This window comes from Lepidochelys olivacea (genome assembly GCF_965140295.1).
Source record: "Lepidochelys olivacea isolate rLepOli2 genome assembly, chromosome: 2".
NCBI lineage: Eukaryota > Metazoa > Chordata > Testudines > Cheloniidae > Lepidochelys > Lepidochelys olivacea.
In genome coordinates this window covers 224458795-224898600 of record NC_140412.1, presented here as the reverse complement: position 1 = coordinate 224898600, position 439806 = coordinate 224458795, and the positions used below count along the sequence as shown (strand labels likewise).

Genomic DNA, 439806 nt, shown 5'->3' with positions numbered 1-439806 from the left:
GAGGCATGCACCCCGGGGGTGGGTGGGTGGGGGGGAAACACCATTAGGGAGCAAAACCCTTAAGGTGATTCTTATTTGCACTGAGGCAGCGTCAAAGGACCCCCGTCATAACTGGGGCACTGTTGTGCTAGGTGCTGTATAAACATAATTATTTATACTACAGGAGCCCCCAAGGCCTGATTCAGAGGTAGGGCCCTATATGCAAGAGCAGTGCAAACACCTAATAATCGATATTACTACTTAGGCTTTTAGTGCTTTTCATTCACAGATCTCAAAGGAAGCATGGTCCCAGCAAGAAGATCGTTATTAGTATTTGCTAAGCAATCAGAAGGTGTTTGACCTTGACAAAACAAAGAGCAGACCCTGCCCCAAAGAGCTTCCAGCGGGATGGGGGAAATGAACACTTTGCAGGACTCTTCACTGCTGCAGGGAACACTTTATACAAAGTTAATTCCTACAAATGTTGAAATTCACTGCTGAAGAATGCACAAAACAGATGCCAAACTACTCTCTCAGTGGGGGAAAACACATCTGGAATTCTTGATCCTCCTTCCCTCCCAATTGATCCATTCCACCAAATTCTTCTCAGAACCTCAAGGACAATTATGGAACTCAGAAACTCATCAGAATCAGTTCGTTTGGTGCTTAAACCAGCTGGGACCCGAGATCTCCCACTTATGTTTGGAGGTGGAGGATGGAAGGGAGGAAAACGGTACAAAGCATAATTAAATTCATGGAGTACAAAAGTCATTCTGTGCTGAAGTTTTTGCATCATACACAGTGTTATGTAGTAACGTCTTTATATGCTGAAAATAACTCAGCACATATGGTTTTATGTACATAATATTATATAATTAAAAGACTTCCGCACAGAAAGACATTAACAGAATTATTTTTTTAAACAACTTGACATGTCCTCTCAGCTGTCAGCTGAAATCAAGCTGGGGTGCTGGTTCTACCACCCATTCTGAAAAGTAGGGCAGATAAACTTCAAGGATCCATCCCTGTTTCTGACCAGTTTAGAAGCATCACTTGGACTGTGGCTACTGAGGAAAAAATTGAGCACCCCTGACTTCACTTGGGAGGAGAAATGGAATTTGTGCCAAAGAACTGGGACTCTTCAGCAAATAAAATTTTATGTGCTGTGCATACATTGCAAGATCTACAGGAACCAAATTTGTGCTCCTAATATACCTTATTTGATTAATAAAATTAGAAATTCCCCAAATGTTTTTGTTAAATTAATGTTAAGCTTGCTAAAGCAAGTGATAAACATTGTTAGAAAAACATATACCCAAAAGGTAGTTAGAAACCTTAAAACTTTAGCATATGTAAACGAGATAATCTAAATAAAGATTCAAATAAGTGTATACTTTTTATAAAAAAATTCTCAACATGAATATTGATATTACATCACATCTGTATGCACATTGCCTTGGCTTATCATTTCCATACTTTTCAATGTTCAGAGTTTTTGAACTGTAATATTCTTGGGGTTTTCCTCCCTTACTTTAACAACCTTGGACCAGATTCATATATGTAGGGCATAAACTACATCTCTGAGTGCAACAGTATTCACTTTTGAGGAAGGACAGGCAGCAGTATTTGCTGCTTTCCCTACTTAGAGGATTACACATTAGAAATGTAGCTCTAAATTTCAGCTGGGTCTTTCCTGGAACCCTATTGATGGAGACTGCCTGTGAGAGGCATTGAATCAGTTACATGTACAACTTCATATTCAGCATGTGCAATGTGTGAGGGATAACATTGCTATTAAGCCCTTATGTTTTCCATTTCCATTGCAACTTTTGTGTTCAAATTTGCAGCTTTAACATTTCACCATTACTAAGTTTTGCACATCACAAAACCCATCCCCAAAGCATTCTCTGTGTAAACACTTATTAGAGAATACAGTGTATGCTCAGTGTAGTATAAACGTTTTGTCTGCATGAATTTGTGAGGGTCCAATACTAATAAGAGGTGAAGCCATGAATAACTTATGCTACTTATGCTTAACTTATGCAAATAGATGCCGATAAACCATCTATACCATACTACTCCGTTATGAATCTGCTACATTGTACATGGTTTTATAGGATTTTAGGAATCTTTCAGAGAGTTTTAAAAGTGCTATGGGGTACTTTTTAATTTTTTTCTGTGTGTGTCTTTCCACCTGTAAGGCCAGCTGCTTGAGTTACCCTGCTCTGCAGGGTTCAGATGATTCCTACATGCCTCTAAAATGAGCTAATAGTTTTTCTGTACCTAAAAATTAAGTGATTTCAGGCAGAATTTCAAAAATACCTGGGTATAAACATGCAATTAAAAATGGGTGATACTACAAAACAAGTTTGCAGCACAGAAAACAACTGCTTGCCCACATTTGCAAAATTATTTGACTGTTTAAATCTTAAATAGATTTTAAAGTAATAAAGTTGTTTCATATAACATGCTTTGTGAAAAAATTATAAACCACCAAACCTGAATATATTGCCAGATATACAAATAATCCTGTTTAGTTTTTTTGCTTTTGAAAATATTTCTAAAATATCTGCTGTCCCTTTTTCATGAGACATTTTACATTTCAATGTTTCTGATTTCAAACACTTAAATACGTATTGTATTTTCATTTTGTCTCTTAACATCAGGAGGCTTTGTAAGCCAGATAACAATACATTTCATATTGCCTTTTTAGTTTAAAATCTCTTCATTAATCTATAACTTTAAAAAAAAATCTGCATCCACTTTTGGCCACTAGTGTTGTGAAAGTCCATTAAATATTGCTGCTAAAAATAAATTCAAAGTAAGAATAGTTGCTAATTCTATACAAATTATTATGAAAATATTTGTTGTACTGAAAAATTAGCTCTTGGGGGTGCTCCTAAAAAGGAAGGAGAAATAGAGAAAGCTTTCACTGCATCTCACTTTCCTTTTAACCCATCAATTTTTGCTTTGTGAAACCCTATTTCTGAATTCTGTTTAGCTCCTAATACTAAAAGAACCAATTTATATGGAAAGATATTTAAATGAGGGCAATTTTCCGTATTTTATTGGTATTCAATATATATTAAAATATAATTAAATCACCTTAAAACTAGCACCTCAAAATCTTGTATGCTGCTTTAGTGACTACAAAACACATTCATAAATGAGGTCTCTAAGGTTTTGCTGGAAACAATGAATAAACTGATGGTGACAATAGGTGACAAATAATTACTGGAATTAACATGCTTTTATAGCAGTTTATTTGAATCATCTGGCATCATGCAGTACCACAGAAGTGCTATGAATAGTTTAAGACTCTCAGAAAGAAAGCTATGTTGGTTTGCTTAGTGTTTTAACTGTTTCAGGAAACTGCTAAAGTTTTGTTGGGGATTCCAGAATTTGGTGTTACAAGAAGTCCTCATACAAATCAGAGTGAAACTTACTCTTCAAAAGTACATATTTGAATAAAGGGTTTTGGAGGATAAGGCACTCTGTGTATACTGTTTTCATACTGATTTATCTTTGTTTTAGCCTGCATCATCTATCTTAGCTGATATGGTGTGGTTTTTACCCATTTAGTTAGGCATTCCTAGTTAGAAAATCCCTTACATAGTTGAGAAACTAACTATTATTTGGCCAGAGTAGTCACAAATCAATTGAGTTGGTACAACAGATCGTGTTTATTTGTAGAATCCCCTGGTAGTCAGATTTTATAATATATGAGCACAAATTGTAAAATCATGATCAAAATAACCTTTAGCAAGTGTAAAAAGGTTTTGTAAATAAAACACCTACTGTTTATAATTATTACATACCCAGATATCCCCTAAAATAAGAACTTCATTTATCGCTGATTGTGTTGAACTCATATAATACATTCTTAATTTAATAGTAACTGCATTATACATTTGTGTGGGAAAATGTATAACAAACAGAAAACACTTTTAAAGCTACTTTTAAATAAAGTGTAGACATAATGAAGAAAAAATGTGGTTTTTGGACAAAATGTACCAGTGAGATTTGGTACAAGTATTAAATTATTTTAAATATTTATATGATCAGTATGCACATTCTTAATTAGTGAACCAGAACGCAAAAAAATCTCTAATCCATATTTTCAGAAAAAACACACTTGGTTGTAAAAATATCCACAGAATGTTTTAATTAGTTCACATGTGATAGTGAAATACTGTTCTAATCTATGTAAAATGTATGTAACCACTGTATAATTGGCAATGATTAAGGTAACTTAAGCCAATTACAGAATTATTCTGTTTAGTTTATTTTTCTTTCAATCAGCGCCTCTGTTTATTGTTGATAATTTTGTGTTTGACAAACTGTATCTTTCCATTACTTCAGAAATAAACTCTACTGTGGGACTATTGTTTTTTTCTGGCAGAAAGAACCGCAATATGATGCTATGCTATTCAATGCACACGTATTTTTCCATATTTGCTTGTATATGCTTTAGTAATTACAAATCGCAAGAGTTGTCAGTAAACATGCCATGTGAAAAGCAAGTTTACAAATAAGTCCATGCCTGCAAGCTTGCTCTAATAAAACTCTGAACTTCTTAATGAATGCATTTGACCACATAAATTATACATAACTTGCTCATCCTCTTCTTTAGACAAGATCTGGAGAAGACCTTATTTGCTTTAGAAAGAAGATTTTTGCATTGTTTATTATGTACCTACTGTACTTTGCTATGAAAGACCCAAGGATAATTGGATGTTTCTCTTTGAGAGAATAACTTCTTATTTATTGTTATTTGTATTTTGTATCACCTACAGACCCCAACTGACATTATGGTCCATTGGGCTAGTATATAATAAGAGACAAACTCTATGCCAATGAGCTTACAATCTAAATAGGTAAGACAGAAAAAAGACAGGAAGAGAAACAGGCACAGTGTGGTGAATGAAGACACTTGCCCAAGGTCACACAGGAGATCGGTGACAGAACTTGGAAGAGAATCCAGGTCTCCTGATTCCCAATCTCATACCCTAGCCACTAGACCATGATTTAGAAATCCAAACATGCAGCAACATACCCCAAGAGATGTAAGGAGGAGGACAAAATGGCATACATTTTATCCATTTTCTCAAGATTTTGAAGTTCTCTCTTATCCTGTAATTATCACTGTCTGACATGTCATCATTCTTTACTGCTCATTACTAATAATTGCCATGGATAAGATTTCTCCCCACCCCTTTCTATTCTCTTTCCTACTTTTACAGACCTGTATATCTGCTTCTGGTATATGTATGTGTAACATGCTCCTGACCTGATAAAAGCTTCATTTTTTTGGACTTACAGATGAGAAATCTTCCAGAAAAATCTCCATTTGATTTATACATGTAGCATCCTAAACACTTTTTGACATGCAGTTGTACTATGAAAAGTAGTATGGTATCAGACTTTTTTTAAAAGGGCAGCTCTATTCTGAAAAATTTACTATAAAAATGGCACCTTACTCAACAGACCTGATTCTTGTGTGTACAGGCATATTAGTTGACTTTACTGACTAACGTAAACTTTTACTACTTTTTATTCCTGTTGGCTCTGCAGAGTCAACACAGCTACACAGGAAGGTGAGCTGGATTCTATTCTAGCTCATGAACGATCAACAGAATTGTCAACTAAATTCCAGTTGGAGAAGCCTTATTGTCCGTGATGTGGAAATGAGAAAGAACCTAGTTTAACTCAGATTTCAGGTTGAGTTTGACGGGCTGGCAGTTAGTAAAGCCATTTTTGTTTTTACTCATTACAGATTTGATCTGACAGCTATCAATAGTCAAGAAATATGGAGATCCTGATGCCATTTTTACAGAGTCACTTTTCAGAGTGGAGCTGCACTTTAAGTGTTTGGTTCTAGCCAGAATCACACAAAGGTTGCCGCTTTGTAAGACTAGAACAATTTACTTACCACAGTGTACGAGATTAGAAAGAAAAACTAGTAGAGGAGGTAATGCTGTGGGTATAATCCTATCTTGCTGACGTCAACAAGTGCTTGGCCATTAAATGCCTTGGGAACAGGAGTAGGCACTATGTCTGGTATCAGGTAATAAATAAAAATAAATAAATAAATAATAAATAAATAAATAAATAAAAATAAATGGAATGAAAACAACTAGGTTCAAATTATGGTAAGCATTTGAATGCCAGGAAAAAAATCAGTTGTACAGTATTACTACGGGGTGCTGAACAGCTGTACCTCAAAACTCAGAAGAAACAGCACTTCACTGATTAGTGAATTGATTCCTATATCTAGATAGGATAAATAATATCTGCTATTTAGTTATTCCCATTAAAATAGAATTTTATTATATGGAAATTAGAGTTTCCACTGTATTATAGGTATTTCCTATCCCAAGTACAAAGACAATAGCAGTATATATGCACATAAACAATAGTTGGATTTTTAAAAATCGGTATTTACAACTTGTAAGTCATTTTATATATACCAGAAAAAATACTTGGTGGATGGAATATTTTTAACACCCAAATAAAGCTAATTACTTTCAAATAATAAACGTCACAAGCTTAATCAGGACTGCTACATACATATAGACAAAGAACAACTGCTTGTCTCTTTATAAACTTAATTCCATAATAAAAGTTTTGGGAATATACATACACAACAATAGCTTAAGAGTTTATTTTTTATAAGACTGCAAAAATGAGAAAGCCAGTATATTATAAGGTAAAATTATAAGAACCAAGTATAAAAATGCAGTAAAGTTACATCAACCAACCTTACTGCTGCCCCCATCTGCAGTCTACTGCCCTCATGTGGGCACAATTCATTGTGAAAGGTGTGTGGATACACAACAAAATCTTCATTTAAAAAGCCTCATTAGTGTCACTAAGTGACAAAAATATACTTACCGATGCCATCATATACAAAACCAAAGCATTTAAAAGCAAAAAAATTGAATAGTTAAGGACATCATAAATATTATACTGCCCACATAATAAACTAGATTATTCTTATAAAAGATAAATCAATGAATATTTAATCACAATACAAGAAGTTCTTACTCTGAAAAAACAGTTTTTATTTTGGGTCAGCATTAAGGATGGAATGCATATTACCACTGAATCCTAGCTCAGTGAGCTAGAACCCTGAAGGTACTGTGAAAAAGAAACTAACTATTTAATATAGAGATTTTTTTTCACTAGAGCATCTACAGTTACAAAGACACTGCCTTTTTGGTATATGTAAAAAAAACTGATTTAATGAACTCGGTTTAATTCTGCATGTCACTTAGATAAACTAAGATAAGAAGGGGTTGAGTTGGACTGGTTTGCAGCAGCTTGACAAACTGGAATTTTTTTCTGGAGGGTCTGTCATCTTATGCCCTACAGAGTGTAAGCTTTTGCGATTGTGAAGATAAACTTCAAAGTGTGAATCAGGTGTAACCAATGCAGTGATGTCTGCCTGAGCTCACAGAGAGCCTGACACAATAGCTCTGAGATGTGGGCTATCCCTATTCATTGACTTTGAGGTCTAATATTGTTAGCTACCTACCTCACCACTGTTCAAAACAAGTAAGAAAGGAGAAGGATAGTCGTATTATGAAAATCTGTGACTATAGTTTCCATTTGGTACCCCAATTGAGAAGAGCTTGGTTGGTGAGCAGAGCCTGAGAGAGCCACTGCTACTTTTCTTCCCAAATAGATCCCTAAATCTAAGTATATATCTCCTACTCATTCTAATAGTATCTGAGCTACAGTCATTAAAAGGACAATTACATCCATAGTAGACCCTAGTTTTCCTCTGAACTTTTTCCAAGGCAGTGGGGACTATTTATTTATTATAAAAATTCCTCTAAACTCCCTATCTTTTTTCACCCTCTTCCACTTTCTTACTTTCATTGCTGCTGTTTTTGTTGTGCATAAAGTGATACTTTCTCTCCCTACTTCAGTACAGTGGACTAGATGCTGACTGCCTCCGGTCAACTATTGTTTGAAACCTGAATATTGCACTTAGTGTACATGCAAAAGAATTTTGCTTTTGTTTCCAGAATAAGATCCGATAACATTGGCTATGAATTTTTGTTGACCATTGCCTAAAACAAAAAGACAGTCATTGTGAGCAACAGTCAGTTGCCTTTTCCAGATGAAAACACTTTAGTCTGCATTCCATGGTGTATAGCCTCATCTCACTGCACATGGATTTACATGCATAACTCCCATTAAGATCAATACAAATTACATGCATAAATTCCTCTGCATGGAGATAAGAACAATATACCCCTTAAGGCTGTAAAATGTTGTATCTGTTTAGCAAATGTAATGCAAGTCTACAGTATGAGAACAAATTGAAGGAGACAAATGTTGAGCGCGCAGTAACTCATTTTAAAGACATTCCAGATATAAGTATATAAGCTGTTTATTATCCACAGCATACCAGAAGAGTTTATACCAATTACAATTATCTAGTATGGCAGCAGTATATTATGTATTATTAATGGCTACCAGTATATTTCACTCTCACTATGACCACTGTCATTGAACACTTTGTTCTGAGCTTGAAATGTAGCAGGCATCATGAGATATTGTTAAAGCTCATCCAGAAAACTACTACTTTAGCTACATTATAGTACATTATTAATAAAAGATGTACCATGGGCAAACAATGTATAGTAGTTATTAAAAAACCCATCATTTGACAACAGATGCCATAGAGTAGGAGTTAACTAAGAATAGGAAATAAATGTGGGATTTCAGATATCACTGAATGGTAACTGTTGGTAAACGTTTAACTTTCTAATAGTAATCATTCTTCAGGGCTCAAGTTGCACTGCAATGCCATTCTGGCACTTTTTGGGGGCACCATAACGATAATGCTGTTCTGGCATTTTTGGCAGGGAGCCACAATGCTTTTCTGGTTCTTTTGATACTATCACTTTTTTTAGGGATGGAAGTGTGTTCGGGCACTTCAATATTTTAGGGCTGGAGTATTGCCACTGTTCGTTGTACTATTACCACTAAAGGAAGCTGTCTAATGGTTCGAACAAAGAACTAAATATCAAAACTCCAGGATTCTAGCTCTGGCTCTGCCACTAACTGACTGTGTTGTCTTGGGCAAGTAACAATCTCTGTGTGCCCCACTTTAGCTATCTCTAAAATGGTTATAATAAAATGTACCTAGCTATGCACAATGGGAAAGATTGTGAAGGTCTCTATATAAGTGCAGAATATTGTAGTAATTTATCATAGTGAAGCAAAATCATTATTTATCTTCTGATTCCAGATCCATACGCTTTTATATGCACAGGCACACATACATGTATAGTTACGGTAACATCACTGACAAGTCCCGGGGAATTACATTAGCAACGTATTGAAAAGAGATTATATTAATAGAAAAGAAAGATTACCTGAGAGGATAATCACTTCTTTGGAGATAAACTTACTATAGTGAAATCAGATTTAATAAATGATTGATAAAGTTTTGAAGAGAAGCTAATTTAATCTGTAGAGACTTTCAGCATTAATATCATCAGCACTGTTTTAAATTTCCTAAAACATTTACCTTGTTAAAATGGAAAACAGTCTATAATTTTAAACGCGTAGGAAAAAAAACAGAGAGAAAATCAATTTAAGCAGAAATACTTATGAATATCCCTGCACCCAGCATCTCCAGTACTGGTATGAGAGCCTTCCCCTCTGCAGCTATCTCTGACTCACTGACTGTCTCATCTATCTTCAGAGCTCATCTGAAAACCTCTCCCCCCCCTCCAATTGCCATGACTTTCATTGTCCATATGTTGCTGACTCTGTGATTGAATGCTACCATTTATTCATTTTGCCGTATTTCATACCACTTGTTTTGGCCATTTAGAGACTAATTCAGCTCATACTGAAGTCAGTGGCAGTTGTGCCAGGCCCTTGTACCATATAATGTATTGTATTAATGAATGCAATGAAATGTTTGGAGATACAGTTTGTATGAAAGACATTATAAGACATTAATAATATTCTTTTAAACAAATCTTTAATATAGTTAATTTAAATAAAACCACTAAGGTCAATAGGATTTACATGGACATATTGAGACATATTTGAGAGGAGAATTTGGACCAGTATTCTTTCAAGGAAATATTTTAATATGTAGTTATACAGTCCTTAAAAGCTCTTTACGGTTAAGAATAATAGCGCTGCCTTAACACCTGCCACTCATTGCAGTTAAGTGATAAATGGCAGGTGTTCTTACTTTTATTGTACAGCCGTGGTAGTTTCCATACTTACAGCATAATGTTTATCAGAAACTAACTATTTGAAAAGATTTTATTGCAAGGCAAAAGGCTCCTCATTACCATTATCACGTCTTTATTACCTCAGACTGCAGCAGCCAACAACAAAAAATAAAATAAAACCCCAACATGCTGCATGGGGCAAATCCTTTCTCCATCAAACCATGCTCAGGGAAAAACAGAATCCAAAAAGCACCACAGAAAACATTGTCCCTTTAAAGCTTCCTTTGTTCTACATCAATCTTCTCAGGAAAGTGGAAGCCCAACCTCCACCCTCTTCTTTGCTGCTTTAAACACACTGCAGAAGGCTGAAATCAGTTGAAATAAATTTCTCTTACTTTAAGGTCCTCTGCAATGGAATTTGCCTCCAGCATCAGAAAAGCTCCTCACCCCTGCCAATACACACCCCATTCCTGCATTGGTTGGCAGTTTGATCGCTCACCATTTTCTCAAAAATGTTAATGAAAGATACGGGGCACGCCCACAAACAAAGGGAAATTTGGAAGTGTATGAAAATACAGCTTGAAATGATTGCTTTTGGGATTCTTTTTTAGACTTATTTAAAGGCGGAGGGAGACTTTTGGGTCAAGGAATTTGGTTTCATCCAGAAATATCAAAACACTCTCCCAAAGGTGGGTAAGCATTATTAAACCCAATTTAGTGATGGAGTAACTAAGACAGAGACTAAGCGACTTGTCCAGGATACTGCAAGAGAACACATGGAAAGAGAACTCAGATTCTCTGACTCACAGTCAAGACCGAATTAAAGTGTATTAGGGATGTTCCTTTTGGTGTTTTGACGAAACCTCTGGGAGAAGCTTCCTCCCCATTTAAGCAGGGCTGGAGGAAAGAGAAATGAAATAGTTCTTCTATGATACCTGCAAAAAACTATCCTGCTAAGTCATCTATTTATTTATCTTAAAATACTCATCTTTACCCCTACTATGCTGTGCATTAACCTTGTTTAATAAAAGCATAATATTATTGATGTTGTCCTGTCCTTCCTCCTCTAACACTTCCTATTGTCTTCTTATCACCTTCTCCCCTCCACGCTATCCTGTCATGTCTCTAATGAGTTTGCAAGCTCCCCAGGATAGGGGTCATATTTTCTTATACTTGTTGATAGGCAGTCATCACATTTTGGGTACTGTATGATAATGATAAACATTTGCTCCCCTCTCACTGCTGGAGAGAAAGGGAAAATGTACTTGTGCTCATGGTGTCACACAAAAAAAATTCACTTTGCTGCAGGACCCAGCATAGATGCATCAGAGTCAAAAGGAATCTCTGGTGGAGAATTTAGGTTCAATATGTCTCAGAATCTACAGAGCATAATTCTGCAAGGTGCTGAGCAATTTCTGGAGGTGTGGAGTTTCCTAGTCTTCAGTGGGAGCTGCTGGGTACTCCCAACTTTTAAAAATCAGGCCTCTTATTTAAGAGCTTAACCTGAGGCTCTTATGTTTGAAAGTCATGGTCTGAGTCTCCATGGGGCTCAGTGGCCAATGTTTGCTGAGCGTTCATTCACCAGAATGAAGATCTGAAAGAGTGAGAAGTCCAAGGTGATTTCACTCACATTTCATACAAGGAAATCATTGCTGCTGATTATTCAAAAGCAAATGAAGAAGCAGCAGCAGACACAGTGCTGCAACAGAGAAGTTCTTTGAACTGGGAAGTGTGATATCATTTCTTTAACCTAATAATTTATAGAAAATATATGGGAACGAAACCAGCAACTATAGTTATATTTTATCAACTACAAAGCAACTCTGACTCAGCAGGACAAGCTGTCAGTCCCATGCACATCAGAATAAGCATGCAACTGCCATTGTTATTAACTGGAGCTAATTAGCATCAGTGCACTAAACAATATTCTAATAGGGCACAAGTGATGGGTTATCTTGCGTTTCTGTCCCGGAACTAAAAGCAACAGTCAGAACATTGATGGATGATACATTTGTCTGTTTTGATGCCTTGGACATAGGAACGGCCCTACTGGATCAGACCAAAGGTCCATCTAGCCCAGTATCCTGTCTTCTGACAATGGCCAATGCCAGGTGCCTCAGAGGGAATGAACAGAACAGGTCATCATCAAGTGATCCTGTCGCTCATTCCCAGCTTCTGGCAAACAGAGGCTAGGGACACCATTCCTGCCCATCCTGGCTAATAGCCATTGATGGACCTGTCCTCCATGAATTTATCTAGTTCTTTTTTGAATCCTGTTATGGTCTTGGCCTTCATAACATCCTCTTGCAAGGAGTTCCACGGGTTGACTGTGCGTTGTGTGAAGAAATACTTCCTTTTATTTGTTTTAAACCTGCTGCCTATTAATTTCATTTGGTAACCCCTAGTTCTTGTGTTAAGAGAAACAGTAAACAACACTTCCTTATCTACTTTCTCTACACCAGTCATGATATTTTTGACCTCAATCATAACTCCCCTTAGTCGTCTCTTTTCCAAGCTGAAAAGTCGCAGTCTTATTAATCTCTCCTCATACGGAAGCCGTTCCGTACCCCTACTCATTTTTTGTTGCCCTTTTCTGAACCTTTTCCAATTCCAATATTTTTTTTTTGAGATGGGGCGACCACATCTGCACACAGTATTCAAGATGTGGGCATACCGTGGATTTATATAGAGGCAACACGATATTTTGTGTCCTATTATCTATCCCTTTCTTAATTTTTCCCAGCATTCTGTTCGCTTTTTTGACTGCCACTGCACATTGAATGGATGTTTTCAGAGAACTATCCACAATGACCCCAAGATCTCTTTCTTGAGTGGTAACAGCTAATTTAGACCCCATCATTTTATATGTATAGTTGGGATTATGCTTTCCAGTGTGCATTACTTTGCATTTATCAACATTAAATTTCATCGGCCATTTTGTTGCTCAGTCACCCAGTTTTGAGAGATCCTTTTGTAGCTCTTCGCAGTCTGCCTGGGTCTTAACTATCTTTAGTAATTTTGTATCATCTGCACATTTTGCCACCTCACTGTTTACCCCTTTTTCCAGATCATTTATGAATATGTTGAATAGGACAGGTCCCAGAACAGACCCCTGGGGGACACCACTATTTACCTCTCTCCGTTCTGAAAACTGACCATTTATACCTAGCCTTTGTTTCCTATCTTTTAACCAGTTACCAATCCATGACAGCACTTTCCCTCTTATCCCGCGGCAGCTTACTTTGCATAAGAGCCTTTGGAGAAGGACCTTGTCAAAGGGTTTCTGAAAATCTAAGTATACTATAGCCACTGGATCCCCTTGGTCTACGTGCTTGTTCACTCCCCTGAAAGAATTCTAGTAGATTGGTGAGGCATGATTTCCCTTTACTAAAACCATGTTGACTCTTCCTCAACAAATTATGTTCATCTATATGTCTGACAATATGGTTCTTTATTATAGTTTCAACCAGTTTGTCCAGTACTGAGGTCAGGCTTACAGGCCTGTAACTGCCAGGATCACATCTGGAGCCCTTTTTAAAAATTGGCATCACATTAGCTATCCTCCAGTCATCTGGTACAGAAGCTGATTTAAATGATAGGTTACATACAGTTAGTAGTTCTGAAATTTCACATTTGAATTCCTTTGGAACTCTTGGGTGAATACCATCTGGTCCTGGTGGCTTATGCTGTTTACTTTATCAATTTGTTCCAAAACCTCCTTTAATGATACCTCAATCTGGGACAGTTCCTCAGATCTGTCACCTATAAAGAACGGCTCAGGTTTCGGAATCTCCCTCACATCCTCAGCCGTGAAGACTGAATTCATTTAGTTTCTCCTCAACGGCCTTGAGTACTCCTTTAGCACCTCAATCGTCCAGTGGCCTCACTAGTTGTTTAGCAGGCTTCCTGCTTCTGATTTACTTAAAAAAAATGGCTATTGCTTTTTGAGTCTTTGGCTAAATGTTCCTCAAATTCTTTTTTGGCCCTCCTAATTGTATTTTTACACTTCATTTGCCAACGTTTATCTCCTTTCTATTTTCCTCACTAGAATTTCAATTCCACTTTTTAAAGGATGCCTTTTTGCCTCTCACTGCTTCTTTTACTTTGTTGGTTAGCCACAGTGGCCCTTTTTTGGTTCTCTTACTATGTTTTTTAATTTGGGGTATACATTTAAGTTGAGCCCTTATTATGGTGTCTTTAAAAAGTTTCCATGCAGCTTGCAGAGATTTCACTTTTGGCACTGTACCCTTTAATTTTTGTTTAACTAATCTCCTCATTTTTGTGTAGTTCCTCTTTCTGAAATTAAATGCTACTGTGTTGGGCCGCTGTGGTGTTTTCCCTGCCACAGGGATATTACATTTAATTATATTATGGTCACTATTACCAAGTGGTCCAGCTATATTCACCTCTTGGACCAGATCCTGCGCTCCACTTAGGACTAAATCAAGAATTGCCTCTTCTCTGGTGGGTTCCAGGACCAGCTGTTCGAAGAAGCAGTCATTTAAGGTGTCAATAAACTTTATCTCTGTATCCCATCCTGAGGTGACATGTACCCAGTCAATACGGGGATAATTGAAATCTTCCATTATTATTATTGATTTTTTTATTTTAATAGCCTCTCTAATCTCCCTGAGCACTTCACAGTCACTATCACCTCCTGGTCAGGTGGTTGGTAATATATCCCTATATATATATATATATCCCGCTATATTCTTATTATTAGAGCATGGAATTTCTATCCATAGTGATTCTATGGTACAGTTTGATTCATTTACCATTTTTATTTCATTGATTCTATGCTTTCTTTCACATATAATGCCACTCCCCCACCACCATGAGCTGTTCTGTGCTTCCAATATATTTTGTACCCTGGTATTTCTGTATCCCATTGATTATCCTCATTCCACCAAGTTTCTGTGATGGCTATTATATCAATATCCTAATTTAATACAAGGCACTTTAGTTCATCCATTTTATTATTTAGACTTCTTGCATTGGTATATAAGCACTTTAAAAACTTGTCTCCTTTTAGCTCTCTGCCATTACACGATGTAATTGAATGGGACTCTTTTTTATTTGACTGTTTCTGATCAGAGCCTGCCTGTATTTTATCATTTTCCATCCTCTCATCCTCACTAGGATATAGAGATTCTCCATTAATAGATCATTCCCTAAGGGATGTCCGAGCCACGTGCTCCTCCACACCTGTCAGCTTTCCCCCAGCCCTTAGTTTAAAAACTGCTCTACAACCGTTTTAATGTTAAGTGCCAGCAATCTGGTTCCATTTTGGTTTAGGTGGAGCCCATCCTTCCTGTAAAGGCTCCCCCTTTCCCAAAAGTTTCCCCAGTTCCTAATAAATCTAAACCCTTCCACCGTCGTCTCATCCACGCATTGAGACCCTGCAGTTCTGCCTGTCTAACTGGCCCTGCACGTGGAATTGGGAGCATCTCAGAGAATGCTACCATGGAGGTCCTGGACTTCAATCTCTTACCTAGCAGCCTAAATTTGGCCTCCAGGACCTCTCTCCTATCCTCCTATCTTATTGGTACCTACATATACCACGACCACCGGCTCCTCCTCAGCACTATCTAAATGTCTTGAGAGATCCGCAACCTTCGCACCAGGCAGGCAAGTCAGCATGCAGTTCTCCTGGTCATCACAAACACAGATAACTGTCTCAAATGATCGAATCGCCCATTACTAATACCTGTCTCTTTCTAATCCTCAGTGCGAGAGGATACCGCAACATCTTCTATAAGGAGGGTCCCAACTATGGGATTGTTTCCCTCTGCTCCAGTTAGATGCTTTCCTTCCCTGGGACTTTCATCCTCCTCAACAGCTCAGAGGCTGTCAGACCGGGGGTGGGACCATTCTAGTGTGTCCCGGAATGTCTCATCTATGTACCTCTCTGTCTCCCTCAACTCCTCCAGTTCAGCCACTCTGGTCTCCAAAGCCTGTACACGGTCTCTGAGAGCCAGGAGCTCTTTGGACCGAATGCACACATACACCACCTGCCCATAGGTATAATAAATAATAATATATAATAATAATAATACATGCTGAATTGGGTGCAATAAACTGGGTAGCCCCCACTCTTGCTGGACTTCTGCCTGCATTCTCTTTTTACTCCTGCAGCTGGTTCCTTTGTTGTTGTTTTGTTTATATTGGGGGGTGGGGGGTTGGCTTTTAAGTCTAAAGAATGTTGTGTTCTATTCCCCCACTCTCCCACTGAGTTCCTAGTTGTATGTTTGGAAGTTGCATTGTTTTACCACATTTGTTCGACCTTTATGCAAACAGAAGAGTGTGCATTGCTCTTGCTTATCATTAAGACAAAATTTACATTAAGTCCATCTTGTTTTGCTGATGATTTTGCCCGTAAAGATGAGTTTATGGGAATTATATTTGTAAAGCATAAAACTAAAGCTACTGTGAAATCAAGATCACACTTGTTGCAAAGGAAATGTAAAAAACTGCACTTGAGAAACAGCGTTTCCATGCCAGCCCAAGTATTTGAAATGAAGAGGTCAAAGGAATTGCTTCCTGGCTCCCATGTGGAATCTGTATCACTGACGTTCAGAGATTTGTTGTGACATATTTAACAGTCAGATAATAGTGAATATTTGGATAGAAAACTACGTCTGAGATCATGAAGCATACTGAAGCCCATTTCCATCCATACAGTTACTTGTCAAAGTTGGACCCATAAAGAAATAGATGAGACTGGTCTAAGTTGGCATGTGCCTATTGAAGTCAATACCATTTGACACCAGCTAAAGAGCTGTCCCAGACTTTTAAAGAATGTGCAGCAGCATCCATTGACTTTTGTGGTCTTTGGATCAGGGCCACAATGAATTTGGCATCCGTCTGTGAGTCAGGAGACCATGTCTTTATTCCTAACTCTGCCACTGACTTGTGAGATGAAATACACCATTGTGTGTCACTCTGGAGGCACACAAAATTGATCGTTAGGAAAATTTTGCCCTTAAACTCTCTAACACCTAAATTTCCCTATTTGTGCTTTCAGATCTATAGATAAAAAGTGCAATACAAATATTATTATGAAACAAAGTACATTGACTCAAAGGAAGAAGGCAGAATATTTTCTGGTAAGTCAGATATTCAGGGTAAAGATGGTCACATAAGAACTAACTACAACTGCAGTCTGTATGCTCAGGAGAATGAAGGGACCGCTCCCGCCCTGGCACTCTAGCAAATATTTGTTTCATAAGAGATGGGCAACCCCAAAATATTATACCTGCATTCTTATACCTGCATTGGTAAAATCTGTGTCTGTATAAGACTATTATCTGACAGGAGCATTTCTGAATCTAGCTACTAATTAGTGCATAGATCCAGTGGTGTTAGGTGCCTTTGAAATACCCACTATTGACAGATATTTGGTGTTTGATAGAATGCAGTAAGTAATGGTAAATACATTGCGCTTCCATCACTTCAGGAGCACCTTCCATCAACAGAACTCAAAATATTTTACAAACATTTATGATGCCTCGCAACATGCTGTGAAAAAGGTCAATATTATTGTTCCCATTTTGACAATGGGGAAATGGAGGCTAGATGATCATTTGTCCAAAGTTCCATAGGGAATCCATGGCAGAATCAGGAAGTGAAACCAGTTTTCCAGACTCCCAATCTTGTGCTTTACCCCAAAGATTATCCTTCTTTCTGGGAATTCACCATGTCCATCTGTGAGACACGAAATATTTGAATCACTACAGATTAATTTACATTTTGCAGATCCTTTTATTGTGTGGGGGAGGGGTTTAAGACAATTCTCAAAGAAATAATTTGAGGGCCGGGGCCACAAACTTGGCTGACAATCTGCAATTGCAGAGAAGCAGTTAATCAAGATTTTGTGTGGTCAAACTGGGATTTAAAACAGAAAAACCAAAAAACCAAACCCCTGTTTCTGGTGAATCATCCCTACAGAGGCGGAACCCTAAATTCTTGATGTCTGCGGTGTCTGAGCTTTAGTGGGGAGTATGACCCTTTGGAAGATTTATTTTGAAAAGGTTTAAAAATTAAACCTCATATAGTTCTCAGCACAAACAAAATAATACTGACATCTCAGATTTGAATGCACATAGCTAGTGATGATATCCAGCTTGAAAAAACAAAACCATGATCCTAATGCTAAATTCAAATGTGGCCCAAAATTATCAGAGTGATTGAAAGCATTTTGGGGTATATTTTTAGTTAGTAAGGCTGGGATATTCAAAATAGCCTAAGGGAGTGAAGCACTTCAATAGCACTCCCTTAGGCTCCTCTCAAAATTCCACTGTAGTTTTTTATTAAAAATACACAGAATTGTTGACAATTCAAGTTATTTTCTTCCACAAGCATTAAGAGAGGGTGAGAGATAAAAAGGTAAGGGAACACAGCAGCGCTGAGGATATATAGGTTATGAGTTACAGGACACACACTGAGTATTGCCATCTTTACCTGATCAAAAATCACAAGCTTGCCCCCCAAATCCATGAGTTTTTAAAAACCAACACATCATGTTTTTTAGTCAGTCTTTTGACTTTTTAACTCCCCTCTATTCCTCTGCCAGTGGTGTGTATGATAATTTCTGGTTGAAAAGTCAACCTTTAATATACACAAAAAAGTCATGCCTCTCTCTAGTGTCACAACCCAATGGCCTCCTCCCCTCAGGAGTCCCCTGGGAAGGCAAATCAGCCCTGTATATTGCTAACGCTGTTGCAAGCATTGCAAAGCTTTTTGGGGAGGGTCAAAGGTGTGCGAGTGGGGAGTGGAAGTTTCCTTTACAGGGTACGAGAGGCTAAGAAGGGTGGGGGGAGAAGAAAAGAGCAGAGAACAAGTTAATTCAATACTTCAGCTAGCTCAATCCAAAGATAAGACGCTGGTGGCAGCCAGCCCAAGGTCACAGCTCACAGCCAACGTTTGGCTGCAAGCTGAGAAAGACAGAGACTTAAAAGTTGCCCGAGCAGCCATAAGAAAGAAAACCCAACTGCTCATGCCAGCACTGGGGCTTAGCGTCTTTACCTCCGGCCCCTCCAAGGATGGCGGGGTGAGCATTGTAAGCCCTGGTGCTGGTGTGAGAAGCGTGAAATCTCAAGTGATTTAAAAAAATGGTGAGAGTGGTACAAACGGTTTGTGAGAGCAGGTTCAGGAAATGGAAGGGTACAGCTGCAGACTCGGGAGTCCTGCAGTCATGGGCGATGGCATCAATGATGGGTTCAATGCCGAACGTACGGGCATTAGGGAGCGCAGACACGGTGGTCCGGCTGTCCGGTCAGCTGGCGTCATGGGAGGCAGGTGAACCTGATGCCTGAGCCACGGGGAAGGCAGCAAAGAGCGATGGAACCCTGCTGCCTCTTTCAAAGGAGGGTGATGACCTCTCCCGGCTGGAGAGGGCTCTCACCAAGGTGGGATACAATCCCTAGGCTTCTGTGGTGGAGCTTCAGAGAAGTGTGCATTCTTGGCAGGATTTGTTGGACCTATATACTGAGTATGAAAAGCAGAAGGGTAAAAATCTAGGGGCAGCTGTGGGAAAAGGGAAGAGCTGACAGCTGGTGGAAATGGAGCAACTGAAAGCACAGATTACTAAGCAGGTTGCAACACAAACCTATGCCCAGGACAAGTTGCAAGCCTTGAAACAGGACTTCCAGGTGGAAAAAGCGGAATGCAACCTCCTGGAAGTACTGGCTAAGCAAGTACTGGTCCTTCAGGGACTTGTCAAAGACTTGACCATCCGTGCTCAGCATATGCCGCAACGACACTGTGCTCGCCATGAAAGGGAAATCGAGCAGTTAAAACGTCAGTTGACAGTGCATTTGGTCCAGGTGGCAAGCCTCATGGATCGGGCCGAGACAAGCAGGCAGGCAGCAGATAAAGAAATTGGAAAACAGGTTGGAAGCCTTGAGGAGTAAAGCAGGAGTGAAGGTAAAGTGTAAGTACAGGCATGGGAAATTCAAATCCCTGAAATAGTACTTGGAAAGGTAAAATCTGAGTTGATGAAGGTGTCATTTTGAGAGATAAGCAAGTGATTTAAGAAAAGAGAGTGAGAAGTTAACTCTGCAGAGACTGGAGGGAATTAAGCAGTTAAACGTTGTAAAAGTGTTAAAAAAAGTGTTAAAGAAAAAGAAAACTCTTGGTTTCTTTGCAGCCATTCTGAAGGAAAAATGGGCCCTTTTCCAAAGGATTGTCTGTAAATAATCCAGGCAAAGAGACTACCTAATTGAAATCATTTGACTATGGACAATTTAGTCAAATTTGCTAAAAGAATATAAGGGGGTTCTCTTGGAACATAATTGCCCCCAAATGTATAAAGGGAATGTAAGCAGGAGTTGAAAGTGAACAGTAATCAGAACTCTGGTGAAAGTTGATTGTGTCCCTTGTCAGACAGAGTCTCTGAACTGCTAATGGCTTTGAATCCAAAAGGAAGCCAGAAAGCGCCTGTGTTAATGCAAATTACCTAACTGATAAAGGTAGAAGCCATTGAAATCTGGCCTGCCTATAGATCAAACACAGAAAAATATGGGGGTAATTCCTCTGTTTTGCCTGCAACCAGCAAGGGTATTTGTAAAAGAAAGGAATATTTTGAGCAATAATCTGCCACCCCCAAAGGGGTAGAAATATGTTTTTCTTGTCTTTCAGAACAACAGGAAAAGCTGATGCCAGCTGAAAAGCAACCCAGAATACCATGAAACTACTGTTACAATAGAAATTGTATTTTGTGTTCTATGTTTTGTCTTGTGGTTAGCACTGTTGTGTATCAAATGCTGCAGAAAAACATCCTCAGGCAGCAGACAATAGATTAGGAGAAATTGGTTTTGGAGCAGGGATTATAAATACTGTAGACATGGAGGTGATTAAGAATAAATTAAGCTCTCTGTCCCAGCTACAGGACAGCCAAATACAGAAACAAATGGAAATAAAATACCATACTGCTATAGCTATGGGATGTACTGAAATGCAGATACTTGCTTTATTCACCTTGGAACATGAAATGTTTTGGGTAATATCGGGAAATACTAAGGTTTTGACACATGTGCTAAAGCAAAAAAAAAAAAAAAAAAAGATCACTGTTTGATACTTCTCAGTATGAATGAATGCAGTATGTTTTTAGCATAGTAAGGCCAGACCTTTTAATTGGGGAAAATTGTTGTTAAAATCACACACCAACAGGCTCTGGAGGCAAAGATATGAAAAGTTAGCCCACTCCCCATTTTGCACATGAGATCCTTCTGGCTACCCTGGACCTTGAGCCAGTGGGCTGGGGAGGGAGGGAAGCGATTGGACACTAGAGGTTGTACCAAGTGGACTCCTCAAAAGTGGGTGTGCTTGTCCTTGCCTGTTGCTCCAGTGCCCTGTAGTAAAGACATTTCACTAGGATCCTGTATGTGGGATGAATTGGATAGTGAGACCAACGTACTATATAATGGACAAAGTGTATGTGTTAATTCCTGGGAAGAAGTGTTTTGGGAGTATAGAAGTGTTAGCAACCCGCTAGTAGACAAATGTAAATATAATGTAAGTACTGTGTTTACCAATAATCACATTTACTGTTTGCCACAGCCAAAAAAGTCTCAGCTTTGCCCAGTTGAGGAAGGAGCTATGTAAAATCCGTGAAGCTGTAGATAAGGAAAAGGCCAAGTGTAAGGGGATCATCGTTAAAGACATCTGGGGATGGCAAATTGAAGACAAGGTAATGTTGCAAAAACTGGGGAAAGTGGCCCACACTCTGGATGCCAGGTGGATGGGTCCATACCTCATTGTGAGTCACATCTCTCCAGTAGTGTACCAGCTTCAGCTACCAGGCAAATTAAAATGGGTGCATGCCAATCAGCTCAAAACATATGCTTCTTCTTAGGTTTCTGGTCATAACGTCATGGGCCTCGGCTGTGGATCAGCCACCTGCCTGGACCAACCAGGTTTTCAGCTGTCCATGAGATTATCTGGATAATCATAATTATGAGGAGGGAAAATACCTCCAAAGGCTCTCCCTGGCTCGAGCTGCTGATGGGGCCCGAGCCACAGTGTGGCGCAAGGCTGGAGGGGAAGAGCCTTGGAGACAGTGCATAGTCCGGATAGACACAGCAAGGCCACAGGACAGACCTCCCCTGGATTCCATGGGGACAAACCCTGTTACTCCTGCAGTGGCCTGGAGTGGAAGTGGAATGGGAAGCCCTTTGGCAAGCAATAGCAATTATTGATCTCGGGATGTAATATTGTTGTTGTAACCTCCTAAATCAGGCAAACAACATCCATAACGAAAGACAGGGAAGGCTGTAACGGGACAAGCGAAAATGACATGGGAAAGTCAATATGGAACTGATTTAGCCTTTTGCAAGAAACAACACTTTCCTGCCCCCCTGCTCTGGACTCCCCACTTCCATCACCTCACTCCCCTGCACCCATTAAATCTGCTTCCTGCTCCTCAAGGGCCCTGCTCCCCCTCAACCACCTTTCAGTGTCTCTGCTGCTCCTCACAGTGCTTGTGTCTTTTATAGCCCCCTGAATGTTACAATGGAAGCAATGCCTGTAGACAAAATGGCTGCCATCTCATTGAAAACAATGGAAGGCAGAAGCCAACATATTTAAGGGCTGCCTCGCTTCCACATGCAGATAGACTGAAGGGCAAAGGGGGCCATCTTGCTGACTTTAGCCCCATTGACACTAATAGGAGATGGTGGCCATTTTGAATAAGGGAAAATTCATGAGTTGACAGCTTTTCATCATGATTTCGTGAGACAAGTAGAAAAACCCAACCAAAATTGCTAGAGTAATGATAAAATCACAAGAGTAGGCAATATTGCATGTTCCTGTACAAACTACACATATGGGTTTTTTAAATCAAATCAGTAGTCATAGAGTTGCCAACCCTCCAGGATTGTCCTGGGGTCTCCAGGAATTAAAGCTTAATCTTTAATTAAAGATTATGTCATGTGATGAAACCTCCACAAATACATCCAACCAAAACTGGCGACCCTAGTTACTTATCATGAGATGCTGTCACCAATTCCATTAAATTCCATTTGAAATGGATCCTATGAATCTAAGTTCTGTTTGAATTTGTCCTTCTTATAAAGTCACAAGAGACTGATGTTAGAAAACAGGGGGGAAATGTATTGCCTTGATGCTTGCTAAAAGGAGTCAATGAATAATACAAGTCTAAGGTCAATATTCTGTGCTGACTACACCTCTTGCAATCCTATTGAATGCATTGGGGTTGAAATAAGTACAGATCAGAAATTGGCTCCACTTCAATTGTGAATGAAGATTTCCATTCTGAATTTTTTTTTAATGATTATTGAATTATAACAAGGACATATGTTACTTAAGTTATGCAATAGTCACTCTGCCATTTAACTTTTTCTCAGAACAATCTTTGTCTTACTTGAAGTTCAGATACACAGGGTCCTATCTTGCATACCCTTACTCACAGGAGTAGAAACCAATTACTTCTGCAAGTAGTCTCTTCAGTAGGACTACAAGTAATTTCAAAGAAATCACTTGGGTAAACAATGGGTAGTAATATGGGTAGAAGTTTGCAGGATCAGACTCTAATAATCATTTGGTGAAATGCAAATATTTTTCATTAAAGCTGCAAAACAATATAGCCCTCTCTGGGCATCTGAACCAATGAGGGGTGATGATTCATATTGTAGGTTCAGTTCAGACAAGTATTCATTTTTCAGGTACGTCTGGATACATACCAGAAGCTTTGAAAGCGACTTTGATCTGGAAATCAGCCTAGCAACATTGAGACAAATAGCAGATTTCTAGACATTCATATTTTTGGTTGGCTCAGAAATTCTATGAAAATCACCTTTCTTGTGGTATTTTGGTCTCTTCATTTCTTGACGAAACCAGGAACCAGACGAATGTGACAATTAAAAACAAAACAAAACAAAAATGTTCAAGAAGGTATAAAAAATAAAGCCTTTAATTCAATTCAATTCACATTTTGCACAAAGACCGAAGTTGATTCTTATTTGACTTGTAATAATTCATTATTCCCTATCAAAACGAAGGCTCTTCCTACCCGGCTTCAATCAGACAGTCTGCAAAGGGGACTATCACTTTCCCAAGACAAGGACTGATTTAGGTGAAGCTCATAAGGTATTTCATTTCCCAGGGCCCCCACCCAATACACTCCTCATCCTTAATTGACATTTCTGCTCTATTTAATGGCCTTGTCATAAATATAAAGGGAAGGGTAAACACCTTTAAATCCCTCCTGGCCAGAGGAAAAACCCTTTTACCTGTAAAAGGTTAAGAAGCTAAGATAACCTTGCTGGCACCTTACCAAAATGACCAATGAGGAGACAAGATACTTTCAAAGCTGGGGGAGGAGGGAAACAAAGGGTTCTCTCTGTCTGTGTGTTGTTTTTGCCAGGACCAGAGCAGGAATGCAGGTCAGAACTCCTGTAAAAAGTCAGTAAGCAACCTAGTTAGATATGCGTTAGATTCTGTTTTGTTTAAATGGCTGATAAAATAAGTTGTGCTGAATGGAATGTATATTCCTGTTTTTGTGTCTTTTTGTAACTTAAGGTTTAGCCTAGAGGGATTCTCTATGTTTTGAATCTGATTACCCTGTAAGGTATTTACCATCCTGATTTTACAGAGGTGATTCTTTTACTTTTTCTTTAATTAAAATTCTTCTTTTAAGAACCTGATTGCTTTTTCATTGTTCTTAAGATCCAAGAGTTTGGGTCTGTGTTCACCTATGCAAATTGGTGAGGATTTTTATCAAGCCTTCCCCAGGAAAGGGGGTGTAGGGCTTGGGTGGATTTTGGGGAGAAAGATGTTTCCAAGTGGGCACTTTTCCTGTTATATTTGTTAGACGCTTGGTGGTGGTAGCAATAAAGTCCAGGGACAAAAGGTAAAATAGTTTGTACCTTGGGGAAGTTTTAACCAAAGCTGGTAAAAATAAGCTTAGGGTTTTTTTCATGCAGGTCCCCACCTCTATATCCAAGAGTTCAGAGTGGGGAAGGAACCTTGTCAGGCCTGCTTAAGAAGACCATTGAATTCAGGGGGAAGATTGTCTGAGCTTTGGTTCAGACCCTAAGATCCTTTTCTTTTTCTTGCAAAGAAACGGTGGCTTTCACCTAGATAAGTCTGTGACTCTAGAGACTTATTTGCATCTTTGGAGCACTGTAGATGGCTCTTGCGGAGCTCCAAGAACTGACTGGAGCTCTTCTTACTCTTTGTAGTTTTAGGCAGAATGAAAGATGAACTGATTGCAAGTGTACTCCCCATGACTCATGTGAGGCAGGCAGAGACTGCTGACCAAATAGACATCAGCTGTGAGGATCCTTCCCAGTTTCTCCAAGCATCCAGAACTAGAAGGGGGGATGAAAACAGACTAGGCAAAGACAGTTCCACCCTCTTAAGCAAACTGTAGTGGGATATGTGTGTATGTGTTGTGGGCAGGGTTAGGGATGCAGGAGGACAAATAGGGGAAATGCTTTTCATTCCCTCCCAACAGGAGGGAGAGGTGTGATTATGATGAACAGAGTGACAGAAATCCATTAAATATGGTGGTGCAACATTGTGAAATCATATTATAGTATCTATGGGCCTGCTCCAAAGCCCTGTGAAGTCAGTGGCATTCCATTGGCTTCAATGGGCTTTTGACTAGGCCAATGATGCAATGAACTCCATATGCTAATGATATTATATGTAAAATGATACTTCACTACAGGACATGAGCACCAAAACACAATTCTTATTTGGGTGCCACTATGTTTATTCCCTTATATAATTCTGTTGAACAACTACAGAAAATACAGGCTTGGTGGCATCTAAATAAACGCAATGGTTTTGTTCTGTGCTCCCTCTTCTGGCTCTGGACTCGCAGTAATCTAGCAAGCTCTCTTCCTGGAATCATGCTCATTCCTGTTGAAATCAGTGATAATTTTGATGCACAGAGAAGTAAAGAAGGGAAGCAGATGTATTAATAACTTTCTCCCTGTGTCTCTGGTTACTAAAGGAGAAGGACTAGATCACTTTTGAAAGTAAATTTTCAAACTTCTAAGAGATCGTGCTAAAAAGAGTCTAAAAAGCACGTCAGTGTCCCTTTAATTATTTAGTGTACATTCTACTGTGTGCCATACACCCTGGAAATTAGGGTTGGACTGCATGGTCTTGTTTTACCTACAATATACACTAATCTGATATCTACAGCCTCAGTCACATATTTGTCAAGCGCAGTTACCTTGGGACTGGTATATTCCTGTAGCTTAAATGACTGCATCTGTTCCTGTTCTTTCCCACACTTGCTTCAGTATGCCTATAACAATCTGCTACTGTGCACAGCTATTAAACAGATGTAAATGTTTCCCTTGAATTCAGAAGAATGTGTAGTACCATTGAAATGTATGTTTATGATAAAGGCTCAGATAAAACTACTAACCTGTGAATGGAATTTGAGTCCGGGGTCAGAGAGCGTAATGCACATTTGGCACAAGACATGCAAATAGGTTTTGCCTCTGGCCGTGATTGTTGGCGAGCATGCAGTTACTTGAGATACATTTATTTGTGGGAGTAATACCCTTTTTTGGTCAAAATATTCAATGCATATCCATTAATGTGGAGGCCTCATTAATATGTTACTATTTTGCTTGTTTATTTCATTTGTTTTAAAAACTCCCACAGTGGCCAAGACATCTGTCTCAACAAAAACACAGCTTAGTGTCTCTTGCACCCAAATCCCTTCCATGTGTGTTCAACTTAAAAGGAAACAAAAATATTTACAAAAATGCATTCTAAGATGTGAAAAAACTTACATTCAATCACTGAAAAACATATAATTGGCCTGATTTTCAGAAGTGCTTTGCAATTACGATTCCCATTTAAGCCAGTGGGAGTTATGGGTACTTCTGAAGGCCAATATTCCTTTAACACAGGCCTGTCAGACATATGGTGTCACATTCACTCTTGGTTTTATCCCATTGATATCAGTAACTTTACACCAGGGATGAATGTGGCCAACTGTTTATTGACTGGTTTTGGCCACATAGTAGTTGAATCTATCTTCCTAACCTGCAGGAGCACTTTTGTCCTGATCAAAATTGTCAAACAATTACAAAGATATCCTACCACTTGGCTTCCAGAGTGCTTGTCTCCTGCTGGGATAGACTGAAACCCATCCTGTCAGTTCAGTGAGGGAAGAGGCAGCACAATGACTGCTGTAAGAAACCCTGATTTAAAAAAAATAAGAGAGGACCCCTCCTTAAAGAGAACCATGAAATACAGATTGAAAGGGACCCTTTTCACATCAAACCCCCTCCTTGCATTGCTGATTGGCTCATGATTAACTGTGTAGGAGCAAACATTTCCCTGACTTAAATGAGTGTCACCCTCATGCCTTAAATTGTTGTCAACATTCATTGCCGTTTTATTTTCCCCCCACTAGTTTATTTCTCCTCCTACTGGTGCACATGGTCATATATAAGTATATGTCCTATAGCACAGTAATATTGTTTTGGAAAAGATTATTTATTTTTTGCTTTACAGTCAAACCCAAAATTTGATAGATGCTCTTTGTACGTCAAGAGACAGTCCCACTGTATATTTTAAGACTCTCTATTACGTACTTGTGTAAATAATTGCATCATATTGTATAGTAGGGGAGCATCAGTGTCCCCTATCTTTTGGATGTCTAACTTTGCATTATAAAAAAAAATTGTGACCTTTGTTTGAAGAACTCTACCACCACCATGGTTTGCGTCAGGACTTTGTAATTTGGCAGTGGAGTAGTCTTGGGGTCAAGGAGTTGTCTTTTGTAGTCAGCAAGTGAACCCAAACAGATTTGGTTCATTATAAGATATCAAAAAACTAACCTTTCCTAACTGCCATAAATGGATGACAAACTTGGACCTTCAAAGTTGCCATATGAAAGAAGAATCTCCACTATAGCTTCCTTGAATTGAGCCAGTCAAAACAGGATACTTCACTCCATGTGAGACCATACCAATGACAGTATAATTCCAGCATCCTTGCATTGATGTTTGTGCTGTGCCTAGTACAATGGGGTCCTAACTCCTGTTTGAAGTCCGTAGAATCCACTCACATCCAAGCAAACTATTTGCTTATTTAAACTGCTGATGCACTCTGGCTAGGTGCTTCATTGTGGTTTCTAAGTTGTTTTTTTCCCCTCAGAGGACACTAAGTTCAGATTCCCTTAGCAGTTACAAGATGTTTAGGTTACTTTACATAGAATATCAGGGTTGGAAGAGGACCTCAGGAGGTCATCTAGTCCAACCCCCTGCTCAAAGCAGGACCAATCCCCAACTAAATGATCCTCTCCAACTAAAACATGCTTTACTATACACACGTCCAACTTGAATTTCATCCACTGCCTGGAATCTCAATCCTTTTCAAATGTAGACCAGCCGTAATGGAATGTTCACCCTACCATATTCGCTGAAAGGGTTAAGGTGGCCAATTAAACACCTAGATTGCATCTGGAGGAGGAACGAGGAAGCAATGAGGACTAACTGAAAGATGAAGCTCACCTGGACAGGAAGAGGTGCATCTTGTATAAAGCCAGGTAGTTGAGAGCAAAAAGGGACTGCCGGGAGGAGGGGAAAACTACAGAGATCTGGCCAGAGGGCCAAGCCACAAAGAGGGAGCTGTTGAGACCTGAGAGTGTGAGAAAAAGAGTGAAAAAGAGTGAGCATCCGCATGAAAGGGTATCATACTGGTGGAGTTAATCCCCACCTGTGGTCACAAACAGGTGCTCCAGAGGTGAGTAGAGCACCCCTTGACACGTCATGGAATGTAGTTAATTCCACCTGGAATATCTCACAATTTCCACTCTCTCACCTTCTCTCCGCTCCCTCCTTTAACAAATATGGTGCAATTTGCTAACATCAGCTAATTGCAAGAATTCAATTTCCATGTCCTCCTGCTTGTCATTAATCCTAGGTATATTAAACAACACTCACATGCTCACACCTGGTACAGTCTACTACTGATTGCTCTTCATTCTGAGGAGTACCCGTTGATTACTATTTGGTTAAATTATTAAAAAAACCCACCAATTTTTTAATCCATGCCAGCACTTTGCCCTGGAGTCCATGGTTACTTGACTCCCTTATTAATTTCTTATCAAAACTTTTTGAAATCCAGGTAACTATATGCACCAAACCCTGTCAGATTATATTACACTTACTTGAACTTTCTGCAGTTTCCCCATGCCTGAGATGAGGGCTCAGCCCTTATTGGTCTTGTAGTCCTGAGATCCTCCTTAGATCCTTTTTGAAAATAGGTATTGTGTAAGCAGCGTTCAAGTTGTTAGGAAAAGCTGCTGTTTTTAAGAATATGCTGGATATCTTTTCAGTATCTCTAGTCACACTTTAACATCTTCAGAATTCCCATTCATGTGGTTTGGTTATTCATTCCTCCTGAGTTTCTCAAATTGCTCCACAATGTCCTCCACGGAGGCCTCAGTCTCCATTAAATGCACTCTTCAATTGTCAGTGAATGTGCTCTCACGCTACTAATTTCTCCCATGTTCTCTGCTGTAAAGACTGGTGCAAAATATTAATTTAAACTTTACGTTTTTGTTCAACTATACCTACAGCCATATTCATCCTAGGCCTGTGACTTCATCGGATCTCAAACCCTAAGCTGGGATAATTCTTGTACATGATACTCCAAGCCAGAATGTCTCAAGGAAGGTTGGTATTTCAGTAAGTAGCTCTCTTCATTCTGCGATAGTTTTGAATTAGTATCTCAGTATGTTGTTAAGGGCCCAGTGCTGCTAAAGTTACAGCTTTTTGAATGGAAAACAAAAAAGCCATCTTGACCACTTGTGGTTATTAGCAATCCTACGACACTTAATAGAAGTACAAGTGTGAGTCCTGGTTTCCTAGCCAAAACCAAACTGGGGTCATTACCGTATGATTTACATACATGACTCCAGATCTGATCTTGTGAGATGCTGACGACCCACAATACTACTGATGCAAAGTTGGGCCCTTTGCAGTTGTAGGCATGAGGGAAGAGCTACCTCCCTGCTTCCAATCCCTGCCTTTTCCCTTTCTTTCTGTTCCCCTCCTGTGGCTTCCCTCTCCTGAGGCCTTTATACAGCCCCAGGCTAATTAGGCGACAGCTGTCTCCGCTTCCCTGATTAGGGACTGGTTATCTCCAACCAGCTGTAATTTATTCCCCTAAATGGGAGCTGGTATGACAGAGGGCTGAATCAGTAACCCTTTTCCCAGCACCCCATCACAGGCCCTGATAATTACAAGTTCATAGATTTTTAAGGCCCAAAGGGACTATTACGATAAGTTAGTCCTGCATAACACAAGCCATAGACAGACAGCCCCCCCACCTGAAGCAAATACTCACCAGCAACTACTCACCACACAACAAAAACATCAACCCAGGAACCAAACCCTGCTACAAACCCTGATGCCAACTCTGTCCACATATCTATTCAAGGGACACCATCATAAGACCTAACCACATCAGCCATACCGTCAAGGGTTCGTTCACCTGCACATCTACCAATGTGATATATGCCATCATGTGCCAGCAATGCCCCTCTGCCATGTATATTGGCCAAACCGGACAATCTCTATGCAAAAGAATAAATTGACAGAAATCTGACATCAGGAATCATAACGTTCAAAAACCAATAAGAGAACACTTCAATCTCTCTGGTCACTCAATAACAGACTGTGACAGGGTCGGGACACATGGCTACAGGAGAGTAATAGAAGGCAGATATATTAGCCCCAGGTTAAGTAGGACCCTTTTCCCTGCGTAAGGTAACAGGGAAGGTTCCAGCACAATCAGGAACCTTCTGGAGACAATTAAGACAGACAGGCTGATTAGAACACCTGCAGCCGATCAAGAAGCTGCTAGAATCAATTAATGCAAGCTAATCAGGGCACCTGGGTTTAAAAAGGAGCTCACTTCAGTTTGTGGTGTGCGTGTAAGGAGCTGGGAGCAAGAGGTGCTAGGATCTGAGAGTGAGAACGCATACTGTTGGAGGATGGAGGAGTACAAGCATTATCAGACACCAGGAGGAAGGTCCTATGGTGAGGATAAAAAAGGTGTTGGGAGGAGGCAATGGGGAAGTAGCCCACGGAGTTGTTGCTGTTGCACAGTTGTTCCAGGAGGCACTCTAAACAGCTGCATTCTACAGGGCCCTGGGCTGGAAGCCGGAGTAGAGGGCGGGCCCGGGTTCCCCCCAAACCTCCCAACTCCTGGTCAGACACAAGAGGAGTTGACCTAGACTGTGCGTTCATGAAAACGGCCAAACTGAGGGCTGCTGTGAAGCTCCAAGGCGAACAAATCTGCCAATAAGCGCAAGACCCACCAAGGTAGAGGAGGAACTTTGTCAGAAGACCTAAAAGTGGCAATTCTTCAACAAAAAAACTTCAAAAACAGACTCCAATGTGAAGCTTCAGAACTGGAATTAATTTGCAAACTGGATACCATCAGATTAGGCCTGAATAGCGACTGGGAGTGGTTGGGTCTCTACAAAACCTAAACTTAATTTCCCCAATACTAATTTCTCCTTACTGTTACTCACACCTTCTTGTCAACTGTCTGTAATGGCCCACTCTCTTACCACTTCAAAAGTTATTTTTCTTCCCTTGGTATCCTGCTGTTAATTGATTTATCTCATTAGACTGACCTCACACTTGGTAAAGCAACCCCCTATCCTTTCATGTATTTATGCCTACTCCTGTATTTGCACTCATGCATCCGATGAAGTGGGTTCTAGCCCACGAAAGCTTATGCTCAAATAAATTTGTTAGTCTCTAAGATGCCACAAGGACTCCTCGTTGTTTTTGCTGATACAGACTAACATGGCTACCACTCTGAAACAAGCCATAGAATGAGCCCAGTATTTTGTGGCTGAAATAGAGTATCTTTTTTAGTGAGACATCCAGTCTTTATGTAAAGACTTCAAGTGAATGGAGAATCTACCACGTTCCTTGGTAATCTGCTCCAAAGCTTAGTTACCCTCACTGGAAAACATTTATATCCAGTCTGTGTTTTCCTCGTTTCAGCTACCAGCCATTGATCCTTGTAATGCCATCATCTGCTAAATTAAAGAGCCCTCTTGTATAACATTCACAGATCTTAAAGTTGTAAGGGATCATTAGATTATTTAGTCTGTCCTCCTGTCTGCAACAGGCCATTACATTTCACCCAGTTGGCCTGAATTGAGCCAATAACTTGTGACACTTTCTCAAGACACACAGGACTGTGGGTTACCCTGTGACCCCCCCCCCCCATGTATCAACAAGACAGAGATATTTTCTGATGCTAAACTGTGTGACAGGACCCTAGTCTGTTAGCCACATCTGACAAATTTCTCAGTACTCTGCCAGCCATTACCTTTCCTGGCAAGTAATACTTTGGGCACTCCAGTTCTCAAGCCCCATGGAAGAGCATTCCCCTCGAGTATCCATACCCTTCCCCTGGACACTCACAGCAATGACAAAGTTCACTATCTCCAAAGGGACACTGTATACACCAGCTTGTTTGATTCAACTAAGAATTCACATGTTGCTTAATATTGTAGCACTGAGATCTATTTATGATAAAAACAAAGAAGGTTATTATCACAGATAGAGATTTAAGTGGTACTGAGTAAAGATAGTGGAAATTGAATTGGTTACAAATAAAACAAAGTATAACATGCTTTTAGAAGACTAAACATAGCTTTAGCAAGCTACAATCCTTTGGCTAAAGCAGTTTTCTCACCCTCAAAGGCATGGAGTTTGTTGATTTTCAGTCAAATCAGGATCCAGATTTTCCATGAATCACTCCCTTTGGCCTAAAATTTCTCAGTGAAGTGGATAACAATGTCTTTCTGCTTCTCTTATATTTTCCCCAAACTCATTGTTTTGATCCCAGTGACAAGACAACCCCATGAGGGTTTAGTCTTTGGTGTCTTCCTGTGCTGATTTCACATTCCCCGCCCCAGTCAAACTGGCTTTTCCTGTTTGACTCTCATCCAAATGCAGCTTCCTTTGTGTTGGTTTCCAAATGCTTAATTTACATTAGAAGCAGGGAGATAACGACTGTCCCTCCTGTCTAGGAGAAAACCTGTTACTCCCTGTATTTGGCTACAGACTTTAAAGCATAATATCAGTAAATATCCATACTTCCTCATATAGTGTTACATTTCACAATGATTAGTCACCAGTGTGTCACCAGCTTTTCCATACCTTAGAAGACACTTTTTGGATAAGCAATATGAAAATGGTATGCTAGGTGTAGCAAGATTGTCAGGCCTCAGAAGAGTTGTTGAAATAGAGCAGTGAACCAGCATTGTCTCTGAGTCTGACCGATGTTTCACTAAAGCGTACTTTCCAGAAGGGCATCCAGTCTTGGTTTGACAACATCAAGAGATGAAGAATCCTTGGAGCTTCACACTACTTTCCTTGGTAGTGTGTTCCAATGGTTAATCACCCTTTCTGTTAAAAATAAGTTCTTTGCTTCTAAGATACCTTATCCCTGTCTAGGGAACCCATCACTTTTATTGTAAAGCATCAAACAGTGCCATGCATTGCGGAGACAATAAATAAATAAAAACCCATCATCGTGTTTTACATTTTATATTTATCTTGCCTTTCACAATATAGGATTCTTAAGTGCTTTACAGAGACTCCAAATACAGCTATTGCTGCACCCACTAGGAAAATGCAGCAAAGCTTGAGAAGCAATTATAATGATGCCAGCAACACTTCACAACAGTTTCAGCACAGAAGAATGCCATATTTAATTGATGAGACAAGGTGGATGAGGTAATACCTTTTATTGGACCACTTCTGTTGTTGAGATAGATAAGCTGACCTGAAGAAGAGCTCTGTAAGCTTGAAAGCTGGTCTCTCTCACCAACAGAAGTTGGTCCAATATTACCTCATCCATCTTGTCTCTCTAGTATCCTGGGACCGACATGGCTACAACAACCCTACAACAAATTTAACTGATGTGACAGGTAGAATACAATTATACAAGGCACCAGGATTAACCCATACTCCTGTGAAAAGTGCTACTGGATCTTAAACTACAAGACTTTTCAAAAGCTTTCTGTATTCATTCATGAATTGAAATTTTTGTTCATTCATGTTACTAATAGGTATTTTCTCTTCTTGCTCTATTTTCTTTCCAAGACTGCTCAGCCCAGACCTATATACTAGACAAGCTATACCATTGCACAACAGATATCTGAATTAATGCAAATGAACTTTCATGTAATTTACAAAATATACGTATACTATATTTTAAATTTCACCAACTGGCCAATGACTGTGTTAGACAGGTATGTTATGTGCTATAATGAAAAATTTTAATATGGCGCTCACAGTTCATTTTTGACAAATTAACGGAATAAATCTATTAAAAGATGAATGAGCAAATTTTAAAAATGGTCTCTGAATGTGACTCAAAGCACTGAGGGCAAAAATGATAGAATTTAAACCTCTAACTACCAGACTAACTCCACATATCACATAATTAGCTGTCCAAATGCTATAAGGTGCACAAACAATGAATTGCAGATACATTTGGGTACAGTTTGGAAATGGGGTTAAACCCTTTAAAAATGTGACCCTAAAGATTAAATTGTGTACTAGGTATATAATATTAATAAACTGACCTGTAAAAGAATTTTAGTACAGATTATTTTTAGGCACACTCGGCTAAATTAATTCCTGGGGTAAATCTTAGGGAATGTCATTTGAGTTATATCAGGAATGAGCTGGACCCATTAAATCAGATTGTACTTTATAAAAATTGTGTTCCCCAGATCAAATACTTGTATAAAGATTTCATAATACAGTACTATTGTATCTGCAAGATCACATGTTGAACTACAGGCTCACAAACTGCAATAATTGTTCTATAAGAACATGAAGACACTTATAAAAGAGATAAAACGAGCAAATATAGGACCTAACAAAGATTACATGTTTAATTTTGGCCAATTAATTGTGATTCTTTCCCTCTAGATAAAGTTTTCATTTTACTATTAAATTCAGTATTTAAACTTAAGTGCTCTAGTCTTGTAAATTCCAGATGGAAAACATGATGCAATATGTGGTGTGGTGACAACAGTGCAGAGTTAACATTTTAATTCCATAGTTGCTCTTTCAACACTTTGGTTAGGAAGTCAATTAACAAATATCAGTCTGTTCCATTTATTTTCTGACAGACTGAGGATTTGAAGAATCCTTCTACTGTATACTCAAAGCTCTTGCTACTAGGATAGGTTTTTTTTAGTTGACCATAATACACTTAAAAAAAGTAACATGTTTCTAAGAGTAGATTTATTTAAACAGTTTACAGATTACTATGAAGGTGTACATTGTGACCTGGCACATGCGAAATGTCATGCCTTATAGCTTTAAAACCAATTTCATGGAAAACTGCCTGTAAGAGGAACCTAGTCTCCAAAGCTCAGAGTTAAATATGGATATAATTATTTGAGACCAATCAGAGAGGCTCTGTAAGAAGGAATGTAATTGTTAAAATGTTTGTAGTCTATTAAACATGTACATGGATATAGATTTCAGCCTTTATACACACAGCATAGTCCAATTCACCTTAGATAAGGAACCCCAAGAACCAGACTGAAATGTTGCAGTGCCTTTGTGAAAGATGCTAGAGACATTCTGCCTTATTGGTTCAGCTCCAGATTCCCAGCAGTATGCTCTTAGCAATCTCTCAGAGGAAAGAATTGTCATAGGATTTCTGTAATGAAAAATTGGATGAAATCAGGATAATGTCACCTAAATATGCCTAGCAGTATGTGAGATTAGCTCAGATATTTGCAATCAACAATCCTATAAGCGAGTCAACTTTAACAGAATCAGAATTATGACTCTCCTCTTTAATCATGATGTTCTGTTGAGAAATAAATAATAATAAATGACCTAACTGGGGATTAAATGAAGGTCTCTGGGCTGTTATCCTTGCACTCAGTAAACTAACACATTAGTCATGTAATGTTTGTTTTGTTGATATTATTCAAGGGGCTGCAGCTACAAATATAGCTTATTAAGCAGCCTGATCCTTCAGTATTACCTGTTTGTGTACAGGTAAAACATCTTATTTTAAACACACTAGGCCCATTTGGCCTTAACTATCAGGTAGAAATATGTCACGATATGCATTTAAACCGAGTTCCTGGCCCAGGTACACAGACTGAGTGCAGCATCATAGGAATCTCCTTTGACAATTCCTTTTGACTGGGCCCAACTTGAAAATCTGATGGAGATGGAGTAATGTAGGAACTGTAGCTGCTGGGCACCTGCAAGCTGGGAGAAGCAAGCACTAATTTCCCTCTGCCTCCTGGCATAGCAACAGCAACCAGCAAGTGGAGGGGAGGAACAGGTGGCTGCTCCAGTGCTATCTACTGTCTGCAGTAAGGGATTACAGTCAGTAGTTGTTTTGGGAGGCATGGGAGTGTCTGGTCCAGAGAACACCAACATGCAGCTGCACTCTTGGCATTCTCCTAGGACTGCCTCTAAATTTACCATCACACCTTCTTTTGCCTGATCATGAAAGATATTCTTCGCCAGTGGAGGAGAAAGAGCCCGGTGACAGCACTATCTCTAATCCTAAACCACTCCTCAACTGTGAACATAATCAGCCTGCTTCACTCTACCTCACTAACTGTAAAGGGGTTTTAGTGCAAGTGTTTCTATTATCCCCCTCTAATGTGTCAATTTTTACCCATACCTTATTCATCCTACCTCTTTCTACCTCTCTTTTGCCTTCTGTCTAGTAGGAGTCTGGATTAGTCAAACGGACAAATCTAATCTTGCAACCCTTTGCTTTGATTAGCTTGGCAAGCTACAGGCCATTCCTGAACAGCCCAATCTTGGTTAATAAACCCCGCTCTGTTTTCCACAGGCTAGCCAAAGGAAAATAAGAGCCACCCAGCCAAACGTTTTCCAGAGCCAGGGGAGTAAAGCCAGGGTCCAGGATTGGCTAACTGGGTTGTGTGCCATATGCTATGCCTGTGGTCTTCTAGCAATTGAGCCGTATCAGGGACAGAAGTATCAGGGACATGAGTATCAGGGACAGAAGCTGCATTTATTTACCAATCTTTGATCTTTTCTCTTGATCTTTGCATGCATTTGTCTTAAGGAGAAACAGAAAAGGACTTTACCTGCAGCACCTGAAAAATACCATGTTGACTGAGTTTTTTCCACCCCCACTGAGGACAGTTGATGTAATTTAACAGACTTTCAACTAAGAATATTCCCTGTAAAAGGCTCCATACGAACATAGGGGTGGTGGGAAGAGTCGGAGGACAGTGTGGAAATAAGGGAGTTCGTTAAAATGAAGACTTTTAAAATATCTCCTTTGTTTCACGTATGTGAAGAAGGATTTCTTGTTTGATGCTATACACCAGGTCCTTTCCTCAGCTTTCTTCTGATTAAGGACTGAGCTCTTTCCTCAGGGGTTTCTCAGGAAGATGCTTCCTTCTCTTCGCAGCTGAACCACTTCGGTCAAGGAGAGGTTTCTCTGGAGCAAAGCCAATGCCAGGAGTCTACACGATCCACCTCCTGCCACTTCTTAGGTCTATCTTAACTCCTTGTCTACCTTAATGGTGGTTGCGGTCTAGAAACCTTAGCAAAGACCATACTTCCTGAAAGACTTGGTGGGATTCTACTCTGTGGAAGATCATCCCCGTTGGAAGGAGAAGTCAGCATTCTCATAGAGAGCAGGAACCTGAGGATAGATATAGATATAGATATATAGATATATATATAGCAGGGAGCGGTACAAGCACACTTATTTCTTTCTTAACATTCAGCTATTTTACCCTAAAACCTTACCCAGAGTAAATGCATAATGTGCAGCTTATTGCAGCCTTCTCCCAAAGGAAAATTAGGGCACAGATTGCTCTAGACAACTCCTGTGAAAAACCATGGCTGCTGACCAGTGGCAGCTTTTGTCCACCAGGTGTATTGGCCTCTGAACCTCACACTGCAGGCTCCTCGAGCTGTCAGATACCTGAGCCCTTCCATCAGGGATGAACTTCCTTCCCTTCAGAACTAAACCAAGCTCCGTAGGAGAATTTCCTTCCTCTCCAAGCCCAGTCCTTGTCTGCTAAAGCAAAGCCTTTTTATAGCAGCAGCTGCAATTGAGTCCAGCTAGTCCACTTCCTGCTTCTCCTAGGGTCTGTGTTTAACCCCTTCTCTGCTCTGTTGATGTATGTGGTCTATACATCCCCGTCAGACCACCATAAGCAATTCCTCTCCCTTCTTGCTCCTTGACACCCACAGATATTTGTAGCATGCTACCACATCAACACCACTTTTTCCATCTCTTAGCCAAGGGTGACACATGTAGCTCTTTGTATTTAACTCATTTGTTTAGAAAAAAAATCACCTTGTGTGATTTAATTTTCACATTCTTTTTAAAGGATGAATTGAGGGTAAAAAAGGGGCCTCAGTAAATTTATTCAAATATGTAATTGACCTATGGCGCTTTCCAAGAAATGCATTGGCACCTGGATGCACCATGTTGATGTCTCTCAGTGCACTTCTGTGAGGCATCAGGACTCCAGTGGCACTGAGGAGGAGTCATTTCAATTCTGTCACTTGTGCAATCATTTGAAATACATATGTGTGTCCTCATTTATACATCTGGAACATTACTCCTCCAGACATTATTAAAAGGGTAGAAAATCTTCAAACAAAAACAAAGCCATGGAACGACTGATTTTTTGAACAAACTATTTTATGACACTTACTGTGACAAATGTCTTTTTTTTTTTTTTTAAACACCAATTTAGTCATGCTCAGGTAATAGCAGACAAACTGAATTTGATCAAACCTCAGAAAAACAAAACAAATTAACCTTTGGGCTGAGAATAGACACAGGATATTTCAGCCCAAAAGATAACTTAATTTAAAAAGTATCATTGCCTGAAAATAAGGTGTTATAGCTAAAAAGGCATTTCCACCCTAAAGATACGAATAAGAAAACACAGCCCCAAAGTTTCCTCCTCCTCCTTACCCTTATTCCTATGATCCCATGCCTACAAAAACTGTGCATGTGATAACTACAAACTCAGGTAGGGACTACTCACATGCATAGTTACTTGTGGAAGAAACCATTTGCAGGATTTGAGGCCTAAGTATCTAAAATCTGTCTATAATAAAATGAATATTTTGTATTTATAAAATCCCCCATCTTTAAAGGAGCTAGTGATTTTTGCAATTATATAATAAGCCAAATGTGAATTATTTCTTAATACATTATAGTTTGTTTATTATACCAAAAGAAAAAAGGGCTAAAAATAACAATTATCTGTTGGTTATTTCCAGACAAAAAGTGCTGAGGTTTTGTCCTTGTTAAGCAGATTATCTTCGCTTTTTCCTCTGGAATGCATGTAAAACAGCTCTTGCTTCGCTGTAAGCCTTAGGAAAAAGTTCAGCACTAAATTACCTGTTGTCTGGGGACTTACATTTTGCAATAAGCTGTTGAAATTGCATTTTAATAAGAAGTCCTGACCTATGATGTGTATTTCCCTTCAAGGCTTTACAAGCCATTTTTGCTTATGGAGGTCTTGACCTGAGAAGCTCAACCTGGATAACCACAACCAGAGGGGATAAAATGCAACACCTAGGAGATTTCAGTAAACAGTAAAACCATTCCAACTTAATCTGTGCTAAAATGTTTGGAATGTGAGAGCCACCGATGATGCCCGTTGTCTGTGTGTCTGACTGAATCCTTTCTTTTCTCTGAGGAAAGCAGAGCCTGGGAACTAGGCCAAATGCCTGCCACTTACCTTAAATTGATCAGCCACTTTGAGATTAAAAACACTGAAAACTGCAACACCAGGAAAACAAGTCTCCCTTCACATTAAATGCACAATGGAACACTGGATTTGCTGTGATCTTTTTTCGATTTTACCTAGTGTCCACTTTTTCCATTTCTGCTCAAAGGTAGAAGCCAATAGTTACAGCATCTTGGCCAAGTAGTCATTAAGCTTTATAAAAATGAAATTTATGGCTATTTAGAAGTTGGCACAAAGGCAGGTTGTTGCTGGAGAAAGAATATAGTTTTGAAACATTGGTCTATAACATTGAACATACCGTTTCAAAGAAAAACTATAGTCTACTTTTGTCTGTTTTATTTAGAATATTGTTTAAATATGTGCCCAAGATAATCACTGGGGTAAACTTCCTGTTTTCCATTTTGTACATTTATAAGTCAATCCACGAGATTTCTCTGTTTTGTAAGAATGATTGATTGCATTGTTGAACTAGACACAGAGATGAAAATAGTCGGACAAATTCACCAATGGTATAAGCAGGTTGAACTCCGTTAAATTAATGGAGTTGTGTCATCTCTCTCTCTCTGGGAAGTAGAATTAAGAGTACAAAACAAAGACCCTGTATGATGATTCAGAAATGACTTAGGCCACATCTACAGTAGAAAACATTTGATGGTGTACCTATACCAGCAAATCCTCCTAGTGGAGATGCAGCTGGTATAAAGAGTACTTTTGCTAGTATGGTTTATGCTGGTTCTCCAAGAAAAATAAACTACACTGGCAAAAGCAATACACTAAAAAGTTAGGTTGACCCAGGAATGTTGCTCAGGGGTGTGAAAAAAAACCTAGTTACTGCCTCTTGGGGAGGTGGATTACCTATACTGAGAGGAGAACTCCTGCTGTTGGTGTAGTTAGTATCTACACTGATGTGCTACAGATGAACCACTGTAGCATTCAAGTGTAGACAAACCTAATCTGTCTCTACACCTGGGCTTTTGGCTGTATAGAAATGCTGTAAAAAGTCACACCCCTACTCAACATGACTATGACAACACAAGTTTCTAGTGTAGACCTGGCCTCATAATTTCAGCTTTTTATGATGCAAAATGGTTTATACTATTTTCTGTCACAAGTTGCCATAAATGTGCCTTTATTCATGTAACATCTCAATCCAATTTGTGTGCTATTGCAATCATCTCCATAGTAGTGAATAATGATTCCACACCCAGAAGACTCTGGTATCAGTGTAAGAAACAGGTAAAAGCAGATGGCTTTCGAACAGGTATTACTTTGATAATTGGCAATGATGGGAGAGAAAATACTGAAAAGGTAGATTACACTTCAACATTGGCATTGGTTAAAACGGTGTTCTTCCCCCTCAACTGACAACCCTACCCTAGAACAAATGAGCAGTCTGTTGCTGATGTGAGGTGGTGGTGGAGTCAGCCCCAGGGTTGTGAAGAGGTGTTAGCTCTCCAGCAGCAGCCACACTTGCTCTGCCCTTTTGGGGTTCAGGTTCTACCTGTAGTGGAGGTACGCTTGGGCTCCCTGGGTGTTCAGTCTGGGAGGTAGGCACACGGGAATAAACTCCTTCTCTGTCCCTGCTGTGTCTCTGCAAGTAGCTGTATTATTTTTTTCTTTCCTTCCAGAAGAGTCATTTCCTTGTTTTTAATCTCCTCCGCCTCTCCACCCCCATTTTAAGGTCAGAGCAAGCGGAAAAAACATGATTTTTTAGCTGTGCATGTCCTGGAAGGCCATGTATTCTGGCCCTGCAGTGCCCTGGCTTAATCAAGAGGAGGTCAGCCAGAGAAGGCCAAAAGTAAAACAAAAAATATATTCCCTGGGAGTGAGTTGCGGATTAGCTAGAGAAGAATAGCTCACGCATATGAGCTCTCCAAATCCCATGCTCACAGTGTCTGCTTCTAGATATATCTATTTTCTCCCTGTGGTCGGCTGTACAGACAGCCATAGGGCTAGAATAACCACACTGTGTGGCCATGCAACCGTGAGAGCATTAACCCTGGTTTAAGGGCCAGGAATGCGTACTGTGGATTGCACTATCATTGGGTGCTGTGGGTATAGTGGGGAGGTGACTCCTACCTCAGATCACTGAGGAATTTTTTAGGTTCTTTCTTTCCTCCCACAGAAAGTAAACCAATGCCCCATTGTGCTAGATTGGGTACAAACACATAACAAACCAACAGCCAATGCACTGAAGAGCATACTGTCTAAGTGTATATGGGAGTTACAGACCCATTAAAATTCTTATTTGAAAATGGAGTGAATCACAGTGGCCTTCCTGGCATCTGTCTTTTGAACCTGATTACAAACCCAACATGGGCTGAGTGGAATTTGTGACTCCCCCTTGGGAATTTGAAGAGTGGGGTGGATTCTGGTGGTCAGCAGCATAGAAATTATTTTTTTTCCAGCTAAGGTCCTTTATTTCTTTCTGGGCTCTATGAGTATAGAAATTAGTGTGCAAACATGTATTATTATAACAAGTTTGTTCTTACATTGCTATTTATGGAAGTGGACTTCAGTGATATAATTTTCTAAAATTTGATAAGTGACAGATAAAATTTTCAAGAGGACCTAAGTGACTTAGGAGCTCCTAACTCAATTACGCACTTTTAGAAAATAGGACTTAGGTACCCAAACCCCATTGACTTTCATTGGGAGATGGGTGCCTAATGGCCATTTTTGTCTTTGAAAATCTTCCCTTCCAGCTCCGAAATGATTTAGGCACTTCTGAAAATTTTACCCAGTAGTACTTTTCATTTAAATAGCTCTGTTCACCAGAATATCTCAAGCACTTTACAAACAGTAATTGTTAAAATCTCACAAGATGAACCTGTGCTCTAGGGAAACCGTAGTAGTAGTATGCAAACTGATGCAGTTAAGTGATTTCTTCAATATCACACAGCAAGTCAGTCGGAGTCAGGAGAATTTTTGCATTGATATAGAGAAAGCGTGAAAGTCTTTTTTCCACTTTTGTGCCAGCTGCTGAGCACATCTGTTTTCTATACATATCTATATATTTTAGTGATTCCTGAAGACCGTGTGCATCCCTCCTGCCCGTAACACAAAGGGGATAACAATCAAAACACTGGATGAATATTTTGCTCAAACATGGAACTTTTCTGTGGTAAAGAAAAATGTAGACTGAAAAGAAACATGGCCTTACTTTACGTGTGTCAAGGTTAATTCCCCACTCTGGCACTTCGAGTGCAGAAGGTGGAGGCCTGCAAGGACTCTAAAAATTAATACTGGCTACTCCAGGCTTGTATTAAACTCCCAAGGCTACAGCTTCTCTTTGACCTTGGATTGGTAGATGCTGTCACCACCCAAGTGCAGAACCCCTTTGAGAACCCAGGAAGGCGCACTTGGGAATTCCTTCCTGTGGGGTACCCTCAAGCCTTTTCACCCCCACTCTGGGGAAGAGTTGAGAAAGGGAAAAAAAAAAAAGGAATCAGCTGTTGCCACCAGCTAATTAAACAACGTGCACAAACGTCTTAACACAAAAATCCAATTCTGTTCTTAAAATAGGTAAATTTTATTAATAAAAAAAGAAAGAAAATACATCTGGGAACTCAGGCTATTATTAGATTTTAAAAGAGCAACTACAAGATTTAAGCACCAAGAATAGCTTTCTTGAGGTTCAGCTTAAAGGTTACAAGCAAAACAAAAGCGCCTGGGGTTAGCACAGAGGAATCCACAAGCCATAACAAAATAAAAGGGATAAACCTAGTCGCATCTTCCTAGACATTTCTTGATATACTTACATATCTGGGGTTTTAAATGAGTAGTTTTTAGGTATGATACTGATGATTTTTTCATACCTGGCCCAAGCTTCTTATAGCACAGCTGTTGCCCTGTTTGTCTCTCCTTGGGAGAACAACACAGACAAAAAGGTTTCAGGGTAGCAGCCGTGTTAGTCTGTATCCTCAAAAAGAAAAGGAGTACTTGTGGCACCTTAGAGACTAACACATTTATTTGAGCATAAGCTTTCTTGAGCTACAACTCACTTCATCGGATGCATTCATACAGCCCTACATGCTCTCTGGCATGTTTATTGTACCAGGCCTTTTGCTCTTGTTGAACATCCTTTAGGTTTTCTCAAACAAGGGCAAGAGAGTCTTTGAGGGTGTTTTGCAGATTGGTTGCAAAGTCCAAAATGTTAGTTCCTGGAGAAGATGTAACTCCCTTCCATTACTGCTTCACCAACTATAATGGCCCCTTAACTCTGTGGCCATAAACGAGTTCAAAGGGTGAAAACCCCAAACTGGGATGTGGTGCAGCCCTGTAGGCAAAGAGCAACTGCTGCAACAGTAGGTCCCAGTCATTGGAGTGCTTATTCATGAATTTATGTATCATGGCCCCCAAAGTTCCATTTAACTTCTCCACTAGGCCGTTCGTTTGATGGTGGTAAGGGGTGGCAACCAAGTGGTTCACCCCATGAACTTCCCAAAGATGTTTCATGGTCCCTGCCAGGAAGTTAATTCCCAAATCCGTAAGGATGTCGGAGGGCCAACCTACTCTGGCAAAAATGCCAAGCTCATGCTTTTAGCCCTGGTGTTTCTTAGAGCTACTGCTTCTGGCCATTGGGTGGCAAAATCCATGAAGATCAGTATATACAGCTTTCCTCTGGGTGTCTTCTTAGGGAAAGGACCCAGAATATCCACAGCTACATGCTGAAATGGAACCCCAATTATGGGAAGTGGCTGGAGAGGGGCCTTGACCTGGTCTTTGGGTTCTCCAACCCTCTGGCACACCTCACAAGACCAGATGTAGGTAGAAATGTCCTTGCGCATTCCCTCCTGGTGGAATGACTTTCCCAAACTGTCTTTGGCCCTATTTACCCCAGCATGGCCACTAGGGTGATCGTGGACTAAGCTCAAGAGCTTTTCCCTATACTTAGTTGGAACTACTAACTGTCTCCGAGGATGCCAGCCTTCCTTGTGCCCACGAGAAGGGGTTTCCTTGTATAAGAGTCCTCCTTCTACAACAAACCTGGATCTATTTGAAGAGCTGAGAGGCGGTGGGTAATTCCATGCTGCCGTCCAAGTTCCCTTGAGGCTTTCATCCACTTCCTAATCTGCCTGCAACTGCTCTCTTGATACTGGAGACATTCGTTCCTTGCTGGGTTGTGGACTTGGGCTTGCTCTCACTGGAAGCGATACAGGTGATGCGGGTGTCTCCGTCAACTATGAACCACTCTCTGCTGGTGCACTAGGTGGTATTTCAGACTCCGGTTGAGCTTCTTGTGCCAGTTTAGCTGCTGCTGCAGGTGCAGGCTCTGTGGTGCCCTTTGGTGCTGGCTCCCCTGACTCTGGTGGGGTTGCAAGCACAGGCTCTGGTGCTGACTACGCTGCCAGTTCCAATCCTTGGGCTGATTCTGGCTAGGTCACAGGAACTGGATCTACAACCACTGCCATAGACTCGGGTCTGGGGTCTGGTTCCACCACCTCTGGCTGGGTCCTTGTAGGAGGTTCAGGAATGGAGTTAGGTGTGGAGGCCTGTTTAGCCTGGCTGTGGGTGACCATCCCTACCCTTTTTGTTAGCCTCACATGGCTAGCTAAGTCTTCTTCCAGTAGCATGGGAATGGGATAATTGTCATAGACTGCAAAAGTCCATATTCCTGACCAGCCCTTGTATTGGACAGGCAACTTGGCTGTAGGCAAGTTAAAAGAGTTGACCTTAAAGGGTTGCACTGTCACTTGGGCCTCTGGGTTGATAAATTTGGGGTCCACCAGGGATTGGTGGATGGCTGACACCTGTCCAGTGTCTCTCCATGCAGTAATCTTCCTCCCGCCCACACTCACAGTTTCTCTTTGCTCTGGAGGTATTTGAGAGGCATCTGGGCCTGAAAGCTCTCGGTGGGATCCCGGGGTGATGAGTTGCAGTTGGCTGGTGCTCTTGGGGTAGCTGGCCTTCACATGCCCCAGCTCATTACATTTAAAGCATCACCCTGCTGACTGTGGGCTGGGGCGAGGTGAGTGGTTGGAGAGTAAGGTGGTGGGACGAGAGGGCATCTGGGGTCTCCCTGGCTGTGTGAAGGGCTCCTCCTTGTGAGGTGGTGCCTTGGGCTGACCCCGATGGTGGGTTGTCATCTTGGGTTGCCCCTTCTGGTATCCCCACCAACTGCTACTAGCTTTTTTCTTCTCCGTCACCTCCACCCATTTGGCTCCAATCTCCCCCTCTTTGATTACAGTTTTGGGCTTGCCATCTAGGATGTACCTTTCTACTTCCTCAGGAACATCCTCTAAGAACTGCTCCATTTGTATTAGGAGAGAGACAGATCTTCCAGAGACTTAACATTTGCTCCTGATATCCAGGCATCCCAATTTTTTACAATGTGGTAGGCATGTCAGGAAAATGCCATGTCTGGTTTCCACCTTATGGCTCTGAACCACCGATGGGCCTGCTCGGCGATTAGCCCCATCTTAATTCTGGCCTTTTGTTTAAAAAGTTCATACTCGTTCATGTGTTCTTTAGGTATTTCAGCTGCCATCTCTTCTAAGAGTCCACTGAGTTGCGGCCTCACCTCCACCGTATACTGGTCTGTAGGGATGTTGTACCCAAAGCAGGACCTTTCAAATTTTTCTAAGAAGGCCTCTGTATCATCGTCTACCTTGTATGTGGGGAATTTCTTGGAATGGGGAGCAGTACCTGGAGGAGGACTGTTAGGGCTACCTGGCTGACCAAGCTTAGCCCTTTCCAGTTCTAAGTGCTTCAACTCCATTTCCACCTCCAAGCGCTTTGCCTCTCTCCTCCGCTTCCAAGTGCTTTGCCTCCGCTTCCAACCGCTTCTCCTCTCCTCCACCTCCAAGCGCTTTGATTCCACTTCCACCTCCAAGTGCTTCATCTGTAGGAAGAAATTCCTGTCTTCTGCAGTTAAAACTTGATCTGGGTAAAGGGCATCCCTCCATCTTGGCACCTGGATTTCGGGTTGGGGAGGGCTGACCATTCCCTCTGGGGAAATCCCTGGTTCCCCCATCCCCTCCCCGCATTTCTGTCTTGGAGCTGGATGTCTGGGCTTGATCTGGGTCTGTGGCGTGCCACTTTGGGAAGACTGGCTGCTTTAGGGCTTCAGTGCCCGACTGCAACCTCATGCACAGGGCTGCCCTACTCTAGCCTAGCTATTTTGTTGCTACAAAGCTAGAAAAAAAAAATGCTTGTTGGACTCCCTGGCTTTGCAGGCTGAACCCTTTATGTGCTTGTTCCCCCTCAGGCAGCAAAGAAAAGAAAAGAAAAAAAAAACCCTCCTTGGCTTTTTAGGCTTCCAAAAGAAAAAAATGTGTCCTTTTAAAATCCTGAGGTTTGCGCCTCTGGTTCAAAATGATCCCATCACTCTGCCACCATGTCAAGGCTAATGCCCCATTCTGGCACTTCAAGTGCAGAAGGTGGGGGCCAGCAAAGATTCTAAAAATTAATACTAGCCACTCCAGGCTTGTATTAAACTCCCACAGTTACAGCTTTTCTCTGACCTTGGATTGGTAGATGCTGCCACCCGCCAAGTAAAGAACCTCTTTGAGAGCCAAGGAAGGCACACTTGGGAATTCCTTCCTGTGGGGTACCCTCAAGTCCTTTCACCCCCCGCCCTGGGGAAGAGCTGAGGAGAAAAAAAGAAAATCAGCCATTGCCACCAGCTAATTAAACAACATATGCACTAAGTCAGCAGGGAATCCGCAACACGTTGACTTCTTCAAGGATACTGCCTAGTCCCTCCCTGGACTATTTCCTACCATGACTCCTGTAGTTGAAATTGGGGTATCTTTGGAGTCTCTGGGCTCCTTGGATGGTGGCTGCAATCTCCCTGGGGCATCAGAAGGTACTTGGGTGCCTGCCTGGGTCTCGGCGTCTCCTGCTCCTGCGGTTCAGGATTTCGGCTGCTCCTCAGATTGAGCCAGCCAGGTGCGTCCTTCGTCCTCGGCGGTCAGCCCAGACTGAGCTGGGCTGTTCCCTTTTATGTTGCAGCAACAGTTGGAGCATCCCCAGCAAGGGTGAGGGGGCGTGGCTTCTGTTACCCAGAGCGCTGTCTTAACCCTTTCATCTCCAGTGTGGGGCAAGTACACCCCATCGGAGCAAGTTACAATTAACAGTCAGATGATGCCTTTTGAAAAAATAAATTCCCAGCCTCGTTTCATAAACACAGACCCTTAAAAACTAAAGGTGTGTTCAGTGTGCCTTTCTCATAACACATATTATAGTTTTCGTAGCATTTAATCATAGAATCATAGAATATCAGGGTGGGAAGGGACCTCAGGAGGTCATCTAGTCCAACCCCCTGCTCAAAAGCAGGACCCATCCCCAATTAAATCATCCCAGCCAGGGCTTTGTCAAGCCTGACCTTAAAAACTTCTAAGGAAGGAGATTCCACCACCTCCCTAGGCAACGCATTCCAGTGTTTCACCACCCTCCTAATGCCAGAAGGGACCATTACATTATCTAGTTTGATATCTCAGGCCATTAATTTTCACCCAGATGCACCTATATTATGCCACAGACTTCAGAGTAAAACATTTCAGTCCTCAGGAAACTGAACTGTGTGCTAGAAGGAGAGAATGGGATAGACCCAATGGCAGGGAATTATGGCAGGGAATTAACTAGGTGAGATATGTCCAGATGATCCACAGAGACAAACCTCCTTTTCTCCTCCGTTGTTTGAAAGCTCTGTAGAATTGACATTGGTCTAGATAGCCAGCCCTCCATTAATAGGCCTGGGGATTGGGAGGAGTGCACCTGTATGAAATTGGAAGTGCAATCCCAGTCTGAAAGTGGCATTAGATGCTCCAAATGGGGGAGGAGGAACATGGGCCTTCAAGCATTTCCACCGTGGCTGGTGGACGGAAGCTGGTGAAGCTCATACTACTTCTCCAAAAGGTGGAGAAAATGTACTTGGGAGGCCACCAAGCAACCTGGGAGACCTGCTTCCTTCTCCTCTGCAGGCAGGATGCTTCCAGGGTCGAGTATTGGGTGCACTTCACTCCGCACACCCCAAGAGCTGCCATATAGGCCACTGGATTATTGTGAATGTATTTTTATAATGAGTCCTTGATGTTCAGAATTTTTCCCTTCCTCCCTTGCCCCCCCCCATTCATTAGTGTGAAGCATTTTATATCAAGATCTATGGTAGAGCCAGATACATCGCATCCAACTTGGGCCAGCTGAGATGCTTGTTATAGTGAGTACTGAAGCATTAACATTCATAGCACAGTCTGGGGGCATTCTGGTTATCAAATGGCAAACTGGAAGGGTGAATTTGTTGGAGTTCAATACTTCTGTAAATAGTATTCTTAAGTTCAACTGAGGTTTTGAAGATACTTATTCTAAATTCTTTTGTTGATTTTTGCACCAAACTAATTTTTTATCACATAACCAAGTCAGATCTGTATTTTGCATTTGGTTCAGAATGCACAACCATTGAGGATATAGAACAAAAATCCGCCCACCATCCTTTTTTGTTTTGTTGGTGATAAAGGGTTCGAGGCTCAGAGGGATTGGAGTTCAAAGTGCTGCTTGCTTGTGAGCTATTTTGTTGAGCTGTACTTAAGTTATTTTAAGTTATTCACACACCTACCCTTTCTATTATACTCCTACCTCTGTCTCTTTCATTCTCTCTAGGTGTTCATTCTCTCTGCAGGTGTTCTTGTGTTGCATTGTATCTTTTTCTTCAAAAAACAAACATTTAAATAGAAATAGGATTCAGAAGAACTCTTGATGACCTGATATTTTGCTTATCAGTACAACTTGCATTTTACTCTCAGGAAACAAGTGATAAAGCCCGAGAATTACTCATGATGGATGGCACCAAGCACAAAGGCCTTTTCGACAGAACTCTTAACAAACTTGGAATTTTTATATTATACTTACACATTTTTACACTTCCTTGCTTAAGTGATAAAGATGTGGGGAGGAGATGATATTTCACTTATAATTTAAAATCTTGTTTTAGGTTTTATGTCCATGAAACTTTGGACCAATGGTTACTTTTCACTTTGAAACTCTCAAAAACAAGAACAGCCAACTTTGTTCAAAATATCTTTCTTGCAAAATTTCAGTAGCAACTGACTCACCAGCCACCTTTGACATATTACTTGTGTGTATTATGGACAGGGAGGGAGGACAGGTGAGGGAGAAAACTCTTGCATGCTGCTGCTGATCCCCTTCCTTTTGTCCAAGTTTCCTCCCACAGGGTTCGTTCACCCTGTTGGCATTCTCACACAGATGGTCAATGGTCCAACCACTGGTCCATGTGTCTGCTGTGTGGTTTTCCTCAAAAAAAATCAGTGACTCAACAATAGAGAATGTCACTAATTCATAGAATATCAGGGTTGGAAGGGACCTCAGGAGGTCATCTAGTCCAACCCCCCTCACTCTTCTCTTCTGCAGACTAAATAATCCCAGTTCCCTCAGCCTCTCCTCATAAGTCATACGCTCCAGCCCCCTAATCATTTTTGTTGCCTTCTGCTGGACTCTTTCCAATTTTTCCACATCCTTCTTGTAGTGTGGGGCCCAAAACTGGACACAGTATTCCAGATGAGGGGAATGCCGAATAGAGGGGAATGATCACATCCCTCAATCTGCTGGCAATGCTCCTACCTATACAGCACAGAATGTCATTAGCCTTCTTGGCAACAAGGGCACACTGTTGACTCATATCCAGCTTCTCTGTAACCCCACACTGTAACCCCTAGATCCTTTTTTGCAGAACTGCTGCCTAGCCACTCGGTCCCTACTCTGTAGCAGTGCATGGGATTCTTTCGTCCTAAGTGCAGGACTCTGCACTTGTCCTTGTTGAACCTCATCAGATTTCTTTTGGCCCAATCCTCTAATTTGTCTAGGTCCCTCTGTATTCTATCTCCCACTCCTCCCAGTTTAGTGTCATCTGCAAACTTGCTGAGGGTGCAATCCATGCCATCTTCCAGATCATTAATGAAGATATTGAACAAAACCGGCCCCAGGACCGATCTTTGGGGCACTCCGCTTGATACTGGCTGCAGACATGGAGCCATTGATCACTACCCATTGAGCCCAATGATCTAGCCAGCTTTCTAACCAGTGTGACAAATTTCCTCCTCTGCCTTGGTGGGTCCTGCGCTTATTGGTGGATTTGCTCGCCTCAGAGGTTCATGGCAGCCCTCAGTTTGGCCACTTTTGTGGCTCAAATCTGCCGTTCACTCAGTTAGCCTCATCACTGGCCAGTATGGGGAAAAGGAAGAACAATCCCCGCAGTCTCTGCTGATCCACCTAGTGGATCGGGGAACAGGCCAGAGACCTTCCCCTTTGGTGGAACCCACAGTCCAGTTCAACTCTTCTGATATCAAGTAGGGAGTTGGGGGGATGGAGGGATGGGGGGAACCCGGGCTGCCCTCTACTCCGGGTTCCAGTCCAGGGCCCTGTGGATTGCAGCTGTCTACAGTGGCTCCTGTAACAGCTGTGTGACAGCTACAACTCCCTGGGCTACTTCCCCATGGCCTCCTCCCAACACCTTCTTTATTTTCACCACAGGACCTTCCTCCTCTGATAATGCTTGTACTTCTCAGTCTTCCAGTAGTATGCCTTCTCACTCTCAGCTTCTTGCGCCTCGTGCACCCAGCTCCTCGCACGCATGCCACAAACTGAAGTGAGCTCCTTTTTAAACCCAGGTGCCCTGATTACCCTGCCTTAATTGATTCTAGCGGCCTTGCCTTAATTGATTCTAGCAGCTTCTGCAGCTTCAGGCTGCAGGTGTTCTAATCAGCCTGTCTGCCTTAATTGTTTCCAGAAAGTCCCTGATTGTTCTGGAACCTTCCCTGTTACCTTACGCAGGGAAAAGGGTCCTACTTAACCTGCGGCTAATATATCTGCCTTCTATCACTCTCCTGTAGCCATCTGGCCTGACCCTGTCACACCACTTTACAGTCCATTCATCCAGCTCATACTTCTTTAACTGCTGGCAAGAATACTGTGGGAGACCGAACCAAAAGCTTTGCTAAAGTCCAGGAATAACACATCCACTGCTTTCCCCTCATCCACAGAGCCAGTTATCTCATCATAGGAGGCAATTAGATTAATCAGGCATGACCTTCCCTTGGTAAATCCATGCTGACTGTTCCCGATCACTTTCCTCTCCTCTAAATACTTCAAAATAGGTTCCTTGAGGACTTGCTCCATGATTTTTCCAGAGACTGAGGTGAGGTTGCCTGTTCTGTAGTTCCCCAGATCCTCCTCCTTCCCTTTTTTAAAGATGGGCACTATATTAGCCTTTTTCCAGTCATCCGGGACTTCCCCCGATTGCTATGAGTTTTCAAAGATAATGCCCAATGGCTCTGCAATCACATCCGCCAACTCCTTTAGCACCCTTGGATGCAGCGCATCTGGCCCCATGGACTTGTGCTCGTCCAGCTTTTCTAAATAGTCCTGAACCACTTCTTTCTCCACAGAGGGTTGGTCACCTCCTCCCCATGCTGTGCTGCCCAGCGCAGTAGTCTGGGAGTTGACCTTGTTCGTGAAGACAGAGGCAAAAAAAGCATTGAGTACATTAGCTTCTTCCACATCCTCTGTCACTAGGTTGCCTCACCCATTCAGTAAGGGGCCCACACTTTCCTTACCTTCTTCTTGTTGCTAACATACGTGAAGAAACCCTTCTTGTTACTCTTAACATCCCTTGCTAGCTGCAACTCCAGGTGTGATTTGGCCTTCCTGATTTCACTCCTGCACACCTGAGCAATATTTTTATACTCCTGCCTGGTTATTTGTCCAATCTTCCACTTCTTGTAAGCTGCTTTTTTATGTTTAAGATCAGCAAGGATTTCAGTGTTAAGCCAAACTGGTCACCTGCCATATTTACTATTCTTTCTACACATCGGGATGGTTTGTTCCTGCAACCTCAAGAAGGATTCTTTAAAATACAGCCAGCTCTCCTGGACTCCTTTTCCCCTCATGTTATTCTCCCAGGGGATCCTGCCCATCAGTTCCCTTTGTGAGTCAAAGTCTACTTTTCTGAAGTCCAGGGTCCGTATTCTGCTGCTCTCCTTTCTTCCTTGTGTTAGGATCCTGAACTCGACCATCTCATGGTCACTGCCTCCCAAGCTCCCATCCACCTTTGCTTCCCCTACTAATTCTTCCCTGTTTGTGAGCAGCAGGTCAAGAAGAGCTCTGCCCTTAGTTGGTTCCTCCAGCACTTGCACTAGGAAATTGTCCCCTATACTTTTCAGAAAGTTCCTGGATCGTGTGTGCACTGCTGTATTGCTCTCCCAGCAGATATTGGGGTGATTGAAGTCCCCCATGAGAACCAGGGCCTGTGATCTAGTAACTTCTGTTAAATATCAAAGGGGTTGCTGTGTTAATCTGGATCTGTAAAAGCGGCAAAGATTCCTGTGGCACCTTATAGACTAACAGATGTATTGGAGCATAAGCTTTCATGGGTAAATACATGCATCCGACGAAGTGGGTATTCACCCATGAAAGCTTATGCTCCAATACATCGTGTCAAGGTTCCTTCCCGACTCTGAACTCTAGGGTACAGATGTGGGAACCTGCATGAAAGACCCCCTAAGTTTATTCTTACCAGCTTAGGTTAAAAACTTTCCCAAGGTACAAACTTTGCCTTGTCCTTGAACCCTATGCTGCCAACACCAAGCGTGTTAAACAAAGAACAGGAAAAAGAGCCTACTTGGAGACGTCTTCCCACAAAATATCCCCCCAAGCCCTACACCCCCTTTCCTGTAGAAGGCTTGATAAAAATCCTCACCAATTTGTACAGGTGAACACAGACCCAAACCCTTGGATCTTAAGAACAATGAAAAAGCAATCAGGTTCTTAAAAGAAGAATTTTAATTAAAGAAAAGGTGAAAGAATCACCTCTGTAAAATCAGGATGGTAAATACCTTACAGGATAATCAGATTCAAAACATAGAGAATCCCTCTAGGCAAAACCTTAAGTTACAAAAAGACACAAAAGCAGGAATATACATTCTATTCAGCACAGCTATTTTACCAGCCATTAAACAAAAGGAAATCTAATGCATTTCTAGCTAGATTACTTACTAACTAACAGAAGTTCTGAGACTGCATTCCTGATCTGTTCCCGGCAAAAGCATCACACAGACAGACAGACCCTTTGTTTCCCCTCCTCCAGCTTTGAAAGTATCTTGTCTCCTAATTGGTCGTTTTGGTCAGGTGCCAGCAAGGCTATCTTAGCTTCTTAACCCTTTACAGATGAAAGGGTTTTGCTTCTGGTCAGGAGGGATTTTGTAGCACTGTTTTCAGAAAGGTGGTTACCCTTCCCTTTATTTTTGTGACACATCTGTTAGTCTGCAAGGTGCCACAGGACTCTTTTTAACTTCTGTTAGTTGCCTGAAGAAAGCCTTGTCCACCTCATCCCTCTTGTCTGGTGGTCTATAGCAGACTCCCACCACGACATTACTCTTGTTGCTCACACTTCTAAACTTAATCCAGAGACTCTCAGGTTTTGCTGCAGTTTCATACTGGAGCTCTGAGCAGTCATACTGCTCTCTTACATACAATGCAACTCCCCCACCTTTTCTGCCCTGCCTGAACAGTTTATATCCATCCATGACAGTACTCCAGTCATGTGAGTTATCCCACCAAGTCTCTGTTATTCCAATCACATCATAATTCCCTGACTGTGCCAGGACTTCCAGTTCTCCCTGCTTGTTTCCCAGGCTTTTTGGGATAACTCGCTGATCATCCTGCTTTCTCAGTATGAGGCAGGAGTCCTTCCCTCTTGCGCTTTCCTGCTCATGCTTCCTCCTGATATCCCACTTCCCCACTTACCTCCGGGCTTTGGTCTCCTTCCCCCGGTGAACCTAGTTTAAAGCCCTCCTCACTAGGTTAGCCAACCTGCTTGCGAAGATGCTCTTCCCTCTCTTCATTAGGTGGAGCCCATCTCTGCCTAGCAATCCTTCTTCTTGGAACACCATCCCATGGTCAAAGAATTCAAAGCCTTCTCTCCGGCACCACCTGTGTAGCCATTCATTGACTGATGGTCTCTACCTGGGCCTTTTCCTTCCACAGGGAGGATGGAAGAGAACACCACTTGCACCTCAAACTCCTTTATCTTTCTTCCCAGAGCCATGTAATCTGCAGTGATCCACTCAAGGTCATTCTTGGCAGTATCAATTCAAAACAACTGCCACCATATCCCCCAGCCTTAAATTAAGAAAGCGGGTCATGGAATATCCTCAACAGAATTTAGGCCAGACCATCAGAAAAAGTGATTAGCATCACTCACAAGCAGCAGATTGAAGTCATAGCCAGATTTTAGACAATAAAGTGTATACACAACTGCACCAGAGAACAGCATCTGCAATTGATAAACCAACCTGTTCCCCACCAGATTCCTGTAGCGTAGTGAAAGCATTACTGATTCTCACGACATGTACACTACATACAGACAGACCTAGGAGTGATGCCAATGGTGATCTGTAAAATAATAAACTCAGACATGGGCAGGGACAGACAGATTTTCTACCTAGTCTCAAACGAATGTCCCTTCCCAGAGTTGCAAATAAGAAGACAAGCCACTGGAGATTCTAACTTGTATCCACACAAGTTCATTCTGAGTTGTGGACAAGTTTGTACTCTCCTCATAGCCACTTTGTTAGAACTGGACAGATTCATTTGTGAATCTCCAAAATAATCTCCTTTCCCCTTATAAAAAAGTCTTGCCTGGTGCTGCGGTAAGGAGAACATCTTTTTTACAAAGCAAACCCTTTTATTGGCATCTTACCTTCCACATCAATTTTAAACTTTTGGACACTGATTTCAGTTTGGAATAATCTTCTCTCTAGTCTCATCTCCTCTTCCCTCATCTCTTCCCAATGCCCCTTGTCTCTGCAACTTACACTATGAACAAGTCCTTCCATTTCCTCCCCCATTCTTGTTGCCAGGCTTTCTTTGACACAGCCTCGCACACCTGCAACACTTGACCCAGTCCAACATACGCCCACCTACTCCTGCTTAAAGCACGTCTCTTCAAAAAGATTGCCAAATGCAAGCCTTCCTCTTCTCCCCAGAGGAGCGTTAATGAATAGACATCTGAAAAGACCAAATCCTAAACTCAAATTGAAAATAAAAATTGAAGAATTAACAAGATGCATGTTTATCAACATGATTCAACCACATTACTTTGCACTGATTCCCAACTCCTCCCATGCCATATGTGCATCATCTGTGTTTGTGAATTGTCTGTCTAGACCATAAGCTCTTCCAAGAAGGGACCTGGTTTTCAAATCTATGTGTAAAGCACCTAGAATACGGTTGGCACCATATTATTAATAATAATCAGAATTTTATTTAGGTTGTAATGGCCTTCCTCTCTCCCAGCAGCTGGATTGCTGATGGGTTTGGTTTGAGAGAAACTGGTGGAATGGGATTGAAACAAAGTGTTCCTATGGAGGATGGTGTTGCCTGTTGCCAACTCTATGGAAGACAGGAGCTGCTGTGAGAGCTCTGGCTGTACAAAAGTTGGAGTTTTTGACAATGTGGTCTTGTCTCATTCCTTTAGATATCCCTGATATTACACAATTTTCACACATTTCTCAATGCTCTCATATCTTGGCACAATTACAGTAGAACCACCACAATATGCCAGTCAAACCATATTATCAAATGCCATCAAACAAAAACTCCTCTGCCATATATAACCCCCTTTAAACAAGAGGTGAGCAGGCGGTAATCCAGACTTCCCATAATCAAACCATTGAAAAGCATACAGCAAACCAGCCTTACAGTTGCAATGTATTAATTTAGCAATGAGGAAACCTCAATAGGCTTGGACAAACAAATTAAATATTGATTAATAAATATTAAGTGCTTACTCCCTGTTCCAGCAGTTTTCCATTGTCACACAACCCCACAACCCATCACAACAGGCCCTGTGACAGACCACCCCTCCAGGATGTGTCCCATCTCCCCGCACCTGCTGTTGTATTCTGGGGAGTGACTGGTGGCCTCTCTTGTCTGCCCTCGATGAGAGGTACATTGCCTTGTCCAGTGTCCTCAGCGTGGAGGGGTTTCCTAATGGGTGGTTGCCACTTCCATAGAGTGGAGAGTTTGTTGGTGTCAGGTGCAAAGGTAAGCGGCCTAGTTCTCCTCTTGTCACTCAGTAGAGAGCAACATTTAGTCACTTCAGGCTGCTGCCATTAGCTAAAAGAAGTCTAGGACAGAGATCAAGGGCTCAGTCTTTATAGGTTCATTGATTCCAAGGCCAGAAGGAACCACTGTTGATGATCTAGTCTGACCTCTTGTATAACACAGGCCAGATCTAACCCTTAAGATCTGGAGAGTGATTGCTAGAGAAAAGCAAGTTACAAGCGTGACCCTGGATTTACATCGGTGCAAATGAGAGAAGTTTCTGAGCTCTGTTTTTTTCCTGATGAGTTCAGAGAGCAGGCAAGCTGCAGCCCCCCTTCTTCAGTGAAATAAATCAAAATATCTTCTGCAAACCAATCTTGAACATAGCCAACATAAATGTAAACGAAGCCAGTCAGAAACCAGAAGAAATACCATGTGACTTCCACTATGTGACTAATCACAGCTCAAAAATTTGAAATGCGCGAAAAAAAACTTGCCTCTGTTTTTACTGACATCCAGATAATGCAAAAACTGTAATATCCCATTACAGTGACATTTTCTGCTGACATGGAACATTTCACAAGAAGCGTGGTTGCATGTTCAGATGATCCATGAATTCAAAAATTTGAATGTTCCTAAGTATGATTCTAATATTTCCCCCGGCTCTAGGCTGGGCCCTGGTTTCTCCACTGAGTTATGTAACTTTCATGCACATTAATGAGAGTTCTAGATGTACATCAAAAGGAGACCAAACTGTGTTTATCAAATGCTTGCACCTTCCTACTTCGGTAAGAGTTGCACAGATTCATTGGAGGACACAGTTTTGCCCTTAGTATAATACCAGTAAAACAAACATTCTCAGGTAGTATGAGGTTTTAAATTTGCTCTTCCATGCAGGTAAGGTTTGCTTTTTAAAATGGGAAAATGGTGTGTCACTGATTTTGAACTAGAGAATCTCAATGAATAAAGCAGAAAGAATCCCATAGCAACATAATATTTTGTAAATAATCACTCAGTAGTTCTAAACGTACATAAATTGTTAGATTGCTTTATTGAGTAAATCAAATAATTATGATAGTTTTGAGTAAATCAAATAATTATGATAGTTTTGATTTGGCAATTTTCTGAGGCAGCACCACCCACTCAAAGGAGCCCCAGCTGAGCCGCGTGATAAAACAGCAATAAAGTGAGGCGGCTAACCATATCAGATTGCGCTTGCATTATTTAAATGGAAATATTTGCATTTGTGGTTTGACATATAGTAAAACCAAGTTATAAAGACACAGTTTATGTGTTTGTTAGCAGCAGCTGCAAATATTAAATCAGCTGCTTTTCCAAGAAGAGCAGGGCTGACAGAACACTCCCTGGGTGGCTCATTTCCTCTCCTCCTACCCCAGACTATTTCAGTATGGAGCATTTGCACCTACTTAATTTAAAACCTATGAAGCTTTTACATTGATGGGCAGGGGAAGGGACGAGCATTCAAGGACGCTCTCTTGGGACCTTCAAAGTAATACTATTTAAAGCAAAGCTTATCACTGATTGTTTATGAATATGATGTATTTGACATAAGTCATCTTCCTTCTCTCTCTTGGCAAACAATAGTTTCTCCACATCCCAGTTTAAGCTAAGCTAAGTAAATCATAAGTAACAAAGCGCATTTCCTTTCTCTTGGTCTGAAAAGATATGTCAGGGTCTCATTGTAGAATTTAATATGTTTGTTTTTCTCTGTTCATTTTTATATACAAGTACAGACGAGGGCTAAAAAAGGTCAAGAATCTGACTTAGGAGCAGAGCAAAACTTCTATTCTATGTAAAAATGTATTTTTGAAATACACAAAAACAGTTTTTTAGTTTCTTTTTCCAGAACATCTTTCTACTATGATAAAGAGGAGTTGATTGGGACACTAGGTGGCTCTTGGCATTGGTAACGGCTTTTCACTTCCAGGTTGCAGTTTGACTGTAACACAGACCAATGCTGAGAGAAACTTATTGCCCTCTGATGTGTTTGATGGCCAAATGAATAAGAGGCTCCTGGCCAGGGCCTAGTGGACAGGTATCCACATCACAGAAACCACCACACTCTAACTGGTGGCCTTGTCAGTCTCGAAGAAGAGTTCAAGGATTGAACCATCACGGAAACTTAACTGTGATTATACCCTTTAGAGGTGGCCCAACCATTCACACGTGAGGGACATTAACAGTGTAGTGTGGAGAAGTCTGTTGCATTTGTTGTAGCCACTTTGTCACATGGACATCAGTAGAGGTGGGTGAAGGCTGCACAAGAGCATTTGTGCACAGAAGTTTAAATTCTGAAGATCTCTGTGTTCACACCCTTATTCAGGAACTTTGTGCAAGAGTTTGTTCTGGGGGTGGCTGGAGGGCAGGGGCAAAATGGCTATTTTTTCATAAAATGAACCTTAGTCACATAAAACAAGAATATTTATACATGAACAAGAGTATTTGCTGTTTGTTCTCCTGTTTTAAACAGTTTCAGTTAGCCAAACAGGCTATAGAAACAGTATCAGGTGACTTAGACCATCAATTACACACCATGATGGCCAGGCAAAGTGTCAAACAACCAATGAATTGTTCATAAAAAACCCTGTTCACTGGATAATTATGAATTACCAATGTATTTGTAAAAATCGAAGCCTGTTTGCAGATAATTCAGGAACAAGAAAACTGAGCTAATTTAATCAGATAAATGAATAATTGACCAGTTATTTTTGCTGTATGCCAGATTTTGCACAGAGAAGGCTTAGGTTGGAGTAGGATCTGGGGTCTTTCTCAGTGAAAACTCTAAATCCTGGCTCCACTGATGTCAATGGCAAAACTCCCACTTTCTGTCTTGATCTCCTCTTGTGCTTATTACACATATAAATTCATTCTTACTATTCTTTCCTCTTTTTCGCCCAGCAAAAGCCAGTGTAGCATGGGACAGCAAGCTGAAGTTTGTCCTTGCTTGTGCATCATTAGCAAAACCATGAACTATATTCCATTTGCACAGTCTGTATTATCATTACTGTGCATGTCCAAAAGCACCCAGCTTGACTCTCAGGTCACATGCTAATCTGCAGTTGCAAAGCTTCTTTTTCAACTTGTCAATGGAGCAAATTTAATAGTCATTGTGGGTTAGACCAGTGGTTTTCAACCTGTAGCCCGTAGACCCCTAGGGATCCATAGACTATGTCTAAGATTTCCAAAGATGTCCACACCTCCAGTCAAAAATGTTTAGGAGTCCGCAAATGAGAAAAGGTTGAAAACCACTGGGCTAGACTGTCACAGACTTTATTCATCCAGACAGAGGAATAAGGTCTCCTTTCTGAGCCCTGCTCAGATTGTGACGTCAGCTGCAGTAGAAAGATCAGAGACAACTTGCTAAATACTTCCTGCTACAACAAGAGTGGAGGAAGGGCATGTAGAGGTGTGTGGAGTGCGAGGAGCCTTGGCTTCACTCTCCTACTCACTGGCAAGGGTAGCTGGCCAGGCACCGGGTGGGGAAGATGCAGCTGCACAAAAGTGAGTGAAATAATTTACTCCCTCCCATGAGCAAGTAAAGGAGTGGGATATGAAATTGTGACTGAGTCACAGTTGGTTCTCCGGTCTGCTCCTCGCCTGGCACAGCTACATGCTCCCCCTCTTACAGACTGTAAAAGTTACAATATAGCTCCAAGTGCAACGAACCCCACACAGTCATTTTTCAAACTATTACTGCACTTTAAAACTCTGCCCTGAACGTCCTCATTGTAAATAATACTCTACAACCCTAGTTTTATTTGGCTTCTCTGGTAGATGCTCCACCATATATGACCTGGACATTGTTTATCTCTCTTATAAGGTTTCCCCTCTGGAATCATTTCTTGGTTCTGGGGTTGCTAAATTACCCAGACAATAAGAAGAGATCCCCAGAACAGGAAGAGAGGTTGTTTGTAACATTTTCTTTTGTGGGCTTATGGACCTAATTAAGCAAAAGGCAGGCTGTAGCTAGTGATGGGTGTGGATCTCGATCAGAGGCACGGAGGAAGCTCTCAGTATTTCTTGCAAGATGCAACCAAGTGAAGTGGCAGGGGCACAGAAGTGGGATTTCTCAGCCGTCCAATATAAATCATTAGGGGACAGAGTTTATTTCAATTTCATTAGAAAAAAGAAGAGGAGTTAGGGCAAGCCTGCCAGACCAGTAGGAGTCATGTGGGAAATCTGAAACTGAGTCCTGAGCTTAGTCCCTTAGTAATGGGCCAGAAGAATGGGAAAATGCTTTAAAAGCTGTGCACTCAGCCTTCTTCAGTGACCTTCTTGACAGATACATGAAATAGTGCTGAAGAGCTCTGGAGAGAACTGCATCTCTCCAGTGCTGAAGAGCTCTGGAGAGAACTGCCTGCTTTGAAGATGGCAGAGACTACCAGGGGGAAAAAAAACAGGGCCCCTGGAGGTCCCTGCCACTACATGGTGCATATTTTAACTGAAAACAGCAGCAAGTCATGTGGGATTTTACTACCATGATTTCTCTGCCTTTTCTTAATACTAATTAAATATGGAGTAACCCTGGCAACTGTTTGGAATTTATATGGCACCCAAGTTATAAAAACCGTAAAGGGCCTGGCTCACCACTCTGTTACACTAAATTTATACTTCTGTGATTCCACTGACATAAATGTAAACCTGCTAACACAATGGCAAATCAGGCTCTTCTACATGGCAATTTTAAAAATTAAAGATTCACTATAGTGGACTGTCACAACTCTCTCCCCTCCTCCCTAGTCTCTTTGAATAGTGTGGCAAATTGCCGGCACTACTTTGATGGGTCTCACGCTTTCTCTTCTTGGGGAGGGTTCAGGGCACCGTTTCTCGCCCCTGAACTGGGATATTAACTGCCCCACTAGTGTCCTAGAGGAGGGGAGTGGAGAGGGAGGGACCTGGGCCCACCCTCTACTCCGGGTCCCAGCCCAGGGGCCCTAGGGATAGCAGTCAACCGCTTGAACTAGCAGTTCCTTCCCCTGGACTACTTCCCTCTCCTGCCCTTCAGCTTGTGGGGCTTCCTTCCCTCCCTCTGCACAAACCAGGTGTCCCTTTACCTAGGGTCCTGGTCTTCTTAGCCCACCGCAGCACTTCTCCAAACTCTCCTCTGCTTCCCTCCAAACCGCGCTCTGCTCCAACACCAATCCACTCTGTTTCAACTTCTCCAAATTGCTCTTTGCTCCAACGCCAATCCACTCTGCTTCAACTCCTCCAAACCACTCTGCTTTAACTCCTCCTCCTGTCTGATTGAAGCAGGGGGTTTTTATCAGGTGACTGGCTTCAGGTGCTTTAATTAATCTATAGCAAACTTTCTTCCTTCTATAGGGAATAAGGCTCCCTTCTAACACTCTGCTGCTGCCCTCTGGCCATGCTGTATCACAATAGAAATACAAGCACTGATTTGTTTTGCCACTGACACATTGTGATCCACACATAAGCGCCCTCTTTAGTTACTCCATGGCTATTCTGACTTTTTTTTTCTGCAGAAAGTTTCTCTTGAGCTTTTTAGTACAATGTACATTCACTCTATCAAGTCTTTCCAACATAGCAAAATATTTTCTTATATATAAACTTCTGCACTTTTCAAATAGATGACACTTTTTGCCCACAGACAATGGGTTCCCTCCGGGTGCTGGAACAATTTGTATAGTGGGGGTGCTGAGAGCCATTGAACCAAATGGTAAATCGTGTATATAATGGAAACCACTTTAAGCCAGAGAGTGTGGCCGCATCTCTAGTTCCAGTACCTATGCCTCCATGTCACCTGGAGTTGAGCTGAACAGAGTAGAGAGACCACAGTTCATATGGTCTCCATAAAGGAACACTTCAAGGGCATCAGATCCCATCTCCTGGCTAAGGTGGTTGTGCTGAGCTGAGGATAAGAAGAAAATATTTACAGCTTAAAAATTAAGGTCCAGGTTTTCCTGCTGACATTTGATAGTGTCTTTAAAATCTGACATTCAGGATATAAACCTCTATCTTGATAGTAGCTTATTTGTAAGGGGAATCCAAGTCTACTTAGATTCATGGACATCTCACATTTCCAGTGAACTCTATCTTGGGCACCCCAAACCAACCTTTTATTTTGGAGAACAAACATTCACATAATGTCATTATAATGGTTTAAAATTAAGGAAAACAGTACAGTAAAGCCTTAATTAGTCCTATTTGGATTACTGGGAATATTATTGGGGAAGAGACCAGAATACTTTGAAGTCTGTGCTCCGGGGACCATAAACCTGACTATAGACAGATGGCTAGCTTCCTTGAGGCCAGCTGGCTCAGCAGGTGTTCCTGACAGCTGTGCTGCAGAACTTCACCTCATAACTCTTTATGAATTTATCATCCTTCAGTGCATTAACATTTATTTTTTCAAGCCTTTGTGCCTGTATCAGGCACAAGTCGGGCAAGTCTTTGTGGGCTCTCTCCAGCAAGGTGTGAGCAGTCCAACCCTGAGCAAGCAAAGCACTTAAGCATGTGCTTAATGTTGAGCATGTGAATAATCCTAGTGGCGTCACTGAGACTACTCATATGCTTGAAGTTAGGTATGTGCTGAAGTGCTGTGCTGGATTGGGGCCAGACTGCTCAGCCCCTTGCAGGAGCAAGCCATCTATGCTGAAGTCTGATTAGGGCTTAAGCAACAATAGTAATAATACTTTGCACTTGTATTTTATAGCACTTTCCATTTGAGGAGCTCAAAGAGCCTGAAAACCATTAGTGGGATTTTTTTAGGCTAAATTCATTATTCTCATTTTACACAGGGGGACTATGAGGCAGAGGGGATCAATCATTACTCTGACACAAGTCATTCTGGAATCACCTCCCTGAAGCCTATGGAGGTTGGAGAATAAGTGTGATCAGAATTTACAAACCTGATCCAAAGCTCACTGAGATCAATGGGAATCTTTCCGTTGGCTTCAGTGGGCACTGGATCAGGCCCTAAGCGACTTGCTCAAGGATACATAGAAATGTCAGGAACTTATCTAACTCCAGCACAGGTCTGACTTGAGGCAAAGTTCTGAGATGCAGCTGGACCTTGGAATGAACTCTTACTTTGACACTTTATTTTCTTAATAGTCTGATTCATTCTCTCAGTCTTTGTAACATTTTCTATCAGCTCTAGTCAATAGTAAAAAGGTATTTTGTTTCATTTCAGAAGAATTGCAGGAGCTTAAGAGCTCACTTTGGCTAGGTCTACCTTACAGAATCTATGCCAGCATATGCCCCTAGTGTAGGCACAACCTACACTGACAGGAGGAGTTTTTCTGTCAGTGTACGAACACCATCTCCCCAAATGACTTTAATTAGCAACCTCAACAGCAGAACACTTCTGTTGACAGAGCTGCACCTATGCTGGGATTTTTGTTGGCACAGCTAACCCATGGAGAACCTATGGATGCTCCAAGGCCCCTGGGCCGAGCTAGGCTCAGATTCCAGGACATTTGCAAGAGGGACTTGAAAACTTTCAACTTTGACATGGCAAGCTGGTAACATGCACCTAGCAACAGGCCACGCCAGAGGGCTGCGCAGTGGTAGGGAGACAAAGAGGCTTAAGAGAGGTAATTGAGAGCAAGGAAAGTGAAGAAGACAAATCTTCTAGACAAATTGGAGGATTGGGCCAAAAGAAATCTGATGAGGTTCAATAAGGATAAGTGCAGGGTCCTGCACTTAGGACGGAAGAACCCAATGCACAGCTACAGACTAGGGACCGAATGGCTAGGCAGCAGTTCTGCGGAAAAGGACCTAGGGGTGACAGTGGACGAGAAGCTGGATATGAGTCAGCAGAGTCCCCTTGTTGCCAAGAAGGCCAATGGCATTTTGGGATGTATAAGTAGGGGCATAGCGAGCAGATCGAGGGACGTGATCGTCCCCCTCTATTCGACATTGGTGAGGCCTCATCTGGAGTACTGTGTCCAGTTTTGGGCCCCACACTACAAGAAGGATGTGGATAAATTGGAAAGAGTCCAGCGAAGGGCAACAAAAATGATTAGGGGTCTGGAACACATGACTTATGAGGAGAGGCTGAGGAAACTGGGATTGTTTAGTCTGCGGAAGAGAAGAATGAGGGGGGATTTGATAGTTGCTTTCAACTACCTGAGAGATGGTTCCAGAGAGGATGGTTCTAGACTATTCTCAGTGGTAGAAGAGGACAGAACAGGAGTAATGGTCTCAAGTTGCAGTGGGGGAGGGTTAGGTTGGATATTAGGAAAAACTTTTTCACTAGGAGGGTGGTGAAACACTGGAATGCGTTGCCTAGGGAGGTGGTGGAATCTCCTTCCTTAGAAGTTTTTAAGGTCAGGCTTGACAAAGCCCTGGCTGGGATGATTTAATTGGGGATTGGTCCTGCTTTGAGCAGGGGGTTGGACTAGATGACCTCCTGAGGTCCCTTCCAACCCTGATATTCTATGATTCTATGATTCTAAGAAGGAAAGCAGGCCTCAATTGCTAGTAATGCACTGACCTCATCCTCTATCCCTGCACCTTATGACTGCACTATTTGTTGCAAGGATTGTCACCTGAAATTGGACTTTTTGTAGCCAATCGCAGTGCTGCAGCATGACACACAGTAACTAAACTGCTTGGTGCTTACATCATCCTCTTTTGAGATTAACGGTTGCCACCATTTTAGCTATGTCAGTCTGGCGTGTGGTTTTTTTCACACCTCTGACTGATGTAGCTATGCCACCATAACTTTTAAGTAGGCTTGGCAGAATTCAATTTTTAAATAAATTTTATTGGATGATAGTGACGTTTATTTAAGGTTTTTTTTATTTTTATCTAATTTTCACAGTTGCACAAAATTCTAGAGTGTGTGCGGAGACAGACATTATTTAATGACAGTAGACATTGGAGATTCAAAAAGTTAAAGTGTGTGGGACATTTCTGAAGTTCTTTTTGGGAAGGCCCTGGTTCTTCCAGGAATTTCTGGGAGTTAGGGGTCAAATTTCCACCCTCCCATTAATGCCTGTATCATTCCATAATTTTCACCACATTTTTAAAAACTACCACAGTCCTGTGCACCACTTTTCAGTCTCTGCCATCTCTCTGCCAGAAGCATGGATCCTACACAGCTCAGTGTAATTCTCATGAGGATTGCTAATACAGGAGGCATTATTCTTCTGTATTTGCAGAATTTGAATGAGTACTATTACAACGAGGTATGAAAGGAGGAAGATGCAGAGATGTTCAAGGAGGCTGATGGACACAGCAACAAAAAATGCCAGGTGTTTGCTGGCATTCATGGAGCACTTCCACATGGTGGATTCCTGCTTTTGGGCCTGAGAAACAAGCGGGGATTGGTGGGATTGCGTTGTAATGAAGGTTTGGGATGAGCAGTGGCTGCAAAACTTTCAAATGTGAAAGGCCGCATTCTTGGATCTGTGTGCCAACCTTGCCCCAGCCCTCAGGTTCAGGGACACCAAAATGAGAACTGTATTGACAGAGGAGAAGAAGCAAGTAGTGATCACACTGGATTGCTAATAGGGATGCTTCACTGAAATCATTGTTGGCTGGTCAGGGAAGGTGCATGACACTTACATCTTTAAGAACACAGGACTTTTCAAAAAGCTGCAAGCAGAGATGTCATTGAATCCTGGCATAATTTCTGTACTGCTTGGTTTAAAAAACTTTTGAATATGTGTTGTTTACTACCTACAGCTATGAATTCTGTAATGTCTGATGTACAGTAATAAATATACCCAGAGTTTCCAAATATAGAACTTTATTGTGTGCAAAGAAACAGCAAAAGTGGGGGAAAACAACCACCAGCACCAACCCAGGGGGAAAGCAATAGTGAAACAGGGTGAACCATACTTTGAAATCCCTAGTCCAAGATTGGATGAAACAAGTATTGCATGATTATGTGGTTTTCACAGGTCTGTCTATGTGTAGCTGTGATTCTCCTTGTTTTTAACCAGCATGGAGTGGTAAAGGTATGAATGCACCCCAGAATGCCATCTGTTGAATTGGGGGTACAGGCACCACTGTCCATGGAATTCTTCAATGCCTGGAAAGGCTGCGGAATTGGTGATCTTTAGGCATGTAGGTTAATATCATAGAATCACAGAATATCCGGGTTGGTCAGGAGGTCATCTAGTCCAACCCCCTGCTCAAAGCAGGACCAATCCGCAATTTTTGCCCCAGATTCCTAAATGGCCCCCTCAAGGATTGAACTCAGAACCCTGGGTTTAGCAGCCCAATGCTCAAACCACTAAGCTATCGCTCCCACCCACCCCTGATATTGTTCTGGAGCATTTGTGTTTGTTGCCTGAGCAGATCATTGATGTCCTGGTGCATTTCCCAATGTGCCTCTGAGTCCTTTTCCTTTAGCAACCAATCTCTCCATTCTTGGTCCTTCTCTATGGTCTTGGTCACATGGCCCCTCCAAGCCCGGTGTTTGGCATGAGGCTGTAGAGGGCTGATGGAGCTCATTGATTCCTCCCTACTTCTCTTCTTTCTTTTCCTGACCAGGGTCAGACATTCAGCAGGCCTAGAGGTGGGACCTCTGAAAGGCATAACCTCGGAGGCTGCTGATTAAAACAGACAGATGCACCATTAGATTTATGGTCACAACAGAAAGGGAAAGATACATCTCAGAACTCCCTTGCATTATTCTGATAAATACCTTTAATAAGAGATGCTAATTGTCATGTCAGCTTTGGAATGCTCTGTGACAGCTCTGCTTTGTAGCTTAAACCATGGTGAGTAGGTATGGGCAGAGGGCAAGTGCAGTGAATACTAACAACATTTTCACTGGCAGTGGTGATCTTGACTGATATCTCACTTTTGAGGGTGACAAAGCCACAGAGAACCCAGATGTTAACAGCATCCTGAAGCCTCCCTAGCCCCTATTCTGCTAGCCTGCTTACTTCATTGGTCCCAGCTGAACTCATCACAGAGTGGCATGGGGAAGTCTCCTATCATGGGGGAAGCAACAAGGCTACCATACCTAGAAATGTTTGGGAGAGGATTTCATCAAGTTTTCTCAAGAGGACAACAGATAAACAGAGAACTCCACATGGCTCTCCCTTCTTAGCCCAAAAAACCCAAAGAATTGAAAAGTGGACACTGACTCTACCTCTGTTTCTCCTACCTCTGCGCATGCACAGGACACAGATCTGATGTAACTGGACTGCCATACTTTTGTCTGTATTATCTAACGTTATATTTTCTAACATTATACCAGTAAAGTCTTTGTTCTCTAAAGCTGTGAATGGGATGGGTGCCATTTATAAATGGTGAAGCTGGGAGGTGGGAGGGAAGGAAGGCGATGAGCTTTCAGGGAACCAAAAGGGGAAAAAATTACTATAAAGGAATAATTCCCGTACAAACTTACTCAAGGTTTCTTCCCCTTCATCAGTGGGTTCATCTGCATTTTTCTGGCAGGACTGTCTCAATTCCAGAGGGGTTTCAAACAGCTCCTGGCTCATGGCATGGTGTGAACCCACTGGTGTGCTGTGCACCTCTCAACCCCCTGTTCGTGGTAGGGGTCTGCACCTCAGGCTCCTGCAAAGCACCCACAGTCAAATGCAGAGTACTAGTGGGAGCCCTGTGGAATATGGGCTGCAGTTTGTCACAAAAGCAGTAGATCTGTGGTGCACCACAAATTTGTTGTTTTCCTCCCTCGCCTCCTGGTATACTTGGTATACTTCCTTTGCTTTCATGTTGCACTGCTACTGATCTTTGTCATGCCCCTTTGCCAGCATCCCCTGTACAATCTGCTTGTAAAGGTCAATGTTTCTATGGCTGGTCCAGAGCTGTGCTTGAACAGCTTCTTCTCTCCACAGGCCTGGATATCCAGTACTTCTTGGAGTACACCTGGTAGGTGCGCTCACCAAGGTGGGCCACCAGGAGAAGGTAGTTCAAAAACATGAAAGGTGTCTTAAAGAGGGGGGAGTCTTCTGGTGTCTGTGGTCCCTGGGCAGTGGAGTTCCAGATTGTGACCAGAGTGGCCACTGTTGCAGGGGCAGGGGAATTATAGGACAGCTGCTGCAGGACTGTTAACATCAACACAGGTCATGCAGTATCTACACTCACACTGCATCAACCAAAGTGGCCCAACTTTGTTCGGGGAGGTGGTGTTATTGCATCACTGTAATGGGATGCTTGCATCGCTGGGAGACAAATTTTGGTGCAAATACATAAAGAATTAGGTTGATGCAAGTCGACTTAGGTTGACCTAACTTTGTAGTATAGACCAGGCCTCAGACTTCAACCCCCATTGGGTAAGTGCAGTTGGTCACTTGTGTGAAGAACATGTTCCAGGCTAGTCAAGGGGTGGTCAGCTTGAGATGATTGTGGTATTATGCTTGTAGGGCTGCTGGCCTGAGTCCTCAGCCCAGGAAGGACAAACACTACACCCAACTCTCTGGCATGCCTTTCCTTCATGGCACAGTTTATTAATTCAAACAAAAGCTCCCAAAGTATTCCCCTGACCAATGCCAGCAACAGAGGCTCAGAAACTTCCCACTCTGGGCCAGCCCTCCTGCTTCTAAATGAGTTCATCAGCCCTTTAAGGACCATCCAACCCCTTCCCAGTTGGGTGTGACTCAAACAGGGTGAGTTGGCTCCAGGTTCCCTGGCCTTAAAGGGGCAAACAACCCTGTTACAATGCTGCCTTACTATCTTTTATTTATTAAGGCATCTTTTCTTAGAGATTAAATTAAATTGGACGTATTTCTTCATAAGATCAGTCTTCCTAATCACTTGACTGATATGACCTTATTTAGCTTTACTATTTGTGTATAGAATGGAAGTATATACAAACCAAGTATACTGGTTTTATTTTGACTTCCACAGCCAATAAAGCAATTTTTCTGTCTGGAGTTCATATCTGGAAAATTGCTATATGACTGTACGGAGTAAGGTTTGAACTGTCCAGCAGCACCTGGACTCTAACTCAAACTGTTTTCTGAGCTATTACGTCAGGAACTAACCTTATGAGACAGCGTTCAAATGGTGACTGTACAATGAAAAGATCCTTTGACTGTCTCTTTACCAGTTTCTCATTTACATTCAATAAGTACTGGAGACTGTAATGTATGTGTTGTGCACAGCCAACTAGGCTCTACAAGGAGACCACAGAATACAGAACTCATGATAATTTTCAAGTCAGGTTATCTTCACTGGTTTAAAGCTAAGGAGCCAAATTCATTCCATGCCAAATATGCTAGCTTCAGTGAAGTTTCAGAAGGGATGGATTTGGCCTATAAGTATCCACATACTCAGTGATATTTAAAATTAGTAACGGTCTATGATTTAAAAATACATTTATAATTGTATGTTAAAGGCTTGATTTAGAAGGACAACTGGAGGTAAGAAGGCCATCAGCATGTTTTTCCAACTTGACCATGTTTGTTGGATTCTCTGTGCCATGCTCTGCCCTATTTATATTCATTTTGGTATTTCAGATAGATTATAAACTGAGGCTGGTTTGTCTAATACGATTTTAGGACAGTTGCTTCCTCATGAGAATTTTGTGATCTTAGACCTTTGTTATGCTGAAAGCCTTAGCAGAAAATAATTCCATCTCTGTGAGGCAACAGGTATTTCTTTTGAAGCCATAACAAATACCTGCCAGAGAATAGCTGCCTAAATTCCAAAACCTCTCTGAGAATCCAGCTTTTAGTGAGAGACGATTACATCAAGAATGCATGAAACTCTGATTTCTGAAGACTTCACATTTCAGACGTTTTGTCAGTGAAAGCCACTTACTTCTTGTCTGCATTATTATACAAGCTGAGAGTACAAATGGGCATGGCTTCAGATTCTCTACTATGTTCAGAATCAGTTGGGTGCAGCTAACTGGAGGAGATGTTGCACAGATTGTCACTCCCTGTTTCTAGGGCTGGTTATATGCTGGGATCAGTACATCTGAGGGCAGCCGGTAGCTCCTGAGACATTGGTTCTCAACCTATTTACAGTTGTGGGTTGCATATGTGGCCCACAATGTGTTATGTGGGCCGCATCCACTACTACCTGTATGGCCCTGAGGATGTCGCATGGGCCACAGCTGTGTGCTGATTGGGCAGTAAGCGGCTCACAGGCTGTGGGTTGAGAACCACTCTATCTGCAGGAGAATAGCTGGAGATCCAACTGCTTACTGGCTCCTTTGTGCCAAAACTGAGTAGCACAAAAAGAGTGGTTTACAATAGCAAATCTGGTCCATAATGTATACAGTTCAAAATTAATTTCAGAGGCATAGGCTCAAGATAATCTCTTTCTATTAGAGCCAAATCTGGAGTCTCCCAGTCCTGCAACCATCATCTATGATACGATAGGTCTTAATTTTACAAAACAATACACACCTTTAAACTATCTGCTTGAATTTGAGGATTCTCAATCCCATTAGGGAATTATCAATTATTTTTTAGATTCTGTGAAGTATTACATGGAATCTTTTAAAGTTAGCCAATGCATACAAATAGGGCCTGAGTCTCCACTCTCTTGCATCTTTGACAGCCATTTAGTGTAAAATTCTACCAAATCAGCATGGTAGCATTTTTACACCCACTTTGTACACACTGGGCCTGACTCATCACACCATTAGTCCAATTTTTCACTAATATAACACTAATGCTTCTCAGTAGTTCTGATACAAACTGAAAAGAGCACACTGAATTTGGTTTCAATGGAACTACGGTAGCACAAAACTGGGATAAACTCTCTGGTGAATCAGATTAATTTTGCACAAGTTTGAATGACTATACAAGGTGCAAACCAGTGAAGAATCTAATGATCTAGGAAGCACATTCATCTTTATGGGATTTATTTTCCCTCATAGTCTAAATTGTAGATGTACCTATCAACTTAAGTCATTTTCATGTCACTTTTAAAAATGAAAGTTTTAACATTATTTAAAAATAATAAAACAAAAATTTTAAACCCAAGTACTTTAAGCCCTTGGAGCACATAGGAGATTCCCTCTCAAAGTATACTTTGACGCAGTCACTGGAGACTGGTCAAACTTCTAATTTAGTCCAGTTTATTTTGTAATTAGCCAATGATCAATATTCTCTGACAAGTTTTAGATATTGGTGGAACCATTTGTTCTAGTTTTACAATGAGCAGTGAAGTGTTGTTAGCTTATATTAGTTCTTTATATTAATGTTCACCTATTTTGGCATGTAAACAGCGAGTATTATTGCCAAATTGCTGCAGTCAGTGGTTCTACATAAGAACGGCCATACTGGGTCAGACCAGTGGTCCATCCAGCCCAGTATCCTGTCTTCCAACAGTGGCCAGTGCCAGATGCTTCTAAGGGAATGAATGGAACAGGGCAATTATTGAGTGATTGATCCCCTGTCGCCCAGTCTCAGCATTTGGCAGTCAGAGGCTTAAGACGATAAAAATAGGACAATGAGGGGAGAGTATCTTAGACATGTTCCCCTCTCAGGGCTAAAAGGCTTTGATGTTATCCCATTTGTAGATACACATGCCTATGCTTTGTTATATTGAAGTTCAATCCAATTAAGGAAACTCCTGTCAGAAACTACCCACCCCAAACCACTGTAACCGCTGTAACATGCAGAAGAGAAAATTTCAACCAGTTCTGTCACATGCCTTTTCAGCATCCAAAGAGACAGTGGTTATTGGCTCTAATTTATTCTTGCCTAAAGGAATTATATTTAACAACTGTTTCACATTATTACATGACAACCGATTTTTAATAAATTCTGCTTGGTTAGGGTGAATAATGCTCGAGAGGACCATTTTAAGTCTGTTTGCCAAAATCTTTGCCAATATTTTGGAGTCTACATTTATGAAAGATATTGGATGTTAGTTTGAGCAACTCTTTGATATATCCCATGGATTAGAGTAACTTTAATAAAAACTACTTTTATGTTAGCTGGTAAGAATATGTTATCCAATGTTGGTGCATATATTTTTTTAAGAATAACTATTAACACTTCTTTGTACTCCTAATAGAAGTCTTCTGGGAACTCTTCTAGTTCAGGACAGTTTTGCTTTTTTTGGAGTGCATGTCATCCCTTATTTATTCTGTTATATCCTCACTCAAAATTTATTTTTGATCTATTGAACAGACAAGTTCTACTGAATAAAATCCTATGCTTCTATACATAAGCAATATTCTCCTATGTAGCTTGCAGAATACTATGTTTTAAATATTCATTAATTTTCTTATTTGAAATCAACATGGTGTGTATGTGTGTGGGGGAGCAGTATCTGAGATTATACCTGTATTATTCCTCCTTTAGCTGCATCTGTGGGTCAGTAATTTAGTAACTCTTTCCTCAGCATTTCTGGTAATCTGAAAAGAGCACTGTCACAAGAAGAGCTGGGCTTTATCCCCCTTTAGTCCCTCTCAAGCACACCTGTTGGACTTGGCTTCCTTCATCTTTCTCAAGGAAGAAACATCACAGTCTAACCACTCTGAGTCTTGATCTTTGGATTTCAGCCCGTTTCCCAACTGCGTAAGCACTACAAGTCCAAATGAACTTGGCAACTGCAAAACATCATGATCACTTAGTCTGACCTCCTGCACACCGCAGGCCACAGAATCTCACTCTTCAGGACTCGGTGACCATTGGCTGATTAAACGGACTCAAAAACAGTGTCTTCATAACAAAAAATATTTATGCATCCAGATGTACATACCAAACAATGAAAAGGGTTAAACCAAAAAGAGGCCAATATGCCTCATTCTTACCTCAGCTTTATTCTTTCCCTATAGTACTGGATAAGTTCCAGACCCTCTGTTCCTGGGCTGGGAAAGTTAGACAGCCTCTGTAGTATCCTCTGCATCTCTGTCAGACTCTGATCTCCAGCCACGGCTGCCTGAGCAACCCCCCCAAGACTGGGGCCTTTAATGGTTTAGTATTCCATCTGATCACAGATTCGGACCTGGGAAGAATAAACCTTGCTAGATTATTTAGGGCCAGGCAAGGGGGTAGTCTCTGATTAACAGCATCCCCATTTTTCCTTAAGGGTCCTTAGTGTTTTCTCTGACAGTACCTAATATTCACCATTGTTTTGTTTCTGGTTTGTTCCCCCACCCTAACCACCTCCCAGCCACCTTTGATTGAATTCTTTGCTGTCAGGCTGGATATTATCAAGCAGATCAACATGCGCACCTCAGGCTTTCATAAAAAAGGTAGATAATGCTCTGATTCTTCAAAAGCACAGTTAGCTTTACTAATATTTTTTTTTGTCTCGTATTTTAGATTTTGTGAATTGTGTGGGGTTTGGTGTATCTCATCCAAGGCTTTACGTTTTTCAGAAAACAATTGCATTAACTCTTGTCTACATTTACAAATAAATTATTGCACCTTTAAACTTTTCTGGTATCTCAACAATAGTCATGACTAACTCCTCAGAGAGACCCTATTTTATGCTGTATGAACTCTTTAAATACTTTTTTCTGTAATAATGAAGCATTAGTGTTCCCTCTCAAGGAACATTTCAGAAGATTATATATTATGGCTGAAATAGACAATGGGGTGTGATCTGAGGTATCTATGGGGTTAGGAACTGGGACATAGGTGGTCTGGCTTAATGATCAGAGCAGGAATTGGAGTAAGGAGTCAAGCCAAGGGTCAGAGCCAGTGGTCAGTAGTGAGGTGTGGAGACAGGAGACAGAGATTAGGCAAAGATCAGGCATGAAACAGGAGTAAGGAAAGAACCGGGATCAGGGACAGAAGTGAGGCAGGAAGCAGGAACGGGATGGGAGTGGAGCAGGAACTGGGAACAAGGTTACATGCAGATTGCAAGAGACGGGCAAAGAGTGGGGTCTGATGCAGCAGCAAAAGGGAGTCTGCACAGTCGCTCAGACAATGTACCTGGGTCACTTCCTGGCTTAAGTAGTGGGGATGAGCCACTCAGGCACCCCAGGCCTGGGGCATCCCAACAGAATTACCTGTGGTGCCTGACCTTCCAAGATTAATGAGATGTTGCTTTGTCTCTCTTGGTGACAACAAGGAGGGATCTGAGACCTCGGGTCCCCACAGCCCTGGGTTCTAGACTCATTGAAACCAAGGACACCTGCAGACTTGTCCCTTATCCCCTTCACAAGCACTCTCCTTGGGGTGATGCTGGGCCTGGCTTACTGGGATGATCCTGATAGAAATTTTCTACTGTCTTGGGGGTGTGGTCATGGGCATAGACTCCAAGGATTGTTTCTTGGGACTGTAATCTTCCCAATCTATGAGATATTGAAGGCACCCTCACTGCCAATGGGAGGCAGGAGACTTGGTGCTCTACATAATCTTTGCGCCCCTGAATCTGGGTTATTGAAATGTATCCAGAAAAGGATTCTTTATTTAGGGCATGAGGAGTGACACATGGAATACTGGGTGGATGCAGAGGGACCAGGGAAGTTGCTACTTAACATGACAGGGCTGACCTATCTGCAGATTTAGAAAGGACAGAGGATTTGACATCTGAGAAGGTCTGCTTGTCCTGAGGTGTTTTGTGGCAGGCTAGACCTTTGGGCCCAGAGCAAATATAGGGCGCTCTTGGCATCACCAGTCCATGAACTGCTTCCAGGCTTCTTCAGTCTCCTCCAGGGGACTCCAGCATTCATCCTGCATATCGTAAATTAGCTAGACCTTGTTGACAGCCATTGGGCTTGGGGAGTCTGTGAGTAATTCAGGGTGGAAATGGGGATGATATACATAGTTAGAAAAGAAAGGGTTCTGCCCTGAGTGACATGATCAGCATTATTTTAAGAGAAATTGGCACATAGTAATAGGGAAACCCAGTTGTCTTGATGGAAGTTAATAATAATTGATTGACCCTCTCCAATTGTCCGACAGTCTGAGGGTGATTTGCAGTGAAGGTGGCTCCATGAACATCCATTAAGCAGAGTCTCCTCCACCAGAAGGGAGAGACAAATGGTGGCCCTTGGTCAGAGATGATTTGGACTGGAAGCCTGTGGAGGTGGATGACATGACACCAGGAGGTGCGCCATTTCTTCATCCAAAGGCAAATAGTTGCAGGGAGTGAAGTGGGTCATCTTAGTTAGTTGGTCTATGACAACTAGGACTATGGTGTGGCCCTTGGAGCTTGGGAGTTACACAATAAAATCCAAAGAGATTGAGATCTAGGATCTTGCCAGAGTCTCCAGGAATATTAGGGTACCAAGGGCTTTCACATGAGGTGTCTTAGTACAAGCACGTTGGTACAGGAGTCTACATAGGCTCAGTTTTCAGTGTGCATACAAAGCTGCCAGAAGAAACAAGTGATGTGCAAAAATTCTTGAGGTGACCAAAGTGGCCTGCAAGTGGGCTGTAGTAACATAAACATAGTGTCTTTAATCAGGTGTGCCCCAGCCGGACGTCTGCTCACTGAGCAGTCTTTGGTTCAGGGCTCAAGCCCTCCAGATAGTGTTTTCAAATTTTCTATAGTAAGTGAAGACTTGTACTGGGTGTTGAGCCCCTTCCAGATAGTGTTGCCATTCTTTGAAAGAGGATTTGATGGCAAGCAGCTCTTGCTACAGTATTTCATAAATTTTTCCAGCAGATGTGAGCTTGCGTGAGTAGTATGCACAAGGGTGCAGTACCAATTGGAGCCCAAGCCTTTGGGATAGGATGGGACTTAGAGCCACACTAGAAGCAACTGATCAAAGGCTCACTATACATCAGGTGACCAGATGAACCTGGTGGACTTGAGGAGAACCGAGGTAAGGGGAGTGATTTGCCCAGAGAAATTTGGAATGAATCTCCAATAAAAATTTGTGAATCCCAGAAAGCACTGCAGCTTCCAGAAAGTCTGGGATGCTGGACAATTGTGGATTGCTTCAACTTTCTGAGGATCCATTTGGACACCCTTCAGTGAGAATATATACCCTAAGAACTTGGTGGACAGCTGGTCAAACATGCATTTTTCAAGCTTGACATGTAATCTGTACTTCCATAATCTTTCCATGACTAACTGGATGTGGTCATTGCGTTGTTCGGGTTTCTCAAAAAACATCAATATATCACCAAGGTAGATGATTACAAACTGGTCTAGGATGGCCCTACATATGTCATTTATGAAGTGTCGGAAGCTGATAGGAACACTGGTTTGCCCAAATAGTATGACCAAATATTCAGAGAGTCTGTAGTGGGTCCGGAAAGCGTTCTTCCATTCTTGTATCCAAACCAGATTGTTTGCTCCGCAAAAATCTAATTTAGTAAAGATTTTAGTGGCTCACACTTGGTCCTATAGCTTCAAGGTTAAGGACAGGGGGTAACAGTTTTGGATTGTTATGCTGTTCAAAGCCAAACAAGCTATGCAGAGGCATAGTATTCCATTTTTTTTTACAAATGGACTGGGGCCCTTAATGTGGAGATTGCTGGGTAAAGCCCTTTGCCAGGTTTTTTGGGTGTAAGCCTGTCAAGGTTCCTTCCCCACTCTGAACTCTAGGGTACAGATGTGGGGACCTGCATGAAAACCTCCTAAGCTTACGTTTACCAGCTTAGGTTAGAACTTCCCCAAGGTACAAACTATTTTACCTTTTGCCCTTGGACTTCCACTGCCACCACCAAACGTCTGACCGGCTTTATTTTTGAGAAAGCGTTGTTTGGAAACGTCTTTCCCCCCAAAATCCTCCCAACCCTTGCACCCCACTTCCTGGGGAAGGTTTGGTAAAAATCATCACCAGTTTGCATAAGTGACCACAGACCCAAACCCTTGGGTCTTAAGAACAATGAAAAAAGCATTCAGTTCTTAAAAGAAGAATTTTAATAGAAGAAACAGTAAAAAAGAATCACCTCTGTAAAATCAGGATGGTAAATACCTTACAGGGTAATTAGATTCAAAACACAGAGAATCCCTCTAGGCAAAACCTGAAGTTACAAAAAGACACACAGACAGGAATATCCATTCAATTCAGCACAGCTTATTTTCTCAGCCATTTAAAGAAATCATAATCTAACACATATCTAGCTAGATTACTTACTAAGTTCTAAGACTCCATTCTTGTTCTGTCCCCGGCAAAAGCCTCACCCAGACAGACTCTTTGTTTCTCCCTCCCTCCAGCTTTTGAAAATATCTTGTCTCCTCATTGGTCATTTTGGTCAGGTGCCAGCGAGGTTATCCTAACTTCTTAACCCTTTACAGGTGAAAGGGTTTTTCCTCTGGCCAGGAGGGATTTAAAGGTATTTACCCTTCCCTTTATATTTATGACAAGGCCTGAAGGAATTCTCACTCTGGTTCTGACATAGAGTATATCTGCCCATAGGGAACCTTGTCTCCAGGTCTATAGGGCAATCATAAACCCTCTGTGGAAGTAGAACATCAGAGTCTTTCTTTTTGAAGACTTCAGTGTAGTCTTGATAGTTGCTCGGAAACTGGGAGTGGTGTCTCATGATGGTTCCTTTTGGCTAGCCCCCAAGGCTGGAGGGCCTTCCCCAGGTGTTGTGGCCCTGGGCTGGAGTTCTGAATATGGGGATGGAAAATGGCACTCAGTGGGTTGCAGGAAGACCCTTTGACAGTAGTTTGAAGAAAAACTGATTACCTTCTTCCACCAAGAAATAATGGGATCATGATGCACCAGCCAAATAATGCCAAGAATCAAGGGAAAGTGTGGTGAACAGATAGCTTTTAGTTGCATGACCTCTCAGTGTCCCTAGATATCAATCTCTAAGGGAGCAGTTTTGTGGGTCACTAGATCAGAAGACAAGAGAGACTCATTGAAAGTGTCAACAAGATCTGGCATACCCTTGGGCTGAAGGGGAATATGCAAGGCACAGGCTACCTCAACACTGATGAAATTGTTTACAGCCCCAGAGACAATCAGAGCCTGTTGGAGATGGATGTGGCTAGATCCAAAACGCACATCTGTATCAAACCTGGAGATGCAGGGAAGCCCCCTGGGTCTTGATTTGCATCTGGGTGGCTAGTTGGGAGGTATAACCGGAGTGGGAAAAAATCAGTGGTGCCAAAGCTGATTCCCCCTTACCGTGCCTGGGTGCATTTGTTTCCCGGCAACTGTTTGACTTAGCAGCAGATGAATGCCCCACAATGGAAAACAAATTCTCATGACATCGTCACTTCCTTTCTTCTGGGGACAGACAGCAGCTTAGGTCAATCTGCATCCTGTCAGAAGTTGATATGCAAGGCTATGGTTCCATATGCAGTGGTGAGAGTGGATCTGCACCGTTTTTCTCCTCCTCTCTCTTGCTCTCTCGTAATCAGACTCAATACAGAGAGCGAGGTGAATGAAAGCATTCAATCAGGAGGGAATCTCAATGTGGGCCAGTTCGTCCTTTTCACCTCCACACTCAAGCCCCAGCAAAACTGGTGTAACTTGGTTGCCTCATTCCATTTCACATCTGCAACCAGTCACTGAAAGGGAGTGGCATAGGTAGTGGCTGGTCCCTGCATTTTTCAAAGGTGGTGACTTTTTTAACCCTTTACAGGTAAAGAAAGTAGAGAACAGCCACCAAGAGAGACTTTATAGCTAACTGGCTGGCTGGGTGTCCATAAAAGGGAGCTACCCCCCTTCATTTATCACAAACCCCATAAAAACCTAGTTTTGATTTCACGAGGATGAGACTATTTGAAAAATTGCACAGTAGCTTAGTGCACAAATCTGTGGCCATTTAGGAACTTCATGGCTATCACTATAAAACAGGGGTTCTCAAACTCCATTCCACCGTGACCCCTTTTTGAAAGCAAAAATTACTTCACAACTCCAGGAGAGGGGACCAAAGCCTGAGCCTGCCCGATCCCCACCACCCCGGGCAGGGAGGCCAAAGCCGAAGCCCAAGGGCTTCAGCCCCGGGCAGTGGGGCTTGAGGTTCGGCTTTGGCTCTGGGTGGTAGGGCTCGGGCTTCAGCTCTGGCCCTGGGTCCCAGCAAGTCTCAGCCCATTAAAATGGGGTCCCGACCCACAGTTTGAGAACTGCTGCTATAAAACACAGCATGGTCACCTGCAATTTCATGGCTGCCACATTATCATGATGGTAGAGAATATAATATAGAGAATGTGTAAACTAAGTTAAAGCAGGGAAGCTTCCAATGATTGCTTGAGGGTTTGAATTAGGAGGAGAAATCTTACAAGCATGACTGTCTCAAGGAGGACAAGCTGTTCAGAACACCAGTTCCACCTTACAGCTCACAGAGCAACAATATTTAAGTATACATCTGATACAGAGAACGCTGAGAGTCTCTAGAAATTACTGATAGTCAAAGACACAGGAATCATTCTTTACCTGTACTGATAGAAATATGTAATCTTTATACCAATATTCTTATTTCAAACCAGATTAACATAGCTTAGTTTATATAGTCTAGGAACAGCAGTTAGTATTTTAGCAGAGCTGTAATCCTGTCATAACAGCAAATTTTAATACCTTGCTCATTTTTGTTAGGTTCAGAAGGCCAGATTGTTCATCTGAGTGTGGCACACAAATCTGGGGATCCAGGCGTGAGGAAAGGGCTGGGAGACACATGTAGCAGCGCAGAATGCCACAATTTCACCCAGCAATGAGCAATGAATTTACTGAAATGTTAATATGGCCTCAGACTGCGTTAACTTTCCCATAGTCCCTTCTGCACTGTGGAAAGCTCCTGGAGGCATGCTGCTTGAGAGCTCAAGTGGAATAGAAGGGGTCCCTGAGATGGGGCATAGGCATGGTGGCCCCCTGGCTAAGGTACTATATTTCCAGTGGATCTTGGTGGGATTTGGGGATCTGTGAGTTTCAAATTGCTGAACCATCTTGTCTGTTCTGGAGGAGTGAGGATAAAACCTCCCGATTGCACAATCTGGGGAAATCTCAGCAGGTGAAAAATGGTGATATTTTCCTCTCTCCCTGGATCCCTGCTATGGTGTTTGGTGCAGGATGTGCAAGCAGGGAGGTACTGAAGGTAGATTAGATTCATGGAATAGATCCTGAGCAATACTGATTTACAGCAGCTGAGGATCTGACCCATAGATGTTTACCCGTGGAGATACTGAGCTCCAGCTATTTGAAAACAGAAAAGAATTGCATTCCTTAAATATCCCATTAAATTATGATTCAAGATGTCATAGTTTGGATGAGAGAACCAAATTCCTGGAATAAATCAACAAAAAAACAGCTGTTTCATTTAAGAGTGATTTGAAGTTAATAAAAACTGAAAGCCATTCTTTGAATGTTAAATAAAAGAAGAGCACATCTTCAGATCTAAGTTAATTTTTCTGAATATATGTACTTCCATAGTTTTATTTTCATGTTGCTGACCTGACAAAACAACAATCTAAATAAGCACAGAACTTAAAACACTATGGGAAGAATGGTCCAAATTCATAACTGTTTAGACTTCCACTCTATTGTCTTCACTGGAGTTACATGAAGGATGACTAAGTCTCAGTGTGTTTACATCTGCCAATGTCATCTATTTAAGGAGTGTGTAATAAAAACCTGAGGAAATGCGCCATTAACAGCATATGCTAAAAAACAAGCTTCATCAATAATACAGAATTACATAACACTTTTACTCCTGCTGTTGAGAGCAAATGAAAGTGTGTGTGCAAATAGTCGCTACCTTCGTAAGTCATGATACAATTCATTACATAATTGTTGCAACCTTTGGAAATAAAAGTAGTTTTTTCATATGTACAAATCTGCCCCTTAAGTGGTGGGGAAAGAGATGGTCACTCTAACCTTGAAAAGCAGCATTTGAAAAACAAAACACCTGTGTTTTCTGGCTGGACAACAGCATATCAGCTAAAATAACTCCGTTTTAATGATTCTCACTGTGGTTAGCTAACTCCCCATAATTCATTTCATAATTGGGAAAAAATGTAACATTTTCTGACATCATCTCAGTCCAGTTTTGGACACATTGTACTGCAGAGAATCCAACAATATCCATTTAATTTTCCCCTCCACAGTTTAAGAGGAATCCAGTGACTAGGGCTGTAAATGGAAGCTGCACATATTCCTTTTGGGCTTTTCAATCCAAAACTCTGGACACAAATGGTAGACGTGAATTTGTTCGCGGGTGAAATTTTACCTACAAACTCTTCTTTCTACTTCCCTGCTAAAAAAATGTGAAGTTTGGACCTGATACCCTCAGAGGCCTGGGCTTGAAAAATAGACCACAATTTATCTGGGATGGCATGAAGATGTCACCTCTCCTTTTTGGAGGACCAGAAGGATGTTTAAATGTTATGACCTGTGGGTTCTTCCCCTGGCTCCTAATTTGTAACGGGGTGTTGGATGACAGTAACCACTGGAGTCAGTGGGTATTGACCTTGGCCACACTGCAGGGCTGTTAACATTTAAAAATCTTGACCTATTGAGGCAGACACTAGAGATGTGTCACTTGTGAGCATTCACACCTTTGTAGAAACAAGCTTCAGGGGATGGATCCTCCTCAGTGGCTGAACAGGTCACTGCACAACCAACTTTTCAGAACAAGAAGTGAGCACGTGATCAGAAAGCTGCAGGGGTTCAGAGACAATAGTTACGCACAGAATGGCCAAGAAGAGGTAGGATATTCCTTTCATCTGTCAGGGGACTCAGCTCATCCACTCTGTCCTCCATCCTAGGAAAGACCATTATTTTTCTTTGTGTGTGTGGGAGAAAGGGGCAGCACATCATTGCTCATCTGCTCCGTTTTCCTGATGGGGGTGGTCCTTGGGTACTACCATAAAATTAATTAGGGGCCTGTTCTGATTTCAGTTATATTGATGTAAATCCTGAGTATAATGCCATTGGAATTAGTCTGGATTTACATGGACATGTCTGAGGGAAGAATTTGGCCGCAGAGCCTGTAATGCAAGAGTGACCCATTCTGTGAGAGTTCCCGTGGTTTTTCATAAGGTAAGTCCCTTCTATAACATAGGTTTCCAGAACAAACTTAACTATGGCCATATGGTGGCATCAACCTTCCTTCCCATTAAAAGTCTATTTTCTTACACCAATCTAGATTTAGTGTTATTGTAAGAAAGTGATTGTGATGGAGGTTATGGTGGCATTGTGAGTGGGAACTGGGAAGGAGCAAGGAATGCAGAGGTAGTAGTGACGCCGACACATATCCGTCCATTTTATGCTCCTCCAAAGCTATTGCCATTACCATGCTGAAAAGTGAGGTGGAGCAGTAGAATCAATTAGTCCTTGAGATGTCAATGCTAGAACAGGCTTCACGGATATGGACGTATCTTAAGATAATCTCACAAAAGCCATTTTGTGTCTACACAGAGGATTAACTGGGATGGCCACGGAAAATATTTGGGCACCTCTGTTGTAGGAAAAATACATGGAGATCAGATATGCTGCAGCATGCAGGGCAACACCATCAGAAAAAGAAGGGTGCTGGGGAACAGAATGGAGCTTGTGAGTGAAGGTAGTATGCAAGGTCTTGGAAAAAATTTTGAAGGAGAAGGTAGTTAAGGACATTGAAGTCAATGGTGAATAGGACAAAATACAACATGGTTTCACAAAAGGTAGATCATGCCAAACCAACCTGATCTCCTTTGAGAAAGTAACAGATTTTTTAGACAAAGAAAACGCAGTGGATCTAATTTACCTAGATTTTAGTAAGGCATTTGATGGGGAATTATTAGTTAAATTGGGTAAGATGGGGATCAATAGGAAAATTGAAAGGTGAATAAGGAATTGGTTAAAGGGGAGACTGCAACGGGTCCTACTGAAAGGTGAACTGTCAGGCTGGAGGGAGGTTACCAGTCGAGTTCCTCAAGGATCGGTTTTGGGACCAATCTTTTTATTACTGACCTTGGCACAAAAAGTGGGAGTGTGCTAATAAAGTTTGCGGATGATACAAAGCTGGGAGGTATTGCCAATTTAGAGAAGGACAGGGATACCCTACAGGAGGATCTGGATGACCTTGTAAACTGGAGTAATAGTAATAGGATGAAATTTAATAGTGAGAAGTGTAAGGTCATGCATTTAGGGATTAATAACAAGAATTTTAGTTATAAGCTAGGGACACATCAATTAGAAGTAACGGAATAGGAAAAGGACCTTGGAGTATTGGTTGATCATAGGATGACTATGAGCCGCCAATGTGATATGGCTGTGAAAAAGGCTAAATGTGGTCTTGGGATGCATCAGGAGAGGTATTTCCAGTAGGGATAAGGAGGTTTTAGTACCGTTATACAAGGCACTGGTGAGACTTCACCTGGAATACTGTGTGCAGTTTTGGTCTCCCATGTTTAAGAAGGATGAATTCAAACTGGAACAGGTACAGAGAAGGGCTACTAGGATGATCCGAGGAATGGAAAACTTGTCTTATGAAAGGAGACTCAAGGAGTTTGGCTTGTTTAGCCTAACTAAAAGAAGGTTGAGGGGAGATATGATTGCTCTCTATAAATACATCAGAGGGATAAATACCAGAGAGGGAGAGGAATTATTTAAGCTCAGTACCAATGTGGACACAAGAACAAATGGATATAAACTGGCCACTAGGAAATTTAGACTAGAAATTAGATGAAGGTTTTTAACCATCAGAGGAGTGAAGTTTTGGAATAGCCTTCCAAGGGAAGCAGTGGGGGCAAAAGATCTATCTGGCTTTAAGATTAAACTCGATAAGTTTATGTAGGAGATGGTATGATGGGATAACATGGTTTTGGTAATTAAATATTCATGGTAAATAGGCCCAATGGCCTGTGATGGGCTATTAGATGGGGTGAGATCCGAGTTACCCAGGAAAGAATTTTCTGTAGTATCTGGCTGATGAATCTTGCCCATATGCTCAGGGTTTACCTGATCGCCATATTTGGAGTCAGGAAGGAATTTTCCTCCAGGGCAGATTGGAAGAGGCCCTGGAGGTTTTTCACCTTCCTCTGTAGCATGGGGCACGAGTCACTTGCTGGAGGATTCTCTGCTCCTTGAAGTCTTTAAACTACGATTTGAGGACTTCAATAGCACAGATATAGGTGTGAGGTTTTTTTTGTAGGAGTGGTGGGTGAAATTCTTTGGCCTGCGTTGTGCAGGAGGTCAGACTAGATGATCATAATGGTCCCTTCTGACCTAAATATCTATGAATCTAAGCTAAGTGTACAGGTTACATCTGTCATGGCATGGGATGGTGTTAAGAAGATGGAGCTGTAGTAGCACTGTAGGTAATCTCTACAAAAGATAAAGGAGAGTTAGGGATGAAGAGCATGAATGAAGCAATTGATTCTTAGCAAGGCTCTAGAAATGTGGAAATAAAAATTCATTGTAATCTCCCCAGCACCTTCACGTTGCCTGTGAGACTGAACAAGTGTTGACATTAATGTACTATTCTTACTTGCAGAAGGTGAAGGCTTCTGGAAGTGAATGGCATGTACAGCTCCCAGATGGGATGTCAAGTTGGGCACTTTTCTCCATGAAGACAGCCCAAGAGAAGTTCTAAGCACTATGGGAAACAGGACAGCAGCTCTCTGGGAAGGCTGAAGACAAGGTTATTATCTTACAACAGATAGATGTAGCACAGGTCAGACCAGAAACTGCATGTGTGGATACCTACTTGAACTGCTTTGGAAAAGGGAATTTACTTGGGGAGATAGAGGTAACAGCAGCAACCAGGAGACTTGAGAAATCTCATACTGAACTAAACAAAAGGAGGTGATAGCTGAATGGCTTACCAGCTCTTCTCTCTCCCCCAAATATGTGCCATTTGACAATGATACCAATGTTGCATGTACTATGCATAATGGTGGGTTTGTCCCATTCTTTGCTTTGCATACTGCACATTGCCTGAGAACATGGGCAGGAATGGATTCTGACAGTGGCCTGCTTAATATCTGCAGCCACTTAATAACAGATCCTATTTAGCAATATTGCCAATTTCTGAAAGAGCAGCAGGAGCACAATGGCCTGTAAATACAAAATCCAATGAAAGGCTGGTGTTGCTATGGATATGTGCCTTTTTCCACTCCCACATCATTCCTTCCCCTTCCTGGGTTTAACAGCATTTAATAGGGATGGATGGGGAAGTGAAAGTGAAGAGGAGCAGTAGAAGGGGGAATGCTAAGAAGAGAAGGCGAGCAATAGAGAGTAGGGAAAATGATTACCACATTCTATTTAAAAAAAACCTCCAACTCCTAAAAAATAACCAATGGCAGCCCAGAACTTTAAACTTTCTCATTCAGACTTCAGTTTGGTTACATATTCTATTAAGGGCACATTTATACAGTGGTTTATAGAGGATTAATAAATGATTAATAGTGGTTATAAATGTGTTACAGGCATGAGTGGTATGTGTTACACATAGTTTTAAGCATATCAATAAAAAGTAGCATAGAGGGTTAAGCCCTGGGACTAACCTTAAAATTCTTTATTGGGCGTTCATTTGACTCACCACTCAGCTTTTAAAATCAAAAGGAAAAGCTAAAAGCAGGGAAGAAAAGTAATAGTCATGGTCAGCCAACTTCAGTTGAAAATGGTGGGGTTTGAAGGTGATATTTTAACCTCTGCTAACACTACAGCAGGAAAATAGGATTTATTCACTAGTTAACTGGGTTATAGCTATAGAAATAGTTCCCAGGATTGCAGGTGCAGCTGGCACTGTTGCCTACAGTTAAGGCTGTCTGACACGTGCCATAGGATCCTATTTTCAACTGCTATAACCTTGACAGACTTTAACCATTTGGGCTGAAATTGTCTATCCTGTCTGCCTCAGGATGAATTTTTTCTTCTTTAAATTTTAGTAGAAAGTGGTCCAGCCATTTCCAAGAATGAGATTAGGGAAAAATACATAGTCAAAACATTTTTTTATTGTTTCAGATGATAACTGAAGGAACCCTTTTGCTAACCCAGGCTCTGAGGTAAGAGCCATGCCTGGGCCAGATTTTTGAGACTTTGTGTTATTTGTCTGAATAAACCCAGACCACAATAAGTGTATAGCATTTCTCTATAAGGGCCTGGAAGAGGCAGAGTAAAGGGCAGGGCAGAGGCACCCTGGCCATAAGAGGCTGTGAATAGGGGCGTGGGGGCACCTTGTTTATAGGAACACAGACAGGAGTCAGATTTAGGGGAACCACGCACAGAGTAGTCTGTGGCCACAACAGCACATTCCCCCTCCATAATCTGAAATGGAACCCAAGATTCAGGAATCTCAGCATTCCTCTGTTATCAACAAACATCAATGAAACCCATTAGCAAAGTGCACCGGTAGTGACATATCCAAATAACGGATGACAACCTACTACTGCTGTCAGTTACCTCTGCTGCCAGCTAACAGAATATGAGTTGTGAATCTAAAGGTTTCAGCCATACTGCTGACCTGTATAGAGACCAGTATGATTACAGATGGATTCTGTTTTTTCAAGTTGCTTTTTTGAAAACTTAGTCAGTCAGTCACACTCACACACACACACCATGTTAAAAGGAATATTAAAGATGCAAAGTCAAGAACTGCAAAGTTAGGAAATGCCAGAGTTTAGGTTGCCTGTGCAACTTGAATTTGCCCCTTCTTGTGTATATGAGTTATAATACAGTCTTTAATTACATATTTTTTCCACAACATTGTTGCCTCATTCATTCCACAGGATGCTCCCTGAACAACCAGCTATTCAATATTTTGCTTTGTCATCATTGTTTCTTCAAAATCAAGTTTCTTCACATTTCACTACAAATTTGGAAGTCCATTTTTGTGACCATTTCTCTGCAGTATGAAATATTTCAACACGAAAATAACTAACTGTTTTGTGAGGAAAAACTTATTTTCAGGGGAAGATAGCGTTCCATAAAACCACAGCCATTCTAGATTTCCATATACTTTCAGTGGAAGACGGACATCTAACTGAAATTTTGCATGAAGTTAAATTGTGAGGGAGAGGTGGTATGAAATCATGCGCAGCCAAATGAGATTTGTTTCACTACATTTTCTTGTAATTTCACACAGCTCCGCAGCACACCCAGTCAAGAAGGCAAAAGCATAGTTTATTTAAACTCTAGGAACAGCAGCTCGTCAATGGCAATTGTGGGCACAAGAAGGCCCACAGACATCAATGGCACTACTTCTATTGCCTTTAATGAGAGGTGGGATGGAACTGTGTATGTTAATTTTTCAGTGCTGGCTTGATGGATAACCCTTTTAAAATGTAAACATTTATGGCCTGATTCTGACCACACACGTTTTCTTTAGTGGCCCTTCTTTATAGAGATCAGTTGAGTGGCTCCACATTTACATTGGAAGAGAATGGTGTAAATGGAATTGGAATCAATCAGGCTGACGTTCCCTACCACATTATAGCACTGTCAGCCTAGAAGCTGAACTATACTCAAACTGCTTGATGCTGCATCAGTGCTGATACTTAGGCAAGGGGAAGTTTATCTCTGGACACTATATTGTGTCTATGTTGAGTCTCTGCTGCTACATGCTGTACTGGGAACTCTTTGCATGTTAATACCTGGGTTAGCTGAATGTTCGGCACAAAAGCCAAGTTAGATAGCTCTACTTTTAAGAAACTGGCTAGAGTTGGAGAAACTCTCATAATTCACTCCATATTTGAAATAGTGTACTACAACTGACAGTTGTCTAATAACAAAAACAAAACCACTGCTTCTGAACATGCCTTGGAAAGGGAAAGTTCTTGTGACTGCATGCAAAAGAAAAAAAAAATCCCACCACAATTCTGACACTTTCAGCCCCATAGCAACAACAAAAGACAAACATTTCCTTTTCATGCCAATATTCACATCAGAGAAAAATATGGAGTGCTTTGCATTTAGCTAATCATGTGTGGAAGAATGATGTCCATCTATGCAGAGCACAGTTTGTAGCAAGAATGGATTTCTCTGAGGTTTGCTCAAGATGATTCCCTCATTTCTGTCAGAAGACATCCCAGTAGGAGGTTTTTGTTTTGGTATTCCTAGGCAATTTTGCAAAGTGTCTATCTTTGCCATGTCAGAGATAAGTTGATGTGACAGAAGAGCTGAACACAATCAGCCCTGTGAAAATAACACTACTGGGAAGTTATGATCACAGCCAAATCTTCAAGTTCTTGTCATAAAAAATATATTTTAAACAATTGAGAAGAGCTCTTTCCCACTCTTTTATCCACATTTTAATCAAAATTGATTTAAAAAAAATCTATACAATTTAACATTTTGTCTGTGTGGGATTTATGTAATGTCAAATGGAAACATATAAATTCAGCATAAAATTAATAAATTTATAAATCTTCATAAATGACCACATGTAAAAAGATACTCCGAATTCACTTGCTGGGACTACTACAGGTTTCAAGAATTGTGAACAATAATGTCACAGCCAATAAATAAGCTATCAGTATGTCAAAGGAGATTAGTTCTCACCTGAAATTGCTTTGAATTTAAATTCCAAGTTCAGTATAAATCCACTGTGAAAATTAATGACTTTTAAAATCACAGTGATTTGGCAGAAGTCAGTGGAGTTACACAAGTAACAAATACCAGAATCAGGCCCCATGCCTGTGCTTGGTAGAAAGCTATGTTGCAGGTGACTTCAAATTTTTTGTGTTTCAGAGAAGAAATAGTCTTTTGAAGATTTTGAACATGTCCAAGACAAATCTTAGACCTTTAATAGGAATTATTATGGTGTCTAACTTTTGTTACTGGCATGGTAGGACTACTGACAGAGCCAAATTCATACCTGGCTTAACTCCACTAATGGAAGTAGGCCAATGATGAATTTGACACACTGATTTCAAAGCAATGTCCAATCCTGCAAGATGCTGAGGGCTCTCAACTGCTGATCAGCTTACTGAATCAGGCCCTAACAGAGGGCATCAACAAAGCATCTAAATCTGAATCTTAAGGAGCTGGATTCAGTTTGACACTGCTGTACATCTCAAAAAATTATCCAGCCTAGATCTTCCTGGGAATCCTATTTCAAGGGGAGACAAGGTACCAAGATAGAAGGATCTTTTTGATTAATATATTTTATTATTTGTTTCCAAGAGCAGTCTCATTGTGCTCGGCCCTGTACACACATAAAAGATAGGGAGCTTACAGTATAATGACCAGACAGATAGGTGAAGAGGAGAGAGGAAAGGGGTACAAGCAAAGTGGCTGCAGTGGAGATTGGCCTAATTGTGGTGTGATGGGGTTGACACACAGTTGACAAAAGAGCTAAAGCAGCTTGAGAGGCCACCTAACCTACCAGGCTGCACCTGGAGGGCTGTCATGCATAACTGGTGATCAAACACATCCAGAGAGGGGCTGGGTCTTTATAAAGGAAGGCGCAAAGGGCTTTTGGAAGAGGGGCCAGGGAGGAGCTGCAAAAGAAAGGTAGCTAGGAGCTGTCTCTAAGGCTGGGAGGCTAAACCCTGAGCTAGAAGCCTGACTGGATACGAGGCTTGATAAGAGATTGCTGCCTGCTTGAAACCCTGGGTGGAGGGAGAGCATGACAGGCCCCATGATCTAGGGTTGGTATTGGGATGATTTGAAGCTGGAGCTAGCCTGCAAGGAATAAGGGTACCAGCTGAGCTTGGTTGGGCTGAAGATTGAGTTGTTTTGCTATTTTTTGTTGGAGTTTAAGTGAAGGCCTTTGAGGCCCTGTGAAGGGTTGGACTCTGTTACCTGGCTTGGTCAGAAGGCCAGGTCAAGCCAATAGCTGCAATAGGCCAAAGAAGGCATAGGGGAAACAGAGACATAGTTGTTGCAATGCCACATATAGTTATGAGGGGCATGGTGCAGCAGCATAGCTACACTTGGTAATACAATGTTTGAGAACACAATTTTAAAATAAAATGAATAGACTCTTCTCAGTTACCCCTCAGCTTTGCCATTATCAATCATCTAGCTTACTGAAGGCATGGTAAAAGTGAGTCTTCAAGAAGAGTGTGAAGGGAAGAGATAAAGGCTATATAAACCAGCTGAGGAAGGCAGTTCTCTGCATCGGGAGTGCCATGGAAGAAAGCATGGGAATAGCTTTAGGAGAAGCAGACAAATGGCATATAACATTTGGCATCACTGAGGGATTATACAGAATATTCAGGTAAGGAAAGACACAAGTCCAAAGTATTGAAAAGCTTTGAAGACATGGACAAAAACTTGAACTTTATGAACAATTGTTCCAGGGATTTAGGTTTGAAAGAGAACATGTTGAAGAGTAGATATGAAAATGGACATGGTGAAAGAAAGTTGCTAATATACTGAAGAAACTGGGCTCTGGATCAGTACAAAATAGGTTTTTATTTGCTATTCTTCATTTTCTTTTCCGTAATTCAGGCCATTGTTTGTTGGGGAAGATAAACAGCTGCTAGAATGCTCCTGGAGAGTCCAGTTTGGTGGTAGTGTATATAATCAAGGAGACAATGATCTGCATCCAATTACAAGTACTAATTTTTTTCCTGACTTTTGAAAAATCTGACATTTCTCACATACCATTGAGTTTTCAGTGGTGCACACAATGACTCACATGTAAAGGTTCCCATTTGCTCTTTCGCTAATTGCTTGAACTGCTCATACATAAATTGTGTGTGAGAAAACTTACCTGGTTGTGTGATTATAGACCCCTCCGCAGCTGGGCTGTGTCCTGGGGAATTCCTCTGGTACTGGAGAGAGCATACCATTAGACATCAAAGTCCAATCTTTTTTACCAGACATTAGGGAGAACAACAAGCTACAAACAAAATGAGCTGGCTTCAGTGTTGGTCTATGACTGGAGTCTGCTTCCTTTTCTGAAGCTCTCCACAGAGCACAGAGTCATGAAGTAGTTGAACACCATAACTGAAAATAAACAACAGAAAGGAACCTTCAGTCCCAGTCTGCAGATGCTTTGTAGCCCCTACTCCAAACTCAGGCCTGGAGTAGTCTCTGCCACCTAAATCCAATGTCCGTTCCAAACAGACTATGGATCCACATGGAAGAAGATCCACCTACGGGGAGGTTCCCACATCCAAGGAGATCCAAAAAATCTTGTCTTTCTTCCTGCACAGCAGATGTGTATTTTTGCTGTGGCCAGGTCCTCTATGCCCATAGGAGTGGGGGCAAGTTTTGCTTCAGTATGCAGGATATGACATTTTAGCGTTCAGTATTATCTTAGCACATGGGCATAGTTTTATTTATTTTTACTTTCAGTGGAAAAAAGAAAAACCAAGTGTAACTTGTGTTTTGCACAGATGAGATTGGGTCCTGAAAGTTATATGGTTTTTCCTTAAGCTGCACCTGATGCTGTACAGCCAAACTTATGCCAATTATAGAAACTAATTTTGATGTAAGATGTTTTAACTTAGTATCCATTGCTTCTTCATCCTTTTCACCCTATTGCTGATGAAGTGGAGTGTACCAATTTGGACAGAATGGCATTTGTGACCTGGAATTAGAACACTGTTCTAATTTCCTGAGCACCACACAGGTGTAGTTCTAACTATGCACATTCATTCTTGGTCAGAATTATGCTGTGACCAGGTTTAACCAACCCCTGGTCACTGCTCCAGGCTTGATCTAGGCTCGGTCTTGCCTGGCCATTGCACACTCATGGGCATCTCTTCAGTCTTGTCTCTTGCTCTTATTCCAGGTTTCTATTCAACACCTTATTTTACCCCTTACTTCATTATTTCTTCCCTTAACCACTGATTTTGGTCTTGGGACCTTATCAAATGCTTCTTGAAAATCTATGTTAATTGCATTCACTGAACTCCCCTTCAGTCATGGCAGTTATGTGTTCAGAGAACTCCAGTAGGTTCGTTAAGCATCACCTCTCCTGAAATAATGAAGACTATCTACTCCCCAAACATAACTTTTACAGTTGTTTTTAAGATTCTCTCACAAACCTGTTAAATTCACTGATCTATAGTTTCCTGGTTTCCTCTCTCCAACTTTTTGAAATGATGGTAGTTGCCATATTCCAGTCCCAGGAATCTTCCCCAACTGTGAACTTCTACAGATATCATTATACAGATATCATTATAAAGGTTCACCTATTTCTTTGAGTTCAATTTCAGTAACTTTATTGCCATAAGCATGTATGCAAATACTACCAAGGTCAATACTTAAGTCCTCCTTGATCACTTCCTTTAAAATTTGAGGATGTATGTTATCTGGATTGAGTGGTTTGTCCACTTTAAGTGCCTATAACCTTTTACTCTGTTCTTTACACACACCGCTTCTCCTTTAATGTACCCCCTCCAAAACAACTCCCCGCTTTGGACATATCTCCATTCTCTTCCTCTGTAAAGAGTGAGGCAGAGTAATTATTTAACTGTATAATGTCTTTACCCTACCATAAAGCTCACTATTCTGTTTTCTTTTCCCTTTTATCTGGTGCATGCATATATTTTGGAGAAAGCTCTTTTAGCTGAACTGTGCCATGTAATTTGATGTTCATTTTTCTCTCTTTTGCTCTAATTTTTCTTTCTTCTGCAATTAAAAAATTCCGTCTGTTTTCCTTCTTCCAAGCTTCAATTGTTAGAAGGCGCAGAGGACAACTTCTATTTCTCTTTAGTCTCTCTGATTAAACATTGGGTTTCCAGTTGGGCTCTTAACTGTTTTTATTTTTCTGCATACATTAGATTGTAGTGTCCCCAACCATACTGAAACAGTTCCCAGCTATAGATTTCCCATGCATTACTGAATTCCATTTGCCACTCACTTTTTTTATACTTACTGTCATTTCTATAGGCCCTCAACCTTTTAAAACCTATTTCAAATCATCTGGTTAGTTACCATCCAGTTGTACCCATTAGTCTAATTTTGGTTTTACATATATCAGTCTTACACTGGTGTACTTCCTTTGACTTTAGTGGAGTTGCTCCTGGTTTGCACTGGTGTGAAATCAGAACCAGGTTCCTTATTTATTGCACGTAGCTCATTTCCAGTTATTAGGTCTAGAATAACTTTTGAGCAGGTTGGCTCTTCGGCATGCTGCTTTTAAATTTGTGTCTTCTGTACAGTGCACTTGCTTCCTTCAAATAGCAAACACAGTTTTCAAAACCAGAACACTAATAGCAGGAGTGGAGAAAAGCTTAAGAAGACTCCTTGGTCTGACTAAAGATTAGTAATAAAGATACAAATTCTCCTCAAGATGAATGTGTTAAGTTTCAGAGTAGCAGCCGTGTTAGTCTGTATTTGCAAAAAGGAGTACTTGTGGCACCTTAGAGACTAACAAATTTATTTGAGCATAAGCTTTCGTGACCTACAGCTCAATCCGATGAAGTGAGCTGTAGCTCACGAAAGCTCATGCTCAAATAAATTGGTTAGTCTCTAAGGTGCCACAAGTACTCCTTTTCATGTTATGTTTGTTACTCCTGTGAATTGCACTTAAAAAAATATGTATGGACCAGTTATTTAACAAAACTATTAGATTACTTAAAGCCAGGAGGAATTTCTTCATTCATATCAGTCATGCAGGCCATACTTAAAATATGATCTATTCAAGTTACTTTGCACCTTAGCCACTTGCCAGCTTTTCAGCTTGACTCCAGCACTTTGTCCCCAAACCTACTAATCCCCTCTCCTACCCCCCGCCCCAGTCCTAACCATCATTATGGCAAATCCCAAAGGGATGTAGCCTCCTGGCAGATCGAGAGCCACTCAGACTGATCTGTAGCTAACCATCATTAAGGTATCTTAAAAAGGCCAGTTTAAGAAATTGCACAGCAAATATGCAATATTTGCTGCTTACTCACAATTTGTCATTTGAAACTTCTAACTGGATTATCAATGGAAACTGCTGGGCCAGTTCTGCTCTTTTATGGAAAAAATGTTCAGTATTTCTACATAGTAGGAAAGCAACAAAAATAGCTAAGTGTATAAGAATTGGAGAGCAGATAGTGTGGCATACAAGATTTGTGTTTTCATTTTTGTTCACATTTTTAGTTAGAATAACCAAAAATATTGAGCTGAGAACCAATACTAAACACTTTGTACTGCTATAATGACTTTCATGTGAGGATCTCAAAACGCTTTCCAAATTTAAGACTAGATTGTGTCCCAAGGATGCAGCCCATAGAAATGGGTGGAGCATTGCTCCACTGCTTCCGGAGCAAAGCAGAGAAGACATTACAGCTCAGAGAGCCACCATTCTCACCTTTCTACAGGGGGGTAGTTTAGGCCTAATCAACAAATCTTCTCTAGAGTAATTATAGCTATATGAGCAAACCTTCCTATTGTAGACAACTTATACAGGCAAAAGAGTGCTTTTGGTGGTATAGCTTATATCCGTTCCCCCAAGAGAAATAAGCTACAACAGCAAAAGGACTTTTATGCCAGTATAACTCTGCCTATGCAAGGACATTTGTGGGTATAAAAGTGTTGTAAAAAGACAACTCCCCCCATTACATTAGGAAAAGTTTCTAGTATAGACCAAGCTGCAGGCATGCTGGTGCAGCCCCATTGGCTGGTGCACTCGGAGGGCGTAGCCAAGACTCAGTCCATTTTTGTCTCTGGGGAAGAGCAAGGGCAAATACATACACATCTTGTGTAATACTTCAGTACAAGCAATGGAATACTCATATGCAGATCACCCCTAGGCCTAACAAACATGGCTGGTCTCCAGAGCCAGACAGATGTGCAATATGAGAATTGCACAACATCTTGAAAACACACTTCTTTATACATTGTACTGTAAGTTTTGGCATGAGCAGACATCTTTTCAAGTAATATGTATGGCATCTTGTGGAATGCAACTTCCTCTGCAATGCAACATGCATTACATTTTGCTATAAACCCATGGCACTGTACTGAGGAAGAAAACTGCACACTAATTACATGAACATAGCATCAGATCATTCCTTCCTATTCAGACTTTTAGAACTGCTGGTAATAATAAAAGCTATGCCTGAAACTTTAAAAATAAAATCAAAACAACATGTCAGCAAAACTGAACTCTTCATGGGGAGGATGGGGTTTCCAGTATTTATCCTATGAAAACAGTTACAAAAGTCTCTTCTGGCTTTAATGAAAGCCAAATGTTGGAAATAGTAATTAAAATGTTTACAATGAAGTGCAGTTTTAGATCTGCGGTGTACCCATGCCTGGCAGGTTTTGATTAATTATGGCAAGCCACACAAGAGGCTGTTCTTTCAATAACATGCTAGGATATCCAAGAAGCATCTTTCACTGTCTCTCTCCTTCACTCCCTCCCACCTCTGCACTTTCAGGTAAATCTTACAGGTAAGAAACTATTTTCTCCAAGGGAAGGTATTTTAAGTAGAAACTAAGTTTAAAAAAAACAAAACCATTTTGGAATATCTGGAAGGAGAACAGTAAGTTTTTGCCCACTTTGTCTGCCCGTGGCTCTCTTCCCTCCTGTTGTCTCTTTTGTGCCTTTTTCTGTCCACTAGTCTGTGGCTTGTCCTTCTGTATTTCCTTGTCTGTCCCTTTTGACCCTTGTTTGCTTCCATCCCCTTCCCAACCTTGTGTTCCTCCTTCCCCTGTCTACTTCTCACCTCAGCCTTCACACATCCCTATCAACCTATTCTGGGATTATTTCCCCCCTTGTATGTAATATATCAGTGCAGCGGTGCTCTATGCCAGGGTGACAAATATATGTTTATAAATGTCTGCATGGTAAGTTATATTTAAGTACTCCCTTGTCTTTGCTAGTCCTTTGTCCATTGCCTGGTCCCTGTGTCTCTCCATTGCAGATCCTAATCATTTCTTCTCTCCCACTGGTTAATTGAAGGTGCCACTGAGTAGCTGCAGCACAAACAGTGTTACTCAGACCCTGCAAGGGGATCAGAACAAGGGGGAGAAAGTCAGTTCCTTAACTAATGCTGACAGTCCCAGGCCTCCTGATCAAACTAAACCCATCTGTTCCCAGCTGTTGCTTCCTCAACATCCCACCAAAGCTCAGGCTGCAGACAGGCAAATGGACAGGGCAAGGGATCCTGGGCCAGCGTCTCAGTCTCAGTCCAGTTCCTAGCGGATAGGTGTCTATCACATGGCTATGGAGACAGAACTATCTTCTTGCAGCAAGAAATTCCATCAGGTCAAGTCTGAGGCATGGCACTGAGGGGAGTCTTGCACTGCTGTTGCTCACACTGCTTCTGCTCCCTGGAAAAAGAGAGAGGATAGAGGAATGTGAATATTGCTGACTTTCAGTGGGACCTAGGTTCCTAAATCACATAGGCCCACTCAACATATTCAATTTGCAATCTGTGTTTCTCTCACATTGGTAAGCACTTAAAGAGAGATGCACAACCTGCCCCTGAATATCTTGTGATATTTACTATTCAGTCACTACTTTTCTGGGCAGGCATTTAAGATTTCTGATTGGCTTCACTTCTTGAATTAGGAAACAGAGGACTCCTGTAATCAAAGTTTTGAACAAGTTTCTGTGGGCCACATCTACTCTGCTATACCTGTTTCAAAGAAATGTGCACTTTATTCTAATGTAAACTAGATTACAATTTGCCCCACCTGTCTGTCTTGTTTCACTGCCTTCGTTGTACTATTTCATTATTTTAATCTTTGCATCTCTATATTCTTATACAGAGAGAACAGTACAATAGAATTTATTTTTTCCTCAATAAGTGCTGGCATTTAACTCTGTAACTCTGCCCCTCTCCTTCCCTCCCTGGGTTACTTGAGAGCAGGCAACACTTATCTGTGTGCCCCAGTGCCTGATGTTGTGTTGACAGTAAAGAAGAGCCTGAGTATCCCAGTGGTGATGTTGGATAGGTGGGAATCCTCTATCTACCCCTCTTCTGCAGTCCTTTTTATTTGTAAAGGAAATGTAAATTGGTGGTACCTCCACCTGGTTGGGTCCTGTACACTCTCACCAGTGTGCCTTGGGAGCCTCCAGGAGTAAACCTAAACTAATCTGTGCAACTCAAAAATACCAATTATAAAAACAATATCAACCCAATATACACTTAACACACCTTTACTTAAAGTAAGGAAAAATGGTATAAGCCTGAGATTAAATGTCACTACTAATTTAAATCAGCAGAGGGCAGTGTGATAAATCAATTAACAAATACAGTTAACAGTAGTAAATGAAACTTATCTAACTTGCATTTACACTGCCACCATTTACCCAACCCCCAAGTGCGCGCTCCTCTGCATTTCAGAGTTCTAGACCAGGGTGGCCAACCTGAGCCTGAAAAGGAGACAGAATTTACCAATCTACATTGCCAAAGAGTCACAGTAATATGTCAGCAGCCCCGCCTCAGCTCCCCTACCCCACTGCCAGCGCCTCCCACCCACCGGCAGCCCTGCCAATCAGCGCCTCCCCCTCCCTCCCTGCACCTCCTGATCAGCTGTTTCGTGGCCTGCAGGAGGCTCGGGGGAGGGGGAGGAGCGAGGGCACGGCAGGCTCAGGGGAGGGGGTGGGAAGGGGTGGAGCGGGGGCAGGGCCTGGGGCAGAGCCAGGGGTTGAGCGGTGAGCACCCCCCGGCACACTGGAAAGCTGGCGCCTGTAGCTCCAGCCCCGGAGTGGGTGCCTGTACAAGGAGACGCACATTAACTTCTGAAGAGCCGCATGGGGCTCCGGAGCCACAGGCTGGCCACCCCTGGTCTTGAGTGGGTGCACGTTAAGATCTTGAAGCTGGGGGCCAGCACTCTGTTGGTCTAGTGAATCTGTCCAGCCAAGACAACAAGGTCGGAACAATGCTAATTTGGGATCATTCCTAGCTGCACTCCCTCTCTGAAGGCTGGAGTTGTTCTAATCAGATGCCAGCAACGCTGGGTTCTGGTTAGATGACAAAACCACTCTGCCCCTTCTGAGACAACCCCTTGAACTCTCTTTGCAGTCCCACTCCCCTTGCAAGCACTTTCTCAAACAAGGGTGGTGGTGACCTTCACTGCAGGCTCACCTTAGTCAGCTCTAGGCACAGCAACAGGCTCTGCCCTGGCTCCAGTGAAGCCACCAACAGCCTCTGACACTCCCTGGTTGATCAAGGCCACAGCAGGCTCTCAGCAGCAGCTCCTGGTTTGGACAGAGTTCCACCCAGCAATCTCAGCTCCCCACCAACATGAAGCCCACCGCTTGCTAGTCTCCATTCCCTAGAAGAGGACGGCTCTCTCTTCCCCAAGGCATCATGGGAGTTGTAGTCTCCAAGGGATGGATTGCAGGACTCAGGATCTTCCCACATGGAACACCCAGAGGCTCCTCTAGGAAAGGGTGCCTACAACTCCTTCTGGAAAACTCTGCCAGAGTGTCACCCCTGTGATTAATGTCACTCTACTACTGCTCCAGTAGTAGGGAAACACACAGTGCAGATGCAGGTCTAGGTAAGAACAGGAACAATGACATGGGAAGAGACTCTGCCTAATTCATACAGCCCAGAAAGAACTGGCTGCATATTCACAGAGCTAGAGAGAGGCATACAGGAAAGTCAAGCTTTAAGAGATACAGACACTGGGTTTTCAGCCCCAGGGCATTGTGAACAGGTGTCGTGGGGTCACCCTTCCCATAGGGCTAACTGAGTGGAGGTCTGAGGAACTGGGAGGGAAAAGATTGAGAACTTCTGAAAAGTACTATTAGTGTATCTGCACACTTGGGGCCTGATATGGCTGGCATTGAAGTAAATAGCCTAACTCCCAGTTCCTTGAATGGAGCAGGATTGGGCCTTTGGAGCACTGCTGCAATGGGTGAGGCAATCCCATAAATCATGCATTTGAAAGGATTACAAAATAAATGTGTGTTTGAAATGGGTTTCTCGTCCATCCTCCAAGCACAAAACTTTTGTCAGATCTGGAGTGGTTGTAAAAACAAAATTCTTCTACGCTGACAAATACCTTTATTTGAAAAATACCCTCCAACACACTGCAGGGCAGCCTGAGGAAGTTTGATTTGTTATTTTATTCTCCAGACAATGCTACATCTCAAACTCCGCAAGGACATGAGTGGAAAAATGGGTTTCCTCTTGTGATCACACAGAAGTCCCAGAAGATGAGAAAGAAATAGGTGAAAATGTTTAATTGATAAACTATTTTTCTCCTCCCCCTTCCCCCCCATTTTGGTTTCCAGTAGTATGCTATTAATATTGCAGCAGGTCACATTTCATATGGTTAAACAGAACGCCACATTGGCTATAGTTTCAGAATGCAATGTATGTGTACATGCACACACAACGTATGGCTCGTGCAAAGTCATGGGGACCGTGATAATGGAGTTTATACATAAGCTATAGGTCAGCAGCATTCATTAAAAGAAATGACTGCTGCTACAGTTATTAGGCTGGAATCCACAAGTTGTGTTTTTAGGCACTACTGTGATCCAAGACTCCTACTTGGCTGCTGTCTAACCTGGTAGGCATCTAAAGTCACTTGGTGTCTAACCAGAATTTTCCTAAGGAGGGGGCCCAGAGCTCTCCCTCCCTCCCACATCCTGCACCCAGCCCCAAACTCTCCCCTGCCACTCCCCTATGCTGAGGCAGGTCCAAGCATACCTAAATCATCCTGGACAGGTGTTTGTCCCACCTGTTCTTAAAAACCTCTAATGTGGATTCCACCACCTCCCTTAGAAGCTTACTAGAGCTTAACTCTCCTTATAGTTAGAAAGCTTTTTTCTAATATCTCATCTAAGTCTCCCTTGCTACATATTAAGTACAACTTCTTGTTGTACCTTCAGTGGACATAAAGAACAATTGATCACCATTCTTTTTATAACAGCCCTTAACATTTTTGAAGGCTTATCAGGTCTCCTCTCAATCTTCTTTCCTCAGCCTGCCCAAGATTTAAGCTTTTCCTGAAAGGTCAGGTTTTCTAAACTTTTTTTTCCCCATTTCTGTTGCTTTCCCCTGGGCTCTCTAATTTGTCCACATCTTTCCTAAAGTGTGGCGCCCAGAATTGAACACAGCTGAAGCCTTACCAGGGCTGAGGTGAGTGGGACAATTACCTCTTCTCTTACAAATGAAACTCATGTTGATACACCCCAGAATATTAGCCTCTCTCACAACTGAATCACATTGCTGGGTCACAAATTGAATGAATCACTATAACCCCGAGCTTTTTTGCAGTGCTACCACCTGGCCAGTTATTCCCCATTTTGTAGTGTGCATTTGATTTTTCTTTAAGTGTAGTACTTTGCACTTGTTTGTATTGAATTTCATCTTGTTGATTTCAGGTCACTTCTCCAATTTGTCAAGGTCATTTTGAATGCTAAGCCTGTCCTCCAGAGTGCTTGCAACCCCTCCCAGCTTGGTATCATCAGCAGATTTTATTAGTATACTCTCCACACTAATATCCAACTCATTAATGGAAACATTGAATACTGCCAGACCCAGGATTGATCTCTTTGAAACCCCACTAGAAACATCCTCCCAGTTTGACAGAAAACCTTTGATAACTACTCCCAGTATGGTCTTTCAACCCACTGTGGATCCACTTTATAGTAATTTAATCTAGACCATTTTTCCATAGTTTGCTTCTGTGGATGTCATGTGGAACCTGGTCAAAGGCTTACTAAAAATCAAGATATCACATCTACTTCTTCCCCCATCCACTTTGGCCAGTAACCCTGTCAAAGGCAGCAATTAGGTTGGTTTGGTATGATTTGTTCTTGACAAATCCATTCTGGCTATTCTTTATAACCCTGTGATCCTCCAGGTGCTTACAAATTGATTGTTTAATAATTTGTTTCAGTATCTTTCTAGGTATCAAAGCTATGCTGACTTATCTAGAATTCCCTGGGTCCTCTGCGTTCTCCTTTTTAAGGATAGATACTAGGTTTGACCTTCTTCAGTCCTCTGGACCCTCACTTCTCCTCCAGGAGTCTGAGAGATAATTGCTAGCAGTTCTGAGACTGCTTCAGCTAGTTCCTGAACTACCCTAGGATTAATTTCCCCAGGCCCTGTCAACTTGAGTACCTGTAGCTGACCTAAGTAGTCTAACCTTTAAACCCCACACACTTCACACAAATTTAAAATAATTACACGTAGGGAAATATAATTTAAAAACCAAACCCTTTACTGGGATAGCTTGCACTGTTGTTGCCTGCCTAGTGTAATCTTTGTCCTGTGGATAGAGAGAGGATTCCAGCTTCAGGGTTTTTAATCTGACAAATTAATGTGTTAGTCTCTAAGGTGCCACAATTACTCCTCATTCTTTTTAAACTGAGAGTGTTCATGATCATCAAAATGAAACAAAACAGATACTGCAGAAAGGAAAGTATAGGAAAGGGAGGGAGGAAGAGACAGTAAAGTTAAAAAAAAAAAAAAGGCAAAAAAGAAACAGGAAGTTCTGTCTTCAGAGGAACTGATTCAGAACAAGAAAGCTCCTGAAAAATTCTAAAGCCTATAGAGAGAAGAGCAGAAGAGAATGAAACAGTAATTTGTTTATTCTTAAGTTAGTTTTAATTGAGGCTCCAAATTTTAATTTTAAAAACAAAGTATTTAAAACCCAGTTCTGTGGTTTCTGTCAGTGTATGAAACCCACTAAAATTGGATCCTAAATACAAGTCTGACAACTTAGGGAAAAATGGATCAATATTCTTTCTGCTGCTTTAGAATTGGAACAGAACACCAGGATGACAATTTCAGCTCATGGGGGCAAACCACAGCACCTAGAACTCCACTTGAGCTTTCAACACAGTAACAGAGTCTACTCACTACTATGTGGCCCTCATGGGCAGGCATGACTTCAAAGTCGATCACTGGGATCGCACACACCTCATCTACAGTTACTATAGCAGTTTCAGTCAAGTAACTTGACCCCCCCGCCAGGTCGCAGCCTTTAATCCACCCCTTTCAGTGTCCCAATTGCCCAAAATGTGTTTATCAGAAACAAAAACAGCTTCCACCTTCTTTGGGGCCCTGCTTTAGATAGTCCTTCCTTTCATCTGTAGCCCCCTTGCTGTGCTCAACTACCCTCATGCTGGGATTGCATGCCCCCTCTTTGGGGCTGGTAAGGAAGGCCCATCCCACTCTCTATCAGGACTCCAGTCCAGGGCTCTGTACAATGTAGCTAGGTTGAATCCTCTACCCATACTGCACTTTTCCCTTGACCATTTTCTACCTAGCCTCTTACTTCCCTTCTGGATTGCCTGGTCCCTTTCCCAGTTATTCAGGATCTCTTGCAGACCTCCCTCCTTACTTAGGAAGCTTCTTGCTTCTTATAGTCTCTTCCCATTCCCACCCAGCTGGGCTCCCTTAGGCCTGGCTCCTTTTAATGGGAATCACCTGATTTCTCTCAGGTGGGGCCCATTCTGTAATCAGGGCTGGTTTAGCACCAGGCTTTCCAGTCTACAGAGCACAAACAAGCCACTCTGTTAGAAACACACTGAAAGCTAGGGGAGAAGATTATTTCTAAGCTGTAAAAAGTTTCTGAGAGTGAGCTGTCAGCAGGTATAACTAGCTGTCCATGACACACTGTTACCTTCGAGGAGCAGTACGTGCTGTCCAGGGTTCTCTGCTCAGTGTCGCCTTTGGGGTCTCTCGTTTTGACCCTTTGACCTTCACAGCCGTCCAACAAAGTGAGCTGTAGCTCACGAAAGCTTATGCTCAAATAAATTTGTTAGTCTCTAAGGTGCCACAAGTCCTCCTTTTCTTTTTACAGCCTTGTTTTCTTTTTTGTTGTCTGCTGTAATCAGTTGAGTTCCAGGGCTCAGTGGATCCTCCCCAGAGACTGGGAGAGGGTCCTCTACCTGTGGGCAGGCTTATGCCCGCCCACTTCCCGTGGAATTTTCAACAGGACTACTAGCATCCCTTTCCTTCGTGTTAACCCTTGGCACCACCATATGCCCTGTCTCCTTTCGCTGCCATTGATGTTTATGCAGAGAACCTTGAAGAAAACATATCTTTATGGTGAAGTGCTGGGTTTTGACATACACTCAGAAGAAATGCTTGAATGGTCTGAATTAGAATTTATGAACTGAAATAAGCCTGTGGTATGGAGGAGAGATAAGGAGCTTACCTTTCTAATGCTTGCTTTCTTCTAAATTATTTCAAAGTTGTCACACATCCTTCAGCTAACTCATGGAAAAGGTATCATTCTTTTTGCCTTGTGTCAATGTTTTCATGTTATGATATTTTGCTTTTTTTAAATGACATTTTGAACAAAAAAAAGAATTTTGCAGAAAACACCCAAGAAGTTCCTAAGAGCTGGAAATTGCAGCATGCAGCTAAATACTGCAATTGAATTACCAGAACATACTGGAGAGACAAAATGGGTGAGGTAATATCTTTTATTGGACGAACTTCTGTTGGGGAGAGAGACAAGCTTTTGAGCCACTAGAGATCTTCTTCAACTCTGTGCGGCTCAAAACTTGTCTCTCTCACCAACAGAAGTTGGTTCAATAAAAGATATTACTTCATCTGTCTTGTCTTGCTAATATCCTGTGACCAACATGACTGCAACAACACTGCACAGAACATAATGGTCAGGCAGCTTTGGCTGGTTTGTTTCCTTACTGTTTTTGAAATAAAAGAGAAAAAATTCCAGCATGTTCAACTGACCACACATGGGAAATGCTAGCTTTGTTGCTTAATGCATTTCTGGAAGGCATCTGGATACTAAAAAGTGATGGGCAGGGGGAGGTCTAGGAATGGGAATAGAATAAAATTCACTTCAAATTTTTCTTGTTGTTCAGTTCTGTAGAATGTATTCCTAAAATGCACTATACAAATAAAAATCCAGACAGGGTTCTCAACCTGGACCCTTTATTCAAAACAAAAAGGGGCTTAGTATTCTGATCATGCCCAGCAGAACAAATTGTGCACACACTTGTGAAGCGAATCCCCAAATGCTAACTCACCAGACTATTAAATTGTAAAATCAACCTCTTAAACTGCATATCCTCTGACCGAAGGTACTGATACATCTGTAACCCTGATAGGCTGATAAGTGGGTATTTATTATGATAGTTACTCTTGTTATTAGTTGCCCTCTTTACAAAGGTCCAAGAAGGAAAATACCAAGGTGGGAGTTCTCTCTCTCTCCTCTTTGCAGTAGTATACTCTAGAAACAGCCTGCAGCTTCCTCATAATAATTCACATTGGCCTTTACAAAGTTTTAAATATTCCAAGAGCTTATTATAAATTACTTTCATGTTCTCTCTGTTGAATCTCTTGAATGGATCATTTAATGTACACTTTGTGTGTAATGAGTCATAAAGTTCACTAATCCCAGATACCTGGCACAGTGGGAGACAGAGCTCAACTGGTGGAACCAATTGAACACTCTCTCCAGTTCCTGTATTCAAGGCCTATACAGCTTGAGGAAGATTTTTCAGTGATGAGCGCTCTTAAATTCCACTGACTTCATCGATATTTGAGGGTCCTTAGTACCTTGCAATGGCTGCTCAGTACTTGGAAAGGATTTGCTCTTACTGATTATGTGGACTAGATGAGTGCTTATTACTTAAACTGCATGGTTGAACTTTTGAAAGCAGATCCTCACCTCTGACTTCACAGCAAGCATACCAGCTTCTTTGAGTAGCTTAGCTTGCCTGCTGCCCACAAAAAGTGGCAAGTGAAAATGGAGTTACTTGTACATTTAAAGCATGATTATTTACTTAGTTGTGTTATCGTAGTGCTTAGAAGCCCCAGTAATGGACTAGGACCCCACTATGCTAGGTACTGGGCAAACACTGAAGAAAATGATAGTCCCTGCCCCAACCCACTTTTTCAATCTAGGTATGGCTACAGTTGAGTTTTTTATTTTGGAGTTAATTGATTGCCAATTAACTACACAGTTAACACATTTGTAAAGGCTAATCTCCATGCTCCCAAATGGTTGTTTCAGGCTACAAGTGTTTATGGTTTACTCTAGCAAGGAGTCTAGGCTAAATTACAATAATTTGTAGCCCTTTGAGGAGACACCAGACTAGCCATTACAAAGGTGTTAACTACCTCACATTGACTGGCAATCAGTTAATTCAAGGTAAAAAAAACCTATAATGAAGACAAAAGTGTTTTGAGACTGATTTTCCACTGCCTTGCACCTTGTGTTGTCATGTACACCTATTGAAAATGAGTGCAAAGCAGGTGTGAAACACTGGTTTCTCACCCGCTTTGTGCAGGTTTAAATGACCACATAAGGTGTGAAACAGTAGAGAATCAGGCCATCCATGCATACAGTGAGACTACAGACTAAGCAAAATGATAAAGCTCCTAGTTACTTCAGGTTTCAGAGTAACAGCCGTGTTAGTCTGTATTCGCAAAAAGAAAAGGAGTACTTGTGGCACTTTAGAGACTAACCAATTTATTTAGTTACTTCAGTGGTTCAGAATTAAGCTGGATAATGACAGCTGCACTGATAGGTGTTATCCTGATTCAGAATTTTCCTTTGAGATTCCTCAGCAGCAGCCAAGGAATCCCATTTCCTAACTACGTTGTGCTTGGAGCACATGCTTTCATGGTGTGGGCTTGAGAGCCGTATCATGTATCAAGCATACTCTGGAGCATACTCTGCTTAAAATTCATTGCAAGTTTTCAGGTGTCACAGTTATGAAGCAAAATACAGCAAGGCAATTAGGTTTCTATAAAAAGAAAACACTAGAAACAAATATTAACATGAACATAGTCAGCACTTTGTGGGGTTTATTATTGCTTATATAAAATAAAGAGTCTCTGAATTTTCACATGAGCCGGGAGGATCTGAAATTAAAAAAAAAAAACAATTTGGGTCTGATTTTATAAGCATTGTCTGTGGAACTCCCATTAAAGTCAGGTCATTAAGTTGTTAGGGCATGGAGAAATGTTTGAGAAGGCAATGGAACAAAGTAACTATAAAATCTGTTTGAAACTTGTTTATATTTTGGATTACAATATATTCCTAGGGATGAAATTCAGTTTACCAGCACACAAGGTCTATGTGCCATTCAAGCTATGCTCTCTTGGACTACCAAACAAAGTAATCCAACTCCCCAGATATTTTCCTCATCTCTTGGGTTTGTATTTTACTGCTTTTATGATGCATAGGCTGTGTACTGGCTCGCTGCAAATTAACTGATGAAGTATGACATGTTCTGCCACATGGTCACAACTCTGTTACAAGACCACCTTATGACCAAAGTCACCTGAATGTGCTTTCAGGTGGGGAAAAAATTGTAACACTCCCCCACCTGCATCAAGTGTAAGATTGTGTCAACATGATCCAATATTTCCTAAAGCCATAAATTACACAGACTGTACGTGCATGCTGCATGAACGAGCCTATGAGATGCTAGTGCAAATCCTCAATATTACTAAAAAGAAAAAGAGTTCCCAGTATTCATGGAGGAGCTGATCTAGCAATAGCCTAAATCTGCCTTTCTCCTGAATGGAATGAATCCAAAGGTTAAACCATCTGCTGGGGCCCATATTCAAGATTAAGCACTCAGCCTGTCAGCCCAGAGGACATGATTAATTCTTAGTTTTATGACACAAAAATGTTAATGTAATATATATATTTTCTTTTGTCAGCCTCCTCTTTGGGACCATTTTCCTTTTTAACTGGAGTCCTCTTAGCCCTAATGAGATCAGTATGGTTTATTATGCCCAAATGCTTACTACCTCTATGAATCTGAGTGCATTCTCCCTTAAGGAATTAGTTTGGGAAGTTCTGTGGCCTGTGTTATACAGGAGGTCAAACTAGATGATCACAATGGTCCCTTCTGGCCTTGGAATTGATTAATCTATGAATCCCTCTCTGTGCTGGGACCTGGCTGAAAGTCCTGACAGGGAGGGCAGGAGAAAGAAGAGAAAAATTATTTGCACGGAACATGAAAATGGTGGAGTGTCAGGCCACATACTCTGCTGCTTTAAGCTGGCACAGCTTGATGGGAGTCAACGTAGCTGTGTCAGTCTGCACCTGCACATAATTTGGCTCATAGCTTTTTCCCCGTTTCAGGAATATTAAAAATTTCTGATTCTTTTGCTAAAATAATTCGTTTTTCTGGTGCATTTGCAAAAATGAAAAGCTCCCCTAGCCTTCTATTGTGTTGCCAAAGCTACCTTGTAGGCACAAGTAATCTCTTTGCTGACAAAGAAGGGTCTTCTACCTCTCCAAACATTTTTTGTGTCCCTTCTACTTGTTTTTTGACCACAGCATTCCCTGTTGCTAGTACATACTGCTTAGTCCTATTGACACAGAATCATAGGATTGAACTCACAACCCTGGGTTTAGCAGGCCAATGCTCAAATCACTGAGCTATCCCTCCCCGCCATTAAAGAATCTATCCCTGTTGCAAGTACAATGTAAGTCCTATAGGTCTAAGGGCATTTATAGGGTGACTATGTATCCTTGAAAAGCATTAGTGTCCCCGTTTGCATGGTCTGACTTAATCACTGGTTTGTTTTGCCCCAGTTTATATAATCTTCATAGACTGGCCCTTTCAAGGAGCATCTAGCCAGTGGAGCAGATGATATTGACAGTGAGCTGACTAAGTGGTTATTCAGCTCGATCACCATGCCCCTGGTTTCCATGAGCCTTTTAGAGAACACCCCATTCTCAAGCAAGCTGGCACAGTCAGGTTCATGTGGAGTCAGTGACCCTGAGCACAGTTGGGAGTTACTCGCCTATAGGTATCCTAGAATATCAGGGTTGGAAGGGACCTCAGGAGGTCATCTAGTCCAACCCACTGCTCAAAGCAGGACCGATCTCTAATTTTTGCCCCAGATCCCTAAATGGCCCCTCAAGGATTGAACTCACAACCCTGGGTTTAGCAGGCCAATGCTCAAACCACTGAGCTATCCCTCCCCCCTGAGCTCATCTGTACTGTCACTAGATGGAGGTAAGCTGCTGGGCCAGGCTAGGCCAGCACCCAAACTTCTTCTTGACACCCCTGAGCCACAGACGAGGGCAGGATTGTGGTAGGGCACCTGTGGAGGAGCTGTTAGGAAGCAAGGAGTGAAGAAAGGACTCAGGCCCTGATGCTGCAAGCCGGTTTTGTGGGCAGGCCCCTAAGAAATTACCCAACATTTGGTCAAATATACCATGAACTCTATGCAAAAAAATCATGTTTCAAAGGTATATTGCACAATTAAAACTAAACTGTTGCCATGCGGGGAGAACAGCACAGTAGGGATACCAAGCTCCTTGTAAGCATGGGGACTCCAGAGGAAACTTTCAGACCAGCAAATGTGGCTAAACATTAATCAGATTCTTGTATCATTCAGAGTAATTACTGGAGCACAATGGAATATACTATATATATATATATATATATATATATATATACACATACACACACATGCATGAATGAACCTATGAGATTCTAGTGCAAATGCTCTCTCCCTCTCTCTCTCTACACATTAGTATCATGAATATGAAACAAGCTTTGCTTTGGATTTCTGAATTTTTATTTTCTTTAGCTAAATACCACTACATGAGTATGTATCTATTACAAGCTGTTTTAAAAACCGGTGTCACTTAACTTTCCAGAGTATATGGTAATGTACCACTAGGGTTAGGGCTCAGTTCCTGCTTAGCCATAAAGATAGCTAAAAAGATGTTTGCTGTAAATGCCACAGGACTGTATATAGACATCATGGCATACTGGGAGAATCTCTATATGTCCTCCCAGGGTCATCCCTAGAGGGGTGCGGAGCCTGGTGCGGAAGTGACGAACCTGTCACTTCCGGGACCAACCATGCCGGACAATTGCACCGGCCCGCGGGGCCTGGAGCAGTTGCCCCGATTTGCCATACCCAAGGGATGGCTCTGTGTCTTTCAATGCTTCCTAATTTAGACAAATCAGTAGCCTGAGTGTTACATCTACTAAGAAACATTCCATTAAAGTAAAAGTTCAACTTGATATTACGGAAAAGTTGGGAGTTACCGAAAAAATAGAATAACCTACAGCCTGGCTTTATTCTAGGATTCTATTATAATGCCAAATAAAAGAATTGATATGCACTGAAGAAAAGGCAGGCATGTTCAATAACTACTTCTGTACTATATTTAGACATCTGTAAGACATGTGACTGAGTACCACACAACATTACTAAAAAAGTAGCACTATACAATATCAATAAAACACATTGAATGGATTAAGAACTGGCTGACTAATAGATCTCAAGAAGCAGGTATCAATGAGAAATCACCATCAAATGAGGGCATTTCTTGTGGGGTTCCATAGGGATTAGTTCTAGGGCTGACATTCAATATTTTTGTCAATTATCTGGAAGTAAATATAAAATCGCTGCTGATAAAAAAGACTGAGTATCTTCACAGGAAGAACATACTGGGTATTAAAAAGACTATTTAATTTAGCAGGGAAAAGGATAACAAGATCTAATGACTCAAAGATGAAGCCAGACACATTCTAATTAGAAATAAGGCACACATTTTTAATAATGAGGATGATTAACTATGGGAGCAAACTACCATGGGAAGTGGTGGATTCTCCATCTCTTAACATAGAATCTGTGACAAAGCTCTGTCCTTGCCTCTGTGGGTCCCATGTTTCCTGGCAGATTTCGCTAGCCTCAGAGGCTCACTGTGACCCTCCACGTAACCCTTCTTTCTCTAGAGACAAGGGTCACAGTCTACTGAGCCATTTTTATCATAAGCCAGCAAGGGAGGTAAGGAGAAGTTATCCTTCCTTGCACAGTCTCTGTTGTCTCCCAGTCTCAGTGATTAATCAGGGGGCAAAGGTGGGGGAGAGGGAGCCCAGGCCCACCCTCTACTCCAGGCTCCAGCCCAGGGACCCTAATAGTATCAGCTATGGTAGCTGACCTTTTAGAAACATGACATGTACAATTCCCTGGGCCACTTCCCCCACAGCAGCCCTCACTTCCTCAAGCTCCACTTCAGCCTTACCTCAGGGCCTCCTTCCTTGTGCCTGATATGGGATGTACTACTCAGTCTCTCTAACAGCACAACTTCCTCCCACAGCTCCTGACACGCACCCCCACCTGACTAACTGGGAGGCTTTTAACTAGCTTCAGCCAGCCCCTGATTGGCTTCAGGTGTCCCAATCAACCTAGCATTCTCCCTGCCTTCTGGAAAGTTCTTAATTGGCCCCAGGTGTCTTAATTGACCTGGAGCAGCTTCCACTTCACTTAACCTGGTACCAGGGATTTGTTTAGCCTGGAGCTAATATATCTATCTCCCACTACTTTTCTATAGCCATCTGGCCTTGCCCCATCACAAATCATAGAAGATTAGGTTTGGACGAGACCTCAGGAGGTCATCTAGTCCAACCCCCTGCTCAAAGCAGGACCAACCCCAACCAAATCATCCCAGCCAGGGCTTTGTCAAGCCAGGCCTTAAAAACCTCTAAGGATGGAGATTCCACCACCTCCCTAGGTAACCCATTCCAGCGCTTCACCACCCTCCTTGTGAAATAGTTTTTCCTAATATCCAAAATAGACCTCCCTCACTGCAACTTGAGACCACTGCTCTTTATTCTGTCACCTGCCATCACTGAGAACAGTCTAGCTCCATCCTCTTTGGAACCCCCCTTCAGGTAGTTGAAGGCTGCTATCAAATCCCCCCTCACTCTTCTCTTCAGCAGACTAAATAAGCCCAGTTCCCTCAGCTTCACCTCATAAGTTATGTGCCCCAGCCCTCAATCATTTTCATTGCCTCCACTGGATTCTCTCCAATTTGTCCACATCCTTTCTGTAGTGGGGGGTCCAAAACTGGACACAGTACTCCAGGTGTGGCCTCACCAGTGCCGAATAGAGGATAATAATCACTTCCCTCAATCTACTAGCAATGCTTCTGCTAATGCAGCCCAATATGCCCAATATGCCATTGAACATCTTCAAATCAAGACTGGGTGTCTTTCAGGAGGTATGTTTTAGTCAAACACAAGTAAATGAGCTCAATGCCCAGGTAATAGTGAAATGTAATGGCCTGTGATATACAAGAAGCCATAGTAGATGATCTAATAAAACCTTCTAGCCTTAAAATCTATTAATTGCTCTGGGGTTTCCATTACATTATAAGGTGAAGATGTGACAGCTAAGCTCTCTGGAGTAAAAATATTATCAGTATTAGAATATTGTTGGTATTAGAACAGGGACATGTTAGCTGAGGCAAGTTGTAAACCAATGGCTTTGAACATGCCATTAAATTTAAGTGAATGCCATTTGATATTAGCTCTGCTACTTAATTTTTTTCAGATTAACTATAAAAACTATAAAACTATAAAATTAACTGCACATATCTTTGAGGGACTACAAGCATAGGTGCTGGAACTCAGCACAGTCCTGACTCTATGGCAAGTTTTGACCCTCGTACCTGTCCTCCACCACAGCTCCAACCACTGATAACTGCCAATAAAATTTAAATATATCCAAAATTGGTTTGTCATAAATGGATACAAATTGAGCAAAAATGGCTTATTTGCTAATCCATATAAAGCAAAAACAGTTTAAATGCTCATTCCATATTGTAAAGTGGATCTACAAATTATTTGGCAAAATTCATTCAACATCTATCTAGGTTTAATAAACCCTTACATGAATTTCTGGAAAATGACATTGATACTGTAAAAACAAACAGCCATCTGAACAGTTAAGAACACTAAATATAATCATCAGTATGCCAATTTTAACAATGATATTTGCATTATCAGTAGATGCATCTTCTGAAGGATTGGGTGCACATCGTATTCAGGAATGGCAGCATGTTGTATTCACATCTAGACTCTGAACAAGGTTGTAAGAAATTATGTCCAAAGTGAGAACAAGCTGTTTGGTTGTCTGAATGTCCATCACTGGAAAGTTTATTTAAACAAACCTTTATCTTTAGCGCACTCTACCAGTTCCATGTGGAATATAAATTGGGTACGGAACTGCATGCAGGGCTAATGTTAACAGACAGTAAGCCACTCAGCACCTGTGATCACTTCCTAAGAGCATAAAACAAAATGCCAATGAAGGACATTGAAATTCCAGAGATGAGGATGAAGGCTAGGAGGGAATGTATGTGAATTTGACAAATACATTGATGTACTGTTTACTGATTGGTTTCAGAGTAACAGCCGTGTTAGTCTGTATTCGTAAAAAGAAAAGGAGTACTTGTGGCACCTTAGAGACTAACCAATTTATTTGAGCATAAGCTTATGCTCAAATAAATTGGTTAGTCTCTAAGGTGCCACAAGTACTCCTTTTCTTTTTGTTAACTGATTCCTACTCCAAATTCATGATAGTTTCAGAACTCACATGCACAAGTCATGGAATGTTAAATATTCTAATTACAAGTAGAATGGTATGTTATATTATATGATGATGATGATGATGATTACTACTTTGAGGTTGGTCAAATGCAGATTTCAGGCATTCCCTAAACTCATCAATCCCTTACTAAAACATCAACAGTTTAACATGGTGAGTGACAGAGCAATTCAGATAGTGAAAGCCTTTTAAAGAAAGTGACAAATGACAATACAGATTCATATCTAACTCTGTTGGTCCGTAGAAATACATCAGCAAGAGCATAATGAGAGAGTCTGTATGCATGCCAGTGGAATAATAGCAGATATTGGCACTATTAAGGTTGCTAAAAGCAGAGATGATGATGATGTTGATTACAGCAGTTTAGAGCCCCCAAATTGGAATAGGACCCCCTTGTGTTGGGCATTGTAAAGACAAACAGTGAGAGACAATCCCTGCCCCAAAGATCTTACAATCTAAATAGCCAAGAGGTAAGAGGTGAAACAGAGGCTCTTGGATGGGTCTGGTGCACAGGAGTGCTGGTAAGAAGCCAAAAGTCAGATTTTCAAAGCTATTTAGGTACCTAAAGATACAGGTAGGTCCCTAATGGGATTTCAAAAGTGCTAAACAGATTAGGTGCCTAAATCCTATTGATCTCAATGGGAGTTAGGTGTCTAACCAGCTTAGGTTCTTTTGAAACACCCCATTAGGCACCTATTCGTATCCTGAGGTACCAAAATATCTTTGAGAATCTGGCCCTGAGTACTGAGTGCTTAGTGTATCTGTGGAAGAGAGGCTGGGCCTGACTGGAGGCTGTTCCTCAGGGCTTCTCTAAGTTACACTAGCTGGGGCTGTTCCACCCATGGGGGTGTTCCACCTGTCTGGGGTCAACGGAGTGCAGTAGTACTCTGGCCACACTCTCTCTCCTTGGCTATGCCTCCAACATACCCCCTATGGTGGGGGTCGGAGTAGAGATAACTATGCTGGCTGTATGCCACCTGGTTATTCTCCTAAAGCCAGGGAAACCTCCAACCCACCAGTTAAGATGGATTCCCCTCTGTTTTCTTCTGTTAGAGTGGTGTAAACAGGTGGGAACACTGGGAAGGAGCCCAGGATCTAGCCCTGAGACTTTATTTCCTGGGCTCCTGCTCAGGGAGATAAAAATCAATACCCCTCTCACATGACAAGGTCAGTGTTTGCTGGTTCCACTGGTGCCAGTTATAGGAGTCATTACAAACACTGTCTTCACCAGCATTGCTAGGTCTAAGTAGCACTTACCTGAAGTTTGAAGATAAACAACCTGGACTGTCTCATGTTTGTGTCCATCTCCTCAGTTATGAAAATGAATTAACCCATAATCTAAACTAATGAAGTGATTTTGGAAAGTATTTCAGAATACACAGACCTGCTATATAATGTTATTTCCAAGATGCTATCCAATTTAGAGGAAGCAAAGAACCTAAAAAGAGAGTACACAGGGAAAGGTCCATGTTACTCTTATGGGAGTGACAATGCTAATATCAATGAGCATTGTATTGTGAATGAGACATTTCCAGAAGCCTCCACAGACTATCTGAGCTGTATGCTTGTGCAGTTCAAGAAAGGGCTGTAGCCTTCTGTTCTGTCAGCCCATCTCTGGAGTATTTACTAAGCATTACATTCCTCTCAGCCCTCTGCTGTAGTGCTGGGCTATTTATCACAGTGTGGGGGCATCCATTGAAGTCCAGTTACTGCTGCTTGTGAGCTCCCTCTGGGAATATGCATATCATTGGAACACTGGGGAAGCTAGCTGCTTCCCCATGAAAGGTTAAAGTGCTATTCTGACAGTGATCACCTGGCTCAAGGAGATTTGCAGATGAAGTTGTATTGTTCTGTGTTTCATTTTGTAGTGCTCCAGATGTCCCAAAAGAACCACCACCACTGGAGTGTAACTCCTATAATCAATTCATCCAGAATTCCCAGTAACCTGAAAATTCAGCATCCCAATTAGATTCTTAAAGAAATCCATAAAATGAAATCTGTTACCATCTGACATACTGGGATTTATTACAATTAGCACTATACAGGATTTAAACAGATGTTTATGGTTCAGGATAAACTTTGAAATGAGTAGTGTGTATTTCACTACAAAGGAACAAACAAGGAAAAAGAAAAATGATGAAATACAGAATGAAATACAGGAATGATGCAGCTTTTGTTAAAATCAGTTTTAATGACTTGTGTTTTCTGGACATACTTCTCCTAACATCTGTGTTATTTAATGATCACTAAAGTGCTCCCTTCCGCTTTACGTTTATAAGTTTTGATAACTTCTGATATTTTTTCTTAACATTTTCTTCTATTGGTGTGGTAAGTCAATAGAAGAAATATATTTTTTTTTTAAAAAGTAAAGAACTCCATGATATTTTATCAAGCATGAAATGGCGTTTAAACAAAACAGGGGAATTTGCTGAAGTAATGTTTCAGTAAGGAAGGAAATACCATTGACTTTATTACAGCTGCCTAATGTTTTCCACGAACTGCAGAAAATAAGTCATTGTATCTTAGTGACCTACCATAACAGCTGACTGCTTGCACTTGATGGAAACATTATTTGTGCCTACTAAAAATTAACTATTTAACTTCTCAACTCTCATGCCTCAACCTCCAGACTCATCTTTGATTCCTTTGCATTCAGTTTTGAGGTGGCTTGTGAGCTGTTTGCCTGAGATTTGAACTCCAATGATTAAGTCTATTTCTATATAAAGTTATTTTGTGGAAAAGAAAGATTTGGACGGGACCGTGTCTTTGTTGCCTTATGCTCAAGTTGAGCTCTCAAACCACTAAACTCAGAAGTAAGTTCCACTTCTTTTTTAGCACTATCACCTTATCTCATGGGCTTAATGATGCAGTAAATAAAAAAGGAAAGTTACTGATTGTGTTTGCACATGCACATACTCTGCAGCAGCTCTAGGGAGAAGACAGAGTTGCAATTTAAGGTTCAGAGCAGGTTGTGATGAAGAGATGAATTAAGGGAAAAATCAGTAATTATACTAATGGCAACATGGGAAACAAAGTGAATGAGGGTAGGGCAGGAAGAGTGAGAACAGGAGCTTTGCCTAATGAGACTTCCCAAAAATTTACTGTAGCTGACAAAGAAGATGTGGAGGGTAGCTTCAAGGGAGGTTGAATAGAGTCTACGTTGGTAATGCTGTATCATACTAATATAACACTCTTCATCCAGAAGGACCCGTAGCCCCACAGACATTATTTATACAGCACCACTGAAAGCAACAGCCAGTTTCTGCACCACAGCACAATAGTGGGGAAGGAGTGGATAGTTTGGACAAGGACTGTGGGGCAAATCTGTGCTCTTATGAAAACTGACATGGGATCCTTAAAGTCCATCCATAATGGGCAAGACCTTACACATCTCCTCTGAATGTCACCCATAGAAGTGTATTATCATTATAGAGATGCACTTACTTTGAATTTGGCTTTATACAGTATGTAGAGAGGCCTCCTTCCCCACACTTGAAAAGCAGCCAGCTCTAAGATGGAAATATGGTGCTTGATTCTTCTCTCTTACTAATGTAAATCAGGAGGACTGCCACTGAAGTTAATGGGGTTAGACTGGTATAAAACTGGTGAGAGGAGATCAGGCCAAGGGTCTCCATTCTACTACATAATAGTATTCAATCCAAATGAAATTAAAGGACATTGTAGGCAGGGAAGTGTTAGCTTTTACCTAAACTAGAATCTGGCCAGTTAAATCCATTGACTAACCCAACTTTTGTAAAAATTGCCATGAAAATTTCAATAACCACAAGTGGTCTGGACCTCAGCTTTATATTATATTAATATAATGACACATTTAACAGTAAAGTGGCTCTTATCACCATACAAAGGGATTGGCACGCAAGGGGATTGGCTGCTAAGTCACTCACAGGCTTGAGTCAGACTTCCACTGACTGGCCATGAAAAATCACTTCCTTTGGGGGTGGGCAGGTTTCTCATCCACATACTGACCAGACCTGCTTAGGAGATGAGATCTCATAAGATCATTACTCAAGCTGGCATGGCTGTGGTTAAATCTTATTCTTCCTTTCTTCACAGCATTTTAAAAATCTGAATCTTCATTTTCATCTATATGACTAAAATACTAGTCCATACCTAGGTCATCTCTAACCTTGATTTCTGTGATCACCTCTTCTTTCTGACTTCCCTCATTTGACTTCAGGTTAACTACTCATGGAATAATTGTTCAGCATGGGTGAGGGTAGCAGAATCTCTCACTCTTTAAAATAAAAATGACTTATAGAGCTGGAAGCTTTGTAATATGAAAGTGAGAATAACTGAAGTTACAGAGGGTAATGTATTGTTCATATAATGCTTTTGTATGAAGAACTGTTCCCTGCAATTCATTTTGAATGCTTTGTCCAGTCAGTTTCTGAATGACTCAAGAGATTGTGCCTTCACTGCTTCCCCGGGAAGTTATTCCATTGGAGACAAGTAACTCCTTACAGCGATAGATACTTGAATGTGTGCCTGTTTGTGGACATAGGGTGGAGGGGGTATAAAGAAAATGTTTATTAAACCATATTACATTTTTAAAATAATTCCCTCCATTGGTTTTCATTGATTCTAAAACTCCTGTTGAATGGAAATTGAGGTTTTTAGTTGAGGGGGATCATGGACAATTGTGCTGGAGGAGAGTTGTGATTCACACTTATAAAGAAGGGTCGTTCCCATTGTTAAGTCTTTACCAGTCAAGCTGTGATAAGAACTAATAGATATTATGCCAGAATTCTACCAATCCACCCAGGATTTGACAGCCATAAAGAAGCTTCCCGTTTACTTGGGGATTAAATCAAACAAGAAAGCAGGCATGTAGATAAGTATCTGAAAGACAGGCTACTGTGCAGTTCAGACAGAGGAACATTTGAAAAGCTCTAGATAGGGAATCTGGCATGCTATGGCAGCGTTATCTAAGGCAAAGTTTGACTTCAGGGTGCCTATGAGAAGCATAGTTGATGAAATTCCCTGGGAGCACTATGTGCTGCATTGCATTTTTCCTGATTTATTTGATGCTTTACATGAAGGGAAGGTGATTGAGCAGTGACTTGAGGATCCTTGGATGTGGGCCGGTAGGGGATCCAGTTTCCCAAAGGATGCGTTAGTGGTATGCTCATTTTGCATGAAAGCAAGCTCATCTTGAAACACACCTGCACCGTTCACTTCCAGATACTTAAGTGAAAGAAAGAGGAATGCAGGAATGTAAGATTTGCCAAACAAGTTCAGACCAATGGTCCATCTAGTCTGGAATCATGTATTTGACAGTAGCCAAAATCAGATTCTTCAGACTGTATTAACGCCTGTCAATGACAATTATGTAATAACATGACTATCAGATACATTTATCTAGTGGTTGTCTTAGGCATGTGAGTTGATGGGGGATACCTCCTTATAAATTTTCATCCCAGCTGGTGTCACTGATGATATTTGTGTGTTGTAAGTGTCTTTTTCTGAAATTCTACAAAGTTCTTTGCCTTAGTAGTATTTTGTAACATGAGTTCCACAGGTTAATTACATTGTGTAAGATTCATTGATAAATATATCATTTTTTGCCCTTTAATTTCATTGGGTGAGCTCCTGTTCTTGTACTATGAGGCAAGGTAAATGTGAATGCCCAACTGGCTTTTTCTATACTATTCTTCATACCTCAGTCACGTTCTCTTCTTATTCAGTTCCACTTCATGGTGGATTTTGATATTTTGAAATTTGGCTTCATTCTGATTCAGAACGAAAACCAACAATTTCTAAATTCTCCACAAAAGGGAATCGAGCCCTTGTTCCACAGCATCCACCTGGTAGGCTGCCCCAGAGCTGTGGACCCTGCCAGCCTGGGGGTTTTCTGTCCCAGGGCAGTCCACATTATGGGCTGCCCCATAGGCATGGATCCTGGAACCCCTGAGGTCCTCAATTCTGAGGTAATATACCTGGGATGCTGCCCTGGTGCCTGGACCCTGCAAGTCCTGGCTCCCTAGTATCCCATGAAGCAGGTTGTAGAGGAGGCAAGTGGGCAAGCTGTCAGAATGGAACCCTGCCTGTCTTCGAGAGGCGCTAAATCAAAATTGAACCATTTTCATGAAATGTTTAAAGGTTGACAAATTGGCAAATTCTGACAAAAACATTTTTCTCGAATTTCTCATCACCTTAGCTCTGCCCCATGCAAGTATGATTGTAATAAAGAGTACGATTACTCTGCTGTCATCAAGAAGAGAATCAAGGGGGACATCACTGAAGTGATTGGAGTTATCACAAGTTAGTGACAAAAGAATCAGACCTATGGTGTTCACGTGGTATTACTCAAATATGATATAAACGCATACATTCTTCTCTATCAGGTTCAAGTCAGATAGACACAAGTAGCTGCTTGCAAATGTTTTCAGTTATTGTGTACTTACACTAATGTTACATGATTCTTAATAAGTTTTTCAGCATCTCTATATTGTACATATTCTTTACAACCCTCAGGCTCATTTGGTGTTATTCAGAGCTGTTAGGTGCTACTTAGGTGTTATTCAGAGAACAAGACAGCTAACTATATAACTAATCTACTTGTGCACTTTTGCAGATTTCCTGAATTGTGTTTAAGGCAGGCTGCTGTGAGGTAGTAAACTATTAAGCTAATTTATCAGCACAGATCTGTAGCCTTCCTTAGATGCAGGACAGCCTTAAAGACAGTTAACTATGAAGCTAATTGATCTGTAAATGAAAGTGGATTACACATGCCAGAAAAGCTTCACTTTGCTATTTAACCTATAATATGGTGTTTACGTACTGTTTGCTGTGTAACTTTTCATATACAGTAGATTACTTTCACAGATTAGGTTTGTTTGGCACACACAGGAAAATACCAGAAGACATATGTTCATCTTGAAAAAAATTGCAGAAATATTTCCTGATATTAAATGGTTTTATCTGAGAATCTGACTCTGGGCCTGACTTTTTCTCACTTACACAAATTTTACACCCCTATAACTCAGCTGACTTAGTTGAGTTATTCTTGATGTAAATTAGGGTGGAGAATCAGGCCCTGTATCATCATGGAGACTTACTAGAGGTCTGATTAAAGGTTCTATATCCAATCTCAACTTTGTGATTTCTGTTTTGAGCATTCACCATCCAAGCTGAATGTAGTTTTTAATAGAGCCTAGATACATTTCACTACTGGTTTTTGATGTATATAACTGCATTAGTGCTGACTATTATACCAGATGTGTGGATCAGGACACACCTCCAGTGCTGTGCTTGGTATGTTTTTATTGACAGGCCAGCTTTTCAATCAAACGTATAAAAGGATTCCGCTAAAAGATACTGCAGCATAGAAACCACAGTGGAATGCGATAATGGGATTCTCTATAAAATTAAATACTAAAACGTGGCATTCATTATAAGTTGAAGTAACTGGTCACTCCTAAAAGCATACAGTGTATCTTCTGTGTTACTTGTTAGATATTTAAGCAAATATGCCTGCTTGCCAGGTGGATTTTTTTTTTAATCTTGTGGGATAGTCTGAGATGCACCCATCAGATCATCAGGTCTGGAAAGAGCAGGAAAAGTTCCTAATAAAGGACATCTGATATTAACCTGATCCTAGAATTGTCAATGGTCTAAGCCAAAAGACTGAGAAGTTCCATTACAGAATCTCAAAATAGACACAGAAGGCAGCCACAGTATCCCAGAGGTTTGCTGCTAACATGTCTGCCACTGGCAGTACCTTTCAACGTCTGCCATGATATATGGAATGTTCTGTTGCCTTGGATCCACGTGGATCTAAGCCTTCTATCCTTCCCTGAAGGACGATAGGCAGCAGGAAATCTCCCTTTTCACACTGAGTCCTTTTATAGTGTAAAGATCTTGCTGTGAGCCTATACAGGAAAACAGTTCCTGGAACAGCGAGACAGCTCATGTGTAAAGTGATCCTGCATCAGTTCCACAGCTGCCACAGCAGCAAGCAGTGGAGCCAGATGAGTCTTCACTAAAGGCGGGACAGGAAGCCCAGCCACAGACAGAGACACTGGTACATAAAACACATTCCAGCGGTTGGCATCTGGGTCCTGCAGCTGCCAAGCACACCCTGTGTGTGGCCATGGGTCTTGGCTTCAATACTAGAACATTTTGAGGAGGAGGCCAAAAAACCAGTAACCCACGGAGGACAGAGCCAAGTTACTACAGAAATTATATTCATGTGCCAATTTGCTTGCTATGTCAAAAGACAAAGTTTTATCTCGGAAGTGTTGTTTTGTATGTACATATACCACAGTTTGCAGAGCTAGACTCATATTTATTGCTAGGGGAGGGGTATAGCCACTTGTGTAGGAAGGCACTCTTTATAGCTTTATAAAAAGCTACTCCATTTTTTAATTCATCCACATGCTGCTTTAGAGACCATAATAACTCTGCTGAGGACCACAAGCCCAGGGTATGTTTCCCTTCACATAGACAATATAGGAAGAGCAATATCAAAAGAAAGACAAAGGTGAAATAAGATCAGCAATATAGGTGAGCTGGTTCCATCTCTACTGACAGTAAAGAATGCTCAAGGATGTTCATATGTAAACTGGTCACAATGGCTTTTAACACTTTACAATATACACATTTAGTACGTATAGTACAGCAAGACGGATCCAGATTACAGGGATATATCTTTTATGTAACACTGTACATTCAGCTCTGTAAGAAAAATAAAATTGCCATAAATCATGTGTTCTTTTTGTGAACATGGTGATGCTCCATGCACAGTGACTGCATTTTATAATTTTATTTTAAAAGGAGTAGGGGGTTGAGGCATATGGGGAAATTCTTGCACCTCTCCATTTCAAGACTGCACATTTTGACTTTCCCCTTCCAAGCCTTTAAGGCTATGTCTGTACTAGGTGCAAGGGGTGCAGCAGGAATCCACTTAAACCCTACAGAATAGTTACAAGCTAATTACTTCTTATAAGAAAATTCTGCTTTTGAGGCCTGATCTGAAGCTCATGGACTAAACTGGACTTTGGATCCGGGCCTTCATTTGTTTCTCCTTTTATCAACCTGCAGAACCCATCCCTTCTTACCACCCTAACAGCAAACTAAATCTGTAGACAAACAAGTCACCTCCAAATGACCCATTTTACCACTTTGGTAACATTAATGAGAAACTGACATTTTGCTTGAAAGTTCTGCTCCTACCTTGTGTATATTTATATATGAATTTACCTCCCTTGCAGCCATTTCCATAGTCTTCTGCTATTGGAGACCAGGTTTAGACAGTAGGGGTAAAATTCTGAAGAATGAGAGTTTTACTATTGACTTCAGTAGCACCAGGATTTCACCGTAGCTTGTTTGTTTGGATTTTTTTGGTGTTGTCCCACTATATAGAACAGACCAGCCTATCATGAAGCATGTCAATTAACACAGGAACAAATTCATAATATTAAGTAAGGCTCTTTGGGTACGTCTACACTGCAACCAAAAACCCATAGCAGGCCTGTGCCATTTGACTCGAGGTTGGGCTTGGGGCTGTTGAATTGTGATGCAGAAGTTCGGGTTTGGACTGTAGCCTGAGCTCCGGGACCCATCCCCTTCCAGGTCCTAAACCTGGGCTCCAGCCCGAGCATGAACATCTACATGGCAATTAAACAGCCCCTTAGCCTAAATCAGTTGGCACAGGCCAGCCGTGGGTTTTTAATTGCAGTGTAGACATACCCTTTAAGTCTGCCACAAATAATGAAACTGGCCCCTCATTTGGTTTGCTTTTGTGACATAGTTTCTCAGTGTTGATCTGTGGCTTCATAGCATGCAAGGCATGTCTAAAGTGCTTTTTAGGATTCCACATATGTTTTGTCTATTTGGTTGTATCAGACTAATTGGGTCCATTCAACCTGGGGCCTCTCTACTGAGACGGTCATTAAGGACAAGAGCTGGTGAACATCTACCCACTTGGACCTGGCTTGAGACCCTCCCACCACCACACATTCCACATAGGGTACTAAAGAACCATCAAATGGTCAATACTAGTGTTAGCTGGATTTGAACCAGGGGTCTAGATTCAAAAGGCTCTCTGTGCTGACACAGACCAGATCTTGCTCTCAATTATACCTATGTAAGTCTGGAGTAACTTCAGTAAAGTTAATGGAGTTATTCTTGATTTATGTAGGTGTGATTAAAATGAAAGACTACCCTTAAAATGTTTTGAAGGATAGGTTTCCCTAATAAAAATCTAGGCTAAGGTGTTATTCATTTCTCTCAAATTTAATTCTTGTGAGAATTATAAGTACACTGTAAACTGAGAGGGGACTAGGGTGATGAACACAGCAGAGAACAACAGTTTTCTAGTGTCATGGCACTAGTTTGTAGTTAGTTCAGGCTATCTTATGGGTAGGGCCCTACCAAATTCACAGTCCATTTTGGTCAATTTCACTGTTATAGGATTTTAAAAATAATAAATTTCATGATTTCAGATATTTAAATCTGAAATTACACAGTATTGTAATTGTAGGGCCTGACTCAAATGGGAGGGCTGTGTGTGTGTGTGTGTGTGGGGCGGGGATTGCAAGGTTATTGAAGGAAGGGGAAGTTGCGGGACTGCTACCCTTACTTCTGCGCTGCTGCTGGCGGGGCGCTGCCTTCAAAGCTGGGCACCTGGCCAACAGCTGCTGCCCTTTGGCCACCCAGCTCTGAAGGCAGTGCAGAAGTAAGGATAGCAATACCATGACCCACCTAAAATAACCCTGCAATCACCCAGCAACTCCCTTTCGGGTCAGGACCCCCAAAATGAGAAACGCTGGTGTCCCCTGTGAAATCTGTATAGTATAGCGTAAAAGCACACAAAAGGTCAGATTTCATGGCCTGTGATGCATTTTTAATGGCTGTGAATTTGGTAGGGCCCTATTTATGGTGCCGCATAGTTAAGGCATGGATTTTTTATGTTCCTTACATGACAGTTACAGACAATTAACCTGAAGTACAATCTTATCTTCTCTCTTCAGCTCTCCCTCGATGTGAGGATGATGTCTGCCCAGGGGGTTGATTGGTGGGTTTTTAAGTGGCTGAAGAGCCCAATCCATGCCCTGCAGTTTTTCCCACAGAAGTGACAGGTGTAATCTTGGAGGAGACATAGTTGTTGGCTGGACTGTTGTGCCTTTTCTTTCCACCTTTGTTGCTTCTCTGTCTCATGAGCAAGTCTGTTCTCCTCAGAGTGATCTGTGGCTTGGCGTATGGTGTGGCACCACTGTGTTCTGTTCTGCGCCAAGTCCTCCCAGTTTGTTGAGTTGATGCTTCCCTTTTTAAGGTGTACTTTCAATGTATCTTTGAAGTGCTTCCACTGCCCTCCGCGAGCCCTTAAGTCTTCCCTGACTTAACTTAGAGAAGAGTGCTTGCTTTGGGAGCAGAGTATCAGGCATATGTACACAGTGGCCAGCCCAGCGGAGTTGGTATTTCATGACCTGCGCTTCTATATTGCTGATGTTGGCTGAAGTCAGTGTTTTCCCCAGGAATTGAAATGGGCGGGGGGGGGGAGATGTTCGTGGGCGGTGAGACTGTGAGGGTGAATGTGGGGTGTATGGCACCATAGTAAAAACTGAAAAATGTTTCATGACCATTAGATTTAACTCTTGTTTTAAAATAATCACACACATTAAAGTTGGCTACTCAAGCCTTCTATGAAGCACTACATCTACATCCTTCTTGGTTTCTTGTTATAATTTTGCACAACTCTGTTAATGAACTTCTTGAATGCAATGCGTTCATCTTTGGTGGCTTCTCATGTGTCCGATACTTCCATTCCTTCAATTGATATGCTCATTAGTTCATTCACATGATCAGGCAGAAGGCAACTTCTTTCAGAGCACAAAATTCTATTCAATGGTGAAAAAGAACGCTCAACTGTAGCTGTCGTGACTGGGAGTAGCAAGAGAGAATTCCTACTCCTTTCATCCCAGAAAACATAGCACAAAGATTGAGTCGAGCCACTAGCGATAATAAAAAAGAAGTTGAAGTCAAATCTTCATTCGTCGTATGATATTCCACTCTGTGTTCAAATTCTCTATTCTGTCCTGAGCACATGGCAGCCCCATTACTGGTAGTGCCTCACTCCACTCAGCTGTTTGTGTTTTATAGGACAGGGATCTGTAAAGGCTACGTAGAATCTAGAAGTAGCTGTTGTAGATTTATAAGAATTAAGTCGGTGTACTTTTTCAGTTGTCTTAACAAACACTTCTTGTCCTCTTCACTTAAGGATTCAATATAAATGCCTTCATTAGTCAACTTCTGGACTGAAGTCTTTGCTTCTTCCAGTATTTTTTCTATGGATAGCTCTCTGATTGTCCAGCAATAGAAGCTGCATTTGGATCAAAGATCTACTAATGTCGTAGAAGATGCCTGGATGGCATTGTTTAATGACCCTTGTGGTTTCAACAGTAGACTTATAAGACAGAGAATGGCAATAGTCTTTTCTGAATGTAGTAGCAAAAGTAATCCACCAGCCTCACTACTTAGATCCATCCCATCTTGGTAGATACTTTCCAAAGCCAGTAGTAATGGCTGGAGTATTTTACAACAGCCAAGGATTGCTCATGAGAAAGCCAGAGGGTTTTCCCAGCTTGGACTAACTTGAACTTCAGTCCCAGTGTATCGTCTATATTTTCCAAGATATTCAGTCTTTTTGGACTCTTGCTGAAAAAAGAATATAATGAAGACATTAAATTTATAGCTTTTTAAATGTCTTTTGAAGAGTCTGCAGCTCGTACTAGCGCTAGTTGGAGTAAATGGCCTCTGCAGTGTGTATAGGAGAGATTAGGGTTACACTTTTCTCTGAGCAAAGCTTGTACTCCACCACGTCATCCAGAGAAGTTTGCAGCTCCATCAAATGCACAAGCAGCCATCTGTTTGGGGTCCAACTGACAAGCATTTAGCTCTTCTAAGATGTGGGTTGTCACAGATGCAGCCAATGTGTCTTCTATAACTTGAACATCTAGAAATGCATCCACTGGCCTACCACTGACATCAAGATAACGTACACAATGACTTACTACTTGATGTCCATTTGCATCGGTGCATTCATCAGCCGTGTGTGCACATTTTTGACTGTGGTGAGAGAGCGCTTCACTTTTTCAACTGTTGAGTCTTTCACTGTTGCACCACATGCGTCTAGCCAGTCAGTCAAGTTTCCTGCCTAGAGACAGTGAGCGTCTGCTGGTCTTGTTCAGAACCAGTGTTCAATTTCAGGATGAACCAGTGACAATGCACTTAACACTGGCCTCCAGTTTGTAGCGTGTGGTATCTCCTGCTTAAATAGGAAGTAGGATGCCACAGCGATGTCTGTTTGCATGAACTGTGTTGTGTCTCCAGAATTCTTAACAGCCACATTAACACTCACTGGTGTTGTCCTGGGTCAGTGGAGACTCAGAGTTCAGAGGTGCTTTCACATGAGTTCACCTCTCAGGTGGGGGACTAGAAGGCACCTTGCTCGTTCCTCCAGCTGCTCACTGTTCGCTCTGGCCACTGTTGTTTATTGTGCTACCGTTCACTCCACCGCTCTATTGCCAATGGCCCTGCGCTGTCACCTTCTGCTGCCACCTGCCACTGTGACCTCTGCGAGTTGGTCTCTAGTGGTTCCACCCAGCTCTCAGTGATTTCAGCTGAGCTCTCAGTGGGGGACCCTCGCTGCTAGTGCAGATTGGGCCATCTCTTCCACAGAAACACTGTCCCACAGCAGGTCTAAGCACTTAGACCTGATTATCAGTGAATTCAGCTGTAGCGGTCACTTAACAAAACAAAAGACTATCTATGGAGCCTAATCAGCTCTGTCTTTAAACAGTGGAGAAGGGCAGGTCTAATAGTACTTGTGACTCAGGCAGACCATCACGCAAAACACCTGTCCCCACCCTCTCTCTCAATGCCCTCAACCAGCACAGGCTAAGTACAGTTCTACTGCCCTTTACTCATACAATAAGAACAACAACATTTCATTACCCCCCTCCCCCCGGCATTCAAGTGATTTGTAACCCAACCCCAGCCAAAATCTATTACTTGGGCAACACTGCTCTGTTTGCTGGATACCTAGGTAGAGTTGGTGTGACTGTAAATACAATCTGGTCCTGAAGCCTTTCCCTCTCAGCCCCCAGCTCATCATTAGCTGTCAGGGAGAGTTCATTGAGCCTTTGTTTACACATCATAATTTCAAATTATTAGGTTGGCCAACATCACCGAAACGAATGCATTGACATTGTCATAAAAACAACAGCTGTATAAGGAAGCTAGTCTATGTTCATACTTTTCAAATCTATTATACTTTTTTAGATACACGTATTTTATCATAGACTTTATATGCTTTTAAAGTGTGTACTAATGTTTCAATTTCAATTCAAATGTCCAAATAATCACTAAATTGGCAACACTGCATGTAACTAGGTCACAAAACTGGGGTGGGGAGGGGGTGTTGGGGAAATTCAGGGGGGATGTAGGGAAATCCCTGGCTGAAGAACAATACAGAGCAATGAGATGGATCAAGCAAGCATGTGCGTATGGAGATGAGAGTGGAGGCAGGGGCACTCAAAGAACAAGGTGTGCAGCACAATACATAGGGCAATACTGACACCTAGTGCCTAGACCCCAAACATACATTTTGTTGCCTGTTTCCAGTCATCTATCAAAAGAATAATGTGAAACTTGCCATATAACTACTATGATTTCCTCCCACTTTCTGCTAATCGAGGCTGCTGTCAGCTGTAGGTAGCTGCCATTTTGTATTCAGGTCAGATGCAGCCTGCCCCAGAAGAGAGACACACTGTTTTCTGTCATGGTGTCTTTAATATTTCCCATCTGACCATATTTTGCTTTTTCCCTTAATCTTTAATAAATGTAATTTAGAATGAGAGTATGTGGATGTTCTATCATGTTTTTCCAGGCACACATATAAAGAAGCCCAATCACCTCATCCCCACTTTCAAACAAGTCTACTGGTTCCCCAGCCATCTCAGAACTGTACTCCAGCCTCCTTCACATACTGTAGCTCTCTCTATGTCTCATTTCACTCCCAAAACATGCCAGCATTGGCCTCTTCTGTCTCATCATAGCCATCAAATTCTTGTCTACAAGAATGATCTCTTTCTTTGCAGCTCCTACCACTTGAAATGGTCTTCTTGTTTCTCTCCACCTCATCCAATTTCTAGATATTTCCAAATCTCATCTGAAAGAAGATCTTTCCTCCCTTAATTTCTCATTCCTTCTGCTATTATACTTTATTTCAGCTTTGCCTTATGCACTTCAGTATTGTGTGGCATTGTATAGTAATATTGTGTGGGAAAGGACAGAAATAAATGGAGAGGCGTATTCACTGTGAAGCAGGACTTGTGTCAAACAGATGATGTTAAAGATAAAGGTGTTTTGCTGTGTGAGTCATGTAGATATTGCTAGTTTCATCAACTGGAGAAAGTGGAACTGAAAACACTTATTGACTTCCATATTATAGACTGATTCAGTGGGAAATAATAGCTAATGACCTAGTAATTAGAATGCAGCTGTTTGTTCTTATCATTTTATGATAGGACTGCAAGTTTATAGTGGATGTTGTTTATGCTACAATTTGGGTAAGTGCATCACCGTAACTCAGAAGCACTAGAGAAGCAGAGGTGATTGAAAATAAAGTATTTAAATTTAACTTTTATAACCTCTCAAAGAATTCTCCACTGTTTGCTTTCCAATACCAGGCTAAAGTGGTTTAATAGAATATATAGCAAATATACTAGTACTCTTACAATGTTTTAGATTTTCAAATGCAAATATTAAATAATACTTGCAACATCCCTGCAAGGTAGAAAGGTAAGTATCATATGCATTTTACAGATGAGGATGGTAAGGCAGAAGTGAAGTGACTTACCAATATAATTCAGAGTCAATGGTAGACCCAGGATTGGAACTCTTGAGTTCCTAGGTATCAGGCCTGAATTCGGTCCACTAGGAAGCACTATCTCAGTTCTATAGCGGATGGTTATTATTTCCTCTGTGGGGCAGCTCTTTATTATAGGGGTGGGGGAAATAAAAGTAACATGGAGCTATATTTTTGACTCATAATATATTTGAAACAGAAAAGCTTAAGTAAATATCAAATGTGGAGCTGAACCAACTCCAAGTGAGTAGTTGCAATTGGATGTGCGGACAATGAGAACTTCCTAGGTGGCACTTGGTCCAAATCACATGGACCTTTTCAATAAGAAGATCATGCTTTTGCCACTTACTTCAGCCTTGAACATTTATGGTGATCCTAAACACCCGCCAGGTGTCCCTGCAATCTCATGCAGACACAGCTTCTGTATGGTTTCAGAGTAACAGCCGTGTTAGTCTGTATTCGCAAAAAGAAAAGGAGTACTTGTGGCACCTTAGAGACTAACCAATTTATTTGAGCATGAGCTTTCGTGAGCTACAACGAAAGCTCATGCTCAAATAAATTGGTTAGTCTCTAAGGTGCCACAAGTACTCCTTTTCTTTTTGCGAATACAGACTAACACGGCTGTTACTCTGAAACCTGTCATTATGCAAGGCACTGCATTTAGCCGTATGGAAAACGGCATGCATCTGATGAAGTGAGCTGTAGCTCACGAAAGCTCATGCTCAAATAAATTGGTTAGTCTCTAAGGTGCCACAAGTACTCCTTTTCTTTTAGCTTCTGTATGGTGTACCTGTGGCAGGTATTGTAGTTTTCAATCAATTCAGTGCTCTTCGAGAGCCTGAGTCAACTTAAATTAGGGTGCTGTTGCTGTCGCCCTGCAGCACAGCAAACAGGGTAGAGACGCTTATTAAAGATAAGAAGAAAGGGGGCTGGGCCAGAGTGCTATTTTTGTTTATTTACTTATTTTAACTGTCTACACAATTGCCTAGGGTCTAGTGGCAATTCAAGTGTTGTCCCGCAGAAGATTCAAGCTCAGTTACTTGGAGCTGGGCCTGCAATTCAAAAAGAAAATGCCAGATGGAGCCTTCTAAGAGGCAACGTGATCAGAATGATTTACCAACCCTTCGACTAGATTCTGTGCTACATCTTCGGAGAGAGACAGTGCAGAAAGTGACCCCATGAGCAGGAATGGAGGTAAATAGAGGTGGTTTACAGTTACACTACCTTTGTACTACCTATATTATGGGCTTCTGCAGGGGCTGAAACAGTCCTTGTAGTAAGGTACAATAGCCCCAGGGAAGATTCTTATCTACAATAGCCTAACCAGTGCTGCTTTTCAGCCCAGAATCCCCATAGAGCTGAGGGCTATGAACACATCCCCTCTCACTTGCACCATGCCCTCTGCGCCAGGGCCTGAAAAAGGCAGGGGACGTTTAAGGCAAACCACATGTTCCCTTTTGGCCCTTATACACCGTTGGAGTATCATACAGAGTTTTGGCAGGGTTTAGAATCTAGCCTCTTAACTTTACAGCCTAATTGTGGCATTAAGAATTTAAACTAACTAATGAAAACTAGAGGAAGGAATGCTGTCTAGCACAGTTAATGAATTATACTAGGGATGAATTTTGCCTGCTATGGGTGTGTGTCCTTTTGCTGACCTCCAAGGTAGAATCCTTGTGACTATTAGAGGCCAGGGATCCCCCAGCTGGCTGGGCCAGGTAAAGCTAAACTTGTCTGAACTAAGCTGGATGTTTCAGCTAAACTTGTCTCAGCTGGATGGTGCTCTCATGCCAATTTTACCAGCCTGGGGCCAGAGTCTGATCTTATTTATAGTGGGATAAATTGGAAATAACTTGACTGAAGTCAGTGGATTTACTCCCAGTATAAATCAGCGTGACAAGATCAAAGTCTGGCCCATTACCTTTTAATAAGAGATAAGGGACCATTTCTGATAAATGGTGGTCTGAGAGTGACTCACCTGCCAGCATACGGCCTTGTGGCTGCCCCTGGCATAGTGAGGTCTTCTTCAACATCCCCTCCAATAGCCACTCCTTCCCTGTGGTGGTCTGCGTCTTCTTGTGACTCAGCCCTCTGACCAACTCATATTCAGTCCCACCACTTCTAGGGTAGCTGAAACGCCCACCAACAAGTTGTGCAATGGCTTTGTATCAGGTCTTCTCTGCCTGTCTCTGGGCCCAGTAGTCCTTACAGCCCTTGTCTCAGGGGAATCATGCCAACTTCCTCAGTGGCCTGTAAGAGAACCCAGGCCCTCCCTCCACTTTGAATTCCATTTCAGGGATCCTGTATTTGGCAGCCAAGGTCTGCTCCCTCAGACTCCATGCTGCCAGTCTGGACTACTTCCTACCTTGGCCTGTCCCTAGGCCTTTCCCCCAATCCCCTTTTCAAACTCTGCAGAGCAATTTCCAACTATTATAGAGAGCAATGCTTCCCAGGGTTTTCTTCCTCGAGATTCAGTTCCTTCCCTTCTGACAAGGTTCACCCTAGAAGCAGCGATGGATTAGCGACTGGGCCAACAAGGCCTGTGCCCAGGTGCCCTGGCCAACTGGGGGGGCCCAGAAAAAATGCACTGCCAGGCAGTGGAAGCTCAGAGTCCCAGCCACCAGGCAGGATGGGGGAAGCCCCAGAGGCCCCGACCCCAGGAGAAGCACTGGGCAGGTGGGGGAAGCCCCAGCGGTCTCAGACCCCATCCCCGGCAGAAGCTGGGGGGTGGCAGGGGAAGCTCCCATGCCCAATCCTGCTCTCTGGCAGAAGCGCTGGGAGGGCAGGGCAGGAGAAGCTCCAGCACCCTGACCCTGGTCCCCCACAGAAGCATGGGGCGTGGCAGGGGAAGCCCCATCACCTGGACCCCCGCTGTGGCCCTAGGACTGGAGGAGTCTCGCTCCAGTGGGGACAGAGCTTCTCTCGTCTTGGGGCCACAGGGGGCAGGGGGGTTCAGAAAGGAGCAAAGGGGTAGCTGAGAGCTGCAGTGAGGGGAAGAATAGGGGGGGACCCTGGGTGGAATAGGGGCAGGCCCCAGGTGTGACGTTCCCCTCCAGTGTTATCTGGACCAGTGATCTGCTAGGTCACCCCAATCCTTGACTCTGGGAGCCAGCCTTACCCTGCTCTGCTGTGAGAACCCCCACTCCTGGGCTGTTCATGCACAGCCTCTGGCATGTAAGCTGCTCCTTGGATTGTGCAACTGAATGACACGAGCCAATGTCTCCGGTCCCAGACACAACCCTAGGAACCTCATTCTTGCAATGTCCAGTTATGTCCACTGGAGGCTGCAAGCTTATATGAGTTTGTCAATTTAGCAAAGAAATTGATATGCACCAGGCTTGTTATCCCCAGGGGAGCCTCTGTCTTGCTTCAAACCAAATGCACTGCTTCAGATAGAACAAACAAACAGATTTATTAACTATAAAGATAGATTTTAAGTGATTATAAGTCAAAGCATAACAAGTCAGATTTGGTCAAATGAAATAAAAGCTGATCTTAACACTTTCAATGTCCTTACAAACTTAGATGCTTCTCACAACAGGCTGGCTGGTTGCTCTTCAGCCAGGCTCTCCCCTTTGATTAGCGCTTCAGTTGCTTGGTGTGGTGTCTGTAGATGTAGGTGGAAGAGAGAGAGAAAGAGCATGGCAAATGTCTCTCCCTTTTATCAGGTCCTTTCTTACCTCTTGGCTTTACTCTCCCCCAATTCAGAGTAAGGTGAGCAATATCTCATCGCAGTCCCAAACTGCCCAAAGGAATTGGATGACTCCCTCGAGGGTCTAACAGATTCTTTTCTTGCTGCCAAAGCCAGTGTCCATTGTTCCTGTGAGGCTGGGCTGGGTTTGTCCCATCCATGCCCTGATGAGGTGTGAACTGCCTCTCAGTTCTTGGAGAGTTTTTGCCTAGACTTTCTTTAAGCCATGAGGATACATTTTCAGCCTCATAACTATATACATGAAATTATAACCTATAACCTTACTATAACATCACAATAACAACCATGCTCAGTGCATCATGAGCCTTCCAAAGACACCCAACATGACAAACTTTGCATTGGATACCACACAATCATTTTATAAAGATGAACATGGGGGAGTAGGGTGTTCCCCCGAGGTACAGAGCATCACACCAGGGAAGGGGCAGAAAGGGGTGTGGCTGTGGGCAGGGCCACAGGCAGAAGGGGAAGATCTAGGGGTGGGACCACTGGCAGAAGGGGTGAGAAGGGGCCCCCCACTTGCTTTGGCCCAGGGCCCCAGGAAACCTTAATCCGTCTATGTATAGGAGCTTGCTTCACCTGTATCTTCCCAGTATCTCCCATGGTGTTTTCCAGAAATCTCTTCTTAGGAAAGGATCTCAAATCCTACTGTCCATCTAGACCTACTGCCCTGAAGGCCTTCTATTATTAGTCTCCCCTACCCCTCACAGCTGGGTCTCATCTTTAATTGGGCCTGGCCCACCCCACAAGGACACCCAGGTGTACAAATTGCTTGCTGGCTCCAGTTAACTCCTTTTATACCAGAGTTGGGTATACCGCCCATCACAATTTGTTATACTTGAATGTGGGATAACCTATATGAGGGTGTGTGTAATATGCAAAAGTCATTGGAGCAGGGGGACTGGACTCTTGGTCTCCCCCTTTCCCAGTGGGTGTCTTAACCACTGACCACCTGACTCCAGGAGAGGGGTTCCCAGTTCTGGATTGCAAGCAGAGATAGGCACCTCCCTGAAGCCTGGACTTAGGTGCTTATCTCTGTGAAAGTGGTGGGGCTTCACCGCTCTCATTGGCTATCTTAGATGATTCCACAGCTAGCATGTTGGCTCTTGTGGATTGCATTCCATAAGAACGTACGTGACTATCTCCCTATTCATTGTATAAGGAGTCTAGGTACCAAAATCAGGCTTTGTGGATTGCAGTGTCATTCCTGTAATTTTCTAGGTACCTAAAGGTTAGGTGTTGCAGTGCAGAGCGTGCAATACCTAATTCTCTTTGTGGTTCCGGGCCTCAGTATTCGAATAACTCTGCTCCTTTTGCAATCAATGGTAAAACTCCCATTAACTGCAAGGGGAGCAGAGTTAGGCCAATGCTTGGAAAATTCCACCTCACATTCTCTTTTCCAGGAGCTTTACTCTGCACAAGGGGCTGAGTATTGGGAAGATAAGGCCTCTAAAATTTCATAACTTTGCACTGGACAACTTTGTTCCTGTATAAATAGTAGCTGTTTCTCTCTCTCTCTCCTCCCCGCTCCCCTCCCCCCCTTTTTGAGGATTTTGCCAGATATGTAATAATGAAGCTTTGGAAAGTAAAATATCAACTATACAATGCCTTTGTTGAGAAAGTTCGTACTAGTCTCACAGGACAGGAAAAGTTTGCTATTGGACTGAGTAAGAATTTTTACATGTGGTTAACTGATGGGATGAACTGTAAACTACCTTTACTGGTTATTTTCAGTCTTTTTAATGCTTAACTTTCTGCGTGAAAATGCTGCAGTTCTGCATTTTGTCTAATAGTTATGGATCAAATCTGAAGTCCTTCTTTTGCTGTTACTCAGGCATAGGCAGGCAAAACTCTTATTGATAGTGACTTCATTATTTAGCTCTTTATTAATTACTTAAGCAACCTTAAGTCTAAATTTCTGTGAGAAGGTATCTGTACGTGTGTTTGTAAGGTATATATTGAGATGGACTAAACTTAAACCCTGGATTTGAACACCCCCAAACTGTGGTGAAATTCAATTCTGGACCCAAATTTAGTAGCTGTCCAAATGTGCTAATCCAAAATTCTAAGGGCCAGATCCTAAACTGGTGTAGCCCCATTGACTTCAATAGGCCTATGCCAATTTACCCTAGGTTGGGATCTGTACCCTCCTGAACTTTGGGAAAGTTTGCAACTAGATTTCGATCCAAATTTTGTGGTACAGGCACATCTCTAATATATCAGTAGATAGCTTGTAAGTCAATTTCTAAAATGCTTTGGGGATTTTTCTCAGTGAAATATATACATGACAGTTATCTGACTGGCTTCTGGGAGCTGAACTAAATCAGGCCTAAATTTAGACATTCAGAACCTAGTCTGAATAGTAGGTTATATACTTGTGGCAGGAGTGGAGAGGCTGAAGTAGCCCTCTGTGCCCAAAGTACACCCTACTGCAGTAGTTGGGGTGGGGGCGTGGCAGGGCCCAGGCTAGCCCCTATGGGGGATGGGGAGGAAGCGCCACCCTGCCCTGCTCTTCCCCCAGCTCCACTCAAGCCCCATTCCCAGTCTGACCTGCAGCTCAGGCTCTGGTGGCGGCCATGCTCCTAGTCCCCGTGGCAGCTCTGCTCTTGGCTGCAGCCCTGGCCTCGGCTCCCGGCTGCAGCTCCAGCCCAGGACTCGGCTCTCGGCTCCTGGCCCTGACTGTGGCCCCTGGCTCCTGACCAAGGCCCCACTTCTGGTCCCGACCATGGCTCCAGCCCCACCAGGGGTGCCAGAATGGCGGGGGGGCCATGGCCTAATCACGTTTTACCTGCCGTAAGGGCGAATGATGGTGGGGTGGAGGTGGAGAGGAGTGAGTGGGGGGCAGGTTCTTGGGGAGAAGAGTTGGTGTGGGGCTGGGGGCTTGGTGAGAAGGGGCGGTGCGAGGGCAGGGCCTTGGGGGGAATGGGCGGTGTGAGGGTGGGGCCATGGTTTGTGCACTGGTGCCCCCCCACTCTAAGGGAGCTTCTGCTGATCCTGGGCCTCACTCCTGGCTAGGGCTCCAGACCACAGTTCCGAGGGTGGGGGAGAGGGCACAGATTGGTTTCATTATGGGTAAGGGAGGGCGTGACGGAAAAAGTTTGGGGACCACTGCCCTACTGGGAGGGAGAGGACTGAGGATCAGTGTAGCAGCAGACTCACTATCTCAATATTCCTCATCCCTCAGACTTCTGCTTCCACGCCTGTACTTACTCATTCTGTATTGCCATGGGAGTGACTTTCACTCTGTGCAGGAGGAGAGCACTCTGGGCTTGATCCAAAGCCCAAATAAAGTTAAAGGAAAAAGTCAATCCTCAACTTGTGTAAACTGTTGTAGCTCCACTGAAGTCAATGGAGATATGATAATTTACACCAGCTGAGGAGCTGGTTCCCATTGACTTCACTGAGCTTTGAATCGGATTCCTTATGTGCTGCTCCTCAAACCCATTCCCTCCTTGGCCTAGACTGGTTCTGCTACCAGGTATTGAGGTGTGGGCTGGATTTACTTGTAAGCAGTGTCAGGATGAGCTCCACCCTGACATCTGGTGGTGAGGTGTGGCAAGTTGTGGAAAAGCACTTCAGGGGCTGATCTCATTTGCATAGGCACACCCACCCCGCCTAGAATGAGGCCATAGCTGCCCAAATGGTCACTTTGGCTGCTGTGGGATCCCCAGTCTCTCTGTTATTGGGGCAGGAAGAATAAATTGTTATTACCCTGATTATGGGAACTGTGCTTGGAACTGTACTTGGCCTTTTGTTATGATGGAGGGACTCACCATCAACTAAGTAGCACTCGCTAGGCAAGGGTCATGGGTTTTAAAACTTTGTGACTGGAGAGAGGCTGGGGACAAGTATTAATACTTGGTGGCATGGGCCCCTTGGTGAGGGCCTTACATGCTAATTGCACTTCCTCCTCTCTCCACTGTGGAATATCAGAGCTAATTTTGATTCCATTAGGAGTCTAGTTACAGGCTGCTGAGCTCACTTTGGGCTAATGGTGCACCAGCACTGAGGCTCCCCTACTGCAAGCTGAATTCACTAAAGAGCTGAACTGACTAAGAGCTGAAATCACTGAGTGTTGTGTTAAGTAGTGGAGGAGCCTGAAGATATATTGTGGAGCAGTTTGTGGGACGGCTGGAGTGCCTTGTGGACAGGCTGGTGGAGCAGTTCGTAGGACGGTGGGAGCTGCTTGTGGGACGCAGAGCAGTTTGTGGGACGGCAGGAGCTGCTTGTGGGCCGCGGAGCTGAGCGAAGCGAAGGCCTATGGAGCTGTGGAGTGGTCAGCTTCAGATCATATAAGGTGCCTCTTACCCCTGTCCCATCTCCACCCAGGTTGGGAGGTAAAGCTCCGCAAATAAACTTTCGAACTCTGGGGCTGCTCTGACCAGGGACAGAGACTTTTGGGTCATTGGACTTTTGGGACTTTGGGTGATTTGGGGTTGCTGGACTCAAGAACCAAAGGGAAAGGGGCATGCCCCAATTTGCTTGGGCTGGGTTTTTTTTGCTCATGGGTTGTGTTATGAATCCTGTTGGTGGTGTTTCCCCAACATAATGCCACATTGTTTCTCTCTGTTATTAAAAGGCTTTTTGCTACACTCAGACTATTTGCTTGCGAAAGGGGAAGTATTGCCTCTTGGAGGCGCCCAGCGGGGGTGGTATATATTTGTCCCAGGTCACTGGGTGGGGGCTCGAGCCGGTTTGCATTGTGTTATTGGAATGGATCCCCTAGATATTGAACCCGGCCCTTGTTGCTGCCAACTCTGACGGGCAGAAGGGTTACATACTCCTCAGTGGAACACTTGCACGTATTCATCAACCACTTAAATACTGACTTAAGCAATACCCACAGTCAAAGGTATAGCGCAAAGCACACACATTAACGACATTCAAAAACAACATTGTGGATTTCAATATCCCAAATTCCCTTTTTTATTAAATACCATGTTTCTGAATGAGCAAGGAAAACTTCAGGCAAATCCACATAAGATGTAACAAATATTAATTTGCACAGTACATGATTTCCAGAGAGCTGGAAGTCAACTCATGAGAAATATAAATAACCCCTAAACAAACAAAATACCAAAAAAGCTCCAGTAAGCTCGAGAATTGCTTAAGCCCAGATCCTCAGAAGTATTTAGATACTGAACTTCCATTGATTTCACTGCGTGTTCAGTGCCTATATACCTTTCATGATCTGGGCCTTGATGTTTAGCATTCATAAACAATTCACTAATGCATAAATATGTCCAGGTTTTCTTATGCATGTGGCATTTGGCAACTACCATATATACTCAATCATAAGCTGGTTCATTTATAAGACGACCCCCTCAAGATGGATAAGTAAAAATGGAAAAATTTTATGACCCATTCATAAGCCGACCCTATAATTCAGGCTTCGGCAAACTTTGGCTCCCGAGCCGTCAGGATAAGCCACTGGTGGGCAGAAATGGTTTGTTTACCTTGAGCGTCCGCAGGCACGGAAGTAAACCTAAGTAAACAAAGTGTCCCGGCCCGCCAGCTGCTTACCCGGTGGGCCGGGACAGCAACTGGTGGGGAAATTTTTTTGGGGGGAGAAGCTGGGGGTCAGGGTAGTAACCTCTGTGACCACCCCCCACATGACCCCACCCGTAGCCTGGGACCCCCACACTCTCCCCATCCCATCCCTTCCCACCTTAGCTGGCCTGGCTGGAGCTGCTCCAGCAGGCTGGGCGGCATGGCAGGGCAGCGCGGCCGAAGCATGTTCCCGTGGGCTGAGCCGGGTGGCACGGCCGCAGCGTGCTCCAGCGGGCTGGGTGGTGCGGGCACAGCCTGCTCCAGCAGGCGGGGCAGGGCGGCGCAGCCACAACCTGCCAGCCCCAGAGCTGCAGCTGCTTCAGAGGCTGGGGGGAGAGCAGCGTGGCCAGAAGCAGAGAGACTCTGGCCCCGCCTCTTCCCTTCTGGCTCTGCTGGCTGTGTTGCCTCTCCTTACTCCCTCTGTTGCGGGGAGGGGCTGTGTCCCACCTCTCCCTCTCTATACCCGTTCATAAACCGACCCCCTTCTCTGATGCTTCCCTTTTTTACTAAAAAAATTCAGCTTATGAATGAGTATACAAGATATATCAGATTTTTGGATACCTTTTTGGATACGTTGGTGAAAAGATTACGCTAAGCTATTATCAAGTTTAACTTAAACTATTATCAATCAGTGAATATTGATCAGACTCTTCCTTTTACTTTATCCCATAATACAAGAACAAGAGGTCACTGGATGAAATTAACAAATGAGTAAAAGGAAGTACTCCAAACAGCATACAATCAAATTGTAATATTCACGTCTCTAGGAAGCTAAAGAGAAACAATCTGACTGAATTTTAAAAAGTTTTATAATTTTATAAACATTCCAAATACGGTACCAATATTTGCACTATAAAAGGGTTATACTATTGCAGAGTAATGTTGCAGGTGTATATTTCAAAGTAATATTTGAAGTTATAAAAATTAAAAATCCTATAAAACCTATGGGTAATTAATTAATCCCATCATGATTCAGGGCAAACATTGATAGCCTGCAAGGGGTCAGGAAGGATTTCCCTTCATGTGGTATTTTGTACAACTGGCTAGATGTACTATAGGTTTGTTTTTTCACCTTACTCTGAAGCATCAGGTATTAGTTGTTGTCCAATAGCTGGAATAGACCTTACTCAGGTGATTAGTCATATTGAAATCCCATAGCTGGATTGGGTCTTTTATATGGTACATCCTATGTTACTGACACATCCAGAGTTTTAAAGTAATTTTGAAAGAAAATTATGTATGTAAATTTTACTAACTTAATACATTTAAAGTCTGATAATCATATTCACACAGTTTAGAAGTGTAACTGAAGAATCCTCAGACTGCAGTAACATACTGTTTTTGATATTTCATACTAGTGTACTTTTCTTTGTGGAAAATTTATAATACAACCCTAGCATATGAAATGGCAATTTCCTGCATATGCATTCAGTTGTTTCTCCCATTGATGACAACAGTGATCAGTGTTAAAAAGGAACAAACCACTGGAAAGAAACAAATGCCCCTAATATGGAAAAACCACCAGAAGGGTAAACCTTTAGACCTAGAAACATATATGACAAGGGGTAAAATTTCAAAATTTCTTAAGTGATTTAGGAGCCTAAGTTCTATTTCCAAACTTCTACATGCCTAAGTCCCTTTTGAAAATGGGACTTAGGCACTTTTGAAATTTTTAACTCAGATCAATTTAAAATGGGCCAGAAATAGTGATGTTCTTTCATTCAGTGCCTTGTAAGCCAAAACAGAAAATACTTGCATCCTTGCTTTGTACCCTAGTCCTATCTTTATTTTCAGATATCTCAGAGGAAGAGGAAGGGGAATGCTTGATTTTTCCTGGAGTAAAAATATTGCAGTTATTGTTTATCTAAAAAATGAGTATGTCAGCATATAGCTGTTATAGATATATTTTGCTGTAGATCAAAAGGTTATTTTCATAGCTACCCGAAGGCCTGATCTCCCCTGCCTTGCACCTTGTACAGTCATTTACTCTTGTGCAAAGTTGGTGTAAAATGCTACCATTTGATTTGGTAGCATTTTACACCCACAACATACAAGGTGAATCACTACATAAGGTAAAGGCAGTGGAGAATCAGACTCTAATTGATCAATGTTCTATATACATTCAATGTGTATAGGAGTATCAGCTTGGTGACCTAATGTTTTTAGGAAAATAGTAAAAATAAAAAAACAGCTGGGAGCATAGGAGGGTGTGTATGTACCAGAAGGTGATAGGGCTTTATAACCATCATGGCATTTTAAAAACAAACCATGCTGGGGTAATTTTGTCTGCAAAGTTCTTTCCAGGCTAAATAATATCTTTCTTCACATCAGCCATTCAAGAATCTTGCTTTGCATCAGCATGTCGGCATATCATACCACAGTGCTCATATCTGGAAAAGTAGGAGAGCAGTTAGAGAGCTCTGCACGAGATGTGAAGAGGCTGGAGGAACAGAAGAGGGAATTGCACAGAAACCCAGATGCTGCCTTCTGAAGCTATGAATAAAGCACTGTTAAGGCTAAAAAAATGTATCTAAAAGGCTCCATGGATGTAGAAATGGAGCATATCATACTTTAATTATTCAAACTCTTAAATCATTTTTATGTCATATGCTATTGGACCATCCATGGAAAATCCCAGATAGAAAGACACTCTTTCTATGCTTTTGCCACTTCTGAGACGGCCTAAGAAAGCAGGTCGCACTGGTATACTGATTTTTTCATCAATTCCATAGTCCACATAGACAAGATCATTTTCGACCTTGCCATGTAGACGAAGCAATAGATTTTGGACAACCTTTTCTTCCCATATGCATCCTTTTTGCCACAGGGAATGCAAGTCATGTACTTGGAGCTTACTGAAAAAGTGATCTATTTTTCCTTTGTGAACAAGCCTATTCAGACCTCTATTATTCCCAAGATAGAAATGAGCAATAGGCTGCTTGGAACGACACATTTGTTTGTATTGCCCTCTAAAAGACTTCTTCAGTGATGTGACATACTTTTCCATTTGCCTGGAATCCTGATCTAATTGTTTTTGATTCTCTGGCCAGAATAATAAAGAGGCTAAGAAGTAAGGTTCTGAAAATCGATGCTCTAGACCTACTTGCTGTAGGATTTTTCTAAGCTGTGCATTCAATTCATGAAGAGCCCATATCTTCCTGGATTTAGGTTTAATACAACTGAGAACAATGTTTGCCAAAATGAAATTCTGTTTCTCCCTCAATAGGGGTGCATGTGTGCATTTTTCAATCAAAAATGTATATTTATTCACTATGTCTTCCATTTTGCTTTCAACTTTTTCGTGACTATTGAGATACTCCAAAAGCCCAGAGAACCTGTCTGCTTTGGAAGCCTCCAAACTTCTCCTGCACTGATCCTCCTGCCGAGGCAAACTGAGTTTTGAGCTCATTGGATTGTCCCCCGATATCTCAGGATCCAAGTGGCAAAATATTTCTGCATATTTGTTGAAACATTCTCGAACCTTCTTACGTATTTTGAACTCCACACTTTCTTTTTCAATATTTTTTGTTTTCAGAAGGACAAAGTAGTTCTCAAAAAAGTCAAATGCCTCTTTCAAACTTGAGCGCAAATTAGATAAATAACAACAGTAATGGTCAAGTGCAAACTTATATTCTTCACTTTCAGTAGTTGCTGGTGGGATGGGATGCTTTCCTGACAAATATTGTAGCATATCTTCTTGGGACAATGGATTTTTTTTGTTGAAAAGAGGAGTACACCCAAGAATATCTATAGTGTATAGACCAGTTTCTATCTCCCCCAAATAACCAGCTGTATTATAAGTATCATACCTCCTTTTAGACTTTTGGAGCTGCAAAGCTTCTCTTACATTGTCTGTACTTTCATTTTGTTGTTGGGATTCTTTAAAAGCCTCTGAAGCAAACTTAGCAAGCTCTAGCAAACGTTTCAGGTCTTCAGCAGTTATGACCTTCCTTTTTCCATTTTCATCCACCCAATTTTTTATCTGACTTTTAAAGACTTGGCCTAAAGTGTCTGATATATATGAATTGTTAGGGGCTCTCTTTCTGGCTTTTTTGGCCCACTCCAGTGCAGAGGCAAAATTCTTGTCTATAATGTAGTAGTGTCTTGCTAAGGCTTGGCAAATGAATGGGTTTTGGCTAAATTGAAGGGCTCCTTCACGTAGCACGCTTTCAACTTCAGCACTACCTTCTTCCGTCTGAATTTTTTCAATTAATGGGGAAAACAATGTGTCTGTGTCATCTCCATGTTCTTTACGTTGTCTGGTAAGTAGCATACTTTGCACATCATCTAGAAGTTTTCTTTTTCCCATGTCAGAATCATAAAATAAATTCTGTTTTAACAATTGCAGTGTTATTGCACTTTTAGTTAACCTATAGGTTAGGTTAAATTCTTCTAGACAGCAATTAGCGATTAGTGGGTGAATGATACGCACTCCTTTGTATGTTTCATATTCTTGCACCTTACTTTGTATTAGAATATTAGAACAAATTCCCATCTTGTCTTCTAAACTTTCTTTACCCCAATGTTTGCCAACTATTCCTAAGAAATCTTCACATTGCGATACTGAGATAGTGGACTCTGTAACGTAAGAGTTTAATATTGCCAGGAAGGAAATAAGTTGTCCTTGTTTGCTGTTAATGTCCAAACCTTTCAGTGTGTTCTTGACCACATTTTTTATATATTCTGGATTAAATTGTTCTTTCATAATCATAAATGAATAGAAATCTTCAGGGTGTTGATGCTGCTGTTTAATTTCTTCCAGTTTCTTCTCAAAAGCCCGTTGCTCTTTGAAAGAAAGTTCGCGTTTTAGATTAATGCTGTCTGATTGACTGCTCTTTGAGCTTTCCACAGGATTCTGAGATCTCATACAATTTATGATGATCACTAGAGGGTTTTCATAGCTAATGCATTTTCTTGCTATAGCTGACTGAATTTCATGCTGCAGAAGGTAGACATTTTCTTGCTCTTCAAAATCATCTACAAGAAGTAATACTGGCAAGTAATCTTCTTGGTTGGTTGCGCCGTAGGTGATTAAAGTTGTCGTCTGTGTTCCGACTTCTGCAAAATCAACAGTTTTATTTTTCAGAACGGCACATCTGAATTTCTTCTTTAACTCCCAGAGAACATGCATAGCTAAGGTTGTTCCACCACAGCCTGGAGAGTGATAAAGATTGATAACTTTTGATGGTTTTTGTGTAGAGGAGTGGGATGAAGATTGAATCAACTCTTCAAGTTTTTCATAACTGTCCCTTTTGATAAAGGGGGAAGAATAGTTTTCAGAGGAGAAATAAAAATTCCACCATGAAACTTTGCCACCCCGGTAAAAATGCTCTTCTTGAGATTTTCTGAATTCAGAAAACTGAACTTTATCCTTCTCTATATCTGTGTCTTTGCATTCATTTTCACAAAGTATTTCCAATGCTGTCATGAAGTCTTCTTCCTTCTTTAGAAGAATTGTAGAAGAACCATTACATGGTAAAAGCCTCTGAGAAGACTGTGTCACAGATTTCAATTTAAGGATAGTGCCGTTCACTGTTGGAAGGTTTAAATTAGCAACACATCTCTCAGTAAGTTCTTCTGGACTAATGAATCTGGCTTGCAGAAGATCTTTCCATAGTTGGAATGTTTGTGCACCAATACAAATGCAGAGCATGTCTTTAAGCCCTTCCAGTTCTTGGTAAAATGTGCAGAATGTTTCAATAAGGGGATCCCCTGGATCTTCCACTTCAGAGAGCAAAAGAAACACTACTAGAAACTTTCCTCTTTGCAGTACCTCTGGGAGTGAAAGAAATGAAATCAATTTCCTGACTTCAGCAGCCCTCTTTTGTTGCCACAAACTGGGATCTAAAGGTTGATATTTTTCATCATTAAGGTCTGATCTGCCATTGCAGAATATCCAGCTGGGCTGGTGATAGAGATTCAGATCTTCAATTATTTCAGAAAATGATTTGCCTTTCATTAGATACTGATTTGGAAAATGAAGGTTTGCACCTCGTTTTTCTCTGTATTTTTTGGCCACCCCAATCTTTTCTGACTGAGAATCAAACTCCAGCACAGCAAACCATTTTACTTCCTGCAAAAAGTCTAAGTGCTGTGTTTGAGATGGATGGCACTTGTTTGTTACTAATATATACCGGTCATAATAGGAATTATCCAGCAAGTCCTTGCTACCTGTTAGTAGGCTAATCAGCTTTCGACCCTCATTCTCTTTCTTCTTTCGTTTTTCTCTGTGTTCTTCCTCTGCTGCTTTTCGACGATCTGCTGCAAATGTAATCTTGGACTTAAATGACTGGAGTTCTTTTGGATTATTAAGAATGTTTTTAGAGCTGGGTCCATCCCGTATAAATAGAGATGGTTCCCAAGTTTTAGTCTTAAAATTGTAATTATTTATATGGAAAAATTTTGTTTCACATATAGTGTGGCTTGGAACTACATCTACTTCAATGACAAATGTATTTGATGGAGTGTTATTTTGCAATAATACTTCCACAAATCTAGGTTCCCTAATGCAGGCTTTTGCAACACAGACAAAACTTCGGTCAAAGTACTTTTCAATTTTTTCATTAAAATCATCAATAAATTCATCTTTACTGCTTAGTTTCACTCCTATAATTTCCCCATGTGGCTTGTTGCTTACTCCAAAATGAATTGTACCATTGGTGCGGGAATTCATACATGCAGCAGCAAATCTAAAGGTTTCATTGCTAAATTTAAGCTTAATATCCTCTTCTGTTGCATTCTCTGTGTTTGTGAACAGTTTGAACTCATGTGCTGGCTCAATGAGATTCAGTGGCCCTGTTTCAGGGACATTAAGAATATAGTGCTGTATATAACGACGACTATCATGAAACTCATCAAAAGGATATGGCAAACAGTTTTGTCTGGTTGGATGTTGATTATTTTCCAGTAATTTCTTTGATTTATCTTTTGCTTCACCTAACTTGTTTTCTGTTCTATCTGTGAGCACAGACTCCATAGACTCTGTGCATTCAGATAATCTAAGTTCTTGTGATTCACTGGCATCTGCTGACTTTGATTTTCCTTTATTCTTTTGGTCTTGCTTTGCACTCCCTCCATCTTTCTTCTCCATTAAATATTTTTCATCAAAAGTCTTTTTTCTACCTTCTTGTCTAACTGTCTGAGCTGTGCTTTCAACTAGAAAGTTAAATTTCAGTGCATTCAAAATTTGAAGAGCTGGGCCATACGTTATGCCTATAGCTGTAAGATGTTCTGTAGTAAACAGCTTCAAGTTTGAACCTGTCACATCTTGGCTAAACAAGATTTCACCATATTTCTGGTCAATCTTAAGTTCTTCAGTTACCCATTGTTTTACTTGTTCTTTTGTCCAGTCATCAATATTTGGAGGCAGATTTTGTTGTTCATTCTTCTCAAGGTTTTTAACTTTAGCCCTTGAAAGAAAAAGACAAGATAACCAAAACTGTTATCTATTACAGTATATTAGTTTTTAAAAGCTCTTTAAAATCATATACCATCTAATTCCTTCATTAATGGTGTCTGAAATATAACATAAAGAAACACTTAGTCTACATGGAGAAGATAATAACAATGCCTCGGTCTTGTATAGACTTTAAGGCTCTACATATGTCAAACAGATTAGCTTTAGTATTATTGCAAAAAGAATAAAGATATTTCACTTTTCAGTCCCTGATTTAAATTAAATTAAGGTCAATAATGAACAAAATTTGTGAGTCTCTGATAGCCATTTGGTGGCCTATATCAAATGAGTTGGAAGCTTTGGTCCCTTTGTTGGTCAACAGATGTTCATACCACAAACTCCATTATCACAATTGGATCAAATTGGTACTATGTTTGTAGTCTCAGCAGGGAAACCACTGGTGAGGTGGTTTGGGGAGTCCTGTACTCCACTCCCAGTGCTCAGTTCAGTGGTGTCCAACCTTTTCCGCCTGAAGGCCGAATTCATTATTTAAAAAATAAGAGCCCACAATCAATAGTTTGAGGCAAATATTCTGCTCTGTTCCACTCCTTTTGCACCATGCAGACAGTGCAAAGGGATCACAAAACACTCATAAGTCCCCTGCTGGGGAATCCTCCAATAGGTATAGAGTCAACCTAGCTATCTCCTATTATAGTCTCACCACAGCTGCAGGTGCAGGATGTGTTTCAGAGTGGGGAAGGACTTGTCAGATGGTGAGGAGAAATGGCTGAGATGTGCTGTGCTCTGTAATCCCTTGAGGATTAGAGGCCGCTGGTGCAGGTCAGAGCATCCCTATATCAGAGAATCAAGTAGTAATAACTGATAGTTGGGTCTCAGATTCTCTTCCTTTTCCTGGAGTGCCCTGGTTGGCTGTGTGGGGAGAAGAGCCATCATTTGCTAGACACTCTTCTAGGCACAGTAAGAGCCAGTTTAACTCCTATCCTGCTCTTCCTCAGGCTTCCACAACTCAGCAGCAAAATAGGCAATGGAGCATTCAAACCTACACTCTCCTCCTACACAAGAGAAATTGGAAAATTCTCACTGATGAGAAGTTTCAGAGTAGCAGCCGTGTTAGTCTGTATTCGCAAAAAGAAAAGGAGTACTTGTGGCACCTTAGAGACTAACCAATTTATAAGGTGCCACAAGTACTCCTTTTCTTTTCACTGATGAGAAGAAATTTGTTATAACTGGCATTACTGAAGCCTGGTGGGATGATCTGCATGATTGGAATGCTAAAATCACGGGTTACAACCTGCTTAGGAAGGATAGAGCGACTCAAAGAGGCTGGGGCTGGCACTCTACATTATCGACATCGTTATCTGCTTTGGAGTTATTGATAAATCAGAACATCAGGATCCCAAATGCATATGAATCAATGTACTAACTAACAAAGCCCAAGAAGGGTGCTTCCTAGTCTTTGTTACTGACCACTGCATCACCAGAGAACAGGGTGAGTACCGGTAGTTCCTTAAGTTGCTGTCTGTAATTTGTGGAAAGAAAAAAATTGCGTTATCACAGGGGACTTCAATTTGGGATACATGGTGGAGGTCTCATTAGAGCAGTGGCAAAACAACATTAGAATTTCTAAAAATTACAGATGATAATTTTCTTTTGCAAAACGTGCAGCACCCCACACGAGGTAACTATTTTGGACTTCATTATGACAGATATAGCTGTAATAGGGAGCTGCAATAGGGAGGGGACAGCTCCCAGGAAAACATCTCCTGGGATTGTGGAGGAAGTGGTGGGCTGCATTTGGAAAGGTAGCACCTCCTACCTCCTCAGTGTAGTCACAGGGCTGATTCAAACACTTCAGTTTAGAAACCACAGACTGCAGTTTGAGGGATGGGCATAATTCAACTCACAATCAAACACAAATTTTCTTCTTAACACAGTCACGCCCGGTGGGACAAATTTTAGAGTCTTAAGGGGCACAGGTTGGACACCACTGCTTTAGATATTTTTCAGATAAGCTAAAGTTTTAGTTTTCATTGATGTCTATGCAGCACATTTCACAAGCAAAACACTAACTTAAATAAAATAAAAATGAATAACAAAGTAATGAGACTGGGAATGCCTAAAGAAAGTTGGTCTGATCTCATTTACACTGGTTTTACTGTGTTGTACTCATTTCACTTCTGTAGAGTTGATCCTGATTTACACTTTCTGATAGAGCTTTCCATTGCAAAGCTGCCGATGCTTAAACATTGAAGACAGTAAGTGATGGGGTATAAACCATCCGTGAAAGGGAGCCTGAGGGTGCTAGTAACCTCACTAATTGCATACGGGAAGGGTGTAGTCAGGTAAAGGGGATGGATATAAAAGAGGAGAGAGAGAAGGACAGTTGGGGAGAGGAGGCCCAGAGGAGAAGCTGTAGTAAGTTCCCTATCTTTGGGGAGGGGCCTGATAGAAGGCCAAAGAGGCTGGAAGGGCAGGAAGCAGACAGTCTGTTCCTGAGGTGAGCCTGAGGGAAGACCAGGAGCTGCTTTTATCATGATCAGTGGAACTGAAGTCAGAAGGCCCATGTGGAACCTGTGTGCTTACCACAAAGGAAAATTCCAGTGGCACTATGAATTCCAGTATGCAAGGAACTCGAAAGTCTGCAGAGCAGGGGTATCGTAACACATTTAGAGACCAGTACAGCTTGGGTAAACAGCATGGTTGTGGTAAAGAAGCCATCAGGTAAATTAGGTTGCATAGAACACAAGCCACTGAATCAGGCATTGAAAAGATGCCACTATCCACTGCCCACAATTGATGACATCTTGCCAGAACTCTCCAAAGCCAGAATCTTTAAGTTCTAATGTGAGGAATGGGTTTTGGCACATAAACCTGGATAAAGAGTCCAGCATGTTGATAACCTTTGCAACACCAGTTGGCTGCTACAGAGGGCTATGCATGCCAATTGGCCAAAGCAAAACAGCAGAGGTGTTCCAGAGAAGACTCACCCAAGTGCTCGAAGAACTGCCTGGGGTGAAAATAATTGCGGATGATATCCTCATTGTAGGTGAAAAGAGCAATGATATAGAAGATGAACAAGATCATAACAGAAAACTACAAACATTTTTAAAACAAGGCAGGTACAAGAATGTAAAACTCAGCCCAGAAAAACTACAGCTCAAACAATATTTGGTGACACGTTGGACATCTGCTCACATAGAGAAACTGAAAGCAGATCCCAGCAAGATCAAGGCAGTCAGAGACATGCCAGCTTCAGTGGATGTGAAAGGGGGACAGCACTTCATAGGAATGATAAATTATCTGTCCACATTCTCTTCACACCTGGCAGCAGTAACAGAACCCATATGTCAGCTGGAGACCGTTGCTCATGTGAGGATCTAGCCATTAGAGAGACACCAGAAAGAGGGGACTAAAGGAGGAGTGCAGTGGCAAGATGACTATGCAAGAGGGTCATGCAAGAGGGACAAGAGATCCAAAGGAATGGGAGACACTTATGAGCCAGCAGACACCACACCTAGAGAAGGCATACAGAGCTACAGAGATCATCACAGGACGCAGAGATGGAGAACCATTTGGAGGTCAATCCCACAAGGAGGAAGAAGACTCCACAGAGCAAGAGTTTGCTAGATTTGGAAACAGGTGGTAGGGAGACAAAGAGAGGTCACTCCCAGTGTGGTCATCCATTGAGCAGACCCAACTATTTCAAAGACTATGCAGTCAGCTGAACCTGTGGTAAAGGCAAGACTCCAACTTGGCTATGTTATAGCAACCTCTGGCCAAAGGGATACAGGGTGAGGATCTGGGTGTCAATAATTTGTTTTTAATGTTTCTATTAAAATGTCTGTAAGGTATGGAAGATGTTGCATGATCAGTGGAATTGGAGTCAGAGGGCCCAGGCTTCCTGGAGGGACTGTTTTTGAGGGAAACAGGCAATATGAGGAACTGGTCTGGAAGCAACACAACCATATGGACAGAGCAGTGCACAGGATTTCATACTTAACCTGCATTCAGCATCACTCTTTGCTAATGAAACACTGCTGAGGGATGATGGCCTGCCTGATCCCTTGGGAAAGTGGAGAATTATGCCAGCCATAGACTGTGCGGTGGAGTGAAATGAAGCACAGGAGCCTGTAGACAAATGTGGGGACATTTCACTATAGCTGACCCTTGCCTGCGAGGGAGAGGGTGGCCAGCTGAGATCAACTGGGGCTGAAGATTTAATTGTCTATATATTTTTGTTGGACTTGTGGCTCTGGAAGGGTTAAACTCTTGAATGTGTCTTGGACAGAGGGTCAGGCCACTCTTACAGCTGGAATAGGCTGAAAAACACAAGGGAAACTAAGACACAGTGGTGGCTATTCCACATTCAGCCACCAGTGGGTGGGTTGGGATGGAAAAACTGTGACATCCTATGACATGCGACCATAATTCTCAGCCAACAAAGACTACAGATTTTGATGTTAATATTTTTTGCTTTATTCTTTAACTGATGCTACCAAATGCTATTATATCAAACTAGTATCCAAGTTTCACTATCAAATTTTGTAAGTTTCTGTGCATTCTGCTTTGTCTGGAGATGAAACTGCTTTGTCTATGGTATATTGCCATCTGTAAGACAGAGAGAGATGAGCTTATGGATCATACTCTCATGACCATTTTGTCTAGTTATGTCAATTATAGACCGGATGGTTTGTATGTTCAACTGGCTATTGTAGAGTAAACAGATGAAAAGAGAATTTGTCTTACATTTTTCTTCAACATTTTGTCCATTATTTTTATAAATGGGGCCTGAATTGTAAAGTTTGGATCTGAATCTACTGGAGCTGAGATTTGGATTGGGATCAGCTCCAGTTAATTCCAATATGAAAAGGCATGACAGGGGGTGGTGGCAGCACTTGAGCAGAGAGTAATGCTGGAAAGATAGCCAGAAGAAATTGAAAAAAGCATAGATCACTAGTGGGAGAAGGAGACAAACAATCAGCTAATTCAAACACATTTTAAACTTTCTACAGCTTTCCAGTGTGCCTTGCTCTGGCCAAGTAGCTGTTACCAAACTGAATTTCTACATTATCCTCTCTCTTCCACTGAGCTCAGGGGAATCTTGGGCTATTTGTACTAAATTATGACTCCCTGATTGAATCATTTGCAGCTACCGCTGCTGAATCAGGGGCACCAGTCAGCTTAATGTACCTTTTTTTCCCCATAATGGAATTCTTCTGATTGAAGAGTTTTCTTCTTAGTTCTTTTCAGTGAAGAGAATTCCTGCATGCTGAAAAAAGGAACAATAGAGATTATCTAAGCTTCCCTAGCAGCATAATTCCTCAGGCTGCCTATCTCTACTGCTGTATAGTTACAAGTACAGGCAGGATTTTAGGACTTACTGCTTCAAGGGCTGGAGAAGTGCATAGCATGCCATAGAATGAAGCCACTCTTCTTACTCCAGTCCAGGTTTTATGGGCTTGGGAACAGGTGGCAAGTATGCCATGGAGCCATTGCTTCCACATCTCTTATCCTTTGCACAGATCCATCTGACCTGGCTCCACTCTTTTCACATTACGTGAGGTGAAGGGACAAAATCAACCCCTATGTTAGTAAAGTACCTTGTAAACCTATGATGCTATATATTATTATTATTATTGATTATTAACAATACTAAAAGTATAGCACTTATTTTATAAATAGCATTCTCTAAAAACAAGTTTGCTTGTTTTCTTTTCACTCCTCAGGATTCAAGTTGCTTTATTATGGAGTTTATTTTATCATCACGGACATAAAACTGAAATTCTTGTAAAGGATATTAAAATGGAAAAACACATAGTGGCAGGGAGACTATTTTCAGCCTAGCAAGTTAGAATCAGAGAAATGTAGGGGTGGAAGGGACCTCGAGAGGTCATCGAGTCTAGCCACCTGAACTGAGGCAGGACCAAATATAACTGACAGGTGTTTGTCTAACATGTTCTTAAAAACTTCCAGTGATGGGGATTCCATATCCTCCCTTGGAAGCCTATTCCAGTGCTTAAGTATCCCTGTAGATAGATAGCTTTTCCTAACATCTAATCTAAATCTCCCTTTCTGTGGATTAAGCCAATTACTTCTTGTCCTATCTTTGGTGGACAATGAGAACAATTGATAACTATTCTCGTTATAAAGCCCTTGCCATATTTGAAGACTGTTATCAGGTCTCCCCTCAATCTTCTTTACTCAACATTCCCAGTTATTTTTAATCTTTCCTCATAGGTCAGGTTTTCAAAACCTTTTATCATTTTTCTTGCTCTCTTCTGGAATCTCTTCAATTTGTCCACATCTTTCTTAAAGTTCTACCTAGAACTGGTCACAGTTCTCCAGTTGTGGCCTCACCAGTGCCAAGTAGAGTGGGCCAATTACCTCCTGTGTCTTACATATGACACTCCTGTTAATACACGGCAGAATATTAGCCTTTTCTGTAACTGCATCATATTGTTGACTCGTATTCAATTTGTGATCCACTATAACCCCCAGATCCTTTTCAGCAGTACTATTTCTAGCCAGTTATTCACAATTTTGTTCATTGTGCATTTGATTTTTCCTTCCTAAGTGAAGCACTTTGCACTTGTCTTTATTTAATTTCATCTTGTTGATTTCAGACCATTTCTGCAATTTGTCAAGGTCCTTTTGAATTCTAATCCTGTCCTCCAAACTGCTTGCAACCCCTCCCAGCTTGTCACCTGCAGATTTTATAAGCATAGTCCCAACTCCATTATCCAGGTCGTTAATGAACATATTGAATAGTACCAGACATAGGAGAGTCCCCAGCTGGACCCAACTAGATATGTCCCTCAGTTTGACAGTAAACCATTGATAACTACTCTTTGGATACTGTCTTTCAACCAGTTTTGTGCCCACCTTATAGTAATTTCATTTAAACCACATTTCCCTAGTTTGCTTATGAAAATGTCACATGGGACTGTGTCAAAAGCCTTACTAAAATCAAGATATCCCACAATTACAGCTTCCCCCCCATCCAATAGGCTAGTAACTCTGTCAAAGAAGGATATTAGTTGGTTTGGCATGATTTGTTCTTGACAAATCCCTTTTGGCTGTTACTTATAACTCTGTCATCTTCTAAGTACTTACAAGTTGCTTGTTTAATAATTTGTTCCAGTATCTTCCCAGCTATCAAAGTTAGTCTGAATGGGCTACTGTTCCTCAGGTCCTCTTTGTTCTCCTTTTCAAAGATAGGTTCTGTGTTTGTCCTTCTCCAGTCCTCTGGGACCTCACTTGTCCTTCATGAGTTATTGCTAACGGTTCCAAGACTGCTTCAGCTAGTTCTTTAAGTTCCGTAGGATGAATTTCATCAGGCCCTGCTAACTTGAATGCATATAGCTTATCTAAATATTTGTAAACCTGTTCTTTTCCTATTTTGGCTTGCATCCCTTTTACCCTGCTGTTAATATCAATTGTATTTAGTCTCGGGTCACAGTTAACCTTTTGAGTGAAGACTGAAGCAAAATAGGCATTAAACTCCTCAGCCTTCTTGATGTCATCAGTTATTAGCTTTTCTTCCCCTTTAAGCAGTGCACCTACATTGTTCTTTGTTTTTCTTTTGCTCCTAATGATTTATAGAACTTCTTCTTATTGTCTTTTATGCCTCTTGCTAGGTGTAACTCATTCTGTGTCTTAGCCTTTCTGATTTTGTCCCAACATGCTTGTGCTATTCTTTTCTACTCCTTAGTAATTTGTCCATGTTTCCACTTTTTGCAGGCTTCTTTTTTGATTTTCAGGTAATTATAAAGCTCCTCTTGGATCCCTAGTGGCCTCTTACTATTTTTCCTATCTTTCCTTTTCATTGGGATACTTTGTTGTTGTGCCTTTAATATTGCCTCCTTGAAAACTCCTAAACTCCTTTTCCCCTTAGATTTTCTTCCCCTGGACCTTACCTACCTGTACTGTGAGTTTGTTAAAAGTCTGCTGTGTCCTTATGCTGCTCTTCTATCTCCTTCCTTTCCTTAGAATCATGAATCTATCATTTCATGATCAGTTTAGCTCAAATTGCCTTCAAACATCAGATTTGTAACCAATTCCTCCCTGTTAGAATCAAGTCTGAAATGGCTGTCACGCTGATTATTTCCTTCACCTTCTGAAATAAAATGTTGCTCCCAATACATTTCAAGAAAGTAATTTGAATGTTATCACTTCACTAACCAAAATTCACCTTTGCAATACAGCTTATGCACATTTAAATATAATTATTTAAAAACAAATACTGTATGTTTCATTATTTGGAAAATATGTAGTGAAAGAGATGTCTGAAGCTGGATGGTTTAAGTTTCATTTTCTAGGCTTGCTGTAATGCTGCTCAGTTTCATTTTACGAACCAGCATTTCAGGAAATGAAGCTAAAAAATAATGCTGGAGTGTGAGTAATTTCTTGTTGTAAGTAAAAATCTTCTGTTTTTGCAATAGCAAGTTTGCCACCTCATTATTGTAGCATAGTATCTTTCAGTTAGGAACTTTCACTAAATTATTTCATTATAATCACTTCTGCAGCTACTACTAATAGCTCTCTCAGCAGGAAAAAAGGTTTCTGAGAATATCACCTTTTATCCCATTATAGCTTCAGTCTAATATTTTGACAAAATAGTTTCACCAAAAAGGAGCAAATTCAAAATAAGCCATTAGCTGGTTTAGCATTGCATAAAGTATATTTTAAGTTATATGCATCTTTTGCCCGTTAGAGCTAAAACTGATAGTGCACTTACCAAGATTGTCATTCAACTTCCTTCGTATAGTAGCTGGAGAAACGTGTTTATTCAGGTAGGAAAACTTGTGAAATAGTTAAATAGTTGTTTCTTCTAATCAACTACAAGATGAAATTATTTCAAATACAATATCTTCTTGTTCCAGTAAGGGTCTGGCACACAGGACAGCTGGCAAGAAACTAAAACTTTATTTCCTGTTATCCACTTGCATGACCGAATCACATGACAGCAGCTAGCATTCACCCCTCCAGCAGCTACTGGTGCATCTTCCCTTAAAAAAACAAAACAAAACAAACAAGTAAATAAATACTGTCTCTGAACCTCAGTGACTTTCTGATCACAAAGCCAGATTTTGTCTCAAAATATTTCTTTCTGAGAGGGGATGAAACAGTCAGAAGGACCTGTCTGCAGAGTAGAGCCCTGGAGCTGCTGGAATGACACACCCCACAGTGCCCACTGTCATGGGGGCAGTTGGAGCCACATGCTTGCACTCCCCATGTAGTGCCATAAGATGGCGGTCTGCTGAAGACAGATTCACGACAATTCGTGGAGAATATGGGCAATCACCCCTGGTATAAGACAAAGTGATGATGCTTAAAAAACCCAAACATTTAAAAACACATGTGACGTTCCCCTCTGGTGTAATCCGGACTGGCGATCTGCTAGGTCACTCCAATCCTTGACTCTGGGACCTAGCCTTACCCCGCCGTGAGAACCCCAAAGGATCCTGACACTACCACCACTCTTTTATGTCCAATTAAGCAAGTTATAATTTTTTTTTAATTTTAAACCCCCTCCCAAGGTTTTTCTGCAAACCTTAAATTTTAAGGTAATTCGAACAACTGAGGCAAAATCTTTCGTCACACAGCTGCAACCACTGATTAAAGACCTAGTGGACCAACAACAGGTCCAGCAGCAATGTTTGGTGCAACAAATGCTGTCTTTTCTCCAGTGTCCGGAAGGCAATGGGAAGTCCGACAGCTCAGACGTTGAACCCCATCCCACTGGCCGATCCCAATGAAGCTTATGAAAATGGCCTTGGTGATGACCTTCAGGCATTCCTTACTATCACTGAGCAGGTGCTGGTAGCAGTGCAGTGGCCTCCGACCGTGGGCCATCTTGTTAGCCCCCATCTGACTGGACCAGCGCAGTCCACCTACCTGGGGCTTGACCCAATGACTGCTCAGGATTACCCCAGAGTTAAGGCTGCCATCCTTGATTATTTGGATATCATGGAGGAGATGCATCGCTGTTGCTTTCATGTAGAGAAATATGTGTAGGGGGGCCTGGCCCTGGATGGTAGCCCAGAGATTGAGGGAGCACTGCCAGCGGTGGCTAAAACCCAAGGCTCGGATGCAGGGAGCAGGTCACTGAGCTTATCCTGATCAAACAATTCACTCATATACTCCCTACTGGTGGGATAGGGATAGGTCCTGATGCACTAGCCAGAGATGTGTCCCGAAGTGGTCAGCTTAATGGAAAATTACATGGCTGCTGGGAATCAAGGAGGCAACGGGACAGGGGCAGCATAACCAGTTACAGCTGCTGCAGACAAAGCTCTCCCCTCAGAGCAACCCCAAGCTGTTCCCACAGGATAGGAGGGAGATATAGAACCCAGCAGCTTAGAGCTGCTCTGGTCCCTAATGGTGAGTAATGGGGACAGGACCATACATCCAAACATGTGTAGTGGCTAAAGTGGGACACAGCCAATACCAGTGGAGCCATCCCTACTGCAGCTGCTGGCCCAGCACTTTGCCTCCTGAATCCGTGCCATACTCAACCCCTGCCTTCCAGCCTGGCTTGCCCAGGTGAAGTGTCAGTCCCCATTTTAAGCTCCTCTGTAGCCACTGAGCAAGTCTGAGGGGACTGAGAAAACTCAAGGGGAGCTCAAGCTGCTGCCCTCCCTAGCTCTGCCCCACCAATGGTATGCACTGTGTATACGGCTGTAGGCATCACTACTTCAACCAGGATGGGTTTTTTGGGGGGTCTGGGAATGGGGCTGACACTGAGGTTGGCCAGCAGCCTGGTGCTGAGGGTGGCCAGTGGCCCAGTGCTGAGCTGACGCTGGGGACAGCCGGCACCCTGGTGCTGGGGGCAGTGCTGAGAGTGGCTGGTGGCAGTTCAGCAGGGGTTCCTCTGGCCACGGGGGATGTGTGTGAACTCAGGGCTCTTGCGGGGGGGGCAGTAGGGGCAGGGTCTCAGGTGGAAGGGGTGAGTCTGCATGGCTAGCAGGGCTCAAGTGCTGCCCACGCAGGACAGCTCCTCTGCTCCTCCTTCCTTCCCCTCCCTGTTGCAGCACCCAGCCTGGCAAGGGGCAGAGGGAGGTGAAGGGCCCCTGGAGCTGCCTCCCCAGACTGGAAGGGGGAGAGGGGACCCCACTGCAGCTCCCCCAGGCCTGGGAAAGTGGGATGAAGATCCCTAGGAGGAGCAGAGATGAAGCTGGAGGGACTGAACTGGGGTGCTGTGAGCTCGGAGGCTGAACTGAGGAGGGGTTGAACTGACAGGGGGTAGAACTGAGGGGTTGGAGGCATGAACTGAAGGGAAGCTGAACTGATTAGGGGCTGAACTAAGGGGGACTGGTGTTGGGTGATGGTAGAATTAATTGCTGGACAGGTGACAGGAAGATATGGAGGTGACAGCCCCCTTCAGTGGCACCCCAAATTACCTTATCCAATACACTTGGGAGAGTGGACAACACTAATTATCCCACACAACACATACACTGGGGATGGGCAGAGGGAGTTCAAAATCAAAGGACAGACTCCCCTGCCATGACCCCAACAATATAGTATTTTTTTTAAAAACCTCATGATTTCTTTTGGCCAGTGTCATGATTTATGATCTCTTACGGTGGTCTGACTCATTATTTTCGATCTCTTGAGGTTGGCAATACTGAAGAAGCTACCTTTTTTGAAAATAGCTGGTTCTGAAGCTCTTGGTAAATTTAACAGTCTTCAGTTCACTCAGACAAGGAGGGTGAGGTACTATCTTTTATTGGACAACTTCTGTTGGTGAAAGAGACAAATGTTGGAGCTTGCACAGAGTTCTTCAGTTACTTCAGGCAGAGGAGGCTTATTATGAAACTGTAGTACAGAAATTTGAGGAATACTGTACTTCATGTAAAAATGAAACATATGGTTGAAAAGCCTATCTTGCAATTTTGAGGGCTAACCGAATCTCTCACAAGAGACTGGATTATGATTGGAATCTGGAACAAAAAATTCAGAGGGACAACTGAAAGATCCAGAATTAATTCTTGCTAAAGCAGTTAGAATGTTAACCAGTCCAGAATGAAGTTTATGGTGGTCGACAGTGCTCTGACAATGTAGAATTGATAATGAATGCAAAATACTACAAGAAAAAAACAAATCAAAATAAAACCCTGTTTAGGCTCAGCTGAGATGTGAACTGTGATTGCCAGCTCACTTGGAGACCGTACTTGAAGTAAGTAACGCTATTAGCACAAAGTAATGGGACAATTTATTCCCAGCCCCTATTATCAATTTAAGGGGGAACTCTCACTACTAGATGGGATTTTGATTAAAGACACCAACCTGGTGATTCCTAACGTGTCACAGAAAAATATGTTAAAAAGACTACATGAAGGTCTCTTAGGGATTGAAAAAACTAAGAGAAGGGCCAGAGACATTTCATACTGGCCTCACATGAACAAAGACATTGAGAAAGTTGTTGAGGCTTGTCACATATCCCAAAAATTCAGGCCAAGTCATGCAAAAAAAGCCCAACTGGTGAAACAGGAAAAACTGGCCACCTGGAGCAAACCAGACATAGGGCTTTTCTCCACTATGGGGAGTTCGACGCTGCTGCAAGTGATGCAGCAGGGATTGATTTAGCTAAATCGATGGCAGAGCACTCTCTGATCGACCCCAGTACTCTAGCTCTCCAAGAAGAGTAAGGGAAGTCGACCGGAGAGTGTCTCCCATTGACTCAGCGCCATGAAGACACTGGGGTAAGTTGGTAGTGATGTTACTGGAAGGTTTGATTTTAATTATATTATATCAGTGATGTTGCCTAAAACACAGCTTTTAATTTAAAACATTTCCTTTATAACTATCTAAAACGATAACCAAGGTTGTGGCCATCCCTAAAGGTACTGCCTGGGAAAGTCGCAGCTGGCTTGCTTTTCCTTGAAAGGACATGGATACAGCCCTCCGATCAAGAATAGACAAGTAAGCAGTAAATCATCGAAAACAAAATAATATTTATTTAGAAATGTGTGGTTACAGTAAAAGAATAAGTGGCGCAGGAACAAAAAGATAGTACAATAATAATAATAAAAGCAATACAGTAAAAGAATGAAACGGCGCAGCAATAAAAGACACAGACTCAGACTCAATACTATATAAAAATATACTTAACAGAAGACAATTAAATATATAACATTTAATACGTAACTATTTACACTAACATCCAATAAATGCTGATCAGGCAGTTTTTGAATGGGTAGGGGAAGATCTCATTCAGACCACAGACACCCAGCTTTATTTACAAACAAAACCCAATATGTTCTTGAACAGTGAATAAAAGAAGATTAGATTTACAAAGGCTTTCTCAAAATCCCTCTGAAACCATCTCTTTGGTCCTTTGGTTTTGTCCAGATTTCAGGAGCGCCATCCGCTGGTGCCCATTATTAGTGGCTGCTCCTGAGGTAAAAGCGCTGTTTGGTGGCAGAGACGGAAGCCTGCTTGGCTGCTGCAGGGGCCCCCTTCTGGCTGGGTGGCAGAAGCAGCCATTGCCTGGGGCAACCCTGGAATCCTTCAGCTGCTGCTGCTCAAGCAGCTCCTTTTCAGGCAGCTCTTTCTTTGCAGGGTTCCACTAATGCTGCAGGCCGTCGCTTCTTAAGCGTCTTCTTCTTCTCAGGTGTCTTGTAGCTTCTTCTCTCTTCCAGGTCCCACCACAGGGTTTAGCCTACTGGCTGTCACCCTCTGGCTTTGTGCCAAGCCACACCCAGTCACGTGTACCAACGTGTGACTAGTAGCTCCTCCTCCTCATTGGAAGTCCTATGTATTCCTATAGGCTACAATGTATTCCTATGGGGAGGCGGGGGAGGAGGGGTTCAGCTGACCTGTGGATGACCCCCTAGCTACTTCCTGTTTGGAAGCCCCCTGTATTCCTATGGGCTACAATGTATCCCTATGGGATTTTGCTGAGTCATTCCCTACAGGAAGTGGAATTTACCATTGCATCACAGGAAGTGAAATTACTACATCATAGATAATGGACCCCTATGTTCCTTAGAAATGGAATCTTCCACAGGAAATGGAACCTTCATTATCTTACCCTATATCCACCGTTACTGGATTTCCTAATTTAAACTAGTATTAATTTCTATTTAATTAAAGCCTGATTCTTAAAACTAGTTACTGTTCTAGAAATTCCAAAGGATTCTGACACTACCACCACTCTTTATTTGTCCAATTAAGAGAATTATATTTTTTCCTATTTTTAAACCCTTTCCGGAGGTTTTTCTGCAAACCTCCAATTTAAGGTAATTCGAACAACTGAGGCAAAATCTTCTACTACAGTGACGACAAGCCCATAGACTTATGTTGTCTGGAAAAGACTATGTACTTGTCCTAGACTATTATTCTCACTTCCCTGAGATAGCCTTACTAGAAGATACTACAGCTAAACAGGTAGTTGCTAGACATGGTATATCTGACGTAGTGATGTCTGGCATTGGGCCACAATTTAGTGCACATGAGTTTAAGCAGTTTGCAGTGAAGTACAGCTTTAGACATGTAACTGCTAGTTCCCATCCCCAATCCAACGGGCTGGAGGAAAATGGTGTGAAAACAATAAAGCACCTACTGAAAAATGCCATGGAGACAGGCTCTGATTCATATTTAGCACTGTTAAATTACAGAATGGCACCAATGAGGTATGCCTTGTCACCTGCTGACATTTTGTTTAACAGAAAACTGAAAACAAGAATGCCTGCACTGTTAGAAAATGATGTCAAAGTCACTGGGGACTTGGCGATGTACAAAGAGACAGTTAAGACAAAAGAAAAGAAAAGATTTGGGGTTCTGAGAGCTGTCACCACTTCTTGAAAATGATGGCATGTATCTTTTTGATGGGAAACAATGGACACAAACAGCAGCAGTATCCCAAGGGCTTGTGGTCATATGATATTATTACCTCAGATGTACACATGCTGTAGAGGAATAGGTGCAACATTCTCCAAATCCCAAAGAGAGAGAGATAAGGGGCAGTGAGTTGGCCATGTTGTCCGAGAAGGTCTCAGACAGATGATAATCACAGCAGGGTGAGATAGTTGAGTCCCAGGACATGGAACGACCAGAACAAGTGGACCTGCCACTTCCTGATGGCAGGAACCCTACAGGTCTGAGCAACAGTGCAGGATACCTCAGATACTTAAATTAAATTTGGAAAAGACACAATTACCTATACTCTAAAGAGGCATAGGACCTTTAATGACCTCAGGTGATCAGGATCTGTTTTACAAGTCTGGGAGGCCAGGAAGGCTTTATGTGGTCAATTTAAATTCCTTGGGAGAAGGGGTTTGCTATGCTGGTTGCCCAACAACTGCCTGAGTCAGATTACTGCAAGAGAGATGGTGTGGACTAGTGTGAGTGGGTTTGCATAAATTTGTGTGCGTGCTTTTTTCCTCTTTTCATTGCTAGAAACTTTTTCATATTGGAATCTCTGAAGACAGAACTGCTTTTGGCATGTCTCATCTTGACAATCTTGGTAATTACTCAAGGCCTGAGAGCCAGAGGAAGGAACTCTCATACAAATTAGAGGATGATGGTAAAAGGGTGCAAGGTAGGGAAAGGACACAGGTAAGGATGGCTCCTACTGCCTCAGCACTCTAGGGAATGCACCACACAATCTCCTCTCAAAGAACTTTTCCAAAATGCGGCACCCAGATTTGGATGCAACACTCCAGCTGAGGCCTCACCAGTGTGGAGTAGAGTGGCACAATTACCTCCCTTGTCTTACATACAACACTCCTGTTTATACACCTGAGAATATTAATCTTTTTTGCAACTGCATCACATTGTTGACTCATATGCAGTTTGTGATCCACTATAACATACTCCGCCTTTTCAGCAGTACTACTGCCTAGCCAGTTATTCTCCACTTTGTAGACGTTCATTTCATTTTTCCTTCCTAAGTGAAGTACTTTGCATTTATATAAAAACCTGGAAACTTTGATTGTAAGTGGCTTTTAAAAAGTTGTTTTAAAATGCTTAAATATGTTAAGCATGTTTGTATTAGGCAATCTGTAGCACTCTTATTTAAAAAATGAGACGGTTTAATGATTTTGTTTTATAGCCATTAATGTTTTTAAAACTTTTCACAACTGCTTGGTTTTCTTTTTCTTATTATTTTGTTTACTTTGAAATGAGTAGTTTCTGTGATTGCCAATAACTTTGATGGTTTAGTGTAAAGGCATTTAAAAAAAACTTATAGCAAGTAAGAATGAAATGTTTTAAACTGTTGAAGGTTAAGTTTTCATAGCAGACTTTAACTAAAATAACATCATGGGTTATCTTCTTGTTAACAGACTATCTGCTTAATTCTGGGCTACTTCTGTATTAACTGTAAATTGAGTGTCAAACCACCTGAACTAGTTGTTGCAAAAAAGCTTTGTAGTTTGATTGTGATTATTTTGTTTTTGCAATTTGTTTCTTGTTGTTTTTGATAATGAGAAGTTGCTGCTGTTTTGTGCATGGGAGACAACACAGTGCTGGTGTTGCAAGTTAGATCCCTTTGATCGGCTAAATTGCCACAGTGGCCATGTTGTCCTCACAAAAGCTGGTGGTGAAGCTGGTGAGCGAGGTCTGCCATGGACTAAAAATGTTGCCTTTTTTTTTTTCTTTACTGCCTTTGGATGTTGCAAATGGCTTGTAAATGCAAGTGTTCCGAAAACCACCAGTCTTTTTAAAAGAAAAGCATTATGCTTGGTTAAAAAGGCTGCAAAGACTAATTTTCCAGGTAAGCAAGATGAATCACTTGTGCATAGAATTTTCACGGTTTGTGTAAATGCACAGATTTAAATATGCAAGGCACAAAGAGGGGGAAGGGTTTTTTGTCGCAACCTATTCTTGGCATGCAGCCAAAGTAAGTAATAAGGGTTGGTATGTTTCTAAACATCTTAAAAATGTAATATTAACAAAGAGGGCTGGGCTTGACACCAGCTTGAGCTCCCACTCAGAAACTAGGGAAACTATATACACTATCCTGGGCACCCCAGTAAACAATTCTTCCCCACTCACCAGCACTGAGCACAGGCATTACAACAAAGAACTTTTTTGGGGTGCGTGGGGGGAAGACAACAAAATGAAAGTGGGAAAATCAGCACTTAAGTTAACCAATTCTCTGATGTAAGACACCAGCCACCCAGAGTGTCTTAACAGTGGTTCCAAACTCAGTTCTCCTTTGGCTGTGGTAGGTGGCCGATGTGCTCTGGCCGCTTTTCTCCTCCCCAGCTTCCCACTCACAGTTAGCTGTCCTGGGTTGGAGAAGTCAAAGGATTCTAGCAGGTCAGAGCTGCCATGGCTGCCCTGGGGGTCTACTACCTAACCCAGCTGGAGTGCTTACAGCTTTAGTTGCTGGGTAGGGAGACCTACACGAGAGGCCCTTGAGTAACCTTCTGCTTTCTCCATTCAGCAGTCTCCGGTCAATCTTTAGGAAGAGATTGATGGTATCAAGAGCCCTCTCCAGAGTCCTCACCACCAGAGAGGCACCCCCAGCAGCAGGCAGGAGACTTTTCCTTTACTCTTTCCCTCTTCATCCTTCTGTTCTGTCTAGGCTCCCTTATCTGACTGGGCCCAGGCACATCTGTTGTTGATGTCTTGTCCTTATGGTTCTCAACAAGGTCAACTGCATTTTATCGCCCCCAAATGCAACACTTAACTCAATTTTAACCAAAATGCTCCGAACTGCCACATAAAACAAATGCAGATGAGGCCTGGCCCATTCAGTCAACTCCTTGCTCCCCAATAGATGCTGGTGTAAGGGTACTGTTGCCCCCTTACTAACATTCAGTGGGGGAGTTTTAGTTGCTAGCTCCCAGTACTAAAAAGGGGGAAGGGGTGATGGGGAATCAGGACCCTGAGACTGACAGCCCCCAGGAACAATGGGGAGAGGCCAATGCTCCAGGTCAGCCTGAATGATACGGCGAGAGGCTAAACAGGGAGTCAGGAGGTCAGGGAGGACCCATCCTCCATGTGAGCTGGATTTGCCTGGGTCAGACAGAGTGGGGACGAACTGAGGAGAAACAGGGGCCCAAGCTGCGCTGTGGAGCAGAGCTGTGCCAGATCAAGAGGGACCAGAAAAGCAGTCCAGAGAGAGCAGACCCTGTCCTGGCAGCAGAGCTGCAGCCCCAAAGCCAGAGGCACAGCCCAGAGAGAGCAGACTTGCCCTGGGAGGAGAGCTGCAGTAACCAGAGCCAGAGGGGCCAGAAAAGCAGCCCAGGAAGCAGGTCAGTGCTGGGAGCAGAGTCACAGAAGCAGCCTGCAGAGCAGACCTGTCCTGGGAGCAGAGCTGCAGCAACCAGAGCCAGAGGGGCCAAAGAAGCAGCCCGGGGAGCTGGAGGCAGAGCAGCAGCAGCAGTGCAGAGACAGAGTGGTGCAGCTGGGGCTGGAGCAGTCTGGAGCTGGGTGCGGTGAGCAGCTGGGGAGACCGAGGGGGACCCTGGGCAGCGGGCCCAGCACAGGGATGTTGCTGGCACCCAGTGCCGAGAGGCAAAACAACAGCAGGGGTTGGTTCGCTACCCGGTGTGCTTCACCCAATGATCACAATGGGGTGGAGAAGCAGAAAAGTTTATTTGCAGCTGTAAAAAGGTACAGGGAGAATAGAATCTCAAATCCTGCACACAGAGCAGGAAGTTACACAGGCTTTTATACATCCTTTCTTCAGCATACTTATCCAATAGCAAGCTGCCCTAAGTATCCATATAGCCAGCCAATCCAGTTACCAGCTAGTTCCCTTGTTTTTTGCATCATTTGTTAAACTATACATAAAGCTGCTTTATTCAGCATTGTTCTTCCATATCTGCCCTGTTTGGCCTTGTTTAGTTTCAGGCAGTCTGACTCTGCAACATATTGTTGCAGATCCTCAGCATAACTGCTGTGAGTGCCTCCAGGCGGGAGGGGGGTCCAAGGACACTTGGGCCTAGTACGCAGAGCTGCTGCGAGTGCCTCCAGGCGGGAGGGGGGGCCAAGGACACTTGGGCCTAGTGCGAGGGGGCTTCATCGACACTCGTGGTCTTCCATCCCCTCGAGTTACCTAGTAGGCGTGCCCCAGTGTCCCCAGCAAGGAGACGCCTCAGCCAAGAGGCTCTGCAGGCCAGGCTTGGATCATAACCCCGACAGGGCGGGGGTGACACTGGGAAGAAGGGTCCTACCATTTAGAGCCTGAGAGTGTGTGGCCACCACCAGAGCAAGTGTCCAACCCACAGCATCCCTGCAGCAAAGCCAGGGCCTGAGAAGGCGGCCTGGGACTTACAAGGAACAGACTGTGAACTGCCCTGACATTCCAGAGACACTGTTTGTGATGTTCCCTGCCACAGAGTGGGTTGATGTGTTTCCTTTAACATTTCCCATTTTTCCTTATTCTTTTTAAAATTAATTGTTGATTAAATAACTTGCATTTGCTTTAACTTGTATGTAATGATCAGTGGGTCAGAGAAGTGCCCAGTGCAGAGAGAGTACCCCGGAGTGTGGACACCCTAGCCCCTGTCCTAGGTGACCACAGCAGAGTTGGGGGTCGAGCCCCACAGGAATCCTGGGCCCAGCCTTGTTGGGGTTACGAGGACTCTGCCAGACAGAGTGGAAGGGGAGTCCTCAAGGGCAGGAAAGCCACTGGGTAAAGGAAGTGGGAGCGAGGAATCAGATCCTTTTGCTAGCCTACTTCACCGGGGTAGTGCAGAAGCCAGGAAAGTTCCCCACAGTAGCGGGACTATTCCCCTGCTTACACTGGCAGACAGCTCCCTGGCAGTGGAGCCTCTGACCATCTGCAGTTCTTAAGCAGCTCTGGGCTTCTCTTCTTCCCTTCCACCAGTGGGTAGCAGAACTGAGCTCCCCTGTCTCTTGTGCTTGTGACCACAGGACAAAGCTCCATAAACAGCAATACATGAAGTAAATAGTAAATTCTTACTAACGTTTGTAATATCTAATGAAATGAAGTTTGAGGGAAGCTAATGATCCAACCAGCAAACCAAAATAGCTGATGAATCCTAGTAACATGCAGTTGGAGGTACGTTGCGCATACGCTAAGAAGAAGAATAATTAAAACATTAACATCTACAAATACCTGAGACGGTTAGGGCCCAGGGAGTCTCTTTACCCCCAGGCCACTAATACACAAGCCAGGCAGGATACTTTCCTGGCCCTCCTTTTGTTCCTAGGCTGCTAAGCTGGAAAGTGGCAAACATGATGCCCATTGGTCTATGGCCCTAATGGGGCATGGTCTGCAAACCCAGTAATGTAAATGGGTACTGGACCATAGGCAGCAGATCCCAGAAGAAGCACATGCTAGTCCTTTTGAAGCATTAGGAAGGTGTGCTACAGATCATGTCCTCTCAGCCCCTCCTGAGTCATCCTGTCCTTCCAGCATTCAAATTTAGACCAGGCCCAATCCTATTTAGTCTGTGTGATCTGATGAGATTGCATCCTGAGGGAATCATTTCAGGCACAAACTTGTTATTACACAGCATTTGTGCTCATTTCAAGAAAATAAATAATGAAAGACATTATTATTGCAGACACGCTTCTGTTGGATTTAACTGTAACTGTGGGTGTTAGTTTCATTTTCACAAATTGCTGTCTATTAGCTGCTACAGTACATGTTGGGTTTCTGTTCTCTGGAAACTTAAGTGAAGGCTTTGCATTTTTAATTTGAGTTAATTATTCAAAACCATTGTGTGTCTGTTTGCGCGTTCAACAAATAGCATGTAGGTGCACTAGAATATCTCCAAGCTCCTGTGACCTACACATACCACATATATTGAAATTAACATTCTAATTCCTTGTTGCTCAGCCTACTGAGCCTGCCAACTGGGGTTCCAGATATGATGCTAACACCGTATATTAGGAACTGGACGGGAATTACGGATTTATTTCATATGGGCCTCGGAACAATTACTAGATAGCAACAAGAATCCCTTTAAAAAAATCAGCAACTTTTAAAGATGGTGCATTATTGTAACATATGGGCACGTGACATCTTCCTAACATTGTAATGAGCTGCCTGGTATATGCATAGCTGAAACAACTAATCTGGAAATGGCTTTGATGGCTCCTGGTTTTCCTCCCTTCATCATCATTATCAAAGGTTTATGGAGTAAGGGAAAAGGCTGATTTTATGGAGCTCCTTTTTCTGGCTTTCTGCTAAGTAGGTGCAGTTGAAAATGACAATTGGAAGTCATTTTCTATTTGTCCAAACTACATGTGCCGCCTTATGCTAGTTTGTGCAGTGATTGCTCTTGCTATCATGGGGGGATAATAATGATATTCAACAAATGCACTGTGCGCTTTTTAAGCTTTTTGCTTTTTCCCGTTTCAGCATGGTACACATTGCCCAGACCACCACCAATGGGGTATTTTTCTGTCTTTCTAAAACCAAAACCAATGTAAGTTTTTTGCATAAATTTAAATCGGAACTCAATCATCTGAGCCTGTCTACCGTATTCAAATTTTTGTTTGATGGTTTAGGATATGCCAGTACATATTGTTTAGATTTGGACAAAATATAGAACAAAAGTAGAAAAAGTTGTCTGGCTGTCATACTGGTATGGGGTAATTACAGCTCTCTTTGGGTTATGTCTCAGGAAGAGATGTGCTAGAGATGGACCTTTTGTAGAATACCAAATCTGAATCATTGAACTTTGGGGATGCAAAGATTCATGGGAATTAAAGCTGGGTCCATGGGGCTCTGGGTGGGCAGTGCTTCTATGCCAGGCAGTCACAGCACATCCACACTCAATGCAGCATACATCCTGAGAGACCAGTCACTGCGGGAAGTGCCACCAATGGTAGGGGTGAATGGCAACCCCTCCCATGACCTCTGATTGACCCCAACCTGCTATTTAAGCGTGGAAAGATTACCAGGGAGTTATCTGTACAACAGGGTACATACCTGACCTGAGGCTGACATAGATTGTGCCTTGTTCCTGGTTTCTGCTACCTTGTCTCATTCTCAGGTCCTGCCTCCTCACCCTGCCCTCTGGTTCCTGACTGCTCACTCTGGACTGGCCCTGGCTATTGACTCCAACTTGACCATAGGCTCTGGTTTATGGTTATTGACCTTGCTGTGCCCTAGGGTCCAGTCCAGGGCTATCAACCTTGGTGTGATTCTTGGCTCTGCACCCTGGCTACTGACCCTGGCTTAACCCCTCAGGCCCAATCACCTATGACTCTAACCACTGGACCTAACTGCTCATACCCTGGTTCATGACAAAAGAATTTTGAATTTAGATCAAATTTAGTTCAGGCCTATCTGAAGTCTTGATTATAGTTAAAGCAAAATGAAAAAGCCAAGGAGGAAAATATGTGCCCATATTTCCCCTTTTCCACCAGAATAAATAAATCAGCCATGTGCAAAAGTTCTTATTTTAATATGAGGCAGAGTAGCTATACTGTGTATCCTAATACTTTGAGATCTACTGTTGAAAAGCTCTGTGTAAGTGCTAGATGTGTTTAATGGCATGCCTATTAAACTATGTACGAGGTTAAAGAAATAAAAAACAAAATGTATTTTATTTTAAATCTACCCTTTTGGTGGATGGATTTTCAGAAGCAAAATTAAACTAAACTCAGTTTAGCTAAAATACCTGATATTGTTTAATCCTGATACTTGTGCATGTGTCCCAACCTCTATCGCTATGGAATAGCCAGTTAAAAGAACTGTAATATATATGAACATTTATTAGATATGCTCAGTTGAACTGGACAAGTACATATCCTGGATATATCTGGTACATCTATGAAGCAATTAAATGCATAGATGTAACTTGTACTCATAGGTACTGGAACTAGGGGTCCAGGGGGTGCTGCAGCACCCCCTGGCTTGAAGTGGTTTCAATCATATACAGGGTTTACAGTTTGGTTTAATGGCTCTCAAAACCCCCACTATACAAATTGTTCCAGCACACCTGCTGGTAGTAATTAGACTTTTTAGTTAACACACTATTAACATGAATAGGAGATATCAGTACTTTTCTTGGTGTCATATTGCTTCAGTCTGCCTTGTTTAATTCTCAGAAGCATAATAGTGCACATATAAGTTTACATGTGAGAGTTACTTAAGGGACCTTCCCTGTACTCTTTACTGAGTTAAAAGTCACACTCACTTCAACTGAAGTTTTAGCCCGAGGAAGAAAAGCAGGATCAGCTTCTGAAGCTTCAGTCTAGAGTAGGAAAAAGTAGGTTTTTAAAAAAATGTTAGTAAACGTGTTTTAATTAAGTGGTGCTTAAAAACCCGAGGTGAAATCCTGGCCCCATGGAAGTCAATGGCAAACTCCCATGGGGTAAAATTTTCAAAGAGCACCTAAGTGATTTAGGCTCCCAAATCCCATTTTAAAAAGCAATTTAGGGCTTGTCTACATGGAATTTAAAGCTAAAGTGTGAATTTAAAACACAACAGCTATTCTGTAATAAGAATGCCTGCAGAAGGACTTATTCCACAATAGCTATTCTGGTCAATTTCCCCATGTAGACAAGCTCCAAGCCACTTAGGAGCCTAAACAGGGCTGGCCTTACCATGAGGCGAACTGAAGCGGCCACCTCAGGTGCCAGACTGTGAGGGGGGCGTCACTATGACCCAGTATGTAGAAAATTGTGTCTGCTGCTGGTGCATATGTATTCTCTCTGCTCTAGATGCACATAGATGGTGTAGTGCTGTGCTGGAGAAAGGAGGGCACAAGAGACATGGCAGGCAGGCAGGAGAAAAGGTGAGGAAATAACAGAAAGCAGGAGGAGCTGCAGGGAGAGAGAGCAGAGGAGCCTCATATGTACCTCTCAATACCCCCAGGAGCGTAGACTGATTAATACCAGCTTCTCAGGGAGTTTCCTGCTGCTTCCCTGAACCCACTTGAGGAGAACAGGCAGTCAACTGAAGTAGTAGGAGCCAGTTAGGCCCTTAAGATGCTGATATCGTCCCTCACTCAAGCCCTACAACCAGTCTGCTTATTTGTCCCCTTCAACTGAGTGTTGAGAGCCACTATAGCTGGCACAGAACAGCAGTCATGAGTGAAAGAAGAAAACGCCCCTCTGGCGCAGCATTCAGAAAAAGAAAGAAAGCAAAGGAAGCGTTTCTATCTAAGCAGGAAGGAGCTCTCCTGAGATATATAGACACAAATGTTCACGGTGAGCCTTCCGGCCTCAGTGAGGATGTGAGTGGTGAGGAGATGCCTCATCTTCCAGTTAGTCAGAGTGCAGGTGACCTGGCAGCTACTGCAGCATCCATATCTCCATCTCAAATGGATGTAACCATGCACATTCCTGAAGAAAAGTGTAGATCAGAGAAGAGTGTGGTGGAGGCGCAAGAAACAGCTGCTTCTGAGTTTAGTTCCTTAAGTCAAGATGATCCAGGACTGTGGACCCACTTGAGCAGCAGCCTGAGAGACTTCCTTGTACTGTATGGGCCACAGCAAGTGAAAAACTTAATGTTCCCCAAAGACAATGAAAATAGAAGTTTTCACCCAATATATTACTGGCGTGAAATCCCCAATGGTGACAAAGTGGAGATGCCATGGCTTATGTACTCAAAAACCCAGAATGCTGCATACTGTTTTTGTTGCAAACTCTTCCAGTCTAATGTTCCAGCCACATTGGGTTCTACAGGAACAAAGGACTGGAAAAATCTGGCATGCCATGAGAAGGCAGCAAATCAACAGAGAGCATTCTATAGGTGGAAACAGCTTGATATGAGACCAAGGTTAAAGGCCATCATAGATGATCAGCATCAAGAGAAGATTGCATCAGAGTCTCTTTACTGGCAAAATGTTCTGGAAAGGCTCATTGACATTGTGAGAATGCTTGCTACCCAAAACCTAGCACTGCGTGGCACTTCAGATCAGCTGTATGTGCCAAACAATGGAAACTTCCTTAAAAGTGTGGAGCTGATGGCTGAGTTTGATGCTGTACTCCAGGGGCATCTAAGAAGAGTCACCACACAAGTAATGTACACACAACACTACCTTGGGAAAAACAGTTCAAAATGAGATCATACAGTTACTGGCACCAAAAGTCAAACAGAAGATTGTGGCAGATCTGAAGTCTGCAAGATATTACTCTGTTATTCTGGACTGCACACCTGACATCAGCCATATGGAACAAATGACTTTAATGGTGCGTTTTGTAACACCAGCAGAACCTAGTGAAAATGTACCTGCAATGGGTGACTGTCAGAGAGCATTTCTAGAATTTACTGACATTAATGATACTACAGGAGCTGGTATGACAAATGTGCTTCTTAAAAAACTCGGAAGATACGGGAATTGCAATCGCTTACATGAGAAATCAGGGCTATGGTAATGGTGCCAACATGAGAGGAAAGAACAGAGGAGTGCAGACACGGATCTGAGAGTTAAACCCTCGAGCTTTTTTTGTCCCATGCAGTTCTCATTCATTGAACTTGGTGGTTGTGATGCAGCATCAGCTTCTAGTGAGGCTGCTGAATTTTTTAATGTAATTCAAAGCATCTATGTATTTTTCTCTGCATCAATGGCAAATTTTGAAGCAACATCTGGGAACATCCTCTCTGACACTGAAACCACTGAGTGCCACACAATGGGAAAGTCAAGTGGAGGTGATAAAGCCTATCAAACACCAAATTGGGAAGATAGATGATGCCATAGTTGCCATTATGGAGGAAATTGCTATGACAGGAACTGTTCGTGGGAGAACAGTGGCAGAGAGAAATGGAATCACCAGAAACGTACATAACTTCAAATCTCTGTGTGGCTTAGTGTTGTGGCATGACATACTGTTTGAAATAAATGTTGTAAGCAAGAGACTCCAAGGTGTTGACCTTGATATATCTGGAGCAATGGAACAACTGGACAAAGCAAAGTCATACCTACAGTCTTACCAGTCAGATGAGGGATTTCAAAACATTCTGAAGAGTGCACAGAAGTTGGCAGAGGAACTTCACACTGAAGCTATTTTCCCACCCATTCAAGAATACAAGAGTCACTGAAGAAGAAGACATTTTGATTATGAGGCACGGGATAATCCTGTAAGAGACCCCAAACAACAATTCAAAGTTGAATTCTTTAACCAGGTGCCAGATTGTGCAGTACAGTCAGTTGAAGAACGTTTCATTCAGCTCAAGGAACACAGCAGTATATTTGGGATGTTGTATGATATTCCAAAATTCCTCACTATGCCTGAAAAAGACCTGCACCAGCAATGCAGGGCACTAGAGACAGTGTTGACACATGATGACATGCGGGATATTGATGCGAGTGATTTAGGTGATGAACTGAAACCCTTTCAAGATACTTTTCAGCAGAATCAACTCCAAAGGCTGTTCTGAAATATATGTGCATAAATAAGATGACCACCCTCTTTCCAAATGTTTTTGTTGCTCTGCGCATACTTCTAACACATCCTGTAACAGCTGGCAGTGGAGAACACAACTTCTCCAAGTTGAAGTTAATAAAAACATCTACACTCCACAATGACACAGGAGAGGCTGGTCGGCCTTGCAACCATGTCCATAGAGCATGAGCTGGCCTAGACTGTAGACCTTCAGCAGGAAGCAGTTCAAATCTTTGCAACCAAGAAGACATGGAAAGCACCACTTTGATTATTCAAACAGATAAAAATGGCAGTGTTTACTATGCAGACAAGAAAAATTACATTTGCTGTTCAGGTGTTTGAAAGTTAAGTATTACTTAAAATTTTTGAACAGGGCATTTTAAGTTGCTAGTTCTCCTTTATTGGGGTAGGTAGCAGAGCAGTACCATGAGAGGAGTAGAACAGGAAGAAGGCAGAACTGAGACCTTTCAAAGTTTTGGCCCAAGTGAGGGGGCATGGAGGCGTCATTTGAGCTCCCCGCCTCAGGTGCCAAAATGTTGTGGGCTGGCCCTGAGCCTAAATTCAATTGGCTTTCTAAGTGGCAAAGTAAGTCACTTTTGAAAATGAGACTTAAGTGCTTTCAGATGTTTTACGCATTGCTTTTAAAGGGGCCAAAATTTCTTGCCTTCTCCCCCACCCCATGCAGAAAATTTTTAACATGTTAAAAACCTGGTAGCTGGTCACAGTCAGCCCTCTAGGCTTGTTTGAGACCAGCTGAAACACTTAATGGTGTTCTTATGTTTTTAAACAGCACTTAATTAAAAGGTTGGCTGGCATGTTATAGAAATAATTTTTTCCTCCTAAAGGAGGAATTTTTTCCTCCTAGAAGGGCTAACAGCTTCATTCTTTGAAAATGAGAATTTAAATTCTGGAGAACAGAGAAAAATGTAAAGGAAGACTCAAAATCCACAAACAAGTGAAGATATTCACAATATTAGTGGATCAAAGAAACGATCTGTTTAATTAACATCTAGTTTATCTCCCTATGTCCTTCTCAATACGGGTCTGTGCTGATAGAACATTTTTATGTTGTTCTAGAATATTAATATTGCCTGGGCTGTGCTCTGCATCTGTAGCTTGGTAATATGTTTATGTGTGAGAGTGAGTCATTTAAGGCAGGGATCGGCAACCTTTCAGAAGTGGTGTGCCGCGTCTTCATTTATTCACTCTAATTTAAGGTTTTGCGTGCCAGTAATACATTTTAATGTTTTTAGATGGTCTCTCTCTCTAAGTCTATATTATATAACTATTGTATGTAAAGTAAACAAGGTTTTTAAAATGTTTAAGAAGCTTCATTTAAAATTTAAATTAAAATGCAGATCTTATCAGTTTAGTGCAGTGGTTCTTAACCTGGGGTGCATGCACCACCTGGGAGTGCAAGATGCCTTTTCTGGGGGTGCGAGACATGCCAGATTTTTTTTAGGAGGTAAATCATTGAAAACACAAATTAAGCAGAGGCACATAAGTACAACTACTTTGTTTCATCCAACCTATGTATTTATTAACATTATACATTTTTAAACTATTACTGTACTATACAAAGTTTTTAAGTTTTCAAGTTTTTAAGCTAATTGTAGTGTAATTTTTGATAAGGGGTGTCATAAATATAAAGGGAAGGGTAAACACCTTTAAAATCCCTCCTGGCCAGAGGAAAAACCCTTTCACATATAAAGGATTAAGAAGCTAGGATAACCTTGCTGGCACCTGACCACAATGACGAATGAGGAGACAAGATACTTTCAAAGCTGGAGTGGGGGAAAAAGAAAGGTCTGGGTCTGTCTGTGTGATGCTTTTGCCAGGGACAGAACAGGAATGGAGTCTTAGAATTTAATAAGTAATCTAGCTAGATATGCGTTAGATTATGATTTCATTAAATGGCTGAAAAAATAAGCTGTGCTGAATGGAATGGATATTCCTGTCTTTGTGTCTTTTTGTAACTTAAGGTTTTGCCTAGAGGGATTCTCTATGTTTTGAATCTAATTAGCCTGTAAGGTATTTACCATCCTGATTTTACAGAGGTGATTCTTTTTACTTTTTCTTCTATTAAAATTCTTCTTGTAAGAAACTGAATGCTTTTTCATTGTTCTTAAGATCCAAGGGTTTGGGTCTGTGGTCACCTATGCAAATTGGTGAGGATTTTTATCAAACCTTCCCCAGGAAGGGGGGTGCAAGGTTTTGGTGAGGATTTTGGGGGGAAAGATGTTTCCAAACGACTCTTTCCCAATAATAAACCTGGTTAGACATTTGGTGGTGGCAGCGAAAGTCCAAGGGCAAAAGGTAAAATAGTTTGTACCTTGGGGAAGTTTTAACCTAAGCTGGTAAAAGTAAGCTTAGGAGGTTTTCATGCAGGTCCCCACATCTGTACCCTAGAGTTCAGAGTGGGGAAGGAACTTGAAAAGGGGTGCGAGAACATATTTTGAGAACCAAAGGGGTGCAGGCTGCAGTACAGGTTAAGAACCACTGGTTTAGTGTGATCCTTGCCCTTGCTTTTCCTTGCTGAGTTTTCCAATGTCTGGCACATATTTGGATACTTTAAGCTGCACACAGGCTTCTGAGTGATCAGTTGTTAACCGGCTCCGAGAGGGACAGAGGACAGATTTCATCTGTGAAAATGCCTGTTCACACAGGTATGTGGATCCAAATGCTGAAAGCACTGCAAATGCAATTTTCTTCAAACAGTTAAATTTCACTGGCAGGGACATCCAACAGGTCAGAATAGAGGCCCCATGATCTCTCTTGGTAGCTTCAAGTGCACTCCACAGATCTACAAACTTTGCCCACAATTCTGAGCTTTTTAACTGAATGAGCTGCATTTCAAAATCTTCAACACTCATCTACTGAAACACAGACAATCCAAGTCGCTTTCGTTGAACTTTTCAGGTTTAATTAGAAAAGAAAACATTGGGCCAAATTGCTGGAAATCTTGAAATCTGTCAGAAAATTCAGATTCCGGTTCTTGCATGTACATTCCAATCTCATCGACTCTGACAGTGCCACGTGTCGATAGCTCTTTTATGTGTTGGGAGTAGCAGAAAGTAGAAGTTTGACTATCCCGAGGAAAAGCTGCTAGTTTTACAAGAAATGCCTTCCAAGCTTCATAAAGATCCAGAACCGTTTCCCTGTACCCTGGAGACAGAGGTTGAGTTCATTTAGGTGAGCGGTGATGTCAGTTAGAAACATGAGTTTACACAGCCATTTGTCATCATCCAGTTCGGGGTAGTTTTGTTCTTTTTCCGACAAAAAGGCCTTGATTGCATCAAAACAGTTTACAAAGTGCACCAAAACCTTGCCACGACTTAGCCACTGAATGTTGCTGTGAAATGGAATGGTGTCCAGTGAAGAGCACTGTCCAGCTCATCTAGCAGTGCTTGAAATGGTCTGTGCATCAAAGCAGATAGAGCAACAAGGAAATTCACAATTCACACCACTGTATTCATCACATTATTAAGCTCTGAATTAGAAATTTTAGCACACAGGTTTTCTTGATGGATGATACAGTGAAATTTGACTGTCAGACGGCCAATATGATCTTCAAGTAACTTTACAAATCCCTTCTGTTTTCTGACCACGGCAGGAGCACCATCTGTTGTCACACAAAATATTTTTCTGATGTCAACTCCTCGTTCTTCAAAATGGTTTACAAAACTTTCCACTATATCTTCCCCCTTTGTTGTGCCATACAGGGGTTTTAGGCAACAAAGTTCCTCTCGAATTTCATCAGAAGCACAATATCTTGCAACAACTGCCAAACGTGGAATGTCGTTTATACCCACACTCTCATCAACTGCAAAGCTAAACACTGCTGTGTCTTTTAATGCAGTCGTCTGCTTTTCCTTTAATGTTTTCTGCCATTTCGCGTATGCGTCTCTCAACTGTTCTGACAGAGACAGGCAGTTCTTTTATTCTTGATATGATCATATCTTTATTTGGCAAATCGTTGAACAAAATCTCAGAACTGCTGGGAAAAACATTTTATATATTCCCCATCTGTAAACGGCTTTCCTTTTTTTGCAGTGCACTGTGCAATCTTGTAACTTCCTTCTGTAGCTTGATTTTTACTTGCACTTAAGCTTTTAAAAACACTGCTTTGCTTCTCATATCCTGCTGCTGCCTTCTTGATCGATTCAGTCTTGTCTGCTTCATCAACAAAGGTTTACTCGTGCTTCGTTTCAAAATGTCGTCAAACGCTTGATGTGCGACAAACAACACTTTCACAACAGAAAGCACAAATAGTATGGTCCTTCTTTTGAATATATCCAAATGTGTCTGTCCAAGAAGGCTGAAATGAATGAACATCTAACTTTGCTTTCTTAGGACCCTCCATTTTGTCAAATGTTCCCCTCAACTGTCAGTGGGGAAAAAAATGGCGACAGAGGACACACAGAAGGTCAAACATGGTCTGATATAAGCAGCAAACCAAGACTTACAAATTTTTCCAAGCCATTGGGATATTTTTAAGATGGAGGTGCTGAGCTGTGCCCCCTCTTGCCCTTGTCTGCATTCCTCACTGCCCCAGGCTGGGGCCAGTGGGCCACAGCTGGGGGCGGCTGCAGAGCATTGGGCCTAGGCCAGGAGCAGAGCCCTGGGCTGGCTGTCAGTACCCCAGGCCAGCAGGAGGGCTGAGCAGGGCCGGAGGCCCAGCTCCCAGCTGGCAGGGGGCCGGGCAGCTGGAACCCCAGACCAGCAGCGAGGTGTGCGGGGCCGGTGGCTGAGACCCCGGCTGGCAAGGGGCTGGCGGCCGGAGCTCCAGACCATCAGCTGGCTGAGCAGGGCCAGCAGAAAGAACCCAGAACCCCAGAGCAGCTCACCTGCTGCTGGTCTGGGGTTCCGTTGGCCGGCTCCTGCCAGCTGGGGTCCCAGCTGCTGGCCCCCCTCAGCCCGCTGCCAGCCTGGGGTTCTGTTCACCCAGGCAGGCAGCGGGCTGAGCAGGGCCGGCGGCCGGGACCCCGGCTGGTAGCAGTGTGTCAGTAAAAATTGGCTCACGTGCCGCCGGTTGCCAACCCCTGATTTAAGGACTTCCCACTCTCTTTAGCCCAGTGAAGGAACGTGTTTTGTATATAGGGAAGCATGTAAAATCATACACAACAATGCCAATATATTTTCTCTCTTCAGTCAAGATCTATTATATTTTGACTCATGACAAAAGAGAAGCATTAAGGATTCATTTATAAATGGCAATAATGTCATCAGAATGCAGTGGCTATTTAGAAGAGCTGGCGTCACTAAATGTTTATCTTGACAAATGCAATTCTCAACTTTGGCACTAGGTGGCACTCTTGTAAATAATGCCACGTTTATACTATTTGATTATGACAAGCTGTTATTCTTAGGTGCTCTATTTATCTGTTTCTTTTCCTCCAGCACTGCCCCATTAACTTGTTTAGATTACATTTGTGCTTTAATTGATCTGACCCACTGTGTTTTGCTCTGGAAATCTGAGCAAAGAGCCTGAAGAGAGGGTGTGTATATTATCTTTTAAGGTGGGACAGGACTTCCCTGAATATTTTGGTGTTTACATTGTAGAATATGAATCCTTGTTTAACTCTTTATTTATATTCAATCCTGTGGTATTTAACTCCTCACTTGCTCTCTGGCCATTTGCTGCACATGTGGGATTTCTTTATATCTAAGTTGTTCCTATAGTTTTAAGCGAGGAAGTTTATTCTTCACTTTCTTTTTTAAAAAGCTCTTAGCACTGGCACAGTGCCTTTTAGTATGATAAGAAGTGATCCCTTCATAGACTGTTGGTAAAGCACTTTGAAATCGTTTTGCTGCTCTTTATTGCAGTCTGGACATGCACAACAACCCCCAATGAAAGAAAAGCACAGTTGGAGCTGGGCTCGTCTTCCAGAGAAGTTGGACTCCTTTTTATATGCTTTCTACTGAGGTACCACAGACATTATTTTTATCAGGAATTGCATCCTGAACTGGGCAAAACCTTTTGTTTGAAGTGCTTTTTGGCAAAAAATGCAGATTCAGCAACACAAAAACATATAGTGAATTCACATTGGATTTGCTGAATTGTTTCATTCAATTGGAAAACAAAACAAAAAACCAAAAACCTTAAATGTTTTGTTTCAACATTTTGGAGATGAAACATTTCAGTTTTTTGGTTTGACAGAACTTTTCAAAGTGTCATTAATTTTAAATAAAATTAATCAACGTATTTTTAAAAATGCTTGAAATCAAACGGAAATATTTCATTTTGGCTAGGACTCCAGACAATTTTTTTTCAACTGTTCAATTTGCAGAAAATTTAAAAAACAAACACCCCACCCCCATTTTTTGGTTAGACCTGAAACTCCCCCTCCACCTCCCCGAATTACAGAACAGAAAAATCCATTATTCACACATCGCTAATATTGCAAACATTTCTGGCCAGATTGTAATTTGGGGTTAAATTTTTAGGCAGTGGCAAGGATTTGACCATGCAACTTCCACTGATGTCATTAGGATCTGCACAGTTTAGAGGTCAGGCACCATACTAACAATTTACCTCATTGTTAATAATATGTAACACATATTCAACAAGACTGTTTTTATGCAGAGTTGTATTTGAATAGTTTTTGAATGCTAAATTGCACAATCTCCTTTGTATTACTGGAGAAATTATACTGCCAGAGACATTTTACTTCCCTGCAAAGCCACAGCAACAGCTCAGTAAACTCATGACAGGAGATAGTCAGGCCCATTATTTCCAGTTACACAGCATATCACTTCAAATACAAAACAGTTAGATGTTCTTTATTTGGGGCCTGATCAATCCCCATTGCTGTCAATGGGACTTGGACTGTGCCCATAGCCACTGACTTTTGTTTTTGCTAGTGGATGCTCCTCTCCTCCCCCACCCACCGTGTGAGCAGCAGGCTCAATGGGAAGAGGTTGAGTGGGAGCGGGGCCTTGGGGCAGAGCATGGGCGGAGTGGGGGTGCAGGACCATGGTCCAGGTGCCAGGGCCCACAAAAGATTAATCTGGGCCTGCGGGTGCTGAGCACCCCTTTTTTTTTTGGTAGGTGCTTGAGCCCTGAAGCACACAGATAATACCCACAAGTGACCTGGGCTCCATGCTGCAGAAAAAAGCAAACTCCCCTCACCTCAAAGTCACCACCAATCTGACCTGGGGAAAATTTTCTTCCTGGCCCCCATATACAGCGATCAGTTAGACCCTGAGCATGTGAGCAATTTAATACAAATTAATCTGCATCTAACCAAAAACAGGTTCCCATTGCAGCTTTGTGGTGTATCTCAAATATAACTATAAATACATACAAGGAAACAAAAAAGCAAATCTTTTAAATGGTCTCATTTGAGAGGTCATAAAAGGGAACCAAAAGGAGAACTTGGCTACTAAAAAGCTTTTTTTTTTTTTTTAAAAGAGATTACAGAACAATAGCTTTCCTCTTCAAATTAGCAGTCAGATACCCTTGCAACACATATATAATTATAGAAGCACAATGCTGTCGTTACTTTAATGTTTATTTGTTTGCAAGGAGTAGCCACAGTAGCTGGCCATATCTGTTCTGATTTTTCACAGGAGACAGAGTCAGTTTACTTTGAGTGGGAATATTTATCCCTTTTACATAATTTCTAAGATACTAATTTTAATGGCTTACCCCTGACTGGTCGAGGCCTAAAGTACATCATTCTACAGGATTGGTAGACAAGTGAGGGCCAAAATTGTACAAAAGATAACAGGCTGCCTTGTATACACTACCCTCCCACCTATGAGTCAGCCCCAACCCCAAAATCCAGAAGGGTGGGGTCTAGGATCAAAGGGTGGGGTCTAGGATCTGGTTACAAGTTTGGTGCTTTGGTCATTGGTACAAATTAAAAGTGTAACAAGACATTTAAGGGGAAGAGGAAAGTATTTTGCATGCTACCAATACACACTGCTAGGCACCCAGGAAACATCTGTTCTCTCTCGTGATTCATACTATTCACTCCCTCACCCTCGTATTCTGCCCTGACACCAAGTGGTGGGACCTACTGCCACCTGAAAAGGGTGAGGAACCCTGGTGGGCCAGTCTGTACTCCACTCTGGTCCCAATACCTATTGGAGATATAAGCTGGTGGCTCCTTCATGGAGCCATAAGCATTGGTGCGTACCCGGCACGGTTCACAAACTCCACCAACCCCTCTTCTTTCTGCAATGAGAGGGAGACCCTGGCGCGTATCTAGGTGGAGTGTGTCAGATTGCAGCCCCTCTGGCAGCTCCACCAGAACCTCTTTCTGAGGTTCTGGCTGCACTTTTCCCTGCACCTCCTGATCTATGCACACCCCATCCACAGCCCCACAAAATCATGGGACCTCCTTGTCCACTTCCTCCTGGTGCGGGACAGGACAACCATCCATCATACCAGGAGGAGCAAGCTGGATGGGGGCGGTGGGTGAACTGCAAGTGTCAGGCCTGCTTATGTTCCCTTGTACAGTCACGCCTCTGGGCTGTGTCCACTGACTCTCTAGATGCCTTTGAGGAGCAGTGGATGCTGTCGGGGGCTCTCTGCTTGATGTCCCCTTCTGGTTCTTGCCCTGTCAGTCCCATCTCCATTTTCTCATTTGTTGTCCTCCCTAATTGCATATGGCCCAGCTTCACTGGGCCCCTCCTCGCAGCTAAGGGGGAGGACCTTTATATATGGGAAAGCTTAGGCTTGCCATCTCCCAGACCTACAGTAGGTTTGCACTGCTAAGTGTGCAAAGGTAGCCAAGTTGGGTGGCCTGGAGACAAGAGAGAAAGAGTCAGGGGAATCCAAGTAGAAGGTAAGTAGTATATTCTGAGAAGCTATTGAGCCAGGAAGTGCTGAGGAACATTGCAGCTCAGTGTCTGAGAGAAAGGGGAAGGAGAAAGGAAGAGGAAGTTGGAGTCTTTGTTCCTGCCTCTTTGCCAGCCACTGCTTCCTGTCCTGAGGGAGTCTGGAGGAAGGTGGAGACTCTGCTTCCTGTTCAAAGGGGCCATTTGTGTGTGGGAGGAAGATAAGATGGAGATACCTTTCTGCTGCCTGCTGTATCCTGTTCTTGAGGGAATGTGAGGTGGGATGGAATCAGAACTGCTCAGCTGTGTCATGTGCCTTCTATTCCTAACAACCAACAGAGATTCTCCTTTAAATCAGGATATTATGATAAATAGCTTCCCAATAGGGGATTGTGATGTGGTGTGCTCCCCACACTGACCCTACAAGAGCTGAATAGGGTCAGGTGGGCTCAATCAGCTAATTATGCTGCAAACAGGGCAGCTTTAGGCTGGAGGCAGCTAATTACACAGGAACAGGCAGGGCCTATCAAGCCAGGTAGCTGGTTACAGACTTGGCTGTTGGGAAAGGCTGTAGGAAGGTAGCTAGTTGTCACTCACTCATTCTGTGAAGAGGCTTCTTGGAGCTGATACACCCAGTGAGTGAAGGGGAGCCAAAATGGTTGGAAGTAGTTTAGGAAAGGAGCAGTGAGGGCAGACAGAGAAAGCCCAAGGCTGCTGAGCTGAGGGTCCCTGGACTGGTACCTAGAAAAGAGAGTGGACCTGGGTTTTCCTACAAGCCGCCAAGGGTGTGGTATGGAACTGAGGCAGTGAGTGGGAAGACTGCCTATGATTGCTGATGGACTGGACCTTGAAAGGGGAATGCTGAGTGACCTAGACAGAGGGCTAAGTCATGAAGGAGACACTGAGGGTCCTGGAGTGAAAGGAGCTGTAGACCAGAGTCAGAGTGAGGGCGTGCAAACCATGGACAGGGGCGTCAACCTTGAGAGCTAATGCCCAGAGGAGGAGGCCCTAGCCCAGAGGTGAATGGTGCACCCTGTGACAGGAATACTGTAGTATGATTGTGTGTTGGAATTTTGGGACCTCCACTTTCAGGAAGTGCATGATAAGGTAGAGCAGTGTATGTGGAGGAAGGAATAAAGACTGAATTTTGCACTGACTTGGCTGCCTCTCTCTGTTTATGCTCAGACACTGAACACAAGAGGGAGTGGCCCATGGATAGTTCTGAATGAAGCAGGTAATCTGTCAATTTTATACTGGAACACTAAAATCTGTTTTATATACTTCTTTCTCTTAGACCAGATATATATGCAGCCTTAATCTTCCTTTTTATTTTGCAGCTTCTGGAGCTCCAGGGCCTCTTAAATCATCTGTCACTGTAAGCCAGCATGGAGCCCTTTTCGTGTCCTGCTTTCCCTTGCAGTTTTTTGAGGAGTGGCTTCTTGTCTTCCCTGACCCCATCAAAGCACTGCTGAGTGGTGAGGATGCACCAATATTTTCTTCACTACTGTAGTGCAGGCTCCATTGAACCAGTAGGGGAAAGAAGGAGCTAGGCTGCTTTGGATTCATGTTTGATCAGATATGTCTCATGTTGTGTTTAAGCATATATGAGCTGAGAGGCATTTAAGCTGCATAACTGCTCCTCAGACTTCCTTTTTTTAAAAATACTCTTCAACTACTTTTGTGGCAGCATATTATCTCTAAGCTTTTATATGAATTGTAGGGGCACCACCTAATGGTAAATATTAAATGGTACAACTCCAAATTGTGCTTACTTACGTCCTAACACACACTGCTGCAAACTAACCTTCGGGATCATCCCATCACAAATGAACACTCAACTCTGGTGGACGCTTTGCTTGTGAATATTAATATTTGTACAGGGCACAGGTGAGCAAGGCACTTTGCATACAAATATAAAATTACAGGGCCTTCCACTAGAAGTTTCCCTGGCAAAGACATTTCTGATCAAGTCCCAGCCTCTCCAGATAAACATGGACTTGAACTGTTAAAATGGATGATCTCTGGTGGCACGGTCACCCAGCAGAAAAGATCAATTCATTTTTATGGGGTAAAATATTCTTCCACTTAATGCCAGAGAAAAGCAGGTAGTTGAGTCAATGAGGGGAGAGTGAAAAATGTGAGTATTTCCAATCATGCCTACCAGCAGGGGTGGCTTCAGTTTGGTGATTCATTTTGTTATTGCCTGGGCTACTGTGGCCAAATGTAAACATTAGCAGAATATATTTGTATTTATTTTGGCACTTATATGGCCCTTGCCGTAGTTGTATCAAAAGCCTCGTAATCATTTAATGGATCTTATCCACAAAGTATCCCTGTAGTATTATCCCCATTTTACAAGTGGGGAACTGAGGCACAGGGTGGATTATTGACTTGATTTGTGGAAGGTGACATGAAGTCTGCGGCTGGGCCAGGATGTGAGCTCAGATTTCTTGAGGCCAAGTCCAGGATTCTATCCACTAAACCATTTTTCTTCCCCTGAAAAATTTGGGTTCTGCAAAGCTTTTGATCCTTATTAAATGCTTATTTATATCCTATGAACTTGTCGGCCCAATCAGGAGATTTCCCTTCTCAGTGACTGTCACCTTTGCCCTTCCCACAACAATGCTGGGACATCAGGGATGGACACCACCAACAGTCTGAATTTGATTGCCGAAACAGCCGTGTGTGTGTGTCTAGGGGTGGGCTTCATGTGTCAGACCCATGAGGTTTAAGGGGTGGTGTAGTGGAGCGGTCACCCCACTCCAGTTAGAAAGGGGTTAAAAGCAGCCAAGGGAGGCTGCTTGGGTAGTCAGCCGCAGGTGTGGCTGACCCAATTAGGGCACAGCTGGTCCTGATGAAAGCGCAGGCTGAGAGAGTGAGAAATACTCTTGCTCCAGCTGAGGATCTGAGAGGACCAGGCTTCCTGGGAGAGTAAGCAGGTACCTGAGGCAAGGCAGGGCTGGACTGGACTGGGGAAGGGCAGACAGAGCTGAGGACCTTTGACCTTGTGGGTCCCCAAGCTGAGGCCTTGCTAAAGGCCAGGAGAGGTACTAGAGCTGCAGGGAGGCAGCTGGGACTAGAAAGGCAGCAGGTCCAACCCCCTTGCCGGTGATGAGTGGCCATTACACACAGCAGTTTGCCCCTGAGAGAAGGGGCTAGATGACAACTGGCAATAGCCACTGAGGCAAGGTGGGTATAGGAGGTTGGGGTTCCCTTGGGAGGGGAAACCCAGAGTGTGGGGGCACTGCTGTTGGGCAGCACCCAAAGATAAGGGGCACCAGGGTCCAGGAGGGACGTGGGGCCTGAAGTGCTACAAGTGGTGGAGATCAGGAGAAAGCAGCAACTGGTAGGGAGACACCAGCCAGCAGGAGGTCTCCGAGGCTGGAATCAAGCTAATTCCCGGATGATCAGCAGGAGGTGCCGCGCTGGTGAGTCAGTGAACTGCTACAGGTGGGAACATTCTCAAAAGGTGCTCAAGGCCTGCGTTAAACATTCCCTAACACACCACATCATGCCTCAGAGTGGCATATAATAACTCTTCTAAGAACAGACACAATGCTTCACAATATCTTATTACAGAGACTCTCTTTGTTTCTGGGCTGCTCTGGTCAGTGATCATCCTCATTATCTTTTGCTGTCAGTTGGAGTCCGTGGTGGCTCAGCCTCTCTGTCTGATCTTGAAGACACCCACATTTATTTCCCCACAGAAAATGCAATTGTTCACAGTTGACGGGAACATTTAAATGTCAAAGCTTACATCTCTATCTGGTTTCAGAGTAGCAGCCATGTTAGTCTGTATCCATAAAAAGAAAGAGTAGTTGTGGCACCTTAGAGACTATCAAATTTACTAGAGCATAAGCTTTTGTGAGCTACAGCTCACTTCATCGGATGCATACAGTTGAAAATATAGTAGGGAGGTGTTATATACACAGAGAACATGAAACAATGGGTGTTACCATACAGACTGTAAGGTGAGCTATTACCAGCAGGGGTGGGGGAGGGAACCTTTTTGTAGTGATGATCAAGGTGGGCCATTTCCAGCAGTTTACAAGAACAGTAGGAGGGGAAATAGTTTTACTTTGTGTAATGACCCATCCACTCCCAGCCTCTGTCTGAGAGGTTGGAGCAAATGCGGTTGTATCGTACTGCTTGGCTGTAGACAATGGATTGTCAAGAATTATAACATTCAAAAACCAGTCGGAGAACACTTCGATCTCTTTGGTCACTCGATTACAGACCTAAAAGTGGCAATTCCTCAACAAAAAACTTCAAAAACAGACTCAGAGACTGCTGAATAGGAATTAATTTGCAAAATGGATACAATTAACTTAGGCTTGAATAAAGACTGGGAGTGGATGGGTCATTACACAAAGTAAAACTATTTCCCCTCCTACTGTTCTTGTAAACTGCTGGAAATGGCCCACCTTGATCATCACTACAAAAAGGTTCCCTCCCCCACCCCCGCTCTCCTGCTGGTAATAGCTCACCTTACCTGATCACTCTCCTTACAGCCTGAATGGTAACACCCATTGTTTCATGTTCTCTGTGTAAATAAAATCTCCCTACTATATTTTCAACTGTATGCATCCAATGAAGTGAGCTGTAGCTCACGAAAGCTTATGCTCTAATAAATTTGTTAGTCTCTAAGGTGCCACAAGTACTCCTTTTTCTTTTTGTGGATACAGACTAATAAATTTATTTGAGCATAAGCTTTTGTGAGCTACAGCTCACTTCATCGGATGCATTTGGTTGTCTTTGCATATCAGAGGTTTGGATCAGATATTACTTTCTCAGTAACCTCCTCCTCACATCCTAAGAGCCTGCTCCAAAGCCCATTTAAGTCAGTGGAGAGACTGACTCTACTGGGCCCTAAAAGCAACACACACGTACACGTACAGGAGTATCTGTTGCAGATGATAACACCTGCTGCAGAAAGGTTCAGAACTTCCTTTATACAAAAAGAGCATTTTCTTCTCATCCATTAACAAGTCTTTGTAATGCTGCAGTCTGTCAGAGCTGGTTTCGCACACATCTGATTTTTGCAGCAAAAGTAACTAAATCATTGTTTAAATTATCACAGGAGGGCAAAGAATAAACAGAGTTCGAATGGGATTTTAGATCAGTGTTGTGTGTTTTTTGTTTAATAGCTATCAATAAACGGATGCAGCAAAAGACAAGTGAACAGAATAATATATCAGCAGAAGGTGGATTGCATGCACAGTATTTGCTTTCTAATCCCATGGAAAAAACACGCACTTTTGTTTGTATAGGTGATATCTGCCATTTTGCTGGATGTTTTGTTCTGCAGGGCAATGTCCAATTCCAAGTAGATATTTTTTCTTCCCATAGGAGAATTCATTTTTTTTTTTTGCATTTTGTTTACTATGTAAAGTAAATTTTGCTTATAAATGGGAAATGTGAACTTCTCTGTAATGTATTACATATACTACCATGTACCAGATTATGGACGGTGGCGTGCATAGGCACATGACAAAGAACCTACAGTGGAATAATGGGATGGAAGTTGGTCAGTTCTGTTCTGTCCTTCCTGGGAAAAAACATCTTCTGCAGGTTCTGTGTAGCAGGAGCTGGAAAAGGATTGAGACATACGGGCTTTAGAGAGTAATCTAGGAGTCAGCAAATGGCTTACATATTTGTGTAGACCCTGCACTACTTAACTGACAATGGGCTCTAGGCATAGCCATTCCTATAAACTATTCCTAATTGTAGGGCTACTCTTCCACAACAAGGACGACATCAGTGGTGCTTTAGCTGTGTGTGTGTGTACATACTATTTGGGGTTCTATTATGCCTTTACTTGATGGCAGCCAGAATTTTGCTCCTTATTTGGAAATTTAACGTACTTTCTTTTGAATTACATCTAGATTTTTAGTTGACGTTTATTGGCAAATTGTAATTGACATATTAAACACAAAAGCAAACCCTTTCTTTCTACAGCTAGCTGTGGTTTTTCTGTGCGGGAGAGAGGCAGTAGAATAGGATGAACCTTTACATGGGAGCGTGCAACACTTGTGCTCACTAGAGCTGTGCTTCATTTGAGCTCTATTATGGAAGAGTAATTTTGTTGGCAGGGAGAGCCAGGCATACAGCCAGTAACTGGGGCTGCTGACCAAAGTGTCCCGTAATGGATGGTGCAGCTGCTGAAGACTGTAACGATGCCCATAGGTTGTAGCTGTGGAGCGGCTACCGCAGCTACTCGGCAGCCGTGATGGTGATGGTGATGGAAGGGTGGTGGTGGAGCAGATGGAATCCCAACTCCAGAGTCCTGAGAACTTCTCTGTGCGCAGTCTATTGGCTCAGAATTCACTCCACAGGAAGTCATGTAAACTTTTTCCAAACGTCTTTCCAATAATAGTTCAAACTACATTATCCATTGACATAAATACATACAGATATTTAGGGCCAGGGTTTCAGAAGAGCTCAGCACATGCGAATGGGGCAGATTTTCAAAAGACTTCAGCTCCCCGTTAAGCACCAAGACAAAGGTCTGATTTTCAAAAGTGCTGAGTAATTAATATGCTGAGCTCCCTTGAAAAAACTAGCCTTGAATGAATAACTGATATTTATTGATTTTTTTTTTTTAAAATAAAAATAGTAGCTTCCTCCTTAGCAGTATTGGCTCTCATCAATGACATTGCCTATCTTTAAAGTGGGGGGGGGCAACATTTTCTGTCTAAACTGTTTTTTTTTACAGAAAATTGAGTTTTTGATCGAACAAAAAGCCGACTTTTTGTCAAATGAACACATGAAAACCCAAACAATTTTGATGCTTGGCTGAAAAATGTTGGTTTGTAAATGCCAGCATGGTGCCTCTTGGGATTTGTTGTTTGGATGCCTCATGTCCCCATCTGCCTCTCTTGACTGGGTTCTCCAGCCAGACCTCGGCTCTTCTTATGCAGGTAGAGTTCAGAGATCTGATGTGTGCAACTTGGTCTCCAGAGAGTTGAGTATGAGTTTTTGTATATTACAGATCCGCCACTACTGATACATTCGAGAAATGGTAGACAACAGTCTTGTCTTTTCAATCAAAGACACAGTGGCACAGTAATGTCTGGGAGAAGCAAGGTGAGAACAAGTATTAATGTATCATCCCCTTTATTTTCGGCATGATTACATTTTTTTTTTCTTACTGCTAACAGAAGAGAAGGCCTACCTGGTATGAAACCAGAAAATGCACAGTTCTTCTCCCCCAAGACCCATGCTTTCACAATAGGAACAAATTATACACACACACACGTGCTTAGACTTCAAGTGTCCTACGCATGTTCATTCCCGTAAATGGCATTTCCACAAAATGGCTGGCTACTGATTTTCTTTGAAATGGCTGAGTGACCATGGGCCTGTGCTTGCACACACGCAGTGCTATTAAATGTTACAGAATGCATAGGGTATTTGAAATTATTTTATTAAAAGATGTATACAGGTATATTACAAAGGCCTAAAATAGATCGAATTTAGACTTATTCACTTAAAGACATTAATAGATGGCATAAGTTTACACAAGGTTATCTTATATGGAGAGAGAAAAGCAAGAAAGCAAACACTTTAGGAACAGTTGTACCTTACGCTTGGATACTAGGCAAACGTGTGCTTTAAATTGACTTCAAAGGTGGTCAGTGATATTAAATTAATCCATGACTTTTAATTGAAGGGAGACAGCATGGCTAGGATAGGGGGTTGGGGGCCAGGAGACCTGGGTTCTTATTTGCAGCTCTGCCTCTGACTTACTGGCTTCAGTTAAGTTATTGCAGATTTACACTGCTGTAACTGAGAGCAGGGTTTGGCTCTACGGGTTAAGTCATATCCCTGAGCTTGTGACCATGGAGAGATTTTTGGCAGTGCACCCATGCTGGTCTGCTGCACAATGTGGGGCAGGATTCTGTGGGGCTAAGCAGCGGGAAACAGCAACACAAGTATCCATTGCTACATGGATCTACCTTTTTTCCTGGCCCTCCCCATAGAAACTACCACTGCCCAGCCCTAAGGCTTTCTGCTCCAATGGGAATTTGCCCTTGTTGTGCATTTGAGAAGAGTCAATTAAGAGGCAACAGCTAGAATTTAAGCTACAAACAGTCACTTGAGTGAAAAGACAAAATAGCACTATTTTAAAATCAGGGTGCTGCAGTGGTGTTATAAACCAGTTTGTGTCACTGTACTAACACTTCCCCTTTTGTCCTGGGAGCAGAAACAAGTCCTGGTGCCCCTTCAGCGATATTAAAGGGGGGCTAGATGCTTTGTGGATAAGCACTTCAGAACTCTCCACAACAGAACGTTTTAGGAGAAATTCAAATATCCTACCTGCTCCAGAGGGGCAACTCAAAGATTTTGCACATTTCAAAATAGGGTGACCAGAGAGCAACTGTGAAAAATCGGGACGTGGGGTGGAGGGTAATAGGCACCTATATAAGACAAAGCCCCAAATATCGGGACTGTCCTTATAAAATCAGGACATCTGGTCACCCTATTTCAAAACGTCCTTGACTTTTAAGACGGCATAAGTGGCTCTATATTTTTGACAAGGAGAAAGTTCTAGGGGATTGGACCACTTAGTTTCCCAATTCCTCCCAGTGACTTCAGCACTCTTAAGAGTTCTGGATAGATATGGGAACTTTCAGCCTGACCTGACCCCCCTCTTCACCAATTGGCTGGATCTGAAGGAACAAAAGGGTGATCTGTGGAACCAACAGTATCTTTGAGATCACCCCTCTACTTCCTTCAAAGCTGTGGAGCAGCAGCAATGAAATGCTAAATTCTCATTGCCTATAGTACAGAAGATGGCACCCTGATTCCCTTTTGAACTCACCGTGGTAGGTGGAAATATTTACAGGGAGGGGAGATCGTTCTCCTTTAGAGAAGGAAACCGAGAGAGAGTTTAATAAGCTCCATATAGGAAATGACTTTTTAATTGGTTTGAAAGCCTGCAACATTCCCATGCTGCTCTTAGTAAAGTACATAAATACTGTGTATACGCCAGTTACTCGTAATGGAAATAATAGCAACCAACCCTAAACCTCCGCCTTATCATTTCCCCATAACAGGCTGTTACTTGGGTGGTTAGTTTGTTTTCCTTACAGAGACTCTATCCCAGAGCATAGTTTCATTTTCTACTTAGGCTCAAATGCCTTTTATATCCTGCTTGGTTCTAACTGAATCCATCTGTTTGTGTGACTAAGTGGTACACTTGCATTTCCATGTAGTATGGTAACAGCTGATAGCAGGATGCCTCAACAGAGAATATCCCCATTCCTATGCGGATTCTACCAAGATAGTTCTTGGTCCTATTGGAGCCTCCTGATGTTTAAGTGTTGATCTAGTCTAGCCACCCCTTCAGCTCATAATAATTACCCATAGATTAAGCGATATTCTAACAAATGGAAAACAGGCTTTCAGGGTGGGATCCACAAAACTGAGGCACCCAACTCCCATTTTTGGGTGCCACTGTGATCCACAAAACTCCTGCTTGGCTGCCGCATAACCCAATCAGCTCCCAAACTCTCTCAGTGCCCAAGTTTTTGCAATAAAATTTCCCTAGGTGCTTATGTTTCAGTTCCTGAGCATGCACACTGCTTCCTCACTCTGGGTGCCTGGGCACCTGTCTAAGCCCCAGTGTGATCCACGAGCCAGGGGAAAGGCTGCTAAGTCGTGTGCAGGGCCCAATCCAGTAGGAGTGCTCAGAGGCTGCCTAACTTAATGCAGTAGCAACCATCCCTCTTAGAACCTTTATCCCAATGGTTAGGGTACTCACCCAGAGTACAGAAGACCCCCAGTTCAAATCCCCCAGACCTGATGAGGAGAAGGGATTTGAACAGGGATCTGCCACCTCCCGTGTGAGTGCCCTCACCACTGGGCTATAGAGACATTCTAACTGTTTTGGGGGCCAATTAATATTTAATTATTCAATTACTTAATTAAAGTGGAACAGCTTCAATAGGAGAGATTGAGGAGTACCCACATCAGAACATCCCATAGCTTAGTGGGTAGAGCAGTCTCCTAAGAGATGGATGGCACCTATTCAAATTCCTTCTCCTCATCAGGAAGGTGGGAACTTGAAGCAGGAGTCTCTCACATTTTAGGTGAGTGTTCTAATCACTGGGCTAAGGGTTATAAGGGATGTCCTCCTCTTCCTTGCTCCCCACCCCCAGCTGTGGAGTTAGACAGCCTCTGAGCATGTCTACTGGATCAGGCCCTGCGTGTGCCTATTTCCCCCTAGTTTGTGGACCACTAGCAGAGACAGGTGCCTCCCTGCAGCCCAGACTTACATTCCTATTTCTTTGAGAGGGGTGGGGCTTAGCACACATACCTCATCACCATCTCCCATTGGCTAGTTTAAGCAGAGAGCTGCCTAGTATCCTGACTTGTGTGGATCACACTTCAAGGTGCTTAGTTCTCTCCATTCACTGTATAGCGAGCCTAGGTACTTAACTCAGGCTTCATGGATTGCAGTGTTGTTCCTGTGATTGTATAGGCACCTAAACGTTAGGTGTTGCAACTTTCCTGGATCACAAAGCCTAAGAACCTTTTGTGGATCTGGGCCTTAAGAGGATAAAAATGGGAAGACAGCTTACATGCAAAGGAAACGCAAATTAATAAAAACAAAACATTCTGGATAACATACATATATACATTTTTAACGATGACAAATTAGTTTTTATAAATTGGTAAGTTACAGATTAAAGTTACAAGAAAAATTTAGATATTGCCCTTTTTAAGAAAAATGGGATTTATTTTTCAGTTTGACACATTGTATATGTGTTTATTGCCAATGTGCAACAGCTTCTCTTTTAAAAGTCCACATCAATGGAAAGTTTAATACAATTTCCTTTCCGTGTTATAATATAACTCGCAAGGAAAGTCCTCTGGTCTGACTCCTAGGCAGCTATCCCAGACTTAACGATATAGTATTTATTATCTATATTTTCTTTTGGCTCTGTTTTCTTTTTGCAGTTCAGAATGCAAAAAATTTTCAGCAATTAAAAAATCACAGCTGTTTCAAGAAACCATTAGTTAAACAAAATCAATAACCAAATCCAGTATGTTCGGAGCAATACAGGAAAAAAAAGAATGGCTAGGTTAAGGAAGTATTATCATTTCAGAAATGCTAGCTTAGTCCTTTGCCATTTTGAGAGCTGTTGACATTTGCTTTCCATTTCCAGTAAAGACACACAAGTTAACATTTGTATTAGGATGTCTTGATTTGCTGTGCTTTCATCTTCATGTACCTCTAGAAAAGAACAGGACATTGATAGTTAGTGCCTGTAATGTTGCATTACTTCTCTTTTAAAAAAAAAAAGGCACTGTAGTAAACAAACTCAAAACAGAAGTTAAATGGATCTTTAACTTTTATGCAACTTACAAGTGTAAATTTTCAATATGATGAGCTGGGGTTTAGCAGTATGAGGCTCATTAATAGTGGTGATGGTTGTATGACTAACACGCTGTGCACTATGCTGAAGATTTACCCTGAGGAGTCAAAGTAGTTGTGGCTCAGTGAAATTGGTACAGTACTTTCCAGAATGGTATTGTAGTATCTGCTGATACTGATAAGTTGACACTGATATTGTTCTCACAAATTCAGGAACTGGCATTGCTTATACCTTTAGAATGTCTGTGGATAAACTGTGGCATTAATTTAGAAGAGTAAAAGTTGTAATGGTATTGCTATCAGACATTCCTGTGTGCTACAAAGGGTAACACTAATGCAGCCAGGCTTCTTTGTGATTGTCTTGGTGATGAAAGTGTAGTTTTGGTGCAATATTAAAATATCCCTTGATTGTAAGAGTCAGAAAAGTTCTTCCAGACATACAAATGTGCAGTTTATATGCTACGTGCATATCATCATTATAATCCACAGAGATCCTGAGCACCCATGGGGTAACTAGCATCTCAGCAAGGGGCACTGGCTGCCAGCTCAAGGAAAGAGGGCTATGGGTAGAAAAAGTACTCTTGGAGAGGGAGAACTTCTAGAGACATTTTTACTGCATCCCCCCTGCATGATCATTTTCACAGAGACTCTCACACAATTACAATTTTTCAAGGCAACTTTCTACTCTTGTAAACTTGATAAGCAGTTCTCACTGTGGTAGGATGCCAATGGTGCGGTGTAAATTATGAGGTTAGCTGTTTGCATTGTGTTTTCACAGAGAGAGGGACTGACTGAGGTACTGAACATGGGTAACAGAACAGTCAACCATTCCTGAGTCTCAGAGGTTTTGTTTCAAAAAGGTATGTGCAGTGGTAAGGCCTGCCTGGGCTATGCAAAAATTATGCCACCTCAGTTAATATAACACATAATCATGGTGATTCTCTGGTGAGGTCTCTCTTTTAGATGCTGCAAATGTTTCAGCATGTTCATTCATTATCAGTAATAATGTACTCTACCAACTGTTAATGACTAGTAGGGACATGCTGAGTCAGTGCAGGCTCTCACAAGCCTAGCGTTGAAATGATTGGGAAATGTACAGATATCCACTGCTCTTTGGCAGTCAGCGCAGCAGAAATTTGTGGCATAATAATGCCTGGTGTGTGTGTGTGTGTGTGTGAGAGAGAGAGAGAGTGAGTGTATATGAGAAACCGAGTTGGAATGAATGTGTGTTTTTTCTTCATTTCAGGTGAAGATTCTATGGAAGTCATAACAGCTTTCTCCACTTAGACGAGATACGAGGTGTGAACCTTCACCAGTTGAAAGCTTTGTTAACTTTAGCCTGTTACTGCCAGTTTCCCAGTTTTGTGTGTGGCAGAATGATGTGACAGTTTGTCATAGATATTCAGATTCACTCTAAGCAATACCGAGGGTGCATGAGCAGTTTGGATGAAAGGTTGGGTTTTATTAGACAATTCTTTTTATGGACCCATTCAGGTCCTCCACTAGCCACTGATGTCAGATTGTGTTCTGTGGTTGTTTACCCAAGGGGGGTGGGTGAGAGCAACTTCCTCAAAATGGTTCTCATGTTTTTATTTTGATTCTTTTTGGGGTTCTGCAATGTATGTGATGTGCAATGCCTAATATCTTGAGGAAATGGCCACTTTTATCTGGAATTTTCCAGACTATTGTTAACTTAAAGATTGCATCTTTTCAACTTGATTGGCCCAGATGGTTGGAGTCCCAGTCGTTCTTCACACCTGGCTTTGCTTGAAGACCTCAAAGGGAGGTTTGTAAGGTGAAGCGAATGAAGGTCAAGACAGAAGGTGGTCAGTGTTCAAGCATGAAAAGAGAGAGAGCCGAGAGAGTGCAACATTCACGCTTTATTCCTTTCTCCATATGTACTGTCCTCTCTCATCAAGCAGTTTCTTCAAGTCAAAGCCTTGTAGGGTATGTTTACGCTTGGAGCTGGGGGTGTGATTCCTGGCTTGAGGAGAAAATACTTGTGCAAGGTCTCATGCACTAAAAATAGAATGTAGCCATGGCAGCGCAAGCTGCAGGACAGGCTAATCACCTCGCGTGCCCATCTGAGATCCTTGATACGTACTTGAGTGGCTAGGCCATCCTGCTGGTCACCCTGCCATGGCTACATTCTATTTTTAGTGCACTGGCTTGATGACAGCTAGCACTGGTATGTCTCCTTGAGCTGGGAATCGCATGCCCAGCTCCATGCGTAGATGTACTCCAAGTTCCTAGACATTACCCTGTACATAAGCGTACAATCATACCATAATGCCCTCATCGGGAAGCTATCTCTATCAAAACAGAAGGCCTTATGTTTTTTTGGACCAGCAAAGACACTTGAAGAAGCTAACCCTCCTGCTTTCCCAGGCTGGTCACCTATAGAAGGAAGAGGTGAAGACTACTGCTATGGGCTACACCAGCCTGAAGTCTCACCATTTGTGAAACCTTGCTTGCATAAGAATGGCCATACTGGGTCAGAGCAATGGTCCACCTAGTGCAGTATCCTGTCTTCTGACAATGGCCAATATCAGATGCTTCAGACGGAATGAACAGAACAGGGCAATTTCTAGTGATTCATCCCGTTGTCCAGTCCCAGCTTCTGGCAGTGCATAACAGTGCTGATCCATCTATTACCTTGCCTGGTCCTGCAATGGCAAAAGCTCTGATGACAACGTGAGTCCGAAGACTGAGAGCTAATGAATCGGAGCCCTTTTAAAAAAAGTGTTTTACCTGTTTCTTTTGCTTAAGAAGCTGGGAGAAATCCTAGACTTTTAGGGTTTTAGGATGTGGGTGTGCGAATGCATGTGTGAGCACCTGTAACGCCCTAAGGGAAGATGCTAGAAAGAAATATTCCCCAGGTTAAAATCACACTAATCGCTGTCTCTTGAATGCTACTTATAAAAGAGTTCTGTGCTGGAATCCTGAGAAATTGTAAAACTCTTATATGCAAATTATTGGGCAAGAGTATTAAATTTTTGCTTATCAGACAGTTTTGTCATAAGAATGGTCATACTGGGTCAGACCAAAGCTCCATCTAGCCCAGTATCCTGTCTTCCAACAGTGGCCAATGCCAGGTGCCCCAAAGGAAATGAACAGAACAGGTGATCCATCCCCTGTCACCCATTCCCAGCTTCTGACAAACAGAGGCTAGGGACACCATCCCTGCCCATCCTGGCTAATAGCCATTGATGGACCTATCCTCCATGAACTTACTTTATTCAAAAAGGAATAAAGTTTCACTGAGATTTCTGCTGGGCATGGCGAGACGAACAGCTTTAGTCACCACTGTATTATTTATTATGAATTTGTATTGTCATAGTGCCAAGGAGCCCCAGTCATGGATCAGGATCCCTTTGTGCTAGGTGCTGTACAGACACAAAACAAAGACAGTCCCTGCCCCAAAGAACTCACAGACTAAGTATAAAACCAGAGACTACAGACTGATACAGATGGACCTACAGGAGAGTACAAGGAAACAATGAGACTATATTGGTCAGCATGATAGGCAGTGGTCTCAGCACACCAGCAGCCTAACCACTGTTAAGTTTTTGTATGCCTCATGGCAGAGGAGAGTTTGAAGGGGATGTTGAAAGAAGCTAATGATGTAGCTTGCAGATGCAAGTGTGAGGGGCACCATGGGTGAAAGCATGAAGGTGCCTGTTTGAATATTTAACAAATGGGAGATGGAGGCTGGGATCATGAGCTGATGTGAGGTAGGAGCTGACCTTCACTACTGCATGAGAGATGGGGATAGGCCATGAAGGGCCTTGGAAATGAAGACAAGTAGCTTACGTTTGATGCGATAAAGAAGATGCCAGTGGAGGGATGAAAAAAGCAGGGTAGCACGATCAAAGCAACAGGCTAGGAAAATTATCTTAAAATCCAAGGAGAAGGCTTTGATTGGCTTTGAGATTGTAAATCAGACATAACCAGGTATTTGGGTCTCAGAATTATGTTATTTAACCATGAAAACCTAATTATACTGCTAGGATTAAAAGTTCTTTAGTTGGGATATGCACAAATGGGCCACCACCTTCTCAGATTCCTGTTTAGGATTTGAAAGGATTAATTATGTGCTGTATCAATTGCAAGAGCTAACTAATTTGATTTTTATATTAATTCATTGCCTTTGCCATTGATTGATTGCAGTTTGATAATTGTATTAATTAGTCCTTAGTTTGGGAAAGTTTGTAGTAGTTGAGTCCTAGTGATATGTTTTCTTGACTTTTTTTTTTTGCTTGTTTATTAATTTTAATACATTTATATAAAGAATATCGAATCATTTTTCTTTCAAGAAGCACCTTGGGCCAGAACCATTCAGAATCTGAGACTTTGTCTACACTACACGTTACTTCGATATAACTCAGTTGCTCAGGGTTGTGAATCATCTCTCCTGTCTGCTTAGAGGCTCTCCACAACAAACACTGCAGCAGCGCAGCTGCACTACTGTAACTGCTGTAGTGAAGGTGTAGCCTGAGTAAAACAGCGTTTTGACTTAATAGCCCATTTGGGTCCCTTTCATTTCACCTCTTTGGCTATTACATTGAAATGGGTTATTCCTGCACGAATTGAGCGGTTGGCGCAGTTTCTTCCCCCCTCCAAGTAAGTTCAGTGCCATTTCACTGTCATGCCACAAGAACAAAACTGACTGCATATGACTGATCATCAGTACAGTGGAATTCAGTTCTGGCGATCACTGCTTAAATTGATCATTTGAGCTATGGGAATCTGAAATTACTTTTCCAAAGCCCTTTCCTGTTCTGATGTTTTAGCCCCTTGCTTATACTGATCACTGAAGCATTTGGTTGTAAGGACAACCATGGGACTCATTTCCCTGATTTATGCATGGCTTTATGGATCACTTGGCTGCAGATTAGGAATTTGAAAGCTTGCAACAGTATCATTTCTAACCTGACTAACCTGCCTGGACATGAGTTCTGCTGGGTATATTAATTCTGGCTTTGTAAAATGGAAATTTTCCTTCTGTGCTGCTGTCTTATTTGAGAAGTTTTGTTTTCTAAATCTTGTTGTAGCGATGAGATAGAGCAATCAAAATGTGGTTGTCCATATTTATCCTCATAACTAAAAGAAGGGTTTTAACTGTGATGCTTGGATTCAAAGACAAACTTCCATGAAGTTTAGGCGATGTCATCTTATAACAGGAATTCACTCTCCTTTTTTTGGAGGGGGCATGCTAGAGTGTGTGTGTGTGTGCGCGCGCACATGCGAGGAGGCTGCAAGAGGAAGGATAACAAGGGAAAGATAAGATCATTGGTCATCCTGGACATGCACAAATTAATTTGGTATTTTACATATTTAAGTTACATTTTCAAAAATGTGTACCTAAGATGTAAAATGAATAGCTCTAGGCAAACAAATGTTAACTGTTATTTCAATATTACTCCCCCCCTTTTTTTTTTGCATTTGCACACACTGCTCCATGTTTGAGTGCAGAATCGAAGTGTGCACTTTTGAAAATGTGATCCTTAAAGACTTTAATCTTATAAGCACTCTATACTAATATAGTCACAGACACTGAGGTCACAAAATCAATTAATAGATTTATGGTTGTTTCCTTTCAACCATAACTGAATACACAATAGTAGGATAAAAATATAACATAATGGGGCTGTAACTTCTGTTGTTACCCAAGAAGTTTTGTGTGCTGTTGTTAATATTCTGTGCAGAGCAAATATATGTTGAATAAGAAAGAATATAGATATTCACAGAAAGTGATTTAAGGCAGCTGTATCTGTAATCATTTGAAGTGCACAGAATTCTTTTGCACTCTAGTATTTCAAGAAGTTTTATGGAACTTTGACAGAAAACAAGACAACCTTGACATTGGCTGTGTAAACGAAAAGGTGGTGTCACCTGCCTAGCGTTCAGCTCAGCAAAACTTGTTAGAGATTTCCAATCCAGTGTACTGCATGGCTTGGGCTAATAGAATACAGAACAATTATGCGTCTAAATCATTGGTTTAAATCCAGCCCAGGGTACTGGGAACCAAATGCTGTCATCATCTTGTGGCTGTGCAATGACCAATGAAGTTTATTAAGTTGGCAGGGTTCTTAGTGGACCAATTTCTACATTGCAAAACCCACCCCTACAATTGGTATACTTGTTGACAGGCCTGAAAGAGAAGCCAAGGATTAAATTGAGAATGATTTGATCTCAATGGTTATTGCTGGGTGCTCAGCAGGTGTGAAAATGTGGCCGCTCATGTATGTGCCTCACTATGGATTTAGGAGCCTTCATTTAAATTTCTGTGCTTGAAAATCTTGGCCCCAGTTTTCCACAGATAAGCAAGTGTGGTGAGACTAAGGGGCAAATTTTGAGAAGAGCCTCTGAGGGAGTATGCAGGGAGAGTCAATGTAACTTACACCTTCTTCCCTCACATCCCTTATGGTGCACATCATGCCAACTTAGCACTGGGCTACAGAGTCAGGTCTATACAAGGCAGCTTACATCAACCTAACTCTGTAAGCATCCTCTAAAAGGTAGCTCCCAGTGATGTAACTCGCCCACTGAACTAACTTAATAACTCAACCTCCGTGAGAGGCGCAGCGCATAAGTCGATGTAGTTAGGTCAACGCAGTGTCACTGTAGACACTGCATTGTTTACACTGACTGCTGCTGCCTTTCAGAAGCCGTTCCACAATGCCCCACACTGACAGTTAAATTGGTGCAAGTGCTTCTGGCGAGGACACACCGCTGACACAAGGAATGTAGTGTGGACCTGCAAAAACAATTTAATTACTGCAATGGCTGTACAAAAACATAGCTTAGGTTGACTTAATTTTGTAGTGTAGCCATACCCTTAGATTCTCTTGCGCTCCCTCTGACGCTCACTCATTTACCAACATGTAATTTACACAGTCTTACCAATCACTTCTGGATTTGTCTCTAAGTCTTTGAGTTACCATATTAGTGCATATAGGGACTTACTCTTGATGATCTTCCTGTTGTTGCTCTGGAATATGCTGAATAATTTCATAAACTGTACTGTGTAAATCCTGCCCTTGGACAAAGCCAGAGCCAGAAACAGATGGACTTGGAACCTAAAAGTAACGGGCAATATTTTTGCTATGAGTACAGACGGGAAAAGCTGGTGCAGGAACGAAACGTACAGAATAACCTTCCCTCCCTTCCCCCCCCCCCTTTTTTTTAGGAGAGATGTTCTCCACTGATTTTGTTCACATTGCATAGCTCAATTTAATTAGTTTCAATTTGATTGTTGAGGAAGGGAATTTTATCATACTTACAATATGGCATTTCACAGACTTAAATGCAGTTAGAAACCCAGAAATTTTAGGATGCCCCTATTGCATGTAGGGTAAAAAGTGCTTTACATTACTGTACCACAAATAATAAAGGGAGAAATAAGCTGGTGAATTAAAAGCTGGGGACAAAGGACAAAAGTAGTCAGTGAGATGATTCAGGATACATAAAAAAAAAAAAAGCTAAGAAAGTCAGGGCAGTGTGCAGTCTACAACGTCTAGATTCAGCCCTCATCAATACAGAGTTTACTCAATCTGCATACTCCCAAACTCCAATTCTTAACGATTCATCTTTCACCTCTGTGTCCCTTTCCTACTGAGCAATATGACTGCAGTGGGTTAAATACTGATCTCAGCCACACTGGTGTAAATCCAGAGTGACTGCACTGAAGGTAGTGGAGTTGCTCCAGTTCCAGAGTCCAGCCCACTGCCTCTAATTCTAATTCTCTGGTGTACAGTCTCTCCTCCTTCACTCTCCAAGGCCCTGACTCTGTAAGGTATTTAAACACGTGTCTGACTATGAGACATGACTAGCCCTAGTGAAATCAATGGGTCTACTTGTGTGTTAAGAACCTTGCTGAAGTGGGTCTTAAACCCCTGACTCCCACCCTAGTCCTGACGTCCCTCCTATCTTCATGAACACTCACAGATGCTCTTCTTCCTTCTTTAACGCTTTCACCCTTGGAGTGGCCTACTGTTATCTAGACACTTGATGTTAAAAATTGTTTTCCTTGTCTACACTACAGTTACTTTGGTATAACTTACGTCACTCAGGGATGTGAATAATACACATCCCTGAGCGATGTAAGTTTCATTGACCTAAGCGCTGGTGTAGACAACACTATGTCGCGGGAGAGCTTCTCCCACTGACAACTCCTGCCTCTGCAATGGATGATAGCTATAGTAAGCTGATGGGAGAGCTCTCTCCTGTTGGCTTAGTGCATCTCCACCACAAGTGCTACAGTGGTGCAGTTGCAACAGTGCAGCTGTGCTGCTGTGACTGCTGTAGTTTAGATGTAGCCTAAATGCAGGATTGCTTAACAGAACTAACTTCTTTGCACCGCTTTGAACCTGGGCATGTCTCTGCTGCTTGACATTGATGTAAATAAACACAGTGAGTAACAGTGCTGATGAATAAGTCATTGAAATACCTCCAAAGAGGCATCTCATGTGGCCCTTTTGAGCAAGTCGCATAGAGATTCTAGTGTAAATACTACATACATTTTAGTGAATGAAATAGAGCCTTAATTGGTTGGCTACTGATTTACTGGTAAAACACATACCGTAGGAACACCCGTGGGGTCTGGAAAAGCGATAAATTCATATATTCCAAAGTCATCCATAGCATTTTCATGCCCTAAAATTAAAAAAAGAAATTATTAATAGGTAACATAAATGCAAACAGGAACATTTCATTATGGATGGGCATTCGGCCTAATTTTGAACCCCCCTGGATTCGGAGACTTTGAAAGTTCTGCTTCTGTCTTCTACTGTTCCACCCCACCGCTAGGGCTGGCTCAGTTCTCAAAACTTAGAGCTGCCACACTGATGTTTAAACTATTCTTGGCTGCATCCAAGGGGGGCCATTACACCGTTGAAGATAACTGGAGAGCAGTAATACTCTGGCCATCCCCCTTCACTAAGCCACCTTTCACATTCTCCCTACACTGGTCTATGAGGAGCAATTTCCCTATGCTGGGGAATACCCATGTAGCTAGTGAAGCATCTCTATTGCTGCTCCATGGTTTATGGAAGGAAGATTCAATCTAATTTAACTAATCTATCTCAGTATTTATATCATGCTCAGCACCAAAGTATCTGACCACTGGCATGATCCAGTACTTTCCCCCATGGCACTATGAATAGGCCCAGCCCTGTTCAGCAGGGGCTAGGGGGCTTGAATTTGGCCTTATGCTCCTGTTTCATTCTTTAACATTACCTGAGAATGTCTGTGCCTTTCTGTAATCTGCTCCAGGCCTAGAAAACATAAACATGACTTTCAGTTTGATCTCACGGGTAAAGAAAAGAAATATAGCCCGAAACCAAAAAAACCCCTCTCCTTTTTTGGGAAAGACACAAAGCCATAGTAATGATTTATTTTATTACCTGCTCTGCAGCTTCCGTTGTAAAACTGAAAAAAGAGATAAAGGAAAATCAACCTTTTTGTTATAATGTCCAGAAAATGCATCTGGAGTGTGTTTAAGTTTTACCCACCTTTATGTGGCTGATATCTTTTCCATAAGAATAGAAGGGACATAGATAGGATCAAAAATAATGAAATTCCTGTTATTACTGCTAGAGGTGACAAAGATTTTCCTTTCTGGGCAAGCTTCTCCAGTCCTGTGCCAAAGAAGAACAGATTCATAGCCTTCATAGCTAGTCCTTCACTATATATAACATGTTATTGAATCTTCGCTGAAGTAGTGTCTCCAGACATGATTTGTGGCCCGCAAGCCTTGCAAACAGGTAACTCTTGAATTATTGTGAACTAGGTAATACAATGTTTTTCAAAGACATACCTGAAATGGCAACTTGGCACAATAATTATATGCAGAAACCATTCCAAAACAGGTATGGTACCGGTAACTAGGTGGAGGCCACTATGAACGTTATGGCAAACAGCACCAAATGCGAAAAAAAGTGCATCTTACAAGTATTTTTGAATTTAGCCTCACAGCTCCACGAGGAAGTATGTAAATAGTCCTGTCCTATGCACAGGGAGATGGAGCCCCAGAGGGAATAGATTATTTGATCAAAGTTACACAGGAAATCAATAGTGGAGTTGGGACTAGAAACCAGTTTTTCTTAGTTCAAATCCTGTGCATTAACCGCAAAACCCTTCTTCCTGTATAAATTGTAATTATAAAATATACACTTTTTATGTGCCCATCACCATAGTATCTAAGCACTATGTACAAGACTCAGATACATCAACTCTGTAAGACCACGTTCTCTTTCCCTTCCTGGGTTACTACCACTTTCTAAACAGAGATACTTTAATTAAAATGAACATAGAACTGTTTGTGTTTTTATCATTGTCTTCATGGTAGTATACAGTAATTATTAGACAATAACATACTATTAAATCATTGTGTCTGCAAATCAAGACCAGAATTTGACAGCTACTAAAAAGTTCTCTCCTAAACATACTGGCGGGGGGGGATATCCTGTCCCCACTGAAGTCAATGGGAGTCTTGTCATTCCCATCCTGCAGGGCTTCTTTTTTCTAAAATTTGTCTTCTATCGGCCACTTACTCAATAATGATTGCAGAATCATTTCCTGAAGCAGGAAGCACAACTCTGAAATGCAGAGCCAGATTCAGGCTAAGCCCTGCATAGATAAGGGGCCTTGCAAAGATCTCATCAGGGAGCCTGGTCCCTGAACCTTACGAGCATCCCCTTTGGCACTAGCTGTCTCATACTCCTGTGTCCTGGCTAACAGACTAGATGGGCACAGAGCAGTGAGTCCACTGCAGTCTCTCTAAGGCTACTAGAGCTACCCCTCTGGTGTGTGCTCCCAGGGAAGCTCAGGAGGAGCTTTGGCTGACTCGGGCAGTATGCACCCTGCGAGTTGGAGTCCCAGTGCTGTCTGTATGACACCCAGCGGTGCCCAGGGCAGAAGTTTGCCTTAGTCTGGGGTACATACGTAACAGGGAGTTTGACAAGCACTTTATAATCTACAATTCAGAGAAAATCAGTAGTTCAAGTGTTTTGGACACACCGTGAAATAGGGAGAAAATTATTTATAGTTGTCTCGGGTCAAGAGACTGAACATCTGGTTTTATTATTTAACAGGTGAGTAGGGTAAAGCTATTGGGAAAGACTTACTGTAACTATCTGATCTAATTTCAAGAGGATAAAATGGTGTTTCTCCATGCAGTTTCACTCTCCCATGTGTAGCTGGAGGGTGACCACACTCATTAGCTCTTGTTATAGACTATGTCTTCGTTTTGTTTTGCAGCTATTTTATGTTTATGCATAGCAAGAAATGTTGCTCGGAAAGATTTGGAGTTGAACTTTGCCATTCAGTTTCCAAACCAGAGAACTATGGACTTCCTCATTTCAGTCACAGCACTGAAATCAAAACCATGAGGGGAATTTTTGTCAGTAATTTAGTTTTCTGGCCTTGTTTGTGCCAGTGCACAGGCCCTGCCTCTTCCTCACCCTCTTTGGGGCACTGATTTCCCCCATGTCGAAAACGAAGGGAGCAGTCTGTTGCTCCCTGGAGATCCAGAGCTATAATTCGGCCTAGTCATGACTCATAGGATACTTTCTCATGTAACAATAGTCTTACCGGACGTGTGATATGATTGTTTTTACAATGGAAACATTTTACTCCAGTTAAAGAATCAACAAGACTGTATTAACAGAACATTCCGACTGTCAGTAAATGCTGTGTTAAAGCCATTCCATGTTGAGCCTACGTGCTGGAGCTGCATATTCAGAGTGGCACATATACTGCAATGCCTAGATACAGAGGGAGTCATAACTTAATTTCCTTGCCTGGAAATGTGTTTCAATAGATTTGAATGTGTTTCAATAGATTTACGTGTTAAGGGTATGTTTACACAGCAATTAAACACCCACAACTGGCCTGTGTCAGCTGACTTGAGCTCGTGGGACTTTGGGTATGAGGTTGTTTAATTGAGGTGTAGATGTTTGGGTTCGGGGGAGGGTTCCAGAGCTGAGGCTCCAGCCCAAGACCAAAAGTCTACACTGCAATTAAACAGCCCTGTAGTTTGAGCCCCGCAACCCCCAGTCAGCTGACATAGGCCAGCCGCAGGTGTTTAATTACAGATTAGACGTACCCAAAGACTCTTCATCTTGCATTAAACTTTGAGGAAGCCAATTCCTGTTTGCAGCAAACCACATGTAAATAAAATCTGCTGTGTTCTCAAAGATGGAGTATTTCACTCCCATTATATTTAAATACAAAAGATTTGTATCCAGTTTTTAGATAATCCTTGTTCTTCCCCTCCCTGTAGCTCATTAGGTCTCCTGTTTGGAGCAGACCTCTGAAAAGAACTGCAACTTACCGGCAGTACTTGTGCTGGGTATATTTTCCAGTTAACTCGTGAAAGGCTAACTTGCCAGGTACCAGTGCAAATGTTATTTGTCTCTCAAAGAGCCTGTTCTTAGTTAAATAAATAAAATGAAATATCTCACCAAGTGCAAATATAAAAGAGAGATGGGGTATCCATGGCATCACACAGCAGCAAATGTGTTTGATTACATGCAGTAATATTATAACCATATGCCATAGCTTGTAAAGTGCAGTGGTTCCATTTTGGCATTGCTAATAGGGTCAAGAATTATAATGACAGTAATTAGCAGACTGTTTCCAGACTGAAGGGTGCCAGTCAAAAATAAAGAATGACTCTGGGAGAAGTGAAACCAATGTGGATTAGGAACAGGTGCAGCATTGCTCCCAGTAGTCATGCCAAATATGACAAAAAAAATGATTAATGGATATATTTTTGGGTCATATTATATATGATTGTAATAATACAGCATATCAGTCATCATTAGGGACTGAACCAAGATCTCCAGAGCTGAGGGTATGTGTTGCTACAGCTTGAGATAAAGTACTAAGTTTCCTAGCTGACCACTGTGACACACTCATAGCCCGTGTGAGAACGATGTGTGATATACACTGAACAATGGGTTACATATCCAGAAGTATTCTGTTGACTGATGGTTTATTAATGGAAATGTTCACAAACTCCAGTTTTATAAACTGTAGCACTATTAGATGTGATATTTGCTATTCTTCAGTGTTAAAAATGTTTCAAGCTTGCAGTTAGGAATTTGAAACAATATCATATGATTTAAGTGACTAATCACATATCACAAATAACAAATATCAAACAGTTGAAGTCAATAGTTTCCAAATGAGACAAGGAAAAAATTGTTAGCATGAACTACTCTGTGAGTCCATGTTAATCAGGAATATGTGTAATTTTAGGATGGGTCTGCAAACTATTCAGGAACAGAAATATAGGCTAAATTTGTTGAATAATGTAGTCACAATTCATAATTTGATCAATTCTAGCTTTCAGGGATTTCTACATGTATGAAGACTGCAGTTCCTTTCTGCTAGTACAGATATGGGAATTCTTTAGCTTATTACATGCTGAAGGTACAGCAGATTGATCCTTGGGCTGGAAATGAAGAAAGAGATGTTTAATTCCCAACTCTGCCACTGTGTAGCTATAGGTATGTCACTTTACCTCTCTGTGCTTCATTTTTGGGATTTATAGATCATTGATAGGTTTTTGATCAGATTCTCACACAAACTGCTAAATTATATGACTCCCTAATATTAGTACTGTTTGTTAGGATATAGATATTCAGGCCTGTCTGTAAAGGCCTATACTCTAAGAATTTAAGTGTATTCTTATCGCTTGGCTAGTTCTAGAGGTATAAAAGAAAGAATCAAAACCACTGTCTGCCAGTGTAAGGGCCTTCTCTTACTGTGACAGTTTGTGGCCCTGTGCTTAGGCTCAGGCCTTTGGCTAAGCAGCAGAGGCAGCCATAAGCTGGGAAGCGAACGGTCACATCCTCACATTCCAAACTAGTCACACTGAAATAAGGTGCTATTCGGCTGTTAGGAATACAATCCTGTCCTGATAGTTCCTATCACCTCCAGAGAAAGGGAAGTGCCTAGAAAATGTAAAAGGAAACTTAGTTTGATAGCATCCTGTCTGGCAAGAACTCACTTATCAATAGCTGGGATGTGAAATCCTCACTTCTGTATTGTCTTGTCATTATAGTTCCCACTTTGCTATTGTTTGTCTGTATAATCTCTGTCTGGTTCTGTGATTGTTCCTGTCTGCTGTATAATTAATTTTGCTGGGTGTAAACTAATTAAGGTGGTGGGATATAATTGGTTACATAATCATGTTACAATATGTTAGGATTGGTTAGTTAAATTTCAGGAAAATGATTGGTTAAGGTATAGCTAAACAGAACTCAAGTTTTACTATATAATCTGTAGTCAATGAGGAAGTGAGTGGGTGTGGATGGGGGTGGGCATGTGGGTGTGTGAGATGGGAACAGGGGTAAGAAAATTGGAATCATGTTTTGCTAAAGGGGGAAATGGGAACAGGGAATGGGAGTAAGGAAGTTGGAATCATGTTTGGCTAAGGGTAGGAATGGGAACAGGGACACAGGTGTAAGGCTCTGTGGTGTCAGAGCTGGGAAGGAGGATACTAAGGAAGGAAACTGGAATCATGCTTGCTGGAAGTTCACCCCAATAAACATCGAATTGTTTGCACCTTTGGACTTCGGGTATTGTTGCTCTCTGTTCATGTGAGAAGGACCAGGGAAGTAAGTGGGTGAAGGAATAAGCCCTCTAACACTGCTGATCTTTGTTTCCTTTGCTCGTATCTGTTGCTGTCACACTAAAGCAGGCTTTTTCCAGTGAGACTTATGTGCACATCATGACCAGATTGTGTGTGTGTGTTGGTGATGTGTGTGAAACAAAAATTATGTTAAAAGATCCAAATTTAGGTTTCAAAGTTAAGCACTTGAAAGTTGGGAATTGCCAGATTTATGGTTACCCATACCACCTTGTTTCTTTCCCCTTGTGCCCTACATGTGGCAGGGGTCATGTAGAAAAAGTAGCATGTGATCATGTAAGTAAAGACAATACCATAATGCATAAACACAAAGCAGCACTACAAGCTGGTCATTACCAGTTTCCCCTATAATGGAAACTTTAAATTTGTAAAAAGAAAAGGCGGACTTGTGGCACCTTAGAGACTAACCAATTTATCTGAGCATAAGCTTTCGTGAGCTACAGCTCACTTCATCGGATGCATCCGATGAAGTTAAGTGAGCTGTAGCTCATGAAAGCTCATGCTCAGATAAATTGGTTCGTCTCTAAGGTGCCACAAGTCCTCCTTTTCTTTTTGAGAATACAGACTAACACGGCTGCTACTCTGAAACCTTTAAATTTGTAGTATTTATTTATATGTGTTTCTACCTGAACTTCTCGTAGTGCTTAGGGGTAAAATTCATCCATTCCTATGTAGATGGGCAACACAAGATCTATGCACCATGTAAATCCACTTCAAGTGTTATATTGGCTTGGGGCTGGTCTTCTATACAGGGCAGCATTTCACCCTTGGTCAGTTACAAGGTTACGTATATGAGCATTAATCCAAATATGTACAACAAACCTTCACAATTCCAGTCAGAAAAAGTTCCACCCCATCAATCCCCTCTTTCCCAATCAAAGCTCTCCCTCACCCAGAAGCCTGGGGAAACAGATGAATCTTTAAAGGAACATTTAAAAGAGTAACTTCATTTTTATAGCCAAATAAAATTCATTCCTACAAAATCTGTATAGAAAACAGCTGTGCTGTTAACATAAATTTAACGTTATTCCATCTTGGTTCAGTCCTATAAGGTAGTCTTGCAATTAGTGCTCAGTACCTTGCAGAATCATGTCCATAATTAGATAGATGCCTTTATTTTAAAATCTAACTCTCTAACACTTCTTGGCTAAAATAGAACACTTTAGTTGACCGGATGAACTGTTTATAACTGTTGTCTTTTTAGTTCTCTTGGTTTTAGTTGGACATATATGTACAAAACTCTATAGGTGATTTCAGCCCTACTTGCAGAGGAGCTGCTGAAGATCTTCTGAAACATCTAAATTCTGTGTAAATACCTTAACTGGGGTTTAAGTGTCGTGTAAGGCTTTGCACAGGCTCTCTGTCTTGAGGAGTGGGGACACAGAATATCTTCCTTGGAGAGTAATCATTAATCAGGTAAAATTACCATTAAAGACTTCAGAGTTTGGTCCCCAGGGAGAAATTTACTGGGTGTGCATATTTTTGAGGCCACACTCAGGCAGAATTCCCACTGAAACTAAAGGGAATTTTCCTGAATTAAGGAGTGTAGCCTGGGATCCAGGGTTTAGTATTACTGGAATAAATCTTCAGAAACAGGAAGAATGGTATAAAATGGAAAAAGCTGATTATCTCCAAAGTGGTTTAAAATGCCATGGGATAATTTAACAAAGGAGATCTGCTTTTTTTTTTTAAGTACATCTAAACAAAAAATATGCACCATGTGGACTTTGCTTTTTATCAGGCTTCAAAAACAAATCTCAGAATTGTTGCTCATGATTGTGAGTGTGTTTATTTATACACACAGTTACTGCAGGAGTCCTGGTTTACTTTCACTTCCAGGAAAAATGCCGTTTGTATTCCTAATGGAACACCACCGCTCTGTTTGCATTTCCCCCCTTCTAGTCATCACATTGTTTTATTTTAAACTGTATTATTTCCACTGAAAAACTGTAACCTGTTTTCTGCCAGGGTGTTTGAAACCATGGAGCTTTCATTTGTGGAGATTACCTTAAATCCATCTGAACAATAGACACCTGCTGTCCTTGTTTATCTTAATAATAAATATATGAGCTCTTTGTCTGGTACCAGCAAAACAGGTTTGTGAAACTTTCTAAAGGCAGCAGTCTGACATGTTGCTGTACATTAATAATATGGCCAGATTATCTGAAAAAAAATCTATTGTTCCTTAGTAATTAAATTATTAACGATCCAGAAAATGTTTTCTAATTAGCAATGAAAAGGCAGTAGATAAGGCGATTACAGACTTCAGCAGCATCGTACCATTTACAGTTATTTTTCATTGGGATTCTCTGACAAAAAATTGCTTTGCAGTCATTTAATTTTGGCATAGTATTATATAGGACTTAAATCTATCACGTATTGAAAGTAAAGGAGAAACTCCATACGTCAATACTTAGCAATAAATCTACATAAGAACACATGGGAAAAATAATTTCCATATGTATCTTGTAATGAAACCATTGATTTGTGTTGCTGCAAAGATAGCTTGGATTACCATCACACACTAGACTCAGAGGTATCTTCTACCAAGTCCCAGAGGCCCTTTTGATGCCCATGTTTGTTGGTCCCTAATTGGCCATTCCAGCCATTGTTGAATGACTAGAGGCATCATACCATGTGCTGGTCATACTGCCTGCACAGCACTCTCAGCCCCTGCTAAGAGGGAGTGAGAAAGTGGGCTTTGGAATAGAATCCAGGTGCCCTATGTGGCAATGCAAAGCTAGCAGTCTAGCCTTAGAGCTCACTGTATTTTTGTGTATTTTTATATTTCTCCCAATATAGCTTCCTTTCTTATACTGAAACAACAAGGAGTCTGGTGGCACCTTAAAAACTAACAGATGTATTTATACTGAACACACTCAAGGAGAGATGATAAAAAATGTGTATTAATTCTGCTTCATGAATTGGTTATTATGGTAGAAAGTAGTGGCATTTCTACTCAAAGGACCAAGTCAACTACAAGACACAACTGTGGTGAAATTCTGACCTTATTGAAGTAAGTGGCAAAACTCCCTTTGACTTCACTATTGCCAAGATTTCACCCCTCGTCTCTACCCTCTTGCTGAGGACAGGGAAGTTCAAAATATCAAGACAGTGTACTGATTCGTCACCTGGCTTGCACTCCAGTTGCTTGGTTCCCCTTAGGTTGGTACTGTGTTTATGTGTTATACTAGATCAGTATTTGTTATGTTATACATTTTATGTTCTTACCTACAGAAGTAATGATCACTGTGAAATGAGTTTCGTCCCGTTTTCCAGTCACATTGTTGTAAGCACAGCACATATAATCTACTGTTGTCTGGGCCACTTTTTCAGATACAACTTCCAGATGGGGTCCATATTTGATAACGTCTGTAGTATTGTCAGCCCTTCGGATCCAGGAGTAAGTATTTGGTGGATTTGAGTCTGCCGAGCAATCAAATAGGATAGCTTCTCCTATGTCAACCGTAAACACCTCCCCTACTTTCAGCCCTTTATCTGAATTAACTGTAAGTCCGTAAGGTCCATCTGCATTAATATGAACAACAAAAATGATCATAATGGAAAAAATTAAAATCAAAGAATAACCCTCAAAAATTCCAAGGATAAGTACAGCCTTAACCTTTCAAATGGCTGCCATTAGGTTCAATTATTCTGATTAAAAGGCTTCCAATTCATTTAATCTGTCCTTATTTAGATAGATTTGTAACAGTCTTATCACAAAAAGAAAAGGAGTACTTGTGGCACCTTAGAGACTAACAAATTTATTTGAGCATAAGCTTTCGTGAGCTACAGCTCACTTCATCTGATGTCCGATGAAGAGAGCTGTAGCTCACGAAAGCTTATGCTCTAATAAATTTGTTAGTCTCTAAGGTGCCACAAGTACTCCTTTTCTTTTTGCGGATACAGACTAACACGGCTGCTACTCTGCAACCAGTCTTATCACAGAAAACACCCACGTAATATTGATCTGTTTGGGTGAAATTCACCCAGACACTCAGCACCCAAGCAATGTTTAAAGCCCTCAAAAAAACCGTAGTGGGACTGAAGCAGCATAGGTAATGTAGTGTAATGAAGCAGTAGGCCTTCTTCTGGCTGTCTGTACAAGGGTGAACTGGACTCTTTCTACTTTAATGCCAAGGTTACTGGCATAGCTTATCTGTGTTTACACATAAAGATCAGTAAAATTGCACTGAAATATACCTATGTAAATTAGTATTTACCACACAATACTTGCTTATGGAACTATCCTCCCCTTAGTAAGACATAGCATGGTGTGTCTTACATAACTTCAGACAGTTGTTTTTCACAAATGATCCTTAAAGCACATGTTAACCTTCCTCTCATCCCCCTGACTTTTGCTGTGTTCACCGTTTAGTTCCTGGGTTTCCATTCTTAGTGAGCTTTCCCCTGGGCAAGGAGAGTTTTCCAGGAACCCAGCATAGGCACCTTTTCAGGGATCAGAAGACCATAGAGCTTTTTTTGTTATTGGGTCAGGCTCAAAGACAACTTCTTCTTTAAATGCAAAGCAAAACGTTCAAAATCTACTAATTTTAAGAATGAACTTGCTTTTTTGCTTTTTGAAACCATTCAGTAGTTCTCACCCAACCCATTACTCTCACTGCCTTGGGCTTTACATTCTCTCAAACATAGTTTCCATTTAAAGGCCCTTGTCCCCCTTGCTCCATTTGGAGATTGTCAGAAGCAGAGGAATCAGAAACCTCTGTCTAGGTCTAAATTTGTTCTAATAGTTTCTCACAAGCCCAGAAGAAGGAAATCTCAATTTATAGAGCCCTGCACGGATACAAAATTTCTATCCACATCTGATCCGTAAACATGGTCTGTGGATATTTGTGGATATCTGCAAATTTGCAGGGCTCTACCAGTTGATCTCTTGAACTCAGATTTCCCACATAGGTCAGCAGTTTCTGCTGCAGCAGCCACACCACCAGACTAATAAATTCTCTCCCAGTGTTGTATAGATTTATTTCTGAATGAAGCTATTTATCTGTTAAGTGCTTTGTGATGTATTATTACAATTAATAGACAAATCAAATAATGCTAATGAATAGGGATGATCAAAATAAAGAACCTTTTTGATTCTGAGTGCAACAGCAGAATAATTCCTTCCTGGGATCCTACATTCTCCACTTCTCTTTTCCAGTATCGTTCTCAGCAGAAATGAGTCTCATGTTTCAGTGAAGCCTGTTTACTAAATGACTTGTAAAATAATAAATCACCTGTTCTTAGTAACAATTTACTACTCTGTGGGAACACTTCCAATTGCTCATATCACCATGAGACTGTTATCCATCTAGTTTCTGAGCAGATGGCAGGTATTTACCGTGAGTGACCTTTTTTATCACACACAGTAACTCCCCCGCAGCAATGGCATATGGTGCATATAGACCCTGAGGCCTGTACTGGATTGTTGTTGACAACTGCTAACTCAAACACAAAAATTTTGTGAACTACTGGCAGAGAGAGGTTAATCTGAATTACCTGACTTGAAAACATAACTCACTGAGTTTGACCGCTAATTAGGGCATGGGAAGTAGTACAAGAATATTGGTCTTTCTTAGCCATTGGCTCAAGTTTTAGAATTTTGCAAAATCTTATCTCAGCAGAGCAAAAATAAAATCAAGTTTTTCGTAAATGAAAATTTTTCATAACATGCTTAGTAATGTTTTTTTCTGTTTTAAAAATACTTTGTTTTCCAGTTTTTCTCAAAAACATCAGCTAATAAAAAATAAATCTCTTTCAAACACTTTGACATAAAGTCACTTGGGAATTTCATTTTTTTTTCATGAAAATCAGTTTTTGTTTTCAACCAGCTCTCACACTGACAAGAGAACCAAGATGCCACCTGATTCTGAAATAAACCCCAGCATATAGGAAGGTGCTGCATGGATGATATTTTACATCCACAGAACATTAAAGCCCATGACTCATTGAACTGGTGTTATTGCATTGGTGTAGGAAGGTTGTCAGGACATCCCTAGATATAGTGGTTCTGAGCCTTGTCCCAGTGTTTTGTTATCTCTCTGTTCAATGTGTATGTACCATTCATTTCTCATCAAGGTCCGAAAAGTGGTATGGGCAACCCTTTCAGAAGTACAGGCACAGGCAAAGTGCACAGTGGAGATAAATAGACAAGCTGTTTTTTCTCCCTCAGAACAGAAATTATTAAAGAGCCAGGATTGGTTCTTTGTCTTTACAGCCTACCACCATGGGTACTCCACTTGGTGTGTGAGGAAGCTCTATTCCTCCATAATGGAACAGCTACCTCCAGCTCCTTCATCTTCATCTCAAAGAAGTGTAAGTGCCTTTTGTCAGGTTCAAAATGTAATTGCTCTAATATTTTGGTTGGGGTTTAGCTAGAGTGATGTTTCCCATAACTCATTTCATCCATAAACTCCATATTTGATTAACTTTACTAGTTTTCTCATGCTGTTTTGGAATATGCATCCAACACCTTGAAAATCAGTGGGTTTGCTTAGACTCAGTTTAAACGTTTTTTTTAGTAGAACATTTCATAGCAGGATCCTTTATCAGTCATAGTTTTGCCATTATCTAATCAACTGCATAACTTTAGTGCATTATTCCTTGTCCAACATGATCTGTTGTCTTTTTTTGTTACACCATTACAGGTATACTCTAGGCCCTGATCCTGCTAATATGCACATGCTTAATGTTTATGCACATGAACATTCCCTTTCAGTCAAAGGGGATTACTCACAGGCATAAAGTTAAGCATGTTTATTTGCAGCATCAGAAACCTTGAGTGTTAGACCTTCAGGAGAGGGACTTTGGGCCTGAAACTTTGTTCATTTACACCAGTGTAAATCAGGAGTTATGCCTTTAATGTCAGTGGAGTTACATGAGTGTGAAAGTAATGTAAGTTAAATCAGAATCAAGTCTCTTGATTTTTTTACATATGCTTGTGAAGCACCATGCACATCAATAATGCTATAGACATAGTAAAAGGTAATGATAACTATTAGAGATGGTCTGAACCAAAACCTGAGATTCAAACACCGATGAACTTTGTGGGAGCTAGCCCCTCTTATTATAATGGGCTGAGCAAAACCCATCGATTTGAAGAACTCTGCACTTTGAAATCCCAACCTCAATCCTGCAGCTCAAGCTGATCTTTAACAACTACATAAACTTTAGCAAGTTCTACATTATATTCTCATGGAGAGGGTATAGATGGACTGTTAAAGACCAATCTACCATGAGTGAAAGCCAAAATATAAACTTGAATCAACTGCTTTGTGCCCATTCCATTGAGGCTCTCTCTCCAGGAAGCTCATTTAGAGAAAAGTATGCACAAATATTTTATATACTCACAAAATATAGTTGGTGCAATTATCTCACTTTCCATTGTGCTCACAGGATTGGTTGCCAAACAGCTGTAATTCCCAATGTCTTCTTTCATGACAGGGACAATTAAAAGTGTGTCATGGTTTGAGGAAAAGGTGTAACTAGAACTGGCATGCATAGGTTTCCCATTTTTCATCCACTGGTAACCTACCCTTGTACCTTTTCTAACAGTACAGGTTAACGTCATGTTCCCCACATACTCCACTACTCCCGAAGAAGGTTCGATTTGTACAACTGGCTTTGTGACAGGAACTGTAAGTTAAACAGATATGAACAGTTATAAACAAGATTTGCCATTTATATTAGGAGAATATGTTATTTACTGCCCAGGTGATATAAATGGCATTTGTCATCCTTTTAAGAAAGTACTTAGATTTCAAATTTTATACTGCTAAAAATGAAAAACAAAGGGTCCTATCCTTAGCTGGTCCAAATGGGCATACTTCCAGTAACTTCACTAGCTGAGGTTATGACACAATAGCTGGAAACAAATATTCCATTTTAATTAAAAGAATTAATCAAGTTCATGCTGCATGCATTTTTCCATTTCCTGCTCTTCTTTCTCTGTGCATGTATAACTCCTGCTCACATGAATGGAAGCTACATATGTAGGAGAAGAACAGATCCATATTCATATCTACCTATTGATCTAGAGGAAATGAACCACTTGATGAAAGTGAACCACATGAGCCTCTATTTAGGGCCAAACTTGCCCCCCAAACCTTATTATCTTCTTTGTTGGGTTTTGGGCCACCTGCCTACCACCCTCCAGACAACATGAAATCCTGAGCAGGCAGCTGCCTCCAGAATTTTCTCAAAGTCAGGTTTCCAGGTACAGAAAAAAGCTCATGCAAAAGTGAATGTAGGCTCAAGGTGAGTAAGGGTGGCAGAACTGGGCCTTATGAAAACAGATTATTTCTTGAGATCACTATAGTTCATTTAATTTCATAGTAGTTATATGATGCCTACAAACCCAGTTTAATATACTCCCAGGATTAATAAGGAACCAATCAATAAATAAAATTTGTTGAATAATTAACCATTGCAGGTTTGAAAATAAGCATAAAATGACTTGAGTGAGTTGATTTATTCATACACAGCCAGACTGAATCACACAGAAGTGTAGCTGGATTCCAGGTGATTAGAAACTTCACAAAAGTTGTAATTTTATTTGCAGCACTAAAATATGGTATTTTATTGACTTACCATCAACAGTGACTTGAATCTTTTGATTGGCTGATATTGTCCCATTTCCATGGACATTGACTTTTACAATGTAATTGCCTTCATCAGTGACATGTAATGGATTGATCATCAAAGATGCATTAGGTGGTATGAGGGTAAACTTGTGTTTATATTCCAGGTCTGGTACTACTGACTGATTCACAGAGCCGAGTAAATATTTGGGGATACTCTGAGGTTTCTCAAATAGCCATATTATCTGGATTTCAGAAGCTGTAGTGTTGAAATTGTAGTCAACTGTAAGATGGAGTGGTTGTCCTTCAATGCCATGTATAGTATGTGATGGTACTGTCAGCCTTAGCGCAGAACAAATGCCTGCATAAAAATGGAAAGAAAACAAAACTAGGAACACTGGAAATTCTAAATGGAAACTCTTATGGAGCTGTGGTTGTTGTGTTCTCAAAATGGTCCTGATCCAACTCCCACTGATGCAAATAGTAAGACTGGTATTGACATCAGCTGGAGTTGGATCAGATTTATAGCCTGATTTTCAAACCATTTCTCCTATCTTTTACAAAATAACACTGATTTGTCTTAAATTTGATGTCACTTTTCATCCTAAGCTAGGATATTTTTTAAAAGTTTGACAAAACTTAGAAATGGAGTTCTAAGGTTATTGTGTTTGTAATAATTTCCTTTGTTGAAAATGTTCCAAATATTTGTGAGACAAAGTGGGTGAGACAATATCTTTTATTGGACCAAATTGTTTTGATGAGTGAGAGAAGCTTTTGAGCTTACGCAGTGCTCTTCTTCAAGTCTGGGAAAGTAAGGGCAGGTCTACACTTAAAACACTGCATTGGTGCTTAAGAGCTCTCCTGTCAGTGCAGTAAATTCACTTCTGCAAGAGGTGGGAGACGCCCTGCTGTCGACATAGCGCTGTCTACATGGGGTTTAAGGTTGGTATAACTATATCGCTCAGGGGTGTGCATTTTCCACATCCCTGAGTGACACAGTTATACCAATATAGGTCTGTAGTGTAGACCTGGCCTAACTCAAAGTGTAACTGCTAAATACAAGATTTGAACAGATTGTTTCGTAGGAGTAGTTAACGCATATTTCAAGGGACGATTCAAGGTGAAGTGGTTTCCTCCAGTCATAGGGAGGAAAGGGAGGGGGAGAGAGCAGCTGGGAGGGGTTGTTAGTGGGTTATAGACTGTTGTAATAAACCATAAATCCAGTGTTTTGATTCAGTCCATGATTTTTAGTGTCTAACAAAGTTATGGCTATAAGTTCCCAAGCTCATCTTTTCAAAGTGTTGTGCAGGTTTCCTTTGACAATGAGGACTGATAGGTCAGATAGAGAGTGATTGTTTTTTGAACAATGATGAGGTGTTTTTGTCTTTTATCATTTTTTCTGTTTGTATTCATTTGAGAGTTTAGTGATAGTTGCTATTGCTATTGGGGCATTTAGTGCACTGGATGAGGTACATCACATGTTGTGATAGGCATGTGTAGGACCCATGGATCTTGAAAGATGTGTTGGGAGGGGGTGTTGATCATTGTAGCAGTGAAGATATGTCTGCAGGTTTTGCGTCTGTTGTTCTGGCAGCATCTGGTGCTGCTTTGAGTTGGTGTGTCTTGATCTATAGGGAGCTTTCTTCTGATGATGGGCTTGGAGAGGTTGGTTGAAGGCCAGAAGTGAGGGCTCAGGAAAGATTTCTTTCAGGATGAGGTCACCATCAAGAATGGGTTTTAGTTGTCTCGTGATAACCCATATGGGTTCCACTGTGGTGTGGTAGGTGACAACTAGGGGTGTGTGATTAGAGGGGATTTTATATCTGCATTGAAGCAGGTTCTCTCAGGGTATTTGGGTGGCCTTCACCAAGCAAGGACACTCCCTGGGACACTCATGTGGTGGTCAGCAGGGTTGGAACATTTAGATCCGCCAGAGAGCTATGCATCCACCTCTGCCACTTGAGCTAACGAAGTACCTGATAGCAGTAGTAGGTTGTCATCCTCTCTGTGGATCAGCACTAGAGGTGATGAGACACTTTGTCAGTGGGTTTCACAGGCAGCGGCTAACTGCAGAGGAATGGTGAGCTCAGGAATCTTGGATTCCATTCCTGGCTCTGGAGGGGAGTGTGCTCTGGGGGCACACACTCTTCTGCCCATTTCCCTCAAGCTTGATCCCTTCTGCCCCTTTCCTTCCAACCTGTGGCTGCCTCAGTCCTGTCTCTTTCTCACCCTGGCTCCTTGTCCCCATCCCATTCCCCTAGGGTTACCATATTTGAACATTAAAAAAAGAGGACACTCCACGGGGGGGGGGTAGGGTATTTGCTCACGTTCCCCTGCCCCGCCCCAACTCCACCCTTCCCCACCCCAATTCCACCCCTTCCCTGCCCCATTGGACCCCTTCCCCAAATCCCCACCCTGGCCCCACCTCCTCCCCTGAGCGCACCACATTCCCCCATCTCCCTCCCAGCCACATGAAACAGCTGTTTTGCGGCGCAAGCACTGGGAGCAAGGGGGGAAAAGCAGGCACTCTCTTTCTTGAATGATCAACTCTTCTTTGGGGAAAAATAATAATGGCAAAATCCCGGACGTTTTTAGATATCTAAAAATTCCTCCCGGATGGCAATTTAAGAACCAAAAAGCCAGACATGTCTGGGAAAATACGGACGTATGGTAACCCTACATTCCCCTCACCTAGCCATTCCCAGTCTCTACTCCTCAGACTCCTCATCCCCCCACTGGGTGGGAGGTGTGTGTTTACCCTGAGAAGTGGAAGATTGCTCCAAAGGCCACCCCCACAACTGGGTTATAAAGACTTTTTATGTAGAACAAAGGAAAATAAGAGACTTCTGAGTGAAAAATCCTTTTAGTATTGGAGTACAAAGAGAGGCAGGGACAGAGATAACAGGTGATCTTTAACTTGTCCACAGTTAATTCATGGAGAAAAGTGGCTCCTTACATCAGTTTGTGGAACACTGAGCCACAGTTGAGGAATACCCATTAGCAAAGCAGAGAGGAGATTAAGGAGACAAGATTTGTTTTCACTTTCAAGACAAAGGGCTGCAGGAAGATAGTCTGCTAGGGTGGGGCTCTCACAGGCTAAATGCGAAGTTTACTGTTCTCTCAAAGTATGCTCTGATGATTTGATCAGGTGTGGGAACAGTGTGTGGGAACTTCTGCATGGTCATGGGGAAGTGAGGACTGGAGAAGTTATCAGACAAGTTGTTTTGCCAAAGATTAATGTTTTATGGGAGCAATGCTGGGTGACTCTTGGCTTCGTAAAAATAGAGATCAACACTTCATCAGAGTACAGTCTGAAATATTAGAGCCATTTCAAACATTTATACTTCTAATTAAATTAAAGCAACAGAATCTTATTATGATCAAACTTTACATTGTTGTTACCCTGTCATATTCAAAGAGCTACTAAATATTATGTTGAATTGAAGTCAATGGACCAAATCTTTATTAATTTCTTATTGATGTTCCCATCAGGCTAAAGTCCCATTAAGTCTGCAGTTAACATGTCCCCAAAGATTCAAGTGACATTTTGTTTGACCTTTTGTTGAAGATAGGTTTCTAAATTACTTAGGCATTTTTGGAAGTTTTGCCTAAGTTCCATTAAAAGCCAGTGGGAATTCAGTTCCTAAGTCACTTTGATGCTTACTCATCACTTATATTGGGTGAATCCCAGGAATAATATACTATTGTTCACAATAATGATGGTATGTTTGATCGGTGAAATACCTCCAGTGTGGAAAAATGGTCTTCCAGGGGCTTGGAGTTACAGTACTAAATATGGAAGTTGGCCAAGATTTTAAAAAATTGCTTAAGTTCAGGCTTCTAAATCCCTTCAATTAATAAGTGGTACTTAAATAGATGGCCTGAGTTTCAAAAGTGTTGAAGCTCTGAATAGCTCCTATTAAAGTCAATTGGATTGCTGGATACTCAGCATTTTTAAAAACCAGGCTACTTATTTTATAGGGTACATCTATACTACAGCTGGGTGGTGTAATTCCCAGCGTGGGTAGACACACACATGCTGTCTTTGCTTGAGTGAGCACTTAAAAACAACAGCATGGCCATAGCAGCACAGATGATGGCTCAGGCTAACCACCCATGTATGTCCCTCGAGGGGGGTCAGGCAGGATTGTATTCAGGTGAGTAGCCCAAATCACTGCTTGTGCTGCCATGGCAATACTGCTATTTTTAGGTGCTAGCTTGAGCAGAGCTAGCCCATGTATGTCTACCTGAGCTGGGAATTACATGTCCCAGCTACTGCGTAGATATAGCCATAGACACCTAAAGCTGACTTAAAGCCTGACGTTAAGGAATCATTTTTGAAAATCTTGGTTGTCTGTTTAATCAGTCACTAGCATACAGTAGTTTTAATTTTGTTCCTGCCTGTAATATGGAAGATATCTTTATGAAACTCCTGGAATGCATCATAAAATGTAGATGGATAAAAGGAAATATTTTTAAAATGTCCTTGTTCTACAGAGCCACGAAATTTTACCTCATGCAGTAATCAAGAATATTCCAAACTTAAACATATTGCAATGTATAGCTTGCTAAATAATGCATGCATTTTCCCAGCAACACAGACCTCTTAAAACTAGCTTTTCTGTATTGACTGTAAACACGTTCAGTTTTACCAAAGTGACCTCTAGCTGGAACTCAAAGCAATCTATGTTTTGCTTCCATATCACTATTCAAAGTATTAGCAAGCACAACAGAATCATTGTTGACAGAAAACAAAGTATGCAGCTTTAGTTTAAATAAAAACCATGACTTCATATTCTGAGTTGACTGCATAAAATGCATGCATTTATACCTAGGGAGGTTTCATTGTTCTCTGGATTCTAAAGCACTAATCACTTTATCATCATAAAAAAAACTAGGTCTGTTTCTCAACTGCTTTGCATCCTGTGCAAAGTGTGAGTAAAAGGCTACCAGTTCTCAATGGATCATTTTTACACCCATTCTGCAAAAATGTAAATGCATTTACGTGGTGCAAAGCAGTGGAGTGTCAGATCCCTAGCATTTATGATGCCAGGAGTGCACACACATTCATAAATCCATAGATTCCAAGACCAGAAGAAAAAATTATGATCATCTAGTATGACCTTGTGTACAGCACGAGCCATAGAACTTCCCCAAAATAATTCTGAGCACATATATTTTAGAAAAACATCCAGATGCTTGGTCATTTGGGTCAGAGAGAGTGAGAGCACATTGTTTACACATTCTGTTTATAGGGCCAAATTCTGCAGATTCTGCCAAATTCCTAGAGCAAAATGTCTTTTGACTTCCATAGGAGTTTGGCTTGACTAGTATCTGAGCCAAAGCCCACTAAAGTAATTGGAAAGGCTGACATGGTATTCGGTGGGCTTTGGATCATGGCCTCCAGGGCAGGAAAATTTGACCCTTGTACTGATAAAAAAGGCAATTAACATATGAGGAAGCTTATAAAGGTCTGTATCTGAGACTGTATGGTATGTATTAATACAGATAGAACAGCAAATAAGAAATATCAGCTTTTTGTATTCACCTAAAATATGGGTGTTATTTTAAAAAACTCAAACCAATAATCTTAATTTTGGTGGCGAATGGTACTGGAAGAGCAGAACTTTGTGGGTACAAATCTGCAGACCTGACACAAACTCTCCTTCACTCCAAATGCTGACTGATGAAATCTAGCAAAATAGTCTACAGTATATTGAGTTCACACAGATATATGAAAGCAATGTAAAGCAAATATCCCTTACATTTAGATTACATGAAGATACAATACTCTTGTAATGTTACATATTCCTTCCGCTGGAATCACATAAACATCTAAATAAAGCAGAAGTTAATTCTAAAAAGCTGTGGAAGAATTGTTGGAGAGATTAAAGTAGAATTTTATCTAATATCTAATCACAACAGACTCTTATGGAAGTACATTGGATATCCAATTTTATCCAAAATGCATGGCTGACAAATATCTGCTTATAAAAGTAACACCCAAGATACTAAACAGAATTTATTACTAACGCTAATACATTCTCCAGTTCACCAAGTGACAAAGTTAGTGGTTTTGGTAGTGGTTGTTACAAACCTCTTCAGCTTTAATAGCAAAAATATTTTATTTTCCTTTTATGCCAAAAATAAAATCATACTTATGCTAAATGGTGAATATTAGGAAAAAAAAAGAATCCTATTCTTTAGGATGTAAAACCTAAGAGTGCAAAAAAAGTCAAACTACAAGATATTTCCTTGAGATCCAATTTTCTGTGAAATCTTTTCCTCAGATTACTTGGGGAGGATTTTTTTTTGGGGGGGTCAGGAACTTCCCTAATCAAAATATTAAATTATACAGTCTCAATTTTAAATATTTACAATCAAGTATTATATGGAGGGATTAAAAACACAATACCTTCACTGTCAAGCAAAATAAAGCCACTTTCCAAACATGTTTTTGAACAGATAATAGCAACAACTGCCATGCTAAACCTTGACCTCACCCTGCTAACCTTTACTCATGGTAAATCCTTACTCAAATTAGTAAAGGTTTGCAAGATTGGTCCTAGTGAGAGCTAATTATTTTCATCTTTGTGGTGCAGTCATTAAAAAGAAAGTATAATGTACTGTACAGTATTTAGTCTACAGACTTTCTGCTTTTCTTACTAAAATAAGATCTACTATTGGGTTACAAACTTCTAGGCTGATTTAAAAAAAATCTGACAATTTAACATAGAAATTCCGTTAATTTTTTTAAGTATTAAAAATGAACCATATATCCAGAATGAAAAATCAACAGCCATAATAATACATACTGTATCTTACCTAAAAGCAGAAAATATATATTGCACTGTAAGTCACAAAATGTGTTGCTAAAGGGCTCCATGAAAGCATCCTGTCCCATGCAAATATCACCTTCTTCTCCGTGCTAAGTCAGTGCTTGGTCCAGCAGCTGCTGGTTTATTTGCCAGGGAAATCAGCAATGAGTTAACAGACCCTATCCTGTCTACTGCCTTGTGTGATTTGAATATGTGTATACCAAGGACACAGGGAGTGGGAACACCTGTTAGCTTAATACGCAACATCTTCATTGCGTGTGACTCTATCATAATATTGCCCTGGTATATTCACAGCAAATATGGAGTGTGATAAATGGGGTACAGAGTATGAATCACTCTGCTTCAATAAAAATTAATGTGAGTAAAATTTATATAGGTATTCCATATTTTGTTAGTTACAGTAAAAAAACACAGACTGGCTAGATACATACGCTAACTTCAGATAAGAATCTTGTAGTCAGATATGGAAAAGATCTGTTAGATCATCCCACTGAGCCCCTTGCAATGGTAGGATCTCTGCTGTCCACTGCCATATGGGATATTAAACACCTTTTTACAATGGATCTCAGCCAAAAAGGCAAATGAAAAATTCATACAAAAGAGTTAAGATTGTAGATAGACCTATTGTAAAATGCACTCTTCCAAACAATTGTTGCTTTGCAGTTATCTTTGTATTTCCCTTAAAATATTACAGAATAATGCTTATTTTGGGATGGCCTTATTCCCTGAGGTTTTTTTTATCCCTTTCTGAGCCTCGGGTGTGTGAAGTCTTGGTTGGGTGTCTACAAGGTATATCCTAACAAAGAATCCTCTGTCCAAAGTGTGAATCTTACTCAGACTGCCAAGCTAGCGGCCAGTCAATATGTGTTCTGCATTAATTTATTGCATCTTAAATTAATGCTCATATACAATCTGGATTTTATCCAAGGCTGTCACTCACTGTGCAAGTCTAATCAGCCGCAAACCAAGGCAACCCCCTTTCTGCCCTCCTTCCATGTGCAATAATTTCCAACAGCAAATATTTACACCTACATAGGTGGTTATAAAAATATTAAGTTTTCATTAGATAGCACTTAGGCAGACACAAATAAATCTCTCAAATATTGGGCTAGGTTGTGCCCTGCCTTGTGTGGGAGGGCATGGTTGCAAGGAGCCCTTCCCCACCTCACTCAAGGCCCTGTGCAGAGGTGAGGGACAATCCCTGTCTTTGTGTTCAGAGAGCTCAGTTGTGCAAGGTGCTGAGCTACTCATGGTGCTAAGCATTCTCAACTCTCCCTGAACTTAATAGGAGCTGAAGGCACTCAGCACCTTCAGGAATGGTTCAGCACCTTGTAGGATCAGGCTCCAGGAGGACAAGGACTGCTCCAGGATAATGACTGTAGCTGTCAGTGTCCCCAAAGGGGATGGAAGGAGGTACGCCTGGACCATGGCGCCATCACCCACTAGCCAGCGCATGAAGAGCATGTGATACCCCCCCACAAAGCATGTAATAGTGCCTGTACTACTGCCCTCTAGTGTGGGCTGTGATTTGTAGCCTCCAATTAATCCTCTTAATAATAGGCTAGGTGTCTTTAATTTGACCACTTTTTAGGATCTGGTTCACAAATGAAGAAATGTTGGTCGTAAGGGCCTGATTCATTTCTGACTGAAGTGAATGGGAGTTTTGACACTGCAATCAATAAAAAATGGATGTGGGATAAACTCCATTTTGGTGTTTTAAACAACATGTTGTGAGCAAAGGAAGTTCGGAGGAGTAGCAAAGATTGGAATAGTCATTTTACATTGTACAAACAAAAGCAAGCCTGTAAAAGACCAGGGTGTAAGCAGTCTGGCTTAGTGGTTACTGCGTGGCTCGTGTCGCAGAGTCCAGAGATGGCTATGAGGCGGTGGTAGGTGAGCAGGGATCAGAGTAGTTGTGAGGGCCAAAATCAGCAGGCAAGAATAAGGTCAGAGTCAGGCTGGGGTCAGAGCAAGGCAGCGCTGAGACAGTCCAGGTCTGGAGCCACAGCAAGCCAGAAATCTGCATGGTTGCCCAGATAACTTCCTGAGCCATGTCCTGGATTAAATAGTAAATATAGGCCAAGCAGAGGGCCACAGGATGTGGTCACTTTTGCTCCTTTGGGTGGTACTTTCTGAGGTGCCTAATCTCCACGGTACTCCTTGGATGTGGCTCTGCCTGGCCTCCTGGTGGTGACATGAGACCATCAGTTACCCTGCAGACCCGGTTCTAGTCCCAAAGATCTTTACATTACCTCCATCTTTCAGGGGTGCCTTTTCTTCAGATTGGGGCTAGGTCCTGATGAAACCAAGGAATTCGATGCAATAATAATGTTGCCGGTTTATTACATAAAAGCATGCTCGGCCAAAAAGATGATCCACCTTGACATATCTTCTGTCATATATTGTATATGTATCCTTATTTGTTAGCTATTTAATTGTGCACTATTTGTGTTTAAAGACAACTCAGTGTTATTGAATTGTGCTGGATTGACAACCTTGGAAGCTGAAGTTCTTTATCCACAGACTAGATATAGCATGGATAGTGGAAAAGTGTCTTTGCCGAGCTGTTCTGCCGCTATGTCTACACCCTAACTTGAAGAGACCAATTCTAGTAAAAAGGCTTTTTTGTTTTCCTTGCCAATTCAGATGAGTTGACCTATCTTGAGATGGCCAAAAGAGCTGCAAATTAAGGTCAGTTGTAGTGGTGACTTTTCTGATGTGAATTTCTGCACAAGTCAATTAATTACAAATCACTTGGTGATAATGAAGGTTTAATAAAAGTATATTTCTGTAAAAAAAAACAAACAAAAAACCAAAACACTTTATTTCCAACAACAATAGTATAAGGTACACAGAGTAACATGAGCACCTCAGTGTCTCTCATCTCCAGTTTCAGCTGTTCCAGCGGCCACGTGATTCCTTTAGATGTGTGTCTTCAAATAAAGGAAGAGCCTCAGGCAATTTATTTATGCAAATGTTTTAACTCAGGTGCCATATGTTAGAACTTAGGGCTCTATGCCTAATCCAAAGGAAGATCTGCAGGTGCTGCTTTGGTGGAATGGGCTTTGAACCTCTCACATTGTACTGTGTGACCCTGGTTTGCATGCACACCATGTGTAGTACGATAAAGTGCCACTTCTCATGCTATTTCATCACACATCTTTCTGTGAATATAGACCCTCTCTACACCAGGAAGTATTCCTGTCAGCGCAAGCTCTAGTAAAATGTTTCCTGCTTGCTTTCCTTTCCTCAAAAAAAGTACGAGAGAACTTTAGAAACAGATAGAATAGTCTTATAGTTCTAGCAGCACAACTTTTCGGATAAATGATTTGAATGGGATTTGCTTTGTATCCAGTGGTGCAAGTAGAAATCATTTCTCATGGGAGAAACACAAGGGAGGGCACGTGACCTCCCCACGTGACCCTCCATGTGACTCCTCCCCGCCCCTCCCTCAGCTCAGGATCCCCAAACTCTCCCCATCCCCTCTGACACCCCCCTTACCTGTCTAAAATTTTACAACTGCATCTGTGAAACACCTGTACTTCCAGGTGTCATGAGGATCCAGAAGCACCCCAAATTGAAAACTTCTTAAATGAACGAAGGATAGGAAGGACAATCACCCCACTTTCCCTTAACACACTATCAGTGCTTCCCTTATGTCCAAACTAAGCTTCTGCCAGCTTGCCTTTATCTAAGTATTGCTCTCCACCAGGCTGTGCCATCTGGGTTTGATGGAAAAGAAGCATAGAACCGTGTGTGCCAAGTACATCTTGATAGAACTATAGCCCAAATTGTTGTATTATTTTCCTCAGCATGTCATACAGGAGGGACAATCAAAATCAGCCTGGCAGAACATGCATGAGAACTGTCTCTGAACAGATAAGCAATTGATCAAAATCACATTCTTTGATCTCTTGGGGCCAAATCCTGTTCGCATTGAGATCAAAAGGAGTTTTCCTATTGAGTTCAATGGGAACAGGCTTTGACATTGGAGAGGAAAGAACAAAACCACTCAAGCAAGGGCTATGTTGCTTATATCACAGGTATCAAAGGCTGCTGACTCATGTGAGAAAGTCAGCAGATATCTGATCTTTGTCCATTGCAAGGGCAAAATCAGCAATCAATGAGTTCTAGAACAGTCTCTGTACCATATCCAACTCATAAGTCCATCTGCAAAGGATCAGGGAAATATGAAGACTCCAGATTACCTTTAAGTCTTTAGTCCCTTGGTTAGAATGCTCCCATTATTATATGTTCATAGTCCAGAGGCTGAAGCAGGAAAGAGGCAAAATGGATATGTTTCCAGGCCAGGGCCTTTTAGCTTCTGCCAGGTGCCAAGTAAAGGGAAATCTTTTCTCATTGTGAACGGTGGTGTTTGGAGTCACATGGGTAAGTTACATGTTCATCACCCTCACCCATATTCTAGTTAGAACATTCACAAAAAGTCCGTTAAGTGTAGACAGGCGTTTTCAGGGTCCATTGTGATCTAAGTGTTCCTTAATGGGCCATTCATCTTGACTTGTCCCTTCGTATGTTGGCTAAATACCTTGTGGGCATTACCACAGGAGCAAACATGTAGTAAACATAGCTAATATTCATAACTGCAGATACCAAGATGAATATACATGTATAGAAATAGCATAATCATAAGTACCAGCTATTTCACCTACATGACTATTCCCAAAAGAGATTCTGAAAAATCACACCATGTACCTGAGACCCTATGTGCCAGCACCATGCCTCACAAGAGCTTTGTTATCTGTTATGTAACAACAGAGATGGAACCAGTGACATAACTCCATTTATCTTAAAAGGGAAAGGTTAATTTTTAACTGTTCAGGTGTGACTGCACCTTTAGTCATTGAGGGCATACTGGCTGGCACACATTCAGGTTAATGGGCTTCAGTGTTCCTTAGCAGTTAACTTTTTAATGTTCATAAACCTTATGTGCTGAGGTGGTTTAAAGCATAACACAGGTTTTTAGGTTTGCAAATCTGTGAACCTCTGCCTCTTTGAGATTTTATTATTATTTTTTTGCTGGTCATAATGTCCGCCCTCTGCTCATGAGGTTATGTATGTGTCTTGTAGCACTTTTCTGAACACCAGCTGGAAGGAATTTTTTTTTCAGTAAGCGTGGACTGATTCTTTTCTCTTAGAAGGCATACAATTTTTTCAGGTTCACACCGATTAACACAGAAAACAATTGGGGCTGTTAAACTTTCTTCAAATTTCATAGAAAATTAAATTCAGCTATATTTTCCAGTACAGTGATGAAATGGATGTGTATATATACAAACATCAACATGCTTAACTACTCACTTTTCCCAAAAATATGTAGTATTTCAGTCTGTTTATATGAAATATGGGAGTTGGGTGAGGAGCCATTTCAGCATATGTGTATAACTTATTAAAAGACAAATTTTAAATAGAACTGTATCCTAAATTGCATTATGGCATTATACCCAAACATTGCATTTCAATGGGAGATTCAACTTCCTTTATAGGAACAAAACAGACTCCTGAAACTCTTAACACAAAAGTGGTCCATAGACATGCAAATAGTAAGAGTTTCAGGAGTCTGTTAGACTAGTTTGGCTGCAAAGAAGAATTCTGTGGACACTGGAGACAACACCTGATAACTATCAGGCTGCAGAACTGGGCTGACATCAGAATCCAAACATCCTCTGGTCAGTGCAAGCAGAGGCATTCCTCTAATGATTTGGACTTGATGTGATGCAGTATGAATGTCATGGATAATTCAGACCAATGGGGAGAAACAGAATAAAAAACGGTGTTTAAACACCTTCTGCTCCCTAGGCGTCACCCCCCAGCCTCCCCTTGAGCGCTCCTGACCAATTTAACAGCCCAATACATATTGGAGAGCACCACCCTACTTGCACTACTGTTTGTACCTCTCTCTCCCTTCTCTACTGCGCCAATGCAGCCTTTGGGCACCATCCCCATTCACAGAGCCTCTTCCCTCCAAAACAAAAAGTCTCGACAGCTCCGACTGCATGTTCCTCCTTCCCCCGCCCCACCCTGCGTCTCTGAGGCTCAGGAAAACTGAGCCCTGGAGACACCCCGAGGGGCAGGTGGGTGCGAGGGCTCCTTGGCTGATGGAGGGCCGGCCGCTTGATTGAATGCGGCAGCTCAGCCAGCAGGAGGCAGTGAATCCTCCCTGTAAGAGGCTCTCTACGCAACGAGTCCCTTCCTCTCTATGATTATCCGTGTTACACCGAGGGGACAGCTTTGGCCGTGTGGGATGGGCAGGACCGGCGGGGCTGGATCCGCCGATGGGGATTGTAGTTCTCTGAGGCCGCATGTCCCCAGCACCATGAAGGGTGATGGCGCGGACGAAGGACTACCAATCCCAGAATGCACCAGGCAGCAGGCAGACCTGTCACGTGATGAGCAATATGGCTTCCTAGTGTCAGATGGGGCTTTCGCCAGCGGGTGACGGGGGTTTGTGAGCGCAGCCGGCCCGTGGGCCTGAGCTGCGCGAAGCGGTGCGGACATGCAGAAAATCAAGTCACTGATGACCCGCCAGGTAAGGGGGAACGGGGCGGGGTGTGAGGGGCATAGGGGCGGAGCGGGGGAGGTGTGTGAGACTCAGATCCGGGGCGGGGGGGGAAATAAGAAAGGGCCCAGTTGGGGGCCGTGTGTCTGTGGAGGGGCGCAGTTCCTTACGTGGGCAGGGATTGCGGGGCTGAGCTGGGGGGCGGTCAGACGTCGCTCCTCAGGGGACTGTATGGGAGTGTTGCAAAGAGGGATCGCGGCCCTTCTATGGGGTAGCGGGGGTGGGATGAGGCTTTAGGGTGACTGGGAGTGTGCGTGCGTGCGCGCGCGCTGGGCTGAGGAAGTGGTGCCCCCAGTCTCTGCATGGGGATTGCCACATGTGCGTATCCGAGAGTATAGAGGCCCACGGTGTCTGAACAAGGAACACCAGTGTGTATTATATTGGGGCTAAAGTGGGGTGCTGGAAAAACGATGAGTTGCGGTGGCACTTGGGAAGAGAGGAGATGTAATGTGCCTCAGAGGTACCCAATTTTTGCTTTTATTTGCACTTTGAACCCCAAATAAATTTCAAAATATTAAATGGTTTATTCTGTCCTATTATTTGTTCCTTTTTTATGGTACAGATCACAAGGTGTCCTTCGAGTTCCCTTGCTCTAGTGCAGTTTTACCTTAAAACTTTTCCTTGTAATGTGGTTTTGTTTTTTAGTGACTGTAAGTGTTCAAAAAAAAAGAGGGGGGAGGGGAGTTATGGCAGGATTTTGAAGTAGCATTGGAAACATTTATATTAGAGCACATTTAAACAACTCTTGATAAGCACTTGAAAACCTGTTCCAATATTTTGAGTCTTTGTTACCTCTCTCTACTTTCTATTGATTAACTTTATAGTTCAGACAGTCTAATGCACATTATAGTCTGCTTGTTCAAAGGTCTGTTTTTTTAAAATTGATATTTAAGTCAGGTATCCTCCCATTGATCTCTGGAAATTAGGCCACTTTTACCTGTGTGCTTAACTTTATCTGTGTGCCTAACAAATTTAAAAAATATGGTCTGTCACAAAAAGCCAAAGGGTTCTAGTTAACTAAATGTCAAACTCTGTGAACTGTAGAAGATTAGAAGAGGGAAGGGCGGTTGTATATTCAGGCTTGTAGTTCCAGTTTCTCAAAGCTGTACTGGAGACAGCATCCAGTAAGTATCTGGGACATTTTTCAAACCCCAGAAGTAATGTTCTGGTGAGAAACCCAGCTCCCCTCACACACCTAGATACTGGGAATGGTGTGGATGCTGGATTCTACTGGAGTCATTATTGCTGCTTGAGGGCTCCATAGTATATCACCCTGCTAGGAGGCATCTGATCAATTTGAAGTCTCTTTCCTGCTGAGAGTTTCCTGTCCATCACCCCACATGCAATCCAGCTCATTGCTGCGAATGAGGTGGTGGAGTCCTCTCTTATTCTGTTCCAGCACCAGGCTACTGTCAGTTTAGGGGAGGCTCTCCCTTCTGCATTCCTTCTCCCAGCTCCATTTTTCTCCAGTCCTTTTCTGTGGCTAGCTTCTTTGCCTTTATCTAGTCCTAGCTTTTAGTAGTAGCAGAGTGAAACTGACATATGTAACTATTGTCGGGGTTCTCAATACTAGAGATGTAAAAAATCAGTCTTGTTGATTTCAGTCTGTTGCTGCTTAGGAGATGCTTTGGGGTGGCCATAGAGAAGCTGAAGCTGTTTGTGTGCAAACTCAGGAAGACTGCAATGAATTAACCTTCAGCGCATGAATTGTCTTCTAAATGTATAAGCAAGAAACTCCCCATAAAGCTTAAATTCTCTCGAAATTAACGGCATGGGCTCCTCCTATGCTACTCACATACGGGGTCCAGAGTTGTTCAGTAACTAAGTGAAAGCAAGAAGACGAAGAAAATGATTTGATGTCAAAAGCAATGCAAGGGAACTTTTTTAAAAATATACATTAAGAATGGTGAGAATATGAAATAATGCTACAAAAAATATTCAGTGTTGGAGTGGGTGGAATATTAGTCCAGTGTGGGAAAGTTTAGTTTCAGAATTATTTTAAAATTCTTAGTCCTGGGGCCAGGAATCATGTGATCCAGTGGTGCCCAACCTTATTACACAGGTGGGCCATAGAAACCTAAGCACAACCTTGAGGGGCCAAACAGATGATACATATTTTAATAAGATTTAAACTCACCTTTTATTGATTGTATTGATTTTATATTTTAAGTTCAGCTTGTTTCATATGTATTTAGATAGGTTGTTTCCATGTACAGTATTGTCTGTTTACACATTTGTATAAACTAAAATGATGTAAACATGACAAAATGCTAATAAATTGGCCGTTGGTATATTGTGTTGAAGTAGGCTGCAGGCCTTATGAAATGCGCTGGTGGGCTGTGTATGGCCTGTGGGCCATAGAATCACACAGAATATCAGAGTTGGAAGGGACCTCAGAAGGTCATCTAGTCCAACCCCCTGCTCAAAGCAGGACCAATCCCCAATTTTTGCCCCAGATCCCTAAATGGCCCCCTCAAGGATTGAACTCACAACCCTGGGTTTAGAAGGCCAATGCTCAAACCACTGAGCTATCCCTCCCCCAAAAAGAATGGAAGCATAGAATATCAGGGTTGGAAGGGACCTCAGGAGGTCATTCTTGACCTGCTGCTCACAAACCGGGAAGAATTAGTAGGGGAAGCAAAAGTGGATGAGAACCTGGGAGGTAGTGACCATGAGATGGTTGAGTTCAGGATCCTGACACAAGGAAGAAAGGAAAGCAACAGAATACGGACCCTGGACTTGAGAAAAGCAGACTTTGACTCCCTCAGGGAACTGATGGGCAAGATCCCCTGGGAGAATAACATGAGGGGAAAAGGAGTCCAGGAGAGCTGGCTGTATTTTAAAGAATCCTTCTTGAGGTTACAGGGACAAACCATCCCAATGTGTAGAAAGAATGGTAAATATGGCAGGCGACCAGCTTGGCTTAACAGTGAAATCCTTGCTGATCTTAAATACAAAAAAGAAGCTTACAAGAAGTGGAAGACTGGACAAATGACCAGGGATGAGTATAAAAATATTGCTTGGGCATGCAGGAGTGAAATCAGGAAGGCCAAATCACACCTGGAGTTGCAGCTAGCAAGAGATGTTAAGAGTAACAAGAAGGGTTTCTTCATGTATGTTAGCAACAAGAAGAAAGTTAAGGAAAGTGTGGGCCCCTTACTGAATGAGGGAGGCAACCTAGTGACAGAGGATGTGGAAAAAGCTAATGTACTCAATGCTTTTTTTGCCTCTGTCTTCACGAACAAGGTCAGCTCCCAGACTACTGCATTGGGCAGCACAGCATGGGGAGGAGGTGACCAGCCCTCTGAGGAGAAAGAAGTGGTTCGGGACTATTTAGAAAAGCTGGACGTGCACAAGTCCGGATGTGTTGCATCCGAGAATGCTAAAGGAGTTGGTGGATGTGATTGCAGAGCCATTGGCCATTATCTTTGAAAACTCATGGTGAGCGGGAGAAGTCCCGGATGACTGGAAAAAGGCTAATGTAGTGCCCATCTTTAAAAAAGGGAAGGAGGAGGATCCTGGGAACTACAGGCCAGTCAGCCTCACCTCAGTCCCTGGAAAAATCATGGAGCAGGACCTCAAGGAATCAATTCTGAAGCACTTAGAGGAGAGGAAAGTGATCAGGAACAGTCAGCATGGATTCACCAAGGGCAAGTCATGCCTAACTAATCTAATTGCCTTCTATGACGAGATAACTGGCTCTGTGGATGAAGGGAAAGCAGTGGACGTGTTGTTCCTTGACTTTAGCAAAGCTTTTGACACTGTCTCCCACAGTATTCTTGCCAGCAAGTTAAAGAAGTATGGGCTGGATGAATGGACTATAAGGTGGATAGAAAGCTGGCTAGATTGTCGGGCTCAGTGGGTAGTGATCAATGGCTCCATGTCTAGTTGGCAGCCGGTATCAAGTGGAGTGCCCCAAGGGTCGGTCCTTGGGCCGGTTTTGTTCAATATCTTCATAAATGATCTGGAGGATGGTGTGGATTGCACCCTCAACAAGTTTGCAGATGACACTAAACTGGGAGGAGAGGTAGATTCGCTGGAGGGTAGGGATAGGATACAGAGGGACCTAGACAAATATGAGGATTGTGCCAAAAGAAATCTGATGAGGTTCAACAAGGACAAGTGCAGAGTCCTGCACTTAGGACGGAAGAATCCCATGCACTGCTACAGAGTAGGGACCGAATGGCTAGGCAGCAGTTCTGCAGAAAAGGACCTAGGGGTGACAGTGGACGAGAAGCTGGATATGAGTCAACAGTGTGCCCTTGTTGCCAATGGCATTTTGGGGTGTATAAGTAGGGGCATTGCCAGCAGATCGAGGGACGTGATCGTTCCCCTCTATTCGACACTGGTGAGGCCTCATCTGGAGTACTGTGTCCAGTTTTGGGCCCCACACTATAAGAACGATTTGGAAAAATTGGAAAGAGTCCAGTGGAGGGCAACAAAAATGATTAGGGGACTGGAACACATGAGTTATGAGGAGAGGCTGAGGGAACTGGGGATGTTTAGTCTACGGAAGAGAAGAATGAGGGGGGATTTGATAGCTGCTTTCAACTACCTGAAAGGGGGTTCCAAAGAGGATGGCTCTAGACCATTCTCAGTGGTAGCAGATGACAGAACAAGGAGTAATGGTCTCAAGTTGCAGTGGGGGAGATTTAGGTTGGATATTAGGAAAAACTTTTTCACTAGGAGGGTGGTGAAACACTGGAGTGTGTTACCTAGGGAGGTAGTGGAATCTCCTTCCTTAAAATTTTTTTACGGTCAGGCTTGACCAAGCCCTGGCTGGGATGATTTAATTGGGGATTGGTCCTGCTTTGAGCAGGGGGTTGGATTAGATGACCTCCCGAGATCCCTTCCAACCCTGATATTCTATGATCTAGTCCAACCCCGTGCTCAAAGCAGGACCAATCCCCAATTTTTGCCCCATATCCCTAAATGGCCCCCTCAAGGATTGAACTCACAACCCTGGGTTTAGCAGGCCAAAGCTCAAACCACTGAGCTATCCCATAGGTCGGTCACCCCTCATGTACTCAATACCACTTTTAAATCTTTGGGAAAGCTTGGGGTTCATTTAACATTCAATAAGAACTTCCTAATGGTGTCATGTGCCAGGGCTCTCAACCTTTTTCTTTCTGAGGCCCCCACAACATGCTATAAAAACTCCACAGCCCACCTGTGACACAACAACTGTTTTTCTGCGTATAAAAGCCATGGCCAGCATTAAGTGGTAGCAATCAGGGCAATTGCTGGGGGCCCCATGCCATGGGGGCCCTAAAAAGCTTAGTTACTCAGGCTTTGGAGTCAGCCCCACATGTCATGGCTTGGGGCCCCAGGCTTCGGTCCCGTACGGCCAGGCTTCATCTTTTTTCCTGGGCCCCAGCAAGTCTAATGCCGTCCCTGCTGGGCGGACCCCCTGAAACCAGCTCGTGGCCCTCCAGTGGGCTTGGGACCCCTGGTTGAGAACCACTGTTATACACTGTAAACACTGCTAAAAATAACGATGGGGTAAAACGGATATCTGAATTTCTTATTTTTCAGCTACCACTTTGAATTGCTTGATATTTTGAGTCTTGGCCTGATTGAGGTGGTGAATTCTTTTGGTTGGTGAGGGCAATTGAGGTGGAGAATGTGTTTGGGTTTCCAAAGTTCATAATAAAATCAGACAAGTAAACCTGCAAAAAGTGATGTTTTTTCAACCTGGAAGGTGAAACATTAAAAAAATATAGTGAGTAGAAAAAATGATGCCCTTAGCAAAAATCATCTGTTTACTCCCTGTCAGAGACTTCATCAGTCTCAAATTTGTTCGCTTTAAATGAAAATGAAATTTTTCTCGTTGCAAACTCGTACTTAATTTCTAATAATGCTGAACAATGCTTATGTAATATTACCTAGCATTTATACAATGCTTTTAATTTGAGGGTCTCAAAGAACTTCACAAAGTCCTCCTTTAACAGATGGAAAAACTGAAGCGCAGACATTAAATGCCTGACTTTCAGAGAGTCTCAGGACTCATATCTCTAGTACAAGTCAATGAGAGTTTTGGGGGATAAGTATGTCTGAAACTTGAGCCCTGTGTGACTTGGCTGAGGCCTCAGAGGCAGCTGGTGTCAGAGCCATGTTTAAAACTTCGGAGTTCCTTGCTCTCAATCATGTGCGTGCAGTGATAGAATTTATACATGTAGAATAACAGAATGTGATTTGCTTTTCTGCCTCCATGTGGCCTCTGTGTTTCTGATAGTATTAAAAGCTAGTTTTTTGTCAGTAAGTTAACCAGGCCTGATTCAGAAGACACATTGGGAACAGATACGTGCCATCAGTGTGCCTTTTAGATTGTCACATTTTAAAATTATTAACATGCTTAACATTCAGTAAACTTTTATGTATTAGTTGGCTGGGTGATACAGCCTGTATCCTATATCAAATCTTGCCATCATAAGAACATTATCTGTTTCCATGATTAAAATTCTTTGAAAGAAACAATTATTACATAATTGCTAAAATTTGGAGTGTACTGTTTTTTCCTCTGCTAATAAATATAAAGGGAAAAGTTTAACAGTTTTATATGGTAAATAGTTAAGTGTTGCATTATACAGAAATGACAAATTATGCTACAAAGGAGGTGGCACTTAATTTGAATTAAAGCTTTTTGATGCCATTAACTCATCAAACTAGCAGAATAGGGTACATTATGTTTTGAGTTACATTTGCCTTTTAAACACTGAATAACAGATGTGGGAGTTGACAAGATGGTACAATAGAAAGTAAGTATTAATTGTAAAGAAATGCTAATCTCTTTGTTCATGAATTTTACTGATGTGGTGCAGGCTCTGGTCCCAAACCTGCAAATACTTTGAATAAATTACCCATGTTATTAGACCCACTGAAATATTTGACATGAATCATGTTTATTAAAGCTACTGTATATAAATTTTTTTCCTGCAGATAAGATCTTAACATGGTTTAGTTGCAAGATGTACAGAATTGACTAGCTTAACTAACTATTCCATTTCTTTTTTAAGGGTCTCAAAAGTCCACAGGAGAACGTTCATGACCTCAGTCCCGTTGAGAATTTTCGGATTCCTAGCAAGGTGTGACCCATAGATATTCTTTTGGTTCTTGTTTGTTTTAATGTTTCTGGTTTTTTGTTCTTAAACATAGTAGGCAACTCTTTTCTTTTTCCCATCTATTTGGGACATGTTTGTGTTGGAGAAGTTTTTGCTGTTTTCTTTTCCACAAACGGAATGAGTGAGTTCTGCAACAGGTCTAGTATCCAGGGAGTGAGAATGTGCACTGAGTCAAAATTAAGATGGGCTTTCATGGAACTCAACAATTCTTATATTGTTTTCTGCTCTTAATCCCAATTTTTCTTCCTATGAGACTAAAATTTACAAAAGCCATACTCTCTCCCCATTGAAAGGTACAGCATGCACCTCTGCCCTCCGTGTCCAGCCTCTTTATCGGTTTGTTAGCATAAGTATATTCCTCATAGTTGGAGATTTTTAATCATAATATCTTGCAGTTATGTCAACAGATAAGTGGTTTTCTACCTTATGCTTCACAATTACTAGAGGTATATAATGATCCCAGAAAAGCAAATTACTCTGTCTCACTGCTCAGGTAATGTCAGTTGCTGATAAATACAGAAAACATGCTGCTGTCATGACAATCATGCGAAAAGGTGGGGCTTAATTCTCAATACATCTTCCAAGTGTTGGTTGCAAGATTTGCTGTGTCCATTGCCCCATTGATTTTACTAATGTGCTTGAACCACGCATGATCTATTGTAAATGATGTCATAGCTCAGTCATTTTGGCTTTAACCTATGAGTTATAAAAGGTACTGTCTTCAGCTTCTGAAGGTGGGGAGGGGTCGCTCAGTGGTTTGAACATTGGCCTGCTAAACCCAGGGTTGTGGGTTCAATCCTTGAGGGGGCCATTTAGGGAGCTGGGAAAAAATAAAAATTGGGGATTGGTCCTGCTTTGAGCAGGGGGTTCAACTAGATGACCTCCTGAGGTCCCTTCCAAGCCTGATATTCTATGATTCTATACACAAAAGTACCTTTTATAATGCACTGCTTGTGTTGAGGGAAATGAGAAAATCAATCATATAAAATAAAAATATTCCCAAAAGAAATAAAATGTAATACCTCCTATCTTTAGTGTCTTTTCATAACATCTGAACTGATGCATAACTTATGTTCTAAGTTCTAGTGGTATGCAGGCATTAATTCCAAGGAGTATGTACATTACATTCCCAGTGACCTCAAGAGTACTGTCTCACCTCCTTGGTCCAATTCATAATTATACAAATTCCTACTACCCACTAAGTTACAGTTTCGAGGTGTCAAACTGAAAATAGTCTTTTTTGCCAAGTCAGTATTTTCAGCTAACAATTACCCCTTGGCTACTTTTATCTTGTGTTTTTGTTACACACACACACACACACACACAAAGCTATTATACTTTAGTATGGTAATTATGTCTTGAAACATTCACAATGGCAAAACAAGCTAATTTTAATTATCTAGTGTTTTAGCTCAGGCATTTACAGTGAAGTAAGTAAACGTGACAATCCTTCACTATCATACCCAGTGGGGCCTGATTCTGCAACTCTTCTATGAGCAGAATCCCATCAAAGTTAACGGGCATTCTGCACTCAAATTGACTAACAGACTTTACTTGCATTATTGTTAAAATGTGTGACTTGATTTTTTCAGAGATGCTAAATACCTGCAACTTCCCTAGAAATCATAGTGATTGTGATGCTCAGCACCTCTGAAAATAAAGCTGTTGGTCTTTCCTGTGTTGCTAGTGTAAAACTTTGAAAAATGTCTCTTCTTCCAACAAAACCGTTCTATTAATATCTTCAGGTGAGGGACTTTCTAAATGACTTGTTATGGTTATGTTTTAAAGTCAGTGATACTTACAAAATAGCTTCTTAAATAGATTGCTGTAATCTTTTCCGACCCAAGATTGTGTATGAGGTTTTATTGAGGCTGTCAGATAAATGAGGAACAAGTTAAAATCTGAATTTATTATCAGATTCTCTTGACCAGCTATGCTATATCTGGCACAATTCCTAGGTGTGGGCTCTAAGCAGTCTCATGTAGCAGCTTTATGGGTTCACATTTTTGTTTTTAAGGAAAAGTTTTATAATTGTCATAGCAGAAAGATATAGAACCCCACCCCCAGACTAGATGAAACATGGGGTTAACATTCCTGCTTTTCTGGAAGCGTAGATTCTGGTTTCCTGTTTGGCAAAGAGTCAAGGCCAAAGCAATTACAATGTGAATGACAGTAATGGAGAGCAATTTTCAGTAAAAGTAAGAGAGTTCAGTTAGTCAAAGTTTTGGATCTCTCCCCCCCCCCCCACTCCCCCCCCGGAGTTCCTGTCTGATTGGCTATCCTGTACCTCTTGGCATATGCGTGTGTTTGGGACTGATAGTGCATTTGTTGCCATGGCAGCATACTGATGTCACAAACAGGATTATGATATAATTGTAGGATCAAGCAGCTGGGCTGGAAATAAACTAAATCCTCTTAACATTTATTATTTTATAAAGATATACAAAATTGTACACAAACATGCACTCTTTTTACCAGAAGATAAAGAAAAAATCAGAAAAAATAAACTTTAATTTCTTAAAACAGTAGGAAAAATCCCAAGGGGGAACTTGCAAAGCTTATTACTTCCTGCTCATGCTCTAATAAAATGTACTTGCCCTAAACCTAGATATCTGGAATAACAAAATGTCCCAACCAAATACAACACATGTATGGTATTGCTCTTATTATATGAGAATACTTCTGTATTCAGGGTGGCACTTCTAAATTGTGCTAAACCAAATATTGGTACTGGCTCCTATTTCAAAAACTGTATTAATGACATTGGAAGATGCCCAAACTGGAAGAACATGAAGCCTTCATGAATCACAGGAAGGAACATATGCTGTTCATAGATAATCCTAGGGTGTATTGTTTTAAATCAGTGATTTAAATCACTAAGCAGGTAACCTTGATTTTAAACTGTTATGTTGGAAAAGATCATATTGGAAAAAATAACCCCAACTATACATACAATATAATGGGGGCTAATTTAACTACAACTAATCAGGAAAGAGATCTTGGAGTCATTGTGGATCGTTCTCTGAAGACGTCCACGCAGTGTGCAGCGGCGGTCAAAAAAGCGAACAGGATGTTAGGAATCATTAAAAAAGGGATAGAGAATAAGATGGAGAATATCTTATTGCCCTTATATAAGTCCATGGTATGGCCACATCTTGAATACTGCGTACAGATGCAGACTCCTCATCTCAAAAAAGATATACTAGCATTAGAAAAGGTTCAGAGAAGGGCAACTAAAATGATTAGGGGTTTGGAACGGGTCCTATCTGAGGAGAGATTAAAGAGGCTAGGACTTTTCAGTTTGGAAGAGAGGAGACTAAGTGGGGATATGATAGAGTTATATAAAATCATGAGTGGTGTGGGGAAAGCGAATAAGGAAAAGTTATTTATTTGTTCCCATAATATAAGAACTAGAGGCCACCAAATGAAATTAATGGGCAGCAGGTTTAAAACAAATAAAAGGAAGTTCTTCTTCACACAGCGCACAGTCAACCTGTGGAACTCCTTGCCTGAGGAAGACTAGGACTATAACAGGGTTTAAAAGAAAACCTCCATGAATTTATCCAGTTAAGTCCATTAATGGCTATTAGCCAGGATGGGTAAGGAATGGTGTCCCTAGCCTCTGTTCGTCAGAGGGTGGAGATGGATGGCATGAGAGAGATCACTTGATCATTACCAGTTAGGTTCACTCCCTCTGGGGCACCTGGCATTGGCTACTGTCGGCAGACAGGATACTAGTCTGGATGGACCTTTTGGTCTGACCCAGTATGGCCATTCTTATGTTCTTATGTTTTCCATTTATACTTTTTGGTTATTTTCCTAAAGGAAGGTTGAGTTTCATCATTGGTAACTATTAAAACATGTTGGTTTGCAACTCTATATATCCTTTACATTAAATTTGATTCCTTTTGCAAACCTGGGGTCTACATTATATTTAGTCATATTTATTTAAGCAGTTATACTGCTTAACTTACATATATGCAGAATCTTAATTTTTTTACATTTTTATTATGTTAGAAAATGATTCATTATGCATTTCTTATTTACTAGATGGTTAATTTATTTGTGATTGGTGTTTAGCTCTATTTGGATGGAAATTCAAATTCAATTAAAATGCACAAAAAAAGCATGTTTTTTGTTTTTTTTGTTAAAGAAACCTTCCTTAAGTGTGCTGGAAACATAAGAAAAAAAGTTGTTTGAAACATGTTTTTCATTAAAAGCTCATTTTATTAAACAAAGGAAACGTTATCTATAGGTAGTAAATTAAACTTTCTGATCACCACATCCTTCAAGATTTTAGCACTAGTAGATCTACTTTTTATTCATAGATTAGAAGGGAAAACAAGCTTTCCTGCTTTTTCAGCTGCTAATTGGTTTCTTAACTTTGAATGACCGAGTCATTGAACTAACTTATTTGAATAAACTGAAATGAAGCAGGTATTTGCTCTGCATCTGCGAAAGAGGTTACTTCTCTGAAAAGACAGTTTAGCTTTTTCAACAAGCTTTGGTTCCAGGTGCTCAGCCAGTGACTTCCATCAGTTAAGTTGTTTGGCTTTTTCTGTAAAACTTGGCAGCAAATATATACTAAATATTTTGTGTATTTAATTTAAATTATTTTAATAGATTTATAATAAGTTTAGCGCTTAACATGGGTTATCAGTTTAAAATTTAATTTTAAATAGGTTTAAATAGGATGTAGAGAACATGAAGGGGAGGAATACGTTGAAGTTAGATTGTGTCCTTGCTGATATGAAGGACAGAAAAGTTCTCTGGTCTTGGTTTTCAGAAACTGTTGGTCTGCAGACTGCTTTGGTTTCCAATTAAGATTACTTAAATAACAACTCCTCCCATGCCAATCCTTGTTTTAAAAACAAAACAAAGAAAATGTTCTGTTAAGGGTATCTTATGGAACACACACAACCATCATATTTCAGTCAGCATTATTTTATATTAATCAATTGAACTAACAGACTCTGCAACTCAGACAGAAAATTTCCATCCATTTCCAGCATACAAAGACACACAATACACATGCTAACCTCTAACTCATGCTGTAATGCTGAACTTTAATGCCATCTTCAGTCAAATATAGAAACATGGACACTGGTTAAGTACATGGTGTGGTACATAAGAACGGCCATACTGGGTCGGACCAAAGGTTCATCTAGTGCAGTATCTTGTCTTCCGACAGTGACCAATGCCAGGTGCCGCAGAGGAAATGAACAGAACAGCAACCATCAAGCAATGCATCCCCTGTGGCTTCTGGCAAACGGAGGCTAGGGACACCATTCCTGCTCATCCTGGCTAATCGCCATTGATGGAGCTATCCTTCATAAATTTAACTAGTTCTTTTTTTGAATCCTGTCATAGTCTCGGATGTTGTGACGGCCTCTGTCAAAGAGGTCCACAGGTGACTGTGTGTTGTGTGAAGAAATACTTCCTTTTATTAGTTTAAACCTGCTGCCTATTAATTTAATTTGATGACCCCTAGTTCTTGTGTTATGAGAGGGAGTAAATAACACTTCCTTATTTACTTTCTCCACACCAGTCATGATTTTATAGACCTCCATCATATTCCCCCTTAGTTGTTTCTTTTCCAAGCTGAAGAGTCATGTATGAGGAGAGATTGGAAGCTGATCCATGCCCCTAATCATTTTTGTTGTCCTTTTCTGAACCTCTTCCAATATATCTCCTTTGAGATGGGCGGGACCACATCTGCACGCAGTATTCAAGATGTGGGTGTACCATGGATTTATATAGCTGCAATATATTTTCTGTCTTATTATCTCTCCTTTTCTTAATGATTCCCAACATTCTGTTAGCTTTTTTGACTGCTGCTGCACACTGAGTGGATGTTTTCAGAGAACTGTGCAAAATGACTCCAAGATCTTCCTTGAGTGGTAACAGCTAATTTAGACCCCATCATTTTATATGTATATTTGGAATTATGTTTTCCAATGTGCATTGCTTTGCATTTAACTGCATTGAACTTCATCTACCATTTTGTTGCCCAGTCACCCAGTTTTGTGAGATCCCTTTGTAGCTCTTAGCAGTCTGCTTGGGACTTAACTATCTTGAATACTGTTGTATTATCTGCAAATTTTGCCACTTCACTGTTAACCCCTTTTCCCAGATCATTTATGAATATGTTGAATAGGACTGGTCCCCGTACAGACCCTTGGGGAACACCACTATTTACCTCTCTCCAATCTGAAAACTGACCATTTATTCCTACTCTTTGTTTCCTATCTTTTAATCAGTTACTGATCACTGAGAGGACCTTCCCTTCTATCCCATGACAGCTTACTTTGCTTAAGAGCCTTTGGTGAGGGACCTTGTCAAAGGGTTTCTGAAAATCTAAGTACACTACATCCACTGGATTCTCCCTTGTCTACATTCTTGTTGACCCCCCTGAAAGAATTCTAGTAGATTGGTGAGGCATGATTTCCCTTTACAAAAATCATGTTGACTCTTCCCCAATAAATTATGTTCATCTATATGTCTTACAATTCTGTTCTTTACTACAGTTTCAACTAATTTGCCCAGTACTGAACTCAGGCTTACTGGCCTGTAATTGCCAGGATCACCTCTGGAGCCCTTTTTAAAAATTGGTGTCGCATTAGCTATCCTCCAGTCATTTGGTACAGAAGCCGATTTAAATGATACGTTACAAACCACAGTTAGTAGTTCTGCAATTTCACATTTGATTTCCTTCAGAACTCTTGCGTGAATACCATCTGGTCCTGGTGACTTATTACTGTTTTTAATTTATCAATTTGTTCCAAAACCTCCTCTAATGACACCTCAATCTGGGACAGTTCCTCAGATTTGTCACCTAAAAAGAATGGCTCAGGTTTGGGAATCTCCTTCACGTCCTCAGCCGTGAAGACTAATGCAAAGAATTCATTTAGTTTCTCCGCAATGGTCTTATCATCCTTGAATGCTCCTTTAGCATATCGATTATCCAGTGGCCCCACTGGTTGTTTGGCAGGCTTCCTGCTTCTGATGTACTTAAAAACATTTTTGCTATTACTTTTTGAGTCTTTGGCTAGCTGTTCTTCAAATTATTTTTTTTTGCCTTCCTAATGGTCTCCGTCACAGCCAGATCGGCTACATCATGGTGCAAAACTGATTTTGTTCTGGGATTAACAGAGCTAAACCAAGGATCTTCCCCGGTGCTGATATTGGAAATGATCACGACCTTGTGATGCTAAGTCTAAAGAAAATCATCAGGCCAAAGTTCACCAGAATCAAGTTTGACTTAGAAAGACTCAGAGACCGAAACATTGCAGAGTCATTCCAAGCAATGATCAGCGGAAAATTTGCCCCGCTGCTTGCTCCAGAGGAAGACGTAGAAGCAATGACCAACAATTTCAATGCTGTAATGAATGAGGCAGCAATGGACATCCTTGGGAGACATCATAAGAACGCAAAACCATGGGTCACAAGTGAAATACTACAAATGTGTGACATTAGAAGAGAACTTGAGAGACAAGAACAGCACTGAGGGAGCTGATAAATACAGCGTAATTGGCAGAAAGATCAAGAAAGAAATGAAGGTGGCCAAGGAGATATGGATTGAAAAACAGTGCTCTAAAATCGAAGAGTGTATCAATAATAAAAACAGAAAACGAGCCGTCCAGGTTGCATAAGATCTGACGAAGGAAAGATGGACCAAAGCTAACACAATTCAAGACAAAGAAGGGAATAGTCTTACCGAAGAAAGGGACATCATCAATAGGTAGACAAACTAATGCTCTAATATATACAACCACCAGACAAATGGAGATTCTAGTGTCTTAGACAGCCCAGATTCAAAAGAGGAGGATGACTTTCCAATACTATGTGGGGACAGCTGTGAAATCACTCAAGAACAGAAAGGCTACAGGTATTGACAACATCCCAGCCGAATTGATGAAATTCAGAGGAGAAATAGTAATAGATATGCAACAAGATCTGCAGAGTGGTGAGTGGTCCGCCAGGTGGATCCAGTCACTAATTGCCTTTCTGCCAAAGAGAGGCAACCTGCAATTGTGTCAAAATTACCGGACCATATGCTTAATTAGCTGTCCCAGCAAAATGATGTTGAAAGTCATATTGAACAGATTGAAGTCACAAGCAGACAACATCATCGCTGAAGAACAGGCTGGCTTTCGTGCTGGAAGAAGTACCACAGAACAGATTTTCATCCTTTGTGTTCTATGTGAGAAGTACTTACAACACCAGCAGGACATCTACCATGTCTTTATTGACTTCAAGAAGGCGTTTGACAGAGTATGGCACGAAGAGTTCTCTGGGCAACCATGAAGAAGTACAATATTGGTCGTAAGCTTATTCTTACTATTAAACAACTGTATGCCAAGGCCAGCAGTGCAGTTCTCGTCAGTGGCACAATAGGAAAGTGGTTTTGCACCACTGCTGGGGTCCAGCAAGGCTGCCTTCTTTTGCCCACACTGTTCAACATATACTTGGAGCGCATGATAACTGATGCCGTGGAAGATCACACATGCACAGTCAGCATTGGGGGGTGAACAATCTCAAATCTTTGGTTCGCTGATGACATTGATGGCCTGGGAGGCAGCGAAGATGAACTTGCCAACCTTGTGAAATGATTGGATGAAACCCTCCGCAAAATATGGCATGGAAATTAGTGCAGAGAAAACCAAGCTGATGACAAACAGATGTGATGGGATCAGCTCACATATCACTGTCAGTGGACAAGAGCTGGAAACAGTGAAACAGTTCCAATATTTGGGGGAAGTCATCACTAATGAAGGATCCAAGGCAGAAATTCGTGCAAGAACCACGCAAACAACATCAGGAGTGTCAAAGCTTAAAGCCACTTTGGAGGAATAAGAACATCTCCCTGGAATCCAAACTGAAACTGCTGCACGCATTGGTCATCTCCATTTTTCTGTATGCGTGCGAGACGTGGACCCTTACGGCAGAACATGAATGGAAAATACAGGTGGTAGAGATGAGATGCTTCCGTAAAATACTGGGTATCTCCTACTTCGACCACGTCACTAATGAAGAGGTCTGCAACATCATCACCCAATGTGCTGGGTCATATGAAGACCTCTTGACGACCGTGAAGAAGCGCAAGCTGAAGTGGTACAGCCGTGTAACAAGATCATTTGGCCTATGCAAGATCATCCTCCAAGGGGCAGTACAGGGGAAGAGAAGAAGAGGTAGACAGCAGAAGCGATGGATTGACAACATAAAAGAGTGAACAGGAATGGACTTCGCGGAGACTCAAGCACTGACACACAATCGTTAGGGGTGGAGACAATTGATTGTTCATCAGTGATGGTGCCCCAACGACCAATGCGGTTATGGGATTGATGATGATGAATTATATTTTTATACTTCAGTTGCCAGAGTTTATTCTCCTTTCTATTTTCCTCGCTAGGATTTAACTTCTACTTTTTTAAAGGATGCCTTTTTGCCTCCCACTGCTTCTTTTACTTTGTTGTTTACTCACGGTGGCACTTTTTTGGTTCTCTTGCTATATTTTTTAATTTGAGGGAATACTTTTAAATTGAGCCTCTGTTATGGTGTCTTTAAAAAGTTTCCATGCAGTTTGTAGAAAATAGGAATTTACATTGCATGTAAATAGGAAAAGTCTGAGATCACTGCTAATGTGGATTCCTGGAAGAGGCAGTCATCCTGAGGATGCTGCCATGTCTTGCTAATGGAAATACGTAGCCTCATACTTTCTAATCAACTCCTAGGGCCCTAATTTTTAAAACATCGATTGTCAAGAACTGTAGGTATTAAGAATACGCAGAGCTTTAGTAAATGTTGACGTTTTAAAAAACACCTCGGCTTTCCATAGCCTTTTTCCTAAGCCAATATTGCTACCGTAAAATTTAAAACTCCCCTGCTTAGGAATATGACTCTGGCATGTCCTATTCAAATGCCAAGACATTTGTATGTGTATGGCTAATAATAATAAGATGTTTTGGATTAGATTGGATCTGTGTGGAATAAAACTAGCTTCTACACTAATGTATTACTGGATATACATATTGTGGATACTTCTCAAATTTGTTAAAAATAATCCAATAATTTATGCTATGGTATTTCTCTTAAAATCATTCTCGCTAAATCTCTTAGTTTCTTCATAGCCTCTCCTATAGATGTTAACAGTAAAATTCCTATTGAGATGTATCTGAAAAATGGATCTGAATTGCTTTGAAAGTTAAACCCAATATTAGAAGCTAATTTTCTAAGCTCAGAAAATAAAACCAAAACCAATCTAAAAGTAGACCACTCTTGTGGACAGGGACATTTACATTTATTTAAGATTTTTAATATCAGAGGTTCTGTGTAATGCAGACATTGTCTTTTATGTCTACCACAGTTGTCCCCTTCCTCCTCCCTGGAGGCTGGGAGTGGGTCCGCGGTTCTGGGAGCAGGGGGATGCGGACAGGAGTAAGGGGGCCGAGACTGGGGCCATGGCTGGAGCAGGGTGGCGCTTCCTCCCGATCCCCTGTGGGGGCTGGCCCGGGCTCCAGTCACAGCCCTGCTCCCGAACGCTCCTCCGTGCCTGTCTAGGGCGGCATGCCCCACAGTTTAGAGACGTCTGGTCTACCATGACTGAAACAGAAAGGATAAGTAACATCATTTTACCTCCCTTTTCTGGGGGTTGGGGGGTGGGAGGAAGAGCTCAATTAAAATCCAACATTTATATCTACAGTATATTACAGGGGCTGAATAGACTTAAAATTACAAGTCTACAGTTTAAGATGTCTGGTATTGTGCAATGGTTTTTAACTGTTGAATTCTCTTGGCTTGTGATGGAAAGTGAGGCTGACCGCTTGGCCTTTCTAGTATTTCTCCTGATTATTTATTATTAGAACATCATGGTTTGGGACACTTCTGCATCAAACATGATGTTAAACTGCTCTGTTCTGTACTATTCCAAAAAGGTGCTTATACTGTCTTCATCACTGTTAGTATCTGAGCATCTTCCAGTGGAGCACTAAGTGATACAAGATACACAAAATGTTGTACTTATAAGAAGCACACAGGATTTTTATAGGGGAGAAGGCAGCACGCCGCATTTATTGAGAATACAACAGTTAGCATATGCTTTTCGATCACACCCTCCCCCTGCCCATGCACACAGTCCTGCCAGTTGATGTTTATAGTTACCAGTCCAGAGTCTGGATCAATCTAGTGGCCAGCCAGATTGGTTGCAGAGGAGAGCAGGGCTCTGTCGGTCGTGATCCTATGCTCCTGGAGTGTGGCAAGATGAACCCAAAGTCCCATGGCCAAGCACTCTGTTCTTATAGTCTTTTTTTCTCTGTTGAAGTCTATGGATTTTGCTGTGTGAAGTTTGTGACTGTTTACTCTGAGCGGGTCGTCCTGTCCTGGTTTCGATTTAATCAATTGTCTTGTCTTTAGGGGTGCCAGCCTCCACCTCAGGGTCATCAATCTGCCCTTCCTTCATTATGCATGCGCACTGATGGTTCTCTGATGTCGTTAAGTCTCTTCACTCCTCCTTCCTTGACCATCTGTCTATAACAGTGGCCTTCACACCTTATCTTTTCCTGATACATACATTCCTCATGCACACAGTCTTTCACGGAGACCTTTAAGAATGCAAACAGCAGTACTTTATATCAAGGAAAAGACATTGTAAATTAAAGCTTACTACATCTTATAACTAAAACAATTCACACCGGGGCCCAAGCCCTCAACGTTCCTCTAATCTATTTAACATAGCCACAATACAGGATCCTGTCTCTTACTAGCTAAACCTTAAAACAAAGAACTAAAAGGGCCTAATTTGTAATGCATGGGAAACAGAATCTCTCCTAGCCCCAAAGGGTCATTTCCTTCTGCTATTCAAATGGGGTGGCTGGTAAAATGAAATCAAGACATACATTAGTACCTCTATTCTTATAATACAATTATACAATCCTGTGCCTGCAATATCACATGGAGTTCATTCTTTGCCATACTCTTCCCATGGGGAGAATTACATTTGTGGTGCAGTGTATTATTTTGGTACGTTTTGTAGTTGGTGTTGTGTTTTGTATGTACACTCCTATGTGTTGGTATTGGAGAAGGCAAGGTCGAAGAAGTGCTCCTTGCACTTGGAGCAGAAGGTGGTAAAGTTTCTGATGGCCTGTAAGTCCTATGGGAGTTCACTCCATAGTCTCAGACCAGCCCTGGGAAAGCTGCTACTCTAAGCATAAATGAGCTTAGAGCCTTGTAATAGAAAGTTCCATTGCACCTGAAGAGTGGAGCTGTCAACCACGGTTCTCAACCTGGAGTTTTAGGCGATTTTTTGGTAACCTCCATCTTTGATAAAATTAGTCTAGGCTGGAAGATTATACATGGATTCCTTCTGTCAGTATTGCTGTTACATACAGTGTTCTCAGGATTCATCCCTCACATCTTTGTTGTCAGCAGAGAGAAATGTCAAGTGCTTGCAACTCCCCCAGTATTCTGAATTTGGCTACTCTTACAATGGAAGACAAATGGGCTGTTTCTGATTTTGGACCAAACTTAACTGGGAACTCTTTTTGCCTTCCTGAAGTTAAAAACAAAACAAAACAAAACAAAAACCAAAACCTACTATCCTGGTCAGTGACTTGTACAAATGTCTTCAGGTTGGAAGCTTTCTGCTGACCCAGATAAATGTGCAGGAGGAACCACCTGTTTCAATCTCTCTATATAGGCACTCCTCAAATACTTCTTCATCACTTCTATTCTCGGGAATTATGCATGCTCCAGGCAGAGCAGGATGAAAAAGATGGTGGGAGTGAGAGCGGCAGCAGATCCATATGGCTATGATGTAACTGTAGTGGCACATAGAATGGACTTCCATCTTGAATGGTACCTTGCAAGTCTTTGTCTTTTGGCAAGAGTCAATATGGGAGGGTTTAGGTTTCTGAAATCCCTCCAAAATTATTTCTTCTATCCTTATTTGTGGTCAGCCTTGTGCTCTGCTTCCTTCGATCTGAGCTCTATAAACCTTCTGTAAAAGTGTACCATCTCCTACAGGTTGGACATGACCTCACTGTTGCAGTCATCTTGTTTTCAACTGGTGCAAGACTGCAACTTGTCAGGGTAGTCTAAGTATCTCCTCATTTGTGACAAAGTCAAACCAATGGATATTAAGAATGTGCTGTAACTTTTGACACTGAAACTGTTAGTTTCTTCTCCTGACCTGTTAGCAGCCATGTTTTTGCTCCATATAATGGAGTTGTCATCACTACTATGATCACTGTGTCACTCGTATCTTAGGGAATGTCTTCACTCCCGGGGTAAGTCGACCTAAGTTATGCTACTCAAGCTACGTGAATAACATAGCTGGAGTCGATGTAACTTAGGTCGACTTACCCTGGTGTCTTCACTGTACTGTGTCAATGGGAGACGCTCTCTGGTCGACTTAACTTGCTCTTCTTGGGGAGCTGGAGTACCGGTGTCAACCGGAGAGTGCTCTGCCATCAATTTAGTGGGTCTTCACTAGACCTGTTGCATCGATTGCAGCAGCATCAATCTACCTAGTAGTGAAGACAAGCCCATCTTGCTGCCCAAATAGAGGTCTTTGACGATGCTGAAATGCCACTGATGCAAGGCAGATGTGATTTCTTCATATATAGAACCTCCTGCTGTCAACTGACTACCCAGATAGATAAAGCTGGTCATCCCTTCACTGTTCTTGCCATCTACATGCAGTATCTACTGGTCATTCATTTCCGCTTTATAGGAGGCATGCTTAAATTTGGTTTTATCACCATTGATCTTAAGTCCCATAGGTTCTGCACGTCTTCATATCTCTTCTAGCATTAGCTATAGTTGGCCAATAGTCTCTCCGAGTAAGACAAAACTATCTGATTACTTGAGATCCTCTAAGGATGAATCTTTAAATTGCACATCTATTTGGCCTTAGTCAGCTCTGTTGTCAGGTAATCTATTAGAATATTAAACAACATTAGTAAGAGAACACATTCTCGGGGAACTCCTGATTGTAAAAAAACCAGTCTGTAATATAACTATTTACTTTCACACTGCTAATTGTATCATGATACAATTTCTCCACGAGGCTCACTAACTGCTCAGGCAGCCCATACTGGCATAGCAATATCCACTGTGCTGATTGCAGTCGCTTTTGCCAGTGTTCATTTTTTGGATTAAGTTGTAGTCTGCGTTTTGGTGGGATCTGCTCATTTAATTCACAAAAATGCTCATTCTAGTGCTTAAGATAATATCCTGGCAGTGTTCTCCATTTCTGTTCTTAAACTGGTGAAAACACCAATAATGGATGTACAGTTAGGAGCTTCAGCTTCTCAAATACACATGTATGGTCATGTCTTTCAGAGCCTTCCTCAATACACTGCTTCATATCATTCCACCATTGATTATGATAATTCTGACAGGCTCTCTAACTGCTTGTTCATGACATTTCTTTTCCTTGTCCATTTCCTCTTTTCTTTACTGACTTGATCTGACCTTCCAAGTGCATCCATTCTGCACTGCACCTCTTTCTTTCTTTTTTTTCCCCTCTCCCATAATTTGATACTATGATCTTTGTTGCTTTTTTTTATTCTCCTTATTCCTAGTTGTGTTCCCACAGTCTCTTATAGAATCCCAAAATACAGTCCACTCTTCCTTGTGGTAGACAGGTGGTCATCCAATATAAAATAATTATTGGAAATCACATATCTGTTAGTGATCACTTCATCATGCATCTTATCAAAATTGAAGTGTTTCAGTGCAATAGATATCCTTCTCTGGAACTTTGTTAAACAGAATATCGTTGTTAGGATTCAATGCTAATCTTGCTCCAGAATACATTCTTAAATACACATACATTCTATATGGATTGGATATTGAGATTTATACTTCTGGCAATTTGTGTGCGGAAACCAGATAGCCATTAAAAATAGTCCATTTGTGGAAGCATATTTTAGTAGATGTGAATCATTATCTGAACTCTCTTTCTGTAAGCTGTGTGATTCCAGTACAGGTTCAAATCCACCTCTTTTCTGGCCAATTTAAAAACATAAGAATGGTCATAATGGGTCAGACTGATGATCCATCTAACCTAGTATGCTGTCTTCTGGCAGTGGCCAGTGCCAGTTGCTGTAGAGGGAATGAGCAGAGCAGGGCAATTATCAAGTGATTCATGCCCTGTTATCCAGTCCCAGCTTCTGGTAGTCAGAGTTTTAGGGACACCTAGAGCATGGTACTGCAATCATGACAATCTTGGTTAATAGCCATTGATGGACCTATCCTCTGTCAACTTATCTGTTGTTTTTTTTTTTTTTGTACCCAGTTATAGTTTTTGGCCTTCACAACATCCCTTGGCATTGAGTTCCACAGGTTAACTGTTGTGCGAAGAAGTACCTCTTCTTTCTTGTTTTAAACCTGCTGCCTATTAATTTCATTGGGTGACCCTTGTTTTTTGTGTTCTGTTAGGGAGTAAATACCACTTCTCTCTTCACTTTCTCCACACCATATATGTGTGGTGTTATGATATTTTCTATCTTATCTATCCCTTTCCTAATGGTTCCTAACATTGTTAGCTTCCTTTGACTGCAGCTACACATTTGAGCAGATGTTTTCAGAGAACTATCCATGATGACGCCAAGATCTTTGAGTAATAACACCTAATTTAGAGCCAATCATTTTGTATGTATAGTTGGGATTATATTTTCCATTGTACTTTACACATATCAGCATTACTTTGCACTTATAAACTTAGATTGTCATTGTGTTGCTTAATAATCCAGTTTTGTGAGATCCCTTTGTAATTCTTCGCAGTCAGTTGTGGACTTAACTGTCTTGAGTAATTTAGTATTGCCTGCAAACTTTGCCACTTCACTGTTTATCTCCTTTTTCCATTTATGAATAAGTTGAACAGCACAGGTCCCAGTACAGATCCTTGGGGGATATAGCCTCATATTTATATCTCCTAAGATGACAGTATGGAGTTGGCGTGTTGACCTAGATACAATATCTTCTAGCATGGCATAACAAGCATCTTTGTCAGCCTCAGGTCTTGCATCATGTGGTGTATATGCACTAACAACTACTGCACATCCTACCTTCAAATTGAAAATGGCAGAATTGGGCATATAGAATAAGCCTGCTCAGTCAGTAGTGCAGATTGCACCTTCAGGGACAATACCAGAGCAACACCAGTGTGCTTGTTAGGTATAACACGCATGCAACCATCAGAAGGTCTTGGTTTTGCATCCCTGTCCATCCCGACTAATAGCTTTTAATGGACCTGTCTTCCATGAACTTATCTAGTTCTTTTTTGAATAGTCTGGCCTTCACAACATCCTTTGGCAAGGAGTTACACAGGCTGATCTATGCATTGTATGAAGAAGTACTTCCTTTTGTTTGTTTTAAACCTGCTGCGTATTAATTTCATTTGGTGACCCCTAATTTTTGTGTTATGAGACGGAGTAAATAACACTTCCTTATTTACTTTCTCCACACTAGTCATGATTTTATAGACCTCCATTATATCCCTCCTTAGTCGTCTCTTTTCCAAGCTGAAAAGTCCCAGTCTTATTAATTTCTCCTCATATGGAAGCTTTTCCATACTCCTAATAATTTTTGTTGCCCTTTTCTACAATAAGGTCCAACCACTTTTGAGTGAGACACTCTAGTAAATAGCTGGGTGACCCACCTGAAACCACCCCTTATTTTTTTTTATCATAGATACTAAGGTCAGAAGGGACCATTATGATCATCTAGTCTGACCTCCTGCACAACACAGGCCACAGAATTTCACCGACCTGCTCCTGCAAAAAACCTCTCACCAATGTCTGAGCTATTTAAGTCCTCAAATCGTGGTTTAAAGATTTCAAGGAGCAGAGAATCCTCCAGCAAGTGACCCATGCCCCATGCTACAGAGGAAGGCGAAAAATCTCCAGGGCCTCTTCCAATCTGCCCTGGAGGGAAATTCCTTCCCGACCCCAAATATGACGATCCGCTGTACCCTGTGCATGTGGGCAAGATTCACCAGCCAGATACTACAGAAAATTTTTTCCTGTGTAACTCAGATCCCACCCCATCTAACACCCCATCATAGGCCATTAGGCCTATTTACCATGAATATTTAATTACCAAAACCATGTTATCCCATCATACCATCTCCTCCATAAACTTATCGAGTTTAATCTTAAAGCCAGATAGATCTTTTGCCCTCACTGCTTCCCTTGGAAGGCTATTCCAAAACTTCACTCCTCTGCTGGTTAGAAACCTTCATCTAATTTCAAGTCTAAACTTCCTGGTGGCCAGTTTATATCCATTTGTTCTTGTGTCCACATTGGTACTGAGCTTAAATAATTCCTCTCCCTCTCTGGTATTTATCCCTCTGATATATTTATAGAGAGCAATCATATCTCCCCTCCACCTTCTTTTAGTTAGGCTAAACAAGCCAAGCTCCTTGAGTCTCCTTTCATAAGACAAGTTTTCCATTCCTCGGATCATCCTAGTAGCCCTTCTCTCTACCTGTTCCAGTTTGAATTCATCCTTCTTAAACATGGGAGACCAGAACTGCACACAGTATTCCAGGTGAGGAAATGCAGTTGAAGTGGTGATTCCATATCTATAGCCCATCATTTGCATTAGTCAAAACAAAACACATGACTCAGAAGGGTAAGGGATACAGGAAATGTGTGGAGACAAATCCAGTATTTGACCATGTAATGGTCTATTTAAAAATACACAACTTCAGGACCAGTAATAGTTCAACAAAGTATTCTCCACTGGCCTATCTCTCTCCGTTGCTGGGTGTGTTTTGGTGACCTTATACAGTAAAGGGACCCCTCTGATCAGGTGACAGCAGTGTTATCCTGCAAGGATGCATGCAGTATTAAAACTGGCAGGGTAAAGTGTCCCTATCATGAACATGTGACAGTGTGGTAAGAGAAATGGTATGTTGGCAGCACAAGTGATGTGAGCCTCTTTGATAGGAGATGGGCTGTCCTGGTGCGAAAACTTCAAAAAATATACCAGTCCATAAACAAAAAGAAAAGGAGTACTTGTGACACCTTAGAGACGAACCAATTTAGTTGCATGAAGTGAGCTGTAGCTCACGAAAGCTTATGCTCAAATAAATTGGTTCGTCTCTAAGGTGCCACAAGTACTCCTTTTCTTTTTGCGAATACAGACTAACACGGCTGCTACTCTGAAACCAGTCCATAAACAGACATCTTAACTAATAACATCAGCAAACCTCTTGCTGAATTCGTCACTGTAAAGAATGCATAGGTGAAACACTTCATCTTGGGAGAAATGGATGCATTTGAACACATACACTTTAATAACATGCTAATTATTTTTTCTGTTCCTTGGTGTATCTGTTCTCTGTGTGACTGCCATATGACTCACTCTGTCCCTAATTTCCTTGTGGCAGTCTGTTCTGAATAAATGTTGGGATTGATGAATGTACATGAGATCTTATATTAAAAGACTTGCATTATTGATTTTTCTTTTAAAAATATCCTGTAAATGGGGCTGGAGGAGGAGAAAGTTTTATGTTGTGAAAATGCCTGAATAATAGTCGTCTGCCACCCCCCATGTGTGTTAACCATAGAAATATTAGGGGTATTAAGTTGTGTGGGGCTGGAACACTAGTTGGATGTCTCAGATACAGACTGAGCTTTTTTCAGATCTTAATTGAAGGGATGGGGGATATTGAATCTTTAAGAAACAAATCTTAAAGATTTGTGCACAGGGTGGATTGGAACATCCTCTCCTCTCAGTGGTGAGGGGTTGGGTTAGCCCTTAGTGGCTTTAGTTACTGAGAACTAGTCCAGTTGAGCACGGGCAGGCTAGGAGCTGTGGTTTATGATGGCGTGTTTGTAGTCCTAGCATATGGTGAGGTCTATTTGTAGATTAGTGTGTGTATGAACAGCATGTTTGGCACAGACCATGGAAAGAGAACCAAGCCATCTAGCTTGTCTTCAAGAAAAGAATGTGTGGGACAACCCAGGATTTCTTCTGAATGTTTGTCTGAACAACCTCTGAGACTGTAGTCCTTCTGGGGAAGGTTAATATAGAATTGCTTTCCCATTTCTCAGTCACTTTGTTAGCTGTGTGTCATCACAACTTTACCACTTTTTAGTTTTGTGCAGAATCATCTTCTCCCAGATAGTGCATAACTGCTAATTCTATAAAGAGATCTAGATGTAGGTCTAGATCTAGGATATTAAATATCCATGCTGATTTCCATATAAATGTTCAGAGCGGTCCAGAATTTTAACACTTCTTCCATCTCACAAAGTTTGCTGTGTCAGTAGTTTGGAAACTGTTAGAAATTCAAGTGTTTTAAAATATTTTCCCCGTGTGATTACAAAGCTCAGAAAAAAGAGACACCAACAAAATTTGGAGTCCAACATTCAGATGACAAGTTAGGTGATTTCACTTGCAGTGACCCAGAGGACAGATTAATCTATCTGAGTCCTCCGCCTTTGAATACTTTTTTGTTTGTAAATCAGCCACCAGTTCCTTATGGGTGATATTTTACAGTACATTGAGTTTTAAACTAGCTTGTAACAGGAGTCTCTGTGTACTGACACAAAGCTGTGATTTATCCAGGAGACTGTTAGGAAATGATTTTCTAAAGGACATTAAAGCATCAGGTTAGAGTAGACTCCTTTAAAATAAAATACAGTGTGTTGTGAGGGTAACGAACCATGTGCCTCTAAATGTGTTCTGTTCCTTGCTGCAGCTGACTAGGGCACGTGTGTCTTCAGGCGACAAAAACCTCCTTGGTGAGCTCAAAAGTTGGGACTCATCAAAGTGGTTTATTTTTAAATAACCTTTTAAATACAGACATCCCCCTCCTCCTTTCTTTTGCGCATAGAAGCGATATGCAGGCAATCTCCCATTAACATCCAAATCCATTCCACAACCAGTCAATAAGGTCAATGAAAGCAACCCCAGTACTGCTTGCTTCTCTAGAGGTGGGGAACTTCATGGTTTGTGGGGTTTTTTTGTGTTAATTTAGTGCTGGATTTTCAGTTCTGCCTAAGTGAAATCTTTCAGTTATTCCCAGGACCAGTACTATATAGACAGAATAGGCCCATCCATATCAATGTGCCTTAAACCTGACTTGCGGGGGACCTTCTTCTATCGGTGAGAGGGTAACTAATTGTTGTGCTCATTCAGTTCTTGCCACTTAGCTGAGAGAGCCAACAAGAATGCCAAATTTGGTAGAGGTGTATGATGCTATGCGTACATGTTCATTGGGAATGGGATTGAGACCAAAGTCATTTCATATAAGCCATTAAAAAGCTGTAAGATGATGATTTTTGTACAGCGCTCTTCAGACATAAAATCGATCTTGTTTTTTTATGGGCTGGATTCAAGCTAATGATCTAGACGTAACAGGCTTGATATCCAATTACCAATCCATTGTACCATCCAGTTCATTAAACATCTTTCTTGCTGCTCCACTGCTCAGTGTATGTATATACTTGCATATTAAGATTACTATCCACTGATGACCATGGCTTATATCAGACCACCAAAATGTTTGTTCTTTAGTCACTGTGATCTTGGCTAGATTCCTCAAATTCATCATGCATCCATCAAGCCCACTAGAAATCTGGGTGAAGAGTAGGGCTTTGTGAAAATTGTCCCTGAACTAAGCTTTCTTAGGTAAACATATATTAAAAGCAAAATTCCCTTTTGAACTACAGTTGCACAGGTTTTCCACCAGATGGCAACTAAACATAGTCAATCACAACAGCTGGGGTTGAAAGAACATTTTCAAAGAGACTCTCTCTGTTTACTTCTGAAAATAAGATGATGAAAAAATTACTGCATGCAGTGATATAACCTATTTCATGTAATCATGCGTACTTCTATTTTATTACTTTAACTCTTGAGCAGCACGTCTCACCAGAAGCACTATTAAATCTCTTCAACTCAAGAAGCTTGAAATCCCATTTCTTTTCAAAATATTAGAGCAAGCAATTACTGTTGGTTTATTTTTCTTTCATTGTGAAAAATGTTAGTACAGATGGGTCACTGACTTCATGCTGTTATGTTATCCTCTTTGCTCTTTCTACTCTTCCAGAAAAGCAGTTGGCCACTGTTGGAAGACAGGCTACTGGGCTATATGGACCATTGGTCTGACCCAGTATGGCCATTCTTGTGTTCAGTGTGCTGCTTTTTGGGGTCTCTCTTGTTTTGATGTAAAGTATGAATTTACATTATTTTGAATAATGTGGGGAGCTAGGGACTATTTAGTGAGCCTATTAAAACTGATTGTGTATAAAGACACTCTATCTTCCCATGCCCTCTATTATATTTATTTATCATTGGAATTCTCTTTGTAGATGTTTTGTTTGTGTTTTGCAGTGACTTTTAAGGATTTATAGGGATTTAAGTATTTGTAAAACACGGCCACTGGTAGATTAAAAATCCTGGGTCAGATTTACTGCCTAAAATCTGATGTCTCTGCCCAGTGGAACAAAGACTGAGGAACCCTGCTGGTGGAATTGTGGTCATGCAACCACCCTACTATGTCTGGGGACTTTTGAGCTAATTGTGGTGGATTATAAAGTTGAAACAACAATGCCACCAGACTCCTTGTTGTTTTTGTGAATACAGACTAATAAGGCTACCCCCGATTATAAAGTTGGGCACTTTGGTCTGGGGCATTCAGCAGATCTGCTGAGTTAGTGCATAGCCTGGGACAACTCCACTTGTGAAGTGTTCTATACTATGGAGCCTTGACCCAGGGTGGTATTTTGGCTTTTTGTGAAAGGCAAGCCTGTTACTCCTCTCTTCTAAGAAATGTTTCTGTCTTTTACCCCCTAACAGGAACAACCTCTGGGACAGGGTCCCCCATGCTAATTGCGAGTCCCTGACAGTGAACCCAGGGGATGTTTAGGTACATTCTGTGACCTATTGAAGCAGTGGGAGAAACTTTCCATGAGAGATGCTAATATCATGTCCAACCCCCTACTGCTCTGGGGGCTAAAGGATTGAATGACTCTTTAATTTTGATGTCCTAATGCTAGTGTGTGCTACTATTAAACCGCCCGGCTGGCTATGGACAACTTATTGACTTCAGATTTGTTCTTTTCACAAAAAGAAGTCAGACATAGTTTTTGACCTGGTCTATTTCCTTTATAAAGAAAAGCATTTAAAAGTTGTAGCTGTTATAAATGTGAATTATGAGGCTTGGACTGATCAAATAATACACTAGTGGTTAGACTGTCTAGTCCTAAATTTACAAGCTGGAATGTTGCATGCTGTTGGATGAGTCGAAATGATTCTTTTGTTTTAGAGATTTGTCGGGGGTGGTTGTGTTGTGGAGGGGTTGTGTTGTGGAGAGAAAAAACCCTCCAATAAACAACAACAAAAATAATAAAAAAAAGTGTCTCCCTTGCCCCTGGAAAAAACAAAATTACTAAGGGCTTTGGATTAAAGGAGCAAACCTCTCCTGGAATCTTTGATTTGCTGTCTGAGCATAGTTTGAGTGAAACTGCAGTCAGCTCCAGTCCTCCTGGCTAGTGTTACCATGCAACATGCCAAAATTAATGAGTGGGAATTAGTTCAGTTTCTCGAAGTTTGAGGCTGAGATCACTCTTTATAACTAAGATGTACTCAGGAGGTCAGATTCATCCTCTGTAACTGCATAGAATTTGGTGGGTTTACACCAAAAATGATGAAAATGGTTCATTGTATTTACTGAATATTATCTTAGTTCAGCCTAAATTTCTTGGTGTTGACTGTGTGTAGATGTCTGAAGTTGTAAAGGGTTGGGCCAAAGCTACTCTCCAAAATAAAATAGTAGATAGAAAAACTTTTTTCTAGCCAGGTTCTTTGAATATTAAGCTGATCCTGAATATATAATAAGTAATGTATGATGTAGTATATCAATGTTTTTATTGTAACTTTGCCTAAATAAAAAGTTCCACATTTTTTCGTATTGCTGAGAGCCAAGTAGTGACTATTTTCTCCTTTGTTCAGAAGAACTCTCACCTCCCACACATTTTTTTTTTCAAGCCACCAGTTTTATTTTAATATAGCCTCCATCTGAAGCTGCAGATAAATGTAATTTCATTGTACTTGTCAAGCCAGGAGGTTGTAGTTTGGTGTTCCATCCTGCACAGATAGTACCTCAGCATGTGAACATAGCTGAAATTCATTTTGAGACAACTTGGCATTCGTCCCCTCCAGACATGGATCATTAGGGATTGTACTGCTCAGCCAGTGGACCATTCTGTTGCTGACCTGGTGGGGATGATAGGATTTGTCTGTGGTTATTAACAAAATATCTCCTAAATGTTGTCTGTCTTCCTCAAAGCTCCCATTGGTACACGGACAACCTATTGCAAATAAAATGCATGGCATGGAGATGAGTTGTCTCGATCCAAGGCTGAAAAACTCCTTCAGAGATACTGTTTAAATTCCTGTGCTGTGGTGGTTGTGGAGACAAATGAGGTTTTTTATTTAGCTTCTGCAGAGTGGAAATATTGCAGGTGGAAGTACTTGGTAGATTTGGGCTGCCATACTGTCATCCATCTGAAGTGGTACAGATCCATGTCTGGAGGGGACCAACGCCAAGTTGTCTAAAATTGAATTTTAGTCATATTCACTTGCTTAGGCACTACATGTGCTGAATGGAACACCAAACTGCAACTTCATGGCATGCGTGTGTGTCTGTGTGTGCCTTTTTTTTTTTTTTTTTAAAGCAAGGAGTCGTGGTATTGAAGATTTACACTTCCTTAAGGGATGGCAAAATACCATTTTACCTCAAAAATGTTGATTTGGACTTTGCGTACTATATCATCACTTTGAGGCTGACCTCTACCCACCTAACCTACCTTGTTTGGGTACAGTTGTTGAGAAGGTGGCAGCACAATTCAAAATTTCTGGAGTCCTCTTTTTTTTTTTTTTTTTAAATCTTTCAGTTAAGTGTCCAATGTAGCTGTCTAATTGCCTGAGGGTTATGGGCAATTTGTCTTTGCGATAGAAGTCGGATGTCTCTCTCTCTCTCTTTTTTTTCCTTAAAGATCTGTCAGAATCTTAGTTATCATTAACCATTAAGATATTGCCTGACATTAGCAGGGGCCAGTGGGATTGGTGTTGTGTGGCATGGTTATTTGCTATCTAATTGATATGTTGCTGACTTGACTGACTGTAGTGGAGATAGGTCACTGATTTATGGCCTCATTTTTCTGGTTTTACTGTGTGTGTTCTAACTTGCTTGAAGCTTACTAACATAAAATTCTGGTCATTTTTCCCTCCTAAGAAATTAATACACTAACGTCTAAGAAATGGTTAACATGAATATTTTATGGAAATATTCCCTCAACTTATTTAAACTAGGAAAACTAACTTTGAGGGCAAAGCTCTCTATTTAGTTTTCAAATATATTTAATTCACTTTGAAATATTCTGAAACAATTTAGTTAATGGAAATAGACTGCTGTACTGTACCTTGTCTGATTCTTTCAGGAACATAACAAATCACAATATTTTAGCAGAGAATGTCTATCATTTATTTAGGAAAGACTCTGCCTGTTAACTTTGCCTTTAAACTCAACCACTTTGACGTGATTTGAAATAGTGCCAAGCACTTAATTGGTTCCTCGTGACTTCAGTTGAAGTGGTGAGTGCTTAGCACTTCTGAAAGATAGGTCTCTGATCTGTTTTGCTTTATTTTGAGTTTTTCTTAAGTGCTGTGAACACCTGGGGAAAGACATGACCCCATAGACATTTGTACCATGTTTCAGGAACAAAATGTATATTGGTACAGCGATAACTAGGCAATTCACAGCAGTTATAGCATGAGTTCTGTTATTTGGATAGTCTCCCACGTCCAATATTTGGAACAGACTGAAAAATACAGCTGTTTCTGTTTTGTACCCAGGGCTCTCATGCTTGTATAATGGCTTTGGAAAGCAGGTTGTCTTGAGAGTGCAGTGTTCCTTCTATGTAGTTACATTTACTAAAAATCAATATTTTTGTTAAGGAGGAGCTGAGAGAACTCCGGGAACAACCAACCGATCCTCAAGCCCAGCAAGAAATAATTAACAGCATTGAAGAAGTGTATTTTTCCAATGATTCCTTTGATATTGTGAAGTATGAATTGGAGGTAAGAAGTCTTCCTCCTCCCCTCCCCCCCCCCCCCCAGTCAGTATTCTAAAAGACATTAATCGATGACATTTATTTTAGTCAATGTTCACCCTTTCATCTTGACTTCTAATATTTATTTGTGTGACTTATCTTTTTCCTTAACCCAGAATTAAGATTTCTCTGTCATGCTGTGGTTGTATAGGGCTTGATCCAAAACCCATTGATATCAATGGGAATCTTCCCATTGAATTCAGTGGCTATAGGATCTAGCCCATTGGGCTTCCAAACAGTTTAAAAATCAAATTGTTTATGAAATGGCCCAAATAATTAAAACTGGGAAATTGATTAGATTTGGCAGCAAAACTGTATTTTTGGCTTTATTTTGTTAGTAACCAAAACTAGAATATGTTGCGTGTTGATTCTGCTGTGTGTGTGTGTGCGCGTGTGTGTACATAATCTGTTGAATAGAAGAAAAAGCTCTGAGATTTTGATTATCCATTACTGGATACTCACCATAATGTAACTCTGACTTTTTATTGTTTATCATTGCCTTACTTTAAATGCAGATTAGATTGTTTCCTAAACGCATTTAATTATATGTACACTTCATCTACATTCATTTTTCATTGGTTTTAATTTTGTCTTCTACATACAGAAGCTTCCTGCAGTTCTTAGTCTTCAAGAAATGGAAGAATACAGAGACAAATTAAAGCAACAACAAGCTGCTGTAAGTAAAACTGTGTCCTCCTTTGTTGAGTGTGTAGAACTTGATGCTACTGACGTGTTGTAAGCTCCAGTAGTTCTTCCTATATTTATTAAGAATATCATGACATGGGGCTGAAAATAATCTTGGATCCTTAAAGGTATTAACCCAGTTAAGTTAGCACTAAGTTTTATGTTTGTTTTTTTTTTTTTTTTATAATGGAAAATCAAGATCAGTAAAATATGATGTTCAACTTGGCCTTAGGTCTTACCAGTATACCACTTCTTTCTTCAGCAGTATCGACTTTCCTCATTGGCTATGTTCAGGTCTACCAGTACTTTGAAAGACAAGGAAATATATGTTGCTCTCAGCACTGTAACTTCTTTAACTTTTTGTTCTTTTGAGGAACTTTTGGTAATGTAAAAACAGCTTAAACAAAATACAAATCTATTATGTAGCTGCACAGCTATCTTGTTGGCTGTTTATATTTGCAGTTGGTGGTTTGCTATATTTTTACCTTGCCAAATTTTATTCTTTCCCAGTGTGGATGTCTTCTAGTGAACGCTGGTGCACAATTATTGTGGAATGAGACAAATAAAATATGAGAATTGGTGGTAGCTTCCTTTCATGATTATGGGGAATAAAATCAGTGTAGCTGTTGGATAACCTCGCAAGGGTACTTCTTACATTTTCTTGCAATACATTATACACCTTCTAGAATATATTTCCTACCAAAATATTAATTATTGGTTCATTGGTCTTTTAAATATCTGTAATTAGATCAGGCATTAACTTCCTGTAACTTTTAGAGTTTATTGGAGTATAGCCATTAGTGAAACTACTATAGGAAGCTTAATCATGTTTTTAAAATGAGTGAAATATTAGGAAGAAAAACACTGATTCTGTAACTAGACTCTTCACAGTACAAAAAAGCCTCAGTCCTTCAACCTTGTGTGTCTTCAAGATTTCTTCTCTTAGAGCTTGGCTTTGAAGTTCTACAGGTATCAGCCTGTTAAACATGTGCCAGCACTTTTCAGTCTTTTCATCCTCAAGAGATGGAAGAATGAGATTCCAAAGGGAACAGGGCTCTTTTTTTCTTCACCAAGAAGAAAAGTTTCGCAGCGGACACCTGGTGACAGCATGAAAATCTACTGGAGAATATTCAGGACAGAGAGATGACTTGATGGAGGGGGAACCAGTTGTCTCTGTATCTGCCAAATGCTGACTGTCCACACCATATAAGTAAAAGGATTTCTCAACCACAGTGCACACATAAAGGAAAAAGCAAATTGCAAATAAAAATATTTAAATTTTTGTGAGACAAATTCTTTAGTAAACAGCAGAAATATCTTTTCATGATTATTTTCCTCAAGACTGTTGTTTACGTCTTCCTTAATCTGTTTTAAATTTCTTCCTAGCATAGGAGGGTATTGTCATTTGGGCAGGGTATCCTTTCCACTTCTAGATCCTGTTGACAGTAACCATTTGCCATATGGTGAAAGAAATCAATGAGGTGTTTTTGCAGGAGACCTGGGTGATTGGTATACATTTTATCTTTCTTCTCCCTGTTAAATCTTGTGTGGGATATAATTACCTGGGGCCAAACCAATTTAAAATTTAAATCAATAGTGTTAAGAAGACATTAACATATTTTATGTATGTCAGCACCACAGAATTCTGCATCTCATTTTTTGTGTACAATTCTAAAAATATTGTTACACACAGGCTACTTGTCATGGTTCTTTCCCCACTCTGAACTCTAGGGCACAGATGTGGGGACCTGCATGAAAGACCCCCTAAGATTATTATTACCAGCTTAGGTTAAAAACTTCCCCAAGGTACAAACTTTGCCTTGTCCTAGAACCCTATGCTGCCACCACCAAGCGTGTTAAACAAAGAACAGGGAAAGAGCCCACTTGGAGACATCTTCTCCCCAAATTATCCCCCCAAGCCCTACTCCCCCTTTCCTGGGGAAGGCTTGATTAAAAATCCTCACCAATTTGCATAGGTGAACACAGACCCAAACCCTTGGCTCTTAAGAACAATGAAAAAGCAATCAGGTTCTTAAAAGAAGAATTTCAATTAAAGAAAAAGTAAAAGAATCACCTCTGTAAAATCAGGATGGTAAATATCTTACAGGGTAATCTGATTCAAAACACAGAGAATCCCTCCAGGCAAAACCTTAAGTTACAAAAAGACACAAAAACAGGAATATACATTCCATTCAGCACAGCGTATTTTACCAGCCATTAAACAAAAGGAAATCTAATGCATTTCTAGCTAGATTACTTACTAACTTAAGGAGTTATGAAGGGCATTCCTGATCTGTTCCCGGCGAAAACATCACACAGACAGAGCCTTTGTTCCGCCCCCCTCCAGTGTTGAAAGTATCTTGTCTCCTCAATGGTCATTTTGGTCAGGTGCCAGCGAGGTTATCTTAGGTTCTTAACCCTTTACAGGTGAAAGGGTTTTGCCTCTATCCAGGAGGGATTTTTTAGTTCTGTATACAGAAAGGTAGTTACCCTTCCCTTTATATTTATGACACTACTTTTAAACTGCTCATACAGGACTAGGTCATTTCAGTATATTGACTGACGATACAGCACATCTGATAAATACATCCTTTAAAAAGGTGGATGTACATTACCATTTCCATAACTGTAGATCCTAATTTCAGTGTGTATATCTTTAGTTGACATATATAATTACAGTAGTAGTTTAAAGGTATATTAGTCATTTGCAGTGGTGCTTTTTCCTTTTGGAATTTGAATCTTTAACATATGCTCTATTGACTTTCTTGTTAATTACAAAATGACCTCTTGATTATGATAAAAACATTGCTTGATATTCCATTTTTTCATTGGGTTTCACCACATGCTTTTGTACAATTGATCTTGGTCATGTTTTCTTAAATTACTTGATGTGGTGGTTCTGTGAGGAACAGGGCTCAGTGATTTATCTTAAATATCTTTTCAGATTCAGCATGTACTTGCAATTGTTCTGTTATGTGATATGGATTCCAGCACACTCAGGGCTCTTTACTGTCTGTATCATATCATCTTAGTGCTTGTGTCTTTAATCTGTACAGCAGAAAGCTGGGTCTTACCTGCACATCAGTTTGCTTTTCATTTTAATTAGTAAAGTGCCATATGTAGCCATATTTTCAGTTGGCATCAGAAAAGTGTAGTCATTTATTCAGCTCTATTTTTGAAAAACTGAACTAATTCTTGTTTTTCATACCATGTTGCAATTTCTTTATATTGACTATTGTTGCCAGTCCCATTGTTCGGAATTGTATTTCTGGCTTCTAAAGTGAAAAGATATTAACAAGAGTTGTGCTAGCTTAGTTGTACGTTTAATCGTACATTATACAAGATGCCTTTGCATAAAATGCTAATTACCTAATGAAATTACTAAATCAGTTGATATCAGAAGAAGTTGTGATGACTGTGTGAGAGAATATTTAACCTCCTAAAATAGGAGGTATTGTATTACTGGTATTCAGCAACCTTTGAAATTATATGGTCATTCAGTGGAGTGACTGGGTCTTGCTCTCCCTACTCACAACTGAATGTTATCAGTAGTGCTGACTTGTAGAATGGTTGCATAAATGATGATGGACGATCCTGGGATGTATGGCTATTGTTTGTGGGATGTTTATGTAAAAGAGAACAGAAGGTGATAACTTAAATGCATTTCACATGACAGAACAATTGCAAGTAAGTGCTGAATCTGCAAAGATATTTAACTTGAATAGTAAATAAATATATTTAAAAAAACAAAAAGCTTGAGAGGTGGGGGTAGATTCTAGCACAGACTGAGACAGGTGCTTGGCACAGTTGCTCTAGCTATGGGTATTAGAAGTCTTCTGTTTTTAGCACTACAGACAAATTCTGAGGAAGAAATACACTCCTTTCACCCCCAGACCTTACCAATACGGTGGTGGTTACACTGGTGAATGAAACTCTTAGTAACTGAACCAATAGAATAGCACCAGTGTATCTTTCCTGCTTAAAGGTATGGATCAGTTCAGAACAAGGGTCTGCAATCATAGGTGCACCCACCGTCAGCCAGCTCCCCCTCTCCCCCCCAGCACCTCCCACCCACCGGCAGCCCTGCCGATCAACTCCTCCCACTCCTTCCCAGTGCCTCCTTCCTGTCACGATTAGCTGTTGTGTGGCATGCAGGAGGCACTGGGGGATGAAGGGGAGGAGTGGGGACAGGGTGCACTCAGGGGAGGGGGTGGAAATGGGCAGGAAGAGGCTGAGTAGGGCCAAGCACCCCCAAGGAAAGGAGGAAGCCGGCACCTGTATCTGCAAGGATAGGTGGGAGGGAGAGTCTGGATACGCAAGAAAAAGTGACTTGCACAGAGGAACTAGGGAAGTTTTTTTTGGTTTTGTTTTGTTTTTAAGTGTGTGGGGAAGTACATCACCAGAATGAACCTGAAGAGAAGAGACAATTGCCAACACTCAAGACCCAGAGATTGTACAGAATCATATCCAGATTGATCTGGGGAGATTCCGTCAGACACCTTTTACAAGGGGGCCATAGCAATTGTAGACAATACAATAGTTACCTCTTTTAGCTGCCCAGTTTCTGCATTTTGAATGAAAGTACAAGGCAGTGATAGTTACTGTGATGGTACTGTGAGTCCCCCTTGTTAACCTCTGCTTCCAGTGAGAGGGAGTCTTTTTGTGGTGGCTGGGACTCAGCTCTCTAACAGCACTACCCTTTCAGCCACTCAAATGCTCTCCTCTTGGCTATGCCAGCCCTTCCTTCATCAGGCAGATTAACAATAGGTGCACCTCAATTCCCAAGTCCCTTTGCATCATTCCCCTGTGATATCCAGCCCCTGACATTGGCTATTCACAAAAATTCCAGATCCTCTGCACCTAGAGGTGAAGTGTTCCAAGTTTTGTCATAAACCACTGCTCTTGTAAACCATGTAGCACTTGCGAGCCCTTAAAATAAAACAAAAGTAGGTTATTTAAGGACTAAAGGTTTAACTAGAAGTGAAAGTGATAGAAATGATGGGTTACAACACAAAACAAAATAATGAAACCTGAACCTGGGTTTACATATATCAATAGTCACGTTTTCTATATAATAAAGTAGGCTATCCCTTCAAAATTCAGTCTGTTGCAGAGCTGGCTGGTTTCACAAGAATTAAGGTCCATGAAAGCCCCCTGCCCTCCCTCCCCCACTTTTTTTTAGGGATTTACTCCATGAATGTATAGAGTGGCTTCACTCTACATTCTTGTACTTGAAACAGTTGTTTGTTTCAATTCATAGCCAGGGTGATCTCCTGCCTGCTGTTATGTTCCTTGTCACCTCCAACTGCTTTTGGTCATTGGGAATTGCCTGTGATGGTTTTCCATTGACTGTTCTGGGATGTGGCAAGAGTAGACAAAAGAACCTTGAATTACCTTGCCAGTTGACTAAGGAGGGGTGACAACTCCATCTTGCTTGAATGGGTCATCACCAAGATATCTTAGATCCTGGTGTCTAATTTCTACTGCAAGTCCATAAACCATACTTTCAATATAAATGTTATTCCTTAAGTATTACCTATGTTGGGGGGGATGGATAGCTCAGTGATTTGAGCATTGGCCTGCTAAACCCGGGGTTGTGAGTTCAATCCTTGAGGGGGCCATTTAGGGATCTGGGGCACAAATTGGGGATTGGTCCTGCTTTGAGCAGGGGGTTGGTCTAGATGACCTCCTGAGGTCCCTTCCAACCCTGATATTCTATGATTCTATGTACATCTTGCAATGACTATGAATCTTGACAATTTATGAGCTTTCTGTAGTTACCTTACAAGTTACTCTTTATGGATAAATATCCTGTAGGATATTTGTTTAGTGCAGTTAGTCTGTCAGGTCTGAGATGAGAATTTGTTGCCAAGAACAGGGTACCCTTTGCCAAGGTCTCTCCATTTCACAGATACAAACTGGGAGAGATAAAGAACAAACTGGTAATTCCCTGATCCTGTAAAAGAGAACTACATTATCAGGCACATGACAGACATTCTGCAGGGCAATCAAGGAAGCATATATCTGTATTATGATTGTTGGACTGATTTTTGTGTGTGTATGTGGGGGAATACATAAAGATGTGTGACACTCCTGCACCGCTTGCCCAGATTGCCAGTTGATGGTACCAAAGACATCTTGCCAGACTCTTACTGTCCTCCTTATACTGGTTGTGTTTCAGAAGAATAGGGATTGAGCTGGTATGGCCACTGGAGGATTGCCACAGGAAATGCCGATTGACCAGGGTTCCAGCTTCACATCATGGTTAACAATGCAGGTGTGCAACCTGTTACACATAAAGAACCTCTTCATTTCTCCTCAGCAAACAAGATGGATGAGCTGGTTGACTGCTTCAGCCAGACTCTCCTCTGATTCCCATCTCTGGAGAGAAGTGCTTAAGAGCAACATAAATCATTCCCTCATTTCAGATGCTGAGCCTGTGTCTCCTTAAACATCCCTAACCCTTGCTGGAAGAAAACTGTTCTGAACCTGGAAATGTTACATGATTTTCATAAATTACTGATGGTTTATTTGGTATTTTTTTCATTGTTCACCCTTTCTTATGTGTATGTACACTGAAAAGATGTTTGTTTTTTAAATTCAATATAGGGTGTAATTCTCAGAGTAGAATAGCCCTTCATTTACAATTTAATTCAGAGCAGTGCAAAACATAAAATTTAAAATGCTTATGTTTTGCACACCAACAGAAAACTTAAGTTGATTTTGCCATGCACAGGATGATTATAAACTAGCATAAATTATATATAATATGGTAGCTGTATGAAAGGAAAGTTTCCTTTGTAGTTTGTTTAATCTCCAGTGTAGGTGATTAATTTGTAATTGCACACTAATAACATGGAAAACAGAATATATCAGGCTCCAGTGCTCCATATATTTTCTATTTTTACTCAAGTATGCTCTTTAGCTGGTAAAGGGCTAAAAGGTTAATTTGAAAACATCTACTAATTCCCAAATGGGAGCTGTAAACATACGCCTGTTTTTACTTGCAGGAGAAGTGTGGTCATTATCTTAGAACGTTTACTTCTTTCTTGGCATATGTATTTAGTCAATGAATGATTAAGAATGTTAAGAGTTACAGGAAATCTTCAGAGTTCTTAATGCAGATCTTTCAGCATAGAGATTGGATACTTCCCAGATACCTCACATGTAATATTTTCCCCTTCAAGGTATCTAAAAAGGTTGCAGACTTGATTCTTGAAAAGCAGCCTGCATATGTTAAGGTAAGATAATGAACTTATGTATTTATATTGTAAATGCCTTCTGTGAATTATTAAATCACACCAGCTAATGTTACTGTAATTCAGCTTGATCTGTTTTTTAGGCACAATTGTTGATCATTCATGTTGTCAGTGGGAGAGTGTAGTCTTTAAATTCTTATATTCTGTGGCTGTTTTACTTAAGTCATGTTGATACCCATCATCAGTGCACTTAGATGCTTAAATCAATATAGTAATCCATTCCAAATCAACCCTATTTTTTTTTTTTAAAAATGGCAAAATCAGTTAAAAGCCCTGTCCAAAGAACACTGCTCCTACTAATTACCAGAGGAATCAATGAATGTAACAAAAGGGCATTCCATCAGCTCAAACAAGCCTCTGAAGATGAAGCAAACTACTTGGTCAGTGGTTTTAAAAGCTTCCTATAGATCCAACAAATCTAGCATTGACTTTCCAATTGACAATCCAAAAGTAATTGTGTGGTGTGTCCAGTAGGAACTAAATTGTTACACTAAAGTCTAAAACAAGACTGATAGGAATCAAGGACACAAGACTGAGATGTCATGGGAGCTGCTCCAACATAATCATAATAAGATGCTCCAGAAATGGGAGGCTATAGATGAGGTAGCAGCTGGAGGGGGCTTGAGCAGGAGCCTCATTACTATTTATGTTGAAGGATGGCTTGCACCTTGCTTCCATGAATAAGGCATTAACCATCCTCATCAGTAACAAATTCCAAACTTTCCACTGGTCTTTACCAACTCATGAGAAGTGTGTCCAACAGAGAAGTAAGTTGGACATGGCACTTCCAAGAGACTTCAATGAGCAAAACGGGGTTAAACCCTAGAGAAGATGATAGCTTTAATGCCCTCTTATTCTGATAGCGCTCTCATGAGATTGGTCAGGTCCGCCAGGATCTGGTTCATCTTTTCCGCAAATCAAAGTGAGGATTCCCCAAAGAAACAAATTAAACCATGAGAGTCAAGGAAACTTGGATTCACCATTTTGCCAATCTAATGTAGATTCTAATGAGGCCCCCATTACAGTAGTATTGAAATATCCACATTCTGAAGAGTTGCACTGGATGAGATTTTGCTGAAGCTGAGGGAGAGGACAACTAACCTTCTGTTCCCCAGTGTAAGAATAACCCATTCTCAGTCTTTGAGTTAGTGTATTGCCTTTGCTGCTGACACTTCAGCTTTCTTCCTTGTTGCTTCATCATTTGCAAAGCTTCTGTAAACTGTGGTGACTCTTGGGTAAGGCATAAAGAGAGTGGGTGTCTAGATTCTAGCCTGTCAATATTTCTTGATAAGACATTGTTATAGTATTACACTGAAGCACTGGTAGAATGTTCAAAGGCTGAGGGCCATAGTCAGTTGGAAGTGTCAGATGAGATAGGTCCATCAGTATCCTAGAGTGAAACATTAAAACAGTTTCTCCATCCTCACAGGAGTATGTCCCTAGCCTGACTTTTCTCTGGAAGAGGAGGCGATCTGACAGTGACAAGTATTGTCTTTTCATCCCAAAGTTAAAATCCAGAGAGTGAAACTATAATTACATGTGTGAAGGAAAACTATTATTAATTTATCCCTATCTGACACCTTATATGAAACAGAAGCATTTTCATTTAAAAAAAAATTTTTTTTTAAAAAGAGGCTGTTTATGGACAATTGATGCAGACTCTGGCAAGGAGTTTCTGTTTTGGATCTTGTTTATTTTCTGTACACAACAGTTTCACTACTACAAACCCTTCCTCATCCATAATTCCATAATGTTCTTCTGATATCTTGTTAATTTTAAAATGGCTGCATTACCAAATGGGGTATTGTGCGCACACACGTCATTAAAAGTAGGCATTCATTTCATATTACAGCAGCCTTTTAATGTGGCTTGAAATAGTACTATGTATGGATTTATACAAGAGTGCACAGTGCTTCAGTGGTTCCAAAGTGGTTCCAAAAATCTATCAGGCCAATAAGAGGCACTTTAAAAACTCCTTAGTTGTGTTAGTCAATAATCCTGTTTAAAAAGTCTGAGCATGTTAACTGCATAGCTAGGGCTCCTCAGGGGCTATTTTTGTCTCTGGATTTAGTATCATGACTTTTAAAATAGGGTGTCCTATCCTGCAAATGTCCAAGAAAATCCTATCTGAGGGGCTGAGCGCTTGCATTCCCACTGACTCACTGGGATGTATTTAATAATTGTGTTCCGTACTTCATGATAATAGGTCATATTTAGCAGAAAATCCTATCCTTGCTTCCTCACCCTGCACAGGTTCCCCTGGAAGTGAGTGCATTTCCACTGCATGGTTGGGAGGAGGTCACAGAGGTGGTATGCATCCCCTGTATAAAGTAGGGTCCTGTTTTGTGAGAACTTCCTGTGGGGACTAATCGGGAATAGACCGGGCCAGTGGATTTTCCATTCTGCAGCTTCTCTGGTGTGTTCTCCCCTAGAAGAGGGGCACTTTTTACCCCCCCAAAAAAGGAGGACTGTTGCAGCTTCTGGGTTGAAGTGGCACTGCAGAGCCACTCCATATCTGGTTGAGGGAAGGGAGTACATCTGCCCAGCTTCTCAGTCTGGGTATTGGACTGAGGGTTTTGTCCCTAGGAACCTAATAGCTGCACTCCATCCCAGTCCCTAATCTGTGCAATCTGAGTGTGTCCAAAGGATAAATTTTACTGAATTCAGACAGCCAGAATTATTTCAGTTGAATGCCATCTATTAGATTAGATTTATTATTAAATGCATTTCTGCATGAAAAAGGAAGTCATGACCCCCTGCAAAAGTCTTAGCTATTCAAAGCTTTTTTAAAGGGGAGATTGTTAGGTACAATGGGAAGCAATCTTTGAATAGAATTTAAGCCATTGCTCAAACCAGGATCTAGTTTCTGACTTTTCTAAACCAAAGACCTTAGTAAGGAAAGAGAAAACTTTTTGTGTGAATGCAATAATATCTCACTTCCATAGTATATCTTTGATTATTTTGAGCAGAAGATGGTGTTAGAATGACCTAGGTTTTAAACTGGATTTAACTGGTAAGTTAGATCAGGTCAGATTTTAAAATTAAATCAGATTTTGTATTGTAGAATTTTAAAGTAGAGGCCATGCCCTTCTCTATGTTTGGAAAGTACCTGACACATTTTGAAATACAGTGCTGTCGTGGTGTATGCACACCCTGTCTCTCTTTAGGGTAAATCATGGGTGTGGTGTCACCATGGTTACAGTTTACCAGACTGTCCTTGGACTCAAGACTGTGTGGCTCAATGGCCAGAGTCAGTATGGCTGCCCTTGGATTCAGGACTCTGTGGCCTAATGGCCAGAGTCAGGGGCCACCACCTGGGGTGGGGGAAAATGATGGCTGGGGTACTGGGCCCTCCCTGCCACCTAGTCAGCGGGGATACTACTGCAACATGCTGACTTTGCTCCAGTTGGGTTACAACTTGCTCCCCACCTGGGGCCACTTGCTACTCTGTCTCCTGAAGCTGTGGTCCATATGCTGACTGGGTCTCTGCTCCTTGGCACAGGCAGCTCCCTGGGACTCCGACTCCAGTTGGTTGGCTGTAGGCAACAGGTCTCCTATCTGGTTCTTGGGATCCCTGTCTCCTGCAGTCAGTGGCTGTAGCGGCTCCTGGTTTGGAGCCTCCACCAAGTGTCCTTCCTCCTTGGTGTTCAGCTTAGACTGAACTAGTCTGCTCCCTTTTATACTGGAACAGCAGTTGGAGCATGCCGAGCATGGTCTGGCGGGGGCGGGACTTCCTCTGCCCATAACGTGACATTAATCCTTGTCTAGTGCACACCCTGTCACAAGTGCAATACACATTTTTAAAATGTTCAGTTTTTCTTGTATATAGGGTGTGTGCAAACCTTTCTATGACGTATTGCCAAATAATGAGAAACTAATAGCTGTTTAAATCCCTGGTGATTATTTTTTAAGAGCCCAAAAATATCTTAGGAATTTAAAAAAATAATTTAAAGCTGCATTCCTTGCCCTGAAGAGGTCACAGTCTAAATTCAACAGGTTACAATTAAGGGTCATTGCAAAGTGATATGTACTGAATTGCTCGTGAATACCCAAATATTGTGAGACAAAATGTTTTGTACAGCATATTTGCCTGCTTTGCCAGTATCTGGTTTATTAATGCAAATTAAACTTTGTGCGTGTGCCTGAAGCTTTTATCATTCCATTAGGCTGAATTTCATTAATGGCAATAAGAATATTCTTGTGCTAATGTTGCAATATATCAGTAAAGCAAAAGTATTTTTATGTTGTTTCCAACTTCAGTAAAAATGGATTCCAAATCTGTTCTGAAGATGCTTGTTTTTTTGTGGGCGACTGTAAAAGTGTTTCTGCAGAACCTCTAAATTGTCTTATTTCCCTTTATGGAAATGCTAACATCACATTATGCCATCAGTGCTTTGGCCTTTACTGATTAGGTGATTGAAATGTATTTTAGTTTGGGAGTAGATTATAGGTTTATGTAAATTACTTTGAGATTGGTGAGAGCATCTGATTTGTTTTACACAAAATGCATAATTCTTGGACGAGTAAATTGAAATATTGCTTCTCTGTAGGAACTTGAACGAGTTACATCTTTACAAACTGGTCTTCAGTTAGCTGCAGTCATTTGCACAAATGGAAGAAGGTATGGTACATACTGAGTGACACACTTGTCTGCTGTTCAGAGATTGAAAGGGAATTCATAGATTCATAGATATTTAGGCCAGAAGGGACCATTATGATCATCTAGTCTGACCTCCTGCACAATGCAGGCCACAGAATTTCACCCACCACTCCTAAAAAAGACCTCACACCTATATCTATGCTATTGAAGTCCTCAAATTGTAGTTTGAAGACCTCAAGGAGCAGAGAATCCTCCAGCAAGTGACCCGTGCCCCATGCTACAGAGGAAGGCGAAAAACCTCCAGGGCCTTCCAATCTGCCCTGGAGGAAAATTCCTTCCCGACCCCAAATATGGCGATCAGCTAAACCCTGAGCATATGGGCAAGATTCATCAGCCAGATACTACAGAAAATTCTTTCCCGGGTAACTTGGATCTTACCCCATCTAAAAACCCATCACAGGCCATTGGGCCTATTTACCATGAATATTTAATTACCAAAACCATGTTATCCCATCATACCATCTCCTCCATAAACTTATCGAGTTTAATCTTAAAGCAAGATAGATCTTTTGCCCCCACCACTTCCCTCGGAAGGCTATTCCAAAACTTCACTCCTCTGATGGTTAGAAACCTTTGTCTAATTTCTAATCTAAATTTCCTAGTGGCCAGTTTATATCCATTTGTTCTTGTGTCCACATTGGTACTGAGTTTAAATAATTCCTCTCCCTCTCTGGTATTTATCCCTCTGATATATTTATAGAGAGCAATCATATCTCCCCTCAACCTTCTTTTAGTTAGGCTAAACAAGCCAAGCTCCCTGAGTCTCCTTTCATAAGACAAGTTTTCCATTCCTCGGATCATCCTAGTAGCCCTTCTCTGTACCTGTTCCAGTTTGAATTCATCCTTCTTAAACATGGGAGACCAGAACTGCACACAGTATTCCAGGTGAGGTCTCACCAGTGCCTTATATAACGGTACTAAAACCTCCTTATCCCTACTGGAAATACCTCTCCTGATGCATCCCAAGACGACATTAGCTTTTTTCACAGCCATATCACATTGGCAGCTCATAGTCATCCTATGATCAACCAATACTCCAAGGTCCTTTTCCTCCTCCGTTACTTCTAGTTGATGCGTCCCTAGCTTATAACTAAAATTCTTGTTATTAATCCCTAAATGCATGACCTTACACTTCTCACTATTAAATTTCATCCTATTCCTATTACTCCAGTTTACAAGGTCATCCAGATCCTCCTGTAGGGTATCCCTGTCCTTCTCTAAATTAGCAATACCTCCCAGCTTTGTATCATCTGCAAACTTTATTAGCACACTCCCACTTTTTGTGCCCAGGTCAGTAATAAAAAGATTAAATAAGATTGGCCCCAAAACTGATCCTTGAGGAACTCCACTGGTAACCTCCCTCCAACTTGACAGTTCACCTTTCAGTAGGACCCGTTGTAGTCTCCCCTTTAACCAATTCCCTATCCACCTTTCAATTTTCCTATTGATGCCCATCTTATCCAATTTAACTAATAATTCCCCATGTGGCACAGTATCAAACACCTTACTAAAATCTAAGTAAATTAGATCCACTGCGTTTCCTTTATCTAAAAAATCTGTTACTCTCTCAAAGAAGGAGATCAGGTTGGTTTGGCACGATCTACCTTTTGTAAAACCATGTTGTATTTTGTCCCATTTACCATTGACTTCAATGTCCTTAACTACCTTCTCCTTCAAAATTTTTTCCAAGACCTTGCATACTACAGATGTCAAACTAACAGGCCTATAATTACTTGGATCACTTTTTTTCCCTTTCTTAAAAATAGGAACTATGTTAGCAATTCTCCAATCATACGGTACAACCCCTGAGTTTACAGATTCATTAAAAATTCTTGCTAATGGGCTTGCAATTTCTTGTGCCAATTCTTTTAATATTCTTGGATGAAGATTATCTGGGCCCCCCGATTTAGTCCCATTAAGCTGTTTGAGTTTCGCTTCTACCTCAGATATGGTGATGTCTACCTCCATATCCTCATTCCCATTTATCATGCTACCATTATCCCTAAGATCCTCTTTAGTCTTATTAAAGACTGAGGCAAAGTATTTGTTTAGATATTGGGCCATGCCTAGATTATCCTTGACCTCCACTCCATCCTCAGTTTTTAGCGGTCCCACTTCTTCTTTCTTTGTTTTCTTCCTATTTATATGACTATAGAACTTTTTACTATTGGTTTTAATTCCCTTTGCAAGGTCCAACTCTACTTGACTTTTAGCCTGTCTCACTTTATCCCTACATATTCTGACCTCAATAAGGTAGCTTTCCTTACTGATCCCTCCCTTCTTCCACTCCCTATATGCTTTCTGCTTTTTCTTAATTATCTCTCTAAGATGCTTGCTCATCCAGCTTGGTCTACAACTCCTGCCTATGAATTTTTTCCCCTTTCTTGGGATGCAGGCTTCCGATAGCTTCTGCAGCTTTAATTTAAAATAATCCCAGGCCTCCTCTACCTTTAAACCCATAAATTCTTCAGTCCAATCCACTTCCCTAACTAATTTCCTTAATTTTTGAAAGTCAGCCCTTTTGAAATCAAAAACCCTAGTTGCAGATTTATTTTTGTTAATCCTTCCATTCAGTTTGAACTGAATTAGCTCATGATCACTTGAGCCAAGATTATCCCCTACAACCATTTCCTCTATGAGGTCCTCATTACTCACCAAGACCAAATCTAAAATGGCATCCCCTCTAGTCGGTTCAGCAACTACTTGCTGAAGGAATCCATCAGCTATCGCATCTAGGAAAATCTGAGCCCTATTATTATTACTAGCACTCGTCCTCCAGTCTATATCTGGGAAGTTAAAGTCTCCCATGATCACACATGATAAAATGGTTTAAAAACAAAATTACTCTCCCCCCTCCCAAAAATAAATCCCTTCATTTGCTTTAATATGAACTAATGATTACTTTTATTAGAACTATATCCTATTTTTGATGTAGGTACTAACACAAAATTACTAGTCACTTCCTGTACTTAAGTCCAAAGTGTGAACTGAAAGTTCTGCCTCCTATTGGAATGGACCATTGACCTAAAAACAAACTCCAGATAAAGGATACCTGCACCTTTCTAATTTCTCTTTGGTGTTACTGTAATTGCTGAATTTCACTAGCAGTGGTGGCCATTCAGTGTTTCTAATGTGCATTGAAACCTACCTGTTAGACTATTTGCTGTAAAATTCTTTATTTTGCATATTCGCTAAGACTATTCTGTGCATTGTTAACTTCTACAGGCACCTGAATATTGCAAAGGAAGGTTTTACTCAAGCTAGTTTGGGACTTCTTGCAAATCAAAGAAAACGACAGTTGCTGATTGGACTGCTGAAGTCTCTGAGAACAATAAAAACACTGGTATGTGCAGATTTTTTTAATGGTAAAATATATTTTTCTTAATTATGTAGTTTTCTTATGTCTCTTTATTTTCTGTCAATTTTTAGCAAAGAACTGATGTACGTTTAAGTGAAATGTTGGAGGTAAGTTTACTTCAAACTATTTTATGGTTATTGTAGATGGGAATACATTTGTTTCCATCCTTTTTATTTCTTCCACTCTTATTTCCTAACACAGAGGACAGTTTAAAAAAAAAAAGAAAGAAAAAATAAAAGGGCAAATAAAATGATTTACCAGAAATTTTGCTTTTTAATGTCAGAAATACTGTGTATGGGGCACCAACTGCTAATCTACTGGAAGATGCCTGCTATTCTGTTCAAGGCTCCAGTTCTGCCACTGGATCCACATGGGCAGAGCCTTGTAAACATGTGGATCTGACGGGTTGAGGCTCTAATTAGTACAATAAGGGTTCTGTTAGGTCTGTCTTGTTTATATGTGTCTATCCTTTCTGACACCAGTGTTTTAAAGCAGGATGTGCTTTTACTGGGAGGACAAACAGAGGGTGAGGTTTATCTGGTTGCATGTTAGCAGATATTTCTAGTACAGGCAAAGGAAAATATATCAGCATGTAACTACCCAAGATTATGTACTGTACAGGCTCGCTACAGAAGTGTCTGTCAGAACACAATGGATAGGAATAGATTGAGTATGTGACATTCAGCTGTGTTTTTTACCCCCTACCCCTGAATAGTAGGACAGCCTTGCTGCTGTAAGATCTGCTCCCACAGTGGGTGGGGGCAGATAGCAGAGTGTGAGGAAGCTCAAGATTCCAGGATGTATGCACGTTTTGAGAGTTCTATTAATTTTTTTTATATCGTTTAACTTGCTACTTATACTTCTACTTTTTTTTTATATCGTTTAACTTGCAACATGGAGAAATTGGGCTTTCAGGAGGGATTTGAATGAGGAGAGGTTCTGGCTTGGTGAACAGAGCTGGGGAGGGCCTTCCATTCAGAGCATGGAGGATTGTTTAGATGAGTGGAAAATGAAAAGAGGGTGTCATTTGTAGAATGGAGTGGGTAAGAGGATTGCAATAGGAGACAGTTGCAGAGAGGCAAGTGCTGCAGTGCCGGGCCAGCTGCGCCTTTGTCCCCTCTCAGGTTTTTCTGAGTGCACCCTGTGAGGTGACAGGCCCTGCACCTTCACCTGTCTCGGTGTGGAATTCTACAGTTCTCTGACTCTCATAGTGGGTCCCCAGAGTAGAGCACTCTGTGTAACAACCATGATTGCTCAGCAGGTCTGGCTGGGTTTGGCACCTGCAAATCTTTGCTTTTAGAGATCTGACTGGTGGTGAATACAGTGACCCAACACAGCCTTCCTAAATCAAAACACCATTTAATCTCAACAGTGGGAACAAAGCAAACACACCAGCCTCTGGGGACTGGGCTTTAGTTTGCCTCCTTCAGTCTTTGCCTTCGCTCCCTTCTCCTTCAGGGTCCATTTGTTATATCCACCGCAAAGTTCTTTGTTTCAATTTTTCCCACTTGGATTATCCCTCCAGTTTTTACAAGCTGTTGAACTCAATATTGGTGGAGGTAAAACTTCAGAGCTAATGGCAGTTTACCTTTAAGTATTGGTTAACTGGGGTATCTGAAGCAATGGTCCACTTTTCCATATACCTGCATTGGCTCCTGCTTGAATTAACCCCTTATTTTTATTCAGTAAACCTTCACAGTAGGTGTGGAATGTAAAGAATCAGCTATCTGAAATTCCTGCATGGGCCTGCTGAAAAGTCACTGAGCACTTTTTAAATCCTCTTATTCCAAGAAAGGAATTTCTGTCCCCAACAAATGTCAGTAAACGTTAGTACAGACACTGAAACTTTGAAAGGAATTCATTTATCAAAATACGAAGTCTTGCACTCATTACCCTGGCATACCGTGAGAACAAATTACTTGGATTTTCTTTACTCTGGATGCAAGGATATGTGCCCAGCAAGTATAACTGTGATAGAATCAGGTTACCATCTCTGGTGCTCAAGGAGAGTGTTTTGAGCAAAAGATGTTTCATAAGCATTACTAAAAGAGGTCAGCCTTGTGAAAGACTATGCTGTATTGCTCCCAAACTTGGAGATTGTGCCTTGTGGCATTGCAAGAACTGATTATATAACTTAGATTTGTCTGACCTATGGTATGATCTAACGTGCACATATGACTTGGCAGAATTATTTTATTTGTGAGTTGGAATGTTCCATTGCTTTTGACAATTCTGTTCTTTTCCCCTTAGATTGTCCCCTTTTCATTGCACCAGTGTCTTTGAACCGTATACTTTGTGGTTTTTCTTGTTTTGCATCTCCTCATGCATGTTTTCATGTATGGTGTTTAATGTATAACGTTTGCAAAAACAAATAAGTGAAGTGGGTGTCAGTCTACTGAATTTGCATGTTTATATTTTGAAAAAAGAGTTTGCAGCTTCTGAATTTTGAGGGTTTAAAATAAATCTGAGGGCTCTGTGTAGGAAACATGAAAATATAGAAGTATATTCAGACACGTTATAAGCTTTGGAATTGTGCCTACATGGAGAGTTCTGAATCTGACCCATAAGGCCAAATTCATGAGTAAAATGGCGTAATTTAAACATAAGTGGGCCAGATTCACAGCTGGTCAATTGTATATTTAAGTCAATGAATTTACAACATTTGAATATCTGGCTCAAGTAAGTAGGAATAATGGAGTCTAAATTGTTGTAATAGATGTGAGGAGTATTTACTTTTATTTTTAAGTTTGGGACCTACTTTTACTTGCTTTTGTTGCTACATCCTTCTATTCTGGCCATTTTGCATGGGAATTGCATGACTTTAGAGTTCCATCAGGCTTAGTGGGCCAAATTTAGAGGTGACATATAGAGCACTGTAAATTGGTCTAAGCTGATCAACGACTGGAAAGTATAATAGACTGCATAAATTTAGACTTCTTCTAGACTCACCTCTGAATTTATTCCGTAGTGTTTTAAGGGTTCCAGTCAAAGTACTGCTTATATATATATTTTTACTCTATGGCACTGAATAGCTTACTTCATCTAAGTATAGCAGTTTTTAAAAGATGATTGGGATACTGATCTTGTAAGTGTCCTGTCCTTCTGTTATAGTGGTTATGAATAGTCGAACGTACATTTTTTGTAGCTAAATTTGAGCCTGCAGAAGAATGTAGCTGCAAATCGGTATTCTGAAATAGTATCTGATAACAAATGGTTTATATGTTGTCCTTTTGCATTTTTCATTCATAATCAGTGGCTTTGCATTTAAATTCTGTGATGCTCATGATATATAATTGGTGTAATCATTAGAGGAAAAAAGCAGACTCTGGTGTAATATATTAAGAAAACATTCCTCTTCTCACAGGTAGCATACTTACCACAGATCTCTTTAGCATTTTTTTCCCCCATATGGTTCCATTTAATTTTAGTCTAAAAATGTATGTTGCAGTATTTGCTTCAAAAGTTACATTAGCGATCTATATTGCATTTTTTCCTAAGGAGGAGGACTATCCAGGAGCTATTCAATTGTGCTTGGAATGTCAGAAAGCAGCCAGTACTTTCAAACACTACAGTTGTATAAGGTAAGGTTATGCTTTGTTACTAAGGAGGTTCCAGCTTTCAGCTTGTATGCAGTGTTTTGGGGAATATAAAATGTCACCAAAGTGATGTGGCTGTGAAAAAGCAAAGGTGATCCTAGGATATAGCAGGTGAGAATTTCCAGTAGAAATAGGGAAGTATTAATGCCATTGTATAAGGCACTGTCAAGACCTCATCTGGAATACTCTGTGCAATTTTGGTCATCCATGTTCAAAAAAGATGAATTCAAACTAGAACAGGTATGGAGAAGGGCTACGAGGATAATCAGGCCAATGAAAGGCCTGTCTTACGAGAAGGGACTAAAAGAGCTGGGCTAGTTTAGCCTAGCAAAATGAAGACTGATATGGGAATATGATTAAGCTCTCTAAATATATCAAGGGGGTGAACACCAGGTAAGGAGAAGAGCTATTTCAGTTGTAAGAGAGTGTTGGCGCAAGAACAAATGGGTATAAACTGGCCATGAATATATTTAGGCTGGATATTAGTAGAGGGTTCCTAACCATCAGAGGTGAGAAGTCTGAAACATCCTGCCAATAGGAGTATTGGGAGCAAATAACCTAACTAGTTTTAAGATGGATCTTGATAGATTTGTTAACTGGATTATATGGCAGGGTTGCCTGCGGTAGGACTGGACTTGATGACTCAGGAGATTCCTTTCAGTCCTGTGTCCCTATATTTGCTAATGTTGGCTAATTGGTGTCAATTAAATTGCAGCACTGGTCCTTCAGTATCTGGTTAGAAAGGGCAAGTAATACAAAGACAATTTTATGATTCAGTTAATTACACTTTTTAAACCATCATCAGTGATTTTTTTCAAGTAATGAAAATGCCAAGGGATTCTAACCTTTCATGGGCTGCACATTGATTGGTCTGTCAGCATTTTATCCAGCTGTTGTGATTTGTAGATGTTAGGACCTGAAGACCCCAGCTGAGACTGAGACTCTGTACAAACACATAGTAAGAGGCTGGTTCCTACCACAAAGAGTCTATAATCTTAATAGACGAAACAGATGAAGGACTGGAGAGGAAACAGGCACAGAGAGGTGAAGTGTCTTGGCCAAAGTCACATAGCAGTGCAGTGCCAGAGACTCCTGAGTCCTACCCCAGTGCCCTGTTCACTACAACACACTGTAGTGTGCCTCATGCTCATGTTCTTTTGGGGAACATAGGACGCTGAATGACTAAAGTTTTTTGTGCTACAGCATTTCTATGGAGTGAAACTATGAGTGAAATTCTGGCACCATTAATATCAGAGGGAGTTTTGCCATGGACTTCAGTCAGGCCAGGATTTATTAAAATAAATGCTCTGGCTTCTTTCCTCTCCCACATTCCTCCCCTCCCCTCACCTCCCCCTGCTCATATATGGGGATTATTGCAGTACTGAAGTAATTATGAGTAATTCTTGACTTCAGTTGGAGTTCTGCATTTAGAATGGCTGTAGCTTCTGGTCCTGAATGTGCAAAGAAGCCAAAGTATGTAACATTACAGATTTTAATTTGGTAATTCATTGCTGTGTGTGTTTGCAGCTTCAGGGTTTAGAAACGACTGGACAGGTCTGTCTAGATTTTATAAAATGAATATAATATATATTTAAAGAGAAAATTTCATAAGCTCTTGCCTAAATCAGTTGGAAGTACTTCAGAAAGCAGCCATTAGAAATTCCATGTACAATAGTCTAAGTTCCTTATCCATGATCATTTGTGCCTCCACTTGGATTTGTAGTGCTCATCTTCCTTCTCTGACTCTTGAGTACAAGCTAACTTCATTTCTACCTTCTCATTCATGGTGGAGGTGAGGGCAACATGGGCCAATCTTTACCACAGAAGCCTCCTCTATATAGTAATGAGCACAGTGTCACCTTTCATTGGGAAAGATATTTGTGAACAGTTGCCAGGACTGCTTCAGTATTCAAACATCTTGAAAACTGTGTTCTGCACCCATCCTGCAAAAAACATAGCACCTCAATAATGAAATACTTTGCCTGATATTGATCTTCCATTAGTTGAGAGGTTACTTTCTCCCTTTACCCAGTGTCCTGCATAGTAGTGATGTTTGTTATTCATGAAACTGTCTATATCTTTTGTTGTTTCAAAAGGGAGTGTGGAAAATATTAATCTGATTTGTATTACAAACCACCTAATCTTTTTTTAAGTGGGGAAAAATTGGGAGATTTCTTATAAATATTTACGAAGACGGTTTATTAAACTGCTAAAATATTTGTTCATTTGACATGCTTCCTTTGTTAATATTGCGAGAGTTAGGTTAATTAGACAGTGTTTTCTTGTTTAAAATTCACTTGGCATACAAATGATTTGAAAGTTGCTGGTGAGAAACCATTTAGCACTGAATCACTTTTCCCCTTTTCTATTTTCTAGAAGCTTTTGTCATTGCTGCAAAGTTTATCTTAAGTATGTAAAGCAAAAGTGCTGTAATTTAAATTGATATTAACTGTCACTTTATAGATAATGGGTGACAAAGTTCAGCTGCAGAAGTCTTATCATTATAAATCTGATACTATACTGAGAAAATTATGCTGTTACTATCATTCTTAAAAGGTTCTCCTTATATGTTCTAAGGATAAAGTTTCTTTAAAGAAAGAGAATTTTTGTGTTGGATTAGCTTGGTAACAAAGGTTTAATGATAGAAAAGATTAATGTACAGTTCGTATCTGGTAAAACCGCTTTTGAATTTTGGCCTGCACAGGCTGAATAATCTTCCTTCTATTCTTAGAACATATTTACTTCTAAACTACTTATTCAACCCCCAGTCCCTGCCCACACTGAGCTATCCATTATGCTGCAGTTCCCTCAGTCAGCCAGGCATGCAGTCCTTTCTTCTCCAGTTCCAAGCACTAACTAACTGCTGCTCTGTTCTGCAGGTCCTTTTAGATGGCCCTCCAGGCCCCTCATTGATTTCCAGCAGCCCCTCTGCTTCCTTGCAGCCACTCTAGGCCGCTTGGAGGACCTCTCCACTGCTCCTTTCCTGAGATTGGTGTGGCAGAATCCTGAGGTCTCCAGCAGGGGGCCTTTGGGCCTAGTCCACCCCATTACACACTCATTAAGATTTATATGGCTGTTGATTGACAAACCCCTTATTATTTATTATTTATATGGATGTTGATTAAAAAACCCTTATAACATGTTTTGAGTAATTGTGTGGATAAAATGAATGTCATGAATTAATGTTTCTAAATTATGGTTAATAGCTTCTTATAAAATTCATCCAGTGTCATAGACTCATAGACTTTAAGGTCAGAAGGGCCCATCATGATCATCTAGTCTGACCTCCTGCACATTGCAGGCTACAGAATCTCACCCACGCACTCCTGTAATAGACTCATAACCTCTGTCTGAGTTACTGAAATACTCAAATCATGTTTTAAAGACTTCATGTTACAGAGAATCCACCATTTACAGTAGTTTAAACCTGCATTCTGACCAAGAAATAATTTTATAATTGTACAACATTTGGTTTAGAAAGTACATTGATTTTTAAATAGATGCTATGTTTCTACAAATTCTCTAAAATTCTTGATTAAAGCAGCTTTTGCAATAACTCTTATTTCTTGGTCTGTCATGTATAGTGTTCTAAAAGAAACATTACAGTACTTGCCTATTAATAATAGCTGCCAAATGGAGCAAACATATATTAATCTCAGATTTTTGGATAAAGCTATAAGAAAAATGGATTCAACAATATTCACATGTAATTCCACTGGTATATGTGGAAAGAGATGGAGGAAAGAAGTAGAAAGAGAAACCCGGAGGTTGTTAGATGTGTGTTTTTTCTAATGTTGTGGCAAAAGCTTTCAATTGTAACTCTCTTTTAGTCTAAATCTGCCATGTTTGTGTGTGTGTGTAATTCATTGTTCTTGGTTTTTTAACTTCAGGATGGAAAACTTAAAAAACAAAACCTAACAAAACCCCAGCTTGTATTGTTTTTAATTTGGTTTAGTTTAATCCCATATACATAAAACTTCTTGTTCTGTTCTAAAAGCTATAACAGCGAAAAGAATTATCTGTTGAATGTAAAACAAGAACAACAACAAAATCTTTGTCCTGATCCTGCAAACATTTACGCACATGAATAATTTTATTCCAGTGAATAAAGTTCATACGTGCCTGTTTTCAGGATTAAGGCTCAAGCTTCTGTTGCATCTTAAAACAGTGGTGGTAAAAAAAAGGCCATGGAATGAATACTAGGGCTGTCCAGAAAATAATTCCATTTTGTGAAAAATGTGGAGCTTTAAAGACTTGTTTTTGTTCTAATGCAGAATGAAAATGAGACCTTTTAAACTTCATTTCCAAAAAGCTTGGGAGGTGGGAGACCCGTGTTTCAGTCCCTGCCCTGCCTGATTCAGTGCAGGGATTTGAACATGATTCTTCCACATCCCCAGTGAGTGCCCTAACCACAAGGCTATTAGCTATTCTGGGGTAGGTTTCTTCCTCTCATTCATTTTGATGAGAAATTCCATCCTGGACCTGAGAAAACCTACCAGACTAAATTTTCATGGTAATTGATACATTTCCGTTCAACACTTCGGTTTAGACAAAAATGACACTTTTTTGGACAGAAAAAAATTTGTTTAAATATTTTTGTTGAAATACAACTCACTGAAATCAACAGTACAGCCTCTCTCTTTTATATTAAAAGTATTGCCCCTGGGAAATTGAGGCACTCCTGCCCATGTCATAGTCCAACTTGAATTTCAGATCAGTACTTTCTGCTGGCCACACACTGTATTAATAATACGAAAGGCTGTAGTCTGTTGTTTTTAAGCAAATTACTTGTAGTCTATGGTCAAGCTGGCAGTTTAACTTTCAGTTGTGAAAAGTTTAAACAATCCCTGCCTTAACTATCCTGCTGTATCCTATATTTCTTCCAAGGTAAACATTTCAGCTAATTTTCCTCAAAGTTGTCTCATGCATTTCTGGTAAAATAAATAATATTAATACATGGTTGAGTCAGAAATGGCATTGTAAAATATGCATAAAATACTTTTTAATAAATTGATGTTGTAATTCATAAATATAACGTCAGGTTGATAATGGTTTGTTTTCTTCAGGGAAAACCAATGATTTTTCAATGGAGTTTTTAGTATTGAGGTTTCATGCTTTTTATATAAAACATATATAGAAATTTTGTTTTCTATTTGTGATGTTGCTGCGAAAGAGAAAAAAAAAATTAGGTATCCGATGCCCTTAATACTTAATCTGATACACAGCTACTTCCTTTTTGCTGACACATCATAAACGTAAATGAAGTTTTTTCCTCATTTCACTTCAACTCATTTTTTATATAATGTATGGAAATAAGAAACTAGATCCCGGTTGAAAATTCATTTTCCCTGGTTTTCTCCTCATTCAGTGAAGAGATCTTAACTGTATCTGTACACACATATGAGCACTGTTAAGAAGTGAAGTGCATGAAAGTCAGGAAATACAGCTGAGACATAGCAACTATAATTCTGTCCCATTGGAGCTTTGTTTCACAAGAGCAGCCTTTAATATCAAGAGCAACATTTTCAAAGATGGGTAGAATGGGGGTGCTGACAACAGGGCACCTATGATAGAATTTCCTGTAATAAGTGTACATATTTAAGGAAGGGCTGTGTGTGTGCTCGTGCGCAGCAGAGTTGTGGGCAGGTTTTCTGGTGGCTCAACTCTTGAGACCTCTTGGAACCTGTGCCTTTCAAATCTTAATGTTGGAAAACAATGTTTTTCATCTAATTTAAAAACAAAAGCAACAAAAACCCAAATTTGTCAGATTAAATTAATGCAGTGTTACGATTTATCTGAAAGCTGTCGTGAACTCATCGAATCCTACTACTGTGTGATATTCTATTAATGTGCAAATAACTGATATTAACAAAATTACTTACCTTGTTGTGATTGCTCCATGTGTGCACAGACTGCATATGAATTGGAGTCCTTTTTATGAATGTTAATAGCTTTGCTGTTTTTAAGTCAAATTTCTTCCAATGTGTGAAAACTATTTATATGCTAATGGTAAGTGCTATTCTATGCCTCTAAGAGCTTTAAGCCACTTTGTGCCCTCCTTATGCGGGGCTTCTTTTCGATCTGGAGAGGCCCCCAAAGGAAATTATACAGCTTTATGGCTACCTAAGTTAATGCAGTTTCCTTAACATGGCCCTCTGGCTTGCAAGGGGGTCCTTGGATGGCATCTTTATTGTGTCTGCAGTGGGGGAATCCTTCCTCAGTAGTATGCTGGTTTAGGAGTGCCTCTTTACTTGCTCTGGCCCTTTTATTTGGCATAAAGATGCTAGAGCGAGATGAGATTATCACCCTAAATATGTAAATGTTCCACCCTCTCCCCCCCCCCCCGACAAATCATTCTCTTATTTGAAGTGTTGTCACTTATGTCACACCTGGACAAACAGAGTAAAATAGCAGAGTAGAAGGCTGCTAAGCCTTCCCTCCTGGGTGTGTGTGTGTGTGTGTGTGTGTTTAGAGGGAGGATTGGTAACAGATGAGAAGTTGGAATTAGCAAAAATGAGAGACTTGCTGCATAGGAAAGTTTAGTAAATGCTCCTCCTGTGGTAAATTTCAGAGTAGCAGCCATGTTAGTCTGTATCCGCAAAAATAAAAGGAGGACTTGTGGCACCTGAGAGACTAACAAATTTATTTGAGCATAAGCTTTCGTGAGCTACAGCTGAATGCATCCGATGAAGTGAGCGGTAGCTCACGAAAGCTTATGCTCAGATAAATTTGTTAGTCTCTAAGGTGCCACAAGTACTCCTTTTCTTCCTGTGGTAAGACAGTCCAGTCCAAGCTTTCCTTTCCTGGCTAGAATGCCATACTTTTTAGCTGTTGTTCTGATGTGGTATGTGAAGTTGTAAACCCCAACCTGTCTACATCCCTGGAATCAGGTGGTGAGGAATGTATTGCTGCACTCCAGGTGACCCAAGCAGGCTACAGCAACATGCTTGCATGCTTTCCTTTTATCCCTCTTCTCTGTGCCCTCTTTGTTAAGCTGGTTGCCTCCCTTGTGTCCTTTTCCCATGCTATCTTCACACAACTCTCAATTGCTAAATCCCTTTCCTGATACTAACCCCCATGCCTTCTGCCTTTTCTAAGTCTCTTTTCAAAATCCAGTACTTTAATGAAGTTTATAAACTACACCCTCTTAAACATTTGAAATAAAATATAAGGAAAAATAATTGATACCCTTAAAGACTTCAGTCTCTCAAGTAATCACATTCTTATTGTGCTTTCCCTCATCTTTCTCCATTCCTTGTTTTTTGTCTTAACTTAGGTTGTAACCTCTTTGGGGAAGGTACTTCATCTGTATTGCCAAGAATCATGCATAGCTATTGTACAGGAGAAGTGCTAAACAGTAAATATGTTCTCTTATCACTGGCCAGTGCCTTAAATTCAAAAGACCGGCTGTTCTAAAATTAAAAAGGCTGTTAAAGGCTTAGTTTGGTCAGCTCAGTTAGGTATGAAACCCCCCATCCTCTCCCTAAATTTTGAAAGAAAACAAGAAGGCTTATTCTGCATGTCTTCATTCGGAAGAGCACACAAAACACCAGAGCAGACATTTTTTCTGATTTACCCTCTCAGTCCATGTTTCACAATATTACTTACTTCCAGTGGACAAGAAAGAGCTATGCATATCAGTACCCAAGGAAGATTCACCTGGATGGATGGAGAACTGTTCTTGATAATCTCCCCTCCCTATTGAGGCTTCTCCCAAGCATATCATTGAGAAGGAAACTTGACAGATTCTTAAGAGGTCTTTTGAGGTTTTTTTACTTCCTCTTGGCTTTCTGTACATTTACTGTACTATGCTAGATCATTTATTGAATATCATTTACAACTGCTTTCTGCATCTGGCAGCTGAAAGTGCCCTGGGGAATTATCACTTGATAGGTTCAAAGCATTTATACGTCTGATCACATTTCTCTAGAAGTTGTAGAATCAGCATTTGAGGATTTTGCCCTCAGAGGTTTTTGAGTTCTGGATAAAAGTAACTATGCCAGTTTACAAAGACCATGCAACCTTGGTGCTTTGGTCTTATGTAGATACATTATGAAATGCTGAAAGATTTTCTACTCCCTTTCTCTTCTACTTAAGAGACACTCAAAGTACTTGATGCTGCTAAGATGTCCATCTGTCTCCCTCTGTTCTATTGGCTATGCTGATTGCAGCTTGCAGAGCTTTCTGGATGGAATATTGCACTGGAGGCTGGCTTGCCTAAAAAAATTAAATTTGTGACTCTTCTCTCTATTCTGACAGGTGCCTTTGGGGGAAACCCTATTAAGCAAGCTTTTACGAACCTGGCAGAAATATAGCTATTCTACCTTGGCCACTCATGAGATGAGAATGGATGTTTGTTCATTGTCCATAGTCAGGAGGAGATTGCTCACCAGCTCAGCTAAAACTGTTTCCAGGGTACGCTGTATTCAAATGGAAACACTTCCTATTGCTGTACAAATCCTGTCAAGTTAGAGAACAGCATTGTTCATGTGGAGAACAATTTTATTTTTTTTCTTGTAAAAAGATATTCCTCTGCATATGTCACTTTCTAAAGATACCCTATCCTTAATTGGTATCCGATGAAGTGAGCTGTAGCTCACAAAACCTTATGCTCAGACAAATCTGTTAGTCTCTAAGTGCCACAAGTACTCCTTTTCTTTTTGCGGATACAACACGGCTACTATTCTGAAACCTATCCTTAATTGAGTATTTCAACATAACAGTTATCTTGTTTTCTGTTGGAACTATTTTTACCTCTGTGGTATTTTTAATCAGAAATAATTTTTACTCTGTTAGCTTTACATTTTTCATGCTTAGTCTCTGCCAAAGATGAATTTTGTTAAATATTGTTAGTGCTTTTAAATAGTTAGTAATTTGCATGTTATAAATGTCAGATGTAGGGAATAGATGGGAATAGTTGACTTCTACTTTCTCAACCTACAATAAAAGTTCTATGTAAATCGAAAGTGTGCATGTCTAAATGCATCTGTCTTCCCACTAAACTTTATATATCATCATCTTCAGGCCCTGATCCTGTAATTTAGGGTGACCAGATGTCCCGTTTTTATAGGGACAGTCCTGTCACTCCCCTCCCCCCCATATAGGCGCTTATTACCCCCCATCCCCGTCCCGTTTTTTCACAGGTGCTATCTGGTCACCCTTCTGCAATTTGATCTGTGCTCAGGAACTTCTGTGCCCATTAATTTCATTGGGACTCTGTGTACATGCAGGGGTTCACTTTTGCAGCTCAGATTGCAGGATTCAGCACTGTTAGCTCATAAGCTCCTGAAGGCAGAGGTGGTGGTGGTGGTGTGTGTCCTCTGTATCTGATACAATGGAGTCCTGATCCTGATTGGAGTCTCTGGATACTACTGCAATATAAATGTGCTACAATAATTGCACTGTTTTTTTCATTGCAAGTGCAAATACAAACGGATGCCAACCGGCTAAGCCAATGGAGTGTCTCTTCCATCATAACTAGTGCAGTTACACTAGTAACACTATAAACTTTGCAATGTATTTAATGGCAGATGAATGGTTTTAGAAGGATAGCATGGATTATAATAGTGACATGATGTTACACAGACATACACTTTTTAGAACAGCGATCTGCTGTGAAACATTACTGTGAGTTATTAGTTTGGTTTTAAACACAATGTAATACCAGGATTTTATTTTCTTACTAGTGAATTGAATTCAAAACTGCAAGACACTTTGGAACAAATAGAGGTAAGAATTAGTGTTTGGATTTTTATAATATGTGAATATTTTTACATTTCAAAGTTTATTGTGACTTCCTAATTCAAATATTTTGGCATTAGCAGTTATTGTACATAGGAATTACTTTAAAATGTTATCTCTGTAGTGCTTTAGACATTGTAGTTCATATGGAATTGCGTGCACAGAGTTAAACCCACAGTAGTATGATAGCTATACTTGTGGGCCCTATATTTAATTAAAGTTTATGCCAGCATTTAATTTTAAAGCAGTCAGAAAGGAATGGAGTTTATCTGGGATATGGCATTCTATATACTTTGTGGAAAGTCAGGTTTGTGAGTAGATTAGAAGCAGCTGTAGTATTTTTTTTAAAAGTTTTCCTCATGGTCCTTTTTATATTTCACTTCAGTCTAATTAAAACCTCTACACAACTTTCCTTTTTTTTTTTTTTCCTTCTAGTGATAGGTTTCTCCTCCATGGTCTCATTCTGTGTGGGAATGATTAAAATAGTTGTTGGATTGATGTTGCTTTTATTTTTCCCTTTTAACACAGGCTAGGCATATCTTTTTTTTTTTCACTCAGATTTCACATTCCCACTTCTCTTTCATTGATTCACGGTTTCTGATTCCTACCTGACAAGATTCTTATTAGCAACTAACTTCTCATCTTGTGATAATCCGACTGAACAGATTTTGAATTAATTTGCTGAAAGGGCTGCATGCACCTCTACATCCTTCCTCATTGCTCTGTAAAGTAAATCCTGCCTTGTATTAAATTCTGCTGAAGCAGCAGCAATTTACAGGTAGTTCATGTTAACACTCAAGCTCTTGATTGGTTTCAGAGTAACAGCCATGTTAGTCTGTATTCACAAAAAGAAAAGAAGTACTTGTGGCACCTTAGAGACTAACCAATTTATTTGAGCATAAGCTTTCGTGAGCTACAGCTCACTTCATCGGATGCATCCGATGCTGATGAAGTGAGCTGTAGCTCACGAAAGCTTATGCTCAAATAAATTGGTTAGTCTCTAAGGTGCCACAAGTACTCCTTTTCTTTAAGCTCTTGATTGTTCAGGATACACAGGTGACTGAGAGACAGACACTGGAATGGATTTTAACTGGTAGACTTTAGTAGCTTAACAGTGGGTAGGGATGGTATATGCTCACCCATCTCTCATACCAGGCATTTAACTGAGTCCCGTGTGGGGTTACTAAGCTCTTACCAAATCACTGGTAACTTGCGGTGGACCTCTTTGCCTATCCCTGACACCCAGGACTCAGCTCACTTCTGAGTCCTCTAACTCAGGTGGGCAGAGACGAGTACCAAGAGAGACCTTTTTCTTCAAAGATTTCAGGCTTCTCTTCCTCCTTACTGGTGCTGGGTGTCATAAATATAAATGGAAGGGTAAACCCCTTTAAAATCCCTCCTGGCCAGAGGAAAACTCCTCTCGCCTGTAAAGGGTTAAGAAGCTAAAGGTAACCTCGCTGGCACCTGACCAAAATGACCAATGAGGAGACAAGATACTTTCAAAAGCTGGGAGGAGGGAGAGAAACAAAGGGTCTTGGTCTGTCTATATTCTGTCTTTGCCGGGGATAGACCAGAAATGGAGTCTTAGAACTTTTAGTAAGTAATCTAGCTAGGTATGTGTTAGATTATGATTTCTTTAAATGGCTGAGAAAAGAATTGTGCTGAATAGAATAACTATTTCTGTCTGTGTATCTTTTTTGTAACTTAAGGTTTTGCCTAGAGGGGTTCTCTGTGTTTTGAATCTAATTACCCTGTAAAGTATCTACCATCCTGATTTTACAGAGGGGATTTCTTTATTTCTATTTACTTCTATTTCTATTAAAAGTCTTCTTGTAAGAAAACTGAATGCTTTTTCATTGTTCTTAAGATCCAAGGGTCTGGGTCTGTAGTCACCTAGGCAAATAGGTGAGGCTTTTTACCAAACCTTGTCCAGGAAGTGGGGTGCAAGGTTTTGGGAAGTATTTGTGGGGAAAGACGTTTCCAAACAGCTCTTCCCCAGTAACCAGTATTAGTTGGTGGTGGTAGCGGCCAATCCAAGGACAAAGGGTGGAATATTTTGTACCTTAGGGAAGTTTTGACCTAAGCTGGTAAAGATAAGCTTAGAAGGTTTTCATGCAGGTCCCCACATCTGTACCCTAGCGTTCAGAGTGGGGGAGGAACCTTGACACAGGGTCTACCAGTGAAATTTCAGGTCTCATTTATCTGTGGGAGCTGGCCCTTTTAGCCTTTATCCACATTGGATAGTGGCCACAAGTTGCAACAGACTGCACATTTCTATATTCCCTTAATATTAGAATTCCGAATCCTAGTTGTCTTTACCCCACCAGTGCTTCCACGATGCTGTGAGGAAGGTGAAAACCTATTGGACCTTAGCCAGTTTGGCCCAATGAAAGAAAATCCTTTCCTCATCCCCCAAAAATAGGCAATTGGTCATACCCACAGTATCCTGGAAACACAGCTCACTATCTAAAACTACAGGGTGGGAAGGCAGGACAGCTGAAGAGGCAAAAGGCATCAGCAGTCTAGCGAGAAGTTTTTAAATTTGTTTTTTGAGGGAGGCAATCAGCTACAAGTCTCCCTTCTCCCCCTTAGCCAGTCACTGGGATACAGCAAACTTGAGGAGAGGGGAAGGCTAGCACAGGCATTTTGGGGCAGGTATTCCTCTCCCCCACTGGGAGTGGTGCATCCCCTTTTTGATCCAACCAGCAACATTCTCTCCCTCTCCCCCTGGCCTGACCTGTAGAGATGTGAGCATCATTTTTCAGGCACAAGCTTTCTCCCCTTCACCTCCGTTTTTGGGAACAGTACATTCTGCCTGTGGTCTGACCAGATGTCCCTATCTCCCTTCTGTCCCTGTTCAAGAAAGAGAAGTCCTCTTTTAAACACTGGAATTAGGTATGTCATACACATTGCAAAGATTAACATAAGGTCAGCCTGTGCTTCATGGAGTGTGTTATATTATCAATTATTTGAGAATATAAGAACTCTTGTTCAGCTGGTTAATCTTTTAGTAGTGGCACTTTTCAGTTGTTGAGTGCTTCTGTTTCTTCCCATGCATTTTGTCAGTCTGCTACTTCAAAGCACAATGTTAGGTTCAAAATTTGCCTTTTTCTGAATATTTATTTTCTGTTACCCAAGTAATACTTAAGACAACTATATCTGGAGGATAAGAGAAAAATTCTCTAATTTTTTCATTTAATTTACATTGTGCATTTGATAGCAATCTGTGCTTAGTCACTTTGACTCTCTCATGTTCCTGCTTTGTGTGAATCTTTCACACAGAAGTAGGGGAGGGAAAATTATTGTATTACACACAAAAAAGGAAAGCGGGGTTTAAATCCACAAAAATTGGTTGGGGAATTGCAGAAGTTGTAGTAGCTGAAACTATATTCAATTTATTTTGTATTCACTCTGGTTCTTTCTGCTTCGAGGTCAGACTAGATGATTGAATAATAGTCCCTTCTGGCCTTAAAAAATAAAACAAAAAAATCTATGAATCATATCCCCCATGCTCTTAGTTATGGTCCCAATCTATTTGCCTAGCCCATTCCAGTCTCCCCTTCTGCTCCCTGTCCTCAGTCAGTATTCCTCCATCCCAGCTTTCAGTCCCAGTTTCCTTCCCCCTTCACCAGCCTGAAAATCTCCATTCCAAGTTGTGTATTCCTAGGCCTTTTGTCCCAGTTTACTCCCATCCGAACCTGGCATCCAGCTCTTGTTCCTTGTGCATTTGAATCAGGCAGCTTCCTTCAGAAGGCTCTCTGGGCATCAGCAGTGTGAAGTACTGAGAGTTCAGGAGAGACACGCTTTAAGTTCTGGATCCTGGCTGCAATTTGCAGAGGAAGTCCTGTTTGGTCCCAGGCTGGAGCATGCTCAGTATGGATGGAATTTTTGGAGTTTTCAGCTGTGAAGCTGTAACAAGTCTCTGTGGAGCATGTACAAATTGCGATTTATTTTATTTATTTATTTTTAAGGCTTATAACTTGGCCAAATTTGGGTGGATTTTCATGGGTATGGCAAAAGGCACATGCCTGACATGAAGACCTTTGCCTGCCCCTAGAAAATTACAAGTCCCTGCTCCACAGTATTGGACAGTAGAGCTTTTCAAAGAAGTCTCCAGAATCTTTTTAACATGAGCAAAACAGCATATTTTTCACTAGCCTCAAACTTAGACATGGCTAAGCCATTTTGGCTGAAATACTGAGGCAGTCACCTGGCCTGGCAAATTTGTGTCTAACTAATTAAAGTTTATCAGAGTTAAGAGTTGAAAACATGGACTTACAATGGGAAGCGTCGGGCTAACTTAATAGATGATGCTACCAGCCCCTGTAATAAATATGGATTAAAACCTCATAGTGTAATAAAATAACTCCTTGGTTCCTTTTATTGAATGTTTAACATTTACTTCTTTAATTAAATTAGGAACAATTAGATGTAGCCCTCTCCAAAATATGCAAGAACTTTGATATCAATCATTATACCAAGGTGCAGCAGGCTTACAGACTACTTGGAAAGACACAGGTTAGTACTTATTCTTCATATTTTATAAAGAAAATAAATGCTGCCACAATATTAAGTTGGCAAGGACTACCTTGGAAACTTATTTATTGACCGCGCTCTATCTTGTTCGCATACGTGTTTATAAAGACTTTAGCAATGCTCATATTTGTTGTGATCGGTTGCATGGTAATGCAAAATGTCGTTTCTGATCAATATGGAGCTGTTGTAGCCATTCCATACTAGAGGTTGCAGCTGAGTTTAAACCCAGTTTATGTAACTGTCTTGCCGATCTAAAACCTTGGATAGGATTGCAATACTCTTTTGGTTAAGTCACGTTTCATTAAGATATACGGTAGTTACTGGAGAATCATGATAACAGGGGGATCCAGTTAACTCCAACCTGGATAGTAGAGGTCGGAGCGATATATATATTTTAAAGAGCTCAAGGAAAGTAGGAGCTAGGACTGAGGATGTTCTGGAGAGACCTTAGTAATAGACAAGCTTGAGGAGGAAAGTTAGGCTGAGGTTTGTATTGTGGTGCTGGTGTCTCTGGGTTATCAATAAAACAGCCCCCCAGGGAAGGGGTAGTTTGGACACTATCTCAGGGTCTCTGTGTTCTGTTGAGGATGAGGTAAGGACTTAGCCCAGGTTTTCCTGGTCATGGATTTGTTGATTTATCTGGCAATGTGTGAGGCCTGGTTGACCTTAGAATGCTAATTTTTTAACAGTGCTTTAATCCATGTGGATTTGCTCTTTTCAGTGCTTTTGTTGTTGTGGCAACAACATAATTTTTCAAGTGTATGTAAATTGTTTTTTGGTGCTTTGGTTTTGGTCCTATTTTATTTATTAACTTAAAGCATTTTTCAAAAGTATTAAAATACTCCAAAATAAGCAGTTGTGTCAGGAAAAAGATGGTAATCTGTAAATTTTTTTTAATGTATTTGGAAGAATCAACTCATTTATTAAATGCAAGGCTTTAAAAGTATATAGAACCCATCTGTGGTTCCAAAGTATAATGTATGATATGTTGGGAAATGTCAATAAGCAAATTAATCAAACATACGTAAATAATTAAACATTTTTTAATGAATGTGGCTAACTTGTGAGAGTTTTCTGATCAACAGAATGAAACAGTGAGTAGTATTTTAGACCTTACATACATCATAAAGCAGGAACTTTTTTTCTTAACTGACATTACTGATACTGCAGTATTGGCTATATTTTTATTTGAAAGATGTCAGTTCTAGACATGTCCTGAAACACACTTCAGTATATGCAGAGCACAAAATGAAGTCTCCCTATTTTAATTGCTGTTCATTTTGGGTAACTTTAGTACCAAACCTTTTTAAGGCCTTCATTTTTCATTCTATTTAGATTATGTAATTCAAGCTAGGTTTAGCGGAAAATGCTCCGATTGATTATTTGCTTCTCTGTTCTGTATTTGGAAAGAAGCAGAATGACATTCGTATCTTACTCTCTTCCATCAGTAACTGGGGAGGAAGATAAAAGGCAACTATTAACTTTCACTCAGAAGTGTTTAACTTTATCTGGTCCTGTGGAGTTAAGAATATTAAAAGAATGGCTAAGGAGCTCTCTGAAACGTTAATTTTTTTGTTTGTTTTTTTTTTAAACAAATCTTGGAACACTTTGAAAGTTCCAAAGGACTGGAAAAACTAATGTTTTACCGATATTTAAAAAGGGTAACGGGAAAACCCAGGAAACTATAAGGCAGTTAGACTGATCTAGATCCTAGGCAAAATCATGGAAAAACTGATAGGGGATGCAATCAGTAAAATATTAAAGATGTTAACATATTTAATGCCACTCAATGTGTTTGCGTGGAAAATAGGTCTTGTCAAACTAGATATAATTTTTGATGCGATTACAACTTTGGGCTTGTAAATATAACTGTGTTAATGTAATATACTTAGCCTTCTGTAAGGCATTTGGCTTTGTCCTGCATGATCTGATAAAAAAAAAATAGCATTCTGCAAAATCAATGTAATTCACATTAAATAGATTAAAAATAGGTTAGCTGATAAATCTTTAAAAAGATTGTAAATGGGAAATAGTAATCAAATGTGTTGTTTTTGTTTTTGTTTTTTTTTTCCCTAGTGGGATCCCACAGGGATCTGTACTCACCCCAATGCTATTCACTATCTTTAGTAATGATCTGGAAGAAAATATAAAATTGCTGGTAAAAACTGCGGATGACACAAATTGAAGTGGTAAATAATGATAGGGACTGATGAAATGATAAGACCCACCAAGACTATATGAAAGGTTTCAGAGTAACAGCCGTGTTAGTCTGTATTCGCAAAAAGAAAAGGAGTACTTGTGGCACCTTAGAGACTAACCAATTTATTTGAGCATAAGCTTTCGTGAGCTACAGCTCACTTCATCGGATGCATACTGTGGAAAGTTTAGAAGATCTTATTATATACACACAAAACATGAAAAAATACCTCCTCCCTGGTCTCTCTGGTCACGCGATTATAGACATGAAAGTCATTATTTTACAACAAAAAAACTTCAAATCCAGACTCCAGCGAGAAACTGCTGAATTGGAATTCATTTGCAAATTGGATACAATTAACTTAGGCTTGAATAGAGACTGGGAGTGGCTTAGTCATTATGCAAGGTAGCCTATTTCCCCTTGTTTTTTCCTCGCGCCCCTCCCCCCCCGACGTTCTTGTTAAACCCTGGATTTGTGCTGGAAATGGCCCACCTTGATTATCTTACACAATGTAAGGAGAGTGGTCACTTTAGATAAGCTATTACCAGCAGGAGAGTGGGGTGGGAGGAGGTATTGTTTCATGGTCTGTGTGTATATAATAAGATCTTCTAAACTTTCCACAGTATGCATCTGATGAAGTGAGCTGTAGCTCACGAAAGCTTATGCTCAAATAAATTGGTTAGTCTCTAACGTGCCACAAGTACTCCTTTTCTTTTCAAGACTGTATGGTAATGTGAGCTCATTTGAACAACATATGTTTTAACAGAGCCAAGTGGTAGGTTATACATCTGGGAACAAAGAATGTAGGTCACACTTACAAGGTGGGTGAATGTGTCCTGTAGAGCAGTGACTCTGAAAAGGACATAAAGGTCTGGTAGATAACCAGATGAACTTAACCAATCAATGTAATGCTCTTCTGCTTTTCCTTCCTTTTTCAGACAGCGATGGACCAACTACATATGCACTTCACTCAAGCCATTCACAACACAGTGTTCCAAGTAGTTCTTGGGTACGTAGAGCTGTGCGCAGGAAACTCGGATACCAAATTTCAGAAGCTACAGTACAAGGACCTCTGCACAGTACGTGGTAACATAGTTGTCTTACATAGTATTTGCATACTTTTTTCTTTGCATATCACCTTTAACATGTCTCATTTTAAGACTGTGTGTGTGTGTGTATATTTATATTATGGTTATTAAAATGATCTTAATTTCAGCTGTTGTTACAATCACTTAATAAAATTTGCATAGAGTTAATGAGAGACTAGTTCATCAAAATCCTGTGTGGGTTTGGATTAAGATGATACTTGGTACTTTGAGATTCAAAAGTGTGATCATACACTCAAATTAGTGTTAAAAAAGAGAGACAGAAATTTCAGACCACAAATAGGAGATAAATACTTCATACTTCTGAATTCAGGGCTTGATGTTTACCCAGAATTGCCATTGATTTCAGTGAATTCAGGATCAGGCTCTGAGTTGGAATAGTGCGTAACATAGTGAATTTCACTGAAGGCTTGATCCAAAGCAGATTGAAGTAAATGGGAATCTTTTCTCCTAATTTTGAGTCAGGTCCATAATTCCAGCAAATTAAAGAGACCCATATATGACTTTAATATTGAGATTCAAAAGCCTGATTAAAGGAGGCTTACACAATGTGGTTACAATACATTTTCCTTTAACTAGTATGCTTGCACGTGCTGTGTATCTGTGTATATCTCACTTTGGAAAAAAATTAAAATGTCTTGAACATATGATGTAGAATCCTATTCTATTTAAAAAACAGAAAACTAATTATAAGAATTTCCTTTCCTCAAAATATTAAATAAATGTATAACTAGCATCTATTACTGGGAATTTTTCAAAAATATTTTATTAGAAAAAGTGATTATTTTAAATGCTACTTTCAATATACTTTTTATCTTGCTTCATTTGTGATCATACCATTAAACTCTGAGGGATTTCATTACTTTTTGAAAAAATAGTGGAAAATTAGTGAGCTCAGAGGTACTTCAGTTCAGCCAGACATTGACATGAAACTTGAAATTGTATCTCTAGATTGAAGGTACTGAAAGAAATTTGTGTATCACAGATTGAGCCCTCAAATATTCTCACACTTGACCAAACCTTGACTAACTCAAACTTCTGACCAACTCCTTCAATCATTCTATTAAATCGAAGTATAGTAGCAAAAAGATTAAAATTCCTTCACTGATTATTATGCTGCTCTTTCATTTCTTAGAAATGTTCTGGAATTGCTTAGCTTCAACCAGTAAACACTTCTGCATTTAAGATTTTTTTTTTATTTTATTTAATAGGACACTCATGTTGATTTCAGGCCCAAAATATATTTTGAAAAGAGGAGTACAGACCCTAAGATCTGTGGTACTGGGAAGCTGATTTTCAAATCACCTTCAGAGGAGAGGAAGGGCTTATCCAATAAGGCTCCAGAAGGGTGGAGTAGAGAAGTGGCAGGGACCAGCAGTGGATGGCATTTCCATTATACAGATAAATTGATGCACAATGTGGTAAAAAGAATGAAGACACCAAATCCCTTGCTCTGTTCACTAAACCAGGGGTTCTCAAACTGTGTGTCGGGACCCCAAAATGGGTCACGACCCCATTTTAATGGGGTCGCAAGGGCTGGCATTAGACTTGCTGGGGCCCAGGGCCAAAGCCTAAGCCCTACCAGCCAGGGCCAAAGGCTGAGGGCTTCAGCCTGGGATGGTGGGGCTCAAGTTACAGGCCCCCTGCCTGGGGCTGAAGGCCCTGGGCTTTTGCTTTGTTCCTCCTGCCCAGGACAATGGGACTCTGTCTTTGCTCCCCCACCCAGGGCAGTGGAGCTCAGGTGGGCTCAGGCTTCGGTCCTCTGTCCTGGGGTTGTGTAGTAATTTTTGTTGTCAGAAGCGGGTCGCAGTGCAGTGAAGTTTGAGAACCCCTTCATTCTCTCTGAAGTCTGCTGCTTTTTCATGTTTCTTCATTCTCTTAAACTTTGATTTTTAAAAAAAAAAATTTAAAAAAATTCTTTTAGCATTGTTTTTTTTTTAAATTGAATTCTGCTGTTTCCTCTCCCTTCCATGACTTTCTAGAGTCCTCTGTAGTGATTCCCTTTCTTCACTGATATTTGTAACACTACCTAATTTAATTGTTTGCAGACTATAGTAATGTGCTGGTCCAATTTCTTTCAGACTCTCAATTAACTGTGTAGTGTTGGTAGTCTCCACTCCTGCTTACATCCTTACTATGTAGAAAGATTTATATGTTACTGGAAATTCTCAATTCCATGTTTTCTTAAAACAGCTTACCTTCTCTGAATTACAACATGGTTTCATATGTCATTAGCTTAATTGATTTTCTTTCTTTGTGAACAAAGCAAATAACTGATATTTTCAAGTTATGTGGCACTTCAGAGGTTACTGTCTGGTTCTCTGTATAAAGAGATTTGATGCACAGCAAAAGATGTCCCTATATTTAAGGCACAATGAATATGGCACAATAATATGAAGTTCTCTTGAAATATGGTATGATGTTGATTTAAAATTCTTGAAACACATTCCTCACTTTCTTGGTAAACTCTGTGTATCTCAGGGATCTAGTGCAAAGTGACAATTAAGGCTAGTATTAGTATGTATTTCAAATAGTTCTGTAAAATGTTGGCTGCACAGTTAGTTGGTTCATTTTTTGATATTCTAATGAAAAATTGAAATGTATTTTTCAATAAGACTCATTCTCAGGTTGAGAGCCAAAAGCAAACTCTCTTTTCTCTCTCTCTTTCTCTCTTCTCCCCGCCCCCAACCATTTCCACATTTGAACATGGACTTTTGCACAAATCGTGAAAAGAATGACTTTGTGTGGCAATGATTGCAGAAACTTACTGAGACCAATGAATCTGATGCATCCGATGAAGTGAGCTGTAGCTCACGAAAGCTTATGCTCAAATAAATTGGTTAGTCTCTAAGGTGCCACAAGTACTCCTTTTCTTTTTGAGATCAAAATGCTTAGTGCAAAATTGCTTTAATTCATGTCAAAAGTCAACAAGATGATACAAATCCAACAAACCAGGTGTCTCTCAAAATTGGGCTTCCCTGGTTCCTCCACAGGACTGACAATTCCTGAGTTACTTTCTGGATTTCAAATCTGCCCCTCTGAGTCTACTTCAATTGCTTCTTTCCCCAGGTACTTTGTCATTCTCTCCCTGGACTCAAGGTTTGGAGCTCTCAACTGAGAGTTAACTTCCTTTTTAAGATAAAAAAAAACAAGCCCTCTTGCTGTTCAGTACCTCCCCATCAATAGGCTTTTATGGTGTCTTCCTATTGCAGGATGTGGTCAGTGTCTAAGTCTGCCCATTGATGGAACCAGTTCTTTGACTAGGCCCAATTAGGTTTAAATGTAATTGCCTATTGCAATACCTTCATAGGAGAAGTAAGACTGAATAAAACTTTCAGGCTGGAACATTACAGCAATTCTATTTCATTCCCACTTCTTCATAAAAAGGAACCCACCATATTCAGCACTTGTATCAAGTTTGCCAGGTAGTAAGTAGTCTGAGACTAAAAAAATCAGCTTTATTTGTCTGTATCTAATAGAGCTAGGACCCTGTATGTTCATTACAATGTAAAATCAGGAAACTTTTAACATAAAAGTAGCTAATCAGCCCCAGGCTGCTTAGTCAAATTAAACATTTTCAGTCATATTAAATTTTAAATCTTCCCTTTGAGTAGATTTACTGTTGTGATTTTCTGGAAATCTTTCTGATGAACCCATTTGACTCTGTTTGATGTGTGTTCTGGAATGAAATTCAGAATGTCTCCAGGGACGTTTGCTTGTATAACAAAAACGTATGCCAAATCAATAGATTTAGGATGCTGTGATGGCACTTGCAGATTCCTTAAAAGTACTCTTTTGTTATTCTTGAATAGTGACTGCTGGAGTCCCAGGTGAGGATATCCATACTTGAGAAACTTTATTTTCAAAATTTCTTGCATTCATGTTCTATGCAGTAATGGGTTTTTTTTTTTAACCACTAAAATAACCTGTCTATAAACCTTCAGTGAACACTGTATATGGAATGCTAAAATGTTTGTCTGTATTTTGCGCTGAATCTACCATAATATATATTACCTATTTATTTTATATGTATACTTGTTCCGAAGTCAGGTTTTGATTGCATGCTAATGTAAAAAAGCATTATTTTCTCTTCATTCGTTCTTGGTCATGTACAGCATATTGCAAGCCAGTGTCCTAATAAGCCTGTTGCAAGCCTGTTGTTCAATTAACTTCCTTGCTGAGCTTGTTTGTTCTGCGGGCATGTTCTGTCCGAACTGCTACACATCCTTCTTTTCTGTTGATTAGTTCTGCAGCAGAGAAGCTTTGAGATACGTTCCCTATACATTAATTTTGTTTCCCTGAGCCTAGTTCAAAGAAATTCAGCTGTTCATTTTACTTACCTGCCTTGTGAAAATGGATTTATTTTGGGACCTAATCAGTATACCAGACCCTCGCTAGAACGCGGGATTTGGGATCCATGCACGGTACCGCGTTAACGTGGGGAAATTAGTTGCAATTAAAGTAATTAAATTTGGAATCCAAGGCCACGACAGCGTTGTATGCAAAATCGCGACATATAGATGCGCGTTCTAGCGAGGGTCCGGTGTACTGTTGTTTTCTGTTTAAGCTTGCTGGCTATCTTGAAGTAGAAACATCTCCATTTAGAGATCTGAAAGATTTAAGTTTTTGTTCTTAGTTCACTGTGTCTCAGTATGTTTTTATATTGGTTCTTGCCAACTACGCTAGAAGCACTATGGTTACTGGTCAGTGAATGGACCAGCATGGTTCCTCACATGCTAAGTGCTATTTGTATGGATTTATTCAAGCAAAGTGGATTATGTTTCTTATAATGCATGACCACCTTGAGAATTCATTATGTCAGGAGCACATTAAACTATCTAAAGTATTAACATATGAATACTGTTTGAAGTAACATGATAGTTTTGAAAGATTATTTACATTCATATGGCACAAATCAATCCAAATTATTGTGTATCCCTTCATGAATTAAATGCAGCTCGTTTTGATGTGAAATATAGCTGTTTTTAACAGCGCAGAGCAACTTACATAACCATTTAGGGGAGGTAATAGAGGATGACACAGCCAATTGAAATGGCAGGGTAGCTTGCTGAGTTAAGCAAAATCATAAAATGACAGAATTGTAGGGCTGGAATGAGCATTGAAAGGTCATCTAGTCCGCCCCATGTGCTGAGGCAGGATCAAGTATATCTAGACCATCCCTGACAGGTGTTTGTGTAACCTGTTCTTAAAAAATTTCCAAAGGGGGGAATTCCATGTCCTCCCTTGAAAGCCTATTTTAGAACTTAACAATCCCTTGTAGTTAAAGTTTTTCCTAATATCTAACCTAAATCTCCCTTGCTGCATTATAAGCCGATTACTTCGTATTCTACCTTGAGTGCACCTGGAGAACAATTTATCAGAGTCCTCTTTATAAAAGCCATATCTGAAGACTTTAATCAGGTCCCCCTCCCCCACACTCTTCTTTTTCAAGACTTAAACATACCCGGGTTTTTAACCTTTAATAAGTCAGGTTTTCTAAACCTTTTATCATTTTTGTCGCTGTCTTCTGGACTCTCTCCAATTTGTCCACGTCTTTCTTAAAGTGTGGTGCCCAGAACTGGACACAGTTCTCCAGCTGGGGTGCCAAGTAGAATGGGACAATTACCTCCTGTCTAATATATGACGGTCCTGTTAATACACCCCACAATATTAGCCTTTTTTTGCAACTGAATCACATTGTTGACTCATAATCACTTTGTGATCCACTATAACCCCCAGATCCTTTTCAGCAGTACTACCACTAGCCAGTTTTCCCCCTTTTTTAGCTGTGCATTTGATTTTTTTTTCTTTTTAAGTGTAGTATATTGTACTTGTCTTGTCTTTCTTTAATTTCATCTTGTTGAATTCAGACCAGTTCTCCAATTTGTCAAGATTATTTTGTATTCTAATCCTGTCATCCAAAGTGTCAGCAACCCCGCCCAGTGGTGTCACCTGCAAACTTAATAAGCATATTCCCAACTCTGTTATCCAGGTCATTAATGAAAATATTGAATAGTACCAGACACAGGACAAACCTCTATGTGACCCTGCTTGATACATATCCCCATTTTGCCAGTGAACCCTTGATAACTACTCTTTGAGGATGGCCTTATAGTAATTGCACCAAGAACACATTTTTCTAATTTGCTTATGAGAGTGTCATGTGAAACTGTCTGAAAAGCCTTACTCAGATCAGGATATATATCGCATCTACAGCTTCCCCCTATCCATTAGGCCAGTAACTCAGTCAAAGAAGGAAACTAGGTTGGTTTGGCATTATTCTTGCCAAATTCATATTGGATATTACTTATAACACACATCCTATAGGTGGTTACATATTGATGATAATTTGTTCCAATATCTTTCCAGGTTTCGAAGTCAGGCCTTCTGATCTACAGATCTCTGGGTCCTCTTTGTTCCCCTTTTTAAAGATATAGGTACTGTGTTTCTCCTCCTCTGGGACCTCAGCTGTTCTCCAGGAGTTCTCAAAGATAATCACTAACAGTCCCAAGATAGCTTCAGCTAATTCCTTATGTACCCTGGGATGAATTTGATCAGGGCCTGCCAACTTGATTACATCTAACTCATTTAAATATTCTTTAACCTGTTCTTTTCCTCTTTTTGCTTGTATTCCTTTCTCATCATTGTAAATATTGTGTTAAGCATCTGGTAGCAATTTAATATAAATAAAACATAATACTACAAAATTTTGGTCTTAGTTTTGACAATATATATAGTGTCTATGATATGTCTGTGAATAACATCAGCAGGAGACTTTTTTTGTTATCTTAAACACAGTGCCATCTTTTCTTCATGTTTTAGAGAGGACTGGTGCTATAACTTAGTAATTTATGGCCATATGGTTGTCGAAGATTGTACTCACAGGTGCCCAACTTATTTACACTGTGCAGTTATGTTGACTCGATATGAAATCTGCCCAGAATTATAATTAATAATAAAAAAACTGAAAAGACTTAATGATTAATGTGAGGTCTCAAGATACTTTCACCAGGGACATATATTAACTCTAAAGAATGATCCTCATGAGTATTTAATCACTGGCAGAGTGTAAGTGAATATGAATGGCCTGAGCAGTGTATCTTACAACCAGGAATATTACTCAAGTGAGAGAGACAAGTGAACCTGACTGAGTAGAAAATAAAAGTATGCTTCCATTTCAGATTATAATTGTTTCTAATAAAGCTGAGAAAATGGGAAGGCTTAAGTAACATCCACATTTATTTGTATATCTCTCCAGTTTATATTTGCTATCAAACCACACTTAATTTTCAAATGTTTACCTACTTTTTCTTCAAACATCTTTTGACCACTAAGAATTCTCAGTGTTAAGAAACCACAAATAATAGATCAGTAGATAATCAAAAGATGTGAATCCCTTGGAATGAAACTGATGCTAAAATTTTAGCCCTATGTATGTAGTATTTGGTAATTTAGATAATTTGGATAGGATTCCATTATTTTGTGTGTTTAAAACAGAATAGCTAAGGTTTTGACATATTGATTTTTACGTGAGTGGGTACCTCGTATGTTTGAAGCCTTATACAGCCATTGAACAAACTTCACTGAGAATTAAAAGTTAAATCATAGGTATTGAGGGAGGCTAATTAAGGAGTATAGCGACAACATAGTAAACTTTGCAAAGTAATTCTAGTTATTATCATAACCTAACCTTGCAGAAGTCTACTTTGGGTAAAGAAATAGCAGAAATGTATGAACTGCTCACCACAACTCGATTCACGTAATTTAAGTGTTAATTTCAGGCCTAGGTGGGAACATTTAAACATGAACATCATAAAGCAACAGCACTCTAAAATGCAGACTCAATCGGGCACATTCTTTTAAATTTTCATCCAGATTTGAGGCTTTGCCTCTTGATGGCAAATGAACCAGAATGATGAGTTTATCATCTCATATATTGCACGATCTCTGTGCTGTCCCTGCTTGCCCTTACCACATAGGAGATGAATGTATTTGCTTTCTTGCTGCATAACTCCAGTGTAGAAATATGTATTATATTCAATTAAAGCCTTTTTATGAGGTTGATGGTCTGCTCTCTAATGAAATCTTAAAATGCAAATGGCAGTGTTTGAGAGGGTTTTGCTTAGCCTTCAATCTAGACAATTTGGACAATCTAGACAAACCAAGTTGGCCTCTCGGTGCTACTGCACATATTAGAGTAATTTAATTATTGTGGTGTCCAGAGCCTTTAAGCAAGATAGGGGCCCCATTGTACTGGGTACTGTGCAAACGCGGAGAGACAAAACCTGCTTTGAGGAGCTTACACTCTAAATAGATAAGGCAGGAAAAGGGTGAGAGAGGAAACAGAGGCACAGAAAGAGAAAGTAATCTGTCCACAAGGTCACCCAGTGGACCAATGGCAGAGCCGGGGCAGAGTCTAGATCTCCAAACTCTGTCCTGTACCCTAGCCAATAGACCACACTGCCTCCCTTTTTATTCTGACTGTGCTAGAGATACAATTAGGATAAATACATGTGAAATAAATGTTTGGCATTGGTCCGGTTTCTAGTGAACAGTGGTCAAAATATCAAAACCAGCATCTTAACAAATTAGTCCTTGTAGAGAGCCAAGCATTGAGTGGACATTCACAGATTGTAGTCCCCTCCAAAACAGGGATGACTGTGTAAACTTTTAATGGTGCAGTTCGTATTGTATGTTTCGCAACCAATATAAGACCTAAAGTAACTCTCTAACATTTTTATTTGAAACTAAAACTCGTAAGTATTAAGCACTTCACAATCCCATGTTGGGACTGGGTAACAAATGGCAAAACAGCCTCTCTTTTTTGTTTATTCGGAAAACTGAGCTGAACTGTTAGTTTTCTCACAGGCCTAACTTTTCTTTTCTGTAGCATATTACATCAGACAGCTACATTCCATGTCTTGCTGACCTATGCAAAGCACTCTGGGAAGTCATGCTCAGTTATTATCGAACGATGGAATGGCATGAGAAACATGACCGAGATGAGGGAACTGCTTCGTCTTCTGGTAAGATATGACTTTTGAACTAATTCTCTTGTATTCTGTTTGAAAATAAAATACAAGTGTTCAAGTTACTAGTTTCTAGTCAGGTACTTCTGTGGCCCTGACCCTATAATATCTTAAATGTTGTTGTTTGTTTTGCTTATCTCCAGTATGTAGTTACTACTGTTTACATGTGTAATCACACATGCGCGCGCACACAGAAACATTACTTTGGAGACTATAAATAATCCGATTGTTTATTAAACTATTCTTTAAAATATCCAGATGTCAACTAGAGTGTGTCATTCTTTAAAAACTTATTTTTTTTCCCTTTAACATTATGTGCTTGCATTTGGAGTCATTATTAATCCATACTTCCTTGAATTTAGTATAGAAAAAACAAATACTGCTGAATACTTGAGTGTCTTAAGCAATTTAAAGCTTCATATATAAAACTGGTAATTTTAAGGGCTGCAACTGTTTCTTAGGTGAGAAACAGGCAAGGTATCAATTTTATGTTTCAGATTTCTTGGAACTATGTCAAAATGTGTAAAACAGACTTTAAGTTTAGTAAATTGGGCTACTGGGATGTTTATTGGGGGAAGTAGCTTTAAAACCGAGTAATATGATTCTCTGTTAATCAATTCAATTATTTTTTGGAATGTTTTGGAAGTGATTCTCCTTACTACAGCCTTTGTCATCTTCGCTCAGTCTGATCTTTGCACTTCTATGCCAACTTACACACCTGGAACTGCCACCCTAAGGCCTGCAACGCTCCTTCACCTTACATCCAGGAAATCCAGAACCTCTGCCTTAAAACCCACCTGTTCCATGGCACATTGTGACTATAGTATCATCTAGTCTTGAGTAGGCTGTTTTTGAATTGTCCTAGTACACTCCTTTAGCATTCCAAGCACTTGAACCTGTTTGTCTTGCACAGCCCTCTTATACACAGGTTGCACTGTACATAACTTGAATTGATGAGAGTATCTAAAGACAAACATTGTCTACATTCCTGTTAGTCAAGATACTTGGATATGGCAGTAGACGTAGAGTGAAATTCTGGCGCCATTGAAGTCAATTGCAAAACTTCCATTGACTTCAATGGGAGAGGATTTCACCCATGGTCTTTATATCTGCAGACCAGTAGAAACAGTAGCTTCTCTCTCTCTGACAGGTATTTCTGGTAATGCTGTTGCAGATATTTCTCCTTCTCTGTTATAAAAAGCTTGATTTGTGTAAAACAAGTAAAAAAATGTTGTCATCCTTTAGAATGAACTGTGAAGAAAGAATAAAAATGGAGGTGAGAGAAACAGGAGAAAATGGACTAATCTTACCACTCTCTGTACACTTTGAAATCCACCCCTGCATATAAACATATATTTTGAAGTCACACTTACCCACGGTATTAAAATTGATTACATTTGCAGTCGTTTAGATTGCCTCTCTACTTCAAAGTTGAAAGCATAATAAATGTATTTTTTCTTCTAAGGGCCTTTAATATATTGCGTAGAGTATTTTTTAAATTAATGAGGGCTAATTTATTAAAAGTAGTATTGCAAATTCAAGTATTCTCCATATGACTAAATTAAAATTCAGATGTTTCTTTTGATGTGCCCCTTAGGGGGAAAAAGTCTTTATTAATCCCCTTTTCTATTCCATTTTACATTATCAATAATACTTTTAAATATTTAAAACTTCTTCAGCATATTCTGTTTTTAAGTTATGCTGTGGAGGTGGATTCTATTGTGAAAATTTGGCTCTCTTTTCTACCTATATAATAATTCAGATATCCTAAAATAAGTGTATGCCACAGCACTGTTGTAATAGCCCATTTCTTTATAATCCTTATATCATTTGTATAACAGACCATTCCCACGAGAGTGGTTATTTCTGGTGCTGCTTAAAACTTTGAATTAAGCAGTGTTCTATATTACTGCAAAACCCATTTTAAAAGAGCCGTTAAGGGTTCTCAGGACAAATTGTTTGGTGGCCTCAGAGTGCGGCCACCAACTCTTGTTGGTGGCTGCTCTCAGACTTTTTTTTCCCTAAAATACTTAATTAGCTTTAGGATAAACAAATATGCACATATACATATCCAAATCATTGTAATTTATTTATTGCTAGCTAGTAAGTCTGTTGTGAAAGTGGTATTTACAAACATACAAATATCACATTTTACAGCAGACTTACTCAGCTCTGGCAAGCCTAGGGATAAATTAAGCCCAGGATGGAGGGTCGGAGGAGGCAGTGGTGGGCTGGGACCTGAAGCCCCATTGCCTGAGCCTGAAGCCCTGCAGCTCGGGCCCAGGGATGAGTATTTGTGCAGTGGCAGGCCCCAGCAACTGCCGGAGCCTGGGGCGGGAGCCCAAAGCCCCATGGCTGGAGCCTGCAGCCCCGCCACCCCAGGGCTGAAGCCCAAAGCCTGAGCCCCACCATCCCTGGGAAGGTTGGGGAACTCATCGGCAGCCTGCTCCTCTAGCACTGTGCCCCAGGTGTTTCCAGAGGATGGCAGTGCCCAACCCCTGCTGGCCACCCCAGCAACCAACAGCAAGGTGGTGGATCCAGAGGGATGGGGAGGAGACACTATTTTGGCCCCCTCTTTTCTCCCCCAATCACAGCCCAGGAGACTGTGGCCACCAGAAAAGCCCCTGGTGGCTGCATGCAGCCAGGGGAGAAACGCTGCATTAGACTACATAAAGTGGTATTCTGTTCAGTCACATGTCATGGTCAACATGGTTTCTGTAAAGGGAGATCATGTCTTACTAATCTATTAGAGTTCTTTGAGGGGGGTCAACAAACATGTGGACAAGGGAGATCCAGTGGACATAGTGTACTTAGATTTCCAGAAAGCCTTTGACAAGGTCCCTCACCAAAGGCTCTTATGTAAATTAAGTTGTCATGGGATAAGAGGGAAGGTCCTTTCATGGATTGAGAACTAGTTAAAAGACAGGGAATAAAGGGTAGGAATAAATGATACATTTTCAGAATGGAGAGGCATAACTAGTGGTGTTCCCCAAGGGTCAGTCCTAGGGCCAATCCTATTCAACTTATTCGTAAATTTTCTGGAGAAAGGGGTAAACAGTGAGGTGGCAAAGTATTGCAGATGATACTAAACCGCTCAAGATAGTTAAAACCAAAGCAGACTGTGAAGAGCTTCAAAAAGATCTCACAAAACAAAGTGATTGGGCAACAAAATGGCAAATGAAGTTTAATGTGGATAAATGTAAAGTAATGCACATTGGAAAACATAACCCCAACTATACATACAATATGATAGGGGCTAATTTAGCTACAACTAATCAGGAGAAAGATCTTGGAGTCATCGTGGATAGTTCTCTGAAGACCTCCACACAGTGCGCAGTGGCAGTCTAAAAAGCAAACAGGATGTTGGGAATCGTTAAAAAAGGGACAGAGAATAAGACGGAGAATATCTTATTGCCCTTATAAAAATCCCTGGTACGACCACATCTTGAATACTGTGTACAGATGGTCTCCTTATCTCAAAAAAGATATACTGGCATTAGAAAAGGTTCAGAAAAGGGCAACTAAAATGATTAGGGGATTGGAATGGATCCCATATGAGGAGAGATTAAAGAGACTAGCACTTTTCAGCTTGGAAAAGAGGAGACTAAGGGGGGTATGATAGAGTTATATAAAATCATGAGTGGTGTGGAGAAAGTGAATAAGGAAAAGTTATTTACTTGTTCCCATAATATAAGAACTAGGGGCCACCAAATGAAATTAATGGGCAGCTGGTTTAAAACAAATAAAAGGAGGTTCTTCTTTACACAGCGCACAGTCAACCTGTGGAACTCCTTGCCTGAGGAGGTTGTGAAGGCTAGGACTATAACAGGGTTTAAAAGAGAACTGGATAGATTAATGGAGGTTAGGTCCATTAATGGCAATTAGCCAGGGTGGGTAAAGAATGGTGCCCCGAGCCTCTGTTTGTCAGAGGGTGGAGATGGATGGCAGGAGAGAGATCACTTGATCATTACCTGCTAGGTTCACTCCCTCTGGGGCACCTGGCATTGGCCACTGTCAGCAGACAGGATACTGGGCTGGATGGACCCTTGGTCTGACCCAGTATGGCCATTCTTATGTCATTTTAAATTCGCTGTTTGAGTGTTTATATATGTACAGCACTAGTACTACTCTAGATTTTATGTTGCACAAAGAGTAAGTTGCTGACGCCCTTGGCACTTAGTCTAGCTGTTCTGTACAGTGTGCATAAGAATTAAAAGTGAACCATGTTTAAAAAAGAATAGTGAATCAGTTCTAAAAAAAAAACCCAAAAAACAATTCATTTAGCAAGGGAATTGATAAGTCTAATATTTGAAAGAAAATAAATATCATGTTAATGGAACAGTGGGTATTAATTCTGAATCAGACAGCCAGGTTCCCTAGTTTATTTAATGTCTATATTTAATGGCTATGATACATTCTGTAGATAAAGTATAAAGGTCAACAAGACCATGCAGTGTGTAGAGCAGGAGGACACAGCAGAGGAAGCTGTAGGATAGTTTACTATAATGTGTACATTATAGTATTTCGAATAGTGAAACCCAGTAGACTGAAGCTGTTGAATGAGCATTATAATTTCTGTATGTGTAGCTGGATCTCATCAGTTTGAGGCATGAACCTAAGGCTGTCTCTAGATCAGTGGTTCCCAAACTGGGGTTTGTGAACCCTTGGGGGTTCGCAAAATGTTACAGGGGGTTCTCGGGGGAAAAAATTCCCTAATAGCGGACAGAGCTGTCCCTAGGGAGCATGGGACTAGCAGCCCGGAGCCCCTGGACTTCCAAGAGCTAAGCAGATCAAAGCAAGCATATCTATCACACTGAAGAGATTTAAACTTCAAGACTCCTTATAAGAAATGAAAAGGGAGGTGGATATTTTTGGCTGTTTTTAAACCGGCAGCTGGCATTGTTTTTAAAATTATTATGAAGAACAAGTTTAAGCTTCGTTGTAACATGCGTTGTTTGCCTGGACTGCTCAAGACCTGAATGCTTGTGTAGGAGGAACTCTTTGAGCTGGCTTAAATACCTTCATGCTTTCACATTTGATACTCCTTGATGAAACATTGGAGCCCTGTCTTAGAACAGGCTTATTCAAAGTGATATAAGCTATGAAAGTGAGATCTTGGAAGACTGTTGCCGTTTTCATAATGTAATAAAATACTGTAATGATAAATAATAATAAATAGTGTGTAATGAGCATGTCATAAAACAAATTTTATATTTCCAAGATCACTGCTTTTATAATTTATACTCAGGTAAAGGAGAAAATCCCTGGAAATACTCATTTTTAGGAGGGGATTCACGAGACTTGACAATTTAGTGAAAGGGGTTCACACATTCTTAAAGTTTGGGAACTACTGCTCTAGATTCTTCCCTTATTGTGCTTTTTTACTTACAGTAAAAAGTGTTCACAAAGTACTTCTAATAGATCAAGTGTCTCTTGCTCATGGTACAGAACTCCAAGAGGAGTGAGAAGCAGTGGATTCAGAAGACATTAATTGCATAGCTCTTTCCATGACAGTAGACTGCAGCTTGTCCAAATGGTTCTTATATGGATAGTAGACATAATGTACGTCATCATGGCTTATGTTTACTTAGACTTGTAATTATTTTAATGCCTGTATTGTGCTTACATAACTTTAAAATGTAAATGTGACTAAACATTTTTTCTATTTGTGAAGAATTAAAGGTATCTGAATAATCAGTCAGTTTCCTACATGTTTTCACTTTGTAAATTAGTCCACTTTTTGAGGTACTGTAGTAAGAGTCAACAAATACTTTAACTCCAGGGTGTGTGTGAGACAGATTTTTTTGCACCTTTATATAAACTGGGTCTCTTGAAAGTTTAGCGCTTTTTTTGTTTCTTCAGATTTCAGTGCAAAATTTACTTCTATTTAGGGGCTTCTATTTATTCTTATTGCCTATTTTCCCTTAATACTTTACCTGGGGATCTTGTTGTAAGGTGGTAGTTGCTGAGAATAACATTTTTAGAAACACTGTGGCCATCTCAGTTACTAGTGTTTAGCTAATACATTTTTATAGTTGTACAGAGTCATTAATATCAAGGCAGCAGTGATTCTGTTCAGCCCCCTCTCTTCCCAAGAAGTCACACTTGCTTCCAGGAGTAACCCCCACTTGGTTTTGTGATTAATATCTGGAATTCTACTGTGATCATGTGTAGCTGGAAGTAGAGAAGTCCCTACACAGGTGACCCCACTAAGATTAGGGGAATTGCAAGTAAAAACTACTGGGTGAGTGTAGGTTGCAAGATCAGCTCCTAAGACAAGAAAATAATTTTTTTCTGGTTCACAGTGTTAGTTTGTCCTTAGAGAAATTTTGTTTAGGACCAGTTTAAAAAAAAAAACCCTTGAAAATGGGTTTAAGTAATGAAGATAGATAGATGGTTAACTCTAGATACAAACACATACATCCTAAAACATATTTTTATGGTATGTTAATATTTTAGTATGTCTCATAAAATGGGAAATAAAGCTATCAGATTTCATTTGTTGAATACTGTCAAAACTGAGAAGCAATAAATTATAACAAAAAATTTCTATTTTATTAGAATAGAATTATTATTCCTGAGTGATCACATCTGATAAATTGGTAAAATGTAATATTTGAAATATCATACACGATTAACATTATATATAGTTTGTTAAATCTAAGTGAAAATAAATCTAGTGAATTGAACTTATAACCACTGCAACCTATAATGACATTCTGAGACACTCTAATCATTGCTACTTTTTCTGTAATTTCACTTTTGTTTATAAATTCATGTTACATCATAAATTTGACAAGCCAGTATTTTCATCTCAGAAAGGTGAAGCTTGGTCATCATGTAAAAATACGCTTTTACACTGCGGTGCACTCTAAATTTAATTGGCATGATCGTTTTTGTCTGTGATATTTAATAGTCCATACTATTTTTCAAAAACAAACACATTTAAAGTTGACTCACAAATATGCAGAGAGGGGGAAATAGGCTTGTGCGCTTTTTTAGCTGCTTCATGATTTACAAAGATGACCTGAAAATAATCCTGTGTGATTACTTTTCTATGGTTTTGTTGGAGGATTTGTTTGAGGTCTTGGATGTTTACTGTGAATTTTCCCAGCATGTAATTGAAAGAGTAGGGATTGTGGAATCTTAAAGTAATTTTTTCTTCCTATTGTTTATAGGTCATTTCAGTTAAATAGGTGTTAACAAAACCCAGGTTTTGGATGGCATGTTTAGATTGCAGTCCCTCCAGGGCAGAGATTCTCTGTTTGTACAGTGTCCAACATTATTGCTATTATTTCTATCATGGTAGTACCTAAAGGACTCAGTTAGGGATCAGGGCCCCATTTGTGCTAGGCATTGTACAAATATATAAAGTCCCAGTCCTGGATTGGCTTTTCAGCACTATCATCAGATATCTACTTATGTTATAAAATAATTTTAAAATGACAAAACTCTTTAACCCAAAACAATCAGAACTTTTTGTATGGTATATGATGCAGGCTATACAAGACAGAGAGCTTGCAATGCCAAATACCTAATAAACTACTAGTTAATTAGTTAGTGAACTACTATAAAGTTGTTTTCAAATTTACCTGCACAGTTAGGAGCTTAATTAGATGTTTACTACAAATAGTTTTGTTCCTTCTGAAGTAATCTCTTAAAACTTCCAGTCACAAAAGCTATCAACAAAGGAATGCTCCAGTCCTGCAAAGGTTTGCGCATCTGTTTCACATTATGTACTGTTATGGAAAGTTAATCACATGAATAAGCCTTTGAAGGATCGGGATCTATGCATCATATCTGTAAACAGAAAAGAACTAACAAAATTACAGTAGAGGAAAGAGTTGAAAAGACAACTTCCAAAATTCATTCTCGAGCTTTGGTTATTAGAAAAACACTTTTGTTATCCAGCAAAGGTGGAGGAAGTTTCAGAGAATGAATCTAGCTGAAAATGGTTTGTGTTGTGCCTGTCTAGCAAGGAGGCAACCAAAAAAGCCTTTCTTATTCCCAGGACTGAAATAAAACTTTACTAAGTTTACAAAGTAGAAATTTTTGTGGGAAACTAGAGACGTTGTATACCTAAATCAGCTATCTAGAAGAATAGATCTCCAGATGCCTCTGATTTTCACCTTCACCTGAAATCATGCACAATTGCATATTTTTCCATCTATTCCAAATTCTATAAAACAAAATGCCTTTGTATTCCTTTTAGAAGTTTTTTATATAACACTTAGGGCAAAAGGAGGTGATTTCAAATTCATATAGCTGCATAAGGTGGGTGCATAACTGGTTGGAAAATCGTTCCCAGAGAGTAGTTATCAGTGGTTCACAGTATTGCTGGAAGGACATAATGAGTGGGGTCCTGCAGGGATTGGTTCTGGGTCTGGTTCTGTTCAATATCTTTATCAATGATTTAGATAATGGCATAGAGACTATACTTATAAAGTTTGCAGATTATACCAAGCTGAGAGGGGTTGCAAGTCCTTTGGAGGATAGGATTAAAATTCAAAATGATCTGAACAAACTGGAGAAATGGTCTGAAGTAAATAGGATGAAATTCAATAAGGACAAATGCAAAGTACTCCACTTAGGAAGGAACAATCAGTTGTACATATACAAAATGGGAAATGACTCCCTAGGAAGAAGTATCTGGAGGTCAGAGTGGATCACAAGCTAAATATGAGCCAACAGTGTAACGCTGTTGCCAAAAAAGCAAACATCATTCTGGGATGTATTAGCAGGACTATGGTAAGCAAGACACGAGAAATAATTCTTCCGCTCTACTCCACGCTGATTAGGCCTCAACTGGAGTATTGTATCCAGTTCTGGGCACCACATTTCAGGAAAGATGTGGACAAATTGGAGAAAGTCCAGAGAACAACAAAAATGATTAAAGGTCTAGCAAAGATGACCTATGAGGGAAGATTGAAAAAATGGGGCTTGTTTAGTCTGGAGAACAGAAGACTGAGAGGGGACATAACAGTTTTCAAGTACACAAAAGGAGGAGGGAGAAAAATTGTTCTTCTTAATCTCTGAGGATAGGACAAGAAGCAATGGGCTTAAATGGCAACAAGGGCGGTTTAGGTTGGACATTAGGAAAAACTTCCTAACTGTCAGAGTGGTTAAGCACTGGAATAAATTACTTAGGGAGGTAGTGGAATCTCCATCATTGGGGAGTTTTAAGAGCAGGTTGGACAAACACCTGTCAGGGATGGTCTAGATAATACTTAACCCTGCCATGAGTACAGGGGACTGGACTAGATGACCTCTCAAGGTCCCTTCCAGTTCTATGATTCTATGTGAGAAATAGCTCCCCATAATATTGGATAAAAGACAGAAAACCAGACCCATCCAGCCTGATGGGGCTCAAAACAAGAGCCTCAGAAACTTTTTAATAAAAGTGTATAGCAATGGCCCTCTGTGTGTACTAGACATCTGTTTGGTATCAATCCACCCACCCATCCATTCCCCCATGTTTGGCAGGAGAGATGACCAACATTTCAGCCTAAGCCAAGCATTGTTGGCCTAGTGTTGTAAGTAGGTCAAAGACAAGTTGATCTATAATTCAGGCTTGATTTGTCTCTGCTGAATTATGCCACAGCAGAGTAGGTCACAGTAACGTCTAAAGAACTTGTAATGACTGCAGTATCCATTTACATTATCCTGATGATTCAGAGAAAAAGATGCATCTGTTTAGTATGTAGCTAGCCGGGTGGTTCATTCTTCATATTTATATCTTGGCTGAATTTTGCATGGTAAATCACTTAGCTCAAGCAGGTACATTTGTCACTCAGAATTGCTGCCTTCATGAGAATATGAATTTTTTGGACATGGTTATTAAACTTTAGTTTATATATCTACAGAGAGTAAGGAGATTGTTTTATCATGACATTTCATAGGACATTTCTTTTTCTTAAGAAAAAGTGGCAGAATGGTTATTGGGGAAAAATGGGGAAAATTAATGTATTTTTCCTTAAATGTCTTTCTTATTTTAGTACAAATAACTAGTGCCTTCCTTGCGCAAATAATGCTGTTAATTTAAGTAGACAAATTTGAATATTGTAGTTGCTATTCTTGAACTGATATGTAAACGCAACCAAATTCTACAATTTATTTTTATTCTTTTTACCAGGAGAGAACAGTCAACTTAATTGCTTAAGGAATTAAAGTTCTAAGGGTTTACGTCTCCAGTGTATATGTTACTGCATTGTTTTTGTTGGGCTCCTGTTCTATTACCCTCCTAAGTAGCCTAGGGCTTAAGCTTCATTGGGGTCAAGGTTCTCAGTGAAATTAGTTCAACTCTTCTCCATCCGAGCCACTAGCCCACATGCAAAACTACCTGAATGTCAGTGGTCAAGATGGCGATAGAGCATTATATCCACTGCCCCAAATAACTTCCCATTTGAGGGAAAGTTAAGTAGCACAGTGTCCCTTTCCAGAGCCACATTACTCTCTGTACATACCATATCCAATTCAAGGCCTTAGGCCTTACCTTCAGGTCACTCAATCGCTTGAGCCCAAAAGATTGCCTTAAAATTCCTGGAGAAAGATCACAGATGACAACTCCACTTGTCAGGCACAGTAGAGCTGTCCACAAGGAGGGGAATATTTGTTTATGCAGCTTGTCTAAGACATTGCCTTCTTGGCAGCTGGTCCCAGATTGTGGAAAGAACGCCCAACAGAATATAAAGATTATCATAAACCTCTCCATCTTTTACTCTAAGTGTACTACTTCAATTTTGCTTCTGCTAGTACAAATACACAGAACAGGGTCCATTATTTTTAAACAGCAGGGGAAAAAGTCATGATTTCTCCCTGCAGAAACGGGGAGGGAGGACCATGCATGACAGATGCTAGTCATGATTGTTAGGGCACTACTAAAAAGTCCTCAAGTACTGTGGTAATATGGGTATACTAATGAGGGCTGTACTAGAATCTCAGTTGAATAGATGGGATTTGAATGAGAAAATGTCTGGGGCTTGGTGCACTGGGATTACAAGATTATGTCATGTGTAGTTGTACTATGGAAGAATGCATGGAGAGAGGAATGGGAGAAAGAAGCCAAGCATAGAGTATTGCTGGCGTTGCTCAGTGGAGCAAAGATTGCAGGGTCTTTCTCCAGACATTCAGCCGGCGTATGCTACTGGACACATTGGAAACCTTATTTCTACAATTTTTCAACTAATGGTTCTTCTTTACGAAGATAGACTACATTAGGGAATATTTCCTAGTAGAGAGTGGCCAATACTTAGATTAGACAATCTATATCTCCCCTCCATTTGAAACATGAATGTCAGTTACCTTTTTATCTTAGTTGGTTTATGGAATGGGATATTGTGTTTTCTTAGCCAGACATAACCGTACCCGTCTGATTTTTTTTAAAGACTTCATTGCTGTCCCTTTAAAATTTCAGACTTTTCAACTACAGAGAAACAAAGTTAGCCATTATCTAGTCTCAACCCTGCAGGCCAACTTAGAGGCGGTAGGTTCATTAAGACTAGAAGTTAGGTTTTAAGATTATTGGAAATATCCACACTATCTTCCAATTTCAGTTTCAGATGGCAACAATGTGATTGGAGCTGAGGAGACCAATTTTGACCGTAGCTATGTACAAAAGAAATTAGAACATGGACTTTCACGAATATGGCAGGTTTGTTTTGGATTGTCTAAACGTACTCTTTTCCAAATACAAAGTATAAATCTTTTGTGGTGATCTTTGTTACAAATCAAACTGCTGTAGATAAGTAGAAATTAAAATAATTTAAGGAATTATAGGGTGAGAAGGATGGCTCAGTCTCCAGACACAGCCATTTCTTGGGTTAGAATGCCAACAGGAGCATTTTGTGGTAGGGAGACTATTATGTAATAGCCAAGGCCAACTCATTTCTTGTCTGCAGTGTCACAACCATAGCTCTGGCCAGATGAAAAGAAGGAAATGCACACTGTGACAAAGTTTCTGCTCTACCTTGGTGGGTCTTGCGCTTATTGGTGGATTTGCTCATCTTGGAGCTTCATGGTAGCCCTCAGCTTGGCCGTTTTTCTGAATTCACAGTCCAGGTCAACTCCTCCTGTGTCTGACCAGGAGTTGGGAGGATTTGGGGGGAACCCGGGCCCGCCCTCTACTCCAGGTTCCAGACCAGGGCCCTGTGGAATGTAGCTGTCTAGAGTGCCTCCTGGAACAGCTGTGCAACAGCTACAACTCCCTGGGCTACTTCCCCATGGCCTCCTCCCAACACCTTCTTTACCTCACCATAGGACCTTCCTCCTGGTGTCTGATAATGCTTGTACACCTCAGTCCTCCAACAGTCCGCATTCTCACTCTCGGCTCTTAGTGCCTCTTGCTCCCAGCTCCTCACATGCACACCACAAACTGAAGTGAGCTCCTTTTTAAAACCCAGGTGCCCTGATTAGCCTGTCTTAATTGATTCTATCAGCTTCCTGATTGGCTGCAGGTGTTCTAATCAGCCTGTCTTAATTGTCTCCAGAAAGTTCCTGATTGTTCTGGAATCTTCCCTATTACCTTACTCAGAGAAAAGGGACCTACTTAGCATGGGGCTAATATATCTGCCTTCTCTTACTCTCCTATAGCCATCTGGCCCGACCCTGTCATGACACACATGAACAACTCACATAACATAAATGACTTTTGTTATTTTTTTTTAAAGTAAAAACAGACAGAACATTCAAAATAGACTAAAAGTCCATGTTAGGCATCAGCAAAACAAGTTAAAGTATTTCAGCAAATACTGCTAAGTCTCATGAGGGGTTAAATCAGTGGATTATGTTTTCTTCCGGCTGTGCTGAAGTCCAGTGGTATGAATTCAGGATAATATATATGTTTTAACTCTGAAGTTTTGTATTTAATTTAAACCAAGACTTTTGACATTTAAGCACATACTCTGTGTGTGTAAGTAGCTATATACAGTTTTGGAAGCACGTATTTGAACAGATGAATAGAACTTTTTCATGAGTCCCCATCATTACATTGAAGACATGTACCATAAAATCATATGACTTGTGTTAAGAGTAATAATCTTCAGAGCACCAGTAAAAAGGTGAGGGATTTTTTTTTAAAGGTACTTAAAGCTTTTCATATACAGCTGAGAATAGTACATTTGCAGCTCTGCCCTTCCTGGTATCAGTTGGAAGAGGAACTACTGAAATACAGGGCTCTGTCATTCTGTCAGTAAGATTTAGGGAAAACCGGAAATCTTGTGAGCCTGCCTGTTTTCATGATAGTTCTAACTTGATTACTAGCCCAAAGGTTTTTAATAAACACGCAATGTTTCTGATGCCAAAGCTCTGAACCTCGTGTGATTTACGTAGAGCAGCAATAATCTAAAGCATTCTTTAAACCACTGTCCACAACAATCTTGGCATCTCAAGTTGTTTTTGGATTGACACTGCATTACTGAAAGTTGCAAGAAACTATTTTTGACTAGTGAACTAATGATGTAATGTGAAAGCCAATGAAAGATCACATGTGCTAATGAAAATGGTCAGATCAACAAACCTTGTTTCTCTAGAGGACTGCCCTAAACTGCTGTTCAGAGGGGTCAGACATATGAACAAAACAAAAAATTGCTAGTGAACCATGAATTACTCACTGTCATTCATTTTTAACTCCAGAGTAGTCACTGCTACTATAATAAAAACTCAAAATATGCACACACATTTAATAAGGATTCAATACTAACTTTGAAATGTTTGTGTTTTATAGGATGTGCAGCTGAAAGTGAAAACGTATCTGCTGGGGACAGACATGTCTAACTTCAAATATGATGACTTTATCTTTGTACTAGATATCATTAGCAGGTATATTGATGGGGCAAATAAGGCCATTTGCTCCATCTGCTTTTTTTTTTTTTGGTGGGGGGGTCTGGGGGAGAAGAGGGGACAGCGAGAATGGTATAGGGAGATGTGTTCAGGTCATGGGCTATAGAGCTTTCATTGGACCATAGGATCCCAAGCAGACACTTGGATTGCTTGTGGCTGTCTGGCCCTGAGTGTTTATAAAATGCCATGATATGCAATAGAAGAAAGTAGACCATATGTAGGCCTGGTGTTGCATGGTGATGATCTTTGTTTGTTAGATGTTTAAATACTATTGGTGATGGATGAGCATGGTATGTGTGCTTATAAGAGAGAGAGGGAATTCCAGCTGAAACAATAGCATTCAAGTAATAATTGTTTACTCCAGTATTGTTAAAACTGATTGAATGGATAAACACTTCTAAAATGTATCTTGTTATAATAGGCTGATGCAAGTTGGGGAAGAATTTTGTGGCAGTAAGTCAGAAGTTTTGCAAGAATCTATTAGAAAACAAAGTGTGAACTATTTCAAGAATTATCACAGGTAAGGCTACTAAATGTGCGGTGGATTGGCCGGATTACTTTTATTTTCCTTTTTTTCATTTTAAACTGGGTTTCCAGAGGCAATGAGTGGCCTGGTTTCACTGAGGTGGACAGCTTGGGCGTGTTTCTGTCTAGTGCGTGGGGGTGAGGGGCCTGAACACTCAGCTATTGCTGCAGGTAAAATCTCTCACTCATGTTAAAGTCACTGAGGAGACTTCTGCAATGAGCAGGTTGGGGAAAGGTAGGGAACCTGTGGTGCCTAGGCTTTCTCAGTCGCCCCTCAGGCTTCCTCTAAAAGCTGCTCCTTAAGACTCCTTTTGACCCTTTCTCTAGTAGAGCTGCAGGCCTTTATTCCTGGTCTCCCTGGCAAAAGTATTTATTTTATTTTATTTTTATTTGTATACCATTCCATAAAATGAGAGCCCATCCACCCATGTCTCCGTACATCTCTGGCAATGTCTTTGAAATGTATAATTATGCAATTTATTTCTGTCAGGAATTTCATAATTTTATAGATTTGTACTCCTGGATCCCATTCGCAGCCTTCCCTTTGTTGACCATCTGTAACTGCATTGCATTCCAATGTCCCTTGGCTCATTACATGCAGACCTGACCTAATTTTATGGCAGCATGTGTGTCAGCTTCAACACCTGCTGGCTTTTAATTTCAAAGTTAAACTGCCATAATTTTGCTTTGATTTCCCCAGTGTTCAGGCTTGGAATGTAGACACTTCTTTCATTCCAGTGGTCTGGCTCTTGTTTTTCATTGCTTAGATAGCCAGGAAGATATGAAGGGGAAAAATGCCACAATGATTCTTGCCAGAAGTCCTTGGTTCCCAAGACTTCTTCACATGGCATCCGGCTTCTGTTGTTCAGGGCATTTTTCTGCACATGCCACACCCCACTCAGTCATTCTGAAGCTTTCTGCCTGGAGGCTGAATAGATGACTTTATCTTCAGATGGATGTTCTGAGAACTAATTGATATTTTACTAAAATCCATAAAATCTTAAAATTTCGACAGGAATGTATGGGAAAGTGTCTTAATTCTGGTGCCAAGAATGTGGTTTGGATCCTTTTCAGGCTCCTGAAAGTCAGCCCTAGAATATCTTCTCAGCAATTTTAATAAAGATTTCCCTTCCAGTTGTCTGACAGGGTCAAGTCTCAGCCTTGAGTGTATTGGACCTTTCCTGGATACAAGGTTCTATGACTGTGTAGTTGCCATAGCTCCTATTTCTCCAAAGTAACATCCAGCCTTAAGTCTCAACCTAAATCTCCTCTTCTACCTTGGAACCTCATTTTGGAGCTTCAAACCCTCATGAAACCTCCATTTGAAGCTCTTCTGAAACTTCCTTCTCCACTTGGCCATTTTAAGATGCCTTTCTTAAGGCTTTGTCTACCCAAAAAGTCCAACCAATCTAATTAAATCTGTTTGTTTAGTTAAATACTTCTCCTCCCCCTTATGGGGGTGATTCCTCACTGATTTAAGTTAAATAGACATAAAGCACTCTTAAATGAAATTTGGCCATAGGACATATTGCATCTCTGCAAGGAGCAGGTTTAATAGTGGTTTATGAAATCTCAAATTTTAAACCCTCTCAATTCTGTTTGAATAAAATATAGGGGTGGGGAAGAGCAAGAGTATATGCTGAGAACTTGTCCTTTGCTTATTCTGTTGCTTTAGCAAATCATGAACTATTTTCTGCTGATTTGGAACATAGGGATTTTTGTGCTTCTTGTTCAAGGCTTTGTGATAACTATGTATTCCTAGCACTGACTTCTTGTGTGTTTTTTTTGTTTTGTTTTTTAAAATCTCACTGAGAAAAGGATGATTTTTAATAATGGTTACCTACCTGTTTTTTTGTCAAGAATAATTAGACAATGTTTGTAAAGCTCTTTGAAGATGAATACCACTGTATAAGTTCCAAGCACATAATTTAGCCTGATTTATTTAAAGCTTTAAGTGTTTTGGATGTTCAAACCAAGCAAATGCGGCTTTTGCTTCCCTTGTGTATTTAACTGAAAAAAGCTAGATGCATTAGTATGTAAAAGCTACACTGACTGGAACTGCTCAAGGAGCATGATTCATCAGCTCATTAATTGTGTAGTTTGACGTATGTAGCCTCCTGGCGGGTTACATATAGGTAGGTTTGGAAGAATTATTTTTATTGGTAAATGTCAATAAACATTGATTTCACCGTACACAGAAACTGATGAAAAAATGTTTCCATCGATAATAATCTAAATTTACATGTAGGCAAAGTCAGAAAAATGCTGCTTGAGAAATTATTAGTTTGATTTAAGGCTATTTCCTTGGTGTGTGTGGTTTTTTTTTTTATTTTTAAACATATAGGTGGTTCAGAGAACTGAATAGAGAGAGGAATTGGCCATGTAGCTGAAGATCATATTAAGTATGCAAAGCATTTTGTTGGGAAAAGTTTTCTTATTTATAAAAAGCAAGAATGGGCTTTTAATGGTGAAAGACTCCAAACAAGGGAACTTCTTAAGATTCATTCATTTTTTGAAGGTGTTTTTGTAAAGGCTTATTTGGGCAGGAATGGCAGAAATTTTCAAAGAATAAAGATAGATTTAATTGAAACCTTCTTTTTGAGTCAGATTCTGAACTTGTGCATGGTGGTGAAAGTCGAGAGTAACTACTGAAGTTCATTGAGTCAATGAGTTTTTTCAGATTTCAAAATGAGGTAAAAATCTGGCTGTATATTTAAAATTTTTTCTATTTATCCTTTTAGCTCCAATATGATTTTATCATACAGACCACTTCCCCTGTGCCCCACCCATCTGCTCATAGCTTTTCTAATTTAAAACTCAGATTTTCAGAGCTGTGCAACACAAGAATAGTTCATGACTTCAGTAGAAGTTAATGGGAGCTACGTTCCCTGTAAGCTTCACGGCCACTTCTCAAGGGCCATACAGGCAGGCAGTGAGAGGAGCTTCTTCCTCAGCCAGGCCCAGACCTGCTGTAGCTGCCGAGGAGCGGAGCCCCTCCCTTGGCCTGGCCCAGGTCTACCGGAGCTGCTGAGGAGAGAAGCCCCTCCTTCGGCCCTGAGCTGCTGCAGTGAGAGAGAGGACTCCCCCTCATACCCAGCCCTGAGCCCCCTCCCGCACCCCAAACCTCTCATCCATGACCCCACCCCAGAGCCTTCACCCTTATCTGGAGCCCTCACCTCCTGCACCCAACCCTCTACCCCAGCCCTGAGCCCTCTCCCCTCACTCCAAGCCCTACCCCCATCATGTGAATTTTGTTATGTGCACCAATATGAAGGTGATGTGTCCATTCCGCACATGGACCTAAAAAATAAGAGGGAACACTGAGTGGGAGCTGTGGGTACTCACTGCCTTGGAAAATTTCACCCCAAATCTATTTCTGGTTGAACAGAATGTGTGTAAGTAGACACAGCTAATTGCAATAATAGTTAAGCACATGTTGGTCATCTTACTGAGCCAAAATCATTCATTATATCAGTAATTAGTTTGTTAATGAATGATGTGATGAATGTTTTACAGCCTAATTTGGAACCTAGTGCATAATTTACCAACTGCTACATTCTGAACAAGACAACATAATGTATCTTTTAAGGAAAAAATTATTGATGTGCCCTCAGTGATTAAAAAAAAATAAAAATGGCAGCAGTGAAATAAAGTTCCTGGCTACCTAGCTGAGAGAGAATATTAAAGGTGCTTCTGCTTGTAGCTAAATGAAAGGCTGGAGTGCTGATGAAAACTTAACAAAGGAAGTAGAGTGAACTAATGTTTTTGATTACATTGTTGTAATAGTGCCCTTCATTAATGAACTTATTACCTTCCTGCTCAAAACAAAGTTTAAACATGTGAAGAAATGTAACTTAGGTGATGAATGAACTTTTAATATTTTGTCTGAAAAAACGTATAATTCTGTAGAGTGCTGCTTTTCAGTTTTTCCACATTGTCTGTTTTTTTTTCCCCATGCTTTTTATTACATGGAATATTTGACAGATGTAGGTTCATGTTACCCTTTAGTGGCTAAAGGTTGCTACATTTTGTATTGGCATTGCTAAAGGTATCTGATCATGTCACCTGTAGAGAGTAAAATCCATTATGCTACTGTACAAGCATGAATGTTTTTATATATTAATTGTAGAGGCTTTTAAAAATAATTAACACATTTTGTGACCGTGCATTCTTAATGTACTTTTCTACAGGATGTCATAAAATATACGATTTTGTAGTTATTTATAAGCTGAGAGAATGAGTTCAATATCTGGCAAAATAAATCCTCACACTTGCAAAATGTGTTAAATACATTGCACTTGCCTTCTGCTCCAACCATGAAGATCTCTGTGACTCACTGAACTACATCAGAAGAATGCCAGTGGCACAGACTGAATCAACCTCATGCATCTGTAGCCTTTTTTTTTTTTTTTTTTAGATTGAATGTAGTAATTTAGTATAAACTACGATGGGTTCAGCAGACTGAACGGACACAGAGTGAAAGTTACCTTTGGTGCTTTTCTCAAATTTGGAGACTCCAGGAACAAATGAAGTCTGAGGATAGTGACCACAGACACAATCACAAGTACAAAGTCTTAACTGTACTACAGGTTTTATTAAAGGAATAAGTAAAGTTACAATTACCCATGCATATGTCAATCCTACAAAAACCCATGCAATTACTAAGACTGTAGTCATACTCACATCCTCAAAGATATTCTCAGGTCAGATGGATCTGTCATCAGGTGATCATCAAAAAAGGATGGTTCCTGCTGGAATTTTCCATGGGGTCTTCTGACTTTTACACAACTAGGAAACCTCTTGTGTATTGTTTTTATGACCACACCAAACATCTTATGCATATGCAGGAGGGTTTCAATCCTCTTTTCCTTTTCTGTACTTCCATACCCCATGAATATTGGGGTACCCAATTTTTCATAAGTTGTTTATTAGTTCCTCTTATTCTTATTAGCATCTATGCACAACATGTATCCTGCAGTCAGGACAGGATATTCCATAAAGTTACAGTAAGGTGTATTGTGATCTTGGATAATGCAATGTGGTTTATTGCAATCTAGTTTTCTGTAACATTACCTATTGGCACATGTTTTACAGTAATCTTGTGACCTTACTGGCCTAGGGTTATTCCTAGGTCACCCACTCATGTCAAGCATTCTTAAGCTTACGGCCTAGTCTCGCTAAGCTAAAATATTACAGGCCTCAGCCTGTAGGCCTTGAATTGCAGCCAGGCTTTACTTATATACCTAATATACACTAATCATTCCTAAATATTTGTCAGTCTTATACTTCTGTAATGCCACATTGATTTTATATGAAATAGCATATGAATTGACCATAACACAATGTAACACAGTGATAAATGGATGATAAAAATGAACTAATTGGCTACACATCAGTGTAAAATTTCTGTAGAACTCCTCTGCCACAGTAACTTCTATTTTGTTACCATCACAGTTGCTAAATCACAACTGGCAGAACTATTTTTCATAGCGAACCAGCTCATCCTGGCCAAAGCACTGATTGCTGGAAGGAAGCCTTCTACCTACTTATCAGAAAAGATAACCCAAATATTGCAGGAACTCACCAAGCCAGAAAAATCTACCCCAGAAATGTTGATATTAGTCACCCTGATTGAATTGTACCTCATCACATTTGATGAAGTTCAGAAAGGTCTTTGGAAATATTTGAACCAACACTTGCAAAACTGGTTTGTCCCCTGCCTGGCAGGTGGTAAACCAGCAAAGAATAATTGTGTACGCTGCTAACTGATCTCAACAATGGCTCCTTCAGAGACATGGACCAGCCAACCTTCCTGTGAAAAATGCAACAGCCCATTATTGTCACAGAAAACCTCACCAACAAAATAGTGGATAAAGGGACATGTTATAATTAGTTGGACTTTCCTAAAGCCTATGACAAAGTCCCTCACAGGAGACCAATCAGGGAGATAAAGTGTGAGAACTAAAAGTTCTGTCATGGTCTAGAAATGATATTTTTTTCTTGCACTTCAAATCTTGGCCTCTTGCTATTAGTTCCTTTTTTATTAATTAACCTGAGACAATGTTAACTTACAAGGGAGATTTCCCAGGGGCTCATTTTGGAGGGAACCACAAGATTTTGGGGAGGTGATGATCTGAACTTCTCTGCAAAAGAAATTAATAGCAAAGCCTAAATAAGGATGACTTTGTATTGTAAAGTATAATTTAAAGATTTTTGTTCAATTGAAGGCACTTTTTCATTCTAATGTTAAAACAGTTCAGCTGTGACTATTTTTGCTGACAATCTAGAGTGGTGTTTTTCAGAACTCGTCTTGAAGAATTGCGAATGTTCTTGGAGAACGAGACCTGGGAGCTTTGTCCTGTTAAGTCGAGCTTTAGTATTTTACAGCTTCATGTAAGTACTGCTACTCAATTTTCAAAAGTTCTTTCTGAAATAAGGTTGTTTTGTATGTGTAGACCAGCTGTCAGGGATGTGATAGGATGTGCAAACTGCTGTTTGGTTTTCGGGTTATTTTAACGGTACAGTAAAATTAGAGTGATATTTATTTAGGGATCTGTGTATGCTATTCTAAACCTCAGATTTAAATGCATCTAAAATGGTAACATGCCTGATTCAAGAAAATATTCAGGAAAGTACTAAAGCATGTGGTAAAATTCCACTGAAAGCAAGTGGAGCATGTGCTTTAGTACTTTCTTGAATCAGGGTCTCTGACTAAGCTGAGGTTGGTAAATAGTAACATTGCTGTTTTATTTGCTTTTTTAATATCTACCTGTTTGGTGCTGCCTGACAGCCACATGACTAGAGTTGTTGCTACAAATAACATGTAGGTTGCTAAGGATGAACATGGTTGCGGGGGATGGTAGACTATTTTCTAGTTTGACTGTACAGGGAAGCTGACTATATACATTCATGCAGCAAGAGAGAAAGAGAGCTTTCACAGAACACAAAGGGAAAGAAAAGCATTTTTAATAGAAAAATGTGATTGTTAAACCACATGCACTGGCAGGGAAACTCAAAAGAGTTGTTGGAGAGCCCAGAAACTATTCATCTAATTTTGTAGAAATTACTAAATTCCAAGTCCCGTTAGCCCAGTACATTTTGATCTATGTCTTTACATTTGATTATATAAATTTAGTGATTAATCTTTGAATAGTAAAAATAAATTATGATGTTTTCAGCAAAAAAAATAAAAGAAAAAAATTAGGCCAAGATTTTCAGAAATGAATATCTAGAGATAGGACTTTAATTAAGTGGTCTGATTTTTCAAAAGTTCTGAGCATCCTCCCAGTCTGTTGAAATCCCATATTATTGTGCAGCGTAGCAGTCCAAAAATTTTGAAATGTACTTGATCTAAGGATATTTTAAAAATTTGTTCCATATTAATAAGCTAAAATATTTATAAGAAAGGTAAAGAAAATAATCTTTAAAATATTTTTTTAGTCTGATAGTGTCACTTCAATTTTGGAAATACATTCTTTACATTTCAATTAATGCTGTATTTGTACAGTTTGAGATTTAGGTCCTGTTCTATCTCTTGTGAAAATACTCTTTTAATCGCTAGTAAAAACGTTTCTATTTATTTCTAGAAAATGAACACTTCCATAATACAAGAGGTATATTGCATGGTGCAGCAAGACACACTTGCTAAAATTAGAAAGACAAACCTGTGAGATTGCAAACCTCAAGGTTAACTTAAATCAGTCTAAAAGCTGTATTTAAATAGGAAGTAAACTCTTGTTGCAGAGCGGTAATTGACAGTAAGCTATGAATCGATATTTAAACTACATTACTAGGCATAAAAATTATTCTGTATTTTTATCAATAGGAATTTAAATTCATGGAGCAGTCACGTTCCCCGTCTGTGTCGCCTAGTAAGCAGCCTGCTTCAGCAATCTCAGCAACCATAACTTTGTTTGAGCACTATTGTAATGGAGGAAATCCATTTGAAATTCAGGTCAACAGCAAAGATGATGAGACAGAAGATGTACTTGCTTCTAATGGGGTATGGAGCATTTCATAAATACAAGAACCATGCTAGCTCTCATTATCGTTAAATGAACATGACACACAGTATATTTGAAGGATCAATTATCTTGTGAATCAGTGACTGACAACTACATTTGTCTTTAATATTTTGCCTTCTCCATTGTACCAAAAGTAGCCATTTTACTATTTAAAATAGGTCACTCTGCTTTCTGACATTGGCAGTTAAAAGCAGGGCTTCCTGTGGAAAGCCAGATCTGTTTGCTTTGTAGTGGATCAATATTTTTCCATCCAAGTCAATTGTTCCTGCAGACTAGCAAGCCATGTTCCACTTAGAACAGAAACAGAGAAGTGCTAATTTATCACAGGACAATTAGATGCGATTTACTTAAATTTCCTGGTTGTGGTAAATTTGGCCTTGTTTTAGTATTAGAAGGATTAGCTCCCTCTGGCTTGTTAGAGAGTAATCTCCACGGATAATTCACAGATTGTTCTTTCTGTCTTGTTTACATAAACTTACCATGATTTCCAAAGGAGAATGTAGTTTGTTGAGTAGTTTTTATTTTTTGAATGTTATGGGGATGCTAGTTTGAGATCTACTGGTATAATAGTCAACATTAACTTTAAATGTATTGATCTTTTTGTTGATTTTTATCATAATCATACAATCAAATGTTTATTTAAAAGAAAACATTTTATATAGTGTTATGCATGCAGAAAGTTCATACCTACATTTCTCATTAGAACCTTTGTCCAAACTTCCTCCTCGCTCAAATATTATTTCCCCCTCTTTTATTATGACATGAGGAAGTCCATCTGGCAGTCCTACTGCACTCACTCTCAGTGCCTTAACAAACCTGGCACATGCTGTAAGATTTAACTAAGTTATCAGGTTGCCAGTCTCCAAATGGAACTTTGTTCAGATTCTCTCTTGAATCACATGTTGGTGGCCATCTATTCTGTCCATGATTTGCTGAGCTTCCTACCCTTTCCTTCTATGGGAATTAGAATAATAACAAGGGGTTCAAATCACCAAGTGCTCATCTCCTTACTGAGCTACATGGGCAAGAGGGAGAGAAAGGAGGAATTCCCAGTGGTAGAGCTAGCCCTCAGGATGAAAAGACACCCTGCAGGATCTGGGAGTGGGAGCATCAGGACAAGGAGATGCCCAGCGTGGCCCTGGTTCTCTCTCTCTCCCTTTTTTTCCCACATGTACCTTCACAGCCCCTGAACACCTGTGAAGTCAGCTGAGTTTGTTCCAAAACTTGGACTCTGGACATTCTTTCCTGACTTCAAACTGGTTGTTAGCTCCCACACCATTCTATAATTGTTTTAAAGCAAGTCACATAGTAGGCCTAGATTATTTTTAATTTTCTTGTAGTTTATAAGATAGATTTATATTTTGTTTTCAATCTTAATTGTCTGTTTACCTAAAAGACCAGAGTGTCTGCTGCGTAATAAATCTGGTCTATCCAGAATGTAAAACAATCTTTTTAAGGTGTTTGAGACAAATTTTTTTGCTTTATCTGTTGGTTAAATAAGTGTTTATTTTAAAAGGGCATATTTTTCCAAATGCACTGTATAAACACATTAGTAAATAAGTCCACTTTGCACTGAGGGTGCAGGCAAAAATTCCTCAAGTGCTGAAAGTTCTCCAATGCCTGTCCCACTGTTTCCCCCAAAAGCAGACAAGTTGTCTGGCAATTGACCGGGAAAGAATCCTAGAGCGTCTCCATAGACAAAACCATGGAATATGCCCCAGACACACATGGGCAAGTGCAGGAACAGTGAGGACACAGTAACATGGGGATAGCTTTTCTGTGGCAGCACTTGCATCTGGGCTAAGCTAATGTGGGTACTGAGACCTGGGTGCCAATGACCATGCCCTACCCAATTCATGGTCCATTTTCATAAATTTCACAGTCGTAGCTTTTTAAAAATCTTGAATTTCATGGTTTCAGAGATTTAAATCTTAAATTTCACAATATTATAACAAAGCATTACTATGTATTTTAAAACTGTAAACTATAAACATGTAAAGCCCTTCAGTCAGTGTTTCTCAAACTGGGGGTCTTGACCCAAAAGGGGGTCGCAAGGCTACTGTAGGGGGGGTCGTGGTATTGTCACCCATACTTCTGTGCTGACTTCAGAGCTGGGCAGCTAGAAACTGGCAGCTGCTGGCCAGGCGCCCAGCTCTGAAGACAGCACAGAAGTAAGGGTAGCAATACCATGAACCCCACCCCCCCCAATAGCATTGCAATCCCCTTTTGGGTCGGGACCCACCGTTTGAGAAACACTGCCTATAGCATAGGGTAAAAGTACACAAACTACCAGATTTTATGGGGAAGAACAGATTTCACGGGCGAGACCAGGTTTCACACTCGGTTATGTGTTTTTCATGGCTGTGAATTTTGGTAAGATCCTACCAATGACCCAGGTTAACTGTGCATTGAAGACATACCCCAAAAGGGTTAGAAGTATAATTTTTTAAAAAAGAAAACTTTAATTCTGGATCACAGTTTTATGTTGAGGGTTGGATTCTGTGGCAAATTCCACAACCACAGAATATGTGGCACCCTTGTGATGGGCATGGGACTGATGCCATTAAAGATAGTGTAAAGCTAGGCATGTCTTGAATTTCTTACAGGTATATTTCTTTTTTAGCATTTTAGAAAGGGGTTAAATAGTTTTTAAAGATGCTAATTTTATCTACTTTAAAGACCGAACAAAATCTCAAAACCAGGTATTTCTTGGAACAAAATACAAGCCAAGGTGTGAAGTCTGATGTCTCCTTTCTTATTACAAAATGGATTGTCCACAAATTACAAGTGTCAACATCTGAGCAAGTGAAAATGTATACGGTTTGTTTACCACCTCTGTATTTTTCTCCCTTCCACCCCTTTTCTCCGGACCCAAAGATGTAAACTTTGGGGGTGTCAGAGCTGCCTTTGGCTCTGACTTCAGCTTTTCTAATGTTTTCCTTTCCAGCCTGTATGCTTTGTGAAGTCAGAAAACTAAATTCAAATGAAAAATAAGCTGATCTGCTTCTTTTCCTTTTGTGATTTCCCACACTTCAGAATCTGCTTCCTTCCATTTCTAGGCCTATCAAATTTAACCAACTTCATCTATACTCAGCTTCTCCTTCTTGTTATCTTAGCATGTGGTTAAAAATTGGATAGTGAGAGAGGGTGATGATTCTTGAAGATGACATTTTTGTATGGTGTACAGTGTGACCACTGAACCTTCTCTTAACTCTTTGTGTACCCATAAATCAAATACAGGATGGAGAATCATTTACATTTTCTGAGTGAATGAATCCTACTGCAAGACTGAGCTAATTTGACTACATTAGAAAAATGTAATCATACAACATGCTTCTGTGTTCGGTAAAATACAAGAAATTGAGCTTCCTGAAACATTTCTTCTCCGATCTCTGGCAAGCTGTATAGGCTTATAGCTGTATAATCCCTGACATAGGAATTGCTTAATGGATCAGACCGCTGGTTCATCCTGTCTCTCTGACAGTAGCCAACACCACATGCTAGTTGTTCAGGAAAAGTTCAGGAAACCTCAAAGTAGGTGTGAGATACTTTTGCCCCCCTCCCCCAAATCTCTTCATACCATTTTATATAGTTAGAGATTGGCTTAAGCCCTGAAGCATGAGGTTTTCATATCCCTCCAAAACATTTTAATTATTTTTGCATTAGCTATAACTCTGGAATATATTGTTAAACATATAATCATCCATTTCCTCTGAATTTTGCGAAATGGCTTTAGTGACATGACGTGGCAATAATTCCACAGACAAATCGCTGTGTAGAAGTATTGTTGTTTTATCATTTTTGAATTTCCCACTTTTCAGTTAGGTTTTTAGAGATCCCTGCATTCCATCCCATTAAAATTACCTTTTTTGCTTCTATCGTGCAGTATTGTCCACTACAAAAAGTGGATATGATATTCATTTCCATCCAAAGCTGATGCTGGATGAAGAATAATCAACATGTCCTCACCATTAAATAAATACCTCCCCCTTTGGATGTGTGACACACCTTAGCCAGAATTAGTTACAGACTCCAGGTCTTGACTGGGGATTGATCTCCAGGAATTTTAGCATCAAAAAGCACATGCCTCTACCTGTTGAGCTAAAGGAGTTCTTCATCTGTTCAACTGTAGTGGGCTGTATTTTTGCTGTAATCAGTCACTGGAGGGCGTCTTGATCATATGTATTAGCAGTGGGCTAATACGTTACTTATGCAGCAAAGACAGCCTTTCTGTAGCCCATGTTGTGGTTTCCATATTCTAATCTTGAATTATGTTCTGTTTTGTAGGGTGACACACTACTGTGAGTTTACAAGGCTGGCTGTGTTGTCCTGTTTTTAATATTTGTGTGCCAGCGTGAAGTGTTCTGCATTACAGTGAAACCTAAATATGTCATGAAATGATAAAACAGAATCTCTGCCTGCTGAAGAACTGTAATTGATTTTGGCTTTTCTTTGACACTAGCAGGACAGAATGTTCAGTGTGGGAAGAATGGAATACTGAGGACATGATTTATGTGTTTTTTGTTCTTGTGATAAACATAGGCCATTCTTACTATAAACAGTTTCATTAACCTTAAATGTGGTATTAATTATGAAACTTCAGATTAGTTTGTAGAATTAAAGTGTTTTTCAAATTAATATAATTTATCATTGGTGTCTATGCAAACCAAAGTTTACAGTCATTTATGCAGAGAGATCTTATTTTCTTTCCTTTGCAGAAAAATCTTTGGTAGTGGCTTCCTATATTTGTACCCATCACAGAACACTGTTAGCAGTACATTCTATGAAAGTGTTATTCCATACAGCACTGAAGCTTGGCACCTTGGAAATTAGATAGCTGATTGCTTCTGTGTTAAAAGTAATTTCTGTGAAACTAAGGAATTGTGCTGAACAAGTAGATCAATATGTTCAATTACTCTGTGTATTACACCTATCTATCTGTCTAGGCACTTATATAACTCTCATCACCGTAATATCTAAGTGCCTCATAATTGTTAATGGAGTTTATCTTTGAAACACCCCTGTGAAGTAGGTAAGTCCCATCCCCATTTTTTACAGATGGGAACCTGGGGCACAGGGCAGATCAAGGGATTTGCCCAGAGTAACGTAGGAAATCTGTAACAGAGTTAGAAATTGAACCCAGCTTCTTCTTCAAGTGATTGCATGTGTCCATTCCACTGCAAGTGTGTGCGCATCCAGGCTCCAGAGTTGGAGATTTTTCCCTTAGTGCTACCCATCGGTGTGGTGTGTGTGTGTGCCCTTAGGCACCTTGTGCTTCTGAATGATAGTATAAGGGTGGAGCTGCCTTCCCCCACTTTCTTCTTACCACCCATAATCGGTAGTCAAGTGCATTGGCTTGCGACTGCAGGTTTCTCCCTTTGCAGGGAAGTTATCTTCCTTTCTATAAATAATTAAATTAGTGCTATTTGTTAGTGTTAGATTAGTGTAATGTAGTGTTGTTTCTTGCAGAGTTGGTTCCCTCTTATTCACAGGGTACTGACACCCAGTACCAGGGTATGCCTCGGTCTCTGAGTTTTAAGTCTTGTGCTGGCTGCAAGAAATTTGTCCTGGTAAGTGACTGTCTTGTCGGGAATAGAATACCAGTTTGTGATGTAACATTTCTCTCTGCCCAATTGTTTCCCAACATGTTATCCCATTTCCTGTGCCCATAGTCCTATATTACTACAGCTCAATAGGTCCTAAGTACTGAGGAAAAGTAGTTTATTTGAACACTGCAGTTTATTTCCTCCATTCTCTGACCCTCCAATTCCCTTCCCTGTCCTTCTTCAGGACCCATTCTCACGAGGATTTCCATCTCCAAGAATTGCAGTCTCTTCTCTGTTTGGGAGCTATAGAAGAGGTTCCCCCTCTCCATTGAGTGAAGGGTTTCTATTCATGATACTTCTTGATTCTAAAGGTGAAAGGAAGTCTCAGAACCATCCTAGACCTGTGAAATTGGAACAAATACGTAAAAATGGTATCATTCCCTTCCCCAGAGACTGGTACACTGCCCTCGTCTTGAAGGATGCATATTTCCATATGGCTATCCATCAAAGCCACAGAAGATTCCTAAGATTTCTGGTCAACAACACCCATTATCAGTCTAGGCCTTTGTCTTGCCTGCTGCCCTATGAGTATTTACAAAATACATGATTGGTGGTAGCTGTATTTTTAAAGAAAACAGGAGTACTAGTGTGCCCTAACTTAGATGACTGGCTGGTACAAGGTCAATCCAAACCCTAAGTAGAAGTCAGTCTATCCGGGATCCGATCCCTCTTCAGTATTCTGGGTTTCTTGACCAATGAGGACAAGTCAGTCTTCTCTGCTGATCAGAGAACTGAATTTATAGGGCCAGTTCTGGGTTCTACAGCAGCCAGGGCATTCCTACCTCAAGCCAAATTCCAGACAACATTACATGTTTCAGTTGAAACCTCAAAGTCACTTAGAATGGTAAGAAACTGCCTCAGACTACTAGGGCACATGGCTTCTTTCCTGTGTGTGGTTTGGCATACCAGGCTTTGTCTCCGAGAGTTGCAAAGCTGGTTAAAGTCAGTGGATTCCCCGTGGATTCCAGTGGATTGTCATCCCTTGGTAATGCTGATTTGAGTGTCTGCAGGAGTGTCCACCAGACCAAAGGAGCCTCTTTGGTCTGGTGGATGGATCCAGCCAATGTGTATGGGAGTTCCCTTCACACCTCCCTTGTGCACGTTGACTCCAGTTATGGACATTTTTTTAAATTGGGGTGTTCGTCTAGGAAACCTACAAACTGAAGGGCTGTGTTTTTACCAAGATATCGCACGCAACGTAAATGTGCGGGAATTGTTGGCTATTCATCTGGTCTGTTGAGCTTTTCTCCTTCATATCAAGGGCAACAATCTACAAGTCTTCACAGACAACACCGTGGAGTTCTGCATGAACCGGGGTGGGGGGGTGGGAATCGGTCTTTGTCGAGAGGCGATGCATCTTTGGAAGTTTTGTATCACCAATCTCAAAGACTCTTTCCTTCCTGGTATTCAGAAGTTGGAACATGAGAACATGATCCTTACAGCTCTGGCTTGGTCTTGCTAGCATTGGTTCTCCAGTCTGCTGAGCTTCTCTACCAGGACTTTTGATGCTACCTACAGATCCTAACTCCAATCATATGCTATGTCCCGACCGAGCCACTCTCCATTTTACAGCCTGGATGGTCCATGGTTAACACCTCAAGAGATGGAGTGCTTGGGGAATGTGCAAAACACTCCACCTGTTGAAGTGGAAGTGATTCTCCTTGTGGTCAATGCAGAGAGGAGTGTTTTGCCAGTCCTGATTTCTGTTCAACCTATTGAGGACTCTCTCTGTTCCACCTGAAATAAGAAGCCCTATAGATTAGTTCCATCAGAGTTCACATGGTAGCTATTGCTGCTTTCCATCCAGAAATTGCAGGCCACTCAGTATTTTCTGATCTTACGTCTGTTAGATTCTTAAAGAGTCTGGGCAGGTTATAGCCCCATGTCATGGAGCCCATTCCTTCCTGGGACTTAAATCTGGTGCTAACAATGTTCATGGCTCGACTCTTTGAACCAATGGCTGCGTCTCTTTACTGCATCTATTTTTGGTAACTATTACCTCTGTGAGAAGAGTGACGGAGTTACGAACATTGGAAGCTGACCCTTTTTATTCCTTTTTTTTATAAGGAGAAGGTATTATCTCCACTTATGAAATTCCTGACTAAATTAGTATCAGAATTCCACCTCAATCAAGCCATGCTTACTGACTTTCTTTCTTAAGCCCCATTCTCATAAGGATGAGAAGATGCTCCATGCTTAGGATGTTGGAAGGGTGCTGGCTTTTTTAATTGGACAGGACTAGTGTTTTAGATTGTCTTCCCAGCTGCTTATGTCAGTTATGGACAGGATGAAAGGCTTCCAGTCTTCATGCAGAGGATTTCATCCTGGATTTTGTCCTGTACACATCTCTGCTATGACAATGCCAATGTACTCACTCTACAGGATCTCAAACAGTTTCTGCAGTTTTTTTGGCTTAAGTAACTATAACAGACCTTTTTAGAGCTCTAGCTTGGTGGTCAGTAGATTCCTTTACTACTCATTGTACTGTATCTTAGCATTCCAGAAATGATGCCACTTTTGGACAAGTAGTTTTTCAGGTAGACTCTGAAACCCATTTCTGGATTGAACTGTTTGTGAGTCAGCTGGAGTGGAATGGACCTGTGCATTCACTTGAAGGAGAAAAAATGGTTATTAACCTATTCTGGATCCGTTCTTCTTCGAGTGCGAGCTCATGTCAATTCCATTCTAAGTGTGTGCATGCCCACCTGCATGGCCATTGAAGATTTTTGCCTTAGTGGTCCCCGTAGGGCCAGCTGTAGTGCCCTCTAGAGTGCTGCGCTCATGCCGCGGTATATCAGGCACTGCCGGCCCACGCCCCCTCAGTTCCTTCTTTCCGCCCATGGTGGTCAGTCAGAGTGCCTCTCTTGCTTGTCAAGAGCTAGCAGTTTCTTCCATTGGACTTTGTGCCTTCAGGCCTTTGTTCGATTCTAGTTAGTGTTAAGTAGTTGTTAAGTGCATAGTTAGCTGATAGTTAAGGTCCCAGTGGGGACTTCACCCCAAGTGGGGCATGCCCTGAGCTCCTGGTTTAAGCCCTGCTCCGTCTGTGGCAGGCCTGTGCCTGTGAGTCACACATCAAGGAGCGTTGCTGGATCTGTAAGAACTTTTGGCCTCACACCCAGAAGGAGAGGGACATTTGCCTCAGGGTCCTCCTGATGGAATCCACTCTCTGCCCGGCTTCTGAGCCCTCTACACAGGCCTCACTGAGTACTTGGGCCTCTGTGCGCAGTGTGCCGCCAGCACCCGGCTCCTCTCAGCACCATTTGTCAGTGCCAAAGAAGAAGGCAAAGAAGCACTCGCCGGCGCCGAGCAAGAAGGCCCTGGAGTCATCTGACAGAAGGACCAGGCCTGTCCGCCAGCCTTCTCCGAAAGAGCATGAGTGTGCCTCTGCGGCTGGGGCTCTTAGCCCTCTTAAAGGTCCATCGCTGATTCTGGTGAGTGGTATGGAACCCACCACCCTGCCTGCACTGTCATCATCCCAAGCCCAGGCTCGCAGAGAGCGCAGCTCTCCACCTGTTCTTATGACGTCTGCGGTGCTGCAGGACCAGGCTAAGGCTCCCCGAGAGCCAGCCATTAAGACCCCTCTGGACATGGGGAAGTGCCATCTGTCACCAGAGAAGCAATCCCATGGCAGGTTTCAACCACGCCGCTGATCACCCAAACTCTCCTCCCAGATGCCAAGACATTATTCCCCAGTGTGGGGTCAACGCTCCCCATATTATGAGCGACGCTGTTCGCCTTCTCACCAGTCTGCATCTAGACATCGGTCTTGGTCACTGGCACCGTGTTACCGGTCTCCACAGCGCCATTCCCCCGATGCCGATCTCCCTGGTATAGCCACCGGTTGCTTATGCCTGGTCAGTGCTCACCGGTAGGCACGACCAGCCCGCAGACCCAGGCATTGACCGCTCCTTCCTGGTTGCCGGAGAGTGTGGAGGCCCAGTTCAACCCATTGCCCCAGTTTCCATGATGGGATTGGGGAGCATGGGGTGTTCCGGTGATGGTGGTGGTGATGATGATGATGCCCCCTTCGCAGCGCGTTTCAGTGGCCGCTTCGGAGTAAAGATGGACAGCCCCACCGGCACTGGGCCCGGTACCGGAAGCTTGCTCCGAGGTCGGGGTGGAGGATCTGGAGCCCACCCCCAAACCTCCATTTTCAGCAGCTGCTGAGCTTTCAGTGCCTCAACCGGTGGTCAGGGCCTCTGCCTTTTCCCCGGAGGAGGTGGATGCGGGACCTTCCAGGGCCAGACCCCCGGATGACTTTAAAAAACATCAAGCCTTTCTCAGGCGGATGGCTGAGAACTTGGGGCTAGAAGTGAAGGAGATGGCGGAGCAGGAGGACACCCTTTTCAATGTCCTCTTGGCTCCATGCCTGCCTGGATTGCCCTACTGATACACAATGGGGTCCTCCAGGTTGCTAAGGCTGTGTGGCAGACCCCATCCTCTATCCCACCCACCTCAAAACGGGCCGAGAAAAAGTACTTTTATGCCAGCCAAAGGTTTCAAGTACTTGTATACCCACCCTCCTCTGAGCTCGCTAGTGTTGTTGGCGGCCAATGAGAAGGATAAGCAGGTCCCCTCGGCCTCTACGCCCAAGAACAAAGAAGCCACAAAACTTGATTTATTTGGCAGAAAAAATTATTCAACAGCCAGCTTACAATTCCGGGTGGCGAACCATCAGGCCCTACTGGGCCCAAACAATTTTAACCTCTGGGACAGTCTCCAGTAGTTCCAGGACTCCCTTCCTCAGGGTCAGGCTTGGGAGTATGGTACTCTGGTAGAGGAAGGGACCACGGCAGCCAGATGCACCCTGAAAATGGCATGGGACGTGGTGGACTCGGCAGCGAGGGTGTTTGCATCTGCGGTGGTTGTGCGACGCAGCTCCTGAATCCAAACGGCAGGCCTTTCCCAGGAGGTGCAGGCCTCAGTTCAGGACCTCTCCTTTGGTGGAGTTGGGCTCTTCAATCAAACAGATGGCAGGCTGCACAGGAAGAAGGACACTAAGGCTATCCTTCACTCGTTGGGCATGTCTCTGGGCGCTTAGCCTCTGGGACCTTTATGTGCAGAATGCCATCCACCTGATGGCCACTCACTTACCTGGAACCAGGGACGTCCTGGCAGATTGCCACAGCAGGACCTTCTCCTCTCACCACAAGTGGTCCCTCCATCTGGAGGTGGTCAACCTGACCTTCCGACCATGGGGGAATCCCCAGGTGGACCTGTTTGCATCTGGCAGAACCGAAAGTGCCACGTGTTCTGCCCCCTATATGGCAGGGACAAGGGTTCCCTGTCGTACGCCTTCCTGCTCCTGTAGTTGGGAGCACTGATGCACGCCTTTTTGCCAGTGCCACTTATCCACAGAGTCCTGCTAAAAGTGAAGCAAGACAGAGCATGGGTCATTCTTGTTGCCCCCATGTAGCCTTGCCCGCACTGGTTCCACATGCTGCTAAGTCTTTTGGTGGCCAACCCGCTGCAGTTACCTCTCTGTCTGGATCTGGTATCCCAGAACCAGAGCAATCTGCTGCACCTGAACCTGGCATCGCTGCACCTGATGGCATGGCTGCTCCATGGCTAACCACAGAGAAGTGGGAGTGCTCCGTGGTGGTCCACCAGGGCTACCTATGTGGCCAAGTGGAAGTGCTTCGCGTGTTGGACCTTGGACAAGCACATTCGTCCTGAGGAGGCCTTGTCGCAAAACATCCTGGGTTATTTGGTGCATCTAAAGCTCCAGGGCTTGTTGCTGTCTTTGGTCAAGATGCACCTGGTGGCCTTTTCTGCTTTCCACTCTCTGCTTCAGGGCAGGTCGGTCTTCGGCCGTCCCATGACGGCACGATTTCTGAAAGATCTAGAGCATCTGTACCCACGCGTCCGAGACTCGGTTCCCCCATGGGACATGAATCTGGTGCTCTCAAAGCTCATGGGCCCTCCTTTTGGATTAATACATTTGACACACAAGAATCTTCTTAAATGTATACCAGGACTCTTAACATTTCCAGTCAATAAATGATCTCCTAGTTACTGGGTTTTAGTTGAGCCAAGGCAGATTATTTCCAAATAGGTGACTAATTCTTCATATTAATGATTCTTCCAAATTAATTAAAAAACTCCCTTTCATCTCCTAATAATGAAACCTTGGGTTAGTTTCTTCCTGAAATAATCTGCATTGATATAATCCTGGTTTCCATTAATTTGAAAATGTGGTGTGGCAGGGTTCTCTTTTAGAAATAATAGTCAGGACAGCTGTTTGTTCACTATCTCTAATATCAACATTCTCTCTTCTATGCTACTCCCTCCACTTTAAGTTTCACTCCTGATGTCCAAGGCCCCCCTCTTTAAAATTTGCTGCTTCCACAAAAGCCCTAGGTGTTAACCGACGTATGTGAGAAATACTGGCACACATATCATAAGAATATTAGCAAAACCTGGTTGTGCTGGTGGTTCCATCCTCTGAATCACCCAGGGCACTGAGTGTCTGAATTGTTTTCTCTGTCCAGAGTGTTTGCTCCACAGGGAGGAATCCTTCAGAAGCCCCTATCAGCTGCTAGGATCCTTATCTTCAGTGGAATCAGCATGGTTCCATTAAGAGTGTCTTTTGTGTCCCTTTGCAAAGGGTGTCTACAGAGCAGTGTGGGTTGGGGCAAAGCTGAGGTAGAAGTCTTGGTGTATCCAATCCTGAGGTAGGAGGATTCATTTAAGGGGATACGCAGGAGCCAAGTGGTGTATTGGAATCCTGAGTTTGTAGGAGCTCTGCGGGGAACCAGGTTTTGCCCTAGAACTTGGGCTGTTTTCCTTCTCTGTATTAACAAATAGACTAGTGAGAATTTCTTACACAAGGAGTAGTTTAAAGCACCTCAGTTTGGAACAACTGACAGTAATTTACTAAACATATTAGGATTAAAAATTACTTTGATTCTGAAAATATCTCCCTTTAGAAAGTTTTTTTTCTCTCTGCAAACTCTATTTGAGGCAACTAATTTAATGTCAGACAAATGTTAGAGTGGTTAATTAATCTCTGATTTATTTGCTAATTTCTTAATTTAGCAATGTTCAAAATACAACAGCTAGAAAAATAGCAAAATTTTAGTAAATTTGCACAAATGAAATATTTGTTTTTCTAGCCCCTAATTGATTATGCCTCAGCTTGTAGTATGCAGTTACCAATTAGGTAATTCAATTGCTAATCTAATAGTCTGGAAAGTTAAAATAGCTTTTTTAATTTATAAACATTTGTTGTATTGTTTTATTGTCTACATAGTCTCTAGCACACATTATTTCATGAGCTCACATATTGAGGTGTTTGAATACATTACCCTTTGTAATTGTCTGTTCTAAATTGCTCATAATTTTTTCCCAAATCTTTCAGTTTATCAGGCTGAAATTTTCTTGATCTGGGGAAAACAAAATAATCCTTCAGGCCACGAAGTGTCAGTATTTCATTTGCCTATTAGCGGAGGAAGAGATTTTCTGTAAAATAGTAAAATATGATTTATAAAAGCAAATGGCAGGGTGCTCTAACAGAGCTCTAGTGCCTGCGATTAGTTTTTACTTAGTTTTTAATAATCGGATTACAGTTCACATCAACAATGTCCCTTGAAGCCTTTAAACCACGATTTGAGGACTTCAGTAGCTCAGACACAGGTGAGAGGTTTATCGCAGGCGTGGGTGGGTGGAGATTCCATGGCCTGCGTTGTGCAGGAGGTCAGACTAGATGATCATAATGGTCCCTTCTGACTTTAATATCTATGAATCTATGAGCATGGCTAATTTGGCTGCATGCTCAAATCTACAGTGGGTTTGTTTTGAAGGTGAGGGTTGCAGAGTCCGTATTGAATGAGGCAGGCAGGTGCCTGCATGAGGGTTTCCCTCATTGTAAATGTGGGACAAGCTGCTGCATTGGTTTCTAGCTAAACATTCCAGATAAGGGTTGTATTTGTTCTTTAAAAAAATAAGTATGGAAAATTACATTAAAGTACATTAAGATATTATTCAGGTTGCATAATTAAGCATACAAAAGTCAGGAAACCCTAAAATTAAGGTTGCAATCCTTAGCTATGCTCACTTGTGTATTTGGTATGATTTAGTTTCTTATGACTTAATTGAAGAATATTTGATAGCACAATACAGTATGCACTTTTTTTCTGCGCCTATCTAACGTGTATCTGTTAAAACAAGTTATAGGATCCCTGTCCTTGTATACTATGTGTCATGTATATTAATTACTTTCATGGATTTGATGTACACAGATTTGAAGAAGCTGCTTCACAAGTATTTAAAGTTTTTCTTTAGAAGAAAAAATGCATGATATTGTATTGTAATCCTGAGAAATATTCAGATAAACGTCAGTGTTTCTGCAATAATCAAGTTTTTGTAACAGTTGTGCAAAGTCAAAGTGGCTCTGTGTAGCATCACTACATACCAGTCCAACAAACTGAAAAATACTCCAGTGGAAGTGTCCTGTTGAATGTACTAGAACTGATCTTAAAAACGCTTAAATATTTTGTTAATATTTTTAAAATGTCTATAAAACATATGCATATCAGGGAAAAGATTACTTTTTAAAAAGAGGATACACAAAATAACCAAAAGTTTTCGTAATTACCTGTTTTGGTACTTTATTACTCAGTCTAGTGGTTTTGCACTGCCTTTTCTATTGCCAACATGTTGAGCAATTTAGATTTTATGTAAACTATGCAGAATATTATCAACTAAAAAAGCAATAATAAAATATGTCAAATATCAGAATAAAATAGATAATATTGAGGCAAGGAGGAAACCAGTGATTGGGAGAAAAAGTGATTAAAATATTTACGGTTACAGGACATCTGGAATAGAAACACGTTTTAAAATCTAGTTAGAAGATTTTCCGTGTTTTTGTCCATTGTCAATCTGTTATATTTTTAAAGTTCTCCTGTATTATTAATGAGCTGGATAGACAATTTTTAATCATACATAGGATAGAAAAAACTCAGTCAAGGTTCAGATAACACTGTTGCATTGTGACAGAACTAAAAGCAAAGAAGTCACAAAGCACGACTGATTTTTTAAAAAAAGAATGTTCAGGGATATTCTAACAAAAGTAAAAGCTGCCATTTTGTTTCTTTAATAGTATGAATCTGATGAACAGGAGAAAAGTGCCTATCAAGAGTATGACAGTGACAGTGATGTTCCTGAGGAGCTGAAAAGAGATTATGTGGATGAGCAGACGGGAGATGCCCCTGTAAAAAGGTAAACATACAGTTATTTGTCTTTTTGTATCTCTTGCTCTGTGCTTTTTAACCTTTCCTTTCTATTAAAAAGAAAAGGAGTATTTGTGGCACCTTAGAGACTAACAAATTTATTAGAGCATAAGCTTTCATGAGCTACAGCTCGCTTCATCGGATGCATGCAGTGGAAAATACAGTTGGGAGATTTATATACACAGAGAACATGAAATAATGGGTGTTACCATACACACTGTAACAAGAGTGATCAGGTAAGGTGAGCTATTACCAGCAGGAGAGCGGGGGGGGGGGGGAACACCTTTTGTAGTGATATTCAAGGTGGGCCATTTCCAGCAGTTGACAAGAACATGTGAGGAACAGTGGGGGGGAGAGCGGGGGAATAAACATGGGGAAATAGTTTTACTTTGTGTAATGACACATCCACTCCCAGTCTTTATTCAAGCCTAAGTTAATTGTATCCAGTTTGCAAATGAATTCCAATTCAGCAGTCTCTCGTTGGAGTCTGTTTTTGAAGTTTTTTTTGTTGAAGAATTGCCACTTTTAGTCTGTAATCAAGTGACCAAAGAGACTGAAATGTTCTCAGACTGGTTTTTGAATGTTATAATTCTTGATGTCTGATTTGTGTCCATTTATTCTTTTACGTAGGGACTGTTCAGTTTGGCCAGTGTACATGGTAGAGGGGCATTGCTGGCACATGATGGCATATATCACATTGGTAGATGTGCAGGTGAACGAGCCTCACATGTGGCTGATGTGATTAGGTCTTATGATGGTGTCCCCTGAATAGATATGTGTTACACAGTTGGCAACGGGCTTTGTTGCAAGGTTAGGTTCCTGGGTTAGTGTTTTTGTTGTGTGGTGTGTGGTTGCTGGAGAGTATTTGCTTCAGGTTGGGGGGCTGTCTGTAAGCAAGGACTGGCCTGTCTCCCAAGATCTGTGAGAGTGATGGGTCATCCTTCAGGATAGGTTGTAGATCTTTGATGATGCGTTGGAGAGGTTTTAGTTGGGGGCTGAAGGTGATGGCTAGTGGCGTTCTGTTATTTTCTTTGTTGGGCCTGTCCTTTCGATGTCTCTGACTCAAGAAATATTTCCAACACACCTCTGAACAACATACTAACTCACAGAGACCTTCTTACCAAGACTACAAAAAGAAGGATTCTGGGTGGACTCCACCTGAAGGTCAAAAGAACTGGGTGGACTTCTACATAGAGTGCTTCCACCGATGTGCACGGGCTGAAATTGTGGGAAAGCAGCATCACTTGCCCCATAACCTCAGCCATGCAGAACACAGTGCCATCCACAGCCTCAGAAACAACTCTGACATCATAATCAAAAAGGCTGACAAAGGAGGTGCTGTCATCATCATGAATAGGTCGGAATATGAACAAGAGGCTGCTAGGCAGCTCTCCAACACCACTTTCTACAAGCCATTACCCTCTGATCCCACTGAGGGTTACTAAAAGAATCTACACTGTCTGCTCAAGAAACTCCCTGAAACAGCACAAGAACAATTCCGCACAGACACACCCCTAGAGCCCCAACCAGGGGTATTCTATCTGCTACCCAACATCCATAAACCTGGAAATCCTGGACACCCCATCATCTCAGGCATTGGCACCCTGACAGCAGGATCGTCTGGCTATGTAGACTCCCTCCTCAGGCCCTACGCTACCAGCACTCCCAGCTATCTTCGAGACACCACTGACTTCCTGAGGAAACTACAGTCCATTGGTGATCTTCCTGAAAACACCATCCTGGCCACTATGGGTATAGAAGCCCTCTACACCAACATTCCACACAAAGATGGACTACAGACCGTCAGGAACAGTATCCCCGATAATGCCACGGCAAACCTGGTGGCTGCACTTTGTGACTTTGTCCTCACCCATAACTGTTTCACATTTGGGGACAATGTATACCTTCAAATCAGCGACACTGCTATGGGTACCCGCATGACCCCACAGTATGCCAACATTTTTATGGCTGACTTAGAACAATGCTTCCTCAGCTCTCGTCCCCCAACACCCCTACTCTACTTGCGCTACACTGATGACATCTTCATCATCTGGACCCATGGAAAAGAAGCCCTTGAGGAATTCCACCATGATTTCAACAATTTCCATCCCACCATCAACCTCAGCCTGGTCCAGTCCACACAAGAGATCCACTTCCTGGACACTACGGTGCTCATAAGTGATGGTCACATAAACACCACCCTATACCGGAAAGCTACTGACCGCTGTGCTTACCTACATGCCTCCAGCTTTCATCCAGACCACACCACACGATCCATTGTCTACAGGCACGCTCTACGATACAACCGTATTTGCTCCAACCCCTCAGACAGAGACAAACACCTACAAGATCTCTATCAAGCATTCTTACAACTACAATACCCACCTGCTGAAGTGAAGAAACAGATTGATAGAGCCAGAAGAGTACCCAGAAGTTACCTAGTACAGGACAGGCCCAACAAAGAAAATAACAGAACACCACTAGCCATCACCTTCAGCCCCCAACTAAAACCTCTCCAACGCATCATCAAGGATCTACAACCTCTCCTGAAGGACGACTCATCACTCTCACAGATCTTGGGAGACAGGCCAGTCATTGCTTACAGACAGCCCCCCAACCTGAAGCAAATGCTCACCAGCAACCATACACCACACAACAGAACCACTAACCCAGGAACCTATCCTTGCAACAAAGCCTGTTGCCAACTGTGCCCACATATCTATTCAGGGGACACCATCATAGGGCCTTGTCAAAGTTCCTTCCCCACTCTGAACTCTAGGGTACAGATGTGGGGACCTGCATGAAAGACCCTCTAAGATTATTCTTACCAGCTTAGGTTAAAAACTTCATCAGGGTACACACTTTGCCTTCTCCTTGAACCCTATGCTGCCACCACCAAGCGTGTTAAACAAACAACAGGGACAGAGCCCACTTGGAGACGTCTTCCCCCCCCTCAAAATATCCTCTCAAGCCCTACAACCACTTTCCTGGGGAAGGCTTGATAAAAATCCTCACCAATTTGCATAGGTGAGCAGAGACCCAAACCCTTGGATCTTAAGAACAATGAAAAAGCAATCAGGTTTTTAAAAGAAGAATTTTAATTAAAGAAAAAGTAAAAGAATCACCTCTGTAAAATCAGGATGGTAAATACCTTACAGGGTAGTCAGATTCAAAAACATAGAGAATCCCTCGAGGCAAAACCTCAAGTTACAAAAGACACAAAAACAGGAATATACATTCCATTCAGCACAGCTATTTTACCAGCCATTAAACAAAAGAAAATCTCACACATTTCTAGCTAGATTGCTTACTAGCTTTTTGCAGGAGTTCTGAAGAGCATTCCTGATCTGTTCCCGGCAAAAGCATCACACAGACAGCCTTTGTCCCTCCCCCACCCTCCCCCCAGCTTTGAAGTATCTTGGCTCTTTATTGGTCATTTTTGTCAGGTGCCAGCAAGGTTATCTTAGCTTCTTAACCCTTTACAGATGAAAGGGTTTTGCCTCTGGCCAGTAGGGATTCTATAGTTCTGTATACAGAAAGATAGTTACCCTTCCCTTTATATTTATGACCCCCCACCCCCCAAATCACAGAAAGGGTGAAACTGGCTGTGATTTCTTCCTGGAGCTCTTGGGGAAAACGGAGTTAATAAGACACATGCGCCTCTAAATATAATACCAAGTGTATAAAGACTAACAATATTTTCCACATCTCAAGGACGATTTTAACCAGTTGATTCTGGGAAACTTTCACGGGAGAGTGCATCAGCCACTTTGTTAGAAACTCCTGAGATGTGTTGTATGACGAAATCAAAATCTTGGAGAGCTAAACTCCACCAAATAAGTTTTTTGTTATTTCCCACGGCGGTATGAAGCCACTGTAGCGTAGCATGGTCGGTTTGCAGGTGGAAACGCTGTCCCCAAATGTATGGGCATAGTTTTTCCAGAGCGTAGACAATGGTGTAACATTCTTTTTCACTGACTGACCAGTTGCTTTCCCTCTCAGACAGCTTCTTGCTGAGAAACACAACAGAATGGAATTCTTGATCCGGTCCTTCCTGCATTAAAACTGCTCCCACACCATGCTTGAACACATCTGTGGTTACTAGGAACAGTTTGTCAAAGTCTGGGGCCCTTAGCACAGGGTCAGACATGAGTGTCCCTTTAAGCTGGTTAAAGGCCTTCTGACACTCTTTGGTCCACTGAACGGCATTTGGCTGTTTCTTTTTGGTTAGGTCTGTCAGTGGGGCGGCGATTTGGCTGTATTGTGGTACAAATTGCCTGTAATATTCGGCCAAGCCGAAGAAGGATTGGACCTGTTCCTTTGACTTTTGACTTGGGACAGGCCACTTTTGGATAGCATCCACTTTGGCCTGTAAGGGGTTGATAGTTCTTTGACCCACCTGGTGTCCAAGGTAAGTCACTCTGTTTAGGCCTATTTGACACTTCTTAGCCTTAACCATTAGTCCTGCCTCCCTTATGCGCTCGAAGACTTTTTGTAGATGTTCCATGTGTTCTGCTCAGGAATCCGAAAATACGGCCACATCATCAAGGTAGGCTACTGCATATTCTCCTAATCCTGCTAGGAGACCATCCAAAGTCTTTGGAAGGTGGCAGGTGCATTCCGCAGCCCGAAAGGGAGTACATTAAATTCATACAGTCCAACATGTGTGGTGAAGGCTGACCTTTCCTTAGCGGATTCATCTAGCGGTACCTGCCAATACCCCTTGGTTAAGTCCAATGAGAGATGAACTGGGCCCATCTCAGTTTCTCCAATAGTTCATCTGTGCGTGGAATTGGATAGTTGTCTGGGCGAGTTACAGCATTTAGCTTACGGTAGTCCACGCAAAAACGTATCTCCCCATCTGGTTTGGGAACTAGAACCACTGGAGATGCCCATGCACTGCCAGAGGGGTGGATTACCCCTATCTGTAGCATATCCTGGATCTCCCGTTCTATAGCAGTTTTAGCTTGAGGAGACACCTGGAAAGGTTGGACTTTAACTGGGTGAGCATTACCTGTGTCAATGGAGTGGTATGCCCGTTCAGTCAGTCCTGGGGTGGCTGAGAATGTTGGCGCATAGCTAGTGCACAGCTCCTGGATCTGCTGTCGCTGCATACGCCCAAGATGTTCACCTCTTCCATGCCACCATTACTTTTCTCTTTGTAGTAGACACTTTCAAGCCACTCAGCGTCGTCTCCTCCCTGGGCTGTAAACTGGCAAACCTTTAATTCTCTGGAATAAAGGGGCTTTAGAGAATTAATATGGTACACCTTAGGCTTTCGGTTGGAGGTGGGGAATGCTATGAGATAATTAACAGCTCCCAGGCGCTCTTGGACCGTGAATGGCCCTTCCCACGACACTTCCATTTTATGGGCCTGGAGCGCCTTTAAGACCATGACCTGGTCCCCTACTTTGAAGGAATGCTCTCTGGCATATTTATCATACCAGGCTTTTTGCTCTTTTTAAGCATCCTGTAGGTTTTCTTTAGGAAGGGCTAAAGAGGTTTGGAGGGTGTTTTGTAGGTTGGTTACAAAGTCCAGAATATTAGTTCCTGGAGAAGGTGTAAACCTCTCCCATTGCTGCTTCACCAGCTGTAATGGCCCCTTAACCTCGTGGCCATATACAAGTTCAAATGGGGAAAACCCTAAACTGGGATGTGATACAGCTCTGTAGGCAAAGAGCAACTGCTCCAACACTAGGTCCCAATCATTGGAGTGCTCATTTACGAATTTATGTATCATGGCCCCCAAAGTCCCATTAAATTTCTCCACCATGCCATTTGTTTGATGATGGTAAGGGGTGGCAACGAAGTGATTCACCCCATGAGCTTCCCAAAGGCTCTCCATAGTTTCTGCCAAAAAATTAGTTCCTGCATCTGTGAGGATGTCGGAGGGCCAATCTACCCTGGCAAAAAATGTCTGTTAGAGCCTGGCACAAACTTTTAGCCCTGGTGTTGCTTAGAGCTACTGCTTCCGGCCATCGGGTGGCAAAATCCATGAAAGTCAGTATGTACTGCTTTCCTCTGGGTGTCTTTTTCGGAAAAGGACCAGAATATCCACAGCTACTCGCTGAAATGGAACCTCAATAATGAGGAGTGGCTGGAGAGGGGCTTTGACCTGGTCTTGGGGTTTTCCCACTCTTTGGCATACTTCACAAGACCGGACATACGTAGAAACATCCTTTCCCATTCCCTCCCAGCGGAATGACCTCCCCAAACGGTCTTTGGTCTTGTTCACCCCAGCATGGCCACTAGGATGATCGTGAGCTAAGCTCAAGAGCTTTACCTGGTACTTAGTTGGAACTACCAACTGTCTCTGAGGATGCCAGTCTTCCTGGTGTCCACCAGAAAGAGTTTCCTTGTATAAAAGTCCTCTTTCTACAACAAACCTGGGTCAATTAGAAGAGTTGAGAGGTGGTGGGTTGCTCTGTGCTGCCGTCCAAGCTCTCTGGAGGCTTTCATCTGCTTCCTGTTCGGTCTGGAACTGTTCCCTTGATGCTGGAGACATCAGTTCCTCACTGGATTGTGGACCTAGGCTTGGTCCTCCTGGAAGCGATGCAGGTGGTAGGGCTGTTTCAGTTGACTGTGAACTGCTCTTTGCTGGTGCACTATGTTGGGGTTCAGGCTCCTGCTGAGCCTCTTGTGTAGGGTTATCTGCTGGTGCAGGTTCGGTGGGGCCTTCTGGTGTTGGGGTTGCAAGCACTGGATTCAGTGCTGGCTGTTCTGGTTCTGGGACTGGCTCCATCTGGGTCTCTGAGACTGGATCCACTACTGCCGTTGCTGACGTTGGCATGGAGTCCGGTTCCATCACCTCTGACCGGGTCCTGGTAGAAGTTTCCGGAATACAGCTAGGCGTGACAGCTTCCTTAGCCTGGCTGCGGGTGACCATTCCCACGCTCTTGGCTAGCTTCACATTATTGGCCAAGTCTTCCCCCAACAGCATGGGAATGGGATAATCAAAAAGACTGCAAAAGTCCACGTTCCTGACTAGCCCTTGTACTGGACCGGCAACTTGGTTGTTGGCAAGTCAAACGGATTTGACTTGAAGGGTTGAATCGTCACTTGGATCTCTGGGTCGATTAAATTGGGATCCACTAAGGAAGCATGGATAGCCGACACTTGTGCTCCAGTGTCCCTCCATGTGGTGACCTTCTTCCCACCCACACTCACAGTTTCCCTTTGCTCTGAGGGTATCTGGGAGATATCTGGGCATGAGGACCTCTGGTGTGATTCCGGTGCAATGAACTGTAATCTGTTGGGGTTCTTGGAGCAGTTGGCCTTTATATGCCCTGGCTCATTATATTTAAGACATTGTCCAGCTGACGGATCACTGGGGCGAGGTGTGTTGCTGGAGAATGGTGTGGCGGGACGATAAGGTGTCTGGAGTGTTCCTTGGGGTGTAGTTGGGGCTCCCCTGGTAGTAGGGTGTGGTCTGAGGTTGTCCCTTCTGGTATCCGCTCCAACTACAACCAGTTTTTTTCTTTTCTGCCACCTCCACCCATTTGGCTCCAATCTCCCCTGCCTTGATTACAGTTTTAGGCTTCCCATCTGGGATGTATCTTTCTATTTCCTCAGGAACACCCTCTAAGAATTGCTCCATATCCATTTAGAAAGGCAAATCTTCTGGAGATTTAACACTTGCTCTTGATATCCAGGCATCCCAATTTTTCACAATGTGGTAGGCATGTCGGGTAAATGACACGTCTGGTTTCCACCTTAGGGCTCTGTACCCCCGACGGGAATGCTCGGGTATTAGCCCCATTCTGACTTTCACCTTGGTTTTAATCATAGAATCACAGAATATCAGGGTTGGAAGGGACCCCAGAAGGTCATCTAGTCCAACCCCCTGCTCGAAGCAGGACCAATTCCCAGTTAAATCATCCCAGCCAGGGCTTTGTCATTTTTTAAACAGTTTTTTTAAACAGTTCATACTTGTTCATGTGTTCCTTAAGCATTTCAGCCGCCACCTCAGCTAAGGATCCACTGAGCTGCGGCCTCAGCTCTACCGTGTACTGGTCTGTAGAGATTCTGTACCCAAGGCAGGCCCTTTCAAAGTTTTCTAAGAAGGCCTCGGTATCATCGCCTGCCTTGTAGGTGGGGAACTTCCTGGGATGCGAACCGGTACCTGGAGAAGGATTGCTAGGGTTTGTTGGTATATTCTGCTGAGCCTTTGCCTTCTCCATCTCCAGTGTATGCTTCCTCTCTTTTTCCTTTTCCTCCTCAGCATGCTTCCTCTCTTTTTCCTTCTCCTCCAGTTCTTTTTCCCTTGCCTCCATAGCTCTCCTGTGGGCAGCCTCTTGGGTTTTTTCTGCCTCTTTTTTGCCTTCATAGCTCTCCTGTGGGCAGCCTCTTGGGTTTTTTCGGCCTCTTTTGCTGCCTCCAGTTCTCTCCTGTGAGCAGCCTCTTTGGCTTTTTCTGCCTTGGGTTCTGTCATCTTAGCCTCTCTGTTTTTAATTAACTTTACACCTGAGAGTTAGAAAGAAAAGAAAAAACCTGGCTTGTAAATTTTTGTGCTGTAATCTGATGCCTATGTTCTGTGATAGCTATTCTCAGCCTACAGAAAAATCCTCTAGCTGCTCTTAGCTAAAAAGAAAATCTCTTCAGGTCTGTGAAAAACTTGTGAATTTCCCTGCAGGAGGTTAACTACCCTGCCTTTAGGTAGCGAAAACGCCAGCTCAAAAAGAACTGTCCCTTTTGTTATGCCTGCTGCTCTTGCCCCCAGGCAGAGACAGAAAAACTCTAATTGCTTTCAGCTTAAAACCTGCTTCCAAGCAGCCCAAAGGGGAAAAAAAAGTCCTTTTAAAATCCTACTGTGCTTCTGCTTCAAAATGATCCCACCGCTCTGCCACTATGTCAAGGTTCCTTCCCCATTCTGAACTTTAGGGTACAGATGTGGGGACCTGCATGAAAGACCCCCTAAGATTATTCTTACCAGCTTAGGTTAAAAAGTTCGTCAAGGTACAAACTTTGCCTTGTCCTTGAACCCTATGCTGCCACCACCAAGCATGTTAAACAAACAACAGGGAAAGAGCCCACTTGGAGATGTCTTCTCCCCAAAATATCCCCCCAAGCCTTACAACCACTTTCCTGGGGAAGGCTTGATAAAAATCCTCACCCATTTGCATAGGTGAGCACAGACCCAAACCCTTGGATCTTAAGAACAATGAAAAAGCAATCAGGTTCTTAAAAGAAGAATTTTAATAGAAGAAAAAGTAAAAAGAATCACCTCTGTAAAATCAGGATGATAAATACCTTGTAGGGTAATCAGATTCAGAACATAGAGAATCCCTTTAGGCAAAACCTTAAGTTACAAAAGACACAAAAACAGGAATATACATTCCATTCAGCACAGCTATTTTACCAGCCATTAAACAAAAGAAAATCTCACACATTTCTAGCTAGATTGCTTACTAACTTTTTACAGGAGTTCTGAAGAGCATTCCTGATCTGTTCCTGTCAAAAGCATCAGAGAGAGAGACAGCTTTTGTCGTCCTCTTCGTCCCTCGCCCCCCCGCCCCAGCTTTGAAAGTATCTTCTCTCTTTATTGGTCATTTTTGTCAGGTTCCAGCAAGGTTATCTTAGCTTCTTAACCCTTTACAGGTGAAAGGGTTTTGCCTCTGGCCAGTAGGGATTTTATAGTTCTGTATACAGAAAGGTGGTTACCCTTCCCTTTCTATTTGACAGGCCTAATCACATCAGCCACATGTGAGGCTCGTTCACCTGCACATCTACCAATGTGATATATGCCATCATGTGCCAGCAATGCCCCTCTACCATGTACATTGGCCAAACTGAACAGTCCCTACATAAAAGAATAAATGGACACAAATCAGACATCAAGAATTATAACATTCAAAAACCAGTCTGAGAACATTTCAGTCTCTTTGGTCACTTGATTACAGACTAAAAGTGGCAATTCTTCAACAAAAAAACTTCAAAAACAGACTCCAATGAGAGACTGCTGAATTGGAATTCATTTGCAAACTGGATACAATTAACTTAGGCTTGAATAAAGACTTTTCCCCATGTTTATTCCCCCGCTCTCCCCCCCACTGTTCCTCACATGTTCTTGTCAACTGCTGGAAATGGCCCACCTTGAATATCACTACAAAAGGTGTTTTCCTCCCCCCCCCCCCTCTCCTGCTGGTAATAGCTCACCTTACCTGATCACTCTTGTTACAGTGTGTATGGTAACACCCATTATTTCATGTTCTCTGTGTATATTAATCTCCCCACTGTATTTTCCACTGCATGCATCCGATGAAGCGAGCTGTAGCTCATGAAAGCTTATGCTCTAATAAATGTGTTAGTCTCTAAAGTGCCACAAGTATTCCTTTTCTTTTTGCAGTTACAGACTAACGCGGCTGCTACTCTGAAACCTTTCTATTAAGATTTTCATAGAACCAAACACTTAGCTGTCACATAATCTCTAATACTGCAAGCGCAATTCAAACAGTATGGAACATAGTTTGCCAAAATCACGAGACGCTGTAATCTGTGCAGCATTATCTGATTTTGTATGTAGTATTGTTGTAGCTGTGTTGGTCCCAGGATAGTAGAGAGATAATATCTTTTATTGGATCAACTCCTGTTGGTGAGAGACGAGATTTTGAGCTACACAGAGCTCTTCCTCAGGTCTGGGAAAGGTACTCAGAGTGTCAAAGCTAAATATAAGGTTGAACATATAGTTTAGCATAAGTAGTTAGCACAGATTAAGGGACCATTCAAGGTAAAGTGGCCTTTATGGTTATAACCCTGTAGTCATAGGATAAAAAGGGGGAATTAGTGGGTTACAGATTGTTGTAATAAGCCATAAATCCAGTGTCTTTATTAAGATGGAGTTTTAGCGTCTAGCAAAGTTATGAATTTAAGTTCCCAGGCTTGTCTTTTGAAAGTGTTGTGCAGGGTTCCTTTGAGGATGAGTGTTCGATATAGAGTGATCGCTTTGTGAAAAGTGTTCACCCACAGGTGATATGGTGTTTTTGTCTCTTATCACTTTCCTGTGTGTTCATTTGAGAGCATAGTGATTGTCTGGTTTTAACCACATTGGGCATGTAGTGCATTGGATGAGGTAGACCATGTGTTATGGCAGTCATGTGGAGGACTCAGAGATATTGAAAGGTGTATTGTGGAGGGTTTTGATCATTGTAGCAATGGAGATATGTCTGCAGGTTTTGTATCTGTTCTGGTAGGGTCTGGTGCCTCTCTGAGTTGGTGTTTCGGTCTGTGGGGAGCTTGCTTCTGATGATGAGATTGGAGAGGATGAGAGGTTGTTTGAAGGCCAGAAGAGGGGATTTAGGAAAGATTTCTTTTGGGATGGGGTCCCCATTGAGTCTGGGTTGTAGTTTTTTGATGATATCGCATATGGGTTCCACTGTGGGATGGTAGGTGACCACTAGGGTTGTGTGGTCAGAGAGGGTTTTATTTAATAGAGTTCCACCACAACTTCAACAGCCACCACCACCTATCCATTAAACACTCTCTGGAACACTCCCACACTAGCATCAACTTCCTGGACACCACAATCAGCTTCAGCATTGGATCCCTTCAGACAACCATATACAAGAAACCCAGTATACACCACACCGGCCTTCATATATGCACTAACCACCCAAAACACACCAAGACATTTGTTATCTATAGGCAGGCACTCAGATACTACAGAATATGTTCGGAGGAGAAAATCCAGGATATACACCTTAGCACACTCAAAACTGCCTTCACCAAACAAGGACATTTAATCAAAGAAGTAGATTATTGTGAAAGTGGTCACCCAATATCCCAAGAGAACATACTTCAATACAGAAATAAAATGCAGCGATCTGTAACCCACTAATTCTCCTTTTTTTCCTACAACTACAGAGGTGTTAATGGGCCACTTCAACTTGAATGGTCCCTTATAATATGTGCTCATTACTATGCTAACCTGTCTGTTTGACCATGTATTTAGCTGTGACACTCTGAGTACATTTCCCAGACCTGAAGAAGAGTCCTGTGCAGTGTGAAAGCTTGTCTCTCACCAGTGGAAATTGGTCCAGTAAAACACATTGCCTCTCTTAGCATTGTCTGAGAAAGAAACAAGAATGGATAGATTTAGAAAGAAGAGAAGGAAAGAAGAGAAGTACAGATTAATAGAGCATTATACATTAACTGAGGGCTTGATCCCACAGGTTTCCATGGAGGTAACTCCTGTTCAATCAATGATAATTGTGCAAAGACAGATGGCTGCAGTTGGATGCTCAGTTTCAATTTTGGACCAAACCAGTCAACTTTTAAGTGCTGTAGAATTCCTATGTATGTATTCAGTGAAATACTTCCATAGATCAAATGTATCCATTTATAATTTCAAACACTTTAGTATCGCTTACTGTTTTTACTTGCAGGGAAAGTAATTTTCAGGTAAAATTAAAATGTTCTTAGTGCAGTTTTACAAAAAAGATATATTCCTATATCATCCTTGAAACTAAGCAAGTGTGCAGAACAGAGGCAACAGGTTAAGGGGAATCAGACTAAGTAGCTGCATATACATCGAAATCAGGGGTTCTCAAACTGGGGGTCGAGACCCCGCAGGGGGTCATGAGGTTATTGTATGGGGGGGGTCACGTGCTGTCAGCCTTCACCCCAAACCTCACTTTCCATCCAGCATGTCTAATTGTGTTAAATATATAAAAAAAGTGTTTTTAATTTATAAGGGGGTGTGATGGGTTGGATCACAGAAACCCCCTGGGAGCTGCCACCTGATGTGCCAAGACTACTACTGCCCCTGCTTTCCTGCCCAGACAGCTTGGGACTTCAGTGCCCTGCCTGTTTTGAGCCGGACCCACTAGCCTGCTGCAAACCCAGACCCAAGTCTGAACCACGTCTCCTAACAGCTGTAGGCTTAATTGAAAGCAGCTTACAGAAGTGTGCCTGTCTTTAACACTCAGATGCCCAACTTCCAGTGGGGTCCAAACCCTAAATAAATCTGTTTTACCCTGTATAAAGCTTATACAGGGTAGACTCATAAATTGTTTGCCCTCTATAACACTGATAGAGAGAGATGCACAGCTCTTTGCCCCCCCAAGTATTAATACATACTCTGGGTTAATAAGTAAAAAGTGATTTTATTAAATACAGAAAGTAGGATTTAAGTGGTTCCAAGTAGCAACAGACAAAACAAAATAAATTACAAAGCAAAATATAATAAAACACGACAGTCTAAGTCTAGTACAGTAATAAAAACCGAATACAGATAAAATCTCGCCCTTAGAGGTATTTCAATAAGTTTTTCACAGACTGGGGCTGGACACCTTCCTAGTCTGGGCACAATCCTTTCCCCTGGGTACAGCCCTTGTTCCAGCTCAGGTGGTAGCTAGGGGATTCCTCATGATGGCTGCCCGCCTTGTTCTGTTCCATTTATATATCTTTTGCATAAGGTGGGAATCCTTTGTCCCTCTGGGTTCCCACCCCTCCTTCTCAGTGGAAAAGTACCAGGTTAAAGATGGATTCCAGTTCAGATGACATGATCACGTGTCCTGTGAGACCCCAAGTCTTTATTCCTCCCAGCCTGACTCACAGGAAGGGCTGCCTGCAAACGGAGCCATCCACAGTCAATTGTCCTGGTTGATGGGAGCCATCAAGATTCCAAACCACCATTAATGGCCCACACTTTGCATAACTACAATAGGCCCTCAGAATTATATTTCATATTTCTAGTTTCAGATATAAGAATGATATATTTATATAAATAGGATGACCACACTCAGTAGATTATAAACTTTGTAATGATACCTTACAAGAGACCTTTTGCATGAAGCATATTTTAATTACATTATATTCACACTCTATATATAGAGTGCGTCACAGGGGGGTCTCAGTCAGAGGCTTGCTATGTGAAAGGGGTCACCAGTACAAAAGTTTGAGAACCACTGATCTAAATGTATATTGGTTGTAAAATTCTTAATGCATTTTTCAGGAGTGACATATATTATTTTGACAGGTTTCAGAGTAGCAGCTGTGTTAGTCTGTATCCTCAAAAAGAAAAGAAAAGTATTTGTGGCACCTTAAAGACTAACAAATTTATTTGAGCATAAGCTTTTGCGAGCTACAGCTCACTTCAGCGGATGCATGCAGTGGAAAATACAGTAGTGGGATTTTATAGACACAGAGAACATGAAACAATGGGCATGGCAGATGGGGGGCTGTTTGAATTTGAGTGCTTTCATCATTTTCACTCAATTCTTCCCAGTTATAGTGCTTTTCATCTCGAGCTGTTTAATTCTCATCTTCTCCGTTTTACAAGTGATGCGAGAATCAGCTAGACTAGAAATCAAGAGTTCCTGTCTCTAGTCCTGTGTTCAGAAAACTAGACTAGGTCTCTCTTTCTAAACATGTCTACATGCCCTAATCCAGTTATATATTGGCATAAATATATCTGGCATAAGTACATGGCTAGACCTGAAGTGCATGTTGTACAAGGTCATACTTTTTTTTTCCAGTTACATTTTTACACTGTTAGACATACCTGCGTAATTACTTTCTTTTAATTAAGTGTTTCTAGAGAAACCCTGAGGAGCAGGAAGCGATCAGATTATAATCTCAACAAGGTGAATGCACCCATCCTAACAAACACTACACTCAATGTAATAAGACTTGTTGGTAAGTAGAATGGTTTCATGGCTTTTCTCTATATATCTGAATATCGTTGAAAATATATTGGTTGGATTTCAAAACATTTTAAAAATCCTTATAGTAGAAACCCTTACTCATTTTACCTTCCTTAGTCAATTTTACCTTCCTGAAAATGTTAATGCTTAAACTGACTTTTGGTCATAAGACAAATAATGTGACTCTTGTGGGATAGTATATGAATTTTGAATAAGATTAATCACATTCCTTCACATATGTTTGTATTGCCTATGTAATGGATTAATTATACAAAGTGTTGAGGGCATAAGGTCAACAGATATAAAAAGGGCATAGTAGAAATCTGTGCTTGTTACACAGGTATTCTGATGGATTTATTTTTTTATTTAAAAGCAACCTGGTTGCAAAATAGAGCTTGATTTATTTTTTTCTTCCTCTAATGCGCACACATGATCTATATTTACCTCATGATTTACCACTAAGAGAGATGTGAACTGTTGCTTGAAAGGCTAATTTTGACCATATAGGATCACAAAATGTAGGGCCTGAGGAGACTTTGAAGTCATCAAGTCCAGCCCCCTGCACTGTTGTAGGACCAGGTAAAGCTAGACCACCCCTGACAGGTGTGTGTCCATCTTGTTTTTAAAACTTCTAGTGATAGAGATTCCACAACTTCCATTGGAGGTGTATTCTAGAGCTTAACTACCAGGTTAGAAAGCTTTTTCTAATATGTAATTTAAATCGTCCTTGCGGCAGATTAAGCCCATTACTACTTTTTCTACCTTCTGTGGACATGGAGAACAATTGATCAGTCTTCTCTTTATAACAGCTCTTAACATATTTTGAAGACTGTTATCAGGTCCCCCTTTGGTCATCTTTTCTCAAGACTAAGTATGCCCAGTTTTTTAAATCTTTCTTCATACGGGTCAGGTTTTCTAAACCCTTTATCATTTTTGTTTGTCTCCTCTGGACACTCTCCAATTTGTCCATATCTTTCTTAAAGTGTGGCACCTAGAACTGGACACAGTTCCCCAGCTGAGGCCTCACCAGTGCCAAGTAGAGTGGAGCAATTACATATGACACTCCTGTAAATATACCCCACAATATTAGCCTTTCTTGCAACTGCATCACATTGTTGACCCATGTTCAATTTGTGATCTACTATAACCTCCAGATCCTCTTCAGCAGTACTCCCATTTAGCCAGTTTTCCCCCATTTTGTAGCTGTGCATTTGATTTTTTTTCTTCCTATGTGTAGTATGTTGCACTTGTCTTTATTTAATTTCAGACCAATTGTTGAATTCAAACCAATTCTCCAATTTGTCAAGGTCATTTTGAATTGTAATCCTGTCCTCAAAAGCAACACTCCCAGCTTGGTGTCATCTGCAAATTTTATAAGCATACTATCCACTCCATTATGTAAGTCATTAATGTAAATATTGAGTAGTACCGGACCGAGGAAAAACCCCGTGGGACCCTGCTCGATAAGTCTCCCCAGTTTAACAGGGAACCCTTGATAACTACTCTTTGAGTATGGTCTTTCAACCATTTGTGCACCTACCTTTATAGTAATTTCATCTAGAGCACATTTCCTGAGTTTGATTCTGAGAATGGCATTGGGACTTCTTCAAAAGCCTTTATTAAAATCAAGATATATCACATCTACTGCTTCCCCATCATCTACTAGGCCAGTAACCATGCTGGTTATTCCTTATAACCCTATTATCCTCTAGATGCTTACAAATTGATTGTTTAATAATTTGTTCCTGTATCTTTTTAGATATTGATGTTAGGGCTGATAGGCCTCTGATTCTCTGGGTCCTCTTTGTTCCTCTTTTTAAAGATAGGTACTATGTTTGCCCTTCTCCTTTGTACTGGGATCTCAGCCATACTCCAGGAGTTCTCAAAGAAAATTGCTAATGGTTCTGAGTCTGCTTCAGCTAGTTCCTTAAGTACTCTAGGATGAATGTCATTAAGCCCTGCTGACCTGATTATATCTAACTTATCTAAATATTCTTGAACCTTTTCTTTTCCTATTTTGGCTTGCATTCCTTCCCCCTTGTTGTTAATTTCGATGGTGGTGAGTATCTGGTCACCATTAACCTTGTTAGTGAAGACTGAAGCAAAATAGGCATTAAACACCTCAGCTTTCTTGATGTCATCATTTATTAGCTCCTCTTTCCCGATAAGCAGAGGTCCTGTGCTTTCCTTTGTCTTTCTCTTGCTCCTAATCTATTTTAAACCCCACCTTTTTATTGCCTTTAATGTCCTTGCTAGGTTTAGCCTTTCTGATTTTGTTCCTACATGCTTATGTTATTCTTTTATACTTCTTAGCAATTTGTCCATGTTTCTGTTTTATAGGATTCCTTTTTGATTTTCAGGTCATTAAAGAGCTCCTGATGGAACTATATTGGTTGAGCCCTACCAAATTCACAGTCCATTTTGACCAATTTCATGGCCAGAAGGTTTTTTAATTGGTCAATTTCATGTTTTTAGATGTTTACATGAGAAATTTCACAGTGTTGGATGTTGTAACTGTGGGGCTCCCAACCCAAAAGATGCCCGGAGGTGGGTCTGATCTCCTCCTCCCCCCCAAGCTGCCCTGCAAGGGAAGGATGGGATGAGTCCTGTCCCTCCCCAGTACCGCAGGAACTCGCAGCTAGGAGCCCTCCAGTTGGGGCACTCCCAGCAGCAGGGGGAGAGCAGACCCTCCTCCACAAGCCTCCTCCATCTGAAAGAACTTCCAGGGCTGCTGCCCAGCCACAGAGCTTCCTGCAGCGGGAGAGGCACTCTGAGATGGGTCTCCCTCTCCAACCCAGCATGCACTTGCAGCTTGGAGTCCATCTGTCCTCTACCTTCCCTCCCCTCCTACCTCACCTGGGGCAGTCCCAGCAGCAGGGGGAGATCAGATTTCATGGGGAAGGGCTAATTTCACGATCCGTAACATGTTTTTCCTGGACGTGAAATTGATAGGGCCCTACATTTTGGCCTCGCTATTCTTCCTGTCTTTCCTTAGTATTGAGATACTTTGCAGTTGTGCCTTTAATATTGTCTCCTCGAGAAACTGCCAGCTGTCCTGAATTCCTTTTTCCTTTAGATTTTTTTCCCATGGGTCCTTACCTATCAGTTCTCTGTATTTGTTAAAGTCTGCTTTTTTGAAGTCCATTGTCCTTATTTTGCTGTTCTCACGCCTTCCTTTGAATCATGAAATCTCTCATTTCGTGATCTTTCACCCAAATTGCCTTCCACCTTCAAAGACACTACCAATTCCTCACTGTTTGTTACAATCAAGTCTAAAATGGCTGTCCCTCTGGTTACTTCCTTCCCTTTCTGGAACAAAAACATTGTCCCCAGTACATTCCAAGAACTTATTGGAAATTTTGTGTTTTGCCGTATTAGTTTTCCAACAGATGTCTGGGTTGAAGTCTTCCAGATCTTCTGTTTTGGATATTTTTGTTGTTTGTTTTAGAAATGCCTCATCCACCTTCTTTTCCTGATTTGGTGCTCTGTAATAGACCCCCATCACAATGTCAGCCCTGTTTTTTTACCCCTTTTATCATTGTGCAGAGAGACTCAGCTGGTCTGCCTCCAACCTCCTTCTGGACCTCAGAACAAGTGTTTATTTTCTTGATGTATAATGCAACACCTCCTCCCTTTTCACCCTGCCTGTCCTTCCTGAACAAACTATACCGTGCTCTACCAGTATTCCAGTCATGAGACTTATCCCACCAACGTCATAAAACATTTATTAATAGAAAAGTGTATTATTTTTCTCTCTGCGTCTACACAAAACCAACTAATTATTATTCAAACTATTTCATCTTGGGCAAATCCTGGAAAATCTTAGCCCTGAAGGTGTAAGAAAAACAGCTGAAAATATCGATATAAATGGAAATATGTATTCAGCCTTAATTTTAGGGTATTAGTTCCCCCCTTTTAATAATAGTAAATGTAGCATACTTCATTACTTTTTAAAAGGAATACTATTAATATCAAGAGATAGCACTACAGTGATTTGCTACTTAATCTTAAGTGTGAAGTATGGGGAAATTTGGGAGTATATGCATATAATGTGGGATGTGGAATAGCAAAATGTGTACTACTGATGTATTACTAAAAAGAAAAGGAGTACTTGTGGCACCTTAGAGACTAACAAATTTATTTGAGGATAAGCTTTCCTGAGCTACAGCTGCTATAGCTCATGAAGCTTATGCTCAAATAAATTTTGTTAGTCTCTAAAGTGCCACACGTACTCCTTTTCTTTTTGCGAATACAGACTAGCACGGCAGCTACTCTGAAACCTGATGTATTACTGTAAGACTGTTTTACGAAGATGTTTTGGGGACTTCGTTACAAATATTTTTTTTTGAGGGAAAGCTTTCCATAATATGGAAAATTGCTTTTGCTGTGGTAGAGGAATGCAGTTGAACTATTTTGTGTAGAAATTCATTTTTAATATGAATGCTTGCCAGTTTTCTCTCTCAAAATGTCATTAGGATTTTTACCATATAGACTTGGAAAATATGCTTGACAGTTTGATTTATGTTATGCACTGTTATGACTCATCTTCTAGGGAACTGATGTACAAACTAAGCACCTGTGAGTATGTATTGATCCAGTGGATGAGCCTCTGGACAATATCTGTGAACAAATTGCTAGTCACTTCAGGTGTCTGTTTGATTTGAAGAAAATTTAGAGTTAGGTCAACAAATCTGGCCTTAATTTACTGCACTTTAAGCCCCTCTCTCTTTTTTTCTTGTGAGTGTTTGGAGGTGTAGTCTGGATTTGCTCTTGTGGATTCCAGCCAAAGTCTTAAAGTTACATAAACTTTATTTTCATCATTCTTTGTTTTTTTTCCCTTCTGGAATTAGATTTAATTTGAATGGTTAAAACCATTAAGCAGTGTTTTATACAAATTCTGTAGCAGCTACCAAAGGCTGAACGTGTTTGGCTGTGTTAGTAGTTCCTTATATTTGTAACTATTTACTAAGATAAGAGAAGATCATGTGGCCAACAGCCTTGACCCTTTAGTTTTCTTCACTTTTTTCTTTTCAGGAACCATCTGTCCAAAGATAGGGTGACCAGACGTCCCGTTTTTAAAGGGACAGTCCCATATTTAAGTCCTCCTGCAGGTATCCTGACTTTTTCTTAAAAACGGGCAAATTGTCCCATATTTATTGTTTCCCCCTCATCAGTATTGGCGGGTTCTGTGGCTGGCCAGATCCCTGCTCGCCAGCCGCCTGTCCACCAGCAGTGAGTGGGAGGGGGTCCAGTGGCTGGCAATAGGGTGGGTGTGCAAGGCTAGTGGCGAGGTGAAGATGCAGCGTGCAGGGCTGGCTGTTCTCCCTGCTGATCCGTCAGCACAGCCCCCTGCTGTGTGCCGGCTCTCGGCCAGCAGGACCCTGCCCCGCCATCCTGTTTCCGGCTGACACTGGCTGCGAGCTGTGGTGGTTGGTGAGTGCAGGCAGTTGCCAGGTGGCGGCCAGTTACGTGTCTCCTGTGCTGCACACCCATCGGCCCTTTACGTTCTTCCCCCTATGGCTGTCTTCTCCCTGCTTTTCCCCTTTGCCTCCCCTCCAGCCCCGCTGCTCCTCCATATCCCGCCCCAGTGGGGCATGTCCCGCTCCCAGCGCTGTGTGGAGAACCAGCCCGTGGTCAGAGTGTTCAGTTCACCAACAGCCTGGCAGGCAGGCTCCTTCCTTCCCCCACTGCCTCTTGCTGAGCTGGTGTCCTAGGAAAGCCCAAGACCCTCTGGTCCAGGGTGCTGGCCAGGAGGAGCCGAGCTGTGCAAGCACCAAAGCCCCACACAGCGCTGGCATGGGGAAGCCTCTCCGCCGCTCAGCTAAGCTCCCAAGTGGTGGTGGTGGTGGGGAAACTATTTCCAGCCAGTTCACACCCCAAACCTGCAGACTCTACAGCATCCCCCCAAGGCAGGGGCTTAGCAGCCTCTTCACCCGCCCTCCCCCGCAGCCCCCAAGGAGCGTGGGGCTGCTCCGCCCCCTAGGCACCCTTCTCTGCTGAGCCACCTCTCTGGCCAGGTTCGCTGAAGCCCCAGGATTCAGGTTACTTGGGCCCTGGTGCACAATACATCCTTAGGGCTTAACCCTTCCTGACCACACTGTAGCCAGGGGACAGGAGGCAGCTTGGTTTTGTTGGTGGCCAGCAGTGGCCTGGAGGTGCTAGCTGCCTTTTGACACGGAGCGGGCAGAAAGGGACAAGCTGCTTCCGGCTGCATGGAGGTGGGAAGAGATGAGCTCTGCAAAGACACAGGCCAGGTCATCCCTTCCCTCCCTCCCTCCTCCCCTGCAGCTGGAAGCAGCTCCCATCCCTTCCCTCCCACACAATGCCAAAAGACTGCTGCTGGCCAAGTTCTGGTGTGAACCCTGGCAGAAATCGGGGTGGTGGTGACGACCCTGCACATGTTGCCTCAGGAAGACTCAGTGCCAGGTACCAAGAGAGGTGGGTCCGTCCCAGGGGACCCAGCCAGGCATGGAGGGCAGAGAGTGCTGGGGATGGTTGGTCAGTCTCCCCCTCCTGTGTGAGAGAGGTGTACGGGAATGTGTATGTGTCACCTCTCCTTGTGTGTGGGTGTGTGTGTGTGTGTGGAGGGGGGGGTAGAGGTATGTGTATTACCCCTCCCAGTGTGAACCCTAAAGCCTTACAGATAAGAAAAGGAGGACTTGTGGCACCTTAGAGACTAAAATTTATTTGAGCATAAGCTTTCGTGAGCTACATTTTGGATGATGAAGTGAGCTGTAGCTCATGAAAGCTTATGCTCAAATAAATTTGTTAGTCTCTAAGGTGCCACAAGTACTCCTTTTCTTTTTGCGGATACAGACTAACATGGCTGTTACCTTCTTATGTGTTTCAGAGTAAATAAAAAGAATCCAACTACGCAGCATTTCTTTTTAACATGGGCTCAGTCAACATGATGTTAATTTGAACGGTTTTGTATGGTTGATTGCCGTTGAACTCGCTTGAATGAGAGTAATTTTACGAGGTGTCCCATATTCAGCATAGGGAATTATGGTCACCCTATTCAAAGATGTAAAAATAAAGTGTATTGCAAGCTTGGCAGTTCTGTGCCAGTGTACAGCACTATTGTGCAAGAGATCCAGATTTAATTCCAGAGAACTGAACTCTTGATTCCTAGCCAAGAATCTGGGAAAGGAAATGGGTCTCATCTTTTAACAACAGCCTCTCCAGGTAACTAAGGGTGTGGTTTTGTTTTTTTCCAAAGGGAATCTTAATCAGAATTTGGTGGGAAGGATAGTGGCCACAATGTGAAGCCTGAAAAAGGGAAGGTGGATATAACAAAGCAATGTTATGGTGACATCCTGTGGGCTCTGGATGCATGGGACCAGCTAGGGAATGAAGAAGGTATTTGGATTAATGAGGAGTTTTGCAGAATTCACAATCCTAAATGGTTCATATTAATAAGGATTTCATAAACCAGGTGATTTAATTTAACTAGGTTAGGAAGAGAATCAAATTAATGCGGAACTTTTCTTCCCAAAGAATAGCAAATATATGAAATATGTGGCCATTTAAAATCACTGAAACAAACGGTGTCCTTTCTAGCAAATACAGGAGGTAAGAGGAATCCAGGGATAAATGTGAGGTGGGATTCAGGAGGTGAATTTCCCAAATGGACTGAGACAATTAGTCAGCCAACTTTTGTGGGGAGCCTTACAGATATAGAAATACTTGCTGGATGTGAGTGAATGTTTGTAACTCTCTTCATTTCATGTTTATCTTTTGTGCACAATATATTGTGGTGGAGGCTGAATGAATAAAACATAAACAAGGTATATTGTGAACAGAAACAGTATGAATTAAAGTAGGTTCTGGTAAACCAACCTACTTCATTTTGGATTTCAAACCAATTGTTCAAATCACGTGGTTTTCCCTCCGATTAATTAGTCAATTTGCTTTTCATAGAGAAATTAAAAAGCAATCATTGTAAAACTTGATGTTCACAGATTAAATTAATCTTTGGCCCACTCCTGAACAGTATATGGTTTTCATTATTCAAAAGAATGTGAATCTTGGAAAATACAGTAATCCCAAATATGTGCGCACGCACGTACACACACAGCCCATGAATACAGCTAAGATTAGCTTTTGGAATGTTGACATACATTAAAAATACTGAAAATTCCTTACTAACCTATAGGTAATCATTAATTTTTTTCTGAAGATATATTGTAACCTTGACTGTGTCTCTCAAAGAGACTAACTTAGAGACTAGTATATAGTTGTAAGAATCATTATTTTTTTGATTCCACGCTCATTACTATCCAATTTGAACTTTGGAAAAATCAACACAAAACTCTAAACTGTTTCTTCCTCTGGGCTTCCTAGTGCCTCTGTTTTTCAGACTGAAAGCTTTTTTGGGAAGGAATGCCTTTATTTTATCTCATTCAGAAAACAGCCCTAACTAAGGAATCATTACCAGGTGTCCCTATGATAGAGTAGTGGCAAATAACAGCATTGTCAGAAGTAACAGGAATGGCGCCACATCATCTGTTGGAAGGATGGCGTGTGGAATCTCAGCAGCAGAAAATTTGTAGTTGGAGGAATTAGATGATTGTATAGTTAAGAGTTTTTTCTGTGTTTCCCTCTCTCCTTCATATTGTCATGCTGGTGTCTAGTGTTCATCAAAAAGTCTGAGAGGAAGTGAGATGTTTGGAATTCTTGAATACCAAGGAAATGGTTTGCTGATGACCATAGCTATATTAGAGTCAAATACATTACCCTTTTATTTTTGGTGTTTTGAACATTTTGATATAAATTGGTACAGTAAACACTGTCTTGTATACATTATCATAGAATCATAGAATATCAGGGTTGGAAGGGACCTCAGGAGGTCATCTAGTCCAACCCCCTGCTCAAAGCAGGACCAATCCCCAATTAAATCATCCCAGCCAGGGCTTTGTCAAGCCTGACCTTAAAAACTTCTAAGGAAGGAGATTCTACCACCTCCCTAGGTAGCGCATTCCAGTGTTTCACCACCCTCCTAGTGAAAAAGTTTTTCCTAATATCCAACCTAAACCTTCCCCACTGCAACTTGAGACCATTACTCCTTGTCCTGTCCTCTTCTACCACTGAGAACAGTCTAGAACCATCCTCTCTGGAACCACCTCTCAGGTAGTTGAAAGCAGCTATCAAATCCCCCCTCATTCTTCTCTTCTGCAGACTAAACAATCCCAGTTCCCTCAGCCTCTCCTCATAAGTCATGTGTTCCAGACCCCTAATCATTTTTGTTGCCCTTCGCTGGACTCTCTCCAATTTATCCACATCCTTCTTGTAGTGTGGGGCCCAAAACTGGACACAGTATGCCAGATGAGGCCTCACCAATGTCGAATAGAGGGGGACGATCACGTCCCTCGATCTGCTCGCTATGCCCCTACTTATACATCCCAAAATGCCGTTGGCCTTCTTGGCAACAAGGGCACACTGCTGACTCATATCCAGCTTCTCGTCCACTGTCACCCCTAGGTCTTTTTCCGCAGAACTGCTGCCTAGCCATTCGGTCCCTAGTCTGTAGCTGTGCATTGGGTTCTTCCGTCCTAAGTGCAGGACCCTGCACTTATCCTATTGAACCTCATCAGATTTCCTTCGGCCCAATCCTCCAATTTGTCTAGGTCCCTCTGTATCCTATCCCTGCCCTCCAGCGTATCTACCACTCCTCCCAGTTTAGTATCATCCGCAAATTTGCTGAGAGTGCAATCCACACCATCCTCCAGATCATTTATGAAGATATTGAACAAAACCGGCCCCAGGACCGACCCCTGGGGCACTCCACTTGACGCCGGCTGCCAACTAGACATGGAGCCATTGATCACTACCCGTTGAGCCCGACAATCTAGCCAACTTTCTACCCACCTTATACTGCATTCATCCAGCCCATACTTCTTTAACTTGCTGACAAGAATACTGTGGGAGACCATGTCAAAAGCTTTGCTAAATGCAAGAAACAATACATCCACTGCTTTCCCTTCATCCACAGAACCAGTAATCTCATCATAGAAGGCGATTAGATTAGTCAGGCATGACCTTCCCTTGGTGAATCCATGCTGACTGTTCCTGATCACTTTCCTCTCATGTAAGTGCTTCAGGATTGATTCTTTGAGGACCTGCTCCATGATTTTTCCAGGGACTGAGGTGAGGCTGATTGGCCTGTAGTTCCCAGGATCCTCCTTCTTCCCTTTTTTAAAGATTGGCACTACATTAGCCTTTTCCAGTCATCCGGGACTTCCCCCGTTCGCCATGAGTTTTCAAAAATAATGGCCAATGGCTCTGCAATCACATCCACCAACTCCTTTAGCACTCTCGGATGCAGTGCATCCGGCCCCATGGACTTGTGCTCGTCCAGCTTTTCTAAATAGTCCCGAACCACTTCTTTCTCCACAGAGGGCTGGTCACCTTCTCCCCATGCTGTGCTGCCCAGTGCAGTAGTCTGGGAGCTGACCTTGTTCGTGAAGACAGAGGCAAAAAAAGTATTGAGTGCATTAGCTTTTTCCACATCCTCTGTCACTAGGTTGCCTCCCTCGTTCATTAAGGGGCCCACACTTTCCTTGGTTTTCTTCTTGTTGCCAACATACCTGAAGAAACCCTTCTTGTTACTCTTGACATCTCTCGCTAGCTGCAGCTCCAGGTGCGATTTGGCCCTCCTGATTTCATTCCTACATGCCCGAGCAATATTTTTATACTCTTTCCTGGTCATATGTCCAACCTTCCACTTCTTGTAAGCTTCTTTTTTCATTATAGTTGAGGGAAGCAAAGCAAATTTTGTAGTAACTGTACTAACAAATCATTAAATGCTAGGGTTCATCAATCCAAATTAGATAGGGTATCTATCTGAGGGTTTCTAATCAGGCCCATTGCTGCGGAATCTAAGTGTGGTCTTTCACCTCCAAATATTTCAGAAATACGGGGAGATTATGCTTCTTGTACTGTTAATAAACTTTCCAGTAAACCCTTTTTTTAACCAGATATCTGAACTTCACTTTAGTGCGTGTAGGTAACAGTATTTCTATAGAAAAGATTTGCAAACTTGGCATCATTTTAGGGAAAGGAATGAGAAGGAAATGTTCTTGGAACATTTTGTAGTGTCAAGATTCTGAGTGATGTTGTGATAAAGAAATGTTCTTGGCATCTAAAGATTTTACAGGGACAAGACTTAAGGGGAAAGTGCAATGTATAGTCCATAGTCTCCTAAATACAGTCCTATACTTTTGCTGCCTTGTATATTTGTGCCAAGTATAATGAAATTTTGACAATCAAACCTTTCCAGAAAAGATGCATCTTTGTCACGTGCAGGCTACATATTGGTTTTGAAACATTGTGTTTTAGCACAACGGATGAGTGGAGAAATTCAGCCGTTAAAAAATACAGAGTATTCAGACTTCACTTCAGATGACATATGAGGATGATCCATTGCTTTGATGAGATGTCATCCCTTTGCATTGGGGTATAAGAAGTATAAAACACACATGGAAACTTGTCTAAATTTCCAGATCACACAATGTTATAATGTTTTGTGGTTTGCTATTTTCATTGATATAGATATATTTAAACTACTTGTCATTTTAGGCCAAAGAAGTCAGTATTAAATTAAAGTAATCAAATATGAAATAACTGAGTTCTAAATAATAAATATTAGGACATGTTCAAAGTTTTCAAAGAATAACAATACAATTTACACTAAATGTAAAAGAAAAAGTATATTTATGCTGGGCAAAATCTCATAAATGTCTGATTCACAAATGTGCATCCGTTTCTTTATATGTATATACTAATTTAGTCTGATTACTACATTGCTCCAATTTCTTGCCAGTAGACTAATAAACTAGACAAACGCAGTAGTGAGCAGGCCCAAGTGGTAAAATAGTCAGAAATAGAAACTGTGCTATTTAGAAATCTGGAAAGCAGGAATGTCAAATTAAAAGATATAATACAGTGATATTTCTCTAATTATACCTATCAGAGATGTTTGGCTCTCATTGAATTGCACTAATAATTATGTTATCAGAAAAAATATGCTAGTTTTGTTGTTCTACTGGTTCATTTTTCTCTCCACGAAGCAATCCCCTCTTTATCACAAAATATCAAAATACTTTGCTTGATGTTTTTTCTGCATTACATCATTAACTTTCTAGGTATGTCTACTCTGCACACTTCTTACAGCTGTGTGCAGAGTACATACTTGGCTAGCCCCCCAACATGAGTATAAATAGCAATGTAGATGGTGAGACATTGCTTAGGTGAGTAAAGACATGCGTGATGCCTGTGGGTATGCACCCAGGTATATACCTTACATGGCTCCCCCATCGAAGTGTCGAGTCCTGCTGCCTCCCCCCGCCTTTTGCTGACACGTGGCTTGCACGCAGCTTGCTTTTCATTGTGGCTTGTAGCTAGACATACAGTATTCAACACAGATACTTATGTGCAGTGTAGACGTAGTCTATATAGGTTATGAAACAGTGTAATGCTGCTAACTTTAAGACAGAAAATTATATCAAAAACATGGTAATCTGAACATTTTTAGCCTAAGTATTTTCTAACATGCCACTATTTTAACAGATGTATATATCTTGCTGTTTTGATTTATTATACTGAAATCTGACTTTCTTTGTCATTTAGTATAGAGAAGCTTTTCTGTTACAGTAATCAGAGTGTGCTTTCTGGACTCATCCTTTGTACTAGACATACTCTAATGGGAACATCAGCACAAACTCTCCTGCACCTTCAGCTTACCAGCATCCTACCTCCCCTGCTATCAGACATGAACGTGGCCACAGTGATCCTTACATCTGTGAGCACCACAGTCTTTTGTTGTGAGCACACAGTATTTAGGAGTGAATCCACAGATAAGAGAACTCCTGCTGGTGAAAAGGCTGTCTTCTGACAAATGTGTGGCAACAGGAGCTCATTGCTCCATACATGGTTCAATGCACTGGCTTCCCACTGAACATCAAATCAAGTTTAAAGTCCTCAGGCGCTATTTAGTTCTTGGCAGGGTACAAGGAAAACAAGGCCTATGATTTTGTCCTTCACAGAGTAAGGGAGAGAAAAATAAGAATAGGAAGTTAGTAAGCTCTCTCGTGAGGGAAGGAATTGCATAGATCTTCAACTTTCTCTAACAGAGAACACTGATTTACATAATTTTGTAAAGATATCATCACAAAAAGTGTGATGTGGATAGAACAGTTTCACAACATCTAGGAATAAAATTAATATGCTTGAGTAGCGTGTAAGCCATTCGAAGCAAGGCTTTCCTATATTAACTCTTCCTTTATGTCCCAGTTATAGGTAATAGGTGTGATTGTGTGCTAGCACAAAACTTGCAGCACAAGAGAAGCAGAGGGGCTAGGATGGCTTTAAGCCATTTTTGAGCCTTTCTGATCTTGGGCTGCTCCAGAGACTGGAGAGGCTCCTGGAACAACTTGGACAGCATTGGGATTGCCCTCTGAGGGCAGTGGAGTACAATCCATAATCTCCACAGTGCTGCAGTGCCGCCCCAAATATGCCCCTCACACCTTCTGGCACATACCTTATGCCCAGGCTTGCAAGTGGATCCTTGGAACGCAGTCTGGGAAGGCCTTACAGCTGTTTCTCATAATGCCAGCGCCAGCGGTACCTTCCCTCGGCGGGAGATTTTAGAGTCTCTTTGCACCATTCAGTCGCATAATGACTTCAAGAACAGTGGCTAATATGCTGCATGCTACTATGTTAATTTTTGGCATGTAACCCGAGTTACCATAGTTTTATCATTTGAAAAGTCTCCTTCCAGTAAAAATGTTCTATTTTTAGTGGTATATTAAGCATCATTGCCAATACTGGAACATTTTCTAGCAATAATTCTCAAAATAAAGCTGAGATACTGGAGCTAGCTTAGAGGGCTGTAGGTATTCTGGTGGCTTGTAGAATATTTTTAATATAAACATCCTGATGCAGGGCTCTGGGTCCAGGATTTGATTAAACATCCAGAAGTACAGGGGGGTGATCATTTGAATCCATGAAGATACTTCTACAAGGCTCCAGAGCCCTTCATCCTCTCCTAACACCTGCTTGCTTTAGAAGCTTTCCCTATCTGTGATAGTTATCTTGTTGGGGAAGAAACTTAGTGGCTTGCTACCACCTGTGGTGTGGTTAGTGGGAGCAGGGCAGGCCTGGTGTCTTCAAGGGACATCTTTTTATGGTCTATCATCAGACATTTCTCACTGCTGTCTCCATCCACCACTCCCCTCCAAATTAAGAGTTTCAGTTCTGTCCCTCATCCCTAGACTCTCTGCCCTCTGAATATAGTGGCATCCTTCCCCCAAACCCTGCGGGGGGATAGGCTATCTGTTGATATAGCACATGTTCTGCGGTTGAGCTCAGGCTGCTCTGCTGCCATGTCATGGGGTGTGGACTAATGTGAGAGATAAAGAAGGGCAGAATGAGTGTTGATTTTTGTTTTATGTATTCTATGCATTGGTCAATATGATTTCTGTATCATTTTTAAAAACTGTATATCATATACCTGGAGCCTGTGACTTCAAGTGATTTTCAGAAATTAAAAAATAAGTTTGCCTGATATTGTGTGGTCAAATGTATATAATGTAAACGGCTAGCATACTATGCAAAAAACCTGAAACCCTTAAACATCTAGTTTTCAGAAAATTCTATGGCGCTTAGTTTATATCAGTTGTCATATCTAGCCTCTTTTTAAACTTCCATGTCCCTGAAATCTCACTAGATTGATGTCTTAAAACTCAAGGTTAAAAAATATGTAGATTTGCAAAAGCTAGTTTTGAATTAACCAAGCATTCCAATGTCTGTATACCACTTCTGCTAGGAAAACTGAACTTTTGTATTTTATCTTCAAGGGAAATACATGCAGATGATGAACATTTTGAAACCAATTGCATTTGATGTGATTCACTTCATGTCCCAGCTGTTTGATTACTATCTGTATGCAGTGTATACGTTTTTTGGCCGAAATGACACGGTAGGTAGAAATTATTATTCCTTTAGAGCACATTAGTGTATGTGGTACTGTACAGAAAAGACTTCTACATCAAGAAGACTGAGTGTATGATCTATCAGAAGGGGCAGCAGTAATAGACTGGGGTTGGATGCATGAATGAGAACAGGGTAGTAAGAACAACTAAAAAGAGAAATGGCCTTAAAAGTATTATTATCCCGAGGAGTGTTGATCATTTTATATTTCTCTGTCTGGAGGAGGAGAGGGAGGAAGCTGGGTGCAGAGAAAGGGTGAGACTGTTCCAGATATAGAAGTTTGCACAGAAAAAGGCACGCGGTCATGCATGGCAAAAGGAAGCGACATAAAGATTAAAGGGGAGTGGGGACAACATGGTATGCATGGGGTGGGTGGGGGGAGAGAGGCAAGCTGTGAAAATGGCTAACTCAGAGCTATGTGTTGCTTTTCAGATCTTGTGCTCCTGTAGCTAACGTAGTCTAATAATGAAATCCATTTCTGTTCACATTTGATGTATAATTTAAGTGTCTTTTAGTTTAAGAAGTAAATACGCATCCACAGTGTCTGTAAAGAACTACATCAACTCTTCACAGATTGTCATAGAACAGCATATATGAAACCTATATTTTTTTTAAAAATGAAAACAATAATTCCATGAACAATTTCAGGGCTCTAAATCGTTATATGCTGGCAAATAGTTGATGGAGTCACACATTCTCAACAGCTTGTTCTCTTTGGTTGGAGAAGTATATTTGGTATTTGTTTGTGTATGGAGGATGGGCGGTAAATATTTTTTAAAGGTAATTGAATTCCTTTGGCTTAATCAACTGTTCTGATATTCTTTTATTGTGTTACATGTACTTTTTGCACCTCCTGTTTTGTGTTTTAAAGCCTGTACAGAGTTCTTCACTTCCCACATCTAGCAGGGAACAGTACAGTGCTAGGCAGGTAAACATTATAGCAGATGGGTAAAATTGTGTTGTTACTGTAGTGTGCCTAATTGTTGTTTGATAAACTTTTTCCTTGGAAACATACTGCTTACAAAGGGCCTATAAATTTAAAAAACCCTCTTGTAATGCTGCCATGATGTCCTAACCCTCATGTACTTTTTTTTTTTTTTTTTTTTACAATTCTTTAAGGAGTAGAGATGGGTAGTGGTATGTGATTTAGACCAGTAACTGTCATTCTTGTTAAAACACATGCCACTGTGGTTCTTATTAGAAGTATGCTGATAATGTGACTGCTTTGAGTGGTCTAAATTCATTGTGAATCTTGTTTCTACACTTCATGTTTGTTAGAGCACATATCTGAATGATTAGGAAGGCAAAATGCACATGCAGCAAATTAGTCAGAGAGAAACTGGTGTTTAAACTCTCAGAACAGTGTGCTGACTCTAGATACATTATGTCCAGTCATTTGTGATTTTCATAACTCAGAGTGTTTCTATTATTATTTAATTATATATATATATATTATGGGAAAGTTATCTCATGTGCTGAGCACCTGGCATTATCCACTGAGAGGGGCAGAATACCATTTCAAATACCATTTTTCACACTTTTCTCTTTCTCCGCATGCACATTAAATCGGTTTTTCCTCACCTTTCTGTAAAATCATGGCACAACCTGATGCACTAGAACCTCAGTAATGACTTGTGAATTAATGAATTTTACTAAGTAACGATTAAGTGAACACACACAGGCATACATCCCAAAATAAACTGTTAATGCATTTTGTTAGTTATAGATTAGTTTTAATTGATAGTAATATAGATAGTATAACAGCAGTAAATGTAGTATGTATTTCATAAAATTTGTGTGCTTGGGTCTTGCTCAAGCCTGTTGACTTCAGTGAGTGACTTCAGCATTTGTTCTAGTGAAATCTTAGTCAGAGCCTTAATAAACATCTGCTATTTAATTATTACTGAGAGTTGGGGAGAAACCAATCATTTTTGTGCAGACAAGTAAGCTTAGCGAAGTGCTGATTAGCGAAGTTTGACTATAAGTCCCTTGGCACTCTGCTTTTTTTCCATCGCTTATCAATTACTAAGTCATCAGTAATTTGTGGAAATAATGTATCCACTGTCTGGCATACATGGTTTGTAAAAATTCCCATGAAGGTGCAGGCCATGTGCAAAACAATTGAATACTGATATAATATGCTCTACCTGATGAATTCACCATGGTCCTATCCTTGATGACTGCTCATCTCATATTCCCTATAGAAGTATGTATATACACTCTACAGATCTCTGGATATTTTTTCCCTTTGATTTACAACTGGTCATCCCTTGCATAGAAATCCAATAGTCTTTTGAAGGGAAAAAAGGCAGAGACTTTAATACATCGTAACATTTTTGTTCGTAGAGATTTATTTAAAATTGCACGCACCTTTATTTGTCTGAATTTGTTGATGTACTTACTATTTTAACTGATAAGTTGTCAGTCTTTTCAAAAACATCTACAATCAATAAGTTCTTAATTTGTCAAGAAGCTTACAGTATAATTTGGAAGAAAAGGGATAAGCAAAATACTAAGTATGTACTAGGGAAATTGTGATGCTGGACAAAGTTTTTATAAGCGAACAAAGGAAAACATGTTTGTGCCTCCTTTTCTTTGTGACAGGTTTCAGAGTAGCAGCCGTGTTAGTCTGTATTCGCAAAAAGAAAAGGAGGACTTGTGGCACCTTAGAGACTAACCGATTTATTAGAGCATAAGCTTTCGTGAGCTACAGCTCACTTCCTCAGATGCATATCGTGGAAACTGCAGCAGGCTTTATATATACACAGAGAATATGAAACAATACCTATTCCCACCCCACTGTCCTGCTGGTAATAGCTTATCTAAAGTGATTTCCAGCACAAATCCAGGTTTTCTCACCCTCCACCCCCCCACACAAATTCACTCTCCTGCTGGTGATAGCCCATCCAAAGTGACAACTCTTTACACAATGTGCATGACAATCAAGCTGGGCTATTTCCTGCATAAATCCAGGTTCTTACATCCCCCCCACCCCCATACACACACAAACTCACTCTCCTGCTGGTAATAGCTCATCCAAACTGACCACTCTTCAAGTTAAAATCCAAGTTAAACCAGAACATCTGGTGGGGGGGGGTAGGAAAAAACAAGAGGAAACAGGCTACCTTGCATAATGACTTAGCCACTCCAAGTCTCTATTTAAGCCTAAATTAATAGTATCCAATTTGCAAATGAATTCCAATTCAGCAGTTTCTCGCTGGAGTCTGGATTTGAAGTTTTTTTGTTTTAAGATAGCGACCTTCATGTCTGTGATCGCGTGACCAGAGAGATTGAAGTGTTCTCCGACTGGTTTATGAATGTTATAATTCTTGACATCTGATTTGTGTCCATTTATTCTTTTACGTAGAGACTGTCCAGTTTGACCAATGTACATGGCAGAGGGGCATTGCTGGCACATGATGGCATATATCACATTGGTGGATGTGCAGGTGAACGAGCCTATGATAGTGTGGCTGATGTTATTAGGCCCTGTGATGGTGTCCCCTGAATAGATATGTGGGCACAGTTGGCAACGGGCTTTGTTGCAAGGATAAGTTCCTGGGTTAGTGGTTCTGTTGTGTGGTATGTGGTTGTTGGTGAGTATTTGCTTCAGGTTGCGGGGCTGTCTGTAGGCAAGGACTGGCCTGTCTCCCAAGATTTGTGAGAGTGTTGGGTCATCCTTTAGGATAGGTTGTAGATCCTTAATAATGCGTTGGAGGGGTTTTAGTTGGGGGCTGAAGGTGACGGCTAGTGGCGTTCTGTTATTTTCTTTGTTAGGCCTGTCCTGTAGTAGGTAACTTCTGGGAACTCTTCTGGCTCTATCAATCTGTTACTTTACTTCTGCAGGTGGGTATTGTAGTTGTAAGAAAGCTTGACAGAGTTCTTGTAGGTGTTTGTCTCTGTCTGAGGGGTTGGAGCAAATGCGGTTGTATCGCAGAGCTTGGCTGTAGACGATGGATCGTGTGGTGTGGTCAGGGTGAAAGCTGGAGGCATGCAGGTAGGAATAGCGGTCAGTAGGTTTCCGGTATAGGGTGGTGTTTATGTGACCATTGTTTATTAGCACTGTAGTGTCCAGGAAGTGGATCTCTTGTGTGGACTGGACCAGGCTGAGGTTGGTGGTGGGATGGAAATTGTTGAAATCATGGTGGAATTCCTCAAGGGCTTCTTTTCCATGGGTCCAGATGATGAAGATGTCATCAATATAGCGCAAGTAGAGTAGGGGCTTTAGGGGACGAGAGCTGAGGAAGCGTTGTTCTAAATCAGCCATAAAAATGTTGGCATACTGTGGGGCCATGCGGGTACCCATAGCAGTGCCGCTGATCTGAAGGTATACATTGTCCCCAAATGTGAAGTAGTTATGGGTAAGGACAAAGTCACAAAGTTCAGCCACCAGGTTAGCCGTGACATTATCGGGGATAGTGTTCTTGACGGCTTGTAGTCCATCTTTGTGTGGAATGTTGGTGTAGAGGGCTTCTACATCCATAGTGGCCAGGATGGTGTTATCAGGAAGATCACCGATGGATTGTAGTTTCCTCAGGAAGTCAGTGGTGTCTCGAAGGTAGCTGGGAGTGCTGGTAGCGTAGGGCCTGAGGAGGGAGTCTACATAGCCAGACAATCCTGCTGTCAGGGTGCCAATGCCTGAGATGATGGGGCGCCCAGGATTTCCAGGTTTATGGATCTTGGGTAGTAGATAGAATATCCCAGGTCGGGGTTCCAGGGGTGTGTCTGTGCGGATTTGATCTTGTGCTTTTTCAGGAAGTTTCTTGAGCAAATGCTGTAGTTGCTTTTGGTAACTCTCAGTGGGATCAGAGGGTAATGGCTTGTAGAAACTCGTGTTGGAGAGCTGCCGAGCAGCCTCTTGTTCATATTCCGACCTATTCATGACGACAACAGCACCTCCTTTGTCAGCCTTTTTGATTATGATGTCAGAGTTGTTTCTGAGGCTGTGGATGGCATTGCGTTCCGCATGGCTGAGGTTATGGGGCAAGTGATGCTGCTTTTCCACAATTTCAGCCCGTGCACGTCGGCGGAAGCACTCTATGTAGAAGTCCAGTCTGCTGTTTCGACCTTCAGGAGGAGTCCACCTAGAATCCCTCTTTCTGTAGTGTTGGTAGGGAGACCTCTGTGGATTAGTATGCTGTTCAGAGGTATTTTGGAAATATTCCTTGAGTCGGAGACGTCGAAAATAGGATTCTAGGTCACCACAGAACTGTATCATGTTCGTGGGGGTGGAGGGGCAGAAGGAGAGGCCCCGAGATAGAACAGCTACTTCTGCTGGGCTGAGAGTATAGTTGGATAGGTTAACAATATTGCTAGGTGGGTTGAGGGAACCATTGCTGTGGCCCCTTGTAGCATGTAGTAGTTTAGAAAGTTTAGTGTCCTTTTTCTTTTGTAGAGAAGAAAGTGTGCGTTGTAAATGGCTTGTCTAGTTTTAGTAAAATCCAGCCACGAGGAAGTTTGTGTGGAAGGTTGGTTTTTTAGGAGAGTATCCATTTTTGAGAGCTCATTCTTAATCTTTCCCTGTTTGCTGTAGAGGATGTTGATCAGGTGATTCCGCAGTTTCTTTGAGAGCGTGTGGCACAAGCTGTCAGCATAGTGCTATGGGTACCCGCATGGCCCCACAGTATGCCAACATTTTTATGGCTGATTTAGAACAACGCTTCCTCAGCTCTCGTCCCCTAAAGCCCCTACTCTACTTGCGCTATATTGATGACATCTTCATCATCTGGACCCATGGAAAAGAAGCCCTTGAGGAATTCCACCATGATTTCAACAATTTCCATCCCACCACCAACCTCAGCCTGGTCCAGTCCACACAAGAGATCCACTTCCTGGACACTACAGTGCTAATAAACAATGGTCACATAAACACCACCCTATACCGGAAACCTACTGACCGCTATTCCTACCTGCATGCCTCCAGCTTTCACCCTGACCACACCACACGATCCATCGTCTACAGCCAAGCTCTGCGATACAACCGCATTTGCTCCAACCCCTCAGACAGAGACAAACACCTAAAAGAACTCTGTCAAGCTTTCTTACAACTACAATACCCACCTGCAGAAGTAAAGAAACAGATTGATAGAGCCAGAAGAGTTCCCAGAAGTTACCTACTACAGGACAGGCCTAACAAAGAAAATAACAGAACGCCACTAGCCGTCACCTTCAGCCCCCAACTAAAACCCCTCCAACGCATTATTAAGGATCTACAACCTATCCTAAAGGATGACCCAACACTCTCACAAATCTTGGGAGACAGGCCAGTCCTTGCCTACAGACAGCCCCGCAACCTGAAGCAAATACTCACCAACAACCACATACCACACAACAGAACCACTAACCCAGGAACTTATCCTTGCAACAAAGCCCGTTGCCAACTGTGCCCACATATCTATTCAGGGGACACCATCACAGGGCCTAATAACATCAGCCACACTATCATAGGCTCGTTCACCTGCACATCCACCAATGTGATATATGCCATCATGTGCCAGCAATGCCCCTCTGCCATGTACATTGGTCAAACTGGACAGTCTCTACGTAAAAGAATAAATGGACACAAATCAGATGTCAAGAATTATAACATTCATAAACCAGTCGGAGAACACTTCAATCTCTCTGGTCACGCGATCACAGACATGAAGGTCGCTATCTTAAAACAAAAAAACTTCAAATCCAGACTCCAGCGAGAAACTGCTGAATTGGAATTCATTTGCAAATTGGATACTATTAATTTAGGCTTAAATAGAGACTTGGAGTGGCTAAGTCATTATGCAAGGTAGCCTGTTTCCTCTTGTTTTTTCCTACCCCTCCCCCCAGATGTTCTGGTTTAACTTGGATTTTAACTTGAAGAGTGGTCAGTTTGGATGAGCTATTACCAGCAGGAGAGTGAGTTTGTGTGTGTATGGGGGTGGGGGGGATGTGAGAACCTGGATTTATGCAGGAAATAGCCCAGCTTGATTGTCATGCACATTGTGTAAAGAGTTGTCACTTTGGATGGGCTATCACCAGCAGGAGAGTGAATTTGTGTGGGGGGGTGGAGGGTGAGAAAACCTGGATTTGTGCTGGAAATCACTTTAGATAAGCTATTACCAGCAGGACAGTGGGGTGGGAATAGGTATTGTTTCATATTCTCTGTGTATATATAAAGCCTGCTGCAGTTTCCACGATATGCATCTGAGGAAGTGAGCTGTAGCTCACGAAAGCTTATGCTCTAATAAATCGGTTAGTCTCTAAGGTGCCACAAGTCCTCCTTTTCTTTTCTTTGTGGTAGCATAATTTTTTTTAAAGAAAAAACAAACTCTTTTCTTTCTGCTTGCTTGTTTTTACCTTAGATATGTGAATAATATCAAGTCTTGACTGCTCTGTTCTTGTGGGGGACCCTGGATCTGGAGCCAGAGCTTTCTCAGTCCTCTCTTAGAGGAGGACTATGGCGTTTCTCTCAAAGAAGTATTTTTTCCCGATTGGCAGTTAAGCAGATGTTTAACAAAAACAAAGAAAGAATATTAGCCTTCGATTTATGTCATTTCTCTTGTTCTTCCATCCTCCAGCAACATCAAGAAAGCTAAGATTTGATATTTCTAAAGTAAAAATCAAGCAGAAAAATATTTTATTTATTTATTTTTTAAATGGGGGCTGCCACTATTCACCATGAAGAAGCAATAAAGGGTGAGAACACTCTTGCTATATAATTCTCCTTTAAAATGCAGTGTAGGTGGTAAATGAGTAAAATTTGTGTAAAAATTATTTTGATTTGTGGAAACCACTTGAACATTGCTGATCATTTCTCACCCAGATGCAGTCTGGGAAAAGCTTTATAGTATTGAACCCAACACAGTGGACAGCAGTGTCTAAACATTGTTCAGAAAATTATTTTTCTGGTGTGAAACACATACCAGTACCATATCTTGGTACTTCTAGATCATGTGGACCCTGGATGTAAATGTATGTTTTGTAGTTTTTCCATCTCCATTGTAATTTCATCTGGTTGAGCTGTTCTGTTTGGTAATATGTTTCTCTTCTGGAGTGAAAATTAAGCTATGCTAATCTAAACATGTTGGGCCAGATCCTCAGCTGGAGCAAATATTGCAGTTACATTGAAGTTAGTAGAGCTATTCTGACTTAGACCAGCAGACGATCTGATCCATAGAACTCTGGGCCCTGTGCAGAGCATGAAGATGACACATTTCCTAGCTTGATCATAATAAATGTTCAGTAATAAAAATAGGTTTCAGAGTAGCAGCCGTGTTAGTCTGTATTCGCAAAAAGATGAAGTGAGCTGTAGCTCACGAAAGCTCATGCTCAAATAAATTGGTTAGTCTCTAAGGTGCCACAAGTACTCCTTTTCTTTTAGTAATAAAAATGACTTTCATAAAGATTGATAGAAAATAATTATACAACTGAAAGTTGATATTAAACAAGTGATTATGGAAGATAATGTAGTTTATGAAAAGTAAATAAACATGATCATTCTACATTGCCATGTATTAATTTCTCAGGCAGCATACTATGATGTGCCATTGTGTGATGTGTCTCTCTTGCTTGTCTGTGGGAACAAAAAGTCATTGTTTCCTATGCCTGCAGTCATTCTATAGCATATAGTCATTTTAAAACAATCCAAGAGAATATTCTGGCAAGTATCCCCCTGACAAATTGGTAATCGTTTGTCAGTTTGAATTGTATATGGTCATCTTTGTGAACTGAGCACAGTTCATTCTTTACATCAATGTAATGTTGGGTGCAGTGATCTTCTGCATGTTTCTTCTTTTCATTTTGGTTTTGTTGCAATTATGTGCTGAAACTATACGTAAGTATATTCTATTGAACAAAACGTGAACTTTTTGTTGGTTCTGTTAGTCACTAAACTAAAACACAAAATTTTGTCCTTGCCTATGTTTACTTAGAATATTGGGGTTTTTTTTCAGTTTGAATCAACAGGACTGGGTCTTAGTAGTAGCAGACTGCGCACTACACTAAACAGGATACAGGAGAGCCTGATTGATCTGGTAAGAAACTGGAATTTGTTAATGTTTGTTGAAATTAAGGAGGCATATTGTAAAAAGTATGGCAGTTAGTATATAATATGGTTCATTAATTTTACCTTTCCCCACACTCTGTTTATGATAAGAATATCGTAATAGATTTCCTGCAGTTGTAGGTGAGTTTTTGTTCAAAATCACTTTGCATATATCTAATAAACTAATATGAAACTCCCAGATTCTTCCTTAATTTAATTATGCTTCAGTAATAACTTTTAACTTTTAACATTTGTTACCATTAAAACTTGTGTTTAAAGCTCATTCTTCTTGTTTACGTCTAATGAAATTGGAGAATGGAGGCTATGATGTTTTTAAACTGATACCCGGCATCCTACTTAAAAAAGTTCATTGCTAAAAATCTTGTAGAAGAATAGCAAGATCATGGTTTGTTGTAGAATTTACCTACAACAAAAGGAGACTGGGAGATGGTAATGGCATGGTAAGTACTTTATTAAATCACTCAAATGGTAATTCATCCTGTCTAAATTTTAGACTTTAAACTGATTTGTTTTCTTTAATCCCCATCACCATTTCTAATGCACTTACTGTTCTAAGAGGTTTTTACATAAAGTAATGGCAAGCTTTCTAAATGTTCACACAGTTAAATCCCTGAGAAAAGTATGTACATCTGTGATAGCAGCTTAACAGATTTTTTTCAGTGGTATAACTTTTAAATGACAGCTTAGTCTTGAGGAAAAAAGATATATAATTCATTTCTCACAACTTACATATTGTCACTTTTCCTGCCATACATGTGACAACATAGATGCCATGAGTCATTTTAACATTTGTTTTTCATGAAAAAGGGTAAATAAATACCATATTTGCATTAGACTGGCAGTAGATTACACTTTGTAGTACTCTGAGGGAGTAGCAAATATGAGAAGTTTTGCCTTTTATGTAGGTGATTAAATGTTAGGGTTGTGCAATGCAACTGGAGAGCAAAAAACATAGAAATGTAGCAAAGGAGTGAAGAATCGTGCTTTTAGGAGGGTCAATCCATCCTCATCATCGTATCCACTCATTATACTGCACACCTGAACATAGCCTCATATCTCAATGTCTGTACTTGACCCGTTAACCTTTTACCCCCAATCGGGGATATTGCAGATTATGTATTCCTTATGCTGAACTTCGCACCCCTTGATAATCTGTACATTATTCCCTGATAACCAGAAACTTCCAAACTTAAACTCTGTACCGTTCACTTTTTTTAAACATCATCTTAATAAAGTTTATAAACCTTTTATTTCCTTCTACTTTGAAATGTAAACACTTGAGGCATGACACTGAAATAATTTCCTACAACTTCTGTTTTAAATGGTTTGTATTGTAACATACCCAAAAATTCAGTTTTACTATTTTGTAAAGCCACAATTTTCCAGAGACACACATGACCTAACTGCACATTTAGCAGTGGGGGCCGTTGTCTGGCTAGTTGGAAAAGGTGTGTGCCCCTTTAAGGAGAGCCGGGGAGTGACTTTTTGCTGAAGTGGCAGACCAGGTCAGTGTGGGGATGCTGATCCATCCCCCTGCAGGTGACTGGAAGAGACTGGGGACTATATATTGCCAGTGCAGGAAAAGTCCTTTTTTACCTGGGCCAGGCAGAGCAACTCTCACCCTCCCATCCATGGAAGCAGTGAAATACTGGGTTTGGTCAGGAACCGCTGCATGCACTACGCTAGTTGCTCCTTTCTTTGGGGCTGAGAAGGAATTTTTCCCTCACCGCCAGATAGGCCAAGGTTAAATAGGGTGGGTCACCTTTTTCTGGAGCTGGTTCAGGGGGCTTAGTTGGGCAAACATGAAACGGGAGTTAGGCTATGATGTCCCAACTCATAGTGTAAACATGGGGCAGATGTCCAGTGCCCCATAGGGAAGGGGTACAGTGATTAGATAAAGTGGATTGGTAAATGATTTAAAGGACGTGTTATTTAAAAGAGTGGAAATGGGGGGAAGCGTTTGGGGCTCCTATGACTGGTTCAGCAGAAAGCCATCCCAGCCCTCCTTTTACCCCTTCCCCCCCGAACCCTCATTCAAAGTGCGAGGATGGTATGGTCCCGCAGGTTCTCTGAGGACCAGGATGGGTAAGGGGGAGGGCTGACAGAAGCCCCTAGCTATGTATTGAAATGATTATGGAATTACCTGCACTGTATACTTTTATCTGCCCAGTACTCCCAGACATTTAAGAATAAAGTTGGTTTGATTAAACCAAATCCAGTGTTGCCTGTTCTCCTTCCAGCACAGCCAGACGATGGGAGATAGATGTCCAACTGTCATTGACTTTCATTAGGAGTGGGGCCTTTTGTGCCTTTGAAACCCCCTCCGTATGTTGTTAGAGACACAACTAAGTGACTAAGGCCGTAAATCACTGTTTCATGAGAGATTGTTTAAAAAGCAATATTTATATGGTACCCGTGGTGGCTTTTTGTTCATTTGCTGCCGAACGAGTAGCGGGAGCACAAATTAACTAATAACCCCAAATCCCAGCACTGTACTGATATCTGTGATGATAATACAGTACGAAAATATGGTTGAACATTAAAAATAAATCATGGACTCTTGTTTCTGAGGAAATGGAAGGGGAAAAACAGTGTTCTGAAGTGAAGTAAGAAATGTGTAGAGAAAAATTTTTAAGTTTAAGCGAATAGCAGACAAATCAGTAAAACAGAACACTTCAGAAATAAAATGGTCCTGAATGTGTGTGTTTATTATTATTAAGTCATAGCTCCTGACGGTTTTTCTTCATGTTGTTTTTCTTTTTATATGTAATAGGTTTATGGGCAAATCCATCCCAAGTGCATAGAGTAAATAGCTGGACCCCTCCCCCCCCTCCAAGTTATAGATAATGCTCATATCAGGTGAAATTTACTCTAAGTACCAAGTAAGACGTAAAATTGTCTCATATGCCATGTTCCTCAAGAAGTATCTGAGAACCTAGGAATCTTAGGTTCCTAGTTCCTAATGACTTGCAATAACCAGAAGATGTGAGATGAGTCATGTTAGTATCTTGCAAACCTTCCAGTATAAAGTCTTATGCTGGTAAATTGAAATGATTTTTCTAGTTGGGCTAGCAGAAGGAAAGTGTTTTCTGCTTCTTCCCTGTTCTTACTAATTCTTGATTATTTGTGGAATTGAAGTATGATGGTCTTTCTTTTGTCAATGAAGGTGTCTGTCATGTTTATATTTGACCTATCGGGACCCTTTTCAATGTTCTTCTCTTTACACAGCCTATTGTAACATACTTTCTGAAAATATTCTTGCTTACATTTCCTCCTATTTGTATTTTAGTGGAATCTTAGGGTTTGAATCTGGTTCTTATTGGGCTCTTCACATGTTGGGAATTCTGTCCTTTGCGTTGTCTTCCATTAAAAGTAACATTCTTAGTGGTTGTCATTTCTGCCAGGAAGGTGATTGCAACCCCAGATAGCAGATCCTCCCGATACTGATTTTTCATAAAGAAAGCCATATTCCATCCTTATCCTAGTTTTTGATCACGATTGTCAGATTTCCATCTTAAACGAGAACTCGGTATGTTACTAAATTCTCTCAGCCTCCTCTGAAGGCTGGACTCTGTTGTCTGGATTTCAGAAGCCTTGAGCTATTTAGACAGGTCTAAGCCTTTTGGAAAGTCCTAAAGGCTGAATATTGCCTTTGTTTCCCCCTTGGACTTCCCCAATCTTTGCTCCAAGGCTCAAATAAGGCCTGTTTACTAACTACTTATGACCAGGCTGAGGAGTGAACATTTGGAAGATTCACTAAAGCAAGAGTTGTCTCAATAGCTTTTCTTTGGACCACATCAGCTTCTGAAATTCATAAGCTGCCTGTTGTGGAGTTCAGTTAATACTTTCATGAAGCATTACCTCCTTTTGACTGGCAGTCTAGGTCAGATGCCTGTGCAGGGTAATAGTACTTCAGTCTTTATTCAGTTGAGTCCTTCTGCAGCTGTGTACTACTTGCAAATCTTCTTCAGTGGGAATCTGCAGTGGTAATTTCATGATGGAGGCAGGAAGGTTACCTACAAATAATTGTAGTTCTCCTTATGCATGTGTGGATTCTTGCTGAACCTCCCTACTTTCCCATTTCTTCAGGCATCTTAAGCTACCAGGTGCGTCCCTCAAAAAAACCCTGATAAGAATCTGTCTCAGCCTCTCAGAATCATTACATCAACAACAAATGAGTTTAAACGGAGGTATGAAGGGGCTTAACCAAACCCTTGAGGAAGTTCATCACCTGAAACAAGATCCTAATAGCTAAAGCTAAAACTAGAATTGGGGTGCTGGAATATGAGAACTATGTCTCACTGGGAAACTGAGTAAAGTAATTTGAGAAATGACTCAGTTCAATATTAGCATTCTTGGAGTGAGCTAAATGAGATGGACAATTCTATTCATATAATATCAGAGTACTCTATTCAGCAAGGCAAGATGATACCCCATATAGAGGGAGTTGGAGTACTCCTCAGCAAAAAGGCAACACAAGATCTACAGGAATGGAAACCAGTTGACTCACGAATTATACTAATATAACTATCATACAGTGTTATGTACCTACCAATGACCATGATGAACAAGTAAAGGATGCATTCTACAGCAAGTTGCAAGATGTACTTGTGATGCTGGTAAACCATGTGCCAGCTGTTGCCAAGGCTATAGGTGTCTGCTGAGCACTGACAAATTCATAGGTGGAAACCAGACCAGTTCACCAGTATGTTAATATTGTTTAAAATAGGTGTTAGACTTGTAAAGATGTGTTCAGTGTTTAGACTCTATAAAATGCTTGTAAGTTGCTGTGTGCATTAATCTTGCTTGCAATGTCTATACCCCATGCTGTAAGATAATATGTAGGTTTTGCTTTATAATTGTAAAAATGCCTGATCTGAACTTGTGAACCTAGACAGCAAGAGTGGTAATCAAAAAGGACTATCAAAACTGAATGGGCTATTTTAGGACAAAAGCTCAGTTGATTGCCCTATCTGCCGAGGAAGAACTTATGTCCAGGAGCACTTGTCCAATCGGTTTGAACTCTGGGGGAAGGGCATATAAAGATGCTCACAAGAAGAAATAGTTCTCTTTACTTTTTGGACTCTTACAAGGGCTGGAGCTGAGAAACAAAAACGGAGATATCCAGGGTCAACCTGGATTTGCCCTAAAAGACATTCAGTGGACAGACTACTATATCTCTGTCACCTTTTTGGAACCATACACTATAACACATTTGTGCTTATATGTTGCCTGTTTTAGCGTGTAAATAACTCTCATTTCTTTTTCCTAATTAATAAATCCTTGGTTTATGATTGGATTGGCAACCAGCGATGTTTTTGGTGTGAGATTTAAGGTACAGATTGACCTCTGGTAAGTGACTGGTCTCTTAGAACTAGAAGCAACCTGAATATTTTGTGATTTTTGGTGTAAGTGACCATTTATCACTAAGTGTAGTTTGCCTGTGTTTGACAGGGGACTGTCTGTGACTCCATGGTAAGAGTGTTACAGTGATCCAGGAGTTCACATTTGTTACTGGATTGATGAAATGTAGTTATAGAACATGCTATCAGTTTTGGGTGTCTGCCCTGCTTTTAGACAGTGTGCCCTAAGGTTGGCACTCACTGTCATGAACCACTGCAGAGAGCATGACAGTACTAAATCAGACGCATGCTTATGATGTCATTCTGTTTATGGATGATGTGAATGCACAAGTTCATAGTGACAACCTCAGCTACGAGCATTTCATGGTTAAACGCGGAATTGGGGGGTGAGCAGATTGTGGTGATAGATTTACTAAATTGTGTAGTATGTATAACCTGTGCACGCAGGGAGTAAAACACTTTTTTCCCTTCTTGGAAGAAAGAAACTAACATGGCAATCAAATGATGGAAATCACTGAGAAACAATTGGGTCACATTGCCATCAGCAGATGGTGGAGAAGATCAATGCTGGTTACACAGTCGCCTACAATTGCTGTTACAGAAAGTGACCGCTATCATGTCAGAACAGTTTAAAAAAAAAAAAAACTATAAGAAAAGAGATGGTATTTGATGTGAAGAAACTGTCTGACCTCGGAATGAGAGAGGATTTTAAAATCAAGCTCTCAAATGGATTCCAAGAACTATGAGTAATGAATGATTATATAGAATAACAAAGAGCTCACTTTAGATATGTTTACTGGGAAGCTGCCAAAATTTCACTTGGACCAAGAAGATCAAGGAAAGAAGAGAGGATACAGCCAAGCACATGAAAGTTGATTCAAGAAAGAAAAGCTTTAAAAATGAGGCAAGCATAGGTCAATGATGCTGCAACAGGAAGACATAGAAAAAAATAATTAAGTTGGATCAGAAAGAATGGCTTGACAAAAAAGTGACAGAAGATGAAAAAGCATGAGTCAGGCAATTCTCGGGTATGTAAGCAATTATCATCATGGTTCCAGAGTCACAATGGTATTGTAAAAACAAAAGATGGAAGATTGTTAGCAATGGAAGCAGAACAGAAGGAACAGTGGTGAGAAGATTTTAATGAAGTACTCAATGAACCAGAGCCAACAATTCCAATTGATAGATACAAAGAAGAAGGTGCACAATTAAAGATTTCACTGGTAGAAATGTCAGAAGCAGAAATAGAAGAAACAATTAAGCAGCTAAAAGAACAGCAAAGCACCTGGTCAAGATAAGATCACTGCTGAAATGTTTAAAACTGAAAGAGGTAGTACATGAAATACATACATTTTCATACACTTTATAATATAGTTTGCAAGACAGATTTCTACTCACAGGAGTGGAAGACAGCTGTGATCTGTAAATTACCAAAAAAAAGCCCACCCCACTGGTGTGCAACCGTTGGTGAGGAATAACACTACTTTCCATACCCAGAAAAGTGTTCTGTAGTGTGCTATTGAACAGAATCAAGCTGGTCAGAGAAGAAAAACTGTGTACTGAGCCAGAAGGCTTTAGACTGAAAAGATCATGTATAAATCATATCTTTACCCTCTTTCAATCAGAGAAGATTAGTCTTGAATTATAGATTTCAGATTGTTGTCAAGGTTCCTTCCCTACTCTGAACTCTAGGGTACAGATATGGGGACCTGCATGAAAACCCCCCTAAGCTTATTTTTACCAGCTTAGGTTAAAACTTCCCCAAGGTACAAACTATTTTACCTTTTGGCCTTGGACTTTCTTGCTGCCACCACCAAGCATCTAACAAATATATAACAGGGAAAGAGCCCGTTTGGAAACGTCTTTCCCCCAAAAATCCTCCCCAAACCCTACATCCCCTTTCTTGGGGAAGGCTTGATAAAAATCCTCACCAATTTACATAGGTGAACACAGACCCAAACCCTTGGATCTTAAGAACTATGAAAAAGCAATCAGGTTCTTAAAAGAAGAATTTTAATAGAAGAAAAAGTAAAAAGAATCACCTCCGTAAAATCAGGATGGTAAATACCTTACAGGGTAATCAGATTCAAAACATAGAGAATCCCTCTAGAGACAAAAACAGGAACATACATTCCATTCAGCACAGCTTATTTTATCAGCCATTTAAACAAAACAGAATCTAACGCATATCTAGTTAGATTACTTACTAAGTTCTAAGACTCCATTCCTTCTCTGTTCCCGGCAAAATCATCAGACAGACAGAGAGAACCTTTGTTTCTCCCCCCGTCCAGGTTTGAAAGTATCTTGTCTCCTCATTGGTCATTTTGGTCAGGTGCCAGCGAGGTTATCTTAACTTCTTAACCCTTTACAGGTGAAAGAGTTTTTCCTCTGGCCAGGAGGGATTTTAAAGGTGTTTACCTTTCCCTTTATATTTATGACAATTGTATTTATAGTCCCTGTGAAAGATGTGTTAATGGCTAAGATGCTGTGTGAAAGCTCAAAATGCTGTGTTAGGACAGTGAAGAGACTGACTGGTTTGATACCATTACTGGAATGCAGCAGTGCTGCATTTGATCACCTCTCCTTTTCTGCATTGTGATAGATCATGTGATGCTAAAAGCAGCATTAAAGGAAGATGCAGGAATTATGTGGAGTAGAAGAAAATTTAAGATCTTGACTTTGCAGATGACTTTTTGTGGGACAGAGATGATGATGCTATGGAAAAGACCACTACCAACGTCAGATGTGAGGCTGCCAAAGTAGGATTACGAATCAGCCAAAAGAAAATGAAAGTTATGATCATTTTAAAAAGATGTCAGCAATGATGATGCATATATGATTGTTTCAGAGTAACAGCTGTGTTAGTCTGTATTCGCAAAAAGAAAAGGAGTACTTGTGGCACGTTAGAGACTAACCAATTTATTTGAGCATAAGCTTTCGTGAGCTACAGCTCACTTCATCGGATGCATACTGTGGAAAGTGTAGAAGATCTTATTATATACACACAAAGCATGAAAAAATACCTCCCCCCACCCCACTCTCCTGCTGCTAATAGCTTATCTAAAGTGACCACTCTCCTTACAATGTGTATGATAATCAAGTTGGGCCATTTCCAGCACAAATCCAGGTTTTCTCACCCCCCACCCCCACAGACACACACAAACTCACTCTCCTGCTGGTAGTAGCTTATCTAAAGTGATCACTCTCCTTACAATGTGTATGATAATCAAGTTGGGCCATTTCCAGCACAAATCCAGGTTTTCTCACCCCCACCCCCCCAAACTCACTCTCCTGCTGGTAATAGCTTATCCAAAGTGACCACTCTCCTTACATTGTGTATGATAATCAAGGTGGGCCATTTCCAGCACAAATCCAGGGTTTAACAAGAACGTCTCGGGGGGGGGGGGGGGCAGATAGGCTACCTTGCATAATGACTAAGCCACTCCCAGTCTCTATTCAAGCCTAAGTTAAGCTTATGCTCAAATAAATTGGTTAGTCTCTAAGGTACCACAAGTACTCCTTTTATTTTTGCATATATGATTGATAGTGAAGAATACACATGGTTAATGAGTTTGTATATGTTGGAAGCACAAATAGTGCTGATTGTCAACACCATGAGGAGGTGAAAGCAAAAAATGAGGAGGCAAGTAGAATCTTTTGAGACTGGCAAATATTTAGAGAAATAAGGAGATTCACACAAGAGCTAAGACCAAGTTATACAATGCCGTTGTTAAATCCACACGGATATATACTTCTGAAACTTGGCAAATTCTAGAAACTTAATGGTAAACTTAATGCATTCCACTTGAGATACTTGCAAAGGATACTTGGTGCAAAGGATACTGGTGGGATAAAGTAACCAACGTAGATGTGTTACAAGGACTGGCCAGCAGATTGTAGAGACAATGAATGATTGGAAAAAGAAAGTTGGAGTGGTGGGGATGTGTTGTCCAGATGTGTAAAAACTATTCCTAGACAACCCCTTGATTGGATATCGCCTGGTGGAAAGCTTGAAAAGAGGAGGACAGCAGATACAAGAAAGCATTTGAGAAAGATTTTCATTGTCATGGAAGCAAACTATAAAGGAGCAAGAAATATGGCATTAGATGAACGTGGAAAGGCTGGATTGCCTCATGTCACAACACACAAGAACATCTAATAAACGAAAACTTATTTGAAGTGTGTTCAATAATTAATGTGGAGAGAAACTTAAGAGCAGTTAGGAGGTAGTCTGTCTTACAAGATCTGTTTGGAACGGTCTATTTAAGATATTTATATGGCTCCTATTACTGTTGTATCTCTTTTAGAGTACTCAGTCTTTTAATATATTTGTCACATCATCCCTGTAACATGTGAAGTACTGTTACCATTTCTCAGCTGGAGAGCTCCTGTGACAGAGCAGGGAAATGAACTTGGAATGTTATATCTTTGGTCAGTATATGCCTATCCACTGGTAAATCATATGGTTTTGGAGCAGTTTGTGGGGCCAGCCGGCCAAGTCAACCAATTTCCATGGTGTAGATCTGCAGAGGCAATTATTTAGACACTCGAGTTACTAGTAAGTAACTTCCCTATGTTGCTTGTTGAAGGAAGGTAGTTTTTTTGTTTACTTGGATTTTTGTAGGACATTGGTCCCCAAACTTCTTCCACCACTAGTGCAGAGAAAGCCCCTGGCGGGCCGGGCCCATTTGTTTACCTGCTGCGTCCGCAGATTTGGCCGATCGCGGCTCCCAGTGGCCACAGTTCGCTGCTCCAGGCCAATGGGAGCTGATGGAAGCAGTGCAGGCCAAGGGACGTACTGGCTGCTGCTTTCAGCAGCTCCCATTGGCCTGGAGCAGCGAACCGCGGCCACCGGGAGCAGCGAACCACGGCCACTGGGAGCCACGATCGATTGAACCTGCAGACGCGGCAGGTAAACAAACCGGCCCGGCCCGCCAGGGGCTTTCCCTGCACAAGTGGCGGAACAAGTTCAGGAACCACTTTTCTAGGATATTGAAAATAGCTGCGCATTAATCTCATTTTCTAGACAAAGTGTCAAACTGTTTCATTAAAAAAAAAAAAAAAATTGGGGACACTTTGTTCAAGAAAACAAAATGTTTCATCATGAAATAATGTAAAAGTAATATAAAATAATAAACAAAAACTTTCAAATTGAAATTATCAAACAATGTCAAAGTTTTGTCTACACTAAATTTTATTGAATCAAAAAATTTTCATTTGGAAATTGTTTTCACTAGAAATGTCAGAATCAATATGATTTTGTAAAAAATTTCAGTGTAGTTGAAACAGCATTTTCCGATTGAAAACTTAAGCACAGATGGAGATTTTCAAAAGTACCTAAGGGATTTGGAAACACAATCCCCCAATGATTTCAGGCACTTTTGAAACTCCCCTTATTGTCATACTTTGTTGCCTAATATCAATTTGATGAGATTTTTTTCTTGTAATACTTGCTTTGAATGTATCTTTATTTTTTCCTTATTTGTACTTTATAAGGCCAAGGCTCAAGAGATACTGTGTGGGTCCTGTCGGGGAACTTCAGTTGGCATTGAGGGCACTTAGCAATTTACAGGATTGTGCTTACATGCGCTTTTGGTGCTGCATTTTCCCTGTTTGACTTAACTAAAGGAGGTATTTTGAACTGTATTATAAATGTACCTAGTGTAGTTGTAGCCATGTCAGTCCCAGGATCTTAGAGAGACAAAGTGGGTGAAGTGATAAAAGATATTACTGATCTTTTTTTTTCCCCAAAAGAGCTACATCTTTCTAATGGCAGCACTAGAAATATTAGTATAGCATGATCTGAAATGAAAAAATTATTTTGATATTTAAATGATATAGTTAGGTTTGGTAAAATTCCAACACAATCTATAGCTTAGCAACACTATTTGTACGTACTTCACTTGCGGGAGCTAATGTGAAGGAGGTTGCTAGGAGCTCATATAGTGATTGGGTAATAAATTTTGTGTCTATAAATAAATACTTGCCATCTTTGTCTTAAGAAAATATTTGCAGACTTACAGATAAAGTCAGTTGAAGTATATGTTTTAAAGTGGCTGACAGTGCAATTACATTCTGAAGAATAAAATAACTTTACTTCCTCAGTATTTTGGTTGACTGGCTTTGTGTCTGTCTCTGGGATCTTTAGACTCTCTCATATTTAACATGTCCTATAAAACCTTGGACAGCGTATACAAAGCTTCTATAGCTCCACCCTAAAGGATAACTTTAGTACATATCTGTGTATGCCATCTGGTGGGGAGCAATAATCCTTTACATTTATGAATTACAGGGAGTCCTCGGACTTATGACACAGTTCGTTTCTCAGAATTGCATTGTAAATGGAAACTGCTTTTCCCATAGGAATCAATGGTATAAATGGGGGATTGGTTCCTGAAACAAGGCTTGCTGCACTATTTTCACCACAATAACCCAGATTTTTGTACTAAATGAATTATAGATGACTAATGTAGCAACATCAATATATTTATTTGGTAAACAGCATTCAAACAAACATAAAATCACACATGTTTTGACCTTCTCTTAACGTCCATTTTTGTTTCAATATTAATTGTTTTGCATTTCTTAGAAGTGCACTGGATTTATGCTTTTCTGCCATTTAAAAAAAATTTTTAGAACCACAAAGAACAGCAACTAAGTGTCTTAAATCAGGCTGGGCAGATAGCCAGAGAGACAGGCAGCTGCGCAGAATGCCGGAAACATATTGTGCAGAATTGGGCTTGCTTTTTACAAAGTTGCTTGTAAATAACTTCGTGGTTGCGTTATAATGAATGGAACTGGAAGGGGGGGTCCCTTGCAGTCACTTGTCTGTTTGGCTTCCATGGCCAGGGTAGCTTGTTGCTGGGTAGCCTTGCCGCTTGCTTTTGATTGGCTGAGCCCAGGGCTGGAGGACAATCAGTGACTGGCTGAGGCGCAGCATGTGATGTGTGCTGTTTTCCCTGCTGGCTTTTGTCATAAGGGCAAAACAAGCATCACTGGGGCAAAACGGGCAGTCAACTGAAAAACATTGAAAGTGGCATCCGACGTAAGTCAGGCGTCATAAGTCTGAGGACTCCCTGTACATGCTTATTTAAGAACACTGGATTTTAATCTATATCTATTGTGAGAAATGCTTAATCAGATTGTTCAACTTTCTATGCTTCAGATGTGCATGACACAGGCTCAAATTACCACAAATGGTAAAAATGATAGAGGAAGAGGCTTAAAAAGATGTAGCATTCTTTTTTGTTTATGTGTTGAAGTTTTCTATAACTTTTTCAAGAGTCAGTATTTCTGATGTCATTACTTAGAGTAAACCAGTGAAATAAAACCAGACTTGTTATGGGATCATTATAAAATTGAATCTACAATAATTGAAGTCTTATAATGAAGTGCAGTCAAGAAGCATGTATTCTAGCATTTGGTACAGAGATAAATGTGGCACTGTCAAAAGTACTATATGTCAAGTTTTTTATTTCAGATGTCAGTTGAATCAAATGTTATAAGGTAGTGGTCTCATGCTGCCTACAATGAGTACATTAAAAAGTAATCTACTACTGCACCCCTGAGGAAAATATTTAGAATGTTTACCAGAATCTGGTATTTCTACTGTTGTGATGATTAGCTGTCTTCTGATTATATCATTTTCAGGCACCAAGTAGTAAATCTTCTGGACTGGCAGACTTCCAAACTAAGAACTCTGTATGCTACTGCTAAACCCTGTTGAAGATGTAATCATACATCAAACCTTTCACCAGTGTTATAGGCTTGGAATTGGATTAGTATTCTGTTTTATATTTTAAATTAATTTTCTCCAATTTTTAGTTAGCGGTCACTTTATTTCTCACTAACCTTGCCTTCTGGAGTAGAATGAGGGCACTTAGAACAAGGGAATGTTATACAAAACTCAGTACACAAAAATAAAACTGACAAGTAAGGAGAATCGGTAGTTATCTTATTATAGTAAAATCTTACAGCAGATTAGATTTACTTTATAAGTATCCTTCAAGACTGTATGAGTGCATGATCAGCAATTTTTCCTGAACCTTGGAACTGAAGAACCATGACAATCAAGATAACAGCTGGGTAAGCTGATACTTTTTTCCTACAAATTTCTTTAGACAAATTATGTATTTCAAGGAAATACTTCCCCTCCTAGTCTTTATATCTAATTAACCTTTGAAAATGTGTAGATCAGTAGTGGGCAACCCACAGGAATGGCGAACAGAGCTCCGGGGGGCCGTTCCTCCGGATAGTCAATGTCAGCAAAATGTCTCATGGCCCGCAATCAGATTACCCTGATGGGCCGCAGGTTGACCACCACTGGTAGATTAATACAATTAATCATAAATGTGACCCTTTAGAAGTAGCTTTGTATGGATCGCATTTCTTCATATTAGTCAGCAGAAAAGGCTGGTACAGCTGTGATGCTAACAAGAGCACCGAAGGAAATGGAAAAAGTCCTGAGTTTTAAAGCAATTTAACCATTTCTCAAAGGCACTGGCTTGACAAACATCCACAAAACCGATGCCCCAATCACTGACTCGGTGAGAACTCCCTCCCATCCCATCATCTATTGGTTCCCACATCCTCAGGAGCCGAAGACTTGGGGAATAAGTGTATAGTTTAGTCTTCATATACATTCAGTCCTCAGGCCATGCAGCCCACAACAAGGGTGTAATTTTGTAGTAGTAAAGATAAGAATATCAGTCCAGTGATGCCATCAAGTCATCTTATGTAAGTACCCCAGCATCCTGTAAGTTGTGACTTATGATTACTGATGATCTAGAGAGGAAACTTCCAATTCCAGTTCCCTACCTCATCAGATACCCAAACAGCTTCTTTACGATCTGCACAGTTTAATCAACAGTGGCTTGATTGTTGCCTAATATTGTTGATGCCAGTATTGTACTTGCAAATGACTTAAGATTGAGCTGTTTGAGGAAACTATACATAACAAAATACTTACATTTCATTACAGACCTATTTGTTCATGTACACCATCAGATATTTTAAGGATTAATATTGTTTGATCTGCATTTTCTGTAAATCAGAACAGTCCGCAGTACTCCTTAGAAAGAAGGATATAAACATTTGAATACAGTATGTAGAATGGCAGACTGAAGAGTAATCTTGGGAAATCATTGTTGGATGGAAATGTAATTTTAGCACATTCGTCTTTTCAGTGGATATTTTCCCACAACAATATAGATCTTTTAGCAATAACAGTACGTCAGAACCTACAAAGTACCATAAAAATCTTCTCAATTACATTATATTATACTACATGCAACGAAAATAACTTATTTTTGTTACCTCATTCTCCCACATACCCTCGTCCTGTTTGGCCTGCATGTAGTGTATTGTCTGACACATTGATGGCTAGGTCTCAGGGGCAGTGACTTTCTTCTTTGTTACTTGTCTGTACAGTGCCCAACACAAAGAGGCCCTGATCATCATTTGGACTTCTTAGTTGCCACTGTAATAAAAATAAAAAATAATAGTAATACTGAAAATAATAGTAAAGCCTCTCCATGCAGCCTCTTCATGGTTGCCTGCAGTTAGTTACTAGGCTGAGGAGACTTGATCATGGTTTACAGAGAGTGTTGTATCCTAAACTGGACAGCAATTTGCTCCCTTCAGAATTTTTTTTATCTTTATTTTGTGCGCAGTTAAGACTTCCATTTTAACAGTTTAATTTTAATTCATGGAGCTAAGCCCCTCATTAGAGTGGTGGCTGCTAGTCACGTTGTGTAGATGTTTTAATCTTCTAAAAGGTAATCTTTGCAAGCTTCACAGTTCCTACAAAGTAGGTTCTTTTCTGATGGAGCCATAATACTTAATTTAGTTTAGATGTTATATGGTTTTCTTTGAAAAACTAAATCGAGCATAGAAACTGATGGCATTTAATGTATGGAATGAATGGCTTGTAGAGGAAGTGAACCTTATATAGGGTTACCATGTTTCAGGTCCCCCAAAAGAGAACACTGCCAGGGAGAGGGAGCTGGAAAGGGGGGTATAGTTGGGGGGTGCTGTAGGGGTGAGTGTGTATTGAGGGGTATTTGGGAGTGCTGGAGGTGGTACCAGGGGTGGCTCAAGGGGTGTGTATATAGAAAGGGGTATTTGGGGTGGTCCTGTAGGGATATATGTACTAGGAGTGGGTATTTGGGGGGTATTGGAGGGGTGCGTATGTACTGGAAGGGGTATTTGGAGGGTGGACAGGATGGGGTACCTGGGGCCTCACTCTTGAGATGAGGGGGCAGTGTTGCTCCATGTCATGGTGGCAGGGTGGCTGGTGCAGACCTGGGACGCAGCAACAGTTATCAGTCACCTGCCTCCCTGTGGGGCTCTGTACCTCCCCAGGGCTGGGAGCCTGGGTGGGCGGGATCTGGCATCTGCGAGGGACCAATCAGATGCAGATGCAGGAAAGGGACCATCAGGATGTGAACCTATCGGGGTTCTTTCTGAGCTGCAATGTCTGCTCCTCAAAAAAACACAGACATTGCCTCTTATTTGAAAAATCTGTCCACACAGAGGGCGAAGGATCAAAATAGAGGCAGTGTCTGGGAAAACCCAGACATTTGGTAACCCTAACCCCATATACAAAAGGAAGGTTTAGCATTAGCTTTGTATATGTGATAGAAGTCTCATAACTATACTGCTTCTTCAATTTGTTCATTTAGATATAACCCAAAATATTTTCTTTGAATGACTAGATGGCCCAGGGAATTGGAATAGGATCCTGAGCCTTTCCACTCTAACTTGTTAATTTGAATAAATTCATTGGTTGTCAGTTGATTGTCTCAGTTTGGGCTCTAAATGATCAAAACTGAAACGCCTGATTTTTAGACTCTGGTTACCCAAAAATTCTAAGCTGGGTGCTTGTATTAGAAGAGTGCAGATGTCCATGCTCACAAAGTTTCACATGTACAAGTGGAAACCAGATAGTGGCCCCACTGAAAATCAGTCTCTTGTTCCTAAAACTGCAGCAGCAAAATATGCATGAATAAAGCACAGGTCTGCAAAGCAGAGTGGTTAGTTACGTGTGCAGAGTGTTGTTTGCGTTCCCAAGTACTTTGTAATTTTGTGTGTGCTATATGCATCTGCTTATTTTTCAGAAAGACCTTAGGTGCTTAATTTTTTTATATTTATCCCCTGGTTTGCAGAGATATTTATGAACACTGCACAGATCTTTCACTTTATGCCAAGTGAGTTAATGTATAAAATTGCTAGTAACAAAAGTTTCTGAAGACTGTGTGTGTGTGTGTGTGTATAATATATATAATTAAAAAGTTGATATTCTGGATATAACTTGATTTAGGTTTTGACAGAATTTCACAGATATTTACTAGGACATTTAATCTGATAAACAATATAGTAAATACCAAGAGCACAATTCTGCTTCCAGAGACAAGGGTCAGTTCCTGCCAAGGTGAATGGGAGTGACCCATCTATATGAGCACAGTTATGCTTCAAGGTATTATCAAAGATAACTAGGTAGTAGAGGTGTTAATAACATGCTGTCTGAAAAAAGATTATTTGCAATAATATGAATTGAAGTATTGGCTATTTAAATGTAGGCTAGTGGTGGTGGTTTAAATTGGTAAATTTTAAGCTATTTTGTGACAAGCGTGCTTCAGGGGTTCTCAACAAATTTTTGGGTGGCCTCAGAGTGCTGCCACCAACTCTTACTGGTGACTGCTCTGATTTTTTTTCCTAGTTTGGTATATGCCCCTGGTTGATAGTTTGCCGTATATTTTGGAAGGAGACGGAGAATGGCTAAAAATTTGTTGTCCTGCCAGTGAAAGTCTTTCACTGTTCAGAATGGGAAATGTGCTTTTATTATTGTTCCCATTTAATGTTTAACTCCATTAGGTGATGAGAAATTCATAGCTGGCCTGTTGCCGTTCAACATTGTCACGTCCTCGTTGGGTTGAATGTCAACAAGCTGCCTGAGCATGCATAGTGGAATCAGCCACTGTTTAAAGTTGTCAGTTTCATACCTATGGGATTTGGAGGTCCAGTTTCCATTAATTTTAATGGAAAGCTGGGGTCCAAATCCGTAGGGAGCTTTCAAAATCTCATCCCTGGGATTATTTATTATTATTTATTTTTATATTGTAACTCTGCTTTAATTTAGTAATATTCAACTGTCCTTTTTATCTTTCATCTTGCTTTGAAGCTTGGAGATTTATGAATGAACCTATGTACTTCAGAGGGAAATGATGCTTTGAAATCAAAATTTCAACATCATTAATGGTGTATAATTGCATGTAGGATATTTAAACAAGGTAAATACCCATTGACATTTAGGGAGCCTGGATAAGATGTATTTGAGGGCATGACAAAGTCACATCTCATTAAAAAAGATAAAATAAAACACAGTACTTGAAATGTTTTTGCAGAAACATTCAATAGAAAAACAAAGTGTTTTAATAGTCATTTTATTTAACTACTGTGTCAAAGCCTACATTACAAAGCCCTCAGCTAACGATTGTTAAATAGGGACACCCCAAGGAACTGTACGTGCCTATTGTCAATTTCTGAACATTTTGGCATGTTTTTTAAAAGGGCAGAGGAGGAGAGATACTCAAAATTGGATTCCTAATTTTCAGTAGGTGTAAGAAAGAAGAGAATCTGGCTTTTTGTATTTTTCTCTAGGTACTTTCTGGCACTTGCTGACAATTGGAGCTTGCTGCTCATTCCTGTTATAACCTGCTAATAGCTATGGCCCCAGTCCTGTAAGCTCTTATTCACATGCTTAACTTTAGGCATGTGAATCATTCCATTGACTTCAATGGGACAACTCACATACCGAAATTAAAAGTGCATACATGCTTGCAGGATCAGGAAGTAAGATGTATATGTGCATCTCCTGGTATGTTGGGTGATCTCCTTGATTTGTTGGCATTCTGGCGATTCCCCCTGCATATGGTGCAAATCTAGGGCTGGGGAGAGATGGAAGTAGATTTCATTTGTAGGAAAGAGTGACAAGGGAGTGGTTAGAAAGGAACAGATCATAACATTTGATGTGTACATTAATCCTGTAATGTAGGATGTTTCTTGGCAGAGCAGTTTAGATTATGTCCCTTAAAATTTAATGTCTGAAATTATTATTTATTATTTGTATTCCCATAGTGCCTAGAAGCTCTAGTCATTGACCAGGAGCCCATTGTGGTAGGCACTGCACAATACAGAACTAAAATATCGTCCCTCTGGAGAGTTTACAATGCTAAGTATTACACTCATTAGGGCAGGCACCATGTAATTTTTATCTGCATTGTGAAGCATCTAGCAAGCTTTTAGCTAGTGTAGAATAATTAATAACACAATAACATGTGAATGACTCTTAACCTAGTGAAAAATTCAAATGAAACATTTGACACACAGAGGAAAGGATAACATTTGGTATAATCCTAATTTTAAAATAAGAATAAAAATAGTTAATTAGGAAAAGTCTTATGTTGGCTGTTTAGATAATATATTCCCAATTTATCCCTGTGGCACTTGTTTCAGATTAAAGAGAGGTCAAATTTGATTTTCATATTACTGGAATAAAATTTAATTCTATCCCTACAGCTCCTTCATTTGCTTGAGTTACTAATTTTCTCAGATTAAATAAATAAAGTGGCTTCTTCTATTAGCAAATATGATATAAACAGATATGCATTTGGATCATCGAAGGAACTAATCATTTTTCTGTGCAAGAAAGTAGCAAGAGAACATTCTGGTGGTCTGGAAATTGGAATCTGACAAGATTAGCATGATTTTTATTTGTCTGTAACTCATATTTGTATAAACTATTAGTTGAAGTCATAACATACACAGTAGAATCTCAGAGTTATGAATACCAGAGTCAACTGGCCAGTCGACCACACACATCATTTGGAACAAAAAGTACACAATCAGACAGCAGCAGAGACACCCCCCGCCCCAAAAGGCAAAATACAGTACAGTACTGAGTTAAACATAAACAACTAAAAAATAAAGAGAAAGCAGCATTTTTTTCTGCATAGTAAAGTTTCAAAGCTGTATTAAGTCAGTGTTCAGTTGTAAATTTTTTGAAAGAAGCGTAGTGTTTCGTTCAGAGTTACGAACAACCTCTGTTCCTGAGGTGTTTGTAACTCTGAGGTTACAGCTTTCAGAGTAGCAGCCGTGTTAGTCTGTATTCACAAAAAGAAAAGGAGTACTTGTGGCACCTTAGAGACTAACAAATTTATTTGCATCCGATGAAGTGAGCTGTAGCTCATGAAAGCTTATGCTCAAATAAATTTGTTAGTCTTTAAGGTGCCACAAGTCCTCCTTTTCTTTTTCTGAGATTACAGTAGAACCTCTGTACTGTAATTCTACTGTAATGGCAAGGGCCTGAGTTAATGTTCAATATGGAAGGTGATAGGCAGTGGGCACATATTGCTAGTATTTAAAAATAAGCTGTACTGTTAGATCAAGTGCATTGTTCATGAGTCTGGCATAGAAAATTATATCCAGGAAGGCTTCAAAGGTGCTTGAGGGGAATATCTGTTCTATACCAATCCATACTGATCATCATGTGCGATACTGCACATAAACCAGAGTTTGACTGCGGAACCCAAATTTGACTATGTCAGGTCCAAATATATGATGCATTGTTTTGAGGGTGTGTTCCCCTAGGAGTGGCACTTGTACCACTTAACATCGTCTATTCTCTTACATTCACATACTCTTAACTCATGGGAAAAGGAGGAGAGAATAGCTATTTTAAATAGACTCTGATACTCCATGCTACTTTATTTTATATAGCACTTGCATGCCAAGGTGCAGACACCTTGGAATTACCTAGATGGAACACTCAATCTTTATTACATTTGTCCTCACATTTTATGACCTTGGATATTTGAAGGGAGCAAAAATAGTCCGTGCATACTTATAGGCTCTCTCTGTTCTTTCAGTCGTCTTTGTGTAAATATTTGGTGGTATGAGGAAGCTCATCACAATGTTGGGCAATTTTCTAGAGAAGTAGAGTTTCTTTAAATCTTCACAGCTGATTTTTTTTAGTTGGTCATTGATGTTACTTCTGAGGGTAGAACAGATATTTTTGACTGTCAGGAAACATTGCAAGGATACTGTATGTATATATTTAAGCATTCTCTGAAAGGCGGTGTGAATTGGGAAGGAGGAAGGCAGAGAGGGATTTTATATTGATGTTTCGCTGTATTTAAATGTTAACGTCGGGTGAAAGTGTATTTTTAAAGGATTAGATTGTGCCTAGAGGATTGAATAGGCATATTTTTCATTAATTTGTACTGCCTGTGAAGAGATGCTTGGCATCTCTTAAGTAGATAATCAAGATCCCTGCCTCAAAGAGTTTACAACACTTGTGCAAAATTCCTCGCCGGGTGTGATATTTATCTAACCTACATGACAAATTTATATTCCATAGAATGAAAGCATTGTTTGTTTGGTTCTCTTGTTTTACTTTCTAGTCCTTATAGTTGCAAAGTGTTTGTATTCAGAAGGTAAAGAGTGTAATTCAAAGAAATAGCTACATTTTCAAATAACGTGCCGGTGCAGTTAATTTTTATAAACCATTCTCACCCTTCCTGAGAGATTGTCTACTACTATTGACCATGCTCTTTCCTTTAAAAATCTTATGTTCCCTCAGCTTTCATGATTTTGTCTTTTACTAGTTCTCCTATGACTAGCTGTATCTTCAGTTTTTTGTTCGGTGCATGGTCTTCATCTTATCTCCAACTTTCAGCAGGGATCCCACCTGGCTCCATCTTTTGTCCCTTCTTTTCTCCCCCTATATCCTATCCTCAGGTGATCTGTTATCTTTACACTTATTATTTATAGGTCTATTTCTCCACTCTAGATGTGGCTCCTTCTGTCACAATCTGGAACTCTGCTTGTGTTTCTGACATCTTATGCGTGTCCAGGCATCAACTTGAATTGAGCCTGGCCAAAACAGAGCTCCTGATCTCTCTCCTACCCTTCAAATCACTTCTATCACCTTGGACAACACCACCATCCTCCTAGTCACTCAGGCGCATAATCTGGGGCATGGTCTACACTAGGAAATTAGGTCAGTATAACTGCATCACTCAGGGGAGTGAAAAATCCATGCCCCGAGTGACACAGTTAAATGGACTTACCCCCGATGTAGACAGTACTGTGTCAGTGGGAGAATCCTCCCGTTGACCTAGCTACTGCCTCTCCGGGAGGTGGATTATCTACGCCAATGGGAGAACCTCTCCCACTGATGTAGGTAGCATCTTCACTGAAGTGCTACAGTGGTGCAGCCGCAATTATGCTACTCTAGCAGTTTATTTTGTAGACAAGGTGTGTGTAACTGAATCTTGCTGCTTCTTCCTACACAACGTCTCAAAGACCAATCTTTCTGCTCTGCCCACAGCACCAAAATTCTCATCCAGTGCCTGGTCTTGCATCTAACCCACTTGACTTTTATCTTCCCTGGCCATTACTATTGCAATGTTGCTCCAAGAAGTCCAGTAAAGAGCTGCTGCCAAAATATTCCTCCGGATTTGCTCCCCGTTCACCTTTCTATCACCTTGACTTCAGGGCCCTTCACAACTTAGCCCTGCCCTACCTCACTGTGTTACTAAGTTCTCATGCCTTTGGCCACCACCTTTACTGCACCAGTGTTCCCAATAGTTCCTGCCAGCCAGTCATCTCCTCTTTCAAAATGCCCTCATTCTTTTTCTCATACTGTTACTTAATATTAGGACTGTCAAACCATTAAAAAAATTAATCGTAATTAATCACATGATTAAAAAAAGCTATTAATTAATCCCATTGTTAATAATAGAATACCATTTATTTCAATATTTCTGGATTTTTTTCCAATATATTGATTTCAATTACAACACAGAATACAAAGTGTACAGTGCTCACTTTATATTAATTTTGATTACAAGTATTTGCACTGTAAAAAAACAAAAGAAATGTTTTGTAACGTAGTGCCATCTCTTTATCATGAAAGTTAAACTTACAAATGTAGAATTATGTGCAAAAAAACCTGTATTCAAAAATAAAACAATGTCAATTTTTTGACCCTGCAAGTCCACTCAGTCCTACTGCTTGTTCAGCCAATCGTTCAGACAGAAAAGTTTGTTTACATTTACAGGAGATAATGCTGCCTGCTTCTTGTTTACAGTATCACCTGAAAGTGAGAACAGGCATTCTCATGGCACTTTTGTAGCCGTCATTGCAAGATATTTACATGCCAAATGTGCTAAAGATTCATAGGTCCCTTCATGCTTCAGCCACCATTCCAAGGGATATGCGTCGATGCTGATGATGGGTTCTGATTGATAACAATCCAGAGCAGTGTGGACCGATGCATTTCCATTTTTATCTGAGTCAGATGTCACCAGCAGAAGGTTGATATTATTTTTTGGTGGTTTGGGTTCTGTAGTTTCTGCATCGGAGTGTTGCTCTTTTAAGACTTCTGAAAGCATGCTCCACACCTCGTCCCTCTCAGATTTTGGAAGGCACTTCAGATTCTTAAACCTTGGGTTGAGTGCTGTAGCTATCTTTAGAAATCTCTTATTGGTACCTTCTTTGCATTTTATGAAATCTGCAGTGAAAGTGTTCTTAAAACATGCTGGGTCATCATCCGACACTGCTATAACATGAAATATGTGGCAGAATGCAGGTAAAACAGAGCAGGGGATGTCCAATTCTCCCCCAAGGAGTTCAGTCACAAATTTAACTGACACATTATTTTTTTAACAAGCGTCGTCAGCATGGAAGCATGTCCTCTGGAATGGTGGCCGAAGCATGAAGGGGGATACACATTTTTAGCATATCTGATATGTAAATACCTTGCAATGCCAGCTACAAAAGTGCCATGCAAATGCCTGTTCTCACTTTCTTGTGACAGTGTAAATAAGAAGAGGGCAGCATTTTCTCCTATAAATGTACACAAACTTGTTTGTGTGACATTCTATACCTTGGGAGAGCGTTCTGGAACCCCCATATTCCTCATTTTTATATAATCGTGATCTTACCTTACAAGGCATGCTTTATATGTATCGGGAAAGGTTATGATCTGCTGAAAGTAATTTCTCTATCCATATATGTATATCATTAATGCATATGAAGTTATGATAATTGTGTCGTATGCTGTAAATTGGGGAATCACCAGATATTAGCTTCTCAGAGGCAACAGCAAGGAAAGTAACCAACACCTGGGCGGGGTTTCAAACAATCCATCAACAGCCATTGTCCAGCAAGGGAGCTACAATTCAGTAATTCACCTGCATGAGACCACACCAGGGGAATTGCTCAACCTTGCCTAGAGATTCAGTAATGCCCACCAGACATGCCTGGACTTGTTTGTTCCCCAAGCACATGAGATTGAGGGAACAAAACAGAACAGAGCAGGCCCATGTTTCGCCTTTTCTTCTACTCCCACCTATAGTGCAAGCAACTAAGACACTGAGAAGAAGACAAGACTCCAACAGAGGAGATTGTTCCTTAAACCTGGGCCAAACCTGTATATTAAGGACTGCAATATCCAGGGGGGTGAGAAAAACAGGTTAATCTAGATGTCACCGAGTCTAATGGGTTTGAGAGTTTAGACTGTATGCTTATATTTTATTTCTTTTGGTAACTAACTCTGAGTTTTTGCCTATCACTTAAAATCTGCCTTTTATAGTCAATACATTTGTTTAATCGTTTATCTTTACCAGTGAGTTTGTATGAAGTGTGGGGCAAATCTGTTCAGGTTTTGCAAAGGCTGTGTATGTCAACTTTCCATTGATGAAGTGGAGAACCAATTAATAAATCTGCAGTGCCCATCTTGAGAAGTGCAAGACTGTATTTTCCTGAGGTACAGTGTTGGGGACTAGGGGGATTTGACTGGTGCCTTTCTCTGTGTGATTAATGAGCGGCTCTCGGAGCATTCATGCAATCTAGCTGGGTGTGTGGGGCACCACATGCTGTTGTGCTGTTGCACCTGGAGGGGCTTGCTGCTGGTCACTAACAAGCCATTGTGAGAGACAGCCCAGGCTAAAGAGAGTTAAGGGGGCACAGCGGTCCCACAGTCCCAGGCTACACCCTGGGGGGATCCTGTCACAGTTTGTCTTGGTGATTGGCTGAAGAAGTAGGACTGAGTGGACTTGTAGGCTCTGAAGTTTTACATTGTTTTGTTTTTGAGTACAGTTATGTAACAACAAAAATTCTACATTTGTAAGTTGCACTTTCATGACACAGATTGCACTACTGTACTTGTATGAGGTGAATTTAAAATATTATTTCTTTTGTGTATCATTTTTACAGTGCAAGTATTTGTAATCAAAAATATACACTTTGATTTCGATTACAACACAGAATACAATATATATGAAAATGTAGAAAAACATTCAAAATATTTAATAAATTTCAATTGGTATTCTATTGTGTAACAATACGATTAAAACTGTGATTAATCACGATTAATTTTTTTGAGTTAATCACGTGAGTTAATTGCGACTAAGGGACAGCCCTACTTTATATATGTGAAAAGCTCCCAGAAAAAACTGTGTACAGCCAGGACCTTATCATCCTTCAGATCCCTCGTCAAGAGTCATTCTGCCTGATGCCTGCAGAATCATCCTGCCGGTTGACCATGAATAGGCAGGTGACTGTTCCTCTTCCTTCCTTTTCCTTTCACCTTTACTCTTTTATAGCTCCCCAATCTCTGCTATTCCCCTTCACTTTTTCCAACCCAAGTAAAAAGAAAACAACAAAACTGTGGCTATTGTCTTTGTTTGCTTGTGTCATAATTCCCGATGTAATTGTACCTCTGATTCCTTCATGGTTTCTTCAAGGGCACCCTGCTTAAGTCTCAAGCCTCTAGCTGTCACCTTTCTCATACAGTCACATCACTCCCTGTCTCTAGACTAGGTATTTAGGCTGCAATTCACTGTGATTACCTTAGCAGGTCTGATTTTAGTTCAGCACCTGCAATTCTGTTCTCTCAAGGGCTCTGACAGGGTTAGCTAGTGATGAGCCAGTCTTCATGAAGCAAAGTATTATTTATTCAGAACAAAAGCATTACAAAGAAATCCTATTTTAAATAAAATAAAGAGCTTACATGCAGGTTTTAGTTTACCAGTCAGTCACCACCTTCCACATGAATGAAGCAAAGTACTGCAGGGCCTGTCTCTCTTGGTCACAGTGAGAGGTAGTTCTTGGATACAGTGAGAGTGATCTCTCTCCTGGCTTCAGGATAGTCTCTTTATACAGTTTGCAATTATTTGTTAGCCCTCTTTTAACCAGTTTATCAAATCAGTATATGTAATTTCCCCTGGGGAGATGAGGCTTCTTCAGACTTATCTGCTTACAGATTTCTATTAATTACCCCGCAGTGACTTTAATTCCCACTGGAAACTCCTGGAAACTCTACTATGGAGCTAAAATACAAACCCCATACGGATACATATAAAATTGATATAATAGCCTCAAAATTATTCTATGTATCTGTACTATGTCACAGCTTGTGTGTTGTATCCCTATCCCTTTGTCTCTGCTGGTGTGTTTTAGACTGTAAACCCTTTGGATGGGGACAGTATCTCCCTGTAGCTTTTGTGTGCTACCAAAATATAAATGTTTAATTGTCAATGTCGTCTGTGACAAAGCTCCAACCTTGTCTCAGTGGGTCCCGCGCTTTCTGATGGATTACGCTAGCCTCAGAGGCTCACTGTGACCCTCCACATAGCCCTCCTCTCTCTAGAGGCAAGGGTCACAGCCTACTGAGCCATTTTCATCATTGGTTACTTATGTAACTGGTAAACTGAGATATTAATTGTGACAGATATGGCAATTTCCTGCAATATCTTTGGGAGATTTTACAGTATTTAGTTTATGTATCATTGTGGGCCAGGAACTGTACGTAATTCCATGGAAGAGGGTGACCATAGCTCCTCCAGGAACTAAGAACAATGCAGGGTAGTTAGGCAAACTCACTCAGATTGTAAAACCTCTAAAGAAGTAGCACCACCTACTTTGCATTTATTAGTTCAAACTGGATTCTTCAGAACCCAACAGAAAAAGAGAGGACTTTGAGTAAATAGCCTGAGTTTAAATGACTCAGGGCCTCCTTTCTGATCCAGCAAACGGACAAGACCTTCTGTCCTGGGAGGCCCTAATACTTCCCGGGAAGGTTTCAAAGGACTTTGGTCTACTGAGGTCCCATAAGACTGATGGGTAACCTGTGGTGAGATTTTAGAATGGATATAAAGGAACTTTTATTGTTCTGTGTTTTCTCTGGAATGCTTTCACCTTAAGAATAAAGGTGTTTGCTTATAAAGGGCTGTGTTGTAACTTGTGACTGCTGGCAGTTACTGCTGTTCAGAGTCTTCAAAGAGAAAGCAAAATGCAGGTGCTGGCCTGGTTAGACAGTCTGGCTTGCTGGAGATATCTCAGTGTAGCCAGGGAATGGCGCAGCCTGGAAAAACCTTGGGCAGAAGGGAAAGACAAGCAGGTCTGTGCCCAAGAGAAGTGACAGTTGGAAGCATAGAGTAGGTGCCTTTAGTGGACCACGGAGGGGAAAATACAGGTACAGTTGCCCTGATCTGTGACACTAATGCAGGGGCTGGCAAACTTTTTGGCCTGAGGGTCACATCGGGTTTCTGAAATTATATGGAAGACTGGTTAGGGGAGGCTGTGCCTCCCCAAACAGCCAGGCATGGCCCAGCCCCCGCCCCCTATCCACCCCCCCCCCCCCGCTTCTCGCCCCCTGACGGCCCTCCCGGGACTCCTGCCCCATCCAACCTTCCCTGTCCCTTGACTGCCCCTGGACCTCCCACCCCTGACTGCCCCCTGCTGCCCCATCCAACCCCTCCTCTTATTCCTGACTTCCCACCTGGAACCCCTACCCCATCTAAACACCCCTTCTACCTGCAACTATACCTCTTTGAAGAATCTTCATCTTGAACCCAAATTTATTTCCACTCCACACAAACGTGCTGTTGATACATTTTATTAGAGTAATTGACTGACCACAGAAGTCATAGCTCAGGTAATGGGAAACTTTTATTAACAGAATAAATCCCACATCATTTCAAGCTCCTTTATCTTTTTGTTAATTTCTACATCATTTTGGAGCATTGTCACATTTTTAAAGACCTGTGTTAAGCATTAACAGGTTGAGAATTATAGGTGTGAGGTTTGGCAATCACTTGAGAGGAGTTTCAGTTATGAACAGTGGCTCATTTTTAAACAATTTAAATAGCTGCTTGACTTAACACTTGCATAGTATTTATCAAGACAGATTCAGCAGAGCATAGTATACAGGAAACTATTAGCTTCAACGGCACTGTAGCATAGAAAGAAGTCCTGCCACAGATTACCCTTGTTGATTTTTATGGTAGCTGCACCTTTGCACATGCCATGTAGGCTGGCTGATGCTTGTTTTACATTTGTACGATCCTGGGTGGGGGGGAGATTTAGTTTGAGGGACAGTGGGTGCCATCTGTATGTTCACGTGCATTGTATTTCATTCCTCATGAACACAGTAGTTACTAGTAGGGTTACGTTACCATTTTCTCTATGGCACTGAAGTCTGGATGCAAATTTCATTAGCTGTTCCTTGTTCTGGCTACAATAAATGCATGTGTAAGTTAATTAGTTAGCATTGTATGTCTGGTTTGAGTTCAGTCAGAATCACGTTCAGGTTTCCACATGTAAAAGGACATTATGGGAGTACGTAACTTTTGTAGGGTATATGTAAGTTTTGTAGGGTAACTTATTTATTCAGCAGTTTGGGCCAGGGTGGAAGGGAGGGGATCTCACAGAAGTGTGGAATTCAGTGGATAAATGTGACCAAGAGACTTACTGGCAGAGACTCTTTTGAGTCTCCCTGGTGGTTTTAACCCCCTCAAAAGAGGGTGAAGTGTAGACTGTGGTCCAAGCTGTATGTCCTGGCCTGGGTGGGCTGAGAGATGTCTCTGTTTGGGTAGCCACCTTGACCTTGGGGTCTGCCAGTCAGGATAAAGTGTGGCTTGTGGTTGGGCCAGTCAGCCACAGATGCAGTTTTTTTGCCTGCGTTATCCCTAACTTGCGACACAATTTTGAAGGATCCTGTAGCCAACAGATTAGGTTGAGGATGGTGCTCAGGTTTGAAGAACAGCAGGGATCAGGTCTAGATTTGGTGTGTTGAAATATCATAAAACTTTGTGTCCAAATGACAGAAATCTTGCAAGATTGGGAAAACATGGAAATCTTACGAAATCAGCTAGATCTGATGTGATTTTGCTCATCTTGGTTAACGTCAGAACTGAATCTCTCTGCTTTGGATGCTTTTATTTGCACAGCTAAAATTTTCCATTGTTTTCTAAAGGCTTGTCTACTCAGGAACACTCAGGAAAATTAATCTGAATTAAGTTTCAAAGTAGATTAGTTAAACCACATTAAATCCCCGTGTGGACAATCTGATTTAGTATTAAAGTGGTCTTAATTCAATCTAGTTTAATTCGCTTTGTGAATTAAGATAAAATTAATTAAGGCTTTGAATCGATTTTGAAAGTTAATTTGGATTAATTTTCTTGAGTGTCCCAGTGTAGCCATACCCTCAGTTTTGCATTTAGATATCTATGTAACTTGTTTGTCATAACCAGTTCCTTTTCCTTGACCTCATGCATTTTTTTTTCTGTCTTGAGTCATGTACCAGCTGAGCATTCTACTGTTTAATGAGAAATTTGGTGAATACTATTTCCACTTTTTATATGAGCAAATTATTTTCCTCTGCTTTTCCACTTAAGTAATATGAAAGTGAGATTTCTGCAGGATGGGAATTCCTACATAATAAGGTCAGAGTTATTTTAAAAATATAATTTTCATTTGATTGTAAATTTTGGGACAGGTGAAAATCACAACCTAGACTAGAGAAGTCCCTTATTATCCACCAAACAGGGAGAGCACTGGCAGCAGCAGTGTCAACTTCCCTACACTTTTCCTACTCGTGTATCTAAAGTCAGATTGTCTCTAGGGGTGAGAAGCTGGTTCACTGTCTATGCAGTTAAGTCAAACTGTGTATGGATAAACTGCCACATTTGGTGCAAACTGCATTAGTTTCTGTGGCCTGCATATCAGTCCACTAGGAACTGGACTGAGACGAGTCATTTCATCTGGGATACTAAATGTTCTAATGGTAACAACTTTGGTCACCATTGATCTGGATTGGATTTCACTGGCAACCTAGAATGGAGAGGCTTTATATCGTATCACCCATTCCCTGACATAATCAGTTGTCAAATTTGATTCAACTTTAGTTTGATGCTGAAATTCCATATTTTACAATTGATTAGTTTTTTCAGTCTTTTAAATTTTTGTTTTAGGAGGTCTCTACTGATACCACTGGCACCCTCACAGCTGCTGAAGAGAGAAAGGAGAAAGTGCCAAGCCCACACCTCAGTCATCTGGTAGTTTTAACATCTGGCAATACTCTGTATGGTTTGGCAGAGAGAGTGGTAGCCACGGAATCCTTGTAAGTTATTTACTGTAAACCACCTTTTTTAAAGCCACTGCAAGTAAATCCATGAGGTGTTTAAGATGGACCTCTCAAAAAGATAGGCAGTGACCATAATTATTTAGTCATAAAACACAATAAATAGATTGCTCTTTTCAAATAAATTAGAAGTAAATCACCAACTGATGGATGTTAACACCTGAAGGAATCTAATATGATCTGATTTTCCGCATAAGACAAATTGAGGAATTTCAACCAGCAATTTCTGCTGCAAACCAAATAATTTGTGGTTGAACTAGGGAGTATATACTTTAGAAGGATATTCAGTCTTGATTTAAAAAATAATGGGATGATTGAGTCTGTACTGTTCATATAAAACCTTAAGTTAAAGTCTTCTGCATTGTAGTAAAGTGGAATGCAAGACTCAGATTGTTGCTTCACTTAAGTTTGGGATGTTTTATATAGTGTGTGGAAAAATTTTACTAATTAAAAAGGGATAATCACATACTTCAGTGAAGTGATGTATTTTATAGTTGAAATGATTTATGAACATTTTAGAGAGTCAGGTGAGAAATATGAAAAATGATTCCTCTACTTTTCTTAGTAATATCTTGCATGAAAACAAAATTTAAAAACAAATTAACTTTTCACTATTTTTAGTGTTTTTGTTTATTTTTTGGCTTTCATCTCAGCCTTGTCAGTGAAAGTAGGTTAGTCCGTTTTAATTTTTTTTTTTGTCAGCTCTTAATCAGTTCCATTTTCTTACATGTTAGCAAAATGCTGTAATGTTTAGATTGCAAACATTGGGAAGGTTTTTGTTTGGTTGATTAAAAATATTTGCGATGGAAATCGGGGAAAAAAGCAGAAAATCAACTTTTTTCTAATAAAACCTACTTCTATGAAAGATTTTGACTGGAGAATATACCCTTGAAGCTGTAAATGTGGTTCGCTAGTATATATGTGACATACAATTATTTCAGGATCCAGGTATATATTTAATAATAATAGTATTTTCTGTGAAAAAAGTAGAGAGAATCCTTGAAAGTAAGTTTGTGTGTGTGTGTGTAGGTAGACACACACACACACGCACACACATGTCCTCTCTCTCTCTGGTTATATATGTAGAGTTATACATATGACTAAAATAATGTTGTTATCTAGATTAATGACCCACATCTAACAGTTTGTGTGCAGCAGTGAAATGTTATGTTTTTTATCCTGAAAACAATTTTGATTTAATTAGTTTTTATGGTCATTGTCTAGTCCAACTACTACCTCAGAATATGAGTAGTTCCTTTGAAAAATAGCAAGGAAAAGCCAGATCCTATCGCATCAGATATGATAAATGCTGAAAAGTGTTCCAGTGGGGATTTTTCTTTATATTAAAGATTCTTAAGGGAAAAATATGCTTAAAATGCAAAGATTTTTTTTAAATTGAAAAGCATTCCTTCTTTGTGAGGTTTTTTTTTCTTGACTTCATTTAGCATTGAAAATTAAGGAATGCTACTAAACAGTTTTTTAACTGAATTTTGACAACAACGTTGTTGGAAACATGACTGTGTTAATGACAATGTAGAGTGCTTATAACCTTTTGCAGAAAGTGTGAAAGAGAGATGTTGGGGTTAATTAGTTTACTACAGATACAACCAAAAAGAATCAGCATGCTTGCATTTTTATAACATAGATATTTATTTTTTGTGCTTGGTTGGGAGATGGAAGGGGGGATTTCTTTCAATTCTAAAATAATTAGCAAGAATTTTGGTCTCATCCAAAGCACTGAAGTTATTGAAAATCTTTCCATTGACTTCAGCTGGCCTTGGATTAGGCCCTTTATGTATGATCCACCATGATCCACATGGGAATGGAAAGGAGGAAAAGTATAAAATACTGAGTTAGGAGTTCCTGAGAGACTATTGACATAAAAGTGCAAAAAAAGTTTAAAGCTAAAAGCTTTCAAAGATGCTTTTATGTCTGGGCAGCTTCCAAGACCATTTGCTGCAAATAAATGAAAAGTAGATGCCCTTTAAATATTGTACTCGGATCAGAATGAATTTTATGTGCTTTCTTAGGGTGTTTTTGGCTGAGCAGTTTGAGTTCCTTCAGTCGCATCTTGATGCTGTGATGCCTGCAGCCAAGAAACCCTTTCTCCAGCAATTCTACTCTCAGGTCAGGATTCTGCCATTCACTGTTCATTTTTAAACCAAAGTTTCATAATTTGTGCTATATTATGAGGGTGTTTTGCATGGTATTGTTGTACATTACTTTTTGTTAGCAAGAAATTCTGTTACACCGAATTCTATTTAACTTCTCTTTCAGACTGTGTCAACTGCCAGTGAACTACGGAAACCAATTTATTGGATTGTAGCTGCTAAAGCTATTGATTATGAACAGATGCTGCTCCTCATGGCTAATGTGAAGTGGGATGTGAAGGAGATCATGTCACAACACAACATATATGTTGATACTCTTTTAAAGGTGAATATTTTCCTGGAAACACCTAGTGTATTAGATATAACCCTATAAAACAATACAATTATTACTGTAATTCCTATGGTAAAGCTGTAATAGAGATAAGATTAGAGGAATACAATGTGGTGATTTATTCTTATTCGTTAGGATGGTGTGTACTTTCTGAATTCCTTTTTAGTCTTACTACTGGCAAAACACGGTAAACTTCTGGGTACATTTAATACTCCATTGTTGTCCATAGAGTCAGTTTTTCAGGTTATTAAAACTTATTGCCCGTTAGCACTCTTTGGGTGGAAGAGATCATAGCTGAATAACTCTGCAGTTTCATTGAAGCTAAAACTCTGAATGGCAGGTGGAAGGCTAGTAGAAAGTAGTTGCATTGTTAAACACATCGGACATGGCCAGTGGATTCTTTTGAGGAGTTGTATCATCTGACATTTACCATAGATCCTGTAGGAGAAACGAGTCCTGCAAGTAATCCTAAAAGCATTATAAGCCCTGCTTGGGCCTCTAAAGACAGGGCAAGAAAATGTACGTATCAGATACTAATATAAAGTTACAGGCTGGATTTTAAAAGGAACCTAAAAGTCAGTTAGGCATTCAGCTCCCACTGAAAGCTGATGGAGAAATGGGCATCTTAATTGCCTAAGGCTCTTTATTACATATAAACTAGTGCTAGTGCTCTGGAGGAATTCCTCCCACATACAACACAGCATAATATATACTTTGCTTTAAATATATATTCACACCAATTTTAAATTACATGATGGTTTTTAGGAAATAATTACAATGTTAATGGCAGAAGCATTTTTCAGCTTGTTAAAGAGAAGTTGGAAGACTTCCTTTTTATGCAGTGAATTGTGAAATCTAGTGTATATTTTATAAAAATGCAGAGTCTACGCATTGTAACAGACACCTCTACACTTTTGTCCATTATATCCAGTCTCCACTTTCAAGGGAAAATATTGGAAAGAAGTGAGAATCTGCGAGTGAGAATGTATTATAGAAATGGAAGATGGTTGTAAATCTTTGCAGCTTGCCTTTGTTATGCTGTTTATTTTTAACTGGGCCCTTTGAAGAAATTTTTCTACTTATGGTTCAGTAGTGGAATGGCTTCCATGAACCACAGAACAGCGGATGTATTTGTTTGAGCCTCAGGACAAAAGTAAAGGCAATTTTATTCCATTGTGGTCTCTAGGTTATGTAACTAAAAATAGGTTTCAGAGTAGCAGCTGTGTTAGTCTGTATCTGTAAAAAGAAAAGGAGGACTTGTGGCACCTTAGAGACTAACAAATTTATTAGAGCATAAGCTTTTGTGAGCTACAGCTCACTTTGTCGGAAGAAGTGAGCTGTAGCTCACGAAAGCTTATGCTCTAATAAATTTGTTTGTCTCTAAGGTGCCACAAGTACTCCTTTCCTTGTAACTAAAAATAGTTTACAGATGGTAGTTTCTGGGTGACTATTTAATTGGTAAGAGAGAACTCTTTGCTACCTATACTGGCTGTCATCTTGAGAGCACTGACATTGAGTGTCTGACATAAACAATGTGTTGCATGTAATAGCCAATAGATTTTGCAGAAGTCTCCACCCAGTTATTCACTGTGAATATCTACTTCTAAGGAAAGTAGATAAATTAGTTGGTTTCTTCCCTCGTGTTTCACCAATATGGAGTAATAGGCATCTTCGCCTTCATGATAGTAGATAGTTTGTCATTTAAGGCAAAAAAGTTTTGGTGCCTCAGCTTTTGTGGAAATGCTTTTAGCACTGTTGTCTTAGCCAAATACCAGTTGAGTATTTCAATCTCTGTACTAAAATTCCCCCTCTGTAGTTGTTGTTTTGTTTGTTTGTGTTTGTAAAAAAGTGCTAATTAACAGTCCTGGAACAAAGTCCTTTATTTAACTACAGAATAGGTATAGTCTGAGCAGCTTCAATACAAGCTTTTCCCTGCCCTACCACATCGGATTGCTTCAAGGCTGATCTAGAAGACTAACTCTGGGATGGGGGGATAGTTCACAGACAATATTTATTTAACACTTACAAAGGTGTCACTTGATACAAATGTTAGCAGACTTTTTTTTTTTTTAATGATGGAGACACTACCATGAGACCTACATGCTCATTTCACAAAAGTCTCCAAATAGCCACAGATACACATTAGTAACTACTATGAGTCATAGCTGAAATTGTCTGGACTGAATGAATTACCTGGAGCAGCATTTCATTGTATTTTCAGTTCAGTACGGTGTTCTATATTTACCAACTTAAACTGTTACATAGTGTTGCTGTGTGCTGTTACAGTTAGCATGGTCCCCAGGGTTGGTTTCACTTCTGTGGTGAATGATGATCATAGAATATCAGGGTTGGAAGGGACCTCAGGAGGTCATCTAGTCCAACCCCCTGCTCAAAGCAGGACCAATCCCCAACTAAATCATCCCAGCCAGGGCTTTGTCAAGCCTGACCTTGAAAACCTCAAAGGAAGGAGATTCCACCACCTCCCTAGGTAACGTATTCCAGTGTTTCACCACCCTCCTAGTGAAAAAGCTTTTCCTAACATCCAACCTAAACGTCCCCCATTGCAACTTGAGACCATTACTCCTTGTTCTGTCATCTGCTACCACTGAGAACAGTCTAGATCCATCCTCTTTGGAACCCCCCTTCAGGTAGTTGAAAGCAGCTATCAAATCCCCCCTCATTCATCTCTTCTGCAGGCTAAACAATCCAAGTTCCCTCAGCCTCTCCTTGAAAGTCATGTGCGCCATCCATCCAATCATTTTTGTTGCTCTCTGCTGGACGTTTTCCAATTTTTCCACATCCTTCTTGTTGTGTGGGGCCCAAAACAGGACACAGTACTCCAGATGAGGCCTCACCAATGTCAAATAGAGGGGAACGATCACGTCCCTCGATCTGCTGGCAATACCCCTACTTACACAGCCCAAAATGCTATTGGCCTTCTTGGCAATAAGGGCACGCTGTTGACTCATATCCAGCTTTTCGTCCACTGTAACCCCTAGGTCCTTTTCTGCAGAACTGCTTCCGAGCCATTCGGTCCCTAGTCTGTAGCGGTGCATGGGGTTCTTCCGTCCTAAGTGCAGGACTCTGCACTTGTCCTTGTTGAATCTCATCAGATTTCTTTTGGCCCAATCCTCTAAGTTCTAGGTCCCTCTGTATCCTATCACTATCCTCCAGCGTATCTACCGCTCCTCCCAGTTTAGTGTCATCTGCAAACTTGGTGAGGGTGCAATCCATGCCATCCTCCAGATCATTAAAGAAGATATTGAACAGAACCGACCCTTGGGGCACTCTGCTAGATACCGGCTGCCAACTAGACATAGAGCCATTGATCACTACCCGTTGAGCCGGACAATCTAGCCAGCTTTCTATCCACCTTATAGTCCATTCATCCAGCCCATAGTTCTTTAATTTGCTGGCAAGAATACTGTGGGTATTATATGTGGGTATTGTAAGAATACTGTGGGTATCATAGTCCTGGATGGGTGTAACTATTAAAGTAATTTGGAATTATCTGGCATTAAAGGTTCCCTATGAATGGAGAAAACTATTAAATTTCCTTGCTACTCTTGCAGAGTTAGATAACACAGGTAGTTGATTGGGAATAAATGGATCATCACTGGATTTTTTTTCACTGGTTGTAGGTTGGATTTCATAATATTAGGGCCAACATTTTTACATTTCAGGTTTCAGAGTAACAGCCATGTTAGTCTGTATTCGCAAAAAGAAAAGGAGTACTTGTGGCACCTTAGAGACTAACCAATTTATTTGAGCATAAGCTTTCGTGAGCTACAGCTCACTTCGTCGGATGCAACTAAATCCACACTTAGATATCTAAGAAATAATACTGTAAATGATTCATCAGTAGATGAATAGAAATTGGTATGCTCTCAATCTTGCTTACTATTATTCATAGATATTAAGGTCAGAAGGGACCATTATGATCATCTAGTCTGACCTCCTGTACAACGCAGGCTAAAGAATCTCACCCTCCCACTCCTGCGAAAAACCTCTCACCTATGTCTGAGCTATTGAAGTCCTCAAATCGTAGTTTAAAGACTTCAAGGAGCGGAGAATCCTCCAGCAAGTGACCCGTGCCCCATGCTAAGAGGAAGGCGAAAAACCTCCAGGGCCTCTTCTAATCTGCCCTGGAGGAAAATTCCTTCCTGACCCCAAATATGGCGATCAGCTAAACCCTGAGCATATGAGCAAGATTCACCAGCCAGATACCCAGGAAAAATTTTCTGTAGTAACTCAGATCCCACCTCTTTATCCCTGTAACCTTTTTACTTTAAGCGTCTTTTGTTTTGCTCTCTTACACACCTTTTCTGGTTCATCTCTCTGCATCTTTTCCTCCTCGCTAGGTAAGTGTACATGTAATCATTCTTTTATGCTCATGGAATAATGTATTATTTTTATTTCACCAGGAATTTGAACAGTTTAACAGAAGGTTGAATGAGGTATCTAAAAGAGTCCGTATTCCATTGCCAGTGTCAAATATTCTTTGGGAGCATTGTATCCGACTAGCCAATAGAACTATTGTGGAAGGGTAAGTGGTCTACAAACGCCTCTGTAAAGTTAGTCTTCAGTAAATATTTCTTTAATGGCAATGTTTGTAAGGTGAGGGCCTTAGATTCCATAAAGCAGTGAACTCCACTTTTGTGGACTCTTGCACCTGATGTCAGCGAGGATCTTCACAGGCACAGAAGCTTGAATCCATGGAATTCATTATGGGATTGGGCCCTAAAATATACTAACAGGGGTGGGGGTGTGCAGACACATAGCTATTACTGATGATTGACACTGTATAGTGCCCAAAATTGTGGACACAAAATAAGACACATCCTTTTCTTAAATACCTTACAGTCTTTAGTGGACCATACTTCAACAAAGTAGTGAGGAGAAGAGATCAACACAGAACAGAATCTAATACAAATATATGATATAATGGTAGCTAGATTACCGTGCTTCTGTCTGATGATGCCCTTGCCAGGAAGGGCATGGAGACTTGCTAACATGGAGTTCCATCCTGAAGAACAGCCTAGCAGTACCACTAAGATGCGAGGGAGCAGGAAGCTTCCAGCCCATTCACCCACTATTGTTTGTGGTAGGGAGAGATAGGAAAACAAGCATGGGGCTCAGCCATACCCCCAACACTCCCAACAGGGACTGTGAATGGAGGGTTCTTCCAATACTGGGGGCAGCCAGTTTGTGCTCAGCAGCATGTGTTCTGACATTTTGTTATTTGTTTGTTTGTTCTTGTCCACTCACCAGTGGCTCTCACCACACCTCTCTTCTGCATCATGATATCTGCCATCCTCCTCCTTCCCCTTCCTTCCCGCTCGCTCTATCTTCCTTCCTCATTACCCTCACACGTTTAGAGTTCCAATCACCTCAGCCCACTACTTTTTCCCTTTTCAACTTGATCTTTCGTCTCCTGCCAGCATAAGCCTAGATCCCACATCTGCATCCTCCTCCTCTTCACCTCTGGTGACATTTACCCAAACCCTGCCCTTACCTCTCTACCCACCCTCTCCACTTCCAACCCATAGCCGCCGCCACCACCACCACAACAGCTCTCCTCATACCAACCATCCTATCTGAATGTCCATTCTCCTCTGTCTTCCCCTTCTCTTGCTGTCTCTGGAACATCCACTCCAGCTCTAAAAAGATCACAGCCATCCATAATCCCTTCGTATCCTGCTCCCTCTATCTCTTGGCTTTTACAGAGACCTGGATCCCTACATCTGACATTGCTTCTTCAGGTGCCATCTCTTACAGAGGCCCTTTCTTCTCTCTCACTCCTTACCTTGAACGAGACTGCGATGGGAATATTGGCCCTCACCATTCCCTTTCTTGCTGCTTCCAATCCCTCCCTTTCTCCTCCCTCAACTCTTTCTCCTCTTTTGAACACCACTGCATCCACCTCGTCTCTCCTCTACCCCTCCATGTTGCTGCCAGGCCTACACTAGTGCCCACCCAGCTTCTCCCCATCAATTGTTCTTCCTGATTTCAGCTCCTGATGCTCGCTCTCTCTTCTCCTCGTAATCTCCTATACTGATCCTCTGTGACTTCAGCTTCCATGTTAATGACCCATCTGACCCCTTAACTATACATCTCCTCACCCTCACCTCCTCATTTGGCCTGCAGCCCTGCTTCAACTCTCCCATTCACCAAAAAGCCATTCACTTGACTTGTTTCAGAGTAACAGCCATGTTAGTCTGTATTCGCAAAAAGAAAAGGAGTACTTTTGGCACCTTAGAGACTAACCAATTTATTTGAGCATAAGCTTTCGTGAGCTACAGCTCACTTCATCGGATGCATACTGTGGAAACTGCAGAAGACATTATATACACAGAGACCATGAAAAAATACCTTCTCCCACCCCACTCTCCTGCTGGTAATAGCTTATCCAAAGTGACCACTCTCCCTACAATGTGCATCATAATCAAGGTGGGCCATTTCCAGCACAAATCCAGGTTTTCTCCCCCCCCCCCACCCCCATACACACACAAACTCACTCTCCTGCTGGTAATAGCTCATCCAAAGTGACCACTCTCCCTACAATGTGCATGATAATCAAGGTGGGCCATTTCCAGCACAAATCCAGGTTTTCTCACCCCCCCCCCCCCCACACACACACAAACTCACTCTCCTGCTGGTAATAGCTCATCCAAACTGACCACTCTCCTTACAATGTGTATGATAATCAAGGTGGGCCATTTCCAGCATAAATCCAAGTTTAACCAGAACGTCGGGGGGGGGGGGGTAGGAAAAAACAAGGGGAAATAGGCTACCTTGCATAATGACTTAGCCACTCCCAGTCTCTATTTAAGCCTAAATTAATAGTATCCAATTTGCAAATGAATTCCAATTCAGCAGTTTCTCGCTGGAGTCTGGATTGAAGTTTTTTTGTTGTAAGATAGCGACCTTCATGTCTGTAATTGCGTGACCAGAGAGATTGAAGTGTTCTCCAACTAGTTTATGAATGTTATAATTCTTGACATCTGATTTGTGTCCATTTATTCTTTTACGTAGAGACTGTCCAGTTTTACCAATGTACATGGCAGAGGGGCATTGCTGGCACATGATGGCATATATCACCGCATTTGCTCCAACCCCTCAGACAGAGACAAACACCTACAAGATCTCTATCAAGCATTCTTACAACTACAATACCCACCTGCAGAAGTGAAGAAACAGATTGATAGAGCCAGAAGAGTTCCCAGAAGTCACCTACTGCAGGACAGGCCTAACAAAGAAAATAACAGAACGCCACTAGCCGTCACCTTCAGCCCCCAACTAAAACCCCTCCAACGCATTAAGGATCTACAGCCTATCCTGAAGGATGACCCAACACTCTCACAAATCTTGAGAGACAGGCCAGTCCTTGCCTACAGACAGCCCCCCAACCTAAAGCAAATACCAACAACCACATACCACACAACAGAACCACTAACCCAGGAACCTATCCTTGCAACAAAGCCCGTTGCCAACTGTGCCCGCATATCTATTCAGGGGACACCATCACAGGGCCTAATAACATCAGCCACACTATCAGAGGCTCGTTCACCTGCACATCCACCAATGTGATATATGCCATCATGTGCCAGCAATGCCCCTCTGCCATGTACATTGGTCAAACTGGACAGTCTCTACGTAAAAGAATAAATGGACACAAATCAGATGTCAAGAATTATAACATTCATAAACCAGTTGGAGAACACTTCAATCTCTCTGGTCACGCAATTACAGACATGAAGGTCGCTATCTTACAACAAAAAAACTTCAATCCAGACTCCAGCGAGAAACTGCTGAATTGGAATTCATTTGCAAATTGGATACTATTAATTTAGGCTTAAATAGAGACTGGGAGTGGCTAAGTCATTATGCAAGGTAGCCTATTTCCCCTTGTTTTTTCCTTCCCCCTCCCCTCCCCCAGACGTTCTGGTTAAACTTGGATTTATGCTGGAAATGGCCCACCTTGATTATCATACACATTGTAAGGAGAGTGGTCAGTTTGGATGAGCTATTACCAGCAGGAGAGTGAGTTTGTGTGTGTATGGGGGTGGGGGGGGTGAGAAAACCTGGATTTGTGCTGGAAATGGCCCACCTTGATTATCATGCACATTGTAAGGAGAGTGGTCACTTTGGATGAGCTATTACCAGCAGGAGAGTGGGGTGGGAGGAGGTATTGTTTCATGGTCTCTGTGTATATAATGTCTTCTGCAGTTTCCACAGTATGCATCCGATGAAGTGAGCTGTAGCTCACGAAAGCTTATGCTCAAATAAATTGGTTAGTCTCTAAGGTGCCACAAGTACTCCTTTTCTTTTCACTTGACTTGGTCGTCCCCTCTTTGACTATTACGTGGCCTCTTTCAGCATTGCCCATCAGCCTCACCCTCATGCCCTCTCATTCAGTCTTTCCATGACTCCAGTCCATCAGCACTGATGATGTCTCATCTGCTCTCCACCCTCTCCTTCCCTTTGTTATATCAATATGACTTGATTCTCTCCATGCTTTCGTGTCCTGTACTGTAACTCTTCTGCCCTCCTCTCCCATCACAAGGTCTTCGCTGCCAACCCCCAGCCCTGGATCATTCCCAGTATCTGCTTCCTCCCTTCCTGCCCTCATGCTGCTGAGCATCTCTTGCAGAAATCCTGTGAAAGGCTGATTTCTTCCACTGCAAATTCATTCTCTCGTCCTTCAGGTCTGCCGTCTTCCTTGCTAAACAGCTTTATTTCTCCCAATTAATTGAACCCCACACCTACAATCCCAGCTGCATTTTCACCACCTTTGATTCACTCCTCAAATTGTCCCCTCCCTCTACCACCACTTCTCTTTCTGCACAGGATCCCACTGATTTTTTCCAAGAGAAAATTGACAGAGAATGACATGACCTTTCCTTTCCTTCTTTTCCCCCTTCTACTCCTACGATGCTCTCCTGCATACGTGACAGGAGAAAAGTAGAAGTTTCTTGTCTGTTCTCATCCTCTAATATCCTCCACTTGCCCCAGTGATGCCATCCTCAGCCCATCTCCTTTGCACCCACTCTTATCCTATCCCTTAGTCTTCTTAACCTCTTAGTCTCCGCTGTCTCTTCACTTCAAATTACAAACATGCTGTAGTCTTGCCCATCTTGAATCCATTTATATTGATGCTGCAAAGATCATTTTCCTAGCCTGTCACTTTGACCATGTCATCTTCTCTTTGAATCCCTCCTCTGGTTGCCTCTTCCCTTCTCTATTGCATCAAACGTAAGCTGTTTGTTTTCACTTTCAAGGCCTGTCATGACCTATCCCTACCCTACCTCTCGTCTCTCATTCAATATGAAAATGTTGGCTCTTGCCTCTGATTGGCCCACAGTGCCAGCCTCCATCACCCACTTGTCAAATTGTCAGACAAGCACCTTCGCGGTTTATCCCATGTTGCCCTTCACGTTTGGGAGGAGCTCTCTGTAAATGTCTCTGATGCTACCACATTATCCTCCTCCAAATTTCTCCTTAAAACTTTTTTGTTGTTGTTGCCATGATGCCTAAAAAAAAGTTGACAACAGTTAGGCTGTTCATGTGCTGAGACCACTGCCTGTCTTGCTGACCAATGCTGTTTCATTGTTTCCTGGGACTCCTCTTTCTCTCTTTAGCCACCTGTTGTCTCTTGTCTTATATTTGGACTGTAAATTCTTTGGGGCAGGGACTGTCTTTTTGTTCTGTTTGTACAGCACAGGGGTCCATGAGTGGGAGGGACTCCTAGGTGCAATGGTAATACAAATAATAAACAGTGAGAATAATTTTGCATCTGGAAGAGTGAGGGAGTGAACTCTTAGCCCTCAGGTTCACCTAATTAAATGCATCCTTATAGTTTTAAGGCCTAAGATACAAATGAATCCCACTTATCTCACAGATGTTGTTCACTTCCTTTTAGTCATTTCTCTTCACTTGTTACCCATTTTAGTTATGCCAATGTCAAGAAGTGTAGCAATGAAGGGCGTGCCCTGATGCAATTGGACTTCCAGCAGTTTTTAATGAAGCTAGAAAAGCTAACAGACATTAGGCCTATTCCGGATAAGGAATTTGTGGAGACCTACATTAAAGCTTACTATCTGACTGAAAATGACATGGAGCGCTGGATCAAGGAGCACAGGGTAAGAGTTGAATTTTGATACTTTTTTTTTTTATCAAGAGGATTTTTTTCATGATAATGGTATCACATTAATAACAATACACTCTTTCAGTGCTATAGTGTGTGTGTAATATGTACATGGCTACTGATTTTTCCATTGCACACATGGATCACCAAACAGGCTTCAATCATTTTTTGTACCTAAGGTGCCATAATTTTCCATTATAAGCCTTTAATACATATAAATGCATATTCACAGAGAGAAAATATGGAAGTTCTATCCATGTCTCATAATGGTGTGTACCAAACAAATATCTAGCTTATTAAGTGAAGAGTTACTGTTAATCTTTTATACATGGCACCAGAGTACCTTGGGTGGGGGGGAACCCTCATCAGTCTACTTTATCATCTTCCAAGTCCTTCCTTATAACTAATTTGTGCTGGGATGTCTACAGAATCCTGCCATTGCATTGGTAACAGACTGGCAGGTGGTGAGCTTCATTGTGCACACAGCTAATCTATACGGATATGTGCTCGCTCATTATTAATTCATCCTCTGTCCTTCCTTCCCCTTCCCATTTGATAGTTTCATCTCCCTCTTGCATCTTCTGATTAGCCTATATTTTAAGTAGGACTGTCAAGCGATTAAAAAAATTAATCATGATTAATCGCATTGTTAAACAATAGAATACCATTCATTTAAATATTCTGGATGCATTCTACATTTTTAAATATATTGAATTCAATTAGAACACAAAATACAAAGTGTACAGAGCTCACTTCATATTTATTTTTGATTACAAGTATTTGCACTGTAAAAAATAAAAATGAATAGTTTTTTTTCAACTCACCTAATACAAGTACTGTAGTGCAATCTCTTTATCATGAAAGTTGAACTTACAAATGTAGAATTATGTAAAAAAAACCCCACTGCGTTCAAAAATAAAACAATGTCAAATTTTAGAGCCTGCAAGTCCACTCAGTCCTACTTTTTCTTTAGGAAAAGTCCAATTGCTCAGACAAACAAGTTTGTTTACATTTGTAGTAGATAAAGCTGTCCGCTTTTTGTTTACAATGCCACCTGAAAGTGAGAACAGGCTTTCTCATAGGACTGTTGTAGCTGGCATTGCAAGATATTTACGTGCCAGATGCACTTAAGATTCATATGTCCCTTCATGCTTCAACCACCATTCCAGGGTACATGTGTCCATGCTGATGACGCGTTCTGCTTGATGACAATCCAAAGCAGTACGGACCGACACATGTTCATTTTCATTATCTGAGTCAGATGCCACCAGCAGAAGGTTGATTTTCTTTTTTGGTAGTTCGGGTTCTGTAGTTTCCACATGGGAGTGTTGCTCTTTTCAGATTTCTGAAAGCATGCTCCACATCTCATCCCTCTCAGATTTTGGAAGGCTCTTCAGATTCTTAAACTTTGGGTCGAGTGCTGTAGCTATCGTTAGAAATCTCACATTGGTACCTTCTTTGCGTTTTGTCAAATCTACAGTGAAAGTGTTCTTAAAATGAACATGTGCTGGGTCATCATCTGAAACTGCTATAACATCAAATATATGGCAGAATGTGGGTAAAACAGGTCAGGGGACATAAAATTATCCCACAAGGAGTTTAGTTACAAATTTAATTAACGCATTATTTTTGTAATGAGTGTCATCAGCATGGAAGCATGTGCTCTAGAATGGTGGCCGAAGCATGAAGGAGCATACAAATGTTCAGCATATGTGGCACATATATACCTTGCAATGCCAGGTACAAAAGTGCCAGGCAAATGCCTGTTCTTATTTTCTGGTGACATTGTAAATAAGAAGAGGGCAGCAATATCTCCTGTAAATGTAAACAAACTTGTTTGGCTTAGCGATTGGCTGAACAAGAAGTAGGACTGAGTAGACTTGTAGGCTCTAAAATTTTACATTGTTTTGTTTTTGAGTGTAGTTATGTAACAACAAAATCTACATTTGTAAGTTTCACTTTCAGGACAAAGAGATTGCACTACAATACTTACATGAGGTGAATTGAAAAATACTATTTACTTTGTTTAGCATTTTTACAGTGCAAATATTTCTAATAAAAATAATATACACTTTGATTTCAATTACAACACAGAATACAATATATATGAAAATGTAGAAAAACATCCAAAATATTTAATAAATTTCAATTGGTATTCCATTGTTTAACAGTGCGATTAAAACTGCGATTAATCGCAATACATTTTTTTAATGACAATTTTTTTGAGTTAATCCCATGAGTTAACTGCAATTAGTCGACAGCCCTAAAATGTTAAGCTCTTTAGATCATGGACTGTCTAGTTAATACGTGTTTGTGCACAATGGGACCCTGACTGGGGCCTACTGTGTAAGCCTAATATAAGCAAAACTAACAACCAACAGCTCAGCCTTATTCAAGACCTGATGCTGGCAAGATTTGGTAAGCCAACCAGCTGCTCTGAGTCCAATAAAATAGAGAAGTAGAACAGAATATCACCTGCAAATTAGAGACACCCCAGCAGCATTGAATACATGTTTCTTGTTTATGTATGCTAAACCTAATAATAAAATAAGTGTCTGTGCCACCCTCTCAGTGCGCTTACCTAAGCTATTTATTGTGAAAATTACACTAATAGATTGGTAAATGTGTGTATTTACTGTTAGGGTGGCATAAGCAATTAGGTGTAAGAATTAAAGCCCTCCACAACAAGCATAATAATAATAATAATGAAATCCCTTCTTGCCCTCAATCCTCTGCTCTCCAAATGCTGTGGAGAACATATGGATGCTGCAGGTGTTAGCCAAAAGATTGAGGTCTAGATTGTAGCAGACTGAAAAAAGGGGAGCAGAGAGATAAGAGACGCTCAAGCAACACAGTCCACAGGTGCATAAAAAACTCCTTCTAATCAGTGGTGTCCCAGGTGGCAGTTAAGTTTAAGAGTGTGTGTATAAACGTTTCAGAGTAACAGCCGTGTTAGTCTGAATTCGCAAAAAGAAAAGGAGTACTTGTGGCACCTTAGAGACTAACCAATTTATTTGAGCATGAGCTTTCGTGAGCTACAGCTCACTTCATCAGATGCATACTGTGGAAAGTGTAGAAGATCTTTTTATACACACAAAGCATGAAAAAATACCTCCCCCCATGTGCCTCATGTGCATGAACTTGATCATGCACATTGTGTAAAGAGTTGTCACTTTGGATGGGCTATCACCAGCAGGAGAGTGAATTTGTGTGGGGGGGTGGAGGGTGAGAAAACCTGGATTTGTGCTGGAAATGGCCCAACCTGATGATCACTTTAGATAAGCTATTACCAGCAGGACAGTGGGGTGGGAGGAGGTATTGTTTCATATTCTCTGTGTATATATAAAGTCTGCTGCAGTTTCCACGGTATGCATCCGATGAAGTGAGCTGTAGCTCACGAAAGCTCATGCTCAAATAAATTGGTTAGTCTCTAAGGTGCCACAAGTACTCCTTTTCTTTTTGTATAAAGGTTTTCTCTCTATCCATTGTTAGACAGAGAAGGCCAGATAATACTACCAGTGTGGTTCCTACCCCAAACCCAGATCTAAAACCTATTGAACCAGTGTCTAGGACCTCTGAGGACGCCACAAACTGCCTAAGTTGTCTCTCCAGCACATGCTCAATAACCTTTACAAAAAACAGGAGTTAGGAATAGCTTGGTCAGTAGTTAGCAAACCTGTCAACATGAAGAGTTGGATTCCTGAACAAAGGTCTCACAGCGGCCTTTTCAAGAATAATAGTCCCCTGTCGACCTTAAGGGGACATTGACAGTCTCCACCACAGTGGACCTAGTGGCGGCCTTCACCAACTGAAATGGGGTCATCTTGATGGTTGTAGTTTGAAGCGCTCCTAACCAGCTACAATGGACAACAAAATAAAACCCTTTGGTACTTCCGCACAAGAAGACTGTAGGGCAGATGAGTAGTCTCCCTATATAGCACTCTGTGTTCACTTGACAGGGATGTGACAGCCAGTCAGGAACAGCTCTTTCCTTTTCCTTTGAGTCTGCTACTTTGACAGCAGTACTCCATGAACAGTTGTAACAAAGACAGTTGATGGATGGATCAAGAGGACTGGAGGGGCTTCTTAGAAAGCACTGAATAATGAAATATGGTTGGTGGGTTAAATAGCGACAGCATAAGTCTAAAATATTTCAAGGGTCAGAACAGGAAGGAAGGAGAGGTATAGGGTGTATATGTAGAAGTAAGGATACAATTAAGAAAGGGAAAACTTGGGCTGAATATCCGGATAATCTTCCTGAAAAATCTAAAAGTTGTATAATACTTAGAATCATAGAATCATAGAATATCAGGGTTGGAAGGGACCCCAGAAGGTCATCTAGTCCAACCCCCTGCTCGAAGCAGGACCAATTCCCAGTTAAATCATCCCAGCCAGGGCTTTGTCAAGCCTGACCTTAAAAACCTCTAAGGAAGGAGATTCTACCACCTCCCTAGGTAACGCATTCCAGTGTTTCACCACCCTCTTAGTGAAAAAGTTTTTCCTAATATCCAATCTAAACCTCCCCCACTGCAACTTGAGACCATTACTCCTCGTTCTGTCATCTGCTACCATTGAGAACAGTCTAGAGCCATCCTCTTTGGAACCCCCTTTCAGGTAGTTGAAAGCAGCTATCAAATCCCCCCTCATTCTTCTCTTCTGCAGGCTAAACAATCCCAGCTCCCTCAGCCTCTCCTCATAAGTCATGTGTTCCAGACCCCTAATCATTTTTGTTGCCCTTCGCTGGACTCTCTCCAATTTATCCACATCCTTCTTGAAGTATGGGGCTCAAAACTGGACACAGTACTCCAGATGAGGCCTCACCAATGTCGAATAGAGGGGAACGATCACGTCCCTCCATCTGCTCGCTATGCCCCTACTTATACATCCCAAAATGCCATTGGCCTTCTTGGCAACAAGGGCACACTGCTGACTCATATCCAGCTTCTCGTCCACTGTCACCCCTAGGTCCTTTTCCGCAGAATTGCTGCCTAGCCATTCGGTCCCTAGTCTGTAGCTGTGCATTGGGTTCTTCCATCCTAAGTGCAGGACCCTGCACTTATCCTTATTGAACCTCATCAGATTTCTTTTGGCCCAATCCTCCAATTTGTCTAGGTCCTTCTGTATCCTATCCCTCCCCTCCAGCGTATCTACCACTCCTCCCAGTTTAGTATCATCTGCAAATTTGCTGAGAGTGCAATCCACACCATCCTCCAGATCATTTATGAAGATATTGAACAAAACCGGCCCCAGGACCAACCCTTGGGGCACTCCACTTGATACCGGCTGCCAACTAGACATGGAGCCATTGATCACTACCCGTTGAGCCTGACTTCCATGGGAAGGGCTGAGAACTCCTCCTTCATTTGGAGCATTTATAATCAGACCAGACAATACACTAATAGAAGTATGCTAGAGGACAGACCAGCCCTGGCAGGGGAGGATGGACTGGATGATCTACTAGGACTTTTCAAGAAGAAAAGGAGTACTTGCGGCACCTTAGAGACTAACCAATTTATTTGAGCATAAGCTTTCGTGAGCTACAGCTCACTTCATCAGATGCATACTGTGGAAAGTGTAGAAGATCTTTTTATACACACAAAGCATGAAAAAATACCTCCCCCCACCCCACTCTCCTGCTGGTAATAGCTTATCTAAAGTGATCACTCTCCTTACAATGTATATGATAATCAAGTTGGGCCATTTCCAGCACAAATCCAGGTTTTCTCCTCCCCCACCTCCCCGCAAACCCACTCTTCTGTTGGTAATAGCTTATCTAAAGTGACCACTCTCCTTACAATGTGTATGATAATCAAGGTGGGCCATTTCCAGCACAAATCCAGGGTTTAACAAGAATATCTGAGGGGGAGGGGTAGGAAAAAACAAGGGGAAATAGGTTACCTTACATAATGACTTAGCCACTCCCAGTCTCTATTCAAGCCTAAGTTAATTGTATTCAATTTGCAAATGAATTCCAATTCAACAGTCTCTCGCTGGAGTCTGGTTTTGAAGTTTTTTTGTTGTAATATCGCAACTTTCATGTCTGTAATCGCGTGACCAGAGAGATTGAAGTGTTCTCCAACTAGTTTATGAATGTTATAATTCTTGACATCTGATTTGTGTCCATTTATTCTTTTACGTAGAGACTGTCCAGTTTGACCAATGTACATGGCAGAGGGGCATTGCTGGCACATGATGGCATATATCACATTGGTGGATGTGCAGGTGAACGAGCCTCTGATAGTGTGGCTGATGTTATTAGGCCCTGTGATGGTGTCCCCTGAATAGATATGTGGGCACAGTTGGCAACGGGCTTTGTTGCAAGGATAGGTTCCTGGGTTAGTGGTTCTGTTGTGTGGTATGTGGTTGCTGGTGAGTATTTGCTTCAGGTTGGGGGGCTGTCTGTAGGCAAGGACTGGCCTGTCTCTCAAGATTTGTGAGAGTGTTGGGTCATCCTTCAGGATAGGTTGTAGATCCTTAATAATGCGTTGGAGGGGTTTTAGTTGGGGGCTGAAGGTGACGGCTAGTGGCGTTCTGTTATTTTCTTTGTTAGGCCTGTCCTGTAGTAGGTGACTTCTGGGAACTCTTCTGGCTCTATCAATCTGTTTCTTCACTTCCACAGGTGGGTATTGTAGTTGTAAGAATGCTTGATAGAGATCTTGTAGGTGTTTGTCTCTGTCTGAGGGGTTGGAGCAAATGCGGTTGTATCGCAGAGCTTGGCTGTAGACAATGGATCGTGTGGTGTGGTCAGGGTAAAAGCTGGAGGCATGTAGCTAGTAATAGCGGTCAGTAGGTTTCCGGTATAGGGTGGTGTTTATGTGACCATCGTTTATTAGCACTGTAGTGTCCAGGAAGTGGATCTCTTGTGTGGACTGGACCAGGCTGAGGTTGATGGTGGGATGGAAATTGTTGAAATCACGGTGGAATTCCTCAAGGGCTTCTTTTCCATGGGTCCAGATGATGAAGATGTCATCAATATAGCGCAAGTAGAGTAAGGGCATTAGGGGACGAGAGCTGAGGAAGCGTTGTTCTAAGTCAGCCATAAAAATGTTGGCATACTGTGGGGCCATGCGGGTACCCATAGCAGTGCTGCTGATTTGAAGGTATACATTGTCCCCAAATGTAAAATAGTTATGGGTAAGGACAAAGTCACAAAGTTCAGCCACCAGGTTAGCCGTGACATTATCGGGGATAGTGTTCTTGACGGCTTGTAGTCCATCTTTGTGTGGAATGTTGGTGTAGAGGGCTTCTACATCCATAGTGGCCAGGATGGTGTTATCAGGAAGATCACCGATGGATTGTAGTTTCCTCAGGAAGTCAGTGGTGTCTCGAAGGTAGCTGGGAGTGCTGGTAGCGTAGGGCCTGAGGAGGGAGTCTACATAGCCAGACAATCCTGCTGTCCGGGTGCCAATGCCTGAGATGATGGGGCGCCCAGGATTTCCAGGTTTATGGATCTTGGGTAGTAGATAGAATATCCCAGGTCGGAGTTCCAGGGGTGTGTCTGTGCGGATTTGATCTTGTGCTTTTTCAGGGAGTTTCTTGAGCAAATGCTATAGTTTCTTTTGGTAACTCTCAGTGGGATCAGAGGGTAATGAGCAAATAGTCACCAGCAACCACATATCACACAACAGAACCACTAACCCAGGAACCTATCCTTGCAACTGTGCCCACATATCTATTCAGGGGACAACATCACAGAGCCTAATAACATCAGCCACACTATCAGAGGCTCGTTCATCTGCACATCCACCAATGTGATATATGCCATCATGTGCCAGCAATGCCCCTCTGCCATGTACATTGGTCAAACTGGACAGTCTCTACGTAAAAGAATAAATGGGCACAAATCAGATGTCAAGAATTATAACATTCATAAACCAGTTGGAGAACACTTCAATCTCTCTGGTCACGCGATTACACACATGAAAGTTGCGATATTACAACAAAAAAACTCCAAAACCAGACTCCAGCGAGAGACTGTTGAATTGGAATTCATTTGCAAATTGGATACAATTAACTTAGGCTTGAATAGAGACTGGGAGTGGCTAAGTCATTATGTAAGGTAACCTATTTCCCCTTGTTTTTTCCTACTCTCCCCCTCCTCAGACGATCTTGTTAAACCCTGGATTTGTGCTGGAAATGGCCCACCTTGATTATCATATACATTGTAAGGCAGAGTGATCACTTTAGATAAGCTATTACCAGCAGGAGAGTGGGGTGGGGGGAGGTATTTTTTCATGCTTTGTGTGTATAAAAAGATCTTCTACACTTTCCACAGTATGCATCCGATGAAGTGAGCTGTAGCTCACGAAAGCTTATGCTCAAATAAATTGGTTAGTCTCTAAGGTGCCACAAGTACTCCTTTTCTTTTTGCGAATACAGACTAACACGGTTGTTACTCTAGGACTTTTCAGTCGCTAATTCTTGACAGACTGAGAGTCCAACATTTCTTCAGAATTTCTCTATCTAATACTGTAAGTAATGACTTTTGAGTGTAAGTAGTCTTTTCTCAGGCCAGTTATATAACTGTACACTCCTTTAAGCCTGTTGGAGCTCTGACCGAAATACTGTACAACAGCCATCCCTTCAAAGAGCCACTCTTATGTCTAAGTGGGTTAATGAGCCGAGGTTGGCTCATCAATGAGAGAGCAGAATCCTTTCCAAGCATGATCATCAGCATGATTGTTGGGGGTGTTTCAGTCAAACACTGCCTGCCCAGTACAGCCTTGTTAGTACAGACAGCAGTGTATTCTGAGGAGGTGAAGCTGGTACAGTATTATGATCCAAGTACAAGAAAATTGCCATATGTTGACTAAAATATTTGAAAAATCTTCCACAATCCTGGCTAATGAGGTACACAGAAAAGAATTTGAGAAATTGGGACTTTTTGCGTTAGTTTCCATAGTTCACACACAGAACAGCATTTAAATAACTGTGAGCTGGAGGAGCATAATGGGTAATGACCTGCAAAGAAGTCCATTATATGCTGCTGTTGGAACTCTGGGAAACAAGGGGAAAGGAGATCGGTCAGTTTTGTGGAAAGCTTTTTCTCACTGTTAGCCTCCATCCTTTAACAAAGTTTAAGACATCTGAGAAGTTGCATGGAACATGAAGTACACTGATTAATCATTCAAAACGAATGTTTATAATTAAGCTATAAATTTTAGTTGCTCCGCCTCTGCAAATGGACTTTTAAGACAAAGTAATAAAGCAGAAAAAAAAAAAGGCAAAAGAAGCATAGTTTTTTCCTTCATCCAAAATGCTGAGCCAGAATCCAAATTACTGTCTTAGCTATTTCTTCATCTGTGTTTGGATAGTGTCTAGCGCACACTGGGCGCTACTGCAGTCTAAACAATCAATAACTGTACTGTTTGGGGTCACACACTGTTAGGATTAAAAGTCTCTTGAAATGATACATTGAATCTATGTTTCAGGATTACTTTGAATCCAGCTGGAAGTTTGCTTTACTTGCGTGAAAGCAATGCATTTGCCTCATTATATCTTGAGCTATGAGAAATAGGAAGGAGTCATTTGTTGACCTACATTGAATAATTCTCATTTGTATTTGCTGGTGGAGCTTACATTTTGGAGTCTCTTTTTCAGCAAAATGGGAATTCTGGCAAATCTGATGTTTTTACAGGTGTTAAACATTCTATTAAAATGTTTACATTATTTTTAAAATTTGTTCTTTATCATACAGTAAAACTAATGTTGAAATCCTATTGGTAAAAATATTAAGTAAAAGCCAGGTGGAAGTGAGAAGTCAAAAGAAACAGGTCATTAATTTGTTAATCACTGTTTCTTTAGACAATTGTTGCAATTGTATTAAAGGTTTATCCAGTTAGCATATTTTTTTCTAAGGAATGGAAAATACATTTTAAGTGGCTTAAGATGTTTAAGTATTCACAGAATTACTTTCTGTCCAACACGCTTTTAAACTGTAAGCATTTTCCATTATAATCTGCCATGTAGCAAAACACTAGCTGTTTTGTTTACAACCACATGAATATTATCCAGACCTGGCTAAGTTAGCAACTTTAATTATTTTTTTTGTGTGTGTACCAAGAGCTTCTATACACTGAAAAGCTGATCAATTTTTGTTTTATTTAACTGCATATTTTTGTCTGGTTGTTTGATATAAAATGATCTGCTCTATTCGGCCAGGAATATTCCACCAAGCAGCTGACCAATCTGGTGAATGTTTGTCTGGGATCACACATCAACAAAAAAGCAAGACAGAAACTGCTAGCAGCAATTGATGACATAGACAGACCTAAAAGATAATTGGGGAAAGTTCCTTTTCTTGTGATTTGAACCAACTTCTGTTAATATGCTGCATGCAAACGACTCTCTCGTGGACTTCTGAGACATTCTGTTAACAAAAATATTGTGCATGGCCTTTCTTATTTGTGTTGGAAACACTTTGAATCAGTGTGGTATTCTCAAATATAACTTTTATAACCTCTAGTCTTTTCTGTTTCTTTTGTTAATGTCCTGTACTAAAAGGACACTATTATTGTGTCAGTTGTTCAGCTGTATATTTTGCAAAAGTGTACACTATAAGTAAATCAAGATGACAAGGAAACACCTTGGCTTAATATATAGTTGGTGCATTTTTGGTCAAAGAACCACTTAATATGTGATTCTTCTTTGTCTTACACCCTTCCACCTTTGGAACTTGTGTTTTATTATGAACACATGTAAAGTGAGGGAAAATGTACAGTCTCTTCTAATGATGAACCTTGTATGTGGATTAAGAGGGCAAATCAGCACATTAATATTGTAATATCAAGCCCATAGTCTTCGTATAGATTTTAAATGTAAGTTTATTTCAAAATTGTCATATCAAAATAATTGACCAGAAATTATGGGAAGGTAATAAATACTATACACTAATATATGAAATGATTTGTGAGAATTCCTTTGCTAGTTTTTACAACATACTATGTAGTTTACAACAAAAATTAGTACAGTTCTCTCATAACCCTTTTCCCCCTCTTCCTCAGTCCTACACAATAATGTTAGGAAGTAGGAGGAATGACGTGTTGGTTAAAACACTTGGGTCAGCTGGGTTCTACTCCCTCCTTTGCCACGGATTTCCTGGGTGATGATGGGCAAGTCAAAGTCTGTCCCTCTGGAGCAGATCCTCATCTTGTGTAAATTGTCATAGCACCGGGAACATCAATGAAGTTGTGACAATTTATACCAGCTGATGGTCTGCCCTTCTGTGCCCCCGTTTCCATATCTGTAAAATGAGAATACTCCCCTGTCTCACAGGTGTTGTCTGACTAAATCCTTATGTACTCGGAAGGTGCTCAGGTAGGGATGGAGCCATACAAGAATCAAGACAGAGACTAAATTGACTAGAATAAAATCTTTGTCTGAGACTGAGACTTAATAAACTCTGTCCTAAATCACTAATTATTTTACTCCATGTATTAACTGTAGGCTTGGCAGAATTCTATTTTAATACACACTACTACATGTGTTTTGGCCAGAGTTTCTGCCTCAACTTTGTACTTCATGTTAAACCCTTAATTTGTAACACAAGGATGTCAGTAGATAGGAAGCACAGTCGTAGTCAGACACCTTTGTTTGGCCCCATGCTTTTATCATTCCCCCTCCCCCCATACCCTGCTGGCTGATCCTGTCGCTTGCCCTTGAGGCCAGGCCCCCACACAGCCACAGGCGAAGCTTCTGCTCTGGAAACTTTGTCCACAGGAGGGAGGAGGAAGACAGGCAGGGGGTGTCTCCCTTACCCCTCCCCCAGCTTTCTCTCGCATCTACCCCCATGGCTACCACCAACATTTCTGTCAACACCATCACCCTCCCCTCGCTCGGATAGTGGTAGAAAGCGCGGGCAGAGATTCCACTGCCATAAACACCCCTACCGCTGGTGCCTGCTTGGTCAACAAGGAGGGCTAGAGCAGAAAAAAAGGCAAGAACTCCCCCGGCAGGCTCCTGCGGAGGTAGGCACTAACGCTGTGGCCACTCCTCCCCTTGCCAGCTCCGTGGGCACCTGCAAACTGAGATTTTTCTCAAAGGTGGCAGAATGTCACAGGGTTGGCAAAAGGCCACCCCCTGACAAATTGAATCTCTGCTCCGAAGCATCAGGGAGTTGCAGCTTCTCAGTATAATACCTGTAAGAATATTTTTAATGTGGGAAAATAATGTAACCTTTTTCCCTACTCTAGGAAAAAGCTCAACTGTTTTTGATTAATCTTTGCAGAAAAATTCAGCTTAAAGCAGACAACCACTGTGGAAAAGTTCAGCCCAAATGGTTAAATTTTGGAAAGTTACAAATAGCTGAAGATAGGATCTTATAATGGGACGCATCGAGCAACCTTAATAATAGTTCATGCTGCCAGGTCCACCTGTAATAGACAAAATAACAACCTTATTGTTTTTGACATTGAGGTTGCAAAGTCAAACACTCAAAAATCAGGAAATGTCCAAATTAAGGTTGAATTGAAAACAAGAGTAGAAGGAAGCTGTAAAAGATAAAGCATGGGTGGAGTGAAAGGAGATAAAGGTGAGGGTTTAAGGTTGCCTTTGGCTTTGAAAACTATACAAGGAATTAAAATCTGATGTGGAAGGCAAGGGAAGGAGCCAATGGATAGATGTGAAAAGGGATGAGACAATTTGAGCAGAACTTGATATTGCATCAAAGTGTAATCCAGGTTAGTAAAATTAAAAATATAATGGTCACAGGACTAGGGAGATCATAATCACTATTTGAACAGATAATAGGTTATTAAAATGGGTTCTGGAAGATCTAGGTAATGGTAGAGTGCTTATTGTAGCATGAATGTTAAAACTCACTGAAGTTGGTGGGTTTAAGAGCTCTCCCCCATTGAGGGTGGATGTAAACACAATGAAGCTCCTTTATAGAACCAGAGACCTGAAACAACAACAGCTTCTGGACAAAACAACGCCACATGCCAACCTGGAGTAGAAGCTGAACCATGTGCCCCAAGCAAGTTGCACTGTGATCTGATAAATCCTGGGGGAGGGCATTGATTGGATTGGAGCAGTTGTCTGTGTGTGAGAGAGAAACAGGGAAAACACCAGAGAAGCTGAGAGAGGTAGTAGAAAACCAAGGATACAGCAAGAAAAAGCACTGTGAACATGACCCTTTAAAAAAAAAGAAAAGAAAGAAAGCCTGGAGAGTGAGAGCGCATTTGGGCTAAGTGCTGGCTGAAAAGGGACTTGGAACAGTGAGCAAAGGAACTGGCTTCTGCTGTGTTCAGGGAATCAGGCCTTTGTATGTTCTTTTAAATAAACAAGATTGCATCCAAGAAATATCTGATTCCAGCATCATCAGTTTTTCCTCCTAACCAACTTGCTAGACCCCAAATTTTGGCTAAGTACTCAGGTCAAAAAGGGTGTAACAATACCTAGCTACTTTTTTAATGGCTTTTTTCCCAAAAGAAAAATATTCTCCAGAAAATGCCTAGAGTATAACAGTTGAAACCATTTGTACAGAGAACTCTTCATAGTCAGTCCATTAAAGTTTTCAAGTGAGTTATACTAAACTTTCCAATCAAAATAGGCCAATGAGAATCATTCCCCGTTGTGTCTCCTGGATTGGATCCAAAACGAAAATGAATTGTACCTGCTAAGCACCCTAAAGCTACTTGTGTTGTCAGTTTGTCACAATGTTCAGTATAAACCAAAGCCAAGAATAACTGCACTCCTTTCCCAAACTATTGCAGAAGATGACAAAATATGCAACTGCTTCCCTTAAGCATAATGGGTCAAATGCATTCCTGGTGAAACTCCATTGCAGTCGGTGAACTTACAGCAGGAATGAATTGAGCTCAGTAATTTTAAACATTTTCAGTCATTTATGCAATGTTTATTGAGTCCTGTATATAGTGGAGAGTGTCTGTTAAGTTTAACACTATTCAGGAGTTTAACACTAACACTATCTTAATTTTCATAGGGTGAAATTTACCCCCTGAGAGAGCATGCTTAAGGCCTTCCACAGCATGGCAGCCTAGCAGTTGTACTGTGCAGTTGGAGTAGCTGCCCTGGGGGCGGGGGGAGGGAATCATTGCACATCATGGAAGAAGGCTCCATATTGGCCAGCAAATTACCCCACACGTCTGCCCTCAAGGGAGATGCTGACCAGGATCTGGGCTATCTGTGGGTGATGATAAGGTGAGAGAGAAAAAATTTCATCCCATTGGTTTTGAGAGAATCTACACCCCTTTTGGTTCATTGTGTCCCAGAACCAAGTTTATGACCGACTCGAAAGGAAGTGTAAAAATACTTTGAACGTTTCCCATCACGTTTTAAATTGCACAAACAATTTATACAGTGGGGGTGCTGAGAGCCATTGAACCAAACTGTAAACCCTGTCTATGACGGAAACCACTTCAAGCCAGGAGAGGCAGCAGTACCCTCAGTACCCCTAGTTCCAGCACCTGTGTGCACAAACCCGAAAGATGGACTATGA

At 41.1% G+C, this 439806-nt stretch overlaps 3 protein-coding genes across 4 annotated transcripts; 1 reads left to right on the top strand and 2 right to left on the bottom strand.

The window, feature by feature from the left end:
• Window positions 1-140658: 140658 nt before the first annotated feature.
• Window positions 140659-146840, bottom strand: LOC311516786 (sterile alpha motif domain-containing protein 9-like; the record flags this gene model as incomplete). Its single annotated transcript, XM_084621124.1, has 2 exons — window positions 140659-145480; window positions 146830-146840. 2 exons carry the CDS (start codon window positions 146838-146840, stop codon window positions 140659-140661), a joined length of 4833 nt encoding a protein of 1610 aa, XP_084477250.1.
• A 44763-nt stretch (window positions 146841-191603) lies between these two features.
• On the bottom strand, window positions 191604-222123 carry HEPACAM2 (HEPACAM family member 2). Its single transcript, XM_084621678.1, has 10 exons — window positions 222002-222123; window positions 215187-215537; window positions 213948-214232; window positions 209826-210122; window positions 201448-201573; window positions 201340-201364; window positions 201173-201210; window positions 200517-200590; window positions 198902-199014; window positions 191604-191791 (listed from the first exon to the last, which is right to left on the bottom strand). Exons 1-10 carry the CDS (start codon window positions 222078-222080, stop codon window positions 191782-191784), a joined length of 1398 nt encoding a protein of 465 aa, XP_084477804.1. The 5' UTR covers window positions 222081-222123; the 3' UTR covers window positions 191604-191781.
• A 6297-nt stretch (window positions 222124-228420) lies between these two features.
• On the top strand, window positions 228421-435810 carry VPS50 (VPS50 subunit of EARP/GARPII complex). Of its 2 annotated transcripts, XM_084620899.1 has the most exons (29): window positions 228421-228562; window positions 235609-235677; window positions 260692-260814; window positions 261451-261522; window positions 268718-268771; window positions 273340-273410; window positions 276675-276792; window positions 276879-276914; window positions 280306-280388; window positions 290090-290132; window positions 294564-294662; window positions 297816-297956; window positions 306874-307009; window positions 318565-318662; window positions 320733-320827; window positions 321270-321368; window positions 327676-327766; window positions 329199-329375; window positions 344107-344225; window positions 358764-358870; window positions 373734-373855; window positions 374738-374794; window positions 382794-382874; window positions 412590-412738; window positions 414790-414886; window positions 415037-415195; window positions 419626-419747; window positions 425154-425343; window positions 435510-435810. In XM_084620899.1, exons 1-29 carry the CDS (start codon window positions 228530-228532, stop codon window positions 435627-435629), a joined length of 2961 nt encoding a protein of 986 aa, XP_084477025.1. In that variant the 5' UTR covers window positions 228421-228529; the 3' UTR covers window positions 435630-435810. The 2 variants fall into 2 exon arrangements, with proteins under 2 accessions (XP_084477025.1, XP_084477026.1); XM_084620900.1 differs by lacking the exon at window positions 374738-374794.
• Window positions 435811-439806: the final 3996 nt, after the last annotated feature.

Excerpts from the sequence above, each read along its gene's own strand:
- VPS50 (XM_084620899.1), top strand. The coding sequence starts at position 228,530 with ATGCAGAAAATCAAGTCACTGATGACCCGCCAG. Across the intron at positions 235,678-260,691 it reads ATTTTCGGATTCCTAGCAAG|GAGGAGCTGAGAGAACTCCG; the intron begins GTGTGACCCATA and ends ATTTTTGTTAAG. Across the intron at positions 344,226-358,763 it reads GGAGATGCCCCTGTAAAAAG|TGTTTCTAGAGAAACCCTGA; the intron begins GTAAACATACAG and ends CTTTTAATTAAG.
- HEPACAM2 (XM_084621678.1), bottom strand. The coding sequence starts at position 222,080 with ATGGGACAGGATGCTTTCATGGAGCCCTTTAGCAACACATTTTGTGAC. Across the intron at positions 214,233-215,186 it reads GATTCAAGTCACTGTTGATG|TTCCTGTCACAAAGCCAGTT; the intron begins GTAAGTCAATAA and ends TTTAACTTACAG. Across the intron at positions 200,591-201,172 it reads AAAGGCACAGACATTCTCAG|GGCATGAAAATGCTATGGAT; the intron begins GTAATGTTAAAG and ends TTTTAATTTTAG.